The sequence below is a fragment of the Anabrus simplex genome, chromosome 2, assembly GCF_040414725.1.
Source record: "Anabrus simplex isolate iqAnaSimp1 chromosome 2, ASM4041472v1, whole genome shotgun sequence".
In the NCBI taxonomy this organism is placed as follows: domain Eukaryota; kingdom Metazoa; phylum Arthropoda; class Insecta; order Orthoptera; family Tettigoniidae; genus Anabrus; species Anabrus simplex.
Window position 1 is genome coordinate 339317102 of NC_090266.1, and position 492183 is coordinate 339809284.

The following is a 492183-nucleotide window of genomic DNA, read 5'->3' on the forward strand; positions in this document are numbered from 1 at the left end:
GACCCCCTCTCAGACTATTTCTGATGGTGCCATCAGCTTCCGCTTCGAATGCTAGTGCTGTACCGCGTACAGTGAGCCATTTGGTGACGAATGAACGTACCACTTCTATTAGTAACTTCTAAATTCAAACCTTCATTCTTGGAGAAGTCTTCCTCGTGAACAATCAAGATTTTCTTCTGGAGACGCAGAGCAAAGTTCTCTGTGAAATGTAAAGAATTACACCTTATTTTTTTGACATGGCATAAGCCCAAAAAGTCTACATCATGTCTACAGTAAATTGTATATTCATCCCTGTAAGCAGAAAAGAATCTTGCAGTGATTTCAGTCCTCTGTTGGTCTGTCATTGCTCAGCGCTCCGTCCCCGAGCTCAACTCCTTGAACGAGTCAGACGACAGAGTTGGCTGACTCAACTGAAGGAGGATGCTAAATTATATTATTAGTTGAGTTTCTTCTGAAAGAAATTAGGAATTGTGCTGTTCCCAAATCTCATGATCAAAAATGGATTTCTTGTGTGCCATTTTTGCAATTCATTGGGTTTGGAACTTGATGTGGATTTGATCCAGTTTTATTGCTGGATGCCCTACCCTTTAGTAGTCAGAAAAGTATAAATTTTGAAAAATGAATTGGAGGCAATTAAGGATGGTAAAGTGAACTACCTACGCAAACTTATAATGGCTGGTAACAAGGTAGTGCTTAACTGATAACAAGTACCCCACATAAAATGGTTGGGATTTTTGCATATTGACATTGTTTTCAATGTTGATTGTGGAACTATTGTGCCTTAAAAATGGTTAAGGATTATACCATCTAGGAACACATCATGATCCAAAGATAGGACATGCTCTGCTATTGCTGTTTATTCTGGCTGATTGAGGTTGATATTTCCTTTGTGTTCCTTGATGCAAGTCTCAGTGCGCTGACAGGTTTGACCAATGTACTCTTTGCTGCAATTTATGGGAATTTTGTACACCTCAGGATGTAGTACTGGGGTCATCTCTCCTTCTCTGTGTCTAAGTGATGCCCAGTTTTGATTCACTAGAAACACGGTAAACCTTCCTCTTCCAGATCTGGTTCGAATTAGTAGAAGTCTGAATTATAGTAATGTCTTCTAAAATGTATTTCTCTGATGCTATAATATAACAGTATGTGTAAAAAATACAATAAATAAATGTATAAATAACAAATATTTAAATAAAACTACATAATATCTGAAATACTGTATAGTATATTTAATATAAAAGTGACTTATGTTATCACAGTACTGTGGGATTAAATAAATTAATTACAATATTCAAAGGTACATTAAACAGTCTTCATTGGAACTTCATAGGCTATATTTAGAATGATACTTAACCAGTTACTTGCTGATTTCATCTGAACCTACATTGCTATGGTCCAAACCAGCCAAAAATATGCCACTTCCTGATGAAGCCATGGCAATGTTGTTATCGTCAACATCTGTTCATAGTGACTTAAAGAAAAAACTTATTTTTGATACTCTACCTACATTGTTGTTTTATCACTTGTTTTCAAGTCTCTTTTAATGTAAAGTGATACTCTTGGTAGTCGTGATTAATCTCAATAAAACTCATAAAAATGCCAGTTTCCCCTCATATTTGATGGTTTAAACTTTGTTCTGCTTTGTTCTGTTTCTTTCATTGTTACAATTGGTTTCCTCCTTCTGCCATGGCATGAACACAAAGCCTGGTACAGTACTGCATTGTTTTGGTACGTGTTGAAAAGCAGTTCAAATGATTGTGAATTCCAAATTAGTGAAGTCTGAAATTGGGAGTATTTACTATATTTTTATCAAGGAATGATTTTGACTTCCAACAAAGTTATGTTACAAGGTATGATTTATCCCATGTGATTTAGATATGATACGGTCATTAGTTCATAGATGGATAACAATTTAAATCTCTCAAGTTTTACTATTGTTGCACAGTTTCAATATACTAAACTTTAGCAAGATTTCTAAAATATAAATTGAATGTGATGATGATGATGATGATGCTTGTTGTTTAAAGGGGCCTAACATCGAAGGTCATTGGCCCAACAAATTGAATGTTACGGATGTTAAGATGAAATGAAATTATTAGTGTCCATCATTCCACACCTTAGGTTCTGTGTTCTGTTTTTCATTCACAATCAGTCCACTCAATCCAGGTAAATGCTGGGATAGTACTTAATTTCTGTTTCTGGTGTGCATCTCCATCCCTGTATAATTTGCAAGTCTATTTCAATTTCAGGAAAATGGTGGGATGATGCCTTTTATATTGGTCATGATTGCTAAATAAATCAATCATTACTGCCAGTCCCATTTACACACTTTAAATGCACATTATTCATCACTTTATTACGATTTAGCCCTGAAAAACCAATGAAAGGAATAGCATAACAAACCCAAGCCCATTGTGCTTTTTACAGAAATTTTAAAAAATAATATACTGTTGACTTGATAATTCACAGTAATTAATGCATGAACTTCTGTGAATTACTTGCAGTTTTTCTTTTAAGCCTAGTTAAAACTCAGTCATCTGTTAGAATATTGAAATGTATGAACAAAAAAGTAATAACATTTTACGTTATATTGCAGGACACGAGAAAGGAAAATATACAACCAAAAAAATGCACAAGATTTACAAAATGCATGCCAACAGTAACTATAATTTTCAGTTTTTCACTTTTATATTTCATTTTATGACCGCTCAAATTGAAAACTTACACAATCCCAAATCACAGTGAAAATTCTTGCAACTATATTATTCGAAAATTTAAAGAGACTTCTGCACATTCATACCTACATTTACACTTCTCAACTAGTGTATAAGTAGACTGTACTGTTTGCACATATACCCTTCACAACTAAGTTTAGAACAGGTCAGTAACCTTCTTGTGTAAAGAAGATAGGCTAGGCTCTAAGTGAAAGTGCATTCCCCTTGTATAATCTTGCTTTGAAGATGAGGAAATTTGTGCTATAACACTAGTAACAACATGCTCTAATGTTTGTAGCAGTATGCAAGTAGACCTGCTGTAACACTGAAGAAAAACTAGTCTCCATGCATTGCATCGCTATAAAATTCCTTTAAACGATTCTGAGATATTATTTCACTACATGTGATAATTAGTTGCTATTAAGAAAACTTAGAGACCTGCAAATTATCTCCACAGAAATTACTGGGAGTCCACTGTATATAATACTAGTTACACTCAGGGTCTTCAGCTAACAGTGAAGAGTAGTTAATAAGCTGAAGTCCATTGGACTTGTTGTCTGGATATTATGAGACATCCTGAGTCAACAGGTCATACACAGTCAAACCTGCCTTGACGGACACCTTTATTCAGCGGACACCTCCCTGTGCTGACATTTTTCCATGGAACCTATTTTATTTTACATAAGACTTGTAGACATGAAGGAAAAGAAGAACTTTGCTACATTCACTTATATTAATAAGCAATCATACAGATTAACTAAACTGTTTAGGAAACATGATATCTATGTATCCTTTAGAACAGATAATAATAATAATAATAATAATAATTTTTTAAATTTAATTCTAATAGAGTGAACACCAATAGTATTCTTTTTGTAAGTCAGGAGTATACAAACTGTCATGTCAAAGCTGCGGAAAAAAAAAGTATGTAGGACAGTTGGGAAGAAGTGTGATGGTATTCTGTAAAGAGCATGTGAATGCAAGAAGACATTCCAAATACTCTGCCATGTGCGACCATATGTATGAAAACAATCGTCATTTCACTAATATTGAACGGGAATGGTTTTATTACACCCGTTAAATAAAGGTAAACAAATGAATACCATTGAGAAATTAGAAATTTACAAGTTACAAAAATTTGATAGTGAAAACACTCTTTATGAATACATGGCAGAGGATAATCAGTTATTTAAATTGGTGACCCAATATTCTAGAAAGACGGGGGGGGAAGAGAATGAGGGAAAGCACATAATGGGGGGAGGGACATGACTGTAACAACACATAAGTAGTACTCTCCACCCCTCCTTCCCTTCTGCTGCACCTCCCACTCCAACTTCGCGAACTGTCGTTGAACAAATTCAGTTGCCTTTACATCCCTCTGACAGTCGCATGTCTGCCTTACACATCCACTTGCTTTTGAACATCAGTAAGTTTTAATCACTTTTATGCACTGTACTCTTTTTGTTTACGTTATAGGCCTACTCGTGCACTTGCATTCTCTATTTTACCTCTCCTTCTTACAGACTATGTAAGCTTCATGTCAACTTGGCAGCATAAACATCTATTACCTGAGGGGATTGGCTTGACAACTTGGTTTTACACTATTTTATATTATTTTTAATATGATCCAGTTTGATTTTGATAAGGGAGTATTGGACTAACAAGGACACATTGTCACATCAACAGTGCTCAGTGCTCAACATTTTATCTACATAGACATCCTGCTGATGTGTTAATATGGAGATGACAAGATGGAAATTACTTCCATGCCACTATTCATCAATTTTTAAGATGTCTTATTGTACACGTCACAGTTTTAGTTTATTTAGCGGGGGCCTCCCTGTTTTATTAGGTCTTGCCTTAAAGCTATTGAGTTGGACAAATGTGAAATGTAAATACATTTTTAATACGTAGTATTGACTAGGTGGATTATCCATCTCTCTATTTAGTAAGAAAGGAGGAGTCTATTTTCATAGAAGTGAATTTTAACCTATTTAGCGAAGAAGAGAATGAACATATTCTCGAAACATGTACTATACTGGGTGCTCCACCAGCCCCTTGCAATCCAGTTTTATGCATCCCTTCATATTTACTATAATTCTGAAAGACATGGGTCCCTCTCCTTAAACTAAGGTAATATAATGAGAGGTGTGTTTACGGGCTAGAAGATAGCAGAAATTGTGAGCGCCACTATTAATTCATTATGGGTACCTCGAATAAACCCGTAAAACAAGTACAGATACGCAGAACACGTACTTTAAAACAGGAGGTGGAGAGACAGGAGCACCCTACTGTGTAGGCTGGGAAGTGGGCGCTGTAGGTCAAGTGTCGCAGTAGCTCACATGGCAAGCGGGGGGGAGGGAGATAACTGATAGTGGACATTGCTCGAGGTAGGCGGTTCGAATCCCACATAACAATTTTTTTTTAATTTTTTTTTTTTTTTTTTTTACAGCCGGTTGCCTGGGATGTGGTAAGGTTGCATTCTGATAGATTCCAAGGACTGATTTGTTTGCTTGACCCTGTAAAAGACCGTATGTATCGTTGCATTGGGCATGGTGCTGGGTTGGACGAGGATGAGGAGATGGTCTGTGGCCATTTAGCTCTGCCGTACGTGTTCCAAGCTTCATAGAGCACAGGTAGGGCAAAGTATGCCCCATTGGAACGATAACATGCGATGGCAGGTAAGTATGTAGCTGCGCGGACTCCCTTCCTTCGAAGCAATTCACAATACAAAGTTTATTCACCTTGAGATGTATTCCAGCAAATAGTCTGTGGATATGTTACTTATCTATGGAGAAGCTAGACAGAATACATACCAGGCACAACACCTGTACCAAGAACGTTGTCTGGATAGACTACAACTGACGAGCATGACATTTCAGAGTGTGGAAGATGCCTGCGGGATACTACATCCCTGGGAAAGACACGGACTGTTTGAGCTCAACCCGTGACATCTGCTGACAATGAGGTCATGTTTGACGCTATCCGGCGTAACCCTCATACTAACACACGGGCCATTGCACAGGAGACTAACATCAGCCGAGCGTCTGTTATGCGGATATTGCATACCCACCGGTTTCACCCGTACCAACTGTACTTACACCAGGAGCTCCATGATCATGATTTCGATGCCCGGGTGGTATTCTGTCAATGGATCGTACAATATGTGGACACTGACCCTGCTTTTCTAGCGACTCTTATTTATGGGCAAAGCAAGATTCCACAACAATGGAATCATTAATCACCATAATATGCATTACTGGAGTGTGGATAATCCCCATTGGGTACGACAGACAGCTTTATAGGTACAGTGGGGCATGAATGTATGGTGTGGAATCCTAGGTGATCACCTCATCGGTCTCCATTCCTTTGAGGGCCATCTGACCAGCCAACGCTATCTGCGGTTTCTCCAAGATGAACTACCACTGTTTTAGGAATGTGTGCCACTCCTTGATCGCTGCAGAATGCGGTTTCAACTTGACAGAGCTCCACCGCATGCCGCGGTGGTCGTCTGGAACCATCCCCATGCAACATATCCTGATAAATGGATAGGAAGGGGAGGACCTGTCCCCTAGCCCACCAGATCGCCTGATCTTACGCCCCTGGATTTTTTTCTGTTGGGGCCAAGTAAAACTGGTGTATGCACAGGAGCTGGCCAGTCCTTGTCAAGTTAGACAGTTCATCACCAAGGCATGCCGATTCGTTTCGCCAGAGAAGTTACAACAGGCCAGGCAGTCCTTATAACATCGCGCGCAGCTCTGTATCAACCACGGAGATCATCAGTTCAAGTGCTGCATGGAACGACGTGGATAACTGAAATCTTGTCGCATGTTTCCTAGCCTCTATCAACCCAGCTCCATACCAACGGCACTTTTCAGGGCCAAATAAACAAATCAGTCTGTGAAAAATACCGGTATGAAGTATACAACCTTGCCACATCCCAGGCAACTGGCTTAAAAAAAAAATACTTGCATGGGACTTGAACTTTCTAACCCTCGAGCACTGTCAACTATCACACATCTTACCACGCTCTAGCCATGTGAGCTACTGCGACACTTGACCTACGGCGCCCACTTCCCAGCCTCTACAGTTCCGTGCTCCTGGTCTGTGCATCCACCTTCTGTTTTAAAGTAAGTGTTCTGCGTATGTACTCATTTTACGGGTTCATTTGAGGTACCCATAATGAATTAATAGTAGCGCTCATGAATCCTGCTGTCTTCTAGCCCGTAAACACACATCTCGTTATATTACCCCGGTTTAGGGAGAGGGACCAATGTCTTTCGGAACTGTAGTAAATGTGAAGGGATGCATAAAACTGGATAGCAAGGGGTTGGTGGACCACCCAGTATATATTGTAGATGTGATTTTTTTGCCATGTGGCCTCCGGAGAAGCCTGGTGCAGGTCTTTCAATTTGACGCCATATAAGAGACTTGCGCGTCGGTGAGAATGGGGCCCTACCTTCGAATTCTAATGCTGAAAACGGCATGCATGCACGTATGCATGTGCTCACACACCCAGCCCCAGAGTCATTAGAATTAACCGATTAAGGTTAAAATACCTGACCCTGCTGGGAATTGAACCCGGTACCCTCTGGACCAACGGCCAGTATGCTTACCATATAGCTATTGAGCTGGACAAATGTGAAATGTAAATACATTTTTATTACATAGTATTGACTGGGTGGATTATCCATCTCTCTGTTTACTAAGAAAGTAGGAGTCTATTTTCGCGGTAGTGAATGCGGTATATGAATGGTTCAGATGTGTTTGAGCAACAAAACTGTAAGTAGGCCAGTGTTGCAAGAAAAAGTGCAAGAAATTCCAAAAAACCTGAAAGTTGAAATTAATTGAATAAACTATTTCCATGCCATGCTGGGCCATTATTCCCTTTCGAGAATATTGCAGCAAAGAAAAATGTGCTACATTTGTACGCCGAGCTGAATGATTACATCCCGAAGCTGTAATGAATATAAAAACTGTAAAATCACTTTAATACCTCCCAGGTAAATATTTAGATGGAAATTATTTAGAATAATCGAAGTAATGATGTATGCTTATGTTTAAGGTGGATGTTCTTTGTGTTAAAATGTTCAGTGAATTTTAGCAATATTTTTTTAGCAGACACCTCTCGTAATGGACATTTTTCCAGGGTACCGAGGTGTCTGCAGAAGAGAGATTCGACTGTATAGGCTAATCATTTTTGTGGAAGGGGGTTCAGAATGGGACAGTTGCTGTAAACTGGCAACTTTTGGAGGGACGAAGTGGGATAGTAAAAATCTGGAAGGTTTGACATTTGAGAGGTTAAATTCCAGCTTAAATCACTTCTAATTAATTATATATTATTAATACAAATGTAAACGTGTTCTTGTTATCCACTTTTAATTTAGACTTTCAAAAGTACACATTGATTCACTTTCTTACTTGGTACCATTCAACAGCTGTGAAGATAATTTAAAAATTCATGAGATTTCAAAAAATTGTATTGAAAATAAAATGCTTGCTAACAATTTTTTTTAATTTGGGAGTTAAATTTTAGCACAAATTAATGTAGAAGTATAATATATTATTCTTATTCACTTTCAATATACCAAATTGTAGAAGAAATAGAATAAGAAATAATCAAATTGTCATTCTTCATCAGCGTTCCGATATTTTGAAACGCGATCTTGGTAATTGTGAAAGAAACAATATCCTTACCGACTGGGACTAGGTTGATACAGATTTTGAGGAAAGTAAAAGGGGAGGAGGGTAAGTAGGTGATAATTTGCCACGTTGGTACCACCAACGTAAGGCAAGCAGGAATCTGTACCAACATAGTTGGGGATTTGAGGAACCTGGTTGTGACAGCACGGGAAATGTTCAAGGGAGCTAAAATTATCATATTGTATGTATGTCCACCCCTTATTGCCATTTCCTGATAGGGGTCATGGGTGAGGTGACATAAAATTTGACACGTTTTTACAGCTGGATGCCCTTCCTGATGTTAACTGCAGTTGAGGAGCTAATGAAGATGAAATGAATGAGATTGAATGAAAATGGGTAAGGAGGTTGAAAGAATCAGCTGTGATCTGTGAACAGAAACCGGCTTGGATTTGCCTGGAACTGAAAATAGAACCATTCTCAAATCAGCCTACTGTGGGGTTCAAACCCGCTCATCTTCCAAATTGAGCTTGAATCTTTAGCCGTAGCATATTAACACACTCTGCCACTCCTCTTGGTATCGGTGGGGTACAGTGTAGGATGGATACTAACTGGAGGGTGATAGGAGATTTAAATGAGACTATAGAGTAGGTATTTGGGAAATTGAGTTTGAGATTTGAAGATTCTAATGGGTGGGTAGGAGATAGGGAATTACGATGAGATGGCCTTCACTTGAACCGCAATGGTACGTATGAGTGAGAGTGTTCGTTTCGAAGAGTTACAGGCAGGTACATTCAGGGAAAGAGGCTGGATTAAGGAGCGGTGATGAGGGTATAGGGAGCTGGAAGTTGAGTAAGGATGGCATGAAGTTGTTAGTGTTAAAATGTAGAACTATTGTAAAGAAAGCAATAGAAATAAGAAATTTAATAGATATATATTTACATAATATTGTAATAGGAGTTGAAGTATGGCTGAGAAGTGATGTTATGGACATGGAAACTTCTTTCCAGAAGTGGAGTGTTTATCGTAGAGACAGGATAGGAATGGTAGGAAAGACTGGTGAAAGAGGAATTTTTATGTTGTGAAAAAGTTATGGATGAGAAACATTAAATTGTAGTTGCAAGGCTCATCTCATAAGGTGATGGGGCAACTTGACGTTTTTGGGGCGTACAGACCTGGAAGGGATGACACTAACACTAATGAGCAGTTGTGTGATAAGACAATAAGCTGTGTGGGGAAAGACAGATGATGATCATTTCGTATGGCTATTTCTAGCCGGGTGCAGCCCTTGTAAGGCTGACCCTCCGATGAGTGTGGGCGGCATCTGCCATGTGTAAGTAACTGCGTCTTACTGTGGTGGAGGATAGTGTTGTGTGGTTTGTAAGTTGCAGAGATGTCGGGGACAGCACAAACAGCCAGTCCCTGAGCCAAGGGAATTAACCATTTAAAGTTAAAATCTCCGACCCGGCCGGGAATTGAACCCGGGACCCTCTGGACCAAAGGCCAGCATGCTAACCATTTAGCCATGGAGTCAAACATAGACACAGAAAGGACTTTTATTGTATCGAGTGATATTAAATTACCAAATGCTAACTGGGAAAGTGATGCGAATTACAAGATTGACAGGAAGTAAATAAGTTAATCTGGGAAAGACAGCTGAATCAGTGATGGAACTAACTAGAGGGCCATGAACCTACTGCGCCAGCATATATATATATATATATATAGAGAGAGAGAGAGAGAGAGAGAGAGAGAGATACTTGCAGGTGGCAGAGAGGGGGGGGTCCTAACCGGCTTGCTGGTGGACTTGAGCGAAATAAAATAGCTCTCGCGGACCAAACACAAAACCCCCCTGTGGGTGGTGGATGCACACAAAGAACACACCCACTGTATCCCCTGCCTGTCATAAGAGGTGACTAAAAGGGGGCAACCAAGGGATGATTGAATTAGAACCATGACACTACTTGTAACTAGTACCACTACGCGGGGAACACCATGGGTCACTTTTACTTGCGCGTTGTACCACTATGTTAAGTACATAATAGGTTTGTGATTAGTAGTGACAGTGTGTGCTTTCGGCTTTTACAATACTTGTGATTAGTACCACTGTATGAGCGACACCATGGGTGAGTGACACCATGGTTCTGCCTTGCCTATGATTAGTACCCTCTATGTGAGGAACACCATGGGATAATAAGAGTCCCTGTGGTTAGTCCACTTATGTGATGAACACCATGGGTTTGCGTTGCCTGTAAATGGTGCCACAATGTGAGAAACACCATAGGTCTGTGTTACATGTGCACATTACATTAACTGTGACTAGTACCATAATGTGTGGAATACCGCAAGTCTATGCTACTTTTGATTAGTACCGTAACATGTCAAATACCATGGTTCTACTTTCCTAGCGATAAGTACCATTGTGAGGACCTATGACTTGGATTTTGGACCTCTTTAAACTAAAAGCATCGTCGATTCAGTATTGTGCTTTAGAAGCTGTCCCTTTGACAGTTATACTATTGTTTAACATTAGTTTCTGGGAATGTGGGGCATTGCGGGTCAGATGGACTAATTGTTTTAAATTCATATCCATCCATTCATTCTTTGTCATGTTTTGAATTCTGGTCAATGGAGGACTTCTTTTTTTTTTTGCTAGTGGCTTTATGTCGCACCGACACAGATAGGTCTTATGGCGACGATGGGATAGGAAAGGCCTAGGAGTTGGAAGGAAGCGGCCGTGGCCTTAATTAAGGTACAGCCCCAGCATTTGCCTGGTGTGAAAATGGGAAACCACGGAAAACCATCTTCAGGGCTGCCGACAGTGGGATTCGAACCCCCTATCTCCCGGATGCAAGCTCACAGCCGCGCGCCTCTACGCGCACGGCCAACTCGCCCGGTAATGGAGGATTTTGGACTTTTAAATTGTCATTATATTTTGTCTCATTTTGTACCATTAGGGGCTGATGACCTAAATGTTAAGCCTCTTTAAACAAGCATAGTCATCATCATCATCACCACCACCAACTAGCGGGGAAAATATTCTAGATATAGTGCTGATAAAACCAGATGAGTTCAACAGAGAAACAGTCTTCCCAGCTCAAAATATTCAGCATTTTCACAAGACTTCTTGTACATTGGAATTCACCCAGATTTCAAAGGTAGGAAAGGTCATAATGTGAAAAAGTTTGTATTCAAGAGGTCAAATAGGGGCAAATATTAATTTGTAGGAAGAGAAATTGGTGACTGGGATAATTTATCAAGGGAAATGTTCAATAAATTTCCAAGTTCTTTGAAATCATTTCAGAAAAACAAAGTGAATTTTTGCTAGTTGCTTAACGTCGCACTGACACAGATAGGTCTTATGGCGACGATGGGACAGGGAAGGGCTAGGAGTGGGAAGGAAACGGCCCTGGCCTTAATTATGATACAGCCCCAGCATTTGCCTGGTGTGAAAATGGGAAACCACGGAAAACCATTTTCAGGGCTGCCGACAGTGGGGTTCGAACCTACTATCTCCCGAATACTGGATACTGGCCGCACTTAAGCGACTGCAGCTATCGAGCTCGGTAAGTGAAAAATTGAGAGGGAATCTGCCACCTGGGCAACAGCCCTAAATGCAATTGATTGATTGATTGATTGATTGATTGATTGATTGATTGATTGATTGATTGATTGATTGATTGATAGCAAGACATTCAGGTGTATCCTGGCTTTTGGGGAACAGTGGGACAAAATACCTAAATTTGGGACTGTCCAATCTAATCCAGGATGTCAGTTCAGATTACTTCTTATCAGGAATTAAAAATTTTCCTTTGAACTTGTAGAATGAGTGAATTTCATTGTAATTTTATGGTACTTGTAGAATATTGTGTAATTTTTCCTGTTTGATTTAGATCAAACATTATAAAGTTTTAGCGGGTACAGTACTAGATTAACTTCTTAACTTAGATCACGTTAGACTCTCTTGTCTAACTGTAACTAGTGGGAAGTCCTGGCACTCTTGCTATGAGTGCCCCTAGTGCTGTTGGCAGTGGTATGGGCCCACATTTGAAGATTTGCTTTAGGTCCGCTCAAGATGTCATCTTGAAATTGTGAGGGGAAGGGAGGATGGTGCCCTGAGGAATAATCAAACTGGACAGCCACTCAGACTAGAATTGTTCGAGCCTATAACTTCATGAATGTGGATAGGATTATAATGTTACCTTATTTTGAAATGCTCTGCATGTGGTTATAATAGCCTATGTATGCTAATATTCTGTAAATTGAGTTATTCATATTCTAATATATTTTGTCTTTTTCAGGATTTCAAGTAACGATGAACTTGATGCATCTAGTTTGTAGCTGGCCTTCATGGTTTATACTGCTGAACACATTGGATGTACGATAAAAAACTGAATCTACTGCTTCAGTATATGCAGGACTGTCCCTTATATTTTTTTATGTTTTTTAAATGGAAATCAAATCAAGAGTGTATTGTGAGTAGTGAATGTATACATGTACCAAAGCATAACACAGTTGTTCTCAAATGCACACTGGAAGCTGTGTACAAGATTGTGTTAAATCACATGCCATGCATTTAAATCTCCCTTTTTTCTGGGATGCATATCATGGTTTTGCTCATTTCTAGTCGGAGAAACCCAGGTGAAGGGAGACATTGACTGATCAAAAGGGTTGTAGTGAGCTGTCCTTAATTCTCTGCATTTATTTCCGTGAGGTATTTTATCTAATTAATGACTGCAGCCTGTAGGTGATGTCATTTGTTGATAACTATTTCGTTAATATGGAGAAGGATGGGGAGAGAACATTAGATCAAGACCTAGAAGCCAAATGTAAATTTAATTGGCAATAGATATTACTTTTATACCCATATAACTTCTTTGTTAATTAAAAACCATGAATATAATTTTTAGGCATCATGTTATCATTGTGTTAAACATTTATTTCATTTACTTAAATGTTAAAGATTAGGCCATTTAATATAAATTCTAATGAATTTTCAACAGCAGATTTTACAGCTTCTTATATTATTCAGACTTGTTGCAATTTTATTTTTTTTACTTTTACTTATGTCAGAAATCAAATGTGCACAATTTTCAAAAATCTCCTGTCAAAGTGTGAAAATGTTTGCAATAACTAATCTACCTCAATTATTCATGTCTGGACAATTCTGATTTTTTAAATACAAATTTTGTGCTTTATGACCTAGCTTTAAAGGATTTGATTATGCTCAGTAGCTATAATGCAGCTTTTACACTCCTTCCCTTCTCTAGTAGACATATCATTCATTAAATAGACAGTGTGTACAATATTGTGAGTTAGTTTCTTCCTCCCCATATTTGACCATCTTGCATTGCTTCCTTTAGCAGTTTGTCTTGTTTCTAGCATATATTATCTGTTGCTACATTAGAAAACTATCTAGAGAAAAAAAAAACATGGTACAGTAAATTGGAGGGTGAGACAGCTGCCTTGAATTGCTGGTTGTCAGCCACATCATTCCTCAGATTTTCCTATTTTTTGTGGCCCCCTAAAAATGTTAATACTGTAGTTGATTAAGCACTCTAAAATTGTACCACTCAACAGGCTTTGTAACGTAGACACTTTGAAGAACAATTACTCTGAACACCAGCGAGTAGCACATGTTTAACAAATTCATGACTGCATCTGGGCCACTGACTTTCTTTTTCCATCTGACTGGCCATAAGAATGTTGCTTTGTAATGAACCGTCTACAACCCTTTGTTCTAACTTCAAAATACTAAGTTTTAATACTGTTCTTATACCCTCAAATTTTCTATACACTGTTTTTTTCTTTCTTTAGGGTGCCTTTTAATTCAGTAAGTGTAGATACATATTGGGGCAAGGATGTGATAGGTATTGTCTACTTCACATATCTGCTGATAGAACTCTCATATCCAGTATTGGAAAGAACCAGAACTTTTAGAACATACTAGCAAATTTAGTCTTTCTTCACAACCAATTTCTGATGTGTTTCTTGTGCATTTTCTTCTGGAATTGACCTTATAAAGATTCTGTATTTGTCTATTCATGATGGTTCTTACTGCCTGTAGGGGCCGATGACCTCTATGTTAGGCCCCTTTGAACAACAAACATTAATCAATCATCTTACTGCCTGGAACTGCTTTTAGCTATGTCTTTTATGTTCCTGTCCTCAGTATTCCTCTCTTATTTACAGTCTCTTCTTTGCAGTACTAAAATTCAAAATGCAGCTGTGGAATAAAATGAAATTCTTTAACAATTAAATGTTTGTATCTCTTCATGAGAGCTTCATAAATTCAGTTCACTATTCCTCCTTTTATGTAGACCTAATTAATTTCGAGGTGAGCTTGTCACAATTCATGAGAGATGTGTCAGTTCTCTGAGGTAGTATTTGTTTCCAGACAGCTGCTTTAAATGTAAGCAAACTGACCATAAGAAGGAAAGTAGATCAAAGAATGCTGATTTAAAGTCGGTGTCACTTGTTGATGTTTTTATTGTTGATGTATTTATTTTTCTTCTCGTGTGTAAAAAATGATAAAAAAAGATCTGTTGTAATAAATACAATAAGTTCAGCTACTTACTGTATTGACTTTGTACCTGAAAATTTGAAAATAACTTTACCAGTAATTCAAATACTAATATGGAAAGAGAAATGTGCATGAACCCTTTTTGTTTTGCTATTGATCTCCTGATTTTATGGTTCAGTTGTGGAAATTTTGTTATTATTGTGCTGAATTACAGATAGCAGTGGTCTAATTAACTTCCATTATAGTACTCTCATATTACAAAAAGAGTTATAATTCTTCTGCCATGTCGTGAATTACTTATGTGACTTATCAGTAATTTCTGTCTCCCAAGTAATTTGAATTTTTTACTCTCCTTTCCATGTTTTGTGTAAACTTTAACAGGAAAGTAAACTGTAATATAACACCACCTGGATTATTTTTCTACTCTTAAGAGGAGTGGCTGCGTTATTTAACTTTTTCCCATTCTGTTGCAGTAATATTTAACACTGTTTAAAATTTGAGGAATTCAGATATTTTAAATTTTTCAATAATCATTATAAAACTACTTCAATTTCCTCTCTGTGAGGCCCTATAGTCTGTCATGCATGATTCTTACAACACATACAGTGTACCGCAAGGGAATGGATGTGTGTGCTGGCTTCAAGCAAAGGCATGTAATATTTGAGGCAGCAGCTTGCTGAGAAATGGGTAGTATACAGCCATATACCTGCACCTCGTACTTCATTTAGCAGTGTCTATGTACATCTTTAACATGGCATCTCTGCAATATCATTGATCCATTTTTCAGCTCTTCGTTGTTTTGGATTTCATGCTTTCATGAACTGAGTTTCGATGTTTATGAAGGAATAATAAAAATGCATTCAAAAAGAACAAATGCCATTTCTAAAAATGTACAGCCAAAAATTCATAGTCAGATTTTTAATGGTCTCATTTGAAATAACATTTTCTTTCTTTCCTCGTATTCCTTTGACCAAACAAACGGGCATAAGAGAATGTTGTAAAATGTGAACTTACTGGCTGGAATATATGCTCATATCTATCCATGTATGAATCTTGTTCTGTGACAGAATGTACTTCTCGTGTATTGCACTTGCAGATTGCTCAGATTTTGAGTTAGTTATTTCCTTCTTCAGGAGTGACCTAGTAAATGTAACTGCAAGAAAACATTCTTTGAATACCTAACTTGTTCCGTGACTTGTGCACGCGTTTAGCACAGTCCAGCCACAATTTCAGTGAAGCCTTTCGTTACCGCACTGCATAGTGAGCATAGTGCATTAAAGTATGACTTCCAAAAATCATCTTGTTCCAAAATATAATTGAAGACATGCTTGGAAAAATAGGTTAATCTTTCAAATGGAGAAAAATTGAGTATTTTGAATGAGGCTGAAAAACAAATGAAATGATCTTCATTTATTGTTGTGGACATGAGATTAAAATTAATATTTATTATATAAAATTTTCTTTATGATGAGGTCTCTAGCCCTAAACATCAATACTTAAATGAGTAAAAGAAAAAATTATTAGAAAACCTGTTTGAGCATTCAAAAAATGTAACTTAAAAAAACTAACTAAAAACAACTCATTCTAAAATATTGATTAAATCTTTAATCTAGCCTTTTGTGAATATTTTCAACATTTCTCTCTTCCATTACCATTATTCATTCTGTTTAAACCCTAAGTTAAGCACACCAACATAAACAGAGTTCAAACATCACAGTTGATGTGATTATTACTTATTAGTTCCTTAAAGTTAGTAGATTATGTGAGTATTATCATGTTAACATGTTATTCTATAAAAACTATAAGTACTGCTCTTCTCAAACTTTGTAAAAGATATTTATTAATATGTTTTTAATTTAGAGTATTTCAATACTGGTTGGCTATCCTGCTCATCTAGCAGTTTCCTACTTTCTGCTATAGAAGAGCAGCAGTTGGTTAGTCTGTTCTTGACATTAAAGGAAAAGTTTTTTGAAAAACAGAAGAATTTCTACTTGCTGTATATAACCTAATGTGATGGTTTGGACTTAGCCTGATTTAAAAAATGATTGTTTCTCATTAGACATCACAATACTTATCTAAAAAAGAAATGAATTTTGATGGTTAGACTCTTTTTCTGGGCATGTCTTCAGTTGAACCCTCTCCTTGCAATTTGTTTATGGCTAGTGTGACTGCTCAGCTGTTAAATAAACTTCAATACTATTGAGAATTTCTTTCATTGTTGTGGCTTACCTCTCCTGCATTATCAGTAATTTCCTTTCTGAAAATTGACCAGTTTCAGAGAGATTTTTAGGGTGGCAAAAAAGGGTTTCATTCCTTATTTTTAGGTTTAAATATGTTATGACAGAGGTCATTTACTTTCACTTGCTAAGGTCTACAGTATGTATAATATAATCCTGCATTAATGGTTGTTAAGTTTAAGATTTTAGATGTAAGGACATTGAAATGTTCCTATTGAAGTATTCTTGATAGCATTTTTGAGGCAGTATTTCTTTGTACATTGTAGTGAATAATTGTGCTGCAACTGTGTTCAGTAATCATTTCCATTCTTAAATTGTCTAGTGCCTTTCCAAAGCACCTCATTTGAAGGTTTTATTCATTTTAATTAAAGCAGCGGTTCATTGTCGTTGTTTATTTTATTTTTTCCATGTGTATTAAAATGTGTTAAAGTCCAGCATGCCTGGGTTGGATTTATTTTGTATCACTGTTATGTTTCAATAAAGCATTTCTCAAGAGCAACTCCTAGTAGACATCTTCACTGACCAAGAACTATAGCCCTATACTTGAGAGAGAGGTATGTGCAGTAAATGGGTTGCAACAAACTTAAACAATAAGACGACATAAGATAAATGTGCATTGCAGCACTTCAACGTACTTCTAAGAGATTTGTGGTGTGATATACAGTATGTACTGTACAGGTAATTCCTTTGACAAAAGAGTTGTTTGTAAAAACACTGTTGTATCATTCAACACTTGGCTCTTTACTTTATCCTTGATAACACATTATAACAAATTAAAATGGACCAGCTGTATAGCTAATCTGGTTAGGTATTTGCTTTCTAGGCTCATGGTTGCAGGATTGAATCCTAACCAATCCTAGTATTTAAGAATGTTTTGGTGCGAGACACCTGTAAGACACTTACTGGCTCATTTAAGGAGCCCTTTTCAGGGCAAAATTTCATTCATTTCATTCATTTCAGGAGCGATGGTAGATGAAGGAATATTACTTTGTTTGTTTGTTTGTTTGTTTGTTTGTTTGTTTGTTTGTTTGTTTGTTTGTTTGTTTGTTTGTTTGTTTGTTTGTTTGTTTGTTTGTTTGTTTTGGTGCAATTGTCTACCATTAGTGCATGATGATAGGAAAGACATCCAGTCTTAAATCCCTGGCTAGACTAAGGTCAGCTGATCCCCACATAAATGTAGGAAGTTGGAGTTGTAATATTCATATCATTACATAGATGTTTTCTCTTTCAGAGGCTTACAACATTTTCTTTACCTTGTAGCCAAAGGCTCTTCAATATCAGGCTTATCTTCTATTGCTCCTCCACTGAGCTGTTGCATGATTTAGCAGGATTTCCCTCTGGATTATCCCTCACATCTTCAACTTTCTTCCTGAAAATGGTTCTGTCTTGAATTTCTTTGGGGTTTATGCCTCCTTCCTTTAGATCTTCGTGCACTTCATTCAGCCAAATAGGATGAGTTTTCAATTTTTCCTGAAGGTTGAGTATTCTGTGTGCCTTCTATCCAGGTTCATTCTCTTTTAGGTGTCTATAAAAATGTCAGCCTCCTCTTTCTGATTGTGGTGGTATTCTTCTTTATTCTCTCATACAGTACAGTTCCCTATGATCTCAGATTGAATAAAAAACCCTCATACACTTTCTTGGATCCTAGAATCTTCTTGAGAAACTTCCTTTCATTTTTCTCAATTGTGGGATAGTCTGTTCTACTGCTTTTCGCACACTGGTGGGGTTGCTGGTTCGAATGGTGTCACGTGTGGAAATGGTGCAATTTTTTGGCTGGATGCTCTTACTGCTACCACTCCTATGTGGAGAGATATTATTATTATTATTATTATTATTATTATTATTATTATTATTATTATTATCATTATCATCATCAGGTGGAGTGGTCGCTCATTTTAACGAGCTTTGGCTGTGGAACCAAGCTCTGCATTCAATAGATGTGTGGATTCGAACCCCGCCGTCGGCTGTCCTGAGAATGGTTTTCTGTGGTTTTCCATATTTTCTCTTCCAGGCAAATTCCAGAACAGTTCCTATTCATAGACCATAGCCGATTCTTTCCACCTCCTTACCCAATTTTTATTCACCATCGTTTATCTCGTCTTCATTAGTTCCCAGACTCAGGTTTGTGTCAACAAAGGCATCCAGCCATAAAAGCATGCCATATTAATTCATTTCATCTCATCGCAGACCTATTATCAGGAAACGGTACTAAGAGGTTGACGTGAATAATAATAATAATAATAATAATAATAATAATAATAATAATAATAATAATAATAATCTTTAAAATGTTATCAGTTTAATGTAGTACAGTGGGGGTAGTTCCTGTTCAATGCTGTAGGTAAGCTATGAGACATCTGCAGTTGGTTAACACTTGGAATTGGAGGTAAATCTGTCACTATAGTTATCGAAGTGGTGAATGCAAATCCTTGGCCATACAAGTACTACATTTAAGGTGACCTCAGACATTCTTGAGACTGAGGAGAAGAGAAAGGCCACTGCTGCCTCACATAATTGTAGTTTTTCCAACATATAATCTCTTCATTAAAATTTGTTGTTTATGGATCTCTTTGTATGAAGATAGTAAAAATATGATAAACTTTAAACTTAAATTAAAAATATGTCTATATGTCCATCTGACGAGTGATGTCATGATACTACATGGTGATCTTGTTATGCTGTGCTCTCGAATAGTGTGTTGATCGCTCTACTGCATAGTAAAAGGCAATATTTGCTAATCATCGGTGAACAGGGTGACTTGAGCAACTTTGAATGTGGCAAACAGTCGAAGTCCAGTAGTACAGAATCAGTATAGCAGACACAATCATACTTGTTTGCTGTTCCCATACCATGGTGCTAAGTGTGTATCAACAGTTGAGGAGCCAGGAACAGGCATCCAGTAGAAGATTTCACAGTGGCTGGTCAAAAGTGATTGATCCAAGAGGTGAATATCTAATATCCAAACTGGTTTCTCAGCATCAGCTTACCACAATAGCAGAGAAGTACAAGAAACTATGACAATGCAATATACTTGCATCGAATGGCGCTGATGCAACATTATTTGATAAGATAATCAGCTACATGGGTAACGACACACAAAGGAACGTTAATGAAAGGGGTGATCTGAACCTGCCAAATGTTAACTGGGAAGGGAATGCGAATGACAGAAAGCATGACTAATAAATGGTGAATAAGTTATGGGAAGGACAGTAGAATCGGATAGTGATGGAACCAACTAGAGGGGAAAAATATTGTAGACGTGGTGCTGATAGAACAAAGTGAGCTCTATAGGGAAACTGAAGTGATATATGGTATAAGTGATCATGAAGATGACTTTTGTCAGAGTTAAAAATAAATGTTTTAGAAAGGAATGTCATAAAAGTAGAACTGTTAGGCAATACCATATGTCTGATAAGAGGCGAATGAGGAAATTTTTAAAAAGCAATTATGTTCAATGGAAAATGGTAAATAAAGATGTAAACAGCCTATGGGATGGGTTTAACGTAATTGTTGAGGAGTGTGAAAACAGATATGTACCTTGAAAAGTGGTAAGGAATATTAAGGATCCATTATATTATAAGAGGGAAGTAAAGAAATTACGAAGGAAGTGCAGATTAGAAAAAAATAGTTAGGAATGGTTGCAGGAGTAAGGAGAGATTGAAGGAACTTGCTAGAAAATTTCAGCAAAAAAAAAAAAAAAAACTGCTAAGGATAAGATGATGGCAAACATAATTGGCAGCAATATGAATTTTAAGGAGCGGTGGAAGGATATGACTGTATAGATATTTTGAGGCAGAAACAGGTTCCAAGAATATAGTGCCATATCTGAAATACTTATTTAATTACTGTTTGTATGAAGGAACAATACCAAACGAATGGAGAGTTGCAGTAGTAGCCCCAGTGTACAAGGGAAAGGGAGACAAACATAAAGCAGATAATTACAGGCCAGTCAGCTTGACATGTATTGTTTGTGAGCTCTGGGTAAGCATTTTTTCTGATTATATTATACACATTTCCAAAATTACTAACTGGTTTAATAGAACACAGTTTGGGATTAGGAAAGGTTATTCCAGTGAAGCTCAATTTGTAGGATTCCAGGAGGATAGAGCAGATATCTTGGATTCAGGAGGTCAAATGGACTGTATCGCTATTGACTTATTCAAGGCTTTATAGAGTAGATCACGGGAGATTACTGACGAAAATGAGGGCTATTGGACTAGACAAAAGAGTGGTTGAATGGGTGGTTACATTTCTAGAAAATAGAATTCGGAGAATTCGGGTAGGTGAAGTTATCTGATCTCTAATGATAAATAGGGGGTCCCCTAGACCTTTATTTTTTTCTTTTATATATAAATGATATGATTAAAAAACTGGAATCACAGAAAAGGCTATTTTTTGATGATATACCTTATAGAGTAGTAGAAGAGTTGCAGGATTGTGAGCGACTGCTGGGGGACTTAAACATTGTTGTAAGATGGACAGCAGACAGTGGTATGAATGTACTGTAAATGGGATGAAAAAGTAAAGTTTTAATTTTCACCGAGAGGAAAAGTCCTTGATTTTGATTATTATGTTGATGGAGTGATAGTACTTCATGCGGAACACTAAGTACCTAGGTGTTAATATAAGGAATGATCTTCATTGTTGAAATCATATTAACCATGTTGTTAAGAAAGGCTGCAGTTCTCTTCACATGTTATGAGAATATTTAGGGGTTGTAGTATGTATGTAAAGGAGAGGGCATAGGTCTCTGGCAAGTGTATGGGGCCCTCACCAGGACTATTTGATACAAGAACTGGAATAAATTCAAAAGAAAGCACCACGGTTTGTTCTGGGTGATTTCCGACAAAGGAGTTGTTACGAAAATGTTGCAAACTTTGAGCTGGGAAGATTTGGGAGTAAGGGGAAGAGATGCTAGACTGTGTGGTATGTTTCAAGCTGTAAGAGGAGAGTTTGCCTGGAATGACATAAGTAGACGAATAAGCTTGAGTGGAGCTTTAAAAAGTAGGAAGGATCGTAGTATAAAGATAAAGGTGGAATTCAAGAGGACAAATTGGGGCAAATATTCGTTTATAATATGAAGAGTAAGGGATTGGAATAAATTAATTTTTGCTAGTGGCTTTATGTCTCACGGACACAGATAGGTCTTATGGTGACGATGGGAGAGGAAGGCCTAGGAGTTGGAAGGAAGCAGCCGTGGCCTTAAGGTACAGCCCCAGCATTTGCCTGGTGTGAAAATGGGAAACCACAGAAAACCATCTTCAGGGCTGCCGACGGTAGGATTCGAACCCACTATCTCCCGGATGCGAGCTCACAGCCGCGCGCCCCTAACCACACGGCCAACTTGCCTGGTGGAATAAATGATCAAGGGAAATGTTTGATAAATTTAAAGTCCTTTGGAAATTTAAGAAAAAGCTAGGAAAGCAAGTGATAGGAATATGCCTCCTGGGCGACAATCTTAAATGCAGACCATTGATGATTGATTGCTCTGCAACCTTAGACTGCCATTGGTGCCCCTGCTGACTGTCTGTCATTGCGAACGGCTGACGTGGGCCAAGGAAAGGTGTCTTTTGAGCGTTGCACATGTGGAAGAAGGCTCTCGGGTTTGAAGAGTCCCATTTCCTGTTGAATCGTGCATCTGGCATAAATAACATGTATTCACATCCCCTGTGGTGGCACCATTGAAGATTAGTAAGCTGGTGGTAAGTGTGTCATGGCCTGGGGATTGTTCTATTGGCATGCATTAGGACTGTTGATCATCATACCAGAGTTCTGGAAACCTGTTAGCCCACTATCTGTACCCTTACGTTCCAGCAGTCTTTTTGACCAATGTACCCTATTTGAACAGGGAAGCACACCATATCACAGGGCTTGGATCACTAAAGAGTGGTTAGGGGGGATGAAGATGATGAATTCTCTGCACTGCGGTGGCCCCCAAATTCACATGATTTTAATCCCATTAATCGTGTTTGCGATGTGCTGGAACAGCTGAAAGTAGTGATGAGCAGTGCTCTCGCTCAAGACTGATGTCGCAGATCTCAAGACGCTTGCAAGAATCTTGAGGCAGATTCTCATGTGCTGCGATCTGTGCGACATCCCAGTTACTAAGGGTGTAAGCTTGATAGTGTATCATTAGCAGTTATGGCATGAACTAAAATTCTCATGTAGAAACGTGTGTGCTGATAAATGTTGTCAAAAGCTTGGAAAAGTGCTGCATGTTCAACTATGAGCCCCTTAATACCATTAACGAAAGTGAAATCAGAATGTCGGTATCTTAACCGATTCACGAGTTAATTGAGGTGAACGTCTTAGCTGAATAATCCTGTATAATTTGTTAAAAACTGTAGATAGGATGTACACCTACCTGGATACCTAGCCGTTATTTTCGACAGGGTAGCTTCTTGTGATGCAGACCGGGCCGGAGGTGTTCTCTGTTAAGATTCCACTTCAGTGATATGTGTTTGTAAGTTCCGGATCATCCCAGGAGTATTTCTGCTGACGTATTTTACTCCTTTTGAAGAAATGACACAGTGAGCTGAAAGCTGGAAGATCTGCTCCAACTCCTGTTTAAAATATGCACCAACTGATGGGGCTGCTGCAGCAGGCATTGGTAGAGTTACCATGGAAGGATGTTCACTACCTTGTGGAATCTGTCCCCAATAGTTGTATTTACAAATTACACACACACACACACACACACACACACACACACACACACACACACCTTAATCACAGTATCACAACAAACACTTCACTTTGAGGATATCAACAAAGCCGCCATTATTAAAAACAACTGAATAACGCAGCACATAGAGGTTACAACTTTGGAACACAAGTTAAACAGTTGACTGCATACAAGTATGTCACTTAAATATCGAGACTGCATTTTACCTCATGTCACGAAGTCACAAGTATATTCCTTGCTACACCATAACTCGTCAACCAATAACTTCCATGCAATAACTCAGCAGTAACTAACAGTAACTCGTTCCACAACTTGCTTGGCGCTGTCCAGATCGCCTGCTTATGTGTGTGCCTGGCCAGGCATCTTGAAAGTTGCCTTAACAACACATATATTCGTGAAACTTCTAGTGTGTTCAATACATAGATTACAATGTATAGAATATTCTCAATTGTTCTAGTGTCTATACCATTCTGGAAGTTACAGTGTGTTTCACAATTATGGATTACAAATTGTATATACAGGTAAGAATTAATTAATTTACAGGTATTTGCATGAACTGAACTCATATGAATAGCACAGCACGCTTCATGACATAACCTCACACGCAATACGATCATTCGGCTACGTAAATAATAATAATAATAATAATAATAATAATACTGAATGGATGTTACACTTCACAGCTATACATACAAGAAATAATAATAATGATTACAATATAATAATAATAATAATAATAATAATAATAATAATTATTATTATTATTATTATTATTATTATTATTATTATTATTATTAGAGCTCGATATCTGCATTAATTACCCATAGTTGAGAGAATACTGTTTTCAAGTTATACCTGTTATCGCACCTGCGTCAGTAAGCAATGATCGCCCAAAAGGGTGGGCCAACTCTTAACTCGTTAGCAATGATGAAGTACAAAATATTCTGTATTCTGACCTAACGTCAGTCACCACAGTTGAGAACAGTGCCTCTGGCAGTGTGCTTAGCAGTACTAGTATGCATGTAGAGCATGTAAAGAATGGGGAATCAATAATTGTTGCTAACAAGGTGACTATTGTATGAAATAAATTGAATGATTCTTTTACTGGAGGATTTAAGGTCTGTGAAAATGATTTTAAAAATGTCTGATGTTCATGTTAATTATCCATGTAAATGGTTTGATTTTAGTGGTGCTAGTGTTGTTGCGTTGATGAATTGTATAACTCTAGGAAACTCAACTCAGTTCAGCAATTTCTTAAAGTTAGCGGAGACACTAGGTTTAAAGGAAATGCTGAATATGGATGATGTGTTCAGAAATTGTTGAAATAGTCTTATTTGTTTTCTGGGGAGGGTGGTGCTGTTAAAACAATACGAGACAAGTTCAACTGGCCCAGGTAAAACTGAAGAACATTTTGATAGTACTTAAGTTTGTGTTAACTATATTTCCATCGAATGCATATACTGAGAATATTTTCAAATATGCTAATAAAATGGAGGGATGACAGAAACAGGAGCTCTGTAGATTTAATAAAAAAGAACTGGTTGTATACTTCTGGTATGGTAAGAATTGTTAGGCATTTCACAAGGAAGGTTTATTGAATAAGAAATTGTTTAAAATTGCATCTTCAAATGCAAATGGTAATAATATACATAACAGTCTAAATACTAATGCATTATTAGTTTGTAATATAATAATCATTTCACACTGGTATATTATTACTGGTATTTATTAGTTAATACATACTTGGTCTCTTCTCTCATCCATTAAATGGCTATGGTATTTTATTTTAACAGTACTGTATTTGCATAGTGGGTGTGCACCCCTCTATTGATAGCCTTGAAGATGGTTTTCCGTGGTTTCCAGTTTTCACACTAGGCAAATGCTGGGGCTGTACCTTAATTAAGGCCATGGCCGCTTCCTTCCTACTCCTAGCCTTTTTCTCTCCCATCATCGCCAAAGACTTATCTGTGTCGGTGCCATGTAAAGCAAATTGAAAAAGCAAAGCGCTACATGGCAAAGACATTGAAGTGTTCCTTATTTGTCATCAGGAAATTTGACAAATGAAAACCTGGCAACCCTAGCTTACTGCCTTAGCTACTCATTCCTGCGAGTAGCAATTGCAATAATAATAATAATATGGTGTTTTTAACATCCCTTCAAGAGACAGTGTGCCAGAAATTCATCTGAACAAGGGATTCTTTAATGTACTACTACCTCTACAGGTACAGTCTCTTGATTGTTAACTAAGTGCTATATAATTTGATCCCACAGTCTTGAGCACAAGAGATAAGTGCCTAACTATGCTCCTCAGATGGCCTATAATGATTTGCTCATAAAAGCTATCACAGTGATTCACAGAAGAAAGAAAATAGGTATGTAATCAAAAAGCTTTCTTTAAAACCCACAAAGATGATGTCTTACAGTCAACATGCAGTTTTTTTTCCAGACCGTAAGATGAACAAAAGTGGGCATTTTGCCTCCGATAAGTGATTGATAACAAAGACATTTATAAAAAGATACAAAAGTTGAAAAGTAGAAAAGCTGCTGGGATTGATAAGATTTCTAGGGATATATTACAGGCTATGGGTTGGGATATTGTGCCATGTCTGAAATACTTATTTCATTACTGTTTACATGAAGCAATAATACCAAATAAATGGAGAGTTGCAATAGTAGCTCCAGTGTACAAGGGAAAGGTTGATAAACATAAAGTTGATAATTAGATGCCAGTCAGCTTGATGTAATGTTATTGCTGATCAGTTTTATGAGCTTCGATATTGTAGGCCTTCACATGTAGTTTTCTTCAGATTTGGTGATACTAGGGCATCTAAAGTAAAGGGAGTCCTTTCTTATTTCATGGATCCCTCTTGTCTTTTTCTTCAAGCAATCATTCCTTTACGATTTGTTCTCGCTTTTTATTATCTTCACGATTCTGTTTTTTTGATGTGGACCAATGACCATGCGGTTTTACACCTTAAGACAATCATGACAAAAACGGTCACCAGTTAACACAATATTTCCATATTAGCAGTGTTTGGCATTGATACGGACTAAGCAACAAAAGTTTAAATTCATTAATTCTATTATCAGTCAGTACAGTAAAACTGTATAAGACATAAATGATCGGAACTTATATTCTCCATAACTTTTGTTATGTAATGCTTTTCGACAGGACCAATAACATAGGTATTTAAAAAATTAAATTTTAGGCACCTTCCCCTAAACTACAATTTCATTCAGCGTGAATAAAAAATGTATAGCCTAGACCAGGGCCTCTCAAACGCCCAAAATCTCACGCGTGCAAACAGCGGCGCAAAGTTCCTGTGCACAGTGCATCGGTTCCACTCGGCTCGGCTCGGACCAACGCTTCGTCTCTGGGCTACTCGGCTAAGCTCACCTCAATTCGGTTTGGATTTGGAGCGCTACGGAGCAAGTGAGGAAGACGGGGAGCGTGTGAAACAGGCGTGGGGAAAGAGAGAGAGAGAGAGAGAGACAGCGCTATTACTCCAAATCGAGGAGTGGGGGTCTGCACTCTGGTCAACCAAGCGAAGTCATCGTTTGCACCGTGCACTCTGAAAGGCCCTGGCCTAGACTGTAGTACTTTATTCCCAGACTTTACACACAAATTTTCATTAAATTTTGTTCTCTCACTTTCTTGTGGTTCGGTGTTGATTTGGACTTGGCAACAAAAATCAAAATTAATTTATATCTGTTATCATAGCTGGCTGGTACTGTAATAATGTATAAGACATAAATGGTGAGAAATGTAATTCTATATAACTTTAATTATGTAGTATTTATTTATAGGACTAATAACATACACATTTCAGAATTAAATTTTAGGCGTTCACCTATATTACCATTTCACTCAGCATGAATACAATTATTTATAGCCTTAGATAATAATGGCATGTGGCCTCCGAAGAGGCTTGGTGCAGGTGTTTAAAGCTGACACCATATAGGCGACCTGCGCGTCTGAGGATGGGGCCCTACTAATGACAAGTTCTAATGATGAAGACAGCACACAGACTCAGCCCCCCGAGCCATCGGAAATAACCAATGAAGGTTAAAATTCCTGACCCTGCCAGGAATCGAACCTGGCAACCTCTGGTCTTAAGGCAAGTACATTAACCATTTAACCATGGAGCCGGACATAGCCTAGATTGTAGTGCCTCATTCCCCAACTTTGCATACCAATTTTCATTTTCATTAAATTCTCTTCAGGCATTTTCTCGTGATGCGCATACATGTAGACAAACAGAGATGATGGACAATTGAAAAATGGGTTTCCTTGTTGCTGTGGACACAGCCAATGCAGAAATAAGATTCTTTTCAAATTCTGAGCAACGTACAGACAAAACTCTTATTTTATATATATAGATGTTTGCAAAATTAGTAACTGGTTTGGTAGAAGGAAGTTCAGGTTTAGGAAAGGTTATTTCAGTGATACTGAACTTGATAGGATTCCAGGAAGATATAGCAGGTACATTATATTCAGGAGGGTAAAATGGACTGTATTGGTATTGACCTATCCAATGCTTTTCATAGTATAGATCGTGGAGATTACTGACGAAAATGAGTTATTCGACTAAAAAAAAAAAAAAAAAAAGACTATTGAATGGGTGACTAAATCTCTAGAAAATAGAACTCTGAAATTAGAGTAGGTGAAGTGTTATCTGATCCTGTAATGAATAATGAGGGCAGTATCATTGGACCTTTATGTTTTCTTATCTATCTATTGCACCCGTCCACCTCCCGAGTCTCAGGGGTGTCGGTTCATTATTTAAGTCATCAAATATATATATAACGGCATAATAGAACACGGGGATGAACGGAGCAATTAAAATTTAAAATAGGGAAGGCTCGATTGTAAACTTGAATTTAAGGACTCCATGATAGGACTAGGAAGTGACTGTTACATTAAAAAGGGCATCATCTAACTACAATAAAAAGATTATGAGAGTGGTTTCCTTTGAAATAATTTGCCAGAAGGGGCGGTTTATTACGCCATCTGACGTATGAAACTTTGATACATTTGGCTACGACATTTAAATTTCCACACATGTTACATACACAAATCACTTGCCATACCGCAAGTGGTATCAATATCTTGCTGGGTTGCTTCTGAAATAAAATGACATTTTGGAGGTATAATTTACGGATCGATTCCATTTGAATCGAACCGTTGTTCAAAGATATAGCTTCCTTCTATCGGGAGCCCGAGCATAACCCATGTTACGGTCGGCTTCCCGATTTAACTAAGATGACGTACTCCGGCTATATACATTTTTCCGAGACCGGTGCTCGGACTGGGTAATGTTTCTCGTGAAATGCGAAAACTGGATTCCACGGACAGTTCCTATCTTACGATATCCAGCTGATGCCATACCACTGAATCAGCATTTATATTTTATTTACATGTGATTTGAAATGTTGCAAAGTAGCCTCAACAGACTACTGACACAGATGAGATAACGAGAAGCGGTTGGGAAATACCGTGGCAATGGCCCCCCTCGCATCGCGAGCGAAGTAAACAAACACGCCAAGTATTACTGTAACATCGTCCCATGCGGAAACCGTACAAAAACGAGGTACCAAATGACTCTAATATTATCATTCTCATTATTCAAACATACGAATAGAGGGATGTTGTCACCAAATAATTAACTCCACCGTCGTCACAATATTCATGAAATTATCATCCTCGAAATTATTATTATTATTATTATTATTATTATTATTATTATTATTATTATTATTATTATTATTCAGCGGTTCCTGGCACTGTCACGTTTGATTAATATCGTCATTATTATGCGGGATGCAAACACAAATGGTTATTAATGTTATTATTATTCTTATATCCCTCTCGTGGTTATTATTATTATTAATGAATAGGTGACTCAAGATATTATTATTATTATTATTCACGTCACTTAAGAGGTTATTATTACTAATGGACCGGTCACTTCCGCCAAAATATATACAGATATCGGTCGCAATTACAAATATTTCACTGATCAACCAACGGCATCATTACTGTTATTATTATGACAATTATTATTATTAATCTGACCGCGATGATTTAACATCGTCCTTACATTATTATTATTATTATTATCGGTTGCATATTATCATTTAGATTCCCGTTTAACATCTTTATCAACGCTCATTTAATTAAGGCGGTCCAATCCTTTATCTGCAATATTTATTATTATTATTATCACGACATCATGATTGTCCTCGCTCGTCATTACAATGATTACAACATACGATCATTTATGTGGACTCTGAACTCTCATTATCCTTAGATCCGTTGTATCTCAACGAATAGCTGTGCAGTCTATTTATTTCGTACATGCTGTCACGGGTTCGAATTCTACCCGCTATGTAACTCAGTCTTTCTCTGTGACACTGCCCGTACGTTTTACACTCATATCAATATCCTAAGTGTCTCTCGTACGGAATTTATTTTCCTCTCTATCTCAATATTCCTTGATTCATTTATTTATTCCTCACAGAATTATCAACTGACTTATTTATTCCACTTTTGACATCGTACGACCTTTTATTATCTGACTGCAAATTCTTTAACATTTTCTATCTCATTTTGATCTACGCTTTAGTTCATTCTCCACAAATAATCGTAACATCTTGAAATTATATTTACCAAAATTTGACAATCATGGTCTCGTAATATTAGTCCTACGTGTTCCGGCTAATGAATCGCAACTTTAAGACACGACATTTATACGTAAAAAAATATTGGACCGTAATTTAAACCACACGTTCATAACATTTACGGATTATTAGCACCGATCTACATTCGAATATTATTAATTGATCAAATTAAATTACCACGCACTTTAATCACGAATTAAAAACGACATCCCGTCATCAAATGATTCCCGACAAACTCAACACCTGATCACTCAAATTTATTATTACGCACGGCTCACTAAATTTCCGATATCACATGAATTATTATGATATCCAAATTATATTTAAAAAAATATCTTCTTCTTCAAAAAAAGTAGTTATATTATTTATTTATTATTATTATTATTAATTAAAAAAAATAATTTTCGCCTGTTACACGGTAGTCCACTCTTAATATGTTTAACGCATAACCCCTTTCACAAACTCGATTTATTCTGGCACTAATCAATCCAGATACGATTTACTTGGAATATGATTATTATAATCGCTTCTCACAAATTTGAACAACTTCACTTTGAAAATATGAACATACTAATCACAACAAAACACAACTGGTATGGCGAAGCTGGATTTTTCTTCAGTGTCTTTACATAGCTCGTTAAAATGACAAAACAGAAAAACACATATCGGGTCTTATTTAACTATCATAACCAAAATCAAATGTAAAGAAAATTATTATTGACTACAAAGAAATTTGAATGCATGCATGACTTAACGTACTACACTATATATACAAATTTACATCTCCAACAAACTGAATACATAAAAGACCCGATTATTTACATTATTATTATTTACTACTGTCCGTGCTACAAATTTAGGATGGGGTCGTTAAGCGACCCATCTTGTTACAGAAGGTAACCAAGTATAATCAAATTATTCCCATTTTTCCCATCACGATAACATTTCCCAAATATTATTTACAATTTAGTACTCATCTTAGTTATCGGTATTCCATTACAGCTTTGCAGATGAGAGGCTCCTCCGGCCCCTCTCTGCGTTTTACTCCTCCATTCTTGATGGCGTAGTTCCACAAAAGATTTCCTGGCACATTACCATTTTACACTGATATCTTGATTACCACAAACCTTCACCATTTACAACGTTAACACTGAATACTTTAACTTGGATACAACAAATTACTATCCTAGACCCAAGAATTTAATATTTACACTATTTAATCTTCGTCCAACTACCGCACAATGGACCTGGACACGTACGACGAGGTGTCAACTTTTACGCCCGTCGCGATACGCCCGATTCATACGGCATTCTTGACGTGTTCATGATATCGGTTCGATATAGCAAAGTACAGGCTACTATTCCCTGAAAGTACTGTTCGTCACACAGTCTGTTATGTACGTACTTATGGTGATATACTTTATACTACTCTCTTGCAGTGTAATTACTTTACATCACTGATATTCATACATGACAAACACTGTCCTACGTGAACTATTTCTAGTACATTTTGCTTGAGCGCGATCACATTTTACAAACACTGGCGGATGCTCGCGCCATTAAATGACTGTACGTCCGTAGAATTCTAAGTTAGCGGCGACCAACAGTTCAGCTCCCGATATTCAATTCAAGTGTACCGCGACCGTCAATTCAGCTCCCGAGATTCACTTCAAGTGTGCTGCGACCGTCAATTCAGCTCCCGAGATTCGCTTCAAGTGTACCGCGACCGTCAATTCAGCTCCCGAGATTCGCTTCAAGTGTACCGCGACCGTCAATTCAGCTCCCGAGATTCGCTTCAAGTGTGTTGGCGAGGATCCCTTGCCCCGTATATATGGATGAAGCCCTTTTCCCGCGGATTCGTTGACGTCATACCCCTGAGGGAGGGGGTGGATTTTTAATATCGGTACTTTCACTCCGAATTGGAAGTTAAAATTTACATCAAATTAATCCACTCCGCTAGCATATCTGCTGGATTAAATATGAACTCCTGGTGATCACAGATTTAGGAGATGCGCGTGGATTTAGCTCCTCACATTTCGCGCCTTCGTAAGCGTCCCTTACAACGTGGTCTTCTTTCAGCCAATGACATTCAAGCTGTCTGGTTTCCAAGAAATCCAGCCTTCAATTTATTTAATTTGCCAATAATTATTGATTATTTTTCCATGCGTGACATCTAATAAATTCATTACATCCATCCGTGTACTCACAATAATTTATTACTGAATACTTTTGTAGTTACGAAAATATCTCGTCCATCATTCCTTAAGATGGTATCCCTGAGCCTTCCATTAAATTTTTACGATTGGCCGGCAAGCGGTCACGTGATTTAACTCTCCACCTGCTCGAACTTAGGCCAGCGAACGTACACGCAGCCGCTGTAATTTTCCACGAGCTCCCGGAATTTCCGTCCTGCCAAAAATATCCCAAGGTATTACTCATGTGGTGAGTTTCCTTTGTATGACTCTCCCCCTTCCTCTTTCTGACCAAGACTTATTTGTGGACACTGTATTTCCTTGTTCGCCAACTAATGATATTCCCTGCTGTGAAGTAGCTAAAAGTTGTCGTGTCGAGCTAATCCGTCAGGCTCCAGTCTGTCGTCCTTCCTTCGCTCTGATTTCGACATTACATAAACGAAATATTTTCAACTACACTTCTGTATTTCAATAAATGTACCATATATTATTTTACCGATCAAACCATGACTGACTATGGGCCTAAGTCACTCGGGTTCACTATATATATATATATATATATATTGTACCAGGAAGGCCTAGGTCCTGGTCCATATTAATTGAAAGAAATGTTATTTCCAGCATTAAAGATCCGACCGACGTACGAACATCCATGTAAAGAATGTTCCAGTATGTGCCAGACCCTACGAGTACGCTAGGCGGAGTCAAGTGACGTCACCTGTCGCTCGAAGCTCACCTCCCCTAGAGATATTTCTCGAAAGAATTTTTCTTTTAACAGCTTTTTAACACCTTAACCAATTTCAACGGGACAAACGCTGAATTATAGCAAACATCATAAAAGTTAATCCCTGTAAATTTCAAATTAATTCATCAAACGGTTGTTGAGTTATAACAATTTAAAGTCTCAACGAAATTACGTAATTACGGTCACATGGCCGAGAGAGAGCTGCCACCCCTCCCTGCGCTGGTATCTATATATGTCAAGGCCAGATAGCCCGCAAACCAGTGCAGTACAGTGCAGTACAGTACAGTACAGTACCGTACAAGGACAAGCAGACAACTGTGTGAGTGAGATAGTGAAGAGACCGGCCCGCGTACAGTATGTTCGCGCAGTCACGGTAGAAGTACTTTTGTCGTATCTCCAGAACGCGAAATTCTATCGCCGATAAAGGACGTCGCACTGCAGTTAGTATGTCGCGTCGCGATTACAATATAATCCTAAAAAGACATTTAAGACTGTAACACGAGTGAACTTATTGGAGTACAAATATTAACTATTTCATTACGTGTGGACTTAGGCAACGTCAAGTAACATTAAACTTCTACAGAGCCTAATACTTAAGAATCACCAGAACTTATTTTTTTTTCTCGAGTATTGCATTATATTTCTTTATTCACGTCACATCAATATTTTGAATGAAAAAGTAAGAACTTTTCTGAGTTAATATAACAGGATTAGCAGAAAATCTAACTTAATGACTGTGTTCACAGACTGTGCTTATCGACTTGCTTTCTTTTTATTTTTATTTTTCTTCAAGTGTGAACTGTGTGATTAAGAACGTTTCAATAACGACTGTAAATAGTATTTAGTACAGAAAGGACTGTGATTCTTCATACGCCATAAATAGTGTTCAACAGTGTAAGTGATAACCAGTCGCACTAAATGAATTTTCGTGTGCGAAACTCAACAGTTCCAGCTGTCATCACCTCATCGGGAACGTCAACATCGCTGATCCTGATTCTACATGGAACATTCCAGATGTCCATCTTTCGACATTTGGTAACAACAGTTCTTGTCATAAGTGAGTAACAAACTGACTAAACTTTTTCATTTATTTTGAACAGTGAAACTTCAGTGTCGCGTGTGAACAATTTCCATAATTTCTCAAAAGTGATAAATTTAATTTCACTTTCATTTCTCGTAGAAAGACTGTAGGATTTCAAGTGTGCTGTATAACGAGATTGACGAACTGAGAACTGAAAACTTCTAATAATTTCTCATATCCATTTACCATTATAAAAGTGTGCTTAGGTTTAAAAAGACTTTAGGTGGAAATTCACACATATGAAAGACTTTGAAACCAATGATATTTATGCCATTTTTTTTCAAGAAGATTATTTTCAACATTTAATTTCAATATAAATTTTGAGTCAACAATCATACCGCAGGGTGAGAAATTAATAAATTGTTTTGAAAAAAAATTATTTACCATCTATTATTCGCTCTGCGAGACTATCCTTCTCTGTATCGGCTCCAAAACCCAGTTCCACTCCCTGAGGTCCTACTCATGCCCTTTGCCCACAACTTTTCCTGGTACAGAGAGGATAGTATAATAATAGATGGCGCCCCAACTTCAAGGGCACGATTTTGGAGCCATACTATAATAATAGATGACATCGCATATTCAAGGACTCGATTTTGAAGCCGTGCTATAATAATAAATGATGCACTTGCAATAATCGCAACATTCAGGGTTCGATTCAAGTCATTATATCTCGAGCACAGGATTTGACTGCAAAGAATTTGTTGTATTTGACTTATTTGAAGATTCCGGAAACATGGATAACTTACTTGCAGCAATCGAAGCTCTTAGGCTTAGCATTAACGATCAGAATGCCAAGATTGATCGAATTAATACGCAAATGGTAGAGTCTAATAACCAATTGCAGACTCAAATGATCGAATCTAATTCCCAACTACAGGCTCAAAATACTCAACTTCAACAACAATTGCAGGCTCAAATAGTTGACTCTAATTCTCAACTACAGGCGCAGTTAACTGAGTCAAATAGTAAGGTTGAAGACTTAACTTCTAAAATTGACAGGACCTTGGATACTAAGTTTGCTGAAGCGGATAAAGTCATTAACAAAAGACTCACTGAATCTAGTGCCCTTATCGAGCAACGATTCCGTGAAGCTGGAACTCGCCTCGAAAAGAAACTTACTGATTCTAGTGCACAAGTCGAAGCTACATTGAAAAACATGCGGGATCAGTTTGTTGAAAACTTAGAGTCTATTAAGGAAGAAATAAAGACAGAGGTCGTCAAGTCTTTAGACAAAGATCTTAGAAATGTTCTTCCTTCCGTTCAAGCATTTTCTACTGAACTCAAAGATTTACGGACTGAATTTCAAGAATCCCATGGTAACATCTCACAAACTCAAGCAAAGTTAGCTCAGGTGCAGGAAACCTTGCGAGATGCATTAAAAAGCGACGTGGGTAAATTACGAAGCGAGATAGGATTAATTAAGAGCACGCAAGGAGAACTCGACAAGCGTATTACAGGACAGCTAGATAGCACGCATACCCAGATAGCTGCTTTCTGTAAAGACGTACAAGTCATTAAAACTGACTTGAGAAATGAAATAAAAAGTTTAGACACCTCAATTAATTCTAAAATTAAAAATTTGTCCGAAGAAATGAATCAAATTAAACTTAAAGAACATACAACTGACGTCACAATTCCTGGTTCGTCGAGGGAAATACACAATACAACAACCCTTATTAAAGTACCAGATGACAAACCAGTCAAATTTTCAGGACGTGATGAATACACTGCTCGAGAATTTTTGTTAAATGTCGACGATTACCTGGAGGAAAATAGGGTAGAGGACGATAGGAAACTTCGAGTAGTATCCAAACTTCTAGAAGGACGAGCCTTATCATGGTTCATAGCTTTTAAGAGCAACTTTAAAAACTATGACGACTTTAAACAGGCACTTCTTAAACGCTTTTGGGATTCAGAAAGACAGCACCTTGTAAAGATGCAACTATACTCTAGCAAATACAATACTTCAGTCAATACTTCCCGATATTCAGACTACTGCCTAATGCAATTAAAGAAGCTCCAGTTTTTAGATCCACCTTTGCCAGATATTGAACTTATTCAGATCCTGACACTTCAATATCCACCTCATGTGCAAGAAATACTAGTCGCTGCCAACATTAAAACATTGGAGCATTTTGACGCTACTTTGCGTAGGTTAGATACGGCTAATACCCAATCTAGTCCGAAAACTAACAGGAGTCGAGAAGTAAATACGAATTCTGCGGAAATAAAACCGCCGGAGAGAGAGGAACCCAGGACACGTGAAGAAGGCAGATTAAGCCCTACTAACCCAACCAGATTCCGGAATTTTAGACGTCAGAGGAATCAGGATAGACACCCTTACCAACCTAGGAATACATGGAGACAGCGCGAAAGCACTCCTGAAGGAAACCGTGAGGCCAGACGACGAGAACTCGAAAGTAGATGGAAGGACACACGGGAATACATCAGGGAGAGAAACCGTAATCCTGATGAGCCTGGAGCTACATCCCTGGAATATCAACGTCAATTCGGACCAAGAGAACAAAGATCACCTGATCCTGACCCAACAGGCGCTATAAAAAAAAACGCCGATCTCGCAATAGGGAGATTGACTACCGAACACGGTGAGGTCGAAACGTCAAATTATTGTACTGCTGTTATCAATTACTGGCATATTGACGATTCCGAATTACTATTCGAAGACGCACAAACACTAAGGCCAATTATTACACGTTCATTACCTGTCATAACAGTACGCACAGGCAACCTACAGGTGATTACGCTCATCGATTCTGGAGCGCAAGCTTCTTTAATTTCTGATAAGCTTGTAGACTCGCTTAAAGATCAGAACAATGTTTTGTTATTACCTGCAGCTCAAATTAAAGTAAGAGGGATAGTTCCTGATAAGATTGTTAAATGTAAATCCCAGGCATTTTTAGAGTTTGAAATTAACAGTCAGATGTTCGAACACATATTTTTGGTAGTATCACGTCTTAACTTCAACTTAATACTTGGATCAGATTTTATGATCAAATACAAAGGAACCATTGACTATGATGCCAACCTCGTAAGATTACAGAATAATTCCGTAGAACTACAGCTGGTAGGACGAGGTGACCTGGAAGTTCAAGAGAAGGGAGCCCGTTTTGAAGCAGCCGGTGGTGACATTATTAAGCCCGCTGTGAGCGAGGTTGCGCCAGCCGTAGCAGAAAGTAAAAAGGGTGACCAAAGTGAGGACGATGCAGAGTCCATATTCAATGAGAACTCCATTATAGGTCCGGATTATATAATGTCAATAGCCAGTGTGGTTGAAGACCCGGAAATTAAATTAAAATTGGAGGAGGCTAAAAATGACGTTCTACAGAAATTTGCATGTGTATTCGATGACAGGCCTGGAGAGATAGCTGACTATGAATATCATCTCGATGTAAATGACTTGTCTCCTTATCAGAAGAAACCATATCCCGTACCCGAGAAGTATCGAGAAGAAGTTCGTAACTTAATTCATAAAATGACAGATGATGGGATAATTTCGCCTTGCGTAACTAAGTACTTGAATCCATTGGCCATAGTATGTAAGCCTAACGGCAGTATTAGAATTGGACGGCACTTTCGAGGGTATTTATAACTCAGCCAATTTAAAACAATATGTACCACAGGAAGAATAAAGCCTGGAAAAGAAAATCCTGCGTATTTTCTTTTCGTCCAACCAAGGGGAAGATGTACCAGGAAGGCCTAGGTCCTGGTCCATATTAATTGAAAGAAATGTTATTTCCAGCATTAAAGATCCGACCGACGTACGAACATCCATGTAAAGAATGTTCCAGTATGTGCCAGACCCTACGAGTACGCTAGGCGGAGTCAAGTGACGTCACCTGTCGCTCGAAGCTCACCTCCCCTAGAGATATTTCTCGAAAGAATTTTTCTTTTAACAGCTTTTTAACACCTTAACCAATTTCAACGGGACAAACGCTGAATTATAGCAAACATCATAAAAGTTAATCCCTGTAAATTTCAAATTAATTCATCAAACGGTTGTTGAGTTATAACAATTTAAAGTCTCAACGAAATTACGTAATTACGGTCACATGGCCGAGAGAGAGCTGCCACCCCTCCCTGCGCTGGTATCTATATATGTCAAGGCCAGATAGCCCGCAAACCAGTGCAGTACAGTGCAGTACAGTACAGTACAGTACCGTACAAGGACAAGCAGACAACTGTGTGAGTGAGATAGTGAAGAGACCGGCCCGCGTACAGTATGTTCGCGCAGTCACGGTAGAAGTACTTTTGTCGTATCTCCAGAACGCGAAATTCTATCGCCGATAAAGGACGTCGCACTGCAGTTAGTATGTCGCGTCGCGATTACAATATAATCCTAAAAAGACATTTAAGACTGTAACACGAGTGAACTTATTGGAGTACAAATATTAACTTCATTACGTGTGGACTTAGGCAACGTCAAGTAACATTAAACTTCTACAGAGCCTAATACTTAAGAATCACCAGAACTTATTTTTTTTTTCTCGAGTATTGCATTATATTTCTTTATTCACGTCACATCAATATTTTAAATGAAAAAGTAAGAACTTTTCTGAGTTAACATAACAGGATTAGCAGAAAATCTAACTTAATGACTGTGTTCACAGACTGTGCTTATCGACTTGCTTTCTTTTTTTTTTTTCTTTTTCTTCAAGTGTGAACTGTGTGATTAAGAACGTTTCAATAACGACTGTAAATAGTATTTAGTACAGAAAGGACTGTGATTCTTCATACGCCATAAATAGTGTTCAACAGTGTAAGTGATAACCAGTCGCACTAAATGAATTTTCGTGTGCGAAACTCAACAGTTCCAGCTGTCATCACCTCATCGGGAACGTCAACATCGCCGATCCTGATTCTACATGGAACATTCCAGATGTCCATCTTTCGACATTTGGTAACAACAGTTCTTGTCATAAGTGAGTAACAAACTGACTAAACTTTTTCATTTATTTTGAACAGTGAAACTTCAGTGTCGCGTGTGAACAATTTCCATAATTTCTCAAAAGTGATAAATTTAATTTCACTTTCATTTCTCGTAGAAAGACTGTAGGATTTCAAGTGTGCTGTATAACGAGATTGACGAACTGAGAACTGAAAACTTCTAATAATTTCTCATATCCATTTACCATTATAAAAGTGTGCTTAGGTTTAAAAAGACTTTAGGTGGAAATTCACACATATGAAAGACTTTGAAACCAATGATATTTATGCCATTTTTTTTTTCAAGAAGATTATTTTCAACATTTAATTTCAATATAAATTTTGAGTCAACAATCATACCGCAGGGTGAGAAATTAATAAATTGTTTTGAAAAAAAATTATTTACCATCTATTATTCGCTCTGCGAGACTATCCTTCTCTGTATCGGCTCCAAAACCCACTTCCACTCCCTGAGGTCCTACTCATGCCCTTTGCCCACAACTTTTCCTGGTACAATATATATATATATATATTGTGCCGTTTCACAATTCTTTATAAGAGCTAGAGCAACAAAGATGGAGTCTCTGCGGTCAAAATCTCAAATAAAATACATTTAACGTCAGTACGGGCCAAATTATAAGTCTTTTCGTCAGTCGGTTACGGTAATAGCCGCGTTTAGAAGGCGCAGAAAAAAATGACAGATGGACATTATTTGAAACCATTATTCAAGAAAAAAGATGCTCATCTTTTATTATCTAATCTGACTTGGGTGTATTAAGAAGACGTAAAACTCATTTTTAAAGGAATTATCCAGCGGAGCGATATATTGGAGATTTGGAAACGAAGATTAATTCCCGACTACACGCTATTTTGCGGAGATCAAGATTTAAACGCCGCGCGGGAGATTTAATACGAGAAACAATAAGAGATAAGATATACTACTGTGGAACTACGTCACGCAGTGACGCAAGCCCTTGATGAAATTTTGCCCGACACCGTTTAACATTGAAAGACACTTACGGACCAGTAATTGAATGCATTTAGGCTGATAAAAGACGGCGGAAAGAAATTTATTTTCAAATCAGAATATACCGAATATATGTCTTAGACAATTCTGGACTATTTATTGATTTAACTGTGTCCCAGTAAAAACCTATGCAATCTGAGCAACGCAAGAGCTATAGTACTTGGAAAATGTCAGCAATGAGTCAAATATTCTATCATTGTTCTGTTCCATACGCACGAGTCTTCACCATGGGTCTGTAAGGAAGCAAGGCGATGCTGCTTGGATCCTGACGAGGCGAGACGATGTTGGCTGTCCCGGATGACCAGTGAGCGATGATGAGAAGCCACGATGTACCCGACCACTTGTGGAGGAACCAGATGACCAGTTCCTAGTCTCAGATGACCGAAGAGGAGGAAACGCCGAGACCATCTTGAGCAAAGCTAAGTCCAATATCCAAGTCGTTTTCGTAAGTAAGAAGATATTATTTCTTTATTTGCTTGGTAATATTTATTTGTGCGAACACAGTGCGTAAATAAACATCTAGCTAAATTGATTGGAAGTAGGTACTCATCCGTATGAAACGTCAATTCCATTTGTAGGCGTGGTCACCAAGTGATGTCCCGATCGTAATGTTTTCCAGAGATATGCGTGAAGAGATCGCTAAAATTATTATTATTATTATTATTATTATTATTATTATTATTATTATCAGTGATGTGTAAAGAATGAAGTAGGCATTTATATCTGCGTGTCCTAAACTTAAGCAACGTCAAATTGTTCGAGATCATGCATAGGATTTGTGTTATGAAGGAATGGCAGTAGACTACTCCAAGTTACGTTAAATTTGGCACTATGACTGTAGTAAATAAAGTAGGCATTTTAGTAATGTCGCGGCACGTTGATGTGCAAGTCAAGGTAATGAATTACGTGATGAAGTGATAGTGTGGTTATATGAAATAAGAGTAATAATTAACGCGTCATGGATATGATATAGAGTTGTTGATGATGTATGATGGTTGTAGTTATTGTTTCTTCGAGAGAGAGTCATAGTTGCATGAAATAAGGTCTCGTGACTTCAAATGTTATAATTGAGAAGGTCACTGATTTCTCGCCAATTCCACGCAATGATTCTAAGCCTACGCATTTTATCTAGCTCAGGACATGATCTCGGGACGTGTAGTGCAATGTTTCTTTTATCCATATTAAGTTACCTGGAGAAGCATAGGCTTACTCTGGATAGATTTGAGCCTTCACTGATTCGCTTAGGAAGATCTCGAGAACTCTCACTGAATAATTACATTTCTGTATAAATTTCAACCTATAGGCCGATCACTGGTGACCTAGGTTTTCGAAGGAGAATCATTTTCTTTTAGCTGGAGATAGTGTCATCCGATTAAGTAGATTTTCCATTGGTAGCATGTGTTATTATAACCCTGTATAACCAGTGTGGTGACGTTTCTTGCTACTTCGTACGCACGTAGTCTATGTTAATAAGATAAGGTCATATTACCTTAAATTCATGAATTAAATCTTGCGAAGATGTTACTTATTGGATGATTACGGCTTACAATGGACGTAGCTTAGCTCATGATGTGTAACACAAGGAAATATGAGTGTCTAAGAAGCGACTAGATAGGCAGAGATCAATATTTAAGACATAAAACATATACGTGTGTACTTGTCAGAACAACGCAAGAAGAGTTTATAATAGCCTTATTGATAGTCTTAAAACTACAGACAGCCAATCAGTCAGTGAAAATTTAAGTAATGTGACGGTTTTTAGAATAAATATCAAGTGTTAATTACCATAATCTAATGCGATTTCCAAGAATGGTTGACTTAAACAAATGGAACTCCATTTCTTGACTGAACAACAGCTCAGAAATTCCATATGCGATTCTTTATTTCTCAAAGGAATATAACTAGAAAGACTGTAAATAATAGTTGATAGGAGTTTTCTTTTCTTTTCTGTGGATGCATCCTACATTTTTAATGTAAATAATTTTCATGTTTTATTTTCTTGCCAAGAAGGCACTTGTAAATACTATTAGCTGTGTTCAATTTAATTTATTTACTCATCACCCAACTCGCTAGGTGAATTGAAAGAGAAGGATAGGGCAGTTTCTTTTTAAGAATCTTCCCACATGTTACATGTCATTTACACTATTAATTGATGATTTCGGAGATGAATGAGTACTAAGAAAGGAAGCTATTTAAGCCGAGAAGGCATTCAATCATTTAGGGTGAAGTCGAAAGACGTGATTTTTCCAAAGTTATCGACGGACATGGATTACTAGGTCGACAATGAGTCACTCATTACAAAGGCTACTTCGTTAGTAAAATTTTGAAATAATTTCTTGAATATCTGATTTAATATTTAAATAAATTTTGAATGGTGAAATCTAAAAACTCTTTCTCTGTGTTCTTAGCATAAGGATTAGTTGTAAGACTGTAGTAGTAACGATCGACGACGATTTCCTTAAGAATTAATGAGAATGGTACCTAACTAAATACGAGTAAGAGACGTCTTTCTGCGTTAGTTAGAGAATACCGTTGATTGACCTGGACGTTTTTCTGTTGCGGAACTCACCCCGTAGAACTCGATCACCGGATTTATTGAAGTTAGAGCTAGTCTGGATCTCTTGTGTCCTTGCCTGGACGCGGGAACGGCGCAAGTAGAAAATGGCGCCTCAACGTGATGCGAATGGAGGAAAACGCCATGGGAACTGTTGGTTGCAAACCAAATAGAATTTTTTTTTGAGATACTCATATATGTGGAAATTCAAGAGAAAGTCGTCGTGGGAAGTTAAGAGAAAGAATGCGACACAGAACTGTGAAGAGGTCGATTCCCATATGTAGCAATAAGAATGAGGAAAACATCGGGAAACCTAGTAAGAAGATGACAGAGATGATAGTCGAATGACGGGTCTTCGGTGCAATATTAGAATAAAATGGGAGAATTTACTCAAGAGAAGTGGGTAAGACGAAGGAGATATTTTAGAAACTAATGGATGAGGAATTATTGATGGTAACAGCAGGATGATTGCATGGAAATGGAGATGTTATACGGTAATTTCTTTACTGGACTGTTAGGCGTTATTATCTTATGGGATCGAAGTGGACACAGCAAGATATTAGACTGTGAGAACGAGTAGATGCCCAGTATAGATAATGGAACAGGAGAAAGAAGAAATGGATGATTGCTCTGAAGAGGATGACAGAAAATAGCTGGTAGCAGTCAGAACTAGGAAAGAAGGATAAATTACTGCTAATATGTCAATTTATTTAGATGTAACTTAGATATAAGAGATAGATTGTAAGAGGTTATTTGAGTTATTTTCAGTTAAGAATTGGAGTCATAAGTACATGAACAAGTACCTCATATTTCCTAGTGTGATTGGGTCAACATCGTGAGCTGAATCAGATCCAAGTAGTGAAGCCTGCCTGTGTATTTGCTGAATATATATATATTGTTGATTGGAGTAGTGGGAGAGACATTGTTGGAGAACTTAAGTTGTGGAGAATTTAGGGAAACCCTAGAGTTTATTAGGATTTTTAGAAGTTAGAATACTAATTGAATATCGATATGACGACGTTAAGCCATTTGAAAGCTCAATTTGAGGAGTATCAAAGGGAACAACGAGAAGAACAAGAACAGTATCGGAAAGACCAAGAAGAGAAACAAGAGAAATATCAAAAGGAACAGGAAGAGAAAGAAAGAAGACAGAAAGAAGAGCATCGAGGATTGTTACAGGCTATAAAGGAAATGACGGAAGAAGCTAAAAAGGAGAGATTGGAAGAGAACAGAAAGCGCGATGAAGAAGCTAGAAAGCGCGATGAAGAAGCTAGAAAGGAGAGGTTGGAAGAGAACAGAAAGCGCGATGAAGAAGCTAGAAAGGAGAGGTTGGAAGAGAACAGGAAGCGCGATGAAGAAGCTAGAATGCGTGATGAAAAACGGGAGGAAGAAGCTAGAAGACGCGACGTGGAAGCTAAGAAAGAGAGGCAGGAAGAAATGAGAAAGCAGGAAGAGACGTTGAAGAAGATGATGGAAGAAATGGCTAAGAAGCAGGAAGAAGAGAAGAATAAAGAGAGACAAGAACGAGAGGAGAAGGAGAAGAAGCAGGAAGAAGAGAGGAAGAAAGAGAAGCAAGAACAAGAGGAACGATACCAAAGATTTATGGAAGAAAAACATAAAGAAATGATGGAGGAAATAAGGAGAGGTCATCAAGAACAAAAGGAAGAAATGAATAAATATCAGGAGAAGATGGAGGAGATGAAGAACAATATAGATGAATGGAAAGCTGAAATTAGTGGAAGTATGGAAGAGAAGAACCGAGAGATACGAGAAGAAATAAACGAAATTAGGAGAGAAATGACAGGAAACAATAACTATCTCCAATCTTTAAAGGAGAATGTAATAAAGGATTTATCTGATAACATGGAAAAGTTAAGCCTAGATTCCCAAGAAAAGTGGAGATTATGTGAGGAAAGTATAGGGAAACTAGGTGAGGACGTGCTAACCACGAGTACAAGTCTGGAAAAGAAATACGACCAAGCTGCAAACCAAATTGGAAGCAGAATAACGGAGATAAGAGACGAAATAGAACAACCTAAGGATGAATTAAACCAAAGAATAACGAAATCTGAAGAAGGGCTTAGACAAATGCAAGCTCAGTTACAAGAAATTCGGGAGGAAGGAACAGGAAAGACTGTTATGATGTCTAGTAGCGAGCGGAACAGAGGAGTTGAGTTTCAAATAAATGAAAGAGAAGTGACACCCATACCAGCCACACGTTCTAACCACAGTATGGGGGAGACAAATGTGGATAACGGAAACAGTGGTTATCCTACGATTATTAATGTCATAAAAACCTTCGATGATAGACCGAAGCACTTTAATAATTCCACCAGTATTTCGCCCAAACGTTTCCTTAGGGAAATGGAGGATTACTTCAAGGAACATGGCATCGCTGAGGAGAAGAAATTGAAAATAGTGGAAAAGCATTTAGATGCTAATCCAAGCTTATGGTTCCAAGCATTTAAATATACTTTCCATGAGTATAGTGACTTTAAAACGGCGTTCTTACAGAAATTTTGGAGTCCGGAGGTGCAGCAGAATTTACGCTTAGAGTTGTACTCTCGCAAGTATGCTACGAACGGTCAAACAGGGTTTAGTGATTATTTCGCCTACCAGTTTCATCGTTTTCAAGACCTTGATTCGCCACCCAGTGAGCTTGAAGCGATCAAGACGATACAACGACAATTTCCTTCCGATATACAAAGGTTGCTGGCTACTGCTAACCCAACTACGGCAGTGCAAATGGAAACGACACTTAGACAGATCGATATGACTACAGCACCACACCCTCAAAGAATGATTAGGAACGCTTACAGTGAAGAAACGGTTAATGTGCTCACACAGGAAAACGTCGATGGAAATACCCCTGAAGAAAGAGGAAAAATGAACAGGAAGAGACAATGGGGAAACCAGGAGAATGGAAGGAGAGATGAAGAAAAATGCTATTGCAGGAAAGGGTCCTACAACCAAGAAGCATATAGGGGAAATAGAGCATATAGACCCAACATGCGGTACAGGAACCCGTATAGAGAAAACAGAGGAAGAAATAATTTTAGAGGAAGATATGGTTACGGAAGAAGAAATACGAGAGATGACCAAGGAAGGGAAACTTATAATCGGAGACCTACACGCGATGTAAATGAGGACCGAAACGAAAAGATCAAGTGGGAAAAAGCAATTAGAGAAAAGGACGTCAACGCTGATGTAGAGGGAGCGGAGAGTCTTGAGTTGCAAAGATACAAAAAGAGGAAACAGGAAGAACAGATCCTCGATCCAAACGCGAGAGAATTCGAATGTAGAAGAGAAAGTGAAAAGATAACAAGCAAAAAAAAAACGCCGATTTTGAATTAGAAGGTGAGGTTGAGAATATAAAGAACGCATTGGATTCCAAAATTCACAGTTATTCCTTGTATTAATAAAGAAACCCGCAATTTCCAGTGTAACGAACAAAATCTTTGCGAAATTCCTGCATTTATTTGAAGGACCATTTAGGATTAACCGTTCATTCAGAAATAATGCATACGAAATTCACGACTTAAATGGAAACAGTAAAGGAGTACATAACAGTGCAAACATCAAGTTATATTTCAAAGAATAGGAAAGGGGCAAACCATCTCAGGTGATGACGAGTCAAAGAAGTACAGATTGAAGCCACTTACAGCATGAATAAACAAATTGTTCCAAAGAAAGGAGTAATAATGCAAGAAAAGAACTCATAAAGAACAGTGAAAAGTCCCATTATAAAAAGGAAGACGAATATAATAAATATATAGCAAGCCATATATTTCTTTCAACGTAGGGGAAGTTAATGTGCCGTTTCACAATTCTTTATAAGAGCTAGAGCAACAAAGATGGAGTCTCTGCGGTCAAAATCTCAAATAAAATACATTTAACGTCAGTACGGGCCAAATTATAAGTCTTTTCGTCAGTCGGTTACGGTAATAGCCGCGTTTAGAAGGCGCAGAAAAAAATGACAGATGGATATTATTTGAAACCATTATTCAAGAAAAAAGATGCTCATCTTTTATTATCTAATCTGACTTGGGTGTATTAAGAAGACGTAAAACTCATTTTTAAAGGAATTATCCAGCGGAGCGATATATTGGAGATTTGGAAACGAAGATTAATTCCCGACTACACGCTATTTTGCGGAGATCAAGATTTAAACGCCGCGCGGGAGATTTAATACGAGAAACAATAAGAGATAAGATATACTACTGTGGAACTACGTCACGCAGTGACGCAAGCCCTTGATGAAATTTTGCCCGACACCGTTTAACATTGAAAGACACTTACGGACCAGTAATTGAATGCATTTAGGCTGATAAAAGACGGCGGAAAGAAATTTATTTTCAAATCAGAATATACCGAATATATGTCTTAGACAATTCTGGACTATTTATTGATTTAACTGTGTCCCAGTAAAAACCTATGCAATCTGAGCAACGCAAGAGCTATAGTACTTGGAAAATGTCAGCAATGAGTCAAATATTCTATCATTGTTCTGTTCCATACGCACGAGTCTTCACCATGGGTCTGTAAGGAAGCAAGGCGATGCTGCTTGGATCCTGACGAGGCGAGACGATGTTGGCTGTCCCGGATGACCAGTGAGCGATGATGAGAAGCCACGATGTACCCGACCACTTGTGGAGGAACCAGATGACCAGTTCCTAGTCTCAGATGACCGAAGAGGAGGAAACGCCGAGACCATCTTGAGCAAAGCTAAGTCCAATATCCAAGTCGTTTTCGTAAGTAAGAAGATATTATTTCTTTATTTGCTTGGTAATATTTATTTGTGCGAACACAGTGCGTAAATAAACATCTAGCTAAATTGATTGGAAGTAGGTACTCATCCGTATGAAACGTCAATTCCATTTGTAGGCGTGGTCACCAAGTGATGTCCCGATCGTAATGTTTTCCAGAGATATGCGTGAAGAGATCGCTAAAATTATTATTATTATTATTATTATTATTATTATTATTATTATTATTATTATCAGTGATGTGTAAAGAATGAAGTAGGCATTTATATCTGCGTGTCCTAAACTTAAGCAACGTCAAATTGTTCGAGATCATGCATAGGATTTGTGTTATGAAGGAATGGCAGTAGACTACTCCAAGTTACGTTAAATTTGGCACTATGACTGTAGTAAATAAAGTAGGCATTTTAGTAATGTCGCGGCACGTTGATGTGCAAGTCAAGGTAATGAATTACGTGATGAAGTGATAGTGTGGTTATATGAAATAAGAGTAATAATTAACGCGTCATGGATATGATATAGAGTTGTTGATGATGTATGATGGTTGTAGTTATTGTTTCTTCGAGAGAGAGTCATAGTTGCATGAAATAAGGTCTCGTGACTTCAAATGTTATAATTGAGAAGGTCACTGATTTCTCGCCAATTCCACGCAATGATTCTAAGCCTACGCATTTTATCTAGCTCAGGACATGATCTCGGGACGTGTAGTGCAATGTTTCTTTTATCCATATTAAGTTACCTGGAGAAGCATAGGCTTACTCTGGATAGATTTGAGCCTTCACTGATTCGCTTAGGAAGATCTCGAGAACTCTCACTGAATAATTACATTTCTGTATAAATTTCAATCTATAGGCCGATCACTGGTGACCTAGGTTTTCGAAGGAGAATCATTTTCTTTTAGCTGGAGATAGTGTCATCCGATTAAGTAGATTTTCCATTGGTAGCATGTGTTATTATAACCCTGTATAACCAGTGTGGTGACGTTTCTTGCTACTTCGTACGCACGTAGTCTATGTTAATAAGATAAGGTCATATTACCTTAAATTCATGAATTAAATCTTGCGAAGATGTTACTTATTGGATGATTACGGCTTACAATGGACGTAGCTTAGCTCATGATGTGTAACACAAGGAAATATGAGTGTCTAAGAAGCGACTAGATAGGCAGAGATCAATATTTAAGACATAAAACATATACGTGTGTACTTGTCAGAACAACGCAAGAAGAGTTTATAACAGCCTTATTGATAGTCTTAAAACTACAGACAGCCAATCAGTCAGTGAAAATTTAAGTAATGTGACAGTTTTTAGAATAAATATCAAGTGTTAATTACCATAATCTAATGCGATTTCCAAGAATGGTTGACTTAAACAAATGGAACTCCATTTCTTGACTGAACAACAGCTCAGAAATTCCATATGCGATTCTTTATTTCTCAAAGGAATATAACTAGAAAGACTGTAAATAATAGTTGATAGGAGTTTTCTTTTCTTTTCTGTGGATGCATCCTACATTTTTAATGTAAATAATTTTCATGTTTTATTTTCTTGCCAAGAAGGCACTTGTAAATACTATTAGCTGTGTTCAATTTAATTTATTTACTCATCACCCAACTCGCTAGGTGAATTGAAAGAGAAGGATAGGGCAGTTTCTTTTTAAGAATCTTCCCACATGTTACATGTCATTTACACTATTAATTGATGATTTCGGAGATGAATGAGTACTAAGAAAGGAAGCTATTTAAGCCGAGAAGGCATTCAATCATTTAGGGTGAAGTCGAAAGACGTGATTTTTCCAAAGTTATCGACGGACATGGATTACTAGGTCGACAATGAGTCACTCATTACAAAGGCTACTTCGTTAGTAAAATTTTGAAATAATTTCTTGAATATCTGATTTAATATTTAAATAAATTTTGAATGGTGAAATCTAAAAACTCTTTCTCTGTGTTCTTAGCATAAGGATTAGTTGTAAGACTGTAGTAGTAACGATCGACGACGATTTCCTTAAGAATTAATGAGAATGGTACCTAACTAAATACGAGTAAGAGACGTCTTTCTGCGTTAGTTAGAGAATACCGTTGATTGACCTGGACGTTTTTCTGTTGCGGAACTCACCCCGTAGAACTCGATCACCGGATTTATTGAAGTTAGAGCTAGTCTGGATCTCTTGTGTCCTTGCCTGGACGCGGGAACGGCGCAATATATAAAAGAACTTGTCCTGACTGACTGATTCATCATCGCCGAGCCAAAACTACTGGATGTAAAGAAATTAAATTTTGGGGATACATTCATATTAAGATGTAGGTGCTCGCTGAGAGAGGAGTTTTGGATATTCCGTCGTTAAGGGGGTGAAAAGTAGTGATGGGCAGTCTGAGACTAAGTCTCGAGATTTCTCGGGATTTCTCGAGACTAGCGCAGGCACTATTTCTCGCGAGAAATTTCGAGAGATCTCGAGAGCGTTGTCCCCGCATTGTGCTGTGAGCAGCGTGTCGTAGGCCTAGAGGTTGTCGGAGCTGAATGTTGTTTGTGTCGAGTATCCAAATAGCCAACCACGGGCCTTCTCCATTTCGTAAATACGTGTCAGCAAGCGACTAGGGCGTTCATTTCTACCGAGGTCTATTTTGACGCAGTATAACATAATTATAAAGGGTACGCATTCTGGCATTGTATGCACTGGTAGGTACACGAATGAGTGGTTTAAGTACAGAACCTGACGGCTACTGTAGGTACACGTAGGTAACTGGATACTAGAGGCGTGCATTATTCGAACTCGAGACGAGGTAAGATGCGCCTTGCTGCATATGCAACCACCATTACGCATGAGTGGAATGTGTAATTTAAAATGCTCCAGTTTGCTCAAATTCTTTCGACAGATAAGTGCACATCGTTATCAGACGGATCAGACCCCACATTCAATAACATACGACCACTGCTTGTGCTTATCGATATTTTGGTGACGAAGGAAATAATTCTTACAATGTTATAGAGTATTCCCGTCACAATTAGGTACTTCGATATGTATGTATGTATGTATGTATGTTCAGTCTTCAGCCCTAAGGCTGGTTGCTTCCTCAACAGCTCTGCCATCAGCTGTCATAGATGGCCTAGGCATCACTGAAGAGGCGTACTAGGGAAATGAGGAGTGAGGTAGTTTCCCGTTGCTTTCCTCACCGAGCCAGAAGTTGCTATTACATATCAGTGTGCCAAGCCCACTGAAATGCATGCACCAACCGACCCTATGAACAACGTTTTCACACAATTCATAGCAGGGACTGGCTGCACAAGGAATGGCATTACTAGCATCGCTCATACCTTAGTCACTTTCATATTGTCAAAGCCAAGCATAAGACAGAGACAGATCAATGAAAGTAACAAAATTGCTCTAGCCCATACCAGAAGGCATAGTGCACTGTAAACACTAGGTCCTGCCAGCAAATGACGGTGCAATGTGAAATTGAACTAGTTTTACGCAACAACTTGTAGACGATGTCCGAAACGCAACGCAAGTCGTGGATGTCGGTTATTTTGAAGAGATGTCACATAGCACAGCCCGCTGTGTTTCTTGTTCATAAGAAGTAAAATACGTCGGCAGAAATAATTTTGGGATGATCCGGCACTTACATACGCATAATATCAGTGAAGAGGAATCGTCACATAACACCTCCGGCCCGGTCTGAATTACAGGAAGCTACCCTGCCGACAACTATTGTGAGGCATCCAGGTAGGTTTACATCCTAATAACAGTTATTAACAAATTATACGGGTTATTAAACTAAGAATTCCACCTGAAATAACTCGTGAACAGTTTAAGATAGGCCCTACTATAATTCTGTCTTCACTTTCGTTAATGCTCATAGTTTAACATGTAGTGCTTTCCTAGGCTTTTGACAAAATTTATCGTCACACACGTTTCCATATGAGAACTATTGATGATAACTATCAAGCTTACACTCGCAGCACTCGAGAGCGTTGCCCATCATCCCTATTGAAAAAATTAGAGCAAAGTCGGGCATTTTAGATTACACGTTCCACGCATGTGTAATGGGGGTTGCATATGTAGCAAAGCACATACGGTCGTGCAAGTATACTTGCGCCCTGCAATACGTACCCATGGCCAGTAGGCAGTAATGTTCGGTCTTTGAATGTTAAAAGCTTAGCGTGAAATCGTGAAAAAATCGTATATATACCCTGTTATGGCAATTCACATCACATACGAGTGTTAAGCTATTAGCCCCAGTTAAGAATTGCTGGTAAATCTAAAACACTGAACGTAAGTTGAACATTGAAGCTTGAAATTTTCTTCACCAAACGAAAACGAAAAATAATTCATGCAGTAAAGGGTTAAGGGGTTCATTGTTGAACATGCAGTACTTCTCCTGACGTTTGACAAAATATATTGGCTCACACGTTTTCACGCAATAACTGTCAATGATATACTATCAAGTTTACAGTCGTAGTTACTGGTACGTCGCACGGCTTGCACTACAGGAGGATCGGTCTCGAGATTCTCGCGAGAGTCGCGAGATCTGCGACGTCAGTCTCGAGAGTCTCGAGCGAGAGCGTTGCCAATCACTAGTGAAAAGGGGGGGTGAAATTTTAAAATGAGTGTATCTATATCTCAAAACTTTGAAAGTTTACAGATCTAAAAATTAGTATTTAGAATCGTCATTAAAAATAAAGAAACATGTACCGTATTTTTTGTTTTTGGAAAATCCCAATAGGAGGGGTGAAAAAGGGGTTGATGCCTTTAATGAGGATACTTATATCTCAGAAACTGAAGATATTACAGACTTGAAAATTGGTGTTCGGAATCTACTTTCAAAATAAAGAAACACTTTTTTTTTTCGGAAAATCCCATCAAAGGGGGGAGAAAGGGGTTGAACACCTTTTATGATGGACTTATATCTCAAAGACTGAAGATCTTACAGTCATGAAAATTTAAATTTGGTACCTCCTTTAAAAATAAAGGAACACATATTTTTCGTTTTTGGAAAATCCAAATAATGAGGGGGTGAATTTTTAAAATGAGTGTATATCTCGAAACTGTAAAAGATTTCAGACGTAGAAATTGGTATTTAAAATCTCCCTTCAAAATAAAGAAACACAGTATTTTTTCCTTTTCGGAAAATCCCAAAAGGAGGGGGTGAAAAGGAGTGAAAAATGGGTTGAATGCCTTTAATGAGGATACTTATATCTCAGAAACTGAAGATATTACAGACCTGAAAATAGGTATTTGGGATCTCCTTTATAAATAAAGAAACATGTATTTTTTGTTTTCAGAAAATCCAAATAGTGGAGGGGGGGGGGGTGAATTTTTAAAATGAGTGTATCTATATCTCAAAACTTTAAAAGTTTACAGATGTAAAAATTGGTACTTAGAAACTCCTTTCAAAATAAAGAAACATGTAATTTTTTTTTCGGAAAATCCCACGAAGGGGGGTGAAAAGGGGGGAAATGTGTTGAACACCTTTTATGAGGAGACTTATATCTAAAAAACTGAAGAGGTTACAGTCTGAAAATTTAAATTTGGAACCTCCTTGAAAAATAAAGGAACACGTATTTTTTTGTTTTTGGAAAATCCAAATAATGGGGGTGAAACGGGGGTGAATTTTTAAAATGAACGTATTTATATCTCGAAACAGTAAAAGTTTACAGACGTAGAAATTGGTATTTAGAATCTCTTTTCAAAATAAAGAAACACGTATTTTTTTCGGAAATTCCCAATAGGAGGGGTGAAAAGAAGTGAAAAATGGGTTGAATGCCTTTATTGAGGATACTTATATTTCAGAAACTGAAGATATTACGGACCTGAAAAAAGGAATATGGGATCTCCAAAAACATTTTGTTTTTGGAAAGTCCAAATAGTAGAGGGTTGAAAGGGGGGTGAATTTTTAAAATAAGTGTATCTATATCTCAAAACTTTCAAAGTTTACAGATGTAAAAATTGGTACTTAGAATCTACTTTCAAAATGAAGAAACACGTATTTTTTGTTTTCGGAAAACCCAATAGGAGGGGTGAAAAGGGGTGAAAAGTGGTTGAATGCCTTTAATAAAGATCCTTATATTTCAAAAACTGGAGATGTTACAGACCTGAAAATTGATATTTGGGATCTCCTTTATAAATAAAGAAACATGTACTTTTTGTTTTAAGAAAATCCAAATAGTTTTTGGGGGGGTGAAAGGGGGGTGTATTTTAAAAATTGGTGTATCTATATCTCAAAACTTCAAAAGTTTGCAGATGTAAAAATTGATATTTAGAATCTCCTTTTAAAATAAAAGAACATGTATTTTTTTTGTTTTCTGTAAATCCCAATAGGAGGGGTGAAAAGTGTGAATAAGGGGTTGAATGTCTTTAATGAGGATACTTATATATCAGAAACTGAAGACATTACAGACCATACAGTTAGTATATGGAATCTCCTTTAAAAATACAGAAACTTGTTTTAAAAATCTAATTAACGGGGGTTAAACAGGAGTGACAAATTGCGGTGAATTTTTAGAAAGACTGTATCTACAGTATATCTCAGAAACGTAAAATGTTAGACGTAAAAACTGGTATTTGGAATCTCCTGTTGAAGTAAAGAAACAGGTATTCTCGGAAAATCCAATGAAGGGAGGGTGGGGGGTTGAAAAATTGAAAAATTAATTGATATAATTGTATGAGGATACTTACATCTAATAAAGTATTTGGGGGCGGGTGTGAAACGAAGTTGAGTTCGTTTCATGAGGACACATATCTTAAAATCTGAAGATAATCAGTATTTAGAAGATCCTTTACTATTAAAGAAACAAATATTTTTTGCCGGAAAATTCACTTAAGGGTGTGGGAGTGTGAAAGTAAGTGAAAAAAATGTAATTATTTTTATGGGAATACTTATATCTCAAAACTGAAGGTAACACACTTGAACATTGGTATTTGGAATCTCCTTTAATCATAAAGGAACACGCTTTCTTTTTTTTGGGGGGGGGGGTTAAATCAACTTAACCGCGGTGGGGTGAAAACGGAGGTAAGACCAATTGATTTTAATGTTCCTAATGTACTTATAAGGAGCCTCCGTGGCTCAGGCGGAATCGCGCTGGCCTCTCACCCCTGGGTTTCGTGGTTCAAATCCTGGTCACTCCATGTGAGATTTGTGCTGGACAAAGTGGAGGCGGGACAGGTTTTTCTCCGGGTACTCCGGTTTTCCCCGGCATCATTCATTCCAGCAACTCTCTCCAATATCATTTCATTTCATTTGTCATTCATTAATCATTGCCCCAGAGGATTGTGACAGGCTTCGGCTGGGGGCTTTATACATTCCATTCCTGACCTGGTTGAATGACTGGATTTTCAATGTACTTATTCTGATCATAAACTGATCATTTTTAATCTTTCCTGGGTTCGATCTCAAGAGCCATCTTTTCCTTTGGAGAACCTTAGATTACAGTAATTCTTCTGGACTATAAATAAAAATTTAAACACATTTGAAATAAACGATAGGTATAAGATTGAGCGTGCAATTGTTCACTTCTATAATAAGGTCAATAATACACGGAAGTATGTCATTCGTATCGCCAGAAGTCCTGCGCACTTGCCTACGGGCGACAATGGTGCTGGTAATACTGTCATCAATGACAATGGCAGCAGATGTAATTTACTGCCAAGTAGAGGTCTTGCATCTTGCTGTGGGGTCCAGAACATCAATAATAATAATAATAATGATGATAATAATACCTAAATTCAATTAATTTCACCCACCCTAATAATAATAATAATAATAATAATAATAATAATAATAATAATAATAATGTTCTGGACCGTCGTCAAAATGTGCAGACCATGCTGGAAACAGGTCCTGGATGGGTAATAACTATGATTGCAGTCCGGCCACCGGTTCAGGTCCTCCAAGGCACCCAAGACGACACTACGCTGGATCTCCTCAAGGATTTTATCCACATTAAAAATGCTTATAGGAAAACATGGTGAAGATTTAGGGACCCAACTGACCGGGTGGAATACCCGGACCTAGCCCGGGAAGTACGAAATCAATTGCTGGAAAGAAGATTGGAAAATGGCAGGAACGTTGCCGTAATCTCTCAGAAAACGAGTCAGATTGCGAATATCGGCGGGTTATATATAAAACGATAAGCATTCTGTTATAAATTTCAGTATAATATCGTAGCGAAGCACAGGTATCTTGCTAGTTTTATATATATATAAACCCAGACCGTCTTGCGACGTTTATACTCTTGAGACCTAAGCAACTGTACAGGAGGAAAGCGCATAGTTCTTGACCTTGCAAGGAGCGTGCACGTGTTCGACCTAGCATCAATAGTCAGTCTGAATCTCAGCTCTTAATATGGTGAGACAGTTATCATTTCAGCACACTTTTGTTGTATGTAAAAGTTATTTTAAGTAAGAGTCGGCTCGATGGATACACGATGCATTTGTTCAGCAATTTCCTGGAGAGGTGCCACCTTCATGAACACACATTCAAGTAATTGTAAATAAATTTGAAATTACTTGCTCAGTGCTCAATAAAAAACATGCGTGCACACAAACTATTTTAACAAGGGAAAACCTAGATTACATTAGTGGGAATCTTGAACGGTCACCGAATAAATCGCTCACAAAATTAGCACAGCAAATAGGGGTTTCACGTTTTTCTGCACAGAGCTACAAAGCTGTTACACATCAAAGCTTACAGATTTACATGAGCCCATTGTTTAAATCCTGCTGATCCAGCCACAAGAGTGAGATATTGCGAGTGGTATTTTGCATCTTTGAATGATCATTTATTTGACCCACAGCTTGTGTTCTTTTCGAATGAGGTCTGGTTTCATCTTAATGGTTGTGTGAATAGTCATAACTCTCGTTATTGGTGTGCAGAAAATTCTAATGGTGTTTATGAAGTCCCTCATTATGAAGGATGGCACTTCCACCATCTTTTATAAGGTAAGATTTCATATAAGATTGTATACACACTTAAAGCAGGGCAGCCGTGTTCAACATAAGTTGGGCTGAGGTAGCTGCTGTAGTGCAGAGTACAAACACCATGCATTCGGTCTAGGTTTTCAAGTGAGACCCTATATATATACATACATACATACAGGATGAACCGAAATTCGCGCACTCGGGTGTCGCGTGACTCTCGCATGCCAGCAATAAAAACATGTCTCTCACAAAAGTTCATCCTGCGAGTATATCCGGCAGAAAAAGGATGTTGAAGAGTGACAATCTGGCAACACTGTAACCACATGTAGGGTAACTACCTCTGTCGGCACATATTAGTCGTGCTGTACAGTTGGTGCAGTGGATAGAGTTTTGGGTTAGTATGCAGGAGATCAAGGGGTCGATCCTGGGTTGAGGCGTATGTTTTTTATTTCATAAGTTCAGTGCAGCAATTGCAGCGGATCCTCTTGAAACCATTTGCATTTACATACTACAATCCTAGAAATGGACGAGCAATCATTTTCACTGGTCAGCTTTGAAAGACGCCCTTTGCATGTCATGGGCGTGAATTTATTTGCTGTTGACGATTAAGATGCCTGATACTGCATGCCTGAATATTGGCAGAAAGTAGCTGGGGAGTTAGATAACTTTGCACATGCTATAAGACTGTCCCGTCAATGATGGGTTCTGCAGCTGATTTTTAATAAAATCATAACGCTTAAAGTACAACCAGCATGGTTTACACAGACACTAAATGACTTCAAAGAAGCAAACACTGGCATTACGGATGTACAAAATAGGACTTGTTTAGTGACAAAATTCAAAAAGTGATCTTCAGGGATGAACAGAAAGAAAAAGAAAGCAGCCACATAATACAGAACAGCTCTGGAAACAGAGATCAGAATGGATGAAACAGATGTGGGCAGAGAGGAAAAAGGAACATAGCAAGAATTAAAGTATTGATTTAACATGCTCCGTTGAAGTGCTATTCGATTAAATAAATAAATAAATAAATAAATAAATAAATAAATAAAATTCTAAATGCATTTGAATGGAGTCTGTAAGGTTGTTTTCCCCACCACTGTTCTGTAAGCACTGCCAGGTGCAATGTAGACTCACAATCAGTAAATGAATGAAAATGACCCAATTAGGAGAGTATATCCTAAAATTAGAGTGTATTTATTTAATTCATTGAAACATTATGCTAGTCTTCATAATCATATGTATTTGCTTTCAATCAATCAATCAATCAATCAATCAATCAATCAATCAGAGATATGCATTTAAGGCTGTCACCCAAGTGACAGATTCCCTTTTGATTGTTCACCTAGCTTTTCTTCAAAGAACTTGGAAATTTATCGAACATTTCCACTCGTAAACCTAATTTGCCTTCTTGAGTTCCAATTTTCTCTTCATAATATGATCTTTCCTACTATAAAAGCTCCACTCAAGCTTATTTGTTTACTAATGTCATTCCACCCATCTCTCTATTGACAACTCTGAACATACCACTTAGTCGAGCATCTCTTGTCCTTGCTCAGAATCTTCGCAGTCTGAAGATTGCAACATTTTCCTAACACTCCTCCTTTGTCGGAAATCACCCAGAACACATCACGCTACTCTCCTTTGGATCTTTTCCAGTTCTTGTATCAAGTAATCCTGGCAAGGGTCCCATGCACCGGGACCATACTCTAACTGGGGACTTATCAGAGACTTATACGTCCTTTCCTTTATATCATTACTACAACCCCTAAATACCCTCATAACCACGTGAAGAGATATGCAACCTTTCTTTAAAAGCCTCGTTAATATGACTACCTCAATGAAGATCATCCCCTATATTAACACCTAGATACAGCAATTTCCATGAGGTATTATCACCCCATCAACGCAGTAATTAAAACAGAGGATTTTCATCTTGTAAAATTTACAACATAACTTTTCATCCCATTTAAAAATCATACCTCTGTCTGCTTTTCATCTCGCAACATTGTCGAGGTCTTTCTGTAGTTGCTCAGAATCCTGTAACTTATTTACTGCTCTGTACAGTACACAGCATATGCAAACAGCCTTCTTTGTCATTTCAGGTCTTTACTCATATCATTTATATGTATTTACATGTGTATATACAGGATGAACCGAAATTCACGCACTTGGGCATCGCTACTTGGGATGAGTTGCAGCAGAAGAGAGAAATCACATCTCAACAATGGTCAATATAATGTTATTGTTGAGCGAGCTTTCGATATTGCAGTCTTTCACATTTAGTTTTCTTCCATCTCTGGGTTATTAGAGCATCTAATGTAAAGGCTGTCCTTCCTTCTTTCATGACTCCCTCTTGTCTTATCCTTCAAGTGATCGTTCCTTAACGATTTTTCTCTTTTTAAAATAATTATCTTCACATCTTTCCTTGCCGATATGGACCAATACCACGTGGTTTTAAACCTTAAGACAATTGTGACAGAAACCATCGCCAGTTAACACGATAAAACAGTATTTCCACGTTAACAATGCTTGGCGTTGATATGGGCTAACAAGGGAACTGTCCATACTGTCATATCGAAATCGACAAACAAATTTCGCAGAGACCATGAGGAGACCCATAAAATAGCGATGTACAAAAATTTTGTTGCCATTTCAAACTGGAAGGTTTTGAAATCTTGATACAAAATCCATGTGACAACACAGCTTACTGGACAACCCTTGCTTCTTGCCGGCTCGCATGGCGCACAGCGGAGTGGAGTTGCATTTGTGCTGCAGAGAGAGAGAGAGAGAGAGAGAGAACGAACTGGCAGGCTGCTACGTGCTAAGGTCACTTTATTGTTACAAAATGAATGTGAAACATAAATGAGGTGCGTTAATCGCATGATAAAAACACAAATATTTTTGGCACCATGCACAACGAATATGCACTTAGAGGCCACAATGTTCTTCAGTTTTCTGTGCTTGTTTGAAGGCAATATTTTGCAGGCACTTCGTACTTGGCAGGTCTCTCCGTTGTATAATTGGTTGCGAACCACGGATATTTAATCATGTCCTTGAACCGTGGGGAAGATAATTGAAAATGAATGAAGGACTGCAGTTTCAGTATGCTGTTTCTCTGATAAACATCAAACTGAAAGTCTTCATAAGTCGACACAATGTCTGTTAAGCGGCGATACAAAGCCTTCCACTGCCGGAAGAAAAACTTCCCTGTAGTGTCGGGAGAAATCTGGAGAATTTCTATATTGTTGCCTGGAGGAATGTCTTCAAGGCAGCTCTTGTCACTATAAGTAGTCCAGGAATCTAGCAGTAGCAAACACTTCTCTTCTACAAATTGGAAGAAGGATTCTTTAAACCAACACTTTAATTCCTTTTTCTCCATTTTCCCTGATTTTGTGGCTGTTACAATTATATATCTGACATGAAACATTTCTTTGGAAACTTTCAGACCAAAAGTTCCAGTTGCCTCCTGTAGTACAATGAATAATTTCAGGAAAAGAGTACCGAGCATACTAATTGTACGCATAATTGTGTACGAATGGGTGAGTGCACAAACTGATTGAGCAACTGTTTCTGTATGTTGCTCACCAACAAACAATAGCCCTTTTCACTTTCATTTCGCACAGAAACCACTCTGATCAGTATTGTATAATGAAGAAGGGGTGTAGTCTAAAAATTGCCCTGTAGCTGCTTCCACAAATTTCTTTGTGACTTTATCTTTTTTGTCATCTTCTTGCAGATATGTACAGGATACAAATTTCGTAATTTTTCTACTTTTTTTCTGTACTGTTTCTTAAAAACGACTCAACCAACTAGCACATGCGCTGAAATTAGTTTGCCCCATTGAAATCTCTCTTGAAATTTCCAAGGCCAGCTGTCGCAGGTCTTCATCTCATACATTCTGCTTCTTGCTTCTGTAAAGCGAGAAATAATTTTGTATGCATCAACTTCCTGTGTTTAGTGGGGCTTACTGATGTAGATTCTAATTGGTTCTTCCACCTGTACAGTTGTCGTAGTGATGTCACCTTATGACAACTTTTATGAACAGTGGTTAATGAAAGCCGCTTCATATCCCCCTTATTTAACCATAAATTTACAGCTTTTTTCTTGTACGTATGATCTACAGTTTGTTTCACTTTTTTCTATGAACTGGAAGCATAGCTTGAACTAGTAGATTTGCTAGGAGACTGATGTGTCTCTTCACTGGATTGACGGGAATCATACTCGGGCCTCAAAATTGGATCCGTAACACATCTTGTTCCTGGCAATGGTGTGCTGCCTTCTCTTTCAGATAATGCAGATGAGGTGTCGCTGCTTCCACTATCACTTTCACTTTCACTGTCACTGTTTCTCTCCAGACACGACTCGGAGACGATGCTGGCACGCATGGGATGATTTTCAATTAGTTCTATCACATGTTGACCCATCTCCCTTTCTTCCGAAGTTGTTTCACAGGAAGAGCAGAAACCTTTTTCACGGAAACAACGTAAAGCATACTCTAGAACATTAGCCGGATTCATGACTGCTCTTTCAAAGGGATGTGTCAACTGGCTAGTGCAGAAAGCTCAAGGTAACCAAGTCACTTCAGCCGGTCACCAGGGCTGTCCACATCGAGCTATATGCTAACACGTGCAGTTCTATTAGGCATTTCCATATTGATTTCAGGACCTTGCAGATCAAAATTGTAGCTGAATTTTTGTATATTGCTTTCTTATGGACCCCTCATCCTCTCTACCAAATTTCATTGTCGATTTCGATATGACAGTATGGACAGTTCACTTGTAAGTAACAAAGTCTAAATTCATTATCATAGTCAGTAGGTAAAACTGTATAAGACATAAATGATTGGAACTTGTATTCATTATAACTTTCATTACGGTATGTAATACTTTTCGATGGGATCAATAACATAGGTATTTGAAAATTTAAATTTTAGGCACCTTCCCCTAAACTACCATTTCATCCAGCATGAATAAAAATGATTTATAGCCTAGACTGTAGCATCTTATTCCCAGACTTTGCCTACTGATTTTCATTAAATTCTGTTCATCTATTTTCTCTTGGTTCGGCTTTGATATGGACTTAACAAAAATCGAAATTCACTAATATCTCTGTTTTCATAACCGGTATGGTAAAAATGTAAAAGACATAAATGATCGGAAATTTAATTCTATATAAATTTTCATGAAATTCTTTTCAGCCATTTTCTCATGATGCCCGTACATACAGACGGACAGACAGACAAACATGACAGAAAATTAAAAAAAAGCGCATTTCCTTCTTACTGTGAACATGACCAATACAGAAATACAATTCTTATAAAATTCTGAACGATGTACAGACAAAACTCTTATTTAATATACCGGGGATAGATTTTTAAAAATATAATTGTGACATAACTTAATTATAGTTATAAATTTCCTTTTGTCACTTCCTCATTTTCTACCCTAAATATTGGATGTTTAGTAAGTCTTAATTGTGTGTGTGTGTGTGTGTGCACGTGTGTGTGTGTGTGTGTGTGTGTGTGTGTGTGTGTGTGTGTGTGTGTGTGTGTGTGCACGTGTGCGCGCGCACATTTTATATTTATTTACATAATACCCCAGGTCGTTACATATTAACTGCCAATGTTTTCTATTTACAATTTTTTCCATATTGGACACAAATGTCTTCGAAACTGTAATTTGAACACAGTGATGGAGACTACTGCTTGTGAAAGATGCTTACAACCTGCACTTGATGAGTTTTAAAGTTGAAAAATGACTGGTACAGATGTAAGTAGAAGTGAACAAGGGCAAAACCTTTGCCACTTCCTTATCTGAGACCCTGATACCCTTATTAAGAGAATTTGCTGTTAAACTACTTCAAAATAGAAGAGTTGGTAAACCTGTCTTTCAGCCTAGTAATTCACCACAGTCCTGTGAACTCCATCTACAAGATATGCGGAATGCCTTCAACTGACACAAAGGAAAGATTTAACAAACCAAGAATGAGCTCGAACTTTGCAAAGTCATTAAACCGTGTAGAAAATTCCCCTTTTAAATGTTGATTTTTATTCAAATAGCATTCCATTCTTAAATTTAAAATGAGTCACTTCAGGCATTTAACATTTCCACTTAACAGAATGCAGAAATAAGCCAGCTCCCACTTCTGTTTGAAGGTAGATAAGCCTCCACTTCTCCGTTTATTTTCATGACTTATCATGGTTGGAATGTTACCATCAAGCATACATGTTTCATCATGCAGCAAGTGCTGAGCAAATATGAGGAAAGCAAGGGAGAGGAAAAGAGTTAGACCGACTTGTGCAATTGTGTGCCAGGGTGCTGTCTGGTGTTCGGTTAGTACACTACCATGCTGGAAGCACTGTTTGGACAGCTCTGTTTTAGGCTATCTAAATCTATAGCAATACCTGAAAATAATAGTTGAGGAAATTGAAGACATGTCCAAGATATCCAAGCTTTACAATTAAGGGATAAGCATATATAAAATTTAAAAATTGATGCAGAATATATGGTAATAAACATATAAAGGATTTCTATGAATGAAATATGTCTTTACTTTTATTCTCAGTTTATTTACAAAGTTTGGGCCATTGTACATTAAAATGAACCTTAAATAATTCCTATAGTAAGTACCATAGTATTTTCTGTTGTCAAATTTTAAAAAGGTCAATTAAAACACTCTTCTGTATAACACAACTCTTTTTCTTCATGACTTGACATTCTTATGGACAATTATACCATTTTTTATCACCATGTGGATGAGATGACCATGTACACCAAACTGGTAAATTATGTGTTCCCATCTGAAAGAAGAAGAAAAAAAACTTAAAATGAGCTCTTATGACATTTAGACATTATGATAGGCTAATATTGTTCATAAACTTCTTTCTAGGGTAGACATTGACAAAGAATAAATGATAGTAATAATGAGGAAATATAATATAAGTATGCACTACGGTAATACATTTTATGCCTAAAAAAATAATGAACACTACAAATTCTTTTACTGAAGATTGTATCGTAAAAGAATATCAAAGATTAAATTATATAGTTGGGCCAGGTACAGTTAATTTTGTCAATGAATGCTGATGTTCATTCAGTATTGTAATATAGATGAAACCTGATAATCCTGTTGGCTTGTCCCTTAAACCAGTAATTAATCAGCAACCAGAAGTGAAAGTTTTTAATTGTATGTCGTTACTGACATCTTCAACTGACCAAAATAAACTTTCAGCAGGCACACACCGAGCAAGTTAGCTGTTCGTTAGGGATGCACAGCTGTGAGCTTGCATTCAGGAGATAGTGGGTTCGAACCCCACTGTCGTCAGCCCTGAAGGTGGTTTTCCGTGATTTCCCATTTGCACACCAGGCAAATGTAAAAAAATTAGCAGACACAGATAAATTTCTTTTTTTAGCTGAATCTGGGTGCAATTATGACATACACATGAAGAGACCTATAACAGGCAAGTCTACAGCCCCTTATTTTTCTACGCATTAGGACACCCTTCTAACGCCAAGAACATGAAGGCCGATAGTCCTTTGCCTAAGTCTGATGTTGTACAAAGACCTATATTCTATATTCTCTAGCGACAGGGAATGACAGTCAGCTGCATCACAGTAAGTCTGTTCTAAAAATTAGGTAGTCTCATACTGCGTCAGTTATCATTTGGTGAGGTAAATAGGTCATGCCAAATGATCAGGTTGAGTACGATATGAAATTAATAATAATAATGTTGTTTGCTTTACATCCCACGAACTACTTTTATGGTTTTCGGAGACACCTAGTACTGGAATTAAGTCCCGCAGGAGTTCTTTTATGTGCCAGTAAATCTACCGACACAAGGCTGACATATTTGAGCACCTTTAAATACCACCGGACTGAGCCAGAATTGAACTTGCCAAGTTGGGGTCAGAAGGCCAACCGTCTGAGCCACTCAGATGGATGGATATGAAAGTAATGCTGAAAATGATGATACAGAGATAGGAGACAGGTATGATTTGGTAAAATGAAACTAAATATATAGTCACACACGAAAAAAAAAGAATGGGTGTGTTCATCGCATGGAATATTTTATTAAACTTATTTTTAATTATTATCAAAATATAATTCACCTCCCATAGAGATGTTTTACATTGCACCGATACAGATAGAGATACAAACCCTGTGGATACCCACAACAAACATATCTATAGGTTCAGTTGTTTATGAGAAAAGTATACCTGCGAGGAACTTACACAATACCATGCACTCATTCTTCTTTTTGGGGTGACTGTACTTTGTATATGGTTTCTGAAAGACATGTAAGAGTTGTTAGAACTGGGCCGTGAAATAAGTGCAGAAGTGCTGGTACATTCACTGTTCAGTGGGAAGGGGTTTAAAATTCCGCTAGAGAAATTTTTAAAAATGGGCATTCAGAGCTTCAAGGATCAAATGGAAGGCTGCTGGTGCCACATTGGATTAATTTCACACAGATTTCATTATGGATGTTTACGGCTCTAATGAAGCAGTCGGTGTATAGCCCCAGTAGTGATGGTCATTACTTTGCTATGTGTTGAGCAGACGAGTATGTTGACATGTTATCTGTGGTGAAGCAAGAATGAACACAGAACAGGGACAATGCCTGCACCACTAGAGATTTCCACACAGGCGGCAACCAACCACAAATACGTTTAGGAATGTGTCGAGTGACGTTTGTGTACAACAGCAGTACTTTCTGTTAGGGAGGCACCAGTGAGATTCAGTGACACTGCTGAGATTGTATTGGACACTATCCAGGGAAATCCTCATACGAGTACACATGCAGTATCACAATAGGTCAACATCAGCCAGTTGTCTGTCGTGCGGATCTCGCACACCAATCGCTTTCACCACTATCGCCTACAGCTACATCAGAAGTGACTCGGGTTGATTTCTGCGATTGGATACTGAGGCAAGTAGCAAATTATCATGGATCGAAAATCTTGTTTTCGGAGAAGTCATGGTTTCATAACAATGACACTATGCACTGTCTTAACACACACTACTGGAGTGTTGACAATTCCCACTGGGTAAGGAAGGCAGAATTTCAAACATGATAGCAGGTTGTTATATTGGGTGACTACCTAATTGGCCCACATTTCTTTGAAAGCCATTTGACAGGAGTACACAACCTACCGTTTCTCTGCCATCAGCTACTACTGTTGCTAGAAGATGTGATATCGACATGACAGAGCTCCACTGCACATGTCAGCAGTTGTTCGCAATCACCTGAATGCTATACACCCTGGGTTTTGGACAGATAGGGGAGGATCTGTCACCTGGCTCACCCAACTGCCTGATGTAATGCCACTGGAGTTCTTCCTGTGAAGCCATTTGAGAAAAGTAGTGTACACTCAGCAGCCAAAAGATCCTGAAAGCCTTCAAAATCACATTATGGTAGACTGCAGATTCGTAACAACTAGCATGCTCTGATGAGCCCAAATATCAGTTCAACAGCATGCTCAGGTGTACAGTAATGAAAAAGGCCACCTGTGCGAACACTTACTTCGCTAGCAGACTGGTGCTCAGTTAACCAGGTGTCCACAAGGGTCTGTTTTTGGACCTTTCCTGTTTTTGGTCTATATCAATGACTTAGCATGTAATGTTCCCTGCACATCAGTTCTATATGCTAATGATACAACTTTCCTAAACAGTAATGTTGATATCGCAACAGTAAGAAATCAAGTCAATATATCTGTTAAAATTGCTGAAAACTGGTTTCATCACAATAAATTAACTATTTATGTCACTAAAACAGAAAATATCCTATTTACCTTGGATTGCACTGTAAATAATGACTGCCATAATTCTGTTCAATTATTAGGCCTATTGCTGCGGAAACTGAAAACCTGCATCAGTTGGAATATGCTACTTGCATCCTATAATGCTTTCTTTTACCCTCATATACTGTGTGGGATCAGGTTATGGGGCATTTGTCCTACATCAAATAATGTAGTATTTATTTTGCAGAAAAAGGCAGTTAGTCTAATTGCTGGATTAGAATTTAGAGACTCGTGTAAAACTTCCTTTGTGAACCTAAAAATTATGTTGGTTCCCTGTTTATATATACTTACAAATATTATGCATGTAAAAGAGAATCTTTCCGAATTTAAAGAAAGATCTACAGTGCATATGCACGACACAAGATACAGGAATGATCTGGATACTCCTTACTCCAGGCTTAGTAAAAGCACAAACAGCTTAAGATGTACCGTACAATAAGCTTCTACTACCAGTTCGAACATTAGACAAAAGTGCATTTAGCAGGGTACTGTCACCATTTTTAAGGAGAAAGGCATTTTATAGTGTCGAAGAGTTTCTAGAATGTTAATTCAAAAACTGACCTAATATAGATACCTAGTTAAATTAATTTTTCTAACGACTCTGTCATTATGGCTGAGAGGTCGTCTATAGATTATTTGTGTTAATACTGACAATACCTAGTGTAAATTTCCTGTACTTGATGGTGCAAGCAATAAACTATCTAAATCACCTGATTATTCTATCCTTATCCAGCCCTGCTTATTTAACGACCCTTTACAGGGCCACATAAGCATTCAGTCATGGAATAAGCATGTAAAAGATAAGATAGCTTCTTTTTTTTTTCTTTTTTTGTGCTGCCTGGGGACCACAGTGCTTGTGCTTTAGATGTGGGTGGTGGTGGTGGTGTTGAACAGCATTTACTTCTGTTAATTATCATGGCATGATTAATATTAATTTCTGTGAGATCCTTCTCGACCTGCTGGATCCACAGGACTTTGCCCTTGATGGTTACTTTGATCATCTTATAGGACAGCCTGTGGTAGTCCATTCTATACAGGTTAGGGTGTCCCTTAATTGGCAAGAAAATAAATTTATGCTAATTTTTTGGGGTTCACCCTGTAAATATTTTCCATTGGGTCAGATTTACTCAAAAACAAAATTTCATCTCAATAAGCCGATATTAACCCATGTTATTTAACATTGATACATGTTTAATATCTAATTTTATATTACAGTTTAATACATTTTCACTCTTTAAGACTGTATTATGGTTTTTAGTATTCATGTGAATACTTTCTTTTCAGTCTTTCTTTCTTGCAATCTGGGTACAGTGTACGATGTTCTTGAACACAACACAACATAAATTGCTTTTGCTTCTCATCTATAGCCAGTAGACCATGAAAATCTTGCATTAGCCTAATTTAACACCCCTTTCAGCTCATTTATTCACAGCTTTCAACTCCATAACTGTCCTTTGAGCTTCTAAATATGAAATGTTGCTCGTCCATGTCGAAGGACATTCTTGAATAAAACTGGTGTCCATCTTCAGGCAAGATTGACACAGTCTTCTATTGTTTTCACATAAATGAAGTTAAGATTGATTTAGGAAATGTAGCCTATATTAGTGAATTAAAAATTAAAGAATGGTTATCAGGATAAAATTAAACTTTCCGTATAATTAACCATCCAGTTCTCATATCTCTTTTACATGTGTAGATTCTCACTGGCTCACCATTTTGATTTTGATTTTTACATCTACTTCATCAAACAGTGATAGGACAGACAATTCTGATAAATACCACATATGGTGACTTAATTTCTTTAGAGCTGCTTTTGAAATTGTGGAATCTATCTTTCATGTGATTTTAGAACTTTTAAGAAGGAGAGATCTTGATATGGAGCTATTACAGCTGCACTGCATACAAGCCACAGTTTGACATAAACAGTTACAGTGAACAGAGAGATATCTCTTAAGGCATTTTAATTTACATTGGATAGTTTAAGTTGTGATCTTACCAGAAACATTTTAAAACTATAAATAGCTCTTGCTATCCATTGAACTTGATGCATCGCCCCAGGAGGGCGTATTTTTAGGTTTTTCCAGACTGTCCTCCAAAAACATTAGAGAGAGCTCTATGAGTTCACGATAATTGCCTCTCATTGTTAGTTTATGTAATTCACTTTCATAAAAGTCTTTAATTTCCAAATAACTAAAAATCATTTCCACATTTTCTTGGCACTTTGAAAATTATTGGCATTAACTCTTTCCCAGCTTTTCCAAAATTATTTCAAAAGTGGTATGTCAGGACTGCTTGTTACATCAGGTACTTTACATTCAAATACACATAACAAAATAATTTTTATTTAAGTAACACACATTCTCCATTAAAACATCCAGTGTCTGATGCAGTTGTATCACAGCAGAGAATTTGTACATTGTCTTCTATATCCCAACACGTTAATGCATTCCAAACAGCGTTCGCTTGCTCTTTACCAGAATAATTCTGTTAATTTGGAACCCCAATAAGCTGCTCACCTTCCCCAGATGTAACAACAATTGGAAGTCTTTCTTCTTTTGGGTCCCTGAAATTCACTGCAGGCGAGTTCAGCATCCCAATGAACAGTAAGAATTGCAGGTATGTTGTTCTTGAAAGCAGATTTAATTGTTTCAGAATGTTCTGTTCTCTTCTTCTGTCTGATTCAATGAATAGAAGATTTATTAACAGAATGTTCTTCAGTATTATGTCCAAGTGCCTCTGCTGTCGCCTGAAGGATGTATACAGAATCTCTTGCACTCAGTTGCATCTATCCAAAGCAGCCACTAATTTTGGAGTAATAAAATTTTTGATACCATGCCTTGCAGCATTCTTCATTGATATACTCTCAGAAGTCTCTCTTAAAAATTCACCAACGTTGATTTCATCTGAAATTGAATCTTCAGATGATTTAGAAGGAGGAACAGCAGAAGATGTAAATGCTGCACACTGTTGTTTCTTTTACCTTTTCTCTTCTTGTAATTTGTTTTGCCTTGCACTTTCTTCTTTACTCATGAGTTTTTGGTCTACTCTTGCAAAGTAGCCTTTACATCCTGGCTCGCTCTGCTGAAGTAAATTAGTCCTGTCTTCTTCCAAATTCATCATTTGTAGAGCCAACAGACTGTCCAAATTATTTCTGAACTCCTCTTCACGATGCTTAAAAATATAATCACGCTTGTTTGAGGTTTCTTTTATTAACTTCGAATACAAGTTAATATGTTTTGTGAACAATGCTGATTAGCTCTTGTAGGAATTCTTTCTTTCTCCCAAAATATCATGCACTCACGAACTACAAGATTAGCACTGGCACTGAACATTAATTTTACTTCCTGTATGTTATAAAATAAAACTTCAAGCACTTGTCTATTTGATGGTAATTTGTGTCCAGTTATTTGGTGTTTTGTGAATATTCACAGCCATTTTCCATTTATTCGACAAGGTCAGGAATGAAATGAATAAAGCCCCCATCTGGCGGCGAGGATAGGAATTGTGCCGGCTGCTGAAGCCTATCGCACTCCTCTGGGGCAATGATTAATGACTGACAGATGAAATGAAATGATATTGGAGAGTGTTGCTGGAATTAAAGATGCCAGGGAAAACCAGAGTACCCAGAGAAAAACCTGTCCCGCCTCCGCTTTGTCCAGAATGAATCTCGCATGGAGTGACCAGGATTTGAACCACAGAACCCAGCGGTAAGGGGCCGGTGCACTGCCATCTGAGCCATAGAGGCTTTTGGTGTTTTGTTATCTCCTATTAAAAAGACACGTTCCTTGGGGCTACGTAATTGATGTGACATTTCTTTAGATTAGTGACTCAAAAACATGTTTGACATGGTGAGTAATAATACACATACTGATAGGCTCAGGCCTGACTCAGCAATGTTTGGCAAGTCCGGACTTGTTCTTCGTGCGACTTTGCGCTCAAGTCTGCATGGGTTAGAATGTTCCAATCTCAACAAAATTTTGTATAGGCATGTTTTAGAGTCATACAAACAAATTAGGAGGGTGAGCATTCAAAATGTTGAAGTCGGAAGATAAGGGACACTGCAATACAGATGTCCATAGAAAGCCAGCTATCTTCTTCTGATGGCATCTGTGATGGATTCTTGGTGTTTCACAGTCTGGTTTGTACCATCTCATTCCATCTGATAGAATCCTTGATCCTATTATCTTTCTCAGGAACATTCTTCCTTGTACTTCGAGGGCCCTTAGTTGGAGATAGGCACTCTGCTGTGTAGAGGACTGATGGTCTGACTATTGCATTGTAGTGTCTTAGTTATATGTTTTGAGATGTACAATTTTCTCTATAGTTTTTCCTTCTAAAGTCTTTCTCTGCTTGCTTGATCCGTTCTTTGTTGTTACCTCTTTGCCCCTCTTATGATACTGGACGTGGTCTTTCTCTGCGTAACAAAGACTTATAGATTGGCTTCGTTCTTATGTTGGTTCTATTTGACCCATGATATTTGTCTGGCATGGAAGTTAACCACAGAGTATCCTCTATTATTTCATCTGAAGTATAGTACCAAGGTTCTGTCATTGTGTGAAGAGAAGTCAAGTATGCTTGGAACCAGCCTGTGGTGTACTACAAAGCCAGTTCCCAGGAAGAGTATGTTCTCCATGACTCCCTTACCAGGTTTTCCCTTATATATCCTGCATCCTTGAAACTCTATGGCATCTTTGTCCAGGAGCCTAGTCTCTTGTAGGGCTGCTACACTGATGTTCGTATTGTCCAGTACTTCAAGTGTGTGTTTAAGTTTCCTAGTTTTGATCCAGGAGTTCATATTAAGCGTAGCTGGGTATGTGATATTCCATTTATGGTTTCTCATAATTCCAACTGGGTCACATGAAGGTGTAGGTCCACCACAATCGAACAACCTACATACCCCATCATGAGCGGGGGTGGATCAGTTACCACCTGGGGTTCTACCTTTGTTAGGTCTGGACTTCACAAGTGTGTAGGCTTGGTCACCTGAAGGTAACAAGTTGTTAACTATCAAGGTTGTAAGCCTTGAAGCCCCCAGTACTAATCAGTTCACCGACCCAGCTTCCCGCTGTGATTGGCTACCCGACCGTAGCCATTTAAGACAAAAGTTTTATTTTTAGTTGTGTTAGTCTTTTCTCTTCCACTCTGCCAGAAAAATGACTGATTGACATGATAGGAGACTGAAAAGCACGCAAAATATTCCTCATGGGGATTTCAACTTGCATCCATGTACGTTAATAGCTCGCAGGATCTGTCCCTGTTCCAGTTGAGCTAACCGTGCACGTGGTGCATAGCCGGTGGATATTAGTTTATCCATTATGCTGTATGTGGACCTAATGCACACTTAAACATCGGCAAATGTTCTATTTTCGGTAGCAGTGGCTTATCACATCCATTCAGGAGCAATTATTCCACAATCCATGATAAGAGAACTTCAGGCTTCCGGAGAGTGTGTACAACACGATCTACACTGCCATGCACCGGCAGGGTCCGAAGTTTGTTGGATGTCCATAAAATGCATGTGGCCTAAAACTAAAAAATAAGGAGCAGCAGACTCACACGGTATGTAGATGTACAGTATTAATGAACTTTGTTATCAAAATGTATATATTGATAGATTTATGAGGTTAGAAAGGGTTTGAAAATAGGAAGTACCAGTAACCCAATTACTGTCACTTTTTTAAAATAAATATACAATGTATTAGTATTTTGAGTGACTGAAATAACAAAAGAATTGTCTTTGATACTCAGCCGAATGAAGCCTTGCAGTATGACAGTTGAGTATCCAAAATAAAATCATGACAGACACTCAAAAACAAAAATATGAGAAATACAGTCACAGAAAGCAAACATTTAAATATCAAAAGTTCTTCAGGAAACAATTCATTGTATTCCAGTAAAATTTGATCCCGTGTTTGCACCTTGTACCCAAGATTGTGGAACCGAAGCCCAGCACAGTCTAGATTCTTAGATGCTTACACTGCTGTATATGTTCACAATCTGTAGATAACATATCTCTCTAGATCTACTGCACACTGTATGTGCTCTCAATGGGCCACATTCTTCCTTGGAATCAAGTTGATGTGCCACTTCCTTCCTTTACATCCTGTCTGGATGGTACAATTTCACATGGAAGTATGATTCTTTTCCATCTCTACCACATAGTTGTAGGACATAACCTTTCTTGTTCTATAGTCCCTCCATGTATTCTACTTTAAGATTTTCGCCACCTATCCTATTCAAAATCTTATCAGTTGCGTACTGTACACATTTAATCCCAACACTTTTCCAGTTTCTTCTACCTGAAAACTAACCTCCCATTTAGCACATTATTTTAAAACTCTAAATTTATTACAAGGTCATGATTGTGTGTATTACTGTCTTATATTCTGAATCAGAATAATATATAATGGCTTATCTAGCTGGTACACAGCGGAGCAGTGAATATCTCTGTGTTTCAAGATTAAGTATGCATTGTTTCAGAGAAGACAGTTTCAGGTGGTGTGATGTGGTGGAATGAAGAGCAAGCCTGTCAGTTTGTGTGTCATCAGATGAGATCTGGATAATGTAATGTTGCGTAGACCATACTCTTGCAGCTCAACTGCACACCAGGCGGTTCCGGGCAGCTAACCTCCAAGTGAGCTGAGTAACTACCTTGAGTGAGATAGATATAACGGAGTGATTGAACAGCAGTGTCAGGTACGTGTTCACCCCAAAGAACAACGTGGGAAAGACTGTTTCGCCTAACACTCTCGTGATAAACACGCATTTAAATATAGTGCACTTAATTGACTTAAAAATAAATTAAAGTTTATTGTTTTAAACATTTCAACAAGCACAGTTGGGTATTAATAAGCAAAAATGTAAATTTTTTGTCTCCCAAAATCAAAACAAAATTTCGATATTTCTGATTTTAACTCGCTTATAAACAAAGGTAATTATTCTGTCAAACTATAAACATAAATTGTATTTTAACCCACTAAATCAAAAATAAAATATTAATAATTTAAAATTGAACACAATTTTAAATAAAGGATTATTATTTTAAAGTATAAAAGTGAATTATTTTTATCTCAGAAAATCATTAATAACTTGTTTTGGAATTTTGAACAAGAGAAATTATTTAAAGAAATATATATGAACTGAAATTATTTTATCTTGCACATTCAAAAGAAATTTGTCTTTTAGACCTATTAACGTTCATTATTGAAAATATTTGCTCTCAAACATACGTCGAGCCAAACGTTGCAGCAAATCGGCATGCCTGTGCATGTAGCCGTGGGAACTCGTGCTGGGACAAATGTACATAAAATCGTAGAAGATCCCTGGTGGAACAGTACCAATCCTTAAAGATTGTATGGCATTGTAACATGATCAACTCCCTGTGGTAGCTGACTGCGACATCTTCAGGCAGGATGAATAAACCATCAGTTCCTTTGAATTTCCTCCACTTCTTTGAATTGCGTTTCGATCTCTGCTTACAAATGGTCCAAAGCAAGAAGCAGAGCGAGAGAGAGAGGGTGGGGGTAGAATAAATAGTAAAGTGGTGGCGGACTACTCTGAGCCGAGCACTGGATCTGGCTCGAAGAGCGCGGGTTGGCAAGGTATGGGGTGAGCAAACTATGGCCCGCGGCCAAATCTGGCCCACCACTTTTATTTCTATGGCCTGCGAGCTTTGAAAGAATTTTACATTTCAAAATAATTTAAAATTCCATCAAATGCGAAAATATGAGATTAATACTTGAATGTCTATGAAGCTGTATTGGTACCTTCCTACGTTTTTGATACATATTCTCTATGGATGGTTCTGCACTCTAACGGCCGGCTTCATATTGAGGAGTTGCAAGAAAAACCATGTGTGGCACTCCTAAATCTTTACATTGGCACGTTGCTTCGTGACTTCTGCTGTGATGGCTGTGATGACATGCTGTTATAATTAGGCAGCGTTACCAGTGCCATGTGTATTGCTGTTCTACAACATTTCATTCTCGTTTTATGCCATTGCATATCCATCATGTCGATGTCGAAACAACAAAGAAGAGAAAACTGGTCTTCTGGTGTAGTGCGTTTAAGGCAGAGTGGAGTGAGAATTATTTTGTTACTGAATTAGATAGCAAAGCATTGTGTTTATTGTGCAGTAATACTACAAATGTACTAAAAGAGTACAATATTAATTTTGCATTAGGAGACTAAGCATTCGTCACAATATTCCCAACTTGCAAGGAAGGAACGATCAGAAATATTAGACACTTTAGAATGGAGTATTTTATTACAGCACAGTTTCTTCACAGAAATGAAAAGTGAAAATGAGATTGCAACGAAAGTAAATTTAGCCATAGAAGGAAAACCATTTACTGATAGTGAGTTAATTAAATCATATTTGATTGTAGCAGCCAATGAAATGTGTCCAGGGAAATTTAATTTATTTAACACTATCAGCATTTCCTTGAGAATAGTTACAGAGTTGAGTACATTGGTTGCAACATCAGTAACTATTTAACTAACAAGGAAAATGAGTTTGAGTGGTATTCCTTGGCTCTTGATGAGTTGACAGAGATTACCTACAGATACTGCTCAGTTGCTGCTGTTTATTCGAGGAGTCAATGCTGACATTGAAGTGACTGAAGCATTAGCTTCTATGAATATTCTGTGTGGAACAATTACATGTGAAAACAATTTCAAGGAAGTTGAGAAAATGTTAACGAAGTACCGTACAATCTGAAGTGGAATCAGCTCAAATATTTCACAACTGATGGTGGTAAAAATACAAAATGTATGGAACAAGCAAAGGCTTAGTTAGAAACATTTTCAAGGCTTGTGAAAATGCAAGGTGTTCAAAGTCTATAGTTATTCATATCTGATTCTATCGTGTGTTTTTGAACCATTTGTGTCAATGGTGAACTTCATCTCGTGGACTGAACCATCTTCAATTCTGTGATTTTCTTTTAGAAGTGGAAGCTGAATATCCTGACTTGCTCTACCATACTGTTGTGACACAGGTATTTTCAGGACGACAAGTGATGATAAGTCAGATTGCTCCCCGAGCGGTATGAGAGTTTTACTACAAAGGGCCTGGGAGATTCGCTATGTGTGAAAGAGACAAAGTCCAAGCTTCCCAAATACCTCCTTTTTAATTGCAGACCGATGAATATATAAATATATACAGTATATACAAGCTTCTCCTCAACCTCCAATAGTTGTGCAATTGAAGACTTGGCGTGGTTGATTCTCTGTGGTAAGTATTCTAAGTCCAGGCTTGGACCTTATTATTATTATTATTATTATTATTATTATTATTATTATTATTATTATTATTATTATTATTATTAATGGAGACCTGACCAACAGAGCTTACGCTCGCCTCCCAGTAGAATCCTTCCAAAAAAGCCCCTTCCAGGGTGTGTACCCTGGTTTTATACTCTCTCTACGATACGCCCTCCTTCTAGAAAGGAATCTAAGTTCTATTTCCTATGGTAACTGGTCGCAGTCATCCAGAACGAAAACTCCCCTTTTCGTTGACCAACTATCCACCTTTTCTGAAGACATACTACGCATTTAGCAGGGTGCAGTTTCCTGCTTCATGACTCACCACAGCTCGACCAAGCCATTTCTTCTAATTGTATAACTTGTTACTTTTCTACATTTTGTATGCCTTCATATTTCAAGACCTATATGGTTCTTATTTTTACCTTAAATTTCTTCCTAATATTATTTATATTACCTTGGCCTCACTGCCATCACATAGATATGAATATTTACTCATATTTTCCCCTATAATATCAACACGTCTCAGTGACACCATTCTTTCTACGTTCCCGGTCACAGGTTCGATCCTCGGAAGAGTGATAGTCCTGAGCTCAAACTGGGGTGGACACGACAATACAGCAATTCAAGGGCTCAGCATTGACAAAGTTTTATTAAGATTTTTTTGAACAGAGTAGAGATTGAAATTTTTCTCAATGAGAGAAACCACCCTCAACCACTTTTGGCTTTAGAAATTAGCTTTTGCTGCTGGTATCATAGGATGTTTAATGGATTCAACTTGAAAGTATAAGGCAAAACTGTGCAATATGTGACGCTTATACTGCAGTCAAATCATTTCTATGACAACTGGCTTGAATTGAGTTGCAAATCACGTCAATTTGCTTCGTGCTATCAAAAATTAAAGAAGACGTGAAATCTCCATTCCCACTCAAATTTGCAGGCGATATATTTTCTGGGCTCAAATAACAGTTCCAGCAACGTTTTTCAGATCTCGATGCAAGTGCAGAGGACATTTTCATACTTCATACTCCATTTGACTGTACAATTGAAGATATTTCACCTAACCTTCAATTGGAATTGAGTAATCTGCAGTGTGATAATGTACTAAAAGGCAAATTCCAGGAGAAGAATCTAACAGAATACTATAACCATCTTCCAAGTGGTGAACTAAGGTCATTTGCTTGGGGGGTTTATGCTTGAATTTCTTTTATCTTCAAATAACAATTGCAGTCTACTTAGTATTTCAATCAATCAATCAATCAATCAATCAATCAATCAATCAATCAATCAATCAATCAATCAATAAATCACCACTGATCTGCATTTAGGGCAGTTACCCAGGGGGGCAGATTCCCTATCTGTTTTTTACCTAGACTTTTCTTAAATAATTGCAAGAATTTGGAATTTTATTGAACATCTCCCTTGGTAAATTATTCCAATCCCTAACACCTCTTCCTATAAATGAATATTTGCCCCAATTTGTCCTCTTGAATTCTAACTTTATCATCATATTGTGATCTTTCCTACTTTTAAAAATACCACTGAGACGTATTTGTCTACTAATGTCATTCCACGCCATCTTTCCACTGTATGTATGGATGTATGTATGTATTTTTATTATGTTACATATTTATTAGTAAATTTGTGAAAACTTGTTTTCCTTGTTACTTTAAGTAGACCTACCTGAAAAGTCTTTGAGTTTTCCTCCTAGCCTGCAGAGTGTAAAATATTTCATAGTTAACCCTTTGTGAAAAATGTTTGCCAAAGCCTCGCAGAGACAAGTGGCGCTGTGAGTACAGAATGGGAGTGGTCAGTCAGCTGTAGCGTTCTTGATGACAATAACGTGCATGCTCCTGATATTAATCTCTCTCTGAAGAGTGTGTGCAAATTCTACAAAACCTTCATCACGCCTTGAGTCTGGGTTTCAAGATATGGAAACATTTTCTACTACTTTTCAAATCTTTGTAATCCCATATTTAGTGCATGTCAAAAATGTTCCTAGCAGGTAGTAAATGGAACTGTAAAGTTTGCAATTTAGGGTTTTGTTGAAAGATAAATATAAACACAAGAAAGACTTGGCTGCCATTTACAAAAATGTCCCCCCAAACCAGATTTCCAAAATTGTGGATACTGGCTGCATGGATATTATGCACGTTAGGTTCGACGTATGTTTGTGAACAATTCTTTTTTGTTATGAAACTTGGTAAGTCCAAATCCTGAAGTACCTTTTGAGATCACACCTAACATGCAATCTTCACTTACAAATTGCACAGACATTAAGTCCTAACATTAATCAAGTAGTTAAAGAAAAATGAAACAGAAAATTCAGGAAAATGTCAATGTAATTTTTCTGTATGGTTCTCTTCTAAATTGCAGAATTTTTTAAATTATGTTCTGTTATTTTCACATTATAACATGGCTGTCCTTTACAAAAACTAAATTATTATATATTAGCTGAAATTTAATTGTTTATAATTTGTGACCAATTGTGTAATTCAAAGCATCAGCATTAATATTATAATATCCAAAACGTCAGTTGTATTATTAACACCAGATTTGTTTCCTGTTTCTCCAAAATCACTGCATCTCAAATGCTTCAAACAATTTCCTCTTCCCCTATGGGTGCAAAAATGCAGTACAGAGCATGGTGACATCACACAGCTGAACTCCTCATTACTGCGAGTATGGACAGTGCAATGTGGTGATGTCACACAGCTGAACTCCTCATTACTGCGAGTATGGACAGTGGAATGTGGTGATGTCACACAGCTGAACTCCTCATTACTGCGAGTATGGACAGTGGAATGTGGTGATGTCACACAGCTGAACTCCTCATTACTGCGAGTATGGACAGTGGAATGTGGTGATGTCACACAGCTGAACTCCTCATTACTGCGAGTATGGACAGTGGAATGTGGTGATGTCACACAGCTGAACTCCTCATTACTGCGAGTATGGACAGTGGAATGTGGTGATGTCACACAGCTGAACTCCTCATTACTGCGAGTATGGACAGTGGAATGTGGTGATGTCACACAGCTGAACTCCTCATTACTGCGAGTATGGACAGTGGAATGAGGTGATGTCACACAGCTGAACTCCTCATTACTGCGAGTATGGACAGTGGAATGTGGTGATGTCACACAGCTGAACTCCTCATTACTGCGAGTATGGACAGTGGAATGAGGTGATGTCACACAGCTGAACTCCTCATTACTGCGAGTATGGACAGTAGAATGAGGTGATGTCACACAGCTGAACTCCTCATTACTGCGAGTATGGACAGTGGAATGAGGTGATGTCACACAGCTGAACTCCTCATTACTGCGAGTATGGACAGTAGAATGAGGTGATGTCACACAGCTGAACTCCTCATTACTGCGAGTATGGACAGTGGAATGAGGTGATGTCACACAGCTGAACTCCTCATTACTGCGAGTATGGACAGTGGAATGTGGTGATGTCACACAGCTGAACTCCTCATTACTGCGAGTATGGACAGTAGAATGAGGTGATGTCACACAGCTGAACTCCTCATTACTGCGAGTATGGACAGTGGAATGAGGTGATGTCACACAGCTGAACTCCTCATTACTGCGAGTATGGACAGTGGAATGAGGTGATGTCACACAGCTGAACTCTTCATTACTGCGAGTATGGACAGTGGAATGTGGTGATGTCACACAGCTGAACTCCTCATTACTGTGAGTATGGACAGTGGAATGTGGTGATGTCACACAGCTGAACTTCTCATTACTGCGAGTATGGACAGTGGAATGAGGTGACATCACACCGGTGCTTCCCGTCCCCCACTGCAGTAATAAATCCCATGCTAGTACAGATATTCAATAAGCATTTCTCATACTGGACTTAATAATTTAGTTATTTGTAATCCATATTTGGAGAAGAGGAACGAATCATTATTTGTCATTAACGTTCAATACTTGTGGCCCAAAATATCACACTTAACATACTTTTCGCAGTATCAAATTTTTTCTAGAGTATCATTGTGTCAACTTACCTGTCAGCATTTATTAATATAAAATCACCGTATTTTCCAACTTCAATGGAGCCATGTGTAGAAGCTCTGCCTAATGCTGCTGCAGCATTCAGTGTGGAAGCGGCGAGTGCTTCTGTGACACTCATTCCCAGGTTAATGCAAGCTAGGGTCATTACTGTGGGCTAGACATTGAAAAATCAGGTATAAGTAATGGACAGGAACAAACTAGCAATGAAACAACTTGCATATCTTTTGTGCTAAAGCTAAAGAGTAAAAGTCAAAAGTAGCTGTATTTCAGGACATAAATTCAAAGTTTTAAAACAGAGACAGTATTAATTGTAGAGGGTTTGAAATTAATAGGCCTACATCAATAAATTTCAGAAAATTATATTTTCACTTCTTAATACCATTGAAAATGTAATCAGTGACTTGTACTACGAGGACCAGATATAACATGACTTATACTCTTACTGCCTCTCATGAAAGATATTGGGTGCAACCAAAATACTTTGTCAGGTGATGGCAGGCACCACACTAAGCAAATATCTTAAACAATCTTTACAGTAAATTGTAAGAGATGAGGACCCATTAAATTTGGCCTGTTTTTTGTTTTTGGAAGGTCTGTATTGAAGTGCAAGCAGTATGTTAACACCAGTTTGCCTTGCCCCAGACTAGTCCTCATGACATGTGCTCTCCCCTCACATCCAGGACATCTACACATTGTCCCCAGGGGCATGCGCCAGTGTTGTCAGACAACTTCGGTTCAGATATGAACTTGGTGAGTGGCAGGCTTCTCGAACCATGAGATATGTGACGTAAAGAATTTCATCTTATTTTCTTGACACGGCATAAGCCCAAAAGCCTATAGAGTATCGGGTTGGTTTATATTTGCAACTAATGACTTAAAAACTATTTGTACATTTTACAATCTTAAACTTATTTTACTAATATCATAGAAGGCAGAATCATTGGTAGTGTGCTTTACTAATTAGAACTTAATAGTGGAAAAGTTGATAAAAATACATTCATTTAAAATTATGGTAGAATAAGTTTTCTCTCAAATATTTACAAACATTTGGTATGTTTAAAATCTTGACGAATGACTTGTGATTCAATCTTAAGAACTTATGATTAGGTCATAGATATTTAAAGTTTAAAACATGAGATTGGGCTAAAAGTTTATATTATCCTTTGAGGATAAGAGTTTATAAAATTATAAAATTTTGTCATCTTGTTGATTGCAACATGTGACAGGTTAAACTTTAGTCTTTACGAAGTTTGAACTTATGTTGTCATTTGACACCGGTTATGTTGTTGATTGAGTTTGTATTTGTTGACATCAATGACCAGGGCTTTGAAGCAATGAATTAAAATAGAGCGTAGTTAAAAGGGACGTGATTCGACGAACAATGTAGCTAACAAGTTTTTAAGTAGGCTATCACTTGTTCGCATGTCCCTCCAATTACTGATGTGTCTGTCTGGTGTTGTCTAAAGTTACTAGTTCCCCCAGGGCCTGGTACAGTGTTTCCGATGCCAAGCTTACGGGCACAGTTCTTCAGATTGCCGTTGCAATGAAAAATGCGTAATCGGTGGGCAACCTCACTATGCCACTGATTGTCCAGGCGCAGGCAACAAGAGTTCAACCCGACCTGCGCTAACTGCACAGAAAAACATACCGCCAACTACAGGAAATGCAGTCGCTACCTAAAGATCGTCTATGGTAATAATAACAACAGACTACCCTCCGCTAGGAATGGTGCCCCCACCCCCACCCGCATCCGTAAACCAGCTTTGAGGAAGGATGGTGTTTCATTCGCCCAGTCAATGAACCCGAACCTTTCAGCCCTCCCAACCTACTGCAACCCCCACCCCTCCACACTTCACAGCTGAGAACTTACCCTCCCACCCCCACCCCAAACCCCTCTGCGAGCTCAAGTAACCAGTCTTCGGATTTAACTGAGCTCATAAAAATGCTAAAAGACTCCTCCATCAAGGGCATCATATCCCTCGAAATTAACACTCTCGAGCATCTCTGTACTGCCACAACAACAGACGAGAAGCTTGAGATAGTGTTAGAAGCGGCTCTCTCATGGTTCAGTGATGGGAACTAGGTCCTATACACAACCACAGCAGTTAAGAATTCTCTACCGGAACGCCGACTCACTTCTACATAAAACAGAAGAGCTCACTCTCATAGCGCAGGAATTGCACACCGACATCATCTTGGTGGGTTAAACCCTCCTCAAACCTCGTAACAAAATACACATACAAAATTACAATCTGTACAGGAACGACTGCCCCAGCACAAGGGATGGAGACGGCATGTGCATATCTATTAGAAGAACACTCAAACATACACGAATACTGACACCTACTGGCCTCACAACTCTAGAGGCCACAATAATAGAAGTTGAGACCAAGTAGAGGACCTTTAACAGTTGCTTCGTGCTATCTACTGCCTAAAATGACACGTGATACAAAGGACTTTAACAAGGTACTGAGAGTTAAACCAAGAGTAATCCTCACGGGGAACCTCAGTAGCAAGAACACTAGAGGGAAGAGCCGAATGACTACTTCTAGAGGAGAAACTCTTGCTAGGTACTGCGATAGTAACAACATCCTAGTTCACTCCACCGACAAACCCACATACTTCTCCTATAACCCAAACATTCTATCTGAATACCTAGATAAGCACTATCGAGGAAGCTAAACCTGTACCCTGGCGTACTCACTCAAGTTTTCCTAGATTCTGATCACAAATCGGTACTACTCACTCTCGACGTAGCCCCTACCCACGAACCCAAAGTCATCCCACTCCACCTTCGCTCTATACACTGGCAACTTTATCACAGTACCCTAAGCAGTAACATCAACGGCAATCCCAGCATTCGCTCTAAGGAGGCTATCGACGTGCTTGCTACATATTTCACTAACTCAGTATGGGATACAGCTAACTCTTCCACCGTGGGACCGACAGACAGAAAACCAAAGGCTAGGACTCTCACACTAGAGATCCTACAGCAAATCAAAATTACAAACAGGTCACGTAGGCTGTGGAACGAAACCAGAGATCTTTGCCTGAAAAATCTCTGGCATCGTAAAAGACGCAACCTGCGTATCATGTTAGAACATCACCGTAGACCTGCATTCCAGTCTAGGCTATCTGAATTAAGCGCTACCGACGGCTCTGTTTACCGCATGGCTCGTAGGTTTACAGGTGGTAGCAACATGCTCTCCCAATACCGAACCTTCTAATGATGGCTTAATTGATGAAGTGGAGGAAAATCTGCTCGAAACAGACGACCCCCCACCCGCCTATAGACTTTAAATTTGTAACACCGTCTGAGGTCTTGTCCCACACTAAGAGGCTACAAAATAGGAAAACCCCCGGCATGGACGAGATTTCAGCGGTATTTCTAAAGAACCTTCCTAAGAAGGCAATTACGTTCCTGACGAAATTGTTTAATATAATTTTTCGCTTTGCACATTTTCCGCAGAGCAGAAAACTGCAAAAGTGATCATGACACCTAAACCACAATCTGACCTGACGTTCCCACAGAACTACAGGCCTATATCACTCCTATCTATCATCTCAAAACTTTTTGAAATGATTCTCCTATCCCGACTCCAGGCGATTATTGACGAGTTTAATCTTGAGCCAGATGAGCAATTCGGCTTCAGGTAAAAGCACGCCAGTACTTACCAACTCCTAAGACTGATAGAAGACATTACTAAGAATTACAATGACAATAAGTACACCGGAGTCTGTTTTCTGGATCTCACGAGCCTTTGATAAGATCTGGCATGACGGTCTCGTTTTTAAAATGAAGAAATTCGGCTTCACTAATCAATCACTACTGATCTGCATTTAGGGCAGTCGCCCAGGTGGCAGATTCCCTATCTGTTGTTTTCCTAGCCTTTTCTTAAATGATTGCAAAGAAATTGGAAATTTATTGAACATCTACCTTGGTAAGTTATTCCAATCCCTAACTCCCGTTCCCATAAACGAATATTTGCCCCAATTTGTCCTCTTGAATTCCAACTTCATCTTCATATTGTGATCTTTCGTACTTTTAAAAACACCATCCAAACTTATTCGTCTACTGATGTCCTCCCACGCCATCTCTCCACTGAGAGCTCGGAACATACCACTTACATGTAACTAATCTCATTATTAGACCCGTATTGAACTATGCTATGATATACTAACAATTTGTTGGTTATTTTGATCCACCTTTTCAATACAAATTATAATTATTATAATTATTATAATTATTATAATTATAATTTGTATTGAAAAGGTGGATCAAAATAACCAACAAATTGTTAGTATAACATACCACGTAGTCGAGCAGCTCGTCTCCTTTCTCCCAAGTCTTCCCAGCCCAAACTTTGCAACATTTTTGTAACGCTACTCTTTTGTCAGAAATCGCCCAGAACAAATCGAGCTGCTTTTCTTTGGATTTTTTCCAGTTCCTGAATCAAGTAATCCTGGTAAGGGTCCCATACACTGGAACCATACTCACCAGAGACAAATATGCTCTCTCCTTTACATCCTTACTACAACCCCTAAATACTCTCATAACCATGTGCAGAGATCTGTACCCTTTATTTACAATCATATTTATGTGATTACCCCAATGAAGATCTTTCCTTATATTAATACCTAGGTATTTACAATGATCCCCAAAGGGAACTTTCCCCCCATCAACTCAGTAATTAAAACTGAGAGGATTTTTCCTATTTGTGAAACTCACAACCTGACTTTTATCCCCGTTTATCATCATACCATTGCCTACTGTCCATCTCGCAACATTATTGAGGTCATTTTGCAGTTGCTCACAATCTTGTAACTTATTTATTACTCTGTACAGAATAACATCATCTGCGAAAAGCCTTACCCCTGATTCCACTTCTTTACTCATATCATTCATATATATAGTAAAGGTCCAATAATACTGCCTTGAGGATTTCCCCTCTTAATTTTTACAGGGACAGATAAAGCTTCACCTACTCTAATTCTCAGAGTTCTATTTTCTAGAAACAGAGCCACCCATTCAGTCACTCTTTTTTCTAGTCCAATTACACTCATTTTTGCCAGTAGTTTCCCATGATCTACCCTATCAAATGCCTTAGATAAGTCAATCGCAATGCAGTCCAATTGACCTCCTGAGTCCAGGATATCTGCTATATCTTGCTGGTATCCTACAAGTTGGGCTTCAGTGGAATAACCTTTCCTAAACCCAAACTGCCTTCTATCAAACCAGTTATTAATTTTGCAAACATATCTATATATATATAAAATAAGAGTTTTGTCTGTACATTGCTCAGAATATGAAAAGAATGGTATTTCTGCATTGGTCATGCCCACAGTAACATGGAAATGCAATTTTTACTTTTCCGTAATTTCTGTCTGTCTGTCTGTCTGTCTGTCTGTCTGTCTGTCTGTCTGTCTGTCTGTCTGTCTGTCTGTCTGTATGTACACGCATCACTAGAAAACGGCTGAAGAGAATTTAATAAAAATCGGTATGCAAAGTCGGGGAATAAGTCGCTACAATCTAGGCTATAAATAATTTTATTCACGCTGATTGAAATGGTAGTTTAAGGGAAGGCCTAAAATTTAATTCTCAAATATGTATGTTATTAGTGGTGATATCTTAATGAAAATTAGTATGTGAAGTCGAGGAATAAGTCGCTACAATCTAGGCTATAAATAATTTTATTCACGCTGAGTGAAATGGTAGTTTAGGGGAAGGCCAAAAATTGCATTCTTAAATATTCACGTTATTAGTTGTCCTATCTCATTGAAAATTTGTATGCAAAGTCGGAGAACGAGCCACTAAAATCTAAGCTATACACCATTTTATTCACGCTGAGTGAAATGGTACTTTGGGGGAAGGCCTAAAATTTAATTTTTAAATATTTATATTATTAGTGGTCGTATCTATAAATACCTCATAGCGAAAGTCATATAGAATTAAATTTGCGACCATTTATGTCTTATACATTTTTACCGTACCAGCTATGATAACACATATATTCATGAATTTGTATTTTTGTTGCTAAGTCCACATCAACGCCAAGCCACGAGAAAATTTACTTAATGTAAATAAGTGCCATGCCACCTTATTCACTAAATGCATGGGCCGGCTCGAGAGCGGTCCAAACTTCTTTGGAGATGTAATCAGATGGTCTTCGAGTGTGCAGTCCCTAGGAGTCACCCTAGACCGAGGACTGACCTTTCGGCAGCACATATCATAAATTGCGGCCATGGCTCACAGTAGGGTCTCTAAATTATTTCCTTTATTGAAAGCTGAAAACAGCCTATCCCCAGAAAACAAACTCTTTACTGTACACTTCACTAGTACGACTGCTACTGGAGTATGCCAGCCCTGTATGCCGCCGATTGGCACCTGAATAAGCCGTACAGAAGCGACCACTCGCCTTATTACAGGTGCCGACTCGTACGTGCGTAATGTCGACATTCACGATGAGTATCACATTACAACCCTTTGGGGATGGAAGGCGGAACATGACTGAGAAATTTTACAGAAAGCTACCCCAAAGTGGGTAATGAGCTAGTAAACACACTAAGTACCTACAAAACCCAAGGCCTCAAATACAAGACGCCAAAGGTTATCCTGGATTAAGCAGCACCTAGCGCTAGGCCACACACTGGTCAGTCATGATCTAAACTCCGTATTCTAACCCGCAACTAAAACCATTCAGTCAGGGGATAAAGTCAGGGGATAGGGCATTCCAGACCGGTACCGATCGATAAACTCCGCCACAATGCCGATGATAGAAAGTGTGTGCTGCTGGAGAAGGCAGGTCGCCATCCAGCGGTTTACTACACCGAATTTCAGACACTTAGGGTCACTCCCTATTAAGAATGCCATGAACAGGTGTTAACTAAGAGGTCTCACCTCAGGAAGTGCCCATCATGTACATGGAATAGAATTCTCTTTTCAAAGACTTCATCTTAACAAGCAGGCTGCCTTAAAAACACTTAGCTTTCACATGTCTAGAATCATTGTTGACAGCAGTATTCTCACAGAATGCTATACTTCAGAACTCTGTGCTTTAGATTAAGAAAACAGACTCTTGTCCTTTAATTTGTGTCCTGACAACTCAGAATCTTGTAAATAGTGTAAATGGACATAATCAAATCGCCATGTTATCTGACAAAACCCTTGATACATAAATGTGTACTGGCAATATAGATTCTATGCATAGTGTAGATATTATCCAACGGAAGTATTCTGAGAAATCATCTTATGTTCAACCTGTGAAATTACAGAAATTTAAGTTGTATCTATTGGGCAGTTGGAGTGTTTATTGAATAAAGAATGTTCTTATCGTACCATTGACATTTTGTACACAATAGCATGGAATGACATGAGTAGACAAATCTGGCTCCATGTCTTAAGTGGTTAGCATGCTGGCCTTTGGTCACAGGGGTCCCGGGTTCGATTCCCAGATGGGTCGGAGATTTTAACCTTAAATGGTTAATTCCTTTGGCTTGGGGACTGGGTTTTTGTGCTGTCCCCAACATCCGTGTAACTCACGCACCACACATAACACTATCCTCCACCACAGTAACACGCAGTTACCTACACATGGCAGATGCTGCCCACCCTCATCTGAGGGTCTGCCTTACAAGGGCTGCACCCGGCTAGAAATAGCCACACAAAATTATTATTAGTAGACAAATAAGTTTGAGTAGTGCTTTTAAAGTAGGAAAGATCATAATATGAAGATAAAGTGGGAATTCAAGGGCACAAATTGGGGCAAATGTTTGTTTACAGGAAGAGGAGTTAGGGATTGGAATAATTTACCAAGGTGAGATGTTCAATAAATTTCCAAATTCTTTGCAGTTATTTAAGAAAAAGCTATATAAACAACAGATAGGGAATCTTCCACCTGGGCAACTGTCCTAAATGCAGATCAGTGAACAAGTATCAAGTATTGATTTTTCAGGAGGTGCTTTTAAAAGTTTGCAAGCTCGCTGAAATTCATATCGTATTTCAATGGCCTCTAAATTGAAGTGGCATACTTTTGTGAATACAATAAAAAGAAGGAACTAGTTTTATTCTTATTTATACAGCAAGTTCAGGAAACAGATCGCATTTGCCTCAATATCTATGTGCTGAACTTATCAACATCTTTATTTTGAGAACAAAAACAAAGACTTTTTAGATAATCTAAGAAAATTCATAAGATTTTAACGTGGTGGAAAGGTGGAACTTATCAACTTTCAAGTTGGAATTTGTTATATATAAACAACATATTCTACAACCACCAAAATCATATCAGACTTTGCCATCATACTTTTCATTGCAAAATCTACTATATTGACATTAAAACAAAAAATATGACAAAAATATGACTTTCTTGACATTTCGGGTTCTGCCTTAGGACCACAGAGATCTATATGTATAAATATAGATAGATAGATAGATAGATAGATAGATAGATAGATAGATAGATAGATAGATATTTCTTTGTCTGCTCACTCTTTGAAAGATATGAAATTTTTAAATTGACTGTAAAGTGTGAATAATATCTGTAAAGTTAATCAGTATTCACTGTTCATGATTTAAAATTATAATGTGAATGATTGAATATGGATGCCTTGTGGATGTGACTAAAAATGACAGAGGGAATTGTAGGTTTCTTAAAAAGTCTTAAATCTTCATTTTAAATGATGCTGGTTAGCACAGTTTCTACAGCAATGAAGCTGTCCAATAAGTCATTCTGATGGCCTCTTCTGCTTTCCAGTAAGAGGATGGACATTTGAGGAAGCAAGGGTTTTATGACTTAGAAATTTCTCTGTTAATTTTAAATTTTCAGCTACCTGATTCTGGGATTGCTTATAAACTGCATTATTCAGAATAATGATTATTAGGATTTAGAATTAAAGATCTGTAAGTTAAAGCCCAAATTGTATGAACAATAGTTTTAAAGTTGTCAGGCTCATCAACCATCATCATTATCAAAACAACCACCCTCTGTGGACCCTGGCCTTCTTTGAAGCTTTTGTCATTGGTCTCTATTCAAAGCCAAGCTCCCTGGTTGCATGAAATTTGCAACAAATTTGCAACAAATTTCATTAATTTCCACACAATATTGTACTCTTCCTCCTTCATGCACAATGCAAACAATGCTAATAATTTGAAAATGATGTGTCTTATAAACATCTGATACACACATACACACACATGCATATAAATATATACACAAACCATGGAATAGCAGTAAGCATTCGGATTGAAGTCTGAACCTAAAGCAATTGTCACACCAGAATTAATCATCTTCCTAACTGGAGGTGGTTTCAGGCGGAGAAAGAAGGCAGTAGTTGGAAGGATGACAGCCACACTCCCTGCTTTAGCCATAGCTACAATTCCATTATCAGATATTTCCTCAAGGTGACTTATAGCAGTTGCACCCAGTTCTGCTCCCATCTGTAAAGAAAAAAGTTACGCTTCATAATTTGATAACTGGACATGAAAACACTAATACATGCAGTGGCCATTCTACCGGAAAGTAGCATCCAAACACATTTCCACTTCTGTTGGAAATGAGTGAGTTGGCTATATGGTTTGGGTCATGTAGTTATCAGATTGCATTTGGCAGATAGCGGGTTTGAACCCCACTGTTGGCAGCCCTGAATATGGTTTTCTTTGTTTTCCCATTTTCATGCCAGGCAAATGTTATAGCTCTATCTTAATTAAGCCCATGGTCCCTTCCATCATCTTTTTATATCTTACAAGGTAAGATAAGGGTGTATTCTGCCCGAAGGCAGGTCCGAACCTCCGCAGAGTTGTGCCTGAGCCGGAGTTTACGTACGGTAGGGTGGCCAGTTCCTTTCCGCTCCTCCATTCCCTTACCCCCACCAACAGCGCGTGGCAACCCATCCAAATCTTGACCACGCCCAATGTTGCATAACTTCGGAGATCTCACTGGATCCGGTGTTTCAACACGGTTACAGCCGTTGGCTTTACATCTTATAGAATGTAAAATATTATAGTGTGAGTACGTAATGTGTTTGAAGTCTGATAACATGTGTGTGCTTTGATGTCTTTACTGATAAGTGTATCAGTAATTAATTGAGACTAGGACTTGGAAGAAAGTAGTATGACCTGAATGTTTCATAAAAGCAAAGCTAGTGTCTTACCCAAACCTGGATGTTGATAACCTAGTCAGTACCCCAAGAAATATTTCCATAGATGTTCAGTCTTAGGACTGTTTTTACTAGCAGCCAATATTTCCTTACTTTGCTTAACACTGAATATACAGAAACTACTAGGCTGAGAATTCAGGATGAAAGATTAGATATACATTGTTCTAACAATTACATATTTATATTTTATGTGAAAGGCTCCTTTCTCTCACCACCTACCGAGCTACCCCTATTGGAGAACCATTTCAAAAATGGAAAATGCTGTGATCTGGATCTATCTCTGTCTCTCAAATCCAAGGACAGTGGTTCTGTGGCCAGGCCCTGAAAATATTCTCTCCTTCTATGGTCGTTACACTCATGACTGAGTATCGTGACCGAAGGTCTTTGTTGCTTCTCTCATAAATTAGTACAATTCTGTGCGATGTTATGTCCTCTGGACAGTAGTTCTCCATCATAAGTTAGTGAAAATCTTAAGCTGTGCTATTTCATGAAACATATTATCTTTTACAAATACTCAGTATAAATCAGCTGACAAAGTATTCTATGGATGCTCTTGTTAAATTTATAATCCTGGTTCTTTTAGGGTCTTGAGTCATGTAGCTGTGAGCTTACATTCAGGAAATGATGGGTTTGAACCCCACTGTAGGCAGTCCTGAAGGTGGTTTTCCATAGTTTCCTGTTTTCACACCAGGTAAATGCTAATTAAGGCCACAGCCATTTCCTTCCCAATCCTAGCCCTTTCCCACTTTTACATTGCCGAGAAACCTTCCATACGTTAGTGTGGCATTAAATCACTTGCAAGAAAAACAGAAAATCTTGTAGAAAATGTATTGACAGTACACAGTTAAATCTTTTGGCAATATGTCTTTTACATGTTTAGACACTAAAAGTGAAATTTTATGTACTGTATCTGTATCATCTTCACAACAGGTGCTCAAATACTGTGCCAAAAACATGTGCTCTCTGGACTGTGACTGATATTGTTTCTCATCTACTCTTCTATAAAACTACTGTCAGTTGCTGGGCTCTTTGGCTACATGGAAAGATAAACATCTGGTAACGAGCATATCACATGCTATTGTGATAGTGTGGTACTGCCCAAACACAAAACATAGCCTCACTGTTCACAAGCAACATACTGTACCAGGGGCGTCCACTCTTCCACCAGGCAAATGTTATAGCTCTACCTTAATTACCTCTATGGTGCTCGAGCACCCTTCAGAATTTTTCTGTGTGTGTTCAGCACCCCCACAAACACGGAGAAGAAATACAGTATTTTAAAAAGAGATAACAGAAGAAAAAGAAAGAAAAAACAAAGGGGGAATCTTAATTTTTTGTTGTAGTTCTTAACTCTACCAATACCAAGGTGTTTTTGTCCGCTGCATTACCAATGGTGGAGCTGAGGAGCTCTCCAATAGTTTTTCTTTATTTTATTCTCAATCACAAGTCAGATATATGGATATTTTATTAATTAGATCTGATTCATCCAAAACTTCATCAAGGTGTCATCTTCATCATCATTTCATCCTCATCACGACGCACAGGTCGCCTGCAGGCGAAATAAAAAGACCTGCATCTGGCAAGCCGAACTTGTCCTCGGACACTCCCGGCATTAAAAGCCATACGCCATTTCATTTTATCAACATATAAAAAAATAAACGGAATCTCAAAACTGCGGCGAACATTTTCATCAAACGATAGACTATTTGTAGGAACACACTCTTTGAGTGAGAATTAGAAATTCCATAAAAAAATTTAAATTTTTTACTAAATCTAACAATAAGGATCAAATTTGAGGCAATTTACTTTGTTTTAGACTCAGTTTGGTATCATTCTCAAAGAAAACTAGACTATTATGTTTTTTTTTTACCTTAAGACTTTGGAGACACAATTCATACTGTATTTTCTTAGCTTCCATCCTTCTAACTCACATATATTTAAAATGTAAAATCTCATACTTTTTCATGATTAAAACACACTTTTACCTTTGGCTTTTTCAAGTTATGAGGAATATGGTACTAGACTGGAAAGACAGGCACCTTATTCTGAACCTACATGAAGCTCAAACAACGGAAGTTAATATTAATGGTACTACAAGGGAAACAAAAATCAGAAGAGGAGTACGTCAAGGCTGCCCACTGTCACTGTTTCTCTTTAACCTGTTTATAGAAAATGCAGTTAGAGAAATGAGGAGTGAATTTTAATGGTATTCAGGTGCACAGTATCCGCTTTGCAGATGATATTGCTCTCTTAGCTAATTATGAACAGGATATGAGTAAGATGCTAAGAACATTCAACAAATCCATAGAAAAATTTAAACTAAAAATAAATGTAAAGAAAACGAAATTCATGATAGTAGACAAAAAGAAGCCTACCGGTAGAAAACACTTAAAATTAAATAATTTTTTTTTTGCTAGGGGCTTAACGTCGTACCGACACAGATAGGTCTTATGGCGATGATGGGATAGGAAAGGCCTAGGAGTTGGAAGGAAGCGGCCGTGGCCTTAATTAAGGTACAGCCCCAGCATTTGCCTGGTGTGAAAATGGGAAACCACGGAAAACCATCTTCAGGGCTGCCGATAGTGGGATTCGAACCTACTATCTCCCGGATGCAAGCTCACAGCCGCGCGCCTTTACACGCACGGCCAACTCGCCCGGTAAAATTAAATAACGCACTGATAAACAAGTCACAGAATTCTTCTATTTGGGTAGTATAAATACCTCTGATAACAGATCCCTTTCAGAAATCGAGAAAAGGATAGTTGTTGCTAAACAACCTTCTCAGTCTGGAGACCAGAAAATCATTTCTCAAGACCTTGTTTGGAGTGTGCTTCTGTATGGATGCAAAACCTGGACATTAGGGAAGCAAGAAGAAACAAAACTTGAGGCTGCTGAAATGGAGTTTTGGAGAAGAATTACAAAAACAAGTTGGATGGATAAAAGAACAAATTACATTGTTTTAAAGAATGTAAGAGAGGATCAATGTTTGTTAAATACAATAAAGAAGAGGAAAACCAAAGTTTCTTGGACACGTACTGAGACATGATTCTCTTCTCCAAACCATCATTGTTCACCGAGCTCGATAGCTGCAGTCGCTTAAGTGCGGCCAGTATCCAGTATTCGGGAGATAGTAGGTTCGAACCTCACTGTCGGCAGCCCTGAAAATGGTTTTCCGTGGTTTCCCATTTTCACACCAGCCAAATGCTGGGGCTGTACCTTAATTAATGCCACAGCTGCTTCCTTCCTACTCCTAGCCCTTTCCTGCTGTCCCATCGTCGCCGTAAGACCTATCTGTGTCGGTGCGACGTAAAACAACCAGCCAAAAAAAAAAGTCATTGAAGGTAAAGTACTGGGAAAGAGACCCAGGGGACAACCAAGGATGTCATACATCAAGAACTCAGTCAGTGAACTGGCATGTGGTCCATATAGCAATATGAAAGCAGAAGATCATCAGATGTGCCTACAGTGATTAGGCATTGCCTTTAGTAGATGATGATGATGATGATGATGATGATGATGACATTTTATGTGGATTTATATGGACTTTTGTTTGTACTCATTCATTATTGTTGAAAAAAGTGCCTAATAAAACAATAGTTTGTTTTCCATCATTCAAAATTACCTAAAACTGCATTTTCACAAGGGTAAAATTTTGACATTTTCTGGAGCCTTCCCCCTCTCCCTCTGCCACTTTTGGACTGTGAACTAGAGCACACTTACTAATTTTCAAAACCCAGCACCGCTGTACTGTATGCCTGAGCACCCTCCAACACTATTCCTTCCAAACTAAGGATAGTCACACTGATGCATGCAGGTACTGTGCCCCTCACTCCCCGCGGGAGATAAATTGACCACTCTAGCATGGCTGCAGAACTCGGCAACTGACCGTATATGTTGTTGTTTGTGATGATAAATTATGGTTAATATTTAAAGGAAAGTATCTTGATGGGCATAGGATAATAAAGTCCCAACAGAATTAACATGTTGAACATTGCCTTACTTAATCCAATCAATTATGAACATAAATTGCACCTTGTAATTGTATGTGTTTAAGATGATGGCTATAACATTGACTGTGTTCACACTGGTGTGCTTTTACTTGTGCTAGATGCATTCATCCGATGCATAAGGTACATGCTTCAGGCATATCTCAGATCAATTGATTGGCACGATTTTCAGTGAAGCACATAGTAATGTACATGTTCCCACTACTAGTGGATTTTTCATACAGCTTTGAAAGTCTTTGTGTTATTACACTTGTGTTTTGTGTTCACCATGATATTAGAACAAGCACTAGAGTTTATTGAATATTATAGATAATATACTGCATTATGTGTCATTATGCATGTTAAGTACCAAAATGGGTTAGGAAAAAAAAGCAATGTACATTTAAATCTTATAGCAATTGTATAGTATTTTTTGAAGTGATTCCATATACTGTACACGAGTTGATTATGTGTGTAAGTACAGAAGATATTATGAGTAGAATTTTGTAAATAATATAAAGAATAATTATTAAGAATAATGTAAATTATTTTAGCAATGCAAAAAAAAAAAAAAAGTGGTTAATATGGCAGTTGTGCAGAATTCACAGGTGATTGCCTATTTTTGTAATGTTATGTACATTAAGGTAATTTTCTTTTATTTTTTTAACACATAGTAAAGTAAATGTATTTAATTAATTTAAAAAGAGATTTTTTTCCAAGTCAGTGCTTACATTACCACCTCTGAAAACAATGGTGTGTTCCTTATTGACCTTCTGAAAATCTGGCAAATCTGGTTAGATCTCGAAGATGCAGTGTATTATTATATTTATTATATGTACCTCTGCAGAGCCAGTGGGGTGCAGTTCATCTCCATGGAAGTTCAGTCTTAGGCCAATGTCTTTACCAGCAGCCAATATTTTCTTACTTTGCTCAACGCTGAATACGCCAGTCTCACAGAACACATCAATATTTTCTACATCCACCTCCTTGAGCTGGATCATTTGTTTCAGTCTTGGTATTTGCTCAGTGATAATGGTGTGTGTTGCCTCATCTGCACTTCTGCCCCTGAAACATTTCATATAGAGTAGTTATTATTCATACATACATACATACATACATACATACATACATACATACATACATACATACATACATACATACATACGTACATACATACATACGTACATACATACTGTATCATATCCCCATATAAAGGTCCAGATATCTTAATTTTACGTTAATAAAATATTTCAATATAGCACCATCCAGAGCCCGAACTCCATGCTTTAGGGCGAGATGACCCTGTAGCGCGAGCTGCAGTCCTTGCGGTTACTCATGGGAACCCCAACGGAAAGCAAGATTCATTTCGAACTTACTCATGAAGACCACATAGATAGCGTTCCCAAGTGAGTCAGTGTAAGAGAAAGAAGGTCGCGGGACAGAGACAGAGATGTATGAATGTGTCACATGAAGCCAGTAGGGCCAACAACACTTAGCCAAATCTGAGCACTCCAGGCCTAGTAATAGCATGCTAATCTGAGATGTTATTTCCACACGAGTGCAAGTTTCAGCGAATGTAAAACACCGGAAAATGTTGATTGGAATTATGGAGCACTATTTGCACCATAGCGGTTATAAGTAGGCATGTTTAAGGTTTCCTACTTAAATTCAAACAGCCTTTGGAAAGGAGCGGCTGGTACACAATCTCTAGTGAGAGCGGGGAAGTACACAGCCCAACTAAAACTGGAGGGCACTATAAAGGATAGACAGCCGTGTGAGCATGAGGCTAGTTGCTGAAAGGCTGGTGTATAGTGCGTGTCGCTCGTATCAAACCTCGAGACAAAGTGCCTCTAACAAAGTGATTAGAAAGGGAGTAGAGTAGCTCACCCGAGCAATTACTGTGAGTAAATAAATATCGTAACGAGATTGAGTTTTTCAATTTAGTGTGGTACGCGTAAGTTGACTGCCATACGGACTAGTTGTGACCGGCTATCATACCCATAATAGGCTCTACTCATGGTCGGGCTAATATCATAAGTAGCAGATTAAGTCACTAGCATCTGGCCTAGGTCGCAGCATTGTATGCGAATACATACAAGGTAGTGAAGAGGAGTATCATATTTCATCATCCAGCTTCCAGGATTTGCCAAGGTTCGACAAAGAAGAAGACATCTGTAATGGCATTCCCAGAATTTGAGTGCCAGGCTTCAGGATCTAATGCACCCAATGCTAGAATGTGCTATTCCACAACGCAGCTCTGGACGGCGCACTGAGACAATGACGGAGAATTTCAGATTAGTTGAACTGCATTTAAGCATGACTTGTAATTGTAGATTGGACTTTGGACCTTTTCAGTAATGCAAATATTTAAGGTTTAATTTTAAAATGCCTTAGGCATGTTTATTTCAAGTGTAGGATAAGTAATATCTTGGGGCTGATGGCAGATGCCAGCCTTGTGTTTTATTAGCTTTGCTTTAGATGGTATGAGGGTAATGATGGTCTAGTTTACGTGAATTTTGTTTGTAGATTTCTTATGTACCATGTATGGACACGAGGATTATATTGGTGTCACAGTCTTCAAAATGAGTTGGAGGTCAACTTGCCTCTAGAGATTCGAACGGGGAAGAGACGCCATTGTTAACAGCTTTAGGATGTGCATGATTATGCATGGGGCATATTTTTCAGCTTGCAGTGAGACCAGAGAGATATTTACACCGTTGTGATTCAGAGAGGGTCTTTTATATGATACCGCAACAGACTAATCCATACTTGTATGTGGGATGAGAACCTAGAGAGGGTAGATGAGTGGCCAGAGAGAGCCAAGACATGTGTGTGACACCACAGTGAGATATGTGTGGAAGTAGTCTGAGGAGGCTTAGATGTGAAAATAGGCCAAGAGAGAGCCTAGATTCGAACCTGTGTATTCTAGATGCAAGGAGTTAGAAGCCATATAGAGAACAAACCATCTCATTGAGAGACGTGATTTATATATTTGAGTACAAGCTGATGAGGCCTAATTGCTGCATAATATTGGAACACAGTTTGATGTGCCATAATGAGATATAAATTTAGCTCAGAGACTCGCCTCTCTGACAACGTGATGAAAGACAAGAATGCTTTCGAGAGCCCAGAGGAGAAAGGTCTGTTGTCCCCAATGCAGGTAAAGACTGTCGATGGTGGTGGACCAAGCCACAATGAATGAATGAATGAATGAATGAATGAATGAATGAATGAATGAATGGGGTATACATACAAATCCATTATCCAGACCGAGGCAGGTTAGTTTCTGTGTGCATGTAAAATTATTTTACATTTCACCTTCTCTTTCCACCACTGACCAGGGTTTGCTAAATTAGCCGGCAAGTACCTGCTGTGCACAATACATGGCAGTTGACATCCAGAGCTCGTACAGGTCCTGCGTTCGAGACTTAGGACGTCCAATGTGTATATTTGTTTCCTTTTTCAGGATGTGTTTATTTTGATCTTGTGTGTGTTTGTTTGATGTATTTTTGTCCATTGTAGTTGTGTGCATCGTTGATTAAGGGAATTACGGTATGTGCTGATTTGAGGTTGTGAGGTTCTGCTCCCTCTCCAATTTGTTCCGGGTGCACCCTATGATTGTAAATTCAGTGTTATTTTGAGAGTACATACAGTCCCAAGCAAGTGTTTATTAAATTTGTTTACCGACTAGTTCGGATTTGTTTAATCGGCCGAGATGTGCAAATCTATAATTATATCTCGTGTCAAGAGACGATTTAGATTGAGGCTACGTGCCATAGCAGTTTAATGCATCTAAATCCTACGTCAAAAACACAATAATACCACCGTATCCCACTATGATAATTTTGATTTGGGTTTGAGACCAGTGTTTGTATTTGAAATCTTGAAGACGAATTTTATTGTAATTTTTTTGTAATTTAATTTTTGTTTGTCAACACATACATACATACATACATACATACATACATACATACATACATACATACATACATACATACATACATACACTTTAATTATAGACTGTTATGGCTTTCCGTCCGCAAGCTTCTGTGGATTAACTAAGCACCTCTACAATCCTCTGTTTGCAACTGGTTCTGTGACCTCATTTAGTTCTATACCTCATATCTTTAAATCATACAAAAATAATTTTAACAATCATTGTCTTGGGATACTTCTGCTTCCCTTACCTTCCATGGTCAGGTCCGTTATTCTCCTTGACAGTCCTCTTTTTCTGCTTGTATGAAACTGTATGCAGTACCGGCACCTTCTTTTCTCAAATTAAAAAAAAATTGTGATATACTGACAGACAAATCGTAAGTACAGTATTCCAGAAGATGGTACTGTGTTTAAGAATTGAATTTTCAGTTTTGATTCTCACAAGTTCGTAACATGTTACATGGGCTTCATAGGTTGGTAATGCAGCCGAAAACAGGAAGTTGTGTTCACTTTTGATCATTTCCAGTGTCAGATAATCGGTTCCAGTTCACGTGAGTTTTGAATTAATCTAGTGCCAGTTAAATCAGGGCAATCATGATCAAAATGAGTAAAATAAATAGTTAATTCATGCCAGTGAGTATAATAAGGAAGGCTGAAGAAGTAGAAATTATCAAGTCTACTGTACTTGCAATCCTCTACAACACAAAACTTGCACATAAAATACAGGTGGTGAAGAGGTTCCACCAAAGATTCATGGGGTCAAAAGGAAGCAGATTCTCATGATGTCTGGCCAGACATTTGACACTTTTGCAACAACAACAACAAAAAAGTTTTTGTGGAGAAAGGAGTGCATGGTGACGACGAGGTTATGTCGGAGTTTATGTTAGAAGTTTGGAAGTTGCTGTAATAGCACCTACATTGTAGGGTACCGGCTCCTCTTCTCTCAGACACTGTACCCTAAAGACATGTGGGAAAATAAAATTAAGATGGGTGGGTACAGAGAGTGGAAAACTTACCTATCGTTCCTGCCCTTTCTTTAGCGGGCTAGGTCATCGGCGAGCACGTGTACAGTTCGGTGTCTAGATCAAGTATAACTAAATAGGATCTAAAGGTCTAACAGGACAGGAGACATTGTTTTGTGAGTAAATGAGGAACGAGATAAAATAAACTAGATTTCAATAAACAAAAGCATAAACAAAAGATAAAAGGAAACACAGGTAACACATATACATACAGTACATAAATGCAAATTCCAGTCGTTGGCCATGAGGTGGCAACGAAACAGTTAATCTTTATGAACTTCGTGTAGTAATTGCTTTAGTATCTACTTAAATTGGCGATAAGTTTGAACAGGTTTTTCGCGAGAAACGCCTTGGCACAACATTTTAAACTTGTGATGTTAGGAACAGAAATTCTTTGCAGATCTTTTAAATTAAACCTAACATCACTTCCCTCACATACGGGATATAACTACACGAAGTTGTTGGTGAGCCTGTTACTCACTGGCAAGGATGGGACTTGACCCCACGACCTCTAGGTAGCATACGTGGTACTGCACTTTCTAACAAAAACACATGACAAGTCAACAAGTAAGAACAACACAAAATAGCACACAATAAAGCAACAAACACTACAGCACCTGAAAATAATTTACAAGCCAAAGGAAACAAAATACTTCACTCATCTTGCAGTCTTCGCAAGGGATGGATCTCCCCCTCCGAACTGCATGCTGAGCTGTGGCAATAACCGCTCGTGGCGAGGGACTGGGACAAGTTCGTCTGTACTTCCAGCCGTTCAAAACAAATGCCAACTGACACCTATACTCTCAGCTCGGCCCAGTGTTCATATACAGCTGGCAACTGTCTCAGGATAATGGGACCTTTAAACATTCTGTTCCCCTCAATGCGGGTATTCTTTCGACTCTCTGGGCCTCTTTATAATACACATGAGGATCATTCTCTTCTGATTCACATCAAGGCATATGTGCCGAAGCTCATATATCCAATGGAAACTATTCCATATCTCTATCAAAATCCACGAAGTGTCAACCGTACATTATATTTCTTTATCCCTGAGTCCCCGGTTCAAATTGAGTACACAGTTGTGGGAAAACCCCGCTGGCAAAATTTTGATAACCCTCGCTCTTTCGACGTTGAGGAACATACTCGTCCGCTTCACCACTTCCTGTGAAATTCATGCACACAGATAAACATGCACACCTTGACTTTAAGTAGCCCAGTACACCATAATGAGTTCCCTCTCAACACTATAAGGTGGCATATCCCTATGTTTTAAAGACCCTGATACTCCAACTAACTACATTATCAAACACAAAGGAATAAGTAAACTATTTGCATGACAACAAACCTAGATTGAACCTATCTCCCTCGTTACCAATAATAAAACAAGGATAAAACACTGGCTATACATGCATTAGTCCTGATATCAACACTTGGTTGCCAAAAGGCCTTAAATAAAGATTTAATTAAATTGAAATAAAAATATCTGCAAAAATTACTGTCCCTAACTCATCCCAAAACACCTGTTCAACTCATCTTAATGATGAAGACCTCATGGCCCCTCCATGCTGGACTCAGTTGTTGAATCTAGCCCATCATCAAGCTGTCGTCATCCTGGGTTGACAGTCCTGGTCTCAGCTCCCGGAATGGCCTCATCGCGATGCCGTCTTCTTGAATATGAGTGTTTGAAGGTCTCGTGCTATGGGCAGCTCTTGTTGTAGTTTCCCACCATGCTAATTGCAATTAAACACCCAGTCAATCGTCTGCAACGCACTCCGGACTCTCCTACTCTTTCTTATTTACGTTAGGGCAGAACTTTGTGGTGTATCAAGCCAAATGTACGTAGTGAATGCCTAGTGCTCAACCGCTCATGAACTCATGTTAGAAATCTGATTTTGACGTCAAGGCAAAGATTAGGGCCTAGCTAGCCGAAATGTACATAGCAAATGCCTCGTGCTCAACCGCACACGAACTTTATCAGAATGTCCGTCTTTACATTAAGGCTAAAGTTGCGGCCCAGCTAGCCAAAATGTACTTAGTGAATGCCTAGTGCTTAACCACACACGAACTTATGTTAGAAGTCTGTAATTCTTCCCGTTCTAGTTCAGGCTCTAGCTACACCCCTATCTCGAATTGCACACTGTTCACCTATTCATCTTCTACGACGAAGTCTTTGTTCTATCGGTAAGTTCCCGGTGCAGTCACCTGCCGGACTGACACACATGCGACCGCCTCTCCACACATCTCTCTCTACTAATTAGGACAGCCAGTGACGCCATGCTAGGGACTTCACCAAGATACACACTTGAGTTCTTTGTGTAGCGAGTCACTTGGTTCCCATGGTACTCGCGCGAATGTTGTATTATGGAAAACAATGCTCATTAACATCTCAAGACACATCATGTCATTCAATAAATTATGTGGAATGTAACTGTGGTTTTAATTTCTCTAATATTCTTCCAAGAGAATAGATATGGCCCTGATTTCCAAACCCGTTAGTCCTGGTTCTTGCCGCTTTAATTCTTAGCAGGGTGGTAGATGTAGTTCCCCAAACAATATCCGAGTATCGCCATCCTTTATCTGCTGTATTCTTTCTCACTCACTCCCTGCGCCACGCCCGTCTCTGCGAGCTTTGCCCACCTAAAACACTCAGCTCAAATTCGTGCCTTTTGTGAATTCAATACTCTGATGCTATATTATCGCTGCGTTAAATATCAATTTCTCTTACCATGAACGATATGGTTCAACATAGAGGACTGCTCTGCGGTAATCTATGCTCCTATCCATTTTTCATGGGCCTTCTTTTTACAAGCTGCCCTGACTTCATCACTTCACCAAGATCTTTGCTTTTTTTCTGATCTTTACACACACTTGTTCCTAGGCATTCTCTCTCCATTTCTACTACAGCTTCCCTATATATCTCTCTATACCATGAACCTGCTGACTATCTGTTCTATGGAACTTTTCACTAATCTTACCCATATATTTCTGTCCAATTTTCTTGTCCTAGAGATTTTCTACCTTGATCCATCTGCACACAGACTTCCATTTCTCTATACTAGGCTGAGTAATTCTGAGTTCACTTTAGATCAGATAGCGGCCTGTATCATCAAAAATTCCCATGAATACCTGTACATTCCTAATAGAATTTCTGAATTCGAAGTCAGGTATGAAATAGTCTGTTATGAATCTGGTGCCCCTACCCTGCTGTGTGTAACGGTGAGTAGCTTTCTGCCTGAAGAATGAATTCGTAACTGCTAATCCAGTAGTAGCACAGAAGTCCACTAAACACTTCCTATACCTATTAGCTTCCAATCTTCCCGACATTTACCTATTGCTTCTTTATATTCTTCAATTCTGTTTCTAATTCTTACACTGAAATAGCTAATTAGCACTATCCTATTCTTGTTGTTGACCCTGACTATATCTCTCAGTGCTTCATAAAACTTGTCTACCAAGAGAGTTGGCCATGCGGTTAGGGGGTTGCAGCTGTGTATTTGCATTAGATTTTTTTTTTTTTTTTTTGCTTGTGGCTTTGTGTCGCGCCAACACAGATAGGTCTTATGGCGACTATGGGATAGGACAGGGCTAGGAGTTGGAAGGAAGCAGCCGTGGGCTTAATTAAGGTGCAACCCCAGCATTTGCCTGGTGTAAAAATGGGAAACCACGGAAAACCATCTTCAGGGCTGCCGACAGTGGGATTCGAACCCACTATCTCCCAGATGCAAGCTCACAGCCGCGCGCTCCTAACCGCACAACCAACTTGTCTGGTGCTTGCATTAGATAGAGAGTGGGTTCGAACCCTACTGTCGGCACCCCTGATAATGGTTTCCGTGGTTTCCCATTTTCACACCGAGCAAATGCTGGGGCTCTACCTTAATTAAGGCCATGGCTGCTTCCTTCCCACTAATAGCCCTTTTCTTTCCCATTGTCGCCATAAGACCTATCTGTGTTAGGGTGACATAAAGCAAATCAACTAGTAAAAAAAAAAAATTGTCTACTTCATCCTCATCTATTTTCTCACATGGTGAAAACACCATGTTGATTCTCATCCTAATTCCTGCAACAGCTAAATCTACCCACATCATTCGCTAATTTTCATGCCTAAGGGAAACTGTGTTATGTGCTATGGTGTTCCTGAAGAAGAATCCTGCTACACTCTTTGTCTTTCCCATTTTGACACTTATTAAGAACATTCTTTAATCTATCTCCCCAAATATCAAGAACTTATTTTCTGGTATACAAGACACATTTTTTACCCTTAAAATAGGCATTGAAAATAGAATGCATCTTATATAACAAAGGTATACAGTTGTTACACTTTTATTTTCTGAATCCTTATGTTCTGTCTTTTAACTTCCAAGATCTTTATCTTGTGCACTCCTTTTGAAATACCAAGAACTTTGTTGAACCAGTTGACACAACAGCACTTGTGAACTTCTTGTGACTTTAAAGTTAAAAACTTCATTATTGTTCCGTATTGAATAGAGAAAATAAGATGTACAATATTATAGGGAAGGATCCACCTTTCAATACTCCGTAGTAAAAAGTAGTTACAACCTGTTTAATGGGACCGGTTTCAACACATTTAGAGTGTCATCATCAGCCAAATAGCGAAGATCTTAACAATAACTAACATATTAAACATTGGCAAAATATTAACATTGTATCACATCGTGGCAATTCAGTTAATGTTCAAAACACAATAATCACAGTCAAGAGAGTAAACAGAACTGAATTGCCACGATGTGATACAATGTTAATATTTTGCCTATGTTTAATATGTTAGTTATTGTTAAGATCTTCGCTATTTGGCTGATGATGACACTCTAAATGTGTTGAAACCGGTCCCATTAAACAGGTTGTAACTACTTTTTACTACGGAGTATTGAAAGGTGGATCCTTCCCTATAATATTGTACATCTTATTTTCTCTATTCAATACGGAACAATAATGAAGTTTTTAACTTTAAAGTCACAAGAAGTTCACAAGTGCTGTTGTGTCAACTGGTTCAACAAAGTTCTTGGTATTTCAAAAGGAGTGCACAAGATAAAGATCTTGGAAGTTAAAAGACAGAACATAAGGATTCAGAAAATAAAAGTGCAACAACTGTATACCTTTGTTATATAAGATGCATTCTATTTTCAATGCCTATTTTAAGGGTAAAAAATGTGTCTTGTATACCAGAAAATAAGTTCTTGATATTTGGGGAGATAGATTAAAGAATGTTCTTAATAAGTGTCAAAATGGGAAAGACAAAGAGTGTAGCAGGATTCTTCTTCAGGAACACCATAGCACATAACACAGTTTCCCCTAGGCATGAAAATTAGCGAATGATGTGGGTAGATTTAGCTGTTGCAGGAATTAGGATGAGAATCAACATGGTGTTTTCACCATGTGAGAAAATAGATGAGGATGAAGTAGACAATTTTTTTTTTTACTAGTTGATTTGCTTTATGTCACCCTAACACAGATAGGTCTTATGGCGACAATGGGAAAGAAAAGTGCTATTAGTGGGAAGGAAGCAGCCATGGCCTTAATTAAGGTGCAACCCCAGCATTTGCCTGGTGTGAAAATGGGAAAGCACGGGAAACCATCTTCCTGGCTGCCGACAGTGGGGTTCGAACCCACTATCTCCCGAATACTAGATACTGGCTGCACTTAAGCGACTGCAGCAATATTAAAATGTCAGGAACTGTATAAAAGAATATGAAAATAAAATTATTTCCTTTCACAGATTTGTGATTCAACAACGAAAAAAAAGGACAGTTTTGAAATGGCACAGATAGTGAATATGAATGAAATGCTGCTCACATTTGATGTAGCCTCAAATAGCACCATTGCTGAAAAAGGTGAAAATGAGTGGAGATAAAGATTGCACTATACTGTAGTACTTACGTGTTGTGCAAATTGTACTAAGCTGCTGCCGATGATAATCATCCAGCGAAAGACTCAGCCTAAAGAAAAAGTACCAGCAGGTGTGGTTGTAAACATGCATGAAAAGGGTTGGATGGATAGCAATATGGATCGATAAAGTGTGGGGAAGGAAAGGAGAAGTGCAATTCCAAAGAAGAAAGCTCTTCTTGGACTTCATTAGTTTCAGTCACACATGGAGTCAGTCAAGCAAAAATTCAGATAGTGCAATAGTGAATTGGCTGTTATCCCAGAAGGATTAACATCTCAAATAGAGCTCTTTGATGTTTCATTAAACAAACCTCTGAAAGCGTACATGAGAAAAGAATGGAACAAATGAATGATGGATACCAGTATTCATCTGGTGATGCCTAAATGTGCTCTGAAAAGGTCCACTATCACACAGGTGTGCGAGTGAGTGAAGGCATTTTGGTCGAAAGTAAATGAACAAATTATCATTAAATCCTTTCTTAAGTGTGGCATCACTTGAGGGAGGTGAGGATCATTTTTTGTACAATATGGATGATGTTCAAGAAGAGAAAGAAAAGGATGACATGAGTGAAGGAGAAGATTCAGATGGCAGTGGCATGAACTTTTCAGGTTTATAAAAGGTCCGTGCACTGTTCAAAAGCTATTATAGTATTTTATTATTTTTAAATTAGTCATCCTTTTCTTTTCAATTTTTTCCCCTGAAAAAAAGGTGATAAAATTTGGAAAATGCAGTATTTAGCTGGTCAGAACAAGTAACAAAAATGTGTCAAATTTAATTAATTCTCTAAGTAGGATTAGGGATTTCATTTCAGGAAACACAAGAAAATTATTTTGGAGATGTAGTTTACAATAGTATGAGCAAAACACTTTCCTATCAACTACAGCGAGCCTACAATACTTGTGCTCGATTCATATTAAATATACCTGTCCAAACTTATATCGGCCCTTTCCTCTCTCAGCTGTCACTGTTAAGGTTCACTGAATGATGTAAATGCCATGCTATTTTGCTCATAACACAGTATTCTGCAAATAAGCAAACCAGATTATCTCAGAATAGACTTTAAACACTTCTCCCCTTCAGGTAGAGCACACTCAAAGTCATTAACACGATCTGTCTTGTCCGTTACCATTTAACACAATAACACACATATCTCGCTTATACCTGCTATCATACTGTATGTTCTTGGAACTCAATCCCAGACATAGGCGATCCAAGGCTACTTAAAAGGAAATCTATATATATATAATATAACTTGTCCTGACTGACTGACTGACTGATTCATCATCGCCGAGCCAAAACTACTGGACATAAAAAAATGAAATTTTGGGGATACATTCATATTAAGATGTAGGTGCTCGCTAAGAGAGGATTTTTGGATATTCCATCGCTAAGGGGGTGAACAGGGGGGGGGGGGGGGTGAAATTTTAAAATGAGTGTATCTATATCTCAAAACTTTAGAATTTTATAGATGTAAAATTTGGTATTTAGAATCTTCTTTAAAAATAAGGAAACACGTATTTTTTTGTTTTCAGAAAATCCCAATAGGAGGGGTGAAAAAGCGGTTGAATGCCTTTAATCAGGATACCGGTAATTATATCTCAGAAACTTAAGATATTACAGACCAGAAAATTGGCAGTTTTGATCTCTCTTAAAAATTAAGAAACATGTATTTTTTTGTTTTTGGAAAATCCAATTAATGGGAGGGTGAAAATGGGGTGAATTTTTAAAATGAGCGTATCTATATCGAAAAAATTTGAAAGTTTACAAATGTAAAAATTGGTATTTAGAATCTTCATTAAAAATAAAGAAACATGTATTTTTTGTTTTTGGAAAATCCCAATAGGAGGGGTGAAAAGGGGTGAAGAAATGGTTGAATGCCTTAAATTAGGATTCTTATATCTCAGAAACTGAAGATATTACAGACCTGAAAATTGGTGTTTGGGATTTCCTTTAAAATTAAAGAAACACTTATTTTTTTGTTTTTGGAAAATCCAATTAATGGGGGGTTGAAACGGGGGTGAATTTTTAAAATGAGTGTATCTATATCTCGAAACATTTAAAGTTGATAGATGTAAAAATTGGTACTTAGGATCTCCTTTAAAAATAAAGAAACACGTATTTTTTTGTTTTCGGAAAATCCCAATAGGAAGGGTGGAAAAGGGTGAAAAATTGTTGAATGTATTTAATGAGGCTACTTATTTTTCAGAACCTGAAGATATTACAGTCCTGAAAATTGGTATTTGGGATCTACTTTAAAATAAAGAAACATGTATTTTTTCGTTTTTGGAAAATTCAAATAATGGGGGGTGGAAAGGGGGGTGAATTTTTAAAATGAGTGTATCTACATCTTAAAACTTTAAAAGTTTACAGATGTAAAAACTGGTATTTAGAATCTCTTTTTAAAAATAAAGAAACGTGTATTTTTTCAGAAAATCCCTATAGGAGGGGTGAAACAGGGGTTGAATGCCTTTAATGAGGATACTTAAATCTCAGAAACTGAAGATGTTACACTCATGAAAATTTAAATTTGGAAACTCCCATAAAAATAAACGAACACGTAATTTTTTGTTTTTGGAAAATCCAAATAATGGGGGTGAAAAGGGGGGTGATTTTTTAAAATGAGTGTATCTATATCTCAAAACTGTAAACGTTTACAGACGTAGAAATTGGTATTTAGAATCTCCTTTCAACATAAAGAAACACGTGTTTTATGTTTTCGGAAAATCCCAATAGGAGGGGTGAAAAGGAGTGAAAAGAGGGTTGAATGCCTTTAATGAGGATACATATATCTCAGAAACTGAAGATATTACAGCCTGGAAAAAGGTATTTGGGATATCCTTTAAAAATAAAGAAGCATGTACTTTTTGTTTTTGGAAAATCCAAATAGTGGAGGGTTGAAAGGGGGGTGAATTATTAAAATGAGTGTACCAATATCTCAAAACTTTCAAACTTTACAGATGTAAAAATTGGTACTTAGAATCTACTTTCAAGATGAAGAAACATGTATTTTTTTGTTTTAGGAAAATCCCAATAGGAGGGGTGAAAAGCGGTGAAAAAGGTTGAATGCCTTTAATAAGGATACTTAAGGATACTGAAGATGTTACAGACCTGAAGATCGGTATTTGGGATCTCCCTTATAAATAAAGAAACATGTATTTTTTTGTTTTTAGAAAATACAAATAGTAAGAGGTGAAAGGGGGGTGTATTTTAAAAAATAGTGTAGCTATATCTCAAAACTTCAAAAGTTTGCAGATGTAAAAAATTGATATTTAGAATCTTCTTTCAAAATTAAAGAACGCATATTTTTTGTTTTTTGTAAATCCCAAAGGGGGGGGGGGGGGTGAAAAGTGTGAATAAGGGGTTGAATGTCTTTAAATGAGGATACGTATATCTCAGAAACTGAAGCTATTACAGACCAAATAGTTAGTGTATGGAATCTCCTTTATATATACAGAAACATTTATTTTTGTTGTTTATGGAAAATCTAATTAATGGCAGTTAAACAGGAGTAACAAATTGGGGTGAATTTTTAGAAAGACTGTATCTACAGTATATCTCAGAAACGTAAAATGTTACAGTCGTAAAAACTGGTATTTAGAATCTCCTGTTAAAGCAAAGAAACAGGTATTCTCGGAAAATCCAATGAAGGGTCGGGTCCGGGGGGGGGGGGGGGTGAAAAATTGAAAAGTTAATTGAAATAAGTGTATGAGGATACTTACATCTATTAAAAACTAAAGTTTTTACAGACGTGATTATTGGTATTTAGATCACCTTTAAAAATAAAACGACGCATTTGGGGGGGAATCATCTTTGGGGGCGGGTGTGAAAAGGAGTTGAATTTGTTTCATGAGGACACATATATAAAAAACTGAAGATAATCGACATTTAGAAGATCCTTTACTATTAAAGAAACAAATATTTTTTGCCAGAAAATTCACTTAGGGGTGGGGGGGAGTGTGAAAGTAAGTGAAAAAAGTGATTTTTTTAAAATGGGAATACTTATATCTCAAAACTGAAGGTAACACACGTGAACATTGGTATTTGGAACCTCCTTTAAACATAAAGAAACACGCCTTATTTTTTCTTGGGGGGGTAATTCAACTTAACCGCAGTGGGGAGAAAACGGAGGTGAGACCAATTGATTTTACTGTTCCTAATGTACTTAACTTATAAGGACCCTCCGTCTCTCAGGCGGCAGCGCACTGGCCTCTCACCGCAGGGTTTCGTGGTTCAAATCCCGGTCATTCCATGTGAGATTTGTGCTGGACAAAGCGGAGGCGGGACATGTATTTCTCAGGATACTCCGGTTTTCCCCGTCATCATTCATTCCAGCAACACTTTCCAATATCATTTCATTTCATTTGTCATTCATTAATCATTGCCCCAGAGGAGTGCGACAGGCCTCGGCAGCCGGCACTGTTGCTATCCTCACCACTAGCTGGGGGCTTATTCATTGCATTCCTGACCCGGTTGAATGACTGGAAACAGCCTGTAGATTTTCAATGTACTTATTCTGATCATAAACCGATCATTTTTAATCTTTCCTGGGTTCGTTTTCAAGAGCCATATTTTCCTTTGGAGAACCTTCTTAGATTACTGTAGATTCTTCTGGCATATAAATAAAAATTTAAACACATTTTAAATAAACGATAGGTATAAGATTGGCCGTGCAATTGTTCACTTCTATAATAATGTCAATAATACACGGAAGTATGTCATTCGTATCGCCAGAAGTCCTGCACACTTGCCTACGGGCGACAATGGTGCTGGTCATACTGTCATCTATGACATTGGCAGCAGATGTAATTTACCGACAAGTAGAGGTCTTGCATCTTGCTGTGGGGTCCAGAACATCAATAAAAAAATTAATAATAATAATAATAATAATAATAATAATAATAATAATAATAATAATAATAATAATAATAATAATAATAATAATAATAATGTTCTGGACCATTGTCAAAATGGGCGGACTGTGCTGGAAACGGGTCCTGGACGGGTAATGACTACGATTGCAATCCGGCCGCCGGTTCAGTATCGCCAAGGCACCCAAGAGGACACCACGCCGGATCTCCTCAAAGATTTGATCCACATTAAAGGTACTTATAGTAAAACATGGCTAAGATTTAGGGACCCAACTGACCGGGTGGAATACCTGGACCTAGCCCGGGAAGTACAAAATCGATTGCTGGAAAAAAGATTGAAAAATGGGAGGAACGTTGCCGCAATCTCTCATAACATGAGTCAGATCGCTAATATCGGCGGGTTATATATAAAACGATAAGCATTCAATTTTAAGTTTCAGTATAATACCGTAGCGAAGCATGGGTATCTTGCTAGTATTTAATATAGTTCCTAAAACTGTAGAAAGTGGATCTCACTAAATGTAAATATTAATTTCTAAATTATCAACAAGGATACAAAATTGTAGAGGTTAAATAAATTAGAAATATGGTTTTTAACTAATGAATATACACAGTTCAAAAAAAATTAGGGGAACATGTTTTTGAATGTATGCCATGCTCCACAAAACAATACTTCACACCCAGGTAGATTACCAACTAAGCCTTTATTCTTTACCGTTGAAGTATACAAAAGAACATCGATGGATTCGTGTTCATTTTCAGAACACAAATGGAAATGTCCAAATAGGGGCGAAAACAAAGTGATAACAGTCCTCCAGGGTGGATTTTTATCACAGGTAGAAAGCTTCAGTATGGTGTATGTCCTCCACGAGCATTTATCACAGCTTGGCACCTACGTGTATGCTCCATGTAAGTCGACGGAGGTCACGTTGCGGTATAAGGTTCCATTCTTCAATGAGAGCCTGTTCGAGACCTTGGAGAGTCTGTGGTGGAACAGGACACCTACGAACACTTCTGTCAGACCTATCCCACACATGCTCGATGGGATTAAGATCGGGACTCACTGCTGGCTATTCCATCTCTCGAAAGAGATGACAAGATCCGTACGGCCATCAATACTGATGCCACCCCACAGCATCACAGAACCTTGTCTGAATCAGTCGTCTTCCTGGACAACATTTGGCATGTACTGCTCACTGCAGCATCTTCATACACGTTGACGTCCATCACGCTGTGTCAGGGGAAATCTGGACTCGTCTGGGAACAACACAGTTCTCCATTGGCGAAGTTGCCAGTTGATGTGGGTACGGGCAAACAGAAGGCGAGCTGCGCGATGTTGCTGCGTTAAACGAGGCACTCGAACAGGATGTCTGTGTCATAAGGACACTTCTCTTAACCTGTTCCTAACTGTCTGGTCAGGCACCCTGACTCCAGTGACCCTTCTGAGGTCTTTTTACAGTTCTCTGGCAGTTGCTGAATGATGCTGCGATGCACAGATGGTCAGATAACTGTCATCCTGTGGGGTTGTCATGCATCCACGACCTTGTCCAACTCATTGGCTGAACGGTCAGCGTACTGGCCTTCGGTTCAGAGGTCCTGGGTTCGATTCCCTGCCAGGTCGGGGATTTTAACCTTAATTGGTTAATTCCAGTGGCACGGGGGCTGGGTGTATATGTCGTCTTTATCATAATTTCATCCTCATCACGACACGCAGGTCGCCTACGGGAGTCAAATAGAAAGACCTGCACCTGGCGAGCCGAACCTGTCCTGGGATATCCCGCCACTAAAAGCCATACGACATTTCATTTCATCCACAACCTTGTCCAACCCTCCTTGTGAACTGGCCTGTCTCAATGTAGCAATCCCACAAGTGGTGAATAACTGACGGAGAGACATTGAGATCCACAGCAACATGACGAAAAGTCCATCCTTCCTGGATCAAAGTGATGGCCCTTGTAACTTGAACCTCGTTAAGATGTCTCATGGGATGTGCTGGTTGACATACAATGTGCTCAAATGACCGCAGTAGTCTATGTACCTCACAACTACACATGGACGCACCGCTATTCAGTTTGTTTTGTGGGGTCACCTGACAGTTTAATGCATGGCTACATCTGCAGATAGAGTATAACTTCGATTTGACGTACCCTGAGTAGCTAAATCTCAAGGTATGCTGTACAACCATTTGAACCCCACCTACCAAATTAATGAGATGCTCGTCACTATTCTATAGCAACTGGTATCCTGACAATCGGGACCACTTACTGGGCCAATTAGCCATTTCCTCGAGTTCGTGAACTAGGATGCGACTATAGGAATTACTTTAGTCATCACTGATAGTTAAATCTGTAAGTGAAATTTTAGCTTGTTGCAGTTAGTGCATAATAATGTTATTTGTTTTAAAATCTCTTGAATTGCTGTTACAAAGCATATTCCCCTAATTTTTTTGAATTGTGTATGTATATTATTTTATAAATTGTATAACTGTGTTTCATAATATGGTTTGGCATAATAGCAGGAATCACAGACTGAGCCCCACCATATAAGAAAGGATATAAATAACAAATATTAATTCCTGAAACATCCAGACGCATACTCTTTGCTGGTTCAGACAGTTCTACTTTCTTTCTTCAGTAACCTCCATGAATTATGATAGCACACCCATTGAATTCCATTACATTTGCTGAGTTGTTTCCTTGGAATCTGGTCTTATTGAATGGAAGTGGGACTCTGTCACTTCCCTATGTCAGAGGCTTGCTTAAAACATTCTGAACGTATTCGGTAAATTTCTGTGAAGAAGAGTGCTAGCCTTACTTACACATAGTCCCAGTGAGAATTTTAGGGACCACTGGTGGATTTGATGGTCTTAACTGTCTGAGCACATGGAGGGCCACACTCAGAATATGTCCGAGATGCTCGTCACTATTCTATAGCAACTGGTATCCTGACAATTGGGACCACTTACTGGGCCAATTAGCCATTTCCTCCAGTTCGTGAACTAGGATGCGACTATAGGAATTACTTTAGTCATCACTGATAGTTAAATTTGTAAGTGAAATTTTACCTTGTTGCAGTTAAGAACATAATAATGTTATTTGTTTTAAAGTCTCTTGAATTGCTGTGAAATTTAAAATATGGCAGGGTGTTAGAATTTCATCCCTGCAAAGTTCTTTTACCATGTAAGAAACCAAAAACATGGAGTTTCCACATTTAAACACCTTGAAATGCCATTGACGTCAAACACAATCAAATCCAGTAGGTTGGAAACAGAGGGACAGTGACTAACCAATTGTACAACTGAGGTTAGCTGCTACTAAAGAGGAGTTGTAGTTAAACAGTTGAGAGTACTTTATAACCAATAATGTGCTTGACAAGTAGCAAATGATATAGTATGAAAACTTACTTACTTTGGAACAGCATGGGCACTGCAGAAGGTGATAGATATCTCGATAGGAAGTTCTCGCTTAGCTCTCTGGAGGACTCGAAGCAATTTGAATTCAGCTTCTGTTTCTAATCCATAACCACTTTTACATTCTACCACAGTTGTACCTGCAATGAAGTTTATTTCACTTTGATAACTTGTATCATTACACAAAATTTCCCTCCTAATGTAATTGTATGACAAAATACAATGACTGATGCAGCAATACCTGCATGAAGCATTTTCATAAGTCGGTCTTTCAAGCTTTCATACAGGGTCTCTTCTGAAGAATCAATAGTGCTATTTACTGTTGAATAAATTCCTCCACCACTCTGATGAATTTCCAAGTAGCTTGCCCCTGCTACCTGCAAAGGGAATATCCTTAGGAATTAGTTTCTTGCTTTATGTTTTACACATTTAGTTAAGAGAATTCAAACTTCTCTGAACATGATATAGTAATTTTCTCTTATTTCTTGATGTATTAGTCTGAAATGCACGAACCTTTTAAATTGACCATGTGCATAGGGGTGGCAAAATTAGTGGGAGTGGCAAATGTTGGCAAATACTCCTTTTCATTAATTCCTAGAATAATATATTTTTTTGTTTTGGATATTACATTTAGAAGTCCTCTGCTTAATTTTTTGCTATTTACTCTTGGAGCAACACAACACCTGTATGGTTTTGCAGCCAACAAATAATTTAATATGTATCACTCTCAACCCCTTTCATCATGACAGTTTTTCCTCCTCGAGATATTGCTATTTTCTAACAGTATGTCAGTGTGACTTTCTTTGTTAACCATAATTTCTGATGATGTCAGACATCTAAAAGTTGTATATTTTCTTGGAAAGTTCAGGGATGTTGGTTGTGACAAAATATTATTTTATTATAAATCATTATTTCCATCATTTGCCCAGTGGATAAAGATGAAAATGTTCATAGTTGGCAAGTTTATGTTCTTCTATACATTTTTAGGTTCTGAATACTGTGGTTTAGTGTGATTTAAAATATTACTTGCACAGTGGACCATATTCTGTAGTTATTAAAAATACTTGACTATTATTATGTTTTCTTGGGTGGGGGTGGGGGTGGGGGTGGGGGTGGGGGTGGCAAATTAAAATTTTGCCTTGGGACACAGGGAAGTTAAATCCACCACTGCTTATAAGGACAACACACTGTGATCTAGGGGAGTTACCATGCTGAGTGGAACAGCCTTTGTCTGAATAATGGTGGGGAGGAACTTTTTTTGCTAGGGGCTTTACGTCGCACCGACACAGTTAGGTCTTATGGCGACGATGGGATAGGAAAGGCCTAGGAGTTGGAAGGAAGCGGCCGTGGCCTTAATTAAGGTACAGCCCCAGCATTTGCCTGGTGTGAAAATGGGAAACCACAGAAAACCATTTTCAGGGCTGCCGATAGTGGGATTCGAACCTACTATCTCCTGGATGCAAGCTCACAGCCGCGCGCCTCTACGCTGGGGAGGAACTGGGGAGTTAGATATGGTAACTGGTTTCTATTTTTTTTTTCCTTGCCATTTCTCTGGATCACCATATACTGATAACTACTGCTACCTGACACACTGGCCCACCACAGCTATTTGATCTGTGCTATGGAGGCGCTGATAGGAATTAGTTGTTTACACACTGAACGGAACAAAGCAAAGCAGAGCAGCCTTCATCGCTGCCTCTGACCAGGTCATTCCAGCACTGGAATGATTGTACCACAGTAGACAACGCCAAGCAAAGAGTCCCTAGAGAATGCATAAATATCCCCTCCTCAACCAAGAGATTCAATCATCATTCAATTGTCCGAGAGGGTGAACCTACATAAGGTGACATTAAGAAGAAGACTTAAAGTGGGTGAAGTAGACTTGAAGAATCTCTAAGGCTGGTTGGCCTGAGGGATGAGTATTTTACCAAGAGGTAATGGTAAGCGAAGACAATTTAGATATTGAAACATTATATTTACGACATCTATCACGGTCGGGGAAAAATCACAAGTTAAATAATTGTAGGATTCCTGAACTTCTGCATAGGGAGACAGCATATTCTCAGACAGCTCTTTGAATGATTGCAGATAAGGTTATATTGACAATTGGTAAGGGAGGACTGTTGTAGTCTGGCAGAGATAAGCTTTTGTCTCATGGTCATTCACATTTGTGGGACATCTGGAGGAAAAGCAGTTGGAAATTTCCACGAACTGCATCAGTTGAATTCTCAACATGAAGCTAGGCGGTTTAACTGTTTTATATGTGAACAGAATAAAATTTATTGTAAAGTGTCATATAAGAAATTAATGCGTGTTGCTTCAAGACGAGTGCAGAATCAGTGTGTTTACAAGATAGTATTTAAGCAAAGAATGTGTCCTGCAATGAAGAGCTAAGTCCAGAGGTGGCTGGCATAAGATGAAGCTGAGATAATGCCATGCCAAACAGTGCAATTACAGGTCTGTCTAATTTAAGTATTATATTTTTGTAGTTAGAGATGTAAATGCTTGTCCCTTTAAATTAATTAATATATAAATCATAACATCGTGTTGTATATATGGCATGTGTAATTAAGTATGGTGCGATAATGATGATGTGTCTTGTCGTTATTCCATTGTGGAGGCAAATTGTCTGTTATTTAGGTCAGCAGGTGAGACTTTAAACTGTGTTTAAATTTCTTAAAAAATAAAATAAAAGTGAAGTTAAATATTGCAATGAAAATCAAATGAAATAATGCTTGGGCCAGTAAAAGTTACAAAAATGATAACAATAAAATAACTGTTATGAGTTTGATAAAGTAAAATAATGACATACCAATATCCAATAATAATAATAATAATAATAATAATAATAATAATAATAATAATAATAATAATAATAATGCATTCAGCAGTTAGGTAAGTGAGATTTGCAGTTTATATCAAAATCCAGTGAAGTATGATAAAGTTTGGCATTTTTGGGAAATTTAAATTTTGTGACACGGTGTATTTGTGACATAGAAAATCTTGGCATGTTGGGTTGAGTGATCCAGATGGCAAAGCACAGGCCTCCTTCACCCAAGCTGCAGGATTCAATCCCAGCTCACTCCAGTGGTATCCTGAGGTACTCAAATACAGAAGCCTTATGTTGGTACATTTACAGCAGAACTCTTGAAGGACAAAATTCTAATTTCTCAGTATCTCAAAAAACCATAAAAGTAGTTGGTGGGACATTCCCTTACTTACTTTCATAACAAACTCATTGACACGATCCCCGCTCCATACAGGGTGGGTATGTGTGTCAATGAAGCCAGGTAATATGCACATTCCTGATGCATCTACAACTTTTTCAAACATAGAATCACTCCATTTGCTCCTGATATCTGGATTACTCCCAATGGCAGCAATACGACCTTCACTGAAAAGAAAGATATGTAAACAACATAGAAACTTCACGAGAAGCTTTGTCATTATTGATAATAACATGTTTCAATTTCATCGAATCAGCATTGGATTCAGAGGAAAAAATGAGGCATCTTACAAGTTCTGATGCGTGTTTGAATTAGGTTCACAGACTGTTTTAGTTCAGCTGTCAAAAGAAGTGCCAATCACTTCACGACATCCTACATCTGAAACAATATCTATATATATATTAAATAACATGTCCTGACTGACTGACTGACTGACTGACTGACTGACTGACTGACTGACTGATTCATCATCACCGAGCCAAAACTAATGGATATAAAGAAATGAAACTTTGGGGATACATTTATATTAGGGTGCAGGTGCTCACGAAGGAGAATTTTAGGGTATTCCGGTGCTAAGGGGGTGAAAAAGGGGGTTAATTTTTAAAATGAGGATATCTATATCTCAAAAACTTAAATGTTTACAGACGTAAAAATTGGTATTTTGAATCTCCTTTAAAAATAAAGAAACACATACTTTTTTGTTTTTGGAAAATCCTATTAAGGGGGGTGAAAAAATGGGGGAAAAGGGGTTGAACACCTTTTATTAGGAGATTTATATCTCAAAAACTGAAGATGTTACAGACATGAAAATCTCCTCTGAAAATAAAGAAACACGTATTTTTGTGTTTATGGGTAATCCGATGAATAGGGGGTGAACAGGAGTGACAAACGGGGTGAATTTAAAAAAAAAGACTATATCTGCAAATTATCTCAGACAGGTAACATATTACAGATTTGAAAACTGGTATTTGGAATTTCCTGTAAAAGTAAAGAAACATAAATATTTTTCTCAGAAAATCCACTAAAGAGAAACTGAAAAATGGGGAGAATTTTTAAAATTAGCATATCTACAGTATATCTCAAAAACTTAACATGTTGCAGGCGTGAAAATTGGTATTTGGAATCTCCTTTAAAGATAAGGAAACACGTATTCTTTTGTTTTTGGAAAACCCCTTAGCGGAGGGGGGTGGGGGTGAAAGAATTGAAAAATTAGTTGAATTATCTGTATGAATATACATACATACATACTAAAAAATCTAAAAATGTTACAAACGTGAAAACTGGTGTTTGGAATCTCCTTTAAAAATAAAGAAACATGCAGTTTTTGGGGGGGATTCGAATCAAGTTGGTAGGAGGGGATGGAAACGGAGATGAATTTTTTTACGAGGGTACATTTATCTCAAAAACTGAAGATGTTAAAGTTGTGATAATTCGTATTTGGAAGCTCTTTTAAAGAAACGGGTACTGTTTATTTTTGGAAAATTCACCTTAAGTGGGGAGTGTGAAAGGAAGTGAAAAAAAATTAATTCTTTTTCTGGAGAAACTTATAACTCAAAACGGAAGGTTACAGATGTGGAAATTGGTATTTGGAATCTCCTTTAAAAATAAAGAAACACGCACTTTTGGGGAGGGGGAATCAACTTAACGGCTAGGAAGGGGGGGGGGGAAATGAGTTTAATTAAGTTTAAGAGGATACTTATATCTCAAAAAATGAAGAAGTTACAGACGTGAAAATTAATATTTAGAATCCCCTTTAAAAATAAAGAAACATGCTTTTTTTTTTTTTTTTTTTTTTTTAGAAAATCGACGTAGGGGGTGTGGGGTTGAAAATAATAAGGAGTTGAAATATGTATATGAGGATACTTTATCTTAAAAACTGAAGCTGCTACTGACCTGAAAGTTGGTATTTTGAATGTCCTCAAATAAAGAAACACGTATTTTTGTTTTTGGAAAGTACACTTAAGGCAGGAGAGGGGTGGAAAGAAGTGAAGAAGAAGAGGAAATTGAATTATTTTTAGTATACATTTATCTCAAAAACTGAAGGTGTTACAGACGTACAGACATGAAAACTGGTATTTGGAATCTCCTTTAAAAATAATGAAACACATATTTTTTTGTTTACGGATAATCCAGTGAAGGGGCTGAAAGGAATTGGAGAAGCGGGTGAATTTTTAACATTAGTACCAGTATATCTACATTATATGTCAAAAACTTAACATGTTAGAGACAAGAAACTTGGTATATGGAAAGTCCTTTAAAAATACAGGAACATGTACCTTTTTGTTTTCGGAGAAGGCACTTTACGGCGGGTGAAAAGAAGTGAATAATAGTTGAATTATTTTTATGAAGATACTTATATTTTAAAAACTGAAGATGTTACAGGCATGAAAATTGGTATTTGGAATCTCTTTTAAAAATAAAGAAACATGTATTTTTGTTTTTGGAGAATACACTTACAGTAGATGGGGGTGGGGGAAGGACTGATCAAGGGGTTGAATTCTTTTTATGGGGATGTTTATGTATATCTCAAAAACTGAAGATGTTATAGATGTGGGAATAGGTATAAGGAATCTCCTTTAAAAATATAGAAACATGTATTTATTTTTTCGACTTGAGAGAAGACTGTTTCTCACATGTACAGTTCTATGTCGCATGGTTGTTTAGCTCCAAAAGGTAATACCAAAAACATGGTTTACAAAGAATTTCTGGGGTAAATGAAACTCAATTTTTGGGTAAGTTTTTATACTTTAGGAATTTTCAGATAATGTCTTAGTACAATGCCGAGGAACGATTACTTTGATCAAATTACGAAATCCATGCGAGCGAAGCCACAGGTAATTGCTAGTTCCTAATATATCTTAATATTAGATTTCTTCTGTATGTTCTTTCATTCCATTTTTCTACCTAATGTTATGTTTGCTATCCTTGGTGCCTATAAATGTTTTCTACCAGACTCTTCCCTTCATCATCATAACTCCCAAACACCCTAATCATTTACAGTATTTTTCATCATTCTCCTGTAATGCCATATTCTAGATGCTTTACTCCTTCTATTGGTGTTCTACTGATCCACATTTCAATTCCATAGTAGGCTATTGTGCTTTCCAGGTAGAAACTAACCTGAAAACTGAAAGTAATAATAAACATGGGAAAAAGGGAGACCAAACCGTTTACAAAGAAAATTGTACTCTGCAAGTAAATGTCATTAAACAATGCATATTGCACAATGACCAATGTTGATGAAGCAAGGTAAATGGGTTCTAGCTTTCTTTGCAACATTAGGCAACTGAAGCAATTGGAAATATTTGAATTTTGAACTTCTAGGGGTCAGTAAATTCTGCTGATAACAGGAAGTAAATACCTCTTGCCATGTTACGATGCTTTGAACAAAGAAAAATAATCAAAATGGAAATGTAATCAAAAGAAATTGATGATGATGATGATGATGATGCTTGTTGTTTAAAGGGGCCTAATATCTGAGGTCATCAGCCCTCAAAAGAAATTAAGCATTTATTACAGCAGTCAACAAACAACAATGAAAGTATCCAAATGTGGTGCATCTAGAACAGCAATCAGAGCTAGTTTTACTATGAGATTTTATTCTGAAGAACTTTGGTAAAGAGAGAGTACATCACAAGCAGCATTCATTATGTATACCTACTTCTAAGAAACAAATGGAAATGATGGACCTCATATGTCTGTCTGTCTGTTAGGTCATCAGCCCAGAGGCTGGTTGGATCCTCAAATAGCACCACCAAAGGTTATGCGGTTATAAGGAAACCGCAAAAACCATGGCAGCACCAAAATGAGGCGTACTAGGCAAGCCGAGGAGTGAGGTAGTTTGCCATTGCTTTCCTCACTGGGTCAGAAAGTGCTATTGCAGCACGACTGACCCTATGAGCAACACCTTTCATAACACTCAGATGCACTAGCTGTGCTCTGAATGTCATTACTTAGCACCACCCATACCCCAGCAGCTTCCATATTGTCACAGCCATGGATGAGACTGGGACTTTGGTGAAAGCTACACTTTATTCTGGCCTGTGCCAAGAGATGGATACAAAAGTACTGTATCCATCAAGAAATGACAGCAGGCAACGGACCTCATATATCCAAGTATATTCAACAAAACTCCACTTAAGGGCCTGTACTAAGACTGTCAGACAAACAGCCAGATATGTAGGCTGCAGTTTTACAAGCTAGACATTCAATATTTTCTTACGTACTATCAACGGATTTTAACTACAGTATGTTATGTGGAAGGTGTAATAATAATAATAATAATAATAATAATAATAATAATAATAATAATAATAATAATAATAATAATAATAATAATAATAATTTATTAACGGTAATACCATTTTACACAACAGTAGAGAAGAATAAACAAAACAAAACACACTAAAAAGAAAGTTCAATGGAGTATAAGTAGAAAAATATGTCCAGATATATACACAGGTTATATTACAAGTAAGCACAGGAAAGTAATAGTCAATTCTGGAGATTATGTAAATGATTTCTAAATTTTGACAATGAGCAGTTAAATATATCAATATCCACTTTATCCACTTTATTTAGAGATCTTGACATTCATTCAATTGGCCCATTGAATGGGTAGTTAGTTCTATGCCAATTTGTAGACAATGTATTCTTGAACCTTGTGCGTCTGTCTGGTACATGTACGTTAACTTTTGCAAGGAGTTGTGGATAATTCACCAAGAAATGAAGCAATTTAGAAATGAAGAGTGTATCCAATAATTCACGGCGTTGTGACAGGCTATGCAGATTTAAGGACTGTTGTAGGGATGTATAGTGAGGAAAGCAATGGCAAACTACCTCACTCCTCATCTTGCCTAGTACGCCTTATTTTGGTGCTGCCATTGGTTTCTGGGGTTTCCTTATAACCTCATAACCTTTGGTGGTGCTATTTGAGGATGCAACCAGCCTCTGGGCTGATGACCTAACAGACAGTAGGGATGTATAATCAATATTATCATATGAGAATCCTGCTCTAAATGAATATAGACGAAGAAATTTATATTGTACTGAATCTAATCTATGGATAGAGGTCTGATGAGAAGGGTTCCACACAGGTGTACAGTATTCTAGTATAGGGTGTACCATAGTCACATACAGCAATCGATAGGTAGCTAAGTTTGAAAATTCTCTAGAATATCTAGTAATGCTACCCAATCTTTGAAATGCTTTCTTACAAATATTTTCAGTATGTTCATTAAACGATAGGTTATAACTGAATAAAACACCAAGGTCATGAACTTGTGAAACAGGAGTTAGAATGTTGTTACTACTAAATTTGTACTGAAATGATATTTTCTTCTAGTTTTTAAAAATGATATTATTTTACATTTCTCATGATTAAGTTTCAACCCATTTTGAATACAGTACTTTTCCAGATGATGTAAATCTTCTTGAAGTTTTAAACAATCAAGTGGACAATTAATTTGCATAAAATTTTTTGCATCATCAGCAAACTAAAGCAATTCAGAATTCTTACGTATATTTTTAATGTCATTTATGTAGAGAGTAAAAAGTAAGGGCGCAAGGTGAGACCCTTGAGGAACTCCACTGGTAACAATAATAGGCGCAGAAAAATGATTCCTTATTTTAACAATCTGCAGGCGATTTTTAAGATACGATTCAAACCATGAGAGGAGAGGCCCATTAATTCCATAGCCCGTTAGTTTTTGCAGCAAGATATCGTGGTCAACAGTGTCAAAAGCTTTTGAGAAGTCTGTATAAATGCAGTCCACTTGGGAGTGGTTCTCTGTTGCATCCAAGAGGAACTGATAGAATAAAAGAAGATTGCTACAGGTTGACCATCCTGAAAAGAATCCATGTTGCTCATCAGTGATGATGCTTCTAAAGATAGGTGTGATTTTGTCAAGAATTATTGAGTCAAACATTTTGGAAATATGAGAAGAAATTAGAACTGGTCTATATTGTTTTATGTCAGTTTTATCACCATTTTTGAAAACTGGACTAACAAATCCTTTCTTCCATTCCACTGGAAAAATGCCTTGGTGTAATGATAAGTTGAACAGATAAAGGAGTGCTTCACATAAAATAAATGAGCAGTACTTGAGCAGGTAAGTTGAAACACCATCAGGTCCTACAGTTTTCTTTAATTCCTGAGATATCAGTTTGTTGTAAATTTCTGCCTTACTAATGTTTATAACTGATAGATTGACAGAAAAAGGATAATCATATGACATACTACTACTATTCTGATAAGAAGAATAAACAGATGAAAAGTGGTTAACAAAAAGATTGACAATATTTTCTCCAGTATCTGCTGTAACTTCATTAAGATGCATTGTTGAAGGAATATTATAACATGACCTTTTAGAACTTAGATATTGCCAGAATTTCTGTCGATTGGAAGTAGTACTTCATTCACAGTTGGAGACATGCATTGTATAGCAAGATTTAGATTCAGACTTACATTCATTTCTTAATTTCGAGAAATGCTGATAATCACTATTGAGACCTGATATCTTGTATCACTTGTGTGCTTTCTTCTTTTCAATAATCAGTGACTTCAATTTGTGATTAAACCACTTTGGGAATTTGGAAGTCTTAAAATTCTGTATAGGGATGTAAAGTTCCATGCCATAATGTAGTACTAAATAGAAGGTTTCTACTGCTTTATCAATTGATACGTTTTAAAACATCACTTTCCACTGAACTGTGACAGATAATAATTTAGTCCATTATAGTCACCATTTAAAAAATCAAAATCAAAACTATCAGCAGGCAAGGAATTGTATAGCTCATTTATAGGTAAAGAAATCTCTAATGCTGGGTGGTGTCTGTTGAGGGGGACAATGCTTTCATTACTAGATTTTACTTCAATGGAACTGGAGTTACTGAAAACCAAATCAAGAAAGTGATTCAGAAAATTTGGGATAGCATTAAACTGATTTAAACAGAGATAAGAAAAAGTGTCTATAACTAAACTGGACTGCATAGTGTGGTTACCTTACTGACATAAGGCCAGAAGATGTTTCTTCATTTACTATCCAATTAAGATGTGGTAGATTGTATTCAAAGACAATGAGCAATAAATGGTTGTAAAGATTTGACATAATTTTTTCAACAGCACTGCAATGTTCAAAATATTTTTGGACAGGAGACTTGGGTGGAATGTATACAGCACCAATGATTAATTTTGTGGTGTTAAGAGTCAGGGACACAAACAACTGTTCAACTGTGTTAATGCACAGTATCAGAGTAGGTTTAAACCTCTTGCTAAAACAGATCATTACCACCCCCCCCCCATGGGATGCCTTCATACTCGTTAATGAAGACCTATCACATCTGAAAATTGAATACATTTCTAGTCCGAGTTCCACATTACTAATTTCATCATTTAAGTTTGTTTCGGTTAATACCATGAAGTCATAGTCAGCTAAATATGAAGAAATTTTAAGTTCAGTTAGTTTGCTTCGAAGTCCATTTACATTTTTTATTGATTTTTTTATTGATGTCTTTGGTGCTTCTTAGTATTGTGTATCTGACCTCTGTAAAGTGATTTGTGTAGCAACATTTTTAATGCATTGGCAATAAAGATACTAAAAATGTAGTGAAATTTAACGTGGTGGTATGCCTGTTCTCAGGTGTTTTTATTTGTTTAGCGCTGTTCATTTTTAAATCATAGGCCTATTACCAGGGCTAATGGTCTAATGTGTTAACAACTTAGTGTCAACTTATCCAGTGCACAGTCATAATATGACGTGAATACAGAACAAAGAAATCATCTTCATATTTTTGGATTTGGAAAAAGCGTATGATACAGTTGAGAGAAAACATGTATGGGAATGCCAACTGAAAAGAAGTGTACCAAAATCAATAATTAACAAGATAAAAATCTTGTATCGTGAGAGTAAAAGCTGTGTACAAGTGGGGAGTGGTGACTCTGAAACATTTTATACAAAAAAAAAAAGGTCTCGAGCAAGGAAGTGCACTGTTGCCATTATTGTTTATTATATTGATGGATGAAATCATAAAATTGTAAAACAGAGTGTCAGTAGTGATGAAGTGAATGCTTTGGTATTTGCAGATGATGTGGTGATTTGGGGAAAGGGAGAAAAGGAAGTACTGTACAAAGGAGACTGAATATTTGGAATGAAAATCTGAAGGAGTATGGAATGGTAATTAGTAAAAAGAAAACTGTAGTCATGCACTGTGGAAAAGAGAAAAAAGAGAAGCCAAGTGAACATAGATGGAGAACGGTTAGAGAATGTAGAACAGTTTATATATGTGGCTAGCATTATTAATGGAAGTAATGAAATCAACCCTGAAATTGATAACAGACTAAGTAAAGGTACAATATTTTATTATCAAGTCATAGAGCTTTATGGGATGACAAAGTACCCAAGAGAATGAAATTAACATTATATAAACAGTATTTCATACCAATTGTAACATACGGACTAGAAATGCTGCCAACTAATAAGAAACAAGGTAGTAAGATCCAGGCAGTAGAAATGAAATTTTTAAGAACATCGGTTAAAAAGACAAGAAGAGATAGAATTCAAAATATTAAAATCAGAGAAGAGCTAAATATAGAACTGTTAGTACAGAACATACAGAAAGCAAGACTGAGATGGTTCGGACATGTAAAAAGAATGGGAAAGGAACGGGTAGCAAGAAGGGAATTGGAAAGAGAAGTTAAGGGAAAGAGACTAGTTGGAACACCGAGAAGAAGGTGGATGGATCAGATTTGGAAGGACATTAGAGAAGCTGGATTGGATTTGCAGAAGTAATGGAGCAGGAAAATTGGAAGGACAGGAAGGAGTGGAGGAGGCTTGTTAACCACACCCGGGCGACTGGAGTTGATGTTTAAGCACACACCTATTTTATCATAATGTAAATCTAAATGAATGAAAATTTTAGTCATGTTTTGCAATTTTCCGTACATTAATTTTAAGCCAGTGTTATTTCTAGACAGCTGAAGATGACCTAATGAGGCCAAAACATGTATTGTTGTTTTAATATGTTTTTAAAATTTTAAATTGTGAATAAATTTTGAATGTGTTGACTAGGTGGAATAATTATAAGAGTTTTTTCAACTTATATGTTGAGAACAATTTATTATTTTGGATCTCTTCCTCCTTATCTTTCCTTATGCGAATACCATTAATTTCTAACACATCCAGATGCACCCTCTTTGCCGACTCCCCCCCCCCCCCCAAACTTGGTAGGTTTGATCCTAGCTCAGTCCGGTGGTTTTGAAGGTGCTCAAATACATCAGCCTTATGTCTGTAGATTTACTAGCACGTAAAAGAACTCCTGTGGAACTAAATTCCGGCACCTCAGTGTCTCCGAAAACCGTAAAAAGAAAGTAGTTAGTGGGACGTAAAGCAAATTATTATTATTATTATTATTATTATTATTATTATTATTATTATTATTATTATTATTATTATTATTTATTATTAAAGAATGGATGGTGAATCACAGATTACTTCTGGCAGATCATAAAACAGAGATTGACCTCTGACAAGAAAAAAAGTATTACGACCAAGCCGCTTAGTCTATTTCCCTCGTGGTTCTTCCTCCCATCTTTGCTGCCATCATTCCATTCGTTGGCTGTAAGTCAGCTTCTTGGCACGTTTCTTTCCTAACTCTCCTAGAGTACGCCAGGCTTCCTGTCTCTCTAAGGCAAGCAAGTCAATGGAATGATGGCAGCAAAGATGGGAGGAAGAACCACGAGGGAAATAGACTAAGCGGCTTATACCATGTTTTGTAAACAGGCTGGTACGCGCATATCGTGAAGTTAACTATTACCTACCTTATGCAGCTCTTGATAGGTCATTGATATTTTTGAAAATTTCTACACAGAATATGCAGAACAAGCAATCCAGTCTGCATTCATTGCAATGATGCTGACAATGTACTTCACACCTTTCTTGCATGTGAGCATTGGTCTACATAAAGAAGGTGTTTAGAAGTTGAGCAAGAAGAACTAACACCAGAATCTGTTGTTCTATTGATGTTACGGAACCAAGAATGTTGGTATCAGATAGATGTTTATGCAGAAAGTATCCTATGACAGAGAAAGAGGGATGTGGATGCTCACGAACGCCAGTAAAGGGGAATCTAAGGTAGAAGCAGTCTGAGAGGATACAAACAATGCCGCACTGAAGAAATGCGAGAGCGGTTCCGCGGTGGGGATACACGTGGGAAAAGGGTGTGTGGTTTTTGGTGCATAAGAATCCCATACACTTGTGGAGCGCGAACCCTTCACAAGTGCCTCGTGCAAGATTTTCCACACTCCCTTGTTTAAAAAATATTTATTATTATTATTATTATTATTATTATTATTATTATTATTAAAGGTCATGATAGCGTGTTACTGTCGAGTGTGGTAAACGAGAAATTTGTTAGGATGAGATGGATGAGGAGGTACTCTCAGGACGTGCGCTTAAAGACGAATGATCTAGATGATGGTGATAATAATAATAATAATAATAATAATAATAATAATAATAATAATAATAATAATAATAATAATAATAATAATGTCCGCCTCTGTGGTGTGGTGGTTAGTGTGATTAGCTGCCACCCCCAGAGGCCTGGGTTTGACTCCGGCTCTGCCACGGAATTTGAAAAGTGGTACGAGGGCTGGAACGGGGTCCACTCAGCCTCGGGAGGTCAAATGAGTGGAGTTGGGTTCGATTCCCACCTCAGCCATCCTGGAAGTGGTTTTCTGTGGTTTCCCACTTCTCTTCCAGGAAAATGCTGGGATGGTACCTAACTTAAGGCCACAGCCGCTTTCTTCCCTCTTCCTTGTCTATCCCTTCCAACCTTCCCATCCCCCACAAGGCCCCTGTTCAGCATAACAGATGAGGCCGCCTGGGCGAGGTACTGGTCATTTTCCCCAGTTGTATCCCCTGACCCAATGTCTCACGCTCCAGGACACTGCCCTTGAGGCGGTAGAGATGGGATCCCTCGCTGAGTCCGAGGGAAAAACCAACCCTGGAGGATAAGCAGATTAAGAAAGAAATAATAATAATAATAATACACTTACAGTCTATAGCAATTATCGAGGGGAATGGCAGCGTGTCATAGCACACTGCGGCTATGGAGCCAAGCTCTGCATTCGAGCGTCGTGTGAATTCGAACCCCACCGTTGGCTGTCCGGCAAACGTTTTTCTGTGGTTTCCCATTTTTTACTCAAAGCAAATACCGGGACAGTTCCTAATCATAGGCCACAGCCGATTCCTTCCACCTGCTTTCCCAGTTTCATTCACCATCATTCATTCCATCTTCATTAGTTCCTCAACTGAGGTTGCTGTCAGCAAGGGCATCCGGCCGTAAAAACATGCCATATACTTTAATCTCCCATCATCCCCGACGCCGTATCAGGAAACGGTACTAAAGAAATACATACTTAAAATCTATAGCAACTGAAGAGATTTTAAGTAAATGTTAGGGCCTATTTTTAGTTTAATTATACTACAATAATAATAATAATAATAATAATAATCCTGCTGCTTGGGCGAATGGTCAGCGTACTGTCCCTCGGTTCAGAGGGCCCCGGGTACGATTTCCGGCCGGGCGGGAGATTTTTTGTTGTTGTTGTTGCTAGTAGTTTATCGTCGCACTAAGACATCGAAAATTTTCGACGACGTAAGGATGGGAAAGGACTGGGGCTGGAAAGGTAGTGGCCGCTGCTTTAATTAAGGTACAGTCTGCTTTTAAAATGGGAAGCCACAAAAAACCGTCTTCAGGCTTGTCAACGGTGGTAGGCGGGCCTCTTAGACGGTGACGCCGTCTCTCAGGCCGGGAGATTTGTTAGGGTGAAGGAGATGCTCGGAGAAGGCGAGGGGGTTGGCGGCCGTGGTCTATACTAGGAACTGTCCCGGCATTCGCCTTAGTGCTGGAGAATGGAAAACCACGGAAAACCATTTTCAGTACAGCCGTCGGTTGGGGCCAGCCGTGAGGTCCAGCCCTGTCCCGTCTCCCGAATGCAGAAGCGTAGAGCCACGGTAGAGCCTCCTCTGCTCGGTTGGCCGATCAGAGTGCAGAGCTGTTGGACCACGGACCAGCTGTGGCCACTTGCGGGCCGAGGCCCAAGCTGCATGAATGCGGATATCCGCGGGTGCAAACTGTATGGCAGTGCGGATAATTTTGCTGATAATTTCTAATTACCTCGTAATTATATTTATTGATTTTCACTCAGGTATACTCTAGAAATCTCGACAAATGAGTCTTTCATACATTTCGTGCAGTTATTTTTGCTTGTAGTGAGGCGACACTTGACATTGGTATGGGAAAATGGTGATATATAAAGAGCCTTGAGACCATAAAGCCGTAAATGTGACCTTAGTCTGACTCCTGCCCGCAATTACTAGAAGGAAGGAACAAATGTTCCGAAAGAGAACCGCTCAACATGTCGGTAGCTGTCGCAAGAGGAAATTCCTCATAAACCTGTGATCGTAGGGGGGATAGGTTTCAGGCCTGTTGTATTGTGTTAACAGATATATATGTTGCAATACCTTGGGTGCCATATACCCATGGAAGGAAACCTATTTTCTTCATCTTCCATATTATAATTTGGTTTACCGACAGGACCTGGCTTCTTCTGGTATATTCGTCTCTTGATCGACTTCACCCTATAAAATGTAAACATTAGGCATATTGCATCATTGCCCGAATGCGGAGAAAATTGGATGTAATCCAAAGTGCAGGAAAAGAGAACAACACATTAAGTTACCAAATGAAGTCAGTGATGAGGTCAGGTTATTAATTGTACCGGTGGATGACAGATTTTTTACGACCCTTTTCAAACTATGCTAAACACGGACACTTATTGAATACATAACCACACTTTACTTGTCATCATCATTACATCTAAAGAATATCGCATAAATAGCGTGCAGCTTCCACATTCCAAAGAAGCTCCTCTTCTTTCTTCTCCATCTACCTATAAAGATGCCATCAATTAAAAAACATCGAGATGTCATAATGATCGACTTCACCCCACCTGATCGACTTCACCCCATTGTACGGTAATCAAATAGTTGCAATATCCGCGCATAACCGTTCGCGGATGCGGACAATGTTTTGTATATCCGCGCAGGGCTCTAGCAATGGTGTATGATACAATCAATATGTCCACAGACGTGGGTTCTGAGCTGAATCTATCTTCCCTGTTAAACCAATTGGCTGGAGTTGAAGTTAGATTGAAGCTGTTGTTAAGAGTCGTCATGCTACTTCATACAGATCTTGCCGCCCTTGAAGCTGTTTACGAACTCTCTTTTTGGCCTAGTGTCAAGTCGAAGGAGAGTGAAGTGGAAATTCCTGATAAATAACGGAATTTAATTTTGGGAACGAGTAACGTTTTGTCTCTCTCATACTACTTTATATTTTTCATTTTACAATAGTTTCTAGTTCGTTATCTAATCAGACGCTTCTTCTAAAATTATTTATTTCTAGCGATTCATCATCATCATCATCATCTGTTTACCCTCCAGGTTCGGTTTTTCCCTCGGACTTAGCGAGGGATCCCACCTCTACCGCCTCAAGGGCAGTGTCCTGGAGCTTCAGACTCTTGGTCGGGGGATACAACTGGGGAGTATGACCAGTACCTCGCCCAGGCGGCCTCACCTGCTATGCTGAACAGGGGCCTTGTGGAGGGATGGGAAGATTGGAAGGGATAGGCAAGGAAGAGGGAAGGAAGCGGCCGTGGCCTTAAGTTAGGTACCATCCCGGCATTCGCCTGGAGGAGAAGTGGGAAACCACGGAAAACCACTTCCAGGATGGCTGAGGAGGGAATCGAACCCACCTCTACTCAGTTGACCTCCCGAGGCTGAGTGGACCCCGTTCCAGCCCTCGTACCACTTTTCAAATTTCGTGGCAGAGCCGGGAATCGAACCCGGACCTCCGGGGGTGGCAGCTAATCACGCTAACCACTACACCACAGAGGTTATGTCTCAAAACTTACGAGTCCCAAAACTCACGGACTAAAATTAGTAACAAATAGTCTCAGAACTCACGAACACAAACTGGTCGCTAAAGTGAACATTCTAATGAGTCCCAAAACTCACGAATACAAAATGGTCACTAAAGTAAACATTCTAATGAGTCTCAAAATTCACGACTCCGGACAGCAGGTGCTTGCGATGACCGCAGGAGGGACGAGCTGCGCGATGAATCACGCTTCCCTTCAACCCATGTTTTTCCACCGACTTTTAGAATGGCATTTCCCGTGTACTATTAACAGGAATTATCATCCTACCAAAGATCAAATTCCCCAAGTGTAACACTGATCTTTATTCAGTTATTTTGCTTGGTGCCATCGAACAGTGCACAACATGCAATTCATTTCTTCACAAAAGGGTAAAATAAATTTAGTGTACAATGGTTATAGGTTTTACAAGCAACGAGAGAACAAGTCGGGCGAAACAGTATGGTTTTGCTATAAAAGACTGTCATACGCGTGTGCCGGTAAAGTGATAACTGCAAGTGACAATAGTGTTTTTAGTGAAACAGTCCACCAGTGTGTACCTGATGAAGCAAGCCTCGATGTGTACAAAGCAGTCAGCCAGGCCAAGAAACGAGTTCGCGAAGAGCATGGAACATCAGTTACACAGGTAAGTTAAACATTTTTTTTTACAAGTTGGTTACGTCGCACCGACACAGATAGGTCTTATGGCGATGATAGAATAGGGAAGGACAAGGAGTGGGAAGGAAGCGGCTGTGGCCTTAATTAGGGTAAAGCCCCAGCATTTGCCTGGTCTGAAAATGGGAAACCACGGAAAACCATCTTCAGGGCTGCCGACAGAGGGGTTCGAACCCAGTTGCTTGCCCCTGAACTCGCGGCCAACTCACTCGTTTTTATTTTTGAGGAGTCCGCAGACGAAATTAAAGACCGTTAAAAATCGCGCGCGTGTCTGCTCGTGCATTGTAGCTAACAGCCTGTTATCTGTGTCGTTTCAATAGAAATTGAGCCGATGACCTAGGTGTTAGGCCCTTTCAAACAACAAGCATTAATAGAAATGGTTTATAAATTATATTTGTTCCGAGTAAGTGAGTACTTAAGACATATTGGTACTATTGGTTATTACTAATAAGTTAGGTACAAGAAGGTTAGGATAATATTTTTTGTTACAGGTCTACACAGAAGAATTTGAATCCTTGCAGCAAAGAGGATATGAATTTATCACCAGGGTACCTCAATTTTCCAGTGTAAAGTCATCACTCTACAGGCACCGAAATAAAGCCCAGGGAGTCCAAAAAGAGCCAAAACATCGAAACAACATTAATTTAGATGAAGACACTCTACGCATGACCGATGGCAGTACATTTCTTCTTACAGGCAACAGGAATGGAGAAAGAATATTAGTATTTTCAAGAGCAAAGGGAAGAGAATGTCTCAAAGCGCATAGGACATTTCTAATGGATGGTACTTTCAAAAGTTGTAGCAGCCAGTTTTCACAGCTAGGGCCTATATACAATACATGCTGATCTTGGAAGCACCAGCGAGGAAACAAACATAACACCTGTCATATTTGCTCTTCTCCCTAATGAGACCACGGGAACATACGCTAGATTATTTAATATCATAAAACATGAGAACCCAGAATGGAACCCAAATGAAATAAACGTCGACTTTGAGGCAGCCGCTATCAAAGCAATAAAAGAAGTATTTCCTTCTATCAAAGTGCAAGGATGCTTCTTCCATTTATGTCAAAGTCTCTGGCGAAAGGTTCAGGAAGTCGGCCTCACTGAAGCCTACAAAACGAATCAGGAAGTCCGACAAACAATTACAATGTGTGCTGCACTTGCCTTCCTGCCGCCTGAGGATGTAGACGAGGGGTGGATCTACATTCATAGTAACGCCCCCGAAGACCAAATGTTGACGATATTTTTTGACTATTTTGTCGATCATTGGCTACAAAATCCACTAGTTCCAGTGGAAACGTGGAACTGCTGTAACAGAAGACACAGAACAAACAATTCTGTGGAGGGGTGGAATCACCAAATAAACAATGTTCTGGGAAGACCTCACCCTCGAATAAAAGACTTAATAAAAGGGCTTAAGCAAGAAGCTGAGAAATCAGATAAGAAGATTATGAGGATTGAGTTGAACGTAGAGGGTTTAAAAAGAAGAAAGAAATACTACCAACTTGATAAGAGGATCGAACGAAACACAAAAACATATGAGGAGACAAGAGATGTAGGTGCATTTCTGAGAGTCACTTCCTTCATCCTTAAGATGGGTTAGACAGAAAGTAAATCTTTTCTTGTTAAATTAATCATGTAAATATGTAGATAAAAGTAATGGAAATAGTGAAAAAAGACCAATTTAACCAAATTAAGCATACTAAACCAATTGACAGAAATATATAAATAGTAAAAAAAATATATAAACATACATAAAAATAAAATGCATTGAAAAAGACAAAGCTTTACAGCGGCTTCATTTGAAAGGCCGAGTGCGGTTATCCGCTCGGGTCCATGGCGTCCGTGGGTTTCTCAACCCCCTGTCGCGTATACTTTGTATGAGGCTACACGACAGGCCCACCTCTTGATGAGATAGGTGCCAATTACAAGAGGGCACGCAGTTCCGGCTGGCGCTAACAATGAACCTTGTCACACAATTCAGATTAATTTTTCAAATATCTACAGTCGTTATGTGGATAGGTGGTAGTGACTGAAAAATCGAATACAAATTATTCGCTTATTCGATTATTTAATTTTATTCTATTAACCCATTTGCTTAATTTTTCGTTTATTCAATTACAGTATTTCTTCGATTCGATTATTTTTTTCGATTATTCATTTGAAATTCCATTCGAATGACTGGGGCAAATAGATAGTGACCGCTTTCGAAATAATGGCACGAAAAGTAATCCTAACGTCATCAACTCATCAATCTCATCACAGGGAAATTAAAATCACCTATCTCCACACCCTTACAGGAAGTGCACGGGTAGGACGAACGGTCTCTGATAAGCTTTCCGAGAATAAAGCGAACTCATGCTGCTCACGTATGAATGAGTCGTGCACTCAGATGCCATTGCATAAAATGCAAAGATTAATATATTGCATCACGCGCCCACGCGGTTACGCGAAGTGCAATGCTATAGTATTGGCTACTTGGCTCACCAAATTTCTCAAGTCGTAAATTACAATGCGTCAGAATTTTCTATAAAATATGGCGAAGTCGTTGGTCGCTATCTTTGAAATGATTTCGCTAAATGACTTCAAAGAGACTCCAGATCGATGATGATGGTGATATTTAGTGATTGGTTCTTTCCCACGCCAAGAAAAAGTGTAAATGGTCAATACAAATCAGTAAGGGTTGAAAACAATGAATGTTGGTGGTGGTACTGTAAAATGAAATGGTGTATGGCTTTTAGTGCCGGGAGTGTTCGGCTCGCCAGGTGCAAGCCTTTTGATTCAACGCCCGTAGGCGACCTGCGCGTCGTAATGAGGATGAACTAATGATGAATACAACACATACACCCAGTCCCCGTGCCAGCGGAATTAACCAATGATGGTTAAAATTCTTGACCCTTCCGGGAATCGAACCCGGGACCTCTGTGACCAAAGGCCAGCACGGTAACCATTTAGCCATGGAGCCGGACTTGGTGGTGGTTATTACTGTTTTAACGGGAAACCTAATACCGTCGGGGTTCGGAAAAGAACAAGAGTTGACTAAGGATAGATGAAAGCAAGTAGACTGCCACAAGTGGGTGGAAGCAATGCCCGGATTCAGCAAAGGGCCCCGAGGTCGCCAACCCACGTTCTGTTGCTCAATCAGTCAATCAATCAACCAATCACTACTGATATGCATTTAGAGCAGTCACCCAGGTAGCAGATTGCCTATCAGTTGTTTATCTAGTCTTCTCTTAAATAATTTAAGAGCTCCTGAGGCACCTTTTTAGTCGCCTTTTACGACAAACAGGGGGTACTGTGGATGTTATTCTGCCTCCCCAACACACAGGGGTAAAATAATGGGTGGTGAATGAAAGAGACAGAGGTGTATAATTATTATTTAAAAAAAAGATATTTTGCTGTTGTCTTAAAGCTAATATAATATATTTTTTCCCTTTCACATAAATTTATAATAATGGCGTGTGGCCTCCGGGGAGGTCTGCTGCAGGTCTTTAGAGTTGACGCCGTACAGGCGATCTGCACGTCTGTGAGGATGAGGCCCTACCTAAGGTGAAGTCTAATGCTTAAGACGGCACGAACCCCCAGTCCCCGAGCCATAGGAATTAACTAATGAAAGTTAAAATCTTCTACCCGACCAGAAACCGAACCAGGGACCCCCTGGACCAAAGGCCAGCATGCTAACTATTCATGAATAAAGCCGGACGACATCAAATTAAAGTAGGTATATTGCCCGCTGTCAGTAAAAAGAAACTGTCAGTTGGTAGTACTGGGGCTTAGATCCATTATGCGACCAAGGCGGCATTTACTTCAATAAGGAATTTTATTTAGAGATATACATCAAGACAGTTAATTCACTCATTTAGTTTCAACATTTGGAGATTAATTTGGAAAAAAGGCGTGTTTCTATTTTTCGTAAGAGTTCATCTATTCGCTTATTTCAGTCGTTTATCTACCCGACACACTTAAAGAGAAAATTTTATTCATGGCGCATATAACTGAATGATATTTGAAACTCATTCCATTATTTGATTTGATTATTCATTCGATTATTAAAAAATCGGATAGAAGTTATTGGATTATTAAAAGTATTCCATTATCCCATCACTAATAGAGTGGACATTTATCCATTCAAAGAAAAACTGGCCCTGCTCGTGAGTTTTGAGACTGGCCCAGGTAGAGAAACCTGTTCCTACTAATCCTCTTCCTGGAATTCGTGAGTTTTGAGACTCGTGAGTTTTGAAACTCGTGAGTTTTGGGACGACACGACCACAGAGGCGGTCTTTCTAGCGATTACTGGCTTAAATAGATAAGCCTCTGTTGACCGACTGGGGCATTTAACAAAATACTGTATGTTACGGCCGCCTCCTTCCCGTTCTTACCCTGACATAATCACACACCCACACACCTGTAGACATCGCAGTAACACGAGGTAGTTGACCTCTGTGTCTTAAGACCTATACAAACGATAATGATGATGATTGTTATTTAAAGGGGCCTAACATCTAGATCATCGGACCCTGAGAAGTAACAACACCAATTTACTGGCTCCGGGGCACTTTCAGGGTCGGTTTACTTTTTTAATTAGTTGCAGCTTGTCCTTTGCACACTCTAATTTATAGTCACCAAAGATAGTACTACTGTATTTGTAGTCACTATTCATATTGATCGTCTATATATTCCATAATTTTACAATCCAGAAAGTTCTGATTAGTTGTTTTAGACTTAATTAATTTCGTGTGGCTATTTCTAGCCGAGTGCAGCCCTTGTAAGGCAGACCCTCCGATGAGGGTGGGCGGCATCTGCCATATGTAGGAAACTGCGTGTTATTGTTGGTGGAGGATAGTGTTGTGTGTGGTGTGTGAGTTGCAGGGATGTTGGGGACAGCACAAACACCCAGCCCCCGGGCCATTGGAATTAACCAATGAAGGTTAAAATCCCCGACCAGGCCGGGAATCGAACCCGGGACCCTCTGAACCGAAGGCCACTACGCTGACTATCCAGCCAACGAGTCGGACTGTTTCAGACTGAAGTGCAGTGACAGAAAATCAGACAGAGTTCTCTCTTGTTGAGGAGAAGTGTGTTCCTACAGTAGGATGTTGTCACACCTCTGGTACCTTGTTGACTCTTTCACTCTCTCATTTCAGGAGAACGGATTGGCAAATTATTAAGAGACTTTCACCAAAATTTCATGTTATGTTCGTTATAGTCTAACCAAGGTGACTGTGGTTCGAATTCTGATCATTTCACGTGATATTTGCAAAATAGTGTCACGTTCATATAGTTTGGACTCCAAGTAAAATCGTGACACTCACAGCTTTTGTTCACACAGTTGCAGGGGCGGTGCGTGGTATTGTTGCAGGTTTGCACAACTCCCAATAATTTTACGCTTGATTTGTCGTCTTTTCTTCCTATTTTGCAGTTTAATAAACCTAACATGTACTCTAAAATGTGTTAAAACCAAGCAGCTTTTAACGTTCGATGTACTAATACTTCGTAACGAACCATTAAACTCCGCCGTCTTTAAATCAAACTCAGGGGGTTGACTTTCCTACGCCAAACTCCCTAGCGCACAGCGCGCCGCTATTTAGTTTCAGCAGGGTCGAGCCTAAGCCTGTATACGATGTATAGCATCAGGTAGCAAGCCCGCCAGTATCGGTCCTAGGGAGTTGCATGAGACCAGCAAGTCCCCTATCTAAAAACAACTCCAAATGTCCCCGTTAGATTGCACCACTCTGCAGAGATGACTTCATCCCTGCTTTCTCTCCACTCGCAACGGTAATTTCTTTTCCACGCCACTAGGGAAAGGGTAAGCTCAACGAGCTAGAATAACATAAGAGGGGCTGTATACCTGACATCAGCGCTCCCTGCTTGAAGCAAGTTGATTAGGGGCAGCCATCTTAACGGTTGTCAAAACAAAGCGAATTGGCGCGAGAGCATATGTTGAGGTGACAGGGAGATCGTGCATACCAATTTAATTCCCTAAGTTTAAAGAAGTGAAAAGATAGATTCTCGCTTTCAAGAATGCCAGCCGTAAGCTCAGCGTATGGTTGTACTAATCGGAGTAATAAAACCAAGGATATATCGTACTTTAAGTAAGTATTACTGAATTATAGCCGAGGTTCCTTTTTGTAATTTCTGTTTGTAATTAAATCCATTTTATTGTTTACTTAGAGAAAGTACGGATAGCCACGGTAATTATTTGTCGAATTTTGTTTCATATTTCGTTTAAAGAACAAGGAATTAACTGAACAATGCGTTGTGAGGAAGAAAAGAGGTAAATGGTATCCCACTCAATTCAGTTGCTTATGCTCTGTACATTTCCAGCCCTATTTAATTTTCATTCACATTTACAAATAAAGGAAATGGAACGCCCACCACCAAGAAAACGTAACCACAAAAAATTACTTATTTCGTTCAAACGTACACCAAGTATAATAAATACAGCATTTTACTGCTATTTTTGAAATGTATACAGCCTTTATTGTAGATGTCTGTTGCCTTGGTTTTTAAAACTATGCCACAGTTCATAATGGACAACTTTCAGTATGATATGGTAATGGGAGAAACATGATATCCCCCCTATATTATAATAAATAATTACACTAAACGATTATTGTGGTAAAGTATTCATGGGCCGCCTCTGTGGTGCACTGGTTAGCGTGAGCAGCTGCCACCCCTGGAAGCCCGGGTTCGATTCCCAGCTCCGCCACGAAATTTGAAAAGGGGCACGAGGGCTGTAACGGGATTCTATTAGCCTGGGGAGGTCAACTGAGTAGAAGTGGGTTCAACTCCCACCTCAGCCATCCTCGAAGTGATTTTCCGTGGGGTCCCATTTCTCCTCCAAGCAAATGCCGGGATGGTACCTAACTTACGGCCACGGCCGCTTCCTTCCCCCCCACAAGGCCCCTGTTCAGCATAGCAGGTGCAGCCCTCCCTCACAGTTGTATCCCCCGACCCAATATCTCACGCTCGAGAACACTGTCCTTGAGGTGGTAGAGGTGGGATCCGTCGCCGAGTCCGTGGGAAAAACCAACCCGGGAAGGTAAACAGATTAAAAAAGGAACACAGTACTCATGAGTATGCAATAATTTTAAAAATATTAACAGAATGAGGTTGTAACCTATTATAGGTCCCTATGATTTTAAGTTTTCCTGTCATAAATACAGTATTTATGTCCATCGTTTTTATTCTAATTTACGCTTAACCACAACAGCCAAGCAGGGTAACGCTCTTGTTCCGATTTCGAGGCCTATTCGTATGTCACTGTGCGATGATTTCGAACTAGCCTACAATCAACTGATCGTGATGTTGGCATCGTGCCGAAATATGATGAAGTGGCGGTATTCGCTTTCATGCTTCAAGCTTTCGGCAACGGACTTTAATTCTCCCCCAGCGATTCTAAAATGCGTATTTTCTACACTTTTCGTCATTTAAAGGCCATGCCCCCTTGCTTGTGTGACAACAGGAAACATGGCGGACGTTCGTTCTATTAGGTTCACCCAGGCAGCGCTTCCGCCTCTCTATGTTATTCTAGCTCGTTGGGTAAGCTGCACCGCACCATTCACAATGTTACCAACATTGGTAATTCATGGGCAATCATAACCTTTTATTAAATCCCAAAATTTGTTTTGAGGATATACTTTCGGAGGAAACGTTTTCTCATCAGCATAACTTCATGTTATGCATTTGCCAACCGTAAAACGAGCTTTGTGCCAACATTGTCACATGTTGGTAAATGGCTGGACTATTGCGACATGGAGTTGTTGGTGTTTATGTAGACGTTATGTTTACATTTATCACGTGCAGGCCTTGGTGTGTTTTCAGGTGATTGAGTATTTTGGTTCTAGATAATTTTTCTGTGCGTTATTATTAAAACTGATGGATTCTAAATTGTGAGTAAGAGTTCGTCACAAAGCTGCCGGTGTTTGTGTAGTTTAGTTTCAACAAATAGTGTATACGGTTTTGGACAAACTGAAACTACGCCATGAACTATCGTCCATCTATTTAGCACAAGAAAGCAAAGCAAAGTCACCTACGTACAGGCCATGAAAGCCCTTGTAGGAGTGGAAGGTAAAGGCTTCCACCATTGTTAACCTCGGCACATGATGGGGTAGAGTGGTTAGCTCTACGCCTGGCCACCTTTGCCCCTAGAAATTAACCTGGTACTCATTTTTGGTGTAGGCTGAGTGAACCTCAGGGCCATATGCACGTCCGGAAGTGGAAATCTCGTTTCTTAAAGTTTACTACTTCCTGACGGGGATTCGAACCCACGTCCTTCCGGGCGAACCGAGCACGCCTTTACCGCCTCGGCCAGACAGCCCCTATTTAGCACAAGAATTCAGATCATTGTCGGGTCCTGTTAGTTTAGCAGAGTTTATAATAACCAACAACCTGGAGAGGACGTTCACTGAACTGAGTGCTTGAAACTGCTGAAGTTTAATTTTACAATCCCTATGACGTCTGTCGAAGCAGAAAGATGTTTTTCTACTTTGAATAAAATAAAAACTTCCTTAAGGAACTCTATGATCCAGGAAAGATTGTCGGCCTTGGCGATGCTTTCTATAGAAAGAGATCTGCTGATGGAAATCGCGGACTTCAATCAACGGGTGACTGACAAGTTTGCATCAATGAAAAACAGGAGGGCGAATTTTCAATTCAAGTGAGATAAGAATAACTGTAGTTATATTCTTATTTCCTGTGTTTTAATTGCTGGATATGTATTTCAATTTTAATATGAATGCAGTTCATTACATACGGATACTAGGGATTCTTGTTATTTCTATTAGATTCTCGTTTAAAATTGCAACATTGAACATGTTGGTGCAACACCCAGCCTCAGATACGACCAGCCGCCACTGTACAGTTGTCAGTCCTGTAGAACTCCAAACATTCTTTTCTTTAGATTTATATTACACTAGCGGAAAATGAAATCCCATCACCAATAAGGAGTTGTGCTAGATAAACGAAATTCGGAATGTGTGCACATCTGAAAGATGACGCCTAATCAAATTTGCGCGCTAGCCGACGAGAGAGATGTTAGTATTGCCACTAAGACCTTGCAAAGGAAGTTTACTTTATTACGTGCTGTACACTTCGTGAACGTTAGTCAACGTCCGGTGTTGACGTTGTGAGATAGGTGTGAGTCAAACATGCCTTTTAGGGGACGAAGATGGCAGTATAAGCTGCTTACTGAGTTTGAACGAGGCCGTGTAATAGGGCAGAAAGAGTTGACAGGGATGCATCCACAGTACATCGGTGTTGGCAACAATGGTCACAGGAAGGCACTTTCTCAAGAAGACCGGGTTCCGGCCGCAGATGTGTCACTACGGAGAGGGAAGACCGCTGTATTCGCTGCATGGCTGTGGTGGATCGCACCGCATATGCAACAGCCATCAGAGCTTCAGTTAGCACAAGAGTGACGCAGCGAACTGTAACAAATCGATTACTTGAGTGACAGCTGTGAGCCAGACGTTCTGTATTGTTCATGCCACTAACTCCGAATCACTGCCACCTGCGACTTCAGTGGTGTCAAGCCACACTTCATTGGAGGGGCGGAGTGGAGATCTGTTGGTTTCTTAGATGAGAGCCGTTTCTGTCTTCGTGCCAGTGATCGCCGTAGGTTGGTAAGGAGGAGGCTAGGTGAGCACTTGGAACCAAGCTGTCTGGAGTCTGGGGAGCGATTTCCTTTCACGGCAGGAGCACTCTCGTCGTTATTCCAAGAACCTTGTCAGTGGATTTGCACGGGGACTGGTGATTGAACCGGTTGTGCTGCCATTCATTCGCAGTATTCAAGAGGCTGTTTTCCAACAGAATAACGCTCGTCCTCATACCACAGCTGTCATCCAATGTGCTCTGCAGTGTGTCGACCAGTTGCTTTGGCCTGCGAGATCACTAGACCTTTCGCCCATGGGACATTATGGGACGACACATCCAGCGCCATCCAGTACCAGCATTGACCGTTGCTGATTTCACCGACCATCTGCATCAGGTGTGGAACGCCATCGCGCAAATTACTCTGTCATCGAAGAGGTATTTTACTTCTGCTACAGCTTCATTGTCTCAACCAGTCATTATAATAAAAATGAAAAAAAAAAAGTAAGGAAAAGCGAGTGAGTACTACGCAGTTCGAGTCGCGTAGTTGTGACCTTGCATTCGGGATATGGTGGGTTCGAATACCATCGTCGGCAGCCCTGAAGATGATTTTCCGTGGTTTCCAATTTTCGCACCAGGCAAATGCTGTGGCTGTACCTTAATTACGAGCACGGTCGCTTCCTTCCCACTCCTAACCCTTTCCTGTCCCATCGTCGTCATAAGACCTATATGTGTCGGTGTGGCGTAAGGCAAAAGGAAAACACACATTTATTGAGTACAGCATCAACCGCAGCCGACTTGCGAAAATGTTGGTCATACTACTGTACTTGCAACTCCCCTCCCCGGAGTAGGCAAGTGAACCTGCGTTAGTTTACGTATATCGTCCGACCATCGGTGACGATGCATGTAACTTACAATGTATAGCCTGTGGATTCTGTCTGACAGCCTGAGTTTCTGTGGGATCTGCACTGGTTTTCTCAAGGACTTGTCCGCCTCTGTGGTGTAGTGGTTAGCGTGATTAGCTGCCACCCCCGGAGGCCCGGGTTCGATTCCCGGCTCTGCCACGGAATTTGAAAAGTGGTACGAGGGTTGGAACGGGGTCCACTCAGCCTCGGGAGGTCAACTGAGTAGAGGTGGGTTCGATTCCCACCTCAGCCATCCTGGAAGTGGTTTTCCGTGGTTTCCCACTTCTCCTCCAGGCGAATGCCGGGATGGTACCTAACTTAAGGCCACGGCCGCTTCCTTCCCTTTTCCTTGTCTATCCCTTCCCATCCCTCCACAAGGCCCCTGTTCAGCATAGCAGGTGAGGCAACCTGGGCGAGGTACTGGTCATACTCCCCAGTTGTATCCCCCGACCAGGAGTCTGAAGCTCCAGGACACTGCCCTTGAGGTGGTAGAGGTGGGATCCCTCGCTAAGTCCGAGGGAAAAACCGAACCTGGAGGGTAAACAGATGATGATGATGACTTAGAACGCAGCGGTGGGCTCTCTGACAGACGAACTCCCCACCTTTTGTCAACGGTGGTCTATGGTGAGATCTATGGCTATGGGTAATTAGACAGGACCGTGATGCTCCAAATGAATCATTATTAAGAACTACAATTTTGAGAGAGAGAGGGAAGGGAGAGGGTCATTTACGATGCCCACATTATATTCCGTTCAACGTCGCAGTATAAGCCTCCGTGGCTCAGGCGGCAGCGCGTCGACCTCTCACCGCTGGGTTTCGTGGTTCAAATCCCGGTCACTCCGTGTGAGATTTGTGCTGGACAAAGCGGAGGCGGGACATGTTTTTCTCCGGCTACTCCGATTTTCCCTATCGTCTTTCATTCCAGCACCGCTCTGAATTTGAATAGAAGTTTAATTGTCATAACTCTCTTATTTAATTGAATATCATTGTTGTAGTATTAGGATTAGTATTATTTATTTCGTCTTTGGTGATTTTTTTATAGTGATGAATAGGTATACATATGGTGATTTAACTATTAATCGGTTTATTATTTTGGTTTTAATATTTTTTATCAATAATATTTTTCATTTTTAGACCAAATTTAATTAGAATTTTATTAGGATGAGATGGGTCATTACTCATTGCCCCAGAGGAGTGCGACAGGTCTCGGCAGCCGGCACAATTCCTATCCTCGCCGCAAGATTCATTCCATCCCAACACGCAGCTGTGAGCTCGCATCCGGGAGATAGTGGGTTCGAACCCGAACCCCACTGTCGGCAGCCCTGAAGATGGTTTTCCGTGGTTTCCCATTTTCACTCCAGGAAAATGCTGGGGCTGTACCTTAATTAAGGCCACGGCCGCTTCCTTCCCACTCCTAGGCCTTTCCTGTCCCATGCTCGCCATAAAACCTATCTGTGTCGGTGCGACGTAAAGCAAATAGCAAAAAAAGTAGCATTCCATCCCTCACCCGGTCACTGAGTGGAAAACAGGCTGTGGGTTTTCATTCAATGTCGCAGTAACACGGGTAGATTTTCAGCAACGACGGAACAGGAAGGGGCTAGGACTCGGAAGGTAGTTAAGCAATCCGGAAGTTTAACGGTCTGTACCGTGTAGCCAAATCACTTGACACATTTTTATCTGACAACGCATCAGTTTTCAATGGCCCGGCTCCACGACTGAGTGGACAGCGTGTTCGTCTTCGGATTTTGGGGCCCTGGGTTCAATTCCCAACCTATCGTGGCATTTTAATCTTTTACTGTTAATTGCCTTTTCGTTCGGGGAATGCCTGCTCATGCTGTCCCCAACATTCCTGTACATCGCATGACACTAGCAGGCAGTTTCTCATACACGGCGTATGCCGGAGGGTCTGCCTAACGAAGGTTGTACCAAGCTAGCAATAGCCACGCGAAGTTATTATTATTATTATTATTATTATTATTAATATTATTATTATTATTATTTATTATTATTACTTTGTTAAAGAACCATTTGAACCTGCTTTTATTCACAAGTCTTTCTTTACCAAATCTTGTCCGGAAGCCTTGAATGTGTCACATCTGCTGATAAAAGGGCTCGGTAGTTCTTAAGAGGGAAATCCTGCTCGTCTGTATCTCATTTAGAATTTCGTTACGTACCTGTTTGTCACAATGGCCAGTCCTCGTTCATCCTCGAGAACTTCCACTATTTTCATTTTGTCCCCATTTAATCGTCTCTCTCCATTACTACACACAGTCACTACTTGTTTAGCCGAATGGATAAGCAGACGCATCTTAGAGCAGCACTCTTACTGGTCTCACTTACACCGAATCACTGCTAGAATCTCAAGGCAAGCGGCACTATATAATACCGTACTTCACAACTCGTTGATTCTCGCGTCGCGCCTACCTGTCCTTATCGCTGAGGCTACCCAGAAACTGAAGAAGCTGTTAAAATTAATCTTTTTTCTTCCAAATAAAATGTTCTCTCTCTTTTTCTCTCTAACAGCCGGCTTAATAATTACTGCTATTGGCATTACGCCACACTATCGACTTTTACGGTTTTCGGAGACGCCGTGGTGCCGGAATTTAGTCCCGCATGAGTTCTTTTACTGCCAGTAAATCTACCGACACGAGGCTGGCGTATTTGAGCACCTTCAAATATCACCGGACTGAGCCAGGATCGAACCTGCCAAGTTGGAGTCAGAAGGCCAGCGCCTCCACCGTCTAAGCCACTCAGCCCGGCATCAGTCGACTTCACTGGCGCAGATGGTTAATGTTTTTTCCTGTTCTCAAGTAGAGAATTCGATCCCGACTTAGATCGGTGGCATTTGAGTGTGATCCAATGTCTTTTCCTTCCTGCACACCGAGCTCGATAGCTGCAGTCGCTTAAGTGCGGCCAGTATCCAGTAATCGGGAGATAGTGGGTTCGAGCCCCACTGTCGGCAGCCCTGAAGATGGTTTTCCGTGGTTTCCCATTTGAACACCAGGCAAATGCCGGGGCTGTACCTTAAGTAAGGCCACGGCCGCTTCCTTCCAATTCCTAGGACTTTCCTCTCTCATCGTCGCCGTAAGACATATCTGTGTCGGTGCGACGTAAAGCAAATAGAAAAAAAAACCCTTCCTGCACGTTCAAAAAGTACTTTGGGTCACTGTGGCGTCTCTTAAAATCTACAGTTTTATGTAGATACGTTACTCATTCGGGAGATAGTGTGTTCAAACCCTACTGTCGTCAGCCCTGAAGATGATTTTCCGTGGTTACCTGTTTTCTCACCAGGCAAAAGCTTGGGCTGTACCGTAATTGAGGCCAGGGCTTGTAGACGCTCAGCGTGGTCGGGAAAGACGAGTACGAGAGTCGTTGCCTCAGAGACTTCAGCCTTCGTGATCAAAAGTCTCTTTACTCGGCGACTGAAATCTATTTTCCCTCTTCTCTGGAGATTGAACTAGTGCGCTCTCGCTCGAGACTCTCGAGACTGACTTCACAGATCTCGAGACTCTCGCGAGAATCTCGAGCCCGATTCTCTGTGCTGCGATCTGTGCGACGTCCCAGTAACTATGAGTGATGCAAACCAGGCCGGAGGTGCTTTCTGTGAGATCCCCTCCCGCGACATTATGTGTTTTTAAGCGCCAGATCATCCCAGAAATATTTCTGCTGACGTAGTTTACTTCTTTTGTTCAAACAACACGATGAACTGTGCCATGTGGCATCCATTCAAAATAATCTCGCATCCATGACTGCGTATCGGACATCGTCTTAGAGTTGTCAGCTATGAAATAACTTTCCAATGTTTATCATTCTTATTATAACAACGTAATTATATTAGACATGTTTGTGAAATTAATAACTGGTTCGATAGAAGGCAATTCGGTTTTAGGAAAGGTTATTCCACTGAAGCTCAACTTGTAGGATTCCAGCAAGATATAGCAGATATCTTGGATTCAGGAGGTCAAATGGACTGTATCGCGATTGACATGTCTAAAGCATTTGATAGGGTGGATCATGGGAGACAACTGGCAAAACTGAGTGCAATTGGACTAGAAAAAAGAGTGACTGAATGGGTTGCTATATTTCTAGAAAATAGATCTCAGAGAGTTAGAGTAGGTGAAGCTTTGTCTGACCCTGTAATAGTTGAGAGGGGAGTTCCTCAGGGCAGTGTTATCGGACCTTTATGTTTTCTTATATATATAAATGATATGAGTAAAGGAGTGGAATCGGAGGTAAGGCTTTTTGCGGATGATGTTATTCTCTATAGAGTGATAAATAAGTTACAAGATTGTGAGCAACTGCAACGTGACCTCTAAAATGTTGTGAGATGGACAGCAGGCAATGGTTTGTTGATAAACGGGGCTAAAAGTCAGGTTGTGAGTTTCACAAATAGGAAAAGTCCTCTCAGTTTTAATTACTGCGTTGATGGGGTGAAAGTTCCTTTTGGGGATCATTGTAAGTATCTAGGTGTTAATATAAGGAAAGATCTTCACTGGGGTAATCACATAAATGGGATTGTAAATAAAGGGTACCGATCTCTACACATGGTTATGAGGGTGTTTAGGGGCTGTAGTAAATATGTAAAGGAGAGTGCATATAAGTCTCTGGTAAGACCCCAACTAGAGTATGGTTCCAGTGTATGGGACCCTCACCAGGATTACCTGATTCAAGAACTGGAAAAAATCCAAAGAAAAGCAGCTCGATTTGTTCTGGGTGATTTCCGACAAAAGAGTAGCGTTACAAAAATGTTGCAATGTTTGGGTTGGGAAGAATTGAGAGAAAGAAGTAGAGCTGCTCGACTAAGTGGTATGTTCCGAGCTGTCAGCGGAGAGATGGCGTGGAATGACATTAGTAGACGAATAGGTTTGAATGGCGTTTATAAAAGTAGGAAAGATCACGATATGAAGATAAAGTTGGAATTCAAGAGGACAAACTGGGGCAAATATTCATTTATAGGAAGGGGAGTTAGGGATTGGAATAACTTACCAAGGGAGATGTTCAATAAATTTCCAATTTCTTTGAAATCATTTCGGAAAAGGCTAGGAAAGCAACAGATAGGGAATCTGCCACCTGGGCGACTGCCCTAAATGCAGATCAGTACTGATTGATTGATTGTAATTCAAACAAATCATTATAGACATCGCCTCTCCGTACTCGAGAAACGATCTACGCCGCTTTTACTACGGCTAGGGAACGCCACATCTTTATCTTCGTACCCTAGCCGTGCCAATAAAACACAATCAGGGCCAGACACCAAATAGGAAGTCGGCCCCCCCACCATGCCTAACTGTGTACTACCAGGCGTAGATCTCTCCTTCACTGATGCAGCCCTACTGAAGTACCTCAAGAACGAAGGAATACCTGTCACAAACCTAAGCCGGATCCAAATAGACTTCAGACCCACCGACCGAGTCCTCATACAACTGACCACAGAAGAAGCAGTACAAAAGGCCATAAGATGGGGCATATACATAAATGGAATACCACGCTTCGCCAAACCATGTCCGCCCCATATGGTAAACGACTTGGGACCGGACCCGGGAGCCAAGCCACCCCGACAATCTCCGCAACCAGCAACAAGGCCACTTCCGCCATACAGTCCACCACCCTACTCGATAACTTACCCACTCACCACTACTACCATTACCACCATCACAACCACCATGGTTACCACTCCCACCCACCCATCCTGCAATACTCCCATAACCACCTCAGTAATGACCCACCCCACTCCTATAATGATGTCTCCCCCACCCCCACCCCGTACCCAGCCTAGCCCATTCAGGCCACTAATCGAAGAAGAAGAAGACGTCACCAGCATGACTACAGAAACTACAAGACAGACGCCATCACCACCTCCAGCTCCCGAGTCCAACGGAAAAATTCCGCCACCGCCCGAGTCCAACGGAAACAACTCACCACCGCCACCACCAGCGCCCCAGCCCAACGCCAGCTGCATCGTCAGAGGAATTAATCCAAACTTACCATCTGAAATTATCGCACAAGAGCTAAGACGATCAGGACTTAACCTGAAAACAGCATCCAGGATCCACAACTCAGCCAGGCCCACCTACATGGTGCGGCTCCTTCTTCAGCAACCCGAAGACGCGGAAAGGCTCATACAACACGGGATCCAGCTCTTCGCGAAGCAACACCGAGTCAAACCATCTCGCTCCCCTCCTAAATCTCACAACCGCCCAAACCCACCTCAAAACCAGCCCCGTCCCCAACACCATCTCCCGAATCCACATCGCAATACCAATCTCCTTCACCTTCTACTCACATCCCTAGCCAACATCACATCATTCTACCAACAAATTTTTCCCCTCCTACTCTCTAGTACTAGATAAGGAACTATATGTAATTCACAATATTTGTAACATGTATAAGAACAATATGAAACCAATGTATGTAAAAAACTCAATAAAAAGCACGAGAACAGATGCTACACCCCTTAGCCAAGAGGCCAACCCCCCAAATCTCCAATTAAATGCAACACTGTTCCCCACTCATCCAACTCCATAAAACCTCAAACCCCGCCAAATCTCCTGGTCAGAGAGAAGGCGTTACCTTCTAGGTGGCCCGCCCCTTCCCTTCGGGAAGGGGAATGAAAACTTCCCCCTTGGTCCTTGGTCATTATAGACCGTTCTGCCTTTCAGCGTTCAGTCTGCAAGCTTCTGCAACTAGTGCTGTTGCCACATTAAGTTCTATACCTCTTATCTTTGAATTGTTAGAAACTGAGTCTAACCATCATCATCTTGGTCTCCCTCTACTTCTCTTACCCTCCATAACAGAGTCAATTATCCTCCTGTGTAACCTATCCTCCTCCATTCACCTCATATGACCCCACCAATGAAGCTGATTTATGCCCACAGCTTTATCCATCAAGTTCATTCCTAAATTAGCTTCTATCTAATCATTCTGAGTACCCTCCTGCCGTTTTTCCCACCTGTTTGTACCAGCAATCATTCTTGCTACTTTCATGTCTGATACTTCTAACTTATGAATAAGATATCCTGAGTCCACCCAGCTTTCGCTCCCGTAAAGCAAAGCTGGTCTGAAAACAGACCGATGTAAAGATAGTTTCGTCTGGGAGCTGACTTCCTTCTTACAGAATACTGTTGATCGCAACTGCGAGCTCACTGCATTAGCTTTACTACACCTTGATTCAACCTCTCTCTCACTATATTACTATTCTGGGAGAACACACAACCTAAATAAACCCCAAACCCCATGGCGCTACAGCCCTTGAAGGGCCTTGGCCTACCAAGCGACCACTGCTCATCCCGAAGGCCTGCAGATTATGAGGTGTGGTGTGGTCAACGCGACGAATCCTCTCGGCCGTTATTCTTGGCTTTCTAGACCGGGACAACCTAAATACTTGAAATTATCAACCTGTTCTAGCTTTGTATCACCAATCTGACATTCAGTTCTGTTGAATTTCTTACCTACTGACATCAATTTAGTCTTCAAAAGGCTAATTTTCATACCATACTCATTGCACCTATTTTCAAGTTCCAAGATATTAGACTGTAGGCTTTTGGCACAATCTGCCATTAAGACCAAGTCGTCAGCATAGGCCAGACTGCTTACTACATTTCCACCTAACTGAATCCCTCCCTGCCATTTTATACCTTTCAGCAGATGATCCATGTAAACTACGAACAGCAAAGTTGAAAGATTACAGCCTTTTCTAAACCCTGTAAGTACCCTGAACCAAGAACTCATTCTACCATCAATTCTCACTGAAGCCCAATTGTCAACATAAATGTCTTTGATTGATTTTAATAATTTACGGTACCTTTAATTCCATAGTCCCCCAGTATGGCGAACATCATTTCCCTCGGTACCCTGTCATATGCTTTCTCTAGATCTACGAAAGGTAAACAGAACTGCCTATTCCTCTCGTAGCAATTTTCAATTACCTGGCACATACTAAAAATCTGATCCTGACAGCCCCTCTGTGATCTGAAATCACGCTGGTTTTCATCCAACTTTCTCTCAACGACTGATCGCACCCTCCCTTCCAAGATGGGAGTGAATACTTTGCCTTGTATACTAATCAATGAGATACCTTGGTAGTTGTTGCAATCCTTCCTGTTCCCTTGGTTATAGATAGGTGCAATTACTGCTTTTGTCCAATCTGAAGGTACCTTACCAACACTCCATGCTAATCTTATTACTCTATGAAGCCATTTCATCCCTGCCTTCCCACTATACTTCACCATTTCAGGTCTAATTTTGTCTATTCCTGCTGCTTTATGACAATGGAGTTTATTTACCATCCTTTCCACTTCCTCAAGCGTAATTTCACCAACATCATTTTCCTCCTCCCCATGAGCTTGGCTGTTCGCAACACCGCCAGGAAGATTTCCTTTTACGTTGAGAAGATGTTCCAAATATTCCCCCCACCTCTCCAGTGATTCCCTGGGATCTATTAGGAGTTGACATGAATTACTCAATACACTGTTCATTTCCTTTTTCCCTCCCTTTCTAAGATTCTTTGTTACTGTCCAGAAAGGTTTCACTGCTGCTTGACCTAACCTTTCCAGGTTATCACCAAAATCTTCCCACGACTTCTTTTTGGATTCAACAACTATTTATTTGGCTCAGTTTCTTTCATCTACATACAGTTACCTGTCTGCCTCAGCCCTTGTTTGGAGCCATTTCTGATAAGCCTTCTTTTTACGTTTACAAGCTGCTCTCACTTCATCATTCCACCAAGATGTTCGCTTTTTCCCATCTTTACACAGAGTTGTTCCTAGCCATTCCCTTGCTGTTTCTACTACAGCATCCCTGTATGCCACCCATTCTCTCTCTATATCCTGAACCTGCTTACTGTCTACTGTTCGAAACTTCTCACTAATCGTATCCATGTACTTCTGTCTAATTTCCTCGTCCTGGAGATTTTCTACCCTTATTCGTTTGCAGACAGATTTCACTTTCTCTATCCTAGGTCTAGAGATACTTAGTTTACTACAGATCAGATAGTGGTCTGTAACATCAAAAAATCCCTGGAAAACTCGTACATTTCCTGAATTGAAGTCGGTTAAGTTATAGTCTATTATGGATCTGGTACCCCTAGCCTCCCATGTGTAGTGGTGAATGGACTTATGCTTGAAGAATGTATTCGTAACTGCTAAACCCATACTAGCACAGAAGTCCAGCAAACGCTTCCCATTCGCATTAGCTTCCATATCTTCCCCACATTTACCAATCACCCTTTCGTATCCTTCAGTTCTATTTCCAACTCTCGCATTAAAATGCCCATTAGCACTATCCTATATTTACTGTTGACCCTGACCACAATGTCACTCAATGCTTCATAAAACTTGTCAACTTCACCATGTGAGGGTGCAGATGAGCTGCACCCTCACATGGTGAATACACTGAGACAATTCTCATCGTAAATCCTCCAACTGCCAAATCTACCCACATCATTCATTCATTTATGTGCCTAACAGAAACTATGTTGCGTGCAATGGTATTCCCGATAAACAGCCCTACCCCATACTCTGCCCTTCCCTTTTTAACACCCGTCAAGTACACTTTATAATCTCCTATCTCTTCCTCATTATCTCCCCTTATCTGAATATCACTTACTCCTAGTACATCCAGATGCATCCTCTTTGCTCACTAAGCCAGTTCTACTTCCTTTCTTCCATAAGCCCCAAAAATACTGATAGCTCCCCATCAAATTCCATTTTGTTCGCCAAGTTGTTTCCAAGAAGTCCCTCGCCTGTCAAATGGGATTGGGACTCCATTACTCCCATAGGTCCGAGGCTTGCTTAAAATGTTCTGAGACCGAGCTCGATAGCTGCAGTCGCTTAAGTGCGGCCAGTATCCAGTATTCGGGAGATAGTAGGTTCGAATCCCACTGTCGGCAGCCCTGAAAATGGTTTTCCATGGTTTCCCATTTTCATACCAGGCAAATGCTGGGGCTGTACCTTAATTAAGGCCACGGCCACGGCCACTTCCTTCCCACTCCTAGTGCTTTCCTGTCCCATCGTCGCCGTAAGACCTATCTTTGTCGGTGCGACGTAAAACAACTAGCAAAAAAAAAAAAAAAAAAATGTTCTGAGCTCTGTAAAATCATGAGCAGGATGCTAGCCTACTTACATACAGTACAAGTGAGGATCTCTCCTCTAACAGGTTAGGGACCACCAGTGGATTGTATAGTCCTAGCTGCCTGAGCACAAGGAAGACCACGACTCAGAATATGTCCGAGATGCCCACTCCCATTCCATAGCAACAGGTATCCCGACTCTCAGGGCCACTTACTAGGCCACTCAGCCGTTGCCCATGGTTCACGAACTAGGACGTGACTACAGTAACTCACACCACGAACCATGAAACAAAAATATTTAAACTTTAATTTTTTTGGGGGGTAGGGCTTAATTTACTTGAACACGGCTTATGAGTTGCTTCAAGTAAGTTATATTTTTGCCCGAGTTTCAGATGGACTTGCCAGAGTGAAACATGAACAATAAACTCCAGGTGCGGAGTTACCACCGCTACATTGCTTTATTGCTCAAGATCTGGCTGTCATTCTATTATTTCTATATTATGTGTATTATTGCTGGTGATTTTATGGAAATATGCACAGTAAGAAAAACACTAATTTCAGTAATATATGCGTTCCACATTTTCCTCATTATTTTATAAATAAAGAATCCCCCCTCCCCCGGGCAATTTAAGTGGGAAGGTTTCTTAAATAAATCATCAGTGGGGGAGGAGAACCCCTCTCCCCCCACCTCGCTCTGATTTCGCACCCTGATGTGAGATCTGATAAATGATGAGTGGATAAGACCTATCTGTATCGGTGCGACGTAAAGCAACTTGTACAACAATAACAGAAATTGGGTGATATAACGATGTACACCACAATAGCCGTCACTTTCTGTACTTAACCTACTTATTCATGTACTTACCGCTGCATACAGTGCCAGAATGTTTATCCTTTATAATTATATTATACCGTATCAATAATAGAAATTCGGTAGAAATGAACGGCCTAGTCGCTTGTTGACATGTATGTATGGAATGGAGAAGGCCAGTTTTTGGCTATTCACATACTCGGCACAAACAACATTTAGCTCTGTCTACCTGTAGGTCTACAATACGCTGCTCACCGCACAATGTGGAAGAAGTGCCCTTGAGATTGCTTGTGCTAATCTTGAGAAATCTCGAAACCCCATCTCAGACCACCCATCACTAGGTTGAACGTCTAACTCAGATCAGCTACAGCAGGATAGGAAACTGGGAGGAAGCCGTTTGTTTTACGTCGCACCGACTCAGACAGGTCTTATGACGATGCTGGGGTAGGACAGGAAGGGAAACGATCATGGCCTTAATTGACATACAGCTTGGTGTGAAAGTGGGAAACTATCTTCAGGGATGCTGATGGTAGTATTTGAACAGATCTCTCGAATGAAAGAGTGTAAAATATGACTGACAACCTACGCAGCTGTAAAGCATGAACCGGTGTGTGGAATAAGAAACCAATAGAAGCAAAAATTACTTACCATATCAGCATTTGCGTAGACCGGGAGGAACATCAACCCATTTTTCTTCTCAGTTGTAAAAGTGAAGTTGTAGTTTTATGTGACCGTTAATGTTGTATGGTAATCATAGACTTACATGGAATCTGAACTATAGAGACATGACTTCTCCTTTCAAAAAATCACGTGCATTAGCTGGGATTTGAAATGCATCACCTGGGTGAGAAGCTGGTGATGTCACTCAGCTGCCACACCTTAATTTCCTCAGTTGTGTTTGTAAGGGTAGGTGCGGCCCATTCCAAACCTTCAAGTCATCCTCAAATTCGTGGTAGAGTCAGAAAAATCAGTCAGAGTTGATATGGAAACTTTGGAAATGAATTTGAAAATGAAACTACAAGAGATGTTATGAATGAAAAAGGAAAGACATGTGTGGGAAAGGAAGTCTCATGCTCTTTAGGTAGAAATACAGTGAGGACCTCTGTCTCCTAGTCAACCACGTTTGATATTAAAATGCTACCACCGAAAAGCTACCATTATCTAACACACAAAATGTAAATCTTACCAAAAGCTAGGAAAGAAAGGAGATGGAAGAAAATGGCAATGGACCACTGTAGGTATTTTAAGTTTCTGGTGTAGTTAGTGGGATGTAAAATCAATAGCATTGTTAGTTTCTAGTGACAGGTATTACTAATTATGGTCACATTGTCAACACCTGCCACAAGCCCTCTGTGCCCCATTTGGACTAGCCACCGCTGGGCTGAATACTGTTTATGAGTGAGGAAAGCTTTGGTCTTCTCAGTTATTTCAAGTGTTTTACATATGGTGGTAATGTGAGTGAAGTAAAGTCTTGCTAACACTACTGAAGGGGATCATCATGGAGATAGAGAAACATCATCTTGGGTCTGGTAAGTTAAACTCTCTCCATGTGAAATGCCATCCTCAAACAGTATCTCAGACTTTTCAGAGCTACACAGTTCCAGTTTATGAAGGACAGCTCCTATTCACAATAGACTATATTGGTGTATGATAACCTGGAAATTGCGTCTCTGATGTAGATATTAGGTCCCTTCAAACAACAAGCATCGTCATCATAACCTGAAAACTGAGGATGTCACCCACTTGTTCAGGCTAGCCTATCTCCAAGTATTAACTACAATGAGCATGCTGCAGACTCAATCACTCGTCAAGTACCTACATAAACCATCCAGGAGCTTCAGGTGATTTTGGTGCACGAGTGGACTCAAGTATTGTTGAATGATTATGTTCTTACCATGGAAAGCTCGTGTTGCAGCCGGGCTGAGTGGCTCGGACAGTTCAGGTGCTGGCTTTCTGACCTCAACTTGGCAGGTTCGATCCTGGCTCAGTCCAGTGATATTTGAAGGTGCACAAATACATCAGCCTTGTGTCAGTAGATTTACTAGCACATAAAAGAACTCCTGCATGACTAAATTCTGGCATCTTGGCATCTCCAAAATGCGTACAAGTAGTTAGTGGGACGTAAAGCAAATAACATTATTATTATTATTATTATTATTATTATTATTATTATTATTATTATTATTATTATTATTATTATGTTGCATGTATCAGTATGTTTTCCACTAGGGATGGAATTTTCTCCTGTGAGTCTTGAAAGTGGCAGCCAAAATCTTGAGAATCTCAGTACCTCCTATTGAGTCAAAGTCAATAGTGCTGCATTCTTTGTGCGTGCATGTGAACCACAAAGTGCTCACGTGACTTGAGCTGTTTTAACACCTTTGCTCCTGTGGAGGAGTATGGTCGATTAAGCATGCAGTCTTCTGTGGTTCGTAGAGGAGTAATGTCATTTAGCGCTCGTTCAGTGTACAGTAGCATGCTCCAATATGCTTATGTTTTTGGAGGCCAGAAGAGTTCTACGTAGCAGTTTCTCTTTCTTTTGGTAGATGACTTGAGTCGTCTTTTCTTGACACTGTACAACGCTGCCGTTGTGTCCTTTTACTCATTGTTTGCAACCCAATTTTGGCAGTCCTCAAACTGAGTGAAATAGCAAGTGATGGTGGTTGTTTAGTAGACAAAGCTTCAAACGTGAGTAAATTTTGCAGCAAGAAGAAATATGTGATATTTTGCACAATAATGATTCAGGTGGTGATCTGATAGTTTCAGATAGTGAAAGTGAGTGTGATTATGTGTGCAGTGAAAGTACTGGAAGGGGAACAGGAACAACGACCCTGAGTCTTCGTTCTATTGTCCATCAGCTCTAATATTTGACAGACACACAGGGGTAAATAAAAACAGTGAGGAAAAGCAATGTTATGTCTTTTGTACATTTTCACACCAGGCTGCCTCCTTCCCATTCTTAGGCCTTTCCTATTCCATCGTTGCCGTAAGATATATCTGTGTCGGTGTGACGTAAAGCAAATTGTAAAAGATATATAGATTGTCCTTGTCCTTTTGAATTTTCGTTCTTGTTCTCATCTCCTCTTCCCACACTGACCTGTCAATTAGGGACAGGAAACTATAGCACGTCATGGGAAACCCGAGAACTTCTAAGTCTCATACCTATGAGAGACCTCGAGAAGAGTACACAGCTTACGTTGTACACTTAAGAGCAAATATGCTGTGAAGTCTCTGTCAACCAGACAAGGCTGGTCTTTCACTGAAAGCAAATAACATAGTTGTACAGAATGTGCAATTGGGAAGAAAGGAGGTAAGAGGTCTGATTTGCCCCAGTCATCCCATGAGACAGATAGCACAGACTGTCATTTCATTTGAGCTTGAGTCTGACCCTCCATTTCATGGTGGATGGGAAAGATCTACTCTCTTCTGCCCAAAATTTATTGAATATAATATACATAGCATATTTTTACAGCTACTGAAAGAAATTCATTCACCTGGTAGTATTTCACTGAAGTCCCAGAAAAAAAAGTGCAATGTAATATTTGTTCCCCATGTACTAGTTTTGAAAGAAAATTATCGGGCATAATCCACCACAGACATCTCAAGGCAGTCAAGCATTACCTAGTAGCTCTTCTACTTTGCAGGGATGTAAATTATTTAAAACCATTAAAAGAGCTCCAGTACTGTGCTTTGCGAGAGAAATGTTTACCACACGTTGGCCTACTGGTTGCCACAAGTGTGGAGAGCACAGCACTATTCACGTTGACTCGAGAGAAAAACCTTATCTACTACAAACCACTATGTAAAAGGAAGGCTAAGAAATGCTCGACTGCGGTATGCTATGACCTTATAAAACTTGATGTAAGACCTACTACTACATGGAAGTCAATTTGTCAACTTGAACTAAATAAACAGAAGACTGTAGATGAACTTTCTCTTGAGAAACTGAATGATTACTTCATATCATCACATGCACCATTAAATGAAGAAACAAAAGAAAATCATCAGAGTGCAAATTACAAAACACCTCCTGTAGTAGAGATGTTTTAATTATTTTAGTTATGTTTCATCTATCCAAATGAAAGCCACTATCTTGCAAATTAAAATTAAAGCCACAGGGGTAGACCATATAGGTATTATAATATTGAAGAAAATAGCTGACACTATTGTTCCAGTATTGACCTTCATATATAACTCCTTTCAAAACAGTGTATTCCCTGCTGTCTGGAAAGTAGCCCTACTACAGCCTTGAACAAAGAGTAAATCATCCAGACTAAACGACGACTATAGATCCATACTCTCAGCACTAGCCTTGGAACACCTTGTACATATTCGAATCACAACCTATCTCAACGACCGCAAACTTCTACACCCACACCGATCAGGTGTCCAATGCAATTGCAGAATATATACTGTCTTACTCATTGTAACAGAGGACACAGTAAGACAGGCCACTGATGAGCAACAGTGACAAAACTGTACTACTGGACTCTCTTCATCTGTTAGTGCATTTTTAAAGAAAAATATGTTTATAGACATGATACTGTATAGGCTTTTGGCCTTTTGCCATGTCAAGAAAATAAGGAGAAATTCTTTACGTTTTGCAGAGAACTGTGCTCTGCATCATCAGAAGAAAATCTCAACTGTCCACGAGAAAGGCTTCTCAAACATGTTCCAGTATTGACCTACATATATAAATCCTCCTTTCAAAACAGTGTATTCCCTGCTGTTTAAGAAGCCTTTCTCGTGGACAGTTGAGATTTTCTTCTGATGATGCAGAGCACAGTTCTCTGCGAAACGTAAAGAATTTCACCTTATTTTCTTGACACGGCATAAGCCCAAAAGCCTATACAGTATCATGTCTATAAGTACGGGCCGTGAAAGCATCAATTGCAACAAAAAAAATGTTTGTGTGCTGTTTCATGTCAGTCCGCAAACCCAAATATCTTGGGTCAGATAAATAAATTTTAAAAAATTTTAAATTTTTTCATTATGGGCTGCATGTGGCCCGTGGGGTTATGTCTGCTACATAGGATTTTCTTTGTTAAGTTAATATTAACATAACTGCTTATTTGCAAAAAAATAAAATACAACAAACAGTCCAGGAACTCTAATATTATTTGCAACTAAATAAATATTGGGTGGTATTATTCCTTTGAATTATACTTTCTCTTGTTTTTCATAAAAACTTTGTATATAACTAAAATTATAACTGTTTGTTTATTAAATAGTAATGAAGAACAGAAGACAATTTAAGCTACAAATCAAGCCAACAATAGAGGAGCTACTGGCTGATGCTGGACTGCATTAATGTCTTGTGGCTCTAGAAATGGAGAGTTGTGGCAGTTGTATTTTTGCTTTAAAAATTAATACATTGGGTACAAGGAACAAATATTAATTGGACTTCATTTTCTTGGACTTCTGTAAAATATTATCAGGTCCATTCTCGGTTGCCATAAATGTGCACTAAATATATTACATTCAATAAACAGTTATCAGAAGGGTGCAGATCTTTACCAGCAACAATTTCCTTTACTTTGCACAGACACAGATAGGTCTTAAGATGACGATGGGACAGGAAAGGGCTAGGAAGTGGCCTTGGCCTTAATTAAGGTACAGCCTTAGCATTAGCCTGGTGTTAAAATGGGAAACTATGGAAACCATATTCAGGGCTGCCAATATTGGGGTTCGAACCCACCATCTCCCGAAAGCAAGCTCACAGCTGCACTCTCCTAATCGCATGGCCAAATCGCTCTGTCAGATCTTTACCATCCACTGTAAATCAAGAGGGTCAGGGTAAAATGAAATGATATTCTGCTATTTGCCTTATAGGTTGAATAGGGTAAATCAGACCTCCTACCAACTTACTTCCTGTCTGTACATACGTCTATGCTGTTCTCTAAGAATGGAAGACTTTTGACTCATCCGGTTTACCAAGACTTGTCAGCATGTTACTGCTCTGTGTACCACGTGATGTTGGAAGTGTGTGAACTCTTCTGAAGGGTGTCTAGTTAGCACGATATTGAAAAGTTCTCAAGTTTCGAGACATGCTGTCTCATTTCCCATCCCTACTTATCTTTGGTACCCATATTGCCACTGAACTATATCTAGTAACACTGATATTTAGAAACAAACTTACAAGTATCAGCTGGTACTGAAGACCATATTCCTGAAGTCCAAAGTTAAAGTTAGAAGAATGATTTTGCTGAACTGTTAACACGCCAGAGGTCACAAAGGCAAATTGCTCACGCTTACTATTTTCAGGACCTGCTATTTTTCTTTTGCGGTGAGTGCTCTGATAAAAATATAAATATATACCATGTTTAATAGCCTTTTCAACCAGTACTAATATAATTAATCCATAAAAAATACTTACTGCAAAATTTGGTAAAAATATGAGAGTTTTTAACCTGCATGAGAGGTCGCTTGTGAGCAAATTGCCTCAACATGTGCATTTGGGAATATCAATTAATGATTTGGTCACAAAGTTCAAGATCAAAATGTATTCTTAAAATGAAGTAAAAAGTTTAAAAGAAAATATTGCATGAAATTACAAGAAATTATACACGACTAATTTATTTGTTTTTTTGCAAAATTTTATTTCTAAATTTTGTTGAAAATTTCTTTTTGATGCTGGATAACAATGCTAGTCAGTGTCCACGACTTCATCTGCACATCTTGTACAGGTTGCTGTGGTGTGTTCTTCACAAATTGAAATTCGGCAGGAACAGCACATTACAGTGGTCTTCCCATTTTTTCCTTCGAGGAGAAATTCTACAGTAAGGGTATCCTCCCTCTGCAAGAGATTTTTCAGGATTTTCTTGGACAGAGTCCACTTTGAATAATTCAATTATTCTTGTTTACATTTGTCGTTCAGTATTGTAATATGGGCTTGATCCTTTCCTGGCTTGGTAGCAATTGCCACCCTAAATTAATCAGAAATGATTGGTGAGGGAGAACTTTTCCCTGTTTAAGTGTCTGGTTGTTCACTTAGTAAATTACATAGACATTTATTCCCCCAATATCCAGCATATTCTTGGCATAACTATATGGTTTCTGCATAGCATCACATTTTTATTAGTTGTAAAAGGTCACCATACTGGGCTTAAAGTTTCCTCCTGAGTCCTCATCATTCTCACCTGTCTCATGCAGTGTTTGAAAGTAGGAGAATAAATTTAATTTTCTTGGGCTTGTAAGAAACTAATATTTCATTGTATGTAAACTCAAACACTGAACTGTAACATCTCTTCTGTAGTAACATTTTAAAATACTTTTTTAACTGTTACTTTCTTCAGTCTGCTGAAAATAATTTTAAATAAATTAATTTATAAACTGGCTGAAAAAGAAAACATATGATAACATACTGTAATTTTACCTGAAAAAAATAAAAATAAAACAACTTAATTAAAGTAGAATGACCTGTTTTGTTCTTGAAAGATCATCATCAGATTCTGTCAAACCACACTCAAAAATATTTAAAAATGTATAAATATCTATGTTTAAATCCTTAAAAACTTGAAACTTATCTTAATGAAGTCCTCACCTCTCTCCACAGTAGCATAGAGTTTTTAAGGATTTAAACAGAATCCTTAACTGAGTCAAATCTAAAGAGAGAGGACTTCAAATAGATTTTTAAAAAATCTCTTTACACAAACTGACAAACTGATCAAATAATTCTCACAGGCAATAAAATTTATCCTCTGATTTTCTTTGTTAATGACTTAATGTTTCTGTCATCAAATCTTAGATTTCTCAGCAAAAAGCTAAAATCTACCAATGCTCAGTCTGAAAAATTCAATTCCCAAACCATCATCCCACCACAAATCAAAAATGTTTTGATTTCCAGAATGTACTACACCAGCAAAGTATAGTAGAAATGCTAAAGCTCCAATGTCCACAATGTCTGTCTCCTTTGCGTCTCTATCACATTTGTAATTCATTTTTGCCTCTTATATTTTGGTTTGTATAAATGACAATATTTTGTATAATATGATCTGGGGAAAACAGTGTCCAGCATTCTAATTCGGTTTTAGCCAGTCTGCCGTTTCTAACTGGCCCTGGAAGTTAAGTAAAAATATTATGCCTTCTAGAGCAATTAGATCTGTTTTGTGGCCTATCCCACCAAATCGTAGGATCATAGGTTACAAATCGTAGAATTCAGTACGTCCCTGCCACTATAGCAGGGGCGTAATGTTAGGGCCTGCAATGTGGGCGGGCCCGGGCTTTCAATGGGGCACGCAGACTCCTCGTAAAAAAAAAACAACAAAAAAAAACCACCTGTTTATATCTAGCTTAAGGTCACTCTGCACGGTAATGATCAGGCCGGTTTTGTAGAATCATATAGATGTTGATTCCCATGGTATGCACTAGTCATGCGTCTTGGTGGGTGTGCTATTTACCAACTGATGAGCCCAACTTAGCATACTGGGGTGAAACACTGGCAACCAGGAATGAGTTAGCTGGGAAATTTGTAGAATACAATTTGTACGTAGAGGAACTGCCACACTTGGTTGCACCTAGCAGCAGTTTATTGTGCGAGTGTAACACATCACAGCTGTAAACAATGCTTGCCATTGCCGTCTCTCCCAACACCGCAACACGCTCCTTACAAAAGATCTGCATCAAATTATTGAAGAATAATTACAACAATGGAAGTATTATGCATGCATTTTGCTGAAAATTTAACTTTTGACATGCATTTATTAGACAACAATGTATAATATCAATAAGAAATTGGTGTAGCAGCAATCAGTCAACTCAGTTTCGAACTAGCTCTTTCTGCGGGAAGTTACTAATAGACTAGGCTTATCAGTTGTGCGGTTGGTTATTTTTCAAACTTTATTTCAATTTTTAAAATTTAATTAGGGCTCTTTTTTTTATTGAATACATTTTTGTTACTGAGATTTCAGTATCAATTAGAGTATAGTTCTGTAGTTGCTGAAAAATTAAACCAATTAAAGTTAAGTACAAACATCTAAGTGCTTCGTGGTTGGCAGCTCAGCAGCTTAGCCGTTAAACCACGGAGGCAGTCCAATACAAGCTATTAAACATTATTGTTTAAGAGTCCTATGATAAATGAATGATCCCTTTGTCTATAAAACTTGACAATATATTGCATTCAGTGGCGAAGCGTGAGCTGAGTAAGAGGGTAGAGAGAGATTTTTTATTTAAACTATTTTAATCATATAATATATGGAATTTTGTTTCCAACAGATACAGATCTATATTCAATATTCAATATTATGTTATGTGGATTTAATAAGAAAAATAAGAAATAGATTGATTTTCGTACAAGTCATCTTAAACAATATTCTTGTAAAATGAGTTCAATCTGCCTGTCCTTGATTGGTCATCGAATTCCTTAAATAGGTTTTAATTCATTTGAAGGCACTCACAGCGCGTTCACTAGAAACTGCCATTAATGGAATATACAGCATCAAGTTAAGCAATTTTGTTGTTTCCGTATACATACTCTGTAGTTCATTATTAAGGATGTAAGTCATTAATTGCTGGGGTTATAGTACCGTAACTAATATTGGCAGGCAAGAATATGCATCTACTTGACGGGTTTTGATGCTGTCATTCATTTATTAGGTGTAAGTTTGATGTACTTATATTTGAATATTATTATTTTATTTTTTATTTTTTTTGCTAGGGGCTTTACGTCGCGCCGACACAGATAGGTCTTATGGCGACGATGGGATAGGATAGGCCTAGGAGTTGGAAGGAAGTGGCCGTGGCCTTAATTAAGGTACAGCCCCAGCATTTGCCTGGTGTGAAAATGGGAAACCATGGAAAACCATTTTCAGGGCTGCCGATAGTGGGATTCGAACCTACTATCTCCCGGATGCAAGCTCACAGCCGCGCGCCTCTACGCGCACGGCCAACTCGCCCGGTATATTTTATTTTTAGACGTGTCTTATAATAAAGTAAATTCAAATTAATTACATTAAAAGCATGTCTGAGATGGTAGCCAATAAGAGCACCTTTATAACTGAGATCCAAATACTAGCCAATGAGAGCAAAAAGAAACGCTGGCAAGTCTGTCTACTGGGTGGAGAAATCTCGCTATAGGAAAGTCATACGTTGTAGTTCCACAGACAGCACGTACAGATGGCATTAGTGTTGCTCTATCTGAAAGCTTTGAAAATCAAAGGGAACATACACGGAATGGACAGCGTTTATTTCGCCTACACGAGCCCGAGCATTGCCGAAATGAGACTAAAATAAGTAAAGTGGGGAATACAATATTGTCACGACTGTGGAAATAATTAATGTTCTCAAAAATAATTGAATGACTACATAATATTTTGTTAAAAAATGTTAAGGGTACACGCTGTCTGCCATGTCTCCCCTGACGCTTCACCCCTGATTGCTTTACTTCTACCTGTGCTGTAATTCAATTTATATTACTTATTCATAGGTTTTTCCATTGTATCTGAGATGGGTCTGAAATGCATTTTTTTTGTCTTTTTTTTTTCCACTTTGCTTCACGTCGCACCGACACAGATAAGTCTTATGGTGACGACGGGATAGGAAAAGGCTAAAAGTGGGAAGGAAGCGACCGTGGCCTTAATTAAGGTACAGCCCCAGCATTTGCCTGGTGTGAAAATGGGAAACCATGGAAAACCATCTTCAGGGCTGCCGACAGTGGGGTTCGAACTCACTATCTCCTGAATACTGGATACTGGCCGCACTTAAGCGACTACAGCTATCGAGCTCGGTGATCGGTAATCGCATTTGTTACGCCCCTGCACTATAGATATGGTCAGAAAGAACTTCACCTTGTTCTGGCTCTCCTTCGAGTTCTTCTTCAATAGGTTGGTCTTCCCCTTAATCTAAATTGTGTTCATCCTTTTCATTTAAACTTTCTTCTGAAGCACTATCACTCCCAAAATTATTTACAATATCATTTTCATCTACATCACTGTTATCTGTTATCTGAAACCTGCTCAGGAACACATTCCAACAACTCTCTAATTTTCCTCTGTTCCTCTTCAAAATGCCTTATTATAGATAAAACTACAGCACCACTTCACTAAAAACCATTTTTTAAAAACTCATGAACTTTACTTAATGTAAAACTTGGGAATGGAGTCTTGTAAAAATAATTGAAAGCAACTTGCTGTGGCCTATGCAACAGTGAATTAAACCAAACCATTCCAGAACACAGCAGCCAATACACACATGATGGTCATGGTCAGGCATGAAAGAAGGGGAGGGGAGAGGGAAGAGCTGAAATGGGAGCCCAAAACCCTACCATTGCTAGCAACAATACTATTAACAAATATTTTTAAAAAAGTGTGGCAAACTGCTGCAGGCATGGCCTCTCGTGGGTTAATAATCACTGGAGTAAATCCATAAAGCACAAGCAAAAATTAATAAATGAGGAAATGAAATAGCACTGTGCTTCAGATGAAATAAATGGATATTATCCTGGGTTAATAATCACTGGAGTAAATCCATAAAGCACTAGAAAAAATTAGTAAATGAGGAAATGAAATAGCACTGTGCTTCAGATGAAATAAATGGATATTATCCTGGGTTAATAATCACTGGAGTAAATCCATAAAGCACTAGAAAAAATTAATAAATGAGAAAATGAAATAGCACTGTGCTTCAGATGAAATAAATGGATATTACACCTTAAAACTACATTCTCTTAATAAAGCATCATAATGCAAAGTTGGGAAGCCTCCATGGCTCAGGCGGCAGCGTGTCGGCCTCTCACCGCTCGATACCGTGGTTCAAATCCCGGTGAATCCATGTGAGATTTGTGCTGGACAAAGTGGAGGCGGGACAGGTTTTTCTCTGGGTACTCCGGTTTTCCCTGTCATTTTTCATTCCAGCAACATTCTCCATTATCATTTCATTTCATCTGTCAGTCATTAATCATTGCCCCAGAGGAGTGCGACAGGCCTTGGCAGCCGGCACAATTCCTATCCTCGCTCTAAGATGGGGGCTTCATTTGTTCCATCCCTGACCCTGTCAATGACTGGAAAACAGGTTTTAGGTTTTCATTTTCAATGCAAAGTTGGATTATGGCTGTGGCAGCTTCTCATGCACATCTTTTGAGGCTTTTATTTAAACTCATCCTCACTCATAATACACAGGATAGGATAGGATAGGATAGGATAGGATAGGATAGGATAGGATAGGATAGGATAGGATAGGATAGGATCATGTGCAATTTCATTATCCACAAGGAATCCCATTAACCACAATCCTCAAGAGCCAAGGGTTGAAAATAATACAAAACATCTTCACTTTCTTGACATTTTATTAACAGTAATATATGGTAATATTTACATATCTTCCATGAGAATATCACTAACAAATGAAAATTCATAAATAATGATGACTTAGAAAATACCATGGCAATTCTCAAAACTTATTCCTATAAAAATACTAGTTTCTAATAAAATGTTCCTTAAAAAATACTAAATTGTTATGAAATCTCATTCCATGTAATATTGTGCATTAGTAATAAAACAATAAATACAATCTGAATCACATCTCTCCCTGCATAACTTCAAATTTTAGCCCATTGGGTCAGAGTTTTTGCCAAATGTACTTCATGGTAAGCAATTCTAAGGAAATTCAGTTCAAATCATTCTTTCATTCTTTGTCGGTATCATAACCTGATATAAATTCTTTGTCCGAAGAAGTAGTTTCTGGTATACAGTACATCAAGACTAAGAATATGAATATTTACTGATTCATACAAGAGACAGTTGCAGAATTGACTACAAGAAGCTTGACTAAACCCAATGAACAGAACGGTGAAGGGTCCAAAGCATCTTGTGCAAAATATTGAGTTTCACAGCTGCCTGTAAATCTCAAACAAGGGTGAAACCTCTGTAGAGCACACACTGCAAACTGCATGGTACACGACAGAGCCACCCTCTAGGAACGCCATAGTACATGCTACATTGTTGTGCATTATCGTCTGGAGTAGCGAGATGCTCTACATAAATCTTTGTACAAATGAACAAAGATAGAGTATTGTGTACAGCGTTGAGAAGAGTATTGTCAAGGGTTTATTTTATTTTTGTTTACACAAGTGAGTGTTACACACTTACATTAATTGGCAAGTCTTTAAAGAAGCAAATGTGCTTTTCTCTTGAAAGTTAAAAAAAAAAAAAATTTCATCTGTTCTTTTCCTGTGTTTGTTCAAGTGAACTTCCATTCTGTATTGTCTTTACATTACTTGTTTATGTAAAAAGGAAAGGACAAAGAAAGGGTGAAAAATTAAATTTTTTAAAATGAAACTGGTACATATTACGTTATCACTATTACCACATTATGCATTCACCGCTAGATGAGATTGAAAACCCTCCGAGTGACAGAAACCAATAGCCGTACATTGTATGCATTTCTTGTGTACACGTCACTTTTGAGTTCCCAAACATATATTGATACTGTAAATAGTCTATTCAATAGTTGGTAGTATACATAAGCAACTCCCACCCCAGCTTCCAACTGCTACATCATGAGCTACAAGTAGTAATGAAACATAATACCTTATACATACTGCCCTGGAATGATATCATTCTCAGCTGAAAGTTTCATTGAGATTCTTGTTCACAGCTCCACACCTGTTCCTTATTAATATGAAACCAAACATCAAAATGACCCATTGAGCTAAAATAGGTTCTTCAGACATCAACTGAAGTTTGATAGTCAAGAGTCAGGGGAAGGTATTAAGAAGCAAAATTTCAGAAAAAAAATTGAGAATTGAGATTGCATTATAATACTGAACTAAAAATGAAATGTATGTACTATGCAGAGCTAAGATCTGCTTACTGGCCTCCTATGATCTAGGAGAGCAACATGCTAAATGCAATCATTGTACATGAAACCCACAAGACAGGGCACAGTTAAATCTGTTAGACTGAATGCTACAGAATACTTGATGTATCCCAGAGTCCAGTATGATATCTCACTGTGAGCCAGAGAGTACATTTCATTGAGTGTTTGCCATTTCTCTTCACCTGTCAGTGTTGATCTGGCTGGCCAACATCAACCAAATCAGCCTGCTCCACCTCATGCCTTAGCTCGCTTCATAAGTGAGCTTAGCTGAACCAAGAACGTGACCACTCTGTACAGTTAATGGGAGGCCTTGCACGGTTGGAACTGAAGGTAGAAAAACTTTTTAATTTCCTTTCTCTTCTTTTGCAGATACTTATACTAAATTGATGTGGAGATGATCATCAATTATAAGCTACATAAATGGTTTACTTACATACTCACAAGAATTTGATTTCCATTTGAAGAGCAGTTTATGTAATGTTACAGACACTGGAAGTTTTTGCTACTGGAATGGCAGAGTAGGATAAAAACTGCAGTATTATCAGACAAATTATCATAGCCTAATTGTAACATATATTGTAACAAGTTACTCCAGACTTTCACAGATACTCTCAGCTGCCACCAGTGCATAATGTGAGAACATATCTATCGATTTTCATTAATGAAAATCTGTGAATGTTATGCTCATTTCTCAAAAATGCAGGTAAGTATTTTGTTTCTTCTAATGACATAAATATTATTAATTTAATTTTTAGCAAAGTTATTATACTTTACGCTTCATCCCCAGAGAAATTATGCCTACTATTCATTATATGTTTTTTTAAATGGCTACATTTGGCTTTAAGCCTGTTCAGGTTCTGTAGATAAGGAATATTGATTTTCTTTCAGGAAACATACCTTTAGAGGCTAATAATTGCTTTACTCAGTGTTTTAATTGCTCAACAAATTAAATTTTATTAAAAAACTTACTGTTTTCATCTGCCTTTGAGTGCAAGGACTGTTATGCATGTGTTAATACTGTTCAGTGTCAATTGAAGTGCACCAAGTACAGAGGGTACTTTGAATTACCCTGTGATAGGTTCACTGTAAACATTTTCTAGCTGCAAACAGCTGTTTGCCCGAGATAAAAAGGTGTCTACATGCATACCAATGAGCCAGAAAGGCTTTTCTACATGCATTTTGTTAAGTGAAGATGTCTCAAATTAACCCACACAACTAGCGTGAGCCAGATTGGGTTGAAGCAACTGTCTGGCAGGGTGAGTCGGGCTGGGCCAATGTACAACCTTAGCAGGCTAGAAACCCAGCAAAATGGCTCAGTGCAAGATTCTGGTGTATGCGACAAATCTAACCAATCTGTACCTAAATTAAGTAAAAGCAAATCGCTCTCCACACAGGCCATGGAAGCCCTGCAGGAGTGTAAGGTAAAGGCCTCCACTACTTATACTCACTACCTTGCTACTAAGAGAGACAGAGTCATTAGCCTGATGCTCAACTGCTTATGCCCCCAAGAATTAACCTTGTACACATTAATCCTGTGGGCTGAGTTAACCTCAAGACCATGTAATTATCCAGGAGTGGAAGTATCATTTCTAAATTTCTCAACTTCCTGATGGAGAGCTAAACCCACGCTTCCTTGAGCAAACCAAGAATGCATATACAGCCCCTCCACTACCCACCCTAGACTTAAGAACTATAATTAATAAATAAATAAATAAATAAATAAATAAATAAATAAATAAATAAATAAATAAATAAATAAATAAATAAATAAATAAATAAATAAATAATTAAATAAATAAATAAATAATTAAATAAATAAATAAATAAATAAATTAAGGCCATATTTCAGAGCCTCTCAGTATATGAAGTATAGAAAACATGACTAAAATTAAGTGGGAAAAGAAAAAGAACACTATTGAACTTATAATTTTAAGTGTATACCATTGGAGTCAAATAAACACACCAAGTATCTGTGGGTTAAATAACAATCATGAAAACTATTTTCTTTTTAAGAGATTATTTGAGTGTTTGTAATCATTATCCAAGACTTGGATACAGACCACCAGCACTGCCATGATTGAGCTAATTAGATAGGAGCCTGGCCAACATTTGATTTCTATGTGGAACTTGCTTGCTGGATGTGCTGAAAAATCCACATATCAAACACGTGACCCATTCATAGTGAAATGCATAATTCTGACAGAGAGACGCAACAGAGCATAAGAAGTACCAAGAAAACTAATCAACTAAGTTACTGAATCAAACTGGCCATTGCCTGGGGTTGGCAGCACAAAGAGAAGAAAAATGCATCAATCGTACAGCATTACATTCATTCTTGTTTTCTGACTGTGCCCTACTTTCAAGGTATCAAATTTGATTAACACAAGTAACTGTGACATCTCAATATGAAGAGGAGCAGCCACCATATGATTGGACGATGGTAAGAGGAAAAGTAGACCGCCAAGTACATAATACAGTACTGAACAAGCAGCTATACTGTAGCAATGACACACACATATACAAAACCTTTCCCTCAAAAGAACCAAGTAAGTGAAGCTGTCTTTTCTTGATCCACTGTTCATAAGATTAAGGAGAGAATCAGTGTGAACAAACTACTTTCTATCACAATTTTAAATAGTAATGTTTTGTGCTGCGTGTGGTGCAATGTAATCATTTCTCTCTCTTACAACCTACTTACCAACCATAAGGCAACATTACTTCTGTATAGTCTCATTCAGTTACTAAACTTCTCCTCTGACTGACTCATCATTATGGAGAGAGATTCAGGTTCATTTTAACCCACTTCTTGATTATGATTCTGTAGATTAAGTTATCCAGTGTATCATCATTCCCATTGAGGTCTGACAATCAAGACTGATAAACATTGTTATTCGAACCACTAGAATACTGAGGTCTGAAAACCAAGACATATAAACATTCTGTCATTTGAACCACTGGAATATAACTTCTCACATTGAAAATCCTGCAGGATTTGAGCAGGATTCAAATTAGTGACTACAGTGCAAAGCTATAGGTAAGTCTGAGCCATCATGGCAAATGATGATGATTATGATGATGATGGTGATGATGGTGATTCAAAATGATTGGATTCACTTCAGAGTATACTTTGATAATATATTAAGCTTAAGAATAAAAATGCTAGGTAACAATTAACATCAGATAAGAGAAAAATATCCCATGCTTTTGTGGGGTTTACAGTCTATCTACATCAGTGTGTACATACTACAGGACATATACCTGAGGAAGGCCACATTATTTTCTTCTTTAAACAAGTGCACATCATGAAATAACTATTTTCACATTACTTGAAATCCCTTCTCACTGCATGAACATGCCATTCAACTGCTCTGTAAAGTTCAGAAGCCTGTTATATAATTATAATACCATAACACAAACATTCTTAAGTGGCTCTTAGTTCTACCCACATACAGTTTCAACTCTGTATTACTGAAGTCTTTGAGAATATCATACATCAAAGTCTTCTGGATTTGTGTGAGGCAAATAATTTTAAAATGCAAGCTTTAGTAGCAAACTTCTCTTCTCAGGAATCCATACAAATACAAATGGCTTTGCTGTTGTCCATTATTACCGTATAACACTTCTATACTTTTGCCAATAAATGGTCCATTGACAATTTATGTAAAGAGAAGTGGTCAACAATCATTAGGAAGCATAATATATTGTTGAAATATGTTGGTTACAATAAAATGAGACCAGTTACCAATTGAAGACGGATGGACTGATAAGTCACTTTTTGTAGGGACACTTGTTAGTTTTCAACATTATTCCATAGTCCCTACGTTGTGCCAAAATAAAGAGACAAACTTGCATTTTTATCAGTTACATTTTTAATAAATGGCATAATTAAATTTAAATCTTGTGCCTAGACTACACCTATGAGAACTCCCATAAAAATGGTCAGTATATACAGACTGTACAACTTTTCCATTCCACATTTAATCACCGAACCTTGATGCTTCTCCTTGTGAACTTATGGAATTTATGGAGTTCAGATCAGTGTACCAATCTTTATAGACAACATGCAAGATAGAGCTTAGAAACCAGAGCTCCAGTCTAGTGTTGCTAGCAATAAACTTAAGCTCTGGGTATAGGTATAAATTCACTGAGTACACATGGGGCGGCAAATTAAATAATTACAACGGACTGTAATTACTTGGTAAAGGAATGCTTTTTATGTCAAATACTTCATGGATATGCCCCATTTGTAACTTCATAAATAGGATTCTTTGTTATGTTATCAGAATATGCATCCAACATGCTGGGAGTAGGATGAGATAGGCAAGTTTTCTTCCTGTGAGAATTATGTAGATCAGTGAAGGTTGTGAACACTGTAGTCACAGAGTCTGACATGTGCATCTTTTTATGTTTGAAATGAGAGCTCTGTTTTGAAATTGTGCTCATTTTTGGAATAAACACTACCATGACCAAAATGGTTGCTAATACAATAAGTGCAATGCATACCGTGGGCTCATCAAACCGCTCGGGAGCAAATGAAGAAACTACACCCCAAACCACAAATACAGGCATGGTGAGGAAAGCTGCCAATGTAACCCATTGTCCTTCTTTATAATTCCTACGAATCTTTAGTACAGACAGCCCATATAAAAATGCTATAATAACTAGTATTATGTTATACAAGTGAAGAAGTAAGAAGTCTGCACGAGGCATGTAACAGTATGGTATACCCTCAAAATCTATGTGAAACTGTGGTTTGTTAGTCATGAACCACTGAATATTTATGACAACTTGCACAAGGACAATAAAGAAAAGAATTATGTACTGATTTACATATGAAATACGCCCTCCTAAACCCAACAGGACTAAAGATCGTAGTTGCATCACTTTTATAATGAGGATGCCATAGCACACACTCATAGCCAGAGGGTATATGAATGCTCTAAGGCAACATTTCAATTCACTTCCAGGGAGCACAAAGAGCACAGTGCTTGCATACATAGTAATAATTCCCAAGAGAAGGATTATGCCTAAAGACTGGTTGCCTGCTAATGTTCCATCACAAATTTTTATGAGGACATAAACAAGCATGAAGAGAGTAATGAATGTGCCAACAGCTGCCATAGCTACTATTACAGTGGCCCAAGGACGAGTTATGTAGCTCTCTGGAGTTACACGTCTTGCATTGACTTCAGATCCTTCGCTGGTCAAAATCTTGATTCTCCCAGAATCTGAAGACACATGAATAGCTTTCACAGGTGTATCATCTAGAGTAGTTAACATTGCATCCTTTTGAAAGAATTCTCTCATTGTTACTTTGGGAAGAGAGTCCATTTGGGACTTAACATCTGCTTCAAATTTTCTGTAATGTTTCTTTTTCCAATAATTCTCTTGCATGTGAAGTAATGAATATGTATTTTGATCTAGCACCAGTCCTTGATCATCAGAATACCAGCCAACCTGTCAACATAGAAATAACATTAAAATACTTGTCTTATTTCAACAAGGAAACTGAAGTGTTGAGGTAAGCACAGTTCATTTTACACCTTTAAAACATCACAAACATATTTTTAAGCAAACAATATCTATCTATCTACCTAGCTAGCTAATAACAAAACTGCAATAACATTGTCAGCAGTATCTGGACACTTTCATTCGATATTCATTGATCTTGCTTAATGAAGACATTTCATTCATGAATCTCAGAGAAACTAAATTTCACACTGTAAACTGTCTTAACTGATGATCTTAGAAAAATCATGTTTTAATTTAATCTAATTTCCAGTCTTTAAAAACACATTAGAACTTTAAATGATGACTGAATAATAAACTTGTTAGGGGAAACTATTAGGAACAGATTATGGATCACTTAATGCTTTTTCCAAGTATAACGTGCTATGTATTTAAGTGAAAGAAATTTAGAATTGACACAAAAGATAAAATTACAGAAGTTTGTATTAACAAGGGTTATCTGAACCCTTTTCTTGAGGTACCTATACATATTGATAACTAGACCAGCCAATGCCATTTCTAGGGGCTCACCTAATGTATCAGTGTTGCATGATTAAACCCCAGTACAGCTGGTTGGCACTAAGGAGCAATGAAATGCAAGTGACTCACATTGGTATATTTACAGACACATTAAAGAACTTTCTTTCTGGGCAAAATCCTATTGTATCTCAAGACAGAGCAGTTAACAGGCACCAGAAGTAAAAGGAGAGGGTTTTTTTTAATGTTCCTGAAAAGGAATTCTTTAATGTACCAGTAAATCTACAGACACATTTAAGCATCAAGTTATACAGCCAGTCATAATGGTAAGCATTTATTATTATTATTATTATTATTACTATTATTATTATTATTATTATTATTATTATTATTATTATTATTATTATTATTATTATTATTGAACACTAGGTCCTCCTCTTACTCCACTTCTTTAAAATCTGAGATAACAAGAGTCCTTCCATCTCCTATGGGGCCTACCTCTCCTTCTCTTCCCAGGAGGAGGCATATTTAAGAGACTTCTTCCCACATAATCACTTCCTCTCTTTACGACATGGCCAAATTATCTTAGTTCAACTTCTGGATCTTTTCTTTAATCCTGGTCTCATTTACCCAATCCCGTATAGTTTTATCATAGCGTATCGAAGAGGAAGTGCGACATCTTCTCCGTTCGCCCGTAAGAGAGCTCAAGAGGTTGGTGGGACACCCGCTTGGTGGCAGCACAGGCGATTGCGATGTCAACAGAGACCCTTGGCCATTAGCCCGCGTTATATTTGCCTTCAGATGTCGTAATTTCTATTGCTCATTATTGTCGCTGTCAGAGATGTTTCGACAGTTTGCATTATTAGTGTATTCACGATTGAGTTGTGTGAGAAGTGTTATGTTTTAAATACCTCGGTCTTTGTCGCTATTGTGCTATAAGGCAACGTATATCAGTGCGGGAGGAAACTATCACATCATGCCCTCGTGTTTTGTACCCGGCTGCAGATCTGGATATGACCGATCGTCTTCAGGTAGGCATTTCTTTAGGCTCCCTAAAGAGAGTGGTGCTTTACTGAAATGGGAGAAGGCTATACGTAGAAAAGACCGAAAATTAACTCATAACTGTTTCGTTTGTGACATTCATTTTTGTGATGACTTTCTAGTAAAAGTAGACTCGGTTACGGTGAATGGTGAAAGAGTAGAGATACCAAGACAGCGCTGGAAATTAAAACCAGAAGCATTTCCTCACATATTTCCTAATCTACCCAAATATATTTCTAAGGCAGTTAAGAAACGCAACTCCCCCACGAATAGGCAATCCACACGAAGAGATTTCTCTAATAAAAGCCCTGAACAGATCGTAAATATCAGTGATAGTGATCAACCTGAATGCTCAGTAGTTGAAGATAGCTCTAATGTCGCAGATGCTAGGAAAACAATTGCGCTATTAAAGAGGAGATTGAAGAATCAGAAACGTAATTTCATTAGAACACAAAATCAACTCAATGTCACTAAAGCTAAGATACATTTGCTTGAAAAAGACATTTCTGATATAAAATCAAAGAGAAATTTCACTGAGTCAAAACAATTCGGTTCTCTCAGCAAAAAACAGAAAATTATAGTCGATACAATGTTAAAGAAATGTCAAGCGAAAAGTAAAAAAGGAATGAGATATAGTGATGAATTTCTTCTTGAAGCACTTCTTTTAAAAATAAAGTCTCCCAAGGGTTATCGGCACTGTTTAAATCATGACTTGCTGCCTTTGCCTTCTGAATCCCACTTGAGAAATGTGGTGAAGGGCCTAAAATGTTCGTACGGCATAAATGAGCATGCTACCGCTGCCATAGCAGATATTTTTCAATGGAAAGGAGGAACATGAACGCTTAGTGATGTTGAGATTTGACGAGGTGAAGTTACGAGAAGAAATTCACTTTGTTGATTTGGGGAAATTTACTGAAGATAAAAGCAAGGGTCAGTTGGCAAATCATGCTCTAGTTTTTATGTTTGTTCCTTTTCTATATAACTGGATACAATCCATAGCGATATATGCTAGCCGGAACACCACCCCTGGTGATATAATTGCAAACATTCTCATTCAAGTCATCATACAATTAGAGCAAGTAGGTGTCCGAATTATTGGTTTCACATCGGATGGTAGCCAGTCGGATAAAAGTTGTGGAAATGCTTAGGAATATCTGGTAACATAAAGAATCTGAAGTGTTATAATTTCCAATCCAGCTGACTCCAACAGAAAATTATGGGCATTTTCAGACGCGCCACATATATTTAAATGTGTAAGAAATCATTTTCATGACAAAGGACAGGTTAATTATAATGGCAATATTGTTGATTATTCATTCTACAGAAAAGTTTACGAATGTGACTCGTCTCCTGAATTTTCCGGATTGAAAGTTTGCTACAAACTGACCTCTGCCTACTTGGATCCTAATTCGTTTCAGCAAATGAATGTAAGACTGGCATTTCAACTATTCAGTAGATCAGTCGCTAATGGAATAGCATTCTATCAGGGTATTAAAACACAGGGTTTAGAAGAGAGTAAACAAACAGAAATTTTCACAAGCGATTTAAACTGTCTGATTGACGCATTAAATTCGTCTTTTCCCACTCAAGCACTGTATAAAGGATCACAGGCACATGAAACATTAAATGGCAGAATGTTCTCAGAGATACTCAAAATTCATTCGCTTCACAAAGGACACTGGAGTCCTTAAGAGTTACCGTGGAAAGTACCTTAAAAGTGTCTGAATATTTGTGGGAACACAATTATAGCTATGTTTTGACAGGAAAATTTAATCAAGATCCCCTATAACGTCATTTTGGTATCCTGCGATCACTAAGTTGTGATGATCATCCGTCCACTACTTGACTTTCTACATTTACACACGTTGCAGTCTATTTACGTACCGTCTAAACTTGCCTTATCGTCTGGTGGAAACTGAATACAGAGGTGAATCCCCATTGATATCTCTTGTTAATCAAATGCGTATTCTTGCAAGAGAAATTGAAAGTAAAAATCGTGCAGTGAAGACACAAGCTGTAGATGAAATCAGGGAAAAAATTGTGAACATCGAAAATGACTTTAATACCAGACTGGGAAACAGTTTACCTGAGTTAAGTGGGCGGAATTGTAACAAAGAGTACTTAGTGTATCATTTAGCCGGATACATAGTGAGGAATATTTCAAAAGTGATTCAGTGTGATTTATGTCGTCCTTTCCTTTTCGGCAAACCGACTGATAGTGTGCCTGCCTCCCTAACACTAATTAAAGATTACGGCTCAATGCAAAGCGCCACATATTTCACGTATGCATCGGAAAGTGTTTATAATGTGTTGCTGCGAGTGGAAAATGTTGTTGCGGAAAAGCTATCGCGTATGGATAGTTTATGGGGTGATACTTTCTTTGAGTGCTTGGATAAATTAGATGTTATTAAAGTGAAGTCATCGCAGTTGGGGTGCTGTGAAGATCATGTGCTGTGTTTGCTACCAAAACTTGTATTTCACTACTTGAAATGTCGATTCTTCTTCTGCACGAAGGAGATAAGAAGGGAGATGGTTACTTCAAAGGCAGCGAAATCATCCAGGAAATATTCCAAAGTGTCCAGCATATGAAATCATTTTCAAACGTAAGTTGCATGCTTGAGTTTCTTAGTAGATTTTGAAGTAGTAGTCCCGATAATGCCTCTGTTATCCTCTCACTCAGACATCACTGTGGATGGCAGTGCCATCTGTGTGGCGGTCCACGGTAACTCATGAAAATGTCGCACTTCCTCTTCGATATGCTATGGTTTTATTTCTCATTCTATCCTTTCTTCCTTGACATGCTGCATGTCCATCGCAGCATTTTCATTTCTGCCACCTGTAGCTTTCTTTCTGAGGCTTTTGTCATTGGAAATGTTTCCAAAGCATACATTAAGGCAGCAAAAATCATAATCTTATAAATAAAACCCTTCAGGTTTGGTGGTATCCTCTTGTCAAACAGGACTCCCATAGCTGATCTCCATTTATACCAGCTGAACTGGACTCTTCTGCTGATCTTACTCCTATTTCACCATCATTTTGCATCAGTGAACCCAGATATCTGAAGGTTTCTGTCAAAGGCACAGGTTTTCCTTGGAGATGCACTGTCACTGTGGCAGGTGTGATAGCTGATTAAACAAGGTGGCATGGTTCAAATCCTTGTTAAGACAAGGAGATTTTCAAAGTGCAAAGTCACATTTCAGTAGTTCAAATTCCAGGTAAAACTGTAGGCCTACTGTACGTCTGGTGAGCTATAATCCAATCCCCCCCATGGTGCAACAGCCCGAGGGCCATAGCCTACCAAGCGTCCGCTGCTCAGCCCAAAGGTCTGCAGATTAGGAGGTGTCTTGTAGTCAGCGCGACGGATAGCTCCTCAACTGTAATCACGTAGGTTGAGTGGACCTCGAACCAGCCCTCAGATGTGGATAAAAATCCCTTGACCTGGCCAGGTATCAAACCTGGGGCCTCTGGGTAAGAGGCAGGCACACTAACCCTACACTGCAGGGCCAGCTTATAACTCAATAGTCACTTAGAATTCTAAGCTTACCATCTACTAAATATGTAGTAATCTCCTGAATTTCTTTTATAATTCAACATTTAAACAAGTATGGACACTAGACCTAGTTTCACTAGAAAGTGAGAGTGGAAACACAATTTGAACAATTAATTCAGCAACAGGAATATAAATTTAAATTATGCAAAATATTCAGTTATTTTCTGGCCTTGTGATACTGGAGTAATGCCTCTGCCTTTCACCTAGAGGCCTCTTCTTGGATTCTTTGATTTTAATCCTAGCCCAAGGGGTGAAGTAGGTTTCACTCAGCCCCACAAAGCCAATTGAAGATCTCTCTGGCACATGAGGCAGAAATACTGAAAACCAGAAATGAGCTTGTCAGGTGGCTGAGGAGACATGGATGTTGAAGAACTGGGATTGACAAGGAGAAAGCCCATTTGTGTGAAAACCACAGTGTCTGTGCAGAATGTGCTCCCTGTTCTCACAATAACTTGTGACATTTACCTTAAAGTTTGTTCCTGGCCAAGATTCTACCTTTCCCTATGACTATATATTACTTGTATTAAAATGTGTATGTTTCAGTTGCGAACGACAAAGTGGTGATTATGATGCGCATGTTTTCTTTAAATTTGAATGTCCATGAATAAGACAACTAATAAACCCAGAGAAGCATGATTATATAAGGGCTGTTCATTAAATAAGCTAACAAGCCCCCCCCCCTTTTTTTTTTTGCTACTGGCTTCACGTTGCACCGACCGACGATGGAAGAGGAAAGGGCTGGGAGTAGGAAGGAAGTGGCCATGGCCTTAATTAAGGTTTAGCCCCAGCATTTGCCTGGTGTGAAAATGGGAAACACGGAAAACCATCTTCAGGGCATGGGGTTCGAACCCACTATCTCCCGAATACTGGATACTGGATACTGGCTGCACTTAAGCGACTGCAGCTATCGAGCTCGGTAAGAAGCCCTTTCACTGCAGCACAGTATTCAATGTGGATACATACGTACTGGTCATAGCGTGGCCATGGTACAGATTACTTTTTCACATTGTCACCATGTATGTTTATGCACTCGTTCCACTGGTCCACCTAGGAAATCAAAACTAACATAGAAGAACTCTGTGTCAAGCCACCCAAGTTGTGCCAGGACAACATGATGCACCTCCTCATCGGTTGGTAATTACCGGCTACCCAGATGTCCCTTCACTAATCCGAAAAGTTGAAAATCACTGGACTGTAGAGGGGATAACCCAGTACCCCCCACTAGTGCCGTAACAGGTCATGCGTGCTTTCACCATCTGCCATTGGGTAAGGAAATCAAGCAGCTGCACATCTCTGTGTTCCCAATAGACTATCACCATAACCTCCTTCATTGATGCCACTGTACTGAACTTCTTAGGCAGTGGCGATGAGAGGCATTTTTAAGTCCTGGATCTTTGCTTTGTCTCCAGTGTCACATGATGCTCCCATGTTTCACCTCCAGTAACGAGAGAGAGAGAGAGAGAGAGAGAGAATGCACGCACCATCCCAGTATAGCCTCAGCATCCAGCATGAACACATCCTTCTGTACCCTAGTTGCACATGCCCAATGTTTACTTACAGAGCCCAAGGAGATGTTCAGTTCATTGACAATATCACTAAGATGAATATGTCTATTGTCTTGAATCAGACTCTCAATATTGCACACGTCACTTGACCAGCCCAGGCAGTGTTCATCCTGCACATATGTCCTGCCATTATAGAAGGCAGTGCAAAAAAAAAACACCACACACACCTAACTCTGTTTCTGTGACATCACGTTTGCACAGTATGTCTCAATGAGCTGCCAATGAATTTCTGCTGTTGGGATGCCCTTTGGTCACAAGAAGCAAATCATACAATGCACTTCCATGTTTGACCATGTTTCCATATGCACATTCACAGTAAAACTGATGTGGTGGGGGGTATTTGATATGCTGCACCACTGAATAGCCATGTGCCAGATTTGCAGTCCCAATGCTTTGGCCTGGCTGGACATTCAAACACTAGAACGAATACCAGGGTTGAGCAGTGATTTCGCTTGAGACTCAAGAGTGACGTTGTGGATCTCTAGAATCTCTAGAAGTTCTAGAGACATATTTTCCCATACTGCACAGGGGACTCCTGAATCTTGGTTGCATTCCTGAGAGAGTGGAGGATCTTTGAACTCTTCTTATAGTTAAAAATGTTGCCATCTTAGTGTAAAGAGGGTCATGAGTTGCTACACAACTTACGACAGCTGACTTTTTCTGACTTATGCTTGTAGTAGATATTGAACCTGCCAACACCTAGCTAAATACTGTATTCTGGATGGTAGGATGTCCTTGGGTGAGCTGGCCTGGATGTAAAACTTCAAGAAACACGCTAGCTTCTAGCAGTAAGCAAATTTCTCCTGGTTCATTAAATCACTGATCTGCCAGAGGGTACTTGTCAGTCTACACAGTCTATGCGAGAAGAAGGAAGCTGTCCTGTAACTGTAGGCAGAACTGAAACAGGGTTCGAATCGCACTGGTTTCTGGTGCCATTTTTGTTCTGTACTTAATATCTCTTCAGTACGTACTATATTGTTCTGAGCACTACCTAACATGTTTACTTCGAGTATAATGCGGTAATGAAAATTCTGTATTCTTCCAATAAATATTGTCAAAAACACACTGCCTGACTTCTGAATTGTTATTCAATGATATATAACCCTGCCAAATATTTAGAATTTCTGATTAAATATTACAGAGGTGTAATATATAGGATTCTATACCCTCTATTTGTGTGAATGTTTTGGCAGAAGAAGCCAAAGAATGTTTTGGTAGAAAAAACAAACGAACATTTGAGATTGGCTTATTTTTGCCATTAAAATAATACTGTTACATTCTTTGCTTATGCTTATACTTTGTTTATGCTCTATTTTGGTATGATGTAATTTTGCAGCATCATTAAACGCTGAAATCATTTACTGTATACAAAGAGACAAGACCAAACTAAGTACTATGCACAGTTTAAAACATTAAAATAGCATGGATATTGTGAATACCACCAAACATAGCCTCTAGTCATGACATAGTATGACTTCTTTACCACAAGATTTTTAAGACATATATTACTGGTGTACTGGGTAACTTTAAATACCCTGCCACATCATTTATAGATTATGCAATACTGTATCAATAACAGACACATGTTAGAAATGAGTTGGTTAGTCACTCGCTGGCACGTATTTACAGAAAGGAGAAGGCTCTTGGTAGACTACCTAGCCCCCCCTTCCCCCCATGGCACTACAGCCCTTGAAGGGCTGTGGCCTACCAAGCGACCGCTGCTCAGCCCGAAGGCCTGCAGATTGCGAGGTGTCGTGTAGTCAGCACGACGATTCCTCTCGGCCGTTATTCTTGGCTTTTGAGACCGGGGCCGCTATCTCACCGTCAGTTAGCTCCTCAATTCTAATCACGCAGGCTGAGTGGACCTCAAACCAGCCCTCAGGTCCAGGTAAAAATCCCTGACGTGGCCAGGAATCGAACCCAGGGCCTCCGGGTAAGAGGCCGGCACGCTACCCCTACACCACGGGGCCGGCACTTCCATAGTCGACACAAACAGTATTCAACTCTGCCTAGCCATAGGCCTACTACATGCTGCTCACCGCACAACGCGAGGACAACATTCTCATGATCTCTTGAGACTGAGTGACCGGTCACTGTGCTGATCTTGAGAAATCTCAAGATCACATCTCAGAATCTCAGATCGCCCATTACAGTGTACAGTACACCCAAGAGAGGGCTTGTTACCTTATTTATTGAACTACCACCGTACTTTGTAAGCTCATTTCTTTTACAAAAATTTTACACAACTGTCTTAGTACAGAATGTATTTGTTTGTTTGAGACTGTTTTAATGTACATTTCCGTAACATCAATCTGCATTCCTTGAATATTTTTCACCTGTTAACTCCATCATTTTTAATACTACTACTGCCATAATCCAGCTATCCTATACATTTCCATTAAGATTTTGAAGGAAGTTATCACAGTCATTGATCCTACTTAAAATACAGGTACTTACCCCACTGATACCACCATTTTCCAGAATTTGATATATGGCATATTTGTTAGAGACAAGTTGACCCTCATGTGTAACATGTAGACTGGTACCCTGTAACTCAAATGGTGCTTTATGGTGAGAAGCAAAACTCAGTTGAGAGAGCACATTCAAAATCTCTTGTTGCAGGTTAATGTTGGCATTTGGTAGGCAGTCTGACATGTTCAAACCATGGCAGTGCTCTACCTGCACGAGTAGCATCGCTGCTGAAAATGCTGATACAGCTTTCACTACAAAAGTCACCTTAAAATACAGAAAACATTGAAATTATTCAGTGATCTGAAGATGCTAGAGCAAATTCCATAAAGCTTAGCGTGTTACGTGAAGACTCTTACCTCAGGGTCTATCTGCAATCGTGTCGACAATTCATTTTCGTGAATATTTCTGCAGTCATTTGTCAAACTACTATTCATATCTTTCCACTTACAGTTATAAATTTCTGCAATGTATTGATGTATTAGCTCATCATCAGTCTTCAAGCCATTCTGAAGGGGAAAAACATAAAAAGATGTTCTTATATTATCAGGACACCAGAGAACAGGATCATCAGGAGAATAATGGAAAAATGGAAAAATTTTGGAATAGTAAGTGCAACATTAAGTGGATTACAGAAATCAAGGAAGGTATGGATGAACTATAAACTACAGTGGAAGACTTAAGAAACAAAACCGACAAAATCAGGAAACTCGCAGACAAGCAAACCAGAATCAACAAACAGACAATAGGAAGGGTGATTTCCGATGAAGAAAGAAGGATAAGATCAGAGAGAATGAAGAAGTACTGGGCTGACAGTAAACTGAACAATTCCTTGTATAAAGTTGGCTAGAGTGGTCCAATGAAGGCCATAAAATGTAAATAAAATAATAATTATCAGATAATAGAAGACTCCCAATGGGTACTTTGAAAATGTGTAAAATAATCCTAATTACCTTCAATACTTCAAGGAAGTAGTTTCTGAAGTCTGGAAGCTCAGGTGTATGTGGCTCTATCAAAAATCCACCAGCAAACAAATTTTTCCACAATTTTAAGAAATTTTTGTTTAGACCTATGGTTCCAACAATCAAAGTAGTATGCTTAAATTGAGAACCTCTAAGGTATTGAGATACTGCACTGATTTCTTCTGATTCAAGAACAAGAGCCACTGTTTCATTGTTGTCCTAAATAAAACAAGAAAATTGGTATTACAACACAGAGACAAGACCACATTTTGTTACATGTAGACTGCAATTAAATTTACTTTCTTCTTCTTTTCCTCCTTCCACTGTATTTGCTAATTACATAGCTGAAGAAAAGTTTTGCATATCCTGGTTTAGGGCACTTTTTATTTTGCTGTTTATGTATGTACATTATACATCACAAAGAGTACTGTATATACAAAGAAAAGCAACACACAGTAAGCTATGTAAAAGCAAGACAAAGCAACAAAAGCATTAAGCTGGTAACGTGGGATTTTGAATAAATAATTACTGTTCACTGAGTGCCAGATCAATACAGTGTACAGCCACCCTAGGCACATGACAAGGCACACTCATCACCAAAGAATCCATCTTCTTTTGGGGCAGATTATAGCATTCTTGGATTGCACCATCAGTCAGGTGCTGAATATCAGCAGCAGAATTAGGACAGTGGACAATTGCTCCTTCAGTTCATGTGATACCATGTTCAACACAGCTGATATCTGCAGAATATGCTGATGCTGGTTATACCATTCACTGTACGCCATGGATCTCAAGAGAATGATTGATCTCTCTGTCTCGATCATCCACTAGTGTAAAAACTCCTCCCGCAGTGGCAGCAAACCTGTAAGTACAGGTTGGAGGATGATGTTTTTGTATACCAGATCAGTCATGTTACCCTGGACAGGAATTAGAGGTATACATTTACCAAACACGATCCAACCCCACAACATGACAGAATACCCTTCCAGGATGAAGGGCTCATTCCATTTCTCACTGGATTGTCTCCAGACTAATACTCATGCTGTATGGGTGCATCATCAGAAAAGAGCGTATACTTCCACTGTTCCTGATGCCACGAGCTATGAGTTGTTGCCCACCTCACGCGAGCTTCCCTATGATGTGGTTTAAGAGAAACTTTTGGCACAGGCCTTCCTCCCTGATATCAATTCTCCATCGTGCAGCCAGTTTCATTCTGTCTGATCTGATACATTCACTCTGGTGGCAGTCTGAAAATCCTGATGGATCAAAATGGCAGTAGCAGTGGGCCTATGATGTGCTGAAAGCAAAAAATACTGATCCTCCCTGCAAGTTCTTTTGTGTGAGCATTCTGTCTTATCGATCAGTAATAGCTTGAGTCTCCCTAAACATTTTCCAAATTCTGGAGACATCATTCTGTCATCATGAGTGACGACAGCTACCTGTCACTATCCTTCTTGCAGCAGTGTCATAATTTGAATGTGGTCAATACCAGAAGTGGGTACTCTTGCCATACACATGCTGTCTATGTACCACCGATGATTATAAACTGACCAACATAACAAATGCCTCCTATCAAACAAATATCAGTCCTGATCTGGGTTTAGCATCACTATGTATCTCGAACATGGCCTACAATGCATACTACAAACATGTTTAAGGTACCGTGACATATATAAATTTAATTAAATCGTAATGTGCAAAACTTTTCTTAAGTAATGTATAAGTTACAATAGCCATATAGTCAAAAGTTGTCAGGAACATTGAAAAATATGAAGATAATAATTCAATAAGTATACTTACAGATTCCTCCAAAAACCTTTTAACTTTTTCACCAACTATTTTTGAGTCCTTAGATATTTCTAGGATACGTCCAGTATATAGCCCCAATTCTGCCACTGTGTCCTCAAACTTCTTGATGCTATGAGGGCATGATGAAATAAGACTCACAGTTCCAGCTCCTAGCCGTTTACTAACAGCAAGCATAGGCTAGAAAGACAGAAGTTACCTCTGAAAACAAGGTATATTTACAGAACATTTAAGTAGGGAATGGAAGGAGCTTGTTGGGGGCTGAGAAGAGATGGAGTGGTTGAATGGGGGGCTACATTTCTAGAAAATAAATGTCGGAGAATTAGAGTAGGTGACTTGAACTGCACTTGTTTGTTCCCTGCCATTACCTACTTATATTGACCTGTTGGGTTCTTTTTATCCCTTTTGTGTTTGTCCTGTGTTCCTATTCTTTTACCATCTGATTTTATCTTTATCTCTTTGTCCTTCAGTTTTTCCTTTTTTTATCCAGCTTTTCCTTACCCTTCACTTCTCACATTAGGACTGCAGATCTGTCAAGATGACCCCTCAGTGTATGTTGAAGCTGGGAAGCAGAAAGGAGCTTGTCGGGGGCCGAGAAGAGATGGAGTGGTTGAATGGGGGGCTACATTTCTAGAAAATACAGAGTCCGCCAGAAAAATGTATACACTCTTTACGGAACAAAAACTATTTATTGTGTGTTTTTTTACATTTAAATTTTGATTACACATGTAGTACTGTCTTCAGTTAAACATATGGTTACATGAGATGTTTAAAATGTTCACCGTTGGCTGCCAGACACAGAGCAGAACGACGAGCGGTCACTGCAACTACGTCCGTCTGTGTTTGAATGGGGATCTCTGCACATGCCGCTGTAATCTCCTGGCGAAGGGCCTCCAGCGTGCGTGGCTTATGTGGATAGGTTTGATTTTTCACAGTTCCCCCACAAGTAAAAGTTCATAGGGGTAAGATCTGGTGACCGTGGGGGGGAACTCAATGGGCCCTCATCATCCAATCCAATGTCCCGGCAGAATGTCATCCAGGAAGCTCGTACTGCTATGTGGTAGTGTGGTGGCGCCCCATCCTGTTGGTAGAAGACTTCATCATTGCCTCCATAAAGCGCACGTACAGCTGGTAAAATTAATGTGCGTTACATTCCAAGTACAAGGGGTCCAGTGACAGTACCATCAACGAAAAAGAGTCCTAGTAAAGTCCTCGACGACAGTCCACACCAGACATTAAACCCTGGTAGATAGACCGCCTTGTCCACATGAACATGCAGATTTTCCGGAGCCTAGTAGACACAGTTATGTCGATTCACTGATCCATTCAGTTTAAACTGGGCTTCATCAGACTACACTAACTTCATCACAAATTGTTCATCTTGGCTTACCATTTGCTGATACCATTCGCAAAATTGCATTCGACGATCGGGATCATTCTCATTAAGCACATGCAGTAATCATGGGATGTAAACTTTCCGCTTAGCTGTTTTCAAAATTCTTCGTGAACTTGTACTGTTGTACTGCTAATCCCCACATTGCGTAGCAGTTTCCAACCCGTGAGCCGACGAAGCAGGACTGGTAGCTGTGCGCGTTCTTCCCGTTCTTCCTTTTGTGAATATCACACATCTTTCCATGCGTCTCATACTTCCCAGTAATGCGTTTTAGGCGTGTTGGGGGTTCTGTTTCAAACTTCCTCCTCCACTTACGTTGCACTTCATTGCCATTATCAAAGCTGATAAACCACTTCAGAATGTACTTTCGTTGCTTGAACATCAAACGTGCTCCAGCCATTTTGTTTTCCCACTATCGTGATGCAAGTGCCGACATCTGTTGAGTGAAAGACCATACTACAACATTTAAAAGCAATGATAACAGTTGACAATGTCCATATCACGATATCGTCTAACAAAGAGTGTATACATTTTTCTGGCGGACTCTGTAGATGTCAGAGAATTAGAGTAGGTGAAGCGATATCTGATCCTGTAATGATTAAGAGGGAGACCCTGCAGGGCAGTATTATTGGACCTTTATGTTTTCTTATATAGCCTATATAAATAATGTGAGTAAAGAAATGTAATCACACATAAGGCTACTTACAGATGATGTTATACTGTTTAGAGTAGTAAATGATTTGCAGGATTGTGAGTGACTGCAGGGGGACTTGAACAATGTTGTGAGATTGACAGCGGATAATGGTATGAATATAAATGGGATGAAAAGTCAAGTTATAAGTTTTACCAAGAGTAAAAGTCCTCTCGCTTTTAATTATTGTTTGGATGGGGTAATAGTACGTCATGGGGGAACACTAAGTACCTAGGTGTTAATACAAGGGGTGTTCAATATATAATGCTACACATTTTCATTCTCGGCCAATTTCGGTTTTGAAAAAAATTGGAATTTTGTTTGGGACATCTTGAATATTCCAACTTTGTCTCGTAGAGTTTCATTATTTTCCGAGAGGTGACAGTGCTATAACTAGCCTTCAAAATGGTGCCTGTAATGGAGGTGCGTACCAAACAGAGAGAAGTTATTGAATTTCTTTTGGCGGAAAACCAGGACATCACAGATATTCATTGGCACTTGCAGAATATGTACGGAGATCTGGCAGTGGACAAAAGCACGGCAAGTCGTTGGGCGAGGCGTGTTTCATCATCACGACAAGGTCGAGCAAACCTGTCTGATCTCCCGCGTGACAGCTGGCCGCACACAGCTGCGACGCCTGCAAAGTTGGAACGTGCGGACACCCTTATTCGAGGTGATTGACGGATCACAGTCAAACACCTCGCTGCTCAACTTGACATTTCTGTTGGTAGTGCTGACACACTTATTCACCAGTTGGAGTATTCAAAGCTTTGTTCTCACTGGGTTCCTCAACACCTAATGGAAGACCATAGAGAGCAAAGAAGAAACATCTGTGCAAAATTGCTTGCTCGTTATGAGGCTGAAGGTGACAATTTCTTGTCAAACATTGTCACAGGTGATGAAACATGGATTCATCACTTTGAACCGGAAACAAAACGGCAATCCATGGAGTGGCGCCACACCAACTCTCCCATGAAGAAAATATTCAGAACCGTACCCTCAGCTGGTCAAGTCATGGCTACAGTCTTCTGGGACTCTGAAGGGTTTATTCTGTTCAATGTCCTCCCTCGTAGTGAAACGATCAACTCTGAAGTGTATTGTGCTACTGTAACAAAATTGAAGAAATGACTTCAGCGTGTTCATAGCCACAAAAATGCAAACAAACTTCATCTCCACGACAACGCAAGACCTTGCAGAAGTCCGCTCAGCCGACAGGAGCGTTCTTCCTCATCCACCCTACAGCCCGGATCTTGCGCCTTCTGACTTCCATCTGTTTGGCCCAATGAAGGATGCACTCCACGGAAAGCACTACCTGGATCACAGGGAAGTTATCGATGCAGCACGATGTTGGCTCCGACATCGACCAGTCGAGTGGTACCATGCGGGCATGCAGGCTCTCACATTGCGGTAGTATAAGGCCGTAGCATTGAACGGAGATTACATTGAAAAATAGGGTATTGTAGCAAACGGATTGGGCATAACATGATGTATTTGAATCCCCAATAAAACCAACCTGCTTTTAGAAAGAAAAAAGCATTATATATTGAACTCCTTTTGTGTAAGTAATGATCCTCATTGGAGTAATCATATTAAAAATTTTGTTAAGAAAGGTTACATATCTCTTCACATGGTAATGAGTAGGGCCCAGAATATTTTTAAATGTATATGCAAATGCATATTTTGAACGTTAGTGCATATTTTGAGCATTGGTGCATATACAAACATTTTTCTCTTATGTGTGATCAATTATCTAAGATTTCTGAACGAAATTAAAAATCTATACCACTTTTCACGAGAGTTTAATCCTGATATAAACAAGTAGGCGGAGCACCTTACCTATGCACGTGGACATGGGGACATGGACATAGTTGATTGGAGAAGCAACTGTAGCACTAACTCGACTGTATGTGAGCTCGAAGAAAAGTAGTACGCCGCATTAATTTTATTTTATTTTAGTTTACTACATTTAGAGAGTTTGGAAGAGTACGTAATCAAATTAAAATATGGTTGTCATATATACCGGCATATATATGGTTTTGTTTTACTAAAATATGGGCTGCCTGGCCGAGGCGGTAAAGGCGTGCTCGGTTCGCCTGCAAGGACATGGGTTCGAATCCCCATCAGGAAGTCATAAAATTTAAGAAACAAGATTTCCACTTCCGGAGGTGAATATGGCGCTGAGGTTCACTCAGCCTATACAAAAAATGAGTACCAGGTTAATTCCTGGGGGCAAAGGCAGCTGGGCGTAGAGCTAACCACTCCACCCCATCACGTGCCGAGATTAACAATGGTGGAAGCCTTTACCTTCCACCCCTCCAAGGGCCTTCATGGCCTGTACAGAGATGACTTTGCTTTTGCTTTTTAATAAAATAGTGATTGAATAACGAGAAATGAAGGCACAAGGTGTTGTGTAATGCAGGAAGTCTTCTCGTAGTGAGGGAAAGTCCAAAACTGTACAGTGTGGAGATAAGGTGTTGCATCTTGCAGCAGTAGTCGGTGTCAGTATACATAGTGAGAGTAATGGAGCAAGACGTAAGACCACTGCGTGTAGTGAAGCACAAAAGAGGAAAACCGCTCAGAAGTGACCATAGGCAGTGCATTGCGAATGTGTTCAATCAACTAAGTGAACAGAATTTAGGTTTAGTCGTTTGTTCAGAAGTTCATATCTTTGCACTGTTGTTGTATGTGATGCACAGCCCTGTACGTCCAAACACGAGAGGTTGACGGGGTGGAGGTCGGTACTACACGCTCAGTGAATCACGACTCTTTCTTTGGCGGAGGCATGGACATGCCATGTTTACATCAGGATTAAACTCTCGTGAAAAGACATATAATGAACTCTGTATGTTGTATATCCCTTGGGAACATAAGAAGCATTCCCTGATCAAGGAAAAAGGTTTCATTCTTGCAATACTAGCAGGTAGACAACAGCTATTTCCTTCTGTCTGACATTCCTGCCTCCTTCTCCTCACAGCAGCTTCCCAAGGTTTGCTTAAACAAGTGCGTTCATCTGTTAACTTGCTCTTCGTCTATTGCAGTGTTTCACCAGAGTAAACTGTAAAATGCCAAAAGTCTTTGCCGGAAGAATGTTGCGAGCAGTCAGTGCCAGTGTCGAAGTATTGCTCAGTTATGTCTGTCGACGTAGAAGGATCATTTTCAGCATATAAATTAATTCTGTCAGATAACAGAGAGTCATTGACTCCTGAAAAGATTGAAAAACTGTTGATACCTACTGCCATGCATCATTTTGCAAGGAATTTTTTCATGTTTATCAATTTAACATCGAGTTAAAATTAAATAATGCTTCTGGTGAGTGTATTTTGTTTCATTTTAGTGCATATTTACAATATTTTTAGTGCATATGTGCATGCATATTTTCAGAATTTTTAGTGCATATGAATCTGGGCCCTAGTAATGAGAGTATTTAGGGGTTGTAGTAAGGAAGTAAAGGAGCAAAGCAAAGCAAAGCCACCTCCGTACAGGCCATGACGGCCCTTGGAGGAGTGGAAGGTAAAGGCTTCCACCATTGTTAACCTCGGCACGTGATGGGGTAGAGTGGTTACTTCTATGCCCGGCCGCCTTTGCCCCCAGGAATTAACCTGGTACTCATTTTTGGTGTAGGCTGAGTGAACCTCAGGGCCAAATGCACCTCCAGAAGTGGAAATCTTGTTTCTTAAATTTTACAACTTCCTGACGGGCATTTGAACCCTCGTCCTTCTGGGCGAACTGAGCACGCCTTTACTGCCTCGGCCAGGCAGCCCCTGGATGTGAAGGAGAGGGTATATAAATCTCTGGTAAGACCACAGTTAGAGTATGGCTCCAGTGTATGGGACCCTCACCAGGACTACTTGATACGAGAACTGGACTAAATTTAAAGGAAAACAGCACAGTTTGTTTTGGGTGATTTCCGACAAAGGAGTAGTGTTACAAAAATGTTGCATGCTTTGGGCTGGGAAGACTTGGGAGTAAGGAGAAGAAATGCTCAACTATGTGGTATGTATATAACAAATTACAACTTGTACGCTTTGGGAAATTCCACCTTTCCACCACTTTAAATCTTACGATTTTCTTAGATTACAGTAACATTAATTTATTTTTAAAACTTTTTTTTTTTGGTTACATGTTTTGTTTTCCATGGAAAACATCTTAAGCTGTGATCCTGAATGAAAATAAACACAAAACACAAAACTTGGAATTTGTTATATATAATAACTCCATCACGTATCAAGATGAAATTTATTACTTGTAATATGTGGTATGTTTCGAGCTGTGAGTGGAGAGTTTGCGTGGAATGATATAAGTAGACGAATAAGTTTGAGTGGAGCTTTAAAAAGTTGGAAAGATCATAGTATGAAGATAAAGGTGGAATTCAAAAGGACAAATTGGGGCAAATATTCATTTATAGGATGAATAGTAAGGGATTGGAATAAATTATCAAGGGAAATGTTTATCGAACATGTTGAATATGTTTGAGAAAGAGCTAGGTAAACAACTGACAGGGTATCTGCCACATAGACGACAGTCCTAACTGCAGATGAATGAATGAATGTCGAAAAACTGGGTTTGATGAGGGGAGAGTCAATCTATCTGTGGATGGCAGTGTATGAATGCGTGGAGATTGGCCCCATCCATTTGTCTTTTCTTCCTATTTCTCTCGCTTCCCACACTGATGTGTCATTGTGTTTTTCCTGTTATGTGTTCTTTTATTGTTTCCATAATTACAGGATTACAGGCAGATAGTGGAACATGTAAGTTTTGAATACCAGTTCAACCACACATAATACACAGACTTCTTTACTTGCATATACTCACAAGGGTTTTAATTCTATTTGCAGGTCACATAATATCCATTGACAGTACTCAATTAACATCCTTATATCACTGCATTTGCAACTATATACTGAGCTTTTAGAAAAGTTTTCAGTTCAAGAGAGAAGATTAGAGAATTTATTACACAACATAATTTTAAGACATCTCACTGCCATATTTTAACTATGCTTGTACATGTTAATGATCAAGATTCAAGTAAGACTTCTTACATTAGTGTCCATTAACTTTTATTATGACACTGCGAACTACTTCTAAGATTCAAGATCTTAACAAGACTTGTTGTACTTTTATCCTTAATTTCTGCAAGAACCACTAAGTCTGACCTGTAGATTATGTACCTTTAAGATTCAATCCACTAAAGATGACCCAAAATAGGGGTCAAAACGTGTATGGTCGATAATGTAAAAACGACATCTTCCTAGATGAAGTAAATAATTTATTGATTAGGAGGACTCAATTAAACATTTATATTGTACAAATGTTCAGGCATCTCGACAATCGTAACACATGCTCAACACACTCCGCAAAACTAATAGCATTACAACACCAGGAGTAGAAATGGTGACAAGACAGGCGCTGCCGGAACAGACAGATCCATCTAGTATTAACTGAACAAGTAAGTCATTTTACAGTTAAGAGGTGTTAATTTAATACATTTTATCACAACGCGTGCTCAAAAAAAAAAAAAAAAATTTAATTCAAAATTATTTTCTACTTCATTACAGATATTCTTAAGATCCCTCCCAAAGACCAAGCAACACATCAACGGGAACAATTTTCACACAAGACTGTATCAAGTGTCTAGGATGTCTCTTCCCAATTAAGCAGCAGCCTAAAACTATGAAACAGCTAAATATTGTACTCTTGTCAATTCCTTGACGTTACATGAGACCCAAAGTCAAGACGCTAACAGTTTCATTCACAACGTTTTTGACCAGTCTACCTACAACAATCGGCTTTTGAATCTCCACTTGTGCACGACAACACATTTAAATATTAGTTACGTCAAGAACATGAAAATGAAAATCGTGGGTCAAACAAGCTCCAGTTTTAATATCACCCCTTCTCAAGAAAAAAGAAGATCCGTTTCATTTTATTTTTAGTTTTGAACATTTTAAGTTAACCAGAACTGCCAAGTTAAAACACATTCAATTTAAATTTATATTTTCAATCTTGACCAACCTACAATCAGTTCAAATCTCCACTTATTGTTGACGACACATCCTGTCACCAGACACGATACGTCAAGTACTTAATATGATATAGGGGTCACATAAACCCCGATATGCAATCCTCTTCACCGAAAATAAGATCCATTTTAGTTTTGGACATTTTCCATATTAGATAGATTAGGACCAAAAAACTTTACTGTATTGACTTATGTTTGTATATATTGTATATAATGTATATGTTGTATATAGTGTATATATTAGTATGTTTATATTAGTTAAAAAGGTCCCAAACCTTGACCTAAAGGTTGTTTACAGGCTGAAGATGCCCAAAATAATGGGTGAAACATGTACCTGACCAAATAAGTCTACATAAAATCATGTAGATAATAACCACATTAAACGTGGAAAGTATTGAATAGGTGGTTTTTTATTTAATTATCCTTGATATCTATGCCTAAACTAATAGCAGCCAAGTGGAAACTAATTGTTTCAGAAATGCGCAGCAAATAGCTAGTTATTTGGAAAAAAAAAAAACCATTATCCACTACTAACCAAGAACCACTAAATCTTCCAAATTTGTGAGATATTTTCAAAGTCCGGTTTTGAACAGGGCTCTTATTATGCTTTTTGTAAAACATCCCTTCAATTGCTATTAAAAAGAACTTTAGGATTTTGTCCTGCAGGACTCCTTTAACATAAATAAAGCCACAACAGTGAGATTTGTATTTAAGTACCCTCAAAGGCTATCAACATCAGCTGGAATTGAAATCCATTTGGGAACAGGACAATTTATCGACTGCACCATTCAGGTTAGCAATGAAGCTCTTTCAGAAACAATGTCACAGTACCAATTTCTATACCCGAATATCCTGCACAGTATTTGTTAATTTCAGTGGAACTATCACAGAGAAACTGCTATGTATAAATATTTGCCACAACTAAATGGTGACAGTAAATTTGGTTGTCAAACAGAAGCAAAACAAAGTTTCTCATATTGGTTTGAAATTATTTTCTGTTCAGTTTAAAATTAACTTTTTCTCACAAATTACTAATGAAGGGCATCAGAATCAAATTTGCTTCCTGACCACAATAATTAATTTATCACATGTAAAATTTCAAAGTTATTATATCAAGCATTGCACATAAACAGTGGGTCCCTGTCATTGCCAGTAAACATCACAAAATATTCTACAAACTGTTGCTCTTCCAGAGTTTTGCAGATAAATTTCAGCTTTATGACTTACATGCAGTTCACTTCTACCAACCTGGTTCTGAAACAGATATTACTGTATAACTCATACATTATTTTAACCACTGGAAAATAACTGGTAATTCATCTCAAAATATTTTGCGTTCAATTCATTTTAAAATCTATGATCCACCAACTGTGGGACTAACTTCAAAAATGTATATCTTAAGATTGAGATTGTGATTTTTTTTTATAATGAGAAAGATGCAACAAATTTCAGCAGGAAGTAATTTGACAGTACTTACTTTTACCACACTGCTCATGTCAGGTGCAGTAGTTAAAATGTTTCCTTCTTGAGTTACCATCTCAGCTAATCTTGGAGATGCTAAGATGAGAGGAATGTTAAAAGCATGGAGAGTTGTTACTGTTTCACCTACAACATCTGGACTCCCAAGACCAATCAAACCTGTGAAACGAATGACATTTAGTGAGAGTAATACAACTATAAAGCCGTGACATATATGAGAGCTCAACTAAAAGCCTTCATGACTTATGAATGGTAAGTAGTAGTAGTAGTAGTAGTAGTAGTAGTAGTAGTAGTAGTAGTAGTAGTAGTAGTTGTTGTTGTTGTTAAAACAAAACATCGAAAGCAGTTCCTCTTGATCAGAAAGTGATATGTTTTACCTTCCCTAACCAATGCTGGTTTCTTCATTTCAACAGAAGTAGACTGTTCAGGATCATTTTCTAACCCATTACGAGGACAGTTCTCCTCCAGCTACAGCAGAGAGTAGGCTCGCTCCTCATACCAGGCACCCCTTGAAGGTTGACGTTATTCATTTTCAGTTTTAAAGTTTCTGTTCATCCAAAACTTGAGAGTCCATGTTTCAATGAAAATACTATGTTATGTCATGCATTAAACTGTCAGGTGACCCCTCCAAACAAAGTGAATAGCAGTGCGTCCATGTGTCGTTTTGAGGTACACAGACTAGAGCGGTCATTTGAGCACATTGTACGTCAACCAGCATATCCCATGAGACATCTTAACGAGGTTCAAGTTGCGAGGGCCGTCACTTTGATCCAGGAGGGATCTCAAATATCTCTCAGTCAGTTATCCAACGCTTGTGGAATGACTCCAATGAGACAGGCCAGTTCACAAGGTGGTGGACGCATGACAACCCCACAGGATGACTGATATCTAACGATTTGTGCATTGCGGCATCATTCAGCAGCTGCCAGAGAACTGCAACAAGACCTCCGGAGGGTCACTGGAGACACCGTGTCTGACCAGACAGTAAGGAACAGGTTAAGTGTCCTTGTGACCCAGACGTCCTGTTTGAGTGCCACGTTTAATGCAGCAACATCGCGCAGCTCGCCTTCTGTTTGCCCATACCCACGTCAACTGGCAACTTCGCCAATGGAGACCTATGTTGTTCACAGATGAGTTCAGATTTCCCCTGACACAGCGTGATAGACGTCAACGTGTATGGAGACGTTGTGGTGAGCAGTACATGCCAAATATTGTCCAGGAAGGCGACCCATTCGGACAAGGTTCTGTGATGATGTGGGGTGGCATCAGTATTGAAGGCCGTACAGATCTTGTCGTCGTCCGTGGTAATCTTACCGCTGTGGGGTCCATCGAGCAGATACTGCTACAGCATGTGTTTGGTTGCTGCATACAGTGTTTGCCCTGAATTCGTACTCATGCATGACAATGCCAGGGCTCATGTAGTGCGCATCACCAGAGCTGTCTTGCGAGAACTGGACATTCAAGAGATGGAATGGCCAGCAGTGAGTCCCGATCTTAATCCCATCAAGCATGTGTGAGATAGGCCTGACAGAAGTGTTCGCGGGTGTCCTGTTTCACCACAGACTCTCCAGGACCTCGAACAGGCTCCTATTGAAGAATGGGAGCTGATACCACAATGTGACCTCCGTCGACTTACACGGAGCATGCCACGTTGGTGCCAAGCTGTGATAAATGTTCATGGAGGACATACACCACACTGAAACTCCCCAACTGTGATAAAAATCCACCCTGGAGGACTGTTATCACTTTGTTTTTGCCCCTATTGGGACATTTCCATTTGTGTTCTGAAAATGAATGTTAATCCATTTATGTTCTTTTGTATACTTCAATGGTAAAGAATAAAGATTTAGTTGGTAATATACCTGGGTGAGAGGTATTGTTTCGTGAAACATGCCATACGTTCAAAGACATGTTCCCCTAATTTTTTTAAACTGTGTACATCTGGATTGGAAAGCATTATGTTATACGTAAGAATATATGATCATTCACTTCACAGCCATGTTATCTGGTATCTTCAATTTACATTTTCAGTGCTCTGGTGTTTACTTTTGGTAATTTGATGTTTATCTATATATATATCTATATATATAAAATAACTTGTCCTGACTGACTGACTGACTGACTGACTGACTGACTGACTGACTGACTGATTCATCATCGCAGAGCCAAAACTACTGGACGTAAAGAAGTGAAATTTTGGAGATATATTCATATTAAGATGTAGGTGCTCGCTAAGAGAGGATTTTTGGATATTCCTTCGCTAAGGGGGTGAAAAGAGGGGTGAAATTTTAAAATGAGTGTGTCTATATCTCGAAAGTTTAAAAGTTTACAGATGTAAAAATTGGTATTTAGAATCTTCTTTAAAAATAAGGAAAAACATATTTTTTTGTTTTCCGAAAATCCCAATAGGAGGGGTGAAAAGGGGTGAAAATGAGGAAAATGGGTTGAATGCCCTTAATCAGGATACCAGTACTTATATCTCAGAAACTGAAGATATTACAGACCTGAAAATTGGTACTTTTGATCTCTTTTAAAAATAAAGAAACACGTATTTTTTGGTTTTTGGAAAATCCAATTAATGGGAGGGTGAAAAGGGGGTGAATTTTTAAAATGAGTGAATCTATATCTCCAAACTTTTAAAGTTTGCAGATGTAAAAATTGGTATTTAGAATCTTCATTAAACATAAAGAAACAATTATTTTTTTGTTTTCGGAAAATCGCAATAGGAGGGGTGAAAAGGGGTGAAAAAGGGGGTTGTATGCCTTTGATGAGGCTACTTATATTTCAGAAACTGAGGATATTACAGACCTGAAAATTGGTGTTTGGGATCTCCTTTCAAAATAAAGAAACACGTATTTTTTTGTTTTTGGAAAATCCAGTTAATGGGGGGGGGGGTGGTGAAAAGGGGGTGATTTCTTAAAATGAGTGTATCTATATCTCAAAACTGTTACAGTTTATAGATGTAAAAATTGGTATTTAGAATCTCCTTTAAAAATAAAGAAACACGTATTCTTTTGTTTTCGGAAAATCCCAATAGGAAGGGTGTAAAAGGGCGAATAATGGGTTGAATGCCTTTAATGAGGCTACTTATATTTCAGAACCTGAAGATATTACAGACCTGAAAATTGGTATTTGGGATCTACTTTAAATGTAAAGAAACACGTATTTTTTCGTTTTTTGAAAATCCAAATATTGAGGGGTGAAAAGGGGGGTGAATTTTTTAAAATGAATGTGTCTACATCTTAAAACTTTAAAATTTACAGATGTAAAAATTGGTAGTTAGAATCTCCTCTAAAAATAAAAGAACACATATTTTTTTGTTTCCTGTAAATCCCAATAGGAGGGGTGTAAAAGGGTGAAAAATGGGTTGAATGCCTTTAATGAGGATACATATATCTCAGAAACGGAAGATATTACAGAACTGAAAATTTGTATATGGGATCTCCTTTAAAAATAAAGAAACACGTATTTTTTTAGTTTTTGGAAAATCCTATTAATGGCGGTTAAACAGAAGTGACAAATTGGGGTAAATTTTTGAAAGATTATCTTGGAAACGTAAAATGTTACAGACGTAAAAAGTGGGTGTTTGGAATCTCCTGTAAATGTAAAGAAACATAGGTGATTTGTTTTTGGAAACTCCATTTAAGGGGAACCCAAAAAGGGTGAAATTTTAAAATGAGAATTTTTACAGTATATCTAAAAAAACTTAACATGTTACAGAAGTGAAAAATGGTATTTTTATCTCTATTAAACCTAAAGAAACGTGTATTTTTAATTTTCGGAAATACCACTTGGGTGGAAGGGGGGTGAAAGTGACTGAACATGGTGTTGAATTCTTTTAATTAGGCTACTGATATCTTAAAAATGAAGATGTTACAGACGTGAAATTTGATATTTGCAATCTGCTTTAAAAGTAAAGAAACACGTATTCTCGGAAAATCCAATGAAGCGGGGGGAGGGGGTGAAAGAATTGAAAAATTAATTGACTTTAATTGTATGAGAATATATACATCTAATAAAAACTAAAGTTGTTACAGACGTGAAAATTCGTATTTGGATCTCCTTTAAAAACGAAGAAAAACGCGTTTGGGGGGGGAAACCATCTTGGGGGGCGGGAGTGTAAAGGAGTTGAATTCCTTTCATGAGGACACATAGATCAAAAAGTGAAGAAGTTAGAGTCGTGATAATTGGTATTTAGAAGATCCTTCACTATTAAAGAAACAAGTATTTTTTGCGGGAAAATTCACTAGGGGGGGGGGGGAGTAGTTTGAAATGAAGTGACAAAAGTAAATTATATTTATGGGGATACTTATATCTCAAAACTGAAGGTAATAGACGTGAACATTGGTGTTTGGAATCTCCCTTAAACATAAAGAAACACGCGTTCTTTTAATTTGGGGGGGGGGGGTTGGCAGTAAAAACTAACGGCGGTGGGGTGTAAAAGGAGGTGAGACCAATTGATTTTACTGTTCTTAATGTACTTATAAGGATCCTCCGTTGCTCAGGCGGCAGCGCGCCGGCCTCTCACAGCTGGGGTTCCGTGGTTCAAATCCCGGTCACTCCATGTGACATTCGTGCTGGACAAAACGGAGGCGGGACAGGTTTTTCTCCGGATACTCCGGTTTTCCCTGTCATCATTCATCCCAGCAACACATAATAATAATAATAAGAAGAAGAAGAATAACATTAATAATAATAATAATAATAATAATAATAATAATAATAATAATAATAATAATAATAATAATAATAATAATAATAATGTTCCGGACCGTCGTCAAATGTGCGGACCGCGCTGGAAACGGCTCCTGGACGGGTAATGACTTAGAATGCAGTCCGGCTGCGGGTTCAGTGCCGCCAAGGCACCCAATATGACACCACGCCGGAACTCCTGAAGGATTTTATCCAGATTAAAAATGATTAAAATAAAATACGGTCTGGCAAAGATTTACGGACCCAACTGACCGGGAAGAATACCTGAGCCTAGCCCGGGAAGTACGAAATCGATTGCTGGAAAAGAAGATTGAAAAATGGGAGGAAACGTGCCGTAATCTAATAGAAAACGAGTCAGATCGGGAATTTTGGTGGATTCTCGCTGAAAACGTGTCAGATCGCGAATTTCGGCGGATTATATATCTAAAACAATAAGCATGCAGTTATAAATTTCAGTATAATACCGTAGCGAAGCACGGGTATCTTGCTAGTATATATATATAAACTTGTCCTGACTGACTGACTGACTGACTGACTGACTGACTGACTGACTGATTCATCATCGCCGAGCCAAAACCACTTGACATAAAGAAATGAAATTTTGAGGATACATTTATATTAAACTGTAGGTGCTCGCTAAGGGAGGATTTTTGGATATTCGGTCGCTAAAGGGGCAAAAAGGGGGGTGAATTTTTAAAATGAGTATCTACACTGACTGACAGAGCAAATGCAACACCAAGAAGGAGTGGTCAGAACTTTATGCCAATTGCAGGGTAGACTGACGTCACTGAGGTATGCTCATGATGTGAAATGCGCCGCTGTGCTGTGCACGTAGCGAACGATAAATGGGACACGGCGTTGGCGAATGGCCCACTTCGTACCGTGATTTCTCAGCCGACAGTCATTGTAGAACGTGTTGTCGTGTGCCACAGGACACGTGTATAGCTAAGAATGCCAGGCCGCCGTCAACGGAGGCATTTCCAGCAGACAGACGACTTTACGAGGGGTATGGTGATCGGGCTGAGAAGGGCAGGTTGGTCGCTTCGTCAAATCGCAGCCGATACCCATAGGGATGTGTCCACGTTGCAGCGCCTGTGGCGAAGATGGTTGGCGCAGGGACATGTGGCACGTGCGAGGGGTCCAGGCGCAGCCCGAGTGACGTCAGCACGCGAGGATCGGCGCATCCGCCGCCAAGCGGTGGCAGCCCCGCACGCCACGTCAACCGCCATTCTTCAGCATGTGCAAGACACCCTGCCTGTTCCAATATCGACCAGAACAATTTCCCGTCGATTGGTTGAAGGAGGCCTGCACTCCCGGCGTCCGCTCAGAAGACTACCATTGACTCCACAGCATAGACGTGCACGCCTGGCATGGTGCCGGGCTAGAGCGACTTGGATGAGGGAATGGCGGAACGTCGTGTTCTCCGATGAGTCACGCTTCTGTTCTGTCAGTGATAGTCACCGCAGACGAGTGTGGCGTCGGCGTGGAGAAAGGTCAAATCCGGCAGTAACTGTGGAGCGCCCTACCGCTAGACAACGCGGCATCATGGTTTGGGGCGCTATTGCTATGATTCCACGTCACCTCTAGTGCGTATTCAAGGCACGTTAAATGCCCACCGCTACGTGCAGCATGTGCTGCGGCCGGTGGCACTCCCGTACCTTCAGGGGCTGCCCAATGCTCTGTTTCAGCAGGATAATGCCCGCCCACACACTGCTCGCATCTCCCAACAGGCTCTACGAGGTGTACAGATGCTTCCGTGGCCAGCGTACTCTCCGGATCTCTCACCAATTGAACACGTGTGGGATCTCATTGGACGCCGTTTGCAAACTCTGCCCCAGCCTCGTACGGACGACCAACTGTGGCAAATGGTTCACAGAGAATGGAGAACCATCCCTCAGGACACCATCCGCACTCTTATTGGCTCTGTACCTCGACGTGTTTCTGCGTGCATCGCCGCTCGCGGTGGTCCTACATCCTACTGAGTCGATGCCGTGTGCATTGTGTAACCTGCATATCGGTTTGAAATAAACATCAATTATTCGTCCTTGCCGTCTCTGTTTTTTCCCAAACTTTCATTCCTTTTGAACCACTCCTTCTTGGTGTTGCATTTGCTCTGTCAGTCAGTGTATATAACAAAACTTTAAAAGTTTACAGATAAAGAAAAGAAACATGTATTTTTTGTTTTTGGAAAATCCCAATAGGAGGGGTGAGAAAGGGTGAAAAAGGGGTTGAATGCCTTTAATAAGGAAACTTATATCTCAGAAACTGATGATATTACAGACCTGAAAATTGGTATTTGGGATCTCCTGTAAAAATAAAGAAACGCCTATTTTTTGTTATTGGAAAATCCAAATAATGGGGTTAAACAGGAGTGACAAATTGGGGTGAATTTTTAGAAAAACTACATCTACAGTATATCTCAGAAACGTAAAATGTTACAGACGTAAAAATTGGTATTTGGAATCTCCTGTAAAAGTAAAGAAACATAGGAGATTTGTTTTTGTAAACTCCACTTAAGGGGAACTTAAAAGGGGGTAAAATTTTAAAATAAGCATTTCTACAGTATATTTCAAAAACTTAACATGTTACCGAAGTGAAAAATGGTATATTTATCTCTATAAAAATAAAGAAACATGTATTTTTTGTTTTCTGAAAAACCACTTGGGTGGAGGGGTAAAAGTGACTGAAAATTGGGTTCAATTCTTTTAATTAGGATACTGATATCTCAAAAACTGAAGATGTTACAGACGTGAAATTATGTATTTGTAATCTCCTTTAAAAATAAAGAAATCCGTATTTTTTGTTTTCGGATATCCATTTAAAGTGGGGGGAGGGGAAATTGAAAAATTAGTTGAATTATTTGTATGAAGATACTATTATCTGAAAAACGAAAGATTTTGCAGATGTAAAAATTGGTATTTGGAATCTGCTTTAAAAGTAAAGAAACACATATTCTCGGAAAATCAAATGAAGGGCGGGGGATGAAAGAATTGAAAAAATTGAATTAACTGTCAGAGGATACTTACACCTAATAAAAACTAAAGTTGTTACAGATGTAACAATTGGTATTTGGACCTCCTTTAAAAACAAAAAAACGAGTTTTGTGGGGGGGGAGGGGAATCATCTTGGGAGCTGGGGGTGAAAAGGAGTTGAATTCCTTTTATGAGGACACATATCTCAAACACTGAAGATGTTAGAGTCATGATAATTGGTATTTAGAAGATCCTTTACTATTAAAGAAACAAGTATTTTTTGCCGGAAAATTCACTTAAGGGGGGGGGGGAGTGAAAGGAAGTGAAAGAAATGAATTCTTTTTATGGGGATACTTATATATCAAAAGTGAAGGTAACAGACGTGAACATTGGTGTTTGGAATCTCGTTTAAACATAAAGCAACAAGTCGTCTTTTTTGGGTGGGGGTGGGGGTGAAAAAGAAGTTGAGATCAATTGATTTTTCTGTACATAATGCACTTATTCTGATCATAAACCGATCATTTTTTATCTTTCCTGGGTTCGTTTTCAAGGGCCATTTTTTCCTTTGGAGAACATATAGTTAGATTACAGACTCTCCTGGCATATAAATAAAAATTTAAACACATTTGAAATAAACGATAGGAATGATATGGACCGTGCAATTGTTCACCTCTATAATAAGATCAATAATGCACAGAAGTATATAATTCGTATCGCCAGAAATCCCGCGCACTTGCCTACGCGCGACAATGGTGACGGTCACATTGTCAGCAATGACAATGGCAGCAGATGAAATTTACCGCTAAGTAGCGGTCTTGCAGCTTGCTGTGCAGTCCAGAACATCAATAATAATAATAATAATAATAATAATAATAATAATAATAATAATAATAATAATAATAATAAATTCAACTAATATCGCCCACCATAATAATAATAATAATAATAATAATAATAATAATAATAATAATAATAATAATCATTCTGGACCGTCATCAAAATGTGCGGACCGCGCTGGAAACGGGTCCTGGCCGGGTAATGACTATGATTGCAGTCCAGCCGCGGATTCAGTACCGCCAAGGCACCCAAGACGACACCACGCCGGATCTCCTGAAGGATTTGATCCTAATTTAAAATGCTTATAGGAAAAGATGGCGAAGATTTAGAGACCCAACTGACCAGGTGGAATACCTGGACCTAGCCCGCGAAGTACGAAATCGATTGCTGGAAAGAAAGATTGAAAAATGGAAGGAAATTTGCCGTAATCTCTCAGAAAGAGAGTCAGATCACGAATTTTGGCCGATTCTCTCAGAAAACAAGTCAGATCGCGAATTTCGGCGGATTATATATAAAATGTTAAGCATTCAATTATAAATTTCGTTATAATACCGTAGCAAAGCACGGGTATCTTGTTAGTCTATATACAGGGTGAAGCGTAATTCGCGCACTCGGGCGTCGCAGCGCGACTCCTTACATGCCACCAATAAAAAAATGTCTCATACAAAATTTCATCTTGCGAGTATATCCGGCAGAAAAACGACGTTGAAGAGTAGCAATCTGGCAACACTGTAACCACATGTAGGGTAACTACCTCTGTCAGGAGTAGTTAGTCGTAGTGTACAGTTGGTGCAAGGGATAAAGTTTTGGGTTAGCATGCAGGAGGTCGAGTGGTCGATCCTGGGTTGAGGCGTATGTTTTTTATTTCGTAAATGTAGTCCAGGTGGTATGGTATCTGGCATCTTAATTATCAACAACGATTGCAGTGGGTCCTCTAGAAACCATTTGCAGTTACATACTAGGATCCTAGAAATGGACGAACAATCGTTTTCATTGGTCAGCTTTGAAAGGCGCCCTTTCCACGTCGTGGGCGTGAATTTATTCGCACCACTTCATCTACTAGATGTGAAACCTGTTTTCTTTGTACCCTCCTCCAATGGTCCCATAGATTAGTACCAACTATTATTCTTGCTTCGTTCAGGTCCATTACATTTCGTTAGGGCCTTACGTTACCAGTAGGCCTAGCAACGTGCTCTGCGAATAATGTCCAAACTCGGTTACAATTTGTATGTGTTATCATCATGGTCCCAACAATTCTGCCTTTCAACATTGCGTCTGGTAACCGCATGCTCTTTAATACGTATCTCAATGCATTATTATTATTATTATTATTATTATTATTATTATTATTATTATTATTATTATTATTATTATTATTATTATTATTATTATTATTATTATTATGTTTTAAATGTAGGATACATGTGACCTCAGAAACGGTGTCTTACTGTATTACAGTAGGTAATGTCAGATGGAAATTAGCAAATAAAAAATGCACCTCAACCCAGGATCGAACCATCGACCTCCTGCGTGCCAACCAAAAACTCTACCCACTGCACCAACTGCACAGCACGACGTGAATATGCTGAGAGCGGTTGTTACCCTACATATGGTTACAGTGTTGCCAGATTGCTACTCTTTAACGTCCGTTTTCTGCCGGATATACTCGCAAGACGAAATTTTGTAAGAGACATTTTTTTATTGCTGGCATGTGAGGAGTCGCGCTGTGACTCCCGAGTGCGCGAATTACGCTTCATCCTGTATATAAAATAACATGTCCTGACTGACTGAGTGACTGATTCATCATCATCGAACCAAAACTACTGGACATAAAGAAATGAAATTTTGGGGATACACTTGGGGATACATTTATATTAGGGTGTAGGTGTGTAGGTTATCACTAAGGGATGATTTTTGGATATTCTGGCACTAAGGGTGTGAAAAAAAGGGTTGATTTTTTTAAAATGAGGATATCTGCATCTCAAAAAGTTAAAAGTTTACAGACGTAAAATTTGGTATTAGGAATCTCGTTTAAAAATGAAGAAACTTGGATTTTTTGTTTTTGGAAAATCCCATTAAGGGGGGTGAAATGTGGGAAAAGGGGTTGAACACCTTTTATGAGGAGACTTATAACTCAAAAACTGAAGAAGTTACAGACATGAAAAATGGTATTTGGAATCTCCTTTGAAAATAAAGAAACACGTAATTTTTGTTTTTGGATAATCCGATGAATAGGGGGAGAACAGGAGTGACAAACGGGGTGAATTTAAAAAAAAGACTATATCTGCAAATTATCTCAGACAGGTATCATATTACAAATTTGAAAACTGGTATTTGGAATTCCCTGTAAAAATAAAGAAACATAAATTTTTTTTTTTTTTGGAAATACATTTAAGGGGAACTGGAAAAGGGTGTGAATTTTTTAAATTAGCACATTTACAGTATCATAGCTGCCAACTTTTAGAAATCAAAAATAAGAAGATTTTTTATTCTTGGATTTCATCACCCATATTGCATCACGGTCTAAGTGAAAAAAGGACAGAATAGAAAGCATACATATCTACAGTTACAATGTGAATTGACCATTAAATTTAAAATCTTAAACTAAAAACACATTTAAATGGTTACAAGAAAATATACCTAATCACTCTCACGAATAATAATACAGTCGAACCTCGATATCTCTAACCTCCATAACTAGAATTTTCATTATCTCAAACTAAGATTTTCCGGCCGTTTGTCCTATTCTTGACGTGTATTTGTTTCTCTATTCTCGAAATTCGGTTATACGAATTTCTCGAAGCAAACATTTCCTCCCTTGAAGCAAAAATTACTCTGTAACTCGAACTGTGTGCAACATTAACTGTACAATACGGCATTCGCGGTTTGTGAGGAACAGTTAACAAGTAAAGAAAGGGTTCCAGTGAAGCCGGAAGCTAATATGACGGCAATCAAAAACGCGAACTTGTAGTGATCGGCAAATCCTCGCCATGTCTCGGGTGTCAATTAATTACCGGTCACGTACGAAAGCAAGCCCAGAAGTCGCGGATGACAAGCTCCATTTACGAAACTCGGCTGCGTGTATTAACAAGAAGTTTCAACATGAAGGGAGGAAAGGTTAACCGCAACAAACAGATGAGACTAACGGATTTTTTTCCAAATGTGTTAACGGAACTATGTTTCTTGTTTCACTACGGTACCTACTTTATGTACTGTGTCCTGTCTTCTAAAAGTTACTATAATAAGTGTTATAATTAAAGTGATGCCGTAAAATAGAGTTGCTTTGTATATTTTTAAGTACCGTTAAACCAGTGGCGGCTCGTGGATATCAGCAGTGGGGGGCGCACCTTAGTTTCATAATTCCACAAATATCTCAAGTTCTTCAAAACATGTTATCAAGATACACAATTCGAACACTATACGGTGCAATGCATACGCAATTGTTTTGATTATTATTATTATTATTATTATTATTATTATTATTATTATTATTATTATTATTATTATTATTATTATTATTATATGCCTTTACTGGCAGGACCTAGTGTTTACAGTGCACTATGTCTTCTGGTATGGGCTAGAGCAATTTTGTTACTTTCATTGATCTGTCTCTGTCTTATCCTTGGCTTTGACAATATGAAAGTGACTGAGGTATGAGCGATGCTAGTAATTCCATTCCTTCTGCAGCCAGTCCCTGCTATGAAAGGTGTGAAAATGTTGCTCATAGGGTCGGTTGGTGCGTGCATTTCAGTGGGCTTCGCAGGCTGATATGTAACAGCAACTTCTGGCTCAGTGAGGAAAGCAACGGGAAACTACCTCACTCCTCATTTCCCTAGTATGCCTCTTCAGTGATGCCTAGGCCATCTATGACAGCTGATGGCAGAGCTGTTGAGGATCCAACCAGCCTTATGGCTGAAGACTGAACATAATAATAATAATAATAATAATAATAATAATAATAATAATAATAATAATAATAATAATAATAATAATAATAATAATATTTGCCTGTTCTTGTCCACCATCGAGTTATGTTTACGAATAGTTTCATTGTAGTGATCACTTACACAAGACACGACATTGACTTCACCAAGCATTTCAAAATCCATGGTACTATTGATATCACCCCTGTGGTGATCCATTTATCTCCTTTCCTAGGACGGGAGAATAGCGGGCAAGGAAAGCAGTAAAAGGTTTCTGAGATCACTTCCACATATCCGCGAGTTCTTGTTATATACGTCAGGAGAACTAATTTGTCTTTGGAAAGCCCTATTTTCATTTTTCTTTGTCTCCGGTTTTTTCAACAAGAAGTCTGGTGTCGGCCTAAAACACTCCTTCAGTTCGACTTTCTTTTCGGTAGAAAGAGAAGAAAACGTTAGTTCTTTAATATGTTCGACGGTAATCATACTGTACGAAGTGCATACATAACACTACGCCTACATATAAATCACAACCTTTCTCCTAATTTCACCTTGTCACAGTCACATCACGGTCATTCACCAACACAAAGTTAAACATCGCGCTCTCCAGTGAGTATGGCCAACATGAGTAAGTGCGAGGAGGCAGTAGTTACAGTTATTACTCGTTTCGTTAGTTAATAATCCTAAAAATTACAAGACTATTTTAAATGTATACCGGCACATTTAACTCAGGTAAGTGCCTCAGTAAAATAGTTCCTAGTTTTAGGAGAGAAATGGCATAAACTGACCCCTGTTAAATAGAAATCAGATCACCAATGTTTCGGGTAGGTTGGCTGCAACGATGGGCCGCGGCAGAAACGCGCCGGAATCTCCGTAGAACAGCACATCTCTACTGCGCCTCTGATTGGCTCCCTCAAGGCCAGTCAAGCGAGACTCGGGAGTATTTGGTCCGCTGTGAGAGAGCGCCCTCCTGCGTAGGGCCAGCAGCGCATCGCGCCGCAGCACAGTACAACTCGCGCCCTTGATAATAATCTTATAGTAAAATATTTCTCTTGTTAACATTTAAGATTAAAATTTCCGAATTTAATGGAACCCCGTGGGGGGCGCGCGCCTTAGCGCCTCCCAAACGAGCCGCCACTGCCGTTAAACATAATACATTCAGTAAAAGCCCGTACATACATGATTCAATTATGTGCTATACATGCTCAAAAACGGTAAGTTATTCTCTATATCTCGAAATTTCGAAAACTTGAAATAAAATTTATCTCCCGAGGCGATTCGCATAATAGTTTCCTTTATTAGACTGTAAAATAACGGAAATTTAATTTTATAGGTATCCCTGAAGTCTTGGAGGTAACGTTTGTTACGGTATGTTTTTTGGCGATAACGTGAAGACAAAATACCATAAACTGTCACCGACACAACTCCCTGAAATACATTCAACTCATTAAAATAATGAAGTAAGAATAAAAAAATGCACTGAAATACGCTAAATTACCACATACAAAACAGATCGCTATGTCTCATACATTATTAACATACGACTTTGACACGGCAAAAAAGCACGGAACCGCCAGAAAAAACACGCGGCATACAATTCCAACGAAATTACGCACAGAAACGATGTTAACAGTGCGCGAACCACACAATATGAAACTCATTCTTTCGTCCCGATAAACTGAGTCGATGGCGCTCGCTAGCATCTCTTGCTTGTAGGACGATTGCCGTCCCGAATCCCCAGCCGTAAAGCACACATGCTGCTGTAGCGAGCAGGAAACACGAACACGAAGGCGACGGACGATACACTCGCGAAATAAAGCATCAAATAAAAACGCTTGAAAATGAAGTTGGGTAAATTACACAAGCACATAAGAATTTATCCTTTATCCTAGGGTACGAGTATTGACGGTACTGGAGGTTATATTGGTAAAAAATAGGAAGAATTAAAAATAAATCGGAAAATCAGAAGACGAGTTAAAGAACGGAAAGTTTCCGTTTAAATCGGAAGGGTTGGCAGGTATGCAGTATGTATCAAAAACTGAAGATGTTGCAGACGTGAAAATTGCTATTTGGAATCTCCTTTAAAAATAAGGAAACATGTATTCTTTTGTTTTTGGAAAACCCTTAAAAAAAGGGCGGGGGTTGAAAGAATTGGAAAATTAGTTGAATTATTTGTATGAATATACTGTATATACCAAAAAATATAAAGATGTTACAAACGTGAAAACTGGTATTGGGAATCTCCTTTAAAAATAAAGAAACACACATTTTCTTAGGAGGGGAATCAAGTTGGTAGGAGGGGTGAATATGGAGATGAATTCCTTTTACAAGGATACATATATCTCAAAAACTGAAGATGTTACAGTCGTGATATTCGTATTTGGAAGCTCTTTTAAAGAAACAGGTGCTGTTTATTTTTGGAAAATTCACTTACAGTGGGGAGTGTGAAAGGGAGTGAAAAAGTTGAATTCTTTTTCTGGAGAAACTTATATCCCAAAACTGAAGGTTACAGCTGTGGAAATTGGTATTTGGAATCTCCTTGAAAAACAAAGAAACACACATTTTTTTGGGTGGGGTGAAACCAACTTAACGGGCAGGGGTGGAGTGAAAAAGGAGTTGAATTCTTTTCATAAGGATACTTATATATCAAAAACTGAAGATGTTACAGACATGAAAATTTGTATTTGGAATTTTCTTTCAATGTAAAGAAACACGTAATCTTTTGTCTTTGGAAAATCCACTTAATGGGGGAGAATTAATTGAAAAATTAGTTGAATTCTTTGTATGAGGATACTTATATCTCAAAAATGAAAGATGTCACACACGTGAAAATTGGTATTTGTAATCTCCTTTAAAAATAAAGAAACACACTTTTTGGAAGGGGGAACTTCACGTTCTGGAATGAAAAAGGATTTGAATTCTTTTTATGAGGATACTTATATCACAAAACCTGAAGATGTTAGAGGCATGAACATTTGTATTTGGAATCTTCTTTCAAAGTAAAGAAACACGTGTTCTTTTGTCTTCGGAAAATCCACTTAAGGGGGTGAATGAATTGAAAGATTAGTTGAATTCTTTGTATGAGGATACTTATATCTCAAAAAATGAAGATGTCACACACGTGAAAATTGGTATTTGAAATCTCCTTTAAAAATAAAGAAACGCACACTTTTGGGGAGGGGGAATCAACTTAACGGGTAGGAAGGTGGGGGTGAAAAAGGAGTTGAATTGCTTTTATGAGATAACTTATATCTCAAAAAATGAAGATGTTACAGATGTGAAAATTAGTATTTGGAATCTCCTTTAAAAATGAAGAAACACGCATTTGCTTTCTTCGGAAAATCGACGTAAGGGGTGTGGGGTCGAAAATAAGTTAATAAGGAGTTGAAATATGTTTATGAGGATATAAACAAACTAAAGAAACATTTTTTTTCCTTAAAAACTGAAGCCGTTACAGACGTGAAAGTTGGTATTTTGAATCCCTTTCAAAATAAAGAAACACGTATTTTTTTTGTTTTTGGAAAGTCCACTTAAGGCAGGAGAGGTGTGGAAAGAGGTGAAGAAGAAGAAGTTGAATTATTTTTATGAGTACCGGTATACATTTATATCAAAAACTGAAGGTGTTACAGATGTACAGACATGAAAACTGGTATTTGGAATCTCCTTTAAAAATAATGAAACACGTATTTTTTTTCTTTTTGGAAAATCCAGTTAAGGGGCTGAAAGGAATTGGAAAAGCGGGCGAGTTTTTAAAATGAGTACCGGTATATCTACATTATATGTCAAAAACTTAACATGTTAGAGACAAGAAACTTGGTATATTGAAAGTCCTTTAAAAATACAGGAACATGTACCTTTTTGTCTTCAGAGAAGGCACCTAATGGGGAGTGAAAAGAAGTGAAAAATGGTTTAATTATTTTTTATGAGGATACTTATATCTTAAAAACTGAAGATGTTACAGATGTGAAAATTGGTATTTGGAATCTCCTTTAAAAATAAAGAAACCTTTTTTTTTTTTTCAACTTGAGAGAAGACTGTTTCTCACATGTACACTTCTATGTCACATGGTCATCTTAGCCCCTAAAGGTAATACCACAAACATGGTTTATAGAGAATTTCAGTGGTAAATGAAAATTAATTTTTGGGTGAGTTTTCATACCTTAGGAATTTTCACATAATGTCTTAGTACAATGCCAAGGAATGATTACTTTGATCAAATTACGAAATCCACGTGAGCGAAGTCACGGGTAAATGTTAGTACTGTATAAAAATATCTGAAGTACGCTCCTTAAAACATGAAATGGAAGGATCAAGTTGGTTCTTACCTAGCAATGGCATCTTCCTCCTAACATCAACTGCATTTTTGACTGCTAGAAATACATCTCTCATGGCCACATCTCTTGTCCCACATGTGTCGTAGAGCTCAATTTCTGCAAATAGAATTCAAATAAATATTATAAACTGAAAAAAAATGAGGTAATAAATAATAAATAATGTCACTTGGGGAAAATCCAGAGAATAATTATGTAAATTTGTAGAAATTATATTTTTTGTTGCAATTTTAGATTCCAGTTGATTGAACAATTCATTACGAAAATGATTTTCCTACAGTATGATTGATTAGTGTTTCTCACAGCAAGTAGTTCCGGTCTAGAAAGCCAAGAATAATGGCCGAGAGGACTGATCACACTGACCACATGACCTCGTAATCCTCAGACCTTTGGGGTGAGAGATGATTGCTGGGTATACCAAGGCCAAACAGGGCTGTAGCACCACGCATGTACGTGCATTTGTAGTTATGAGGCAATTGGTGTAGATATGATTTGCCAAAGAGCCTCCATGGCTCAGACGGCAGCACGTCGGCCTCTCACCGCTGGATACCGTGGTTCAAATCCCGGTCACTCCATGTGAGATTTGTGCTGGACAGAGCAGGGGCGGGACAGGTTTTCCTCCGGGTACTCCGGTTTTCCCTGTCATCTTTCATTCCAGCAACACTCTCCATTCTCATTTTATAGCATCTATCAGTCATTAATATATCACTTTGGGAGTGGCAACCCCATTGTACTAATAGCCTATATATGTTTTATTCATTGCATCCCTGACCCGGTCAAAGACTGGAAAACAGGTTGTAGGTTTTTCTTTTAATGATTTGCCAAAATCAATCAATGTAACTAATATGTGTAATGAACTTTTGTATGGGAAAGTTTGGACATATTAAAAAAAAATTAGTTGAAATATGAACATACATATTTACTACTTTCTTGAAATAGGAAGAACATTTCAGTTCATTTTAAATGATATTGAAAATACAGTATTAAATATTACTGAAAACTGTTGACAATGAAATTATGTTAATAATAATGTTATTTGCTTTACATCTCACTAACTACTTTTACGGTTTTCGGAGACACTGAGGTACCGGAATTTAGTCCTGCAGGAGTTCCTTTTCGTGCCAGTAAATCCACCGACACGAGGCTGATGTATTTGAGCACCTTCAAATACCACTGGCCTGAGCCAGGATTGAACCTGCCAAGTTGGGGTCAGAAGGCCAGCGCCTCAACTGTCTGAGCTACTCAGCTCGGCATGAAATTATGATAGTGGATTATCTCTACTGTAATATGCTAGGGGACATGGTAACCAAGTGATATAATCACTCGCATCTCTCCAAGGTTACTTGGGCTTGTATCGTAACCAATGCATGTCGTTCAGATCCCAAATAAAACTGGAGGTCCCCTGGCTATGATCATATCAACAGTCCCATAAAACTACAAACTTGCTTGCTTGCTTGCTTGCTTGCTCTGTACTAAGCAAGTATTCAATTAACCCTTATGAAAACAAAACAAAATCACTTTATTTGCAAACGAGGTGTCTACCTCAGTAGCAAATGATACGCAAAAATACATTATTATCAAACACTAAATTTTATATTAAAAAGGAAAGAAGACATTTTCCTAAAATACAGTATTTTACAATTTACACTAACAACTTTTCTATTAAACACACAGCTCATCCTTAATCATTTTATATTATTTACAAAATTCTACTCATAATATCTTCTGTACTTACACACATAATCAACTCATATACAGTATGAGGAATCCCTTCAAAAAATACTCTACAACTGCTATAAGATTTAAATTTACATTGCATTTTTTTTAAACCCATTTTGGTACCTAACATGCATACCGACCTGCTACATCTTAACCTGAGCCCCTTTTGCCACCGCTTTTCAGAGTACCTGAAGGTCTTTCACAGCTACCGAAAAGAGTTCTCAGGGCCCTCGAAGTCCCCAGTGTACTTCACCTCTACAGGCAGTCCCCTACTTCGGCTGTCCAAACTCCATAGACAAAGGGATGGAATTAATTTATTAAACATTTCATTATTTACAATAACCTGCACAGGTCGAATGCCCTCTTACTGTATTTACAAATCCAGAGAAATAAAATCGACTGCAATGTTAGGCCCCTTAAAACAACAAGCATCATCATCAGCTGCAAAATTGCCTTTAACATGTTCAATGGATTAAACATTAGTCACATGCAAGAACAATATCAAATGTCTGGCTCCGTGGCTAAATGGTTAGCGTGCATGCGTTTGGTCACAGGGGTCCCAATTTCGATTCCCGGCAGGGTCAGGAATTTTAACCATTATTGGTTAATTTCGCTGGCACAGGGGCTGGGTGTATGTGTCGTCTTCATCATCATTTCATCCTCATCACGATGCGCAGGTTGCCTACTGGCATCAAATCAAAAGACCTGCACTTTGCGAGCCGAACATGTCCTCGGACACCCCCAGCACAAAAAGCCATATGCCATTTCATTTTTTTCCACAACATCAAATTACTAGCACTCTTCCCTGTATCTACTCAGTGATTAAATACAATAAACAAAAGTATATATTATGCAGATTTGAGTTGAGCCCTTATTAGTGCAAACATTGTTTACTGAGATAGTCAATTAAGAAACTTTCTAAAGAAATATTGTCATTAAGCTTTTTATCAGGATTTATACAGAATTAATCAATTTCTTACTTTATTTCTGAATAGTTTGAAGATAAGATGCAAGCAATTCATATAGTATAATGTGATATTACATCATAATTAACAGTTCAGACCATGATAGATCTAATATGAGTAACTTATCAAAAAACTAGATCCAATGTATAGTAAACACCTCATTTCATCTGTGACAAATGGCAAACAAAACTCCAACCTAATTATTTGAAGTCCTTTTCTCCAAATCACAGGGAAAAAGGTAAATACCATTCTCAACAACTACCAATATAATTACTCGTCTCAATATTGTTCAAAGTACAGTATTTTATCCTGTAGGCCTATTGCTTCACGATGTCTGCTTCACTTTTTCTAGGAAGTTTGTGACAGAGCTGACGCTTTTCAAAATTTCTCATCATCATCATCAATGTCCCTCTCCAGTTGCCCAGGTGTGGTTAACAAGCCTCCTCCACTCCTTTCTGTCCGTACACTTTTCCTGCTCCATTACTTCCACCATATCCAATCCAGGATCTCTAACGTCCTTCCAAATCTGATCCATCCACCTTCTTCTTGGTCTTCCAACTGGTCTCTTTCCCTCAACTTCTCTTTCCAATTCCCTTCTTTCTACCTGTTCCTTTCCCATTCTTTTTACATGTCTGAACCAACTCAAACTTGATTTCTGTATGTTCTGTACTAACAGTTCTATATTTAGCTCTTCTCTGATTTTAATATCTTGAATTTTATCTCTTCTTGTCTTTTTAACCGATGTTCATAAAAATTTCATTTCTAGTGCTTGGATCTTACTACCTTGTCTCTTATTAGTTAGCAGCATTTCTAGTCCGTACGTTACAATTGGTATGAAATACTGTTTATATAATGTTAATTTCGTTCTCTTGGGTAGTACTCTGTCATCCCACAAAAGCTCTCTGACTTGATGATAAAATGTTGTACCTTTACTTAGTCTGTTTTTGCTGGCAAGATGTAGTGTTTACAGTGCACTATGTCTTCTGGTATGGGCTAGAATAAATTTGTTACTTTCATTGACCTGTCTCAGTCTTATCTTTGGCTTTGACAATATGAAAGTGGCTGAGGTATGAGTGATGCTAGTAATGCCATTCCTTATGCAGCCAGTCCCTGCTATGAACGGTGTGAAAATGTCGCTCATAGGGTCAGTTGGTGCACGCATTTCAGTGGGCTTGGCAGACTGATATGCAATAGCAACTTCTGGTTCAGTGAGGAAAGCAACGGGAAACTACCTCACTCCTCATTTCCCTAGTACGCCTCTTCAGTGACACCTAGGCCATCTATGACAGCTAATGGTGGACCTGATGAGGATCCAACCAGCCTTCAGGCTGAATACCCAACATTATTTTCAGGGTTGATTTCATTACTTCCATTAATAATGCTACCCAGATATGTAAACTGTTCTACATTCTCTAACCATTCTCTGCCTATGTTCACTTGGCTTCTCTTTTTCTCTTTTCCACAGTGCATGACTACAGTTTTCGTTTTACTAATTACCATTCCAAACTCCCTCAGATTTTCATTCTAAATATCCAGTCTCCTATATACTTCTTTTTCTCGCTTTCCCCAAATCAATACATCGTCTACAAATACCAAAGCATTCACTTCATCACTACTGATACTCTGTTTTACACGTTTTATGATTACAACCATCAATATAATAAACAATAATGGTGACAGTGCACTTCCTTGCTTGAAACCTTTTTTTTCTATAAAATGTTTCAATCACCACTCCCCACTTGTACACTGCTTTTACTCTCATGATACAACATTAATATCTTGTTAATTAATGATTTTGGTACATTCCTTTTCAGTAGGCATTCCCATAGCAGTACATGTTTTCTCTTAATTGTATCATAAGCTTTTTCCAAATCCAAAAATACGAAGATGATTTCCTTGTTCATTTCCAGATGTTTTTCCATTATCGTCTGCACTGTAAATATCAAGTCTATTGTTGATCTATTCAGTCTAAAGCCATACTGTTCTTCCTCTAACTGTGTTTTCTATTATATCCCTCAGTCTTTTATCTATGACTTTCTCCATTATTTTTAGTCCATGTTATAATTTTCACATTTCTTCCCATTTCCATTTTTGAACAATGGTACAATGCTTCCTTGTTGTCAATCTTCACGTATTCTTTCATCCTTCCATATGGCATTGAGGGCTTGGTATTGCCACTGTAGTCCAATGCTTCGTGCTGCCTTAATCAAAATTTCTGATGTGTATAAATTGAGTTTCATGATAAAGCAAGATTTTGTACAAGCTTTCTACAGGATCTGGTCGCTTTTAGATAGATCATCTTGACATTACACTTCCACCAGAACCTAACTTTACATTTTGGGGAATTTCATCTTATGCCCCAGAAAATTACAATGAACATTAAAAGAGATTAACATCATTTTCTAAACCTAGATGAGAATGCTGCTTGCATTTCTTTGGCTGGTTTGTGCTATTTTAAAAGTCCTTCCATTGCATGACTGGTCTTCATCAGACTTTCCCTTCATTTGTAATTCCATAATTTGTCTTGAAATTCTTACCATCTCATTAATGCATCCAAACCATCTTAATTTTCTTTTTTTATCATTTCAACTTTCCCAGTTTTAATTCTATCCATGTGTCCTCATTTCTCACTATTTCTCCTTGTCTTCTGTTGCATACTTTCCAGAAATATAATTTCTCCCGCGTGTACTTGACCATCATCTCTTCTTGGTACTAGCCAGGTCTTGAATGCAAACCTAGTAATACGCCTGATGGATCATTTCCTTATTTCCATATCCTCCAATATCCTCCATTGGCATATCTTCTTCTGTACCCATTTTTATAACCAATTTTGAAATGATCATTTAATTCACTCTTTATTACTTGAAATTCTCCACAACTTCAATATCTTTGCCACCAATATCTCCCTCCCTCACAAAATAAAACTTTGAAATACACAGTTTAAAAAAATTAGGGGAACATATATTTGAACGTATGCCATGCTCCACAAAACAATACCTCACACCCACGTATATTACCAAGGGTGGATTTTTATCACAGTTGGGGAGCTTCAGTATGGTGTATGTCCTCCACAAGCATTTATCACAGCTTGGCCCCTACGTGACATGCTCCGTATAAGGCGACGGAGGTCACGTTGCGGTATCAGGTCCCATTCTTCAATGAGAGCCTGTTCGAGGTCTTGGAGAGTCTGTGGTGGAACAGGACACCTACGAACACTTCTGTCAAGCCTGTCCCACACATGCTGGATGGGAATTAAGGTCGGGATACACTGCTGGCCATTCCATCTCTTGAATGTCCAGCTCTTCCAAGACAGCTCTGGTGAAGCGCGCTACATGAGCCCTAGCATTGTCGTGCATGAGTAACAATTCAGCGCCAACACCATATGCAGCAACCAACACATGCTGTAGCAGTATCTGCTCGATGTACCCTGCAGTGGTAAGATTACCACGGACGACGACAAGATCCGTACGGCCATCAATACTGATGCCACCCCACATCATCACAGAACCTTGTCCGAATCGGTCACCTTCCCGGACAACATTTGGCATGTTCCGTTCACCACGGCATCTCCATACATGTTGACGTCCATCATGGTGTGTCAAGGGAAATCTGGACTCATCTGTGAACACAGGTCTCCATTGGCGAAGTTGCCATTTGACGTGGGTATGGGCAAACAGAAGACAAGCTGCGCGATGTTGCTGCATTTAACGGGGCACTCGAACAGGATGTCTGGGTCCTAAGGACACTTCTCTTAACCTGTTCCTTACTGTCTGGTCAGACACTGTGACTCCAGTGACCCTCCTGAGGTCTTGTTGCAGTTCTCTGGCAGTTGCTGAACGACGCAGCAATGCACAGATGGTCAGATATCGGTCATTCTGTGGGGTTGTCATGTGTTTACGACCTTGTCCAACCCTCCTTGTGAACTGGTCTGTCTCATTGAGCGTTTCCATAAGTGGTGAATAACTGACGGAGAGACATTGAGGTCCACAATAATAGGACGAAAAGTCTATGCTTCCTGGATCAAAGTGATGGCCCTTGCTACTTGAACCTCGTTAAGATATCTCATGGGATGTGCTGGTGTACGTACAATGTGCTGAAATGACCGCAGTATTCTGTGTACCTCACAATGACACACGGACGCACTGCTCTTCACTTTGTTTTGAGGGGTCACCTGACAGTTTAATGCATGGCTACGCCTACAGATGGAGTATAACTTCGATTTGACATACCCTGAGTAGCTAAGGTCTCAAGGTATGCTGTACGATCATTGGAACCTCATCTACCAATTTAACGTTCACATACCAGACATTAAAAACACGTTAACCTAATTTTTTGAAATGTGTAGAATTGGTTTTATTTAATTAAGGAAAATAACCTAACATTCACAGTCCTACACTCAACAGCGTGCTCAGATTAATGTAATGGTACATTGTAAATATCATTATACAATTTTGTTTTGTCCCTTGAATCTACTCTCACTCTCGAGACAATTTTGACTAATTTATCGAGTTGCTCCAAATCTTGACAGCATTGCTTTTTCATGTTAAATATCATTTAATTACTAATTATCTTACGAAGTACCTACCAGTGGCATGCACTGAACCCCAGCTACCCCAGCAGTGCTGGGGTAAATAATTTTGTATTTACATTCTCTAATTATTCCTTAGAACATTTCTTTATCAAGTTAAAACACTGCTAACAGCCACTGTATGTCAAGGCAAGTACAGCTGTCTCGATAATCCATTCGGCTTGTCGCAGTCCAGGTCTCTCCTGCAAGCTGGGTTTCTTTACCAGCACGAAAGACAGCTACCCCAGCAAAATTGAAGTCGCTTGGTTGGCGCATGAGCTTCAAGCCTCCTCCTCTCGGGGTGGCTGCCCTCGCTTAAGATTAACAGCATCTCATGGTGGCTGAGCAGCTAGCTTGGGTACATGTTAATTGTTGAAACTCCAAGTGTTCAGTGTCACTCACCAGAGGCTACAAGAAAAAAACAGTACAGCCACTTGCAGATATTCTTGCTAATAGAAATATCCATTTTATGAAATCAATTGTAATAAAAGTATTCATTTTATTTTTGGATTTCGGCATGTATGAAGTTGTTGGTAGCGATTCATTGATGGCACGTGTAGAGTATGTTTTTTGATGCACGTGGACAAATATTTAGGTTGCCCAGCATGAATACAGAGCCAAGGGCGAAGTAAAATAATTCTGTATTTGGTCGTTCTGTATGAGTTGGTTTTCTGTATTGGTGTATTGTGAATTTTTGTAGCATTCCTCTTGGATCGTGGATGAAGTTTTTGTGAGTTCTGTGGCATTCTTCATGAATATAACAGTGGTATATGTCATGAGAAATATTTCACCTCCTTTGTCACTGCTGTACCTACGCTTAGTACGGGATTGAAACTGTAAAACTTTGGCGACAGTAAAATAACTGCTATATTCAGCTCATTCAGTTTTTTAAGTTAAAAGCTAAAAATTAGTCCCCGTATATTTCTGTGAAAACCATGACTGTGGTTGAAACTATTAAGTACATTTTAATAAATCTGTTGTAGCTTAAATTATGATGGTGCCGTCACTGCCATGAATACCAATTTGGAGATACAGTATGTGCGGGTATGTTGTTGAAAATATTCTTATTCAAGTGAGTTATAATAAATAAGTTCTTTAATATCTTTTATATTTTTTGTTTCTGATCTGTTTGCTTGTTATATTTCCGCTTAGTTATAGAGTGAGTTTATAAAATATTATGTTGGCCGTAGAGAGTGTGACGGGGCTGCGATTGCTTTTTCTTTTATAAATTTCAGCTGGGGTAACGAATGTGTTCACTGCACACCACTGGTACCTACTCTGTATCTATAAAACTATATTACCTAGGAATTTATTGGAGAAGTCTCATACCTATTTGAACTCCCTGCGCCATTGACTGGTTGTTGATGATAGCTGCTGCCCATCTTGCAGCAAGAACATGCTGTACAGCAGCAGTGTTGAGCGGTCCGCACTGTGTTTTGAATGTTGAAACACCAAAATCAGGAGGTTTGTGCAAATCCACTAGAAGTCCTACATCAGGAAAAGAACACAATGGTAACAACAAAAACACGGTCAAATAAAACACTATTCTTTTCACTACAAAAACTCTTCAGATTGATTTAATTAAAAATGTCACTGTTTCATATCTAAGTAACAAATCCTTTTCAAGGACCTACTTTTAAAATTCTTACAATTCAAGGCTCATCTCCAACCGAATTATTTCAGTTAAGGAAAAAGAGAAGGAAAATAATGTGCAATGATAAAGCAGCAAAGATAGCAGAAGAGAAATCAGAAATATTCAAATACAGTAAAAGACAAGAAACAATGGTCCTGAAAACTGACAGAATTGGCATAAAATAAAGGATTGGCATCTTTGGACTGAAAAAATATTAAATATTTTCATCAGTTCTACTAAATAAACTGGTCAATTATTTTCTTGGAAAATACCAATATTTTTATGAAATTTTTGTCATGTACTGGATTATTTTCTTGACCTCTGAACTATGCAGGTCACAGGGCAACTTGGGTGTGGTTAGAGGTGCGTAGCTGTGAGCTTGCATCTGGGAGATAGTGGGTCAGAACCCCACTGTTGGCAGCCCTGAATGTGGTTTTCCATGGTTTCCCATTTTCATACCAGGCTGTACCTTAATTATAGCCACGGCTGCTTCCTTCCCACTCCTAAGCCTTTCCTATCCCATCATTGCCATAAGACCTATCTACAGCTGTAACTAACTCCTGAGGACATGCAGCTCTCTCTATATGAATGATGTATTGATGATGGCTTTCTTCTGGATAAAATATTCCAGAGGTAAAATAGTCCCTCCCATTTGGATTGGCGGGTGAGGACTACATGGGAGGTGCGGGGGAGAGGCGGGGCAATAATCAGGAAGATGAATACCAACATTTAGGGAGTCGGAGTGTGGAATGTTAGAAATGTGAATCATAGTAGGTTAGAGAATCTGATACGGGAAATGGTCAGACTAAAATTAGATGTAGCTGGTAAAAGTGAAGTATACTAGTGGTTTAATAATGTATAAAAATAGGCCAGTAGTTAAGCTATTACGACCAGCGTAGTGAATAAATTATTATTGTTGTCAAGATGGACACCAAGGCAATGCCCACAACAATAGTGCAGTTCTATATGCCTACTAGTTCAGCAAATGATGAAGAAACCATATAAAATATGAAGAGATAGAAGATTTAATATACAAAGTTTAAAAAAATTAGGGGAACCTGTTTTGCATCATCTGGTATGTGAACGTTAATTTGGTAGATGGGGTTCCAATGGTCGTACAGCATACCTTGAGACCTTATCTACTCAGGGTATGTCAAATCGAAGTTATACTCCATCTGTAGGCGTAGCCATGCATTAAACTGTCAGGTGACCCCTCCAAACAAAGTGAATAGCAGTGCGTCCACGTGTCGTTGTGAGGTACACAGACTACAGCGGTCATTTGAGCATGTTGTATGTCAACCAGCACATCCCATGAGACATCTTAACGAGGTTAAATCACAAGGGCCATCACTTTGATCCAGGAAGGATGGACTTTTCGTCGTGATGCAGTGGATCTCAATGATACAGCGTGATGGACGTCAACATGTATGGAGACGCCATGGTGAGCAGTACATGCCAAATGTTGTCCAGGAAGGCGACCGATTCGGACAAGGTTCTGTGATGCTGTGGGGTGGCATCAGTATTGATAGCCGTATGGATCTTGTCGTCATCCGTGATAATCTTACCACTGCGGGGTACATCGAGCAGATACTGCTAAAGCATGTGTTGTTTGCTGCATACAGTGTTGGCCCTAAATTCGTACTCATGCACGACAATGCCGGGGCTCATGTAGCGCACATCACCAGAACTTTCTTGTGAGAACTGGACATTCAAGAGATGGAATGGCCAGCAGTGAGTCCTGACCTTAATCCCATCCAGCATGTGTGGGATAGGCTTGAAAGAAGTGTTCGTGGGCATCCTGTTCCACCACAGACTCTCCAAGACCTCAAACAGGCTCTCATTGAAGAATGGGACCTGATACCGCAACGTGACCTTCGTCGACTTTTACGGAGCATGCCACATTGGTGCCAAGCTGTGATAAAAATCCACCCTGGAGGACTGTTATCACTTTGTTTTCACCCCTATTTGGACATTTCCGTTTGTGTTTTGAAAATAAACGTGAATCCATTTATGTTCTTTTGTATGCTTCAACAGTAAAGAATACAGGTATAGTTGGTAATATACCTGGGTGTGAGGTATTGTTTTGTGGAGCATGGCATACGTTCAAAAACATGTTCGCCTATTTTTTTTTGAACTGTGTATTAGCCTATGTAAAACGGGACGAGAATCTAATTGTGATGGAAGACTCGATTGCAGTTGTAGCCTGAGGAAGAGAAGGCAATGCCGTAAGAGAATTCAGAATGGGACAAAGGAATGAATGAGGAAGTCAGATAGATTAATTCTGCACATATCATAATTTCGTTCTTGCTAATACTTGGTTCAAACACCACAAACGACTGCTGTATACATGGATGAGACCTGCAGACACAAGAAGGTATCAAATAGACATCATAATAATTAGGCAGAGATTCAGAAACCAGGGGTTGGATTGCAAGACCTACCAAATAACAGACGTGTTTGGCAGTCATGAAATGTCATCTGAAGTTGAAGAAACTGAAGAAAGGAAGGAATGTAAAGAAAATGGATTCTAGATAATTTGAAAGAAAACAGTGTGGGAGATTGTTTCAAGGAACATGTTGAACATGAACTAAATGAAAAGTCTGAAGGAAGCACAATAGATGAAGATTGGACAGTCGTGAAGAATGAGATCAGTAGGGCTGCTGAAGAATGGTAAGATCAAGTAAGAAACAGTGGATAACTCAGATATTAGATCTGATTGATGAATAACAAAAATACAAGAATGCAAAGAAATGAGGAGGGCAGAAAAGACTACAGGTGATTAAAGAATGAAGTACCGTAGATAAAAAGTATTTTTTTTCAATTTCCTTTATGTCGCACCGACACAGATAGGTCTTATGGTGATGATTAGATAGAAAGTGCAGGAAAGCTAAGGAAGAATGGCTGAAAGAGAAGTACAAGGATGTTGAAGGTTATATGGTTGTAAGAAAGGTAGAGGCTGCAAACAGGAAAATCAAGGAAACCTTTGGAGTAAAGGAAACTAGGTGTATGAATATTAAGAGCACAGATGGAAAACCACTTCTAGGGAAAGAAGAGAAGGCAAAAAGATGGCAGGAACATCATTTGACTATTGTATAAAGGGAAAAAAGTAGATGCTATAGTTTTGGAACAAGAAGAGGCTGTTGATACTGATGAAATGGGAGACCCAGTTTTGAGATCAGAATTCGACAGAGCTTTGAGAGACCTAAAGAGGAACAAGGCACCTGGAATTGATGACATACCTCAGAATTACTGACTGCCTTAGGAGAAACCAACATGGGGAGGTGCTGACAAGTATGGAAACTACCACATCATTAGTTTAGTATCTCATGGTTGCAAAATTTTAACATGTATTATTTACAGAAGAATGGAAAAACAAGTTTTTTTTTTTTTTTTTGCTAGGGGCTTTACGTCGCACCGACACAGATAGGTCTTATGGCGACGATGGGATGGGAAAGGGCTAGGAGTTGGAAGGAAGCGGCCGTGGCCTTAATTAAGGTACAGCCCCAGCATTTGCCTGGTGTGAAAATGGGAAACCACGGAAAACCATCTTCAGGGCTGCCGATAGTGGGATTCGAACCTACTATCTCCCGGATGCAAGCTCACAGCCGCGCGCCTCTACGCGCACGGCCAACTCGCCCGGTAAAAACAAGTTTAAGCTGAGTTGGGACAAGAGCATTTTTGGCTTCAGAAGAAATGTAGGAACATTTGAAGCAAACCTGACTTAACATCTGATCTTAGAGGATCAAGTTAAAAAAGATAAGCCCACGTACATGGCATTCGTGTATCTAGAAAAGGCATCTGATAATGTTGATTAGACCAAGTTATTTGATATTCTGAAGGTGATCAAGGTAAGATACCAAGAAAGAAGGATTATCTACAGTCTGTACAAAAATCAGTCTGCAGTGATAAGAATCGAAGGCTACGAAAAGAAACAGCAAACCATAAAGGAGTGAGCCAAGGCTGCAGTTTGTCCTCTCTCCTCTTTCAATGTTTATATAGAACAGATGGTAAAAGAAATCAAAGAGGAATTTGGAAAAGGAATCACAATCAAAGGAGTGGAAATCAAAACTCTGAGATTTGCAGATGATATTGTTATTCTGAGTCTGCAGAAGATCTCGAGAAGTTGCTGAATGGCATGGACAGAGTCTTGGAAAAGGAACACAAGATGAAAATAAATAAGTCCAAAACAAAAGTAATGGAGTGTTGAATGAAGTCAGGTGATGCAGGAAATATTAGGTTATGAAATGAAGTCTTCAAGGAAGTAGATGAATATTGTGACTTGGGTAGTAGAATTCCAAATGATGATGGAAGTAAGGAGATCATCAAATGTAGACTAGCACAAGAAAGGAATGCCTTTCTTAAAAAAAGAAATTTGCTCACTTTGAACATTGATATAGGAATTAGAAAGACTTTCGTTTGGAGTGTGGCATTGTATGAAAATGAAACATGGATGATAACTAGCTCAGAAAGAAAGAGAATGGAAGCCTTTGAAATGTAGTGTTATAAAAAAATGCTGAAGGTGAGATGGATAGATCAAATCATGAATGAAGAGTTACTGAATTGAACTGGTGAGAGGAGAATGATTTAGCAGAATTTGACTAGAAGAAGAAATAGAATGACAGGCCACATCTTAAGACACCCAGGTCTTGTTCAGTTAGTTTCTGAGAGAAGTGTATGCGGTAAGAACGGCAGGGGTAGACCAAGGTATGAATATGACAAACAGATTAGAGTAGTAGTTACGTGGAAATGAGTAGGTCTTCACAGGATAGGGTAGCATGGAGAGCTGCATCAAACCAGTCTATGGACTGATTATGTAAACAACAACAACATCCACCTCCAACATCTATGACCAAGGTTGTTCTAGTTGATTTAAGTGATATCTGGGTTCTACTACATGTAAATGTCAGTACCTGCTGGATACAGCAGAATTTCTAATCAACTATGGTAATTTACTGTATGTATGTTTAAAAAGCAAGTTTGGAATATAATATGTCCTCCCTTTTTCTATTAGCCTTCTGAAAATAGCACCTGCCTGATGTGCTGAACCTTCTCATTGTGCCATCTAAAGAACTCAACAACTATGTTGTGACAGTTACTCCTGCCATTATCATTTTTATAAGGGACCTATGCACCCACAGATTGATCAAAGTCTTTCTGCAAATATTTCAATATTATTTAACCTATTGTAGGCAGCGACTTATTTAGAAATTCATTCCCTGTGGGTAGTGGTCAAATCAATTTGTCCTTAAGAAAATACAAAGGGCATACTATATTGTTTTACACTATTTTTTTCTACCCAAATGAATAAATTACATTACACATCAGTTGTTACGTCCACCTTCTTAACATAATCTCCTTGTAACTGTATGCACTTTTGCCATCGATGTGCCAGTCTCTCCAGACCTTCCTGAAACCATTCTTTTGGAGTGCTGTGTACCCATGCCGTGACAGCTGTGTCCAGTTCTGCAAAATCCTCAAAATGGTGAACACGCAGAGGTTTCTTCATGTTCCCAAACAGGTGCCAAGTCGTGAGAGTATGGTGGGTGTGGCAGCACCATGAATCCCATTTGATCATTGGTAGCGGTGGTCTCTCGGCTAGTGTGGGGCCGGACATTGTCATGATGCAGAAGCTCATCTTTAGCCCATTTTCCTGTCGCTTAGTTTGAATGGCACAACATAAGTGGTTATAGGTTACCACATATGCTGCACTGTTAATCGTGGCCCCAAATACCAGCCAGTCAATGATAATTATGCCCTTTGTGTCCCAGAACACTGTCGCAATTCGCTTGCCAACTGATGGCACTGTTCGACATTTCTTTGGCGGTGTACTGCCCCTATGCTTCCATTGCATCGATTGTTGTTTTGTTTGTGGTTCATGGTAATGGAGCCACATCTCATCACCAGTCACAAGCCTAGCCATGAAGCCGGCTGGATCTTGATCATGGCGTTGCAAAAGTTCTCTGCACACGTCCACACGCCTCTGCATTTCGTCTGCAGACAACAGTCTAGGCACCCATGTGGATGACACCTTCCCCAACTGTAAGTGACCGTGCACGATCCGCTTCAAGGTGTTTAGGCTAATTCCCGTGCTGCCTCCTTTTCCGGAAATGTGATGCATTTGTTTCCTTGGATGGCGTGTTCGACCCGGGTAATGTTGGCTGGTGTTGACACTGTTACATTCCTTCCAGAACTGTTTCCCTTGTCAACCGATGTGCGCCCTGTTTTCCGACCTTCCACCCAATTGTAAACTGTTTTCCGTGATGGCGCATGTTCTCCACAGACTGCCACCAAGCGCCGATGAATTTCTGCAGTGGTCATGCCTTCTTTCCATAGGAACCAAGTCGTATAGCGCTGTCCCTGATGGTTGCTTTCCATGTTGTCTGCTCCTACGCTGACAGTGTTGTTATGAAATGGCTATGATGAGTGCATTCGTTGGCCCCTGTGCATGTGCTGCTACCAAACAGTGGAACAAGACACTAGTTACATGTAACCAACCACCTTCGAAAGTGAAATGTGAACCGTACCCAGATGTACAAAAAATAAAGTGTAAAACAATATAGTATGCCCCTCATAATATTCTGATTTTCTTCTTATTATAAATACATTAGAAATAAATCTATTGACAAAAGTCTGAATCTCTACAAAATAATTAGGATCATAATTAGCTAATTATAATCTGAACTATGTACTTGACATGCACAGAAAACTATATAATATTCATAGCATAGAAAAATGTTGTCACACACAGCAAACAAGAATTAATATTAACAGTTTACAATTTCACAGCAACACTATATTGATAGGTTGGTTATTTCTTCATTTCATCATGATCATCATCATCATCATTCTGACCCGCATGCCTTGACCCATTGTAAACTGTCCTATACGGTATTGCACTCTCACCACAGGCTTCATATAATCCTTAACTTTCTGATGCTTTGTTGCCACAGGCAACCTTGATTTTAATCCACGAATGCTGATCACCTTTTGAAAACATGCTTTAGAGCAGTGAAATCTACACTCTTCAATCAACGCCCCATAGCAACAACACTCATAACTGGATACCCGTCAAATGCACACTACACATCAACAACAGCATCACCTGACCGCACCCATATCCTATTTGTGCACGTCCGATCTCCTGCGAGTGTCTGGACTACATTGCCACTAATTTATTTCCAGCCCTTGTAAAACTTGTCAACTTCACTCTCATTGTGCACACTAGCATGTTGAAAACGCTGAGACAACTCTCGTCCTAATTCTTCCAACTGCCAAATCTACCCACATCTTTTGATCATTTACATGCCTAACAGAAACTACGTTGCAGGCATTAGTATTCCTGATGAACAGACCTATCCCATTCTCTGTCATTTTCCTTTTAACACCCATCAAGTACACTTTATAATCTCCCATCTCTTCCTCATTATTTCCCTGAATATCATTAACTCCTAACACATTCAGATGCATCCTCTCTGCTGACTCGACCAGTTCTACTTTCTTTCTTCCATAAGCCCCATTAATATTGGTAGCTCTCCATCAAATTCCATTTCATTTGCCAAGGACTTAATGAAAGAAATAATATTTTTCTAGCAATCCTGAGATGGAGACCTTTCGATGTGTAACACATAGGTGTTAGTATTGCAGTTTTCTCAAAATTTTGTGTTATACATTCAAATGATATATTTTTTTCAATCAGTACTGATCTGCATTTAGGGCAGTCGCCCAGGTGGCAGATTCCCTATTTGTTGTTTTCCTAGCCTTTTCCTAAATGATTTCAAAGAAATTGGAAATTTATTGAACATCCCTCTTGGTAAGTTATTCCAATCCCTAACTCCCCTTCCTATAAATGAATATTTGCCCCAGTTTGTCCTCTTGAATTCCAACTTTATCTTCATATTGTGATCTTTCCTACTTTTATAAACGCCATTCAAACTTATTCGTCTACTAATGTCATTCCACGCCATCTCTCCGCTGACAGCCCGGAACATACCACTTAGTCGAGCAGCTCTTCTTCTTTCTTTCAATTCTTCCCAACCCAAACATTGCAACATTTTTGTAACGCTACTCTTTTGTCGGAAATCGCCCAGAACAAATCGAGCTGCTTTTCTTTGGATTTTTTCCAGTTCTTGAATCAGGTAATCCTGGTGAGGGTCCCATACACTGGAGCCATACTCTATTTGGGGTCTTACCAGAGACTTATATGCCCTCTCCTTTACATCCTTACTATAACCCCTAAACACCCTCATAACCATGTGCAGAGATCTGTATCCTTTATTTACAATCCCATTTATGTGATTACCCCAATGAAGATCTTTCCTTATATTAACACCTAGATACTTACAATGATCCCCAAAAGGAACTTTCACCCCATCAACGCAGTAATTAAAACTGAGAGGACTTTTCCTATTTGTGAAACTCATAACCTGACTTTTAACCCCGTTTATCAACATACCATTGCCTACTGTCCATCTCACAACATTATCGAGGTCACGTTGCGGTTGCTCACAACCTTGTAACTTAAATACTACTCTATAGAGAATAACATCATCCACAAAAAGCCTTACCTCTGATTCCACTTCTTTACTCATATCATTTATATATATAAGAAAACATAAAGGTCCGATAATACTGCCTTGAGGAATTCCCCTCTTAATTATTACAGGGTCAGATAAAGCTTCACCTACTCTAATTCTCTGAGATCTATTTTCTAGAAATACAGCAACCCATTCAGTCACTCTTTTGTCTAGTCCAATTGCACTCATTTTTGCCAGTAGTCTCCCATGATCCACCCTATCAGACGCTTTAGACAGGTCAATCGCGATACAGTCTATTTGACCTCCTGAATCCAAGATATCTGCTATATTTTGCTGGAATCCTACAAGTTGAGCTTCAATGGAATAACCTTTCCTAAAACCGAACTGCCTTTTATCGAACCAATTATTAATTTCGCAAACATGTTGAATATAATCAGGAAGTATGCCTTCCCAAAGCTTACATACAATGCATGTCAAACTTACTGGCCTGTAATTTTCAGCTTTATGTCTGTCACCCTTTCCTTTATACACAGGGACTACGATAGCAACTCTCAATTCATCTGGTATAGCTCCTCCGACCAAACAATAATCAAATAAGTACTTCAGATATGGTACTATATCCCAACCCATTGTCTTTAGTATATCCCCAGAAATCTTATCAATTCCAGCTGCTTTTCTAGTCTTCAACTTTTGTATCTTATTGTAAATGTCATTGTTATCATATGTAAATTTTAATACTTCTTTAGCCTTAGTCTCCTCCTCTATCTGGACATTATCCTTGTAACCAACAATCTTTACATACTGCTGACTGAATACTTCTCCCTTTTGAAGATCCTCACATACACACTCCCCTTGTTCATTAATTATTCCTGGAATGTCCTTCTTGGAACCTGTTTCTGCCTTAAAATACCTATACATACCCTTCCATTTTTAACTAAAATTTTATGACTGCCAATTATGCTTGCCAGCATGTTATCCTTAGCTTCCTTCCTTGCTAGATTCAATTTTCTAGTAAGTTCCTTCAATTTCTCCTTACTTCCACAGCCATTTCTAACTCTATTTCTTTCCAGTCTGCACCTCCTTCTTTGTCTCTTTATTTCTCTATTATAATAAGGTGGGTCTTTACCATTCCTTACCACTCTTAAAGGTACAAACCTGTTTTCGCATTCTTCAACAATTGCTTTAAACCCATCCCAGAGTCTGTTTACATTTTTATTTACCGTTTTCCACCGATCATAGCTACTTTTTAGAAACTGCCTCATGCCTGCTTTATCAGCCATATGGTACTGCCTAATAGTCCTACTTTTAAGACCTTCCTTTCTGTCACATTTATTTTTAACTACGACAAAAACAGCTTCATGATCACTAATACCATCTATTACTTCAGTTTCTCTATAGAGCTCATCTGGTTTTATCAGCACCACATCCAGGATATTTTTCCCTCTGGTTGGTTCCATCACTTTCTGAATCAGCTGTCCTTCCCATATTAACTTATTTGCCATTTGTTGGTCATGCTTCCTGTCATTCGCATTTCCTTCCCAATTGACATCTGTTAAATTCAGATCTCCCGCTACAATCACATTTCTTTCCGTGTTGTTTCCTACATAGCTGATTATCTTATCAAATAATTCTGAATCCGTGTCAGTGCTACCCTTTCCTGGTCTGTACACTCCAAATATATCAAGTTGCCTATTATATTTAGAAATGAGAAGAATAATGCAACACTATCAGGTCAGAACTAATGTGTTTTGCACATCTTAATTACTTTAAAGAGAGGGTTTGCAACACTGCTGATGGTAAATGGCTTTCAATTATGTGCATTTTTCCTCATATTACATTGATACCAGTATTATGTTTCCTTGCATTACCCATTTTCTTTTCTTAGGACTTGAATAGGTGATTATTCAGATATCTCTTGAAGTAGAACACACCATTCCGCATGGGAATAACTTAAGCCACTGTTACTGTGATGAATTTTCTAAATTCCAAGCATGCTCTCAGGCAGTTCAGTGAGTTCATGGTCAAGCGTGCCCCTTCTGAGTAGATTATATCCAGGTAACACAGGGATAACTAGAGAGAGAGAGGGAGAGGAGTAGAATGTCTTAAGAGTATAGTTCGAGAAGGATAGAAGCCTTTATTGAGGTATTAACAAAATGGTTTATAAAGTGTAAAACAGATAGTGACACATGTTTCCTTTACACAGGAGTAAACAATGTTTCAAATAGGAAGCAAGGCATATGGCAATATCTTCTTATGCAATTAATGCCTCACTAATTTCTAAGTTAATGAATTCACCAAAGTTGTCTCTTTAACATATTCCAACATAGCATATAGACAACATTCCTAGCATTAGTAATCTCTGAGGATAGACACACTACAGGAAAAGTTGCAGATATCGTTAGATGAAACTATTGGAGAAGCTTCATATCGCAGGCCTAAGAACTGGATAATTTCTCCCAAAGAGGCTTGTTTAAATGTAGTGCCTTTTCTTGTGCATTTTCCAATTAGGAATTTTTTTTTTCTCCTTTTCCTTGTATAGCACTACTGAAACTGCTTCCAAATTTTCTTTGAATGATAGCAAAGATGTATGAATTTTGAATTGAAGTGAGTTTTCCTGGAGAATGGAATATTCCACTCTTCTTCATGCATTAGTACACCGATGAGCAATTGAATCAGAGATGATTGTTGCGTAGCAACCTCTTTCAACCTGAGGACTACGGCAATGCAGTGCGACAGGTACTCCACAAGATATCAGGAGCGTGGAAAGTCATGCCACTCCATGAACACTGCACACAGATTGTTTGGAGCAGTGTCAACAGTGCATACATCTCTCTCTCTACAGCATACTAGATGGGATTGAAGTCAGGTGACCTTACGGACCAGGCAAGCCCATGGAGTGCTCACCTTGCTGTACATACAGGTCTCCTGCAATGTGCTGGAGGTGTACAAATCGGTAGACATGATCTGATGTAAGGTTCTTGTATTTTTCATTGTTCATTGTTAGATGTACCAGAGGTACCATTTCATCCCATGTGAACAATCCCCATACAATGATTCAACCACCTCCAACCTGAACTGTACCCTGCTAACAAGACAATTCCATTGCCTCGAGTGCTTGGAGACGCACTTGTACCCTGCCATTGGCGTGTATAAACTGGTACGATGACTCATTTGTCCAGGCGATCTTTCTCAATGGTGGTGTTCCTGTGCCAATATCATTCTTTATGCCTTGTGATGTGTGGTGAGCTGTGGTGCACATGTGGGATATTGGCTTCTGTACCTCAGTGTGAGGTGGCAGTCCTGGATGGTATGGCTGCTCATTCTTCATTGTTATCCATAATGGAATTCATAAGTAATCTGTTGTACTGTGACCCATCTATCTGATCTTGCCATCCAAGTCAGTCGACTGTGACCCCGTCATCAACACATTGTACTCCATGGCATTTGACTCTGGTGATGGTGGTTTTGCCCGAATCTACTTACTCATGGTACACTCTGGACATGGTGGACCATGGAAATCCCATTGCCTACACGACTATAGAGAAGGAATAGCTCATACTATGGCACTGACAATCTGGCGGTGATCAAACGTGCCGAGATCTTGCGTCTTACCCATGCCGAACTATTACATTCGCTGGGCTGACCACAGCACCAGTGTGAAAAAATGGCAGCTATCTCTAATTCAATTCATCATCAGTGTATGTGTAGCAGTCTGAGTCTGTTCAGCTAAGGAACACAGTGTATGCATGATGTCAGAATGGGCTTGTGCATCAGAGGTCCAGGTCTCCCTACTTGCTAGAGGTTTCACGGCTGGACGAAGATGTCTAGTATGAGTGCTGTCTTGTCCATCTCTACAAACTTACCTAGATAGGTAAGCTAAACACAGCTAAGTCTGGGAGATCTCTACCTCAAGTTCTTCCCACCAACAAAAGTTGCAACTAACATCATACCCATAAAATTTGGCAGTTGCAATTGAGGGAGATTGCAAGATATCCTGTAACTAAGAACAGGCAAGGAAATATTGTAAAACAATTTCTCACTATCCTTAGCAGTCAACCAGTGACGAGGACCTACAGATGGCAGCTCTGATCTTCATCCATATGCTGTCACTTGAGTCAAATTACCACAGGTTTAAGCCTGGATCTGAAATATATTAGGATAAGTGATCAGTTGGTGGCCACGTAGTTTGAATCAACTTACCAATAGAAGCTCTTCCAAATGCATCTGTGACTGGGTAGATTGAGACCAGCACCGCCACGAGCGCTGCAGCTGCCCACATAGCTTCTTCCCTGAAAACAGGAGGGGGGAAAATATCAAATGAGAATAATAACCAGCTGCACAGATCAAAGATTGTATCATTTTTTACACTCCTAAGAACTGATTTTTCATTCACTGCAGGAACTTGAGAGATCTTTGATCATCAGCTCCATGAACCAGTACTGTACTGTACTTATGAAATTTATTATGTCATCTGTCGAAGGGCAATTATTTGCATCTAGAATTGTAATGAATGCCTCAGAACTTTATATTAGGAACTACCACGGCATTTCCTTGGAAACTGTGAGAGGTAGACACTAAGAGAACTGTGACTGTCAGTACTGCAGTTTGAACATGGATTCTTTACATTGTGCAGTTTTCCAATCTTATTGTGGAATGTTGGTAAATGCACTTTGCTTCAGAGATGGTTGGAAGATCTAGAACAGCTACTAAGGGAAAATATATTTTGTATCAGGTCAATATGTTAGTTAGCAAGGGCTTGGTCCTTCATTATGCTTTTTATTTATTCACCCTAGTTTGGTTCTAATATGTATTAACGAGCAACGTACTGTGGTGAGACCTAATACATGATCCATTACAGAAAGAAAGAAAGAAAGAAAGAAAGAAAGAAAGAAAGAAAGAAAGAAAGAAAGAAAGAAAGAAAGAAAGAAAGAAAAGTCCTTGATGGACCAATACAATGTTACGTGCCATACAGCGTCAAAATAAATATAACTGACTTTTTTACAGCAGTAAAAATATTAGGATTACAGCGACAGGAAATTACTTCAAACTGTGTAAGAGAAAATGAACGATTTTGGAAATTACCTGAACTACCTGAAAAAGAAAAACATATGGTAACAAAATTAATAATAATTATAATTAATAACAATAATAATTTATTATTATTATTATTATTATTATTATTATTATTATTATTATTATTATTATTATTATTATTATTATTATTATTAAATAAATATTAAATAATTAATTATTATTATTATTAATTCTGTTACCATATGTTGTTTTTTTTCAGGTAGTTTATAAATGACCGAGCTCGATAGCTGCAGTTGCTTAATTGCAGCCAGTATCCAGTATTTGGGAGATAATGGGTTCGAACTCCACTATCGGCAACCCTGAAGATGGTTTCATTACAGCCATGGCTGCTTCCTCCCCAGCCCTAGCCCTTTCCTGTCCCACCTATCTGTGTAGGTGCGACATAAAGCAACTTGTAAAAAAGAAAAACAAGTTTTTAAATGTATTTATTCAAAATCTGTTTTGCCAGACTGAAGAACCAACATTATATATTTAAAAAAATAAATGTTGTGAATGAGTCAATTACAGTCTTTGCTGTGGCTCTAACACAACCAATATCCATTTCAAATAAGAGATGACATCTGCCACACTAGTCCCCAACAAAGTGAAGAAACAATAGCAGACATCCAATTAGTAGCATCAACAACTCTTTTATATGCAGTCCTCTCTTGGTGATCTAGATACACACATTTTCATTCATTTAAAGAACCAAAAGATGACGATGATGATGATAATTATAATTACAAATGACCCCTTTCTACCACCAACAGTCAGGTAAGTATTTATAAACTTGCTTCAGAGGGAGAGGAGGGGGTGGGAGAGTACAGGATCATTTGTTGATGAGTTCATATTTTGCCTGAACTAGTGATGGGTCACGTGATGCAAAGCTCTCAATGCATTCTGAGCAAGTGATGGAGTACATGCCTCACAATGCTATCTCAATGCCGTACAGTGATGTCCAGCTCATGCGGTCTTTGTCTCGAGGCAGTGCTGGGAAGCGTATTGAGAGCTCTTGATGCATTTCGAGCAACCGATGCAATCCATGACTCGTAATCCTATCTCGAAGTTTGAATTGGGACATCATACGCGTGCAGTGTGTTATCCCTTGACTACACTTCTCCTGCTGATCAACTAATGATGTTACGCCCACTTCTTTATAATCTACTCGCAGTCAACTTAAGTACGGTTACTACCTGCATTTTACTTATGCACTGTCAGCTTCTATGGCTAAACGGTTAGTGTGCTGGCCTTTGGTCCAAGGGCCTCCAAGTTCGATTCTTGGCTAGGTGGGATATTTTAAACTTCATTGATTAGTTCCTATGGTTCGGGGACTGGGTATGTGAAATAAATAGTAATGGAGAAAGTGACTTATTTTTAAAATGTAATTGAAACCATTTCTTTTACGACGCATTGAATAGTGCAATAATTTCAACAGAAAGGAAAAATACCAGTAATGGCATAAAAAGATATCCTACTGGTATATGTATGCATGTGTCTTAAAAGGGACTCGTTCTCGGATTAAGTTTCCTTCTGGACTATCGATACCTACTTTTATATAAGTATGGTAACAAATACAACCTGTGACAATAAAGTTCAGCGAATAGTCCTGTACTATCAACATAGATGAACAATGCACGGCAGTGACCTTACTGTCCTTCGAAACAGTCCCCTCCCATAACTATGCACTGCTGAGATCGGCGATACATGTCCTGGAAACTCGGCTTCCTTTGGGATGGTGTTCAAAAGCCTCGTCACGTTTCGTTGGATGTCAGGAATATCGTCAAATCTCTTTCCTTTCAAAGCGAGTTTGAGTCATGGGAATAGGAAGAAGTCTGGAGGATTGAGATCTGGCGAGTATGGGGGATGTTCATGCTGTACCACCCCCTTTTTTGCCATGAACTTTACGATATTGACTGTGTGTGGGCGAGCGTTGTCATGGACAAAAAACATGAACCTTGTTGTGCGTACTGGGGTCTACCCTGCATAGACGTTTCATGAAACGGGTCAAAATTTCAATGTACCGTGCAGCATTCAATGTCGTTCCCTCAGGTAGAAATTCCTTGTGGATAATGCCTTTGCTATCGAAAAAGGTGATTGAGCATCGTTTTGATGCGTGACTTTTCGGCTCTGACCTTTTTCCGACGAGGGGATCCCGGAGAACGCCTTTCCATGCTTTGCCGTTTCGTTTCATGGTCGTACCTGAGACACGAGGTTTCATCCTCAGTGACAATACAGTTCAAGAAATTTGGTGTCGCATCCGCCGTTTCGACAAAATCCTGTGAAGCCTCTAAACGTGCCTGCTTCAGATCGTCAGTCAAGTGATGTCGCCCCAGACGAGAACACGTTTTCCTCTTCCCTAACTTCTGGGTAACGATTTGTCGCACGGATTCACGATTAATCTGCAGTTCGTCCGCTACCATGCGCACAGTTAATCGCCGATCGTTCGTGATTAATGTCCTCCCCTTCTCAATGTTTTCGTCACTGACGGCGGTCGCCTTGTCTTCCGCTACGGGGGTTGTCAGAAACACTTTTCCAGCCTCCTCGAAAACGGGCGAACCACTCGTACACACACTTCAAGGACAGTGCTTGATCTTCGTAAATACGTACCGGTACCAGCATCGCATGCGTTTCTTTCGGTGTCTTGCCAAGCTTAAAGCAAAACTGTACGTTGATCTTTTGGTCGTTCATGTTCCTGTTCGCAGTTCAGAACCAACGCACTAAACACGCACTGTGTCAAACAGGTCTTACACGGCACACACACGATGCTCAACTGAACAACGTTGGGAGCAAGTGGTCAAAACCTGCTGCTACGCAGGTCCAGCGTTGTGTGTCGCCAGTTTTGCCGGATCGACCGTTCTGACTTCATTCACCGAACGTTATTGTCACAGGTTGTAGATCGTTTCCATGAAAAGGATCATTCAAGACCAGCTACAATATTATCAGACCTGAAGCCACATATACAGCATGAAGCCGAACTCCATCGACAAACTTTCGGAAATTGTTCAGGGAAACCTTCCTGTGTGTATTTGTACAAGGGACCCGTGGTCTCCGGTGGCTCATTATAGAGTAGAACCGGTAATTAAATTATGATTTATTCGGTTTTATTACCGCAAACAACCTTATTTCTGTGAAAATACCTTCACAACAGTGAATAAGCCTGCAATATTCAATAACCAAAACGTACAAGACAAAACCCGGAGTACCGGTAGCAAAGTCTGCAATATTCAATATCCAAAACGTACAAGACAAAACCCGGAGTACCGGTAGCAAAGTCTTCAATATTCAATATCCAAAACGTACAAGACAAAACCCGGAGTACCGGTAGCAAAGTCTGCAATATTCAATATCCAAAACGTACAAGACAAAAACCGGAGTACCGGTAGCAAAGTCTGCAATATTCAATAACCAAAACGTACAAGACAAAACCCGGAGTACTGGTAGCAAAGTCTGCAATATTCAATAACCAAAACGTTCAACACGAAACACAGAGTAATGCGATAACCCTCTGTCGAAACACGTAGACTTTTATCACAGTGTGTTCAATATGTTCTGTCAGTGAACCGTACAGTAAAGACTGTTTGAAATGTAACAATTCCATGTCGTTGACTTCCAGCACGTTAAAGAACTCCTGCGGGACAAAATTCCCACACCCCGGCGTCTGTCAACAACTAGCATTTAGGACGGACGTAAAACAATTAATAATAATAATAATAATAATAATAATAATAATAATAATAATAATAATAATAATAATAATAATAATAATAATAATAATAATAATAATAGTGCAATACAGATACAAAGCTAACTGATCTGATGACACGGCCACGAGGTAGTCGGGTTTGTTTACATTGTAATTGGTTTATATTGCATGTGTTCGAGTGGAAGAGAAACTATTGGTTCTTTTGTATATTCAGTAATGTTGCAATTACTTCTATTAGCGATTTGGTTGTTTCTGCACGAACAGGCACGTGTGCGGTAGCCGAAACGACGATTGCAAAACAAAAATAAACAAAAATATTTGAAGAGGAGATTCGAACCCGCACAGAACGGAGCGAAATGTAATTCCCAACTACGCTATTTAGCCAAATGAGCCACGCTGACAGCTCGGATTCATCGTTTCTGTTTCTACCATATTCGTCCTGGCTGAGGTCCAATTGAAGCGTGCCTCGAGATACATCGAGAGTAGTGACGCCGGGCTCGAGTATCTCAAACGAGAGTTATGCCCGTGACTAGCCTAAACTTCACGAATTCGGAAAACATTATATTTACATCTCTAGTAGTGCTATCATCCATTTAACGATGCAAATGGGAAATGAGAGCCCATATCATAAGAAGCCCGAGCACTTCTCCATGTTTTTTCAGAGGAGAGACGTCCATGAGCCTCTTGAGGAGACAAAGTAGGTACTTTTCTTATGTCACGTTGTACACTGAGAACAATAACAATAACTATTTCGAGTGGCTATAGCTAACCTGGTGCAGCCTTCATAAGACAGACATTTCGACGACGGTGGGCGGCATCTGCCTTGTATGGTGAAGAATAGTGTTGTTTGTAGTGCGAGTTGCAAGGATATTGGAAACGGCACAAACACCCATTCCATGAGCCAAGGGAATTTATAATTTCAAATTAAAATCCCCACCCCAGCCGGGAAACAATCCTGAGACCTTTGGCTCTATGCTGACCATTTAGTCAAGTAGCAGGGACACAGAGCAATAACTTGCTGCGAGTCCTTGGTCAACCGGGCTAACCAGGTGGTGGTCATTCAGCCAAGGAGCAGGGACACAGAGCAATAACTTGCTGCGAGTCTTCGGTCAACCGGGCTAACCAGGTGGTGGTTATTTAGCCAAGGAGCCGGGACACAGAGCAATAACTTGCTGCGAGTCCTTGGTCAACCGGGCTAACGAGGTGGTGGTCATTCAGCCAAGGAGCAGGAACACAGAGCAATAACTTGCTGCGAGTCTTCGGTCAACCGGACTAACCAGGTGGTGGTCATTCAGCCAAGGAGCAGGGACACTGACCAATAATTTGCTGTAACTCCTCGGTCAACCGGGCTAACCAGATGGTGGTCATTCAGCCAAAGAGCAGGGACACTGACCAATAATTTGCTGTAACTCCTCGGTCAACCGGGCTAACCAGATGGTGGTCATTCAGCCAAAGAGCAGGGACACAGAGCAATAACTTGCTGCAACTTCTCGGTCGACCGGGCTAACCAGGTGGTGGTCATTCAGCCAAGGAGCAGGGACACAGAGCAATAACTTGCTGCAACTTCTCGGTCAACCGGGCTAACCAGGTGGTGGTCATTCAGCCAAAGAGCAGGAACACAGAGCAATAACTTGCTGCAACTTCTCGGTCAACCGGGCTAACCAGGTGGTGGTCATTCAGCCAAGGAGCAGGGACACAGAGCAATAACTTGCTGCAACTTCTCGGTCAACCGGGCTAACCAGGTGGTGGTCATTCAGCCAAAGGGCAGGGACACAGAGCAATAACTTGCTGCAACTTCTCGGTCGACCGGGCTAACCAGGTGGTGGTCATTCAGCCAAAGAGCAGGGACACAGAGCAATAACTTGCTGCAACTTCTCGGTCAACCGGGCTAACCAGGTGGTGGTCATTCAGCCAAGGAGCAGGGGCACAGCGCAATAACATGCTGCGAGTCTTCGGTCAACCGGGCTAACCAGGTGGTGGTCATTCAGCCAAGGAGCAGGGACACAGCGCAATAACATGCTGCGAGTCTTCAGTCAACCGGGCTAGCCAGCTGGTGGTGTTGTCTTCCTTTTACGGAGAATAGCATAGACGTATGTGCGAGCGGGAAGAATATTGGTTGGAGGTCTGATTTACACTAGTCACTCCACCGCGTGGAGAACAATTTGTAATTTCACTTGAAGTGAGCCTACGATTTATGTTGGATGGGAAAGATCTGCGTCCTTCTGTTCATAATACATTGGATGTACTATTTTTAGCACGCAATTGTGACCGACTACCAAGAGAAAATCAAGGGCCTACGGGTATTTCTATTTGTATGTTTGTAGCTCCATCATGGGGAAACGGACGAACAGAATTTCTCGAAATTGGGTATTTGTATTTTTTTCCCCAAGTTGGTTTATGTCGCACCGATACAGATAGGTCTTATGGCGACGATGGAATAGGAAAAGGCTAGGAGTGGGAAGGAAACGACCGTAGCCTTAATTAAGGTACAGCCCCAGCATTTGCCTGGTGTGAAAATGGGAAAACCATCTTCTGGGCTGCCGACAGTGGGGTTCGAACCCACTCTCCCGAATGCAAGGTCACAGGTGCGCGCCTCTAACCGTACGGCCGACCCGCTCGGTGAAATTCGGTTTTAAGTTCAGGCACAGGCGACGGGGGGGGGGGGAGGGGATGTACTAAACAATATTATCATGGACGTAAATTGAGCGCTTTGATTGGGGGCAGAGAATACCGGGGGAGGGGGGAGTCGATGGCTCCTCCCTTTTGAGAGCAATTTGCGATCACAATATTACTGCTCATATTCTCTATTCATCCCTTAATATTCTACGTTAAACACTTTCATTTAATAACCAAGCCTCTGTAAAGTAAAGAACATTCACACAGAATTAAAACATACATGCATGCATACATTATAGACCTTTATGACTTTCAGCGTTCAGTCTGCAAGTCTCTGTGAATTTACTGAACGCCGCCACAATCCTCTATTTGTAACTCGTTCTGTGGCCTCGTTTAGTTCTATGAGTCTTATCTTCAAGTCGCTAGAAACTGAGTCTAACCATCGTCGTGTTGGTCTCCCTCTACTTCTCTTACCCTCCATACCAAAGGCCATTATTTTCTTAGGTAACCTGTCCTCTATTCACCTCACATGACCCCACCACCGAAGCCGGTTTATGCGTACAGCTTCATCCATCGAGTTAATTCCTAACTTAGCCTTTATCTCCTCATTCCGAGTACCCTCCTGCCATTGTTCCCACCTGTTTCTACCAGCAACCATTCTCGCTACTTTCACGTCTGTTACTTCCCAGCTTTCACTCCCGTGAAGCAAAGTTGGTCTGAAAATAGACCGATGTAAAGATAGTTTCCGTGGTTTCCAATTTTCGATTTGAATTAAAGGCATTAATTACCTTTGAAATGGCAATTGATAGCCAAGAAGCCATCGTGTTCCTGCAGTATGATTTTAAACGCCGGCTAGCATGAAAAATACCTCTCGCATGTTGCTGAATTCAATGGAACTGTTAAAAACATAATATGGATAAATGTTAAAAACTGAGAGTGAATGCACTTTGCAAATATAGTATAGCAAAATTACAATTTCTTCACAGAACCTTGTAAAATGTAGGTTGTGCCTTTGATAGGTCTGGACATTTCTTGAAATAGGTTCCTAAGTGTAAATTTAGAGAACAAAGACGCTCTTTCTATTGATGTAAAGGTTGAATGGAAGGCTGCGATGTTATAATGTTCGGAGATTAGTCTCCTGGGTAATTTTGTGCAGCAAATATGCTCTTTTAAGATTGCATATTTTGGATACTATGTTCTTACTATTGATGTAAAAGAAATTGGGAGATCCGTCTCCTTGACTGTTTGTTGAAAGGAGCCGCAGCGCTAATGGAGAATGTATAATTAGGGAGCTTCAAGCTCAAAGTTGTTAATTAATTAATATTCGATTTTAGAAATTGTTACCCAATCTTATGAACTTTTGTACTTGAATTGTAAAGTTTAGACTTTGAAAAGAAACCAAAAGATAGCAGAGAAATAAATATAGCTCTAATTTTAAAGTTTTAAATTAATCGACCCATTCATGCCCGCACCTTCTTTCACCTCTGTCCACTACGGAAATCTCCGTAACAAGAGTGATGGGGGAATGTAAAACTGAACAATAATATAAATTACTTCTCTCAATATTAAATAGGTAGGCTATACCATTTTGCAACGATCATTTTGTTTAACTGAGCTAAATTAAACGAAAATTTGGTTTCCTTCAAAGCCTCCCCCAAATTACGCCTATTATTATTATTATTATTATTTCTTTCTTAATCTGCTTACCCTCCAGGGTCGGATTATCCCTCGGACCCAGCGAGTGATCCCACCTCTACCGCCTCAAGGGCAGTGTCCTGGAGCGTGAGACATTGGGTCGTGGGATACAACTGGGGAGAATGACAAGTACCTCGCCCAGGCGGCCTCACCTGCTATGCTGAACAGGGGTCTTGCGGGGGATGGGAAGATTGGAAAGGATAGACAAGGAAGAGGGAAGGAAGTGGCCGTGGCCTTAAGTTAGGTACCATCCCGGCATTTGCTTGGAGAAGTGAGAAACCACGGAAAACCACTTCCAGGATGGCTGAGGTGGGAATCGAACCCACCTATACTCAGTTGACCTCCCGAGGCTGAGTGGCCCCCGTTCCAGCCCTCGTACCACTTTTCAAATTTCGTGGCAGAGCCGGGAATCGAACCCGGGCCTCCGGGGGTGGCAGCTAATCACACTAACCACTACACCACAGAGGCGAACGGCATAGACATATGAAAGGGGTAAAGATAGAAAATGTCACATGAAAGTTTTGCAAATATCATTTTCGGAATGTTCTCACCATACGAGGAATAAGAACGGAGATATCCGCGATTTATAACGTCCGGCTCCTTGGCTGAATGGTCACCATATTGGCCTTTAGTTCAGAGGGCCCCGGGTTCGATTCACGGCTGGGCCGAGTATTTTTATCTGCGTAGGATTAATTCCTGCAACTAGGGAACTGGGTGTCTGTGTTTATCTTAATACACTTCTCTTCGTCTACGTACGGTACTACACACCGCACTACCAACCACTAAATGAACACACGATAGTGAAAACATCCCTCCACATAGGATTGGCTTCAGGAAGCGCAACCGGTCGTAAAAGAGAGCCGATTCCCTGTCAGTCGTAAACATTAATAAAGCGGGAAAGGGGCTAGGAGGAAGATATTCGCGATCATAGCATTTTTCACAAACTCCCAAATATCTATTTGTTTCATCTACAATCTTTACAAAAGTTATAGAAACAGCAAGTTCCAAACATGCATGCCCCGTACATTTGTACCTTAACGGGCTATATGAAGAGAGATATTCACGAATTTACATTTAAAGTCACAGAAAATGGAGTAAGTAGGTACAATGAAATAAGTTATTTCTTCCTGGTGAATTAGCTTCGAAAGCAAACATTCTCCACTTGAAGAACCATAACTTATTTCAAAGCATTCATATATCGGCTAGTAGCTCTTCTACTTTGCAGGCTGCTAGTGCCCAATGCCAACTGGCACGAAGAAGCTGTTCGTATCAAGACATTTTAGTCATCATCCGCGAGCGTATCAACTGACAGCGTCGAGTAGTATGTTTTGGCTCTAGTATTTGTTATTAACCAGGATTTGGAAGGAAGAGGCTGTGACCTTCGAAATGATCTTCCAGAAATTCCCATGAATTTAAAATAGTATCCACCGAAAATTATACGAACGACCGGCCGTGAATGCCCATGGCTCCACCGTAGACGAAGTCCACATTCGAACATGCTGAACTACCCTGCTCTGCTTCTTGGACATATGTATGAGGGACACGAGCATTCACTATTATTCAGAGAATCGTTTCATATGTAGGGCGTGGTGCAGAATGAAACAAATGTAATTCTGGACATCGCCTCTGTACGTTAGTTACAGGTCCTCCGGCTACGCTCGATATACTTACTGTACGATGGATTCTTTTTTGATAGAATAGGCTGAGTACCGTTAAGTGGTATAATAATAATTTCGTGTGGCTATTACTAGCCGAGTGCAGCCCTTGTAAGGCAGACCCTCCGACGAGGGTGGGCGGCATCTGCCATGTGTAGGTAACTGCGTGTTATTGTGGTGGAGGATAGTGTTATGTGTGGTGTGTGAGTTGCAGGGATGTTGGGGACAGCACAAACACCCAGCCCCCGGGCCATTGGAATTAACCAATTAAGGTTAAAATTCCCGACCCGGCCGGGAATCGAACCCGGGACCCTCTGAACCGAAGGCCAGTACGCTGACCATTCAGCCAACGAGTCGGACCCGTTAAGTGGTGAGGAGCTGGCTTCTTGCCAAAGACCTTCCTGGTATATCTGAAGATGACCTTTAACTGAAATTCCTCTCCACTTCCTTGAGAAGATGTTCACAACTCGCGAATAGAAATAGTTCTGAATTCCACACCTGCGGCTGTCGAATTCCGCCAGTTAAAAGTATATCACGAGGTAGACAAAGTGAGTAAGGCTTCGATGACTTCTGTGAAGCTAGTTATTAGCCTTTCCTACATGAGGTTCTACTGAACGATTTAGGGACCACCTGAGTAAAAAGAGGGTCACGCCTCACAATACATCAGAGATGCCGTTAGCAGTAGAAGGGAGGATCAACACACATCATCATTATAACATGTTTGACGTCCATTTGTAACGGATTACAAAAACTCCGGCGTGCTGGAATTTTACCCAGTAAAAGGATTCATTAACGTTCCAGTAAATCTAGACACAGTCCAAAATTTCAGTATTCTTAAATGCCAACATACTGAGCTAGGATTTGATCTCATAACTGTAATGCAAGGGGCGAGCGTCGAACCAATTGCGCTACTCAGTTTGTCGACGCCTTTGGAAGTCAAACTCGACCCCGAACACTTCCAATTCTCTAGACGGCAGCAATGTCATTCCGATACTCGAGCCTAAGGCCGTCCAAATGTCAACCCCTTATTCAGGTACGACCGCTTTAAGACGAGTACTTAATACACTGAAGCCCTTTCTAGCTATCTAGCAAATGTGTTGCGTTGGTTAGTTGTAAGGGTTATGTACCGTGTACCTGTGAACCGTATATGAATATAGTCAATTTTATTTTCTTCCAAGGTCGTTCACATTCTACATCTCACTTTTTCATATAGGTTATAAGTTTTATGTGAGTCAACTTATTGTTTTAGACAAACAAATTCTTCTCATTTAACTTTCCCACATCCTGGATATACGAGCTTGTTTTGTTTACAGTTCACGGTTACGATACAAAAACCAAGAGATATAAAGGAGTCAGCAATCCGCTGAGAACCGGTTCCGGCGTTCTCCGAGGGTCTGGGTCAAGTGCATAGCGTAGTGAGGATCGTGTGTGGGTCAATGGGCCGGGGATACTCCGTCACGTGGTTTACTAAAACCAAAACTTCTCATATCCCAAGCCTCGAATATAAATATTTTTTGTTTGTTTGCGAGATGGAAAGTACTCTGTTATAACAGATGTCATCACATTACGTAATACAAACTATTATGTTCAAACATGAATATTGGGCCAGAGTATAATACACACTTGAACGTGCTCAAATACGTCAGCCTCGTTTCGGTAGATTTACTAACACATACAAGAACTCCTGCGAGACTAAATTCCGGCACCTCGGCGTCTCAGAAAACCGTACAAGTAGTTAATGGGACGTAAAGCCAATAACATTAAATTATTATAATACACACGCTTATGCAGTATCTAACGGGCGAAAAATCAGAATTATTTTGGTTTCCCGAAAAAGTGTGTCTTCCGTTTGAAAGTTTAAGAACTATCCAGTTCTTCCGTTTCCTATAATCTGTGAACTGTAGTTAAAGCACTGTGAAATTAAAAGAACAAATATGGGTACAGAAGGCGGAAGAAAATGCTCGGAACATAAACAACAAGATGTTCGTCTTCAGTTTGGCTCACACCTGAAAGAACCATTGTGATGTCCTGGATGTGCACAGTCTCCTCTCTGGTAGCAAGAGGTTCCTGCGTATCAAGAATGTTAAACCGGAAATCACAGGAGAAGGTGACCTACAGAACGAGATTTTAGGGAATGCGGGCTTTACATGTTATAATTCTCATATTTTGGTCCGTATTGAAATGTACAATGAAGTCAAATAAATAATACAGTTTAATTAAACTTTATTATTTATTTGACTTCAATGCGGGCTTTGTCAAGAAACTTTTTCGAGAGGAGCATGAAAGTAAACCACTGTAATTTTTTTTTTGCTAGGGGCTTTACGTCGCACCGACACAGATAGGTCTTATGGCGACGATGGGATAGGAAAGGCTTAGGAGTTGGAAGGAAGCGGCCGTGGCCTTAATTAAGGTACAGCCCCAGCATTTGCCTGGTGTGAAAATAGAAAACTACGGAAAACCATTTTCAGGGCTGCCGATAGTGGGATTCGAACCTACTATCTTCCGGATGCAAGCTCACAGCCGCGCGCCTCTACGCGCACGGCCAACTCGCCCGATAAAACCACTGTACTATGAGATTCCTCTCATTGGCGTGCTTGTAGTTGTCTGGAAGACTAATATAATCCTGTAGGCCTACTGTTAGTGCCTATGTTCAGATTCATCGACATGAATCTCAAGGTGGTCCGAATCACCCTGACAGGAGACTTTTGCCGGTCTCCATGAAGCGGGGTAACTACTCCCTTTGGTTTGTTTTTGTTTTTTGATAATTATTTAACAAGTTTAACAAGTAGCCTTAATTATGATACAGCCCCAGCCATTACCGGCGTGAAAATAGGAAACTACGGAAAATCATATTCAGGGCTGCCGACGGTAGGATTCGAACCCACTATCTCTCGAATGCAAGCTCACAACTGCGCAACCCTAACCGCATAGCCAACTTGTTCGGTAGTTACAGGATCCTTGACTGTAGGCGTAATTTAGCCTATTCGTATATTATCGATGAATTTCACGTTTTTGTTCATCGTTTACACGAACCATTTGCTGAAAGGTATTATTACGTGGCAGCCCTGTGATGACCCCTTTCGGTACTTCTTGGAAGGCCCTAGTTAATCAGCCGACCGCGGAGCTCCCAGCCGGCCTGGAGGGCATGGCTGGCATTTCCGTGTATTGTTATCGGCTGGCTTACCTGAGAGTTTCTAGGAGATTCGACGATAATGTTCCACCTCTAGCCACCTCGCGAATATTCTGGTTCACATCACCCGAGCTATAAAAAGGGAGGATAGCCGCGGACAGTCAGTCTGAGTAGGGTTACGTGTTGGAGCCATACTCAGTGTTGGTGCTGGATTCTAAGATCTGCTATGTAGCCTACTTGTAGCTGTGCATTGGAGGACTTTACTTCACATCTTTAATAAATCTATCTACTTTGAAACTTTGAAACTCTAGTGGCCCACCGAGGTCTGAACGAGGAGTTGTTGCTGATATCGGAGTGTCCAGGGAGTGTCTGGACTGAAACTCTTCGACTTCTTATTTAAAGCTTCTCCATGTGTGAAGAACTGCGACTATGTTAGGTAGCCTACACTTGGCAGTCTTAAATAACCTATCTTCTGTAAGACTTCGAATTTAACATCATCTTTGGACTCGAGCTAAGGCTCAGGTCCGAACTCAAGTAACCATTTTCGGAAACGGTATCAATATTGATTAACGTGTCACAACTCGCTACGCGACAAGGTGTTGGCTGTCTCTAGTGGCCCACCGAGGTCTGAACGAGGAGTTGTTGCTGATATCGGAGTGTCCAGGGAGTGTCTGGACTGAAGACGCGTGCGGAACGGAAGACTGTACTACATGAAAGTACTGTGTGTTCGTGTAGTTCTGTGAACTGAGGATCACCGTGACTCAGTGAGGGAAAACACTATCGTGAGTGTAAATCGACTTGTGTTAATATCCGCTGTTGTGAGTATCGTCCTACTGTTGAATACTGTTGAGCTGTTGCTGTTTAGTTCACTGCATGTGACTGTGTGAATTACTGGGCTGTCTCTGGAGTCGAACCAAGGAATAGTCATCGTGTGTGGTGTAGCCCGTAGCCCTGTGTTCAAATCCATCTGTCTACACACAGCCGCTGCTGTATGAGGTGACTGGACTTGGGAAAATGAAAGTAAGGATTATCTATTCCCAGGTAAGAGCAACGGGCCGGACCGCCTGCTGTGCCAATAAGGAAGAGAGACTTGTAAACAGACAGCAATTAGTAAGTGTGGCCATTCATGGCTGATTAGAATTGTGTGTGTGTGTGTGTTGTGTGTGTGTGTGTGTGTGTGTGTGTGTGTGTGTGTGTGTGTGTGTGTGTGTGTGTGTGTGTGTGTGTGTGTGTGTGTGCTATCCTCAAATAAATTAGATTAATAAAACGGACGGAGTTATATTCGTAACGGCCAAGAGGGATTCAGATGGCTGGGAATGTAGTGAGCAGCTTGGCCTATGCCTATGACTTCTTCTTAACGGCAGATTATACTGAAAACCTACAATCTAATATCTTGGAGCTTGGTGTAGCAAGTATGGTATGAAAATGAGTATCCCCGCAATTACAGTAAAGCGATGCCAGTTGGGAAAAACCTAGGAGGACTGAATGTCAGGTAGGAAATACACAACTGGAACAGATGGATAATCTATCTATCTATATATATATAAAATAGCTTGTCCTGACTGACTGACTGATTCATCATCGCCGAGCCAAAACTACTGGACATAATGAAATGAAATTTTGGGGATACATTCATATTAAGATGTAGGTGCTCGCTAAGAGAGGATTTTTGGATATTCCGTTGCCAAGATGGTGAAAAGGGGGGGGTGAAGTTTTAAAATGAGTGTATCTATATCTCAAAACTTTAAAAGTTTACAAATGTAAAAATTGGTATTTAGAATCTTCTTTGAAAATAAGGAAACACGTATTTTTTAGATTTCAGAAAATCCCAATAGGAGCGGTGAAAAGGGGTGAAAAAGGGGTTGAATGCCTTTAATCAGGATACCGGTACTTATATCTCAGAAACTGAAGAAATTACAGACCTGAAAATTGGTACTTTTGATCTCTTTTAAAAATAAAGGAACACGTATTTTTTTGTTTTTGCAAAAGCCAATTAATGGGAGGGTGAAAAGGGGGAGAATTTTTAAAATGAGTGAATCTATATCTCCAAACTTTTAAAGTTTGCAGATGTAAAAACTGGTATTTAGAATCTTCATTAAAAATAAAGAAACACGTATTTTTTTGTTTTCGGAAAATCGCAATAGGAGGAGTGAAAAGGGGTGGAAAAAGGGTTGAATGCCTTTAATGAGGCTACTTATATCTCAGAAACTGAAGATATTACAGACCTGAAAATCGGTGTTTGGGATCTCCTTTAAAAATAAAGAAACACGTATTTTTTTGTTTCTGGAAAATCCAACTAAGGGAGGGGGGAAAAGGGGGTAATATTTTAAAATGAGTGTATCTATATCTCAAAACTTTTAAACGTTATAGATGTGAAAATTGGTATTTAGAATCTCCTTTAAAAATAAAGAAACACGTATATTTTGTTTTCGGAAAATCCTAATAGGAAGGGTGGAAAAGGTTGAAGAAGGGGTCGAATGCCTTTCATGAGTCTACTTATATTTCAGAACCTGAAGATATTACAGACATGAAAATTGGTGTTTGGGATCTCCTTTAAAAAGAAACACGTATTTTTTTGTTTTTGGAAAATCCAATTAATTGGGGGGGGGGTGAAAAGGGGGTGATTTTTAAAAATTTGTGTATCTATATCTCAAAACATTTAAAGTTTATAGATGTAAAAATTGGTATTTAGAATCTCCTTTAAAAATAAAGAAACACGTATTCTTTTGTTTTCGGAAAATCCCAATAAGAAGGGTGTAAAAGGGTGAATAATGGGTTGAATGCCTTTAACGAGGCTACTTATATTTCAGAACCGGAAGATATTACAGACCTTGAAATTGGTATTTGTAATCTACTTTAAAAGTAAAGAAACACGTATTTTTTCGTTTTTGGAAAATCCAAGTATTGGGGGTGAAAAGGGGGGGTGAATTTTTTAAAATGAGTGTGCTACATCTTAAAACTTTAAAATTTACAGATGTAAAAATTGGTAGTTGGAATCTCCTCTAAAAATAAAGGAACACGTATTTTTTTTTTTGTTTCCTGTAAATCCCAATAGGAGGGGTGTAAAAGGGTGAAAAATGGGTTGAATGCCTTTAATGAGGATACATATATGTCAGAAACGAAAGATATTACAGAACTGAAAATTTGTATATGGGATCTCCTTTAAAAATAAAGAAACACGTATTTTTTAGTTTTTGGAAAATCCAATTAATGGCGGTTAAACAGGAGTGACAAATTGGGGTGAATTTTTTGAAAGACTATATCTACAGAATATCTTGGAAACGTAAAATGTTACAGACGTAAAAAGTGGGTGTTTGGAATCTCCTGTAAATGTAAAGAAACATAGGTGATTTGTTTTTGGAAACTCCACTTAAGGGGAACTCAAAAGGGGTGAAATTTTAAAATGAGAATTTTTACAGTATATCTAAAAAAAACTTAACATGTTACAGAAGTTAAGGTATTGTTTATCTCTATTAAACATAAAGAAACGTGTGTTTTTAGTTTTCGGAAATACCACTTGGGTGGAGGGGGGGTGGTAAAGGTGACTGAAAATGGTGTTGAATTCTTTTAATTAGGCTACTGATATCACAAAAATGAAGACGTTACAGACGTGAAATTTGATATTTGCGATCTTCTTTAAAAGAAAAGAAACACGTATTCTCGGAAAATCCAATGAAGGGGGGAGGGAAGAATTGAAAAATTAATTGGCTTAATTGTATGAGAATACATACATCTAATAAAAACTAAAGTTGTTACAGACGTGAAAATTCGTATTTGGATCTCCTTTAAAAACAAAGAAAAACGCGTTTTGGGCGGGAAACCATCTTGGAGGGCGGGAGTGTAAAGGAGTCGATTTCCTTTCATGAGGACACATAAATAAAAAACTGAGGAATTTAGAGTCGTGATAATTGGTATTTAGAAGATCCTTTACTATTAAAGAAACAAGTATTTTTGCGGGAAAGTTCACTTAGGTGGGGGGGGGGGGGGGAGTAGTGTGAAATGAAATGAAAAAAGTAAATTACTTTTATGGGGATACTTATACCTCAAAACTAAAGGTAATAGACGTGAACATTGGTGTTTGGAATCTTACTTAAACATAAAGAAACAAGCCTTCTTTTAATTTTTTTTTTGGGGGGGGGGGGGTTGGCGGTAAATAAACTTAACGGCGGTGGGGTGTAGAAGGAGGTGAGACCAATTGATTTTACTGTTATTAATGTACTTATAAGGATCCTCCGTGGCTCAGGCGGCATCGCGCCGGCCTCTCACAGCTGGGTTCCGTGGTTCAAATCCCGGTCACTCCATGTGACATTCGTGCTGGACAAAACGGAGGCGGGACAGGTTTTTCTCCGGATACTCCGGTTTTCCCTGTCATCAACCATTCCAGCTACACATAATAGTAATAATAATAATAATAATATTAATAATAATAATAATAATAATAATAATAATAATAATAATAATAATGTTCCGGACCGTCGTCAAATGTGCTGACGCGCTGGAAACGGCTCCTGGACAGCTAATGACTAAGAATGCAGTCCGGCCGCGTGTTCAGTGCCGCCAAGGCACCCAATATGACACCACGCCGTATCTTCTGAATGATTTTATCCATATTAAAAATGATTATAGGAAAAGATGGCAAAGATTTACGGACCCAACTGACCGGGAGGAATACCTGAGCCTAGCCCGGGAAGTACAAAATCGATTGCTGGAAAGGAAGATTGAAAAATGGGAGGAGACACGCCGTAATCTAATAGAAAACGAGTCAGATCGGGAATTTTGGTGGATTCTCGCCGAAAACGAGTCAGATCACAAATTTCGGCGGATTATATATCTAAAACAATAAGCATTCAATTATTAATTTCAGTATAATACCGTAGCGAAGCACGGGTATCTTGCTAGTTTCATAATAAATAATAATGTTACTGATTTTACGTCCCATTAACTACATTTTTATGGTTTTCTGAGACGCCGAGGTGCCGAAACATGAGTTTGTAACGTGCCAGTAAATCTACCGACACGAGGCTGACGTAGGTGTGCACCTTCAAATACCACCGGACTGAACCAGCATCGAACCTACCGAGACCCGTATCGCTAAAATACGTTCATTCATCCAAACAGAGAAGGCTTCTAGCCTTAAAACTGCGCATCATCCACCTTAGAGCCATAGCAGGAGGTGAAAAGTTCAATCTCCCTCCATCAATGACAAGGAATGTTTACATGTGAACTTTAACAGGCTCTAAGAATTATTATGAGTCACCATCGCTTCAACTAAGGCATAATGTACGTAGTAAACTTTGTCCTCATGGGGAATGTGCTTATTCGTTACCGAATAAATATATCGGGGCAGAGAGGGAGTTCCGGAGAAAGATCAGGTCAGTTTGTTTGGCTATTGTCCCATTGGATGGGAGCCGTCGAAAATAAGCTGTATGAGGTGACTGGACTTTTTATAAGAAGCAAAACTCTTATAAAACTATTCACAAGAAAGCAAAAGCATGGAATCATTCACCAAGAAAAGAATTAGGGTCATTCATCAAAAGTAAACATCTGAGGCCGTATATAAAAATGTGGTGTCATCCACCAGTTCATCTAAGAAATAAACATCTGGAGTCATTTACCAAAACAAAAAACAGAATATGGGGTCTTTCTCCCAAAATTTCCATTTGATGTTCAAAATATAAACAATCGTAGTCATCCATAATATAGATTTTTTTTTTTTTTTTTCACCGGCAGCTACGTCTAATCACTCGCTTTGGTTCATTCATAAATGTTGTCTCAGCTCATTTGGATAAGTGCTTGTCTGCTATGTTAAGGGTGTGGGATCGAATCTTGGAGTAAGCATTTAAGAACACTTAAATATGGTATTCCCACGTGAATGCATACAGACAGCCGAACTGGAAAGCTGTAGCACACGGCAAGAGTGACTTACTCTCATTTTCTGGTTCGGAGTCGCGTGGTACAGAAAGGAATACGTTCTGGAGGCTTGTTCTTAGTGTTCTCACTAACTAGGACCAAGGAGCAAGGGGAATGTTTTCATTCCCCGGGGCGGGCCACCTAGAAGGTAACGCCTCCTCTCTGGCCAGGAGATCTGGCGGGTTTGGAGGATTGTTTGGGTTTGTGGGCGGAGGGGATAGGTTTGATTCTGTGAAGGAGTTGGGAGGGGGTTTCGACCTCTTGGCTAAGTATTTATTGATTTTTCAGTATGTACAGAGTATTTACATATTACAATTCTGGTGTTTTACAAATTGTTTTTCACATTGTAAGTCTTGTTCAGATGTTTTTCATTCTTCTTGCTGTTTTAGTAAAGATTTGTCTCCAACTTATTGTTTTTACAGTTTTTTTTTTTTTTTTGACAAGTGGGTACACAAGACATTACGATAATCTGATTGGTTAGAAGCCATGTTGTGCAGTGTGGTCTAGATAACAGAATGTGAAAGAACATTCCAGTCGGTCGAACTCAAATTTAAAACATTAGTTCAGACCTACTTGTAAATGGCTACTTTATAAGCAATATTAGTCAATACAGTGCAGATACGGTTTATAATAGAGCGACGGTCCGTCACCGTGGTCTAGGGGTTATCGTGGTAGCTTTTCGTTCCATTCTATCCCGCTCCAGTACCTGGACAATCCGACTCGTTGGCTGAATGGTCAGCGTACTGGCCTTCGGTTCAGAGGGTCACGGGTTCGATTTTCGGCCGGGTCGGGGATTTTAACCTTAATTGGTTACTTCCAATGGCTCTGGGGCTGGGTGTGTGTGGCGTATTCAACATTAGAAATCATCCTGGGTAGGGCCCTCATCTTCACAGACGTGCAGGTCGCCTATAGGCCGTCTACTAGAAAAAGACCTGCACCAGGCCTCTCCGGAGGCCATACGCCACTATTATTAACTGGACAAACAAACAAACAAACAAACAAACAAACAAACCCGTGGCACATTCAGTCCATTGAAGGTCTTTGCCTAAAAGCTGCCTAGAGTATTAACCTAGATATATGAGTTAGCCGTAGACAGCGTAACGAAACCCTCAGCCTTAATGCTTGGCTTTCATGATCGAGCAGTAACCTCAGACCTGGTATTCGGGGCCTCCATTCTATTATTATTATTATTATTATTATTATTATTATTATTATTATTATTATTATTATTATTATTAAGAAACCCCAAATAAGTTTTCAATGCTTGACAATGGACGGTGAAAGTACTGCAATTTATAACGTTCATTTTCAAAAGTGAAATCACTAAAAACTAAATTGAGAAATAGCTTGGCACCATTATGATTAAATTACTTAAATTTGATGACCACTGAACATGAGATTTTTACATAACATCAACTCTGATTACCTCGGTATGATTTTGCCATATCAAAATGAAGAAGTCACTTTATAATGTTAGTTTCGCTACCGGAAAGTGTGTAAGTGGAAAAGAGTGAATTATTGAGTTATTTTTGTTTTGAACATCGCATTCACAACCACCAATGGAATTAGTTAAGTTACCACTTCAAAATCGGTAAATAATAATAATAATAATAATAATAATAATAATAATAATAATAATAATAATAATAATAATAATAATGGGTTTACGTCCCACTAACTATTGTTACGGTTTTCGAAGACGCCGAAGTGCCGGAATTTTACGTGTTAGTAAATCTACCGACACAAGGCCGGCGTATTTGAGCACCTTCAAATACCCACCGGACTGAGCCAGGCTCGAGCTTGCGAACTTGCGGGGTCAGAAGGCCAGATATGTACCGTCTGAGCGACATTTCAATTTTCTCGCACTGTGTAAATGTGACTCCCGCGGACAACCTAAATACACAGATGGGATCTTCTTTTGAAAGTTAGGGACTGGCCCTTCTGTAGTCGCCACGTCCACTGGATCCACAGCCGGCAGGCAGACTGAGTTGAAGCAGAACACTTGCTTTTGTCCCTTAACACCCTTAAAAGCCTTTAACGGCGTGTGCCTGGGCTTCTAGTAGCACGTTGTTGCCAAGCTGTCTCTTCACTGGTCACTTTCCGCGTATTTGTTTCCAAAACACTCAACAAGGGACCAACTAAAAGTACTGAAAAGAACTAAAACCTTTACCTACCAGGATAAACAGAAATTATTGTGAAGGAATAAGCCTGAGGGCATTCGGCAACTCCGCTTGTTTTGAACAAGTCCACCAGCATCACTTAAATTCTTTGAGGGCGAGCCTGCAACGTTATAGGGTGGTGTGATCTGGTTTCAAAGACCCACTCGTTTTGATCCTGGCAGCAGATTCAGTGAACGTGCTGACTGTGCATTTAAATAGTAGAGTGAGGGCGATGGGTTTGCGGAACTAGTCAACTATTTATATATTTTTCAATGTGTGTGTATTTCACAGTATTTCTTGTTTTGTAATAGCAGTGGTTAGTGTGATAAGCTGCCACCCCCGGAGGCACGAAATTTGAAAAGTGGTGCGAGGGCTGGAACGGGGTCCACTCAGCCTCAGGTCAACTGAGTAGAGGTGGGTTCGATTCCCACCTCAAGCATCCTGAAGAGGTTTTCCATGGTTTCCTACTTCTCCTCCAGGCGATACCGATATGTTACCTAACTTAAGGCCGCTTCCTTCCCTCTTCCTTGTCTATCCCTTCCAATCTTCCCATCCCCCCGCAATGCCCCTGTTCAGCATAACAGGTGCGGCCGCCTGGGTGAAGTACTGGTCATTCTCCCCAGTTGTATCCCCCGATCCAGAGTCTGAAGCTCCAGGACACTGCCCTTGGGGCGGTAGAGGTGGGATCCCTCGCTGAGTCCGAGGGAAAAACAGACCCTGGAGGGTAAGCAGATAAAGAAGAAGTAATAGCAAGAAAGAGTCAGGAGTGTGTGTTTAGCGTTGATTTCTTACTGGGTGTAATAAATACGTATTGCCAGACAACAAAGGAGCATAAATTCCTACGAAAAGGTTAAAACAGTATTTTTTTTTTACTGACGATTAGATAATATTTTTTATTGGTTGATAGATGAACATATATGATAGCAAAAACTGGGGAAAATCCTTTTGCTCATATGAAATTCTGATCAAAATTAGGAAACAAATTTGTGTCCAAGCAATTGTTGATTAGATCCTGTTCACGATGGCAACGAAGTATTTCGAACGTTTTGCATCCATTGAACGAAATAGAATAAGAAATAGCATCACAGAAACAAAGGAAAAAGGTTTCATTTGACTTCGTATACTGCAATAGGATTGACGAGTTTCTCTCCCCACATGCTGTTATAGAATGCATACCTTTATTTGCAGTTTCATCGTACCGCTGGGAATGCAAACTTGAACATAAAGGTGGCTTATCCAACGTAAAAGAAACAAACAAACAAACCTGTGACATATGTAGCCCATTTAAGGCCTCTCTGTGTCCAGCCTGATGAGCTACGTGACGTGAGCAGCATTATGGCTACTTCAGTCGTATTGCTTGGCGGATCAGCTGTATCGCATATCAGAAGGCTCAAGAGGTTGAGTGAACACAGGCCAGGATTCAAAACTTTGGAGCTAGACAGAGTGGCTCAAATGTTAGGAGCACGAGCAGCGGCTTTCTGAGCCCAAGTTGGTGAGTTCGATTCCAGCTCAGTCTGCTGCTGTTGTAAGGTGCTCAAACATGCCAGCCCAGCGTCGGCAGATTTACCGGCATGTTAAAGAACTCCTGCGGGACAAAATTTCCGGCACCCGCCTTTTCCGTAAACCGTGAAAATAGTTAATGTGATATTAATGGGATCTTATTTCAAATCCTTGGATTAGCTGAGAATCAAACTTGGGACTTTCGGGTACGAGGGTAACACGCTAACCCAACACCACGAGGCTAACAAAGGCAATACTGATGTCATTATTAATCTCGTCGAACAAGTATTTTGTTCGGATATCTCGAAACATCACTCGTAATACTGTTTCTTCACCAGTGTTCTTGTTTAAAAATATTCACAACCGTTATTCAGTAAAATGCTTTATTTTTCGATGTCCCGCGCGGCAATTTCTATTTACTAAATCATCCGTAGATAAAACAAATATAGTGTAGCCGTTCTCCTTCTACTTCCTGGCCTCCAATTTATTAATAATAATAATGTTATTTGTTTTACGTCCCACTAACTACTTTTTAAGGTCTTCGGAGACGACGACGGCTGAATAAGTATTAACCACAGGGTAATGTTGGGGTACGTGTACAGTAGGTGAGGGGCGGCACGAATGCGTTCTGTAACTACATCTTTTTGCGCTAACCCTTTCACTCCCGACACATATACTGTGAGAATACGGGTGCATAATTGCCTTTTCCTAAGTGAATATGGTCTAAATATTACCAAAAATTAATTTTTTCGCATTTACAAACGCCACTAGGGGTATTTCTTGACCCCTCACAATTGTGAGGGTCAGTAGTAAACCATGACCCTCACAATTGTGAGCATTAGATTCACTAAGGCAATGAGGATGGTTGAGATCGTGCATTTGTCATCATAAAATGTGCTTCGTGAATGAAAAATCAATTTTAGCCATCATATCCTTAATTGAAGTAAATTTTTAATAGTTTGTAACCAGAAATATAACAACTTATAACAACATAAACATTGACTACAGCAAGGTAAGTGTCACTTTAGGATTTTTCTTCATAACGGAAATTCTGCACTGCATTAGTATGTCTACTTCACTGAGTAGAACAAACGGAAACAATTATTGTATTTATTTAAAAAGAGGTAAACATTGCATTTCATGCATTGTGTGTGAGATCTCCATTGAGAGCCATGAAGTGTGCAATATAGTGGCGTCTTCAAATTATCTACAACTGGATTACAACTGGATAATTTTCAAAACCATCAAGTCGTTTGTCTTTTTCGGGCATACCTGCAGGTATGTCTTGTGGGGGAGAAAGTTTCCCATTCTGCTCACTGAAATCGTCATACCTTTTTCTCTTGGGTCCACCTATAATATACTCTCCAATGGCCAACCGGAACATTAGTAGGTCCATCATCTCTTCTGGTACCTTCCCATTCAAGTAGCAATCCGTAAATTTGACTCACCGAAACTGGATTTCCTCCTTCTATAGAAATAAATTCAGGACCAGGTTTAAATTTTAATGTCTTCTTAGACCAATGGACACTTGGCGAAGGAACTGGGTTCACTGGCATTTCTATTTCAGATTCTGAACTAGAACAATCTGCACAAGGTTCTGGTTGCCATGCTGACTGGTCATCACTGTCATCAAATTTCTCAATATCTAACATGTCTAATTAATCTTGAATAGCCCCTGGATCATCTAGGAGGTTTTCTAGTGTCCGTAGTTTATCTGAAAACTACAGAGACCTTGAAGTACATTTTTCTTAAAATTAGGGGCAGATAGTACAGACTGTAATGTAAATTAAAACAGTTACAACTACGTGAAAATATACTGCCAGCAAGTAAAAATATGGTTCGAGTCTGTAGTTAGTAATAGGAACAATAGACAGGTAGCTAGAGCTACTTTAATAGTAATAAATGCATGTGAGTGCATAATTCATAGATGAACTGAATATCCCAAATACTTTTAGATTGGAAATAAACGTATATAATTTAATTCTAGAGAGTATTAAGTTAAAATTTATAACAATATAATAATTGAAAGTAAAAATTGACTAAAATAGAAACATAATTACCTCTTTGTGCCATCTTGTTACAGAGCAAGCAATGAGACTCCTTGTTTTCAACTTTGATTCTGAGGTATACCACCAGACTCCAGTTGTTTCACATAAACCACAACCCTCACTTTCGTGTGAGAGCGGAGTGAACGAAGTCAACAAAAAAAAAATCGTATCTAGGCAATGTTAAATCTACACTCACAATTGTGAGTGCAGGGAGCGAAAGGGCTAACACTGCAGCTCAGATAGTGTTATCGCTAATGTTTGATGATTTAACATGGGTCAAATGGTTAAGTCAGGGAATTCATTTTTCGTGCCTATATGAAGTTTAAAGAACATAAGAGAAACAGTAAGAAATCTCGTTAATTATTTCCGAACTACCTCAATTTTACTTGCTAAACATCGTTAAAGGAAAAATACATAACTTGTTTTAATTTGTTTCCTGACCATGTCGCCGCTAAACGATTTAAAGCAAAACACAATTTCTAAACCACTAATTCACCTCATGAACAGTGCAATTCTGTCTAAGCACTTCACTGCATACATAACTAAGGTCGTGTCAAACACTTCTGCGGCATGAATCGCAGGATGCTGCCCTTTTACGGTCCTCTGAGGACAGACTGTGCATCTCTCAGGTCGTCCACTCCTCCGAACTTGTTCGACAGGTTCTTCTTCACGCCCAAGTGTTAAACGAATATGCTCTTTACTTGTCCTGATGAAAATGAAATGAAATGGCGTATGGGTTTTAGTGCCGGGAGTGTCACAGGACATGTTCGGTTCGCCAGATGCAGGTCTTTTGATCTGCGTGTCGTGGTGAGGATGAAATGATGATAAAGACTACACATACACCCAGACCCCGTGCCAGCTAAATTAACCAATTATGGTTCAAATTCCCGACCCTGCCGGGAATCGAACCCGGGACCCCTGTTACCAAAGGCTAGCACGCTAACAATTTAGCCATATAGCCGGACACTTGTCTTGATAATGTCATTAGTCATTGGTCTTTGCACAGTCTGACCGCTATTACATGTTGCCGATTTAGAGAGACAGAATGTGTGGTCCATTGTGAAGTTAGGTTACTGCTACTACCAAAATGTTTTCACTCCTCCCTGAAGGGGGAGGCGGGCCTCTTAGACGGTGACGCCGTCTCTCAGGCCGGGAGATTTGTTACGGTGAAGGAGAAGGTAAGAGGGTTGGCAGCCGTGGCCTATACTAGGAACTGTTCCGGCATTCGCCTTTGTGCAGGAGAATGGAAAACCACGGAAAACCATTCTCAGGACAGCCGACGGTTGGGGGCAGTCCTGTCCCGTCTCTCGAATGCAGAGGCGTAGATCCACGGTAGAGCGATAGCCACCCCTCCTCTGCTCGGTTGGCCGGCCAGAGTGCAGAGCTGTTGGACCAAGGACCAGCCGTGGCCACTTATGGGCGAGACCCACTCTGCATCCACCGACCTTAGACTACTTTATGACCGAGCTCGATAGCTGCAGTCGCTTAAGTGCGGCCACTATCCAGTATTCGGGAGATAGTAGGTTCGAACCCCACTGTCGGCAGCCCTGAAAATGGTTTTCCGTGGTTTCCCATTTTCACACCAGGCAAATGCTGGGGCTGTATCTTAATTAAGGCCACGGGCGCTTCCTTCCCACTCCTAGCCCTTTCCTGTCCCATCGTCGCCGTAAGAACTATCTGTCGGTGCGACGTAAAACAACTAGCAAAAAAAATGGCATTCAATCAATCAATCAATCAATCAATCAATATTGATCTGCATTTAGGGCAGTCGTCCAGGTGGCAGATTCCCTATCTGTTGTTTTGCTAGCCTTTTCCTAAATGATTTCAAAGAAATTGGAAATTTATTGAACATCTCCCTTGGTAAATTATTCCAATCCCTAACTCCCCTTCCTGTAAATGAATATTTGCCCCAGTTTGTCCTCTTGAATTCTAACTTTATCTTCATATTGTGATCTTTCCTACTTTTATAAACGCCACTCAAACTTATTCGTCTACCAATGTCATTCCACGCCATCTCTCCACTGACAGCGCGGAACATACCACTTAGTCGAGCAGCTCTCCTTCTTTCTCTCAATTCTTCCCAGCCCAAACTTTGCAACATTTTTGTAACGCTACTCCTTTGTTGGAAATCACCCAGAACAAACAGAGCTGCTTTTCTTTGGATTTTTTCCAGTTCTTGAATCAGGTAATCCTGGTGAGGGTCCCGTACACTGGAACCATACTCTAGTTGGGTCTTACCAGAGACTTATATGCCCTCTCCTTTACATCCTTACTACAACCCCTAAATACCCTCATAACCATGTGCAGAGATAAATACAGGGGCAACAAGTAAACTTCGTTGGCAAAGTTGTTTCCAAGGAGTCCTTCGCCTACCATTTGGAAGAGGGACTCCGTTACTCCCATAGGTCCGAAGACTTCTTAAAATGTTCCGAGTTCGGTAAATTGTGTGAAGCAGGGTGCTATCCTTAGCAACTGGTATCTCGTCTTTCAAGACCACTTAGCCGTTGTCCACGGTTCACGAACTATGACGTGACTACAGTAACCCATAACATTTGGTGAACTTTTGAAGGGAGATCTGAACCGAGTGGAGTCGCTGCGCTTGCTATGGAGCCAAGGTGAGTAGGTTCGAGTCCTACGTTCGGCTGTCCTGTGATTGGTTTTCTTTGCTTTTGTGATTTCCAAGCAAATGACGAGACAGTTCCTATTCACCGACCACATCCGATTTCTTACACCTCCTTACCCGAATTTTATTTACCTTCATTTCATCTTTATTAGCTCCTCAGCCAAGTTTGGCGACAGGAAGGGCATCTGGCCGTAAAAGCATGGCAACTTCATCTCACAGTCGCTTAAGTGCGGCCAGTATCCAATAATCGGGAGATAGTGGGTTCGAACCCCACTGTCGGCAGCCCTGAAGATTTTTTCCGTGGTTTCCCATTTTCACACCAAGCAAATGCTGGGTCTGTACCTTAATTAAGGCCACGGCCGCTTCCTTCCCATTCCTAGGCCTTTCCTGTCCCATCGTCGCCATAAGTCCTATCTGTGTCGGTGCGACGTAAAACAAATAGCAAAAAAAAAAATCTTTGGCCGGTAAGGTTCTGTCATCCAAGGTGCAATATTTTGTGAATATTGTTAAGGCATCGTCGCTCTTCATAATGTATGTGTTGCGGGTCAGTATATTTCCAACAATATTATCAGATAGGAGGTTTTGTCCCGGCAACGACGAAATTCAACCATGATATACTATTATCACTACAAAATTGTGGTAGCGACCGACTAGCTAAGACTTCGCTATCTACGTACATATAGCACGCGCACTTTTTAGTGATAGATTTTTGTACTCGGTTGAGGAGTAAGAAGGGAGCACTGCCGGTTCCGGTAATACTGCCAACTGAATGAAAATGAAATCTGAATTGAATCGATAATATGATCTATCGATATGAATTTTCTAAACCTTTATTATCTTACGCCAACAACTGTGTCACACACACACACAATATATAACACTATATAACATTTCTCGATGCGAAACGTGTTCCTAGCATGAATTCTTTAGTTTGGGTTTGCTGTGTAAACAACAACATTACGAGTACTTAAAGTGTACGCCAGATGTCGCACAGCGATGATAAGCGATTCTTAGTTGGTGTTTCAAAGGTTGCCAATACGAATCTCGAAGATAACCGAAGTTGACCGATTCAGCACTAGGGTGTAAATCTATCGCTAAAAAGTGCGCAGATAATACAAGGTCCCTCCAGGAGCGGCAGACGAAATATTTATAGAGCGTAAATTAAACATCATGTTGTCTTGATCATCATGAGTGAATATCACGTTTTCATTAACTCAATGTATTTTAAATATATTTATTGGTGTGTTTCAGACGTAGTAGCAGTAAACAATTGAAATAGGTCTGTCGGTAAATTGCATTTGAATAACCAGCGTTAAAAATAACCCCCACAACTTGAAATTCTATGCCGGGCTGAGAAGCTCAGTTGGTAGAGCGCTGGCCTTCTGACCCCAACTTGGCAGGTTCGATCCTGGCTCAGTCCGGTGGTATTTGAAAGTGCTCAAATACGTCAGCCTCGTGTCGGTATATTTACTGGCACGTAAAATAACTCCTACGAGACAAACTTCCGGCACCTCGGCGTCTCCGAAAACCGTAAAAGTAATTATTATTGAAATTCTGTGTACGCTACTGAGGTAAGGAATATGCTTAATTCACAGCCTGTTCCCAGTAATTCGATCGAGTCAAGAATGAAATGTATGAAGCCCCGTCTATCGGTGAGGATAGGAATAGTGCTGGCTGCCGAAGGCTATCGCAATGTTCTGGGGCAATGATTAATGACTGACAGATGAAATTATATGATATTAGAGTGCGTTGCTGGAATGGAAGTTGACAGGGAAAACCGGAGCACCCGGAGAAAATCCTCCCCCGCCTCCGCTTTGTCTATCACAAATCTCACTTGGAGTGACCGGGATTTGAACCACGGAACCCAGCTGTGAGAGGCCGGCGCGTTGCCGCCTGAGCCAGGGAGGCTACAATATGCTTAATAAACCTGAGAATTCGTCGCCCCGGAATCCCAGTCTCATGTCCAAATACCAGGTGTAGGCTATGTTTCGGGCGGTATTATTTCAGAGATAGACGGACAGCTTGCATCCGGGAGATAGTGAGTTTGAATCCCTCTGTCGGCAGCCCTGAAGATGGTTTTCCGTGGTTTCCCATTTTCACATCAGGCAAATGCTGGGGCTGTACCCTAATTAAGGCCACGGCCGCTTCTTTCCCATTCCTAGGGCTTCCCTATCCCATCGTCGCCATAAGAGCTATCTGTGTCGAACGACGTAAAGCAAATAGCCAAAAAAAAAAAAAAAAAAAAAAAAACATGATGTACTTTTCTTACTACAAAACTGTTGTAGCGGCCGACAAGCTAAAACCTCTTAGTCTAAAACTATCTCATGCGGGGCAGAGTTCCGGCACCTCGGCGTCGATGTAAACGGTAAAAGTAGGTAGTGGGACGTAAAATAATAATTGGCACTTTGCGTACGCCACTGAGGTAACCTATTTGGTAGAGATAATATGCTTAATCCACGTCACGTAGCTGTGAGCTTGCATTCGGGAGATTGCGGGTTTGAACTCCACAGTCAGTTGCCCTAAATTTAATTTAATTTTATTTTATTTTATTTTATTTTATTTTATTTTATTTTATTTTATTTTATTTTGTTTTGTTTTGTTTTGTTTTGTTTTGTTTTGTTTTGTTTTGTTTTGTTTTGTTTTGTTTTGTTTTGTTTTGTTTTGTTTAAGGCTGTACCTTAATTAAAATCAAAGTCGCATTATTCCTAGTCCTACCCTGTGCGATCTCATGGTCGTCATAATACCTGCCTGTGTCAGTGCGACGTCGCTGAGGTGCAGAAAATTTGTCCCGCAGGAGTTAGTTTACGTGCAGGTAAATCTACAGACACGAGGCTGGTATATTTGATCGCCTTAAAACACCACCGTGCTGAGCCGGTTCGAACCCACCAACTTTGGCTCAGAACCACTCAAGTCCGGCAGCATTAGTGTGTAGGTTCAATGTGCCCTACATCGTGGGTTAAATAACGGAAATATCAACCAGAGACACACTTCTTAATGAACACTGCAAATTGTTGAATTAATCAATAACTGAAATAAAAGGCGATAACGAAAATTACAGCTTTATCTGCAGTAGTCCTGAACATTTATATGAAATAGCAAGATATGTGCACGTGGGAAAGTGTTAGGAGATACAACAGACTGTAGAACACATTGTATATTTTATTTTAATATATTAATTGGTGTGTGTCAGATCTAGTGGTGGTGGTAGGAGGAGGAAATGTAATTATAATACCGGCAAATAACCAGTCTTAAAAATCAACCTGCCCATTGACAAAGTTCTGCATGCGTGACTGGTTAATTATAATCTAAAGACAAGAGAACCGCAGGATCAGTTTCTGTCGTGCGTCTTCGATTGCTCGGATGATACAAATGACTTCAAGATTGTCAACTGGATGAGAAGACAGGGACAGGGTCTGAGTTTCTCACAGAGACTTCTGACCAAGACTAAGTTGAGATTAGGAAAGAAGTACGTTCGCTACGTAGCGCTGACCCTTGCACGTGCTCCTCCACGAAATAACTGCATTTAGAAAGGAACTATCGATCGATGTACGTCGCGCGAAACCTGCCTCGATGTGATGAATCATCCACGTGACTGGGGACGATAGCACGATTTTTGGGCGAGAGTGCGTAGCAATATTAACACAAATTATTATTATTATTATTATTATTATTATTATTATTATTATTATTATTATTATTATTATTATTATTACCGAGCGGAGTGCCCGCGCGTGTTAATGCCCTGCGGCCATGGAACCAAGCTCTGCATTCGGGAGAGGCGTGGGTTCGAGTCCCACCGTGGACTGTCCTGAGAATGGTTTGCCATTTTCGCTTCCAGGCAAATACCGGGACAGTTCCTATTCATAGGCCAAAGCCGATTACTTCCACCTCATTACCCAATTTCATTCACTACCATTCATTTCATCTTCGTTAGCTCCTCAACTGAGATTGGCGTCAGGACGGGCGTTCGGCCGTAAAACCTGCCACATATACATTCATCTCATCTCATCCCCGACCCCGTATCAAGAAATGGAACTAAGAGGTAGATATATTCTACATTAGATATTTGTTTTTCGTGTCCGGCTCTTTGGCTGAATGATCGGCGTACTGCCCTCCGGTTCAGAGGACCCTGCGTTCGATTCCCGGTCAGGCCGAGTCTTTTAACTGCGTGTGATTAATTCTTCTGGCTCGCAATCAAAGAAAGTCAGAGAGCCTGTCCTGTACTTGTAAATTTCTTTGGAAGGTGTGTATCCTTTTTAAGGCCGAAAAGCTTCTTTCAGCGGAAGCGTTAGTTACCGGGATGATGAGAATGAGGTCAATCAATTTCGTTGCTTCTGGATATGCTTTTCTAAGACGACTGGTGTGCAAATATTGGTAGAGGTCATATGCATTATTTTTCACAAGGTCCGGCTTCGTGTAGAGGACAGACAGTTCACTTTTAAGTTGCATGCAGTCAAAATTTCGTCCATAGATCTTTACTAACTACTGATAGGCACTGCTCTGGAACTCCTTCGCGAAATTGTTACACTGGTCAATATTAATTAACTGAAGGAACTCCAGCTTGTTAATATCAGACAATCTATCTGATAGTTGCACGGACATGATGCCAATTATTTCCAAATACAATCGGAAATACGATGTTTTCTTAGTTCCTATAAAATCAATTCTCTGGCGCTTTTTGAGGGTAATCTTGCCTCCCTTCTTTGTCTCGCAACTTTGACCACATAGTTTCAAAATTATTTCTGGTTGTCTGCAAAAACGCTTTTACACTGCTAGATCTCTCTGGAGCAGAAGGCAATATCACATATTTTCTTCTGAAGGATCTGATACAGAACATCAGATTGAGGAAGCACTTCAGCAAATAAATTTAATAGGAAATAGAAATCAAAGTGTTGCAGGGTAACATAGTAACACTTAGCTTGAATTATCGTTCCATCATTCCATTCGTCTGCGTTATCTTTCATTTCTCTGAAGAATTCAAGGAGATAAGTATAGAGAGAGGACACAACTTCAACGAGCCTACCAGCATATATCTATCGGATAGACGCTTCTGTTGGTAATCGTCTCTGTATTATTTTGTCAAGAGCAGTGGCCCTTTTAGGGGATGATGAAGAAACCCTGCTAACCCGGACAAGGTCTGAAAAAATACTTTGCATTCCTTGATGTGGTTAACAGACTGCTGCAATACCAAGTTGAGCCTATGGCCATAGCAGTGAACAAAATATAGTCTGGTCATATTTATCCTTGACTAATTTCTGCAACCCTCTGTGCTGTCCTGGCATCACTGCTGCGCCATCAAATGTTTCTGTACTAACTTTTCACCACACTGAAATTCTTGTAACACTCCAAAGAGATGTTTAAAGAGAGAAACAGCAGAACGGTCACCGCTTACATCAATGAATCTCAAAAATCTCTCTTGAATTTCGCCTTCGGAACTAACATATCTAAATACAGTCGAGAGTTGTGTTATGTTAGAAACGTCTGTACTTTCATCCAAAATAAAGTTTGCTTTCTTAACCTCGTCTTTAATTTCGCTGGTCATAAACGTAGCTATGGCTTCAATAATATAATTTTGTATATCAGATGAAAGTCCTGAGAAAACTGTAGATGTTTCTAAGTGGTGTCGAAATACGTCATCTTCCTTAGCAATTAATGTTAGTAACTCCCTGTAATTACCTCTGTTATCGGATTCTTCAGTTTCTCGATGACCCCTGAAAGGTAATCCTTGCTTTGAAAGGAAACACACAGTATTTATTAAAGTGCTGACAATATATGTTATTTTTTACTAGCTAATTATGCTCGTCAATTTTCTTTCTGTAAGCTGTACTCAAACAGAACACTATTCTGGACCTTCCGAACTGAATCATATCGGCAACAGCGTTGATGTGTGCTTGAGACACCTCATGGCGTCTCTTTAAAACTCTGGAACTATCTAAATTGTCCACACCGTCTTTATTCCAAGCATAATTTTCTGAGGAAAATAGAATACATGGCCAACAGTTCAGTTTATTCATTTTTGCACAACCACATAACCAGTCCACATTTATGTAGATGTTTCTAAGTGGTGTCGAAATACGTCATCTTCCTTAGCAATTAATGTTAGTAACTCCCTGTAATTACCTCTGTTATCGGATTCTTCAGTTTTCGATGACCCCTGAAAGGTAATCCTTGCTTTGAAAGGATGAAAATATCGTACTGTTCTTTTCGATTTCTTGAATAAATTTTTAAGATAATGCGTGGGTCTACCTTTTTCAATTATGTTTTTCTTTTCTTCACAAGTTATTAACGAAAATGGCGTGTTCATTAAGCTTTCTATTATACATGAACATTCTGGGCCCGTCATTTCACTTATTTTTGAGGTGGAAGCGACAGCACTCATTTTAATGTTTAATACGTTGTGCAGTCTTATAGACTATCCCTATCTAACATAAATTAATTTTAAATTCACACTTTAACAAGAGAAGTCTCATCATATTATAATAGAAAACAATAACACAATAATATGACAATGCACTGTTGAGCGCGGCGGAACGAACGGACGGAACAGCTCAGTATCGACGTTATAAGCTTTTGTTTTTCCAGTTTCCACTGTGGTAACACGACCGGAGAACGTAGTAGGATACATCTAAGTGTCGAGGGGAAAGGGGCCTTGCTTGGCGCCGGCGCAATAATATTCGCCTAGCTGTTAGAAGGGATTTAAAGCGTAACCACTGCTTGAGTTGGATCTACTCCTCCCAACGTTTTAGCGCAGCTCATGGACAACGCACCTGCTACAGCCACTTCGCCCATCGCAACCCCTCCATTCCCGTCTTCACCAGCACCCTCGTCCTCTAGTTACACCACCCCCGTTACTACCATTACTACTACCACCACCACCAGTACCACCTCTGCGTACACCTCACCCAACACTCCTATTACCACTACAACGATGTCCCATCTTTACCCCCTTATGATGTCTTCTCTCCCCATCCCTCCCGCCCCGGATCTACCACGTCCCCAGAGCACATCTCATCAGCTACCTGCCGAGGGAACTATTACTCCTGATACTCCTGGAAGTATGTTACGTCCACGATCGACGCCACCGCCTTCGGACCGTAACATCTTGTATAGCTGCGTCGTTCGCGGTGTGGAACCAAGTATACCAGCTGACGTCATCGCCCAGGAACTCCGCCAGTTAGGACTGCCTGTGAGAAGAGCGTTTCGCATCCACAACGTCGACGGTCCGACCTTCTTAATCAAACTCCATCTTCCAACTTCCGAAGACGCTCAACGTCTCATCGACAACGGGATAAACCTATATGGCCGCCACCATCGAGTTGAACCATCTCGCTTGCCTCCCCAAACCTCGCCCCGACATACCAAACCTCGGCGCCGTCCCCGACCTGCCCCTCCTCCTCAACCACCTAGTCCACATCTCCGACCTTATCCACACCCACCCCGTTATTTTTCGCCACCATCGCCAACCTCTCACCTCCTCAGCCTCCTACTCACTTCTCTTGTTAACTTCTCCTCCTTCTATCACATCTTTGCACTTCATTTTATCCCTTACAACCTTGGTTAAACCTTCCCTTCTTGGCTTCTTTCCTATACACGTACTTGTAAATCTGTCCATAAAGCACTAGATAACCTACACATCCTTTATTCTCATCTCCTTAACTTCTTCATACCGCCTTTTACCCACTTCCCTCTTCTCTCAATTCTTCCCAACCCCGTCTAATCTCCTGGCCAGAGAGAGGGCGTTACCCTTTAGGTGGCCCGCCCCACCCCTTCAGGGTGGGGAATGAAAACATTTAAAGTTAAGTTTGGAGTTGGTAATAGGCAACAGCCTCTCGCTCAGCTTTGACGGTGGCAAACTGCTGCAATAGAGTTCTCGCAACACGTCCAGACGAAGAAACAAAAATATTAAATATTAATGTTAAAGACTATTCGATTTTTATATTTTCAAACTGTACCCAGTGGTAACAGTGGATACTAGCACGCTTCGCCACTGAGTCCCAGCGTTTGTCCGGTGTGAAAATGGGAAACCACGGAAAGCGCTGTTCAGGGCTGCGGACAGTGTGGTTCGAACCCACTAACTCCCGAATACTTTATACTGGCCGGACATAAGTAGTTGGAATAAAAGTGGCCAAATGTGGTTCTACGCTACATTGCTGGCTCTGTCAATCTGACGGCTGTTCCTTGTTTTCTTTTGCTACCCGTATTGGTTTTACTTTGTACCTACACAGACAGGTCTTACGACGACCATGGAATAAGGCAGGGCTACTGAAAAGGAAGCGACTGTGGCCTTAAGATACAGCATCAGCATTTGTCTGGTGTGAAAATGGGATACCACGGAAAGCCATCTTCAGAATCACCGACAGTGGGTTCAAATCCACCATCCCCCGAATGTAAGCACACAGCTACGCGAACTCGCACGGTACAGCCGCGTTTAGACGATCCGTATTTTCTTGCTACTAAGAGGCGCAAGTACTGCTCCCCATACTGAATGAGAATCTCCGTGCCTCATTTTGTCCAGCACGTGCTCTGGAGTTAGGTGTACAGTTCGTTTGTGACTAAAGGGTATAAACTTACTTTCGACTTGTTTTTCTTTTAAATATGGATGCATATTTTAAACATACATATTACAGTATAATAAAAATTACCACTTGGCTAAAAATCGCAGTCACAGGCTATTGAAATAGTTTCTTTCACACTGGTGTCTTGTTTCTCTATATATGATCTATTCATTTGCAATAGTAGCTCAAAATCACTTGCTGTCATTCTTGTAAAGTTTCTATCAATTCCGATCTCAAACAATACACAGTGGGTTTTTTTTCTTTTTTTTTTTTTTACTTCAGGAAAACTGACACCCATCGTTTCAAATTACGTTTTCATTCGCTTTCAATGCTTATGATGCAAGTGCTAGCGACACCCATGCATCGGAGTGATTTAGAAACAAATTCTCCTCTACTTGTGCATGCGCCTCTCATGAGCATGTGTGAACAGAAAGAGGCATGCAACACTTGCAACTTGAAGCATGCAGTAAGGTGTGCAATGTTGTATGCGGGAAGGGTCTAGACGTGGCTTCAGGCTGAGGTTACGGAACAACAAGCAGTTGCCCGCGCAAGCTTGCGCTTTCTAGCGCCAGTAAAGGGAGTGAGTGATCCGCTGTCGGTTTTCCTCGCGCCAGTTGTTGCTTGTCAACAGAGTGGTAATAACGGATTGCGAAAAATTAATAAACGGAGACAATTTGATTTCATTCCAACCCACTCAAGATTTTAACATTTTAAAAGACTTACAGGGTGGCGCACGAATAGTTGACACATTTGAAAAGCAAATATACAATGCAACTTACGTACAATGGTGTTAAAATTTTGCGCACACCTTCCCTGGTTCATGGAAATAACTATAGAGGTGACACTGATGCTTTGTCTCCAAATGCCTGCATTCTAGTGAGCTTTCTGCCATGGCCGACCACGACCTACTCTCCGTTCAGCAGCGCGCCAAAACAGTTATCTTTTACTGCGAATCAAAAAGCGTTACGGCGACTCAAAAGAAATTTCGAGCTGTATTTCAAACTAGGTGGGCATGAGCAAGGAACACTGTACTTCGCTTATACAGAAACTTTGAAGAGCAAGGCAGTGTGAAGGAAGAAAAGCGACCACGTGCACCAGCAGTTCGGTCTCCCGAAAACATCGCTGCGCTGAGGGTTGCCATGCAGCGTAGCCCACACAAGTCAACACGAAGAGCTTCAAGGGAAAGTGGAATATCGCGCCATTCAGTTCAAAGAATGTTACACTGTGACCTTCAATTGTACCTGTACAAAATGACTGTACTACACAAGGTAACAGATCTTCTCAGACAGAAAAGTTTGCAGTACGCCTTGTGGACTCAAAATAAAGATGAAGTACTCTTCAACAGTTGGTTCTCTGATGAAGCATATTTTCATCTCAACGGGGAACTTAATAAACAAAATGTGTGGTTTTGGGCTACAGAAAAGCCGGACATTATTCACAAAATAACCACGTATGGGGAAAAAGTGAGTCTGTGTGTAGGTTTGTCAAGACATGGGTTGAATGGACCATTTTTTTTTCAGTCAGACAGTTTTTGCACAGCGATAGAAGGACATGCTGGGGAATGAATTCATGCCTCAAATTCACGCTATCCCTATTCATACGCAGTGGTTGGTGCAAGATGGTGCAACACCTCACATAGCTAATGATATTCTTGAGTTTTTGAGGGGAGTATTTGGTGATCGTGTAATGTCTCATCGTTACCCACAGTACAACGATAATGATGGATTTTTCTGGCCTCCTTAAAGCTCATATGTAAATCCTTGTGATTCCTTTTAATGGGGATATTTGAAAGAAAACCTTTTCGCTTCAAGACCTCAAAGCCGCACGGAAATGCGTGCTCGGATCGTGCAGCTCTGCAGTGAAATTCATGAAGACCTGTGCCACAAAGTCATCAGAAACACGAGTACTCGTCTCGAAGAGGTTGTCTGCCGCAGTGGAGGCCACATTGAACATGTGATATAGTGAAATGTATTTCCAGGGTCCAAGATGCCTGTGTCTAAAAATTCATTAGTGTTCTGTGAAAAATAAATTTGTTATTCTAAAATTAAATGTGTCAACTATTCGTGCGCCACCCTGTATGTATACTATGAAAGAAAACATAGAAAATAAAATATTATTACTGTATATGATACTCCAAAATAGTTTTATTTCTTCAATTCCCAGTGGTACTGCAAGTTTCTCTTCGGCTGAAATGGAATGTTTTTCTGTACCTTGTGAAAAGGTCCCTTATATTAGGCCTCTCTAAGATATAGTAAAATGTAACTGCCCTCATTCGATAATATTCGAGAATGTTTTGATCGTCGTCTTAAAGCATTCTATGTAAATTACCGAATTCACAGAGTTCACATCGATTTTCATAAAATGGATTCGCTGAATACTTTCGTCTATGTAAATATCTGGACTTCAAATATTTTTTCATATTTATTACTCTCTACCAAACCGGGCGAGTTGGCCGTGCGCGTAGAGGCGCGGGGCTGTGAGCTTGCATCCGGGAGATAGTGGGTTCGAATCCCACTGTCGGCAGCCCTGAAGATGGTTTTCCGTGGTTTCCCATTTTCACACCAGGCAAATGCTGTACCTTAATTACGGCCACGGCCGCTTCCTTCCAACTCCTAGGCCATTCCTATCCCATCGTCGCCATAAAACCTATCTGTGTCGGTGCGACGCAAAGCCCCTAGCAAAAAAAAACCTCTTTACCAACAGAGAATTCCATCGCTCGTAAAGAATTCGGTCAGAGTGGCATCCAGTTAACTATCGAGAAAAAGTATGAAAGCGTCTACTGGCATATTAAAGCGCTAGTAGTTTCGTAACCGCAGCCTAGACAGTTCCTCAGCTTCGTGAGTACCGTACTGTACCAGGGCACGAAAGCCAAGCGATACGGCTGAGGAAGTCGTAAACATGAGACACCGGGCAGCAGCAGTCTTCTTGATGGGCTGTGTGCGCCACGGAGATTGGTTTGGTTCACAGTTGACACCCATGATTTCGTAAACTATTTAAGGAAGTATATAATAAGGGCAATCATGTTCTAGCCCACGCGTGTTACCCAGAAGAGATACTATACTATGATTTCAATTACCGTACTGCTGGTCTTAAAGAGACGCCGAACTTTGCAGTGAAAAGAGGTTCTTTAACATCCCAATTAAACTACTTTCCCGAGTTTCCAGGATGTAAGCAGTATTAATGCCAACCGACTGCGCTGCAACACTGTGAGCATAGATCGCGAACGCCTAACCAAAACTCTGTACGCAGCTAGCTATTTCTACTGTCATACTTTTCAGGCCACCCTTATCAGGTTAGATCAATCCCTATAAATTCGACGGAGATAGAATCAAACTAGAGGTCACCAGGGCAGCAGATGACAATGGCAACCACTAGATCCCAGTGATAAAGGAGCAATAGTTGAGCGTGGCAGTTTGTCCTACAAACAACGCAGAATGACACTGAACTTGATGGTGCCACGCAGTGTGGCTTGCTGTTAACTCCCCGCGTGTTCCTTGCCCGTTTCTCGTGTCAACACACGAATTGAGAAGACTATTACGACTACAGTATCGTGGAAATGCACCCTTAACCAACTACGAAATTCCGCTAACGTTCTAACAAAGAATGAAATGTCATCTGAAAATTGAATTGCCCTCTGACTTGGATCATACAGTTCTTTTACTGTATCGGATAGGGACTTCCGTGACTAGATACAATATTCATATGACTGAAGACTGCGCAATCATCCCAACCCTATGCTCCTAATTTTGTACTCCATAACACTGAATGCTTCTCAGAAACCTCGTTTTTTCCCAGCAATTTGGTGTCCCGTACGAGAACAGAATGTCGTGGTTGACGTTAGGAAAAGCGCCTCTCTCTGATTCTCCCACATCAGTAATTGCTAGACCGAGAAGAGTTGACTGCGCGATATGAAACGAGTAGCTTTAAGCTTGCATTCTGGAGGTGGTGGGTTCGAACTCCACCATCAACAACCCTGGGGATGGTTTTCCGTGTTTCTCATTTTCACACGAGACAAATGCTTACGTAAGGCTACGGCCGCTCCCTTCCCAGTCCTAGCACTTTCCTATACCATCGTTGCTGAAAATCTGTAAGAGTCAGTGTGCAAAAAAAAAATCATTGTTAGATCCCAAATTAAAAAAAAACACTTAATTTCTTCACTCGGGCACGAACAATTGTGAACAAGAATGTGGCCCATATAGGAGCGGCGATTTAGGCTGATAATGGAATGTCAAACCGCACTACCCTCTACTAGCAACACGGTATGTTTCTTACCTCCCCTCAAAAGGCTAAATTTTATTATAATTATTCTCCAGTTTCAGTAAATTTCATGAAGTGAGGCTATTTTTTAAATACATTTTTCATTTTACACCGAATGTAAGATCGTTCATTAGTTCATATACGAGGACCACAATGCAAAAACGATGAGGGGTCACTAAAACCAAGTTTTCGGCCAGATCAAATTTAAGGTTTGGACCACTGGTATAAAATCATGCAATGTTGTTTAAAAAATGGTATTACCGACTTAGTTTTCCACCCTAATGTTGTACTGCCAATTCATACTATAAATAACTTACTTTGTTATTTTTACACCCCCAAAAATTTAAAAACACTACAGAATACACAATGACCATTTTCGCTATTTAAGACACTGACTCCTTCAACACTATCCATTTTCTTTCACAATTTTATTAGGACAGTTAGTCAAAACAAACAAGAATAGGCACTAGCCAGCACAATGCATCAATCGCGCCGCCAACCTGCTGGCGGTGTAAATGATAACATTACTTTGAAGCCCGATAACAGCTAAACCATCATCCTTTTTGTGTGACACGACCCCCCTGTAGCGTCTAACAGTCCTTGGCTATCCATTACCAACAAACTCATTTTCGAAAAAATGGACCCTCATCCTTTTTTGAAGTGTGGTCCTCATATGTTTCTGCGAAAAATCCAGTCAGAGAGAAGCAGTAAGGTGTGGGTGGAGCCAAGTGTTTGTAAGGTAAATGTGGAAACCTGAAGGAAGGAAGGAAGGAAGGAAGGAAGGAAGGAAGGAAGGAAGGAAGGAAGGAAGGAAAAACATTACTGGAATCTACGGGTTTGGACTAGATTTTCTGCACGCTAGTATACATCAATACTGGAAACGGAAATTAATAACATGTCCTCTCAATTAAGGAGTGCGACAGGTTTCAGCACCCGGCACAATTCCTATCCTCACCGCTAGATGGGGGCTTTATTCATTCCATTCCTGACCCGGTCAAATGTCTGGAAACAGGCTGTGGATTTTCATTTTAATTTTCAACCTTTCTTTCGGAACCGTATTATTTTTTAAAACTGTACCGATATTCCGGATATTTTCGACAATACCCACCGGTGTCTGTCTAAAATAAGGTAAGCTTAACGCACAAAAATGTGTTGTCCCCAAAAGGATCTCCTCACATTTAATCTTAAAACTAAGAAGTAGGCCTATGTCCAGTGACTCCAGGATACTTCCGACTATGGAACTGTCGGAACGATTTGGTCAATTTATTTTTAATGAATCATGAATGTAAACCCTTCGCTCTAATGTGCACCTAATTCCCATCACTGACCGAAAACAAATAACTGCCGGTAACACTCAACTTGAGCCATAAATTAAAGTACTGTACACAGCACGCCAGAAAGGAAACACGCCCACCAGGTCGTGTGACCTTGACCGAGAGAAAGTGGTGCTGAGATTCCTTTGCGGGCGGGAAAGAGTAGAAGTGTTGTTCAGAGAACTCTGGTGATAAGTGGCATTAGCTCCTCTGTGTTGTAATCGATTATGTTCGAACATAACAGACGTCCGTTGTGTCAGACTCCTTGGCTAAATTGTCAACGTACTGGTTCTTTGGTCCAAAGGGCCCTGCGTTAGATTCCCGGCCGAGCTGTAGATGTTAACTGCGTATGGTTAATTCCTCTGGCTCGGGGACTGGGTATTTTTGTTTTATTAATATCCGTCTTTTCATCTATATAGACGTCCGATTCGTTGGCTGAATTGTCAGCGTACTGGCCTTCGGTTCAGAGGCTCCCGGGTTCGATTCCCGGCCGGGTCGGGGATTTTAACCCTCATTGGTTAATTCCAATGGCCCGAGGACTGGGTGTTTGTGCTGTCCCCAACATTCCTGCAACTCACACACCACACATAATACTATCCTCCACCACAATAACACGCAGTTACCTACACACGGCAGATGCCGCCCACCCTCATCGGAGGGTCTGCCTTACAAGGGCTGCACTCGGCTAGAAATAGCCACACGAAATTATTATTAGTACCTATATAGAAGACATTGCACTCCGAAACCACTACAGAAACACGCAACAGTGAATACACCTACATGCAGTCCAGAAGGACCTGGCGTAAAACTGGGCATAATCTACACCACCAAGTACCGGCCGTAATAAACAGGGAAAAAGGCCGTGTTGATGATGATGAAGAAGAAGAAGAAGAAGAAGAAGAAGAAGAAGAACGTCCGTTCTTACTGCTGACGATGTTAATAGCCGTCAGGATTTTTCAAACGTGCCAGAAGCTAACGACATGGAGTTGTGACATATAAACATCCTTAAATACTATTGAACTCAGCCGGGTTCGAACTGGCTACCTTGAGAACATAATAATCACGCTATTGAGATCGACAGTTATACTAATGCGACGTTAAACATACAGTAGCTAATTAAATATTTCGTGTAAGTCGGGTTCACATCGTTCTGTTTTCAGGCCGATTTCGATGTAGGCCTACGTGAATGAATGCTGGTTGGACTCAGGATATTTTTTTCATAAACTGGAGGTAAGAGATATGAAAGTAGCAAAAATGACTGTTAGTACAAAGAGCCGGCAGCAATGGCAGGAGAGTACTCGCAACGAGTAGATAAGGAATCAACTAAATGTATGCTAGTGGCTTTACGTCGCACCGACACAGATAGGTCTTATGGCGACGATGGGATAGGAAAGGCCTAGGAGTTGGAAGGAAGCGGCCGTGGCCTTAATTAAGGTACAGCCCCAGCATTTGCCTGGTGTGAAAATGGGAAACCACGGAAAACCATTTTCAGGGCTGCCGATAGTGGGATTCGAACCTACTATCTCCCGGATGCAAGCTCACAGCCGCGCGCCTCTACGCGCACGGCCAACTCGCCCGGTACTAAATGTATGAAGCTGTGGGTGTGAAGCGGCTTTGGCGATAAGACGAATATATAGTACGATAATGGACTCCGCTATAAAGGGTACGAGAAGCAGAGAAAGACCAAGGTGAGACTGGTTAGATTCAGATTTTAACGATTTAAAGACACGTGTGAAACTTAGGTGTAAATAGAGGATGGCAGAGGTGCTCAGTTAATTCACAGAGGCGTGCAAATTGAACGCTAAACTAATTAATTAATTCATTGATTAATTCATCCATCCATCAGGGAGGAAATGACAAATAATATTGTTAATAATGATTATATTGATTTTACGTCTCACCAACTACTCATCGGAAACGCAGAGGTGCTGAAATTCTGAAGTTCATTAACGTGGCAGTAAATCTACCGACAAGACGATGGCGTATTTGATCACCTTCAAATACCATCGGATTGAGCTGGGATCGAACTTGCTAATTTGGGCTCTTTACCGTCTGGGCTATTCGATCCGGTAAGAAATTGCTACAAGGGTAGATTACTAATTAGAGATATATCACGTCGGCATGTAAAAGATCTCTGGTGTCACATTTGATGCTCATCCGACAAAATTAATTAAAACTCAGCCGTAGACGCCCAAGACACATACGGTTTATCCTGCCATGTAGTAGACCTGGAGTAAAACGGAACGTCGAAATTGACGAGCAGGCAGCCGAACGGTGCCAAATGAAAATGCCTGCAAACTGTACCGAGGCCATTATTATTATTATTATTATTATTATTATTATTATTATTATTATTATTATTATTATTATTATTATTGTAGCAATAAAGTCAACTTGTGTCCTCATCATCACGAGACAGTACAGCTCTTTTCAAGCATGCGTCTAATGAAAATTAGGGTCGCGTAGGTGTAGGTATGAGTTTGAATTCGGGAGCTGGTGGGTTCGAATCCCACCGTCGGCAGCATTGAGGATGGTTTTCCGTGGTTTCCTACTTTCATATCAGGCAAATGCTAGGGCTGTACCTTAATTAAGGCCAGACCCGTTACCTTTCCATTCCTAGCCCTCTCCCACCCATGCATCGCAGAACACTGGGGCGTGGCCAAGGGAGGGTTACTGGGGGTTTAGACCCCCCACTCCAATGGAACTTTAACAGAAGAAGACTCGGTGAGGTGGCTCTTTTGAACATTTACAGAGACATCATTGTAAAACAAACAGATCTCTTGAATCTATTTTCTAAGAAGGCCCGAAAGTTGGATTTTAGATTGTAATCTGATCATACCATTCGCTGTAAAACTGTTCGTCTTGATCATATTGTTCTTGTTCTGTATTTTAATATAAGATTGTGTAGCGTGCCGGTACTGCAATCTGAGTATCAACACAATTCACCTGTATCAGTATCCTCATGCATGCGCGTACCACACACGCACAAGCACATTCACTATCATCATCTTGTAACTACACTCCCCGCCTCACCATCCCCCATATCGCACGATCCTGGCTATGCTACTCGCCGAAAACCTTCGATGGGTTAGTACGATGTTAAACTACTAGAAAGAAAGAAAAATGGAGGTGAGGTGCATTCAATTATTTCCTGTCAGTCTTACAATTATGGCGGTACCGGGAATCGAACCCGGGCCCCCGAGAATGGCAGCTTATAGTGATAACAGTTACGCGGACACTGCAACAATGTATTCATAGTCACATTTGAAATACTCCAATAGCTTCGGAAGGCCTACATACAAAGTATTTGAATATTAATCCGAGTCGCTGAGTCTAAAGTATACTGATGGTTACTACGAAACAAGACACGGAATATCATTTGACAAGACCAAGATCCTAGCGGCAATCCCTTGGAATCTGGATAGGAAAATCCGTCAGGCTATCGAAATCAAGAAACACCCGAACACGATGAATTTAGAAGAAGGATATAAAATCAGCAATTCTTGGATGCCTATCATACATAGATTAAGACATACAGACCACAACAAAAAAAACGCAGGACGAATTTCTAATTAGATGACAGCGCGGGCAAGCCCCACTACCTGGCTATGACACATACAGTACTTTCCAGAATTCTCACGAGACAGCCAGGGGCTTACGTCTAGTGTGATTGCTGCCTGGGAGACTGATTACTGTACCTCGGATCGAGTAGGGGTATATCAGTCGCCTCTTTCCAGTCATTCGATCGGGTCAGGAATGGAATGAATGAAGCCCCCATCTATAGTTGGCCCCACGAGAGTTGTAGTCTGAGGTTTAGCGCCACCGGCGAGAAAAAGTTGACTAACGCAGCTCGAAAATAGTCTGTTGCTATGGCAACGATAACAGCAATGCCATAATTAAGGAAGCTATCGCCACGTGGGTTGGCTTGCTCTCAGTCGCTTTTGTGATATTATTCGGAGTAGTACTACGTTAGTTGTTGTTGGTTTATGTAATAATTTAAGTGTTTGTTTCCTAAATATTATTTTCGTTGTTATTTTTTGTAAGTTAATCAGTAGCTAGTTGTACAGTTGTATTATCTATTTGACATGTGCATTTGTTGAGGTTATTGTCAGTTTAATGAATATGAAATCTCATTTTATTGGCAATGACGTGTTCTGTCTTAAATGCCGGAATTATTTGCACGAGCATAGGAACGGGTCAAAGTTTACTGAATTGCATTAGGCCAACATAGCTGATTAAATATTCAACCTGTATGAAAGAGTGATATGTCGCAGATGGAGGTAACTATGACAACGCAGCGTACTTCGTAGTTACTGCTTTCGCCGCTCAAATGTCAGACTTCAACTCTCGTGGGCCCAACTATAGCGGTGAGGATAGGAATTGTGCCGGCTGCCGAAGCCTGCCGCACTCCTCTTGACAAAGATTACTGCAATGTATTCGAAACATCGGCAAACTGTACGTAATGTACAGAAAACAACAACACGGTTCAACCTGGAAAAAGAACTAAATAACTCGGCACACCTTTACGGAAATAGATGCTCTAGAAACTACGATAAATTAATATGCGGTATTATGTTATTTAAGAAATATCTCGTCTTTCTTATGTTTCGTTGAACTATATTTCTAGTTCGTGTAGAATCTTAAAGTCATAAATCGCTCCCTCTTTTCCAAGGGTTGCCACTGGAAACCCCTGCTCGTTGACAGATTAGGAAGATTTCCTCCCCACCCTCCCGAGGCTGAGGGGAATTAGACGACCACCGTATCAGGCTCCAGTTGCCGTGAAATGGGGAAACAAATGCAAATAACACAATGGAATTGTGTCCACGTGGAGTTTCCTGTGATTGTCTGGCACAGGCTGGAGCTCCTTAAGAAGCAAGTTCAGTTGTTTCGTGGTAAAGGGAGGCGTAAATGTCCACGGAATAGCATCGCGTAGGATACAAGCCATTGCGAATACAAAGGGCGAATTCAAATATTAATATTTTCTTTGTTAGTGGCTTTACGTCGCACCGACACGGATAGGTCTTATGGCGACGATGGGATAGGAAAGGCCTAGGAATTGGAAGGAAGCGGCCGTCGCCTTAATTAAGGCACAGCCCCAGCATTTGCCTGGTGTGTAAATGGGCCCATCTTCAGGGCTGCCGACAGTGGAATTCGAACCCACTATCTCCCGGATGAAGCTCACAGCCGCGCGCCCCTAACCGAACGGCCAACTCGCCCGGTAATTCATATTTTGAGGGGGAAAAACATCTGAAATTAGTTGATTCGCGCAAACTTATAAAAATACTTACATACTGTATGTTGTCTACTCCTTTCAGATAAAATATTCAGAAAACTTACAACTAAATCGTTTTCCATTTTCATTTCAAGAACGTATAATCTAATGAACAATGAGGAAGCTACAACGTATGTTTACTCCAACCAAATATTATTATAATACAAAAAATCAAATTACATGACTTATTGGTAGTCAATCATGTCGTAGTCGCTTGTTATTCTCTCGTTGATCTTGTGTTACCCGAATCTGTGTGTCGATTATGCTGACAAACAAGAACTTGTTCCACGGTGAAGGGACATATGACAATAACCCACGTACAGCATATTATATTCGCTAGTTTTGCAGCAGGTATGGCGATTTGAAAGTCTTACAATTTTCACAGACATGTTCAATTTGCAAGATATAATTGCTCACGGTAGTAATTTTGACCTTTCCGTTTAGAAGTTTCCTGGTACTGTATTTTAAATTCCAAATTACATTCGTTGCATACTGTTTGTATCCTATCTTTAAACTTCGCTCCCATGAAATGAGCTTTGGTAACTTGTTCCTGAAGGGCATTTATGACCAAATCCTATATGAGGTGAAAGACTCGAACATATTTTTTTTCTTCGTGCGGCAGTGTTCATAGTGGTCTGTAAAACATAGGTGTGGGTACACTCGGAAACGCACAGACGGTTACGTAAACAAGGAAAAGAGCTGTTGAGTTCGCCCTTCGTACTCGGAGCCGCATCGCTCAAAATCTTTGCTCACCGGGCGAGTTGGCCGTGCGGTTAGGAGCGCGCAGCTGTGAGCTCGCATCCGGGAGATAGTGGGTTCGAACCCCACTGTCGGCAGCCCTGAAGATGGTTTTCCGTGGTTTCCTATTTTCACACCAGGCAAATGGTGGGGCTGTACCTTATTTAAGGCCACGGCCGCTTCCTTCCCATTCCTAGGCCTTTCCTGTCCCATCGTCGCCATAAGACCTATCTGTGTAGGTACGACGTAAAGCAACTAGCAAAGAAATATCTTTGCTCTGTTTTCTTCACAGCTTATTATTAAAATGAAAGGTCCGGCTCTATGGCTAAATGATTAGTGTGCTGGCCTTTGGTCACAGGGGTACCGGGTTCGATTTCTGGTAGGGTCGGGAAATGTAACCATCATTGGTTAATTCCGCTGGCACGGGCTTTGGATGTAAGTGTCGTCCTCATCATCATTTCATCCTCACCACGACACGCAGGTCGCCTACTGGCGTCAAATCAAAGGAACTGCACCCGGCGAGCTGAACATGTCCTCGGACACTCCTGACACCAAAAGCCATACGCCATTTCATTACGTTAAAAGGAAAGAAGTGTGATTTCAATAACGTTGACTCACATTACTGTCCTGTACGACCCATAATTAAAAAAGTAAATAGAAAATTATCGTCCCAGGTTGAGTTCTTACTTCACCCTCGCAGCAAAAGCAAAGCAATTATCCGTACAGGCCATGAAGGCCCCTGGAGGAGAAAACGATAAAGGCTTCCACTATCCGTAACCTCGGCACTCTGTTAGCTCCATGCCCGGTCACCTTGTCCCAGGAATTAACCTGGTACTCATTTTTGCTACAGGCTGTGTGAACGTCTCGGAATTTGACCCTCCGTCTCTTAAATTTTTCGACTTCCTGACGGGGAATCGAACCGAACACGCCTTTACCGTCTCGGTTAGGAAGCTCCCTTACCTTCACCCAGCTCCGCATGTTAACCAACTACAGTACTGTACTGTCAATTCCGAACCAAGTGCTGCGATTAGCCCGTTACCATTTCTGTCCCTTGGTACAGGCCAGAGCAAAAATGTAGCTTCTACTGAAGTCTCGGTCTCATTTATGGCTGTGACAGTACGGAAGCTGCTCGGGTATGAGCGGTGCAATCAGGGTACGACTAGTGCGTGTGGATGCTGTCAAATGTATTATTCATAGCTCGTTGTGCTGCAATAGCACTTTCTGGCCGAGAGAGGAAAATAATGACAAATCACCTCACTCCTCATACTGTAATGGCGGTTTCCCTATAACCACATAGCTTTTGATGGTACTTTTTGAGGTTCTAACCAGCTTCCAGGCTGAGGACAGACAGACAGACAGACAGACAGACAGACAGACAGACAGACAGACAGACAGACAGACAGTGTTGCAGATCTGAGTCGCCTCCTGCACTCCTGTATCTACTGAAGAATATCCAATGATTGCCATTGTTAAAATTCACAATAAGCTGCTTATCAGACAGTAGCATGTAAACTCTACCTACCTAGGCCTATGCAATAATCTTCTTCTTTGTCCGTTTACCCTTCAGGGTCGGTTTTTCCCTCGGACTCAGCGAGGCATCCCACCTCTACCGCCTCAAGGTCAGTGTCCTGGAGCTTCAGACTCTGGGTCGGGGATAAAACTGGGGAGGATGACCAGTACCTCGCCCAGGCGGCCTCACCTGCTATGCTGAACAGGGGCCTTGACGGGGGATGGGAAGTTTGGAAGGGATAGACAAGGAAGAGGGAAGGAAGCGGCCGTGGCCTAAAGTTAGGTACCATCCTGGAATTTGCCTGGAGGAGAAGTGGGAAACCATGGAAAACTACTTCCAGGATGGCTTAGGTGGGAATCGAATCCACCTCTACTCAGTTGACCTCCCGAGGCTGAGTGGACCCCGTCCCAGCCCTCGTACCACTTTTCAAATTTCGTGGCAGAGTCGGGAATCGAATCCGGGCCTCCGGGGGTGGCAGCTAATCACACTAACTACTACATCACAGAGGCGGACTCTATGTAATAATAATAATAATAATAATAATAATAATAATAATAATAATAATTATTATTATTATTATTATTATTATTATTATTATGTCCGTCTCTGTGGCATAGTGGTTAGTGTGATTAGTTGCCACCCCACGGAGGCCCGGGTTTGATTCCCGGCTCTGCCACGAAATTTGAAAAGTGGTACGAAGACTGAAAGGGAGTCCACTCAGCCACAGCCGCTTCCTTCCCTCTTCCTTGTCTATCCCTACCGATCTTCCCTTCCCCCTGCAAGGCCCCTGTTCAACATAGCAGGTGAGGGTGCCTGGGCGAGGTATTGGTCCTCCTCCGCAGCTGTATCCTCCCGACACAGTCTCACGCTCCAGGACACTGCCCTTGAGGTGGTAGAGGTGGGACCCCTCGCTGAATCCGAGGGAAAACCAACCCTGGAGGGTAAACAGATTAAGAAAGAAAGAAAGAAAGAAAGAAAGAAAGAAAGAAAGAAAGAAACTAATCATCATCATCATCATCATCATCATCCCAATTATTTATGGTCTGCACTATGTGAGGACTGAGCAACTGCCTTCGTGAAGTACAGGCCGTACTGTAGCAAGCGCGGGAAAGCAATCAGCTGATCGTTAGGGAGGGAAGTTTAGCACGTGAGTTCGTTGAGTTACATGCGAATTCTTCGCTGTTTTATTGAAATTTTTAATGTTGGCCGCATGTTCACTCAGATAGATATCAGACTGCGTCGTTATCGACCGCATTATTAAGTGAAAAGTCCTCAGTTAGTGAAGGAAACTTAGTGTGAGCGTATATTCATGTGAGGCTACCGGGATAGGTTAAGAATATCGCTCTGCAGTGTTTTAATTATGTAGTTTATTTGTGTAATATTATATCCATAGTGTAAAATGAATTGAGTGAGTGCATTCAGTGTTTTATTATCAACCACGATGTGTATATAATTCAATTAAGGTTATCAGTGAGAGAAATCCCCATGCTAAGAGTTGCTGTGTGCCTGGCTGCAAAGCCTAATTATAAACGAGGAGAGTACACTCCAGTATTTGTGTTTCCTTCTGATGAAGAAAGAGTTGGGTTATCGAAGAAGGCTATTCTTAGGGAGAAATTAATAGTTAATCACCACACAGTTGTGTATATCAACCACTTTCCTGAAGACTAAATCCTGAGGGAAATAAGAGTGTCTCGTCCAGATGTTGAGTTAAAATTTCTTATGTCGAAAACATGGGTAACATTAGACATATGATTATGTAATCAGACCTACGGCTTATTTGAATTCGGCGTATTTGAAAATTCAAGTCCAATTTATGCATTTCACCATTTTAGGTAGAAATGTATTGTGATATAACACCGCTGAGATTTTCCCCATCAAATTTCATATCATAGGCAATGGAACAGGGTTATTCTCTGAAAACTGAATATGAAAATAATTGTATAGGCATTATTTGCTATTTAAAAATCTACATTTTTTTAACAATAACTGAATTTCATGACAGTGGCAGTAACTGTTTTGTTATTTTTGGAGGTTAGCTTACTCGTAACCTTTCTTGTAGGTACTGAATTGGTGGTACAGATATAACTACATTTGTAGTATATTATATTCGTAATTGGTTGCTTGTTTTCTATCTGTGTGTGATGCGAATATTCTAGTTGACTAGAAAATGGACAGAGATTGCAAGAATATGTCTCAAAGTGTTAGCCTGTACTCACGGAAACGAACGGATATACGCGAGAAATAGAACGTTACGGGGAAGGATATGCATTGTATGTCAGAACTAACACGTATCTATGAATAGTTTTTGGTTTTATAAGGTGTTAACAATTTCTTAATTTACAGGAGTGTGTTATTCAAGCGGAGCGAATGCGTATAGCCTCCAAGTCCCACCCAAAGCGTGACGTCATCAGAGCTACAGTACGGCCTGTATATCACGAAGGCAGTGACTGAGCCCAGTTTACTGCCAAATGCCTTTCCTGACGCCAACCCTAAATAGGAGGATGTATTCGCTATTGCGCTTTTCTGTGGAGGTTGTTAGTGTGGAGTGTAGCGTGTGAATGACGATGTGTTTTATGATCTACACGAATGCTCAGTACCCGAGTCAGAGGAATTAACCAGATGTGGCTAAAATCCCTGGGTCGGTCGGGAATAGAACCCGGAGGCTTCTGAACCGAAGGTTATCACCGTAAAGTGATCAATGAGCCAAGGAGCTGGACTAGCTACGTAACACTGAAGCTTGTAGGAGCATTCTTGCAGGACTGAGATTTCAATTCTAGCAAACAGAATCGATACAATGTACAAAGTGTAAATTATGGCAATGTATCTGATGATAGTTTGAATGGAGGCACTAATGTGCCGGAATTTTGCTGTCAAAAGGAGTTAGGCCTACATGTGCTGTTAATTCAGGCAAGCGTTTGTCACATGCGAGTTCTCTTAAACGTTGACAGACTGTGTATGCCAGGTTTCAACCATGGTAGCGAACACCAAGCTAGCCATTCTGATTAATAAAACATTTGTATTGATGTTATGAGATGAGAAAATACAAAATCACGAACTGTGAATGTCGGTGCATCCAGGGAATGTGTGTTTTGAAAGAGACTGTCCATGCAATACTTTATATCTACTTCCACCAACGGTCTTATTATAGAAATGTAATTTCTTTCAGGTGCCTGTCAAATGTATATATGTATTGTTGTGCGAGTTGTAAATTTGTAATAGTTGCTAGCTGTGTGGCTGATAGGGATAAAAGCCAAATAAAAAACAAAAAAATAACCAACACAGCAATCCGTTAAATGTTAGTTGTCTTTGCTACAGCGGCTACAGACTGAAGTTTGGGTAAGTGCTGGAGAGGAAGCTAACTGAGCAAGTCTCTCTCCTCACTTCAAATTCACCTCAATTAGCTCGTTAATTATTACACTTAAGTAATTAAGCCCTATTTAACATTTACACAGCGGTAGCTTCTAGGCCCAGAGACACGCAAATTAAATACAGAGCGGGGTGCGAATGAAGAATAATCTTCACCTAGGAACACAGTGTAGTTAACGATATTCCACAAGGTTGTGATTATCCGCTTAATCTGAGACAACTACAGCTCATCTCATGATCTTGTAGGACACCAGAAGTAAGGGATCAGCGAAACTATACCTTTTTTTGCTAATTGCTTTACGTCGCACCGACACAGATAGGTCTTATGGCGACAATGGGACAGGAAAGGCCTAGGAATGGGAAGGAAGCGGCCGTGGCCTTAATTAAGGTACAGCCCCAGGATTTTCCTGGTGTGAAAATGGGAAACCACGGAAAACCATCTTCAGGGTTGCCGACAGTGGGGTTCGAACCCACTATCTCCCGGATGCGAGCTCACAGGTGCGCGCTCCTAACCGCATGGCCAACTCGCCCGGTAAACTATACCTTTAGCTGCTAGCCCAGTGCACTGGAGGGACACTTTCTATACGCAGCACCATCCTACCGTCCGACTCGTTGGCTGAGTGGTCAGCGTATTAGCCTTCGGTTCAGAGGGTCCCGGGTTCAATTCCCGGCCGGGTCGGGAATTTGAACCTTCGTTGGTTAATTCCAATGGCTCGCGGGCTGGGTGTTTGTGCTGTCCCCAACATACCTGCAACTCACACACCACACATAACACTATCCTCCACCACAATAACACGCAGTTACCTACACATGGCAGATGCCGCCCACCCTCATAGGAGGGTCTGCCTTACAAGGGCTGCACTCGGCTAGAAATATCCACACGTAATTATTATACCTTCCTATCTTCTGGCACAGGCGTGATCATCTACGTTAAATCTAGGCCCAGAATCACCGGGACAGCGGTCGACGGTACTAATCGCTAATTAATAATAATAATAATAATAATAATAATAATAATAATAATAATCATAATAATAATAATAATAATAATAATAATAATAATAATAATAATAATAATAATAATAATAATAATAATAATAATTGTGCCGGGAGGTACACCCCAACGCCGCGCATTCAAATTCAGCGCCTAAATGAACTCCTCTATTGGTGAAACAGTGAAACAGAATCTACACCAACTTGGAACTTTAATCAGAAGATGTCACCACCTAAATATTGAGTAATTTTGTTATTGTGCATTTTCCTAACCTGAGTGAATTTCTACTTGTTTTGTTTGAAATTCATCGAGAAGTTTGGACATTCCTCCACAGATGACACCACTAAAAACTATGGTCACCGAGCTCGATAGCTGCAGTCGCTTAAGTGCGGCCAGTATCCAGTATTCGGGAGATAGTAGGTTCGAACCCCACTGTCGGCAGCCCTGAAAATGGTTTTCCGTGGTTTCCCATTTTCACACCAGGCAAATGCTGGGGCTGTACCTTAATTAAGGCCACAGCCGCTTCCTTCCTACTCCTAGCCCTTCGCTGTCCCATCGTCGCCATAAGACCTATCTGTGTCGGTGCGACGTAAAGCAACTAGAAAAAAACTATGATCATGCACCCTGGTGCGTAGTGAAAGAACTTATGATTTAAAGAAGTTTTGTATTTCTAGGTTTTTGTATCTGAATGATGCTCATTTATTTTTGGGTTGGCAATTCTTCCTTTTATTTCCGCCAGTTTTTTTAAAATCTAGCCAATCCTTAATTTTTGTAATTAATTTCCAACCAAACCCGTATTTCCTCTTCACCTTGTGTTTAACCAATAATATCAAGAGAGCGTGTCCTGATTCATCTTGAATGATCTCGAGCCTTCCCTGAGGGTTTATAAACTGCGGCTTTTCTCGTCTCGTGGCCAGTCTTACTAAGTGTGTGTCAAAGCAGGAGGCGGGCGGCCTCTTTCATCGGTCAGCAGTACATTTACAAGGTAATGGCCACATAACATCTTTCTTTCTTGCTAACTCCGCAGTTTAACCTGAGAGAAAGGTCCGAATCGTTAACTATGTAACCTAATTTTCTAAAAATGTAACTTTCTGCCGGCTAATGTAAAAACTTCATAAAATCTTTAACTGTAAATTGGGGATAAAGAGTGAATTACCCTCTCGAGCTCCCCTTCATCTGGATTGAGGTGACTACGTTTTTCTCTAACTGTTTTTCCTACTGTAATGTGTTAATGTAATTTCTATACGAGTCACCTCAGTAGTTTGGGAATAGCCCCTGTTTCATCGGCCTAGAGCCCCTTAGTTTCTTGTGTTCATATCTAGGAGTGCAAGTATACGCCTCTATTCATTTTGTGTTCGGGCCATTAATTTAACCTGTTATTCATATTCTACGAAGGCCCAGTAGGTTGGGTATTTAATACCCCTTTAAAAGTAAGTTCAATTTTGTAAATGGTTGTTTGAGAGACCAGAGAGTGATGTAATGTTGCCTTGAGTAGGCAGTATGAAACTGAGAGCCTGTTAGCTCTTTTTCAAATTTTGTGATTGTAACGAGTGCCTCTGGAAGGCTAGGTATTGTATTTTGGGAGCAAGTGCTCCATGAATTAGGGAATTTCTGCCCTTCAATAAATTTGTGCTCTTTGTAAATTTGAGCTTGCAGCTCAGGAAATGTAAAGCTAGGGGCTTAAAGCCCAAAGTGTTAAGGTTCTGAATCTTGGATTTTTCCCAATCTGGTTTAATGATTGCTACTTGTACCTGTATTATTGGCATGAAAAAATTGTTAAGTTTAAAGTTCTGAAAATATAACCTTCAGTTTAAGTTTCAAATTCTATTTTTGACATTGTAGTTTGACCCATTCACCCTGGTACCTTCTTTCACCTCCGCGTTCCACGGGAAACCCCGTAATAATAATAATAATAATAATAATAATAATAATAATAATAATAATATTAACACCGAGCTCGATAGGTGCAGTCGCTTAAGTGCGGCCAGTATCCAGTATTCGGGACATAGTAGGTTCCAACCCCACTGTCGGCTGCCCTGAAAATGGTTTTCCGTGGTTTCCCATTTTCACACCAGGCAATGCTGGGGCTGTATCTTAGTTAAGGCCACGGCCGCTTCCTTCCCACTCCTAGCCCTTTCCTATCCCATCGTCGCCATAAGACCTATCTGTGTCGGTACGACGTAAAGCAACTAGCAATTAATAATAATAATAATAATAATAATAATAATAATAATAATAATAATAATAATAGGTGTATGTCCCACTAACTATGTTTATGGTTTTCAGGGAAGTCGGGGAGCTTACGTGCCTGTAAATGTACCGCCACGAGGCTGGCGGGTTTGGGCACCTTCAAATACTTCTGGACTGTGAAGGGGAGCCTTCCTGAATATAAACCACAGTGAATATTACTAGGCTGAACGGTCTAACCGTGAAGGGGAGCCTTCTTACCTAGAAACCTTGGGAATAATATTTGTTTAACGTTGTGTCAGAATACTGTCCCACGGGAATTTTTTAATGTACCAGAAGCCGATGACATGGACTTATTACATTTAAACATAGTTAAATGCTATCTCAGCTGGGATCGGAGTGCATCAGTTCCAATATACTGCTCACACCGTCTAAGGCATGACAGATATAAAAACTCTGAGTGCTACGTATTTGATGAACAGTAAACCTTATCATGGCTTTGGGTCAATTAAACTGACCCACCCTTTAACTACTTTATGCTGTGATCATTTAACTACTTTATACTGTGATCATGTAGCTCCATATTACAAATAGGGGCCGATAACCTAGCTGATAGGCCCCTCTAAACAACAAACACCGAGCTCGGTAGCTGCAGTCGCTTAAGTGCGGCCAGTATCCTGTATTCGGGAGATAGTGGGTTCGAACCCCAATCTCGGCAGCCCTGAAGATGGTTTTCCATGGTTTCTCACTTTCACACCAAGCAAGTGCCTGGGCCTGTACCTTAATTAAAGCCATGGCCGCTTTCTTTTCACTCCTAGCCCTTTCCTAACCCATCGTCGCCTTAAGACCTATCTGTGTCGGTGGGACGTAAAAAAATAATCATATTAAGTCTGCCGGGCTGAGTGGCTCAGGCGGTTGAGGCGCTAGCCTTCTGACCCCAACTTGGCAGGTTCGATCCTGGCTTAGTCCGATGGTATTTGAAGTTGCTCAAATACGTTAGCCTCGGGTCGGGAGATTTACTGGCAAGTGAAAACTCCGGCGGGACGATACGATGACATTATCATTCTTCAAAGTCATTTTTCATTTCACCAAGCGAGTTCGCTGTGCGATTAGGGTCTCGCGGCTGTGAGCTTGCATTCGGGAGATAGTGTGTTCGAACCCAACTCTCTGCAGCCCTGAAGATGGTTTTCCGAGGTTTCCTATTTTCACACTATTAAAATGCTGAGGCTGTACCTTAAGGCCACGGTCGTTTCCTTCCCACTCCTAGCCTTTTCCTATCACATCGTCACCATAAGACCTATCTGTGAGGGAGTGATATAAAGCAAAATTGTAAAAAACAAAGAAACAATTCATGGTTTGAAATGGTGTTCTGATACATTTAATGTCCCTTCTTAGCAGCGTCGGGAGTGCCATCGATTGGATCCTCTAAACAGTGAGTACATGTTAGTTAAACGGGTCTGTACTTCGAAATGCCGTGATTGGAATCCATACATCCAGTGCCTAATCAGCATCTACTCAGCTGGTCTCATTTACAACACTGCCTTGCTCTTCTTTCTTCGCGAGCCCCAATTGCAAAAATATCCCTGCTATTTGCAGGAAAATGGGGCAAATATTCGTTTATAGGAAGGGGAGTTAGGGATTGGAATAACTTGCCAAGGGAGACGTTCAATAGATTTCCAATTTCTTTGAAATCATTAAAAAAGGCTAAATAAATAAATAAATAAATAAATAAATAAATAAATAAATAAATAAATAAATAAATAAATAAATAAATAAATAAATAAATAAATGTCGTATGGCTTTTAGTGCCGGGATATCCCAGGACGGGTTCGGCTCGCCAGGTGCAGGTCTTTCTATTTGACTCCCGTAGGCGACCTGCGCGTCATCGGGAGGATGAAATGATGATGAAGACAACACATACACCCAGCCCCCGTGCCGTAGGTATTAACCAATTAAGGTTAAAATCCCCGACCCGGCCGGGAATCGAACCCGGGACCCTCTGAACCGAAGGCCAGTACGCTGACCGTTCAGCCAACGAATGCTCCCCTGTAACGGGGTGCACCAAATAAAACCTGGTATTTTTTAAAAACAAAAGGCTAGAAAACAACAGATAAGAGATTTGCCACCTGGGCGACTGCCCTAAATGCAGATCAGTATTGATTGATTGATTTAAGGGGTGTGCCATGTAAAGCCTAGAGACTAAGGTAGTGAGTTTGCTCTTACTATCAACTGTATTTTGTAGGAAAGGGTGTGTTCTCGGACAAAATTAATTTTATATCGGTCTGTTTTCAGTAACAGTCATGAAGGTAGCGAGAATGATTGTTGGTAAAAGCATATGGGAACAATGGCACGAGGGTACTCGGAATGAGGAGATAAAAACTTAGGAATTAACTCTATGTGTGATGAGGCTTTGGTGGTGGAGTCGTGTGAGGATGAGTTACCTGGGAGAATAATGGACCTGACCGTGGAGGGGAAGAGAATCAGTGGAGACAAGACAATGATGGTTTGACTCAGTTTTTAATTATTTAAATACAAGAATTGGAGAACTAAACGAGGCTACGGAGTAAGTTGGAAATAGAGGAGTGTAGAGGCGCTTAGTTGATTCACGGAGGCTTACAGACAAAGCTGAAAGACATAGCAGTCTAAAATGAATGTGTATGTATGTAAATCCTCAAACAATTCTCTTTTCACGGGGATCTTTCTTGGGAGGTTCTTTAGTTAGGCTACCCGCTTCACGGAGTTAGAAATAGCTGCGTCAGTGCTAGAGGGAAGTTACAAATTAATTTGGTATTTAGTACAAATAAAAGAAGGCTACGTCGGCACAAGTAGCAATTAGATATTTCTACTAATTCACTGCGTGCAGTAACCGATCTTCTTCACTTTCTGCTTTAAGCTTCTATTTAAAATCCTTTCACCCCAGCTATCATTGTTTCTATATCCGACAGAATTCTTCTGGTTTATAAGAATTAGTTTCTCTTTGATATTAGGAATGCAAGTGAAACGAAGCTCAACAATGTTAATCCAAACATGTCTTTGCTCACTATTTGCTCTGTTGGTTTATTCACTGTGTAGAAACGGGTAAGGTTCACTAAACTCTTGCACCGTCTTCTTTCTGAAGTGCAATACTATAGATTTTATACTACTTTACGGACATCCTGGTCAACAGCCCAGTGTACTAAGTGCTTTCTCTGCCGTCTCGCTGTTTCGGGTGAGCTTTCGGGGACGCTCAGACGGTAGCAGCCGTGACTTTTAAGATACTTGACTTTAACGTAATTCCTCTTGATCTCGCTGGAAACGTCTCCGCTAGTCTTCGGTTTGACAATACTGGAACCTCCTTGCAAGTTTTCCCATTTCGAGGGCTTCTTCCTCCATAGTTCTCTTCCAAGTTTTTCTTGGACTACCTCTCCTTCGAGCTCCTTGGGGGTTCCAATCAAAAACCGACTTCTCCACTGATCCAGTTGGTTTTCTCAGTGTGCGACAAATCCATGTCCACTTCCTCCTTTTAATCTTGACTGCAACTGGGACCTGGTAGGTAGTTTTTCAAAGTTCTTTACTGGATATGTTTACTGGCCATCTGATGTTAATGATGCATTGCAGAGAACGATGTATAAAAGTCTGTAGAGCGTTAGTGACAGTTTGTGACAGTTTGTAACTAGTCACATTTCACATGCATAGAAAAGCGACTGATTTAACATTTTTGTTAAAAATCCGTATTTTGGCCTTCCTCGAAATATTTTTGTCCTTCAACACCCACTACAGTTGCACGAATGCTCCATTTGGTTTTTGCAATACTACGTGTTCCGATCATCTGCCCTACCAACGTTAGTTACTATACTTCCCATGTAGATGAAGGTTTACACTGGTTCACTCTCTTCTCCAACCAACACAAGTTTTCCTCGATTTTAGAATTCAATCTCATTTCCTTAGTGTTTGTTACATTTACATAGAGTTTTTTTTGGAGTACTTTCAAATTCTCTTTCATATCGTCAATTCTAATGGGCAAATCAGTCTTTCAAAAGTTTCTCCGTAGACACGGTATTTGTCTAGTATGAAAATAAGAAATCATAGAAACAGGTTTTCAGTGCTTTCGACGATGGGGTTCAAAATCGATCTACCCTCGTATGTAAGCTCACAGTTCGCAGCCAAAGTCGCTCGATGAGTGTGAAGTCTGACAGTCTGAGAATACGTTCAGATTAGTAATTACGGACAAGATTGTTAAGAAAGCGGCCCCGGAATGATGCTAGGTTCAATCCCGGATTTTAAGATCGTAAATCACTTCCAGGATGGTATTTTAACCATTTCTCTTCTCCTTTGAGTTCTGGGGGCAGAGTGTTCCTTTCTCAGTCCTTCCCCAACCGTTCGAAATTAGTGACAGAGCCGGGAATGAAGATAGCAGTGTTACTGATTTTGATTAGTTCGGCTAATTACCTTAGCTTAGCTGCTGGCTTCTCACTCAGAAGGCTGAGGTTCGAATCCCGGTCGATCCTAGGTTGAGTTCTTCATTTCAATAACCGCGAGGCGTCAGGAAGGGCATCTGGTCTTAAAACACCAGCCAAAACCAAAATGAGCCTGGGTGGCTCCAGCGACCCCAGATAAGCTGAAGAACGTTCAGTGTTGTTGGTTTTACGTCCTACTATTACAGCTTTCGGAGACGCCGAGGTACCAGAATTTTGTCTCACAGAAGTTCATTTACGTGTCAATAAATCTATCAACACGAGCGTGGCGTATTCGAGCACCTTCAAATACCACCTGACTGAACTAGGCTCCAGCCACCGCCTTCGTGATATACAGGCCACACTGTAGCTCTGCTGACGTCACGCTTTGGGTGGGACTTGGAGGCGATACGCATCCGTTCCGCTCGAATAACACACTCGTTTAAATTACTTAAGGAACTGTTAACTCCTTATAAAACCAAAAACTATTCATAAATATTTGTTAGTTCTGACATAAAATGCATATCATTCCCCGTAACGTTCTATTTCTCGTGTATATCCGTTCGTTTCTGTGAGTACAGGCTAACATATTACACACATCATACACACTGATAGAGAACAAGCAACCAATTACCAATACAATATACTACAAATGTAAATTATTTCTGTACCACCAATTCAGTACCTACAACAGTGATTACTAGGGCCCGGATTTTTAGGTTTTAAACTATTTTATTCCTTGCTAGCTAACTGCAGTATTTTAACTTACTTATCCATTTCATTACCATTGGAGTAAATTACTCGAATCTTATAAAACCTAAAAATAACTAAATAAGACGTTAAAACCTAAAAAAACTAAATGGGCTATTCAAGACAGTATTGCGTTATTTTGAAATAGAAGTACCAAATATTAATGAAATTGAATGATTTTTTTAAAAAATAAACATTACGCACGACTTTTTGAAATGACTTCATGGTTTGGAACTGGAAGTGGTTTGTAAGTATAACTAGCGAGAGCGAAACAACGTGATACGATACTATTCCACTAGGGTACAGCACAAAACAAGAGACAACCCCCTGGCGTTCACTGACCTGTATCTAGCAGGTACAAGCCCGCCTAACTTGCCAGCTTCAGTGCATCTCTCATTGTGTACGGTCGACTACCGCCAGCTACGGCTGTTTAGCTCTATACACACTATTATGCGACAAACTAAAATTAATTTTTCCTATAAATCAAGTTATTATTGAAGGCAGTTTAAGAAGCTTACGCATCTTGGAAGTAGCGATGCCTAAAGGCAAGTCATCATTTGCTTTACGTCGCACCGACACAGATATGTCTTATGGCGACGATGGGATAGGAAAGGTCTAGGAATGGGAAGGAAGCGGCCGTGGCCTTAATTAAGGTACAGCCCCAGCATTTGCCTGGTGTGAAAATGGGAAACCACGGAAAACTATCTTCAAGGCTGCCGACATTGGAGTTCAAACCCACTATCTCCCGATTACTGGATACTGGCCGCACTTAAGCGACTGCAAAAAAAAGTTTGAATGAATAGTATAACTTTAGTAATGATTGAAATGATCATTAAAACTATTTCAGGAGAATAAAAAACTAAAAAAACTATTTTGAGCTATTAAAAAACTAAAATGTGGTTTTTAAGAACCTAAAAATCCCGGCCCTAGTGATTACGAATAAGGCGTAAGCTAACCTCCAACAATAACAAAACATTTATTGTCACTATCATGAAATTCAGTTATTGTTTTAAAAAAGCAAGTAATGCATTTACAATTATTTTCATATTCTATTTTTATGGAATATCCCTGTTCCATTGCGTATGATATGAAATTTGATACGAAAAATCTCAGCAGTGTTATTTCACAATAATTTCTACCTAAAATGGTGAAAGGCATAAATTGGACTTAAATTTTCAGATACACCGAATTCAAATAAGCAGTATGTCTGATTACATAAAAATATATCTAATGTTACCCATGTTTTTGACATAATAAGAAATTTTAACTCACCATCTGGACGAGACTCTTATTTCCCTCAGGATTTAGTCTTCAGGAAAATGGTTGATACACACAAATGTGTGGTGATTAATTATTTATTTCTCTTTAGGAATAGCCTTCTTCCATAACTTAACTCTTTCTTAATTAGAAGGAAACACAAATACGGCACTGGAGTGTACTCTCCTCCTTTATAATTTGCTTTGCAGCCAGGCACACGGCAACTCTTAGCATGGCGATTTCTCTCACTGATAATCTTAATTCAATTATATACACATCGTGGTTGATAATAAAACGCTGAATGCATTAACTCAATTCATTTTACACTATAGATATAACATTACACAAATAAACTGCATAATTAAAACACTGCAGAGCTATATTCTTAACCTATAGCCTCACATGAATATACGCTTGTGTCTTCCCCCTTTTAGAGAACAATAATTGAACGAGAAATGCAACTATGCAAGCTAAGGGCGCCAATCTTTAAGTTGATGACTTAAAAACAAAAATTTATAATAAAGCTTGGACGGACTCTCATTTTAATTATGCAGTTTATTTGTGTAATGTTATATCTATAGTGTAAAATGAATTGAGTTAATGCATTCAGCGTTTTATTATCAACCACGATTAGTGCACTAATCATTAAGCAGGAGAATTAGAAATCAAAAGGCTAATTAAGGCAGATTGATTAAAGTGAACTAGGAAAATACTATTTATTATATTGAATATAAATGACGACGGTTTGACGAGAACTGAATTTAAAATAGGAAATGAATTTAACAAAAGATTGAATGACTCTACTTCGCGAAAACTTGCAATATTTTTAACTCGCTTGCTCACCATGTAGTCTTGTTCTGCTGGTCCTTGGAAAGCTTCCATCCTTGTAGCTGGAACATCACCGGTCGTCTTTGAAATATCTTCATCTGCAGCTAAGTACCATTCCTGCCTTGTAAATTGCATCAAACACTAATTGGATGATGGCTTTGAAACTATCACTCCCTGTTATGCTCTATCCCATATATTGGAGATGAGCCCTAAATCATAGTTAGAAAAACCTCCTTGGGTTATGTGGAGAGGATACTCAATTAACAATCCTTCCAACTTTACTGAAAATGTACACTGAAGTTTCATTTCTATCTAGTTTAATGCTACCAATTGTCTTAGACTGGTATAAACTGGTCTAATACAGAGCTGTTCGTACTTCCTGATGAGAGTGGCTATACACCCATCATTCAGAAATTCCTAAGTATCACGTCGTGGTAACGGAGTAATGAATGTAGAAGTGATGAACTATCACACTAGTCCACTATGGTACAACAACCATAAGACAAGTTATCAGACCTAAAGCGAAATACAAGATAGAAGAATGATGCCAAGAGCTCCAACACGCTCTTTTATAACCTTTTCTGGCTCTAATTACAGGTCGCTACACGTGGTCCAATCAGTTGACACGTCTCTCCCCACTCCAGATATTAAAGTTGATGGGTCCCAACCATGATATCAACTGTTCTTCTATTAGCCCTTTCACTCAGTATCCATGGCAACATGACGCTCCTTTGAAAATATAGGCGGTGATCAGTTTGAATTATTCTGGTCGAAATACAGTAGCTGTGGTTACAACGCTTGAACACGTGCTCGCTTTTCCCAGAATTTGATGTCTAAGTTTGTCCTTCCTTCTTCCTCGGTGATGTGGCAAGATAGAGGAAAATCTACTGCAAGTTAAATTTAAACGAATGTCGCAAGAATCTAAGTTAATATTAGGATATTCAGCCCTCGTTTACAAGTCGTAGTTACAAAGTAATGAAATGATAGTGAGCAAATGATCAAACATGAATTATAATAAAATTACATGCGAAGATAAATATCATGACGTTAAATTCCTGAATTAATTACACATAATAAAATTAACATAATTACACTGTGACGTCTGGAACGTTACACGCTCACACTAACTTTTCTTCACTAATTGAGGACTTTTCACTTAATAATACAGTCGATAACGTCTTAGTCTGATATATATCTGAGTAAACATGCGTCCAATGTTAAAAATGGCAATAAAACAGCGAAGAATTCACATGTAACTCAACTAACTCGCGTGCTAAACTTCCCCCCTAACGATCAGCTGTTTGCTTTCCCGCGCTTGCTACAGTACGGCCTGTACTTCAGGAAGGCAGTGCTCCAGCCCACCAAATTGAGCTCTACCGTCTGAGCTACTCAATCCAGTGAGGCAACCACTCTGGTGCTAACCACTAGATAAATATAATGGCTCATTCCAGTGGTTTTTTTTTTTTTTTTGCTAGTTGCTTTACGTCGCACCGACACAGATAGGTCTTATGGCGACGATGGGAGAGGAAAGGACTAGGAGTACGAAGGAAGCGGCCGTGGCCTTAATTAAGGTACAGCCCCAGCATTTGGCTGGTGTGAAAATGGGAAACCACGGAAAACCATCTTCAGGGCTGCCGACAGTGGGGTTCGAACCCACTATCTCCCGAATACTGGATACTGGCCGCACTTAAGCGACTGCAGCTATCGAGCTCGGTAATTCCAGTGTTAGAACAAATTCACTAAACCACCTTAACTTTTACTTTTTTTTTACGTGAAGTAGTATTCTCAGCTGTTTCAGTGTGTATTTTGCTAGAGGTTTAAAGTCCCACTAACACATCGAAGTTTTCGACGACGAAGGATGGGAGGGGCTAGGACTGGGAAGGTAGCGGCCGTGGCCTTAAGGTACAACCCCAGAATTTGCCTGTTGTGAAAATAGGAAACCACGGAAAACTACCTTCAGAGCTGCCGACGGTGGGATTCGAACCTACCATCTACTTAATGACCCTAACCGCACGCGCAACTCGTTCGGTTCCGGTATTATTAAAGTCGTCGTGTAAGAAGGCATGACTTTATGATCAGAGACCCACTATTAAGAACATCTCTTGCCTCATGCATCGTGGAAAGAACAAGTTATTGGGGCTATGGGTGGGAAGGTAGCGGTCATGGGCATCGATAACTGCACCATACTAGTGTTCACCTGAAGTTGAAATGAAAAATCCCACGGGTTTGATGATCACGAAAGGTGTTTTCCGGGCCCGAAATTCATTGATCGCAGAAAGACACTCCCTGGCCTCACTAATTCTCGAAGTCGTCAACCGCTGGAGCCTGGACTATACCACGTGGGACAGTCTCAAGAGTGATGGCTTGAGTGACCGTTAAAGAAGCAGTTCTTACAACTAATCAACCAGCTTATCAGATCATCTTTAAGATGCCGAGTCCTCACGGGGTCTTTATGACACACAACTAGCAAATGTAGGTCAAGAGAAAGACAGTGCTGCTTCTTAACAACTATGACGAAAGATGTATGAAGCTTAAAATGAGTATTCTGTATGAGAGAGGGAAAAGTAATTGAGAATACTAATAGAAATACGATAGTGGTAGGCCAAATATTTACTGTTAGTACAAGTAGCACAGCACAGGAACTATCCCTGTGAGCCGAGATCTGGAGGCATATTTATCCCAGTCAGACGAGAACTTTCATTTTGTATGATATGTATTAAAAATTAGAACTGGTGCCTTTAGTAATGTACACTACTAAACACATAGTGCACGTCTATTATAAAGCACTTGGAAAACACTGCGCTGCACGGTTTTATTTTCCAGAAAACTAATGGGTACCTATTCTTTTTCCTGCTGAATTCGAAAATGTACGAGGAATTTGTTTTTCTGTTTCCAATTTGGGAGAGAGACGGGAATTTTTGGATAAAGACGTTACACAAAGTACTGTCATGTCTTATGCAAATGAGACAGTAGGGTGAAATACAACATTACATAGAAATAAACTGGTGTTCCCGTGCTTGACTTACGTACAGAGAAAAAAAAATAGAGAAGAACCACTTGTTTATCCTCAACTTACCTCCACTATACATATTTTATATGAAGTTTATGTGAAGAAGCCAATGGCCGTAGCCGTGTTGAAACACCGGATCCCGTGAGATCTCCGAAGTTAAGCAACATTGGGCGTGTTCAGGAGTTGGATGGGTTGCCACGCGCTGTTGGTCGGGGGGGGTAAGGGAATGGAGGAGCGGAAAGCAACTGGCCACCCTACCGCACGTAAACTCCGGCTCAGGAACACCTCTGCGGAGGTTCGGACCTGCTTTCGGGCAGAATAACCCTTACCTTACCTTATGTGAAGAAAATGTGGAAAGAAGAACGAAGGTCTCAGTAGCTGACGGAGAAGAAATTCGTCATTTGAAACGAACTACGTTTAAAGAGAGTGGCTTCTTTGTCTGTCAGATGTTTCTCTTCGGGGTCGGGTATGAAGTGAGATGAATCTGTCGTGCCGGGTTTTTATGACCGGATGCCCTTCCTGACATCAACCTCATTAGCGAAATTAATGAAATGGATGGCGTGATATATGATAGTAGGAAGGGAGAGGGTGAAACCCGGTGCCGGCACATAGCCTACCACGGTGTCAGACCGTTTAAAGGCGGGCTATTAAGATACGGCAGTTAATACAATACGCAAATACACAATGAAGTTCAACAAAGGGTATGATCTCAATCACAGAGAACTTTGTGAGAAACAAGAACTGTGTGAACTGCGCGCTGTCACGACATGTTCCTGAGGAAATGTGGGACTACTGGAACTTGAAACCGCAGTTTTTTCAGATTTTCTTTCTTGTTTTTTGTCAAATACATCAATTTTTAATCAATAATAATGTTATTTGCTTTATGTCCCACTCACTACTTTTACGGTTTACGGAGATGCCGAGGGTGCCGGAATTTAGCCCCGCAGGAGTTCTTTAACGTGCCAGTAAACCTACAGACACGAGACTGACGTATCTGAGCCACTCAACCCGGCCATCAATTTTTACGGGCATTATGTAAATTCGTTACGTTACAAATATGGTGGTAGGTTACATTCGTTACATAGGATATACTGTATTTTCACGTTGCTCTTTAATAACCGTACCCGACTCATTGCAAAGCTCAGATTTTCACAATAACATCAAATTGGGACATTTACCCCAAAAATTGTAAATGTACTATTTGAGCCATATTAGTATAAAATCATCAAGTAAGTGGCTGCGAGATTTGGGTCAGGTAGCTGTCAGCTTGCATTCGGGAGAAAGTGGGTTCGAATTCCATTGTCAGCAACTCTGAAAATGGCTTTCCGTAGTTTCCCAGTTTCAAAACATGTAAATGCTGGGGCTGTACCTTCATTAATCACCTCCTTCCCACTCCTAGCACTTTCCTGTCCCACAGTCGCCATAAGACCTGTCTGTGTCGGTGCGGCGTAGAAGAAATTTGTTAAAAAGTATAAAAATCGCCAAAATGTCAAATGTTTGATTTTTCACATGCTAAACCTAATAGAAACAAACGGATTTCACTAGTGATAAAAAAAGCCCCATGACGCAACAGCCCAACCAAGGTCTACCAAGTGACCGCAGCTCAGCCCGAAGGCCTGCAAATTAAGAGGTGTCGTGTGGTCGGCAAGAAGAATCCTCTCGGCGGTTATTCTTGGCTTTTTTAGCCCGCGGCCGCTAACTCACAGTCAGATGGCTCCTCAATAAAATTGTTAATCACTTAGGCAGAGTGGACCTCGAACCAGCCCTCAGATCCTGCTGTCCTGGCCTGGAATCGAACCCGGGGCCTCCGGGTAAGAGATAGGCAAGCCACTCCTACACCGCGGAGCCGGCCTTCTACAGTGATACTGATAAGTAACACCAACATTATGATATTAATACCAGTTTCTCGGGAAAGGGAAGAAATAGAAACAATGTAACGTATTGTAATACGTGAAGACCGTTTTATTCGACCAATAGGTCTTATGGCGACGATGGGATAGGAAAGGGCTAGGAGTGTGAAGGAAGCGGCCGTGGCCTTAATTAAGGAACAGCCCCAGCATTTGCCTGGTGTTAAAACGGGAAACTACGGAAAACCATTTTCAGGGCTGCAGGCAGTGGGGTTCGAACCTACCTCGGAAGCAAGCTCATAGCCGCACGCCCCTAACCGCACGGCCAACTCGCCCGGTACTACTACAAACGTGATTTCGAGGCTATCCCTTGATGAAAGTAGAAAAATATAAAGAAACTTCAATTTCGGTGACAGTAAGAGTCAATCCTGAGAAGTACTGCTCCACGCCATCGGTAACAGTTAGCCCACAGCTTCCGGAGTTACGGTAAATTATTTTTACACAAACCGCAAGAAACTTACCACAAAAAAGCTAAGCTACCTGAAGCTACGATCACAGAACGCGGTTAAATACCAGAGTTATCATTCTTTGACTAATTCCGTTCTTACAGAAACATTTCTTTATGGATAGATCTAGGCTTGGCGGATATGTCCTGTCGAAATGGAAATGCTTGTTTAGCTTTGTACTGGAGGGAATAGCAATTTCTTCCGACAGACAAAGAAACAGAAAACGCATTGAATAGTACGGTATTCAGACACACCCAGATGCCTGAATTCTGTCCCTCACGAGTTCTTTTACTTGCCAGTAAATCAACCGACACTAAACTGGTCTATTTGAACACTTTCAAATACCACCAGAGTGAGCCGAGACCAGAGTCCACCAACATCTCAGCCAGCGCTAAACCGCCTGAGCTACTCAGCCCGGCAACTGATACGTAATACAACTAAGCAATTTCTGGCTCATTCAGGAAAACAACGGGAAACAATCTCACTAATAATAATAATAATAATAATAATAATAATCTTACCTGTGCACCAACGAAATCACTCAAAGACAAAGATTATGGTGTGTAAATATGAAACATTCGGAAAAATATCTAGGTAAGTCACATCGTTGCTTAGTTACCGCACCATCTTAAGAATACCAAACCAAACCTCACAGCACTTAACGCCCTTGAAAGGGCTTTGACCTGCCCAGCGACCGCTGCAGGGCCTGCAGATTACGAGGGGCCATGTGGTCAGCACGACGCATCCTCTCGGTCGTTATTCTGGGCTTTCGAGACCGGGGTCGCTATCTCACCGTCAGGTAGCTCCTCAATTCTAATCACGTAGGCTGAGTGGACCTCGAACCAGCCCTCAAGTCGAGAGAAAAATTCCTGACCTGGCCGGAAATCGAACCCGGGACCTCCGGGCGAGAGGCAGGCACGCTACCCCTACACCACGGGGCCGGCATCTTAAGAATGCCGTACTAAAATATAGCTTATTTACATGGCATTTGTTTCCCGAGTCTATCATCATCACCATTATAAGTTTCAGCCAGCTGTGAACTGTGATTACACAACATTCTTCACTTTCCCTCTTTCTTGCCTCTTTTAGGCAGCATTCATTCATTCTGTTGCTCGCCCTTGCTCGTTTTCTTCCGAAAATACCCTATTTGTAGAATTGTGAATTTATAGCATTATTTTCTTTCCTTTTATAGCAAAATTGTTTTAAATAGCATTTTATAGAATTGATTATTTGAAGAAATAGCATTTGTTAGTTATGACCTATTTTGCTATTTCATTAGGCCTGTGAGAGGAGTAAATTAAATAGAAAATTTAGGCCAATGTAAATGGACATACATATCCTAATCAATTACAATGGTCAGTTCAATAATGTTACCAAAATTTAAAACAAAAAAGTAACAAAAACAATGACATTGCAAAAAAAAAAAGTGTGATTTATGGCGACAAATGCTTGGTGTTTTGTTCATAGATTTGAATTAAGAATCGATCACAATATGCTCAAGTTTCAACAGGTCTTCCTTGAGTGCTTTTCAGTAAAACACCAAAACCGAATGAACATCCATGTTTAAATTTAACGATAACCTGCGAATGTCCGCCTCTGTGGTGTAGTGGTTAGTGTGATTAGCTGCCACCCCCGGAGGCCCGGGTTCGATTCCCGGCTCTGCCACGAAATTTGAAAAGTGGTACGAGGGCTGGAACGGTGTCCACTCAGCCTCGGGAGGTCAAATGAGTAGAGGTGGGTTCGATTCCCACCTCAGTCATCCTGGAAGTGGTTTTCCGTGGTTTCCCACTTCTCCTCCAGGCAAATGCCGGGATGGTATACCTAACTTAAGGCCGCTTCCTTCCCTCTTCCTTGTCTGTGCCTTCCAATCTTCCCATCCTCACACAAGGCCCCTGTTCAACATAGCAGGTGCGGCCGTCTGGGCGAGGTACTGGTCATTCTCCCCAGTTGTGTCCCCCGACCCAATGTGTCACGCTCCAGGACACTGCCCTTGAGACGGTAGAGGTGAGATCCCTCGCCGAGTCCGAGGGAAAAACCAACGCAGGAGGGTAAACAGATCAAGAAAGAAGGAAAGAAAGATAACCTGCGAATATTGTAATTTAATAAAACAAAAATCGAAATATTAACATTACAAAGAGCAGGGACGACCAGTATGTGCTCCGTAGCACTAATGTTTTTTTTTTCTAGTTGCTTTACGTCGCACCGACACGGATATGTCTTATGGCGACGATGGGACAGGGAAGGGCTAAGAGTGGGAAGGAAGCGGTCGTGGCCTTAATTAAGGTACAGCCCCAGCATTTGGCTGGTGTGAAAATGGGAAACCACGGAAAACCATCTTCAGGGCTGCCGACAGTGGGGTTCGAACCTACTATCTCCCGAATACTGGATACTGGCCGCACTTAAGCGACTGCAGCTATCGAGCTCGGTAGCACTAATGTGACGTACGAAACAAAGTCAGACTACAACATCCAATTTTAAAATTCGAATGGGGCTGTGCGATGGTCACGGCCGCAATACGCAACGTGTGGTATACGAGGGCTGTAAATAAAGTTACTTGATGATGATGCTTGTTGATAAAGGGGCCTAACATCGAAGGTCATCGGCCCCTGTAAATAAAGTAGTGGCAATATTGATAGAACGCAATCCTTATTTAAGCGAACGCCTTCACAATGCACATTTTCCTACGGAACCAGTGATGACGATTCAGACAGGCTCCGCTGTACTTTCTTGTAATGGCCGTGGAGAAAGAAACGAGAGGGAGGTTGTGAGCTCATGGAGACTTCTAACTCCCCAGCCAAGAGTGTATCGGTACTGCACTACCTTCTTCATGTCTGTCATTGTCTACAGTCTACACTAAGAGGCTTGTCAAAAATAACCACACTTTTAAAAATACCTCGTTACCTACAGCGTAGTTAGCTTGGTTCTTTTCGAAGTACCCATCTCCTATACAATCACAACACCTATCACTGCCGTCTCCACGTATGGAAGGAGTCCTGGTAGGCAATTTGGGGGATAGCGCGCAGTTCCGCCTGCGATTTTACTTTGACCTCTTCACTTGACAGAAATCGTCGTCTTTTCAGGGCATATTTCAATTAGGGGAATATAAAACAATCTGCTGGAGCTAAGCCATGTAAGTACGGTGTATGGGGAAGCATGGTTATCTTTATGTCCGTCAAAAGTTCACGAAATAAGAGCGATGTGTGAACTGGAGCGTTGTCTTGAAGGAGGCTCCAGGAGTTGTTTCTCCAGAAGTCTGGTCTGTTTTCTCTCAAACGTCTCAAGACTTCGAGATAAATCAGCGGTTTACTGTTTGAGTGCAATGCCGTTGATGTCAAAAAGAAAAATAATGCCGTCAATGACATTTTCACGTTTGACCTGACTTGCTGCTTTTTCTTGGGTCTCAGCGAATCGCCATACACAGTCTTCATTTGTCACGTCTCTGTAAAAGCTTTCTCCTGTTTGAAGCAGAAAAGGATGTAAACTTACACTGCTCAAAAAGGAAGTTTTCCCCACTTCTTACTATGTTCATACCTCCATAATAATGGCGTGTGACCTCCGAAGAGGCCTGGTGCAGGTCTTTTGATCTGACTCCCGTAGGCGACCTGCGCGTCGTGATAAAGATGAAATGATGATGAAGACGGCACATACACCCGTGCCAGGGGAATTAACCAATAATGGTTAAAATTCCCGACTATGCCGGGAATCGAACCCGGGACCCCTGTGACCAAAGGCCAACACGCTAACCATTTAGCCATTGAGCCGGACCGTACCTCCATGATTCTTATATGTACTGAAAGGGAAACAGACACGCGATGGAAACAAATAATCATCTTTGCAACAATTAAGAATTTTGAAATGAACACAGTTCTTTGGACAGTCAATACACGACGTCATTAAACAACGTATCATGAAGTGATCCCTGGTCATATACCGAAATAACTACGTGGTAGAGAGCATTGTCGCCCCTCGTATGGATAATAGCTTCACAACGCCTTCTCATGCTTCAGATAAGGCGCCGCACGTTCAGTTGAGGCAGACGTCTCCACTCTTCTAAAATGGCGTTTCCAAGGGATTGTGGTGTTTGATGTGGTGTATGTTTCGCTCAGATGCGTTGTTCCGGTTTGTCTCAGATTTGTTCGATCGGATTCAAGTCGGGACTTATTTTATTTTTTATTAGCTCAGAACATTTTAAGCAAGCCTCGGACCTATGGGAGTAATGGAGTCCCACTCCCATTTGACAGGCGTGGGACTCTTTGGAAACAACTTGGCGAACGAAATAGAATTCGATGGGGAGCCACTATCTACCGGATGCAAGCTCACAGCCGCGCGCCTCTAACCGCACGGCCGACTCGCCCGGTAATAGCTTCCTTAAACATTCTAGCTATTATTACAGTCAACCTTGCCAACCTCCAATGCCTTCCAGACTTGTGAAACAGTTGAAATGTAATTAACCATAAGTTACCGAAGAATTGAGACTACCCCAGACTATAGTGTTGTTTGTTTGTTTTTTTGCTAATATATTTACGCCACGCCGACTCGGACGGGTCTTATGGCGACGATGGGATAGGAGAGGGAAGGCAGCGACCTGGCTTCAATTAAGGTACAGTCCCGGTATATGCCTGGTGTGCAGATGGAAAAACACAGAAAACTATCTTCAGAGATGTCAACAGAGGGTTTCGAGCCCATTATCTTCCGAATATAACAGATTACAGCCGCCGAACGTACCAACTGATAGCCAAGGAGGAATTTGCAGAAAACATTGTTTGGATTCCTCGAGAGACTAGGTAAAACGGCATTTCCGATTGAAAACTTAGCCTTGTAATAGGGCTAGGTACAGTTCTTGTCAATACTGATGTCATACATTCTAAAAAATCTAACCTAAAAGTAGAAATATAACGTGGAGACCTTGCCAACTTATCCCCACCGGTTTCATTCATCACCAATACAAGTGCAGATCAAGGCTAGAACTTTCACTGGTTCAAATTGCAAGAGACAAATCCCACCCATTTCAGAGAAAGTGGAATTTGAACATTTCGAGATTATTTCAGAAGACCAGCACGCGTCACATACCCACAACGAATGAGCTCTGTTTCACAAGCTGGTGATCGAACCTCTCCTGCGTGCTGTTTTATTGCTGCCTTCGACGAGTATACCTTGAGATGGACAAGCTAACAATTCCTTGTCGCTGCGAAAACGCTGTCTTTGTGTGCTAGATGCCGTATAAATTACTGCCTCTCCTTTTTTTACGATCAGTACCCCCATTCAATCAATCAATAAATCAATCAATCAATCAATCACCACGGATCTGCATTTAAGTCAGTCGTCCAGGTGGCAAATTCCCTATCTGTTGTTTACCTAATCTTTTCTAAAATAACTGCAAAGAATTCGAAAAATTATTGAACATCCCCATTGGTAAACTACTCTAATACCTATCTCCCCTACCTATAAACGAATACCTGTCCCAATTTGCCCTCTTGAATTCCAACTTTATCTTCATATTGTGATCTTTCTTACCTTTAAAGACACCACTCAAACTTATTCGTCTACTAATATCATTCCGCGCCATCTCTCCACCGACAGCTCGTAACATACCACTTAGTCGAGTCTTCCCAGTTCAAAATTTGCAACATCTTCATAACGCTACTCTTTTGTCGGAAATCACCCAGAAAAACTCGAGCTGCTTTTTTAATTTTTTTTTTCCAGTTCTCGAATCACGTAATCCTGGTGAGGATCCCATCCAATGGAACCATACTCTAGTTGGGGGTCATACCAGAGACTTACACGCCCTATGCCCTCTCCTTTACATCCTTAACACAACCCCTTAATACCCTGATAACCATGTGAAGAGATCTTTACCCTTTATTTACAATCCCTTTTATGTGATATCCCAGTTAAGATCTTTCCTTATATTAACATATAGTTTGCCGGGCTGAGTGGTTCGGACGATTGAAGCGCTGGCCTTCTGGCCCCAACTTGGCAGGTTCGATCTTGGCTCAGTCCAATGGTATTTGAAGGTGCTCAAGTAAGTCAGCCCCGTGTCAGTAGATTTACTGGTACGTAAAATAATTCATGCGGGACTAAATTCCGGCACTTCGGTGACTAAATCTCCGAAAACTATAAAAGTAGTTAGTGGGACGTAAAACTATTACTATTATTATTATTATTATTATTATTATTATTATTATTATTATTATTATTATTATTATTATTATTATTATTGTACCGGGAGGTACACCTCCACGCCGCTAATTTAAAAGGTGCGCCAGTTGAAAATCCTCTGCTGGAGGAAGTCTGAACTTTATTGACGGTATTAATTTTCTACCTTCTCAGAAGATGTCACTACCTGTAAATTTTGGAGTTTTAGAACTGTGTCATTTTTGATGTGTTTTTGTTTTGCTTGAAGTAAGAAGTGTGAACTTTCTCTTCTAGAGGACACTACTGAAGAACTACAATAGTGCACCCTAGTGCGAAGAAAAAGAACTGTTCCTTGGAGAAAATTTTATTTCAAAAGTTTGTTCTTTGTTAAATTTCTTTCTGTTATTGTTTAAGTTGGCTGTATACCCCTCTCTTTCCCCTTGTTTTGCATTTAACCAATCCCGAATTTCTGTTATTAATTTCTGACCAATCATAGGTATCTTCCCCCAACTTGAATATGTTGCTGTATCCTACCCAATAAAAAGTTTGTGGGAGGGTGTTTTCATTCCCCTAACGCCTCGAACCTTCCGCGAGAGGATATAAACTGCTGATTTTAGGGTCTCCGGGCCACTTCTGTTCCATCTTTCAGTGTGTAAAGTACATAGCAGGGGGCGGGAAGCGCCTCTTTCTTCTCCAGCTGTTCAACACCAGGTAATGGCCTCTTAATAACTTCTTTTCTTGCTAGGTCGGCAGTTTAACTCTCGGGGCGGGTTCGAAGCGTTTCCACTATGTAACCTTTTCCTAAAATGTAACTACTCTTTTCGTCTATTCTCTTTTAAAGCTGCATATTGGGATAGAGAGTGCTAACCCTCTCAAGCTCCCACTCATATTGTTTTGAGGTGAACTTATTTTCTCAACCTATTCTTCGTTAATATAATGTAAATTGTTCTTTTCTGAAGTCACCTCTGTAGTATGGGATTAGCCCTTGCATTAACGGCCTAGTGCCAAGTAGGTTTTAAATAAAGTGTATTAGGAGTGCGGAGAGCCTCCTTTCAAGTTGGTATTTTAGAGGCCATATAATTAACCTTTTCTCACTTAATAGGCCTCAGTAGATTGGGTATTTTACCCCTGTGTTTATGTCCGTTGAGGACAGCTTGAAGGTGGAGTTTGGTGTGGCCTGGGAGAGGCTTAAAGTTGAGAGTGAGTGGCTCTTTTAAAAATTGAGTGTTGTATGCCTCGTGGAGGCTTTTCAGTGTAATTTGGAGCAAGGGCTCCTAGGCATGAATGGGGTTTTCTGCCCCTCTGTTGAAACTTGTGTTTGGGGTAAAACTGAGCTGATTGCCCAAGCATTGTGAAGCAGGGCGCGAAGCCCAAATCCTGTAAATATTGTAACTACCCTTTGGACTTGCTACCTTGTACCTGCCATGCTTGTTATTTCTTTGTTTTTGAAAAGGAAATATAACCTTGTTAAATTTTAAATTAATTTTACTTTCGTAGCTTGAGACCCGTTCACACCCGCACCTTCTTTCACCTCTACCTACCGCTAAAACACGGTAACAATTATTATTATTATTATTATTATTATTATTATTATTATTATTAAGAACACTTAGGTACTTACAGTGATCCCCATAAAGAATGTTCACCCAATCAACGCAGTAATTAAAGTTGAGAGGAATTTTCCTATCAGTGAAACTCACAACCTGACATTTAACCCCTTTTATTATCATACCATTGTCTGCTGTCCATCTCACAACATTGTCGAGATCTGTTTGCAGTTGCTCACAATCTTGTAACTTGTTTATTACTCTATACAGTATACCATCATTCGCAAAAAGCCTTATCTCTGATTCCAATTCGTAACTCATATCATTTATATAGGCTACAAGGAAACAAAAAGGTGCAATTTATTATACTGCCTTGAGGAATTCCCCTCTTAATGATTATAGTATCAGACCATGCTTCATCTACTCTAATTCTCAGAGTTCTTTTTTCTAGAAATATAGCCACGCATGAGTCACTCTGGCTCCTGTAGCTATCAGCAGCTACAACAACGTACTGTAAGGGCGGACAACAAATGTATCGACGAATATGTGTGAAAAAAATGTTGTGAATGCTTTGTTTACAATCCTTCACCCAAACAAAACAAAAACGGCTACATTTCCGGGTATTCCATTGTGGTACCAACCTCGTAATCTTCAGCTGTAACCGTAGCTACGTCTTTCTTGAAACGATCAACTTCAGCAATAATACTGTATTTTTAATTCATAACATCCGACTTTGCACTGAGAAGCAGATGACAATAGTCAACTATTAATGTTAAATACTACCGCAGTGGTTAGCGTGATTAGCTGCCACCCCCGGAGGCCCGGGTTCGATTCCCGGCTCTGCCACGAAATTTGAAAAGTGGTACGAGGGCTGGAACGGGGTCCACTCAGCCTCGGGAGGTCAACTGAGTAGAGGTGGGTTCGATTCCCACCTCAGCCATCCTGGAAGTAGTTTTCCGTGGTTTCCCACTTCTCCTCCAGGCGAATGCCGGGATGGTACCTAACTTAAGGCCACGGCCGCTTCTTTCCCTCTTCCTTGCCTATCCCTTCCAATCTTCCCATCCCTCCACAAGGCCCCTGTTCAGCATAGCAAGTGAGGCTGCCTGGGCGAGGTACTGGTCATACTCCCCAGTTGTATCCCCCGACCAAGAGTCTGAAGCTCCAGGACACTGCCCTTGAGGCGGTAGAGGTGGGATCCCTCGCTAAGTCCGAGGAGAAAACCGAACCTGGAGGGTAAACAGATGATGATGATGATGATGATGACTTACCACCGCGCTATCTGAGCATATCTTTAAAATAATTGAATGTACAAACTGAACGTTAATATGAACCCATGAAAATAACAAGGAGGCGAGATGCGATCCGTGAATCACGAGCTCGTGAAGCGGACACTTTCTCGTTTCGCTGCGCGTTCGTTGAGGGAATGTGTCGGGTGTTGATCTTGTGAAGCACTCTCAAAATATTCAAATTCCATTTTCTCTGAATTCGGTGCGTGTTGGGCCTAACAATTTGAACCGGTGAAAGATTGTGTCATTGCCTGCATGTATATCGAAAATGGATCAAATGGGTGTGAAAATAGATATACTGTAGGCCTAGGTACTGCTGAGGATGGCCGATGTTAGGGTCAAGATGACTTCTTCCGGCAGCGAGTTTATTCTCAACGAGACTTTTTTTTTTTTTTTGCTACTTGCTTTACGTCGCACCGACACAGATAGGGCTTATGGCGACGATGGGATGGGAAAGGCCTAGGAGTTAAGGAAGCGGCCGTGGCCTTAATTACGGTACAGCCCCAGCATTTGTCTGGTGTGAAAATGGGAAACCACGGAACAACGAGACATAAAACAGTAGGCTATATGTACTGCATTTTGATATGCTGCTTTTCTGACCATGCTGTACAGTGCATATGGACAGTATGACCACAAAATTTTAAAAAGTATACTGCCGGGCTGAGTGGCTCAGACGGTTAAGACGCTGGCCTTCTAACCCCAACTTGGCAGGTTCGATCCTGGCTCAGTCCGGTGGTATTTGAAGGTGCTCAAATACGACAGCCTCGTGTCGGTACATTTACTGGCACGTAAAAGAACTCCTGCGGGACAAAATTCCGGCACCTCGGCATCTCCAAAGACCGTAAAAGTAGTTAGTGGGACGTAATTAAATAACATTATTATTATTATTATTATTATTATTATTATTATTATTATTATTATTAAAAAGTATACTAGCAACAATGGTCATATCCATAGGGAAGTTGTCGTGAGTACAGAACATTATTCAGTTCGAAGTTACGTTTAGAACTACATTGGCATGTAATATGCATGCCCGACAATGTTCGCGTTTCTTGATCAAATTATTTCAGATCGTAGGGATAATGATAGAACGATTTATTAATCAGTGCCTGTTTAGAGTGGGAAATCATAGTTGAATGCGGCGGCAAGGAAATTGTTTTTGCTACTGTAGCAGCATATTCTGTCGCTGCACTATTATTATTTCTATTAATGCAGTGCGCTGATATACGCATTAATCTTAAGCCATACCTACAGACGAGACATCGAGAAATTGTCCCTCCCCGTCTGTGGCCCGCCAAGTCTCCGTCAAAAGAAGCGATTATGCGCATTAGGAAAAAAGACCTCGACGAGACCGAGCTTCTACTTCATGCGTACCAAGAAACATTTTACAGCGATACGCCAATAAACGCTTGTCTGTATCATACGTTAATAATTGTTATTTTCAAGTGGACGAATAATGACAAGGTGAGTTTGTCGATCTGGTTATAAGAACATTTGGCTTTACGTCACACCAACATAGATAGGGCTTATGTCGACGACGGTATAGGAAATAGGAAAAGAGCTAGGAGTGGGAAGGAAACGGCCGTGGCCTTACGTAAGGTACAGCCCCAGCATTTGCCTTGTGTTATGTCACTTATGATGTCAGAGTATTCACTGCACGGTACCCAAATACAGTGAGTAGTATTGTCCGAATGATCCTAGTTCGATCATCGATTCTGCCAATGCGGGACAAGTTTCCCCTTGGTCCGCAAAAACTATTGAGGAGCTACTGTAACATTAAACACGTCTATCTGATGGCGAGGCTTTCGCTCAAGTACTGTGCCGAACCGGGGCACAGCCGTCATAGTCAGTCGACCTATCATGATCCGATGGAACTAGTAGTAATAATAATAATAATAATAATAATAATAATAATAATAATAATAATAATAATAATAATAATAATGCTATTTGCTTTACGTCTCACTAACTACTTTTACGGTTTTCGGAGACGCCGAGGTGCCGGAATTTAGTACCGCAGGAGTTCTTTTACGTGCCAGTATATCTACCGACACGAGGCTGACGTATTTGTGCACCTTCAAATACCACCGGACTGAGCCAGGATCGAACCTGCCAAGTTGGGGCCAGAAGGCCAGCGCCTCAACCGTCTAAGCCACTCAGCCCGGCGGAACTAGTATCAAGACGTTCTACGATTTAAAGATATAGTCAGTTACTGCGAAGATGACTGGCACAAGGCTGCTAATTAGGGCAAGCTTTCGGTTACGTCGCGCATTCCTATCTAAGAAATATCACTGTAAAATTTGTCACAAATGGAACATAATAATTGCTTTTACACAGCTGAAGTCTAAAATCTGCGGTAAATTAAGAAATATTTTATTTTGGAGAATATTATGTATACCTACTTTACAAGTACTTTTGGCGCTACGCTCACAGTAACACACGTATGTCTTTTGTTTGTCTTACACTTTCAGAAATTTCGTGTGTGATGTCTGTGTTCACTGAAGTTCTTTGCTTTCATTTAATTGCTTCAGCTGCCAATGACATAATTTCCTGAATTGTATCGCGATATGCAAGGTTTAATAGGCGACAAAAAGCTATGGCCAATGTACATAAGAAGAATTCTGAGGACTAGTGATTTACTGGTCCAGGGATCATGCTATTTTCGTTCGAACAAAAATAAAAAAATATTTATTGCTCCAGGGATCATGCTATTTTTCTTTCAACAAATATAATTTTTGTGGTACTTGCGATATTTCTCTGTAATGTGCAGCACCAAGTTGTTGAACGCGCCCTTTGTTGTTTTTCCGTAGAGTTCCAGCCACATCACTATAACATGGTCATTTGCCTCATTGAAGAACGAAATAACATCGTGAATGCTGTTGACCTCCATTTTGCTGTTTGAACTCGCCGCTCTAGTCATATGGACAAAGATAATGAGAATCCACAGACATAGCACTCCCATTCCTCGGTGCTAGCCCTGGACCTCAAGAAATTAACAAAAGACGGCACCAGCAGCGGAATACGACATAAAGGAGTCCTGTCTGCAGGCCTTCAGTATGTATTCATATTTCTCTAATAACGACGGTATTTCTTAATTTACCGCATATTTTAGACTTCAACTGTGTAAAAGCAATTATTATGTTCCATTTGTGACAAATTTGACTGTGACATTTTGTAGATAGGAATGCGCGACGTAACCCAAGCTTTCAATATTGCCGCTGGTGACAATGTACTTTTAAAGTCGAAAACAACGCAGTCATCATCCCTGTGCTCCCTCATTAAATAACTAGGGAGTAAAATAAGGAGGGATATTCCGGGCCTGTCCACCATTCCAATAATTGCAAGGGGTGACTGGAAATATTCGTAGATCATTTGATGTCCGCTTTAAGCCCTGAGATTCGTACTTTGAACTTGTGGAGTAACTGCAGCTGCCAAACTTGACCGTCTCATCCTTAGATTGTTATCACAGTAACATTTTTTCAGGTGATATCCAATTCTGATTCATTTATTGTTTGTTTAACGTTCGAGTGGCAGCTGAACACAAGGTAACATTACACCGGCCAAAGCAACATCAACAGATGATTGTAAACTTTGTTTGGAACCTGAGTATTATATGATACATCAGCACTGCATTAAACAGCCAGGTGTGTGCCTGCTTAGAATGTGAATGACCATTTCCTGCAAGAGTTTCCGATGAGTCTGGTGGCATGACACAACCTACTAGGCTAGCTGTGTGGAACAGCAGGGCAGGTACTCGTCTTGCATGTACAAGGTGGCGAGCTCGCATCTTGACAGATTATTATTATTAAAACAGGAGAAGGATTTCAAAATATGATATGGAAACGGAAAAAAAATGGCTAACGACAATACAGTATTGGCTTATTTCTCGCTATAACATCTGCGGTGCCCTCCCCTCCCAATCTCTCTCTCTCTCTCTCACTCTCTCTCTCTCTCTCACTCTCTCTCTCCCCGCCACTCTGAAAACCGTATGTACGCAGTTACATTTCTTTCTTTATTTACTAGTATTTTAAGGCCGCACTAACCCATACAGGTTTTTAGCAACAGTGGTACAGGAAACGGAAGGTAGTGGCCGCAGGCTTCATTACAGACAAGCTCCGGCATTTGCCCGGTGTAAGAATATAAAACAACTCAAGACCATCTTCAGAGATGCCAACCGCGAGTTTCGAGCCGACTCCCACAATGGTTTCTCTGTTCTTTTCTTCAATTTTGCTTTACAACATGAACTTATTAGACTGTAAGGAAACGTATTTAATTAGAAATTATAATAGTATAGAGGATCGTTCTACCGGACTCGTTGTCAGCCTAAGACCTTCGGTTCGCTGGGGCCCACGTTCGATTCCCGGCCTGACCAGGGATTTTAACTACGTTTGGTTAATTTCCGTAGATCGGGAGCTAAATGTTAGTGCTCGTCTTAATACAAATCTTCATTTGCATACAACTCATCACACCACCAAACCCCAAAGAAACCCGTAACAGTGAATGCTTTCCTCCACACAGGGTTGGCGTCATGAAGCGCAACCGGTTGTAAAACTCCTCAGTCCCGAACACAGAAAATTGGAAAAAAGATCAAGAAAGAAGACTATCATTCTATAAATATAAGATATGTACTTCCTTAACAATTAACGTGAAATATGCAGATTCAAAACCAATTCTTCTCTTTCAAGATGTTGGGTTACAAGCCAAATATTCTCCAGACAATGTCACGATTACACGCGGAGTTATGTCAAACAGTAGATTCTGAAGAAAAATTATACATTTTCACTGTCATGCCTTCCCGCATAGTATATTAACTGGGAAGAAACCCAGCTACTTATCATTCATGAAGACAAGTACGAGTTAAAAAGTCCTTATTCAGCCTGTATGTACTTCCGTTGGCAGAGACCGTAACAGTCTTTGTGTACTAATGACGCTGGCACGGCCTGGTCGCACGATAGTGGTATTCAAGACGACAATACAGCTTCTGTGAAATCGGGTACACCAAGGCGAAAGAACTTCGATTTGCTGTCACAATGTATCATTTTAAATGCCTGATCTTAAAATCACATTGTACCACAATAATAATAATAATAATAATAATAATAATAATAATAATAATAATAATAATAATAATAATAATAATAATGTCCGCCTCTGTGGTGTACTGGTTAGTGTGATTAGCTGCCACCCCCGGAGGCCCGGGTTCGATTCCCGGCTCTGCCACGAAATTTGAAAAGTGGTACGAGGGCTGGAACGGGGTCCACTCAGCCTCGAGAGGTCAACTGAGTAGAGGTGGGTTCGATTCCCACCTCAGCCATATCCTGGAAGTGGTTTTCCGTGGTTTCCCACTTCTCCTCCAGGCAAATGCCGGGATGGTACCTAACTTAAGGCCACGGCCGCTTCCTTCCCTCTTCCTTGTCTATCCCTTCCAATCTCCCCATCCCCCACCAAGGCCCCTGTTCAGCACAGCAGGTGAGACCGCCTGGGCGAGGCACTGGTCATCCTCCCCAGTTGTTTCCCCCAACCCAATGTCTCACGCTCCAGGACACTGCCCTTGAGGCAGTAGAAGTGGGATCCCTCGCTGAGTCCGAGGGAAAAGCCAACCCTGGAGGATAAACAGATCCCTTTCCCGCCCGCATTTTCACTCCGCTTATCCCCAGGTTTCAACCTATTATTTAGCAAAAACTTAAACAGACCGTATTGTTTCAGAAAAAGTTAAATACAGTAAAAACTATTGGTCACAATGAATTCAAATTTTCAATAACATTATAAAATATACCATCACATCCATGTCTCTGTTTATTGAGTCATAATGTGTTCCCCCCCCCCCCCCTCCTCCTCCTCGTGATACTCGACACAAAGACAGTCTGCATATGTCACATTCCCATGTTGTCTGAATCCCTCAAAACCAATAATCACGTGATTTTGGAAGTGGAATGATGCCTATGTATATAATATTTTATTTCATCTGGGCAAGGGTCTTCCCATTCTGTTTTTATCTTACCGGAATGCGACTGTTTGAAGACTGCATTGTTATATGCGCAATAGGCTATGCCACTGAATAGTTTTTCTCCTCCTAACATAACTAAAAACAATCTCTTTCCCCTAATTCTCTTTCCGAATTATGCGCAGGTTCAACATCATCCATTTAATCATTCGGAGTAACAAAACGTAATATTTGTGTTACCTGAATTGCCGTGGCATCGCCATCAGGTCCGATTTATCGATATTCGTTTTCATTCATATCACTGTTATCACTAAAGTTATCTTCGTTGATATATTATTCACTCATTAAAAAATCACCTGCACCCCTACTCAAGGATTCTGTGTCACTTTTTTCGCCCATATTCAGCTCAGTTTCAATACACTCGATATTCAATCCCGCCATGTTTACGAACGAAACAGCTGACCCGCGCTCGCGGAAGTTCAAGACCGTTGCCTAGGCAACGTCAAGACAGATTATCTCTCTTCATTTATTCCCTAAGGCTTGTAGATTGCACTGCGTGTTCATAAATGCCTTATAAACACTTCTCTGATGAGAAAAATAAAAAAACTATCACACAGATCGCAGACGCATGCAGATAATGCAGCCGGGCGCTTTCGGGCGCTAAGGACCTGAAGGCTAAATGAACAGTCGGGCGCTTTCGGGCGCTAAGGGCCGGAAAGGGTTAAGATAAGAAGATAAGGTAGTAATAATAATAATAATAATAATAATAATAATAATAATAATAATAATAATAATAATAAATTAATTTATTATTATTATCAACTGAGTAGAGGTGGGTTCGATAATTATCATAATAATAAATTAATTTATTATTATTATTATTATTATTATTATTATTATTATTATTATTATTATTATTATTATTATTATTATTATTTAAAGTGGGCGAACTCGAATGAGCTCCAGACTTACTCTGAGTCTTCCTGTGCTGTGGTCTTTTATAATAAAATATTTCTTATCTTACACTTTTATTACATCCTTCCTTCCCAATCCGTTTATCTTCCAGGGTCGGTTTCTCCCTCGGACTCAGCGAGGGATCCCACCTCTACCGCCTCAAGGGCAGTGTCCTGGAGCGTGAAACTTTGGGTTGAGGGATTAAACTGGGAAGGAGGACCAGTACCTCGCCCAGGCGGCCTCACCTGCTATGCTGAACAGCGACCTTGTGGGGGGGATGGGAAGATTGGAAGGGATAGACAAGGAAGAGGGAAGGAAGCAGCCGTGGCCTTAAGTTAGGTACCATTCCGGCATTTGCCGGGAGAAGTGGGAAATCACGGAAAACCACTTCGAGGATGACTGAGGAGGGAATCGAACCCCCTTCTGCTCAGTTGAACTCCCGAGGCTGAGTGGACCCCGTTCCAGCCCTCGTACCACTTTTCAAATTTCGTGGCAGAGCTGGGAATCGAACCTGGGCCTCCGAGGGTGGCAGCTAATCACACTAACCACTACATCACAGAGGCGGTCCTTATCCAGTACATACTTTGCCAATTTGGGTAGTTCTATTGGACTAGGAAGCAGCGTTTAGGGCAATTTATTAGCAAATGTTATTTAATCGCGTTCTAAAAGCGAAGAACTGCACACTTCTTTTTTATAAAGTGTGGAGAAAATTCAGTGTATTAATTAGCTAACAAACATCTATGGTAATGTGTTCCTTTCTTTCCGTCGTGTTTGTGTCAGGAAGTGTATAGTGTCTCAAAACAAGAATGAGCGCATGGTATTGTATGTTCCTCGAACCTAATCATTTACCGGACTTAATTTTAATTATAAGATATAACTCATCTCCCATGTGGATACAAACTCTGTGGATACCCACAACAAGCATTGTATCTATAGATTTAATTGTTTCTGAGAAACGTGTACCTGCGAGGAACTTATAATATACCACTTGATCATCTTTTTGAGCAGCCGAGCTGTTTGGCTCAGACCGTTGAGGCGCTGGCCTTCTGACCCCAACCTGGCAGGTTCGATCTTGGCTCAGTTCGGTGGTATTTGAAGGTGCTCAAATAAGTCAGCCTCGTGTCGGTAGATTTATTTGCACGTAAAAGAACTCCCGCGGGACTAAATTCCGGCACTTCGGTGACTTGAAAACCGTAAAAGTAGTTAGTGGGACATGAGAAGTAATCCAAATAACTATAGAGGTATTTTTTTTTGCTAGGGGGCTTTACGTCGCACCGACACAGATAGGTCTTATGGCGACGATGGGATAGGAAAGGCCTAGGAGTTGGAAGGAAGCGGCCGTGGCCTTAATTAAGGTACAGCCCCAGCATTTGCCTGGTGTAAAAATGGGAAACCACGGAAAACCATTTTCAGGGCTGCCGATAGTGGGATTCGAACCTACTATCTCCCGGATGCAAGCTCACAGCCGCGCGCCTCTACGCGCACGGCCAACTCGCCCGGTACTATAGAGGTATAACACTACTCGACTCCCTAAGTAAATTCTATACAGGAATTCTGGCACATAGACTGATGAAATGGGCGGAAGAATTCTCCATCCTCTCGAGATATCAAAATGGTTTCAGGAAACGCAGAAGAACAATAGATAACATCATGATTGTAAAAACAATAATAGATAAGTATATAAAACCGAAAGCAGGAAGACTATATATATCGGCTATAGATTTTGAAAAAGCTTTTGACAGTCAGCAGGGGCGCATTGTTCGCGAATTTACGCCTATTAGGGGTATCTAGTAAGATGGTACAAGCATTGGAGGTGGTTTATCGAAGGGTGCAATGCAGTATTAGGGTAGGTGATGGGGTAGCATGTGGTCAAATAGAATCTCTATTGGGTTTGAAACAAGGATGTAAGCTATCTCCTATTTTATTTTTGTTATTTATGAACGATATATTAAATGGGCATGGAGGTGATAAGTGGATGAGCCCAGTTTTAGTAAATCAAGAAAAACCAGGCGTAATTTTCGCAGACGATGTCCTGCTGATGACGTTAACGGCCGGAGGCATGCAAAAGAGCATGAATGCTTTGACTGAGTTTGCTAAAAAGTGGTCATTAAAAATGAACATTTCCAAGACGAAAGTTCTGATCTGTAAGAAAGGCTGTACGCGAGCGAAGAATGAACAATGGACGATAGATGGATGTCAAGTGGAGGTCACTCGTAGATTAGAGTACCTGGGAGTATATATAGCAAGTAACGGGAAGTGGGTCCATCAAATAAAACAAGCCAAATGGAAGGGTCTTGCAGCATTATCAGTAATTAGAATTCTTGAAAATAAATTCCCAAATATAGACTATAAGATTCAGAGAAATGTCTTGCAAGCCGTAGTAAAAAATCGAATGCTATATGGAGCTGAGCTATGGGGTGTAGAGAAAGAGTGTGAGATGCTGAATCAGGTTATAAGTAAGTTCTGTAAAATTGTAATGGGGTTACGAAATTGTACAGCAAATTGTGGAGTAAGATTATTATGTGAAGAAAATATCCAAGTAGATTTTCTTAAGAGAATTTTGAAATATCTGTTGAGACTGTAAGGAAGAGAGGGTGGCGAGCTTCTGCAGATCGCATATCAACATCAGAGAGAAAATATCCAGGGAGAGTATTGGTTAACAAAAATCAGAAGTATATTAGACAGGTTGGGATACGGAAGTTATTGGGAGAGGTTGGAAAGATCGACGAATAAACTAATCATTAGACGACTCAGAGATATTAAAAAACAGTGGTTGGTATCCGAGTGTAGAAGCAAGGCGACCCTCTCAGAGTTTAATAGGATAAGGCAGGATATGAACATAAATATTGTGAGTGTAAATAGAAGAGAAATCCGGGGTTTGATATGGTGGATGACGGGAATTTACAAAAACAAGGGATGGATTAGGGTGAAGGATGCAACAAGGTGCCTTCTCTGTGGTGAAAACAGAGAAGAATTTCACATGTTGAAATCATGTAAAGAAACCATAGCGGTGAGAAGGAAATTTTTGAATAGCGAGGAACAATATATGATAAATGAGGATGAGAATGGCTATAGGATTATTAAGATGATAAGCAAAGAATGGTATAAGCCTGGTAATCTCAGTAAACTGTTAATTGTAATTAGAAATGCATGTAGAAGAGTATTGAAAGAGCCTACAATGAGGGTAGGACAGATTATGGATGGATGATTGTGTTACGAACCGGTTAGTTAAGGATTTGCCAATAGTGATACGTAGTAAAAGGAATATTAGTATAAGTAGCACTGTAAAGTCGATATTTTAGTAAGCCATAACGTAATTAACTGTTAAACTGTTTGTAATGAGACAGGGCCTAATGGATATAATGTTTCATCCTCAGCTGCTGGCGATCCATAGCTGTGGGTAGATAACATTCACTCATTCATTCATTGATTACTCATTCCATATTCATTATTCATTCAATCATTTATTTAATTCAAAATAAGGGCTCTCTCCCCAGTTACTGGTTATCCGTACTGGGAGGGATGAGTCTGTAACTTTTTTGATGATAATAATAAATAAAATCATGAATAAAAATATATAAATAAAATTACTCAAAAACTTAATAAAATTAATAAGCATAATTAACCGAAATGTCCGTAGTATGGGCGCCAGAGTTCACCAGAATGGATCCCTCGAATTTAGATAAGAGCATGATAAACTGTATATCCCAGGGCGTGTACATAATGCTGCGTACTGGTACATCTGCCGCAGGCCTTACCTAACCTCCTGAAAACGACTAATTAGGTAGGAACTGCACCTAGGTTCATCAATAACACTGATTCTAAAATAGCTATTTATATTCTTAACAAATTCCGTGCATGAGCACCTCATCAACATACAACATTATACATATAATACACACATAAAATATTGCTGGAAGACTCCATATTTACAACAACAATAATAATAATGAAAACAGTGGGAAAACGAAAGCGAGATCTAAGTTACCATTTGTAGATAGTCCGATGAACAATGTACATGTATGAAGATAAATACCCTTCACTGTCTCTATATCAATTCAACTTACCGATTCTCATAATCGGCAGTTATCACATCACACAGATACTGTACCTTGTACTACTGTGTTCACATATTTTAACACTTGTTGTAAATATATATACACACGTCTGTCGATCTTCAACATATAAATTTATGGAAAGTCTGAGATAGCTTTCACCAACATATAATGCTAGGCCGCCACAAGTGCTACAATACTTAATGCGCAAGCACTCTCCACAATCAGCCACTTTCCACGAACATAACAAGACTACGCTCCACGAACGTTTGAAGTCCAGTCCATTGCAGCCGTGTCACTCCAGTACCGTGTATCAGCACCACTTCCTTCCCGTACAGTGCGTCAGTTGTAGTTCTCTTATACAATGTCACTGGTTGTAGTTATCTTCCTTCTCGTTCCTTTACAATCACCTCTACAATCACCCTTACAATGTTCTAGGTTGCCGCCGTATGATCAACCATTATAGACATCAACATCCCCCTCCTCTCAGATGATACGTCTGGATTGGTGCTTGCCCACCAATCATGAGTGATCTCAAGTCTAGACCAAGCCCTGAACTACTTCTTCCTCCCAAGACAATAACAAACTCTGGGGTATATTCCATGAGTCACCAAATTTTCCTAATACAACAACAAGCTCATCTCATCAGGCTGGGATATATACATGACTCATGAATTTCCCGACACAAGTACATCACAACAAACACTGGGGTAGCCATATGACTCATTCAAATTACCAGAGTTATTAAAGCAATGTTTTCCCACTCGTGCAAAACAAATTACTCATACCTACATATGTGGATATCTTCCAGCTTACCAATATAAATGGCAAAATATACAAATGAAATACTGATGATGATAATAATAATAATAATAATAATAATAATAAATCGAATACAGACAATAATATCTCTAACTTCTACATATAATTCTGGGGTGTGATATATGTACTATCACAAGTCTTCTCCCCTATCATGCATGCATGAATATTCATATACCCATTCATAAATCCATCCATACATGTTTCGTCAATACAGTTAGGGAATCAGTAATTAATTAATTCATTCATTTATTCATATATTCACGTAGATAAAATCGTAGGCGTGGCCCTTGCATGTGGAATGGTGATCCGCCTGTGCAAGGAAGCACTAATTTAGGCAGGGAATCATAGCTAATGAATGAATTAATTAATTAATTCATTCATTCATTAATTCATACACTTATGTAAAGATATAACCGAAGTAGGACGGGATAGGACGGGCCTATCCCAATTGAATATGTAGAGTGGCCTAAATGCAACAGAGAAAGAAGAATAGGGAGGGGGGTGGGGGGCACATGGATAGCGGGATTTCCGCTTACGTGTGCCTCGCAGAATTTAGGGAATGGTGAGAAATTAGTGTTTGACAGCTATTAGATCAGGTGGGGTCTTCCGTTTGGGCCTCAAGAGAAAGGGCCGGACGTGTTATCCTTGGGAAGATGGCTCCTTTTCTCACCAGGGGTGGATAACATGACCGGGCAGTAGTTATGCATAATCCCATCCATGCATTTATTCTGCGAACCGAATGCTCTCTCCTCAGTTGGTAGCTATCCGTGACTGGGAGAGAAGCGTTCATTCATTTATTCATGCATGCATGACAATTTAATTCAGTCATGGAATCATTCATTAAAAAACTCATTCAGGCATTTATATACACATATGTATAGTGTCTGTGAAAATGGAGGAGAACTCTGTACAGACTTATGAAAAATAAATAGTGGGACATAAAGCTAATAAAATTATATCTTTTTGAGCGACTATACATTCATACATTACATATCTAAGAATGAAGAACATCTTATGTCCGATTTAACAAACTTCACAGAAGCAAAAAGCTGTGTCGAAGTCTCTCGCAATAGATTTATTGATGATTATGTTGTATAACATCTTAGAAACATGCATGTATGGACAGCTTAGAAGATGTTGACTATTTCTCATGTTACAGGACGTATGAGTTGGTTAAGACGAGGTTTCATTTTACATGAAACCTGACTTTACGGTCACCTTCAATAAACGGCCATTTTCATCTCGAACAGATTGATATTCCCGTACATCCTGTGTTAATATCCCCACTTCATTTAAGTGATCAGCGGTCAGACACACTTCAAAAACTGGCCTGAATGAAACTGCCGGCCATAACCGCTCTCAATACTTTGTTCATCCTTGAAACAGACACAGTAATAAAATAGACCTCTTTCACATCTGGCCATCCAAAGAGTACTGTAGTTTCTCATTCAGGGGTACAATAAATGCAGTCTTTCCTCATCCTCTCCTTTCCGTAGACTACCAGCAAACGAAGTTGTAAATTACCCGCGACAATGACTGAAGCGGCGCGATTGAACAACCCGATAATGTACCAAGTCATCTTAAAATAGTTTTGGTTGAAATAACGTTTTAATAGGCGTACTACTGCTGCGTTTATTGGCAGTTTGGTGACCGAATTCAGTTTTGGTACTGTACAAAAGTATCATTGATTGATGATTAATTGATGTTTGTTGTTTAAAGGGGCCTAACATCGAGGACATCGGCCCCTAATGGTACGAAATGAGACGAAATGATATGACAACTTAAAAGTCCAAAATCCTCCAGTGACCAGAAGTCAAAACGCGAGGACGAAGAATGAATGGATGGACGGATATGAATTTAAAACGATCAGTGGATCCGACCCAAAGTGATTCACATGCACAGAAGATGGCACAAAACAATAGTATTACTGACCAAGGGACTGCTTCTATAGCACGATGCTGAATCGATTATGCTTATAGTCGAAACGGGTTCAAAATCCAGGTCATCAGCCCCTAATAATAATAATTTCTTGTGGCTATTTCTAGCCGAGTGCAGCCCTTGTATGGCAGACCCTCCGATGAGGGTGGGCGGCATCTGCCATGTGTAGGTAACTGCGTGTTATTGTGGTGGAGGCTAGTGTTATGTGTGGTGTGTGAGTTGCAGGGATGTTGGGGACAGCACAAACACCCAGCCCCCGGGCCACTGAAATTAACCAATGAAGGTTAAAATCCCCGACCCGGCCTGGAATCGAACCCAGGACCCTCTGAACCGAAGGCCAATACGCTGACCATTCAGCCAACGAGTCGATCAGCCCCTCATAATGGTATTTATCGCTAGGAAAGTAGAACCATGCTATGTGTAATATTGCGGTACTAATCAAAAGTAGCGGAGACTCCCGGTATTCCACACATTATGGTACTATTCACAGGTAGTGTAATGCGCACATGTAACACAGACGTATGGTGTTTCGCACATTGCAGCGCTATTGGCAGGCAACGCAAACCTATGGAGTTCCTCACATAAGTGGACTAACCACAGGGACTCGTACTATCCCGTGGAATTTCTCACATAGTGGGAACTGAGCATAGGTAAGGCAAAACCATGGTGACGCTCATCCCATGGTGTCGCTCATATAGGGTACTGTAGGACCGACATCCAGATTCACACACTGTCGCAACTAATCACAAACCTATTGCGTACCTAACACAGTGGTACTACGCGCAAGTAAACGCAACCCATGGTGTTCCCTGTGTGATGGTACTAATTACAAGTAGTTTCGTGGTTCTAATTGGATCATCCCTTGGTCGCCTCTTACGACGGGCAGGGGATGCCGTGGGTATATTGTTCGTCTGCCTCCCCCACCCACAGGGGGAGTGTGTTTGGTCCGTGAGAGGTATTTTATTTCCCTCAAGTCCACCGGCAAGCCGGTTAGGAACCCCCTATCCGCCACCTGGGACGCGCCACGTAGGAGTATCACCTCTCCCCCTGCTACGCCAGCGTAGCAGAATATTGTTACCTGTGTAGTAAAATAACTAACGATGGCAGAAGTAAGGAGGACTTAATGCATGCTAGCAAAAGCAAGGAAGGCCTTTCTTACGAAAAGAAATTTGCTCACTTCGAACAGTGATATAGGAATTAGAAAGATGTTTTTGAAGACTTTCGTCTGGAGCGTGGAAGTGAAACATGGACGATACCTAGCTCAGAAAGAAAGAGATAGAAGCTTTTGAAATATGGTGTTACAGAAAAATGCTGAAGGTGAGATGGATAGATCTAATTACGAAGAGATACTGAATGAATTGGTGAGAGGAGATCGTTGCGGCTAAATTTGACGAGAAGAAGAGAGAGAATGATAGGACACATCTTAAGACACCCAGGTCTTGTTCAGTTGGTTTTTGAGGGAAGTGTAGGGATAAGAACGCTAGGGGTAGACCTAGGTATGAATACGGCAAGCATATTAGAGCATATGTAGGATGCAGCAGTTATGTACACTAGTGTCCAAAAGTTAAGCATAAGTTACGAGTAAGCACGGCAACTGCAAATCGCACGACATATGCACCTACCATCCTTACGTGTTCGCTCTGTATAGGAAAGTGGTGTTCCCTGCTTTGACTAGCGGCGTAACCGCAAGGTAAACAGAGCCAGTACCTGCGCCCCATATTCTCTCAGTCGTGTTTGCCCTGTTATAGTGTGCGGAGTGTAGCCTCGTGGTGAACTTGACAACATAATGGCATAACGACTCCATTTGGATCCCGTTTTGCAGGGTAGAATACTCGGCCGCCTGGAAGCAGGCCAGACACAGACCGAAGTCACCGTATCCTTGAATGTGCCACAGGCTTTGGAGACGATTTCGAGACACAGGAGATGTTAGTCGTAGGCCAGTACCAGGTCGACCAAGGGTAACCACCCCACAACAGGACCGATACCTGGCCTTAACCGCCCGACGAAATCGGAGTGCACCTGCAAGACAATTGTCGGCGGAGCTTACAGCCGTCTCAGGGGTTGCCGTTTCCCGGCAAACTGTGTACCGGAGGCTCAGAACAGCAGGGCTGTTTGCCCGGCGTCCAGCGGTGTGCGTCCCGCTCACTCCAGCACAGAGACGGGCCCGTTTACTGTGGAGCCGTCAACATCGAAACTGGACCATGAATGGAAGCATGTGCTCTTCACAGATGAATCCCGCTTCAGTTTTCAGAACGATTCCCGTCGCACATTAATCTGGAGAGAACCGGGTAGCCGATATAACCACAGGAACATCGTGGAACGGGACCAGTTCGGTGGTGGTGGCGTCATGGTTTGGGGCGGCATAATGTTGAATGGCCGTACGGACCTGCACATCTTCATGGGTGGTCCGAGGAACACTTAACGCTCGGAGATACAGGGATGAGGTACTGAGACCACATGTTCGACTCTTCAGAGGTGCGGTTGGTCCCGACTTCCTGTTAATGGACGATAATGCCCGAACGCACCGCGCTGCTCTGGTGGTTGAATCTGGTGGATGAATTTCTGGTTGGGGAAGACATTCATCACATGGACTGGCCAGCGAAGTCTGCGGATCTGAATCCTATGGAACATGCCTGGGATGCATTGGGGAGGCGAATTGCATCCCGTCATCCTCCACCAAGGATCCTCCAAGACCTTCAATCAATCAATCAATCAATCAATCAATCAATCAATCAATCAATCAATCGATCGATCAATCAATCCTGATCTGCATTTAGGGCAATCGCCCAGGTGGCAGATTCGCTACCTGTTGTTTTCCTAGCCTTTTCTTAAATGACTGCAAAGAAATTGGAAATTCATTGAACATCTCCCTTGGTAATTTATTCCAATCCCTAACTCCCCTTCCTATAAACGCATATTTGCCCCAATTTGTCCCCTTGAATTCCAACTTTATCTTCATATTATGATCTTCTACAGACACCACCCAAACTTATTCGTCTACTGATGTCCTCCCACGCCATCTCTCCACTGACAGCTCGGAACATACCACTTAGTCGACCAGATGGTCTCCTTTCTCCCAAGTCTTCCCAGCCTAAACTTTACAACATTTTTGTAACGCTACTCTTTTGTCGGTAAACGCCAAGAACAAATCGAGCTGCTTTTCTTTGGATTTTTTCCAGTTCTTGAATCAAGTAATCCTGGTGAGGATCCCATACACTGGAACCATACTCTAGTTGCCCTTTCGTAGGAATGGGATCAACTGCCACAAGAGCTCTTGGACCATCTGATAGAGAGCATGCCACGTAGCTGCGAAGCATGTGTGGCCATTAGGGGTAACCATACACCCTATTAACAGCATATTTTGTTGTGGAAGACACTGCCAAGTTTTGTTACTTTTTGTTAAAAGTGTACCTTAGCTATCAAAACCTTTCTGATACTGTTTTTTGGACAAGTTGTGTGACATATGGTGTGTGAGTCAGCTTCCGTTTGTTTGTTCAGCATTCCGTCTGACATTCCTAACAGCCGGTATGGCCCCGTTAAGTGATTATGCTTAACTTTTGGACACTAGTGTATAAACGAAAAATCACAGGATAAGGTGGCATGTAGAGCTGCATCAAACCAGTCTATGGACTGATGACTCAAACGTAACACTGCCAATGGCATTTTGGTAACAGAGTTCAGTGTTTTTACTGTATTCAGTGTAAGGTGCAATGTGTGATAAGTCAAGGGTTGTTTTCACGTTGAAGAGAAAGAGAAAAGCGATTATCGAAATCGAGAAAGGAATTTCTGCAAGAAAACTTGCCGATATTGCCAAATGTGCCAGGACATAATTGAGTAATGTAACGCACTGCCACTGCGTCACGTTATAGATGAACATTACGGTGATAATGCAGTCTCGCTTCTGAATACACTTTTAGAATCTTCTGAAATGTGCGCTGTTAAGAAGATATTTGGTAATGCTGCAGAACAAATCACGCTAAAAGATGTTATTGTAAATGAAGTGAATTAAGAAAATGTCATTCTACAGTACATTTTAAACTGCCCACTCTATTTTTTTTAATTTCGTGTGGCTATTTCTAGCCGGGTGCAGCCTTTGTAAGGCAGACCCTGCGATGAGGGTGGGCGGCATCTGCCATGTGTAGGTAACTGCGTGTTATTGTGGTGGAGGAAAGTGTTATGTGTGGTGTGAGAGTTGCAGGGATGTTAGGGACGGCACAAACACCCAGCCCCCGGGCCACTGGAATTAACCAATGAAGGTTAAAATCCCAGACCCGTCCGGGAATCGAACCCGGGACCCTCTGAACCGAAGGCCAGTACGCTGACCATTCAGCCAACGACTCGGACAGCCAACTCTATGTACAGTACATAGTGCATATTTCCTTTAATATGCTGTAGATCCTGATCATGTGACAACATTAACTTCTTCCGAATTCAAAAATTTCGTAACCTTCATTCAGCGGCCACCTGTAATAAATTAATAGCCACTTTTTCGGAAGAATGACTGATGGCCGTTTCAGATATGTTTCATTGTATTTCAACACATTTTCAGAGACTCTAGTGTTACTCGTATTGCATGAAAGGTGGAAATAATATAAGTTCTAGTTGGAATATTACGGTACTTAATGTTTGCGACTGCAAACTGGTAATTTGACAGCTTGATCTTGAATTAGTAGTTTCATTTTACTAAAATAAGCATCATTACAGACAAGTACATCTAAATATATGTTCGTTAATAGCGCTGTGGTTTCTTTCAATTACATCTCCTATTTTGATCTCATTAAACACTGCGTCCAACCATTTTCTGGCAGACTTTCACTACAGACTTCGATTTTAAACAAGTTACCCTATTGGAGCTTGTCCTCAGCAACCGATTCTCGGGGCAGTAACACTAAGTCTTGTGCCCGTTACCAACATTTTGGTTAGAAATACATGTTTGAAAATGAATGCACATCTTCATTATAGACTGCTATGCTTTCATCGTTCAGTCTACAAGCCTCTGTGAAATGAAAATAGCGGGAACATTGTAGGAAATCGAATTAAAAAAAAAAAAAGTAAGCTAAAGTCCAGGTAGAGGAGGAGACTATAACTGGCAAAATACTGAAATGTACCTATGATAATACAGACAAAAATTTGAAAACTCTAAAAGCAGTTGGGATTGATAAGATTTCGGAGGTTATACTAAAGGCAATTTGTTGGGATATAGTGCCGTATCTGAAATATTTGATTACAGTTTGCATGAAGGAGCTATACCAAATGGATGGAAAGTTGCTACAGTAGCCCCAATGTTCAAAGAAATGGGTGCTAAACATGAAGTGGATAATTGCAGGCTAGCCACCCCAGTTTGCATGAAGGAGCTATACCAAATGGATGGAGAGTTGCTACAGTAGCCCCAATGTTCAAAGAAATGGGTGCTAAACATGAAGTGGATAATTGCAGGCTAGCCACCTTGACATGTTGCATGTAAGCTGAGGGAAAGCATTCCTTCTTATTATATTAGACATGTTTGCGAAATTACTAAATGGTATGATAGAAGGCAGTTCGAGTTTAGAAAATGTTATTCTAGCGAGGCTCAACTTGTAGGATTCCAGCAAGGTATAATACAGACGTATTTTAGTTTCAGGTCAAATGGACTGTATCGCTATTGTCCTATCCGAGGCTTTTGATAGGGTAGATTATGGGAGACTGCTACCGGAAATGAGGGTTATTGGAATAGACAAACGAGTGGTTGAATGGGTGGCTAAATTTCTAGGAAACAGAACTGGTAGAATTAGAATAGCGGACGCATTATCTGATCCTGTACCGATTAGGAAGGTAGATCTGCAGGGCAGTATTATTGGGCCTTCATATTTCTTATATACACTGCCTGGCAAAAAACAACAACTAAAGCACCTAAAAGAAATGGTCGGATGTGAACGTAACTTCGTACACGTAGATACAATGATTAAGAGTTGCAATTCTCTATGAAAGGTAGAACGGCCACCAGAGTGCATAAGTGTTGTTCGTGTTTAGTGTTGTTACCAGACCTGCTAGGGCATATAAGGGGCGTGAATAGCATCAGATGTTGAATTATTACTGTGAAGGACGCGGAGATGCCGCATACTCATGTGCGGCAGCGTTACCAGCACCTGACAGAATTTGAAAGTGGTCTCATTGTGGTTCTCCATTTGGCGGCTGGTCGAATCGTTCAATATCTAGATTTGTGAGGCATTCGGATGTGACAACTGTCCGATGTTGGACTGCATGGTAACGTGTGGGCAGGCATACTCGTCGTCAAGTTCAGGCATCGTCAATCGAGAGCGAAATGCCTTCGGAGCCAGTTTGCTCCCCGCTCTCGAGGAACGAGAGCAGCTTAGCGAGCAAGTAGGGGAAGTACATGACGTAGTATGTACTGAAGGCCAGTAGCGCAAGTACAGTACGCCCACGGTATGCAACCCGCCTGACTGGTGCTCTCTTGTCACGTGACAAACACCCGTCCCGAGCGCAGCAAGTAACACCGGCTCCCTAGAGCAACTACGTGATGTCGTCTGGTCAAGTTTACGGTCGACCATGTCTGACCACTACAACGGAGGATCGCCGTACTGTGCACCAAGCACCTCGTAACCTCTTCACATCTGCGCCTGCCATCCAAGAACAAGTAATGGACTCGCATTAACAAAAAAACCAATAGGATAGATTTCGATATTTTTAGGAAGCCCACACAGCCCATCACCAAAAACTCCAACCACCCAGGAACTCACAAACAAGCAGCTTACACCAGCTATGTTAATAGATTATTAAAAATTCCCGTGAGTAATGAAGACAAACTGAAAGAAATTAGAATAATAAAACAAATTGCTACAGCAAATAGCTACAACCCAGAAATGATAGACAATAATTATTATACACCAGCATGTATTCCAACATGCCTATTAAAGAGACCATAGACTTAACAGAAGAAAACTTAAAGAACGAAGACCGACTAAGTCACATAGAAATTAATGAAACGATAAATGCATTAAGCCTAATATTAGATAATAATTACTTCACTTTCAATGGGAAGTACAACCAGCAAAATACAGGTTTATCAATGGTGGGTCCGCTATCAGGTTTCTTAGCCAACATTTATTTAAATAACCTTGAGAAAACCATCTTGGGCATACATCAGAAGGAAATAAAATTATGGGTCCGTCATGTTGACGGCACGGTAGCATTTTTAAATAGAGACCTCATTACTCCCGAAGCACTTCTGGGTTGTTCAAATTTGCTTGACGGCAACATCAAATTCACTATGGAAAAAGAAAACGATAAACAAGTTAAATTTCTTTGACATCACATTAACAAAAAACTGAAATAGGATAGATTTCGATATTTCTAGGAAACCCACACCACCATCAACAAAAACTCCAACCACCCAGGAACTCACAAGGAAACAGCTTACAACAGCTATATTAATAGATTAAAAATTCCCATGAGTAATGAAAACAAACGGAAAGAAATTAGAATAATAAAACTAATTTTAAAGTAAATGGCTACAACCCAGAAATAATAGACATAATTATATGTAAAAAAAAAGAAACAAAGCATGAGAGAAGAAGGGAAATCTCTGAACGTAGTCCATTGGTAACATTTACGCATTTTGGAAATAAAGTTTTTAAAATCGCTAATATATTTAAGAAATTTCAACTCAAAACAGCATTTAGAACCAGAAATAAAATATCAGAATATATATACTGTATAATGCACATAGTATCAACAGAAAAGATGTCTACACCAATTCGGGAGAGTATATGCTCACTTGTGGGGCAATGGCGTGGGTGGTATGGTTGACTGGCCGGGCCTTAAATCGAAGATATCAAGAACATTTCAAGGCAATAAAGTACAACGAATATTCAGTTTTTGCAGAACACATTTAGAACAATAATCATAACATTTTAGTGATCGAAAAGGACATGAAATTAATTGTTAAAGGTAATTACGGATTTGAACTAAATACCCGCGGGGAAAATATTGAGATATTCCTGGCGCAGATAACGGAACCTGATAAAATTTTAAATGAAACAGACGCAGGCAATATATTCTTCACAACCTTGAGGTAATGTATTATCATGTGTTTCCAGCGGGCCCCGTACTTAAAGCTGAACGTTTGTCTAATAGTAGATCAACAGCCTCAGCACGAGAATAAGCCAGCTCTTCCCATGGTATGTCATATATATATATATATTACAACATCACTGGCTGAATGACCAGCGTACTGGCCTTCGGTTCAGAGGGCCCCGGGTTCGATTCCCGGCCGGGTCGGGGATTTTAACCTTCATTGGTTAATTCCAAAGGCTCGGGGGCTGGGTGTTTGTGCTGTCCCCAACATCCCTGCAACTCACACACCACACATAACACTATCCTCCATCACATTAACACGCAGTTACCTACACATGGCAGGTGCCGCCCATCCTCATCGGAGGGTCTGCCTTACAAGGGCTGCACTCGGCTAGAAATAGACACACGAAATTATTATTACAACATCACTATTAAGTTTTATACTATTGTGTGCACACTTTTACACTTGTTTTTCTTTAATTGTTTAAAACTTATTTTAACTCATTGTGACAACACATTCATGTGAAATCAAATGTTTTAAAATTTTTTCAACACTGATGATGGACCTTAGAGTCCTAAAACTGATTTTGAAATAAATTTAGTGTACTGTATATGATTAATTATAATTTTAATTAATTTCGTATGGCTATTTCTAGCCGAGTGCAGCCCTTGTAAGGCAGACCCTTCGATGAGGGTGGGCGACATCTGCCACGTGTAGGTATCTGCGTGTTATTGTAGTGGAGGATTCTGTTATGTGTGGTGTGTGAGTTGCAGGGATGTTGGGGACAGAATAAACACCCAGCCCCCGGGCCATTGGAATTAACCAATGAAGGTTAAAATCTCCGACCCGGCCGGGAATCGAACCCGGTACCCTCTGAACCGAAGGCCAGTACGCTGACATTTCAGCCAACGAGTCTGACATTAATTATAATAATAAATCCAGATTTCTTGAAATGATCCATCTCCTCCAGTTTGTATTCCCGACCAGGCATTCTTCCCTACCGACAACACTATTCTTGGAAATGCTAATTTTTGTGTAATACTTACTGCACCTCTTTTCAAACTCAAAGATATTAGGTTTCAGACTTTAATTAATTAAATTAAATAAGATAAATAGATAGATAAATAAATAAATAGATAAATAGATAAAATCCATAATAGTTTGCCACATAAAAAATACCATTTTATTCGACGGAATATTCATAACCAAGGTTTTCCCGTCATTTTTTAATACTGATTTATGAAAGTAAATTGTGATTCTGATGGTTTATATGACATCGAGGGAGAGATTGGTTAAGCTGGAATCAACTATTAACGCACTATCATTCCAGAGCCCAGATCAAAAGAAAATGTTTTATGGAACAATATTAATCTAACTTTCCAATTCACCAACAATTCGGTGACTTGAAAATTACGTGACGGTAAGTTCAAGGCTGGAATCTCCTGAATGCTCCAGTTATTTCCACGAAACGCAGGTTCAAATCGACAAACTCACCCTAGAGCATTATTCCAGATCCAGTGTTCAGTTGCCTATAGCCTATGGGTGAATTTTGCCCCTATTATTTCACTACCACCACTGGGTCTGTGATATACTGAACCGAAGTAACAGATGTTTGCCATGTCCATTCAACAGTGCACTTTACGATCTTGTTTGTCGGATGTTTCTCCCCCCGCCCCCTTCTCCCACATGTTCACGTATTGAGTGACGGTTCTTGGGGGAGAGGACATCCGGGGCTGAGCAACCATCTGGACGTAGGACCGGAAGAGAGAAGAGCCTTCCTCTCGTGGGGACGTACGCTGAACACGTGGAGGATGGCTAGCATCACTGTTACTGATCGCCTAGTTGAGAGTAAGGCTGCAGGTTCGAATCCTACCTCAGACAACAAAAGTAAAACAACTCTCGGACACTTGAATGCCTAAGCCCACCAAGCCCAGACTGATGTCTTGGAGTGGCAAAGTAACCTTGAACGAAAAAGTTCCTCAGCTGAATCCCGTTTCAGCCCTTCAAATCCACGATTAAAAACATTGAAAGAGCCACGGATCGAGCTCAGGATTTCCTAGTAAGATGCTGCCATGTCACCGCTACATCATGGGACTTGTTCGGTTGATATCTAAGAGTGTGTAAATGGGAGAAACTCTTGTCATATTTACTGACAGGTTAAAAAAACTTTCAGGGACAAAACTAGCACTCCCACGGGGTGTTAAACACTTTATTATTATTATTATTATTATTATTATTATTATTATTATTATTATTATTATTATTATTATTCCACCGTTCTTAACATCCTTGTGGGGTTACGGGTGCGAACTGTGTTGCCCATGTGAACTTGATCCTGTTTTACAGCCGTATGCCCTTCCTGACGCCAACCCTATGTTGAGGGATATATTCACTATTGAATGTTTCTGTGGTGGTTGGTAGCGTGGTGTGTTGTGGTAATATGAAGAAGTGTGTACTGATAAACAAATACCCAGTCCCCGAGTCAGATGAATTAATTATATGCTGGTAAATACCGAACGCGGCCAGTAATCGAAGTCGTGACCCTCTGAACCGAGGGCTAGTATGTTGACCATGCAGCCAAGAAGCCGATTATTATTATTATTATTATTATTATTATTATTATTATTATTATTATTATTATTATTATTTACATACAATCAGGCAGTGGGCATTTGTGTGTAAGTAAAGTAAGCAAGGTTTTGGTTTTAACGTGGCTGCTGATCGCCTGATCATAACCACGGGACCTCCAGTTTTACGTAGAATCCGTACCATAAGGACGTACATTTTCATTTCAAAAACTCCACATACATTGACTGGAATGTAAATCGCGGCCGCCTTGATGAGAAGAAACTGAAAAATGAAAATGCACAGCCTGTTTCCAGTCGTTCGACCGGGTCAGGAATGCAATGAATGAAGACCCCGTCTAGCGGCGAGGAAAGGAATTGTTGCCGGCTGCCGAAGCCTGTCGCACTCCTCTGGAGCAATGATTAATGAATGACAGATGAAATGAAATGATTTTGAAGAGCATTTCTGGAATGAAATATAACAGGGAAAACCGGAGTACCCGGAGAAAAACTTGTCCCGCCTCCACTTTGTCCAGCACAAATCTCACATGGAGTGACCGGGATTTGAACCACGGAAGCCAGCGGTGAGAGGCCGGCGCGCTGTCACCTGAGCCACGGAGACTTGCCTTGATGAGAAGCCTAGTCTAATTTATTTTAGAGGTTTTACACAATTAACCTCCCAGGCATAAAGACTGCGTGTGGGACTACCCAAGAATCACTCCACTCAGGATGGTCGCTCAGAACTGATGAAGCCAGGGTTCGAAGTAAGGGCCTCGCACGCAACACAAGATTCACCGCCGGACTGAGCGGCTTAGGCGGTAGAAGCACTGGCCTTCTGAGCCCAATTTGCGGGTTCCATCCCGGCTCAGTCCGGTGGTATTTGAAGGTGCTCAAATACGCTGCGGGACAAAATTCCGTCTCCGAAAACCACAAACAAGTTCTTTTATGTATGTTGAGTGCTTAGCCCGGAGGCTGGTTTGGACCTCAACAGCTGTGCCATCAGCCGTCATAGGTGGCGCAGGCATCACCGAAGAGACGTACTAAGGAAATGAGCCAGAAGTTGCTATTACATCTCAGTTTGCAAAGCCCACCGGTCCTATGAGTGACATTTACACACCATTCATAACAGGGACTGTCTGCACAAGGAGTGGGATTACTAGCATCACTCATACCTCAGTCACTCTCACGTTGTCAACGCCAAGGATGTGGCAGACTGGACAATGAAAGTAACAAATTTGTTCTTGCCCGCACCAGAATACACAGTGCACTGTAAACACTAGGTCTTGCCAGCAAGGATGTAAAACTAATAACATTATTTTTACATGTTTTACCAACTCTGGCGAGAGCTTTGATTTTGAAATGCATCTACGAGTGCATTTTCATTAAGGCGAGTTTTGACCGAAAGAATGGCAGCTATTTTATTTTATTCATTAAAGTTTAGAGGAATATCTAAAACCGATTTCTCAAGCTTCTTCGTATAACATTTCTATCTCCGAGCGAGTTGGTTGCACGGTTCGGGCCACGTACCTGTTAGCTAGCATTCGGGAGATGGTGGGTTCGAACCCCACTTTCATCAACCCTGAAGATTGTTTCCCGTGGTTGCCCATTTTCACATCAGGCTGTACCTTAATTAAAGCCACAATCGCTTCCTACTTTGTCTTTTCCCGTCGTCACCAAAAGACTTGGCTGGTTCAGTGTGATGTAAAAAAGCAAACAAAATTACGTCGTTGAGCCCGCGATAAAAGCTTAAAACTTTGGCCGGTAAGATTCTGTGATCTAACGTTCAATAGTGTGCGAGTTACCTGAAAGAATTCTCGTATTTCTCGGACATTATCATCAATCAGCCGTTTTCGCAGGCGCAACGACCATTAGTTCTATAGAAAAATCATACGATAAATTATGGTCGATTTTCTAAGGACACGAAACCAATGACCAAAGATGCGTAGGTGCCAACTAAAATCTAAATGGCTCTACTGTAAAAAATAGTGGTCCAGTACTGGTCCAGTAGGTAGGAATTTATAATAATGTTGTTTTGGTCTCTTCCAGCAAGAATCACCATTACGGCATGCGGCTGGATATCCTCTCATTAGGTGAGTTGTGGCACCGCAGAGGGAACATCTAATTACCAGCTAAATGGTAGTAAAACACAAATCCGTGATCTGCTTGTTTAACCCTAACGCTTTAACTCGTTCGATCGTATGCTTCGCCCGTAAACCACAAAACCTTGTCAAGTCAAGGGAGTTACGGTAAGGTAATCCGGGAGGAGGGAGCACTTCCTGTGTCTATTCTTCCCCCACTTCCGGTTCCAGCACTTGCAGCTGCTGCGTCCACTATTGTCCCCTTCCCTACGCGAGTGTAAGAACAATATGAGACCTGGGTTGGAAGGAAATAAGTGATGGACACCTTCAGTCTTCACTATACCGGAGGTACATGGAACAATGACAAGTGCTAACTTACGTCGTACACACCACCCTCATTCCTAACAAATATTGTCACTATTGTATTCTTATTTCCTTGAAGTATTTTTAACCAAGGAAGATTTTCAAAATAATGCTATATAATTTTTTTTTGCTATTGGCTTTACGTCACACCGACACAGATAGGTCTTATGGTGACGATGGGACAGGAAAGGGCTAGGACTGGGAAGGTAGCGGCCGTGGCCTTGATTAAGGCATAGCCCCAGCATTTGCTTGGTGTGAAAATGGGAAACCACGGAAAACCATCTTCAGGGCTGCCGACAGTGGGGTTCGAACCCACTATCTCCAATACTTGATACTGGCCGCACTTAAGCGACTGCAGCTATCGAGCTCGGTGCTGCTGCTATATAATTAACGTCTCTACATTTTCAATAGATTTTTAAGAGATGCCGAAAACATCATGTACCGCCGCTTTTCCCACTCCCTGCTGGGGCTGCAGATGCAAACTATGACCCTGTTTTATGGCCGGATGCTCTTCCTGACGCTTTAGTGGTGGTTGGTAGTGTTGTGTGTTGTAGTATATGACGAGGAATGTGTTGCAGAGACGCCAACTTTGGGGGTGGGGACAAGGCGTTTTCTGCTCCCATGATCTTAGGGGGGCAGAGTGCCATTTTGCCCGTCCCCCAAGAAAACGTGGAGTTTGGTGGTCTTCGGAGGGTGCTGAGGCGTTACATCCGGAGAAGGTGGTAGATTAGTTTTATATCAAGAAATGAGATTAGAAAGCGGGCATTCCTTCAGGGAACTACATTTCCCAGTGGAGACTGTTCGGGCGGTGCATCTGGTGGTAGAGCTTTTCACATTTCGTATCATAAAATGCATAATATACAGTAATAGGACATTTAGGCCTATTAACCTTGCATTAGTCGCTCACGGAGATTTTCCCCGGTACTGAACTTCCCAGCTGAACTAAGGGTCTCCCCATCCCTATACCTTTCTCCTTGTTCATTTGGATTCGTCATGTCAGCATTTCGGCGCGATCGTGTATCCTGTGTTCGAGTGTGGGATCATTGTTGTGACGAGTGACATCGTCTGGACGTTTCCTCCGTGTGCGATTAAGTAAATTACTTTACATTTTAGTGTATAATTTTTTATTTTGGAGGTCGGTGGCCATGTTGTTTTATTCTTCTAAACTTATTTTAGAAAAACATTATTTTATATTTCACAGGATGTGATCGTCGTAATGTAATGGTGAGTCTCACGAATTTAATATCATAAGATCATTCGACATAGTTAAGGTCTACAGTATTCTGTTCTTAGATCAAACAATCTGTGTAAAAAATAACCTGCAAGTACTTAAAAGGGTTTCTTTTAATTATACCGAAGAATACTGCAAACAAACATAACAAAACAACATCTCAAAGGACGAAAATGACGCGCATTTTTTACCCCGGAGGTTACCTCCGTGCGCGACTAGTAACGCAATAATTTTTGCGCGACTAGATAAAGGTTAAGAAAATGTATTTATGAAGCAAGTTCTATTTTTTTACCTGTGATTATTTTTGATAGCTCCGTATATAAAACATTCCTTCAAAATATTTATTTATGAATCAGGGTCTATTTTTCTGTGAAAACTCCGTTCAAAAATGTATTTGAGAAACAAGCTCTAGTATTGTTCTGTTCTTTTCTGTTTGTGAATATTGTTACTATATAGGAATGTTTGCATTAACAGTTGTTCCTCATTTCACATGACCCCCCCCCCCCCGCCGATAATTACCCAAAGTCGGCGCGCCTAACTGTGTTGGGACAAACACTTAACACCAGTCCCCGAGGAAGAGGTATGACCGTGGCCTTACTTAAGATATATTTGCCTGGTGTGAATATAAGAAACCATGGGAAACTGTCTTCAGGGCTGTCGATAGTGGGGTTCGAACCTTCCATCTTCCGAATGCAAGCTCCCAGCTACAAACACGAATCGCGCAGCCAATTCGCTCGGCGTTAAACTACTATTACGTAGTCGAGCAAGCAAATTTTAGCTGCCTAGGAAGACTGATTACCTTGGATCGAGTAGTGGTGATAAAGAATACTGTAATGTGTTCTAAACGTCGGCAACCTGTACATAACGCACATAGCGCTTTTGTCCAATGTCCGCTGGGCTAGGAAGGCCATCTCTGAACGAATAATGTGGGGAAATGGTAAGGTTTCTGGCAAGGGCCAACTTACGAGTGATCTGAAGAAAATGGGGTGTGAAATGAAGAACAGAAAAGCAAAAAAGTAAGAAGGTACTGTTTTATATCTTGTAGGAAAGCAAATTACGTTTCGCTCGCAATTGCAATTGCTACATCTTAGAGATGGCGTATTCAAATTTCAAGGATTCGAACTAGGGACTTATACAATACGAACGTTCTGGATAGATGTTTGGTCTTCCATTTAAATTGTTAGGGTTTTTCGTCGGAATCTACTGCATTTTTGTCTTCTGCGCATTGCAACTACCGAAAAAAGACACATCGTCATTCTTTTTATTATTATTTTTTTACTAATTGTTTTACGTCGCACCGACATAGATAGGTCTTACGGCGACGATGGGACAGGAAAGGGCTAGGAGTGGGAAGGAAGCGGCCGTGGCCTTAATTAAGGTACAGCCCCAGCATTTGCCTGGTGTGAAAATGGGAAACCACGGAAAACCATTTTCAGGGCTGCCGACAGTGGGGTTCGAACCTACTATCTCCCGAATACTGGATACTGGCCGCACTTAAGCGACTGCAGCTATCGAGCTCGTTACATCGTCATTCAAGACCTGAAATGTAGGCACAATTAATAAAATTATTAATGAAGAAAGAACCAAATTTGTTACTTATGGTCTCGTGACATGAGAGAAATTGACAGATTTAATGGATTATGAATATTAGAATGTAATAATCCCTACATTAATCGCTGGTAATTTAACTACAAGCAGCAGCAGCAGCAGCAGCAGCAGCAGTCAAGCCAACGAGTCACAATTCCTTATTCAAGAACAATGCAGTTCCGTATGGCAGCAACGACATCTAAATGAATGTGTCAGCCTACTTACGAGTGTTAATCTTACGTAATATGCTATGATGCAGCCATAAAGCACAAAGCCAGCATATTCCATTCAACTCGTTATGAGAGGATAAGAATACAACAGTGGTGACGGGCAGGACTGGCGATCGACCGATAAACATCCGCATGCCACTCATTCTGTACGTATTTATTTTCTTTTAAGAGTTCTAAGAAATGCATGCATTAAAAATGTATGGCTTCTTTACTCCAGTAGAATCACCACATGCACAACAGCCAGTTCCTCTGTACCGGGCGAGTTGGCCGTGGGGTTAAGGGTGCGCAGCTGTGAGCTCGCATCCGGTAGATAGTGGGTTCGAACCCCACTGTCGGCAGCCCTGAAGATGGTTTTGCTTGGTTTCCCATTTTCACACCAGGCAAATGCTGGGGCTCTACCTTAATTTAGGCCACGGCCGCTTCCTTCCCATTCTTAGGCCTTTCCTGTCCCATCGTCACCATAAGACCTCTCTGTGTCGGTGCGACGTAAATCAAATAGCAGTTCCTCTGTCGTCGGTCCGGACAAAAATATTTCAAAGACTGGAAAGCCCTGGAAGCTGCATATTTGAGGACCGAAAATTCCCACGGGGGTCTGAGGAAAGAAAGGGGGCGGGTCCAAAAAGTATTGAAACTGTAAAAGGAATCCTTTCCATTATTTTTGTACACATAGATCTCGTTTAAGGAAATCTAACTGAGCAATTTGAAATAAAAAAATATACTAAGGGGCGCCAAAATATCAACAAAAAACCAATTAATATCCAGCAAAGTTCTGGAAGCATATGGCACTGCAAAAGAAGTCCTTTCCACTGTCACATTGATGTAATGTTCAATTTCAAAAGACGAGAGCTCCCTGTCCTCCTGGTTACAACATGGGGTCTTTCTTGAGAGAGCCGGGATCTTCCCCATGGATAGCTACAGTTCATACACTCACCAGAACGGAGCTCAAAGAAAGCTTTTTAAAAGCCATTCTAGACAGAGTGGAAGAAGGCTATATTTTAGGAAATTAAGAATTTATACAAGCTACTGCTTATATGGAAATATTTCACTGATGTGCAGACTACCGGGCGAGTTGGCCGTGCGGTCAGAGGCACGCGGCTGTGAGCTTGCATCCGGGAGATAGTGGGCTCGAATCCCACTGTCGGCAGCCCTAAAGATGGTTTCTCATTTTCACACCAGGCAAATGCTGGGGCTGTGTCTTACTTAAGGCCACGGGCGCTTCCTTCCAACTCCTAGGCCTTTCCTATCCCATCGTCGCCGTAAGACCTATCTGTGTCGGTGCGACGTAAAGCAACTAGCAATAAATAAATAGTCCGCCTCTGTGGTGTAGTGGTTAGTGTGATTAGCTGCCATCCCCGGAGGCCCGGGTTCGATTCCCGGTTCTGCACGACATTTGAAAAGTGGCACGAGGGCTGGAATGGGGTCCACTCAGCCTCGGGAGGTCAACTGAGTAGAGGTGGGTTCGATTCCCACCTCAGCCATCCTGGAAGTGGTTTTCCGTGGTTTCCCACTTCTCCTCCAGGCAAATGCCGGGATGGTACCTAACTTAAGGCCACGGCCGCTTCCTTCCCTCTTCCTTGTCTATCCCTTCCAATCTTCCCATCCCCTACCAAGGCCCCTTTTCAGCATAGCAGGTGAAGCCGCCTGGGCGAGGTACTGGTCATTCTCCCCAGAGGCGGTAGAGGTGGGATCCCTCGATGAGTCCGGGAGAAAAACCAACCCTAGAGGGTAAACAGATTAAGAAAGAAAGAATAAATATATAAATAGAAGTGCAGACTGCATACAATCGAATTAATGAATGAAAACCTAGAACCTTTCTTCCAGTCTTTGACCGGGTTAGGGATGTAATGAATGAAACATATATAGGCTGTTATTACAAAGGGGTCGCCACTCCCAAGGTGATTTATTAATGACTGATAAATGCTATGGAATGAAAATGGAGAGTGTTGCTGGAATGAAAGATGACAGGTAAATATCGGAGTACCCGGAGAAAAACCTGTCCCGCCTCCGCTCTGTCCAGCACAAATCTCACATGGAGTGACCGGGATTTGAACCACGGTATCCAGCGGTGAGAGGCCGACGCGCTGCCGTCTGAGCCACGGAGGCTCCAATCGAATTAATATTCTCAGTAAATATTTGTCAAATGAAAGTCGCTTTCTCGGTATCAAAAGCCACGAAAATATGTTCTATGATCGTCCAACAAACACAATTGGACATATTAAATTGCACAGGGTTGTGCTAGTAATAAGGGGTCCATTGAGATCAAACTGTTTCCGAAGGAATGTTGCTACTCGTTCAACGTCGCACTAACATACTGAAGGTTTTCGGCGACGGAAGGATGGGAAATGGGATTGCGAATGTAGCGACCGTAGCCTTAAAGGTACAGCCCCTGCATTTGGCTAGTGTGAAAATGGGAAACCACGGAAAACCATCTTCAGGGCTACCGACGGTCGGATTCGAATGCACGTTGAAGAGAACGCTTGTAATGCAGAGATAAAAAGCTAAGTTAGGAGCAACTTGGGCGAAGCTGTCTGCGGGATTCGTCGATGAGGATGAGTGCGGGGAATGAAGAATACTAATTACCTCTGTCGTACAAGGTAGAAGATGCTCACCCTATGTTCAGGTTAGAGGTTACACTGGAGACGCTTAATTCACTTACAGAGGCTTACAGACTGAATGCTAAATTGTTGCACAGAGAAAGTGCACAATACTTCGGATCTAACAAAAATGTACTAGCTACAACTGTACTTTTTATTAGTTTTACAGAGACTCCAATAGGCCTACCGCACATTCACACAAACTGATCAGTCACGAATGTCCGTAACTCTCAAGGAAATGTGATGCGACTACGAGAGTACATGAGAGGGGTTGTTCTAGTTTCTTAACAGCACTTTCTTTTTGCTAGGGGCTTTACGTCGCACCGACACAGATAGGTCTTATGGCGACGATAGGATAGGAATGGCCTAGGAGTTGGAAGGAAGCGGCCGTGGCCTTAATTAAGGTACAGCCCCAGCATTTGCCTGGTGTGAAAATGGGAAACCACGGAAAACCATCTTCAGGGCTGCCGACAGTGGGATTCGAACCCCCTATCTCCCGGATGCAAGCTCACAGCCGCGCGCCTCTACGCGCACGGCCAACTCGCCCGGTCTTAAGAGCACTTCCGTCTTCTGCAATTTCGTAGTTATTGTAACGAATTTCTTCATGAGCAGATTTAAAAAAAACGATCATTAATAAAAGCGAAAAGTTACTCATACACGTTATTTTCACTCAGTACCAACTACATTCAAATGACCATTTTATACATTTTCTCAGTTGAGGGACTAGTATTTCAGTGGCACCCAAACCTCCATCCCTCTTCCTCACTTCAGCATGTCTCAAAGTTTCTGGGTTTCAGAACTGTATATAGTGGGCCGATTGCAGAAGCTGTATTTAGACAATGTTTACGGTTAAACAATGTAAGTATGGCTGCCGCATTGCAAAGATGTTATTTATCACTTAGACATTACCTAAAACCGATGTCCAACCGACCATGTTTAAAAACACTACCTCAAATTTTGGGAGTGAATCACAATTGGAGGTTATGTACCCTGAAACATATAATTTGTGTTATCATGCTGAGACAATTCCGGAAAGAAAGATTAGTTCGACGGCCTCCAAATTGTAGAAACTCATTTGAAATGTACAGGAAGGTACAGTTTAAAACACGATTTCGCTTTCAGAGAGATAATATAAGGGACTTGTTTATTGAGCCTGACAAGATACTGTCCGGTAACTGTCAACTTGACTACAATTCTTTTTTATGGCGACGGTAGGACAAGATAGGCTAAGGAGTGGGAAGGAAGCGGTCGTGGCCTTAAACCATGGAAAAACCATCTTCAGGGCTGCCGACAGTGGGGCAATCTCCCGAATGCAAACTCACAGCTGCGCGCCCCTAACCGCACGGCCAACTCGCCCGGTGACTAGAATTCTTGGGAACCGATATATTTTATTATATTTGGGATAATTTCCCTGGAATAATACAGTAGGTCATATCGACTACATTCATATCAGAATAACTTGTCTCGATCGTCAGAGGCTGTCACATACTGTACATTCAGTTATATTTACTGCCAGGTAAGCGCACATACTAGTGACACTACACATTAGGCTTTTTTGCGGATAATCGTCGCGCTAATTCAGATGAGCTTTCGGCAACTATGAGACAGGAAATGGAAAGGACTGGGAAGGAAAAGCAGTGACCACAGTAACCATATTTACCTGGTGTAATAATAGGGAAACTACGGAAAACAATCTTCAGAGCTGCCGATGGTGCCTTAGGCAAATACGATCTCCAGAATCAATGTGGCCCGTACAATTCATTCGGTTACACATCTTCCCTTCGCCGGATGATATTTAGATTACACTCACCGTAACAACACTATAACGAAAGCTACATTTCTTCGTACGGTGGCGTGTCGCTTTAGTCCCGATAATATTATGCGATTTCATTTCCGCGAAAGCGATATTCTTATATGTGGGTAAATCATGCTCATGCTAAGCCATATTTGTGCAATGTGTAGGAAGATGACAGCTGACTAACGTTTGGCACGCGCACCGACGAATTTCATTGGTTGCGAGATGCAAAGAGATTCATGGAAGATACTTCTATTTCCATTTTTGAATCAAAAACGCATGAAATGACTCGTTTCTTGAATTTAACATTCATGAAGTACACGATCTGATCAAAAATATCCGGACACCTACTTCCAACTAATTCGACGGTCCTTACGACACCCATAATTGTTGAGGTCTACCCTTATATTTAAGGTAAGATTGGTGTTGATTCCGTTGAGAATTTTTTTTTGCTAGCTGCTTTACGTCGCACCGACACAGCTAGGTCTTATGGCGACGATGGGACAGGAACGGCCTAGGAATGGGAAGGAAGCGGCCGTGGCCTTAATTAAGGTACATTCCCAGCATTTGCCTGATGTGAAAATGGGAAACCACGGAAAACCATCTTCAGGGCTGCCGACAGTGGGGTTCGAACCCACTATCTCCCGGATGCGAGCTCACAGCTGTGCGCTCCTAACCGCAGCCAACTCGCCCGGTGAGATTTTTTTTTGTTGATATATATTGTCTTACAAGATTTAACATACTGTACTTCCTAATCTACTGAGGAGACGTTTCAAGGTGTGTAAACGTCTTTAGAAATATAGTAGACCTTTTTTTCCTGAAGAGCTGCAGCAAGAACAGTTTGTGACGCGATTCCTTAGTCTGGAACGAAGTCGGTGTTCTAATTCATCTGAAGATTGAAGTCAAGACTGTGTGACCAGTCCATTTCAGGAATATTGCTGTCTCCAGATAATTTCTCATCCAAATGATATTGTTAGTACTACACATGCTTGACATGTATTGTTCTCCACGCATTCACCACATTTAAATTAGAATGCCACGTGACAGTCTTATTCATCACTCCAAATTACACGTTTCCAGTTGTGTAGTGCTCAGTGGCTAAGCTCAGCGTATCCTCAAAGGCCAAGACCTTTGAATGTATCATTAAGCTGCAGTTTTCTGAAGAATTTTGACGAAAGTTGTGGTTTGTCATATCTTTTATTGAGTAAGAATATGGAAATGCTGTATTAAATTGAACATACAGCACCCAAATTGCCTTAGGCGATATTAGGGAATATTTAATTCACTAATTTCTGGGTAGAAACGAAGCAGCATTCGATAATTCTAGCAAGGACTGCAGAACATTCCACAGCCCACCGGCGTAGAAAATTTAATCCACAATAGCAGAGTTGGAGCACGCTCGGTTGGGAGTTGTTAGGCAATTATGTCATAAATGCACTTAGCAGGAAGCTGCACTACCGCCGCACCCCGGGAGCAGAAATTTTCTAAAATTTTCCACGCATCTTTGTTAGACACAGAAACCTGAGATGTGCGACAAGGAAAGAGGAAAGCCGAACTCCTTTGAATTAGATGGGTAGACCCCGTAGAGAAATGGCCCAGCCAATCAAATTGCTCCATTTTTTAAGCGCCGAAATTTCCCGCTGAGAATATTTAGTCTATCTCTGGAGTTTGTTTAAGGTTGCATGTCAACTGGGCTTCTAATGACTATCAGAGTGAATATAATTATTGGTGGACTCATTTAAGTTAATTACAACCTAACTGAACTACAGTCATTGTGTGCGACTGATCAGGAGTTGTTGGCGTGAATATAAACGGAAATGAAAAAGTGCCGCCATCAAACAAATGACTGACGTTTTAATTCAATGGAATCCACGCCAAGTGAATTATACAAAACGGTACGATCGTACACCCACTTTCAGCGCCATACCGTGATACTAGAAAAATTAGGAACAACGGACACCTGCTAATGACTGTCGAAGCCCCTGAATTAATTTGTGACGCTCCGTAATTCACTAGAAGTTGAGTTAGAATCACGTAGTCGGACCGAAGGTTTATAACAGAGGGATGAACCGAACCCTGGGTCAGTCAGTCTACCTCAGTATCAGCCCTGTGCGGGTGAAGTATTCCTTTGTGTCCAACCGACTTCGAGAGAACGCAAGCGACCGACTATTCAGGACTTGCATCAATGGAAATATACAGCCTGTTTCCAGTCATTCGCCAGGGTTAGGAATGGAATGAATGAAGCCCCATCTAGAGGCGAGGATAGGAATCGTGCCGGCTGCCGAAGCCTGTCGTACTCCTCTGGGGCAATGATTAATGAATGAAAGATGAAATGAAATATTGGAGACTGTTGCTGGAATGAAATATGACAAGGAAGACCGGAGTACCCGGAGAAAAACCTGTCCCGCCTCCGCTTTATCCAGCACAAATCTCACATGGAGTGGCCGCGATTTGATCCACGGAACCCAGCGGTGGGAGGCCGGCGCGCTGCCGCCTGAGCCACGGAGGCTCCAGGACTTACATCAATATAATCTGGAAATGTAATTGAATATTCATAAATTATATTTATTCACTTTCAGTGGAGGATAGGCTCTAAGCAGATGACTTTCTTAGCTTAATAATGCGCCATTGCCTAGGACACTTCTTTCACCGCAGAGCTGATCAGCTGATTCTCATGAGAGAATGTGCAAATACATAGTCGAGATAAAATTAGCCAGTTTGTTTTAAAACAGCTGAGCTGGACAGGCTAAAATTTAGCAGAGACATGAGGAATATTCTTGTCAGGTAGCAGAGGGAACGTTTTTGGTAAATGGAGGCCCCTTGTGTATTCACCAGTCTCCAAGCTCGCTAGCCTGTTCTTGAGCTAATTAAGAACATTCCGTTAACCCAACAGGCAGAGGACAATGAATCAGAGGGAAGATGGTAAACAATCATTGCTCGGAGAGGTATTCCGTTGACCTAGATTTTAAAGGGCCATTTCTTTTTCCGCAGAGCTGACCAGCTGATAGGAAATTATGTAACTGCAGGACAACGTCACACCACAATAATAGAGTGAGATTATCACCAGGAGTATGTTAGGCTAACAATTAGTATTAGAGCATGAAATTAATTTGAAGGCGAGTGTTATGTGTGTGCAAAAATAAGGCTGTGTTATCACTATCAGTGTATAGATAATGCGCCAATTTGGATATACACCAATCTTCCCCATGACGACGCTAATATTTAAGATAGCTTAAATTCCAAGGAAGGTGCTCACGGGAGAGCATGGGATAGCCCGATGACGCAGCTTGGATGATGTGAGTACCAGATCATTGAAATGTTGTTTTAATTAATCGGTAAATAATTAACTATGTCTCTGACCACGCTGTCATCCGATACATACATATATATAGGTGTACCAAAACTCGACTGCAAAAATTTAGGAATGGATTCCTCACATAGAGAAAAGAAAAAAAAAAGGTTATGACAACATGGGTCCGGAAACGTACACTTACAGACTTACAGATTTATTCAAACTTTGTGACACAAATTAATGTTAGTAATAATGTACATGCCCTCATGGAGTCATCCAATCGTCTCATCAACAGAGGTTCGCCATTAACATCTGGGCAGGCATTATTGGCGATTCCTTGTTGGGACCCTACGTTCCTCCGAATAGGCTTAATGGACAGAACTGCACGAATTACTTGCGCACTGCATTGCCTGATTACTTGGAAGACATGCGTCTTGCATCCCGTCGACAAATGTTTTTCACGCATGATGGTGCTCCCGCACATTTCAGTCTGCTGCCCGCAGGTACCTGAATACTTATTTTCCTGAGCGCTGGATAGGTAGAGGAGGACCGATTGCTTGGCCACCACCACGCTCTCCTGACTTGAACCCCCTGGACTTTTACCTGTGGGGACACGTTAAGTCTCTCGTGTATGCGACGCCCGTTCCTGATGAAGCAAGTTTATGTGAACGCATTGTGACAACCTCTCAGGCAGTACGCACTACACCAGGCTTTCTTTGCCATTTCCTTTACGTCGCACCAACACAGATAGGTCTTACGGCGACGATGGGATAGGAAAAGCCTAGAAATGAAAAGGAAGCGGCCGTGGCTTTAAGGTACAGCCACAGCATTTGCCTGGTGTGAAAATGGGAAACCACGGAAAACCATCTTCAGGGCAGCCGGCAGTGGGGTTCGAACCCACTATCTCCCGGATGCAAGCTCACAGCTGCGCGGCCCTAACCGCACAGCCAACTCGCCCGGTCCAGACATTTTTGATCGCGTGCATAACTCCATGCGACGACGAGTGGAGGCTTGTGTTCCAGCTGAAGGTCGTCACTTTGAACATTTCCTCTGATACATTCTCAAAGTGTTTCAGCTGCCCTTACAGACGTACGGTGTAAATGTACAAAAGTTTGAATAAATCTGTAATTATACGTCTCCGGACCCGTGTTGTGATCAACTTTTTTTCTTCTCTCTATGTCAGGAATCCATTCCTAAATTTTTGCCGTCGAGTTTTGGTACATCCTGTATATATAATTATGACAAAATAATGAACTGTATGTTTTAAGAAGAACTGCTAAATTCACCTTTAAAATGTTATGTCACGTACCATAAATTACAAATAATAATAATAAAGCCTCCGTGGCTCAGACGGCAGCGCGTCGGCCTCTCACCACTGGATACCGTGGTTCAAATCCCGGTCACTCCATTTGAGATTTGTGCTGGACAAGGCGTAAGCGAGACAGGTTTTTCTTCAGGTACTCCGGTTTTCCCAGTCATCTTTCATTCCAGCAACACTTTCCATCATCATTACATAGCATTTATCAATCATTAATTATCACCTTGGGAGCGGCGACCCCATTGTAATAATAGCCTATATCTGGTCCATTCATTACATCCCTGACCCGGCCAAAGACTGGAAAACAGGTTGTAGGTTTTCATTTTCAATAGCAATAATAATCTAATGTTATTTGCTTTAAGTACCATTAACTACACTTTTTTTGGTTTTCGAAGACGCTGATGTGCCGGAATTTAGTCCCCCAGGAGTTCTTTTACGTGCCAGTAAATCTACAGACACGAGACTGCCGTATTTGAGCACATTCAAATACCACCGGACTGAGTCAGGATCGAGCCTGCCAAGTTGAGGTCAGAAAGCCAGCCCCTCAACCATCTGAGCCACTCAGCCCGAACCATAAAATGCTGGCATATCGTGAATTAATGTTGAGCGTCCGGCATTGAGTCGTTATCTGCTTAACGTGTATGATTTCATTATATTCAGGTTTTCGGATATCTACTGTGTCGCTTAACAATCTAAATTATATCTACCGTGTCCCTAATTTCTAAGTAATAATAATAATAATAATAATAATAATAATAATAATAATATGTTTTGATCTTTCTTTCTTAATCTGCTTACCCTCTAGGGTTGGTTTTTCCCTCGGACTCAGCGAGGGATACCACCTCTACCGCATCAAGGGCAGTGCCCTGGTGCGTGAGACATTGGGTCGGGGGACACAACTGGGGAGAATGACCAGTACCTCGCCCAGGCGGCCTCACCTGCTATGCTGAACAGCGGCCTTGACGGGGGGATGGGAAGTTTGGAAGGGATAGACAAGGAAGAGGGAAGGAAGCGGCCGTGGCCTTAAGTACCATCCCGGCATTTGCCTGGAGGAGAAGTGGGAAACCACAGACAACCACTACCAGGATGGCTGAGGTGGGAATCGAACCCACGTCTACTCAGTTGACCTCCCGAGGCTGAGTGCACCCCGTTCCAGCCCTCGTACCACTTTTAAAATTTCGTGGCAGAGCCGGGAATGGAACCCGGGCCTCTGGTGGTGGCAGCTAATCACACTAACCACTACACCACAGAGGCGGACATATGTTTTGTTGCGAATGAAATTTTGTAGTGATGGGTCGCGACGATAATAATAATTGTCATGGTATTTTTGATAACGTGATTAACAATATCTAATCTGTTCATGAAATTTTGTTAAGTCAGATAATAATAATAATAATAATAATAATAATAATAATAATAATAATAATAATGTTGCGATTCGCGTGAGTTATTTAGCCAACTAAGTTATGGGATTGTCCGGCCCCGCGGTGTAGGGGGCAACGCGTCCGCCTGACACCCGGCGGCCCCGGGTTCGATTCCTGGCCGGGTCAGGGCTTTTTAATTATAATGATTCATATCCCTGCCTGGGGACTGGGTGTTTGTGACGTCCTTAATCTTCCTTTCCTCACACACAACATTCCACACTACCGCCAATTCAATTACACGCAGGTTCATAGAATATGGTGCCAGTAGGGGCAAAAGATCCTCATGGGTCGACGCTCCGAACAAATAGCATTTTTTAATTTAAAAAATTAAGTTATGGGATTTACGAAATTTTCAACCTAACGTCAAAATATGAGAGTACTGATGTTCTCGGAAGGATCTGTCATTGATAGCCATACAGTAATAAAATAATTGGGAACTTCTAAGAAATAATTGATAAATGTTTTGTGTTGTTTACGTAACAGTGAGTTAATTGATACAGTACCGACAGAATGGGTAGAAGCGAGTTGAGGTCTGGTATAAATGAAAATATCGAGCAATAAGGAAATTTTGTCCCGCAATCAGAAAGTAATAAAACCTCGCAAGAGGAGGAAAATATTACGTTGAGGTACCAGTGAAAATAATCCTGGATTAATAAGTGACGTGTTAAGGTCAGTTATGAGAGCGAATGTCTACGAGTAAGGATGGAAAAAAAGACTCCGAGGAAATAATAAGAGGGAAGTAGAAATTAGAATCTGCGTTGAAAACGAGAGATGAAATAAATGGGGACAAGACGCTTGGTGATAGAGAAAAGCAGATGCCTGCTTATAAATGCTCGGACACAGGATAAAAGGACCGCCATAATCACAACATCCAGACGCACTGGGAATATTTAATTAGTATTTAGTCGATTCTAGATTATGTCCTCTGATAAGAGGCAGAGTTAGATTGATACCCAATTATTTTATACTTTAAAATTGCACCTGTGAATAATAATAATAATAATAATAATAATAATAATAATAATAATAATCAAATGATAAAATACCTTACACGGTAACATTTTGTTACTAAGGTTAAATAATATTATATCCATGATTTTTGCTTGACCTTTCATTCGTAATTTTATCTAGGAAGAATAATTATAGGGTATTTTATTAGGATCTTACAGCCGGATGTATTTTTCGTGAAGCAGGTTGCATGCCTATTTATTTCAATCCGAATCTTTTGATTCAAGCTAGTTTAAATTGTTAAAATGACCACGATATGAGATAATTGGACTTGGTCACACACCGTCCACGGTGAGGAATTACCATAGCCACTGTGACGAGTGAAATCATTAGTAGGTAAGGAGCTGAAGACAATTGAATGCGAGGATGGTATACAAAGCCGAAACAGGTAGACCATTCCAAGTATTTAGGATGTGTATTGTTCCAGGGTGGTAGTATAGTAAAACCAAACCCGGTGGCGCAACAGCCCCGAAGAACCATGGATGGTTGCTGGATATTTGCGGTCACTGAGGTAAATTTGTGCCCACTCACAGACATTTCCCAGCAGTCACAGGAGATTTGCGGTCACTGCAGCAGGGGTTGGGCCTCATTAACTTAATCTCAGGATATGAGTATCATCATTTTCATATGATACTCATTGCACCTATTTTTAAGTTCCAAGATACTAGACTGCAGGCTTTCGGCACAATCTGCCATTAAGCAAAGATATAGGTATAGGCCAAACTGCTTAGTACATTTCCACCTAACTGAATTCCTCCCTGCCACTTTAAACTATGAACAACAAAGGTGAAAGGTTACAGCCTTGTCTAACCCCTGTAGATGCTTTGGACCAAGAACTCATTCTACCATCAATTCTCACTGCAGCCCAATTGTCAACATAAATGCCTTTGATTGCTTTCTATAACCTATATTTAATCCCAAAGCCCCCCAGTACAGTTAACATAAGTTTCCCTCGGTACTCGATCATATGCGCCCGGAAGGATGTGGGCTCGAATCCCCGTCAGGAAGTCGTAAAATTTAAGAAACGGGATTTCCACTTCCGCAGGTGCACAGGGCCCTGAGGTTCACTCAGCCTATACCAAAAATGAGTACCAGGTTAATTCCTAGGGGCAAAGGTGGCCGGGTGTAGAGCTAACCACTCTACCGCATCATGTGCCGATGTTAAGGATAGTGGAAGCCTTTACCTTCCACCCCTCCAAGGGCCTTCATGGCCTGTACGAAGATGACTTTACTTTTTTTACTCGATCATATGACTTCTCTAGAACTACAAAAAACGCAACTGTCTATTCCTCTCGTAGCATTTTACAATTACCTGGCGCATACTGAAAATCTGATCAACTTTCAGTTCTAATTGAATCTATTCCTGCTGTTTTATGAAAATGGAGTTTATTTCCCATCCTTTTCACTTCTTCAAGCGTAATTTCACGATCACCACTGCCCTCCTCCCGATGAGCTCGGTCCTTCGTGACATCACCAGAAAGATTTCCTTTTAAGTCGTTAAGTTTTTAAAAATATTCCTACCACCCGTTCGGTCATTCCGTGGTATCAATTATGAGTTCAAATGATTAACACAAAACGCTATTTATTTCCTTTTCCCCCTGCCTTTCTAAGATTCTTTATTACTGTCCATAAATGTTTCCCTGCCGCTTGATCTACCTTGTCCAGGTTATTACTGAAATCTTTCCACGACTTCTTGGATTCAGCAATTATTTGTTTCGCTCTGTTTCTTTCATGTACGAACAGTTCACAGTCAGTATCAATCCTTGTATGGAGTCATTTTTGATACGCCTTCCTTTTACGTTTACAAGCTAACCTCACTTCACCAACCCGCCAAGATGTTCGCTTTTCCCCATCTTTACACACAGTTGGTTGTTATTGTTGGGTAGTTATGTTTTAACCTTACTTTATTATAACTTGTAACGTTAAGCTAGTAGTTAGCCCAACCTATAGTTTTGTTAAGTATTGGAAATAATTAATTTGTGTATGAAGCTGTACATTTATAGTTATGAATTTCATTGGGTTCCGTATTGAAGTGGGGTTATAGTAATTAAAATTCTTTCAAGGTCCACCTATTCAATACAACGACGTTTTATTGTGATTCAATCACATGTCAAATGGTACTAGTTTCGGCACCTATGTGCCATCATCAGCCTTAAGTACAAATTAAACAATTATATACATACTCTTAAAACATCTAAAACACATTTTAACACATTATAAAATGCATTACTGTAATGATACATAGGATAAGTTAAACGAACTGCCGGAATTTTAAGAATTTTATATCACAGCAATCACTTGTAACATAATTTGATATAATTTGTATATAATGACGCTGGATTTAGAAAGTTAAACTAGTATTATTTCTTGCTTGTTGTACTCGCCGTTGTTGTTGTTGTTGTTGTAGGGCAATTACGGTTTAACTTCACTTTATTATCACTTATAATGTTAAGCTAGTAGTAAGCTCAACCTATAGTATTGTAAGGGCACTAGGAAAGTTTTGCAATACGCAAAAACGGTTGGCTGGACACCCCTGTTATGGTGAGGGATGAAAAGAAGGGTGAAAACCGGTCTAGAAGACAGCAAGGCGCGACCTTCACACCAGTTGTTACCAAGCAGTGGGATTGCAAGCAAGTTAAGATGTCAGTGTGGTCTAAAGGTGAATATCGTGTAATTATCCGCTACAATTTTGCTCGTGGATTAATTGTTGACCAGTGCCTGGAGGAAATGACTCCTGTACTGAGGAAAGACTGTCCACATCGGACAACAAGTTTCCGCTGGTACAAATAGTTCCAGAGGGGAAATTTTGGGGTTGAAGACGATTCTCGTTCTGGGCGACCGTCTGAATCAGTGACTGAGGTAAACATTGAAGCTGTGAGGAAAATGTTGCAGCAAGAGAGGCAGTTGACATATCGGCAGATAGAAGAGACCCTCCACATCCCTGCACCAGCTATTCATTCAATTCTACACGACCATCTCCATGTTAGAAAGGTTTGTTCCCTTTGGGTGCCCCATTCACTTTCAGAGGAACGAAGGACACATCGAGTGAAATGGTGCCGAAAAATGCTAAAACAGTTTGAAAAAGGGACTTCGCGTAATGTCAATAGCATCGTTACAGGTGACGAAACTTGGCTTTATTATTACAATGTCCCAACAAAATCCCAGAACACGGAGTGGCTGTTTGAAGATGAGGGTACTCCTGTGACTGTGCGAAAGTCAAGGTCAGTGAAGAAAAGGATGATTGCAGTATTCTTCACTAAACGGGGCATTCTGACACGGGTTGTGCTAGAAACACAAAGGACAGTTACTGCGAAGTGGTACAGTGTGACTTGTCTGCCTCAGGTCATCCAGGCTCTCAAGCAGCTCCGTCCAAGGTCACGGTTCAATACTTGGCTCTTGCATCACGACAATGCTCCAGCACATCATGCTAATGTAACAATGGATTTTCTTGCCAGATCAGGATTGACTGTGCTTGCTCATCCTCCATACAGTCCTGATCTTGCCCCATGTGACTTCGCACTCTTCCCGGAAGTGAAGATGAAGCTGAAAGGGCGGCGTTTTGCATCCGACGAGGAACTTCTGGTAGCATGGGATCAAGAGTGTGAAAATGTAACCGAAGAAAAGTGATAGAGTTGGTTCAGTGACTGGTTTCGACGTATGGAGAAGTGTAGTGAGTGTGGTGGAAATTATTTTGAAAAAGTCTAAAGCGTTCACTCACATTGCAAAACTTTCCTAGTGCCCTTTGTATGTTAACTTTAATTTTATTACATTACTGTAAGTGACCATTGCCACCGGGATATTTCCCATTTGCAACGTATTTGTTAATAATAATAATAATATTATTATTAACAGTTGTCCCTAGGTATTCCCTTGCTGTATATACCACAGCACCCCTGTATGCCATCCATTCTCTTTCTATACCCTGCATCTGCTTACAGTGTGTTGTTTGGAACATTTCGCAAACCATAACCATGTACTTCTGTATAATTGCCTCGATCCGGAGATTTTCTTCCGTTATTGGTCTGGAGAGAGATTTCACCTTTTTCTATCCTAGGCCTAAAGATATTTAGTTCATTACCAATCAGATAGTAGTCTGTATCATCAAAAAATCCCCGGAATACCCGCATATTTCTTTTCTTGCTATTTGCTTTACGTCGCACCGACACAGATAGGTCTTATGGCGACAATGGGACAGGAAAGGCCCAGGATTGGGAAGGAAGCGGCCGTGGCCTTAATTGAGGTACAGCCCCAGCATTTTCCTGGTGTGAAAATGGGAAACCACGGAAAACCATCTTCAGGGCTGCCGACAGTGGGGTTCGAACCCACTATCTCCCGGATACGAGCTCACAGCTGCGCGCTCCTAACCGCACGCCCAACTCGCGCGGTAAGCCGCACATTTCTAACATACTTAGATTATCATTGCAGACTGTTATGCCTTTCAGCGTTCAGTCTGCAAGCCTCTGTGAATTTACTAAACGTCGCCAAAATCCTCTATTTGGAACTAGTGCTGAGGCCTCATTTAGTTCTATATCTCTTATCTTTAAATCATTACAAATTGAGTCTAACCATCGTCGTCTTGGTCTAGCTCTAATTCTCCTACCCTCCATAACAGAGTCCATTACTCTCCTAGGTAGCCTATCCTCCTCCATTCGCCTCACATGACCCCACCACCGAAGCCGGTTTATGCGTACAGCTTCATCCATCGAGTTCATTCCTAAATTAGCCTTTATCTCCTCATTCCGATTACCCTCCTGCCATTGTTCCCACCTGTTTGTACCAGCAATCATTCTCGCTACTTTCATGTCTGTTACTTCTAACTTATGAACAAGATTTCCTGAGTCCACGCAGGTTTCACTCCCGTAAAGCAAAGTTGGTCTGAAAACAGACCGATGTAAAGATGTTTCGTCTGGGAGCTGACTTCCTTCTTACAGAATACCGTTGATCGCAACTGCGAGCTCGCTGCATTAGCTTTACTACACCTTGATTCAATCTCACTTACTACAACCTGTGACAATAAAGTTCGGTGAATAGTCCTGTACTATCAACATAGATGAACAATGCACGAGGCCATGGGCGCCCGCAGGATCTTTTCCAGGGGGGGGGGGGGCACATTAACAATTTTCTTGAATATGAAAACCAATATAACGTCAGCAACATTAAGTTGTTTACAGAAATTTCTGCTTTTAACAGTTCCTAGATGACTGTCAGTAAGTTCAGTTTATGAAATAATCTGGTATGATATTAAACAATTGAACATCAACCATTTTAGAATTCCAGGGGGGGGCAAGCGCCCCCCCTTGCCCCCCCTTGCGGGCGCCCATGTGCACGACAGTGACCTTACTGTCCTTCGACATAGTCCCCTCCCATAACTATGCACTGCTGAGATCGGCGATGCATGTCATGGAAACTTTGCAAGAAGGCTTCCTTTGGGATGGTGTTCAAAAGCCTCGTCACGTTTCGTTGGATGTCAGGAATATCGGCAAATCCCTTTCCTTTCAAAGCGAGTTTGAGTCGTGGGAATAGGAAGACATTTTTCCGACGAGGGGATCCCGGAGAACGCCATTCCATGCTTTGCCGTTTCGTTTCAGGGTCGTACTTGAGACACCAAGTTTCATCGTCAGTAACAATACAGTTCAAGAAATTTGATGTCGCATCCGCCGTTTCGACAAAATCCTGTGAAGTCTCTAAACGTGCCCGCTTCTGATCGTCAGTCAAGTGATGTGGCACAAGACGAGGACACGTTTTCCTCTTTCCTAACTTCTGGGTAACGATTTGTCGCACGGATTCACGGTTAATCTGCAGTTCATCGGCTATCATGCTCACAGTTAATCGCCGATCGTTTGTGATTAATGTCCTCACCTTCTCAATGTTTTCGTCACTGACGGCGGTCGCCTTGTCTTCCGCTACGGGGGTTGTCAGAAACCCTTTCCCGGCCTTCTCGAAAACGGGCGAACCACTCGTACACACACTTCAAGGACAGTGCTTGATCTTCATACACACGTACCAGCATCGCATGCGTTTCTTTCGGTGTCTTGCCAAGCTTAAAACAACACTGTACACTGATCTCTTGGTCGTTCATGTTGCTGTTCGCAGTTCAGAACCAACGCACTAAACACGCACTATATCAAACAGGTCTTACATGGCATACACACGATGCTCAACTGAACAACGTTGGGAGCAGGTGGTCAAAACCTGCTGCTACGCAGGTGCAGCGTTGTGTGTCGCCAGTGTTGCCGGATCGACCGTTCTGACTTCATTCACCGAACTTTGTCACAGGTTGTATATTACCATCCTGGGAGAACACACAACCTAAATACTAACAGATTTCTAACAGATTTTCTGAATTCAAAGTTGGTTAAGATATAGTCTATTATGGAGTTAGGATGTAGTGTATTATGGATCTGATGCCCCTACCCTCCCGTGTGTAGCCTTATGCTTGAATGTATTCTTAACTGCTAATTCCACAGTAGCACAGAATACCAGTAAAAGCTTCACATTCCTATTAGCTCCGATATCTTCCCCTCATTTATTCTTCACCTTTTCGTATCATTCAGTTCTATTCCAGCACACCGAGCGAGTTAGCCGTGCGATTAGGGGCGCGCAGCTGTGGGTTTGCATTCGGGAGATAGTGGGTTCGAACCCCTGTGTCGGCAGCCCTGAAGATGGTTTTCCGTGGCTTCCCATTTCCACAACAGGCAAATGCTGGGGCTGTACCTTAATTAAGACCACGGCTACTCCTAGCTCTTTCCTATCCCATCGTCGCCAATCTGCGAGATCTACCCCGAATCACCTTTGAGAAGTGAGACAATTTGGACCGACATTACCTTGATGAACTAGTGGACAGCATGCCAAAACGAATTCAGGCATGTACAGTGAAAGTGGACGTCGTGTTACCCGACCAAAAGGTGTTGGTGTGTGCTGTATTCATTAAATCAAATTCAGAAAACAATGCTGTATTGTTGTCGAGGGTCTCATTTATTTTCTTGGGGAATAAATGACGCTGATATGGTAAATCTGTATTTTTTGTAGTCATGAGCTCTTTGGTCCGAGGTGGTGCAAATATGTTCTGATGTGTGTATTTTATAATATCAGACATTCGGCTATGGATGCTTTCGACGACGAATATACACTCATGATCGATTTTCATCCTTATTTACAACAAAGAGGAGGCTGCCTAGGCGAGATTCACCCAGAAGGACGTGGGTTCTAAACCCAGTTAGACAGCAGAAACAGTAATTTTCTTTTTTACTATTGGTTTTACATCGCACCGACACATATAGGTCTCATGGTGACGATGGGATAGGAAAGACCTTGGAGTGGGAGGGAAGCGGCCGTGGCCTTAATTAAGGTACAGCCCCAGCATTCGCCTGGTGTGAAAATAGGAAACCATCTACAGGGCTGCCGACAGTGGGGTTCGAAACCACTGTCTCCCGGAAGCAAGCTCACACCTGCGCAATCCTAACCGCATGGCCAACTCGCCCGACACAGGAACATTTAGAAAGGAGACATCAGTTTCTGAAAAGGTAGCCTACACTCGCTCAAAAAAAATGAGTACATAGTATTGTATCTTCCTCGCACTTCATATTTTACCAAACTTAATTTTACAGTTGAGTCATCAGTCCATAAGACTGGTTCGATGCAGCTATCAAGTGTCGAACTTTTCATTTCTACGTAATTACTGCATCCTACATCTGTTCTTATCTGCTTGTTATATTCACACCCTTGGTCTACCCCTACCGTTCTTACCTACACTTTAATCAAAAACCAACTGAACAAGTCCTGGGTGTCTTAAGATGTGTCCTATCATTCTGTCTCTTCTTCCGGTGAAATTCAGCCAAATCGATTTCTTGTCACCTATTCGATTCGGTATCTCTTCATTCGTGATCCGATGTACCAATATCATCTTCAGCATTCTTCTGTAACGCCATATTTCAAGAACTTCTATCCTCTTTCTTTCTGAGCTAGATATCGTCCATGTTTCACTTCCATATAATACCATGCTCCAGATGAAAGTCTTCAAAAACATCTTGCCCATTACTTTATCAATGTTCGAAGTGAGCAAATTTCTTTTCTTAAGAAGGGTTCTCCTTCTTTGTGCTAGTCTGCATTTTATGTCCTCCGTAATTCTCCCACCGTTAGTTATTTTAGTACCCAAGTAACAATATTCGTCTACTTTCTTTAAGACTTTATTTCCTAATCTAATATTTCCTGCACCGAGCTCGATAGCTGCAGTCGCTTAATTGCGGCCAGTATCCAGTATTCGGGAGATCGTGGGTTCGAACCCCACTGTCGGCAGCCCTGAAGATGGTTTTCCGTGGTTTCCCATTTTCACACCAGGCAAATGCTGGGGCTGTACCTTAATTAAGGCCACGGCCGCTTCCTCCCCGCTCCTAGCCCTTCCCTGTCCCATCGTCGCCATAAGACCTATCTGTGTCGGTGCGACGTAAAGCAAATAACAAAAAAAAGAAATATATATTTCCTGCATCACCTGATCTCGTTAGACAGCACACCATTACTTTCGTATTGGACTTATTTATTTTCATCTTGTACTCCCGTCCATACCTTTCAGCAATTTCTCCATATCTTCTGCAGGCTGAGATAAAATAACAATGCGAACCATAATATAATTCTCTCACCATTCAGGTACAATCCCTGTATATATCCACAACAAACATTATATCTATAGGCCAATGTACCTGCGAGGAACTTATAAAATACCATGTATTCATTCCTTCGTTGAGAAACTGTACATGGCCCTGGGATCGCTTAGACTGTACTAACACAATGGACAGAACTGTATTAGGGAGCAATTCCCGTTGACCTACACTCACATACAGTTAATTTCAGATGTCTAAGGAATACCCGACTGAAATTTGGAGTCAATCCAATCGCTTTTACGACCGCTTTGCCAGTACAGTCATCTGCAGTCTCTCTCCACTCGGAGAAGTTGCTCAGCTGTGTTGTTATTCTGTGACCGGGCGTATCGGCACTCGGGTGCCTTATGAAATCGACAATAGTTGAAGGTAGAGATGTCAGGTGTCAATGTCGAACCACAGGAGTTTGGCATGCAGGAAGACACGAAGTTGTCGCATTTAATCACTCTCGAATGCCACTGACCTTAGTCAGGGCAAATTCAACAAAAGGGCAATGACTAGCCGACTCCATTACCGAGGCCATCATCATCATCATCATCATCATCATCATCATCATCATCAGTCCATGTAAGGACTTTGGTCTGTCAAGAAGACTGTTGCTCATCTAGATTGCCTGTCACGTGGTCAGAGTGATCAGTCATGACTTTTTAACATTCATGACTGGATTTGCTGTCTCATCTCGCGTAGCTTCTCAGTTGATCTTACGATATTACCAAAGATTAGTAAAGATTAGTAACCGGAAGATACTTCACTTGATCATATTATTCATAAAAATCGTAATTTATGATGCACACTACTGATATTATAATGATATTAACATCAGTCCTCTGATTAATTAATACACTTGCATACAGTTATAATAATAATAATAATAATAATAATAATAATAATAATAATAATAATAATAATAATAATAATAATAATAATAATAATAATAATGCTTTAATTAAACTTAAAACAGAAATTGTTATAAATATGACTTGTAAATTATCGTACATTATTATATCAAAATGATGCTGAAGTAACATATCAGAATCTTCTTAAAGGTTCCAAAATTAGTCATTTAGAGAATATCTTATAACTACTTTACATAGAATAATTAGTATTTCAATCAATCAATTGATTGATTGATTGATTGGCTGAGTTAATCGTATTCCAGCCCTCAATCTAAGGTGAAAATCTATGGATAAACCGGGAATCGAATCATAAGTGGTGCAATGGGTATGATACGAAAATTATCATTTCCAAGACTAACGTAATATTAGTTAGGAAGAAAGAGTATGGGATGGAATAATCAGGTCAGGAATACAGGAGGATGTGCATTCTCGCAGAATGGTAATACTGTACAGTACAGGGATGGCGAACCTATGACACGCGTGCCACTAGGCGACTTCTTTGGCACGTCACGCAACATAGTAACATATTTTAATGTTTTTAATATGTAATAAATAGGTCGAAAATCTAGCAACATAGCATGGTTTAATATTATGCTTTAATAAAGAAGTGTGTCTCAATTAATTCTATGGCCTTATTTTTACAAGCAAAAATAGACCTTACTTTTAAAATGTACCTGTTGTAAAAAAGTAATTATCAGTTATGTTTGCAAAATAAAACGATGAAACGTTCAGTCGAATGGATTTATATGTAAAGTAATATAATATAAAAGTAAAAGTCCAAAATCCTCCAATGGCCAGAATTCAAAACATGAGGACGAAGAATAAATGGATGGATATGAATTTAAAACAATCAGTGGATCCAACCTGCATTGCCTGACATTCACAGAAACTGACGTAAAACAATAGTATTACTGACCAAGGGACTGCGTCTATAGCACAATACTGAATCGATGATGCTTGTAGTATAAAGGGGTTCACAATCCAAGTCATCGGCTCCTTATCGTGGTACTTATCGCTAGGAAAGTAGAACCATGGTATTTGTCATGTTGTGGTACTAATCAAAAGTAGCGTAGAATCGCGGTATTCCTCACATTATGGTACTATTTACAGGTAATGAAATTCGCACATGTAATACAGACCTATGGTGTTTCGCACATTGTGGCACCATTTACAGGCAACGCAAACCTACCGTGTTCATCACATACGTGTATTAACCACACGGACCTGCACTATCCCGTGGTGTTCCTCATATAGTGGGTTCTAATCATAGGCAGGCCAGAACCATGGTGTCGCTCCTCAAGTGGTACTAATCACAGGTACTGTAAAAGCCGGCAACGCACTCTGCTGCTACTAATCACAAACCTATTTTGTACCTAACATAGTGGTACTACGCTCAAGTAAAAGCGACCCATGGTGTTCCCTGCGTGGTGGTACTAATCACAAGTAGTTTCATGGCTATTTGTTTTACGTCGCACCGACACAGATAGGTCTTATGGCGACGATGGGACAGGAAAGGCCTAGGAATGTGAAGGAAGCGGCCGTGGCCTTAATTAGGGTACAGTCCCAGCATTTTCCTGGTGTGAACATGGGAAACCACGGAAAACCATCTTCAGGGCTGCCGACAGTGGGGTTCGAACCTACTGTCTCCCGGATGCGAGCTCACAGTTGCGCGCCCCTAACCGCACGGCCAACTCGCCCGGTAGTAGTTTCATGGTTCTAATACAATCATCCCTTGGTCGCCCCTTTTAGTAGCCTCTTACGACAGGCAGGGGATACCGTGAGTGTATTCCTCGTCTGCGTCCCTCCACCCACAGGAGGTTAAATTAATTCAAATGAGGGGTTTCATGATAATTTTAAAGGAAAATAAAATAGTAAAAAGTGATAAACAAGACGTTAACTGATACGCTAGTTGGTAAAGGTGTGCCATCGCTGGTATAGTAATTGAAACTGATCCAAGCTAATGCAGTAAGCTCTCAGTTGCGGTCAACGTAATTCTGTAAGTAAGAAGTCAATTCTCGGACGAAACTATCTTTATAAGGATGTGTTTTCCGATCGGCTTTGGTATATAGGAGTGATAGCCTGGGTGGCCTCAGGATATATTATTCGTAAGTTAGAAGTAACAGACATGAGGGTGGCGAGAATGATTGCTGGTACAAACTGGTGGGAACAATGGCAGGAGAGTATTCGAAATGATGAGATTAAGGGGCTAAGTTGAGAAACGCGCTGGATGAAACTGTAGGTATAAGCTGGCTATTATTATTATTATTATTATTATTATTATTATTATTATTATTATTATTATTATTATTATTATTATTATTATTATACATACATACATACATACATTATCATTATAGACTGTTATGCCTTTCAGCGTTCAGTCTGAAAGCCTCTGAGAATTAACTAAACGTCGCCACAATCCTCGATTTGCAACTAGTGTTGTGGCCTCATTTAGTTCTATACCTCCTATCTTTAAATCGTTAGAAACAGAGTCTAACCATCGTCGTCTTGGTCTCCCTCTACTTCTCTTACCCTCCATAACAGAGTCCATTATTCTCCTAGGTAACCTATCCTCCTCCATTCGCCTCACATGACCCCACCACCGAAGCCGGTTTATGCGTACAGCTTCATCCATCGAGTTCATTCCTAAATTAGCCTTTATCCCCTCATTCCGAGTACCCTCCTGCCATTGTTCCCACCTGTTTGTACCAGCAATCATTCTTGCTACTTTCATGTCTGTTACTTCTAACTTATGAATAAGATATCCTGAGTCCACCCAGCTTTCGCTCCCGTACAGCAAAGTTGGTCTGAAAACAGACCGATGTAAAGATAGTTTCGTCTGGGAGCTGACTTCCTTCTTACAGAATACTGCTGATCGCTACTGCGAGCTCACTGCGTTAGCTTTACTACACCTTGATTCAATCTCACTTACTATATTACCATCCTGGGAAAACACACAACCTAAATACTTGAAATTACCAACCTGTTCTAGCTTTGTATCACCAATCTGACATTCAATTCTGTTGGATTTCTTACCTACTGACATCAATTTAGTCTTCGAGAGGCTAATTTTCATACCATACTCATTGCACCTATTTTCAAGTTCCAAGATGTTAGACTGCAGGCTTTCGGCACAGTCTGCCATTAAGACCAAGTCGTCAGCATAGGCCAAACTATTTACTACATTTCCACCAAACTGAATCCCTCCCTGCCATTTTATACCTTTCAGCATATGATCCATGTAAACTACAAACAGCAAAGGTGAAAGATTCCAGCCTTGTCTAACTCCTGTAAGTACCCTGAACCAAGAACTCATTCTACCATCAATTCTCACTGAAGCCCAATTGTCAACATAAATGCCTTTGATTGATTTTAATAATCTACCTTTAATTCCATAGTCCCCCAGTATAGCGAACATCTTTTCCCTCGGTACCCTGTCATATGCTTTCTCTAGATCTACGAAACATAAACACAACTGCCTATTCCTCTCGTAGCATTTTTTAGTTACCTGGCGCATACTGAAAATCTGATCCTGACAGCCTCTCTGTGGTCTGAAACCACACTGGTTTTCATCCAATTTCCTCTCAACGACTGATCGCACCCTCCCTTCCAAGATGCCAGTGAATACTTTGCCTGGTATACTAAGCAATGAGATACCTCGATAGTTATTGCAATCCTTCCTGTTCCCTTGCTTATAGACAGGTGCAATTACTGCTTTTGTCCAATCTGAAGGTACCTTACCAACACTCCACGCTAATTTTACTACAATATGAAGCCATTTCATCCCTGCCTTCCCACTATACTTCACCATTTCAGGTCTAATTTCATCTATTCCTGCTGCCTTATTACAATGGAGTTTATTTACTATCCTTTCCACTTCCTCAAGCATAATTTCACCAACATCATTTTCCTCCTCCCCATGAGCTTGGCTGTTTGCAACACCACCATGATGAGTTCCTTTTACATTGAGAAGATGTTCAAAATATTCCCTCCACCTCTCCAGTGATTCCCTGGGATCTATTATGAGTTCACCTGAATTACTCAAAACACTGTTCATTTCCTTTTTCCCTCCCTTCCTAAGATTCTTTATTACTGTCCAGAAAGGTTTCCCTGCTGCTTGACCTAGCCTTTCCAGGTTATTACCAAAATCTTCCCATGACTTCTTTTTGGATTCAACAACTATTTGCTTCGCTCTGTTTCTTTCACCTACGTACAAATCCCTGTCTGCCCCGGCCCTTGTTTGGAGCCATTTCTGATAAGCCTTCTTTTTACGTTTACAGGCTGCTCTCACTTCATCATTCCACCAAGATGTTCGCCTTTTCCCATCTTTACACACAGTTGTTCCTAGGCATTCCCTTGCTGTTTCTACTACAGCATCCCTGTATGCCACCCATTCTCTTTCTATATCCTGAACCTGCTTACTGTCTCCTGTTCGAAACTTCTCACTAATCATATCCATGTACTTCTGTCTAATTTCCTCGTCCTGGAGATTTTCTACCCTTATTCGTTTGCAGACAGATTTCACTTTCTCTACCCTAGGCCTAGAGATACTTAGTTCACTACAGATCAGATAGTGATCTGTATCATCGAAAAATCCCCGAAAAACTCGTACATTCCTAAAAGATTTCCTGAATTCAAAGTCTGTTAAGATATAGTCTATTATGGATCTGGTACCCCTAGCCTCCCATGTGTAGCGGTGAATAGCCTTATGCTTGAAGAATGTATTCGTAACAGCTAAACCCATACTAGCACAGAAGTCCAGCAAACGCTTCCCATTCCCATTAGCTTCCATATCTTCCCCACATTTACCAATCACCCTTTCGTATCCTTCAGTTCTATTCCCAACTCTCGCATTGAAATCGCCCATTAGCACTATTCTATCCTTGCTGTTGACCCTGACCACAATGTCACTCAATGCTTCATAAAACTTGTCAACTTCATCCTCATCTGCACCCTCACATGATGAATACACAGACACAATCCTTGTCCTAATTCCTCCCACTGACAAATCTACCCACATCATTCGCTCATTTACGTGCCTAACCGAAACTATGTTGCGTGCAATGGTATTCCTGATAAAGAGCCCTACCCCAGACTCTGCCCTTCCCTTTCTAACACCCGTCAAGTACACTTTATAATCTCCTATCTCTTCCTCCTTATCTCCCCTTACCCGAATATCACTTACTCCTAGCACATCCAGATGCATCCTCTTTGCTAACTCAGCCAGTTCTACCTTCTTTCTTCCATAAGCCCCATTAATATTGATAGCTCCCCATCGAATTCCATTTCGTTCGCCAAGTTGTTTCCAAGGAGTCCCTCGCCTGTCAAATGGGAGTGGAACTCCATTACTCCCATAGGTCCGAGGCTTGCTTAAAGTGTTCTGAGCTCGGTAAATTCATGAAGCAGGATGCTGCCCTACTTGCACATAGTCCAAGTGAGGATCTCTCCTCTAACGGGTTATGGACCACCGGTGAATTGTACAGTCCTAGCCGCCTGAGCACAAGGAGGGCCACGACTCAGAATATGTCCGAGATGCCCACTCCCATTCCATAGCAACTGGTATCCCGACTCTCAGGACCACTTACTAGGCCACTCAGCCGTTGCCCATGGTTCACGAACTAGGACGTGACTACAGTAACCCACAAACATTATTATTATTATTATTATTATTATTATTATTATTATTATTATTATTATTATTATTATTGTCCGAGTGGTTGGCTGAATGGCCAGTGTACTAGCCTTCGGTTCAGAGGTCCCGGGTTCGATTCCCGGCCGGGTCGGGGAATTAACCTTCATTGGTTAATTCCCCGGGGGCTGGGTGTTTGTGCTGTCCCCAGCATCCCTGCAACTCACTCACAACATATTACACTATCCTCCACCACATTAACACGCAGTTACCTACACGTGGCAGATGCCGCCCACCCTCATAGGAGGGTCTGCCTTACAAGGGCTGCACTCGGCTAGAAATAGCCACGCGAAATTATTATTATTATTATTATTATTATTATTATTATTATTATTATTATTATTATTATTATTATTATTATTATTTCTCGCACAAATCAAGTGCCGTACAAGAAGTTCGCAGCCCTCGACCTGCAATATCTTACAGTCAGAATTACAATGAGGTCTGCAGCTGAAGATGTTAAGATCCAGAACATAACTCCATGCAGAGGCTACATTTCACGGGAGATAAATCTCAGTGACAAGGTTGTCTCCATGTCACAGACCCGTGGGAAGAATAAATGTTTCGCAACTTTTCCCATGTTATCCATAGCCCATTTCTGACATTAAACATCCTAAGGATTCTGAAACCTAGGGTTTTTAAGGCAAGCTACTAACCAACAGAGTTACAAGACGAGTCTATGATTTGGCAGAGACCGATTTTATCGAGCTTTTGGGTACAAAATCAATCAAAACCTATTTAGAATTTCTCTTGAATGGGCTTTCATTTTCGAGATTTCAGCATCCCAATTTTCAAATTCCAGTTATATATCTTTATATAAGCCAGCATGTAGACATACGTTCTCGTAGCTGAGGGGTGAAGAGACAGGCTCTGTACAGTAAGGTGCACAGGTTCGAGTCTCCATTGAGCCCCTTCATTTAATTTAAACTTATTTTTATTCTCTGCTCTTTTTCATTACCTGTACATCTTTTTTCATACGGCAATTTACTTCATTCTAATTCGCCTCATTTTTGCGCCTCTGCCGGTTTTCGTGGTTTCCCTATACGTTTGGTGGTGCTACTGTGTTTGAGGATAAAACCAGTCTTTGGTATGACGACCTGAAGAAGAATGTTTAATGTAACATCACTTTCTATGAGCAGCACGCACAAAATCATTCTCCTAAAGGACAATCTTGAAATGTAAGGAAGAACAAACATATAATTTATGCATAAAACTTCTTTTCAGGCGAGTGAAACAAATATCTTCTCCAGTAAAGGAAACTAATGATAACGAAACTAACAACAACAAAGAAAGGTTTTAGATTCGATGTAGACTCGAATCCGTGCATTTTGCATTACGGAGCCTGTGACTTGATCACTATGGGAACGCTTCACTGAATGCTGGCTTAAAAGAAGGTGGTTTACTGGTATTTGAAAACTGAAAGCTAAAATCTCGAAAACTGAATTCGAATACATTAGTTTTTTTTTTTTTTTTTTTTTTAAGAAAGTCCATGTAGTGTACTTTGTTAGAACAACATTTGGTCATCCTCCACGTACATATAACACACAGCACACATACAAAAATATACATTGTCAGTGCAAAGTACATAAAAGAATGAAAACCAAATCATCCACAGTCTTCAAGTAAAGAACACTACACTAAATCTCTCTTCCGGGAGAAGAATGTAGTGTAGTTTAACCTCTCGAAAGTTGGACATGTTATGCCCTGGTGTCAAATGAAGAGGGGGTCAGAAATACTCTCCTTTAATGTAATTTGCCCTGACTGACGTAAATACAAAAAGATGGGTTAGCCCAGTATAATATAATTAGAGATTCGACCTTGTGGAGGGAGGAGTGTGAAGAGGGGAGAGGTAAGAACTTTAAAGCACGCCAAAGAGGAACGGAGGTAGATGCTGGAGAGGCTGGGTAGTTAAGACACTTAATCTTTTTCTTCTTCTTAATCTGCTTACCCTCCAGGGTTGGATTTTCCCTCGGACTGAACGAGGGATCCCACCTCTACCGCCTCAAGGGCAGTGTCCTGGAACGTGAGACATTGGGTCGGGGGAAACAACTGGGGAGGATGATCAGTACCTCGCCCAGGCGGCCTCACCTGCTATGCTGTACAGGGGCCTTGGTGGGGGATGGGACGATTGGAGGGGATAGACAAGGAAGAGGGAAATAAGCGGTCGTGGCCTTAAGTTAGGTACCATCCCGGCATTTGCCTGGAGGAGAAGTGGGAAACCACGGAAAACCACTTCCAGGATGGCTGAGGTGGGAATCGAACCCACCTCTACTTAGTTGACCTCCCGAGGCTGAGTGGACCCCGTTCCGGCCCTCGTACCACTTTTCAAATTTCGTGGCAGAGCCGGGAATCGAACCCGGGCATCCGGGGGTGGCAGCTAATGACACTAATCACTACACCACGGAGGCGAACGTTATTTTCATATTGTAATCTTTCCTACTTTTAAAGACACCATTCAAACTTCTTTGTCTACTAATGTCGTTCCACGCCATCTCTCTCTACTGACAGCTCGGAACATACCGCTTAGTCGAGCAGCTCGTCTCCTTTCTTCCAAGTCTTCCCAGTCCAAACTTTGTAACATATTTGTAACGCTACTCTTTTGTCGGAAATCACCCAGAACAAATCGAGCTGATTTTCTTTGGATGTTTTCCAGTTCTCGAATCAAATAATCCCGGTGAGGGTCCCATACACTGGAACCGTACTCTAGTTGGGGTCTTACCAGAGACTTATGTGCCCTCTCCTTTACATCCTTATTAAAACCCCTAAACACCGTCATAACCATGTGCAGAGATCTGTACCCTTATTTACAATCTCACATGTGTGATTAACCCAATGAATATATTTTCTTACATTAACACCTAGGTACTTACAATGATTCCCAAACGGAACTTTCACCCCATCATTGCAGTAATTAAAACTGGGAGGACTTTTCCTATTTTGGAAACTCACAACCTTACTTTTAACCCCGTTTATCATCAAACCATTGCGCCTGTCCATCTCACAATATTATCGAGGTCATTTTGCAGTTGCTCACCATCTTCTAACTTATTTATTACTCTAAACAGAATAACATCATCCGCAAAATGCCTTATCTCTGATTCCACTTCTTTATTAATATCATTTATATATATATAACATAAAGGTCCAATAATACTGCCTTGAGGAATTCCCCTCTTAATTATTGCAGGATGAGATAAAGCTTCGCCTACTCTCTGAGATCGCTTCTCTAGAAATATAGCCGCCCATTCAGTAACTCTTTTGTTTAGTCCTATTGCACTCTTTTTTGCCAGTAGTCTTCCATGTCCCACCCTATCAAATGCCTTAGACAGGAATCTTACAAGTTGAGCTTCAGTGGAATAATCTTTCCTAAACCCGAACTGCCTTCTATCGAACTTGTTATTAATTTCGCAAACATGTCTAATATAATAAAAAATAATGATTTCCCAAAGCTTGCATGCAATGCATGTCAAAGTGACTGGCATGCAATTTTCAGCTTTTTGACTATCACCCTTTCCTTTATACACAGGGGCTACTCTAGCAACTCTCCATTCATTTGGTATTGCTCCTTCATGCAAACAATAATCAAATAAGTACTTCAGATATGGTAATTTATCCCAACCCATTGTCTTTAGTAGGCCTATATCCCCAGAAATCTTATAAATTCCAGCCGCTTTTCTAGTTTTCAACTTTTTTTCTTATTGTAAATGTAAATTTTAACACTTCCTTAGTATTAGTCACCTCCTCTAACTGGACATTACCCTGTATCCAACAACCTTTACATACTGCTGACTGAATACTTCTGCCGTTTGAAAAACAAAACCCGACATCGTAGTCAGGGTCAACAGCAAAGATTGGATAGTGCTAATAAGCGATATCAATGCGAGAGTTGAAAATAGACCTGAAGGATACGAAAGGGTGATTGGTAAGTGTGGGGAAGATATAAAAGCTAATGGGAATGGTAAGCGTTTGCTGGAATTCTGTGCTAGTGTGGGTTTAGCAGTTACGAATACATTCTTCAAGCATAAGGCTATTCACCGCTACACATGGGAGGCTAGGGTACCAGATCCATAATAGACTATATTTTAACAGAATTCGAATTTAGGAAGTCTGTTAGGAATGTACGGTTTTTCGAGGATTTTTCGATGATACAGACCACTATCTGATCTGTAGTGAACTAAGTATCTCTAGGTCTAGGGTAGAGAAAGTGAAATCTGTCTGCAAACGTATAAGGGTAGAAAATCTCCAGGACGACTAAATTAGACAGAAGTACAATGGATATGATTAGTGAGAAGTTTCGAACAGTAGACAGTAAGCAGGTTCAGAATATAGAAAGTGAATGGGTGACATACAGGGATGCTGTGGTAGAAATAGCAAGGGAATGCCTAAGAATGACTGTGTGTAAAGACGGGAAAAAGCGAACATCTTGGTGGAATGATAAAGTGAGAGCAGCTTGTAAACGTAAAAAGAAGGATTATCAGAAATGGCTCCAAACAAGGGCCTATGCAGACAGGGAATCGTACATAGATGAAAGAAACTGAGCCAAACAAATAATTGTTGAATCCGAAAGGAAATTGTAGGAAGATTTTGGTAATAATATGGAAAGGCTAGGTCAAGCTGCAGGGAAACCTTTTTGGACAGTAATAAAGAATCTTAGGAAGGGAGGTGGGAAAGGAAATGAACAGTGTTTTGAGTAATTCAGGTGAACTCATAATAGATCCCAGGGAATCACTGGAGAGGTGGAGGGAATTTTTTGAAAATATTTTCAACGTAAAAGGAAATCTTCCTGGCGGTGTCGCGAACAATGTTGGTGAAATTACGCTTGAGAGAGTGGAAAGGATGGTAAATAAACTCCATTGTCATAAAGCAGCAGGAATAGATGACATTAGACCTGAAATGGTGAAGTATAGTGGGAAGGCAGGGATGAAATGGTTTCATAGAGTAGTAAGATTAGCATAGAGTGATGGTAAGGTACTTTAGATTGGACCAAAGCAGTAATTGCACCTATCTATAAGCAAGGGAACAGGAAGGATTGCAACAACTCTCGAGGTATCTCATTGATTAGTATACCAGGCAAAGTATTCACTGGCATCTCGGAAGGGAGGGTGCGACCAGGGGTTGAGAGGAAGTAGGATGAAAACCAGTGTGGTTTCAGACCACAGAGAGGCTGTCAGGATCAGATTTTCAGTATGCGTCAGGTAATTGAAAAATTTTACGAGAGGAAGAGACAGTTGTGTTTATGTTTCGTAGATCTAGAGAAAGCGTATGACAGGATACCGAGTAAAAGATGTTTGCCATACTGGGGGACTATGGAATTACGGGTAGATTATTAAAATCAATCAAAGTCATTTATGTTAACAATTGGGCTTCAGTGAGAATTGATGGTAGAATGAGTTCTTGGTTCGGGGTACTTACAGGGGTTGGACAAGGCTGTAATCTTTCTCCTTTGCTGTTCATAGTTTACGTGGATCATCTGCTGAAAGGTATGAAGTGGCAGGGAGGGATTCAGTTAAGTGGAAATATAGTAAGCAGTCTAATATCTTGGAACTTCATAATAGGTGCAATGAGTATGGTATGAAAATTAGCCTCTCGAAGACTAAATTGATGTCAGTAGGTAAGAAATTCAACAGAATTGAATGTCAGATTGGTGATAGAAAACTGGAACAGGTAGATCATTTTAAGTATTTAGGTTGTGTGTTCTCCCAGGATGGTAATATAGTAAGTGAGACGGAATCAAGGTGTAGTGAAGCTAATGCAGTGAGCTCGCAGTTGCGATCAACAGTGTTCTATAAGAAGGAAGTCAGCTCCCGGACGAAACTATCTTTATATCGGTCTGTTTTCAGACCAACTTTGCTTTACGGGAGCGAAAACTGGGTGGGCTCAGGATATCTTATTCATAAGTTAGAAGTAACAGACATGAATGTAGCGAGAGGGATTGCTGGTACAAACAGGTGGGAACAATGGCAGGAGGTTGCTCGGAATGAGGAGATAAAGGCTATGTTAGGAATGAACTCAATGGATGAAGCTGTACGCATAAACCGCCTTCGGTGGTGGGGTCATATGAGACGAATGGAGGAGGATAGGTTACCGATGAGAATAATGGCCTCTTATGGAGGTTTAGAGGAGTAGAGGGAGACCAAAATGACGATGGTTAGACTCGGTTTCTAACGATTTGAAGGTAAGAGGTATAGAACTAAATGAGGCCACAGACTTGGTTGCAAATAGAGGATTGTGGCGACGTTTAGTAAATTCACAGAGGCTTGCAGACTGATCGCTGAAAGGCATAACGGTGTATAATGATAAGATAGTGTATGTATGTTCCACAGCCATTTCTATCTCCATTTCTTTCCAATCTGCACCTCCTTCTTAGTCTACTTCTCTGTTATAATACGGTAGGTCTTTACCATTCCTTACCACCTGTAAAGGTACAAACCTATTTTCACATTCCTCAACAATTGCTTAACCGATCCTACAGTCTGTTTACATTTGTATTTACTGTCTTCCACCGATCATAGTTACTTTTTAAAATTTCCCTCATGCCTATTTTATCAGGCATATGGCACTGCCTAAAGTCCTACTTTTAAGACCTTCCTTTCTATCACATTTATTTTTAACTACGACAAAAACAGATTCGTGATCACTAATACCATCTATTTCTTCGATTTCTCTATAGAGCTCATCTGGTTTTACCAACAGACGTCCAGAATATTCTTCCCTCTAGTTGGTTCCATCACTATTTGTTGGCCATGCTTCGTGGCGTTCAAATTACCTTCCCAATTGACATTATTTGGTAAACTGAGATCTCCCGCTACAATCACATTCCTTTCCATATTGTTTCCCACATAGCTGATTATCGTATCAAATTATTCTGAATCAGCGTCAGCGCTACCCTTTCCCGGTCTGTACACTCCAAAGATATCAAGTTGCCTTCTATCTTTATAAATGAGCCTTACATGTACAATTTCATGTTTGTCTTCTGTAACTTTTTCGTACCTTACAAATTCCTCTTTCACCAGAATGAATACTCCCCCTGATACCATTCCTATCCTGTCTCTACGATACACACTCCAGTTCCGTGAGGACATTTCTGCATCCATTATATCATTTCTCAACCATGATTCAACTCCTATTACAATATCTGGTAAGTATATATCTATGAAATTATTTAATTCTATTACTTTCTTTACAATATTTCTACAGTTCAACTCTAACATTTTTATGTCATCCCTACTTGACTTCCAGATACCTGTACCCTTATCACCGCTCCCTAGACCACCTCGCTTCCCTGAGTGTACTTCCCTACATCCCTTCTAAACAAATTTCCTAACTTATACATACCACTGCGGTTTAAGTGAAGGCCATCTCCTACCCACCCATTAGGATCTCGTAATCTCACTCCCAGTTTCCTACATATCCACTTCATAGTCTCATTGAAATCCCCCATCACCTTCCAGTCAGAATCCTCCTACCCAGTATTCCACTGAGAATCTCCGCTCCCTTAAACTTCACCCATGCTGCATTTACCAGATCCCACACATCCTCAACTATATTGGTACTTATATATGCTTGCCTTACGTTGTTGGTACCAACGTTACCTTTAACAGAGGTGGAGACATTTCTGTTAACGTCCAAATGGGCTAACTGAACATAAAGAAAATTGCTTAAAGGAAAAAAGAAAATTATAGCGGCAGAGAAGAGGCTACTGAAGAAAAGAGTGGATGAACTAAGCACTACTACATATAGTTTTAAGGATCTGGTAGATAATGAGTACTGTGGTATGTTATACAGGCCTACATCCTTGTGTCTCTATAAACGGCCGCCAGAAAAGGCTTCGACTAACAAACTGCAAAAGTTGTATGAAAAAAGTTGAAATAATTTGTCTTTATCCTTAATTTCCTTTCTTCTAAAGCATACCGGTATCCATTTGTTGAGAAACACTTTCGACGGTTCATTTTCATTGTATTAGAAAATAACCCACAATATTCATTTATTTAATAATTCCGTATTTCGTGTGCAGCCCTTGTAGGGTGGGCGGCGTCTGTCGTGTGTAGGAAACTGTGTGTTAATGTGCTGGAGAATATTGTGATGTGTGGTATGTGAGTTGCAGGTACATTTGGTACAGCACAAACACCAAGCACCGAACCAAGAAAATTAACCTTTACGATTAAAATCTCCCGACCCTTCTGGGAATCGAATCCGAGGACCGAAGGCCAAGAATATGATCATTCAGCCACGGAGTCGTACAATTACTTTAATCAAATGTACGGACGTCTAAATAATTTTATAATAATAATAATAATTATGTAGGGTTACTGTGGTGGAGACATTTCTGTTATCGTCCAAATAGGCTAACTGAACATAAAGAAAATTGCTTATAGGAAAAATTAACATTACAGCGTCAGAAAAGAGGCTACTGAAGAAAACAGTGGCTGAACTAAACACTACCGCATATAGTTTTAAGGATCTGGTGTGGTAGGTATATGAAATTAGGATTATATATATATTTTTTTTTTGCAAGTTGCTTTACGTCGCACCGACACAGGTAGGTCTTATGGCAACGATGAGACAGGGAAGGGCTGGGAGTGGGAAGGAAGCGGTCGTGGTCTTAATTAAGGTACAGCCCCAGCATTTGCCTGGTGTGAAAATGGGAAACCACGGAAAACCATCTTCAGGGCTGCCGACAGTGGGGTTCGAACCCACTATCCCCCGAATACTGGATACTGGCCGCACTAGCACTGAAGCTATCGAGCTCGGTGGACTTGGGTACTTAGAAATTGGAAATCGCTGTTCTATAAGCACAACATAACAACGCACAGCGCTCTAATATTTGGAGTTAGGTTCTATTCCCATATTTTAGAATGTGGAAAACGGCAGGGAAAACGATCAAGGATAACCGCTGTCGAGGCTATGATTCAAACCCCCAATATCGTAAACGTTCAGCTTCCAAGTCCTATGGTGCAGTGTGGCTAACGGTCTCTGATGGGAACAATGGTATTGAGAAACTGGTATAGTATTGCAATGCTGTACGAGAATGACGAACATTTGAGGATAGAAAAGGGCAAAGCTGTCATTGTCATAAAATATGGATGTAAGCGTTTTTTATTAGTGCCGAAGACCTTGACGTTTCTACGTTTCATTAGCTAAATGCACTGCATTCTGAAGCCATTTCATCAACAGCTGATATTGCTTCAATAGACGTTTATTCTTCAATGACGTTTGGTAAATTGATAAGGACACAGAGTTAATTCAAACGACACGATTTCCAAACCACCGTGACTGGTTGTATCAGAAGCCTTCTGCTATTGTTAAAACGACCGGCCGGAACTCAGAACAATGTTGCTGTTATTGATTGCTGTGTCCGAGAATTCAGTCCGCCTCTGTGGTGTAGTGGTAAGTGTGATTAGCTACCACCCCCGGAGGCCCGGGTTCGGCTCCCGGCTATGCCACGAAATTTGAAAAGTGGTACGAGGGCTGGAACGGAGTCCACTCAGCTCGGGAGGTCTACTGAGTAGAGGTGGGTTCGATTCCCACCTCAGCCATCCTGGAAGTGGTTTTCCGTGGTTTCCCACTTCTCCTCCTGGCAAATGCCGGGGTGGTACCTAACTTAAGGCCACGGCCGCTTCCTTCCCTCTTCCTTGCCTATCCCTTTCAATCTTCCTATCCCCCACCAAGGTCCCTGCTCAGCATAACGGTGAGACCGCATGGGCGAGGTACTGGTCATTCTCCCCAGTTGTATCCCCCGACCCAGAGTCTGAAGCTCCAGGACACTGCCCTTGAGGCGGTAGAGGTGGGATCCCTCGCTGAGTCCGAGGGAAAAACCGACCCTGGTGGGTAAACCGAAGAAGAAGTGTCGGAGAATTCAGACGCAGAAACGTAAATTAATATCGTGGACAAACCCATCTGCCGTTACGTTAAAATGTATGCGCAGAAACGTAAATTAATATCGTGGACTAACCCATCTGCCGTTACGTTAAAATGTATGCGCAGAAACGTAAATTAATATCGTGGACTAACCCATCTGCCGTTACGTTAAAATGTATGCGCAGAAACGTAAATTAATATCGTGGACAAACCCATCTGCCGTTACGTTAAAATGTATGCGCAGAAACGTAAATTAATATCGTGGACTAACCCATCTGTTGTTACGTTAAAATGTATGTGAATTTCCATTGCAAAGAGGGAGACGTGTCGTGCATTGCATGAGATCTGACTAAGCTTTGAACTAAAGGTAAATAAACGAGATTGTAGAATAGTCAACTTACATGGATATGTCAGGAAGATTAATATTATACAGTGTGTATCTAAATTCCTGTTACACACACTGTATACTTGGTGGGAGAAGGCGGCGGTGTGGGGGAGGGGGAGGAGTAGATAACATTTTGAATAGGGACCCCTGTCTGGAAACTTACAGTGCCACTGAGCACTCCACCAACAACGTATGTACTGTAATACGTACTTCGCTCGGCTCACTGACGTAGCAGACATTTAGACACGTGGTGGTATTTTGCTTGTAGCGAGGAAACTTAAGTTTTACGGACAGGAGTTCCTATTCAAATCGTTAGCTACTCCCCACCGTACAAGCCCTCAAAGTGTGTAATGGAAATGTAGATAGAACCTGTATGAAGTGATACAATGTGTGTAGATACATCTCTGAGCTGCTAATGGTGCTAAGTAAAGGACACACACAGACAAGACGAAAGTCATTCTTTTTGGTATCTGGAGCCTACATCATGGTTACAACGCTCATCGCATGACTATAGTCTATCTTGCAATGTATTTCTAGGTACCTCGGTGGAACAGTGGCCGAGTGTTCGACTTCTGATCCCAAGTGCGTGGGTTCAATCGTGGCCAAGGTAGTCTAATTTTGAAGGACGGTCAAAAATCTTGGTACGCCAAGTCATTGAAGTTGGCATGTTAAAAACCTCTGTTGACCACTCAGTACCTCCCAGTAAAACTTATCCGCAGTATTTGTTAAGTATTATTCTGCTTTAGTTGATAAAAGACAGCAGCATAATCGGACTATCGAAACTGGTAGGCAGGCAGCCTGTATGACACCAGTTCAAACTCTGTAATGAGGGCCAAATGTATTACAGTATATTTCTAGGAGGGTCAGACGATCCGAGCGCGTGGTTACAACTAGAAGGTAAACTGAGATTGATCTCGACGTGAGGCAATTCCTAACCACATATACCAAGTTGTTCGAAAATAATGGCCGAAATGTACTGTCAGCACATTCAACTGCCCCTACGCCTTATTGTAGTTGACTGTCACTGCAACTAGAGTCTCCAAGATGAGAAGACTGGTGGATATGCGTAGTTCTGGGCGTGTTAAGACACAGCTGTTTCCAAGAAGTCGTAAAGGACATCTCCACCCTAACCCTCGCCTTCTTGACCATAAGGTGATAGTGAACAAAGACTATTTAGTTGCGGTGCAACCCTCGTTAGCAGAGTGAAAGGTTGCCAATACCATTTTAGAGTTTAGTTGCTATTTGGATGTAAAGTCTTATATATATATATGTGTGTGTGTGTGTGTGTGTGTGTGTGTGTGTGTGATATATGTTTGGGAGTGTAATTATTAAATTATAAGCATTATATAAGCATTTATTTCCTGTTGCACAAGCAAAACCACCTAATTTCCAATTCTAATCTTGCCCATGTCACACCAGTTTCTTTCTTTTTTCTTTTTTTTACTTTACGTCGCACCGACACATTGGTCTTATGGCGACGCTGTTCACACCAGTCCTTGTAGAAATAATAAATGAAAATGTATCAATTTATGAAGCCTCCGTGGCTCAGACGGCAGCGCGTCGGCCTCTCATCGCTGGATACCGTGGTTCAAATCCCGGTCGCTCCATGTGAGATTTGTGCTGGACAAAGCGGAGGCGGGACAGGTTTTTCTCCGGGTACTCCGGTTTTCCCTGTCATCTTTCATTCCAGCAACACTCTCGATTCTCATTTCATAGCATCTATCATTCATTAATAAATCACTTTGGGAGTGGCGACCCCATCGTACTAATAGCCTATATCTGCTTCATTCATTACATCCCTGAACCAGTCAATGACTGGAAAACAGGTTGTAGGTTTTCATTTTTATCAATTTATGAAAGGAAGAAATGGTAGGCGATTGATAAAATAGCTTTCATATGGTCATTCCTACTCAGAGTACCTACCTTCCAAGTATTGTATCCTAAATCCTATCGAGACAGTATCGCCGCAAGTAAGTGACACTTTAAAATTAATGTATGTAGGTACCACTATCAGGGAAACGAACCGAGAGTTCAACGTTTTCATTTAATCCAATTCCGGCCATCTAGAAAGTAAAAAGACTGATCAGTACAGGAACTAATGGAGCATCACAAACAGTGCAGCAACACCACCGTTAACACCAGAATGAGCCCTTACTCGGTTGTATTGCGACGTGTGACAAAAGGTGGTTCCCTTGCTTGCCAAAAGCAAGGTACACACCACACGAAGCTGTAAATACGTAGTCAGTACAGTATCTGGACACACCCGCCATACTTAGGTAAGGTTGGGACGAATGTTCCTGGTTTTCACATAATCACGTTAAAACTGGCGACGTACTAATAGTCAAGGTCATTCTAACTTTACTGGATACGAAGAGGGAGAACCCCTAAGTTGTGTCCTATATCGTAGTTATTCTCTAATTACCTACCATCCGGCCCTCAGTTCCGTACTGTAAAAACTTGGTTCCTGTGTTTTCCGTGTCATCTCTATTTTTGAACGCCCTGGTTTTAGTTCATGACTTAGATGTATAATCTCGTGGTAGTGCGTTGGTGCTACGTCAGGGTTGTATGGAGGATGCGGGAGTACGTCATTGGGGTTCATTGTTGTTTGATAATATGAAAGTACCCACATGTTGACAAAGTATGGCTGCCGGTGCACTTCGCCTATTTCTGTATAGTATGTGAGGGTAGTAATGTTTTTTTCAGAAGGAATGGACATCACCCAGCGTGGTCTACCAAACAACTATAATTTCTTCAATGCAGCATTACTGTACTTCATGTCTTTATGATCATGGAGGAAACATCCGTCAGCGACATGTGATGATCGAGCAGTTATAGGTTGTTATAGACTCTGAATATACTGGGACATGTGGCAGTGGGAATTACGTTTTGAAAACTGTTTATGTTCACTGGCACAGGTCTCTCGCATTTAAGTACCCTTAAACGCAGACAAGTTATGCTGGAATTTGATCCTACAACTTTGTGCAGATGAGGCCATCGTCTAACTAGCTATACCAGAAAGCCATTATAACTTTCTAGTCATGAATATTATGCAAAGATCCACTGACTGAATAGGTATCTCTCTGCCTACTCACCGGACTCAATACTGTGCTCAGAGTCTAAGCGCTGATACGTCTTATCGCACGCTGTGCTAAGTAGTGCAATGGTACAAGGAAGCACCAGCTCCGGGATATATTGTAGTGCTACTGTACATTAAAAATATATGATCTCTCGTTCAGATACTGCAGCCACCTTCGTACGGACGCTGCGTTGTCAGTTGAGTTGGAATTTCACTCTTCAAGATGCATTTAATCATGCCTCTGTCACGTGACTGTACGTCATGTGGGTACTTAAGGCTTAAATGTGCGCTTCAGTTCTTCCAAGAAAAGAGCCTTTGTTCATGTGCTCTTGCAGAGGATGGACTTAGAATCACACTCTCACCTAACTGGCACCATCGCCTGTCCAGTTCGAGTGGTGTTGATCGTAGGAGTGAACTGATCGGTGCGCACGGACGCTGGGAAATGAGAGGGACAGTATGGCACTTAAACCTGAAACATGTCCGGCTTCATGGCTAAATGGTTAACGTGCTGAACTTTGGTCACAGGGGTCCCGGGTTCGATTCCCGACAGGGTTAGGAATTTTAAACATTATTGGTTAATTCCACTGGCGCGGGGGCTGGGGGTATGTGTCGTCTTCATCATCATTTCATCCTCATCACGACGCTCAGGTCGCTTACGGGAGTCAAATCAAAAGACCTGCACCTGGCGAGCCGCACTTGACTTACGGCACTCCCACCACTAAAAGCCATAAGCCATTTCATTACCTGAAACATAACATTCCCTTACTGCAAGGACGACCCCCTCTGTTGATCAACGCGTTTCAGAACAGACTGAATCATTGAATGGTGGCGACTGTCTTAAGGATAAGAACAGTGGAATTAGCAGCCAATGACTGCATGTTTATCTTTCTTTCTTTCTTTCCTTTTCTTTCTTTCTTAGTCCGTTTACCCTCCAGGGTTGGTTTTCCCTCGGACTCAGCGAGGGATACCACCTCTACCGCCTCAAGAGCAATGTCCTGGAGCTTGACACTTTGAGTCGTGGGAATACACCTGAGGAAGAGGACGAGTACTTCACCGAGGCGGCCTCACCGGCTATGCTGAAGAGGGGCCTTGTAGGGGGATGGAAAGACTGGAGAGTATGGACAAGGAAGACAGAAGGAAGCGGCTGTGGCATTAAGTTAGGTACCATCCCGGCATTTGCCTGGAGAAGTGGGAAACCACGGAAAATCCTCTTCCAGGATGGCTGAGGTCATAGGCTATCATGCCACTTTCTGACTGAGGATGACAATACAGGGTGACGAAAAAATGGCACACCCGGAGCACGCTATACGATTCGTTGTTTTTTTTAGGTAATCAGTCTATAGACTTGTTTGATGCAACCCTCTATGCCACCATTTATTGTGCTAAACTTTTCATTTCTAAGTAACCACGACATTCTGTTTGTCAAATTCATACTTTGGTCTACCCCAATCGTTCTTACCCTTAGACTTCCCTCAAAACCCAACTGAACAAGTCCTGGGCGTCTTAAGATGTTTCCTGTCACTATCTGTTCTTCTGGTCAAATTTCGCGAAATCGTTCTCTCACCAATTCGATTTAGTGTGTCTTCGTTAATGATATATCTCAAATTCAGCATTCCACACTTCAACAGCTTTTATTATCTTTCATTCTGAGTTAGTTCTAGTTATTATTTCACTTCCATATAATCTACGTTCCAGACGAAGTCATTTTAAAACATGTAATTTCCATATCAATGTTCAAAGTGAGCAAATTTATTTTCTTAAAACAGGCCGTCCTTGTTTCCACTAGTCCGTATTTTATGTCGTCTTTCTGCCATCGTTAGTTATCCGACTCCCCAAGTACACTTTCATTGACACTTCATTTCCTAACATAATATTTCCTGCATCACCCGGCTTCGTTAGACTGCAATCCATTACTTTTGTATTGGATTTATTTATTTATTTATTTATTTATTTATTTATTTATTTATTTATTTATTTATTTATTTTTCATCCTATACTCCAACACTATGTCCTTATGATTCAGCAATTTCTCCAAATATTCTTTTTTTTTCCTAGGGGCTTTACGTCGCACCGACACAGATAGGTCTTATGGCGACGATGGGATAGGAAAGGCCTAGGAGTTGCAAGGAAGCGGCCGTGGCCTTAATTAAGGTACAGCCCCAGCATTTGCCTGGTATGAAAATGGGAAACCACGGAAAACCATTTTCAGGGCTGCCGATAGTGGGATTCGAACCTACTATCTCCCGGATGCAAGCTCACAGCCGCGCGCCTCTACGCGCACGGCCAACTCGCCCGGTCCAAATATTCTGATGACTCAGATTATAATAATATCATCGACAAACTTCAGAGTTTTGATTTCTTCTCCCTGGATTGTGATTCTCTTTCCAAATTTCTCGTTGATTTTCTTTACCGCCTGTTCTACATAAACACTGAAAATAGAGGGGAAAACTGCAGCCTTGCCTAACTCCGTCCTGGACTGCTGCTTTTTCATAGCCCTCTATTCATAGCATTGCAAACTGATTTTTGTACTCTTCCTGAGAAGAGTGCTTCTGGGCTCTTACCAACTGCCGGGCAAACTGAATGCGCGTTTATTTCCAGCAATTTGCCTATCGCACTAAATGACGTGCCACTTGATGTTCGGCGACGATTATGGTTCCAACATGACGGTGCGCCCCCACACTTTGAAATTAATGTCCGCAGATACTTAAAATCGATCCTTGCCAAGAAAACAGATTGGTCATGGAAGTCCAAAATTCTGGCTCCACGTTCTTCGGACCTTAATCCAGTAGAATTTTTATTTGTTGGGATACTTGAAGGAGCAAGTGTATGATACTCCGCCTATGAATGTACAAGACCTAATATCTCACGCACATGCTGCTTCGGCAATGGTTGAAGCAGATGTATTGAGCAGAGTCCAACAAGTAAGCTGCCAAATGTTTGGAAATGCAGGGTGGTTGCTTTGAACATCTTCTCTAAAGAGACCGTTGCACGTAAGTGCAGGTATTGTCTCACTGAAAAAATCCTGGACTTCGAAAGTGAAGTGTGAAATTGTACTGTACAGTACGTCTCCATTTGTGACATTTACTGTAGCCTACCTAACTCATTTCATACAACTCTTACTGTATCCCCTATTAATCTCCACTGGATTTATTTGGTATGAAAGAAGAAGAATGTAAGTTTACGCCTGAAACAAGTTAATCGTATGTTTCAAAGTTGAACTGTAAAGGTACGAAACGTACACAAAAATACTGCATTGTACCGAATAAAATTCGATAAAATTCGACTCATTAGCAGAAAGAAGGAAAGGAAAAATGAACGACAATAAACGCATGCGCGAGGGATACTCGAACAACGGTGTTTGTGTTTAATATTTTTCTTCGTCCATCACTCGTCTCAGTGAGCTAATCGAACAGCTCCAGCATGATACCTGCCGCTTAAAGCAGCCATACACGCGGCGATCCGATTGCACGAATATCACCTCGTGTATAGGGCCTTTTCGATCAAATTGCCGGCAAACTCGTAATCGCCCGGCGATGTTTTGATTGCCAGAAAATTTCTGTCTATGCACCGGATTACCGAGAGATGTGGGGATCGTCGGGCGATGGGGATGCCATAAAAATGCCGTATGTGGTGCCAAGCGATGATATCGGGCGATCACAAGGGAGTCTGCGCATGTGCACCGCTGCCCCAGTCACATGTACTCCGCAGCAGACACCATCTATATATATAAAATAAGAGTTTTATCTGTACATTGCTCAGAATTTGAAAAGAATGGTGTTTCAGTATCGGTCATGTCCACAGTAACAAGGAAATGCATTGTTTACTCTTCCGTAATATCTGTCTGTCTGTCTGTCTGTCTGTCTGTCTGTCTGTCTGTCTGTCTGTCTGTCTGTCTGTCTGTCTGTACACGCATCACGAGAAAACGGCCGAAGATAATTTAATGAAAATCGGAATGTGAAGTCGGGTGATGAACCACTACAATTTAGGCTATAAATTATTTTATTCACGCTGAGGGAAATGGTAGTTTAGGGGAAGGCCTGCAACTTTATTCTCAAATATTTATGTTATTAGTGGTCGTGTCTTAATGAAAATCGGTACGCAAAGATGGGAAATAAGTCGCTACAATATAGGCTATACATAATTGTATTCACGCTGAGAAATATGGTAGTTTAGGGGAAGGCCTAAAATTTAATTCTCAAATATTTATTATATTATTATTATTTATTATTATTATTTATTATTATTTATTATATTATATTATATTTATTATATTCACGAAAATTGGTATGCAAAGTCGGAGAATAAGTCGCTATAATCTAGGCTATCAATAATATCATTCACACTGAGTGAAATGGTAGTTTAGGGGAAGGCCTGAAATGTAATCTAAATACACTGACTGACAGAGCAAATGCAACACCAAGAAGGAGTGGTCAGAACTTTATGCCAATTGGGAACATGCATCATTTTCAAAAAATTTTTATTCGAAAAGTACACCAATGAAATAGTACGTAAACGTATTACATTGTGGTATGTTGCCTTGTTTTCTACCATTAAAAAAATATTTAATAGTGCCTTTCCGCAAGGCGAGTGAAACGGCCTCTGACGTAAGCGGCGCGCTGTGACGTCACGATCCAGTACCGCATGGAGCTCTACCAGCCGTTGTGCATCAGCCGTTGCTAAAAGCCGATCGTTTATTATTCATGATCGCGAATAACTTCGAAATGACAGAAGAAAGGTTCAAAACAGCACAGTCAATCTACCATGTGTAGATGTCATCATTCTTGAAAAATGTGACTTTTGTGGCCGCAGAAATTAGCGGATAACAAGCAAGTTTGTAAGTGGCGTCTTTTATATATGTGCAATGTACTGTAACCCATAGTATTAGGATAACAACGAACCTGGATAGATATCACATCACTTTCAATATTTCCTTCTGGACTGATTCCCCTATTAAAGAATAACATTACATTTTCGGGCTTTCAGCATTAGTAAAGTAAGGAATCGGATTTCAGCACTAACATAAACATATAGGTAGCATTATAGTACTAGTCCGCTTCTGTGGTGTAGTGGTTAATGTGTGCCACTTCCGGAGGCCCGGTTTCGATTCCCGGCTCTGCCAGGAAAGTTGAAAACAAATAGTACGAGGGCTGGAACGGGGTCTACTCAGCCTCGGGAGGTCAACTGAGTAGAAGGGTTTCGAATCCCACCTCAGCCATCCTCGAAGTGGTTTTTCGTATTTTCCTACTTCTCCTCCAGGCACCTAAGGCCACGGCCGTTTCCTTCCCTCTTCCTTGTCTATCCCTTCCGAGCCTCCCATCCTCCAACAAGGCCCCTGTTGAGCATAACAGGTGAGGCCGCCTGGGCGAGGTAATGGCCCTCCTCACCAGTTTCATCACCATACTCAAAGTCTCACGTTCCAGGACACTGCCCTTGAAGTGGTAGAGGTGAAATCCCTCGCTGAGTCCGAGAGAAAACCAACCCTGAAGGATAAACTGATTAAGAAAGAAAGAAAGAAAGAAAGAAAGAAAGAAAGAAAGAAAGAAAGAAAGAAAGAAAGATCATAGTACTGTAGGTCTATAACCTATCATTTCTAAAAAAAATATATATTTATGGTTGGGGCAAATGGCCTACCCACTTCCGGGGCCCATGAAAGAGAATTAAATATCTTGGTGGAGGGAAAAAGTTAAACATGATAAAGATAAATATGACTTCATCTAGTTTTCACAAGTTGGGCTGAGTGGTTCAGACGGTTGAGGTGCTGGCCTTCTGACCCCAACTTGGCAGGTTCGATCCTGGTTCAGTCCGGTGGTAGTTGAAGGTGCTCAAATACGTCAGCCTCGTGTCGGTAGATTTACTGGCACGTAAAAGAACTCCTGCAGGACTAAATTCCTGCACATCGGCGTCTCCGAAAATCGTAGAAGTAGTTAGCGGGGCGTGAAGCCAATAACATTAATTACATTTGGCTTTTAACAAGCTGAGCATATCAGGAAAGAAAAGTGTCCTGGTGACATTTTAGTCGCTCAATACAGGAATGTCTTTGGGTGCTGTGACTTTTTTTTTTTTTTGCTGTTTGCTTTACGTCACACCGTCACATATAGGTCTTATGGCGACGATGGGACAGGAAAGGCCTAGGAATGGGAACAAAGCGGCCGTGGCCTTAGGTACAGCCTCAGAATTTGCCTGGTGTGAAAATGGGAAACCACGGAAAACCATCTTCAGGGCTGCCAGCAGTGGGGTTCAAAACCTTTTATCTCCCGGATGCGAGCTCACAGCTGCGCGCTCCTAACCGCACGGCCAACTCGCGCGGTATTTTTACCCTTCGGTTTATTGACTTGGCTTGTATAACCTAAAACTTAGGCTAAGTTGGATAATATTTTAAACACCTACATCACTATTTTCACCTGTGTGCAATTATGTTATTTATTTCATTAATATTATGATAATTATTATAATTGAGCATTGTCAACTTATAAGACCCCAACAAACAAGCATTGGTTGTGTGTAGAGTTATACATTTGTTAAATTCACGTTGTTTCCTTTCGTGATGTACACGCCTATTCTTTGTTACATTATAGACTATTTAGATATAGCCTAAATTTGTTTACCAATTAAGCTCTTCAATAAAGACATACATAACTGTCCCATGCCAAGATATATTGGTAGAATTAGAGCTGTCAAAATGGTTCATAACCCCTTTGATTTATTATCTTGACATGGATCACCCAAAACATAGGTTAGGTTTGGAGAATACTTTAATAATCAGCATTATTTAATGCACTGTTTATTACTTTCATATTCCAAGATGTAATTGAAACATTTAAATAAAGCATCATACATTAAAATTTAAAGTTTTATCACTAGAACAGCTGACATGGAAAAATGATTTGAAAATTCAAACAAATTCATCTTACGTTAAAATCTTCAAAAAAATAAACTGTAGACTTTTCCGATATATCACCAGCATTTTTCCGGCTCGCCAAAATCCATTTCTCCCTAGTTTTAGCGTCTTTGGAACATGTATAAAAAATTTGTTTGGTATGGTATGCGATGTGCTATTGCACATCGGAACTCCACACCATTTATAAGTTTTCTGCCTCACTGTCTGCGCAGGATTCATTTTAAGTCTAAAATATACCACTCAGATTATTATCCGATGTATAGACCTCGAATTTAATCATACTAGACACTAACGTAAAGTAGAAATACGCGAAGTGTATCCTGCTTCTCACAGCGCACTATGCGTTATTTCGTCTGCTAATTCAGTCAACCTGTACGATGACGTCAGACCAATGAGATCGCGTACTTGCGTGACGTGACATTTTCGTAGATTTTTATCACGTTTGGAGTTATTATTTGTACATTCTGATCACATTTTTGAATTCTGCACGAAATTTTGAATCAGATTAGCATATTTTTAATTAAAACCCCGGATCATGCATGTTCCCTATTGCAGGGTAGACTTACGTCACTGAGGTATGCACATGATGTGAAATGCGCCGCTGTGCTGCGCACGTAGCGAACGATAAATGGGACACGGCGTTGGCGAATGGCCCACTTCGTACCGTGATTTCTCAGCCGACAGTCATTGTAGAACGTGTTGTCGTGTGCCACAGGACACGTGTATAGCTAAGAATGCCAGGCCGCCGTCAACGGAGGCATTTCCAGCAGACAGACGACTTTACGAGGGGTATGGTGATCGGGCTGAGAAGGGCAGGTTGGTCGCTTCGTCAAATCGCAGCCGATACCCATAGGGATGTGTCCACGGTGCAGCGCCTGTGGCGAAGATGGTTGGCGCAGGGACATGTGGCACGTGCGAGGGGTCCAGGAGCAGCCCGAGTGACGTCAGCACGCGAGGATCGGCGCATCCGCCGCCAAGCAGTGGCAGCCCCGCACGCCACGTCAACCGCCATTCTTCAGCATGTGCAAGACACCCTGGCTGTTCCAATATCGACGTGAACAATTTCCCGTCGATTGGTTGAAGGAGGCCTGCACTCCCGGCGTCCGCTCAGAAGACTACCATTGACTCCACAGCATAGACGTGCACGCCTGGCATGGTGCCGGGCTAGAGCGACTTGGATGAGGGAATGGCGGAACGTCGTGTTCTCCGATGAGTCACGCTTCTGTTCTGTCAGTGATAGTCACCGCAGACGAGTGTGGCATCGGCGTGGAGAAAGGTCAAATCCGGCAGTAACTGTGGAGCGCCCTACCGCTAGACAACGCGGCATCATGGTTTGGGGCGCTATTGCGTATGATTCCACGTCACCTCTAGTGCGTATTCAAGGCACGTTAAATGCCCACCGCTACGTGCAGCATGTGCTGCGGCCGGTGGCACTCCCGTACCTTCAGGGGCTGCCCAATGCTCTGTTTCAGCAGGATAATGCCCGCCCACACACTGCTCGCATCTCCCAACAGGCTCTACGAGGTGTACAGATGCTTCCGTGGCCAGCGTACTCTCCGGATCTCTCACCAATCGAACACGTGTGGGATCTCATTGGACGCCGTTTGCAAACTCTGCCCCAGCCTCGTACGGACGACCAACTGTGGCAAATGGTTGACAGAGAATGGAGAACCATCCCTCAGGACACCATCCGCACTCTTATTGACTCTGTACCTCGACGTGTTTCTGCGTGCATCGCCGCTCGCGGTGATCCTACATCCTACTGAGTCGATGCCGTGCGCATTGTGTAACCTGCATATCGGTTTGAAATAAACATCAATTATTCATCCGTGCCGTCTCTGTTTTCCCCCAACTTTCATCCCTTTCGAACCACTCCTCCTTGGTGTTGCATTTGCTCTGTCAGTCAGTGTATGTAAAATAATAGTTTTGTCTGTACATTGCTCAGAATTTAAAGAGGATGGTATTTCTGTATCGGTCGTGTCCATAGTAAAAAGGATATGCACTTTTTAATTTTCCATAATTTCTGTCTGTCTGTCTGTCTGTGTGTCTGTCTGTATGTATGTATGTACACGAGAAAACGGCTGAAGAGAATTTAATAAAAATGGGTATGTTATGTCCGGTAATAAGTCGCTACAATCTAGGCCATAAATAATCTTATTCACGCCGAGAGAAATGGTAGTTTAGGGGAAGGCTTAAATGTAATTCTCAAATATTTATGTTATTAGTGGCCCTATCTTACTGAAGATACACTTTTAAAAATGGAAATTGCAACACCATGAAGGCATTGGTCGTCTGTGTTGATTTTCAAGATATGGAACGATGCCATGTAGGTATGTAAACGATCAAAGTTTCAGACACATTGGATTGCTGCTACAGGTCTCCTCACGTGATTGGTCGCGGAGGAATCAACTCCAGTATACGGACTCTGGTGTAGCTTAGTTGACTTGCAGTCTGTGCAGTGAAGTGTTCCCCGTCAAACATGCCTCGTCGACAGAGAAGAGCACGCTATCAACAACTGTCGCCGTTTGAGAAGGCTCGGATAATTGGGCTGTGTGAGACTGGATTATCGCTAAGGACTGTCGCTGCACGTGTTGGCCGACAGGCATCTACGGTATAACGTGTATGGCAGCAGTGGTCAAATGAAGGTACCCCACACTCGTAGACCTGGCACAGGCCCAGCGCGACAGACAACTGTGAGAGAGGATCGCCGCATCATTCGGATGGCCCGGATGGAACCCCATGCAACAGCAGCGCAAATTCGAGCAGCTGCGGCACCCCACGTTACACAACAAACAGTTGGTAATCGCCTGCGTGCAGCTGGCTTACGTGCCCGTGTCCCTGCAGAAGGTGTTCCATTGACCCCACAACAGCGACGTGTAAGGCTGGCCTGGTGTCGAGAAAGATCGACGTGGGTCGACGTATGGCATAGGGTCGTCTTTAGTGATGAATCGCGCTTCTGCCTTGCCCGCAGTGATCGCCGGAATCGTGTGCGCCGACGTACCGGTGAGAGGGGCCACCCAGATCTTATTGTCGAGAGGCACACAGGGCCAACACCAAGCATTATGGTCTGGGGAGCTATTGGTTTTAATGTGAAATCACAATTAGTGCTTGTTGAGGGCACTATGACTGCCCGACAGTACGTTGATAGGGTTGTCCCTATGATGGCGAACATTGCTAATGGGATGTTTCAGCAGGACAATGCCCGGGTTCACACTGCACGCATCTCCAGAGAAGCTCTCCACTACATCACAACCTTAGAATAGCCCGCCAGATCCCTGGACCTCAGTCCTATTGAGCATGTGTCGGACATGATGGGTAGACAACTGGCCAACCGTCCTCAGCTACCCACAACTCGGGAACAACTGACCCGTGCAGTGCAGCAAGCATGGGCCACAATTCCTCAGGAAGCGATCCAGGGCCTTATTGACTCCATGCCTCGACGAATTCATCAATGTATTGCAGCTCGTGGTGGGCACATCCTGTATTGATTGTTGTCCAAACTTGCGGTCAGAGGGACCTGAAATTGTAATCATCGAATTACAACCGAACACTCGTCCTGCATGTTCAATTGCAGCAATGTAGCACCACTCCTTCTGGGTGTTGCAGTTTCCATTTTATTCAGTGTAGGTACGTTAAGTACGGGAACAAGTGGCTACAATATAGGTTATAAATAGTCTTATTCACGCTGAGAGAAATGGTAGTTTAGGGGAAGGTCTAAAATTTAATTCTCAAATATGTTATCAGTGGTCCTATCTTAATGCGAATCGGTATGCAAAGTAGGGGAATAAGTTGCTATAATCTAGGCCATAAATAATTTTATTTACGCTGCGTGAAATGGTAGTTTAGGGAAGGCCTAAAATGTAATTCTCAAATATTTGTGTTATTAGTGGTCCTATCGACAAATACTACATAACTAAAGTTATACAGTATTAAATTTCCGATCATTTATGTCATACATTTTTACCGCACCGACTATGATAACAGAAATATTCACGAATTTTGTTGCTAAGTCCTTATCAGTGCCAAGTCACGAGAAAATGGGTAAACGGAATTTAATGAAAATCGATATGCAAAGTCGGGGAATAAGGAACTACAGTCGACGCTATCTAATAATTTTGTAAGACGCCCTAATATTACAGAGTATAAAGAAAACTGAATGTGAAGGCCTACAATACAGAAAGCTCATAACATTGATCAACAATCACATTAAACTGACCATTGTTTTTTGGGAAGTGCTTTGTGTCCCTTTTGCAACTCATCTCCGATAGATGGGATTACTGCTGTATACGAAGATGTTTTTTTAAAAGTTTGCTTTATGCCGCGACGACACAGATAGGTCTTATGACGACGATGGGATAGGAAAGGGCTAGGAGTGGGAAGGAAGCGGCCCTGGCTTTAATTACGGTACAGCCCAAGCATTTGCCTGGTGTGAAAATGGAAGACCACGGAAAACCATCTTCAGGGCTGTCGACAGTGGAGTTCGAACCCACTACCTCCCGGATGCAAGCTCACAGTTGCGCGCCCCTAACCGCACGACCATCTGGCCTGGTCGTGCCGAGTATAACAGCCTGCCTGAATATTGGCGCGAAGTAGATTAGGAGTTGGACAGATTTCTTCTTTACCATGCCATTCCCCTGGTTCATAAATTTTCTGATGCTACTGGTACGTAACACACTGGTTCATCATAGCATTCGAGCTATTCAATCCCTACTCTGAGGCACTGATTGGAATGGGCAGTGTGCATATTTAACGGAATAATGCCAGAGGAGTGTTCACGGCTGTCTGCGGCCTGGTAGTTCCAGTACTGGAAGTTTGGACTGTTAGATCGGCACCGTAGTACTGTTCGTTAGAGTGAGAAAATGTGCGGTTATTCATTTGATCGAGTATTTTGTATGATAACATTACTTTTAATTACTACATTCACCGGGCGAGTTGGCCGTGCGCGTAGAGGCGTGCGGCTGTGAGCTTGCATCCGGGAGATAGTAGGTTCGAATCCCACTATCGGCAGCCCTGAAGATGGTTTTCCGTGGTTTCCCATTTTCTCACCAGGCAAATGCTGGGGCTGTACCTTAATTAAGGCCACGGCCGCTTCCTTCCAACTCCTAGGCCTTTCCTATCCCATCGTCGCCATAAGACCTATCTGTGTCGGTGCGACGTAAAGCCCCTAGCAAAAAAAAAATTACTACATTCCTACTGAAGTTTTTGTAATGGCCTAAGTTGACTTCAGTTAGGAAAACCACGAAAACAGTCTTTCTGAGAATCCCGTAGCGAAGCACGGGTACATCAGCTAGTTTGTAATATAGGCGGTGTTTGTGTACACCTGGCGTTGTAGTGTCAATAAAAATATTTTTTTTTTTCGATTTATAGTCCACCATGAGTGAGGAAAACGCAGGATTTATTGATTGCCTCATACACGCTTCTTGTTTCTTCACGAGGGGCTCCACTAAGCTGAGAAGGTGGCGAAAATTGCTACCGGACATTCTCAGATAATTAATAAAGTTCTCTGGGTTCTCTAATTTAACATTCTTAAAAGTGCAGCATGACTGAACCGATTACTATTACCGAACCACCTTTTTCGCCGAAATATTTTAAGCCTCTCCTTTTAATTCACTACAGTTAATTAAAATTATGACGGCGGCAGCTACAGCCATATTGTCCCCACAAACAGCATTTCATAACTGAGGGAGTAGTCTGCCGCAAAGATTGTTGGGACAAGAAAATCCCTTTCGACCGGGCATCTGATCGCCCGTCGATCACATTGCAGTCTCTGGGCAACCAAATCGCCGCTTGAATGGCCAGTTTTAGGCGCGCCGCACGCAGTTACAATTGTAAATCCCTGTTATATTAAACTTATGGGCCAAACAACAGCTTGCTAAATTACCTTTGTTTTACAGGGTGATACAGAATCCCATAATGTACTCCCAGTGTGTCATTATTGTTTATTCATCCTGTATATTATCATGATATGTTACTATGATAATTCTTCAATTTAATGTCGCATTCTGTTGCCAATATTATCAGGGGGAAATCAAAGGGTCCTAATTCACTACTTTTCTTACTTCGCTGTGTCCTTTGCTTTGCAATTGACACTTCGCACGTGTATCATCATTTGAATCACAACTTTGAAACTGAACCGTAACTGTAGTAACCGGAACTAATATACGAGTCAGGTTAACGCGTATCAAACCTCATTGCAAGAAGTACCACGCCTTCGTATATAGAGAATATAAGTTTGTGTATGTTTACGCCGTCCGGCTCCATGGCTAAATGGTTAGCGTACTGGCGTTTGGTCACAGGCGTCCCGGGTTCAATTCCCGGGAGGGTCGGGAATTTTAACCATAATTGATTAATTTCGCTGGCATGGGGGCTGGGTGTATGTGTCGTCTTCATCATCATTTCATCATCAACACGACGTGTAGGTCGCCTACGGGCATCAAATCAAAATATCAGCATCTGGCGAGCCGAACTTGTCCTCGGCCACGCCCGGCACTAAAAGCCATACGCCATTTCAGTTTTTATGTTTACACCAGGTTCTTTGTGTAGGGCTAACATGTTTGTCTCTTACTCTTACTCAGACGCAATGAGTTCGAATCCCTGCCAGTCCAGGAATGTTAATTCTAAACTGAGGCTTGAGACAGGGTTCGCTCAGACTCGTGTGACCAATAGAGGATCGGTTAATACGACAGACAGTAGGCCCGGTCAAGAAAGCCAAGCAATGCCGCTGAGGATGTAGTCACGCTGATCACATGTACTCTAATATTTGCAGGGCATCTAGATGGGCAGCAGTTGGCTTGGCAGGCTTAGGCCATAATGGGAAAAAGCAGGGTACTTACCTGTGTATTTCATATTTTTTTATCTTTCCTATATAGAATACTTGTCGCTTCATAAACATTTACAAATGGCTCACAGAATGTCATCATTTATACCACTTCTAAACTCTTCTATCACTGTACTGTAAATGCACGATATAACTTAATGTTGTAACACAAGTATTTCATCATAAATTATGTTTACATAATTACGGCATTTTGTCTCGTCTTCTTATCAGTTCTAGAACTGGAAATTACATTAAAAGGAATAAACTTGAACTGCAAGTGGACTTAAGGATGAATTATAGGTTAAGAGAACACATCGCTTACACTGCACGTGAGCGTGAGATTCTGGGTTGGGGATACAACTGGGGAGGAGGACCGGTATCTCGCCCAGGTATGCTATGCTGAACAAGGGCCTTGTGCGAGGGGGGGGGGAATTGGAAGGGATACACAAGGAAGAGGGGAGGAAGCGGCCGTGGCTGGCATGTTTGCCTGAAAGAGAAGTGGGAAGCCATGGAAAACCACTTCGAGGATGGCTGAGGAGGGAATCGAACCCGGGCCTCCGGGGGTGGCAGCTAATCACACTAACCATTACACCACAGAGGTGGACATTATTATTATTATTATTATTATTATTATTATTATTATTATTATTATTATTATTATTATTATTATTATTATTATTATTAGGAAATTCACGAGTTTCGTCTTGATTGGAGTCTACAGTATACTACAGCATTTACTACAACTAGTAGCCTACATCAGTAACTTCAAGAATAATTGATTGTGAGCTTGGTGATTAATTTCAACCTCGGAAGCCCCGGGTTAGATCCCCAGCCAGTCCAAGTATTTTAGTTCTGGGCTAAGGACTGGAACGGTGTTCACTCAGCGTAGAGAGATCAACTGAGGAGCTGTTGATACGAGAGGCAGCGAACCCGGTCACGAAAGCCATACATATACGGCTGAGGATATCTTCATGCTGACCACGCCGTACTCCTGTATCTGCAGGTCGTATGTGCAACTTAGGTTTTTTTTACAATTGGCTTTACGTCGCATCAAGTAGATAGGTCTTATGTCGACGATGCGATAGGAAAAGGCTACGACTGGGAAGGAAGCGGCGGAGACCTTAATTACGGTATACCCCCAGCATTTGACTGGTGTGAAAATGAGAAACCACGGAAAACCACCTTCAGGGCTGCCGACAGTGAGGTTCGAACCCACTATCTCCCGGATGCAAGCTCACAACCACGCGCCCCTAACAACTCGGCCAAATCGCCCGGGTGTGATAAATTACAAATGGATGAACAACGGGTCCTCAGAAGGCAACGTGACCTCTCACTTTTAGATCTAAACCCTACAACGTTAAAGGATGTGGTCGGTTCGATGGGCCAGTGTTCTAATTCCTTCTCTACCTTTCCAGCTACAGTTCAGGGAGTGATGATGGTCCATTATCAGGTGAGGTTTTCCGTGCAGGTGAAGTCGGACGGGCCACATTACCAAGCGTGTTGGCTACGCGGTTTGAGTCACGTAGGTGTGAGCTTTTATTCGGTAGATAGTGGGTTCGAACTCCGCTTTTGGTAGTCCTAAAGATTGTTTTCCGTTTTTTCCCTATTTCCACGCCAGGTCACGGTTGCTTCCTTCCCAGCCCTAAGCCTTTCCTATGCCATCTTCACCATAAGACCTGTCAGCGTCGGTGCGGTAAAACAAATAGCAAAGAAACCGACCATGTCACCCCCATCACCAGCCCCTGACACTCGGACTGCTAGGACGGAAAGGCCCTTATGTTCAGTGTTAAATGCTGTATTGACAACGCAGCATGGAACAACAAGGGAGGTAACGCTCCACGCACATATTTGTGATGTTAACGTTGTACCAGGAGACCTAGTGACCGCTCTCTGGCCCCGCCTGGCCCGCGGCGGCCAGCTCTAACGGGACCAGCATCCCATCTGCTAGAGCCAGAGTGGAAGTAGGTTAGAGGGTCCCATGTGAGCACGCAGGACATCTCCACCTGAGCCACTGTGTACAGGTGGACTTGCCGATCAGGGTGTGGGGAAAAGCACAGAGCTGCCACATCGTGGCTGACATGCTATGGCGTTATCTAAAGGCAATATTGCTATTGCATGGCTCCAGTCTTAAAAATGTTCTCCTAATCTGAAATAAGATGGATTAAATGTTGGTAGAACATGAACCGATGGCTAGATACATTTTCAACGAAGTATTTTTACTCTCGTTCCATCGATCAGACGAAGATATTTGCGGATAATAACATCTATGTTTCTTATTTTTATTTCAGTTGTATCAATTGTCTCTCCCTGCGACAGTAGGAGACTAGCAAAGTTGAGTACATTATAGAAACCTACAAGAGCAGGTCAAATGCAATCGATAAATAATCGCCGGATACCTTATGCCGCGATGCGAGTACGCAATTGTAAATTCAGCACCTCAGCATCGTCGCACTGTACAGTCATAAATATATCATCCTGAGTAACTGTTTAGATTATGATCCCACATTTTCCTGTGCGCTGCGAAGGATTATTTTAACCGATTTTGGAGCCACAGCATTCTACAGAGACTGCTTCTCGTAATATTTTTCGTATTCACAATATATACGACAATCTTCAATAATGAAATAGATGATTCTCCTAATTTGATCATTTTAGGCTGCATCATTATTCTTCTCCTTCCTGGCCTTTTACCAACACTTGTGTCCAGCTCCATGGCTAAATGGTTAGCGTGCTGGCCTTTGGTCACAGGGTCCCGGGTTCGATTCCCGGCAGGGTCGGGAATTTTAACCATCATTGGTTAATTTCTCTGGCACGGGGGCTAGGTGTATGTGTCGTCTTCATCATCAGTTCATCCTCATCACGACTCGCAGGTCACCTACGGGTGTCAAATCAAAAGACCTGCACCTGGCGAGCCGAACATGTCCTCGGACACTCCCGGCACTAAAAGCCATACGCCATTTCGTTTTTACCAACACTTGTGGTCGGCATTATACGGGGTGCCCGGCTTGAATGTGTAATATAATAAATATGAATATCTTGAGAAGTGAAATGAAAATGAAAATCCACAGCCTGTTTCCAGTCATCCGACCGGAATGAATGAAGCCCCATCTAGCGGCGAGGATAGGAATTGTGCCAGCTGCCGAAGCCAGTTGCACTCCTCTGGGGCAATGATTAATGAATGAGAGATGAAATGAAATGAAATGATATTGGAGAGTGTTGCTGGAATGAAATATGACAGGAAAAACCGGAGTACCCGGAGAAAAACCTCTCCCCCCTCCGCTTTGTCTAGCACAAATCTCACATGGAGTGACCGGGATTTGAACCACGGAACCCAGCGGTGAGAGGCCGGCGCGCTGCCGCCTGAGCCACGGAGGCTCTGCATCTTGAGAATTAATAGAGATAATTATTGGCGGGTTGTTTCTACTAGTAGAGAAACTCAAAAACACCTCCATATGCGCAACATTAAAAGACGTGGAAACTGTATTCCACATCTCTCCATGTGTTTTGTTGCACTGCAGATGTACCATTTGTGATAGCTGCTCTTGAACATTTCATTTAACGTGTGAATTTTTAATTAAGTAAGCATCCCAACATACAGTACAGCTGGCCTGCGAGATTGGTGTCCCATCTGTCTCTCTTCCTTGAAGGTTAGGCAGATCAGACGCTTGCGCAACACGGCACGCGTCTGTCAGACTTGGACAACATCGTTTTCGGCTGGAGTATCAACTTCGACTAATTGACTATGTTCCCCACGTACATGTCAATCAGGAAATGACACAGACACCTTCGGGAAACTGGCAGATGCCTTTCGATATCGGGCCACGACACCAAGCACGCTGTTCGTGGGGGGAGGGGGGGGGGCGTCTGCCGCACCACTAATCATTCGCATATCGAGGTATATTAGGTATGTAAAGAAATATTGTTTCTCTACTTGCAGAACCAAACCACCAATGATTATTACTTATCAAGATATTAATTTTTATTTATTATACATTCAATTCGGACATGCTGCATACGGATTAAGCCCAGTTCTACGGCCAGGTGCCCCTGCTGACGCCAACACTCTGTGGAAGGATATATTCACTATTGCGCGTTTCTTTAGTGGTCGGTAGTGTCGTATGTCAGTGAAGATGTGTGTTTATTGTAACAAACACTAACAGGCAGCCCCCGAGCCAGAAGAATTAAGCAGTCACGGCTAAAAATCCCTGGCCCTGCTAGGAATCGAACCAGGGACCCTCCTAGTAAAAGACCACTGTGCTGACCACTCAACCAAGGAGCTTAACCCCACATTTTCATCATTAAACCTTCTAACTTAATGCATCTTCTACGTTTTATTTTTTTGTTATTATTTGTTATTTGCTTTACGTCCCACCGACACAGATAGGTCTTATGGCGACGATGGGACAGGGAAAGGCTAGGAGTGGGAAGGAAGCGGCCATGGCCTTAATTAAGGTACAGCCCCAGCATTTGCCTGGTGTGAAAATGGGAAACCACGGAAAACCATCTTCAGGGCTGCCGACAGTGGGGTTCGAACCCACGATCTCCCGAATACTGGATACTGGCCGCAATTAAGCGACTGCAGCTATCGAGCTCGGTGTTTTATTTTTTGGGAAATCTTTTTCTTCCAGGATTTTATCATATTTAACATGCAGTTTTCTAATCATTTTTGTAATAACCTTTTTTATTAAATCCAGTAAGATCCAGTAATTCTTTTTTTACAATTGGCTTTACGTCGCACCGACACAGATAGGTTTTATGGCGACGATGGGAGAGGAAAGGCCCAATTAATTTTTTTTATTAAGGTACAGCTCCAGCATTTGCCTGGTATGAAACTGGGAAACCACGGAAAACCACCTTCAGGGGTGCCGACAGTGGGGTTCGAACCCACTATCTCCCGGATGCAAGCTCACAGCTGCGCGCCCCTAACCGCACGGCTAACTCGCCCGGTAATCCAGCAATTCATCAGTGATTGTAACCTTTTAACATGTAATTGTATTTCCGAAACCACCTCTTCTTCCGATCCTTTCGATATCGAAATGCGAACATAGCCTACCTAGTTGATAACATTGTCATGAAACGTGGAGACCAAGGTTTTACGTCTGATTACCGCACTAGCACACTCTCGCAAGAAAACATTCTTTTTACAATAGGTAATATCGAGATGGGATGTATCTGAACTGATGTTAACTACATTCAACTAACTGTTGACGAACAATTTGTGTGCAGTACCGACTGGCAGTTGCCCCTGACCAAGGCCATACCCTGAGAGGGGTTAAGGGGGGTTCAAACCATCTTCAGGGCTGCGAACAGTTAGGTTCGAACCCACTATCTCCCGAATACTGGATACTGGCCGCACTTAAGTGACTGCAACTATCGAGCTCGGTAAACCGTACGGGTTTTCGAAAGTTCAACCCATTAAATCAAAATCATTATGAAATCAGGTATTTGCAAAATAAAACAATTGGATTTAACCTCTAAAAACTGTACCGTCCTAAAACGTTTATCTATGAATACAGTTATTGATTTTTAAAAGTAGGTGAAATATATGTAATGTTTTAAATGTTGTTTAATACATTTTTCTTCTTCTTCATCATCATCATCATCTGCTTACCCTCCAGGGTTGGTTTTCCCCCAAGGGCAGTGTCCTGAGGCGTGAGACATTGGGTCGGGGGATAGAACTGGGGAGGAGGACCAGTACTCGCCCAGGCGTCCTCTCCTGCTATGTTGAACAGGGGCCTTGGTGGGGGATGGGGAGATTGGAAGGGATATACAAGGAAGAGGGAAGGATACATAATATAAATGTCCGCCTCTGTGGTGTAGTGGTTAGTGTGATTAGGTGCCACTCCCGGAGGCCCGGATTCGATTCCCGGCTCTGCGACGAAATTTGAAAAGTGGTACGAGGGCTGGAACGGGGTCCATTCAGCCTAGGGAGGTCAAATGAGTAGAGGTGGGTTCGATTCCCGCTTCAGCCATCTTGGAAGTGGTTTTCCGTGGTTTTCCAATTCTCCTCCAGGCAAATGCCGGGATGGTACCTAACTGAAGGCCAAGGCCGCTTCCTTCCCTCTCCCTTGTCTATCCTTTCCAACTTCCCATCCTCCACCAAGGCCCCTGTTCAGCATAGCAGGTGAGGCTGTCTGGGCGAGGTACTGGTCCTCCTCCACAGGTGTATCCCCGACCCAATGTCTCACGCTCCAGGACACTGCCCTTGAGGCGGTAGAGGTGGGATCCCTCGCTGAGTCCGAGGTAAGTGCGGTACGTATCAAACAAATATTTCAAACATTTGTAATCTTCGCCCCAGGCTCGAACCTCCCGCCTGACATGCAAGCCCGTTCCGCCACGCCTTTACCAAATACACTACAGTTCTGTTCGGCACAGTGGGCTGCTTATAGTAAGTGTTAGGTTTACTGCGGTCACAATATCAATTTAGTGTTTCGCCGGCGTGTCACGTTCATATGATCTGGAAGGCACACACATGTCTTCCAGTGTTTAATACGAGTATAAATATTACGGCGTCCTATCACGGTGAGGCGATAAATACCAAGATATTCGGTTGTGTTGTCTGAGCATACCGGCAGGGCAGATGTTTTCAGGACGTAAAGGATATTGCGGGTTGCATAAAACTACACTGGAAGGGGCGGTTGAATCACGCTGTATAATAATTCACCATTTCGAATTTTCCTTAGAGTAACTGCATTACCTGAGTCAGCCGATTGACGAATGTTTAATCCTGACCTAGATGGACGATAAAAACGGCTTGCAGAGAGAACCTCTATCTCATAGAAACCCTTCTGATGTAGTACATATTCAGAGGGACAGAATTTTGAGGAAAAACTCAACAGCTATTTCCTAACACAGTCTTTTAGCATTTATTTTCTCCCCACCTAACGTGTCATCTTTGCTCTAATTGACTTGTCAATTTTTAATTAATGAATTAACTTCGTATGGCTATTTCTAGCCGAGTGCAGCCCTTGTAAGGCGGACCCTCCGATGAAGGTGGGCGCCATTTGCCATGTGTAGGTAACTGCGTGTTATTGTGGTAGAGGATAGATAGTGTTATGTGTGGTGTGTGAGTTGCAGGGATGTTGGGGACAGCACAAACACCCAGCCCCCGGGCCACTGGAATTAACCAATGAAGGTTACAATCCTAGACCCGGCCGGGAATCGAACCCGGGACCCTCTGAACCGAAGGCCAAACGATGTCCATTCAGCCAATGAGTCGGACGTCAATTTTTATTAATGATAGTTTAATCGTGATCTCACGAGTTACTTATTCGAACAATACAACATACAGTATCTACAAGTTTCCTGAAGACGTGTTTTAGAATATAAACTCATTTGCAAAACAAACTCCAAAAATCGCGCGCCGGCCGTGAGGGAGCCATAACAATGGCACCTAAGTGGGTACAGGAACAGGACATGTTAGTTTAAAGAAAACCTCAAAATAGTGTACCTCACGAAGCATTTACTGCAGGGCAATCATCACTTGCAGAATGCACTTACGGTAGTAGCTACGGCGTTGGACCAGCCGCAGTACAGACACAGATGGTGATATGGTCGGGCGTGGATGCATACATACATACATACATACATACATACATACATACATACATACATACATACGTCGGAAGTTCTAAGGAAGATCGTACCACAGCTGGCTCAACTGACCCTCAAAATCTTCCGAAGTTGCCGTCTAACCTGCTCCCAAACGTTGTCGATGGCTGAGAGGCCTGGGGGCCTTGCTGGCGAAGGAAGCATGTTGACGAAGTAGGCAGGCCAGAGATATTCTTTGGCCGGGCATTATCCTGCCTGAAAATGGGATTGTGCTGCTTCACTCGAAAGGGAAGCACACACGGTCGCAGAATTTCCTGAACGTATAACCGAGCAGTCAGGGTTCCTTCAATCACCATCCTGTGGGTGCGGGAATCCTAGGAAATGGCACCCCACATCGTGACTCCTCTCGTTGGGCCGCGTTGACAGCGACGCCCATGGAGTGCTTACAGCCTGTCGCACGACGAAACGGTCCTTCTTCCTTCTCGACGTGTGTGTGTACTCTCCTCACGCTCCCACTGCATCCAGCACCGGCGCAGAAGGTAGTCCGAACCGTTCAAGTGGCGAGCAATATGCCGAAACGTCCAACATGCCTCTTTTATTCCGATGATGTGGCCTCTCTGAAACTCGTCTAGCTGATCAAAGGCTTGCCAAATGTGCCGTCGACGGATGCTGCAATGTTCACACAACATACCTCTGTGGCTCACGTTGTTACAAATAACTTATTCGGCCCTTAGAGGCAATCCCGCGCAAGCAATCGGCATCAAACGCAAATGGGACATGTGTCAACCTATGACACTACTGCGTGGCAACGTTCATTGTACTCGTGCTATTCGTTCATGGTGCAAATGAGTGTATATGTTACAATAATACACGTTATCGTAATATATATATATATATATTTTTTTTTTTACAAGTTGCTTTACGTCGCTCGACACAGATAGGTCATATGGCGACGATGGGACAGGAAAAGGCTAGGAGTGGAAAGGAAAGCAGCCGTCGTCTTAGTTAAGGTACAGCCCCAGCATTTGCTTGGTGTAAAAATGGGAAAACACGGGAAAACATTTTCAGGGTTTTCTGACAGTGTGGTTCGAACCCACTATTTCCCGAATACTGGATACTGGCCGCAGTTAAGCGACTGCAGCTATCGAGCTCCGTATATATTTATTTAAGTTAACTGCTATAGTTTATTGAAGTGTAGGGATGAATTGGTTTGAACACATTTTATGCTTTTTTTTTATGCTTGACGTCGCACAGACACAGATATGTCTTACGGCGACGATGGGATAGGAAAGGCCTAGGAATAGGAAGGAAGCGGCCGTGGCCTTAATTAAGGTACAGTCCCGGCATTTGCCTGGTGTGAAAATGGGAAACCACGGAAAACCACCTTCAGGTCTGCCGACAGTGGGGCACATTTTATGCAGCAATATACTTAAGTATGTAGATGTAATTTGTTAGATAATAATATTTATACATTAATTTGTGGACACGAATTTTGAAATATCAACCCCTTCTTACCGAGCAATAATTCTTGCCCATTTAAGAAGTAGTGAGTATAATTTTAATAAAGTCACAAATATGGTACGGACAAATTTTTGCTTACAGAATCAAGTAAAAAAGCAACACTTTGTGCTTACGACAAAACTTTAAAATATTTTTTTCCACGTCTACGCATATTTTGAAACAATATTTCATGAAAGACCAAGCAAGAAGTAAAAATGGCTATATAAATGAGTCAAAGTATGTGAAGTTTTCTCGTATATAACCAATATTATTCAAATGAGAAAATAACATACTTTAATATTATAAATGGAAATATATTTTGGCTATAAGTAACTTCGGAAAAAATAAAAATGTGAAAGTTCTAAACGAACTATTTTTAAAAATCAGAACGTTGTAATAATAATAATAATAATAATAATAATAATAATAATAATAATAATAATAATAATAATAATAATAATGGCTTTATGTCCCAATACCTACTTTTGCGGATTTCGGAGACACCGATGTGCCGGAATTTAGTCCCGCGGGAGTCCTTTTAAGTTCCAGTAAATCTACCGACACGAGGCTGACGTATTTGAGCACGTTCCAATACCATCGGAGTGAACCAGCATAACACCTGCCAAGTTGGGGTCAGAAGGGTACTGCCTCAATCGTCTGAGCCACTCAGTCTGGCAGAACGTTATAAATGTAAGTTTTAAGTTAATGAAATTCACACATATTGTATAAACAAGAACAAATTATTAAATTAAAAATATGACTCTGATGGCATATTTTAAAAATCTGAATATTTTTTATTTAACATCTAGAATATTTTCATGTTATACAGCACCTATTATTTCAAAAAATATATCGAACCAGTAAACCCTTTTTAAAATTATAGTGAAAGAATACTTTTACTGGAAGCCCCCTCTCCCGAAAATTCCTGCCACACCCACCCGAAAAATAGACTCGGTACGGTGTAGTCCCTGACGATATCGATTAAAATCATCTTATACATTTTTTACAATCTGCTTTACGTCGCACCGATACAGAATGTCTTGTGGCGACGATGCCTGATGTGAAATTGGGAAACCACGGAAAACCTTCTTCAGAGTTTTCGACCGTGTGATTCGAACCCACTATCTCCCGAATGCAAGCTCATAGCTGCCCGCCCCTAACCGCACGGCCAACTGGCTCGGTAATTATTAGAGCCCGGAAGTTAGGCTAAATGCCTTTTTTTATCTAGGTGTATATAACTTGGGGGTGGAGGTTATTCGATTATTAATAGTATTCGATTATCCCATCACTACTGTGGGACTTTTCGTGGGTACGATTGTTGTTTTGATCTTTATCTTCTTGCTCGTCTACTCCTTCTTCCGTCTCGTTTTCCTCGGTCTTTCTCAGCTTTAGCTGATTCGAAAATGTGGTTTGTCGTTAAGTTGTCCATCACTTATCTCTGCTTCACACGGAACGTTTCTTTGCTGACACAAGCAGGATATTGCCGACGTGTTTTCAAGCACTTCATTCGTTTCACAATCCGTATAATCACTCTCTCTAAACACGTGCGTCAGATTGTCCAAACAATGATATTGATCATTCCAGCACCAGAATTGCACAAATATTGGACATAGGACTGCACCAGTTCCTTATATTTTCCGCATTGTACAAGTAGATTTTAAAGATTTTTTGTTTTGTTTCCGTTTCCGCATTGGGGAGACTCCGCATTACACAAAAGTAAGAACATTATAACGCCGTACGCTTCGCTTGGACCGAGAAAATATTCCGTAGTGGACACATTTCCGCTTTATTCAGTTCCGCTATGAGCACGTTTTACTGTAATTCCAATGTAGTGTATTAATAATAAAGAAAATAAAGTAAATAGAGCGTCGTGCTAGTACAGATACAGATCGTCTGACGATTGCTTGTGAATGGTCGGCATTATTGTAGTGATAAAGTAGTTAAAACCTATTGAAGCTGTTTAATTGTGTGTGTGTGTGTGTGTGTGTTTGTGTGTGTGTGTGTTTGTGTGTGTGTGTGTGTGTGTGTGTGTGTGTGTGTGAGTGAGAGAGAGAGAGAGAGAGAGAGAGAGAGATCCATTTAGTGCTATTTATACATTGGTGTTTAGTGCTTGTTGGTACAAATTGGGAGTAGTGATATTTATTTGAATTTTATAACAAGTAGTTCATGGTGTTGTACGATAACAATATAGTACAACTAAGTAGTATTGTAGTGTAGTAGTATATTAATTACATTATTGTCGTGTGATCTGTGTGTACTATCCTAGAACATATTTTTTCCTTTCATTTTTTGCAGATAAGTTATTTTATTTTTCCGTAAAGAATGGCTAAGGAGTGTAGGAGAGCTAGGTGTACCTTGTTTCGAATTTAGGTTCAGAAAATACTTTAGGTAACAATATTAACTTAAAAAATATTTTAAAATATATGTAGATTCGTTGGTATAATACTTACAAAGGCAGATTATCATAAGGAGTTGCAACTTCCGCAATTTTTCCGCTTTTTCGTATAGATATTCGTTCAAACTATCACGAAAATAATACTTTATTAAATTCAATAACACGATACGCCTGTAAACTTCGATTTAAAAAGAATTCAAAAAGAGAATACACGCTATTTCACTGGTTAATTACGGTACTCAACAGTCTTTGGATTGTTGCTGCATTCCGACGAGACCAAAGAGTACATGCAAATAGTAGTAGTGTAAACAAATACAAAAATCTGCTGATTATTTTATTCCTATAATTTGTAGTCTAAGTTCCCGACATACTCTGTACTATGCACCTTCGTTCATTCATCGAGTAAAAGTTAATAATCAAATTTCTATATCCCAATAACATTGCAGTTCAAGCCCCCGGCGTAGTTTTGACATAAATTATTGTGGACAACCTCTTATTTTTCAGCATTTAAGGACACTTTTATTCTCCGTCCCGCGTAGTAGGGAAAATGATAGTAATCCCCCAGCGGTAAAAATCATATAACCACATTTCAGTTGAGAATTGTAGCGTATATTTACAGTAGATAGTACAATGTCTTGCCTGCTATATTCGTGTGCTTTCATGTGTATCTATTAGAGCATAGTACTAATAATAATAATAAGCTTTGTTAGTAATCTTTGAGTGGTTCTTGCAAATTTGAAACTTGCAATTAAAATTTCTGTTTGTGCTTAGTAGTAACATACGGTATTAATCAGGATCCGTCTGAACGTAGTTTAAAATTATTGTAGTGTACTGTACAGTAGTATACGAGTAATATCCTACTAAAAAATAACGTGCTTATTCTATTATTGTAAAATATTTGTGTAGTATAGTAGACGTATCCGTAGAAACTCTCTTACTAGAATTCTTCTGTAATTAGGATAGGCTTAACTGTAGTTTAGAATTGTGTAATTTTTGTGTATTCCTTTCGGTATTCAGTAATTAACGGCAGTTTTTATCCTGTTATGGTGTTGTACGATAACAATATAGTACAACTAAGTAGTATTGTAGTGTAGTAGTATATTAATTACATTTTTGTCGTGTGATCTGTGTGTACTATCCTAGAACATATTTCTTTCCTTTCATTTTTTGCAGATAAGTTATTTTAATTTTCCGTAAAGAATGGCTAAGGAGTGTAAGTGTAGGAACTGTGGGTGTGGCGAGGCATTGAGGAGCATGAGGGAGGAGTTGGAGAGTTTGAGGGAGATAATCAGGATTCTCTCAGAAGAAAGGAAGGCAGGGCTCCCTCAAACAATGTACAGGTTACAGCAGGTGTAAAAGAGGGATGGGAAGGAAAGGGGGGAAACGTAGAAGATAGGTGGTCTAATGTTCTAAGGGGAAGGAGATTGCAGGCTAAGGGCTCTATTCAGGATCAGAATTCAGGACAGGTGTCTGTGAGTAATCGGTACGAGTCACTGCAGGTAGAACAACTGAGGGAAGATGAGGAACAGGGAAATGTTGCTGAGATGTGTGGAAGTAGGAGGAAGGGAAAAGGTAGGAGAGGGAACTGTAGAGTAGAGGATAGGAAACGACAGGTGGAACAGGGTCATGGGAGGGAGAAAAGGGAGGAGGAAGAAGCTTCTGCAGCTGTCAGGAAAGATAGGGCTGGCCAGAAGGGGAGGGGATCAGTTGAGGTGGGTAGGGTTGAGGCTGTGGTCATGGGGGATTCCATTGTTAGACAGGTGGGGAAAGTGTGTGGAGGAAATGGAATCAGGAGAGAGTGTTATCCAGGAATTAGGTTGAGGCAGATGTTGAGGAATGTAGAGGAGGAGGAGGGGAAGGAGAAGGTGGTAGTGTTTCACGTTGGTACCAACAACGTAAGGCAAGCTGGTATAAGTACCAACATAGTTGGCGATGTGTGGGATCTGGTAAATGCAGCACGGGTGAAGTTTAAGAAAGCGGAGATTGTAATCAGTGGAATACTGTGTAGGAGGGATACTGACTGGAGGGTGATTGGGGATTTAAATGAGACTATGGAGTGGGTATGTGGGAAACTAGGAGTGACATTTCTAGATCCTAATGGGTAGGCAGGAGATAGGGATCTGCGCTCAGATGGGCTTCACTTAAACCGCAGTGGTACGTATAAGCTAGGAAATTTGTTTGGAAGGGTAATATGGAGGTACATTCAGGGAAATGGGGTGGTCTAGGGAGCGGTGATACGGGTATAGGGATCTGGAAGTCAAGTAGGGGTGACATAAAAATGTTAGTGTTGAACTGTAAAAGTGTTGTAAAGAAAGGAATAGAATTAAGTAATTTAATAGATATATACTTACCAGATATTGCAATAGGAGTTGAATGATGGCTGATAAATGATATAATGGAAGCAGAAATTTTCTCACGGAACTGGAGGGTGTACCGTAGAGATAGGATAGGTGGGAGGGGGAGTATTCATTCTGGTGAAAGAAATTTTGTTAGGTACGAAAAAGTTAAAGACGACAAACATGAAATTCTAGGTGTAAGGCTCATTTGAAAAGATAATAGGCAACTTGATGTCTTGGGAGTGTACAGACCGAGAAAGCGTAACGCTAAAGCTGATTCAGAATTATTTGATAAGATAATCAGCTATGTGGGAAACGACAGGGAAAGGAATGTGATTGTAGCAGGAGATTTGAATTTACCAAATTTACCAAAGGAAGCATGACCAACAAAAGGCAAATAAGCTAATATGGGAAGGACAGCCGATTCAGAAAGTGATGGAACCAACTAGAGGGAAAAATATTCTGGGCGTGGTGCTGGTAAAACCAGATGAGCTCTATAGAGAAACCAAGGTAATAGATGGTATTAGTGATCATGAAGCTGTTTTTGTCGTGGTTAAAAAATGTGATAGAGTGGAAGGTCTTAAAATTAGGACTATTAGGCAGTATCATATGGCTGATAAAGCAGCCATGAAGGAGTTTAAGAAAAGTAAGTATGATCGGTGTAAAACAGTAAATAAAAATGTAAATAGACTCTGGGATGGGTTTAAAGCAATAGTTGAGGAATGTGAAAAAAGGCTTCTACCTTTAAATGTGGTAAGGAATGTTAAAGACCCCCCTGATTATAATTGAGAAATAAAGAGACTAGGAAGGAGGTACAGATTGGAAAGAAATAGAGTTAGTAATGGCTGTGGAGATAAGGAGATATTGAAGGAACTTACTAGGAAATTGAATCTAGTAAAGAAATCAGCTAATGATAACATGATGGCAAGCATAATTGGCAGTCATACAAATTTAGTAAAAAATGGAAGGGTATATATAAGTACTAAAAGCAGAAACCGAATCCAGGTAGGACATTCCAGGAATAATTAATGAACAAGGGGAGTGCGTGTGTGAGGATTTTCAAAAGGCAGAAATAGTTCAGTCAGCAGTATGTAAAGATTGTTGGTTACAAGGATAATGTCCAGATAGAGGAGGTGACTAATGCTAAAGAAGTGTTGATATTTACGTATGATAACAATGACATTTAAAATAAGATAAGAAAGTTGAAAACTAGAAAAGCGGCTGGAATTGATAAGATTTCTGGGGACATACCGTACTAAAATCAATGGGTTGGGATATAGTACCATATCTGAAGTACTTACTTGATTATTGTTTGCATGAAGGGGCTATACCAAATAAATGGAGAGTTGCTATAGTAGCCCCTGTGTATAAAGGAAAGGGTGACAGACATAAAGCTGAAAATTATAGGCCAGTTAGTTTGACATGCGTTGCATGTAAGCTTTGGGAAGGCATTCTTTCTGATTATATTACACATGTTTGCGAAATTAATTAACTGGTTCGATAGAAGGCAGTTCGGGTTTAGGAAAGGTTATTCCACTGAAGTTCAACTTGAAGGATTCCAACAAGATATAGCAGATGTCTTGGATTCAGGAGGTCAAATGGGCTGTATCGCGATTGACTTGTTTAAAGCATTTGATAGGGTGGATCATGGGAGACTACTGACAAAAATTAGTGCAACTGGACTAGACAAAAGAGTGACCGAGTGGGTGGCTATATTTCTAGAGAATAGATCTCAGAGAATTAGAGTAGGTGAAGCTTTATCTGGCCCTATAATAATTAAGAGGGGAATTCCTTAAGGCAGTATTATTGGACCTTTATATTTTCTTATATATATGCATATAAATGATATGAGTAAAGAAATGGAATCAGAGATAAGGCTTTTTGCAGATGATGTTATTCTGTATAGAGTAATAAATAAGTTACAAGATTGTGAGCAACTGCAAAATGTCCTCGATAACGTTGTGAGATGGACAGCAGGCAATGGTATGATGAAAAAATGAAGTGAAATGGCGTATGGTTTTTAGTGCCGGGAGATCCCAGGACGGGTTCGTCTCGCCAGGTGCAAGCCTTTTGATTTGGCGCCCGTAGGCGACCTGCCTGTCGTGATGAGGATGAAATGATGATGAAGACAACACATACACCCAGCTCCCGTGCCAGGGAAATTAACCAATGGTGTTTAAAATTCCCGACCCTGCTGGGAATCGAACCCGGGACCCCCGTGACCAAAGGCCAGCACGCTAACCATTTAGCCATGGAGCCGGACTAATGGTATGATGATAAACGGGGTTAAAAGTCAGGTTGTGAGTTTCACAAATAGGAAAAGTCCTCTCAGTTTTAATTACTGCGTTGATGGTGTGAATGTTCATTTTGGGGATCATTGTAAGTATCTAGGTGTTAATATAAGGAAAGATCTTCATTGGGGTTTTCACATAAATGGGATTGTAAATAAAGGGTACAGATCTCTGCACATGGTTATGAGGGTGTTTAGGGGTTGTAGTAAGGATGTAAAGGAGAGGGCATATAAGTCTCTGGTAAAACCCCAACTAGAGTATGGTTCCAGTGTATGGGACCCTCACCAGGATTACTTGATTCACGAACTGGGATTTGTTCTGGGTGATTTGCGACAAAAGAATAGCGTTACAAAAATATTACAAAGTTTGGCCTGGGAAGACGTGGGAGGGTAGAAATCGAGCTGCTCGACTAAGTGGTATGTTCCGAGATGTCAGTGGAGAGATGGCGTGGAGTGACATTAATAGACGAGTAAGTTTTGAGTGGTGTCTTTTAAAGTAGTAAAGATCACAAAATGAATATCACAAAATGAATATAAAGTTGGAATTCAAGGCGACCATTTGGGGCAAATATTCGTTTATAGGAAGGGGAGTTAGGGACTGGAACAACTTACCAAGGAAGATGTTGAAATCATTTAAGAAAAGGCTGTGAAAACAACAGATAGGGAATCTGCCACCTGGGCGACTGCCCTAAATGCAGATCAGTATTGATTGATTGATTGATTGATTGCAACTATCTGTACTGTAGTACGTAATATCGTTTACGTATGTGACGAGTAGTAATTGGCACCGCTTTTTAAGATGAGTACTAGTAACTCGTGCTGTACATGACGTGTTATTCGGTGCCGGCTCGCAGCCTACGCTAGTTTGGAAGGAATTGACATAGTAATGTTAAATGTTGCACATTTACTGTCCCTTCAATTGACTAATAACGGGATGCCGGAACTTTATCCAGAAGGGCTTGTTAATGTGCCAGGTAAGCTACAGACGCAAAAACCCATAAATGCCAAGCTACTTTTCTGGAATTCGTCCTCGCAATTTTGGGTACTCGAGGCGTGTGCCTAAATTTTATTGTTTGCTATTGAATCCAAACCTTTGGTACACTTTCTGATTTGGAAGAGTGTACTACATTCCCCAGGCAACCATATGTGCCAAGACGTGCACCATCAATCCGACCTCAGATCTAAATGATTACAAGTGCATCCATCTCCACCGACGACGACAAGAACGCATGTAATCCGACTTCAGTCTCACCAGTACATGATCAAGATGCCCTATCAACTTAGCCGACATGTTCTTTAACATCAGGGCCAGGCAATAACAAAGGAGAAGGTGAAGGTTACTGCACACCCTACAGCAGATACACTAAACTACTATACTGTGACGTCCGAAATGTGATCTGGGGGCGACTCCTGCGCCGTTTTAAAAGCTACATCGGCCTGGCTGGTGCAGACTGTTGACGTGTAGGCCTTACACACTAAGATCGCAGATTCAATCCCAGCTCATTCAGGCAGGCAGTCTCGTTCTCAGGTCTAGGTCCAGGATGTAAAATAAATCGAACCAGGTCTACTGGCTTCACTGAACAAAACTTAAACCCGATTTTTACACGTCGACAGCGATATACAACATTAAAAGACACAGTAACTAGACTCAGAATGGATGATCAGAGCCTCGATCTGGATAAAACTCCAGCATCCCGTCTTCTCTGAAAAATATAGATAATAATAATAATAATAATAATAATAATAATAATAATAATAATAATAATATCCACAGTCTGCTTCTAGTCATTCTACCGGGTCAGGAATGAGATGAATGAAGGCCCCATCTAGCGGCGATGATAGGAATTGTGACGGCTGCCGAAGCCTGTCACACTCTTCTGGGGCAATGATTATTGACTGACAGATGAAATGAATTGATATTGGCAAGTGTTGCTGAAATGAAAGATGACAGGGAAAATCGGAGTACCTGAAGGAAAACCTGTCCCGCCTCCGCTTTGTCCAGCACAAATCTCGCATGGAGTGACCGGGATTTGAACCATGGAACCCAGCGGTGGGAAGCCGGCGCACTGCCGCTTGAGCCACGGAAGCTCCAATAATAATAATAATAATAATAATAATAATAATAATAATAATAATCTGCAGAGTGTCGACATTAACTTTTATCGCATTTACACCCAACCTTAACAACTACTAACAGCTTCTGCTGAAGCTTCTCTTTAAATCGTGTACTCTATCTGGTGAAGATTTGGATAAAAGGAAACCATGTAAGCCAACACTTATTCTCTCTACCCCGACAGGTGTGAATGAAGTCCTTCTGTTCCATAATCATGCTCTTTCTTACAGAAGGGCCAACAGAATGATCTAGATGCGTAATACAGCTTGAGAAAAGGCCTATGCAAATCAGTGTCCATTAGTAGTGTCACTGACAGCAGTGCCTTCATTATACTGATTCCTTTTTTAGGCTATCTTTGGCCATTAGCCTCGAGTTTGTGTATATGTATGCGGGTCCTGTTCCGTTAGTTAATCTGTGTTATCTTGGTGGATGTGGTGGAATGTGTAACCCCTCCTGTCGGTCGTGGGTATGGACATATGCCTCGATCATATTTATTTCAGTGCATCTTATATCAATATGCAGTAATTATTTTCAAGGTAATTTTTTCAACATTGTAGTGAATATACTATACATTATTTCATTGGAAGTCTTGAATGAAATCAAATTTTAACTTGTTGGCTATTTATCATCCACTATTATAAATATGTGACATCAAAACAAAGTGTTGAAATAGTATAACTAGAAATATAAGAGAATAATCAGAGGTAGTAACTAGTTGTTGAAAAATTCATTTTATAAGGAAACAATCTGTCTGGCCATTACAGGGTTAATTTCACCGATTGCAAATATAACTGGAAGTATTGAAACTCTTTGGATTTGTTTTAATCGTGAAATTACCAGCATTTCGCACCATTGTGGCAGCGGGCTCATCAGTTTGAATGCCACGCCCAAAGACAGGCATTTTTAGGTACATATCTACTATCACTGTATGCGCTTCAAACGAGGCTTGCAGTGGTGTCTCAACGGCGCACTAGCCATCACCGTTTTGGAGAGGTGTGGCAATCCAACTGATGAGACCGCGGCCGTACTGAGGCGAAACGCTGGAAATTACACGTTTGCTATTTGCTTTACGTCGCACCGACACAGGTAGGTCTTATGGCGACGATGAGATAGAAAAGGTCTAGGAATTGGAAGGAAGCGGCCGTGGCCTTAATTAAGGCCTGGTGTGAAAATGGGAAACCACGGAAAACCATCTTCAGGGCTGCCGACAGTGGGGCTCGAACCCAGTATCTCCCGATTACTGGATACTGGCCGCACTTAAGCGACTGCAGAATTACACGTTTGAGGCAGCCTAAAGAGCTTGAAAATGTTCAATTATTGTTGATATTACATTTCAGGCAGTAGATACACAAGAAAAATGCATATAAGTTCGTCAAATGTTATACTTGCTACCTTCTTAGTCATTAAGAATCAGCAGGAGTGAAGAATTCAGTGTGGAGTCTCTATAGGCTACGTCACGGATTTTCTGAGACAGTAATGGATTACAGTCATCTGTCCCGGTGTCTTGAAGGAGCTTTACGGGACATTAAAATGACCCGGATTTCAACAATGAAAATAAATACCGGTTTATGTTTCATGCAACGGAACGTTAGAAAAGTTATCATGCCTCTATGCACATGTTTGTTGTATGAATTACTGTGTTTCGAAATTTTGTCAGCTGATAATAATAATAATAATAATAATAATAATAATAATAATAATAATAATAATAATAATATAGTAATTTAGGGATATCTCGACACGCTAAGCAAAAACCTGTAATTTTGATCATGCTTTATTTGTAAAATATTTCAATTATTTCCCTGGTGATTTTGTACACAGTTAGTTTATGTTTTCTATTATTTATGGCAAAAAATAACATTTCATAACACGTTAAATTATCAAATAAATAAACGATGCAATAATGTCGACTTCTCCCGCACTTAGGGAGAACCTGACACTAGGTAGGTCCTCCGAATAGTTACACAACTATTGTACACAGTGGGTACATATAAACTGCTCATCATTTCCATTTTCCACACACATCTCGTGGAACCATTTCCTGCATTCCCCACTGCATTGGACCCATGCCTCATTATGGTTGTCGTCACATACTGCGCAGTAATTCTCAGAGCAAAGAAAACTGCTTGAGAAACTAGCTTACCCGTTGCACACGCCGAGTTCTCGTTGTTGTCCTTCGATTTGAAGGATTCTTTTCATTTTCGCGTTTCCTATTCTTTAGATTTTCCCGATAATCCTGTGAAGTCACCGTGGCGGATGAGGGGGAAGCAATACATCTCTATTCATAAAGCTGATGCCTTATCAAGCACATCCGGATGTTTGCAGTGCGTTGAGTGTCCGTCGATTATCAACCGAATCCTGTCCCGTAACGGTTTAGGTGATCAAGGAATAATGAAAATACCGCAGTGGTCATATACACTGATTCGGACATTTTAACAACTGATCCACTGGGCATTCCTTTTGAGTGTATCTTTGCCTTACCCCTTTCATTATAACAAAGGGTGGGACAGCATATCCAATAACATTGCCACACACCATTACTGTTACCGTAGATCCTTTTTTCTGCCGTGGTGCTGTGAAACAAGTTTTTCTTTCCATTTTCCCTGATAATCTTCCCTGCCTTAAATATGAGCTGAAAACCAGTTTCATTGGCATTGAAAATATTACCAGGCTCTTAAAAAACTCAGTCATATCCAACCATTACATTTTGTTTTTTAAATACGCTTCTTAACGCCATTCCCCTGAGTGAACCTAAAAGCCAGTTATCGTAAGTCGCTCACTGTTTGCCCAAACCCCTTGGAATCGAGATGAAAAATATGGTTGACTAAATGGTCCTACATAGCTTTGTCAATTGTTGCTCCTTTTTCCAGTTTTCTATTGATAGATATACCAGTTAGTATTCTGGATCTGAGTGTATTCCTTGGAATACTGAAATACTTCGCAGCTGTTGTTAAAGTAGTTCCATTTACTTTCACGTCCTTAATAGCGGCAGCCATATCTTCTGCATTCCATCATCCAAGCAGACCTTTGTACACATATTTCCGTGGCATCCTCCACCTATAACCATTTGGATGAAAAACTATTAATGAGAAACTTCTACTTTATCATCAGTCTCCAACCATCGTAATTCGAGTTTCACTTAACAATGCAAACATTATTATAAAAATATCGCATTACAAAAATATTATAAATATCCTAGTATACTACATTGTCATCATTTATGACTCCTACTAAACTGTAGTATTAACGCACTATTAAACCCTGTCCCCAAAAATGTATCCCGGTTTAGAGATTCAGGGAGATCTCGACAGTTTGTCGTGTCTAGATCTCCCCGAGTTTTATTGGCAGGCAAGAGGTCGCAAAACTTACCAAGCTGAAGGTTTGGCGATTTAGAAATGACATCACCGCTTCTCCGAAACCTGCTTTGTGTGCCTAAACTAAAACATTATCTTAAAAGTATCGCATATCTGCCTATTTCGTTACAAAACCTACTCAACATATTATAGCAAGTTACTTTTAAATCATATATCACTTACTTACTCACCTTCAATTATTCATATGCCTTGTATTTATAGTGATAATCTTCAGCTAACAGGATGACCATGAGCACAAAACCATACGGCTCCAGTAAATGTAGTTGCAAGTTTGATCTGTGCAGTACTGTGGTTACCAGAGGCGCTAAGCATAAAAGTGTCGAGTTCTCCCTCTTGTCGGGATCTCCCTAAGTTACCTTAACAACAACAACAACAACAACAACAACAACAACAACAACAATAATAATAATAATAATAATAATAATAATAATAATAATAATAAGTAAACATTTTAGAACACTTATTGAGAACAATGCAGCTTTTTCGACTGTATTCAATTCGTTTTCAGTCTCCCTGGGTAGGTTTGATACTAGTAACTATCCTGCAAATAATCAATATCATCTACCGCTAGTGAACAAGAAGGTTCTAGGTGAAATGAAAGATGAATGTGCTGGGAATATTATCGATGCATTTGTAGGTACTAAATCCAAGTCATATTGCATAAAACTCTTAAATGAACTACAAATAAAGAGATTGAAGGGGATTAAAAAGAATGTCGTTCAGAATCAGCTAAGTTTTGAAAACTATAACAATTGCATTAAAAGTAATCCACCTATTTTGCATAAGCAAATGTCTGTCATTAGAAGCAAGAAGCACCAGTTGTACACTCATTTAATTAGTAAGGTAGCCCTTAATAATGATGATTGCAAACCGTTTGTCATCCCAAATTCTACCAACACTCTAGCCTGGGGGCATAGTAGTATTGATAGGTACTACTTTACATAAAGCGGATGTGTGTAAACATTATGCTAGAGGTGTGTACTTTGTAATATATACGTTAAGCTGTCTTACATCACAATTCACTGTACATATTGTATAAAGATAGGGAGAGGTACGCTGAGAGCGTAGTACGGCAAGTTTAAACTTGTACATACAAGAATTGTGTCGAGAATGGGAGAAGTACGCAAACATCACTACGGTAAAATGATTCGAGATAAAACTTGTACATACAAGATGTAAATAAATAATGTAGAATTGGCATATTCTTTTATTTTAGATTAGGTATTACCTTCTTCCCGCTCCTTATTTGCAAGATAGAATTTTGTTTATTACTCAAAGAAGAAAAGCAAGAAAAAGGTGTTGAGCAGATTCGTAAGTATGTTATTGTCTAGTTCGGTAAGTATGTTGAGAAGATATTTTTTTTCTTTTTCTAAACAGTGTTTGATTCTAGTCTTACAGTACAGTGTTCAACAACATCGAACTCTAGTATGTAAATATGTTTTTTGAACGGTAGTATGTGTTCAAGTCTAAACTTGCAGTACTCTTGCTTTTGCGATGCACGTTCGATAGAGATGTACCTTGATAGAGGAGGAAGAGCAGCTTAGTAAGTATGTTGAGAAGATAATTTTTTCTTTCTAAACAGTGTTTGATTCTAGTCATACAATGCAGTGTTCAACAACATCGAACTCTAGTATGCGGTTCAAGTTGTAATAAGTTTTGAACAGTAGTATGTGTGTTCAAGTCTAAACATGCATCACTGCGGGTATGCGATATGTGTGTTGTCTTATGCATAAGATCGCGTTGTATGCTCGATAAAGCTATGCCTTGACAGAGCAGGGAAAAAGGAGGTTATAACAATCGCTATCTTACGCAAGCCGTTCAGAACTGTAGTCTTATTTTTTCTTTCAGAACAAAGGTACTCCTTGACATGTTCTTTTAAATTTTCCGCCACAACAAATAGTGCGTCACGGTGCTCTCAGATGGCAGATGTGGAATTTGCTACCACCACAAAGAGTGCGCACGTGGAATTCGCCACCACCACAAAGATGGCAGTACGGTGCTCTGTTCATTAAAGATGGCGGATGACAGCTGACGCATGAGGGCAGCACGGTGCTCTGTTCGGATGACAGCTGTCAGAAAAAAAGCACGTGAGTTTGTTTCCCAAACAAGAGCACGTGGAATTTGCCACCGCCACAAAGAGGGCAGCATGGTCCTCTCTGGATTACAGATGGCGGATAACAAAAGCACGTGAGTTTGTAAAGCACTTCGACTTTGCCGCCACCACATAGAGTGCAGCACGTGGCTTTGTTTACCGATTCAAAACTCACGCTAGTGAGGTTAAGTTGGTAGCACTAAGGTTTAGACCCGTTAAGATAGCAGTACTGCGGATGACAGGTGACGAATTTGCAGCTACTGCGATAAAGAGGGCAGCACGGTGCTCTGTAGTTTAAAGATGGCGGATGACAGCTGTCAAAAAGCACGTGGATTTGTTTACAAATTCAAATCTCGCGCTAGTGAGGTTAAGTTGGTACCACTAAGGTTTAGGCCCGTCAAGATGGCAGCACTGAGGTTAGCGATGCGTTGTTGTCTGTCAAAAAGCACGTGGCTGTCAAGAAGCACGTGGCTTTGTTTACAAATTCAAATCTCGCGCTAGTTAGGTTAAGTTGGTACCACTGAGGTTTAGGCCCGTCAAGATGGCAGTACTGGGGTTAGCGATGCGTTGTTGTCTGTCAAAAAGCACGTGGCTGTAAAAAACACGTGGATTTGTTTACCTATTCAAATCTCGCGCTAGTTAGGTTAAGTTGGTACCACTGAGGTTTAGGCCCGTCAAGATGGCAGCAGTGAGGTTAGCGATGCGTTGTTGTCGATGACAGCTGTCAAAAAGCACGTGGCTTTGTTTACAAATTCAAATCTCGCGCCAAAATTCAAATTTCCCGCGGGAGGAGGAGGAGGCGGCAGAATCCGCCTATTATACTACTCTTTTGTCCTCAACAGCCTATCGTAACTTCTAAGTCTAAGATCTACATGAAGTGTGGCTTTCTGTTCAGTGATTATTTGTCTTGACAGGAAAAATTCATTCCAAATATCATTAACTTCTGCTTTATAGACGTCATATTGAAGAAGAGTAGTTGAACGCTCAAATACCGTCGTTAACGCATGACATTCTTGTGTGTGCTGAAGGAGTTCCGACAACACAACAGGAGATCATAATGACCGAGCCCACTTATCAGTACAACCGAAGATCGAGATGTCGCAGCATATCCGACATATCAGCACAACAGAAGAACGTGATGTCGCAGCATATCCGATATATCAGCACAACCGAAGAAATGTCACAGCATATCCGATATGTCAGCACAACCTAAGAACGTGATGTCGCAGCATATCCTGTATATCAGCACTACAGAAGAACGTGATGTCGCAGCATATCCGATATATCAGCACAACAGGAGAACATGATGTCGCAACATATCCGACATATCAGCACAACAGGAGATCGTGAAGTCGCAGCATATCCACATACGACAGTAAAGGTTAAAATTATATCCAGTAAATGAAAATCAATGGTCAGATTAAAGGAGTTTATTTTCCGGCCCCGCGGTGTAGGGGGCAACGCATCCGCCTGTCACCCGGTGGCCCCGAGTTCAGGTCAGGGGTTTTTAATTGTAATTATTAATATCCCTGACCTGGGGACTGAGTGTTTGTGACGTCCTTAAACTTTCTTTCCTCACAAACAACATTCCACACTACCGCCATTACAATTCCACGCAGGTTCATACAATATGGTGCCAGTAGGGGCAAAAGATCCACATGGGTCGACGCCCTGAACAAACAGCATTTATAAATAAAATAAAAAGAGTTTATTCGGCATTTCAACTCCAGAACAGGACAGAAACCTTGACAATCAGAAGTATCAAGGTGACTACGACGAGACTTCCGTCAATTAAATCAAACTTAACTAACCTTAATTCTGAAGGCCTGGTTAAAGAACATCTTCAGTACAGAGAACTCATGAGTAGAACTAGGCATCGTTTCAAGTACTTTTTTTTTGCAAGTTGCTTTACGTCGCGCCGACACAGATAGGTCTTATGGCGACGATGGGACAGGAAAGGGCTAGGAATGGGAAGGAAGCGGCCGTGGCCTTAATTAAGGTACAGCCCCAGCATTTGCCTGGTGTGAAAATGGGAAACCACGGAAAAACCATCTTCAGGGCTGCCGACAGTGCGGTTCGAATCCACTATCTCCCGAATACTGGATACTGGCCGCACTTAAGTGACTGCAGCTATCGAGCTCGGTACTTTATGTACTTTCAAATTCCAAGGCATAAATCTGAGCTTAAATTTCGTTAGATGTGATTGTCTTAACGTCAGCATAGGAGGCTAACTTTGGGAGCCCTGATGGCCCTAGATCCTTCCCTTAGTTGCAAACCTGCTGTGAAAAGTGGCCATGACAAGTCCAAACAAACTGAGAAAACTGAAACTTTCTAAGGAGAAAGAAAGCACATTACTTTCTCATTTGTTAACTATCTTAGTAGCTTTAATTGTTGCAGAATTGAGATTTTGGAGAACGCAAATCGCTCGACAGGTAGTGTTACTTGACTTGGAGTAAGTTTCCAAAGCACTTGTCTGGACGTAATTCTTTAATGTACGGGCTGTTTCATTACCTCGGTATTTGAACTCCCTCCATTGCAGTCCGAGTCCGTACCCTAAGGAAAAGGTAACAGATTTTCAGGTGGAAAGAGGATTACATAAAAAGCCCGTCACCATAGCTTGACCAATGGAATGGACGTCTCCTCTGTGCCAGCAAGGCGGCAGCTGCGAGAGCAACCTCCCTTCAATTAGTCTAATCACAAGTAACAGCTTCACTGCATTCCAAGTTGAGTGACGTCAGGCCTGGCCACGAGTTCACCAAACTTCACCGCGAGATGGTAGTAGCCTTCGAGATGCACCCAAGGGGAGGACACTGTGCCCGAATGGAGTTCCTAAATATCATAGTACAGCTCTTGCTTACCCTACGTAATCGTAACGGTTTCTTTTTTAAATTACGGATCTCCTAATACTAGTGTGGTAATACAGATCAGGATAATACAGTCGTTGTAAGAGGGTGGTATTATAGACCAGTCTAGTACAGTCGTTGTAAGAGGGTGGTATTATAGACCAGTCTAGTACAGTCGTTGTAAGAGGGTGGTATTATAGACCAGTCTAGTACAGTCGTTGTAAGAGGGTGGTATTCCAGATCAGTCTAGTACAGTCGTTGTAAGAGGGCGATATTCCAGATCAGTCTAGTAGAGTCGTTGTAAGAGGGTGGTATTCCAGATCAGTCTGGTACAATCACTGTAAGAGTTTTTTTTCTATTTGCGGCTGTGGCCTTAATTAAGGTACAGCCCCGGCATTTGCCTTGTGTGAAAATGGGAAACCACGGAAAACCATCTTCAGGGCTGCCGACAGTGGGGCTCGAACCCACTATCTCCCGATTACTGGATACTGGCCCAACTTAAGCGACTGCAGCTATCGAGCTCGGTCACTGTAAGAGTGTCCGGCTCCATGGCTAAATGGTTAGCGTGTTGGCTTTTGGTCACAGGGGTCCCGGGTTCGATTCCCGGCAGGGTCGGGAAATTTAACCATCATTGGTTAATTTCCCTGGCACGGGGACTGGGTGTATGTGTTGACTTCATCATCATTTCATCCTCATCACGACGCGCAGGTCGCCTACAGGTGTCAACTCAAAAGACCTGCACCTGGCGAGCCGAACCCGTCCTGGGATCTCCTGGCACTAAAAGCCATACGCCGTTTCATTTCATTGTAAGAGTGAGGCATTACAGATCAGTCTGGTACAGTCGTAAGAGTGAGGCTTTCCAGATCAGTCTAGTACAGTCGTACGAGGGCAGTATTCCAGATCAGTCTAGTACAGTTGTAAGAAGGTAGTATTCCAGATCAGTCTAGTACAATCATTGTAAGAGTGAGGCATTCCAGATCAGTCTGGTACAGTCGTTGTAAGAGTGAGACATTCCAGATCAGTCTAGTACAGTCGTAAGAGGGTAGTATTCCAGATCAGTCGGGTACAGTCGTTGTAAGAGTGAGACATTCCAGATCAGTCTGGTACAGTCGTTGTAAGAGTGAGGCATTCCAGATCAGTCGGGTGCAGTCGTTGTAAGAGGGTGGTATTCCATATCTGTCTAGTTCAGTCGTTGTAAAAGTGTGACATTACAGATCAGTTTAGACCATAGATAAGTCTAGTAAAGTCGTCGTCAGGGGGTGCTACTACAGACCAGCAAAGCATGGTCTTTATAAATACGATTACATGTCAGTACATTCCACTCGAAGCAGTATAGTCCAAGACTGTCTTGCTTAATTAAACTAATTATGTTATCATGTTAAGTAATTATTTATTTAAATTTGTTATGCTCTCCCAGTTCAAAAATGTTAAGAATATCTTCTCCTTATGGATGGCTATGCAGAACTTGTAATCCTGTTTCCTAAGTTACAAATTTAGAAAAACAAAAACTTCACTATATACATATTGCCTTAAAATCGAGAGATAAACTAATATAAACAAATGACAAATGTTCATTCTCAAGAGAGTCGACCCCAAAATCAAATTACTCCAGCAATAAAAAATGAATTCACTAAATTGGCTATGGCTAAACTGAAAAGGGAAAATTATTCAGAGAGAAAACATATTAGATGTAACAGGAAATTGTCGAGTCTGGTTATTACAAGCAGTCGGTCGAACACAATTTATTCGTACATGGGAATTAAGACTTAAAAGATGAAACAAAATCAGTTAGCCCCAGTTATTTTGTTTAAACACTGAGGTCTTAATAGTAATTTTTAAATTGTATTCGACCAACTGCATGTATCCACATTCTCACTACTAACACGTGGACCCATTACTGTTCATCATGCTTCTAAATAAATGTGAGTAGACCCAGTTCTTTGTCAGTACTTAAATAAAAGCAACCTTGTAGTTTTACATGACTGTTCATATCATATCATGACTGCCAGTTTTGCGTAGAATCCGAACCAAATGGACACTACTTTTATATTCCGAAAAATCTGTTGTGCATTGGCCAGGATTAGAACAGCGACCGCCTTGGCGAGAGCCCTGTGACACTGCCATTCGGCCCATGCAATATCTCACTGTTAAACAGATTGCTAGCACGTGGACGAGTTAGAGTTACCATTATATATCACGTAATTATGCTTTAGAAACTGATGCCGTTTCATTTTGACCATTTGTTACTGCTGCTTGAAACGACATGATCAATGGCCCCATGTAGTAAGCGTCTCTACTGGTGTATTTATAATTATTTTCCCCGAGATAGGAAAGTTTGATCCCAACTGAAGTCGGTGACATTTGAAGGTATTTAAATATGACAGCTCCGTGCTGTTGCCTCCCGGAACGTTAAAGAACTATAACAGCATTCTAACACACTGGCTTCTCTTAAAAATATAGAAAAACAAATAACGAACGCAGAAAGCAAAACCACCTTCATACAAGCCACGAATACCCATGAAAAGGGTTTCCACTTTCCGTAACTTGTTTAAAAATTTGCTTTACGTCGCACAGACACAGATTAGTCTTACGGCGACGATGGGATAGGAAAGGGTTAGGAGTAAGAATCAAGCGGCCGTGGCCTTAATCAAGGTACAGTCGCAGCATTTGCCTTATGTGAAAATGGGAAAACCATACTCAAGACTGCCGACAGTGCGGTTCGAATCCAACATTTACCGAATGCAAGCTAACAGCAACACGCCTCAAATCGTGGAGCTAACTCGCCCGGATTATTATTATTATTATTATTATTATTATTATTATTATTATTATTATTATTATTATTAAACCAGTAGGGGGAGGATTGCCCAAGAGAACGGCCGTGGTATATATCGTAAATCAAATTCCAGCATTCACTTGCAGTTGAAATGCTAACCTACGAAAGAACTAGTCAATGGTGGCCAGAATTGGAGTTCAACCCCCTTCTTTCCTTCACAATTCAGTACCTGAAGCCGAGTGCATCCCATTTCAGTTCTTTGAAAGACAGAGTCGGGAACCATACTCCAGCAACTCTGCTGGAAGCCTCAAAGTAACTATGAAGCGATAGAAATTGTTATACCGAGCTCGATAGCTGCAGTCGCTTAAGTGCGGCCAGTATCCAGTATTCGGGAGATAGTGGGTTCGAACCCCACTTTCGTCAGCCCTGAAGATGGTTTTCCGTGGTCTCCCAATTTCACACCAGGCAAATGCCAAGGCCACAGCCGCTTCCTTTCCACTCCTAGCCCTTTCTTGTACCATCCTCGCGATAAGACTTATCTGTGTCGGTGCGACGTAAAGCAAATTGAAAAAAAAAACTAATAATAATAATAATGTTATAGTGAGGTTATTGCCTTTGCTGGCAGGACCTAGTGTTTACAGTGCACTATGTCTTCTGGTATGGGCTAGAGTAATTTTGTTACTTTCATTGATCTGTCTCTGTCTTATACTTGGCTTTGACAATATGAAAGTGATTGAGGTATGAGTGACGCTAGTAATGCCATTCCTTCTGCAGCCAGTCCCTGCTATGAATGGTGTGAAAATGTTGCTCATAGGGTCGGTTGGTGCATGCATTTCAATGGGCTTGGCAGACTGATCTGCAATAGCAACTTCTGGTTCAGTGAGGAAAGCAACGGGAAACTACCTCACTCCTCATTTTCCTAGTACGCCTCTTCAGTGATGCCTAGGCCATCTATGACAGCTGATGGCGGAGCTGTTGAGGATCCAACCAGTCTGAAGATTGAACATACATACATACATACATACATACATACATACATACATACATACATACTATCTGCGCACTTTTTAGAGATAGATTTACATCCTAGTGCTGAAGCGGTCGACCTCGGCAATCTTTGAGATTCGTACTGGCAATCTTTGAAACACAAACTATGAATCGCTTATGCATCGCTGTGCGACGTCTGGCGTACACTTTACGTACTAGTACTGTTGTTATTTACACAGCAAAGCCAAACTATAGAATCCACTCAAGGAATAAGATTCGCATCGAGAAATGTTATATTATGTTATATAATGTGTGTATGACACAGTTGTTGGCTTAAAATAACAAAGATTAGAAAATTCATATCGATCGATCATATTATCGATTCATTCCAGATTTCATTTCCATTCAGTTGGCGGTACTAACGGAACCGGAAGCGCTCCCTCCTTACTCCTCAAACCCGTACACAAATCTATCGCTAAAAAGTGAGGTTTGTGGAACTGTATGTAGCCTAAAGTATTAAGGGAAAGGCATTATTGTTCGGGGAGCGAGTGCAGAATGTAACAACAGCAGAACACTATTTCTTGTACCGCTTTTCCTACACCTTGTCGGGCCACGGCAGCGAACTATGTAACACATGTGGATTTTGTTCTGTTATACGGTCCGATGCCCTTCCCGACACCAACCCTGTATGGAGGAATGTAATCACTATTGCGTGTTTCTGTGATGGTTGGTAGTGTGGGTGTTGTCTGAATATGAAGAGGAGAGTGTTGGGACAAACACAAACAACCAGTCCCCGAGCCGGAAGAATTAATCACATACGATTAAAATCCCCGGCGCGAATCGAACCCCGGACCCTCTGAACCGAAGGCCTCAACGCTGACCATTCAGCCAAGGAGTCGGACTAACAACAGGAGAACAGAATTCTGTAACATATTTTAAAATATGGAAAGAAGGACTCACATGTTAACTAAAGGGAAACGAAAGGGCTAAATTCGTAGTTGATGGGAGTATATTATAAAGCCATAAGGCAAGAAACTGCTTGCTGCATTTCTTGATGGATACAGTACTTTTGCATCCATCTCTTGGCACAGGCCAGAGTAAAGTGTAGCTTCCACCGAAGTCCCAGTCAAAATCCATGGCTGTGACAATATGAAAGTTGTTGTGGTATGGGTAGTGCTGAGTAATGACATTCAGAGCATGACTATCTGAGTGTTATGAAAGGTGCTGCTCATGGGTCAGTCGTGCTGCAATAGTACTTTCTGACCCAGTGAGGAAAGCAATGGCAAACTACCTCACTCCTCATCTTGCCTAGTACGCCTCATTTTGGTGCTGCCATTGGTTTTTGGGGTTTCCTTATAACCGCATAACCTTTGGTGGTGCTATCTGAGGATCCAACCAGCCTCTGGGCTGATGACCTAACAGACGGATAGAAGGCAAGAAAATAAGGAAAATACAATTTCGTACAATCAAAATATGGAAGTGGCACATCTACTTTAAAAAATGTAAATAAAGGTTATATTGTAGTAAGGATGAAAAGGAGAGGGCATACAAGTCAAATAGAGTATGGTTCCAGAGTATGGGACCTTCATTAGGATTACCTGATTAGAGAAGTGAAAACAAAATCCAAAGAAAAGCAGCTCGATTTGTTCTGGGTGATTTCCGACAAGGTAGCGCTACGAAAGTGTTGCGAAGTACGGGTTGGGAAGACTTGGGAGAAAGGAGACGAGCTGTTCGACTGAGTGGTATGTTCCGAGCTGTCAGTGGAGAGATGGCGTGGAATGAGATTAGTAAACGTATTCTGAGTGGTGTTTTTAAAAGAAGGAAAGATCACAATATGAAGATAAAATTGGAATTCAAGAGGACAAATTGGGACAAAGGGAAGAGGATTTAGAGGTTGGAATAATTTATCAAGTAGTCTCCGTAGCTCAGGCGGCAGCGCGTCGGCCTCTCGCCGCTAGATTCCGTGGTTCAAATCCCGGTCACTCCATGTAAGATTTGTGCTGGACAAAGCGGAGGCGGGACAGTTTTTTCTCCGGATACTCCGGTTTTCCCTGTCATCTTTCATTCCAGCAACACTCTCCACTATCATTTCATCTGTCAGTCATTAATCATTGCCCCAGAGGAGTGCGACAGACCTCGGCAGCCGGCACAATTCCTATCCTCGCCGCAAGATGGGGGCTTCATTCATTCCACCCCTGACCCGGTCACTGACTGGAAAACAGGTCGTAGGTGTTCATTTTCAATAATTTACCAAGGGAGGTGTTAGACAAATTTCCAAATTCTTTGCAATTACTTAAGAAAAGACTAAGTAAACAAGAGATAGGCAATTTGCCACCTGGGCGACTGCCTTAAATGCAGATCGGTGGTGACTGATTAACAAGACAAATCTGAGAAAATATATAGGTGCGAAATTGATAATGATGGGATAGGAAAGTGCTATGAGTGGGAAGGAAGCGGGCGTGGCCTTAATTAAGGTACAGCCTCAGCATTTGCCTGGTGTGAAAATGGGAAACCACGGAAAACCATCTTCAGGGCTACCGACAGTGGGGTTCGAACCCACTATCTCCCGGATGCAAGCTCACAGCTGCGCGCCCCTAACCGCGCGGCCAACTCTCCCGGTGGAAAAAGATCTATGGAAGGTGAAAATAAGAGGAGATACATGTAGCTAGTAGAAAGGGTATACATGAGGTGGTCTCTTACACTCGGTGAGACATGTCTACGAAATACCTCAAAAGTCCAAGTTTGTCAAATTTATTAAATATTCGCCAAAGAATGAATTACGCCAAACAGAGTGGCTGCGCGTATTAACGCGCAACGGCTGTGGAGCCAAGCTTTTTATTAGGGACACGAATGGGTTCGAACCCCACCGTCGGCTGTCCTGAGAAGGGTTTTATGTGGTTTCCCATTTTCACTTCTAGGCAAATGTCGTGACAGTTTCTATTCATAGACCACAGCAGACTCCTTCTACCTCCTTACCACAATTTCATTCAGCATCATTCAGTTCATTTTCATTAGTCATTCTACTGAGATTGACATCAGGAAAGACATCCGGCTGTAAAATAATTTCATCTCACATCATCCCCGATCCCGTATCAGTTAACTGGACTAATGGGTAGATATGCACGTCCAGGAAGGATTTATATGATGTATTCCAAAAAAATACCTGCATGTTAGTTATGATTACAATAATTGAATACTATTTCCCTCGTTGCTGGTAGCTCTTAATTGGGAGAAAAGAAAAGTAGTCTATGCCCAGATGAAAAGAAAAAGGAAATGGCGTATGGCTTTTAGTGCCGGGATGTGTCCGAGGACTTCGGCTCGCCAGGTGCAGGTCTTTTGATTTGATTTCCGTAGGCGACCTGCGCGTCGTGATGGGGATAAAATGATGATGAAGACGACACATGCACCCAGTCCCCGTGCCGGGAGAATTAACCAATTATAGTCAAAATCCCCGACCCTGTCGTGAATCGAACCCGGGACCCCTGTGACCAAAGGCTAGCACGCTAACCATGTAGCCATGGAGCCGGACTATGCCAAGATTAGCTGTGGTGAGCGCCGATGTTCGAAGGGTGCAGCTTCCTCTAACTATTGTGGAGCGCGTTTGACTTACCTAGTTAACAGCCCTGAACCGCGAGCTCCTTCAAGCCTTTCGTGTTTCACGGTGACTAATGCACCAGTATTGACGAGAACGCTGAATTATTTACCGTAAGAACGATCAGCAGTTACGAGTCTGCTTGATGTCACTGTTTTATCATTAACAACGAGCCTGGAGGTTATCTAGCAACATGTGATGACGTGGGATACACAATATCGAACACACTAGTACCCCCAAATTAAAGCTATTATTTGTGTTAAGACAACACACTTAACTACTACGAAAGTATAATAATAATAATAATAATAATAATAATAATAATAATAATAATAATAATAATAATAATAATAATAATAATAATAATAATAATTTCGTGTGGCTATTGCTAGCCTGACGTGTACGGCTGACGAAGGTGGGCGACATCTGCAGTGTACCTACGTGTTATTTGTGGCGGGAGATAAGTGCTGTATGTAAGAAGTGCAGGGATGATGGAGGCAGCGCGATCACTCAGTCCCCGAGGCAAGGGAAGATTGAAAATTAAAAGCCCCGAGGACGCCGGGAATCCAACCCGAGGCCCTCTGAATGTTCAGTAATAATAATAATAATAAACTCGTTGATTTTGAAACACCAAATAATTCCATTGCTGGATGTGAAGGTGATATTCAAACAAAAAATATCACAGTAATTCAATCTCTCCCACCCCACACGCTTTCACTTAGCAAAACTAACATTATGAAGTGACGTTTCTATATTTTGATGGGACAAAATAATGGCTTGCGGTTAGTACTCAACACTCATCCGCACGCGTACAAGAGGAAGAATCATGTTATTTGCTTTACGTCTCACTAACTACTTTTACGGTTTTCGGAGACGCCGAGGTGCCAGAATATAGTCTCGCGGGAATTCTTTAACTTGCCAATAAATCTATCGACACGAGGTTGACGTATTTGAGGACCGTCAAATACCACGGGACTGAGCCAGGATCGAAACGGCAAAGTTGGGGACAGCAGACCAGCGCCTCAACTGTCGGAGCCACTCAGTCCGACTCGCACAAGAAGATTCATTTATTGTTGTGACATTCCATCTATGTAACTTGTTCAGTTCGCTTTATGTACAGAAATAGACATCTAGAAGTACCAGTATACTTTCCAAAGTTCGGTTTGAGTTATATTGGATAAAAAAAAATAAACTTCTGCAACCCTACACGAACTGCAGCCGACAGGAGATCGCAATTTCTGCGCTCTTCAATTGAACACGCACTGCGTTGTTGCCCGCTTGTTGAGTAGCTACGTACTTCTAGTGGGAGTTCAATCTCACCATGGTAATTGCGATATAAACACTGTTGCTTCTGAGAGAATCCGAACCTTTTCAAAACCATCAGACCTGGAGCTAATGCAATTTTTCTCAGTCTCATTTCATCATTATTATTTTTATTCGTTCATGATTCACGGCCTCATAACTTAGACAACACAGGTTTATTTAACTACTGAAACTAAAGCATATTCAGATTTTTCAATTTTTCGAATAAAATAAAATAAACATTTTAATGATTACCTCAACGCTATGAACAACCCATACAGTATACGCCAAAATTATGTGTGTGGAAATAAAACATCAATCAGTTTTCTACACAGTCGCACCGACACATATAGGTCTTATGGCGACGATGGGACAGGAAGGGCCTAGGAACAGGAAGGAAGCGGCCGTGGCCTTAATTAAGGTACAGCCTGGTGTGAAAATGGGAAACCACGGAATACCATCTTCAGGGCTGCCGACAGTGTGGTTCAAACCCACTATCTCCCGGATGCAAGCTCACAGCTGCATGCCCCTAACCAAACGGCCAACTCGCCCGGTCAGAGTATATCTAAGGATAACACACATGGCCCTCGGAAGTTACGGAACACAGTATTATACAATCATTTTAGCATCTTGTCCTGCGAGTGCTGTTACAGTTAGGAGAATTTTTAAATAATCTTGATTTTGACGTTTTTCTACCTATATTTTAAAATTCTCGATCCGACTTGACGTGGAATATCCCGTATGGTAAAATTCAACGCGTAAATAGTAACACTGCACTTACATTTACGTAGGTCGAGTCATGTCATGGTAACTATTTTTTTTCTCGCGAAAAGGAGACAACACGGAAAATCTAAGATATGCATTTGGAAACGTATGATATGTACTGGCGTATGATGCCACTAGATGCTGTATGTAAACAACAGTGTGGGTCTAAGCATGCCCCCAAGTTCAGTGTGTGAGGGAGAGCGTCACAAAATGGAAGTCAACAAGCAGGAGCAACGATCATATATTAAAATAGCAGTTCTCCGCGGCAGAAATGCACGGCAATGCCATGCAGAGCTGCGGGAAGCATTTGGTGTGCATGTCATGCCCTACAGAACAGTGGCGAGGTGGGTGGAGACGTTCAAACGGGGTAGAGTATCAACTGCCGATCTGCCTCGCCCAGGCCGTCCAGTGTCCATGGACAAAGATATACGAATAATGGTGATCGATCAGTATTTACATTAGGACAGGCGCTGGACTCCATAATTCTACACGATAACGCGACAGCTCACACAGGAGCCATCGTTCAGCGTCGCTTACAACGGTGGGGATGGGAGGTTTTTCCACACCCGCCTTATTCGCCTGATCTGAGTCCAAGTGGCTATGATCTAATCCCCAAGAAGCCATTACGTGTACAACGGTTTGCCAACAAAGAGAACATCGTAACAGCATTTCGGAAAGAGGTGGCATACGTTAGCAACACACATGCAGCGAATGGTATTCAGCGCCTGCCCCACCGCTGGCAACGCACAGTGGAAACCTTGGGTGATTATTTCGAAGGTCTGTAATCAGTGGAGGTCCGACTCGTTGGCTGAATGGTCAGCGTAGTGGCCTTTGGTTCAGAGGGTCCCGGGTTCGATTCCCGGCCGGGTCGGGGATTTTAGCCTTCATTGGTTAATTCCAGTGGCTCGGGAGCTGGGTGTTTGTGCTGTATCCAGCAACCCTGCAACTCACACACCACACACAACACTATCCTCCACCACAATAACACGCAGTTACCTACACATGACAGATGCCGCCCACCCTCATTGGAGGGTCTGCCTTACAAGGGCTGCACTCAGCACAAGAAATTAAAATTATTATTAACCAGTGGAGACCTGATCTTTGTACGTAGTGTTGCGTATTTGCTGTCTATAACATAATAAAACGATGTTTACCAATGGCCTGTGTTCTGTCACTTTCCTACGAGAATCTCCTTAAGTCAGAATTTGTCTTCAGGCACTATGCATAAGTATATGCCCTATATTTCCCAAATGCATATCTTAGATTTTCGTGTTGTCTCCTGTTCGCGAGAAAAAAAATAGTTGCCATGACTAATGACTCGACCCTCGAATATGCACTTGATAATTTAAGACATTATTTTTAATAGTCCATGAACATAGATGTTAAATTTAAAAAATTCATAGGGGTTTCTAAGACAGGTCCTCAAGAAACTCACGACTTGCTGAAAAATCTCGCTTTCATCAGCATACACTCAGGAGATTGCGACTTGTTCCACTTAATGGAGCAAGGCAGCACATACACCACGGTCTGTTCAAAACCTTTTCAACTACACCATTTCCCCATGGGTAAGTCAAATCAAAGGGCTTTGCTGTGGTAAATGGCATGCCACGCATTTCTGGAGGAGCGAGCGTATTCCTCTCCGAATGTGGGGACTAACTTTCTGAGTCGAAATGCGAAGTGAAAACTCTGAATTTCCATTTGGTTAGAGTAGGGAGCATGTCTCGAGCACTATCATCTCGTGGTCTCGCAGAATCGTTTCTGGGGCTAGTGACATCACTGGAAAAGTACCCTGGAAAAGGGTTTCTCAACTCTGAAATGCCGACCACCTGCTCAAGGTTTTGATTCTCAAATCTTGAAGAAAGGAGACGAGCCGCTAACTGATGGCGCCACTCAGCCGATGGAAATGTATGCACCATTCAACGAAGAAAATTATAATAAATTTATCGAGCGATTATCTTCAAAACAAAGCACTTGTTAGTCGCTATTTTATTTATAAGGTATTTAAAGTATAACATTTTTACACGAATCTCCGACGTCATATCGACCTAAGCTATTTTATTTGTGGGTTACCTTTTCTCACTGGGCATACTGTGCATCCACCGAGTAAAAAAGGCAAAATAATGCTTGACAAAGGCTGGAAATGAAACAGATGCTGAAAAAGGCAGATCATGTTATCGAACATTAGGTGTGGTGACTGCCATGTGGGTCATCAACGTCCCCACATGGAGTTTGAAGGCCCGGAGCCTCGGGGAGCATCATAGTAACATTGTTGGCATTGCATCCGATAACGTTCCTATTATTTGTAGTTAATGTGGCCAAAGTGAAAGGGGAAGTCGTCGGGAGCCTGTACATGACCCACCCCACCCCCTCGCGAGATGATCGGACGTGCCATTCATTTAGATTAGTTTGGAGTGGACGTGTTTTTCTTGCTTCTCCTAGGTCATTGTTATTAGGAGAGTAAATGGCTGCAAGATCAAACCACCGCATTGAACGAGTTAGCAACGTGGAATGGGTCGTCTAGCTACAACATTGGGAGACTTCAGGTTCGAACTCCACCGCCAGCAACCATGAAGACAGCAGGCAAATGTCGAAATAGTACCCTATTTAAAGCCACGGCCATTACCTTCCTAGTACTGGCCCTTTCCTCTGTTAACGGCGTCGAATACCTGTGTTTGAGTGATATAAAAGAGAAGAGGTACATTTTCGCTAATTAAAATTGATTAAAATTCACGTTCTTATAGCTCAGTAACAACACAAACGTTTACACCTTTAACACATTCACGAAATACAGTTCAGATTTCTAAAAATCCTAGAGATTGCCTGTAAATTTTTATTCCAATTTGCATACTGCTTTCAGTTAAGTGACTTTTGCACTACAAATGCTACAAATGTTTGTATGAGTTTCCTTTGCGGAAATGTTTTACAGATATGTCAACAACACAGTCTAGAAACTCTAAGATAGAGTTTTTCAAACTTTATTCAACTGGGGGTCACTTTTGTAATTTAAAATGTTCTGCGAACCACCCTACTTTAGCCCTGATCGAAAACAATTCTATCATACTTTTTCATTTCTTGAGTTGGATATAATACTTAAACTTAACTTAGTGTGGTTCACCAATAAGCACTGATTCATCGGATATTACCCGCTGTATTACGTAAAATATAAGCGCTTTACATTATTACAATACAAACAGGTTGAAGACGCCATGATGATTTCAGTCTCTCGTGCTACCAAACTTAACATAACAGAAATAAAAGAAATACATAAATTTACCACATCTGTCCATCATCAAGACAAACTTCCCATATCTTGTTCATGCGTTATATGTTAATCAATTAATGTACCAACATTTTAAATGGTATTAATTGCAATTACTTTAATTTTATATTGAAATGAATATGAATAGCTTTTAATGATTGACGGTTAGTCAAGAATAGAGACAATAATAAAAAGTTCTTTGATAGCGAGTCCAGGAGAGAGAAAGCAATAAAAATTAATAATAAATAATTTTTTTTAATGTTATTTGTTTTACGTCTCACTAACTACTCTTTTACGGTTTTCGGAGACGCCGAGGTGCCGGAATTTAGTCCCGCAGGAGTTCTTTTACGTGCCAGTAAATCTACCAACACGAGGCTGACGTATTTGAGCACCTTCAAATACCACCGGACTGAGTCAGGATCGAACCTGCCAAGTTGGGGTCAGAAGGCCAGCGCCTCAACCGTCTGAGCCACTCAGTCCGGCACAATAAAAATTAAACTGTGCCCAACACATATTTACATGTAAGAAACTGTTGCAAAAGTAATTTCCTTTCTTTGCAGTTGAGAATAGAGTAGGTAGTACCATAAATTTCATAATAAAGTGTCAATCGTAGAAGACTTTCTTTTGTTTTTTTGCTAGTTGCTTTACGTCGCACCGACACAGATAGGTCTTATGGCGACGATGAGATAGGAAAGGACTAGGAGTGGGAAGGAAGTGGCCATGGCCTTAATTAAGGTACAGCCTGGTGTGAAAATGGGAAACCACGGAAAACCATCTTCAGGGCTGCCGATAGTGGGGTTCGAACCTACTATCTCCCGAATACTGGATACTGGCCTCACTAAAGCGACTGCAGCTATCGAGCTCGGTAGAAGACTTTCTCTTCTAGCTTACAGCTGCATGGATTTTCCAAACTTCATAAAGTCATAAACAGTGTTGGACGTAAGATTTTATGAAAGAAAACTTCTGCAACAGAAATTCGGTTACTATGAGATTCTCAACTATTTCTATCTTTCCAAAAAAATCTCGGTTTTTCCAAATACATGTTCAATCTCAGAGGACCACAAAGGTAAGGATCGAGGATAACTTGAAGTCCGCGAACCATGATTTCAGAAACACTGCTCTAAGATATTCCTTCTGAACAAATGATTTTGGTAATCGTTACCTCGCGTATCATTTTGTAAATTTTCACTACTATGTAATTATTTTGTTTAAAATAGTTATTTTTGTCAAGGAAACAAGCCAATAGCATGTAAGAGGAAATATTCTACAAGGAAAAATACTGAAAATGCACTTTTTACATAAAGGTGTACCTCTCCCACTTAAAAAGATAGAAAACAGTCACCAGAATTCTATTCACCTGCCTAGAATAATATGATATTTTGCTTTACGTCCCACTAACTACTTTTACGGTTTTCGGAGACGCCGAGGTGCCGAAATTTAGTCCCGAAGGAGTTCTTTTACGTCCCAGTAAATCTACCGACACGAGGCTGTCGTATTTGAACTCCTTCAAATACCACCGGACTGAGCCACGATCGAAATTGCCAAGTTGGGGTCAGAAGGCCAGCGCCTCAACTGTCTGAGCCACTCAGCCCGGCGTATCTCTTAGGGTTTACCTAATTACAGCCCAGGATTTTTCGTCAGCTTCAAACTCTTGGAGAACGTTCCCGAGCACGGTATGATGTACGGAATCATACGCCTTACTGAAATCTTCAAAGGTTAAGATTGTCCTCTTCTGATTTCTTATTGATCTCATTTTGATTAATTATTTTAGGATTTATATTTGCTCTGCACACGAACGCTCTTTCCTGAACCCAGCTGACATTCACCTGTCTGTTTGTCTAAAGAAGTTTAAAGTCTACGTTGCATTTGAGACGGGCGATAATCCTGACGGACAGGCCTCACTTACACTTCGCTTCGCACACTCAGTCCCCTCACACAACAGTTGCACGCAGACAGGCCCGAACACACAAGTCATGTCAGCAATCGCGACGTACGACGACCGTCCTTTGGCTCGACTCCAGAGTAGTCTGTCACTCACACAGTCAATTCAATTATCTCACAGCCGCGCAGAATTGCTCAGACGGTTAAGGCGCTGGCTCTCTGAGCCCGAGTTGACAGGCTCAATCTTGACTCATTCTCGTGATATTTGAAGGTCCTCAAATACGTCAGCCCTGTGTCGGCATTTTTGCCGGTACTTAAAGGAACTCTCGCGGGACAAAATTACGGTACATTGACGTCTACGAAAACCGTAAAAGTACTTAGTGGGACGTGAAACCAATAACAGTATTATTAATAATCTCACAGTCAACGTACCGCTCTACACAGTGGACTACTCAGCATGTGTTACTCGGCTGGAAAATAACACAGCACCACTAAACAACAGCGAGTACACTAACATTACGTCGTACTCACTCCAATAACAACTCTGACGACAGCCACACTACTGCTATCCAACTCCACAACTGAACACCCGCTACACACTCAAAGCAACAACACCTCGTTCGTGGCGGTCCTGTATTTATATCTGTACTGAAATCGTGACAATGCAGATAGAGAAGGAACATTCTCGTTTCGCCTTCGAGAAGGCCCACCGAGAAACCAGAGAAAGAGCACGACACAAGTAGAGGCCGTCGCTCATCCCTTTTAGGAGGTACCGAAGGGATTACAGACAGAGGACTGGCAGATAATAATAATAATAATAATAATAATAATAATAATAATAATAATAATAATAATAATAATAATAATAATAATAATCATCATCATCATCATCTGTTTACCCTCCAGGTTCGGTTTTTCCCTCGGACTTAGCGAGGGATCCCACCTCTACCGCCTCAAGTGCAGTGTCCTGGAGCTTCAGACTCTTGGTCGGGGGATACAACTGGGGAGTATGACCAGTGCCTCGCCCAGGCGGCCTCACCTGCTATGCTGAACAGGGGCCTTGTGGTGGGATGGGAAGATTGGAAGGGATAGGCAAGGAAGAGGGAAGGAAGCGGCCGTGGCCTTAAGTTAGGAACCATCCCGGCATTCGCCTGGAGGAGAAGTGGGAAACCACGGAAAACCACTTCCAGGATGGCTGAGGTGGGAATCGAACCCACCTCTACTCAGTTGACCTCCCGAGGTTGAGTGGACCCCGTTCCAGCCCTCGTACCACTTTTCAAATTTCGTGGCAGAGCCGGGAATCGAACCCGGGCCTCCGGGGGTGGCAGCTAATCACGCTAACCACTACACCACAGAGGCGGACAATAATAATAATAATAATAATAATAATAATAATAATAATAATAATAATAATAATAATAATAATAATCAGTTCAGGCAGTGCTCACTTTTAAGAATTCCAGACGCACAATTGTTCCGATTGGCTCTGCTTTTTCTAAGCCGACATGCTATGATGATAATCTAGCAAAATTATACATAACCTATAATAATCTGCAAGAAATAAGTTTTCTAATGGTGAAAGTATTACTGAATTCGGTTGAGTGGTTCTCGAGATTACCCTCCACATACAACTAAATTCACAAACTTTCTCTCTTTATAGCATTGTATGTATTAGTACGTTATTACTTAAACAAATACTTAAGCAAACTATGGAGGTGCAGTTAACGTGCTAGAACAGCCCAAGCCCCACATTTCCTCGCGAGTGGTTTGGACGTGACTGATTTGTCTGTGTACATTTGCGTTATTGGTGTGTCTATAAAACTAATAAATTCCATTGTTAAACGGTATATTGTGTTGGGTTTATTTATTCAAATGTATCTTTTGTAGTTAGAACATCCGTGGCTCAGACGGCAGCGCGTTGGCCTCTCACCGCTGGATACCGTGGTTCAAATCCCGGTCATTCCATGTGAGATTTGTGCTGGACAAAGCGGAGGCGGGATAGGTTTTTCTCCGGGTACTCCGGTTTTCCCTGTCATCTTTAATTCCAGCAACACTCTCCATTATCATTTCATATAATTTATCAGTCATTAATAAATCACCTTGGGAGTGGCGACCCCATTGTAATAACAGCCTATATATGTTTCATTCATTACATCCCTGGAAAACAGGTTCTAGGTTTTCATTTTTCATCTTTTGTAGTTAATGTAGTGCAGGGCAGGGGGGGGGGGGGGGGGTAGCGCATGTTTTCTCGTAAGTTAGCAGCACTATACGCACGTGGTTAGGCTGTGTTTACTGTATATCGAGTCTCCAGCTCTCCGAGACATTAGTTCACTAGTTACCAGTGATGGGAAAAGTGCAAGAGAAAGTAACAGCTGAATTACAGTTACCTTAGAAATATTTTACTCAATTACAAATTACTTTTTCAACAAGTAATCCGTAAAATTACAATTACTGTACTTAGAAAGCCAGTCTTAAGAGAATCAATGTGTTTTCTCGCAAGGGAATATAATTTTACTCAGGTTTGCTAAGAAAAGGATATAAAAGAAACCAAACCCCATGGCACAACAGCCCCGATCATGACCGCTACTCAGCCCCAGGGCCTACAGATTATGAGGTGTCGTGTGGTCAGCACAATGAGTCCTGTTGGCCGTTATTCTTGGCTTCCTGGACCGGGGCCACCATCTCACCGTCAGATAGCTCCTCAATTGTAATCACGCAGACTGAATGGACCTCGAACCAGCCCTCAGAACAGGTAAGAATCCTTGACCTGGCCGGGAATCTAACCCGGGGCCTCCGGGTATGATGTAAGCACGCTACCCTTACACAGCAGGGCCGGCAATGAAAATGATATAACCGTACGGTACTTTATTTTGTGTTTCTCAGCATAGACTAAGTGGTTATCAAAAATTGAGACTAAATATGATACCCTTTACCTTCAAAATGATTTTTTCCAATAACTGTTATTTTAGATAGGTACTTTTAACATTTCAAATAATTAGCCATTAAGCCTACTTTACAAAATATGTGGTTCTTAAAATTCGCATCGATAAGCCTCAACCCCTTGGAGGAAAGTATATATTTGAATTTGCTGAAAAGAAGCTCTACAAGGGCACTTGAAGAAATGTCTGTGTTTAATGACATTCCCCAGCAGTGATGCATATTGTACGATAAGTTTGATGTCCTTGAAAGTACTGGAGACGTAAGAAAGTGCCTCATCCAGTACTCGTGAAGCTACTGGCTTTCCTGTAGTAGAATTGGAGAAGTTATTTTAATCATCACGTAATTTGTTCCTGTTTCTGTTTCCATGTGATTAATATCGATTGCTAGAAGGTTACGATTACAAATTTATTTCAGGAAGTAAATTACGAGTAAAAATAACATTCTGGAAAAAGTAACTATTACAAGTAAAATTTCTGAAACAGTATTCGTTACGAGTAATTCCAGACCCTTGGTGGAAATACTGGAACTAAAATGGACCGTGGAGGGTAGGCTACTGTTATTTTATATTATGGACTTTCCGACTGTGGTATTGGTACTTGAATGTGTGTTTGCTATTCATTGGGACTGTAACAAAGAGAAACAGCATGGTCTGTGTTTCAGTCGCCATCCCGGCATTACCAGGGAATAATAAGAACAAGAATAATTAACGTCCCTTCAACTTGTCCGACTCCTTGGCTGAATAGTCAGCGTTGAGGCTTTCGGTTCAGAGGGTCCCAGGTTCGATTCCCGGCCGGGTCGGGGATTTGAATCACGTCTGATCAATTCGTCTGGCTCGGGGACTTTCTTCTTCATATTCTTCTTTTTGCTAGTTGTTTTACGTCGCACCGACACAGATAGGTCTTACGGCGACGATGGGACAGGAAAGGGCTAGGAGTGAGAAGGGAGCGGCCGTGGCCTTAATTAAGGTACAGCCCCAGCATTTGCCTGGTGTGAAAATGGGAAACCACGGAAAACCATTTTCAGGGCTGCCGACAGTGGGGTTCGAACCTACTATCTCCCGAATACTGGATACTGGCCGCACCTACTTCTTCATATTCAGACGACTCACTACGCTACCAACCACAACAGAAACACGCAATAGTAGTTACATCCCTCCATATAGGGTTGGCGTCAGGAAGGGCATCCGGTCGTAAAAAGGCCAAATCCACATCTGCGACGCGGTTCGCACCCGCGATCGCACAAGTGTGGGAAAAACAGTAGTAGTAGTAGAAGAAGAAGAAGAAGAACAAGAAGAAGAAGAAGAAGAAGAAGAAGAAGAAATAACGTCCCTTCAACTACCGTAAAGCTTTGCCCCGCAAGATTTCTTTAACGTACTGAAATGAAATGAAATGAAATGGCGTATGGCTTCTAGTGCCGGGAGTGTCCGAGGACAAGTTCGGTTCGCCAGGTGCAGGCCTTTTGATTTGACACCCATAGGCCACCTGCGCGTCGTGATGAGGATGGAATGATGATGAAGATGACACATACACCCAGCCCCGGTGCCAGCGAAATTAACCAATTATGGTTAAAATTTCCGAGCCTGCCGGGAATCGAACCTGGGACCCCTGTGACCAAAGGCCAGCGCGCTAACCATTTAGCCATGGAGTCGGACTTTAACGTACTGACAGCCACCGACACGAAGTGGTCGCATTTAAACTCTCTCAAATATAGTCGACCTCAGCCAGAATTTGACGTGGCTATGTATCTTAAATCTTAAAACACGGTCACCTAAGGTTTTACGTGGAATCCAAATCACTGGGATGTGACTTTGTATTTCGAGAATCTCACTTTTATCAACCGGAATTCGAACCACAACCACTCCACTATCATGTCCGCTAATCGTACTACTAGAATAGCCGTGAATGGGATTCAAGCCCAGTTCTTAGTAAACCCTGTGGCACAGCTAGTAAGCTACTAGACCGTGGCGGCGGCTTGTACCACTTTGAGCAAGGGAGATGTTTCACCATACCATCACCTACGCACGACATGTTCTCCATTGTTAGCACAGGTGGATTGCGAAGCAGTTTCTCATTCAGCGGCGCATGTTAACAAACCGATGTAGATTACAGCTGACAAACTAGGGAATCCTCACACGCAGGTTAAGTTCTGGAGTAGGTGATTCATCATAACGGCAGCAAATAAACAACAATTATATCCTCTAGAGAACGTGCTTTATCTTTTAAACAACGAAAAGAAAAAAATGTAAAACAACGTAGTTTAGGGAGACGTGGAGCATTTCAGAAACCAGATTCGAAGCTCTCTCAATAAAGAACATCTAAATGCGTCATTGGTTATATATTTGAACTTCGACTAAAACGCCGTGATGAGCGAGTCAGACTCGCCTATTGAACCCAGGTTGACTGATTCCATCTCGGCTCAGCCCGGTGATATTCGAAGGTGCTAAGACACGCCAGCCGCGTTTCTTTTAGGATTTAATAATACATAAAATAACTCCTGTGGGACAAAGCTTGGCACTACCACGTCTCCAAAAACCGTAAAAGTAGTTAATGGGACAAATTATTATTATTATTATTATTATTATTATTATTATTATTATTATTATTATTATCATCATCATCATTATTATTTCATGTATGAATATGGCCATCTGCCGGCCAGCCACGTTTACACGATGTATCTGTCATCTCACGCAGTCTTTCTCTTTGCTCTCTCGCCAGAAAGCCTTAAAATCTTTGACTTCTCCTTTCTAGCTCCTCCGCCGAGATGTTCCGTGACTTGGTCAGTTGCTTTCCAGGTGCATCCCTCAATCCTACAACCTTTTTTCCTAAATCTTATTTCCTGTATCTCTTCCTCTTTGATGCCTACAACTGCTAGGCCCACCTCCCTTGATTCATCCTTTCAACGTGTCCATAAAAGGTAAGTTTTCTCATCGTCGCTGTAATGTTTTGATGGTTTTACAGAGTTCCTGATTCAATCTCAACCGAATAGTATGTTGGTCCTTTTGCGACATTTTGGACCCAATATTTTTTCGAAGGAATTTTCTCTCTTTTTTTCAAGGACTGAGTCTCCCACCCCTGTTAGTGTTTCCGCTCCATAAAATAACACTGTTCTGATCACTGTGCAGTATGGCTTGAATGGAGATGGACTTGTAGGTATCCTGGTATAGTCTGAAGGTCATCTCTGTCCTCCTCAACCTTTCTTTTAATGCCTCCTTTTCATTTCCATTGGGAGTGAATTTCTCCCAGATATTTAAATTTATGAACGTGACGGATGACCCCAAATTGCGTTACAGTTCTGTCCGTACCGTCTGCTTTGTCCGAGTATGAAAACTGTTCTTTTCCCAAAGGAAATTCTTAATCCTGTTTCTAGTTCTTCCACTTGCTTCTTTGCTGTGTGAGGATTGTCTGCTATCAGAATGATATCTGCACCGGGCGAGTTGGCCGTAAGGTTAGGGACGCGCAGCTGTGAGCTTGCATCCGAGAGATAATGGGTTCAAACCCCACTATCGGTAGCCCTGAAGATGGTTTTCAGTGGTTTTCCATTTTTACACCAGGCAAATGCTGGTACTGTACCTTAATTAAGGCCACGGCAACTTCCTTCAGACTCCTAGGCCCATCCCATCCCATCCCATCCCATTGTCACCATAAGACATATCTGTGAAGGTGTGACGAAAAAGTCATCTTCGAAGGCTGGACAGCCCAACATGAAGGCACTTTTCCCACAGGTTATCTTTATTCCATTCTGAGTTTCATTTTCAATTTCATTTTCAATCCCTCCTCAGGAGGTTTACAGTTCAGATGTTCCTGGAAATTATTATTATTATTATTATTATTATTATTATTATTATTATTATTATTATTATTATTAATATTATTTCAACCAAGTCGTGTTACGAAAGAGCGTCAAAGGTGCGGACTACCTCGTAGCTGGAAAATAGCTGGCTACATTGGTTTGGTTTTAGTATTTAAGGGTCTTTAAAGGCGAAGCATTCGAATCAGTAGACTTACTGGTACGTTAAAGGACCCCATTTTGAGTAAAAACTCTTGGCATTCCAAGAACGTTCATTTGGCACTCCATGCCGTACGATGTATCTTTTTTTTTTCTATTTGTTGTTTGTTCGGGGCGTCGATCTCTAGAGATTTTTGCCCCTACTTGCACCATATTATCTAAACCTGCGTGTAATTGGAATTGCGGAAGTGGAGATTGTTGAATGTGAGGAAAGGGACGTTAAGGACGACACAAACACCCAGTCCCCAGGCTAGAGATATTAATCATTTACAATTAAAAACTACTGACCCGGCCGGGAGTCGAACCCGGAGCCACCGGGTGACAGGCGGAGGCGTTGCCCCCTACACCGCGGGGCCGGACTATGATGTATCCAGTGACCCATTTGGTACTTACCCAACAAAATTAATTAAAACTTAGCCACACGTCGCCCAACAGAAATCCGTTTCTATGCCATCTGGTAAAATCAAAACTGGCTTGCTGTCAGTCTAGATCCCGTCAAATTAAAATGTCTGCACGTGGTAGCAGAGACCAAATCCGATTATTATTATTATTATTATTATTATTATTATAGTAGTCCGACTCGTTGGCTGAGTGGTCAGTGTACTCGCCTTCGGTTCAGAGGGTCCCGGGTCCGATTCCCGGTCTGATAGGGAATTTTAACCTTTATTGGTTACTTCCAGTGGCCCGGGGGCTGGGTGTTTGTGCTGTCCCCAACATCCCTGCAACTCACACACCACACATAACACTATCCTCCACCACAATAACACGCAGCTACCTACACATGGCAGATGCCGCCCACCCTCATCGGAGGGTCTGCCTTACAAGGGCTGCACCCGGCTAGAAATAGCCACACGAAATTATTATATTATTATTATTATTATTATTATTATTATTATTATTTGATTTGTTGCAATTTGTTTTATGTCGCAAAGACACAGAATGGTCTTATGGCGATGATGGGATAGGAAAGGGCCAAGAGGGGAAAGGAAGCGCCTGGTTCGAACCCACTATCTCCCGAATGCAAGCTCACATCTGTGCGACCCTAACCGCACGGCCACTTGCTCGGTTTTCATTTGTTGTATTGTGTTGTTATTGTCATATATTCTGTCGGATAAATATACAATTATTTGCTGTAAACAATGCATACTAGGTTCGAACCCCCACTGTCGGCAGGCCTGAAAATGATTTTCCGTGGTTTCCCATTCTCACAAGAGGCAAATGCTGGGACTATAACTTAATTAATCCCACAGTCCTTATCTTTTCAGTCCAAACACTGTCCTATCCCAGCGTCGGCGAACATCTATTGTCTGTGGCGAGGTTCTTTGGTTGTAACCATCTCCCGCGATAATAATAATTTCGTGTGGCTATTTCTAGCCGAGTGCAGCCCTTGTAAGGCAGGCCCTCCGATGAGGGTGGGCGGCACCTGCCATTTGAAGGTAACTGCGTGTTATTGTGGTGGAGGATAGTGTTATGTGTGGTGTGTGAGTTGCAGGGATGTTGGGGACAGCACAAATACCCAGCCCGCGGACCATTAGAATTAACCAATTAAGGTTAAAATCCCCGACCCGGCCCGGGAATCGAACCCGGGACCCTCTGAACCGAAGGCCAGTACGCTGACCATTCGGCCAACGTGTCGGACATCTCCCGCGATAAAAGAGCAGCAGTCTACCTGCTTGCGCCAGAGTGACTACGCGCAGTTCGGAAGACACCGTGTTGGTGTGTGCTCAGGCGTACTGTTTGTTGCGTATGAGCACTCAGGTAATGTTTTCTGCTTGAGCAGTACCACTCTCTCACCATAGCATGAAGTCCGGCTCCATGGCTGGGTCGGGAATTTTAACCATAATTGGTTAATTCTCCTGGCATACGGACTGGGTGTATATGTCGTTTTCATCATCATTTCATCCTCATCACGACGCGCAGGTTGCCTACAGGAGTCAAATCAAAAAACCTGCACCAGGCCTCTCCGGAGGCCACACGCCATTATTATGAGTACAGCCCAGCGTCCAATATCACCAGTTAAACCACCAGGCTTGCTGGCGCAATATTTCAAGGCCTTTTTGAGGCCATTTGTGTGGTTTTTTTTTTTTTTTGCTAGTGGCTTTACATCGCACCGACACAGATAGGTCTTATGGCGATGATGGGATAGGAAAGGTCTAGGAGTGGGAAGGAAGCGACCGTGGCCTTAATTAAGGTACAGCCCCAGCATTTGCCTGGTGTGAAAATGGGAAACTACGGAAAACCATCTTCAAAGCTGCCAACAGTGGGATTCGAACCCGCTATCTCCCAGATGCAAGCTCACAGCCGCGCGCCCCTAACCGCACGGCCAGCTCGCCCGGTGAGGCCCTTTCATCCACACAAATATTTGTATGTTTTTTGTAGTTGTATAGGAATATCACATTGTATTTTTTTGTAGTTGTACAGGAATATCTCATATTTTCCCGAAAGGTAATGAACTGACCGGCAAGATATGTTAGTTGCTTCCCAAATTCAGGGAAATTGCCGTGGTACTACGTTGCATGGCTTCTAACACCTAAATATTGTGGTAAATATAGCACCTCATGGCTCTTGGCCTGTCAAGATGACTGCTACCCAGCCAGATGAGTGCAACATGGTCAGCGTCGCTGCATCCTCAGTCGTACTACTTGGCCTTCGTGATGGAGTCCGCTACCTCTCATGAAAACAGACCACAGTACGTCTCACGAGGCTGAGTGAACCCCGCTCCAACTCTCAGTCCTTGGATTTGCCGGGAATCCGAACAGACGTCCTTCAAGTAAGAAACAGGCACGCTATCATTGCACCACAGGGACGACAGTGGGAGGTAAACAAAACATAGAAATAATACAGCCTGTTGGCTGGTAAAATTTATTTGTAACTCAGTATCATCAGTGCACACAAAAGTCTAATTTAGTACACAAAGAAGCTAGAAAAGCAAGCTATCAACTTCTCTGTCCGCCAGTCTATCCTCAGAACGATAGAGGTTAATGAACAATACCAGTATATTTCTAGTCACTAATCAACAACAAAAAACACTTCCAGAGTGAATTGGCTGCGCGGCACGGGCCACGAAGTCGTTAACGTGCATTCGGGAAATGATGGGTTCGAACCCCATTGTTTGAAGCTTTGAACCCGTGATTTCCCGTATTCATACCAGCCTGTATCTTCATTAACGCCACCGTCACTTCCTTTCCGATACCATAGTCACCGTAAACCCATCGGAGTTAGGGCGACGTTAAAACAGTAGTAAAAATAACTAACATATCTTAAGGAGTTCCCTTCGGGAGCCGTTTTCTGCTTGTTCGATACCCTCTAACCATCGGCATCCAATAGGTCGACTACATCACGGACCAGGAATAATATGAAACATTTTTTTCCCACTGGCTTCGTGATTTACAGACCGTAATGTAGCTCCAATGACATCAAGCAAAGATGCCAAGAGTTACCTTTGTTTGTGCCTTGTAGTTAAGAAATATTCACAAGTGTTGCATTAATACAACAGGTGAGATCATTAACATATGTAACCGGTTGATATCTCGTTAAGTTAGGTCCATATAATTTTAGGAGAAGTAGCTTTAAAATGTGATCAAAGCGGTCAAAGCACATATATTGTATCACTGGTCCATGTATCAAATAATAATAATAATAATAATAATAATAATAATAATAATAATAATAATAATAATAATAATAATAATAATATGATGATGATGATGATGATGATGCTGATTATTTACTCCCATACGTCTAGATGGCCACAAATACATTAGCTGTGGCGGCTATTTCTGTCTTGGAACTTCTGAGACTAACCTTCAAAAAAAGTTTTGCCCCTTTACACAAATATTTACATGACTTTTTGTAGCTTTTCCCAAATGTACATGTATTGACAAAAAATATATGTTAGTTGCTTCCCACATTCATAGAAATTGCCGAGAAATTAAGTTGGTTTGCTTCCAACATATAAATGTTGTCTACTAGCAATAGTTTAATTATAAAATGAATGTATAATAATGCTAAAAGCATTCAGTAGAATGTTAGGTTTTATAAAATGCATTTACTTCTACATCTTTAGACTGGTTTTGGTTTTACGTCACATTAATTTTTGGTAGAAAATGCAGCAATGAACAAGTGGAGTGTGTATGCGAGGATCTTCAAGAGGCAAGTTTGCAAAGTTTGAGCTGGGAAGAATTGGGAGAAAGGAGACGAGCTGCTCGACTAAGTGGTATGTTCCGAGCAGTCAGTGGAGGGATGGCCTAAAATAACATTAGTAGACGAATACGTTTAAGTTGTGTCTTTAAAACTACGAAAGATCACAATATGAAGATAAAGTTGGAATTCAAGAGGACAAATTGGGGCAAATATTCATTTGTAAGAAGGGGATTTAGGGATAAGAATAACTTACCAAGGGAGATGTTCAATAAATTTCCAATTTCTTTGCAATCACTTAAGAACAGGCTAGGAAAACAACGGATGGGGAATCTGCCACCTGGGCGTCTGCCCTAAATGCAGATCAGTAATGATTAATTGTTTGATTTCTTGATTGATTGGTTGAGCAGAACTCACCATAAGCTCAGGAAAATCAGTAAAACATTATCTTGTATTCATCGTAACAGTTACATTTTCAGTTGGGATTTGCGTATTCCTCATTCGAAGGAAATGAAAATTTAAGCACACAGTCACTTGTATAGTTGAATTTTAGTGATGGCACGCACAACTTCCTGGTATTGTGGTAATTGCGAACTTTCACGCACTGTATTTAAACTCTTTAACACTTACTTCCACAAAATAGGCTACACGATGTTTAATGTATAAATTCGACGAGAAGCATTATGTACCTTGAATTTGCATTACTCACCATGGTAGGATAACACATCTAACCTATTTATGGGGTCTTACCTCAATAGGAGATGATTACATAAATCCTAGTGTGATACATATAGAGAACAAGCGTGTAATACACACAAAAATAAAGGTCATCTGTCAAGAGCCACAATTATCAAAGGAATGGACTCAATCACTATATATATTACATTAACAGCTAAAATTCATAACAATCACTTAGACCGCCTAAATCGATCAAGTGATGGACTTGGTGCGCTTTTCTATAGTACGGCCTGTACATCACGAAGGCTGTGTTTATTCCACAATCCTCGTATATCGTGCGGAAGTGTTCCCTTTCCCCACCCCCACGATTAGCTTCCTCACCCTGGTGAGCTTTACTTGAGTTGTATCTTACATCTGGTACATCCGAGAGCTTTATCAGGCTAGTGGGTTATTTGAAGGTGAGGTTTCTGTTGTATGTCCGTCGCTCCCTTCTCGATCCGCCAGCCAGCTACACGCGTGCCAGTGTGTTATTCTTCGAGCCTCGACGCGCAGCCCTCAGTGCGCGTGCCTGGAACGTCGTGTGTGCTATATAAAGGAACTCCTAGCCTGTCCAGACGCCCACTGACCCCGGTGTCCAGCTCCAGAATACACCCTACGTCGAGCACGGAGGCTACTCCTCTTGAAAATGTGCTTCGGTCAGGTGGACTGAATTTCTGGCAGTAAGAGGTCTCACCTCGGGTCACCGCTCCTCTTGCCTGTTCCGCTGTCCATGCCCAGTCTTACCATTATATGCCACTATCATTCCCTAGCTAACGCAGCTCCCATTATCGACTTAGTTTCGCTAAGTAGGAACTCTTCAGTCATTGAACTTACGTTAATGAACTCAGACACTTCAACAAGGAAGGACACTCTGAGATATTTACGTCAGTGCTTCTGATAGTTTTCGACTATCAAGAACTTTTCATGTCACAAGGACTATCTTTCCGAAATAGTAGTGAACGTGAATACTCCAATGTGTATATAGTGTACAAAGACAGACTCTTTCTCCAAATTCATAGTTCAATTTGCTTCGAGATAACTTTCAGTTTTGTTAGTGTAAATATTGTAATTTTACATGTGAAGCAAATAAAGAAGTTGTGCGTTTTGTAAACCCAACCTTGTTTACAACAGTTTCCTCAACATCTTGCAAATTATTATTTTTTTGGTTTTTTTTTGTTTTTGCGTCGCATCGACACAGATAGGTCTTATGACGACGACGGGACAGGGAAGGGCTAGGAGTGGGAAGGAAGCGGCCGTGGCCTTAATTAAGGTACAGCCCCAGCATTTGCCTGGTGTGAAAATGGAAAACCACGGAAAACCATCTTCAGGGCTGCCGACAGTGGGGTTCGAACCTACTATCTCCCGAATACTGGATACTGGCCGCACTTAAGCGACTGCAGCTATCGAGCTCGGTCTTGCAAGAGTAACAAGCTCAGTATCACCATTCAGTCTTAAATGGCCAGTTGTGTTGGAGAAGTTGAAGAGAGAAAACACAAAAAAGACATCATTTAAGTGGTTTGGAAGAACACCAGCGGCTACACTCTCCAGGTGTCTGGACTATTTCCAGTGTCATGGCTGGCGCTCCTCCAACCTTCCGACGGCTGTCATCGGTAAGTCTCACACGTATCGAATGCGATAGTTGGAACGTTTTATGGTTTCCCTGCATACTAGAATCAAACAACATTTTCATCCCCAAAAATATAACGAGTGCGAGAAAAATGGCGCGCTATTTGATCTGTATTGTTGTGCCTGGTACTGAGAACTGGTGTTCTTGTCTGATGTCGTACTAGTACCGGTATAGGGGTATGGTTCCTGTCTCCTACCTACAGGCCTCAGGTTCTATTTCCGGATCGTTCGAGAGGCTTTTTTTACACTTTTCTTTACGTCGCACTGACACAGAAAGGTATTATGGAGACGATGGGATAGGAAGAAGCCAGGAGTGGGAAGGAAGCGGCCGCGGCCTTAATGGAAACCATCTTCAGGGCTGCCGACAGTGGGGTTCGAACTCACAATCTCCCGGATGCAAGCTCACATCCGAGAGTTTTTAAACTGAACTAAGCACTGGAATGTGTTTTGGCCTGCCTCGCGAGTTCATATGAAGAGCTGGTAATATGAGAAACAGCGGACCCGGTCGTAAAAATCGCTCAATACGGCTGAGGATATCACAATGATCGAGTGGCACTCCAGGATCTGTAGGGAGTCATGAGAGGCCATGAATTTATTTGTTTGTTTTTTATGATTTATTGCGTGAGATAGTTTCATATTAAGATGTCCGACTCGTTGGCTGAATGGTCAGCGTACTGGCCTTCGGTTCAGAGGGTCCTGGGTTCGATTCCCGGCCGGGTTGGGGATTTTAACCTTCATTGGTTAATTCCAATGGCCTGGGGGCTGGGTGTTTGTGCTGTCCCCAACATTCCTGCAACTCACACACCACACATAACACTATCCTCCACGACATTAACACGTAGTTACCTACACATGGCAGATGCCGCCCACCCTCATCGGAGGGTCTGCCTTACAAGGGCTGCACTCGGCTAGAAATAGACACACGAAATTAAAATATTAAGATTATAAAACAAGACTCCGTTTTTGGCAGCTAGTGGAACAAAAAAGAAATTGAGTCTGGGCTTAGAAAAGGTGTTCTGGGACCTGAAGCACAACCCTACCATTAAACTAGAGCCATACTCACGATAGCTAGAACCCAATCACCTTCAGGGACCTAATTTTATGATACATGACCGATATAACTACTGCGAAAGAACCAGTCGAATCCCGAAAAAGGGACCCCCATAATATTTACTGAAGTTCAAATGAGAATATTATTCTGACAAAGGCCCGATGGAGAGATTCGAACATTCTTATACGCCAAACAACCATCCCATGTTTAAACCCTCACCGACGCCTTTCTAAAATAATGAACTTTATCTTAGTAATTTTAGTTGTGTGGCCAGCTTTCATTCATTTCTGAATATATAATGTTTATTTTGCCGTTCTTTCAATAGGTGCAGGTTTTGAAAGACTGTCATAACGACTAACAGAGTGGGCCATCGAGGTCGACTCGATACCAGTTGGATATCAATCCTCCTGTGACGGACATGCTGATGCAGCCACTCAATTCCCAATCCGAGTGTCTAGATTTGAATCCCCGCGACTTCTGGTGGGATTTGCACTAGGACCGGCGTGTGAAGACAGGGAGGGCATCCGGTCCCAAACTGGGCTTGGGCGCTCCTCTGACAATACACAGACAAAGTAGGGTGGTGGTGAAAAGAAAATAAGTTTTCTATAAGGTGAAATAATAATAATAATAATAATAATAATAATAATAATAATAATAATAATGCACATGACACTAGGTAGTTTAGCAAGCACCTACGGACCGGGCGAGTTGACCATACGGTTAGGGTCGCGCAGCTGTGAGCTTGCATCCGGAGATAGTGGGTTCGAACCCCACTGTCGGCAGCCCTGAAGATGGTTTTCCGTGGTTTCCCATTTTCACATCAGGCAAATGCTGGGGCTGTACCTTAATTAAGACCACAGCCGCTTCCTATCCCATCATCGCCATAAGACCTATCTGTGTCGTTGCGACGTAAAGCACATAGAAAAAAAGCACCTACGGAGTTTTTCTTAATTTACAATTGAAAATGTCGTACTATAGCATAGCATATCATATAATGTACCTAATGCGCTACGGCCACGGAATTGTTGGCAATTAATTCCAGTTGAAATTTCTATGAGGAACGAAAATAATAAATCGTAATAATTTTTGCCCAACTCAAATATTTTGATAAAGACTTTCAGATCGATAGGAAGGTGGTGATACACGAGAAGTTTACGAAATATGGTCTACACTTGCTGCTGCAAGATTCTGATTGGGCAAACCGTCGAGTGATTACAATAAATAACATTCCTCAACACCACACAATTATAACCTACGACATTCAGTCAACAGAAATATGCAATCGCATTCTACTGGCAGAGAGAACGTTAAATATTGACTCTTAGTTTATCAAATAGTTTAGATTAAGCAACTGTATCATATTAATGGGCAAGAGAAATCGACTCATGTTAGGGATAGGTACAACCGACGACAAAGCAAAACTTACTCCCTCTCTCGCAGCATCGGGATTTCTGCTCGTTTAACATTGACTTCCCATTCCTCTCCACCCTGCCTCGGTAAGCGAGGCCGTACCTCTACTACTGTACTCTATGTTATCTAAAGCCGGGCTGAGTGGCTCAGACGCTTGAGGCGCTGGCCTTCTGACTCCAACTTGGCAGGTGAAAGAACTCCTGCGGGACTAAATTCCGGCAGCTCGGCGTCTCCGAAAACAGTAAAAATAGTTAGTGGGACGTAAAGCCAATAACACCATTCATTATTATTATTACGTCTAAAAGTTACACCTTTTCACTTTCTCTTAAATGCATAGAACGTTTTTCGAAAATATCTTCTTGCAATAATAATAATAATAATAATAATAATAATAATAATAATAATAATAATAATAATAATAATAATCTTCATCTTTCATACGCTGGTGGGGTCGTCGCGGGTGCGAACTGTGTTGTACGTGTGGATATATACATTTTTTAAATTTTATTTTAGAATTTGCTTTACGTCGCACCGACACACATAGGCCTAGGACTTATGGCGACGATGGGATAGGAAAGGGCTAGGAGTAGGAAGGAAGCGGCCGTGGCCTTAAGGTACAGCCCCAGCATTTGCCTGCTGCGAAAATTGGAAACCACAGAAAACCATATTCAGGGCCGCCGACAGTGGGGTTCGAACCCCTATCTCCGGATGCAAGCTCACAACGACGCGCCCCTAACCGCACGGCCAACTCGCCCGGTAGATGTGGATTTGTCCCGACTTTTTTTTTGCTGGTGGCTTTACGTCGCATCGACACAGATAGGTCTTATGGCGACAGTGGAATAGGAAGGCCTAGGAGTTGGAAGGAAGCTTTTTCTGGGTGATAGGAAAGGCCAAGGAATGGGAAGGAAGCGGCCGTGGTCTTAATTAATGAACAGCCCCAGCAATTGCCTGGTGTGAAAATGGGAAACTAAGGAAAATCATCTTCAGGGCTACCGACAGTGGGGTTCTAACCCACGATCTCCCGGATGCAACCTCACAGCTGCGCGCTCCTAACCACACGGCCAACTCGCCCGGTGGGAAGGAAGCGGCCCTGGCCTTAATTAAGGTAGGCTACATCACCAGCATTTGCCTGGTGTGAAAATGGGAAACCACAGGAAACCATCTTCAGCGCTGCCGACAGTGGGATTCGAACCCACTATCTCCCGGATGCAAGGCCACAGCCACACGCCCCTAACCGCACGGCCACCTCGCCCGATGTGTCCCGATTTTTTTTTTTTTTTTTTGCTAGTGGCTTTACCTCGCACTGACACAGATAGGTCTTATGGCGACGATGGGATAGGAATGGCCTATGAGTTGGACGGAAGCGGCCGTGGCCTTAAGGTACAGCCCCAGCATTTGCCTGGTGTGAAAATGAGAAACCACGAAAAATCATTTTCAGGGCTGCCGACAGAGGGATTCGAACCCACTATCTCCCGGATGTAAGCTCACAGCCGCATGCCCCTAACCGCAGGCCAACTCGCCCGGTGTGTCCCGATTTTAGGTCCGGATGCCCTTCCTGACGCCAACCCTATGAGGAGGGATGTATTCACTGTTGCGTGTTTCTGTGGTGGTTGGTGGTGTTGTGTGTATATGAAGAATATATTGAGACCAAAACAAATACCCAGTCCCCGAGTCAGAGAAATTAACTAGACGTTGTTAAAATCCCCGAACCAACTGGATGTATTTTATTTTTTTACAATTTGCTTTACGTCGCACCAACACAGATAGGTCTTATGGCGACAATGGGATAGCGCTAGGAGTGGGAAGGAAGAGGCCGTGGCCTTAATGAAGGTACTGCCCCAGCATTTGCTGAGTTTGAAAATGGGAAACTACGGAAAACCATCTTCAGGGCTGCCGACAGTGGGGTTCGAACCCACTACCTCCCGCATGCAAGCTCACAGCTGCGCGCTCCTAACCGCACAGTCAACTCACCCGGTAACTGGTAATCGAACCCGGGACCATCTAAACTTAAGGTCTCGACGATAACCAACGCAGTACCCAGGATTTATTTCGGGAGAGGAGGAGGGGGCTATAAACATTCCCGAGATTCGCGAGAAGATTACGTCCTTTGCTCAACATGCTCAATAATGTTCCGAAAGATATGAATAATGTGTGGCACTTGATGGTGCACATTTTGAACACATTAAACAACTCTCCAGTGTAGTTTGTTTTGCCGCATCTACGGTAGAACTGAAAGGAGTATGACAGGGAAAAGGTGCCCCACATCTGTTCAGTTTTTCCTCAACATTTCTGTGCCTCTGAATGCGCACTACATACGTTGAGTTTTCCTCGCGCTAGAGGTTCTCTTTTGGAGCCCTATTTTCGTGCTTCTGAGTCAGGTCTTAGCCTTTTGATAATCGACTGACTCACGTAAGGGTTTTACAAATGCAATTACAAAAAGGAAAATTCAACCGTGAACCATTTAAAAACAAATATTTATAAACATCAACAAGACAGCTATTCGGGACGAAGTCTTGCAGCACATTGAAAATTGGAGACGACAAACTGAATATGTTTCAAAAACTAATCTTTGTTTTGAATTCGTTACTATAGTCTATGGAAAATTACCATCATTTTTAAATTTCAGACTCTTAAGTATATTCTGAAATACGATCCACATGACAGAAAAACTGAAGATAGAAATGTCAAAACTTTGTAGGCTTATGCCCGTACATTTATACGACGCTAATAAAAGGCTCAGGTAAAAATTGTCGGCATGAATTACTCTCTGGGGTGTAAATTATTGAATAATTGTGCATAAGTTATTAAAAACAAACAGTGCATATTTCTCGCCAAAATTTAAAACTTTCATTTATTTATGTATTTATTTATTTTTCTATTTATTTATTTAATTATTTATCTATTTCAAGAAACGTTTAACTATATTCATAGAGAAACATGTAAAGGTTAAATTCAATTGTATTATGTTGTAAATACTTGATTTTTCAATAGTTTTGATTTAATCGGCTGAATTTTCGAAAATCCACAGGTTCTATTTAAATTTGTCAAATCCTTTATTTCGGGTGTTGAACCCCCCTAACCCCTCCCCTGGGCACGGCCTTGACGCTGACCATTCAACTAAGGAGCCGGCGAAATAATTCTTTACAATAAGAACATTTATTTCGGCAGTGATCACAGTCATTTGCTAATCAAAACCAGACGAACTTCATATGAGCGAAAAGTTTATTCCGGCAATTACCACTACCTGTATCAATGCACATTCATCAAGCAATAAAAATAAGATACAAATCGTAAGTATATAAAATACACGTTGTAATCTTTTTGTACGATTATGCATTTTTGTTGTCTAGCAATAAACACTCGTCGTTTCTTGCTATTACACAACAAGATATGCTGTAAGTGTACGGAGAAAATAAACGTAGTTCCGCAACGCCATCGTCCTCATTCTGCTGTTAATGTAGGAGGGCGAGCACGCAACTTCCAGAAAAGAGATCGGGTCTGCTAGTCACATTTACCGATGCGGAAGAGTCGAAACGTTATCTTTGTCCTCGAGGGTGGATACCAAGGGCCAGTCAGCCAATGGAGTATTATTCAACGGGTTGTGAAAATGACAGCACCATTATTGACCAAGACGACTGTCGAAATCCCTAATTCCTCTTCGATATTAAGCCTGAATATTTTCGACGATAAGGAAATTCTTTTTCCATACCAAAACTGCCGGACTGAGTGGTGGAGACGGTTGAGGCGCAGGCTTTTTGAACCCAACTTGGCAGGTTCGATCCCTGGCTCAGTCCGGTGGTATTTGAAGGTGCTCAAATACGTCAGCATCATGTCGACAGATTTACTGGCACGTAAAAGAACTGCTGCGGGACAAATTCCGGCATCTTGGCGTCTCCAAAACCCGTCAAAGTAGTTAGTGGGACAGAAAACAATAACAGTATTATTATTATTATTATTATTATTATTATTATTATTATTATTATTATACCACAACCACTAGCAGAAACTATTTCCTTCTGAAGCCATGATCTGCTCCCACAAACATTTTTGTTAGAATAAGAGTAGTAAGTTTGTGTCCTCATCCCGAGGTGGAACAGTTCTTTTCAAGTACGCCCCGGATGGAGGCGAGCTGCATGTACCATTTCCACCACTTACCGGTCCTCTTGCCATTCTTAAATTTTTGGCAGTACCAGGAATCGAATCCAGGCCCCCGGGGAAGGCAGCTAATAAGACTAACCGTTACGCTACGGAGGCGAACATTAGAATATTATATACTCTTATTTGTTCAACTTGCCAGCAATTGATCTAAATACAGAGTGGGACATGTCCGGGTATCTGTATTCCATTCCGAAGGAGGGTAAAGAAACAACAAATGAGAAAATTCACCAAAAATGGAATAAAACTCTTTCTCATGGGACACTCTGCTTAAATAGACATGAAAGTGTTAAGTTTAATTCTAAGAATGAAGCCAAAATCGAAATCTTAGCCGTGCTTTTCACTAAGATCCATGTTGCTCTCGCGTGAACTTCTTCAGAGCAGAGAGAACAAGAGCTTTGTGTCCGGTATGTGTATTGCTGAGGGCAAAAACGGGTAACAGGGTAAACATCACTGAAGTGTTACTGTTAGGGGAAGATATTTAAGAATCATACCTAGGGTAACATGGCGTGAAGAGACGTGTCCCGTAGAAAGCTGAGGGGAAGATATTTAAGAATCATACCTAGGGTAACATGGCGTGAAGAGACGTGTCCCGTAGAAAGCTGAGGGGAAGATATTTAAGAATCATACCTAGGGTAACATGGCGTGAAGAGACGTGTCCCGTAGAAAGCTGAGGGGAAGATATTTAAGAATCATACCTAGGGTAACATGGCGTGAAGAGACGTGTCCCGTAGAAAGCTGAGGACAAACTCGTCAACACCTCTCACTACAGTTTCTCGAATACGAAATCCACCACTACTTCATCATTCCACCAATATGGTCGCCTTTCCCTCGTCTTTACACACAGTTGTTCCTACGTATTCCCTTGCTGTTTCTACTACAGGAACCCTGCATGCCACCCATTCCCTTTCTAAATCCTGAACCTGCTTGTTGTCTACTGTTTAGAACATTACACGTATTTCTGTTTAATTTTCTCGTCCCGGAGATTTTCTACCCCTACTCGTCTGCAGACAGATTTCACTTTCTCTTCCCTAGGCCTTGAAACAGATAGTTCACTTCATATCAAATAATGGTCTGTATCGTTAAAAAATCCCGGGAATTCCCGCACATTTCTATCAGATTTCCTAAATTCGAAGTCCGTTATGATATAGTCTATTATGTATCTGGTGCCATTCCCTTCCATGTGTAGCGGTGAATAACCTTATGCTTGCATAATTTATTCGTAACTGTTAAACCCATACTAGCATAGGAAGTTCAGTAAACGCTTCCCATTCCTATTAGCTCCGATATCTTCCCCACATTTACTCGTCACCTTTTCCTATCCTTCGGTTCTGTTACCAACTCTCGCATTGAAATCGCCCATTAACACTATCCTATCCTTGCTGTTGTCCCTGACTTCGATGGCACTGAGTGTTGCATAAAACCTGACATCTTCATCCTCATCTGCATACACTGAGACAAGTCTCCTCATAATTCCTCCAACAGCTGTATCTACCCACTCATTAGCTCACTTACGTGCCTAACAGAAACCATGTGGTGTGTAATAGTCCTACCCGACACTCTGCCCTTCCCTTATTAACAACTGTTAATCTTCTTCTTCTTTTCCTACCGCTTTTTCCCACACCTGTGGGGTCGCGGGTGGATTTGGCCCTGTTTTACGGCCGGATGCCCTTCCTGACGCCAACCCTATATGGAGGGATGTAATCACTATTGCGTGTTTCTGTGGTGGTTTGTAGTGTGGTATGTTGTCTGAATTTGAAGAGGAGAGTGTTGGGACGGACACAAACACCCAGTCCCCGAGACAGAAGAATTAATCAGAAGCGATTAAAATCCCCGACCCGGCCGGGAATCGAACCCGGGACCCTCTGAACCGAAGGCCAGTACGCTGACCATTCAGCCAACGAGTCGGACTTATTAACAACTGTTAATAATACCTTATAATCTCCTATCTCTTCCTCATTATCTCCCCTTACCCGAATATCATTAACTCGTAACACATCCAGACGCACACTCTTTGCTAACTCAGCCAGTTCCACTTTTTTCTTCCGTTAGCTCATTAATACTGATAGCTCCCCATCGAATTCCATTTCGTTCGCCAAGTTGTTTCTAAGGAGTCCATCACCTCTTAAATGGAAGTGGGACTCCGTTACTCCCCATAGGTCTGAGACTTGCTTAACATGTTCTGAGCTTGGTCAATTCTGTGAATCAGGATGCTACCCTACTTACATATAGACCCAGTGAGGATCTCACCTGCAATGGGTTAGGGACCAGCGGCGAACTGTATAGTCCTAGCCACCTGAGCGCAAGGAGGGCTATAACTCAGAATATGTCCGAGATATACAAATGGTATCCCGACTCTCAAGACCACTTACGAGGGCACTCAGCCGTTGTCCACGGTTCACGAACTAGAAAGTGACTACAGTAACCTTCACCAAGAAACAACAATAATAATAATAATAATAATAATAATAATAATAATAATAATAATAATAATAATAATAATAATAATAATAATAACACGGTTTTGTGCCCTCCGAACGGGCCTGGTGCAGGTCTTTCGAGTTGACGCAATATATGCGACCTGCACGTCTGTGAGGTTCGAGTCCTATCAGAAATGAATTCTAATGCTGAAGACGGCACAAACACCCGGCCCCCAAGCCAGAGGAATTGACTAATGAAAGTGAAAATCCCCGACCTGACCGGGAGTCCACTCCGGGACCCCTTGGACCAAATTAAGCCGCAGGCTCCACTCCTGGTCCGTCAATTCCTTTAAGTTTCAGCTTTGAAACCATACCTCCCCCGGAACCCGAAAGCTTTGGTTTCCCAGGAGCTGCCCGCCGAGTCATCGGAGGAACTTCGGCGGATCGTTTATGGTTAGAATTAGGGCGGTATCTGATCGCCTTCGAACCTCCAACTTTCGTTCTTGATTAATGAAAATATACTTGGCAAATGCTTTCGCTTCGGTCCGTCTTGCGACGATCCAAGAATTTCACCTCTAACGTCGGAATACGAATGCCCTTGTCGCTATTAATCATTACCTCGGGTTCCGAAACCCAACAAAATAGAACCGAGGTCCTATTCCATTATTCCATGCACACAGTATTCAGGCGCCGCCGGCCTGCTTTAAGCACTCTAATTTGTTCAAAGTAAACGTGCCGGCCCACCTCGACACTCGATGAAGAGCACCGCGGTAGGATTTCATCGGGGTCCGCCTACGGTGCGCAGGAACCGCACGCGGATAACCACGGCGGCCGCGCGCTTTCGACTCGCCGCCACCGGCAAGACGTCCCAAGAACCATGCCAGTTAGACACCGACGAGCGATGAACCGACAGCGTGGGATACAAATCCAACTACGAGCTTTTTAACCGCAGCAACTTTAATATACACTATTGGAGCTGGAATTACCGCGGCTGCTGGCACCAGACTTGCCCTCCAATGGATACTCGTTAAAAGATTTAAAATGTATTTATTCCGATTACGGGGCCTCGGATGAGTCCCGTGTCGTTATTTTTCGTCACTACCTCCCCGTGCCGGGAGTGGGTAATTTGCGCGCCTGCTGCCTTCCTTGGATGTGGTAGCCGTTTCTCAGGCTCCCTCTCCGGAATCGAACCCTGATTCCCCTTTACCCGTTGCAACCATGGTAGACGCAGAACCTACCATCGACAGTTGATAAGGCAGACATTTGAAAGATGTGTCGCCGGTACGAGGACCGTGCGATCAGCACAAAGTTATTCAGAGTCACCAAGGCAAACGGACGAGCCGACCGATTGATTTTGATCTAATAAAAGCGTCCCTTCCACTTCTGATCGGGACTCTGTTTGCATGTATTAGCTCTAGAATTACCACAGTTATCCAAGTAAAGTGGTACGATCTAAGGAACCATAACTGATTTAATGAGCCATTCGCGGTTTCACCTTAATTTGGCTTGCACTGAGACATGCATGGCTTAATCCTTGAGACAAGCATATGACTACCGGCAGGAAGCCGGACTAACCCTGTGTGCTCGTCCTGACGTGGTGCAGTCCTTTTTAGGCACGCCTCCAATGGAGGAAAGTTGCATGTACCATTTTGACCACATACCAGCAATCAATCAATCAATCAATCAATCAATCAATCAATCAATCAATCAATCAATCAATCAATCAATCAATCGACAATGAGACCAGGTGGCAGATTCCCTAGCAATTGTTTACATATTTTTTCTTATATAATTTCAAAGAAGTTGGAAATATATTGAACATGTCCCTTGTAAAATTATTGCAATCCCTGATTCTTCTTCCTATATGCGAATATTTGCCCCAATTTGTCCTCTTGAATTTCAACTTCACCTTCATATTGTAACCTTTCCTGTCTTTAAAAACTCCGCTTAAAGCTTATTCGTCTACTAATGTCATTCCACATCATCTCTTTATTGACAGCTCGGAGCATACCACTTAGTCGAGCAGCTCGTCTCCTTCCTCCCAAGCCTTCCCAGCCCAAAGTTTGCAACATTTTCGTAATACTACTCGCTTGTCGGAAATCACTGAGAAAAAATCAAGCCGCTTTCGTTTGGACTCTTTCCAGTTCTCGTACCGAGCAATCCTGGTGTGCGTCCAATACATTCTGAGGTTTTGCCAGAGACTTCAGCGCCCTCTCCTTCAACATACTTACCACACCCCCTAACACCCTCATAATCATGTGAAAACACATTTATACACAACCTCGTTAACGTGATTAACACCTAAGTACACGTAGTGATCTTCTGCCATTCTTACATGCCTGGCATTACCTGAAAACGAACCCGGCCCCTGAGGACGGCAGCTGATAATTCTAACCGTTACTCTATGGAGACGAACGGGACGGAGTTAATCACAGGTCATGGTAAGTTCTGACCACCGCATGTCCTGGTCTAGTCTTCGTATAGGTGGGGAGGGAGAAGTTTTTTCGCTTACATTACCAACAAATGGGCCGTGATGGTTCGGAACTGGTGAATGAAAGTCTTGTCCGCTTAGAATCGCTGCCGTAAGGGGTTAGCAGAGTGACACGTGATCCGTGCGCTCGTCGATATCCATCCTGTACGATCTCTTTCGATCATTACAGATAATCTAGCTTTAAAAAATTGTTCTCGCTTATTAGAGCCAAACATTGGGTAGGTATTCTGGGAACAATTCTAAGAAATGCCCTTTTTCCACCTAACCTGCAAAGATAAAGGAAAGGAATGTGATCTTCAAACTAAGAAGTGATCCAAATACACTGTCTGCATTAGGGCACAGATATGGCATTTATTACTGCATACAGAATTAATCAGTCCTTATTCAGTAGTCAACTCCGCAGACAGCTATTGAACATCGAAGATCTGAAAGTCGTGACTTTCTGGTGCGTGGACCAAGCGTAAGGCACCCATTCGGTAAGCTGGAAACTGGGGTTCGAAAATCGAGGACGGCTACATTTACTGGTACGTATTCGAAAACGTAACTTTAAGGGAAGACAACATCTAATGTCATTTCAAAGTTCTATGATATGTCGAGTGCATTCCTTTGACCGGATCTGTAAATTCAATACACAGCTGCGCTGTAATATCCCGCCAATGTTTCATGAACATTGGGGATTTTTTTTAAATGATCAAACTACGCCGATAGCCTATTGAATATTTTAGCATAAAATACCAGATTTACTATATTTTCAGATTTAAGATTCGGTATTGCGTCACTTACTAAATATTAGGCCTATTTGAATAAGCTGATTTCAAAACTATTTTAAATGATTTGAAAAATACCAACATATCACAGCGCCTCTCATCCAAGCAGCAGTCTATAGTAGCTGCGATTTCTAAATGATAAATTGTGGAACTACAAAAAGTGGATTGATTCTGAGATAGGCAGCATCACCGAGCTGCCAGAACATGAGCTTGTCAGATCTCTAGCATTTCGTTTATATTCGTGGACGTTTCCTGAACTATATGGTGCAATTACTCGACATTTTTTTATTTATCAAAATTTAGAGGTAAGTTTTTAGTCTCTCAACCATTTTCGAGTGGTTGGGCAGAGCAACAAGGTTCTAAGTAGGCCTATACTACTTCCGCCCACCGGACTGAATGACTCAGACACTAGCCATCTGTACTCCTCTGGAACAAAATTTCGGCTCCTCGGTGTGTCTGAAGACCGCAAAAGTAAAACGCGTAACGATATTCAACCATACCCTCCTCACTCACCTTGGTTCTCCAAATGGAATGCTTGTCGCCGATACGTCACTTCTCTTATTCGCATGAGGTTCAATCACGGCAGTTTTGCAAATCATCTCTACCGGATACGAGTCCTAAACTCGCCTTACTGTTCCTGTGACCGCCAAGCAATCGCTGACCTCTGCCACATCTTCTTCTCGTGCCATCTTTATAATGTACAGCGGGATAAATTCATAACAACTTTACTTTCATTGAACTTCCAACTGCCACTCAACACCCAGTGCATTTTATCATCACAACAACCAGAGGTGCATAATGCAATCGCCATATTCTTAAAAGACACCGATTTAAGTTTATGAAGTTTGACGTGATACTACTTTAGAAAAACTACGTAAAATTACTACAGTTGCAGTGTCCCAGTTTGTTCTTTTTTCTCTTTGTATGTGTATGCGCGCATTCTGTACGGACTCAGAACGTCATCCCAGTATAATATTATGGAAGATTCATATGTGTATATGTATTATGGAAGATTCATATGTGTATATGTATTCTCAGTCTATATTTTTTGTATTCTAATGTATTTCTAGCTGGCTGTTTGGTCTGGCACCTAAAGCCAATAAATAATTAAAAAACAATATACTCTACCTCCTATTTTCCAACGCCATGAATAATTCCTCCGATTGAGTACGAATGCGAGAAAGATCACTTCGTCCCAAATCGATTTACGGTCCTGTTATTCATTCAAAGCATGAAACAAGGCACGTGCATTGAAAGACACTGAGGAAGGTGTAGGTTCGTTCTCTATGTGCATTAAAAAGAGGTCTTATCCAGAATATGTCATAGGCTATTATTCCTTGACTTCTTTAACCGCAAGTCCAGGGATTGAACGAATTGCCATCGCTTCAAAGAACTGCTTTCTGCGCTCCTACACACTGCAACTGAAGCTAAACAAGGGCCGATAGTATCAGGAGTCTACTACAGGAAAGCAGAAATAATAAAATGAAACCTTGTGGTTCGAACTAGATAGATACAAATTCTTGCATTCCGCTTGCACACTAAACATCCGTCGAACCATCTGTTAGCCAGTAATGTTACAAAAGAACAGCCATAAAAAAGTAATGTTATGCGTTCCGAAGTTCTCAAATAACTAAGTATATTAAGAGCAAGGTTATTCGCTTTAAAGCACAAGTGTCTTCAGAAAAAGCATAACGGCATTTCGTACCTAGGCTATAGCGTATACAGCGTGTTACCAACTTTTAGCGATAATTCAGGACGGCAAATGGATCAATTTGTGATCGAGAACCGTAGTCCAAGTTGTTTAACGTCCGTCCTTTCTTAATAGACGCCGGGGTGTCGGGATTTCATCCCGCAGTAGTTCTTTAACGTGCCGGAATCCAACGGCATGTCCTTTAAACACCTCACAGGCTTTCGGATAAACCCAGCCTCATATCGGAGTAAGAAACACCACAATGAGCTGAATACAACGTACAGCTCTCGCTTCTCCAGCACGCTCGTCCAAACTAGGGAATGAACAATATTAACTTGTTAATTTATGCAATGTGTTGAATGAAATAGGAAACATTTTAAAACACTAGTTAGCAGATCGGAGGAGGTAATGCTTTCTTCAGCAAAATGTCCTGTAATGCTCTTAGATTTGCAATCTTTCTTGGAATGATGATGCCGCAATCAGCCCTCTTGAACATATACTCCAGTTCGACCAAAGTCCACTTAAACTGCATTACAGATTTCTAGATACATCACAGTGTGATGTGAGCCTATTAGTAGCATCTGGTTTTATGATGTAGGCCTAACCCCTTGCCGCAATGAAGCACAGGCAATGATCAAGATGATGGGGTTCCCCCCGGTTGACCAATTAACTCTCACGTAATGGGTGCAGACATTTTGCTGGTACAGGCTAGACACATTGCACACGCACAGTTTTTTTTACTGCGAACGAATTATGTAATGCGCATTAAACATATTGTATATAGAATGTCAAATCTTAGTATTTAAACTCAGACGAGTGTATGTATACAGCATATTTTGGATGCAATTGGTTGGCCCCTAAAAGTCAAGACTTATAATAAAAAAATCTTAAATATCTGCGTGGCGGCTTCCGGTTCTGTGGGCCTCGGGTTCGATTCCAGACTGGTCCAGGAATTTCAGCAACGTCTGGTTAAATCCTGTTCAGCGTGAATTCTTAAGATGCACATCTTCATTCACACACAATACACTACACTGCCAACAACCGCAGAAACGCATAATAGTGAATACATCCTCCACGTAGGATTAGCATCAATAAAGGCCTAAAGATCTAACTTAGTTCCAGACGAAACGTCTACAGGAAGTAGGAATTTCAGTTCGACTACATCCTCTCAGGAATCACAGATTACACTTCAATGTAAAATTTTACATTATTTCGTTAAAAATGAAACCTTAGGGATGCATATTAAGTACTCATCCCGCAGGCTAGTTTGATACTCAACAGCTGTTATAAACTACTGACACTGAACGTGTACCCATGCGGCAGCTTCTGATCCCAAAACTTGGCCCGCCCTAGTGATAATGAGGGTTATCATTTGGTCCGTCCTGGTGATAATGAAGGTCATCAGTCGGTTTCTTTCCTCTGGACATAAGGGGCGCGTGTCGTTTAAAAGGCAAGTGAGCGCTGTCGGGAGCAAGGCTGTTATATTTTGCGTCGATTATTTAAACATGTTAGCATTTCATTTATTCTTAACACAATATACATATAAAAACCTGATCATGAACCATAGCACAAACCAATATCGCAGAATATTTTGTTTCGTGCATAACCCATTCAGTGGTCGCAGATGTTAGAAGAAAGAAAGAAAGAAAGAAAGAAAGAAAGAAAGAAAGAAAGAAAGAAAAAACAGAAGGAATTGGCGAATGGTCAGTAGACATCTTTTTAAAAAATATACTGGCTTATATGAATGGATATCCTTCACACTGAATATCAGATAGCGAGGTATTCCTAAAACATGTTCACGGTGAGAATGAGTACTAGTTTATTGTTTCACAGGATAACTTTTAGTATCTAAACGATTGTATTAGTTTTCCTTCGTACAGCTTTACAGTAGATGGCCTTGGCGTCACATGTTTGAAGAATACCTCGCTATTCAGTGTGAAGAATATTAATTCACATAAGTCAGTATTTTGTTAAAAATTGTCTATTGGCCATTAATGAGCCAAGTGGCATTGTCACTGGCTTCAAACGAAGGTAATCGTAGATCGAATCCCGGCCAGTGCAGGGATATTTTTGAAATACGAAGTCACGCCCTAGTGGTTCGGAATCCACGTAAAACTGTCTCTGATCACGACGTCAACAGTCACGTAAAACTATAAGCTTGCTTGCTTTTTTGACCTTTAATGACATGTAATGGTTTTCCTTTTGGCTATTTATTTTACGCCGTGCCGACTCAGACAGGTCTTATGGCGACAAAGGGATGAGAAAGGGTTAGGACTGGGAAGGTAGCGGTCGTGGCCGGCAGACACAATCCCACCATTTTCCTAATATGACACTGGGAAACCATGACCGGGCGAGATGGCCGTGTGGTTAGTGGCGGGCAGCTGTGAGCTTGCATCCGGGAGACAGTGGGTTCGAACCCCACAGTCGGCAGCCCTGAAGATGGTTTTCCGTGGTTTCCCATTTTCGCACCAGGCAAGTGCTTGGGCTGTAACTTAAATAAGGCCACGGCCGATTCCTTCCTACTCCTACTACTTTCGTACCCCATCGCCGCCGTAAGACGTCTCTGTGTCGGTGCAACGTAAAGAAAATTCTAAAAAAAAGGAAACCATGAAAAATCTTCAGGACTTTCGACAGTGAGGCTCGAAATCTCAATCTCTTAAATGCAAGCTTATAGCTACGTGATCCGAACTCCGCAGCCAACTTGCTCATCATCTTAGAAGTAAACAGAATAAACCAACAGCAGCTTATTGCTTTGTAGAAGAAATATACAGCAATTTTCATTTGTTACCTTCTACATGTTTTAAATTCCTTACAAAGATGTAGTTCAGTGTTTCATAGCTTACTGTTATGAAAAATAAATGGAGTGGCCTACTGTCATTGGAATGGTATCCTGTCGAAATAAATAAATAAATAAATAAATAAATAAATAAATAAATAAATAAATAAATAAATAAATAAATAAATCCAACACAGTATAGGAACCAATAGGCTATATTGAAGCCACCAGAAATCTAGATGAAATTAACAGATGCTTAACTGAGTTGAACGTAAGTGATAAAACAGAGGATATGAAGAACAGGCACGGTGAGTGTGTCACCAAGGAACTCAGAAATAAATTACGAGAATATGAATTTGAGAAATGGTGCCAGGTGAGAAGCAAAGGTCAGGGAGTGTGACTGTACAAGGAGTTCCCTCCAGCAAACCGCTGGGTTAAAAACCACGATGGCCTTTCTAGCACGGAGTGGAGAGATGCGCTGAAAATGACATGTAACGTTGCACATGTAAGAGCTATACCGGGAAGGTCCCTTGATAGCAACCGCTGCAGAAGATGTAGTGAGACTGAAACATTACCTCACATCTTGGGTTCCTGTGCCTTCGGTGACGCACTTCCAAACACCAGACATCACATCAGGTCGTCCATAGCACGGACACTTCGTGAGAAAGGATTTCAAGTGGGTGAGGAAGTCCATGGCATTGGTGTAAATGGCAGCACGAGAAGGATAGATATGATCGCCGTTAAATGGAAGAAAGAATATATACTAGACCCCACAATAAGGTTTGAAACGCACTCCAACCAACCAGACGAAGTGAACCGAGAAAAAGTCTGTCTATCTGCCTACAGTGCACGTATTATAAGAATAAATACGAGCTGGACGACGTAGAAGTGAGGGGTCCCATGATGGGTGCAAGAGGGATAGTACCTAAGATAACGATAGAGCTCATGAAGACTTTCAACATCAGTACCAAGGAGTTCATCGACTGGGGTCTGAAAGCGCGCAGGGGTTCTCTTTTGATACTTAAGACACCACTGACTGAGACATAATTTAATCATATTTTTATTTCTGAATGAAATTGTTTTTGTGTATTCTTTGTCTTAGACAGCCTCCAAGTGGAGGAAGATATTGAAAAAAAGAGTTGAATTGTTTGACTATTGTTGCTACATTACTTCTTTGTCAGCAGCCCCGTGTATTAAGCGTGACTGTGTGTGTTGTTGGGGAGAGTGATAACTTGTGTGGTTGAGGTGGCGGTACCAATTCATGTATTTGTAATTAACTGGGGCGGAAATTGGGAGGGGAGCAGCCCCAGCCTATACATTATAAACCATCCCGGCAAGCACCAGAATTTTGCTAGTGGCTTTACGTCGCACCGACACAGATAGGTCTTATGGCGACGATGGGATAGGAAAGGCATAGGAATTGGAAGGAAGCGGCCGTGGCCTTAATTTGGCCAGCATTTGCCTGGTGTTAAAATGGGAAACCACGGAAAACCATCTTCAGGGCTGCCGACAGTGGGGTTCGAACCCACTCTCTCCCGGATGCAAGCTCACAGCCCCGTGCCCACCAGAATTTGAAGAGGGAACTACGGAAAGCCACTTTTAAGACTGTCCATGAAAAACTGTAACCTCCTTCGCTTCTCAGTTGTGTTACCTGCGACTGATACATCTGTTTCCAGACCATCAAATCCTTCAAGATATGAGGTATATTTCTAGAAGGATTTGACAGTCTGGAATTTTATTCCTAAGAAGAGCTTTTAACAGGATTACTACTTAAATAAGGTAATCACATTTCACTGATGTGGTTCGAGATCGAACTCTCGACCTCAAATTTAGAATTTACTTGTCAAAAAACACAACCGGATAAGTAAGGATATTACCGGGAAATATTGTGTGGTGGGGTACGTCACGGATATCAGACAATGGCCAGTCTACACGCCAACAACGTCAAGAGCAGATCAGGCAAATCCATCTCTAGTTCGCAGGAGCCGTACGTTCGCTCTGCTAGTTATGAAGATGTGCTCGTGCAGCTACAACGAGGAGAGACGTTCGCCATTCTCTGCGGTTGTACGAGGGAAATTTAGCCTTCTCCCTGGTTGTGGAATCAAGATTTTAGTTTACTCGTAAAGGAAATGATTGGCTTGACAGGCTTAGCGCTGCAACATAGTCTCAGGTAGGCATCTGGGGGTAGTTTGACAAAGTAATCAATTTAAAAATAATTACCTGGAACACACAACTTGGTGATCCTTAGAGGGAATGGCTAGTTGCTTTACGTCGCACCGACACAGATAGGTCTTATGGCGACGATGGGGCAGGGAAGGGCTAGGAGTGGGAAGGAAGCGGCCGTGGCCTTAATTAAGGTACAGCCCCAGCATTTGCCTGGTGTGAAAATGGGAAACCACGGAAAACCATTTTCAGGGCTGTCGACAGTGGGGTTCGAACCTACTATCTCCCGAATACTGGATACTGGCCGCACTTAAGCGACTGCAGCTATCGAGCTCGGTAGAGGAAATGGAATCCAGCTGAAAACCAAAGGCATATATCCACTGCCAACTGTAAACAATGACTAAAATCTGGCCCGCGTAAAACTATACATACTGACCTGGCGTGCTATACACTGACCGTTACTGTCTTTACCTGCATTAACTGACTGTTTGTATCCAGGCTCAGAGTTCGACATTTGGTGAAATAGACAATTTCTACGAGGGACAGAGTGGGACTGTTAAATTTTGACGGGATTTTAGTTATTTAATTACTATAGTATTGCAATCAGATGCTTAATCTCTCCACATAACTATCGCTTTGTCATTAAAGCATTAATAGCATCAACTGTTAAATGGTTGGGTTTTTTTTGTTTTTTTTAAGATGTCTAGAGTTTGTTCATCTGCGTTTAGCATTAGCTCCACGAAGATAAATTTACAGTGCCACTATTGAGAGTTAAACCGTTCTGTCATTCTCGCTAACAAAGAAAACCTTTCTTCCACATCAGACCTTTTTTTTTTTTTTTTTTTTTTGTGCAGCCCAGTGCAGTTGAAAACTAGATCTCCATTACTGCGAGAAAATAAATTAATTCTTCCACAGTGGGACATTTAAACGTCCCCAAAGTTTTTGAGGACATGGTGGAACAAAATGCCTAAAAGCAGGATCGTCCCGCCGAATTTGGAACATCTCGTCAGTTTAGTCTATAAAAACTTTTCTCAAGCTTACCTCAGGCATATGTGGGGTCGCTTTACGGGAAAGAGAACTGGGTGGACTCAGGCTATCTAATACGTTAGAAGTAACAGGCATGAAAGTAGCGACAATGATTGCTGATTTTTTTTTTTTTTTTTTTTTTGCTATTGGCTTTACGTCGCACCGACACAGATAGGTCTTATGGCGACGATGGGACAGGAAAGGGCTAGGACTGGGAAGGAAGCGGCCGTGACCTTAATTAAGTTACAGCCCCAGCATTTGCCTGGTGTGAAAATGGGAAACCACGGAAAACCATCTTCAGGGCTGCCGACAGTGGGGTTCGAACCCACTATCTCCCGAATACTGGATACTGGCCGCACTTAAGCGACTGCAGCTATCGAGCTCGGTAATGATTGATGATACAAGCAGGTGAAAACAATGGCACGAAGGTACTCGGAATGACGAGAGTAAAGGCTAAGTTAGGAATGAACTTGATGGATGAAACTGTACACATAAATCGGCTTCGGTGTTGGAGTCATGTGAGGCGAATGGAGGAGGATACGTTACCTAGGAGAATAATGGACCCTTTTATCGAGAGTAAAATAAGTAGAGGGAGACCAAGACGACGATGGTCAGACTCAGTTTCTAATTAATAAACTATCTCCCGGATGCAAACTCACAGCTGCGCGCCCCTAACCGCACGGCCAACGTGCCAGTTCCATAGATATTATCATATATACAGTTACGTAAAACTACAACCCTACATATATGTAGGCTAATTATTATGTCAGCACTGATCATCTAAAATCATGAAATTAAGAATTTCATAAATGAGTCGGAGAACTCAAAGACGCTCCGAGATAGACTCATTGTTAACTGCGGAATCTTTGATGTACGGGATAAGTATTAATAATAATAATAATAATAATAATAATAATAATAATAATAATAATAATAATAATAATAATAATAATAATATTTGCTTTACGTCCCACTAACTACTGTTACGGTCTTCGGAGACGCCGAGGTGCCGGAATTTAGTCCCACAGGAGTTCTTTTACGTGCCAGTAAATCTACCGATACGAGGCTGTCGTATTTGAGCACCTTCAAATACCACCGGACTGAGCCAGGATCGGACCTGCCAAGTTGGGGTTAGAAGGCCAGCGCCTTAACCGTCTGAGTCACTCAGCCCAGCAGGATAAGTATTTGGAAACAGTGGCAATCCATTCGACCAACAAATTCACCTGACTTCCGGTTTTTCCTGTCATATTTCACTCCAGCAACACTCTCCAATATAATTTCATTTCATCTGTCATTCATTAATCATTGCCCCAGAGGAGTGTGACAGACTTCAGCAGCCGGCACAATTCCTATCCTCGCCGCTAGATGGGGCCTTCATTCATTCCATTCCTGACCAGGTCGAATGACTGGAAACAGGCTGTGGATTTTTCGTATACCTGACTGAACTACAACCAGTGACCCACTACAGTAGTCGCGTACTATTCAAACAGAATGTCATTTCAACGCGTAAAGAAGAGAGAACAGCAACGGGGAAGAGGAATGTGTTCAAGTACCAGCAGAAATGTCGACGTGTGAGAAATAAGAAGAACGAAGGAACATATGAGAAATTCAAATAACTTGGCTATTAGTCAATAATATAAGATAATAGCAAAAAGTATCGATAACACAATAGCCACCACCACAAATACACAAACCCATCTTGAAATGTTCCTTGTTCTAAAATGCGGATCCGTTTTCAGTCACAATAGCCCCAGAAACGTTTATAACTAGAGCCCCGTAGTTAGGCAAAATGCCTTTTTAGTCGGGTGTTTATATCAAAGTATCAAATAGAGACAAGCATGTTTCCATACGTTTGGGAATAGTAAAACCGGTTTTTATTTCGCCTATTTTACGGGAGCTGCCGTTGCCTATTTGATAGTTTAATGCCTTTTTTTTTGCCACTTTTGAGTTGTTGTGGGTATTTATTAAAATTAGAAAACGAAATATGATTCCAGTGTACTGTGTTAATAATAATACAGAAGGCAATTTCATTTTTACTTAATAGATAAAAAATAACACACAAACTATATTTTATTATTATACAAATCTCTACTGAAAAATCACTTCACAAGACAAATGGTCGAGAGGGTTGCCGTGTCCCATTCCCACTACGTAAGACTAAGGGGTGGTGGTGATTATTACTTTAAGAGAAAAAAACAACTTGGCCACCATCTTTTATTAACACTAATCAGAAGGAAAATGGAAGATGCCTGACACTTTGAAAAATGAAGATATCGGCAAAAGAAAGAGAAAGACCACGGAGGGCGTGAAAATGAAAAGCTCCCTAAGCTTCGAAAACCTAATACCTTCGGGTTCGGAAAAGAACAAGAGTTGATAAAGGGAGTTCGGGTATGAAAGATAAGAGCGAGGAATCTGATGCCAGACTCAGCTAGGGAACCGTGGTCTCCAACCCACACTCCCAAGCTGAGAGCCCCTCGTCCCCCTTTTAGTCGCCTCTTACGGCGAGGAGGGGATTCTATCACCCCCACCCACAGTGGGACGTAAGATTAAGTACTAATACGAGATGCAGATGTGCATTACGTAGCTTACATTAAACCATATTTATTATTTTAGTGCCCATTTCTGTCATTATAAATGCCTAAATTGTAGGTGGTTATTTGCCTGTCTATTTTAGCCAAAATAAATGCCTGAACTTCCGGGCTCTATTTATAACATTCTTTGAAATAAATTTCCTCGAAGACTGGGTTATAAAACCGATAAAATTACGTTCCTTAATATTGAGCGAACAAAGCTCTAATTATTAAACGGTGGATTCTTGATGTACGGGACAAGAGGCACAACCCAGCTCCCAAAGTTGTAGTAGACCTATTCAATTTAACAATTTACTGAACTGTCATTTACAATGAAAAAAAAAAAAAGGTATATTTACAAACAGTCAAGATCTAAAATTAACAAAGTTTAGCGAATATTTTTTCACTTACCTTTATACTTTTTACAGCTTTTGGAATACAAACTTCTGAACGTAAAAGAATCACGCGCGAAGAGGCTTCGCCCACAACGAACAGCTACACACACAAACACCTTCCAGCAATACAGTCGAGCCGCTTCTGAGCGCAGCGCATCACGGACACGACTGTCGCGCCGCATGGTTCATAAAGCTACTCCACCGCTCCAACGGCAGAGCTCACAACTAAAGTACGACATAATACCTGATATCGGTGCCGTCACTCACCTAGATCAAATCCTGGATGGCCGATAAAGCATTCACCATTATCGAGTGAATTGTCTCGAAATCCACAAGGGGTGAAGGAGTAAAACTATATTACATTAATCTATTAGTTATAAATTTATTTAATCTGTTTACACTCCAGGGTTGGTTTTTCTCCCAGACTCAGCGAGGGATCCCACCTCTACCGCCTCAAGAGCAGTATCCTAGAGCAACTGGGGTAGAGGACTAGTTTTTTTTTGTTGCCATTTTTGCATTGCGTCGACACAGATAGGTCTTATGGCGACGATGGGATAGAAAAGGCCTAGGAATGGGAAGGAAGCGGCCGTGGCCTTAATTAAGGTACAGCCCCAGCATTTGCTTGGTGTGAAAATGGGAAACCACGGAAAACCATCTTCAGGGCTGCCGACAATGGGATTCGAACCTACTATCTCCCGCATGCAAGCTCACAGCTGCGCGCTCCTAACCGCACGGCCAACTCGCCCGGTAGGGGACTAGTACTTGTCCAGGTGGTCTCACCTACTATGCTGTTTGAAGTTTGGTAAGGATAGGCTTGGCTACGCGTGGACGGCTCACGTGGCTATGAGCTAGCATTCCAGAGATTGTGGGTTCGAGTCCCACCGTTGGCAGGCCTGAAGATAGCCTTCCGCGCTTTTACCTTTTCATACTAGACAATTGTCAGGACTGTACCACGGCCGTTGCCTTTCCAATCCTGACTTTCTCCTTTTTCACGTCGTTGAAAATCTTCAGACAAACAAAACAAAACAAAAGGAAACCGGGGCGCAGTAGCCATTTAAGTACCTTGGCCTGCCAAGATGACTGCTGCCCAGTCACTGGGCCCGCAGAAACTGGAGTACCACGTGGTCAGCATGACGACATCCTCAGCCGTATTGTTTAGATTTCTTGACAGGGTTCGCTGCATTTCGTATCAGACAACTCCTCAGCTGTTCTCATGAGGCCGAGTAAACCCCATTCTAGCTCTCAGTCCGGAATCGAGTTGGAAACCGAACTTGGGCCGTCCGGATAAGGGGCAGGTACCCTACCCTACAACACAGGGCTGCCACTGAAAATATTCAGGCCAGGTTAAACAGGTGAAGAAAGAAATCCATCTAGGTTTAAAGGTGGTTATCTTGCATGGGCGATAGATGATAGTGGTTCCCCACTTTTGGTCATATAACACACTTAATGACAAGCACCACTGTGACGAATTGCCGAAAAATGTAGAGTTCATCCAGTTTTTACATTATTTTCAGGTGTCCAAAGAAACAGGCGATATTCGAGGAACTGCAGATCTGCAGGTCTCGAATCTCCTGCTGCCGGATTTCATTCCATACAATGCCTTGTTCCACTGTGATACAGTTCTCACTACAGGTTTGAGATCGGAATGTTAACGATTTCTGCGTTTGATCAGCAGTGGATTTATAAAGTCTGCTGAAATGAAGGATGGTCGAATTCCCACAAGAAACCCTTGGCTTTTTTTCTAATTTGGTGTTTATGGAGAAAGTATAATTCGGCACAGAATTTGAAAGCACAATAAATCAGTTGTTTTGAGCACTTGATAATGTTGCTCGAGATTCTATCGAGTTGTTTTCCTAGTTCTCAAAGTTTAAATTTAGAAAAGTAAACTCGTGACCCTTGTATTTCTCGAGGTAGTGCAGCTCTTTTTAGACACACCCTCAATGGAAGTGAGCTGCATGTACCTTTTTAACAACATTCCAAACTTACATTTCTGGAATTGAACCCGGATCTTCGAGGACAGCAGTTAGTAAGATCAGGCATAATACCATGATATGTGTTCGAAGAGTTGATGAACAGATTGAAAACTAAATTCACTGAAGAAAAATACTGAATAATTGAGGAAATACGACCCATTCATTTTCACCGAATGAAATCTTAGATAAGCTATAGCTATGGGAGTGATGTTAGGCACCATGAAGATACAATAATACTAGCCAGCCTGGTACTGTATCTACTGCATTTAAATGGTGTAATATTTTTTTTTTTTTCAATTTGCAGGATGGTACTTGGAATGAGGAGATAAAGGCTAATTTAGGAATGAACTTGATGGATGAAGCTGTATGCATAAACCGGCTTCGGTGGTGGGGTCATGTGAGGCGAATGGAGGAGGATAGGTTTTCTAGGAGAATAATGGACTCGGCTGTGGAGGGTAAGAGAAGTAGAGGTAGACCAAGACGACGATGGTTAGACTCGGTTTCTAACGATTTAAATATAAGAGGTATAGAACTAAATGAGGCCACAACACTAGTTGCAAATCGAGGATTGTGGCGACATTTAGTAACTTCTCAGAGGCTTGCAGACTGAACGCTGAAAGGCACAACAGTCTATAATGATAATGTATGTATGTATGTATGTTGCTTTACGTCGCACCGACTCAGATAGGTCTTATGGTGACGATGGGAGAGGAAAAGACCAGGAATGGGAAGGAAGCGGCCATGGCCTTAATTAAGGTACAGCCCCCAGCATTTGCCTGGTGTGAAAATGGGAAACCACGGAAAACCATCTTCAGGGCTGCCAACATTGGGGTTCGAACCCACTATCTCTCGAATACAAGCTCACAGCTGCGCGACCCTAACCGCACGCCCAACTTGTTCGGTAGATAGTTTTTTTGAATGACAACTATTAATTCAAAATTAAAAATACATTGAATTGCAACAGCCACACTGGAGGCACTGGTATTGTTAATCTGGACATACAAAAGGAAGCGCAATATTACTATGTTTTTGATTTTTACAGTATGCCTTACGTCGCACCGATACAGATAATTCGTATGGCGACGATCAGATAGGAAGTAAGAAGAAAACTGGCGTGACCTTAATTAAGCATTTGCCCGGTGTGAAAATGGGAAACCACCGAAAATCATGTTAAGGGCTGCCGATAGTGGGGTTCGAACCCACTCTCTCCCGAATGCAAGCTGATAGCTACGTGACGCAAACCGGATAGCCACTTGCTCGATATTACTATGTTTAAGTAATATGATGACCTTTATAATTCAGTAACATCCAGCGTATCCACATCGTACGTGGAAATTGGTAGGATAATTCACAGTAGCGCAATAGAGTGATTGTTGACCTCCTGTCCTGAAAACAGTGGCTTCGATCCCTAAGATGTCGGTGATATTTGATATTGTTTAAACGTGACAACTCCGTGTCGTTGCCCTGCAACAAGTTGAAGAACTTCAGCGGGGCAGAATTCCGACGTCTATTAAGCCCTTAAAATTAAAAGGGAGGTTAATGAGTGGAAGTGGCAATCATAGCCTAGATACAGCCCTTCATGCGTAGACCTTCTGCGGAGGATGAGATACTGCGTGTAGGTAATGTGGAGAATCGTGCTTTGAGGGTTGCAGAAACCGCGTAAACGCCCATTCCCCGAATGACGAGATTTAACCCCCTCCCCTCCGCAGTTCCACTAAAAGAAAACACATAGCACATACAGCACATTACAGGCTCTGGCTTACCAAACGAATCCCACCCAACCAGATATACTGTACTGGTGCGCCATGTGGTTAGCGCGAGAACATCCTTAGACGTATCGCTTGGCTTTCATAACCGAGGAATTAACATAACCCAGTCAGCAATCAAACCTAGAACCCCTCTAACCAACGCCTGCGCAGAAAATTACACAATGAATAAGAAGAAGAAGGAAGGAAGGAAGGAAGGAAGGAAGGAAGAAGAAGAAGAACGGACGTAGGACGCGTGTGGTTAATTCCTCTTGCTCGGGGCTGGATATTTACGATTGTCATAATACATACCTTCATTTACACACAACACATCACATTAGCAACCACCACAGAAACAAGCTATAGCGTATAGGCCCCACAACCCTTCACATACGGTGGCAGAAGGAACGGCATGAGGCCGTAAAACTCAGTTTAATCCACTTTAGTACCTATCAGCTACTTGGGAAAAGGCATGGAAGATTATTATTATTATTATTATTATTATTATTATTATTATTATTATTATTATTATTATTATTATTATTATTATTATTATTACGCTATTGGTTTTACGTCATACTGACTCAGGCAGGCCTTATGGTCGCGACGGTTTAGGATAAGGCTAGGAATGGGAAGAAAGCGATGGTGGCCATAACTGAATCGATTATTTCAGGAAGCTTTTGAGAAAAAATGAACAAAAGTGTTTTATTCCACCGTCTCTATTTCTAAAATTCTATTTTAATTTTGTGTGACCGATGGGCCGGGAATAGAATCTGGGGTCGTCTGAACCGAAGGTGACAACGCTGACCCTTCAGCCAAGGAGCCGGTCTTTGAAAGTCTATGCAAAACATATATTGTGAATTAAAGATCTCCACATTATACTGTCCACTTCGATAATCAAAATTCCGTCTGATGTCTTTGTAATTAATCATAAAAAATGTTCACATAAATGTTGTTTCTGCAATAAACAAGCATTTGAAAGATATTTTTGTCTTTGTTAATAATGCCGGAGTACGAACCTTTTATTCATTTGAATGCAATGTACAAGATGTTTAACAATTAACATTATAGCTGAAAGAAAGTGAGGGTGAATATGTCCCTTGATAACATCTTCAAGTTCTTCAACAATATCAGAGTAACAAGCAAGCACAGCGTTGCTAGTGGGTCAGGAAAATCTATCTCATCGTAGAAGATTTAATAATCCGTTTGTACTCCTTAAGCTTCACATGATCTTCAGTTTTTTCTTGCAGCGATTACTACTCTGCCTCCAGGGTAGGATTTTGTAAAGTTTGAAGTTCTTCCACATCAGCGTCGATCAAGCGCAGCAGTGGTAATGGGCTAGTTCAATATCTCCTCATAGAAGTTTTCTTAACCCCTTATAAACTCCTTAATGTTTCTGTGGTACTAAGTGTTAACCACACCTTTTCTTCTTTTCCTCGGGACACCATCTTATCAAAATTACTTCCTATATTTATAAGCTTAGAATATAATATTGTCTTTGAACTAACCTTAGACTTCGAGGCCGTGATTAGTAGAGAGAGAAACATTCATTTCTGAATTATATGATTGTTGTACATATTCTATTCATGAATCCGAATCTAACTAAAAACCGTCATTTCTGAAATAGCCGATTCAATTAAAGTGTGAACATGGGAAACAACGGAAACCATCTTCAGGCAGCTAACTGTGGGGTAATGGGGTTCGCTTTTTTTTTTTTTTTTTTTTTTTGCTTTACGTCACACCGACACAGATAGGTCTTATGGCGACGATGGGATAGGAAAGGCCTAGGAATGGGAAGGGAGTAGCCGTGGCCTTAATGAAGGTATAGCCCCAGCATTTGCCTGGTGTGGAAATGGGATACCACTGAAAACCATCTTCAGGGCTGCCGACAGTGGAGTTCGAACCCACTATCTCCCGGATGCAAGCTCACAGCTGCGCGACTCTAACCGCACGGCCAACTCGCCCGGTGTAATGGGATTCGAATCTAACCCCACCCCCCAAATGCAAGCTAACAGTCACATGGCCAGAACCCTGTAGCCAACTCGCTTATTATTATTATTATTATTATTATTATTATTATTATTATTATTATTATTATTATTATTATTATTATTATTATTATTATTATTGAACATGGAAAACCTACAACCTGTTTTTTAGTCATTGACCGGGTCAGGGATGTAATGAATGAATCAGATATAAGCTGTTATTACAATGGGGTCGCTACTCCCAAGGTGATTTATATTAATGAGTGATAAATGCTATGAAATGATAATGGAGAGTGTTGCTGGAATGAAAGATGACAGGGAAAACCGGAGTACCCGGAGAAAAACCTGTCCCGCCTCCGCTTTTGTCCAGCACAAATCCCACATGGAGTGACCGGGATTTGAGCCACAGTATCCAGCGGTGAGAGGCCGTCTGGGCCACGGAGGCTCCTATTATTATTATTATTATTATTATTATTATTATTATTATTATTATTATTATTATTATTTGCTAGTTGCTTTACGTCGCACCAACACAGATAGGTCTTAAGGCGACGATGGGACAGGAAGGGGCTAGGAGTGGGAAGGAAGCGGCCGTGGTCTTAATTAAGGTACAACCCCAGCATTTACCTGGTGTGAAAATGGGAAACCACGGAAAAACATTTTCAGGGCTGCCGACAGTGGGGTTCGAACCTACTATCTCCCGAATACTGGATACTGGCCGCACTTAAGCGACTGCAGCTATCGATCTCGTTATTATTATTATTATTATTATTATTATTGTTATATTGATGAGTTGTTATTCACCGAACGGAGTGGCTGCGCTTTTTAACGCGCTACGGCTATGGAGTCAAGCTCTGCATTCGGGAGGCGAGGGGTTCGAACCCCACAGTCCCTGAGAACGGTTTTCTGTGGTTTCCAATTTTCACTTCCAGACAAATGCCCCGACAATTGCCATTCATAAACCACAGCCGATTTATTCCACCTCAAAATCAAATCACTACTGATCTGCATTTAGACTAGTCGCCCAGGTGGCAGATTCCATATCTGTTGTTTTCCTAGTCTTTTCTTAAATGATGCAAAGAAATTGGAAATGTATTGAACATTACCCAATTTTATTCACGAGCATTCATTTCATCTTCATTAGCTCCTCAATTGAGGTTGTGCGACAGGAAGGCCGTAAAAGAATGTGCCATATAACTTCATCCCACATAATTCCTGACCCCGTATCAGTAAACAGGATTAAGGGGTAAAAATGCATATTGATGAGTTGTTCTTAATGACAGTGTACTCAATGTGCATGCACCGATAACGCTCTCTTAACGTTACGTACATTCATTGTACTTCCTGCTTAATGTTGTTAAGATGAAACACGGAAGTATACAAGGAAAGAGAAAATTAGGCATAGGATAGCTTATTAAAGTTTCATTGGAGATATTTCCTCTCGCTTGCTCTCTCTCAGACACAAACACAGTCAGCCCTCGTATGAAAAGAAATATCTAATTTATGAATCAGACTAAGTAACTTTCCGGAATTAAGAATGTCGCAGATAAAAAGTTGTTCACTTATCGCAAACAAACTGATATCTTCCTTTACTAAATGCTTTCCTTTAGCTGAGTTGTTTAATTATCGGTATCATTCTTGATTCTTTTCTGGCCACTTTCCTAGTTCTGGGGTCGGCACTAATGTGGATTAAGCTTATTTTACGGCCGGATGCCCTTTCTAACACCAACCCTATGTGGAGGGATGTATTCACTGTTGTCTAGTAGCGTGACATGTTGTGTATAAATGAACATGAGTACTACTGCAATAACAAACACCCAATGCCCCGAACTGGAGTAATTAATGAAACGTAATTAAAATCCCCGACTCAGCCGGGAATCGATCCCGGGACCTTCTGAAACGAAAGCCTCTACGCTGACCATTGGGGCAAGAAGTCGGACCCGATTTAACCCTTCATTACACTGCCTGCTGTCCTTTCTTGATGGATACAGTACTTTTGCATCCATCTCTTGGCACAGGCCAGAGTAAAGTGTAGCTTCCACCGAAATCCCAGTCAACATCCATGGCTGTGACAATATGGAAGTAGCTGGGGTATGGGCAGTGCTGAGTAATGACATTCGGAGCATGACTAGTGCATCTGAGTGTTATGAAAGGTGCTGCTCATAGGGTCAATCGTGCTGCAATAGTACTTTCTGACCCAGTGAGGAAAGCAATGCCAAACTACCTCACTCCTCATCTTGCCTAGTACGCCTCATTTTGGTGCTGCCATTGGTTTTTGGGGTTTCCTTATAACCGCATAACCTTTGGTGGCGCTATTTGAGGATCCAACCAGCCTCTGGGCTGACGACCTAACAGACAGACAAGTGATACAATGTTATTCATATTCATATTTAAATTCACTTTCAAGCTCACTTCATGTATTGTCTACCTTCACTGTTTACTAAACAAATGCATAGACAAAATGTCATCAAATTTATCAGTTCCTTATCAGTTCCCTCCCAGCAACAACCCTTCGAACAAGACAGAAGAGCCAGTGGGGCAATTTGGTCTTGCATGACGTTGTGCATCGCTCGACTTTAAGGTGTGTAAAATGGAAACCTTTCATTAATGTGACACGGACTGCACATTATTATTATTATTATTATTATTATTATTATTATTATTATTATTATTATTATTATTATTATTATTATTATCCTCTACTTCGTTTCGGCCGGCTGTGGATCACGTTATTTCAACAAATTTGGGCAAATATTCATTTATAGGAAGGGGAGTTAGGGATTGGAATAACTTACCAAAGGAGATGTTCAATAAATTTCCAATTTCTTTGAAATCATTCAAGAAAAGGCTAGGAAAACAACAGATAGGGAATCTGCCACCTGGGCGACTGCCCTAAATAAAGATCAGTATTGATTGAAGAACTGTTTGCATACTTGAAATTGAATTCTTTCCCAATATTCCCGCATTCGCTTTCTGTGAACCTCCTTTCTTTCATCAGTCCACTTCTTGCCTGTTTTCAACTTCGGCTTTTCTTGTAATCGCTGGTATGCTCGAACTTTCTTCTGGAGAGGAACACGTTCTGGATATCTTCACGTGTGATCCCTATTTCTATTATTATTATTATTATTATTATTATTATTATTATTATTATTATTATTATTATTATTATTATTATTATTATTATTATTATTATTATTATGCCTTTGCTGGTGGAACCTCGTGTTTACAGTGCACTATGTCTTCTGGTATGGGCTAGAGCAATTTTGTTACTTTCATTGACCTGTCTCAGCTTTATCCTTGGCTTTGACAAAATGAAAGTGACTGAGGTATGAGTGATGCTAGTAATGCCAATCCTTCTGCAGCCAGTCCCTGCTATGAATGGTGTGAAACTATTGGTCATAGGGTCAGTTGGTGCATGCATTTCAGTGGGCTTGGCAGACTGATATGTAATAGCAACTTCTGGCTCGGTGAGGAAAGCAAAGGGAAACTACCTCACTCCTCATTTCCCTAGTACGCCTCTTCAGTGATGCCTATGCCATCTATGGCAGCTGATGGCGGAACTGTTGAGGATCCAACCAGCCTTCGGGCTGAGGACTAAACAACACATTATTATTATTATTATTGTTCCGAGGTTTCTGTGGAACAGCAGAGGTGAAAGAAGGTGCCGGGGTGAATGGGTCTAACTACAAAGCCGAGATATGAATTAAAATTTCATTAAAGGTTATATTTTCGAAAATAGCAAAACTTAACAATGTTCACATAGAATTTCAAAATTTAACAAATAACAACAAGTCAACAAATAACCGACAATCAGGTACAAGACCAGGAAAAGCCAAGATACAGAACAATTCTGGGCCTTACGCCCCTCGCTTTACAATTCCCTCGAGCTCATAGCTCAAATATACCAAGCAGAAGACCTTAAAGGGCAGAAAACCCCTTCATTCAAGGAGCACTTTCTCCTAATTACAATATCAAGCCTCCTAGAGGCACTTCTCCAACACTACAAAAGAGCTGACACGCTCTCAGTTTTTCAAGCCTCTTCAAGGCCATACTATACTTTACAATCACTTGCCATCAAGGCACCAATTACACCACTGAAACGGGGGTATCTTGTACCCAATCTACTGGGCCTTAGCAGAAAAAGACCCGGTTAATCGAATGGCCCGCAATACCATAGGAATGGAGGCGAGTACTTGCACTCCTAAATACACATTTTAAAACTTAAAAGGCACTAGGCCGATGAAACAGGGGCTATTCCCAAACTATGGAGGTGACTCGTATAATGAATAAATTAACGCATTAAGGAAGAGTAGAAAATCACTTACCAAAACGTAGTCACCTCAAATCAAAATGAAGGGGAACTCGAGAGGGTAAAGCACTCTCTATTCCCGATTTACAGTTAAAGATATATGAAGTTTTTACATAAGCCGGCACAAATTTACATTTTTAGAAAGGTAGGTTACATTGTAAAAGTTTCGGACTTTCCCGCGGGTTAAACTGCTGAGCTAGCAAGCAATAAAGATGTTAAGCGGCCATTACCTTACTGAAGAACCGCAGCCTGAAGAAAGAGGCGCTTCCCGCCTCCTGCTACACGTCCATACACTAAGTTAGATGTTGATGAAGTGGCCGAGAGACAAGAAAATTAGCAGTTTTTATACCCTCGGGGAAGGTTCGAGACCTTTCATGAATAATTAAGACACACCCACAGGCGTTTATTGGGTAGCTTACAGTTACACATCAAAATCGAGGAAGAAAGACACGATTGGTCAAAAATTAATTACAGAAATTCTGGATTGGCTAAGTTCAAAACTGGCGGAAGGAAAGATTAATATTGCCTACCCACAAATGAAAGAACGAAGTTTAGTAAGGACAAAAACTTACGAGTACAAAATTTATTCAAATAAAGTTCCTTCACTTCGCACCAGGGTGCATGATCATAGGTTTTTGGTAGAGACATCTATGAGAGAATGTCCACACTTCTTGATAAATAGTAAACAAAAACAAGTCGAAATTCACACAGTGACATCTTCAGAGGAAAAATTTAAGTAGGTCCAGTTTTAAGTTCACTGTTTCTCCTGTAGAGGAGTACTTTAAGGCGGAAAATTCGAATGTGCGGCGTAGAGGTGTACCCACCGGTACAATTATTATTATTATTATTATTATTATTATTATTATTATTATTATTATTATTATTATTATTATTATTATTATTGAGCAAGGAGAACTGACACCAGAATCTGTTGTTCTATTGATGTTACGGAACCAAGAATGTTGGGATCAGACAGCTGTTCATGCAGAAAGTATCCTACGATAGAGAAAGAGGGATCTGGATGCTCGCGAACGCCAGTACAGGAGAAACTAAGGAAGAAGAAGAAGCCTGACACGATACAAGCACGGTGTCACCCTGGAGTAATACGAGAGCGGTTCAGAGGCGGAGATACACGTCGTGTGTACACGGTGTATAGATTTTAGTGGGTAAGAATCCCACGCGCTTGTGAAGTGAGGGCCCTTCATAAGTGTCTCATGAAAGATTTTCCACACTCCCTCGTAAGCAAAAAGAAAAATGAGAAATTATTATTATTTCTCTGTTACGTTATTCTAGGGACCACGTGCCAATTCCTTCTTCATCGAATACTCCTTCATCTTCTCACCATGTTTCCTTTTCCTCCCCTCGTACCACTTTGAGCCTGTATTCTTTCCCTTCCGACCTTGAAATCCTTCCATTTTTAACACTTTCTTTCTCAAACTCTCTCTCTTTCTTCTTCTTATTAATACTATTATTAAATTGGAGCTGGAATAATTATGTTCTTATCCTTTCAGAAATATGTATTTATTTATGTGCTTATAAAGTTGAAAACATGCGATTTCCAAAATATGTTCTTAAACTTCTACTATGGTTATACCCCCAGTTATACCTTTGTAAAACACAGTAAGGCGACATAATGTGTAGGGGTCAGGAAGGTACTTGAAGGGGTTGTCATTAAGGTTTTTTTTACTGAGAGAGTTGGCCATGTGGTTAAGGGCGCGCAGCTGTGAGCTTGCATCCGGGAGATAGTGGGTTCGAGCCCCACTGTCGGCAGCCCTGAAGATGGTTTTCCGTGGTTTCCCATTTTCACGTCACAAATCGAGCTGCTTTTCTTTGTATTTTTCCAGTTCTTGAATCAGGTAATCCTGGTGAGGGTCCCATACACTGGAACCATACTCTAGTTGGGGTCTTACCAGAGACTTATATGCCCTCTCCTTTACATCCTTACTACAACCCCTAAACACCCTCATAACCATGTGCAGAGCTCTGTACCCTTTATTTACAGTCACATTTATGTGATTACCCCAATGAAGATCTTTCCTTATATTAACACATAGATACTTACAATGATCCTCAAAAGGAAATTTCACCCCATCAACACAGTAATTAAAACTGAGAGGACTTTTCCTATTTGTGAAGCTCACAACCTGACTTTTAACCCCGTTTATCAACATACCATTGCCTGCTGTCGATCGTTTTAGACTAACTTTTCTCCATTCCTCCATTTATTTACTGCAATAATGACCCTTTTGGTGGAAAAAACTAAAATAACTAAAATGTGTATGCTAGGTAAAAGGTGCCCAAAATCGATTGGCATTTTCCACAAATGTTTATAGCTCTAAATCTATACTACGTATGTTGGGTTTTCTTCACGCTAGAGGTTCCCATTGCGAGCATTTATTTTCCCGCTTCTGAGTCAGAATCGGCTGACATAAGTAAGGGTTCTACAAAATGCAATTATTCTAAGGAAAATTCAAAGTGATGAATTTGTTTAGTGACCACCATGAACTGTTTAAAAATAGTTCATTTTTATTTGTAAACATTATTGGGCGATAAATATCCTGGACAAAATCTAGGACACTGGAAAATTTGAGACTAAAACCTAAATATTTTGTTAATAAAAACGAATCGGTTATATGAATTCTTTGCAGTATATTATCAGAAGTTAGCTTAAGAATGATTTTCGGACTCTTAAGTATATCTAAAAATCCGGCTCCCAATGTGAATTGTCATCGTAAAGGCGCACGGCCCCGGTTTCATTTCAAGGACGGGCCGAGGATATTAACCATGTTTAATTCTTCTAGCTCGGAGACTGGGTGCTTGTGATCGTCCTAATACACCTTCCCCTGCACAAAACATATCACACTACTAATCACCATATGAACGCGCAATAATAAATAAATCCCCCATATAGGGTTGGCAATCAATCAACCAATCAATCAATCAATCAATCAATCAATCAATCAATCAATCAATCAATCAATCAATCAATCAATCAATCAATCAATCAATCAATCAATCAATCAATCAATCAATCAATCAATCAATCAATCAATCAATCAACATTGATCTGCATTTAGGGCAGTCGGCCAGGTGGCAGATTCCCTATCTCCTGTTTTTCTAGCCTTTTCTTAAATGGCTGCAAAGAATTTGGAAATTTATTTAACATCTCCCTTGGTAAATTATTCCAATCTCTAACTCCCATACCTATAAACAAATATTTGCCCCGATTTGTTCTCTTTAATTCCAACTTTATCTTCATATTGTAATCTTTCCTACTTTTAAAAACACCATTCAAACGTATTCGTCTACTAATGTCATTCCACGCCATCTCTCCTCTGACAGCTAGGAACATACCATTTGCGAGGGAACATCGGCAACGGTTAAGTCTCCGATCACGATGAAATTTGGAAAACACATTGAGGTACACGTAAAAAGATGTCAGCATCAATTTTAGGTGCTGACATTCATTAGGGCGTTATCTAAGGGGCCTAAAGTTGCGACATTTCAAGTTCTGCGCGAACAGCGATGAATACCTGCTGGCCAATGCTAAGCCGGCACACTGCCTGCCTGGTGCCACACCTCTGTACCTCCTCCCCTGCCCCTCCTACTGGTTCACCGAGGCACGTTTCCCTTCTCCCCGCGCCTGCTGGTCTGCTTAGCTGTTGAACGGGACCAGCGCTATACTTTGCTTCTTTTCGTACTATAATTACTGAAATCCTTTAAATAACGTTCCTTTTCACACATAATGATAATAAATAACCGAAACGAATACACCCATATTTTATTCAAATTTTATAGTTTCATTCCTGATAATTCCGATGAGTTGTCACATTCGTGGGTACAACCCCGATTTAAGCACCATCGGGTGCGGTCGAAAGTGGGATGGGGTACCACGTCCGACCTACGCTTAAATGATTATTTACTTCTACAACCTCCTTAAAGCTGTCGGTAGAGTCCCTTAGAGTGGACATATGAAATGAACTAAATTAAATCACCCACCATTAAATAAATCACCCAATATCATTTTATTTAAAGAAATTACGTGCCCAGGTAGAGGACGTCAATGAATGTAATGAGATTCGGTACCTCGAGATACCAAAACCTGTTTACACATCCAGACCACCTTTTTATGTTTGAAAAATACGGTAACTCTGAAAAATAAAATAAAAATAATTAAAATACATGTTGCTATATATGTATATTCATTGTCAGAAACAACGGAAAACAGAAATGTTTGTTTAAAAAACCAACGAGAGAGTTATCGGTATCTTCATATCAGGCGGTACAGTGCTGAAAACTAAAACCTAAACTTTCACATGCAGCGCAAAACACCACGTTTCAATCTACGTTATTACGGCCTATGTCACGCACTGTGACATCACCCCATGAGCATCAAAACCTATTTGAAAACACATGACTGCTTAACACTCACCCTCAATCGCGTCATAAACCTGCAGCTCCCGAAAGTTCAGCGGACCTTCTTCACCGTGACTTCCGTGATTTGCTTGATGATGAAAATAATTTTTGACACGCTCAACGATATTACGCTTAAGGAAACGTCACAAACGTTTTCACAAATCTTTCAGAAAAAATAAACTGACAAATACAATGTGGGAATTACAAAGGAGAGCTATGAGGGAGGCCGATAGAGTACGCAAAGTGTAGCACCGGTCTCGTTCGACAGCTAAGCAGACGGGCAGGCGCAGGAAGAAGGAAAACGTGCCGTGGCGAACCAGAAGGAGGGTGGAGAGGAGGAGGTGCAGAGGTGTGGCACGAGGCAGGCAGTGTGCCGGCTTAGCATTGGCCAGCAGGTATTCATCTCTGTTCGCGCGGAACTTGAAATGTCGCAAATTTTAGCCTCCTTAGTTAACACCCTAATGGTTGTCGGCATCCAAAATTGATGCTGATGCCTTTTTACGTGTACCTCAATGTGTATTCCAGGTTTCATCGCGATCGGGCACTTAACCATTGCCGATGTTCCCTCGTTAGCCAAGCAGCTCGTCTCCTTTCTCCCTATTCTTCCCAGCCCAAACTTAGTAACATTTTTGTAACGCTATTCTTTTGTTGGAAATCACCCAGAACAAATCGAGCTGCCTTTCTTTGAAATTTTTCCAGTTCTCTAATCAAGTTATCCTGGTGAGGGTCCCGTACATTGGAACCAAACTTTAGTTGGGGTCTTACCAGAGACTTATATGCCCTCTCCTTTACATCCTTACTACATCCCCTAAATACCCTCATAACCATGTGCAGAGATCTGTACCCTTTATTTACAATCCCATTTATGCGATTACCCCAATTAAGATCTTTCCTTAAATTAACACCTAGATACTTACAGTGATCCCCAAAAGGAACTTTCACCCCATCAACGCAGTAATTAAAACTGAGGGAGTTTTCCTATTGGTGAAACTAACAACCTGACTTTTAACCCCGTTTATCACCATACCATTGCCTGCTGTCCATCTCACAACATTGTCGAGGTCAATTTGCAGTTGCTCACAATCTTGTAACTTATTTATTACTCTATACAGTATAACATCATCTGCAAAAAGCCTTATATCTTATTCCAGTTCTTTACTCATATCATTTATATATATAAGACATAAAGGTCCTATAATACTGCCCTCTTAATTATTACAGGGTCAGATAAAGCTTCGCCTACTCTAATTCTCTGAGTTCTTTTTTCTAGGAATATAGCCACTCATTCAGTCACACTTTTGTCTAGTAGCGCACATTTTTTCCAGTAGTCTCCCATATTCTACCCTATCAAATGCCTTAGATAGGTCAATCGCGATACGGTCCATTTGACCCCCTGAATCCAAGATATCTGCTATATCTTGCTGGAATCCTACAAGTTGAGCTTCAGTGGAATAACCTTTCCTTAACCCGAACTTCCTTCTATCGAACCAGTTATTAATTTCGCAAACATGTCTAATATAATCAGAAAGAATGCTTTCCCAAAGCTTACATGCGACGCATGTCAAATTTACTGGCCTGTAATTTTCAGCTTTGTGCCTATCACCCGATCCTTTATACACAGGGCTACTATAGCAAATCTCGATTTATTTGCTATAGTTCCTTCATGCAAACAATATTCAAATAAATGATTCAGATATGGTACAATATCGCAACCCATTGTCTTAATATATCCCCAGAAATCTTATTAATTCCAGCTGCTTTTCCAGTTTTCAACTTTTGTATCTTATTGTAAATATCATTATCATAGGTAAATTTCGATGCCTGCTGTCATTTCTTGATGGATACAGTACTTTTGCACCCATCTCTTGGCACAGGCCAGAGTAAAGTGTAGCTTCCACCGAAGTCCCAGTCAACATCCATGGCTGTGACAATATGGAAGTTGCTGGGATATGGGTAGTGCTGAGTAATGACATTCAGAGCATGACTAGTGCGTCTGAGTGTTATGAAAGGTGCTGCTCATAGGGTCAGTCGTGCTGCAATCGTACTTTCTGACCCAGTGAGGAAAGCAATGGCAAACTACCTCACTCCTCATCTTGCCTAGTACGCCTCATTTTGCTGCTGCCATTGGTTTTTGGGGTTTCCTTATAACCGCATAACCTTTGGTGGTGCTATTTGAGGATCCAACCAGCCTCTGGGCTGATGACCTAACAGACAGACAGAGGTAAATTTCAATACTTCGTAAGTATTTATCACCACCTCTTTCTGACCAAAATTAACATTCTAATTCTTTTTTCAATAAATTTGTGAAATGTATTCATAGAGAAAGATTTAAAGACGGCGCAGTCTTATACGTTAAATTACCGGGCGAGTTGGCCATACGGTTAGGGTCGCGCAGCGTGTGAGCTTGCATCCGGGAGATAGTGAGTTCGAACCCCACTGTCGGCAGCCTTGAAGATGGTTTTCCGTGGCTTCCCATTTTCATACCAGGCAAATGCTGGGGCTGTACCTTAATTAAGGCCACGACTGCTTCCTTCCCACTCCTAGGCCTTTCCTCTCCCATCGTCGCCATCGTGCGACGTAAAGCAAATAGCAAAAAAAAAAAAAAAAAAAAAAAAGGTTACATTTATTTAAATTTTCCAAATTCTGGATGTCATAATAGTTTTGATTTAATTTTCCAAAACCCGAAAGTGCTGTGAATCAAGTCATTCCTTATTTCTAGGGGGAGGGGGGGGGGAGGGGTGATTGAATCCCCCAAAACCGCACTGGGTACGTTTTTGATATTAAGTAATCTAGTGTGCGTTTCTGTGCCCTATTATGGAGAAAGGCAAATATTGCAAGTGTTATATTAGTTGCTCCCTTACCGGTGCTTCTGGGTTTATAACAAATAATAATAATGTTATTTGCTTTACGTCCCACTAACTACTTTTACGGTTTTCGGAGATGCCGAGGTGCCGGAATTTAGGCCCGCGGGATTTCTTTTACGTGCCAGTAAGTCTACCGACACGAGGCTGACGTATTTGAGCACCTTCAAACACCATCAGACTGAGCCAGGATCGAACCTGCCAAGTTAGGGTCAGAAGGTCAGCGCCTCAACCATCTGAGCCACTCAGCTCGGCAGGGTTTATAACAGAGACCCTGTATAGTGCGTTCGGACCTTAAAATGCAGTACAACAGTTTTCTTTTGCTATTTGTTTTACGTCGCACCGACAGAGATAGGTCTTATGGCGACGATGGGATAGGCCTAGGAATGGGAAGGGAGCGGCCGCAGCCTTAATTAAGGTACAGCCTGTTGTTAAAATGGCAAACCACGGAAGATTATCTTCAGAGATGCCGACAGTGGGGTTCGAACCCACTATCTCGCGGATGCAAGCTCACAGCTGCGCGCCCCTAACCGCACGGCCAACTCGCTCGGTCAGTACAGCAGTAATGGGATTATTAATCTCTTTCCTTCTCGCACGATTTGCGGTTAGCGCTGTCCTAGTCTAATGGAGGGGGTTCGCCAGATGTACGTAAATCAGTATGTAATAGGTTAAAATGGATGTATAAAATTTCAAGCCACATTTGATGCCGCTAACAAAAAGAATGTTAAAGAATAATTGAGTCTGTCTGTGTGGTGTAGTGGTTAGTGATTAGTAATAACCAATAGTTTAGCGTGATTAGCTGCCACCCCCGGAGGTCCGGGTTCGATTCCCGGCTCTGCCACGAAATTTGAAAAGTGGTACGAGGGCTGGAACGGGGTCCACTCAGCCTCGGGAGGTCAACTGAGTAGAGGTGGGTTCGATTCCCACCTCAGCCATCCTGGAAGTGGTTTTCCGTGGTTTCCCACTTCTCCTCCAGGCGAATGCCGGGATGGTACCTAACTTAAGGCCACGGCCGCTTCCTTCCCTATCCCTTCCAATCTTTCCATCCCTCCACAAGGCCCCTGTTCAGCATAGCAGGTGAGGCCGCCTGGGCGAGGTACTGGTCATACTCCCCAGTTGTATCCCCTGACCAAGAGTCTGAAGCTCCAGGACACTGCCCTTGAGGCGGTAGAGGTGGGATCCCTCGCTAAGTCCGAGGGAAAAACCGAACCTGGAGGGTAAACAGATGATGATGATGATGATGAATAACCAATAGTACCACCATGCCTTAGATACTAACTGATTCGGAAGAAATGTACAAATATGATTTATAAACAGCTTCTATTGAAATGACACAGATGACACGCTGCTAACTGATAGCTAATATGCACAGGCAGACACACGCGCGATTTTGTAAGGGTCTTTGGTTTTGCCTGCGGACCCGAATCAAAATATATGTTAAACTTACCTGTGTAACTGATGTTCGATATTCTTGGCGATCTTGTTTCTTGGCCTGGCAGACTGCTTTCTACACATCGAGGCTTGCTTCATCAGGTACACACTGGTGGGTTGTTTCACTTAAAACGCTATTGTCAATTGAAATTGTAATCGTACTGTTTCGCCCGACTTCTTTTCTCGCTGCTTATATAATATACGAGTATGTAGATACATAACACCTGTCCCCAAGTTCCGGATCGCTTGAAACTGGGGAGACAGCATTCATTTATTGCAATTCATTTGTTCGATACATCCGTTAAATCATCCTTCTTACAATTACAGTATTTGACTATTATTACAGTAAATATTATATTTAAACTTAATAAGACGGTAACGTTTATATATACATTTTTTTACAACTTGTTTTACGTCGCACTGACACAGATAGGTCTTATGGCGACGATGGTATGGGGAAGGCCTATGAGTGGGAAGGTATCGGCCATGGCCTTAATTAAGGTACAGCCCCAGTATTTGCCTGGTGTGGAAATGGGAAACCACGGAAAACCATCTTCAGGACTGCCTCAGTGGGGCTCGAATCCATTATTCCCAGATGCAAGCTCACAGCTGCGCGCCCCTAACCGCACGGTCAACTCGCCCGATATGTTTATATTCATTCCACAAATTATGACTCCCCTTTACCTTCTTGTTGTCCTAGATATACTGCGGTGCAAGCATGTATCCTACCCTTCATTCATTTAGTTAGTGCTTTAGATAATTTCCTATTCATTCTTTCTTAATCCGTTTACTCTCCAGGGTTGGTTTTTCCCTCGGACTCAGCGAGGGATCCCATCTCTACCGCCTGGAGCGTGAGACTTTGGATCGGTGGGGGGGGGGGATATAACTGGAGAGGAGGAGCAGTATCTCGCCCAGGCGGCTTCACCTGCTATGCTGAACAGGAGCTTTGTGGGAGATGGAAAGATTGGAAGGGATAGACAAGGAAGAGGGAAGGAAGGGCCGTGGCCATAAGTTAGGTACCATCCCAGCATTTACCTGGAGGAAAAGTGGGAAACCACTTCAAGGATGGCAAAGGTGGGAATCGAACCCCCCTCTACTCAGTTGACCTCCCGAGGCTGAGTGGACCGAGCTTGATAGCTGCGGTCGCTTAAGTGCGGCCAGTATTCAGTATTCGGGAGATAGTGGGTTCGAATCCCAGCCCTGAAGATGGTTTATGGTTTTCCGTGGTTTCCAATTTTCACACCAGGAAAATGCTGGGGCTGTATCTTAATTATGACCACGGTCGCTTCCTTCCCACCCCTAGCCCCTTCCTACCCCATCGTCGCCATAAGACCTATCTGTGTCGGTGCGACGTAAAACAACTTGTAATAATAGTTTAAAAAGAAAGAAGAAAGAGGCTTAGTGGCGTTCCAGCTCCCGAAGCACTTTTTCAAATTTCCTGACAGAGCCGGGAATCGAACTCGTGCCTCCGGGAGTGGCAGCTAATCACACTAACCACTACACCACACAGGTGGACTTTTTTTTTTTAATGCTATTCTTCCCGGCGTAATCCACACTCTGTTTAATAAGTGAACAATAATTGTACAGACTTCTTTCTCTCTTTCTATGTTTGTTTTACCGGGTGATTCTCTTGCGCCTACTAATTTTGTTTTATGCAACCAACTAACCGGCGGTTTTATAATACGTCATGAAAACATCGGCCTTTCTGGTACGTACAGCACGCATATAGGCCTATATCTTTGTATTTACTACCTAACCATAATGGGAAGACGTTATGCTGTAACATTATTAAACAATGGCAATCACGAGTGCTCTCTCTAAATTATATGAAAGTGAAACATCTGCGAAACACGAACTTGTTATGGGCAAGGGAATCAGGCAGGTCTTACGTGGGAGGTATTTTTAATTTCATTTTTTTGTAATTTTACCTCAAAGTACGTGAAATGCCCTGTTTTATGCATATTTTCAGTGAATGACATCTTCGAAATCTCGCCCTTGTAGCTGTAGGTCGTAGGGGTGATATTTATGTGCATGCAGTATTCGCCATAAGGAAGAATAGCTGATGTCCAAATGTTGTGCAACTGCCCGTGTACTCGTGCGTGGAGCGGTGGATGTCCAGGACTGCCTCCTCAATCTCATGAGATGTTAGTTTTCTCTCGGACAATTTGTACCGGTACCGGTACTCTTTGAATCACGCCTGTTGTCCGCACACGTCTTTTAACACCGCTGAAATTCTTTACAGTTGGATGTCACCTGTGTGGATAAGACGTAGTGCGTGGCACGCATTTTTCCTTGCTTTCCCAGAGATAAGGGTAGCATGTCCACGTATTCACCCGTGGAAAATATGACGAATGAATAAAGCGACTCGTTCAAACCGTACAGCAGTGCAGCGCACAATATGAATAACAGCGGCGTTCTACTGTTTGCATGTAGCTCACACTGCCCTGTGCTTAAGTATTAAAACATCATATCAATGCACAAAAATTGGAGAATATAGGATTCGAACCACCAATGATACTTTTCGTTAATTGCTAGATTAGCATCTACCAACATGCACTACAGTGAAACGGTGAATGTATGCTCGTATTAAGAACATATTACAGTACATTACTCAGTTCACTATTCATACGTTCTTCAAATCACTGAAATCTCGTTTTAAGCATTCATTTTGTGCTTTGCTACACCCAGTAATTAGGCACGACATATTAACACAGTAAACTGACGTTAGATAAATAATTTAAATGATGTAATGTTTTTCGAATGGACTATAGCAACTGTCGGGTGTGGTCATAATCGTTTGCATTCCGAGCTTACGGGGCAATATTATCACAAAGGATGACAGTAGTCCGCCTCTGTGGTGTAGTGGTTGGTGTGATTAGCTGCCACCCCCAGGGGCCCGGGTTCGATTCCCGGCTCTGCCACGAAAATTTGAAAAGTGGTACGAGGGCTGGAACGGCGTCCACTCAGCCTCGGGAGGTCAACTGAGTAGAGGTGGGTTCGATTCTCACCTCAGCCATCCTCGAAGTGGTTTTCCGTGGTTTCCCCACTTCTCCTCCAGGCAAATGCTGGGATGGTACCTAACTTAAGGCCACGGCCGTTTCCTTCCCTCTTCCTTGTCTATCCCTTCCAATCTTCCCATCCCTCACCAAGGCCCCTGTTCAGAATAGCAGCTGAGGCCACCTGGGCGAGGTACTGGTCATTCTCCCCTGTTGTATCCCCCGACCCAGAGTCTGAAGCTCCAGGACACTGCCCCTGAGGCGGTAGAGGTGGGATCCCTCGCTGAGTCCGAGGGAAAAACCAACCCTGGAGGCTAAAAAGATTAAG

The 492183-nt window shown here is 40.7% G+C and overlaps 3 protein-coding genes across 6 annotated transcripts in view; 1 reads left to right on the plus strand and 2 right to left on the minus strand.

Annotated features, from left to right (window-relative positions):
• LOC136864123 (proton myo-inositol cotransporter) overlaps window positions 1-17613 on the plus strand; it is a 569053-nt gene extending 551440 nt beyond the window's left edge. The window contains exon 13 of the mRNA XM_067140727.2: window positions 12656-17613. The gene's annotated coding sequence lies outside the window, so the exon portion shown is untranslated. The remainder of the gene's footprint in view (window positions 1-12655) is intronic.
• Window positions 17614-63253: 45640 nt separating this feature from the next.
• LOC136862810 (probable imidazolonepropionase) lies at window positions 63254-143788 on the minus strand. 4 transcript variants are annotated; one of them, XM_068225785.1, is made up of 9 exons: window positions 129043-129154; window positions 128825-128941; window positions 116293-116464; window positions 113312-113447; window positions 113069-113210; window positions 94773-94998; window positions 89010-89228; window positions 79786-79946; window positions 63254-63505 (listed from the first exon to the last, which is right to left on the minus strand). In XM_068225785.1, the coding sequence occupies exons 2-9, from the start codon at window positions 128872-128874 to the stop codon at window positions 63409-63411; spliced, it is 1203 nt and encodes a 400-aa protein (XP_068081886.1). In that variant the 5' UTR covers window positions 128875-128941; window positions 129043-129154; the 3' UTR covers window positions 63254-63408. The 4 variants fall into 4 exon arrangements, with proteins under 4 accessions (XP_068081886.1, XP_066995171.2, XP_068081887.1 ...); XM_067139070.2 differs by lacking the exons at window positions 128825-128941; window positions 129043-129154 and adding an exon at window positions 143623-143788; XM_068225786.1 differs by lacking the exons at window positions 128825-128941; window positions 129043-129154 and adding an exon at window positions 129178-129228.
• A 24191-nt stretch (window positions 143789-167979) lies between these two features.
• Window positions 167980-470272, minus strand: LOC136862812 (metabotropic glutamate receptor 5). The gene is made up of 10 exons (XM_067139072.2): window positions 470153-470272; window positions 231489-231577; window positions 218451-218609; window positions 209865-209969; window positions 193096-193256; window positions 183510-183695; window positions 181701-181928; window positions 181107-181256; window positions 180736-181014; window positions 167980-171594 (listed from the first exon to the last, which is right to left on the minus strand). The coding sequence occupies exons 2-10, from the start codon at window positions 231565-231567 to the stop codon at window positions 170365-170367; spliced, it is 2577 nt and encodes an 858-aa protein (XP_066995173.2). The 5' UTR covers window positions 231568-231577; window positions 470153-470272; the 3' UTR covers window positions 167980-170364.
• Window positions 470273-492183: the final 21911 nt, after the last annotated feature.

What these genes read in the sequence shown, in the direction of transcription:
- LOC136862810 (XM_067139070.2), bottom strand. Translation starts at nt 143,756, where the DNA reads ATGCGTCTGCTTATCCATTCGGCTAAACAAGTAGTGACTGTGTGTAGT. An exon ending in CTGGCCATTGTGACAAACAG is followed by an intron (nt 116,465 to 143,622) that starts GTACGTAACGAA and finishes CTTTCTTTTCAG; the next exon opens with TGAAGGTCGTATTGCTGCCA. An exon ending in TCAATGAGTTTGTTATGAAA is followed by an intron (nt 113,448 to 116,292) that starts GTAAGTAAGGGA and finishes TTCCCTTTGCAG; the next exon opens with GTAGCAGGGGCAAGCTACTT.
- LOC136862812 (XM_067139072.2), bottom strand. Translation starts at nt 231,567, where the DNA reads ATGTGGGCAGCTGCAGCGCTCGTGGCGGTGCTGGTCTCAATCTACCCA. An exon ending in ATTTGGAAGAGCTTCTATTG is followed by an intron (nt 218,610 to 231,488) that starts GTAAGTTGATTC and finishes TTCCTGATGTAG; the next exon opens with GACTTCTAGTGGATTTGCAC. An exon ending in ACTTCCTTGAAGTATTGAAG is followed by an intron (nt 181,257 to 181,700) that starts GTAATTAGGATT and finishes TTTCCCCTTCAG; the next exon opens with AATGGCTTGAAGACTGATGA.